This window comes from Dasypus novemcinctus, chromosome 7, assembly GCF_030445035.2.
Source record: "Dasypus novemcinctus isolate mDasNov1 chromosome 7, mDasNov1.1.hap2, whole genome shotgun sequence".
Classification (NCBI taxonomy): domain Eukaryota; kingdom Metazoa; phylum Chordata; class Mammalia; order Cingulata; family Dasypodidae; genus Dasypus; species Dasypus novemcinctus.
The window spans coordinates 69,115,422-69,572,968 of record NC_080679.1 but is presented as its reverse complement, the minus strand read 5'-3'; the positions used below and the strand labels follow the sequence as shown (position 1 = coordinate 69,572,968).

Here is a 457,547-nt window from a genome sequence, read left to right as displayed (position 1 = left end):
TGTGAACGGTTTCTGATCCTCTTTTCCAGTGGATGGAAAGCACAAAATTGTCAGATATATACCTGAAGCCATGTTTTCTGCTCTAGCGAAGACACCCATATTGGACACTGAAGCTGCATTTGGTACCACTACCTGGTGGAGTTTGTGGTAGTCAATTGTCTGATTTTGTAGGGATTAGACTGTGCATTAAGTGGAGTTATGATGTGAACCATCATCTTGAATCCTTTGAGTCCTTTAGGTCTTCAAGATGGCATTAATTTCTGCCATTCCCAGGGATGTACTATTTTTTTTTTTTTTTTTGGTCAGTGGTATGTGATTTTATTTTTTAGATGAAATAGACTTAATTATGTTTTTTAAAAGATACAAAGATGACACAAAATGTCACATTAAAAAATATGAGGTTCCCATATACCCCACTTCCCCCACCCCCCACTCCTCCCACGTCGACTTCTTTCATTAGTGTGATAACATTCATTCCATTTAATGAGTACATTTTGGAGCATGTGCTGAGAATGCATTTTTGATCTTGTATTATGCCATTCATCACCTTCCTATCCATTATCTTTTCATGTATGTTCAAATTTCTTCAGTATGTTCTCCAAGTGCTTTTTTTTCTTTTTTGAAAATTTTTTATTTAATTGCCTTTTTTAAAAAGATAGAGATGTGATATGGGGGCATTTTGGGGACTTGGTATTATTGTTTTTGATTTACTGTCTTGCTATAGGGAAGGAAGCAGTTTCAAAAGCTTCTTCCTGGCCATTACAGCTATGATTACTTTTACTGCACAGCCAAGAAATCCATGTGGGGGTTGTGCCACTTAGAAAGTACATTTAGTCTAATACACTTGAAGACCTGGTGGGTCTGTGGACCCATTTGTGAACCAGACTTGGACCAGGACTCCCATTTATTACCTGGCCCCCATAACCTTCACTCTAGCAGAGAGCAGATAGTGACATTTCAGGTTTGTGGGTGTTGAGTACTTTCCTTTCACCACTGCATAATTACCTGACTAATGACTGTAGGTCCCACTGGAAAAGGGCTAGGGGAATCATTGTGCATTGTGCACTTGCAGGACACTTCTTTGGGCAATGGGTCTGGTCATCATTTATCTTTGATTTATTTGATTGTATGACTGAGTTGTTGCTGACTGATGATCTATTTTGTCATGTTTCTGGCCATCTCCATAGCTTTCTGTGGATTAGGACTCCTGGCTGCCACTCTGCACTTGCCACTCATTACAGTTGCTTCCACCTGGCTTGAATAGCTAAGCCCTGCTGTGTATCCTCTATTGTTTTGGTGTCACATCATCTCCACTGTCATCGGTGAGCCCAGCTGAATAAGGACATCTACTTTCAACTGACCTGCAAAGGAGAAGCACCACTGAATTTCTTAGCGATTCCTGGGCCCTCTCTCACAGCACATTACTTATTGTTTTGGTAAAGGAGTATCTACACAGCCACCATTTGGTAGAATATTCACTCTAGGATGCCCACTTCTGCCATGACAATTCTGGATTTTCTGAAAAAAGCAGTGTAGGTTGCTTTTTCCATGCTTTAAGGAGCCATCCTAACTGCATGCTTGTACCATGCCCCCTGACCCTTGCCAGGAAGTTAAGCCCAATATCCCAAGAGAGTGCTCCCAATTTGACAAACACCCACTTAATGAACTTTTATTTCTCTCACGCCCACCCACAAAATATCATTAATATCCAGTCACCTTGCATACTCTTCCAGCCCTTGCTGTTATGTGCTGGCTAGCTTACAGCTCTTTTGGGGTATACTCCTTTTTCTTTCCTTAACAGGTCTAACATGTCTGTGACTCCGTTATGACTTAACCATTTATTATTGGCTTAGCTGCCAAGAGAGATGGGGTAGATCCTGAGGGGTGCATATATTATCCTGGGCCTCTTCACTGTCTTCAAACAAAGGAGGTGGCACTTCAGGAAAGAGTGGGGCACTTGTGCAGGTTCAGGACATCTGAGGATTCAAGAGTTTCAGGTGCATCAACTCAGATGCTCCCATCACATGTCAGGACGGTTACATTCTTTCCTGACCAGGGCCCTGACCTCAGCATTGCACACCTACCTAAATTGAGTTTTAACTTCTTTGGAGTTCTACTATTCTCAGGATTAAGTCCTGGGGCTCCACCCTCAGCCTTCTCTGTTACTGGCTTCACAAGATGACTCTGTACAAAATGGAAGAGGCCTTCTGGCTTTCACAGCTTGGCTTGTAATTTCCAATTACTCTCATTCTTTCATTATCTTTTCCCAAGGTGTCAATGAAGCTTAGCACTAGTCAGTCAATTCCACTGTCCTTAGTTACTATTTCCTCCCATGTCTTAAATACCTGATACATGATGCCCACTAGTGCAATCCCTTTCACTGGCATGCCATCCCAGTTCTGTAAAAGTTTTAACAACTGCATTGTCACTTTGGGCTAGGGGTTGTCTGTACTTTGCCTATCGCCAGTGAGGGCTTCTTGTCCTACAGCCAGGTGGCAGGATATCCAGCTCCAAAATTCCATCTTCAGTATTTGCTTTCTTGCACCACTTCTAGTACCAAGTGTCACAGGTTGGGTTCCCTGGGAAGCAGACTCTGAGATGGAGATTAATGGGAGTGCTCGTGGGATCACCACCTGTGGAAGGAAAGGAAGCTTGATTGGGGAGAAGAAAACGGGCTATGATGCAATCTCAAAGAAGGCCTCTGCTGACCCTCTGGGAACTCTGAAGCTGGTATGCCTTTACAGAGTGTCCCAATTTGTGACAAGGGAACTAGTCTTTGAACGCCCTGGGAAAGGTCTGTGATCTTAGGTGAGGTGACCTTCTTCAGTGAAAGCAATTCTGAAGGGATTTGATAGTTGAGGACTATCTACAGACAGCTCCCCCACCCCACCCCAGAAGCAAGGGGAATTGGAATCTGAGTGGTTTGTCCCAGCACTCCCTGAGAACATGGAAGTGGGTCTTCATTACATACCATCTTGTGGCTCACCATTGTATCCCCAGAGCCTCTTATACTACCTGGCACATTAATGCTCAACAATTTATCAAATTCATATCATCATATTAGGCAACTGCTGTCTCCATCTTCTATAATTCATGTACTCACCACTTAGTTATGCCTATCACATATTAGGAACTGATGCCATAAGCATGAGGAAGGCATAGATGCATGTTCCGCCTAGTCTGGAAGCTAACCTATCATGGTTAACAGGTATGATCAATTAAATTGGTTAAGAACCTTAACAGAGGGATGAGCAAAATGCTGTGAAGAACACCTGCTAGTTCAAACTCCCTAGAGAATCAGGACAGTCTGACAGAGGTGATATTTGAACAGTACTTTTAAGAATTCAAGTTTTCTTCAGAGCCAGAGCAGGGAAAGCATAGGCAGCAGGAAAAGAGCATGGCTTCCAAGCTCCTTATACTCACATCTCATCCTATTATCAATGCATTTGAACTGTTTTACAACCAAATCATATTTTCCTTCTCCACACTTGGACCTCAACCTCTACTTCCATTATCTTATGAAATCTTCCCCAAATTTATCTTCAAAATTGGCATTTTACTATGCAGGAGAGTCAAATGCATCTCTAGAATGAGTTCATGATGCTCTTCCTATATTCCAGAGGATTCATAAAACTCTAAGATAGGTCCAACCTTAATGATCCCAATGCTTCTGATTATGCCTAAACTTTGTTTCCAGTCTTTAAGACCATTCCTTAAGGTCAGCAAAGAAGTACCTAAAATTCCATTATTTAATTGACACCTACAATTTATAATGTGCAACTATGGGTTAAACGCTCTTTAGAACTTTAAATTAGTTACATGCACTGGTTGTTTATTATGTAATTTTATTACTCTCAAAGGGTTCCAATCAGGTATGATTTTTTTTCCAGATAGAAAAATACCTGTTATGTATGTTCCTTCTGGATTAATACTTGAGATTATCAATATCTACCATTATTATTCATAGCTCTCTTCTTCTATAAGGTTTCCCTAAGCTCTGGACACTGGGCTGAGAGACATCCATCTAATCTACAAGGTCCCTCCAATAAATGAGCTGGTGATGATAAATAGAAAACTTAAGGTATTACAGATAATAGATATATGGAAACATAAAAGGTAAAATTAAAATTACTTATAAGTCATAGTTACTAAACTTTTTTTTTTAGGAGGTACTGGGGATTGATCCCAGGACCTTATACCTTGCACATGTGAAGCAGGTACTGAACCACTGAGCCACACCCACTCTGCTATTTCCGAACCTTTTAATCACTTATTGCTTTGTTTAGAACATTCTTAAAACTGAATTGGGTGAACTGGAAAGGTTTTGTATTTTTTGTTTTTCGGGTATTTTTTTTTTTTTTTTGTAATTCTACTACTGTTCTATGAAATTGTCTAAAATGGTTATTTTAAAGAAAAATAAAACATGTATAACCTTAGAGAAAATGAGGAAGTGATTCATCATCCATGTATTTGTAAAATTTTGCTTGGGCCATAGGGTTTTTTGTTTTGTTTTTTTATTCTTGCCTTTCAAAGGTAAACTAGAGATATATAAATAACAGAATATCTACATTATAATGTTAGTCACAAGAATAGCTAACCACAGTGGAGCCACAATGGAGTACGGAGCTCTTTAATAAAATACCCAGAACCCCAAGATAACAGCTCTTTATTACATAGATTCAAATACACAGCAGACCAATCATCATCCCTGTTTGTGCTGTCTCTCAACACTAATTCTAAAGGGTTTCCTCTGAATTCCCTTTATAAAGCCTTATCCAAAGAAGAGTTTAAGCGCCAGTAAGAAAGACTGTTGCCAGGAGTTTTATTTCATCATTGTCATCATCATCATAAACAAGAAACATGCAGTTCCCTCCTCTTATGTGTGCATGGCATTGTAAAATGGGTGCTACACTCTGCCTTGTGGTACAAAGTTTATAAATACAATATACCAATACAAAGATGAAGCCATTAAAAAGAGCTTAATAACAACTGCTATGAGATAATTAAATCTGGAGTTTTGATGGATTCCATGAAGAGATTTGGAAACACACAAACTCAAACATTATAGTAAATATCTTACTTGGGAAGGGGAGAAAGAGGGACTTTCTATGTAGCTATCAAAGGATTTTCTAAGTTGCTCCAAGCTTACTTTCTTTCTGCTATTATCTTTAAATATTGCAAAGCATTGTGAGCTGCATCGCTTTGCGCATTGCCACAGGAGATTCCACAGCCATGACAGACTGTGATGGGACTGGTTGACAGTTCAGCGAGACATTGATACTGTCCATTGGCACTCAGTTCTTCTGTAATGACATATGCAAACATGACAGTTAATGCCAGGTATGTACAGTTTTTCTTACTGTCCTTCTCTATAAGCATTCATGACATACTACTCCACTTGCTCATCAGCTTTGTCATGCTTGTACAAACACAATACAATTGCTCATTAACAGTATCTCTCCAACAAAGCTGTGCTTCATTAATCACCTGAGGGAACTTTAACAAAATACAGATGCCCAGGCCTCACTCCAGTGTATGCAATCAGAAACTCAGGGTTGGAAGTCAGAAGTAGTAAGAATCTTACACTTAAAAAATATTCCTGAAAGCAATTCTAATGTGGATAGTTGGATAGAGTTTTGCAATTTTCTGAACCATAGCTACTGTCATTTGCTAGAGGGCTGGAGAAACTGTATTTTCCACTATGAAGTGTAGAGGTTTTTTCAGTAGGCATTTGAACCAAGAAATACCTGGTTCAGGGCAAGACCTCCCTTGTTCACTATGTTGTCAGGTTATAAGTCTGTGCAGTATCCAGTTCCATGTTGTAAATGTGTTAGGAATCTTTTTAAAAAGTAGCATGTGAACCTATGAACTAAGTGTTTTTCTGATCAACTAAGTCACTGTTACTAAAGATGGTTGAAATGTGGCAACACGAAGACATAGAGGCGGGGGGGGGGTATAATTTAAAGAGGTCATGATTAAATGTTAATATTTCAGCTAGAGTCCATTTAGTTGAAACATCCAAATACAAAAGGATAATTTTAATGAGTAAAGAGGCTTTCTAGTTCTAGTAACTAGGTTCTTTTGACGGTAACTGCATAGAAGCTAGCCTCTTAACCAAATTAACAGACTATAGGTTTTAGACTGCTGTTCTATATTTACAAGAATTATTTAGTTCTTAATTGGTAAGAAATGTTTGAAATGCAGTGTTAATTCATAATCTAAAGAAATTATCTCATTTTCCTTCTTTAACCATGAACAACTCAGGATTCAGTATCTTCCACAGTCCTATTCATGATTTATGGTTTATCTTGGTATTCTAAACACCCAAAAAAGTGTAAACACAGTAAATATTTACAGAATGAATAGTTTGCCATTAGTCACTTTTTCTGACCATCTATCTGCATTAAATTCCCAGGTTCTGCATCATTCTTGGTATGTTAGGACAGTGCACTTGACCCACATTCAATCCCACTGTAGCAGAGAAAATCAAAAGTTCTTTCAATCCCTAAACATCTTACTATCTCATTGCTAGTAGTGCTGATAGGCTGGGTTTCTACATCTCACTGGAGTTGGAATAATGGATATCAATTTCTTCACATATATGAATGTCAAATCAAGACACCAAAAAAAAAAAAAAGTCATTAAAAAAAGAAAAAAATTAATGAGTTCTATAAACAAAATTATATATAGAAAATGGTAGCTGGGATGGGGTAAAGAAATTGTCAAGTCTACATTTTTATTCTCCCAGAACTGGTGGCACAGTAACAAAGTAGAGAAAAGAGGTTTGGCCTCCACAAACTTGATATTTGTTCTAGAAATGTGGGTGCTTTCTTGTCAAGTTTAGTTTGACTGTGTTATCTACTAGGACTCTTCCCCTAATCTGGCTCTAACATCGACTAGCTATGTGATGATCTTGGGCAAGTTTCTCTCAACCATTCTTTAATTTACTTTCTTTATAAATAAGGAAATAGAACCTACTTCATAGGATTGGTATGGGGATTCTGTAAGTTAATATATGTAATGTTCTTAGAATAGTGCCTGGCACATAAACTCTACAAATCTTAGCTATTGTTTTTCACTATTTTAAAACTATATAGATGTTAATTATTATTATTATCCATAAGAACAGGACTTCTCAATTATACATATTACTGATCTGGCAATTTATATACTTAGAATCCCTGATCAATGAAATAAATTAGAATAGAAATTTTGCTTCTCAAACATATTTTAGAAAGAAACATTTTTTGGCAAAAGACAAGAGAAAAAATCATACCTATGTCCAAATATGTTATATTAAACCCTTGTTCCTTGGCAATTTCACTAAGTAGCTGGATGTAATCCGTATTTGGAATACTGAGGAGGCTTCTTTTCAGTAAATTAATCTTTTCACCAGGAGAATTCCTCAGGGAATGCCAAGTACATCCTAAAGAATGTCCTACTACATTTGTCTGAAAAATACAGGTGAAGAATTAGACTTAGATAAAAAACTTATTAATAACATTCACTTATAATACTTTATAAAGCATGTTTAAATGGATACCATTTAACTTTGCAATTTCCAGTTAACTTTCCAATTTAAACTAGATGACATTAGCAAGGCCACACAGTTAATAAATACAGTACTTTTTAAAAAATGAAGCACTTAAAATAATATACTGTAAGTATTTAAAAATACTTTTGATAGTACAAAGGTCTCTAAGTTGAATTTTCTGATTGGTCACATTAAGAGGTTTAAGATTTATGAGCACTGAATGATTCACTAAGACTGAATGATGGGCCAAGTGTATTGTCTTAACATACCAAGAATGATGATGTAATTTGGGATTAAGTACAGACAGATGGTCAGGAAAAGTGACTAATGGGAGACTATTCATTCAATAATCAGCAAATTTAACTACATCTGCCTAATGGAGCAATTCACAAATTAAATTATAAAACAAGTCTGATATCTTTATGGGTTCTTATATTAAATGATAATTTCTATTATTGATGATTATAAAACAGAAAACAAACTGTAGAAAAGCTGTAAGGTGCAAGTTGGGTTTGAGGAGAAAAAATAAGTATCATCATTTAAATGAATGGCAGGATGTCAATAAATTCTTATCAGGCTTATATCCCAAAACCCAACTGAGCTTATTTTTTTCCTTTTCTTTCTCTTTTTTCTCTTTTCTTTATTCTCCCTATACTCTTTCTTTTTCATTTCTATCCTTAGAATGTCCTATATTTTCATGTTAGTTTATGGTTCTCAAATTGCTTTTGTATATTGTCATTCAAAAACATAACTCTTCTATGAGGTAAGTAGGGCAACTATCCTTAGTCCTATTTCGTTAATGAGCAAGAAAGAGTTAAAGGGATTTTCAAAATATCATAGAGATGACCAAGATATAGAATTGAGTAAGAGTTACATTTGTTAACTTTTCTAAATAAAGTATTCCATTCCTTGATTGGCTGTTTTAAAAAACTTAAAAGAAAATTATAACTCATTCACAGAGTAAAAAATATAAGCAATAAGAACAAATACAGGGAAGCAGATTTGGCTCACTGGATAGAGCGTCCACCTACCACATGGGAGGTCCAGGGTTCAAACTCAGGGCCTCCTGACCCATGTGGTGAGCTGGCCCATGCGCAGTGCTGATGTGCGCAAGGAGTGCCATGCCACACAGGGGTGTCCCCTGTGTAGGGTAGCCCCACGCACAAGGAGTGCACCCTGTATGGAGAGCTGCCCAGCATGAAAAAAGTGCAGCCTGCCTAGGAGTGTCTCCACACACATGGAGAACTGATACAGCAAGATGATGTAACAAAAAAAGAAACACAGATTCCCAGTGCCACTGACAAGAATATAAGCAGACTTAGAAGAACACACACCGAATGGACACAGATAACAGACAACTGGTGGGGGGAGGGAGAGTGGGGAAGAGGAGAGAAATAAATTTAAAAAATAAATCTTTACAAATAAAAAAAAGAATACATACTGAATAGTAAAGTCTGTTTTCCTTACCACCCCTTCCCTGTAACATTTCTGTTCCATTCCTCGAGAGGCAATTGCTGTTAAGCATTTTTTCAGTATCCTTCCATAAATGTTCTACACATATTCCAATACACACACACACAAACCTTAATTTTAAACAAAAATCTTGTTCATTTTACTGATATCAGAGCACATATATGCACTATATTCATCTTACCAGTACCCAACTACAGCTTTTAGGTTGTTTTCAGTTTTGTGAGTTTACTAACAATGCTGTAAAAAACCCTCATTTGCATTTGGATGAGTTCCTTTGTAGAATAATTTCTAGAAGTGAAACTGCTTAGTCGAAAAGCAAGTATGTTTTTAATTTTGGCAGATAATTTAAAACTGATTTCTGAACCAATTTGTACCCTTAACAAATGTCTTTTGGGGTATACTTTTTTCTCATACCCTTACCAACACCAGGTATTATCAACTTTGTAGTCTTTGCCAGTAGCTATAATAAAAGGGGAAAAATAGTATCTTGTTTAATCTCCATGATTAAACATATTTTTATTTTTATTTTTTTAAAACCATTTTTATTTCTTCTACTGGATTGTCTTCTCATTGATTTGTATAACATTTCCCCCCCGTTCTTCCCCTTTATTAGAGAAGTTGTAAGTTTATAGAACAATTACGCACAAAATACATGATTGCCATATATCACCCCACCACCAACACTTTGCATTGGTGTAGAACATCTGTTACAACTGATAGCACATTTTTATAATTGTATCATTAATTAAAGGCCAAAGTTTAACTTAGGATTTACTGTTTAGTATAGTTCCATGGAATTAAAAAAAATTTTTATTCTGTTTCCATGTACACAATCCAATTTGACGATTGGCTTTTCCATTTCTGCAAAGAAGGTTGTTGGTATTTTGATTGGGGTTGCTATGATCTGTAAATTGCTTTGGGTACCACTGACATTTTAATGATTTAGTCTTCTAATACATGAACACAGAATATCCTTCCATTTATTTAGGTCTTCTTTTATTTGTTGTAGCAATATTTTGTAGTTTACTGTAAGTCCTTTACACCCTTGGTTAGATTAATTCCTAGATATTTGATTTTTTTTAGTTGCTACTGTAAATGGAATTTATTTCTTGACTTCTTCCAATTGTTCATTGCTTATGTACAGAAACACTACTGATTTTTGAGTATTGATCTTGTATTCTGCCACTCTGCTGAATTCATTTATTAGGTCTAGGGGCTTTGTTGTAAATTTTTCAGGATTTTCTATACATAGGATCATATCACCTGCAAATAGGGAAAGTTTTACTTTTTCCTTTCCAATTTGGATGCTTTTATTTCTTTTTCTCGTCTAACTGCTATAGCAAGAACTTCCAGTACAAGGCTGAATAACAATGTTGACAGTGGGCATCATAATCTTGTTCCTGATCTAGAGGGAAAGCTTTCAGTCTTTCACCATTAAGTAGGATGTTAGCTGTGGGCTTTTCATACATGTTCTTTACTGAGGAAGTCTCCTATTCCTAGTGTTCTAAGTTTTTATCAAGAAAGGTTGCTGGACTTTGTCAAATGCATTTTCGGTGTCAACAGAGGTGATTATGTGGTTTTTTTTTCTGTTAATGTGGTATATTACATTAATTGATTTTCTTATGTTGAACCAATCTTGCATACCAGGGATAAATCCCACTTGTTCATGGTCTAGAATTGATTTAATATGCTGTTGGATTTGTAGTACCAGTATTTTGTTGAGTATTTGTGCATCTATATTCATAAGAGATAGCAGTCTGTAGTTTTCTTTCCTTGTGGTATCTTTATCCAGCTTTGGAAGGAGGGTGATGTTGGCCTTGTAAAATGAGTTAGGGCGAGTTCCCTTCTCTTCAATTTTTTGGAAGAGTTTGAGGAGAACTGGAGTTAAGTCTTCTTAGAACGTTTGGTAGAATACCCCTGTGAAACCATCTGGTCTTGGGCTTTTCTTTGTTGGGAGGTTTTTGATAATTGATTCAATCTCTTTATCAGTAATTGGTTTGTTGAGATCTTCTATTTCTTCTTGAGTCAATGTAGTAAGTAATTTGTGTGTTTCTAAGAATTTGTCCATTTCATATTAGGTTGTAAAATTTACTGGCATACAATTGTTCATAGTGTCTACTTATAGTCCTTTTTATTTCAGCAGGGTCAGTAGTAGCATATCCCTTTGCATTTCTGATTTTCGTTACCTGCATTCTCTCTTTTTCTTGTCAGTCTAGTTAAAGGTTTGTTAATTTTGTTGATCTTTTCAAAGAACCAACAGTTCATTTTGATTCTATATATTTTTTGTTTTCTATGTCATTTATGTCGACTCTGATTTGTTATTTCCTTCCTTTTGCTTGCTTTGGGTTTATAGTTTGTTCTTCTTTTCTTAGTTCTTCCAGTTTGAGGTTAGGTCTCTGATTTCAAGTCTTTCTTCTTAGTTAATGTAAACATCCAAAGCTACAATTTTCCCTCTCAGCACTGTCTGTGTTCCATCCCATAAGTTTTGACATGTTGAATGTTCACTTTCATTTACCACAAGATATTTCCCAATTTCACCTCTGATATCTTTTATTTTTTTTAAGATTTATTTTATTTCTGACCCCTTCTCCATATTGTCTGCTCTCTGTGTCCATTTGCTATGTGTTCTTCTGTGTCCGCTTGCATTATCCAGCAGCACTGGGAAATTGCATCTCTTTCTGTTGTTGCATCATCTTGCTACATCAGCTCTCTGTGTGTGTGGTGCCACTCCTGGGTGGGCTGAGCTTTTTTCACGCGGGGCAGCTCTCCTTACGGGGTGCGCTCCTTGCGCATGGGACACCCTTACTCAGAGGCGCCCCTGTGTGGCACAGCACTCCTTGTACACGGCAGCACTGTGTGTGAGTCAGCTTACCACACAGGTCAGGAGGTTCTGGGGATTGAACCGTGGACCTTCCATATGGAAGATGGACGTTCTATCAGTTGAGCCACGTCCACTTCCCTCTGATAGTCTCTTTAAGTCATTGGTTGTTTAAGAGTGTGTTGTTTTAATTTCCACATATTTGTGAATTTTTCCTTTCTCTTTATTGTTATCTTGCTTCATTTCATTGTGGTCAGAGAATATACATCCTATAATTTCTATATTTTTGAATTTATTGAGGCTTGTTTTGTGACCCAACATATAGTCTATCCTGGAGAATGACCATGTGCATGCAAGAAGAATGTGTATTGTTTTCATTGGGTGCAGTGTTCTATATATGTCTGTTAGGTCTAGTTGGTTCACGTCCTATACTTCCTTATTGATCTCCTGACACCATTATTGAGAGTGGTGTGTTAAAGTCTCCTACTATTAATATAGAATTGTCAGTTTCTCCCTTCAAATCTGTTAGTATTTGCTTCATAGATTTAGGGGCTCTGCCATTAGGTGAATATATATTTATAATTATTATAGCCTCCTGTTGAATTATCCTCTTTATCAGTATGTAATGATCACGTTCATCCCTCACACCTGTTTTTGACTTAAAATCTATTTTAGCTGGTATTAATATAGCCACCCCAGCTCCCTTTTGATTACTACTTGCATGGTATGTATTTTTTCCATCCTTTTATCATCAGTCTACTGGCATCCTGGACTTTAAGGTGAGTCTCTTGCAGATAGCATATAGCTGGGTCATGCTTTTTTAATCCATTCTGCCAACTCCTGCCTTTTGACTGGAGTTTAATCCATTTACACTTAAAGTCACTACTGGTAACACAGGCCTAATGCCATTCTGCTATTTAGCCTTTTTAAGTTTTATACCTTTTTACTTTCTCACTTCCACTTCCACTAAAGCCTACTTTCATATTTCTTTGCTTTCTTGTGCTGAGAGCCTTCTCACTTCTGTTCTGGCTATATATATTTTTGGAAAACTGGGAATTGAACACAGGACCTTGTACATGGGAAGCAGGTGCTCAACCACTGAGCTACACCCACTCCTGTTTGAAAAATATATCTATATCTATATCTATATTTAAATTTGTTTGCTTGTTTTTTGTTTTTAGGAGGCACTGGGGACTGAACCCAGGACCTCCCATGTGGGAAGCTGACGCTTAACTGCTTGAGCCACGTCCGCTCCCTTGAATATATTTTTAATATAGTTTTTTTGTGGCTACCATAGGGTTAAAGTCCAACATCAAATATATAATAACGATATTTAGTTTGATACCAACTTAACTTCAATAGCATGCACATATACTTTTCCTGTACCTCTCTGTACCTCCACCATTTTTTTGTACTTGTTCCCACTTATATCTTTGTACATTGTATGTCCCAAAACCTAGATTTATCACTACTTTTATGCATTTACATTTAAGCACCTGTAGGAAAAAGCGGAGTTACATACCAAACAATACAATCATATTGACATTTTAATTACCCAAAGGTAAGCTTTACCGCATGTCTTTATTTTTTTATGCTGCTGTGAACCATGTTTAATATCCTTTTGTCCCAGAGCTGCATGTTCATGTCCCTTGCTAAGTCTGGGAAGTTCATTGTCATCATTTCTTTGACTATTCCTTTTGCACCTTTCTCTCTTCTCCTCCTCAGACTCCCATAATGCATATATTGGTGTGCTTGATGGTGCCCTATAGTTCTCTCAGTCTATTCTTGCTTTTAATTTCTTTTTTCTTTCTGTTCCTCAGCCTGACTACTTCAAGCATCTTGTCTTCAGGGTCAAAGATTCTTTCCTCTGTCAGGTCCATTCTGCTTTTGAAACACTCCTAGGCATTTTTCATCTCAGTTATTGAGATCTTCAACTCCAGTAGTTTTCTTTGGTTCCTTTTTAAAATTTCTATCTCTTTACTTACTAATACTCTTATATTGTTCATCCACTGTTTTCCTGATACCCTGTAGTTATTTCTCTTATGTTCCTTCATGTCCTCAAGCATTTAAAGTTCTTTTTTTTAAGGAGGTACCAGGGACTGAATCCAGGACCTTGTACATGTAAGTAGGTGCTCAAACCACCGAGCTATGCTCTTGAAGATCATTTTTTAAACAAGCTTTGTTCAGTATGTTCATATTCTCATTTTCTTTGTTCGTGTTTTCTGTATTTTTATCCTCTTCCTTTGGATCATTCTAATTCTTTTTATTTTACTCTTCTGTTGCATATTGTACATTTTAATATTTTAAAATGTTAACTCTGGGATTTACTCCCTGGGATGTCTGTTTCCCAGTTTTGGAACCAGCTCATGATAAAACAGATTTTCTTGAGCTTCAGCCCTCCTATCAAGAAGGTCTGCTCAAGACAAATGCAGTGTGCAGGGTTTTCTGTCTTACTGGGCCTCTGTCTTGTCCTGGGCTTTTGCTTGTTGGTTGTTTTAGAGTTTTCCTGTTTACAGGAGTCTGATTGTCCCCTCTCTTTCCCAGGCGACAAACCTCACTTTCCTTGTACCTGAAGTCAGCAAGCCTTTGTCCAAGACTCTCCATCTCTATGGTTTTTTACACTCCTTTGTCTCACGGCTTTTAATTGGAGGGCAAATTCTGGGAGCACTTTCCCTGGCCACAACTGGGCCAGGGACCCACAAAGGAGGTACAGACCAGCTGCAAAGTGCGCTGTTGAAGGGGCCAGGGAGCACATCAAAAACTTCTCCTATGACTCCCCAAGGGTGAGTTTTCTTGGCCTGCTCAGCAAATGTAGCCCTTCAGCTAACCCCTTCCCCCAGCCTTGAGGAAGCCCTGCATCTTTAAATCTTCCCGACCTCCACCTATCTGGAGAGGATTTAAACAATGGCTGCTGCCACCTTTGTCCAGGATGGGGCTGAAACAATGGCTGTCCTGCTTTTGTCCGGACATACAGCAGCAGCCCTAAGGGGTTGTGATCCAAATTCACTAACCAAAAGCTGTCATCAGTGATTGGCCATGCACAGCCCTGTTCTTAGGGAAGAGGGTTTTTAATGTCCCTTTCTGCCAAGAGCAGCTGGCCATGGACTGGATCCATGCCAGCCTGTCGTAAGAGTGGGGATGGGCACCATTAGCTGCCATGCAGAGAGAACAATTTATAGTTCTTTACAGTAATTTATCAGCTTTTCCCTCCCGTTCTCCCCTGAATGCTGTAGAATGTTCTTCTGGCCTCTGGAGTTTCAAACTAGTTTGTTTCAGACAGTTCCTGCCTGTTTAATAGTTGTTTTTTGTGGAAGGACTGAGTCCTCGAGCTCTCTTATAATAGCTTTTTTTTTTTTTAAAAGGAGGTACCAGAGATTGAACCCAGGACCTTGTGCATGGGAAGCAGGTGCTAAACGGCCGAGCTAAACCTGCTCCCCAATGTAAAAGATTTCTACCCTCTTTGTTTTTATTCTCCTCTGCAGATCTTATGTAATCAAATTTAAGAATCTTTTACTTTAAAGTTTCTAGGCTTTAAGGTATGCTTAAAGAGGCTTTTCCCACTCTAAGATATTTAAAAAGAATGTACTTCCAAGTTTTCTAATATTTATATAGTTTCATTTCTTATTTTCAAATATTTCTTCCATCTGAAATTTATTTTGGTGTTAGGAATTAGGTAGCAACCAAAATCTCCTTCTCTCTCTCTCTCACACACACACACCTTTATTCACCCTCTTCCCGTCCTTAAATGGTTATGTTATACCTACATCATTTACCGAATAACCCATCCTCTTCCCCATTGATCTGAAATCTCACTGTTGTTATATACTATATTCCCATATTGATTAGCATCCACCTCTGGAATCTCTATTCTACTCGGACTATTCCTCTACTGGTACCTGCTTTAACTACAATAGTTTTACAGTATGTTTTATTTTCTGGTAGGATAGCATTCCTCTTTGCCAGCTCTTCTTTTTCAGTTTTCTTGACTATTCTTTTTTTTTTTTTTTTTAAACAACTTTTATTAGAGAAGTTGTGAGTTTACAGAAAAATTATGCATTAAATATAGGGTTCCCATATACCATTTGTATTAGTCAGGGCTCTCCTGGGAAACAGAACTGACAGGAGATACCTGAAATGTTATGAGATTTTATAAAATTGTCTCATGTGACTATGGGAATGCACAAGTCCAAATTCCACAGGGCAGGCTGCAAACCAAGGGCTCCGATGAAGGTTCTTGATGAGTTCCCAGGAGACGCTGACTGTCTAAAATAGAGATGGGAATTCTCCTCTTGACTATTCTTGAAGGTTTATTTTTCCATAGAAACTTAGTAAAACTGTATCAAGGTCCAAAATAAGATCTCAAGGATTTTCAGAGATCACATTTTGTATAGTTACAATATTGGCTTCCTGTTTAAAACAAAGATACATCTTTACATGTATTCATTTTGTTATATATCACCCAAGAGAATTTTAAAGTTTTCCTCACATGGTCTTGAGTATTTCTTAAGATTTATTTTATTTATTTCTCTGTGTTCCCTCATTGTTTGTGCTCAGTTTGCTCTGTGACTGTTCACTGTGTGCTGTGTCTGCTCGTCTTCTTTTTTTAGGAGGCATCAGGAACCAAACCCAGGACCTCCCATGTGGGTCCAATCGCTTGAGCCACCTCTGCTCCCTGCTTGTTGTGTCTCTCATTGTGTTTCCTCATTTTGTCTCATCATTGCATCATCTTGTCGCATCAGTTTGCTGCGCCAGCCCTATGTGTCAGCTTACTGTCTTGCTCATTTTCTTTAGGAGGCACCGGGAACCAAACCCAGGACCTCCCATGTGATAGATAAGTCACCCATCTGCTTGAATCACATTTGCTTCCCCTGAGTATTTCTTTTTAAGTTTATTCTCAGATATATTATGCCCTTTTCTACTACTAAAAATGGCATTTTTATATTCTATTTCTTACTATTTGTAAACAGAAAAACTACTAATTTTTTTCTAGTATACTGTTTCAGGATGGATTTTGTTTTGCTGTAGAATGACCATGTAAATTTTATTAGTCAAACTAGTACACACACACAGCAAAAAGTCGAATAGTACAAAGTATAAACGTAACAAATCCTAGCCTCATTCTCTCCCTATCTTCAGTCCCCTTCCCAGTACCAGCAACTTTTAATTATTTCTATTTTAAATTATTCTAGAGGTTCTCTTTATAATGCTAAATTATGTAAGGCTATTCATTTTGTATATTAACTTAGTGACCAGTTACGTTAATGAATTCACTTATCTTTATTTTTAAGGTCATAAAATTTTATTAAAGCAAAAATAATGAAAAACTTAAACACATTTCACAAAATCAAGGACTGATTTTATATCTCCATATCAAAACATCAAATAATTTGATGATGATTTCATTTGCCCATGTAAAGGATGGTACAAGACTATCTCCCTGGAGGCTTGTGAAGAGGACCAAGGTAAGAAAAATACTAGTTTAACAGAACTTGTCTCTTGTAAAAGTGACCTAGGGGACAGGGGATATGAGGAAGCAGTATTTCCTGTTTACAGCAAGATTCAATTAACACCTGGCTAATTAATTGTAAATAAGGTGGTAATCTGATCACATAACCTACCAAATCCAAGTAAAATATCAGACACATCTAAAGATTAAAAAAAAAAAGTGCAACCACTCAAAAAAATGTTTTTTGTTTTTTTGCATTTTTTTTCAGAGGGTGGAGTAGATAGTTCATAAAGAGATGAAAATGGTATGAGAGTAAGGAAGAACTATATGGAAACAACATTATAAAAAAGTAACAGACTACCTCTGGAATCAGCATACTTTAAGTGATATGTTTCACTGATTTTTTGAACTTTTCTTTTTTCTTTCAAATTCTTCATTATAAACCATTTATACCTCTGTCTTTGCCTGAGACACATGGAGCAGGTATTCAAAAATTTTTGGTAAAGTATATAAACTATAATTTTCCAAAAAAAAAAAAACATGAATGCAGGCTAAAGTCTACTAAAGATCTTTTGAAAATGCCTTTTGGTGTTATATATTCACATGACTTAATTTTAGAAGAAACTTCAAGAGCAAGGATTGTTCATATAAGTGATTTTTTTCAATAACACATGGTAAACAAACATGGCTTCCCCATCCTCACATTCTTGATTTGCAGTTCCAAATATTCATGGTTTGTGATAACCCAAACTCTCTCCCCACTCATAACGATGATGGGACTTTTTACATTTAGTAGATTGAAGAGCAGGATATGATTTAGTATTACTCTTACAGTGCTTTAACTTCAATGTGTTCTTCCATTTCTTTCATTTTTATTATAGCATAGCCTTTCCAAGCTTTTTCTTTGAGTTGTAGTTGACTTGGTAAGCTGCTTGGATTAATATGTCTGCACCACTGTCAAACTGATGTGGAATGACTTTCTCAAAGTCTTGTAACATCCCTTCCATGTCAAGTTGCATTAGTTCTGCCCAATTCATCCTAAGAAGTGCTAATCCTATTTGAAACACTATTTCTAAACCCTCAGCCATAAAGATATCAAATATCCTTGTGGCAACTGGTAGTGGAAAAGTTATAAGAAAGATAGTCAGAAATTAGGATGATGTATACATTGAGGTATGAAAATTCTGAGTATGAAAGTGCACAAAAAGCTCTGGAAGATGCTCCTGTACCATGCATTCAAACTGGTACAAACAAAAGCCCAATTCTGCCATACTTAGTTTAGAAAGTTCATGGGGTCCATAATCTTGCATTAACTTAACAAATACACAAAAAGCTGCTTCTACTGGCATCTGTATAAGCAAGAATCAAACTCTAATATAAAAGCACTTCCTGAACCCCACAGGGGTGTGGGACCCCACACATGCGCTTCACCCTGTAGCACGCTTGCACCCACATCTTGAGTATGTACTCTTCCTTTTTTCATTTCTTAAAAAAATTTGTTACTGGCCTTATTAAAAAAAAAATAGCACTTCCCTGACAACGAACTTGACAGCAACCAACCCCATGATATACTAAAGAACATGCCTTCATTACACTATAAAACTTCCTGTCCAAGGCTATCTTTTTTCTTTAAAAAATTATGTTCAGGGTATGTTCTAGCAATGTCCCTTTGGATCAATGTTTCACAAGGTGAGGTCTGAATACTGAATACTGATCCTTAACTGGCATTACTTTGTGCAATGCATAAAAGTTACGAAACTATTGCTTTGAAATGGTGGGGTATCCCTTTACAAACAAGTTCCTTAACTTGCTTTTCCTACTTTTTCCATACATCTTCACATTCATTAACAATTCTTCCCCAAAGAATCCAAGAATCTTCTTCAAGGTGGCTGAGGTTGCTAGAGGCTGATAGACTTGATATAAGAGAGGAGTCACTGTTTCTTCTTTTTTTAAAAAGATTTATTTATTTATTTATTTCTCTCCTCCTCCTCACCCCCTCCACCCCGGTTGGTCATCCGCTCTTTGCGTCTACCCGCTGCACTCTCCCTGTCCGCCCCTGCTGCCATCAGCGGCACGGGAATCTGTGCCTCCCTCTGTTGCTCATCCTGCTGTGCCAGCTCCCCGCATATGCGGCGCCATTCCTGGGCAGGCCGCACCCTCCTTCGCGCTGGGCGGCTCTCCTTACGGGGCGTGCTCCTTGCGCGTGGGGCTCCCCCACACGGGGGACACCCCTGCATGGAACGGCACTCCCTGCGCATGGGCCAGCTGCACACAGGTCAAGGAGACCTGGGGTTGGAACCACGGGCCTCCCATGTGGTAGACGGATGCCCTAACCACTGGGCCAACTCCGCCACCCCATTGTTTCTTCTTGATCCATTTACAGATCTGAAAAACTTACTATTCATCTCTAACAATCTATTTTGTTCCACCAGTTTAGCCAGGAGTTCTGTCAACTGGACTCAAGTGTGATGGGGAAGACAGTGGTACTGATAGTGTAGTAGATGAGCACGTAGTGTGTAATGAAGCAGATGGACTTGCCACCTGACTGGCCATCCAACTGACTGTATATGATACTGTGTTCTTTATCCATGAGAGAGTAGAACTCAAATTTTCTGCAACCTTGTCTGTCATCACCTGTTTCTCATTAGTGTTTCCAAAGACAGCAGTCATTTTGGTGGTATCCACGATAAGCACGGCAGCTCTTCCTACTGTTTCTAATAGTTTTTCTCTAGGGTTTTCCCTAGGGTCTTACAGGGATCATTTTTATCTCCTCTTTTTTTAATTTCTAAACTTTTATTGTTTCTTCTTGTCAAATTACATCAACTGTTATTTCTAGAACCACGTTAAATAAAAGTGGTGTTAATAGGCATTTTGTCTTATTTCCCATATTAATTGGAATGGGTGTTAAGTATAAACATATAACCATGATATTTATTTCTATTTTGAATCAAAATAAAGAAATTTGAAAAGTTTTTTTTTTTAATCAGTAATGATTGCTGCTGGAACCTATCAAAATACCTTTTTGGCAATCATTGAGAGGATTATGTTTTTTTCTTCTCTGACTTAGTAATATGTTTGAGTAGCAGATTTACTAACCTTGATTTATCCTTGAATTTCTGAATAAATCTTATATATTTTTCTTTTAATGATATGTTGAATATTTTTTATTAAGGTGTTTAACACTAAAAACCATGAGGGAGATTGATCCATAATTTTTTTTTTCTGTTGGGATTTTTTACTGTTAGGTTTTAGGGTTAGTGTTACATTGGCTTTGAAATTGAATTTAGAAGCTTCCCTTATGTTATATATATTGCCTTGGAGAGTTTAATGCATTGAAAATGATCTCTTTCTTGAACTGATAGAATTCACCTGTAGATCCATCTATACTTTGTGATTTTCATGTCATCTCTGATCCAAATTTTTGAAGAAGTGACAGAGGTGTTTTATATTTTTCTATAAAAAACAGTAAACTAAAATCACGACTTACTTATTTGGGTATAGTCCTGGATTTATCCTACAGAATAAGCCCTAATTCTATCATAAGATCAGTGAGGATCCTGTCCTATCTTCTCATTTTCTACATGATATACTACTCTCAGATAATGTACCACAAAACATACCCATCTACAAATACCAGATTCTCAAATTATTTATCATGTATATTCCAGTCTCTTAAGTGCTTCATTTGTACGGCCAGTGCCTACTCAATACTTCCACTTGAAAGTCCATAAAGACTTCAAACTCAGTATATCCTATACTATCTGCCCCTCTTAAATCCTACAATTGCTTATGTTTCCCACATTAGTGGATGGTACCACCATCAACTAGGCTGCCAAGCTAAAAATCATTTTCCACCTTTCCCTTACTTCTCACATCCAATCTTTTACCATGGCCCCTCTCTTCGGTTTTCTAAATAATTTTTAAATCTACCCATTCCTTTTCATTTCTACTGCCACTCCCTTAATTTAGGCCACCATCATTTCTTTCTTTCTTTTTTTTTTTTTTTAAAGATTTATTTATTTATTTAATTTCCCCCCCTCCCCGGTTGTCTGTTCTTGGTGTCTATTTGCTGCGTCTTGTTTCTTTGTCCGCTTCTGTTGTCATCAGCGGCACGGGAAGTGTGGGCGGCGCCATTCCTGGGCAGGCTGCACTTTCTTTCACGCTGGGCGGCTTTTCCTCACGGGCGCACTCCTTGTGCGTGGGGCTCCCCCACGCGGGGGACACCCTTGCGTGGCAGGGCACTCCTTGTGCGCATCAGCACTGCGCATGGCCAGCTCCACAGGGGTCAAGGAGGCCCGGGGTTTGAACCGCGGACCTCCCATATGGTAGACGGACGCCCTAACCACTGGGCCAAAGTCCGTTTCCCATCATTTCTTATCTGCTTCCTCTAACAGGATTCTAACAGTCTCTGACTCTAGGATTCATTCACTCACCAAATTTCAGCCAAGTAATTTTCCTTCTAACATACAAATTAGATCCTGCTCTTGGATTCAAGTCCTACCTTCAGGATAAAGTTCAGTTTTCTTAACATAAGTCCGGTCAGGATTTAATCCTTCTTTACGTCTCTGGTCTCATTGTTTGAGGCTCCCTCCCTCCAGTTCTTGCTCTAGCCATATCAAATTACTTAGGGTTTCTAGAATACCTATCTTCTCTCCTGGCTCTTTGCACAGGCTCTTTCTTACCTCTGGAATTCCCCCTCATCCTATAGGTCTCAGCTTAGATACTACCTCCTCCAAGAAGCCTTCCTGGAAAGCCCCAGACTTGGCTGGATGCCTGATCCTACGTTCCCCTAGGTCTCTCTGTAAGGATCAGTCTGTAAAGCTCTTTCCTTTTTTGATAGGCTATAACTTCCTTAGGGCCAGAGACTATCTTAGTTGCTATATCCCTAGTGCCTGGCACAAAGCTTGGCACAAAGCATGAGCTAAAAGTGTGTTTGCTGAATGGATTAAATGAATGAAAGAAAAAAGGGAGAACTTTTCTGGGAATGTGCTGTCACTATGAAGACAAAAATGGCATGGATGATCTATCAGCTTTAAAACCCATGTTGTTACTCTGAATTTGACTGTCTCTCCCCAGCCTTCTTACCTGGTCACCCCTGTGACCCTGGCTCATATTTAGGAAGCAACAAAAACTGGGGCAGTGTATATCCAAACAATGAAGAGATCTTTGCAAAGTGCAACTCCAAAGGATCTTTACAACAAGAAATCAAGGAGTTTCCTACAACAAGAGAAGCTTAATCACATTAACATCATACTTGTCTGATAATTACTCACCAAAGAAATGTGGTTCTCTGGAGAAATATTGCTGAATTTTGCAAGAAATTTCTCAGCAGCATTTCTCTTGGCTTGTTTTTTTGACGCTCCCTTTCCTAAATAACGAAAAAGAAATGGTAGAAGTTAGAAAAGAAATGTAGTGCCCACTGAGGATGATTCAGTGTATAAGGTATTAAATGTCAGAGAAAAACCTCATGGTTTTTACATATTAGAGTCTATTCCTTTATTGACCTGCTATCTTTGCTTGTTGTACTTCATATAACTATTAATCCTTACATTTTGTATAGTATTTCTTTTCTTTAGCAGGTTTCCTTTTATAGATTCTGTTTTTCTTTAAGTTATATTTCGTTATGGCTAGCTTTAACAAAACCATATGTGGTTTAATTCTGGCCAAATATTCAAATTTATCAAGACACATTTAAATTGTAGCCCCTAGCATTTAATGTTTATTTCTTGCTTACTATCTTCTATAAACTGACAACTATGTAGAGTTTCTTTCCTCACCATGAATAAGGAGGACTTAGGAAATGCTAGGTTTGAAAGACAGCATAAATACCATCTACTGCAATGCTTTTGTTTATAGACTGAAAAACTGAAACCCAGGGAGAGTCAATAGCACGCCTAACCTTACAAACTTTGCATTAACGATGAAAGCAGATTCCTGCTTTTGGCCCAACGTTTTCTGCACTGACCCACACTATCCCCCATGGACAACACTGCTTATTACTTGAAACTAATACTGAATTGTATAGGAAAGAATTTGGCCTTTCCCAAAGAGGTATGGCCTTTGCTCTTAGCTTCAGGGAGGTAATCTCTAAATGTCTTTGTTTGCCTGGGGAGTCTTGGGTCATACTGGTAGTCTAACAATATGGTTTAGGGCAGGCACTGGCCACAATCACATAATCTTAGAGTAGAGGCTGACCTTGCTAGAAAGACCAAGGTAGGGTGGGGGCTTAAGGTTATGGGTATCAGTTGACCTGGAGACTAAGATCACCAGGTAGGCAATAATCAATCAGTCATGCCTACATGTGGAAGCCCCAATAAAAATTACAGATATCAAAGTTCAGGTGAGTGTCCCTGCTTGGCAATACTCTCTACTGTCACAAATAAATGCTGGGAGAGTAACATATTCTAACTCCACAAGGTGAGGACAACAGAAACTGAATGTTTAGTATATCTTCTGGACTTGGCCCTATGTGATTCTTCCCTTGGCTGATTTTAATCTATATTCTATCTCTGTAATACATGTTACCATAAGTATAATAGCTTTCAGTGAATTCTGTGGGTCTTTCCAATGATTTATCAAACCTGAGGATGCTTTTGGGAACTCCTTGAACTTGCAGTTGGTTTTAGAAGGTAGGGTGGTCTGGGGTACTATGCCTTCTCACTTTGTAGTTGGCCTAAACTCTTCATACTAGCCAATGGTAAAATTCCATTCCTAGGCCACTTTAAAAATGATAAAGACAAACAAATAAACAAACAAACAAAAAAACATGGTTAAAGTTAAAATAGGAAATCCACTAATATTTACTCAGTGACTATTCTTTCTCATAGTTCATGGCCTTCACAACACATATGTTGCTATAATTCAATGGGATGATTCCTCTTTTATTTTCATCTATTTTTGCCATCTAGTTTTTTATTAATCGTCTCACTTTCAAATGTAGTTTTCCTCTAGTCCTCCTATCTTCCAGAATAGCTGCTGAAACTCAAAGATTTACTATTACCTTTTCCTCCAAAGTGAATATTTTTAAGTCATTAATACATCAGTGAAGATTAGAGTATTAGATGAAGTACAGTCAATTATTTTTTTGACTTTCCATTAACAACCTATAGTTTTTAAATATCAAATTAAGAAAATAAAAGTATACTTAAGCCAAGTATCTATACTTAAAATTAACCTCAGAAAGTTAGAGACAGAACAGGAATATATAGGATAATTCCCCTACAAAATGATAATGAATGAAAAAATATTACAAGAGAAATTTCTATGGTCATTCATCACTGGAAATTACTTCAAATGTCTTTAATTGTATTAGAGTGAAAAGAAATCATTACCAGTTTCCATAAATGACTCCAGCCTACAAATTGTAGTATATTCTCTCTTATGAGCAGGTCCTCCCTCCTGGGAAAGGGTATATTCAGGAAGTCTCCAGCCATGATGAATAGCCAATTCCTATAAAATTGAGATCAGGCTTTAACAGTAATTTTAATTATGCAATGATTTTGATCCCATTTCTATTATATGTTTAAAAAGAATGATATTCTGCAATAGTAAAATGAGGGATGATCATATATATACCATAGATGGTCCAATATTTTATATCTTATAAACCCACAATTCCAAATACCAAAACTGAAGCAGTATTATGCTATTAATATCATTCTTCCATGAAGCCACATTAGGCTGAGATCAGAGAGTTTAAATAGAAAGACTATCTACTATCATCCTCTTTGGGAACACCTGAGAGGACATCTAAAGGTTTCACTGCCATTACTTCCCATGGTCTCTTCCATCCTAGCTGTAGACTTGCACACCCACAGTGGGCTAACTACTGCATCTAATCAAGAGCAGATGAGGAGCCAAGAGAAAAACAAACAAGCTTGGATGAAGTTGAGGAAAGATGGTGAAAGAAAACCATAGAAAAACTTGTACAGCAGGAAAAAGAGACCAAAGGACTGGTTGGGTCATAAGGAGGGCAGTTGTTCAACAAAGCACATGGAAAATCTGCAAGAAGGATATTCTGCATGCAGAAATTCAGAGCTGAGTATCCTTTTCTTGGTAGAAGAGCAAATAGGCAGACCAATTCCCTTTTCCTGAGTTAGGGTACCTGATTCGGGCTCTTTATAAAGTCTTCCATTACAACAGAAGTAGAAAGACACAAGAGTGGCAAGAAATATTCTTAAGCATAAAACACTCTAACCCATGTGCACTGAGGTCCTCAAATGAGAATCCCACAAACCAAAGGCAGATACAGTCTATGGAAGTTAGCTCTATCTAATGAGGATAACTTGGGAAAGAAAATACTTCACCACATTATCTTTAAAATATTAATTTCTCATCTTAGCCACTATGATGTCAGTACATTATATCTTTAATGAGTAGGAAAAATGTTCTGTGTGGAGGAACTGTACGTCTTACCTGTAACGAGCCAATAGGGTTAAGCTGGTTCTTTGGTTGCTTGGAAGGGTCAGGCATTAAGGGGTCAGGAACTGCAAAGCTAAACATTTTTAAAAGTGTTATAAAACAAAATAATTTTCCCTAAATTACTAAATAAATGAATAAATTTTTTAAAAATTTAACCCTCTACGCCTTTACTCTTGCAGTTCCTTCTCCTTGGAAGGCCCTTCTCACCAACGTCTTCTGTGGGAATCTCATCTACCCATCATCCAAGGCATATCTCAAATGCTACTTCTTCCAACAAGCCTATTCTTTTGCACCTTTGGAACATAATCTCTCCTCCTCTGAATCGCTGTAAAATTTACTTTGACCTTTTAAGGAATTTATTTTACCAAACATTATATGCTCTTACAAACATATGGTATTTGTCCACTCCTTACCACCTTTTCCTCTGTTCAGACTATAAACTCCTTGAGAGTAGGGCCTATATATGACTGACTTTCATGAGCCTTGTAGTATTTTGTGCATAATCGGTGCTCAATAAAAATGTATTTAAATTGTGTTACAACTACACAAAAAGGGAAGACCCAGCAAATATCCTGGCAAATAGATAATACAGATCATAAATGATATTTTTGTATCCAGATTACTATGATGAACTCATCTGCTCAATCGTGGGATAATCCTCTTAAATTTAAATGTTCTGCTTTCAGCAATATGGGGATTCTGATTAGGGGAAAAAAGAGAACAATTTCTTCTAAGTAGTTTGAAATTATTATAGTTACTTGATAGTTCCATGCCTAACACTGAACAAGCTTGCACTGCAAGGTTACTAATACCTAAGGCTACTGGAGAACCATTTCTTCCATGACAAATGAGGTTTAGTTATTGTCACTTCCTCAATTGCCAGAATTCTAAGCTTTACAAAGGCCAATGAGATACAAGTATTCACTTACAATGCTGCATGCCAATGCTACCCAAATTATTGTGATGGTGAAGTAAGAAAGTCTCTGTATTAAATCAGTCACTCTAGGCCTGATTACCACTTAGTAATTCCCAGCTTATCTGTCAAGAAGCACAAATATATAAAGTTTGTTAGCCTTTTTTGCTGACAAAATGAAGTGCTCATGTACAGAAAGAACACTATGCTCATTTCTCCAAATGTATTCAAAACATTGTTTTCTTGACCTTTGGGCTATACAGAAATAGCAGCTATACCAGCAGGGGTAAAACCCAGTATCTCCCATGCCATTTGGCATATCTTGAAAACTAGCATAAATCAGTCATGATGAATACTCTAGAGAATCAGCATTATCTTTCTGAAATCCAAGGCTAGTCTTCGGCAAGTGATTATCTAGAGGGTTGCCAAGGCACTGGAGGGTTAGAATGACTTAGAAAATGCATGAGAACTTAAATATACCCCTAAACCAAAAGTCTTGTTATGGCTGGGGACCAAAAAAAAAAAAATTCTAAGTTCCCATGGGTCTCTGCTGTCAGCTATGACCAGGTTATACCAGACAGTACTGCAAGAATATATAAGCACATGTAAAAGACGAATGTGAAGGCATGCCATGCTCCAGAGGGTGCCCAATGGAAACCAAAGGATACCACTGTATGATACATGAGATGCTTCACAACCAACACTACTTACAAAATCACCTAAAGTGGTAAAAAAAAAAAAATTTTAATCTTAGGGGAGCAGGTATAGGCCAGTGGTTGAGCACCTGCTTCCCATGTAAAAGGTCCTGTGTTCAATCTTCGGTACCTCCTAAAAAAAAATTTAATCTGGAAAGATGTGTCAGGAATTAGCATCCTATACCTTCTACATGAAAGATATACACTCCATAATGAAATATCTTTGCCACCTGCTTCCAAGTCAGAATTCCTGAAAATACTTTTAGCTGACCTTTTTCCATCCCACACCTTGTTTTCCTCAATGTAAAAATAGTCATAATACAGTAAAATATTTGCCAGAAAAACTCTGGTTTTCTACTTTTGCACCCCATCTGAAAAAAAAAAAAAGTAAAGCCTAGTTCATCAGAGTTTTTTATTTAATAGTTATTTGCTTGATTTGCTTTCTAAAGGATAAAGTTGTCTTTAAATGTACGACAGATTTTTACAATGAAATAGAAGATTTGAACTAAGATACTAGAAACTGTTCATTATGTTGCTTTGTGAGCATTTTCATACTTTCAGTCTTACCTCAGTCATGATATTTTTGAGCTGCAGAATACAAAGAAATTTAGCTCACCAAATACTTGCATTGGCTTTCAAAATATTTATGGCAGCTTCTGCAGCTCTATGTTTCGCCAGCTTCTTACTTGTACCTTCACCTGAAATAAGATTTTTTAAAAAAGTCTTTATATTTTGTGAAAATGTGAGGAATGCAACTTAGTACTTTACTCTTCCCTTATTCCTGGAAATGGAGAAAATTTTTCTGCAGCAAGAATTTGAGTTCTGGAATGGCAATTAATAGTTGCCTTTAAAGGAGCCACTTACAGCAGAATTGTTTGCCAGCAAAAGGTACATAATTTTATTCTTGCTCAAACCTCTCTGCTAAACTATGCACTCATGACTGCTTGTTGGATATAGTGGAGAAAGGTTTATATACACAGAAGGTGACAGCTTATGTTACGTGTTTTCCATACAATTTGTATCCTCTACATGGGTAAAGAAAGGTGGGGGAGAATAAGACTGACTAATCATTAAGACTGATATCTAAATTTCAGTATGCGATCACACTCAGAGATTGGTAAATTTAATTCTTTACCTTCTGAGTTTAAACTAGGTGTTGAGAATCTTGTGTGAAGTGGTACCAGAACACTGTTGTCCATTCCTCTGATGTAGAAGAAAACAGGGACAAGGAAGAGGTTTTGAGTATGACTCTCACGTGTCAGGGCATATAGACTATATTCATTCATGGTCTGATAGAGCATTAGGGAGACAGCAGAGAACAAAACAGAGTCCCTGCACTCACAGAGCATAGAGCCTAGTGAGGGCTTTCATCTGTGAATAAGGATCTGAAACAAGGCATGGTGTTAGGACAGACCCAAGTGCAGGGTGTAGCTGAGCACACAGGAGGGGCAGCTCCCCTACTTTAGGGAAGGATTCAGAAAAGTTTCACAAAGGAAGACATAGCCAAATAGAGACCTTAAAGGTCAATAAAAGTTAGTAAGATGAAGGAAGCTGGGGGGTTGGGAAGAGCATTCTAGGCAGAGAAGAGAGCACTCAAAGGCAACACAAAGCATGGTGTTCTCAAGAGCCCTACCTAGTGGGCTAAAACATAACAGCTCAGGATTTTGAGACAAAAGGCTAGAGTTGGGGAAAAGCGGAAGAGGTTTAAGAAGAGTCTAATAAATTTGTCCTTCTCAAACTTTCATATGCATAGGAATGGACTAGGAATTTGTTAAGGCACATACTCTGATCCAGTAGATCTGGGAAGGGGCCTGGTATTCCGCATTTCCATCAAGTTCCCAGGTGATTTCAATGCTGCTATTACCATACTCTGAGAAGCAAGTTTGTAAGTCATGTTAAGAAATTTATCAAAGGAGGATGGGGAAACGAATGGAGAGATTTTAAGTCGAACTACATGAGCAGAACTGAATGCTAGAAAGAACGCTCTGATTCTAGCATGGAGAATGAATTGGACAACACAAGACTATAAACTGAAAGAGCACTTATGATATTATAGTTACAACCTAGGCGAAAAATAATAGAAGCCTGGACAATAGCAATGGGAAGAGAAGAAAAGAGACCTGAGAGACCTAAGAGGTATTTAGGAGGTAGGATTTGGTGACAGACTGGTTAAGAGGGAGAGGGAGGAGGAGGAAGTGTCAAGAAGAAATCCAAATTTCAACTGTGAGCAACAGGTTGATGGTGGTACCTTTACTAAAATGGATAATGCAGGAAGAACATGTTTGAGGGAGAAGAGTTCAGTTTCAGACAATCAAAGTTTGAAGTACCTTCGGGTTATCCAAGCAAAGATGCCCAGTGTATCAGCACAGGCTGGTATACCATTCTGTAACTGGACCTGGTCTGAAGATAAGAGATTTCAGAATTACCAGTATTTAGAAAGTATTGAAGCTATGGAGGCAGATAAGCTTATACAAAAAGTACAGTGTGAGAAGAAGGTCTAGGTAGAATGTTTCCCATAGGTTGTCAATTCCTGATCTAAAACACAATGAGAGAGATAAAGGCTACTTTCTCTTTGAATTTTCACTTAACATTTAAAAACAGACCATGAGAGAGAGTAATGCTATGTAATGCAAGGTTCACATGTGGACTCTTCCAGTTAGCATCCATAACCCACCTGCCTCACATAGACAAAAAGCTTCAAATATTATGAGTGGCTTCAATTAAAATAGTGGATTCCAGATTTCGCATGGCACAAACGATGCTTTCAGATTACCAGAAGTTCAGCCTTCTTACTTAATTTTTTCTCGGCACTTTCCCAAATTACATTTAGTATTCAATGCTTTTTTGTTTTGTAATTAAATATATACATGATTTTTTTTTAAAAGTCCTCATTTACAGATGGACAATTTCAGTTATCATTTGCTTCAATTTCCAGACCATAATAAAATGTGAGTATGAACTCTGTAACTTCAATGCTATGTGATCTTGGAAACATTATGTAAGCTCTCTCAATTTATTTCATGTATAAAAAGAGTATAATCATATCTTACATAAACTACCTGTACAGTTTCAGGAATTAAAAGTTTACTACATAATACAGGGTATGTGAAGTCTTTCGTTTTGCTGGGATACAGAATCAAGTGTGGTACAATGGGCCCAGAGTGCCAAAAAAGACCATAGAGAATGGGAGGAGAAGCTCAGAAAATTCTGGAGTCATGCCTTCCAGCATCTGCTATAATCTGTGAAACTCATTACATCTGTGACAGCACCTGCTGATCCAGCTATGAGTGCTTCAAGGTAGTTTTCTGCTACTTCCTAATTCCAAGAACTTTAGGAGAATCTTAGGATATGAGAGGAAACTTGCAGAGTGCTTGGATAACTGTTTTTTTAGTTTGGAAGCATCTCCTGATATCCAAGGAAGAGGAAATTAAGGAGAGAAATGAGATGAAGTTAATATGTCCCAATGATCTGGGATGAGAATTCTCAGTTTGAAAAGTGCATGTGTCAATAGCAGTTTCCAGTGAAAAAGGAAATCTTTCCGAATTGAAAAGCAATACCAAGTCTTACCCACCAACCTGCATGGTCATTGGGCTTAATTATATATACACACCTGTACAGGTTATGTCACCGACGGTTACTCTGAAGGTGAAAGTGGGTACGTGTATTTGCACATCAGATCTTTCACATTCATAAACCGGGATGTTTTTGGTCTTCATGCCATATTCATGTAACACCTGGATCGGTGTTTTCCCTGGCTTAGCTGTGATCATCTTCCCTAAACTGCAAAAACCAGAAAAAGGCGTGCTTTGAATGCCAATGCGGGGAGGGAAGCAGAAGCATACGAGGGACAGTTTTGACAACGAGGACTCGTGAGACGCAGCAGCTGCTGCGGGTAACCGGCGTGGGTAACTGGCAGGAGCCGGCGCCGTGAGGAAGCGCTTTAGGGAGATAACTTGAATGGGGGGGGGGGGGGGGGGCGATAAGAGGAGTTCTCAGGGGATAGAGCTGATGCCCGCGCTGCACGCGCACAGGACAAGCCCACAAACCCTTTCCAAGAGCCCGGAATTTCTGGGAGTCGGAGGCCGCGAGCCACCTCGGTCCAACCCGGGCGCCCCACGAGGCCGCGGGAGAGGCGGGGCCGGGCCGCAGACCCCGTCCGGGCCCCGGCGGAGAGGGCGGGGCCGAGCGCCCGCCCGACAGCCCGCCGGCAGCCGCCGAGGCGGGAGCGCCGGGGAAGGGCTTTACCCACAATGCTGCTGGAGAGCCAACTCCCGCGCCCCCGCCTCTCTTCCCCACCTTCGCGTCCAGCCCCGCTCGGCCCCGCCGCCCGCGCGCTGACCTGAAGGTCCCGCTGTCCTCGCGCTCCAGCGGCGGGGCCGCGGGGTGATGTCTGCTCTGGGACATGGCGAGAAGAGACGGCCCCGCGGCAGGAGGAAGAGCCTTGCAGCGCGACGTCCGCGCTCCGCGGGTCGGCTGGTCCCCGAGAGGAGGGCTCGAGCGCCACCGCCGCGGCCGCCTCCCCTCCTCCGACTCGCCCCCCCGCTTGCGTCCCTGTAGCGGTGGGGCGGGCGGGGCGACGGAGGCGGAGCCAAGGCGCAGCAGCCCGGCTCCCGGCCACGCCCCCGGCTCCCGGCCACGCCCCCGCCCCCGGCCCTGCTGCTCCGCCTGTCGGCCTGGCTGGCGGCTTCTCCCAGCGGGGCTGCGCCCCTCCCGCCAAGGCCGCCTCTTCTCCGATCCCCGGCCTTTTCTCGGATGCTGCCTTTGCTCTTCTCCGCTCCTTAGCTCAGGTTGTGGGTCCTGGGCTCCGCAGGCCTTGGCTTAGCCCGCCCGCAGTAACTCAGTCGTGAGGCCGCAGTTCTTTGTCTTTAAAAGGAGGCCGTTTCCTGTCCGCTGGGAAGGCCTGTCAGGGGCGGCCCCTGGTCGGTGAGGCCTGAAGCACATAGTTATCTTTTCTTAATTGCGCGATTGGGGGCTGGGCACGTTAAGAAAAATGTTCAAAATTCCGAATAAAAAACTGCTAGTGCACCTCCCTCCGACGCGGCCGGATGCTTAAGACTACAGCCTCCCGGTAAATGCGCCCCAGAGGGCCGCGGCGGACGCTCCCGCGGGGAGCCGGGCTGTTGGCGGCCCGGGGAGTCCGAGGCCCCGCCCTCCCGCGGGCGGACTCGGCGGTCTGGGCTGTCGCTGCGACGCCGGGGGAAGGCTGGGCGGGCGGACCCCGCGAGCCACGTTCGGGTGTAACCGAAGGCTTTTCTGCGAACCAGATTCCAACTGAACGCGGTTTCTGCAGACCCGAGTTATTGGTCCTAAAGGTGTTTTCTTCGGTTGCACCCCCTTGAGTGAGGTTTAGACGACGACCTTTGACGTGTCGCTTCTCTCCGCGTTTGCAGAAGAAATGACGCCCAGTGCCTACTCCATGTTCTGGACGGTGCTTCGCACGATGCTCTTCTCACGAAAGGGCATTATTAAAATCAGTTGATATTTTTGGATGCTGTGAACCCTGGATACTTGAAAGCACATGAAAAAGAGATGTCCAGAATCAAACCAAATTTATTTCCACTATTTCAGGCTTAGTTAAGCCTATTCTCTCTCTTCTCCCCTTTATGTATGTATATCAATTACTATCCACCAAAGTCATGGTTTAATGAATATCTCACTATAATCACAGCATAGCCACTATTTCAAAAGATAGTAACGTCCACATGACAACCTATGGCAATACAGTATTTCAACACTCAGGTTTATTGTTTCTAAAATTTATTTTTAGCGACAAAATTCCTGAAGAACAAACCCAATCCTTATGTAGCTCTCTTTAAGGTTGAGTAACTGGGATAATGATGAAATAAAAAGAAAATAAATGCAGCAGTACCCCATTTCAATGAGATGTAGTCTATGTGCCTATCTTCAGAGTAAAAACCGTAAGTAATGTGGTTTATATAGTTAGTTATATGTAACATGGCTTTAAGTTAGTATTTTAAAAATGATTCACATGCAATTGTTCCCCTATTTTCTATGAATTTTTAATATTAAATACAAAACATATAAGAAGGAAAATGAATGAAATGCTGACACAATACATGGTATACTGTAAGAATTAAAGCAGCACTTTTCTGTTGCCAAAATTGGCATGGTAGACTTGTGAAGGAATTCCCTTTGGACTAGGTCCGCTACTAGATAGTATCCGAGGCTAACGTTAGTCACCTATGCCTTGTTCCCCTTAAGGCTTTATGTTTCCCTCAAAACAGAACCATTGCTACTGGCAAGCCATGCTTTTATCATGACCCCGATCAAAGACTTTGGTAATGTTTTAAAATGATTAGTTTTTTGTGTATATTTTAGTGCATTAGACTGGCATTACAAATTAGACTTGCTTTTACCATCTCATTTTACCCTGTTCATTTATAATTCATTACCTGAGCACACCAGGGACAGCAGTGTTGTGAATCGTACACTGGTAAACAACTTGGCGGAAACCATGTGTTGCATTTCTAAAGTATATTTAAAACCAAGCAAGATTGATTTTCTTTGAAAATATGGATTTGTTATCTGGTGGTTACAGTCGATGACGTTTTGATATCATATTAATATGTTTGCTGCTGCTACCAAGAGCTTTGTCAAGCAAGTTGGAGATGGAGGGAGATTAGTTCCTGTTCCAAGCCTCAGTGAAGCTGACAAGTACCAGCCGCTAAGTCTGGTGGTAAAGAAGAAGCGATGCTTTCTGTTTCCTAGATACAAATTTACCTCAACGCCATTTACACTGAAAGATATTCTCCTAGGAGACAGAGAAATTTCTGCTGGTGAGTTGAAATGTCTGTTTGGTAGTAACTACTCAGCTGTATCACTGGTAACCTAAACATAGGTCATGTATACTACTTCCATTGGTAATACTAACACCCATTTTCAATGATAAAGCAACTTTTATTTTATTATAATAGTATTATTAAGATTAACAGTGCCTGAAATTTATATAGTATTAAATCTTTTTTATTGAATAGCTCTCAAAACTATCAATTACTTTGTAAGTTGTAACCAAATCACTAGAATATGACATAATATATTCTTCATCTGTAACAATGTATTATCTGGTCTGCCTACCTCACATGGTCAGATGAGATACTGGAGATGAAAGTAACTTGTATTTACTTTTTACAATTTATTATAACTGGTAAATAGAAAAATATTTTATAGTTTAGATCAGAAAATAGCTGGAAGTTGACATTTTGACATATTATTTCTTATAAACACGTGTGTGTTTTTCAGCCTCTCAGTGGCTCTTGATGCTTAACAAGTTCTGTTGGCTGAAAAGAGAATTCAGATTCATTGCGAGGATTCTGGCTATTTCTTTTTGTCAAATTAATGGAATTGCTATTTTTAATCTTGGTTTGAAATCTTGCCTTGCTCATGTTGGGGTAGGAGTCTTGAATTGTAAATTAACTTGTTCCTATTAATAACCTACATGAAATGAATTCAAGACATTAATATACTAATTTCCTTTTCTTCAAGGTATTTCTTCTTACCAATTATTGAATTACGAGGATGAATCAGATGTTTCACTTTATGGAAGACGAGGCAACCATATTGTGAATGATGTTGGGATTAATGTTACTGGATCAGATTCAATTGCAGTAAAAGCTTCATTTGGTATAGTAACCAAACATGAAGTGGAAGTATCAACATTACTCAAGGAAATTACTACACGGTCTGTATAATAATCCTGAATATACTTGAATGTTTTCATTAAATATTTTAACTATATAAATTCATTATAAAGAATTATAAAGTATATGAAATAAACACATATTTTACTAGTGCAGTTTATTTGAAACACTATAAATTAATGGTATATCCAAACTTTGAATAAGGGTTGTTATCCAAATAAGTTGACTTACAGAATTTTTAACTGTTGCACGAACACTTCAGCTCTGTTCACATTAGATAAATTATTGGATTGAAAGGAAAAAAAAGAAAGAAAGATATAGGAATCTGCCTGCAACAAATATACTAAAAGGTTCATCTCTAGCAGACTCCTATAATAAACACATTTTAAGAAAATAGAAAGGAAAGGCAGATTAAATTTCTTTTGGGCATGCTTTCTGATTTGGTTTAAGCCTGCCTTGCTGTACTTTTGGTATCGGTGGACCATGAATGAATAACACATGGTAGCAAAAAAATGTATTTCATTCTATATAATTAATTATATGTCACAGATTCTTGTGAGTGTCTCTCTTCTTTATTTTAGAAAAATTAATTTTGACCACAGCTTAATACGTCAGTCAAGGAGCTGCAGAAAGGCAGTATTGTGTGTGGTCATGGAAAGCATTCGAACCACAAGGCAGTGTTCTCTCTCTGTGCATGCTGGAATTCGTGGGGAAGCAATGCGGGTAAACCATACTCTTTAGACCTCACTTACTAACTAAAAAGTTAGAGTGGGGATTCTAAAAAAGTACCCAATTTCTAATGGCTCTTGTACTGTATGTATTTTGTCAAATGCTGCAATTGTATGGGATTTTGCATAGCAATGGTTTGGTCAGAATATGGAAAAAAAATCTAAGAAAACTTGAATTCTAAACATGTGTAATATAATGCAACCTAAACACTGATCTTTGTGAACTAATGTGCATACTGGAGGCCCTCCTTTTACTTTTAAATGGTATTTTGTTTTGTTTTGTTTTGTTTTTAGGAGATAACTGGGGATTGAACCCAGGACCTCATACACGGGAAATAGATGTTCAACCACTTGAGCTACATCTGCTCCCTTTAAATGGTGTTTTAAAAATAAAAATCGAGTTCTTAAGTTGAATTTCTTTGATTTTAATTTTAAGTGATGGAGTTTATACTTTGAAATTTTAAAAGTTGAATTTATGGTTTCTTATTGAAATAATTTTTGTCAAATAATGTTGTCTTCCAAACATCTTTCATTCAATGTTAAAATCTTTTTTAAAATGTTAAAAAAGCATTCGTGTTTAAGTTTCAGCCCAATTATGATATTGTTTGTCCATGTCATTTGGTGACACCCAATAATTACTTAATTGGTTTTATTAAAAATAACAATTAGAAAAATAGGGTTCGTTGACAATTTTTTCAAATCTTTGCAAATAAAAGTTCTATTTAGGAGCTGCATTCAGCTGCCCAACAGATTAATTAAAATTGGATCATTTCTTGGGCACAAACTGAAACATTTACTTGAAAATAATTTGGCTATTGCTTTGGAAAGATGCTAAAAGCTCTAGGGCTTTGAAACAGGAGGCAGAGTAGGCCGAAAAACTTTCCCTGTAGCACTTAAATGCTGTTGGTTTCCAAGATTTTCAATTTTTTTCTAAAAAAAGGGCTTCTTCTCCAGAGGGATTACTATTACTAGTGTGGTAATGCTAATACCATTTGCTCCAAAACCAAAATACAATAAATGAGAAGGTACTGAGGTATTTCTCATATATAGATCATGAGTCCCAACTGGGCTACTTTGGATCTTTGCTATAAACCATTTAATTCAAGTACGATAATTTTTATTTTTTAATTTTTTTAGCTTTTATAAAGCATATTTATTTGGGGTAGATGCTTACAGTCACAAGGCCATAAGGCATAAGTTATTTGCCTCACCAAAGTCTGTTGCTGTATGACAGAGCAAGATGGCTGCCATTCTCTGTGAGGGTTCAGGCTTCCTCTTCCTCCTAAGGCTCCATGTTCCCAGCTCCTTCCATTCTCAGCTGTAGGCTAGCATAAGGCTTGTCTCTCTCCCTGGGGCTTGTTTCTTTCCAGGCTTTCTCATCTGTTCAGGGCTCTGGTCTCTTCAGCTGCAAACTATCACAAGAATGGCTTGGCTCTGTCCCCAGGGCTCCAGCATCAAAACTCAAACTCTGCTGTGTCCTTTTCTCTGTGAGTCCCTGCCCACCAAGGTGGTGGAGACTCAATGCCCTACAGATGTGGCTTAGGGTAATTCTTTACTTGGAGACTTTTTTCTTCTTTTGATATAATTGTAGGAGATGTTTTCTCTAAAGAAAATCCTTGTATGTTATGCTCCTTAATAATTTTAATTAATTTATTTTAGTTTCATTTTATGGATGAACAGAATCCCAAAGGAAGGGACAAAGCTATTGTTTTTCCAGCACACACGACCATAGCTTTCAGTGTTTTTGAACTCTTCATTTACCTGGATGGTGCCTTTGGTGAGTGAACAATTTACATGAAACATCAAAATGATTATATTTTTAAGAATTTAATTGGATGCATTCTCCCTTTCTTTCTCTTTCTGAATGACTAATAATTGTAGAAGAGTGATGTTCTCAGTACCCTAAACCTTATGCATGGGTGAAGTCACTGGGAAAGATCTTCACTTACTTATTTTCCCTGTATCTCTAAGATTCTGCCTCATGGTGAAAGCTGTAGGCTCCCTGCCACCCCAATCCCAACTATAGATAAGAGCTAAAGTGAAAGCTACTGACAAGGGATTTGTTGATTTACAAGGGACATAATAAATGACCTTCTAATAGGTAGTTTATTTTCCCCTCTATTGGAGAATTTGTGGGTTTACAGAACAGTCATGCATAAAATATAGGATTCCCACACATCACACCACCACCAACACCTTGCATTGGTGTGGAACATTTGTTACAATTGATAACAAACTGATCTTGTATCCCACCCCTATGTTGAATCCATTTTTTAAGTCCATGATTTAACTCAGAGTTTACTGTTTGTATAATATAGTTTCATAGTTTTTTTCCTCTTAATTCTTTTACCATATATACAGTCTAACTGTTCTCCTTATAATCATATTCAGATATATCTTTCAGTGCTGTTAATTGCATTTTCAATGTTGTGTTACCATCACCACCATTGATTACCAAAACATTTCCATTTATAATAGCAAAATATCTTTTTTGCCATTACTGCAAAAATATTACAATATTACTGTTAAATATTGTTCATAAGTTACATTAATTGTAAGTTTCCCATGTATCACCATAGTCTTAACACTGTGTAAAAGAACATTCCTCTATACTGATAACTGCAATCTTCATCCACCACCAAAATCACTATATTATACATTACCTACATTATTCTCTAGTTCCCTTTTTTTTTTAATTATTATTTAGGTGAACTGGTTTATATATATATATATATATATATAATTTCTCTCCCCTTCCCCCGGCCCCAGCTGTCTGTTCTCTGTGTCCATTTGCTGCATGTTCTTCTTTTGTCCACTTCGTTGTTGTCAGTGGCACGGGAATCCGTGTTTCTTTTTGTTGCGTCATCGTGCTGTGTCAGCTCTCTGTGTGTGCGGCACCATTCCTGGGCAGGCTGCACTTTCTTTTGCGCTGGGCAGCTCTCCTTAAGGGGCGCACTCCTTACACGTGGGGCTCCCCTACGCAGGGGTCACCCCTGCGTGGCATGGCACTCCTTGTGCGCATCAGCACCGCGCATGGGCCAGCTCCACATGGGTCAAGGAGGCCCGGGGTTTGAACTGCGGACCTCCCATGTGGTAGACAGGTGCCCTATCCATTGGGCCAAGTCCGCTTTCCTCTAGTTCCCTTTCAATTGACATTTATGTTCACAGACTACTCCTTTGAGCCACAATCACATTTATAATCAGCAGTGTTAGTTATATTCACTGTAATGTGTTACTCTAAACTGTATTCCTTTCTCCACTTTTACAATAACCTTATTAAAAATTCTATATACATTAAACATCAGTTCCCTTTCTCACACATTCTATCTCCTAGTAACCTATACTCTAGAGTTTACCTCCATGAGTTTACTCAACGTTTGTAGTTCATATTAGTGAGACCATGTAATATTCATTCTTCTATGTCTGACTTATTTCTCTCAACAAAATATTCCTCAAGTTTCATTCATGTTGTCATATGCATCCCAATTTCATTTCTTCTTACAGCTGAATAGTATTCCATTATGTGTATATACCACATTTTCTTTTCTATTCATTTGTTGCTGAACACTTGGGCTGGTTTCATATTTTAGCAATTGTCAATAATGCTGCTGTTAACATCATTGTGCAAATGCCAGTTTGGTCCTTACTTTCAGTTCTTCTTTAAATATGGGATTGCTGGATTATATGCAGTTCTATATTCAGCTTCTTGAGTTAAGTGCCATGCAATTTTGATTACTGTGACTTTGTAATAAGTTTTAAATTCAGGAAGTGTGTGTCCTCCAACTTCATTCTTCTTTTTCAAGATAGCTTCAGCTGTTTGAGGCTCCTTACCCTTTCATATAAATTTAATGTTTGACTTTTCCATTTCTGCAAATGTTACTATAATTTTTATTGGGTTCGAGCTTTGAATCTGTATATTGTTATGGGTAGAATCGACATCTTAACAATATTTAGTCCTCTAATCCATGAATACAGAATGTGCTTCCATTTGTTTAAGCCTTTGATTTCTTTCATTAATGTTTTGTAGTTTTCTGTGTACAAGTCCTTTATATCCTTGGTTAGATTTATTCCTAGATATTTGATTCACTCAGTTGCTATTATAAATGGAATTTATTTCTTGATTTCTTCTAAAGATTGTTCATTACTAGTGTATAGAATCACTACTGATTTTTGTGTGTCAATCTTGTATCCTACGCCTTTGCTGAATGTGTTTACTAGCTCTAGTAGGTTTGTCATGGATCTTTCAGGATTTTCTCTATATGGGTTTATGTCATCTACAAATAGTGAAAGTTTTACTTCTTCCTTTCCAATTTGGATGCCTTTTTCTTGCCTAATTGGTCTGGCTAGAACTTCCAGTACAGTGTTGAATAACTGATAATAGTTGGCATTCTTGATTTGTTCCTGATCTTAGAAGGAAAGCATTCAGTCTTTTACCGTTGAGTATGTTTGTGGTGGATTTTTCATATATACTCTTTATCATATTGAGAAAGTTTCCATCTATTCCTAGTATTCTAAGAGTTTTTTTTTAATCTAGAAGGGGTGACGGATTTTGTCAAATGCCTTTTCTGTCAATTGAGATGATCATGTAGTTCTTCCCCCTTTATTCTGTTAAAGTTGTGTATTACACTAATTGATTTTCTTATGTTGAACCACCCTTGCATACTTGGAATAAATCCCACTTGATCATCATATGTAATTCTTTTAATGTGCCATTAGATTCAGGTTGCTAGTAGTTCATTGAGGAGTTTTGCATCTATATTTATAAGGGATATTGTTCTATACTTTTATTTTATTTTTTTTTCTTTTTTTTTTTTAATTTTTTTAATTTTTTATTTTTTATTGACTTTGTAATAATATTACATTAAAAATATATATGTGAGGTCCCATTCAACCCCATCCCCCCACCCCCCCTCTCCCCCCCCCAACAACACTCGTTCCCATCATCATGACACATCCATTGGATTTGGTAAGTACATCTTTGGGCACCTCTGCACCTCATATACATTGGTTCACATCATAGCCCATACTCTCCTCCATTCCATCCAGTGGGCCCTGTGAGGATTTACAATGTCCGGTGATTGCCTCTGAAGTACCATCCAGGGCAGCTCCATGTCCCAAAGACGCCTCCACCTCTCATCTCTTCCTGTCTTTCCCCATACCCTTCGTCCACTATGTCCACTTTTCCCATTCCAATGCCACCTCTTCTATGTGGACATTAGATTGGTTGTGTCCATTGCACCTCTATGTCAAGAGGAGGGTCAGATTCCACCTGGATGCTGGATGCAATCCTCCCATTTTCAGTTGTAATCACTCTAGGCTCCATGGTGTGGTGGTTGTCCTTCTTCAACTCCATCTTAGCTGAGTGTGGTAAGTCCAATAAATCAGATTGTAGGTGCTGGAGTCTGTTGAGGCTCAGGACCTTGCTATCACATTGTCAGTCCAGAGATTCAAATCCCCTAAATATATCTTAAACCCCAACATTAACTGCACCTCCAGCACATTGGCATGAAAGTCTTATGGAGGGAGATCCCATCTGAGTCCAGATTCATCACACATAAACACCATTTCCAAAGAGGGGCCATCTGCCCTGGTAGTTAACCCCATCGGCCATGACCATAACTCCCATGGGTCTCTTTAGCCCTCAAAGGAACCAATATCTGGGGGTTGTATCTGCTTTATCTGTCTCTCTGACTCTGCTCAGTTGTGCATGAGGGCAAACCTTCTGCCAGCCTCCAGACTCTTTTTTAGAAACTCGTAGCCATATAAACTCATTTCTCCTTTCCATTTCCCCCTTACTTTGGGTCAAACAGCATTTTAAAGTCATGGTATTTTATGTAGACATGGATATTCTGCTGATCCGCATTGAACCTTCCGTATAAGGTCATTTTCCAGTTGCCTCATCAGTTGGTAGTTGATAGTGGTCCCTCGTTGCCAGGGAGGCTCATCCCCGGGTGTCATGTCCCACGCTGGGGGGATATACTTTTATTTTTTGTGATATTTTTATCTGGCTTCGGTGTTGAAGTGCTTTTGGCCTCATAGAATGAGTTAGGAAGTGTTCCTCTTCAATTTTTTGGAAGACTTTGAGCAGGATTGGTGTTAATTCTTCTTGGGATGTTTGGTAAAATTAACCTGTGAGGCCATCTCGTGCTGGGCTTTTCTTTTTTGGATGTTTTTAATAACTGATTCAATTTCTTTACTGATTACTGGTCTGTTGAGATCTTCTATTTCTTTTTTGAGTCAGTGTAGGTAGTTTGTTTCTAGGAATCTGGCAATTGTGCATAATGATGCTGTGAACATCTGTTTGCAAATATCTGTTTGAGCCCCTGCTTTCAGTTTTTTGGGGTATATACCTAGTAGTGTGATTGTCAAGTCATATGATTGTTCTATACTTAGCTTTCTGAGGAACCATCAAACTGTTTTCCATAGCAGCTGAACCATTTTACATTGCTACAAGCAATGAATGAGCAATCTGTCCATTTCATCTAGACTCTGGTTTATTGGCATACAGTTGTTCACAGTATACTCTTATAAGCCTTTTTATACTTACGGACTTGGTAGTAATTCAGTAGTAATGTGGTGTGAATTTAGTTATCTGTATCTTCTTTTTCTGTTTTGTCAGACTAGTTAAAGGTTTATTTTATTGACCATATAAAAATCAATTCTTAGTTTTGTTGATTCTTCTATTGCTTTTAAATTCTCTATTTCATTTATCTCTGCTCTAATCTTTATTTCCTTCATTCTGCTTGCTTTGGGTTTAATTTTCTTTTCTTTTTTTAAAAAATATTTATATTAAAATTTTTTCCTCCCCTCCCCCTCCCCCATCCCCACCCCTATTCCCACCCCATTATTTTTGTTATCTCTATCCATTTGCCGTGTAGCCTTCTGTATCATTTCTCTTTTTGTCTTTCTCCTCTAGGATTTCTTGGGGTTTGATCCTGGGGACCTCTGATGTGGAGAGAGATTCCCTGTCAATTGTGCCTCCTCAGTTCCTTTTCTCTTCTGTGCTTCACCTTGACTCTCCCCTTCGTCTCTCACTTGTTGCATCATCATCTTGCTGCATGACTCACTTGCGTGGGCACTCAGCTCACCATGTGTGTACTTGGCTTGCTATGTGGCCACTGGCTCGCCGCACAGGCATGCTTTCTCTTTTCTTTTTTCACCAGGGATTGAACCTTCATCCCCCCATGTGGTAGGTAGAGGCCTTATCACTTGAGCCACATCTACTTCCCTTTTCTTTTTCTAGGTCCTCCAGTATTGAAATTATGATTTGAGATTCTTCTTTTTTAATGTAAGCTGTTAGAGCTGTAAGTTACTCTCATGGCATTGTCTTTGTTGCATCCCATAAGTTCTGGTATGCTGTGCTTTCATTTACCTCATGGTATCTCCTAATTTCCTTTGTGCTTTCTTCTTTGATCCACTGATTGCTTAAGATTTGTGATTAATTTCTACATATTAGTGAATTTTCCAGTTCTCCCTGTTGTTTGTATCTAGCTTCATTCCACAGTGATTGGAGAAGATACATTGTATGATTTCAGTATTTTTTAAAGATTTATTGAGACTTGTTTTGTGACCTAATATATGGCCTATCCTGGAGAATGATCCATGTGCCCTAGAAAAGATGCATATTTTGCTGCTGTTGGGTGCAGTATTCTATATATGTCTGTTAGGTCTAGTTGGTTTGTAGTATCATTCACGTCTTGTATTTCCTTATTGATCTTCTGCAATGTTCTACCCATTTTTGAAAATGGTGTATTGAAGTCTCCTATTTTTAATGTTGAGCCATTTATTTCTCCCTTCAAGTCTGTGAATATTTGCTCTATACGTTTTGGGACTCTGCTGTTATGTGCCTATATATTTATAATTGTTATGTTTTCTTATTGAATTGCCTCCTCTATCAGTGTATGGTGACCTCCTTTGTCCCTTTTGACTGAAAGTCTTATTTATCTGATATTAGTATAGCTACCCCAGCACTTTTTTTTTTTTAAGATTTATTTTATTTATTTCTCTCCCCTTCGCCTCTGTTATCTGTTCTCTTGTGTCCATTCGCTGTGTGTTCTTCTGTGTCCACTTGCATTTTTGGTGGCACCAAGAATCTGTCTCTTTTTTGATGTGTCATCTTGCTGTGTCAGCTTTCTGTGTGTGCAGCGCCACTCCTGGGTGGGCTGCGCGTTTCATGTGGGGCAGCTCTGTTGCGGGGCGCACTCCTTGCGTGTGGGGCTCCCGTACATGGGGGACACCCCCGCGTGGCATGGCACTCCTTGCGCGTGGCAGCACTGCACATAGGCCAGATCACCACACGGGCCAGGAGGCCCTGGGTTTGAACCCTGGACCTCCTATATGGTAGGTGGATGCTCTATCAGTTGAGCCACATCTACCCACCCCCCCAGCACTGTTATGGTTATACTTTGTGTGGTATATTTTCCCCATCTTTTCATTTTCAACCTACTTTTTTCTTTGAATTTAAGATGAGTCTGTTGTAAAGAGCATATAGTTGGGTCATGCTTTTATCCACCTGCCAGTCACTGCCTTTTGACCGGAGAGTTAAGTCAATTTACATTAAAAGTAACTATGGATAATACAGGACTGACTTCTGACATTTTGCTATTTTGACCCTTAATTCTTGCATTAATGCCTATTTTCGTATTTATTTGTTTTATACCACTTTGAGTTCCTTCTCATTTGTTTCTGAATATATTTTTCATGTATTTTCTTTGTGGTTACCATGGGGTTAAAATTTAACATCCTAATCTGGTTTGATTTGATAGCAACCTAACTTCAATAGTATACACATACACTATTTCTATCCCTCCATCCTCTCACCTTTTTTGTAGTTTTTACAAATTCTATCTTTATACATTTGTAGGCCCAAAACCTTAGATTTGCATTAAAACCTGAAAGACATAAAATGTGTGATTTCATACCAAGGAATACAGTACAATAGTGCTGGCATTTATAATTACCCATATCACTACTTTTACTTAAGGTCTTTAATTTTCTTTATGCTGCTTCAGTCAACTGTCTAATGTCCTTTCCTTTCAGTCTAAAGAACTACCTTTAGCATTGCTTATAGGGTAGGTCTAGTGACAATGAACTCCTTTAGCTTTTCTGTGTCTGGAAATGTCTTAATCTCTCCCTTGTTTTTTAAATATATGTATTTTATTAGAGAAGATGTGAGCTTATAAAAGTCATGCATAATGTGTTGAATTCCCATACATCATTCCCTCACCAACACCCTGCATTGTTGTGAAACATTTTATTACAGATTATGAAAGGACACCATCAGACTATTACCACTAACTATGACCCATAGCATACACTTTATATACTTTTTCCATATACCCCTTATTATTAACACTATGTATTAGGAGTGTACATTTGTTAAAGTTGAGAGAACACTCTCATATTTTTACTGTTAACCACAGTCTGTCTTCCACCACGTGGTTCATGTGTTACAGTCCCTTGCCTTATACAATTGACCCAAAGTGTACACTCAGTGGCTCTCACTTTTATCACAGAGTTGTGCAGTCATTGCCTCAGTAAATTTTTGAATGTTTTCCTTAGTCCAAAAGAAAAAATCCCATACCCCATCATTGTCCCTTAGCATTGATATAGTACCTTCTTTGACATTGATGCAAGAATATTACAATATTGCTGTTAACTATAGTTTATAAGTTACATTAATTGTATTTTCTCCATACATCACTATACTTGTACACTGTGTAATAGTGATGTACATTTGTTCTAGCTTATAGAAGTACATTCTTGTATTTGTATTATTAACCACTATGTTATTCAGTCTCTAGGTTTCTTTTAATTGACATTTATGTCTCTAAAGTACCCCTTTAAGCTGCAATCCTATTTATAAACCAGCTGTGTTAGTTATACACACTATAATGTATTACAGTCAACTCTATCCATTTCCACACTTTTTAAAATTAAGAATTTTTCATACATTAAGCATCAATACTTTTCTTAGTCCTCAGCCTATCTCCTAGTGATCTATACTATAGGTTTTAATTCCGTGTGTTTATTCGTTGTATTTAGTTCATTTTAGTGAGACTGTATAATATTTGTCCTTTTGTGCCTGGCTTATTTCATTAAGCATATGTCCTCAAGGTTCATCCATTTTATCATGGGTTCCAATTTAATGTCTTCTTACAGCAGCATGGTATTCCATTGTATGTATATACCACATTTTCTTTATCCATTCATCAGCCAATGGCCACTTGGGTTGTTTCCATCTTTTGGCTATTGTGACTAATGCTGCTGTGAACATGGGTGTGCAAATGTCTGTTCACGTCACTCTTTTCAGTTCTTCTTGATATGTTCCTAGTAGAGGGATGGCTGGATCATACGGCAGTTCTATATTTAGCTCCCTGAGGAACCACCAAACTGTCTTTCACAGAGTCTGCACCATTCTACATTCCCACCAACAGTGAAGGAGTGTTTCTCTTTCTCCACATCCTCTGTAGCACTTGTTGTTTTCCACTTTTTAAAATAATGGTCATTCTGTGAGGTGTGAGATGGTATCTCATTGTAGGTTTTTTGTTTTTTGTTTTTGAAGTACTGAGGTTGGAGGTTGAATCCCAGATCTCACATGTGGGAAGCCAGCACTCAACCACTTGTAGTTTTGATTTGCATTTCCCTCATAGCTAATGATATTGAACATTTTTTCATGTGCTTTTTCACCATTTGTATTTCCTCTTTGGAGAAATGTTTATTTAGGTCTTTGCCAATTTTTAAATTGGATTCTTGCCCTTTTATTGTTGAATTGTATCATCTCTCTATATAGCATGGAAATCAAACCCTTCTTGGATATGTGGTTTCCAAATATTTTTTTCTATTGAGTAGCCTGCCTTTTCACCTTCTTGACAAAGTCATTAGAGGTACTACAGTGTTTAAGTTTGAGGAGGTCCCGTATCTAATTTTTGTTTTGTTGCTTCTATTTTTAGAATAAGGCCCAAGAAACCATCACCTACCACCAGATCTTGAAGATGTTTCCCTAAATTTTCTTCTAGGAGTTTTACAATTTTAGAATTTATATTTAGGTCTATGATCCATTTTGAGTTAATTTTTGTATAAGGTGTGAGATAGGGGTCCTCCTCCTTTTTTTTTTTTTTGGCTATGGCTATCCAGTTCTTCTAGCATCATTTGTTGAATAGACTGTCCTGCCCCAGCTGTGTGGGCTTGACAGCCTTGTCAAAGATCACTTGACAAAGATGTGAGGTTTATTTCTGAGCCATCAATTCAGTTTAATTAGTATATATGTCTATATGCCAGTACCATGATCTTTTTACCACTGTAGCTACGTAGTATTATTTAAAGTCTGGAAGTGAGAGTCCTCCAACTTAGTTCTTCCTTTTAAAGATGTTTCTAACTATTTTGAGCCCCTTAACTGTCCATAGAAATTTGATAATTGGACTTTCCATTTCTTTAAAAAGGCTGTTGGAATTTTTATCAGGATTGCCTTGAATCTATATATCAATTTGGATTGAATTGACATCTTAATTTTTATTCTTCTAATCCATGAACATGGAAGGTTTTTCCATTTATTTAGGTCTTCACTGATTTCTTTAGCAGTGCATTGTTGTTTTCTGAATATAAGTAGCTTACAATGTTGGTTAACTTTATTCCTAAATATTTGATTCTTTCTGTCACTACTGTAAATGGAAATTTTTCCTGACCTCCTCCTCAGATTATTCATTAATAGTGTATAGAAACATTACCTTTTTTGCATACTAATCTTGTATCCTGTCACTCTGCTGAACTAGTTTTTTAGCTGTAGTAACTTTGTTGTAGATTTTTTAGTATTTTCTAAGTAAAGGATGATATCATCTGTGAATAGTGAAACTTATACTTCTTCCTTTACAATTTGGACACCACTTATTCTTTTTCTTGTCTGATTGCTCTAGCTAGAACCTCTAACACTATATTGAACAACAGTGGTGATAGTGGGCAACCTTGTCTTGTTCCCAATTTTAATAGGGAAGCATTTACTCTTTCACCAGAGTACAATGTTAGCTGTGAGTTTTTCATATATGCCCTTTATCATGTTGGGAAAGCATCCTTCAATTCCTGTCTTTCAGAGTATTTTTGTCTAGAAAGGATGCTGTATTTTGTCAAATGCATTTTCTGCATCAATCGAAATGATTATGTGATTTTTCTTCTTTGATTTATTAATACGCTGTATTATGCTGATCCATTTTCTTATGTTGAACCACACTTGTATGCCTGGCATAAAATACAGTTGATCAAGATGAATACTTCTTTTAATGTGCTGTTGGATTTGATTAATGAATAGTTTATGAGGATTTTTGCATATATTCATTAGGGGAATGGGTTTGTAATTTTCTTTTTTTGTAATATCTTTATATGGCTTTGGTATTAGGGTGATATTGGAGAATGAATTTGGTAGCATTCCTTCCTGTTCAATTTTTTGGAATTATTTGAGTAAGATTGGTATTAATTCTTCTTTGAATGCATGGTAGAATTCACCCATGAAACCATCTGATCCAGGGCTTTTCATAGGGTTTGTTTGATGACTGTTTCAATCTCTTTACTTGTGAATTTATTTTTGAGGTCTTCTATTTCTTCTGAGTCAGAGTAATTGTTTTGTATGTTTCTAGGTATTTGTCCATTTCATCTACATTGTCTAGTTTTTTCACATGTACTTGTCCATGGTATACTCTTATTTTTTTTTTTTAGATTTTTATTTTTATTTATTTCTCTCCCCTCATCCCCATCCCAGTTGTCTGTTCTATGTGTCCATTTCCTGCATGTTCTTCTGTGTCCGATTCTATTCTTTTCAGCGGCACCAGGAATCTGTGTCTCTTTTTGTTGCGTCATCTTGCTGTATCAGCTCTCCATGTGTGTGGTGCCACTCCTGGGCAGGTTGCACTTTTTTCATGCTGGGCGACTGTCCTTATGGGGTGCACTCCTTGTGCACAGGGCTCCCCTATGCGGGGGCACCTCTGTGTGGCACGGCACTCCTTGCATGCATCAGCACTGTGCATGGTCCAGCTCCACACGGGTCAAGGAGGCCCAGGGTTTGAACCGCAGACCTCCAATGTGGTAGACGGACGCCCTAACCACTGGGCCAAGTCTGCTTCCCCCTGTGTCTTCTTAATATCCTTAATCTCTTTAGCCATCATTTTGAGTTTGTTAGGGAGATTTCTTTGAACATCTTGATCAGTTGTTTCAACTCCTTTATGTCATTTAGAGGCATAGTTTGTTCCCTTTGACTGGGCCATATCTTCCTGTTTCTTGGTATGGATTGTAATTTTTTGTTGGTGTCTCAGCATCTGACTTACTAGATGTATTTATTCTAGGCTCAGTTTCTTTAGTCTAGGGCTTTCTATTTGATTGGCTTTGTGCTATAGCCCCTCTTTGATACTTGGTTCAACTTAATTTGGAACTTTAAAGTGGTAATCTGAAAATTTTCAGCTCTTTTATCTATTTCTTGCCTTTTCTTCCTTGCTACTTGTGGAATAGGAGCCAAGCATATGGTTGTTACTGTAAGCCATGGAGGCTGAAGCTTCCTTTGTTGCCCCAGGAACTGATGAAGCTTCTCCCACCTTTTTCCCTTAGCAGAGGTAGGGTAAAAGCTGTAGTTGTATGCAGTAATCCAAACCAAGCAGTCAAGACCATCTGTAGATGCCCAGAGAGACTGATGAAGCTCTATGTTCCTTCCTCCCCTGCCAGGGGCAGGGGTGGAGGCACAGATGTGCACAACAGTCCTGTCCACGTAGGCCAAAAGCAACTGAAGTTGCCTGGAGAGGATGAGAAAGCACTGTTCCTCCTCCTGCTCTGTCAGGGGCAGGGATAGAACCACAGAGTCTCCAACAGTCTAATCCATGCAGCCTGAAAGTGGCTGCAGTTGCCCGGAGAGACTGAAGGAACACTGTCCTTCTTTCCCTGTTAGGGGTGGGGATGGAGTCACAGGAGTACCCAACAATCGAGTCTGTGCAGGCATAAAGTACCTGCAGTTGCCAAAAGAGGCTAGGGAAACCCTGACCCCCCCCCCCCCCACCTGTCTTATCCAGGGTGAGAATGGAGACACAGGGTCCAGCAATCTAGTCCATGCAGGCAAAAGTGCCTGCAGTTGCCCACAGAAGGTAAGGAAGCATCACCTCCCTCCTGTATTATTGGGGACAGGGATGTAGCCACATCAGCTCCCAAAAATCTAGTCCATGTGGGTCACAATTAATTACAGTTGCCCAGTGAGGCTGACGGCAGGTCCCCTCAGCTTTCTCCCTGCTGGAGGCAGAGCTGGAGCCCAGATTAGGGCAACAAACTGACCTGGATGGAAAGAAACCAGTCCCTACTGTCACCGTGATTTTCAGTTAGTCCTGCTTCCTCTCATGCTAGGGGTGGATTGAAATGGAGGCTACCAGGCTCTTTCTGAGTTGGGCAGATTCAAACTTGAGCTGTCCTTAGGACTGGACTTTAGTCAGTTGAATTTACTAATCAGTAGCTGAAGTCAGTGCCCAGCTCGCTCTTTATCCCATTTTTGAGAAATGAGCCTTCCCACTCCAGCTGGGGAATAGTTCCCAAGGCATCTTGTGCCACCAGTGGGGGATAGGCATTGGCCGCTGTGGCCTGGAGTGCTCCACTCATGAATCTTCACTGTAGATGGCAGTCTTTCCTTCTGTTCCTCCAAGAATGTTGCAGGATGTTCTTCATCTCCTGGGCCCCACAAACAGATGGTTTAGATAGCTCTGGCTGATTACTAACTGTACTTTAGGACAAGCTGATTCTTGGAGCACCTACTCTGCCACCATCTTGCCTCTCTGATTCCAAGTATGTTTTTTTAGGGAGGATTTGGCTTTTCCTAGCACCCAGCTGGGGTTTCACCCAAGAACCTGGATCAGACAGTAGCTCTTTGGAGCCAGGATGAGTTGAGCTCAGTGTCTCTATCCATAGCAGGTGGGGCCAGGGCAGGAGCAGGATTCCAGAAGGCCCCTCCTCTGGGGCTTTCTCCATCATTTTTGAAAGAAAGTGTCAACAGATACAAAATTCTTGTTGGGCAGTGTTTTCTTTCAGCACTTTACATATTTTACCCCACTGCCTTCTTGCCTCTATGGTTTCTGAGGAGAAATTTGCACTAAGTCTTATTGGGATTCCCTTGTATATAACCCATTGCTTTTCTCTTGCAGCCTTCAGAACTCTCTCATTGTCCTTGTCATTGGACATTTTGATTAGTATATGTCTGTACATGATTTTCTTTGAGTTTATCCAGTTTGGTGTTCATTGGGCTTCTTGAATGTGCACAATCATGTCTTTCTGTCAATTTGGGAAGTTTTCTACCACTGTTTCTTTGAACATCCCATCTGCCCCTTTCTCTTCCTTCTCCTTGTGGGACTCTCATAATGTCTATATCTGTATGGTTCATGGTGCCACACAGGTCTCTTAAGTTCTGTTTGCTTTTTAAAATTCTTTTTTCTTTCTGCTACCCAACTTGCATCATTTTAATTGTCTTGTCCTTGAGATCACTGAATCTTTCTTCTGCCAGATCTAATCTGCTTTTGAAACCCATTAGGGAATTTTTTATTTCATTTATTGTGTCTGTAACTCCTGTATTTCTGTTTGATTCCTTTTTAAAAATTTTTTGAGATTCTCTGTGTTTTCCTTGATCTCCTTGAGCATATACAGGGTTGTTTTTTTTTTTTAAAGTCTTTGTCCATTGTGTCTAAAGTCTGGTCCAGTTTGTTAATGGTCTCTGGATTTTTATCTTATTCCTTTGGATGGGTCATAATTTCCCACTTCTTCACTTAAGTATTTTATTGTCCAATGTACATTTCAATATTTTCAAGTATTAACTGTGGGATTTAGTCCCTAAGGAGTCTTTTTCTTAAATTTGTATCTGTGTAGCGATATGACAGAGATTGCCTTGAGTGCCAGGAGCCAACAAAAACAAACAATCCAAAGCAAAAAAGCACATTTCAGAGTCTTGCAAATTGGCTCTGTTTGGCTAGTGTTCTCCTTCAGAGTTTAGCCATCCTATCCAGAAGATCAGCCTGAGATGAATGTGAAATGCTGTGTGTGGGTCCTCTCTGTCTTATCTGAGCCTGCATGGAGCCTTGGAGCCTGCTTCTTTTCCTGGGCCTCTGCTTGCTCCTGGACTTAGGATTTAACCCATTTCATAATATCCCTTGTACTTCCCTTAAAATAGACTCTCACTCCCCCTTTTGAATCACTTAATGCAGGTAGTCCTTTTCCCCAGGCACTTGGACTTGTTTCTTACACTGATTTAGCTGTTTGCAAACTGCTTCTCTGCTTTCAGGATAAATTTTGGGTGGGCCACCTGGGACGGGTTTCCTGGCTCCATCTTTAGGCTTCCAATGTATAGATTGGCACTAACATACAGGTACTCTAGTATGCACATAGGGGTTACCCTCATCCCTCTGGAACAGGGCCAGGGACCCTCTGGGGAAAGGTGTGGGAGGGTAAGTAAAGGCACCATGAGCTTTTTCTACAGTTTTTCACGGTTGCTTTTTCTTGAGTTGGTAGTTGCTCAGTTACTGTGACTCTTTAACTGTTTTCTGGAATTCTGAGGAAGATGGCTTTGCCAATGTTAGCTAGTTGTTCAAGGATTCTGTGAGGGGACAGCACCCTGGAGTGTCTTAGGTCACCATCTTGATTGACTGGAGCAGCAGATAACCCTGAAAGAATCTATCCAATTAAACATTTATTGACTAATTGCTATAAGGATTAGTGTAGAGCCTTATAAATACTACTACTACTTGGATTTTACCACCACAACAGTGGCTTTCTCCCTTAGGTATTAAATTCCTTGATAATACTTCCTTATGCAGACCTCATATATGAAAATGGAAGAAGCAATTGTGCACATTTTCCAATGCTTAGGGTACTCAGTGATTCCAAAGTTCCCGGGGTTCTTGAGGAATAATAGCTATGGCAGACAGGGGAGAAGGAAACACTCTACTACCATCTGGATTCAAGGAAACATTAATCTTAGTCTTGGCATTTAAATCAACAAAAATATCTCCATAGCCCTTTCTTAATAGGGGATTGAGAAGGAGAAGAAAATAAATTTTGGACTCCTCAGTTTACTCTGCCTCTGAAAATGTGTCTTGGAAGAATACAGAAGAAAATTTTAACAGTGGTTGTATCTGTGGTAAAAGACTATGGATGGAGGCAGGGGTGGGAAAGAGACTTGTCACTATAATCCTATTTGTACTTTTAAGTTTTGTACTGTGTGAATGTTACTTTTTACTTTTAAAAAAGATTGGTAAATTTTAACTTTAAAAATGCAATGAATGGCATATACCAGAATTCATTACCCAACACTAACCCCCCCCCCATAAAGTTCAAGTTATAATATCTTCTAAATTTTTTTTTATAGACCTTTGTGTCACTTCAGTGTCAAAAGGAGGATTTGAAAGGGAAGAAACAGCAACCTTTGCACTGCTCTACAGATTGAGAAATATACTATTTGAAAGAAGTATGTCAGTTAAAGATTATTTTGAATGTATTTTTCCTTCTTGGATTAACACATGAGGTTCTCTGTTCAGTAACCCTGTCTCTTAAGGAAGAATTTAAATTTAAAAGCCAAGTCATTTCATCACGGAAAGGTTTAGATACACAAACCTATACACACACACACACACATGCACAGACACATAAATATAAATGCAGTCTGGGCTATATATATTATTTATTGTGACTTCTAACACATTGCTCTGTTTTTGTCCTTTCAGATAGAAGAGTGATGGATGCCATTTCTCGTTCTCAGCTTTACTTGGATGATCTTTTTTCTAACTACTATGACAAACCTCTCAGTATGACTGATATTTCACTCAAAGAAGGCACTCACATCAGAGTTAACTTACTTAATCACAACATTCCCAAAGGGCCTTGCATACTCTGTGGAATGGGAAACTATAAGAGAGAGACAGTTTATGGGTGTTTTCAGTGTTCTGTCGATGGACAGAAGTATGTGAGACTTCATGCAGTTCCTTGCTTTGATGTTTGGCACAAGAGAATGAAATAAAGTGCAAATAAATACTCTGGTGGTATTTTAGATGCATTTGTGCCACAGATCTTTCCGAAAGGATCTAGGTTTGCTCTGCTGATGTGTAACAAATTGAATAAATATGTAATATATTGTTTATATCAAAAAAGGTTTAAATATAAATTTCAGAAAATAGATGTTGCTTCACAAAATTTGCCCCTAAGAAACATTTTTGGGATTTAGTCTATAATTTTAGAAAACTTTTTACCTAATTAAGAGATTTTTCTGAATATCAATCAGGCTTTAATTCAAAACTTTAGGATGACTTAAATGTACAAATAGTTTTTATTATGCTCTAATTATTGCCCTATGGCCTGGTAAAATGAGAAAAATGTGTAAATAATTTAATGTAATCCTAAATGTTTAATTGCAGTATCAAATTAAAAGCACACTAAACTCAGCATGGGGTTATATATACATACTTAGTAGGATGGTCGATAGTAATGGGTTGCCTTTCTGTGATGTATATATGCTTGCTAGCTTTGTCTTCATAAAACTAACTACTGTCATTTAAAAATTAAGGCAGATAAGGCACTTTCTTTTCTTCTTTGAAAATCTTTGAAACTCGTTAACATATGTAGTTCTGAAAAATTATTTGTATCTATTCACTAGGACATCTAACAAACAGTTTAAATTATTTAATCTAATATACATCCTTTTAAGAGTAATTGCAAAAATTATTAAGATGTTAATATTCTAAAACCCAAAGTGTATAGTTACAGCGTACTGTTAGGTACATGCTTATGAAGGCATAAAGCAATCATGTAAATGCATAATATATGTGCTCAAACACTGTACAGTGTATAGAATGATTTAAATTTTTTACTTATTTAAGGGTGAATGCAGTTTTAGAGTAATATTTTTTAAATATAAGCTTAAGAACACTTGGTATGAAAGACAATGGAACAGAAAGGTTAGCATTATAAACATATATCATGTTATAGGACCATTTCTATATATTTATTCTTTCATTGTATTTTTGTTTTGTCTTGGTCAGAGTATATTACTCAAATACAAATATAGTTTTACTGATCAAAATAGCTCTAGTGATTTTTTTATTCATTGTTAGAGAAGTGGTCTTATAGGATAATCTTGCATAAAATGCAGGCTTTCCATACACCATTCTACAACCAATACTTACAATGGGATGAAAGGCTTGTTATAATGGATAAATCATTTTTATAATTGCACTATTAAGTACATCATTTAACTTAGGGTTCAGTTTGTCTAGTATAGTTCCATAGTTTTTTAAAAAAATTCTGTTTCCATATGTATAATCTAACATTTACCCTTATAAACATATTCATATATATCTTTATATGCTGTTAATTGCATTCACAATCTTCTGCTACCATCACCACCATCCATTACGAAAACATTTCCATCATTCTAAACAGGAACCCTGTACATTTTAAACCTTAGCTTCCCATTCCCTATTCCCACCCCATCCTCTGGAAACCTATGTTCTATAGGTTGCATGTATCAGGACTCGTTCTTTTACGGGAGAACAATATTCCATTGTATGTATAGACCACATTTTGTTTATCCATTTACTGCTTGATGGACACTTGGGTTGCTTCCTTCTTTTGGCAGTTGTGAATAATGCTGCTATGAACATCAGTGTGCAAATATCTGTTAGAGCCTCTGCTGCTTTCAGTTCTTTTGGGTATATACCTAGCAGTGGGGTTGCCAGGTTATATGGTAGTTCTATACTTAGCTTTCTGAGGAATTGCTAAACTGTCTTTCACAGAAGCTGAACTATTGTGCATTGCCATCAGCAATGAATGAGTGTTCTATTTGTCCACATCCTCTCCAACACTTGATTTTCCCTTTTTCAAAAATAGCCATTCTATGGGGTGAGAAATGTTATCTCATTTTGGTTTTGATATGCATTTCTCTGATGGCTAATGATGTGTATCTCTTCACATACTTTCTGGCCATTTGTATATCTTCTTTGGAGAGATGTCTGTTCAAGTCTTTTCCCCATTTTCAAATTGGATTTCTCTTTTTGTTGTTAAGTTGAATGAATTCTTTTTATATACTGGATATTAAATCTTTATCAGATATATACTTTCAAAATATTTTCTGCCATTGTGTAGGTTGTCTTTTTAATTTCATGATAATGTTCTTTGAGACTTTGAAGTTTTTATTTTGATGTGGTCCTATTAATCTATTTTTTCTTTTTTTCACTTGTGCTTTGGATATAAAGTCTAAGAAAGCATTGCCTAACGCATGATCTTGAAGATGCTTCCCTACATTTTTCATCTAGGAGTCTGATAGTTCTAGTTCTTATATTTGGGACTTTTGGTTCATATAGAGCTGGTTTTTGTAGATGGTGTGAGGTAGGCGTCATCCTTCTTTTATTTGCCAATGGTGAACTAGTTTTCCCTGCACCATTTGTTGAAGAGACTGTTCTTTCCAAATTGAGTATCTATGCCACCCTGTCAAAAATCTTTTTTCTTTTCACCATTTTATTTTTAAAGAAACATAGATTACACAAACTGTTACATTAAAATATAAAAGAGGCTCCCATATACCCCACTCTCCCCACCCCTCCACTCATCCCACATCAACAAGTTCTTTCATTAGTGTGGTATGTCAAAAATCATTTAGACATATGTAATGAGGATTGATTTCTGAGCTCTCAGTTTTATTCCATTGGTCTTTATGTCTATCCTTGTGCCAGTACCATGTTGTTTTCATTACTGAGGCTCTGTAATATGTTTTTAAAAAAATAAATTAATTTTATTGATCTGCATTAATAAAGCATACAATGCATCCAAAGTGTACAATGGTATTTGGTATAATCACATAGATGTGTATTCATCACTGCAATCATTATTAGAGCATTTTCATTATTTCAATAATAATAAACAAGAAAATTCATCATCTCTCTGTTTCTGCTGCTGTACATAGCAGTTATTTCTGACTATTTTTGCACATTTATTTATTAAGCAGTTTTATTGAGATATATTCACATACTATATGATCTATCTAAAATGTATGCTCAATGGCTTTTAATATAATCATGATAAGTGCATTCATCACCACAAAAAGTTTCAGAATTATTTCATTACTCCAAAACAAAACAAAACAAAACAAAACCCTCCACACCCCTTAGCATGCCTTTCCTGGCCCTACATAACTCCAAATCAGATTTCATCCTTATAAATTGATTTATATTTACACTTTATATAAATGGAATCATACAATATGTTACACAAAATATTTAGTTCATAGTAATGCAATCATACAGTATTTGTCCTTTTGTGTTTGCCTTGCTTCTCTCAACATAATGTCCTCCAGGTTCATCCATGTTGTCATATGCTTTACTACTTCATTTCTTCTTACAGCTGATATTGATATTCTATCATGTGAATAGACCACATTTATTTATCCATTAATTGGTTGATGGACACCTGGGTTGTTTCCAACTTTTGGCAATCGTGAATAATGCCACTATGAACATCAGTGTGCAGATGCCTGTTCGTGTCACTGCTCTCAGTTTTTCTGGATATATACCCAGTAGTGGTATTGCAGGGCCATGTGGCAACTCTACAGTCAACTTCTTTAGGAACTGCCAGACAGTCCTCCCAGGGGCTGTACCTTTCTTCATCCCCATCAGCAGTAAGTTCCTATCTCTCCACATCCTCTCCAACACTTGTAGTTCTCTCTTTTTAATAGTGGCCATTCCAATAAGTGTGAAATATTTCATTGTAATTTTGATTTGCATTTCCCTAATCATGAGAGATGTCGAGCATTTCTTCATGGTTTTTTTTTTTTTTTTGCCATTTGTATTTCTTCTTTGGACAAATGTCTATTCAAATCTTTTGCCAATTTTTTAAATGCCCCCTCCCCCCCCGAGGCTTTTTGCTTGCTGTCTGCTTTCTGTGTCCATTCACTGTCTGTTCTTTTGTGTCTGTATTTTATTTTTATTTATTTATCCCTGCCCCTCCCGCCCCCCTGGTGTCTTGCTTGCTGTCTGCTCTCTGTGTCCATTCACTGCACATTCTTCTGTGTTTTTTGGGTTTTTTTTTGCTGGTCTCTTTTTTTTTGTTGCGTCACCTTGCGAGTTGGTTCTCTGCAGCACCTGGGCCATCAGCTCTCCACAGCCTGTGGGCGAGTCTGCCTTCACAAGGAAGCCCTGGGACACAAACCCAGGGCCTCCCAAATGGTAGACGGAGCCCAACCAATTGAGCCACAGCTGCCTCCCTTCCCCATTTTTAAATTGGATTATTTGTCTTTTTATTGTTGAGTTGTAACATCTTTTTATGTATCCTGGATAGTAAACCCTTATCAGTTATGTGATTTCCAAATATTCTCTCCCATTGAGTTGACTGCATTTTCACCCTTTTGACAAAGTCCTGTTCAGGTGCAAAAGTGTTTAATTTTGAGGAGGTTCCATTTATCTATTTTTTCTTTTGTTGCACATGCTTTGGATGTAAAGTCCAAGAAACCACAACCTACTATAAGGTCTTGAAGATGTTTCCCTCCATTTCCTTCTAGTCGTTTTATGGTCCTAGCTTTTATATTTAGGTCTTTGATCCATTTTGAGTTGATTCTTGTATAGAGAGTGAGATAGGGGTCCTCTTTCATGTCTTTGGGTATAGATAGCCAGTTCTCACAGCACCATTTGTTGAAGAGACTATTCTTTCCCATTTGAGTAATATTTGCCACCTTGTCAAAAATCAGTTGGTCATACATATGAGGATTGCTTTCTGAGCTCTCAATTCTATTCCTTTGGTTTACATGTCTGCTCTTGTGCCAGTACCATGCTGTTTTGATTACTGTGGCTTTGTAATAAGTTAAGATTGGGTAGTGTGAGTTCTGCAACTTCATTCTTCTTTTTCAAGATGGCTTTAGCTATTTTGGACAACTTACCCTTCCATATAAATTTGATTGGCTTTTCCATTTCTGCAAAAGAAAGTTGTTGGAATTTTAGCTGGGATTACATTGACTCTAAATTGCTCTGGGTAGTGGTGTTTTTTTTTTTTTTTCCTATTTATTGAAGTATATCACTCATACCTAAACATACATAAACAATAAGTGTATAGTAATAGTTGTGGACTTATAATAAAACAAACATACATAACATCATACAGGGCTCTTATACCTCACTCTACTACCAATAACTTGCATTGTTGTGAAACATTTTAAAGTAACGATTGAAGAGCATCCTCAAAATATTACTACTAACCAAAATATTTTCCCCCAACCCACCCTATTATTATTTTTTAAGATTTATTTATTTATTTTCCCCCCCTTGCCTCCCCTGTTGCCTGCTCTTTGTCCATTTGCTGTGTGTTCTTCTGTGTCTGCTTGTATTCTCATTAGGTGGCTCCAGCAACTGATCCTGGGAACTTCTGGTGTGGGAAAGAGGCAATCATTCTCTTGTGCTACCTCAGCTCCCTCTACCCTATTATTATTATTTTTTGTATCATTTATATATAAACAATAAGTGTATAGTAAAAGTTGTGAACTTACAAAGCAAACGTGCATAACATCATACATACATAATACCATACATCAACCCACCACTAACACCTTACATGTTGTGAGATATTTGTTACAAATTATGGAAGAATATTGTCAAAATCTTACAACTACAGTTCTGATCTCACATTTGGTGTATTTTCTCCTGACCTACCTTATTATTTTTTTCAAAATATATTTTTATGACAGAGTTGTAAACTTACAAAATAATCGTGCACATGTGCAGAATTTTTAAACAACACCCTTCCATCAACACACCACACCATGATGGAATATTTGTTACAGATTATGAGGTAATATCATCAGATTATTATCAGGTCCATAGTGTACATTTGGCATACTTTTTCCATACTCCCCCATTATCAACACAATACATCTTTGGCATAGATGCATGAATATTACAGTATTACTGTTAACCACAGTCGGTAGGTCTCTCCAGTTGTATTTTTCCCATGCTTTTCCACATTCCCACCACCCTGAAATAGTGATGTACATTTGCTCTAGCTCACCAAGGACACTCTTGCAAAAAACCATCAACCACAATTCTCATCCACCTCTGGGATTACTGTGCTATTCAGTCCCTAGATTACTCTCTTTCTTTCTGTTAATTTGCATTTACATCCCTAGAATACCATTTTCAGCCACATTCCCATTTATAAACCAGCTGTTACTTACTATAATGTGTTACCACAACTCTGTACATTTCCACAGTTTGCAGTAAAGCAAATTGAATCTTCTACATACATTAAGCTTTAGTAGTCCATCTCAGTCCTCCTCTTATCTCCTTTAAGAATTCGCCACCTACCACCAGGTCTTGAAGATATTTTCCTATATTTTCTTCTAGAAGCTTTATGGCTCTTGCTTTTATATTAAGGTTTTTGATTCATTTTGAGTTGATTTTCATGTAAGGTGTGAAACAGGGGTCCTTTTTCCTTCTTTTAGCTATGGATTTCCAATTCTCTCAGGATGATTTGTTGAGAGGACTGTTCTATCCAAGCTGGGTGGGTTTGACAGACTACTGTAAAATTACTTGACCATGGATGTGAGGGTTTCTGAACCATCAATTCAGTTCTGTTGGTCTATGTGTCTGTCTTTATGCCATTACCATGCTGTTTTTACCACTGTAGCTAGATAATATGATTTAAAGTTTGGAAAAGAGAGTCATCAAACCTTACTTTCGTTTTTAAGATGTTTCTGACTGTTCAGGACCCCTTACCCTTCCAAATAAATTTGAAAATTGTATTTTCCATTTATTTTTTAAAATGCTAGTGGAATTTTTATTGGGATTGCATTGGATCTACACATCAATTTTAGTAGAACTGACATCTTAATGATATTTAGTCTTCAAATCTGTGAACATGGAATGTTCTTTCAATTATTTAGGTATTTCTTGATTTCTTTTAACAATGAGTTGTAGTTTTCTGAATACAGGTGCTTTACATTGTTCGTTAAGTTTATCACTGAATATTTGGGTTTTATCTGTCATATTTTATTTTCACCAATCTTTTAACACTTTGTTACTTTTATTGATATAATCTTCATTTCCAGGCTCTCTTCCAGGCCTCTCTCTCCTGTCTTTTTTTTTTTCCAGACTGTAGCATACCCTTTAGTATTTCCTGCAAAGCTGATTTCTTGATTACAAATTCAGTTTCTGTTTATCTGTGAAAATTCTAAACTCACCCTCATTTTTAATAGACAGTCTTGCCAGATATAAGATTCTTGGCTGGAAGTTCTTCTCTTGGCAGTATTTTAAATATATCATACCACTGTCTTCTCGCCTTCATGGTTTCAGCACTTAATCTTATTGCATATCCCTTATATGTTATGCATTGCTTTTGTCTTGCTGCTCTCAGAATTCTCTTTGTCTTTGACCTTTGACATTCTGATTAGTATGTGTTTCAGAGATGGTCTATTTGGATTTTTTTCCTAACCCTCTCCCCCACTGTTTTTGCTGTCTGTGTCCATTTGCTGTGTGATCTTCTGTGTCTATTTCTTTTTTGTTGTCTCTTTTCACTTTTCTTCTCTAGACTTCACTGGGATTCGAACCTGGGGACCTCCGATTTGGAAGAGAGGTAGCTGTCACTTGTGCCACCTCAGTTCCTGGTTTCTGTCATGTGTTGCCTTGACTCTCCCCTGCATCTCTCTTTTGTTGTGTCATTATCTTGCTGCATCACTCACCATGTTGGCCTGGCTTGCCACACAGGCTCGCCTTTACCAGGAGGCCCTGAGGATCAAACCTGGGTCCTCCCATATGGGAGATGGAAGCCCAATTGCTTGAGCCATATCCGCTTCCCCTATTGGGATTTATTCAAATGGAAGTATGTTGTCCTTCTTGGACATGGATATCGATGTCTTTCAATAGGGTTGGGTAATATTCTACCATTTTTTCAAATATTCCTTCTGCTCCTGTTCCCTTCTCTTCTCCTTCTGGGACACCCATGATATGTATTTGCATGTCTCTTGCTGTCATTTAGTTCCCTGAGACCTTGTTCATTTTTTCCCATTCTTTTCTTCATCTGTTCTTTTGTATGTTCACTTTCAGAGGCCATTTCTTCAAGCTTACCAAACCTTTCTTCTGCCTCCTCAAATCTACTATTACATGATTCCAGTGTATTTTTTAAATATTTTATTTTTATTTTTTCTTCCCCTCCCCTCCTCTTCCCCTGCCCTGCTGTTTTTGCTGTGTCCATTTGCTGTGTGATCTTCTGTTTTGTCTTCTCCTCTCCTTTTTCTCCTCTAGGATTCACCAGGATTCAATCCTGGGGACTTCTGATATGGAGAGAGGTTCTGTCAATTGTGCCACCTCAGTTCCTGGTCTTTGCTGCACGTCAACTTGACTCTCTCCTTTGTCTCTTGTTTGTTGTGTCATCATCTTACTGTGTGACACATTTATGTGGGTACTGGCTCACTGCATGGGCACTGGCTCAATGCGTGAGCACTTGACTTCCTGTGCAGGCACTCAGTTCACCACACAGGCACTGGCTTGCTCTGCGGGCACTGGCTCACTGCGCAGGCATTTGGCTTGCCATGTGGGCACTCACGTGGGAACTCGTCTCGCTGCACAGGTACTCGGCTCACTATGCAGGCACTGGCTTGCCATGCAGGCATGCTCTCTCTTCTTCTTTTTCACCAGGAGGCCCCAGGGATTGAACCCAGGTCCTCCCATATGGTAGGCAGAGGCCCTATCACTTGGGCTACATCCACTTCCCACAGTATATTTTTAATTTCATTTATTGCACCTTTCATTCTCATAAGATCTGCTATTTTTCTATGTATGCTTTGAAATTCTTCTTTGTGCTCATCCAATGTCTTCTTAATACCCTTTATCTCTTTAGCCATCTCATTGAATTGATTAAGGAGATTTGTTTGAACATCTATGATTAGTTGTCTCAACTCCTTTGTTTCATCTGGAGGCTTACCTTGTTCCTTTAACTGGGCTATATCTTCCTCTTTCTTGGTATGGATTGTAATTTTTCATTGGTGTCTTGGCATCTAGCTTACTAGAATATTTATTCTGGGTGCAGTTTCTCTCTTTAGTTAAGGATTTCTTACCATTTTTTCCTTGCCGGTTGTGTAGTAGGAGCCAAGGATGTAGTTGGTGCTGTAAGCTGTGGTGTTCAAGCTGCCCTCATTCCCCTGGGGACAAATGAAGCATCTTACAACTTTCTTCTTTGCCAGGGATAGGCACAGAGCCACAGCCATGTGTAATAACCCAAGTCATGCAGGCCTAGACTGTAGTTGCCCAGAGAGACTGATGAAGCTTCATGTCCCTTTTTACCCTGCCTGGGATGGGGATGCCATGTGGGTCCAAAATGACCACAGTTGCCCTGGTAGACTTCTGACTATTCTGTCTGTGCCAGCCAAATGTACCTGCTGTTACCCAGAGAGGCTGGTGCTGGGTCTGCCAGCTTCCTCCCTGCTAGAGGTGGGGTTGAAGCCTAGGCTAGGGCTGCAGGCCAATCTGGGTAAAAGAAACTGGTCTCTACCATCACTGTGATTTTCAGTCAGCCCAGCTTCCTTCATGCTCGGGGCGGAGTCAAAATGGTGGCTACCAGCCTCTTACAACTTGGACAGGTTCAAACTTTAGCTGATCTTAGGGTTATACTGTAGCAAGCCAAATGTACTAATCAGTAGCTGAAATCGTGGCCAACTGTCTCTTCCTCCTATTTTTGGGAAATGGAGCTCCCAATTCCAGCCACAGAATAGCTCCTCAGAGCCCTCTGGAGAGGCTGGCACAGGTGCCCCATTTTCTTCCCTGCTGGCTTATGCTAGAGCTGCAATCTCATCTGGATGGAATGAAGCCAGTCCCTGCCAGCACTGTGATTTTCAGTCTGCCCCACTCCCCCTTATGCCAGGAGTGGAATTAAAATGGAGGCTACAGGCCTCTTTCTGACTTGAACTAGTTCAAACTGTAGCTTTCTTTATTGTACTTTCACTAGCCTAGTTGTCTAATCAGTAGCTGAAGTTGGTGCCCAACCCTCTTTCTCCCCCATTTTTGGGAAGTAAAGTTTCCAATTCCATTTTTTTTAATTAAAAAAAAATTTATTGAAATATATCACTCATACATAAACATACATAAACAATAAGTTAGGGAGTATTTTTCTCCTCTTGAATTTTTTGGAAGAGTTTGAGCAGAATTGGAGTTAAGTCTTGGAATGTTTGGTCGAACATTCCTGTGATACCAACTGGCCCTGGGCTTTTCTTTATTGGGAGTTTTTTTTTTATTGTTTTTTAAATTTATTGAAATATATCACTCATACATAAACATACATAATCAATAAATGTATAATAGTTGTGAACTTACAAAACATATATAACATCAAACAAACATATATAGCTCACCCTACCACGAATAACTTGCATTGTTTTTAAACCTTTTTAACTAATAATTAAAGAGCATTGTCAAAATATTACTACTAAACATAGTATTTTTCCCCTAACCAATCTGATTATTTATATCTTTATATTACTTATATATGAACATACATAAACAATTAAGTATATAGTAAAAGTTGTGAACTTACAGAGCAAACATGCATAACATCATACAGGGTCCCATACATCAACCCTCCACCAACACCTTTCAATATCATGAGACATTTTTTACAAACTATGAAAGAACACTGTCAAAATCGTACTACTAATCTTAGTTCTTTTCTTACGTTTGGTGTTTTCCCCCCAACCCACCCTATTATTATTTTTTAAATATATATATTTTATGACAAAAGTTGTAAACTTATAAAACAATCATGCACATGTGCAGAATTCCCAAACAACACCCCTCCATCAACACACCACAATGTGGTGTGTCATTTGCTACAGATAAAATAATATCATCTGATTAATGCCATGTCCATAGTATACATTTGGCTCACATTTTCCATACTGCCTCAGTATCAACATAGTACATCTTTCACGTAGTTGCAAGAATATTCTATTATTACTACTAACCACAGTCCATAGGTCACTCCAGCTGTATTTTTCCCATGCTTCTCCACATTCCCAACACCCTGCAGTAGTGACATTTGTTCTATCTAAAAAAGGACACTCTTGATCTGTACCATCAACCACAATTCTCACCCACCTCTTGGTTTACTGTGCTATCCAGTTCCTAAATTATTCTCACGCATTCTGTCAATTGGCATTTACATAACTAGACTACCATTTTCAGTCACATTCCCATTTATAAACTAGCTGTTACTCACTCAATACATTTCCACAATTTTACGGTAAAGCTAATTAAAACTTCTACATACATTAAACATCAGTAGTCCACTCAGTCCTTCTCTTATCTACTTTAAGAATCCACCACCTACCACCAGGTCTTGAAGATATTTTCCTACAATTTCTTCTAGAAGTTTTATGGTTCTTGCTTTTATTTTTAGTTTTTTGATCCATTTTGAGTTAGTTTTTGGATAAGGTATGAAATAGGGGTCCTCTTTCCTTCTTTCAGCTAAGGATGTCCAATTCTTTCAGCACCTTTTGTTGAATGGATTGTTCTGCCTGAGCTGTGTGAGTTTGACAGGCTAAAAAAAAAATAATCACTTGACCATATCTGTGAGGGTCTGTTTCTGAACCATAAATTTGGTTCCATTGGTCTATTGTGTCTGTTCTTAGGCCAGTACCATGTTGTTTTTACCACTATAGGAAGGTATTACAATTTAAAGACTGGAGATGAGGGTTCACTTTTCCTTTTTATGATGTTTCTCACTATTCAGGACTCCTTATCCTTCCAAATAAATTTAATGATCTTGTTTTCAATTTTTTCTTTAATGCTGGTAGAATTTTTATCAGTATTGCATTAAATCTGTATATCAATTTGAGTAGAATTGACATCTTGATGATATTTAGTCTTCCAGTCCATTAGCATGAAGTGTTCTTCCAGTTATTTAGGGCTTTTTTTATTTGTTTTAACACTGAGTTGCAGTATTCTGAATACAGCTGCTTTACATCATTGGTTAAGTTTATTCCTGACTCTTTGAGTTTTATCTGTCATATTTTATTTTCACCACTCTTGACATTTTTAGTTATTTTTATTGATATAATCTTCATTTCTAGACTCTCTTCTAGGCCCCTCTCTCCTGTCTTTTCTTTTCAGACTCCAGCACACCCTTTAGTATTTCCTGAAAATCTGGTCTCTTGCTTAGAAATTCTCTCTGTTTCTGTTTATCTGTGAATATTCTAATTTTGCCCTCATTTTTGAAAGACAGTCTTGCTGGATATAAGTGTCTTGGCTGGAAGCTTTTCTCTTGTAGTATTTTAAATATATCAGACCACTGTCTTCTTACCTCCAAGGTTCTGGTGAGAAATCAGCACTTCATCTTATTGGATATCCCTTATATGTTATGCATTGCTTTTGTCTTGCTGCTCTCAGAATTCTCTCTTTGTCTTTGGCCTTTGACATTCTGATGAGTATGTGTCTTGGAGTTGGTCTCTTTGGATTTTTTCTGAGGGGAGTACATTGTGCTTCTTGGACAGGGATATCTATGTCCTTCAATAGGGTTGGGAAATTTTCTACCATTATTTCTTTAAGTATTCCTTCTGCCCCTTTTCCCTTCTCTTCTCCTTCTGGGACACCCATGACATATTTTTGCATGCCTTTTGCTCTCATTTAGTTCCCTGAGACCTTGTTCAATTTTTTCCATTCTTTTCTTCATCTTTCTTTGTATGTTCACTTTCAGAGGCCATTTCTTCAAGTTCACCAAACCTTTCTTCTGCTTCCTCAAATCTGCTATTATATGATTCCAATGTTATTTTAATTTCATTTATTGCACCTTTCATTCCCATAAGATCTGCTATTTTCCTATGTATGCTTTGAAATTCTTCTTTGTGCTCATCCAATGTCTTCTTAATACCCTTAATCTCTTTAGACATCTCATTGAATTTATTAAGTAGATTTGTTTGAACATCTATAATTAGTTGTCTCACCTCCTTCACCTCCTTTATGTCATCTGGAGGCTTTTCTTGTTCCTTTAACTGTGCCATACCTCCCTGTTTCTTGGTGTGGATTGTAATTTTTTGTTGGTGTCTTCGCATCTGGCTTACTAGAGTATTTTTTCTGGGTGCAGTTTTTCTCTCTAGTTTAGGGCTTCCTATCATTTCTCCTTGCTGGTTATGCAGTAGAAGCCAAGCATGTAGTTGGTGCTGTAAGCTGTGGAGGCTCAAGCTGCCCTCGTTGCACCACAGACCAATGAAGCTTCTTCCAAATTTCTCCTTTGCCAGAGGTAGGGACAGAGTCACAGCTATGTGGAATAATCCATGTGCAGGCCTAGACTGTAGTTGCCCAGAGAGACTGATGAAGCTTCCCATCCCTTTCTCCCCTGCCTGGGGCAGGGATGGAGTTGCAGGTGTGAGCAGCAATCTATGCAGTGCAGGTCTTAAGATGACCACAGTTGCCTTGGTTGACTTGTGATTTTCAGTCTATTCCAGCCAAAGTTTCCTGCAGTTACCTGTATAGGCTGGTGCAGGGCTCCTCAGCCTCCTCCCTCCCAGAGGTGGGGTTGAAGCCTAAGAGGGCTGCTGGCTGATCTGTGTGAAAGAAACTGTCTGCCCAGCTTCCCCTCAGGTGGGGGGTGAAGTCAGAATGGCAGCTATTGGCCTCTTTCTGACTTGGACTGGTTCTCACCCCAGCTCTTCCCAGGGTTATATCTTAGCCAGCCAAGTCTACCAATCAGTAGCTGAAATCTGTAGCCAACCGTCTCCTCTTCCCCTGTTTCTGGGAAATGGAGCTTCCAATTCCCTTCACAGAGCAGGTCCTGGGGCAGCTTGTGCCGCCATAGTAGGACAATCACTGGCCTCCGTGGCTTGGCCAGTAATTTCCTGGAGTGGCTGGTGCAGGTCCCCGCAGCTTCCTCCCTGCTGGAGGTGGCACTGGGGCCTAGGATAGTTATCTCTTTCCTTCTGCTTGCTTTGGGGTTAGTTTGTTTTTTTCTAGTACTTTTAGTTATGAAGTTAGGGTTCTGATTTGAAGCCTTTTTTTAATGTAAGCATTTACAGCTATAAATTTCCCTCGCAGCACTGCCTTCACTGTATCCTATATGTTTTGGTATAGGCTGTATGTTCATTTTCATTCACCTCAAGATATTTCCTAATATTGCTTTTGATTTCCTCTTTAACCTATCTTGTTTAAGATTATGTTGTTTAATGTCCACATACTTGTGAATTTTCTCTTTTTCTTTCTGTTACTGATTTCTAGCTTCATTCCTTTGTGGTTGGAGAATATAAATTGTAATTTTTCAGTATTTTTTAATTTATTGAAAATTGTTTTGTAACCAAACATATAATCTGTCCTGGAAAATGATCCATGTGCTCCCCAAACGAATGTGTATCTGTTTCCATTGGTTGCAATGTTCTATATATGTTTGTTAGGTCTAATTGGATTATTAGATCATTTAAATCCTGTACTTCTTATTGATCTCCTAAGTATATATTTTATCCATTATGGAGAGTTGTGTGTTACAGTCTCATACTATTAATGTAGAGCCATCAATTTCTCTCTTCTAAATTATCAGATTTGCTTTATTTATTTTGGGTCTCTGCTGTTAGAATTCTATTGAATTTCCCCCTTTACAGTACATAATGACCATCTTCATCCCTCATACCTATTTTTTACTTATAGTCTATTTTAGATGTTATTAGCTACCCCAGCTCTATTTTGGTTAGTTACTTGCATGGTACATTTTTTCCATCCTTTTACCAGCAGCCTACTTGTATCTTTAAGTTGAGCCTCCTGCAGATAACATACAGTTGGGTCATGCTTTTTCATCCATTCTGCCAATCTCTGCCTTTTGACTGGAGAGTTTAAACCATTTACTGTTTAAGTCAATAGTGATAGTACAGGAATTTCTTTCTGCCATTTTGCTATTTATCCTTTGTAAGCCTTATACCTTTTTTGTCCTTCACTTCTGTTAAAGTCTACTTTTATATTTATTTGCTTTCTTATGTTGTACCAATGGAGTGCCTTCTCATTTTTATCTGGATATATTTTTCATCAGCTTTGATCCATTTTGAGTTGATTCTTATATAGGGAGTGAGATATGTGTCCTCTTTCATTCTTTTAGTTATGAATATCCAGTTCTCCCAACACTACCATTTGTTGAGGAGACTGTTTTGTCCCAGAAAAGTGGACTTGGTAGGCTTATCAAAAATCAGTTGGCCATAGAGATGAAGGTCTGTTTCCGAACTCTCAATTTGATTTCATTGATCAATGTGTCTCCCTTTATTCCAATATCATGCTGTTTGGACCACTGCAGCTTTGTAATACACTTCAAGATCAGGAAGCCTGGGTCCTCTGACTTTGTTCTTGTCTTTTAGGATTTTTTTTTGCTATTTGGGACCACTTTCCCTTCCAAATACATTTGGTAATTGACTTTTCAATTTCTGTAACGTAGCCTGTTGGGATTTTTATTGGTGTTGTATTGAAACTATAAGTCAGTTTGGGTAGAATTGACATTTTCACAATGTTAGTCTTCCAATCCATGAACTCAGAACGTCCTTCAATTTTTTGTTTAAGTCTTCTCTGATTTCTTTAGCAGTGTTTTTTTTTGTTTGTTTGTTTTTTGTTTGTTAAGAGGTAACATGGAATGAACCCGAAATCACATACATGCAAAGCAGGCACTCAACCACTGAGCTACACCTGCTTCCCCTTAGCAGTGTTTTGTAGTTTTCTGAATATGTATCTTTTACATTCCTGGTTAAAATTAATTCCTAGATATTTGAGTCTTGTTGTTGCTATTGTGAGTGCAATTCTTTACTTGATTTCCTCTTCGCCTTGCTCATTATTAGTGTATAGAAACACTACTGATATTTGCATGTTGATCTTGTATCCTGCCACTGTGCTGAATTCATTTATTAGCTCTAATAGCTTTGTTGTAGATATTTCAGAATTTTCTAAATATAGGATCATGCCATCTGTGAATAGAGAGTTTTACTTCCTCTTTTCCAATTTGAATGCCTTTTATTTCTTTTTCTTGCTCTAGCTAGAACTTCTAACACAATGTTGAATAACAATGGTGACAGTGGGCATTCTTGTCTTGTTGCTGATCTTAGAGAGAATGCTTTCCACATTTCCCCATTGAGTATGATGTTGGCTGTGGGATTTTCATATATATTCTTTACTATGTTGATGAACTTTCTTTCCATACCTATCTTTTGAAGTGATTTTATCAAGAAAGGATGCTGGATTTTCTCAAATGCATTTTTTAAAAAATCAATTGTATTGATATATATTAATAAAGCATACAAATCAATAGTATTTGGTATAATCATAAAGTTGTGAATTCATTATTTCAATCATTATTAAAGTACTTTCATTATTTCAATAATAATAAACAAAAAAAACAGACAAACAAACAAGAAAATTCCTCACCTCTCAATCTTTCTATTTTCCCTGCTGTACATAGTTGCTATTTCTGGTGATTCTGGCACAATTGTTTGTTTATTAAGAAGTTTTATTGAGATATTTTCACATACCATATGATCTATCTGAAGTGTATAGTCAATGGCTTTTAGTATAATCACAATGTTGTACATTCATCATCTAAAAAAATTTAAAACAATTTCATTACTCCAAAAAGAAAGACTCTATACCCCTAGGATGCCTTTTATGGATAAATCGAGAAACTCAATGTGATTTTTTCCCCTCAATTTGTTAATGAGGTATATTATGTTAATTTTCTTATGTTGAACAATTCTTGCATACCAGGAATAAAACACACATGATTGTGCTCTGTAATTCTTTATTATGCTATTGGATTCAATTTATAAATATTTTATTGAGAATTTTTGCATCTATGTTCATTAGATCAGTCTGTAATTTTCTTTTCTATTAATATCTTTATTTGACTTTAGTATTAGGGCAATGATGGCTTCATAAAATGTGTTGAGTCAGAACAAATATGAGAATGTTCTGTCTCGAACAATAATAAGTATATATTACTAATATAGGGTGTTAATAACTAGGTGGGTTGGGAGAAAAATAGACCAAATGTAAAATATTGGTTATAGTTAGGAGTAATTTCTTGACGGTTCTCTTTCAAAATTTGTAACAATTGTTTTGCAATGATGCAGAGTGTTGGTGGTGGGGGAATGATGTATTGGAGCCCTGTGTGATGATGTGACTGTTTGTTCTGTAGTTTTCAACTTTTGCTACATGCTTACTGTTTGTGTATGTTCATGTATGAAGATAAAGTTCAATAGAAAAAGTTAAAAAATGCTAAAAAAATGTGTTGGATAATTTTCACTCCTTTTCAAGGTTTTAGAAGAGTTTAAACAGGATTGTATTAATTCTTCTTGAAATGTTTGGTAGAATTCAGTTGTGAAGCCATCTGGTCCTGGATCTTGCTTTGTTGGGAGATTTTTGATGACTGATTCAATCTCTTTATTTCTGATTGGTTTGTTAAGTTCCTGTATTTCTTATAGGTTGTTGTGTATTTCTAGGAATTTGTCCATTTCATCTAGTTTGTCTAATTTGTTGGCATACAGTTTCTCATAGTATCTGTCCTCTTCTGATCCTTTTTACTTCTGTGTGGTCAGTCACAACATCCTTTCCCTCGTTCCTCATTTTCTTTATTTGTATCTTCTCTTTTTTCTTTGTTAGTGTAGCTAAGGATTTGTCAATTTTGTTGATCTTCTGAAATATCCAGCTTTGGTTTTGTTGATTTTCTTTTTGGTGGTGGTGTTCTTAATTTCATTTATTTCTGCTCTACTTTTTGTTATTTATTTCTTTTTGCTTTGGGATTGGTTTGCTGTTCTTTTTCTAGTTTCTCCAGGTGTTCAGTTAGTCTTTGATTTTAGCTCTTCTTTTTTAGGAGGCATTTGGGCCTATAAATACCCAGAAGAACTGAGAGCAGTGACAGAAACAGACATCTGTATACCTAAGTTCACAGTGGCATTATTCATGATTGCCAAAAGCTAGAAACAACCCAGGTGACCATAAACCGATGAATGGATAAACAAACTGTGGTGTATTCACATGATGAAATACTATGTAGCTAGTGAAGAAGAAATAAAGTCGTGTAGCATATGACAACATGGATGAACCTGGAGGACATTATGTTGAGTGAAGCAAGCCAGACACAAAAGGACGAATACTGTATGATTACATTACTATGAAATAAATATACTATGTAACATATTGTATAATTCCATTTATATAAAATGTAAATATAAATCAATTTATAAAGAAGAAATTTGAAAAAATTCAAGGTTATTACTATAAACGCATTACTTCAAACATTTTATCATTTGGCTTTCATAATATGTCATATCTTATTTTTATCTATCTTTTTACCCTTTTGGCTACCCTTTTTGATGGTCTTCACTTCTATGGTCTCCTCCAAGCCTCTCTCTTTTTTTTTTTCTGACTGCAGAACTCCCTTTAGTGTTTCCAGCAGAGCTGGATTCTTGATTACAAACTGTTGGTCTGTGAATATTTTAAATTCACTGTCATACTTGAAGGACACTTTTGTTGGATAAAGAATTGTTAGCTGGCAATTTTTCTCTTTCAGTACCTTAATTATATCATACCATTGCCTTCTTGCCTTCATGGTTTCTAAAGAAAAATTTGTACTGTCTTACTGTATGTTCCTTGTAAGTGACGTTTTGCTTCTCCCTTGCTGCTCTCTGATTTTTTTCTTTATCTTTAATATTTGGCATTCTGAATATTGTGTCTTTTATTGTATTTTTAAGCTCACCTATAATCTCTTTCATTCCTCTAAGATATGTTATTTTTCTATCTAAGATTTCAAATTTTTCTTTGTGTTCACCCAGTGTCTTCTTAATGTTATTTCTTTAGCCATGTTGTCCTTCAACTCCATGATTTGATTTAGGAGATTTGTATGAACCTCACTGATTATTTGTTTCAAATCCTGTGTCTCATCTTGAGCTTTGATTTCCTTTGTTGAGTCATATCTTCCTTTTTCTTAGTAGGGCTTGCAATTTTTTGCTGATGTCTAGGCATCTGATTCTGATGCTGAGTTTATTCTGATGCCAAGTTTACTGTTACCAAGTTAACAGGGATTTACTGTTAAGTAGCTGATGTACTACCACTCTTCTTTGACTCTTGGTTCAGTGCTTTCTAGTAGTACCCCTATATAACTGCTAAAACCAGGGCTAAGGATTCAGTAATGGGGTGCAGGCCAGTTTCCAAGGGCCTTGGAGAGGGGGTCAGTAAGCCCGCCGATTGCCTCTTATTTCCTCTTTTCCTTCTTTGTATGTTCTTTCCTGGTCTGCCAGCAAGTGGCGATCTTTGGAGACCGCTCAGCTCAGGCCCCGGATGCTAGGGTCTGGAATGTTTTCACTGTAACCCTGCCTGTGTGCACAGCGCAGAAGCAACGTCCTCTGGGTGGGCCAAGCCTGCCACACAAACTTTCTCAGAAGCTGCTTTCCTCCCTTGGAGGCCCTCATTCTCCCTCCCTCTGAGTCTTCAGCAATCAGCCAGGGCAGTAGGGAGGGTGTTTGAGAAGGCAAATTATATCTTTAGCTCCCTGCCCACTCTCAGGGCAAATAGTGTTGCCGCCCCACCACGCCTGTAAGTGTGGGATGCTTCCAATATGGTAGACCAAGTTCTCTGGCCAAAATTTGTTGTACGCTGTGTCCCTCTCTTTCCCCTTTCTTGGGGAAAAGGACCCCTGCAACCCTCTCAGTCCATTGTCCCCTGAAATCTGTGGCAGGGGTGAGCGCCAGCAGCTGCTGTTGCAGCATTACTCACAGGACTTTTCCTGCCTGCTGAGATTCCTTTCCTTCATTGTCCCTCTCTCTTCTGGGTGTTGTCTAGCCTTTCCTCAGTGCCCTAAGCCTTACAACAGTTTTCTAGTTTCTGCCTGTTCTTTATTTCTCTGGAAGAGAAGTGAGTCCTCTGCCTCGCTAATCCTCCATCTTCCCAGTTCTGTTTCATTCCTTTCTAAAATTTCTCTTTACTAAGGCTCTCAAATTATTCATTGTTTTCCTGAGAGCCTGCAGTTCTTTTCTGTACTCTCTATCATCTTCCTGAGCATCTTAAACATATTTTAATGGCTTTGTTTGATGTCCACATTCTCATCTTATTTGTTGGTGTTTCTGTATTTTTATCCTCTCTTTGGATGGGCTGCTATTTTGTGTTTCTTTGTTGGTCTTGTATTCTTTAAAAACTTTTTAAAAAAATGTTTCATCTTGTATTCTTTTTGCACATTGTACATTTTAATATTTTAACATATTCACTCTTAGATTATTCCTTGAGATGTCTGTTTCCTGGTTTTGTAACCAACAGATCCTAAGACAGATTTTCCTGAGCATCAGCCCCCCATCAGGAAGGCCTGCTGAAGGCAAATGCAGTGCACACAGTTTTCCTTGTCTTTCTGGGTCTCTGTCTTTTTCTGGGCTTTTGTTTGTAGTTGTTTTAAGTTTCTTTGTTTACAGGAGTTTGGTTGTCTCCTGTTACCCAGGGGAAAAAACCTCCTGGTATTTGAAGCCAGCAGCTTCGTCCCAGACTGTCTGTCTCATGTTTTTTTATACTCTCTTGGTTGTCTCACCTGGGGGCAAATTCTGGGAGGAGGGTCACACTGGGAGCACTTTCCCAAGTTGGTCTTTCCCAGAGACCCACAAAGGGAGCTCAGACTGGCTTCAATGTGCCTCGTGGAGGGTGTCAGGAAGGGTGCCAAAACATCTCCAATGGCTCCCCAAAGCTGAGTTTTCCTGGCCCGCCCAGCAAATGCATCCCTTCAGCAAAGTGTCCCCTGCAGCGCCGAGGAGGCACTGTGTCTTTAAATCCCCACCGCTCTGCCCCTATCTTGAGAGGGTTGAAACCATGGCTCCTGCCACCTCTATCTCAGGTAGGTTGAAAAAATACCTGTCATCAAAGCTGGGACCCAGCAATCTGAATTCACTAAGGAAAAGCTCTGTTCATTGATTGGCTATACCAACCCCTGGTCCTGGGGAAGAGGATTTATATGTCTCTTTCTGTCACCAGTAGCTAGACACAGACTGGTTCCTGCAGCAACTTGTCATTAGAGTGGGGGATGGGCACCCATAGCGACCACGCAGAAGAGCGCGATTTACAGTTCTTGACCATTATTTATCAGCCTCTTGCTCTTCCCTGGATGCTGTACAGTGATTTTTTGGCCTCCGGGATTTCAAAATAGTTGTTTCAGACTATTTCTGCCTGTTTGTTGCTTTGGTGGAAGGACTGAATCCTGAAGCTCCCTACTCTGCATCTTCCCTGGACATTCTGTTCTAGTGATGTTCTTATATATGGCTATAGACAATTGCGACAGTCCCAAACCTAAATATAATAATACTTAGTTATCAACTTTATTTACTTTAACTGAACACATTTTTCTGAGGGAAGTAAGAAATGAAAGGGGGGATGACCATGAAAGTGAGGTGTTATAAAACTGGAGTATAGAAATGAAGAAAGACTGGGAAGTGTATTCGTCAGCTAAAGGGGTGCTGATGCAAAATACCAGAAATTGGTCGGTTTTTATAAAGGGTATTTATTTGGGACAGGAGCTTACAGATATCAGGCCATAAAGCATAAGTTACTTCCCTCACCAAAGTCTATTTGGAACAAATGGTTGCTGATGTCTGTGAGGGTTAGGGCTTCCTAGATTCCTACATTCCTGGGCTTGCTTTTCTCTGGGTTCAAGGTTCCTTTCTTCCTCGGGCTGGCTTCTCTTTCCTCTGTGTGCTGACTTCCTGGGGCTCCAGCTTAAGACTTCAGCATCACACTCCAACATCAAAACTCCGGTATTAAGAACCTTCGGGAAGCGGACTTGGCCCAGTGGTTAGGGCGTCCGTCTACCAATGGGAGGTCTGTGGTTCAAACCCTGGGCCTCCTTGACCCATGTGGAGCTGATGCGCAGTGCTGATGCACAGTGCTGATGTGCACAAAGATTGCTGTGCCACACAGGAGTGTCCCCTGCATAGGGGAGTCCCATGCGCAAGGAGTGCACCCCATAAGGAGAGCCGCCCAGCGTGAAAGAAAGTTCAGCCTGCCCAGGAATGGCACCACACACACAGAGAGCTGACACAAGATGACGCAACAAAAAGAGACACAGATTCCCATGCCACTGACAACAACAGAAGCAGACAAACAAGAACATGCAGCAAATGGACAGAGAGAACAGACAACTGAGGGAAGGGGAGAGAAATAAATTAATCTTTTTAAAAAAAAAAGAACCTTCAACTCTGTCCTTTGCCATGCCTTATATCTGTGAGTCCCCTCCCACCAAGGAGTGGGGACTCAACACCCTAATGATGTGGCCCAATCAAAGCCCTAATCATAACTCAAATCATGCCCAGATACAGACCAGATTACAAACATAATCCAGTATCTATTTTTGGAATTTATAACCATACTAAACTGCTACAGGAAGATAGTAATAAAAGTAAGTTTTTGTTTTTGAAGTGTCAAATTCTGTCATATGTGGTATCCACTATTCTGATGGTTTTTGTGTTACCCCTAAACTTCTGAATGACAAAATTTCTGCCAGTACACCTAAACAGATTGAAAGTTGAATAATGGTTTAGAAAGAGCAAGTTTCAGAAAACAGACAAAACTCTACTTGTTTTGCATTTAGTTGTCTTGAATAGCGCTGTCACATGACCATACTCTCCTACATATTCAGTAGGACAAATTTTTTCATATTCCAATAAAAATGTGCCTTTTCTTTGGCACCAACATGATGTTCCACAGCATCTTTTATTCTGAAAATTGAATAAAGCATGTCACGATTTGACCAATGCACAATGCCATGGCACTGTATTTCACTGTATTTTACACATTTATTAAAATTTGACAGCCTATATATCTGTAATAATCACCCATCATAATGACATGAATGATGTAAAGTAGAAGTCACAGGAAGGATATAGCTAAAGAAAGGTAACTGGCAAGTGAAAAATTCCATGGCATCAAATATAAAGCTTTCAAAACAAAAAGGAGTGGTACATCTCTTATAAAAGTTTAGGAGAAAGAAGAAGAGTAGTATATTTATAATGCTGTGTGAAGGGCCTTTGTTCCCATTAAATTCAATTTAAGGGGCCTTTGATTCAATTACTTGATAAGATCACTTTAGGGCTTTTGATTAGATTACATCAGCCAGGCGTGAGCCAGCTTGGGCCTCACCCTCTTGCTGGATCTGATAAAAACTGATACACAGAAAGAAAGGAAGCTGCCATGTTTAACCCTGCGCTTCAATGTGAGAGAGGATTCAAGGATCTCTAGCAGCCAGAGCTTAAGCATGAAGCCCCCAAAGGCTGGGCTCACAGATCAGCGCGAGGTTGAGGAGGAAGCCGTGCCATATCCCTGATCACCATATGGTAGGACACCAGGATCAACAGTAACTGACTTTGGTGAGAAAGCATCTCTGATGGTGCCTTGATTTGTACTTTTCATGGACTTGGAACTGTTAGCTTTTACCCCAAATAAAATTCCCCATTATAAAAGTCAAACCATTTCTGGTACTTTACATCACAATCCTTTGGAAAAACTAAGACAAGTCCTATGACTTTTAAACTGTATTATTTGTAATTTATGGAATATGTGAACAAAGGAAATATTAGCTCCTGGGTCCTTAAAGAATATTTTAAAAATATGGGTCATTTTGACATTTAAAATATTGAAATTGTACATTTACGTATTTACACATGCTGCTGAGATTACAGTTGTGAGATTTTGACATAAATGTCTCCTATATCCTGATGGAGAAAATTGCCCAGCGGGACACACAGGTCTATGGTTATTTCAAGGAGCTAGAATTTGTGTTGACAGAATAAAGTGACAGGAAACACAATCATCACCCATTTCCTGAAATTGCAAAACAGTTTCACATTTATTATGCCAAAATTACATGTACTGAGGGGACCAAAATAGCTTTCTTATGGGGGAAAAATAGAAAACACACTTTTGAGAAAAGTGACTTTGTTTTATATACAAAGTACAATAAGTAGCTAAGAAAATGTAGAAATAAAAATATGCTATAGTTCATCATGTTGATATACATTGTATTCCTTGGGAGAAATGAAGCCATCACCATCATGGTCATTCTTCTTAAAAATATCTTCTAAAACTGCATTCTGATATGATGTGTCATGTGGCTTCTCATCTTTTTCAAATTCTCTTTTCAAATAATGATTTATCTATAAACAAACAGACCAAAATAGGCCCAAATAACACTTCTTTAATAAAAAGGTATTACAATACATTTTCAGCAATTTTGACAAGTGAAACTCACATCCAAGACTACTTACAGTAACTGACAAAATTTCTAAAGCTGGTTCAGGTTTTTTTGTTTTGTTTTGTTTTTAGTTTTAACTAGCATGGGCTCTGCACACTTTGCTTTTATAGCCCTAGTTATTAAAAAACCTAAGCTCTGAAAAGAAAATGTCTTTTTCCAATAGAAGTGGGCTACCCTTTTCTATCAACCACTTTCCCTGCTAGCTTCTGCATCTCTGGTTCTTCATGGGAAAGCTCTTAGTAATAGCTTGGAGGCAGAAGTAGAATCAGGGTAGAAAAAGGCTTGAGAAGGGAGAGTAAAAAGAAACAAGGGGCTCACTTTTATCACTTGAAATCAATGACCCTGTTTCCTTTTACTATTTACTTATTATTTACTATTTACTATTTAAACATTTTAAACTGCCTCCAAACAAGTTAAGAATAGAGGAGAGGCAACTGGGTTACTAATTTTAAGAAAGAAGAGTATAGTTAGTGAGACAAAGTAAGACATGAGGGTTCTTCTATAAAACAAGTTTTAACCCTGAAACACTAATGACAAATATTCCCTGAAAGAGGCAGTATAGGTCTATGGTTAAGAGCACAGTAATGGAGCCAGACAGCGAGGGGTTGCAGTCTGGTTTTGCCACTTATAGCTTGTGAGCTTAGGTTAGTTTGTGTATCATTTTCCCTATCTGTAAAATGGAGATAATGATAGTAGTGTCTACTTCAGAGTAGTATGAAGATTAAATGAGTTCACCCACTAATGTGCTTATAGTACCTGGTACTGAGAAAGTGTGAGAAAAATATTATTGTCATTATCCCAAGATCCTTATTAATCTCGGAATTCATATATAACATTAACAGATGCAAAAGCTAGGTAGATGACTCGTTTATCAATTTTCTAGTCCACCCAATTCAAATTCTTGCTAGTGCTTTTCATAGTCTCATATAATCCTCACAATAATCCTATGAGGTGTTAATTATCAGCCTTCTGCAAATTCCTACAGTGTTGCTTGAGAAGTGACCTGTTTCTATAATCTAAATGCCAGAAGAGTCTTGTGGAGACAAGTAGTTCAGGATTCTAATGGCCCTTTCTGAAGGAGAAAGGTGACTGAACAGGATGACAAACTTATACTTTTTTTTTTATTGGAAAAGCATATTTTCTTCTCAGAACTTAGATATTTTAGTAACTGGCTCTAAAAACGCAAAGTGATCATAGCTCATGCTAGCTAGAACTAGAAAACAGTAGTTATAACACATGCATTTAGATTGTGATGAAAAACTGAGGTTGTATGCAATGAATCTGTTTGAATTACCTCCATTTTTGAGAGTTGCTTGTCATTGTCTGTGTCGATCTGTTTAAATGTTTCAACACTTCGTGGTCCTTTGGTCACAGCATAAAGTTCAATCTCAAAAATCAATGTCGCATCAGGTGGAATCTTGCCTTCTGCTAAAGGCATAAATTTTAACAGCTTAACTTACATAAATATCCACATATTTATTTACAAAGTCATAATAGTATTATGATTTATTACTTTGTAGTTACAAGAATGACTTTCCAACTATTTTTAGGAATATTGTTTTTAAGTCAGTTCAACGGGCCAAGGTGCTACTATTTCCTGATTAAATTAAAATAAATAGAAATCCTGTAATTTTTATTAATACACCCCTATCATTTTACAGGTAGGAAGTTAATTGAGTGTAGGTGTGGAGGAGAAATGGACAGGAAACAGCAGTCTCTCTTTTTTTAATTATTTTTTTTTTAGTAAACTCAGACAATGATTTGGTGTAGTTATTTGGAAGCATAAATAAAATATGCATTGTAATACATTTGTCGTTATATATGTACTATATAGATGTCAATAAATAAGTGCATAATAGAAAAATCCAGTAATAATTTTATGAAGAAATTTCTAGTCATGAAAATTTTTAAGTATTAATGTTAATGCTTTTCTTTCATAAAGCTAATGTATTAGCTGATGTCACAGATGATTTCAGTAAGCCATGGGTTATTTCAGGTGATTATTTCATAAAAACGACTTGTTGAAATAACTATTGAGAGAGAGTGTAGGTTTGTGTCACCAGTATATCCTCAGAGTCTTGCACAGTACCTGGCCCGGTATAGGTAATCAAATATTTGTTGAATGAATGACCCATGCTGTTTTTTTATCTAAAAAGAAATGGATTCTATTTTAAAATAGAAATTGAAAGGAAGAACAATTTCTTTAACACAAAAGTAGAAAATTCTTGCTAAAATATTTATATAACCCAAAGAGAAAAGAGCTTGAAAGTTATGGCCAAAAGGAGAAGTGGATCAGTAATCTCCAAAGCCAGGACATAGAAAAATCTACCCATGCTTCATGCAACTGATGTGAAAGTCCTGACCTAATGTACTATAGATTACCTAACCTTACAGAGAAAAGCTAGAGGTTGATTCAATGGTCATTTTTACAGTCTATTCCTATTCTGTCCAGTTATGATATCACTATGACAGAAAAATAACATCTTCTTAACAATGATTAAAGGAAAATCCAAAACATAAATTCAAATTTCTTAAAAAAATGTTATAGGTATGCATGAAGCTTCTGAACAATTCTCTTGTAAACATGTACAATACTGCCAATTTGCTTCACTTTTCCCTTGTAAGAATATTAAAAAAGAAAGAGAAAATGTGCACTTGCCATAAAATTACCTGTATTTAGAGAAGCAGATCAAAGAAGTAAGAGTTAATGTAAAGAATCTATACATACCACATGAATTGTTAATTAAAGCACTAAAAAGTCACATGCATTTTAAGGACATGCAGGGGTGTTCTGTGACATGAGGGAAGGATGTCGCGCAGAAGAAAGACTTCTTCAAATACGTCCTAAAATAAAGTTATAGCTGATGTTAAGTCTTAATAACAATTTACTTAAAACAGCTTATTTAAACAAGTTGTTAAACAGTTACTTACTGCCAATATTGCAATTTTTAAAATCATCTAATCCAAGCTATTGTAATACAGGTACAAAATTCCAACGAACAACTTTGGGCCACAGTTTCCTTAGTGGAAAATGAAGGTATTGATGTAGATGAGCTTAAAGGGCCCTTCTGGGATTCAAATTCAATTGATTCACTGAAAATTTATGTGTGAGCATTCCCAAAATACATCCTACATTTTGGAATGATAGAATTTATGTGTAGAGGCTTCAACAATAATGCGACTTCATTTACTACTATGTATATAATGTACCTTTCCTTCCACCTTTACAAGGTACTTTGGACTAACTTGGTCAAGAACCCAACATTTAGTGGACCGTAAAAGAGTAACATTTGATTTTTATTGTAGTAGAAATGAGTGACAGCCTTTACAGTTCACAGTATTTCATGGCTAGGTAAATGGATGCCCACTCTTGTCAGTGTCTTTCTAACTAACACACTACATACAAGTTTACGTGATATCTGGAGAGGAGGTTGTGCCTGTGAAAGGAGACAATATCTAAGATGATGAGGAAAGCCTTGTTCCCTTTGGGAATTTCTTTCTCTGATCTTCCTTTATTTGTATTTGTATTTTCTCCTCACCTTTTCTCAAGTTGCATCTTTAAAATGCAAAACGAAACAAAGCCAAAATCCCCAATGCATAATTCTTCTGTTTCTGCAAGTAATATATGCTACCGGTAGAAAATACAGAAAGTCGCAAAAAAGGCAATAAAAATTACCCACAATTCCACCACCCAGGGTTAACCACTATTTCCTTCATGCCCCTTTCTAAGGTATTTATAATATATACATACATAACATACAGTCAATTCTGCTATAACGACTGTTTTGAAAACACAAATTCGTTCCAACAAAAGCGAAACATCAGTGAACAATCTGAGCCATAACATGAATTTTGTGTTTGCTTATGCATGATTTCCTCTGCAAGAAACACTAGGTGAATGGAGAAAACTGAACCCAGCTGAAGTGAGCTGCACGGGAGTACACAAAACATATATACATGCATGTGTACCCCCCCACACTCAAAGAATCTACCTCATACCTCAGTTGCCTACCTGTTATGAGCCACACTGATCTGTATCTAGTTAATAACTTTCTCTCTCTTCAGATACCTCACTACCACCCCACAATAACTAACAAGCCGCAAAACTTCTGAAGCTGTCTACTTCCACAAGCAAACCTCAGGTCTTTTTCATTATTTATGTATTTCTTAACCACTTAAAATGTGTAAACAATATGTGGTAGTTTGAGACTGTATGTACCTCAGAAAATCATGTTCTTAAAGCTGGCTCATTCCTGTGGGTGTGAACCAATTGTGACTAGGTTACTTCAGTTGGGGGATGACTCCAAATGGACTTAATCATCTTACTGGAGTCTGTTATAAATCGGATGAATACAGAGAGAGGAAGAGATAAGGCCAGGAGAACAAGAAGCTGAAAGCAATGGAACCCAGAAGAGATAGGAGACCAGCAGATACTGCCATATGCCTTGCCATATGACAGAGGAGTCCAGGATCTCTGGCAGCTGGAGAGAAAACATCACCTAATGATACCTTGATGAGGACAGGTTTTTCCTAAAGGATGCACATTCTCGGTTTATTTAATATTCCCATTAAGTACTGTTAATTATTTACAAATTTTTCAGTTATAAATAATGGTCCAGTAACATTCTTATACACAATTATTATCTACAATCTCAGACTATTCTCTCGGGTTAGTTTCCCAGAAGTAAAAGCACTGGGTCAAAAAATATTAACTCTTCTTTAGGGTCTTGATACATTCTACCAAACTACTATCAAAAAGTTGAACTAATTTATACCCATACCAAGCAATATAAAAGCATATGTATCTCACTATACTCTCGAGTATTGACAATTACATTTTAAAGGTTAATAGGAAAACAAAAGGTATCTAACTTGTCATTTTGCTTGTTACAATTTCTGTTGTTTTGAAGTTTATCATTTTTATAATTATGGAAGACACACCGTTTTAGTTTGCTAAATATCAGAAATGGGTTGGCTTTTTATAATGGGAATTTATTAGGGTAAAATCTTCAGAGTTCTGAGGCTGTGAAAATATCCAAATCAAGCATCATCAGAGATGCTCTCTCACCAAAGGTCAGCTGCTGGTCATCCTGGACTCCTGCCATATGGCAAGACAATATGGTAGTCTGTCTTTGCCTTCTCCTCCAGATGCACTTCCTTCCGAGCTCAGCTGCAGTAGATCAGGCATATGGCTTGTCTTTTCCCGGGCCTTGTCTCTTCAGCTTTGGGCTGCTCCAGTAAATTCAGCCTCTGGCCTCTCTCTCAGCCTCTTGGGGTTTCTCTGTCTTTCTGCAGCTATAGGTGATTCTGCGGTCCTTTCTCACATGGCAGGGTAAAAACGGCAGCTCTCTTTCTCTAGGTCTCTGCATGTTTCTCCCATTTATAATAGGACTCCAGCCAAGAGGGCCGATACCCACCTCACTGAAATACTCCAATCAAAGGGCCCCAACCAAATTCAATCCAATTAAAGGGTCCCAACATACCCACAGGAATGGCTTAACTCCAAGAACATGATCTTTCCTGGGATTCACAATGAGCTCTAAATTGTCACACACCTCAAATTAAGTATGAATTAACATCTTCAATTCAACCTTCTTCAGCTCTGCAGGAAGGGTCAGACTTATTCATACCACAGGCAGCCTGGATTATCACTCATATCTAAGCATCAATTAGGCAATAAAAAGCATAAACTAAGTAGTCATTTGGTTTAGGGCAATGGAGTCCAGGATGGGCACCTTTTGACTGAGGAGATGAGGGATGAGGATGAATAACAGACTCCAGAGACTCTGGGCAGACAGGAGGAGTGCTGTGGTGGTGTACAAAATATGGAGGTGTCTGAGATAAAGGGAATAAAGAAGAAAGGGAAATTCTGAAAAAATGAGATAAAAGGGCCTGAAAGGCAAACCTATATTTTCCTTAGAATTGGTCTCAATAGCAGGTAACATTTAAATACAAGTATTGAATACAACGTATTGTGTTTAACTTAATTTATCTTTAATATTCTCTCTCTCACCCAGGTCCATTCACAACTGAAAATAGAATGTAAAAGAGCTGTTTTTTTTTTTTTTAAAGATTTATTTGTTCCCCCTCCCCCTCCTCCCCCCGGTTATCTGCTTTCTCTGTCCATTTGCTGTGTGTTCTTCTGTGTCTGCTTGTATTCTTGTCAGTGGCACCGGGAATCTGCATCTCTGTTTGTTGCATCATCTTGCTGCGTCAGCTCTCCGTGTGTGTGTGTGGCTCCACTCCTGGGCAGGCTGCACTTTTTTTTGCGTGGGGCGGCTCTCCTTACAGGGTGCACTCCTTGCACTTGCATGTGGGGCTCCCCTACGTGGGTGACACCCTTGTATGGCACAGCACTCCTTGTGTGCATCAGCACTGTACGTGGGCCAGCTTCACCACACAGGTCAGGAGGCCCTGGGTTTGAACCTTGGACCTCCCATGTGGTAGGCAGATACTCTATCCATTGAGCCAAATCCACTTTTCTGTGGGAGCTGTTTTGATGGGACCAAATGGTTGGCAAAAAGCAATGACAATGAAGCTTAGTTATTTGGAACTGTTTCTTTAGTTTAGTTAGCCTGACTGGGTTTTACTTGCAGCACTAACCTCCCTCCAATCCAACTTGTGGTAGTGATGCCCTACTTTTGCTGTAAAGAATAGGGGATTTAATCACCAGTCTTAATGGGTAAATCAAAAGCCTCAAAAAGGGCATGCCATTTCCATGAAATATTTGGGAGTAAAGCCAATATCTCACTGAAGAAAAAGAATATTATATACCAATTATCTCAAATATTAATATGTAGAATTAGCAGAGGCTTGAAATAGAGTGGGAGGTAAAAATTCTTTAGATATCACACAGAAAAGGGAGTAAAGACCTAATTGAAGATACAAAATGGAATCTGCCCCTCTATTCGACTGCCCATATCTTTTTTTCCCCCCCTTTCTATTCTATGATTTTAGTTTTAGTGATTTAAAAAAAATGGTTTTGGAAATGTTAATACATGTACACGGTAAAAATTCAAACAGTACAAAGTATTATAGCGTGAGAAGAAATTTCCTTCTTATCTTTGGCCCTCAGGCCTCCTTCCCAGGAATGCGTACTGTTGTCACATGAGTGTGTATACTTCCAGATGTAGTCTCTCTGTGTGTGTGGGGGGGTGTGTACATGAGAAATTCTACCTCTTGAAAGGAAGTTCATGGGGGGTAGAGAAGCTATTCAATCACGAGTGCTACCACTATGTGGGGGAAAGAACTATGGCCAGGGATCTAGATGCCATCAATGTCTTATTTTCTTTACATGTAAAATAAAAGGTGGGGACTGGGGAAGATACAGCTAAAGTTCATTGGTGGAAAAAATTTAAAAAATAAAAATAATAAAGTTCATCGGGGTCTATAGTTCTGTAACTATTTCCTCTATGATTTATTTTTAAATATAACTCAAAAAAGAAATAAATATTGAAATACCTTACCATAGCCTTCCTTTCCATATGCAAATGAAGGAGGTATAATCACTTTTCGCTTTTCTCCAGGGCACATATCCAACATAGCAATGTCTAGTCCTTTTATTACTTGTCCAACACCAAGAACAAACCACTTTGGGTGGCCTTCATTTTGTGTCCGGCTATAATGGAAAGCAATATCTTGGTAAGCTGATTTCAAGAAAAATAAAATCGAACTTTAAAATACAGGTGGTGGGAAGAGGATTTGGCCCAACAGATAGGGCCACATGGAGGTCCAGGGTTCAAACCCTGGGCCTCCTGACCCGTGTGGAGCTGGCCTACGCACAGTGCTGATGCGCACAAGGAGTGCCCTGCCACGCAGGGGTGTCCCCTGTGTAGGGGCGCCCCAAGCACAAGGAGTGCGCCCCGTAAGGAGAGCCGCCCTGTGCGATAAAAGTGCAGCCTGCCCAGGAGTGGCACCGCACACAAGGAGAGCTGATGCAGCAAGATGATGCCAACAAAAAGAGACATGGATTCTGGGTGCTGCTGGCAAGAATACAGGTGGACACAGAATAATGCACAGTGAATGGACACAGAGAGCAGACAACAGGGGCGGGAGGAGAGAAATAAAATAAATAAAATAAAATACAGGTGGGTATTTAGTTATAATTTAAAATTGGAGTTCTTTCAAACCATCTCTTTCCACTTATTAAAATTTATTCTGAACACCCTGGTGGGGTGTCTGGCTCAAACTTCTCATAATAGCTAGAAAGAGGTATGATTTGTCCAAAGCTAGTCATTTGGAGTCATCTCATTTTTTTATTGTCATCTTCACACAAATTATTCAACAGTAAATTTTTTAATAGGTCTCTGGCTCCTACTAGCTGCAGGGCTTATACATATATCATTTAATCTCTCTGGGTTTGTTCTAAAAAATGGTACAGGTTTAGCTTAAAATGATTTCTAAAGTACTTTTAGCAGTAATTTAAACTTTTATCTTTTTTTAATTAAATTTCTCAGTTTTCTTCAAAATGGAAGAAGTAACTTTCTTCAATCCTGTATTTATAAGCTATAGCATAAAGGAAGAGAAAACATTCTCCCTCCGTATAAAAAACCATCCATTTAGTCAGACTAGGCAGTGGTGGGGAGAAAGGGGCGAGAGGGAGGACACAGGGCCCAGCAGAAGTCACCAGGAAAAGACACCGTTGTCGTGGTTTTTTGGTAGTGATAAAGTGAACCCTGACCTGCACGATTTGTAGCTTCTGAAGGTCAGAGTAAAATCTAAATATACTTTCTGAAACATCCCTACACAATACTCTGTAAGGACAAACTAACCCTCAGCAAAAAAGTGTGATCACTGTTAGATAGTACTTTGATTTAATTTTATAGGTGCCAAGGGTAGTGGTGATAATGGCGGTGGTGATGCGTGGATGTGTTTATAATTCTTGGGCCAACATTTTCAGTAACTTTAAAATATTTTTTAAAAAAGTAATACTCAGTTAATTAAATTACTGCATCTAATCTGACTTTTTTTTTTTTTGCTTAGGAACAAGAGGCTTAACTCTTACTGTTAAAATAAAACAAAAACAACTATCAGGCTTCTGTCTGGTGGATGGGGGTTAGATTTCGTGGGCGCGGGGACAGTTCTCAGCATTTCCTACCTGCAGTAGAATTTCGAGCCGTCTTTAGCCAAGTAGCCATCGTAATGGGCATTTAGCAGGTCTCCCTTCTTGCTTGTCTTGGAGCAGTTTTCTGGTCGATGCAAAACTTCTATTTTAACTTCCGCTGTACCCTCCTCTTTCTTTTGTCCTTGAGCAGTAAAAAAGCCCCCAACGTAAAAGAAAACAAAGAATCTGAATAAGAAACGCATGGTTCCTGGAGTTGGCCACGAGATGACGGGAGCGCTCCCTCAAGCCTGTCACTTGCGCAGGGAGACCATCCCAGCGGCCGACTTCCGACGCGTGGCAGGCATTGTTGTACGTCACGAAATGCGGGGGGGCGGGACTGCGCGCGTGTGGCCCCGCCCCCGCGTCGGCCCCGCCCCCGCGCCGGCTCCGCCTGCGGCCACGCGCCGCTGAGAAATCCTGCCTCTGCTCCAGTGGGCGCGGGGCAGCGCGGGTGGTTCCTAAAGAAGCCGTCCTCAAGGGCCCCCGCGGTGGGCCTGACTCTTCAGTCGCTAAGGCAGCACTGCGCCTCTGCGCCCTTCTCGCGAAGTCCGCATCCTTTACAGCCAGTTTCCTCTGAGTTGCATCGTAACGCTTGGGTTTCCTAAGATGAAACTGGCAAGAGACGTGTGGGATGTCGTAGGGTCAGAGAATGTGGCGGTAATTTCTGGGCCCAAAAAGCTTCTATAGCCCCTAAGGAATTACTGGGTGCTGGAAGAAGTTATTCTGAAAGAAGAGGGTAAGACATTTGCTTGCGGTGGCTTTGTTGGAGCTGCTGGGGTGTTCTTGAAGCGCCTTCTCAGGATGGGAGGCATGCACTAAGGGGTTCCAGGCTGAAGCGCACCTAACTTGAGGGTCACCAGGATGCGATTAAACACTGAGTAGTGCCACTGCTCCCCGCCTCGTTAAAGGTGTTTTCCCTGAGCAAAGTCGGGTGATTCAGGACCTGCTGGTTTGCATTTTTTTCCCTACCAGCTGTGGACTGCCCTTGGTTTGAGGGCCTACTAAATGCCGGCAAAGCTTTTGATGTTGCAGCTTTTCTCACCTACCACACGAGGTAGTCATGTTACACATAGAGGAAACGATGTAACTCGAAGATTGCAATTTAGTCCACTATCGCAGCTAATATGCACCAAGGATTTGGCCAAGTCTTTGACCTACAGCACTCCCTCTCCCAACATTTTGTTACGAAAAAAATTCAAACATGCAGAAAAGTTGAAAGAATTTTGCAGTGAACACCTGTATACCCACCTTCAGAATTTACCAACATTTAACTACATTCGATTTATCACATACTCATCTATTCATCTCTATCCACCCAACCTGTTTTATTTCCATGTGAATACCTAAAGACTTTTTTTTTAAGGTACTGGGGGCACAGATTGAACCCAGGATCTCATATGTGGGAAACCAAGCTCAACTACTGAGCCACATGTCTCTCCTGAGCTGGTCCCCTTTGTTTGGCTTGTTTTTCTGAAAGTCACGGGAAGGAACCTAACCAGGACCTCCCATGTGGGAGGTGGGCGCGCAACCACGTGAGTCACATCCACTCCTCTACCCGAAGACTTCCCTAAACCAGTCTTCAGCGAAGGTCTGGGTTAGATTTTGAGAAGAGCGGTGCAGTTCTACTTCAGTGATATCAGTGCTACAGCACTGGGTCTACTTGAGCTGTTTTGCTTAAAACTTACAAACTTCCATAAATGTGAAAATTATTGTCAATTATGGAAGATGACTATCGCATCTAAGCAGGATTTTTTAAAAATCACAAAAACTAGGGGGAATACCACATTTTAAGGATGAAACAAATTTTAGTTTCTGGTTTTACAGTCCAAATGAAACTAAGATTATACTAAGATGAACTGTAGGGGTAATTAAAATTCCTTGGGGCCCCTTCCCATTCTTTGAGGACTCATCTGCTCTCTACTTTTCAAGGAGATAATTTCTTGGTCGCCAAAATGTGACTGCAATACGGGGGAAACATAAATAGGAAGTCTTTTATTTAAGAAAAAACAATTACCAAAAGACATGAGGCTCAGCTCTACGAAAACGCGAGAGGCCTAAGCGACTGCCGGCAGGACGAGTGCGCGGAGAGTGCATCCTCGTGTCCGTCCCGGGGACGGCGCGTCGTGGGGCGCGAGTCCCCGGGTCCTGGGCCCGGAGGCCTAGGCCCTGGGGGTGGGAGGCTGGGAGGCCCGGGCCGCCGGCGGCTGGCGGGAGGCTGGAAGAGGAGACGGAGGGCTGCACGCCAAGGAGGTCGAGCCCGGTTGGCGCAGCCTGCAGGCCTGCGGAGAGGCCTCAGGCCCCGCGCCGTGCGCCAGCCCCGCCGCCGGGGAGGGGTTTCACCGGACGAGCCGGCCCCTTTCATCCAGGAAGTGAAAGCGACGTCGGGGTCAATGAAAACAAACGGGGAGCCCGGGGGAAGGAAGGCCGGCCAGGAGGAGGGAAGGCTGGGGTGCGCGAGGCAGAACCCGGGCTGCGGACGCGCGAGAGGGAGGCCGGCTTCGGCCGCGCTGTAGTCACCGCCGCTACCGCTGCGACTCGTGCGGAGATGCCGGAGCTCGCACGTCGCAGACCCCGAGCTCCGCGCGGCGCGCGCCGTCTGGGCCTCTAAGCGCCGCCACTTGGCGGCGGCGCGCGCGGGCTGCGGGCGGCCGGGTGCAGGCCTGGGGCGCCCGGGGCGGGGCCCGGGCGGGCCTGGAAGGGCTGGCCTAGGCTCTGCGCCTTCCCTATCACCGCGGCGGGAGCCGGGTCAGGAGGATGCGCGGCGCCGGGCTCTGAAGCATGGAGGGGGTTCTGTACAAGTGGACCAACTATCTCACAGGTATAAGTAAGGGCTCGGGGAGCGGGGGGCGGGACGGGGAGGTGAAGGAGCTGCGGAGAACGCGAGTCAGAGGTTCCCCATGCCTCCGCTTGCGCTGCGGTGACCCTTATAACGAATCCGGTCCGCTCTGTGTTAGGGTGTAATCCTTCTCTTTGACCCTTGTAGAGACCATCCGGCCTCCGCAGGAACGAGCTTGGGACTGTGTACATAACCGAGGGTGGGACGTGCCCTGACCACTTCTTTGCGGTGTAACGATACTTCTTTATGTCTCCTGTAGCTTCCGAAACAACTGCCAGTCACCCTAATGTGTTTAGATCATCGTCTTTATTCACACAGTATTGAGCATTTTGTTATCTGAGTTGTAGGGGTATTGGACTGGAATGGACCTTTTAAGATCAATGTTTACTTTTAAGAAATCTTTTCTATTTTTATTAGCCACACAGTGTTTATTTAAAAACGTTTTCTCATTGTCACAGTTTAACAATCATGATTTCGGAAGCTGTCTCCAGATAAAATTCTTAGCTTTTGGTTGTCAGTGAGGGAACACTAAGTACTGGATTCAGGTAAGCGCGTGAGAATAGTGGAAGAAAGTGCAATATACCTAAGAGGAGCAGACAAGTCATTTTCACCCATGGAAGTGGGTACGAAGGAAGAATTACCTGTTTCTGGAGAAGAGTGAAATCAGCAGGTACAGAGAGGGCCTAATTCCATGATACCTACAGCCTGTTTATTACAAGGACCTTTGATCTGAGTTGTCTCAACTCTGCCATCAATCCAGAGTAAGGGCTGTTATTCACTCAGGATCTCTGTCTGCCTTCCGACTCCAGAATTTGATGATACCAGATTAGAGGCAGGAGAATAGGTTTTAAATAAATTTAAATAGGAGACTTTTAGGTCCAGCTGATGCTTTATTAGGCAATTCTTGACTTGCTTCCCTCTTATTTACTCTGTGCCAACCCCTTAATACTTTGTAGGGTACACTTAAATTTTGTTCACCTGATCTGCCTGACCTTGTGCAAAGTCTGCACAGGTGCTTCTCTTTAAGCCCAAGGTGCTGAACTACAGTTGCTCCTGGTTTTTTGATTAATTGCAACGCTAAAGCCAGATTTATAGCAGCAATGTTTTAACATTTATTAGACATAGGTGTTTTATTTTGTTTGTACCAAAACAAGTTGTTTCTATAAATTATGTTTTAACAGGAAACAATTTTTTTAATAAGGCTAATTTTTAAAGTATAAAATACAAGCATTTTCATTTGGACAGTTGTGAGAACTGTTTAGTTGAGGTATTGTATTAACTATAAGAGGTAGTTTCCATGCTTTGACTTGCAAATAATCATCTCCTTGCAAAAGTTTTTAAGCCCACTATCCCTAGAGATAATGCTGGAAACACCACTTTTGCATAGCCCAGAGCAAAATAACTGAGATGGTGGCAGTTTTCCTCAGCTCCTGTGGCACCGAGTACCAGCTGCTTGAGCTTTTAACCACATGTGCTTTAGGTTTCAGTCCTTGCAGAGCATTTAATTGCTAGTTTGCTACGTAAGAAGCATGCCGAAATGAAACCTTTTGTTTGGAAAAATTCCATTTTAAAAATTTAAAATTGGCTCTATGGCATGCTGATTACTTCAGTTCCTCTTAAATCAGAATGATGAGCAGCTGTTCATACTAAATGAGCTTTAAGAAACCTTTTAATTTAATGACAGTGTTATCTGAAAGTCCTTAGGAGAGAATAGGATTTTGGTAACATTTGGTAGTTTGAGATAAAAAGAATGTGTTTTTAAAAAATGAACTTTAGAAAGGGAATATCTATTGAATTTATCCCCTAATGCACTTCTAGTACCTGGCATGGAGAAAGTGTGAACAAAATGTTGTTGTAATTATCCTGAGATCTCTGTTAATCTCTGAATTCATATAAAAGATGAACGCACTGCAGAAGCTACCCTATAAATGTGTGAATCAATTAGAGTTGTTTTGTTAAATATTTCTTTAAAAGTGTAGAGATAATTAATAGGCTTGATCAGATTAATATATTCAACTATGACCACCTTTCAGGTTGTTACAAATTCTGAATGAGTCATTTTGCTCAGTTTTTGTTTTTAAAAAGATACTGAGTCAAGGGAAGCAGATATAGAGATATAGCTCAAGCGACTGACTGAGTGTATACTTCCCACATGGGAGGTCCCTGGTTTGTTCCACGAGCCTCCAAAAAAAAAAAAAAACAACCAATGAAACAAACAACAAGCAAAACAAACGAAAGAACCATTCAGGGAGGCCTATGTGGCTCATTGGTTGAGCACAGGCTTCCCACTTACGAGGGTCTAGATTCAATCCCCGGCTCCTGGTATCTCAAAAAAGAAAAGATATTGAGTCACAATAAAACAGTCTTGTGAAGTCACAGTTTGTCCTTTAGGTACAAGGACCTGGGGTGCAGGAGTGTGTTTTCACCACACCTTGCTTATAATTTGTTTACAAAGGTGTATTGGTGATTGGAAAGATAATATTTTCATCATTTCTATGCTTGCTTAATACAATATAGTCTCATGGATATGCTATATATATGTATTCTCATGGATAACATGCAATATCTGACTTTTCTGTCATTCATTCATTTATTTGTTCAATCACTCAAGAAATCCTTTCTTTTAGAATCATACTAGGGTTGGGAATGCAGTGATGAACAAGATAAAGTCCATGTCCTAAAAGAATTTACCTTCTAATTTACTAGGTAGATTAGGGAACAGTGTTTTATAAAAATGAATTTTCAGGCACCTGAAACTTGTGTTTCTTTTAATTATTTTTTTTTTTAAGATTTATTTTATTTATTTCTCTCCCCTTCCCCCTCCCCCAGTTGTCTGTTTTCTGTGTCCATTTGCTGTGTGTTCTTTGTCCGCATCTGTTGTTGTCAGTGGCACGGGAATCTGTGTTTCTTTTTGTTGAATCATCTTGTGTCGGCTCTCTGTGTGTGCAGCGCCATTCCTGGGCAGGCTACACTTTCTTTCTCGTGCTCAGCGGCTCTCCTTACAGGGCTACTCCTTACGCGTGGGGCTCCCCTACACGGGGGACACCCCTGCGTCGCAGGGCACTCCTTGCGTGAATCAGCGTTGCACATGGGCCAGCTCCACATGGGTCAAGGAGGCCCAGGGTTTGAACCGCGGACCTCCCATGTGGTAGACAGATGCCCTATCCATTGGGCGAAGTCCGCTTCCCTTAATTATTTTGGATATCCATCTTTCTGACCTGTGCTGTAACATTCCCTGCTTTCTTAAATAGGGTAGTGTTTAAATGGAATTTAACCTTTCTATGGTGATTCAGGATTGTCATTTCAGAAGTGTTACAGGTAAAGTCTTTTGGGGAGGTAAGCTGGGGTCTGTGTCAGGGTGTAAGTAAGATTTACCTAGATGCCACTGTTCTAGGTACTGTCGGCCCTGGAAACAATGAATTGACTAATCATACAACAGGCTATGGTTAAAGTGACCAGGATTTTGAACACCCATGATTTTAAAAGTGGCACAGTTTAGCCCTTAACACTTGTGCTCAGTTGTGATTTAATGGTCACAGAAAGAACAAGGACAGTAGCACTGCTTCTAGCGTGGTCACTGTGTTATTAGTCAGTGAACTGTTACAGATTAGCAGCATGCTTGATAAGATTCTAGTGAACACTGAGTTTGACTTGCAGGAGAAGTGGGAGTTAGTGCTGAGGGAAGTCATTAGGTTTGTCTTGGAGCCAAGTCTGGGGTAGTTTTGTGTGTGCTAGTTTCTGAATAAATATTTAATTAAATGAATGCTTTCAGTTCCTAGCAGCTTCTGTCCTAGCTCTGTAACAGCAGAGCAGGGAAGGGGGAAGAATCCATGCTCTCCCCATTGGGTATTTGTTTTCTATGAAAGGGACTGGAATTCATTTGAACTCACTTTGTGCAAGGGACTTTACTTAGGCAATGCATTTTATAAAGGAAGGGAAAGCCACATGGAACTAGAGGGCTGGGGAGCACCTGAGACGTCATCTGGCTCAACTTACTCATTTTGGAGACTGGAAGTTCTAGAGATTTATTGAAATGAAAAGATTTGCCCCAGTTTGTTCAGCTAAACAATGTTAGTGGAGCTGGGACTACAATCCATGTCTTCTGTACTTTTTCCATTGCGTTGTATCCCCAAGTCTATTCTCTTTAGGAAAAGAGCAGAGTTATGTTGTATCCTGTGTAGGGTTATTATTAAGGATGGGTCAATTAATGAGAAGGTTATGAACCATAATAAAGGTATTACTCTCCATACTTCCGAGCTAGAGATTTCTCCATAAATCTCTTCCAACAAAGTGGAGATTGATTAAAGAACGTTTGGGGATAAGACTTGCACATGAAAATTTTGTCAGAACGTTTTAGAGCCAAGAAATAATGTGGATGGCAAGTTTTGAACTTATAGTTTTCTATGTGGTAAAAGTGATTTCTTTTTTTATTTTTTATTTATTTCTCTTCCTTCCCCCCCCCCCCCAACTCCGGTTGTCTCTTCTCTGTGTCTATTTGCTGCGTCTTCTTTGTCTGCTTCTGTTGTTGTCAGCAGCACGGGAATCTGAGTTTCTTTTTGTTGTGTCATCTTGTGTCAGCTCTCCGTGTGTGCGGCACCATTCCTGGGCAGGCTGCACTTTCTTTCGCGCTGTGCGGCTCTCCTTACAGGGCGCACTCCTTGCGCGTGGGGCTCCCCTACACGGGGGACAACCCTGCGTGGCACGGCACTCCTTGCATGCATCAGCAGTGCACATGGGCCAGCTGCACACGAGTCAAGGAGGCCCGGGGTTTGAACCGCAGACCTCCCATGTGGTAGATGGAGGCCCTAACCACTGGGCCAAGTCCGCTGCCTATTTCTTTTTAACCCTTGTTATTTATGATCTTTGTAGGTTGGCAGCCTCGTTGGTTTGTTTTAGATAATGGAATCCTGTCCTACTATGATTCACAGGATGATGTTTGTAAAGGAAGCAAAGGAAGTATAAAGATGGCAGTTTGTGAAATTAAAGGTAAGTGAATATATAAGTTCATAAGAATTTGAAGTTATGTACTAAAGAGTTCTACAAACTTCAAACGAGGAAGAAAACATTTCTCGCCAATTTTAGGGATGTTCTAAATCTTTATATCCTTAGCGACCAGGAACGACATTTAGCGTTTTCTTTATTTCACACAATTATTTCTCTCTATAAATGTGCCTTGAATTGAAATTCATAATACTTGTGCTATCTTCTAGTTTGAATGTGAAAAGTTCAAAGCCTATGGTGGGTGCTTGTATACATGCTGAGTCTACAAGTGTTCTCTTGTTGTGGAAAGAAGTTGTAAAGATTAGACGTTGAGTGACGGAGATAATAGGATCAGTCCTGTAGGCTTTTTTCTTTTTTTCTTTTTTCTTTTTACTTTTAATCAATTTTATTGAAACATGTTCAGAAACCATAAAATCATCTAAAGTGTACAATCAGACATTTGCTATAATCGCAGAGTTGTGCATTTATCACTGCAATCAATATTAGAGCATTTTCTTTACTCCAAGAAGAAAAACGCTTTATCCCTAATAGTCACCTCTCAATCTCTTTATCCTTCCCCTGCCATACATAACTGCTACTCCTTTTCCATCTTTACAAAAATTTATTTGTATTTGTTTTGTATAGATGGAGACAAGCAATATGTATTACACTTTGTGTTTAGATTCTTTCACTTAGCATACTTCCCTTTTTTACTTACTATTGATATAAGAATATTAATATAATACTATACCCTTTGGTCCGTAGTTTGCTTTGGTTGTATTTTTACCCAAAGAGCATCCTATTATTTACATTTTGTACCATTAACATACATTTGTTCAGGTTCAGAGGAAAACATTCTTATAAATGTGCTATTAACCATACTTATTTTCTACAAGTGGGTTCACTATGCTATACAATCCCACATTTCCTTTTTTTAGCTTTCCTTTTAGTAATATTTGACCTTAGACTTTCCTTTTCAACCACTATCTTACCCATATATTAGCACTGCTGATTATATAGGGTTTTTAAAAAAAATTTATTGAAATATATCACTCATATATAATCATACATAAAAAGTGTATAATAGTTGTGGACTTACAAAACAAACATATATAGCATCGAACAAACATATATAACATCTCACCCTACCACCAATAACTTAAAGTGTTTTTAAACCTTTTTAAATAATAATTAAAGAACATTGTCAAAATATTACTACTAAACAAGTATTTTTTCCCTAACCAATCCTATTATTATCTTTATATCATTTATATATAAACATACATAAACAATTAAGTGTATAGCAAAAGTTGTGAACTTACAAAGCAAACATGCATAACATCATACAGGGGTCCCATACATCAACCCTCCATCAACACCTTGCATTGTCATGAGATGTTTGTTATAAACTATGAAAGAACACTGTCAAAATTGTACTACTAATCATAGTCCTTATCTTATGTTTGGTGTGCTTTTTTTCCCCAACCCACCCTATTTTTATTTTTAAATATGTATTTTTTTATGACAGAAGCTATAAACTTATAAAACAATCATGCACATGTGCAGAATTCCCAAACAACACCCCTCCATCAACATACCACAATGTGGTGTGTCATTTGCTACAGATAAAATCATATCATCTGATTAATGACGTGTCCATAGTGTACATTTGGCTCACATTTTCCATACTGCCTCAGTAACAACACAGTACATCTTTTGTGCAGATGCAAGAATATTCTATTATTACTACTAACCACAGTCCATAAGTCACTCCAGCTGTATTTTTCCCATGCTTCTCCACATTCCCAACACCCTGCATAATGATACACATTTGTTCTATCTAGCAAAGGACACTCTTGCATCTATACCATCAGCCACAATTCTCACCCACCTCTTGGTTTACTGTGCTATCCACTTCCTAGATTATTCTCCAGCATTCTGCCAGTTGGCATTTACATAACTAGACTACCATTTTCAGTCATATCCCCATTTATAAACTAGCTGTTACTCACTGTGTGTTACCATCTACTCTATACATTTCCATACCTTTACAGTAAAGCTAATTAAAACTTCTACATACATTAAACATCAGTAGTCCACTCAGTCCTTCTCTTATCTTCTTTAAGAATCCACCACCTACCACCAGGTCTTGAAGATATTTTCCTATAATTTCTTCTAGAAGTTTTATGGTTCTTGCTTTTATTTTTAGTATTTTGAGCCATTTTGAGTTAATTTTTGGATAAAGTGTGAGATAGGGTTCCTTTTTCCTTCTTTCAGCTATGGCTGTCCAATTGTTTCAGCACCTTTTGTTGAATGGATTGTTCTGCCCAAACCATGTGACTTTGACAGGCTAGTCAAAAATCACTTGACCATGCCTTTGAGGGTCTGTTTCTGAACCATAAATTTGGTTCCATTGGTCTATTGTATCTGTCTTTAGGCTAGTATCATGCTGTTTTTACCACTATAGGTAGGTATATTATGATTTAATGACTGGAGATGAGGGTTCACTTTTCCTTTTTATGATGTTTCTGGCTATTCAGGACTCCTTACCCTTCCAAATAAATTTAATGATTGTGTTTTCAATTTTTTCTTTAATGCTGGTGGAATTTTTATCGGGACTGCATTAAATCTGCATATCAATTTGAGTAGAATTGACATCTTAATGATATTTAGTCTTCCAATCCATGAAATGTTCTTCCAGTTATTTAGGGCTTTTTTGATTTGTTTTAACATTGAGTTGCAGTTTTCTGAATACAACTGCTTTACATCATTGGTTAAGTTTATTCCTGACTACTTGAGTTTTAGCTGTTGTATTTAATTTCACCACTCTTTTGACACTTTTAGTTACTTTTATTGATATAATTTTCATTTCTAGACTCTCTTCCAGGCCCCTCTCTCCTGTCTTTTCAGGCTCTAGCACACCCTTTAGTATTTCCTGAAAATCTGGTCTCTTGCTTAGAAATTCTCTCAGTTTCTGTTTATCCGTGAATATTCTAATTTTGCCTTCATTTTTGAAAGACAGTCTTGCTGGATATAAGATTCTTGGCTGGAAGTTTTTCTCTTGTAGTATCTTAAATATATTTGTCTTCTTGCCTCCATGGTTTCTGGTGAGAAATCAGCACTTAATCTTATTGAATATCCCTTTATGTTATGCATTGCTTTTCTCTCGTTGCTCTCAGGATTCTCTCTTTGTCTTTGGCCTTTGACATTCTGATGAGTATGTGTCTTGGTGTTGGTCTATTTGGATTTTTTCGGATGGGATTACGTTGTGCTTCTTGGACAGGGATATCTATGTCCTTCAGTAGGTTTGGGAAATTTTCTACCATTATTTCTTCAAATATTCCTTCTGCCCCTTTTCTCTTCTTCTGGGACACCCATGACATATATGTTTGCATGCCTTTTGCTGTCATTTAGTTCCCTGAGACCTTGTTCAATTTTTTCCATTTTTTTCTTCATCTTTCTTTGTATGTTCACTTTCAGAGGCTATTTTCTTCAAGCTCACCAATCCTTTCTTCAGCCTCCTCAAATCTGCTATTATACGATTTCAATGTTTTTTAAATTTCATTTATTGAGCCTTTCATTCCCATAAGATCTATTTTTCTGTGTATGTTTTCAAATTCTTCTTTGTGCTTATCCAGTGTCCTCTTAATATCCTTAATCTTTTTAGGCATCTCATTGAATTTATTAAGGAGATTTGTTTGAACATCTATAATTAGTTGTCTCACCTCCTTTATGTCATCTGGAGGCTTATCTTGTTCCTTTAACTGGGCCATAGCTTCCTGTTTCTTGGTGTGGATTGTAATTTTTTGTTGATGTCTTCACATCTGGCTTACTAGAGTATTTATTCTGGGTGCAGTTTTTCTCTTTAGTTTAGGGTTTCCTAGCCTTTCTCTCTTGCTGGTTGTACAGTAGGAGCCAAGCAGGTAGTTGGTGCTGTAAGCTGTGGAGGCTCAAGATGCCCTCATTGTGCCAGGGACCAATGAAGCGTCTTCCATCTTTCTCCTTTGCCAGGGGTAGGGAGAGAGTCACAGCTTTGTGGAATAATCCAAGTGCAGGCCTCGAATGCAGTTGTCCAGAGAGACTGATGAAGCTTCACATCCCTTTCTCCCCTGCCTGGGGCGGGGATGGAGCTGCAGGTGTGGGCAGCAGTCTATGCAGTGCAGGTCCAAGATGACCGCAGTTGCCCTGGTAGCCTTCTGATTTTCAGTCTATGCCAGCCAAAGTTCCTTGCAATTACCTGTATAGGTTGGTACAGGGTTCCTCAGCCTCCTCCCTGCCAGAGGCGGGGCTGAAGCCTAGGCAGGCTGCAGGCTGATCTGCGTGAAAGAAACTGGTTCCTGCTAACACTGAGAGTTTCAATCAGCCCGGCTTACCCTCAGGCTGGGGTCGGAGTCAGAATGGCAGCTACTGGCCTCTTTCTGACTTGGGCTGGTTCACTCCCCAGCTGTTACCAGGGTTATATCTTAGCCAGCTGAGTCTACCCTTCAGTAGCTAAAATCGGCAGCCAGCTGTCTCCTCCTCCCCTGTTTACGGGAAATGGAGCTTCCCATTCCAGCCACAGAACAGCTCCTGGGGCGGCTAGTGCCACCAGAGTAGGATAATCACTGGCCTCCGCGGCTTGGCTGGTAATTTCCCGAAGAGGCTGGTGCAGGTCCCTGTAGCTTCTTCCCTGCCGGCGGTGGCACTGGGGCCTAGGCTAGAGCTGCAGTCTGACCTGGATGGAAAGAAACCAATCCCCACCAACACTGGGAATTTCAGTCTGCCCTGCTTCCCCTTGTACCAGGCATGGAGTTAAGATGGTGGCTTCCGGCCTCTTTCTGACTTGGACAGGCTCAGACTTCAGCTGGGCTAAAGATTATACTGTAACTCGTTGAATTTACTCATCAGTAGCTGAAATGGATGCCCAACTGTCTCTTCCTCCCCTGTTTTGGGGAAGTCTTTCAATTCCAGCCACGGAACAGCTCCCCCAGGCGGCTTGTGGCTCCAGTGGAGGATGGGCACCTGTCTCCAGGGCGTGGAGTGCTCTACTTATGAGTCTTCTCTACAGATGGGCTGTCTTCTCTTACTCCTTCAGGGACAGTGCAGGATGCTCTTCTGGTTTCCTGGAGCCCCCAAACAGATGCTTCAGCTAGCACAGAGAGCTCTGGGGGTTTGCTAACTGCCCTGTAGCAGGAGTTGACTCTTGGACCTCCTTACTCTGCCACCATCTTGCTGGTTCTCCTATATAGGATTTTTGTTTTTTTAAGTAACTTGACCCCCATATTGGCGGTCATTCTATTTATTTATTTATTTTTTAAAGTTTTATTTTTATTTCTTCCCCCCACATCCCCCGTTCCTCCCCCCCCCCCCCCCAGTTGTCAGCTCTCTGAGTCCATTTGCTGTGTGTTCTTCTGTGACCACTTCTATCCTTACCAGTGGCACCGGGAACCTGTGTTTCTTTTTGTTGTGTCATCCTGTTATGTCATCTCTCTGTGTGTGCAGCGCCATTCCTGGGCAGGCTGCACTTTCTTTCTCGCTGGTTGGCTCTCCTTACGGGGTGCACTCCTTGCGCGTGGGACTCCCCTACACGGGGACATGGCGCTCCTTGCGTGCATTAGCGCTGCGCATGGGACAGCTCCACACGGGTCAAGAAGGCCTGGGGTTTGAACTGCAGACCTCCCATGTGGTAGGCGGACGCCCTATCAATTGGACCAAGTCCTCTTCCCCATCCTATATAGGATTTTGATAAAATATGATGTCAGAGTCATAAACTGGTTCTTTTCTGAATCACAGATAAGCTCTTTTGGGTTATAGAAATGTTTTCTTTTTTTCAAACAAGGAATGAATAATTCAATAGATTTGCTGTAATTTTTATGAAGAAGGCTTTTATGGATCATTAATTCATTTCTAGTGTGTGGTTGGGTTGTGTGGGAAAGAGGTAGGATGAGAGCAAGTAAAACAATAATGAAAAGGCTTTAATTCTCCTTCAAAGAGAATTAAAGGAAAAACTAGAGCACCAGAGTAGTGAATATTAAACTCTATAAAACTTCCTCATTTGTCTTTGGTAGCTTGAATGTTTGCCTTTCACGAAAACTGCTTCCTCTGATATGGTGAGCTCTTGCTTGTAGCTACCGGTACTGCAGACTGATCTTATAACTCTATGCAGTTTTTAAAAATTTAGATTAAACCGAAGCGTCAGCTAAGGCGTTATGCTGCATTTTCCAGAATTGAATTGCTATTTTGTGTCATTTTTTAGAAGTTCTTAGTAAGAGGTAGCCATGAAGACAAGAGAGCATCCTGTCTTGGATGCATATTCTTTAACTATGTACTTGGTCCTTACCTTCCTCTCAGATTTGCTAACTCTAGGGCTCTTTCTATAGCACGGATTCGTCAAAACGCACATACTTGCTGTGTGATTTTGACATGCCCTCTTTACTTGAGAATTACAACTTTTCTAATGGGAGGTGGTTGTGGCTATAAGAATTTTATTAAAGAACAATATACTTACAGAAAAGTGCAAAAATCATAAAAGTTCAGTTTGATGAATTTTTATGAAGTGAACATACATGCTTAACTACCACAAAGATCAAGAATTAGGATATTATCATCATTCCCAGAAGCCTCCCCTCTCCTGTCTCCTCAGCCATTAATCTCCCCAAAGGTAACCTTTAGTCTGACTTCAGTCCCCTTTGTTAAGTTTTTCTGTTTTGAGCACTGTATCAATGTAACGATTCAATATTTTCTTTTGTGTCTGATTTCTTTCATTTGACATTATGTTTGTGAAACTCATCCATGTTCTATATATCATTAGTTTAGTTATTCTTGTTGTGTGGCAATCCATTGTGTGACTGTCCCACAATTTAGCTAACCATTCTATTATTGATGGATATTCAGATTGTTTCCATTGTGGAGCTATTATGAGTAAACTTGTGAATATTCTTATGCATGATTTTAATTGAACATATTTAAACATTTCTGTTGGGTATGTATCTAGGAGTATAGTAGAATTGCTGAGGCATCGAGTATATATATATATTCAGCTTTAATGCCAAAGTTTTTCAAAGTAGTTGTTCCAATTTATTCTTCAATCAGCAGAGTATTGTGGGTTCCAGTTCTGCAACCTTGTCAAAACTTACCAGTTTTTTACATTTTTAAAATTTCTAGTGTGTGTAGTGGTATCTCATTGTGATTTTGCATTTGCATTGTAATCACTTGTATTTTTCAATAAATGACGTTGAGAATATATATAATTATAACTATATTTATAATATATATAATTAGCCATTTGAATATCCTCTCTTTTGAAGTTCCTTTTCAAGTCTTTTGTCCATTTTCTAAATTGTGCTACTTTTTTCACATTGATTGTAGATATTCTTTATATATTCTGGATGAATTCTTTGGATATACGTATTGTAACTATGTACTCTTTAGTTTGCTTTTTAATTTTGTTAATGATATCTTTTGATGAGCACAAGTTCTTCAGTGACATCTAATTTGTCACTTTTTTTGAAGATTAGAAATTACTGTGTCTTTCTTAAGAAATCCTGTATGTTGCCTTCTTAAAGATTTGTTTTACTTTTTACATTTGGGTTTATATTTGGTCTGCTATCCCATTTTTTTCCCATATGGATATTCAGTTGACTGAGCATGATTTATTGAAAAGAGCAATCTTTTTTTCCCACCTGTGCTGTTGGGATATCTTTGTCACAAAGCAAGAAACCATATATGTGTGTCTTTTTCTGAACTCTGTATATTCTTTCATTGGCTTGGTTTTCTATCCTTATGCTAATATCATACTGTCTTAATTTACTTCAGCTTTATACTGCTTAATATCTGATAGTTTGCTTTCTAACTTTGTTCTTTTTCAGGATTAACCTGGCTATTAGTGGCCCTTTGCATTTCCTTATACATTTTAGAATCAGCTTGTAAATATTCACAAATATCTTTGGGAATTTTGATTGGAATTATATTGACTCTATAGCTCAAAGGCAAAAGTTGTGTTCTTTACAATATTGAATCTTCTGATCCATGAACATGATATAATCATAAATTTATAATCTGATTTTCAGGTGATTGTGATATGACCCATTAGTTGAGAATCACTCTTCTAATGGAAGGTGACCATAGGTATCATTTTTTGTGCTGGTTCTATGTAAGACATCTATGTAAGACATGCTTGGGGATACCAAAACATAAACTCTGCTTTCAAAGAAATCAGTGAGTATAGAGTGATAAATGTGACAATGCACATGCATTTAAGGTGGCACAGGTGGCCCCAACAGAGAGATTTCTTGGTTCTCTCAGTAGTTAATTCATCACTGTTTTCTCATTCATAATCCACTGTCAGCCTGAGGATGTGTGAGAATGGTAATTTGGAGGATGCCACTAACCCTTATAGGAGTGGCACTGCCTGCATCTCAAATCCTATTTTGTTGTTTTTAGTGTCTGAACTCTCTGAGACTCTTAGAGTGATGATTTGATTCTATCCAAATTACTTTGGTTTAAGACTGTATTTTCCCTTTGTTTATTATCACAGTTCATTCAGCAGACAACACAAGAATGGAATTAATCATTCCAGGAGAGCAGCATTTCTACATGAAAGCGGTGAATGCGGCTGAAAGACAGAGGTGGCTGGTTGCTCTGGGGAGCTCCAAAGCCTGTTTGACTGATACTAGGACTAAGAAAGAAAAAGGTAATTATAAAATTTTCCCTTGTGATGAAAATATTTTCCTAAACATAAATATAAATGTCTTGTCCACATTTAGTAATCTTTCACAAGGAAATAGAAATATAGACGATTGGCACATATAGATGATCATAGTAAAAAATTTGTCAACAATGCAAAGGTTTATATTTAGGGAAATGGTTCAGTAAACTATATATTGCTTCCATAGGCTGATATCTTATGAGTAACTACCCAAGAAAATGTTTACAAGGAATTTTAATGATGTGAGAAAATACTCCCAATGTTGAATGTTAATTGAAAGACACAGGTTTCAAAGTTACATATGTGTTTTGACTGGCTCTGGGAAGATTCTATAAGAAGTGGTTGAGTTGTTACCTCTAGAAAGTAAATGTGTGGGAAAGAGACCTACTTTTCCTTGTATATCCTTTGGTACCTTTTGACTTTACCATGAGCATATATTGCCAATTCAAAAAGGTTAAATAAAAATTCAAAAGCAAAGCAAATGATTTTATGGTGTGAGTTCAACTATATGCAGATATAATGTAAAAATAGTAACACATCTGGGTAGTGAGATGATAGCTGTTTGATTTTCTTTTCTAAATTTTTTCTATTTTCCAAATTTTTTTGTTGAGCATATTTTACTTTTATAATTAAAAAAGCAATAGCAGTTTTGTAAATTAGTGAAAGCAATGAAATTATGGGCTTTGTAAAATGAAAGCTGAGGATTGAGTTTCTAACAGTTTTCAAATATATGAAAGAACATTATGGATAGAATATGGTGCAGGACAGGATAAGAGTAAATGGTTTTAGGTTGGGGTAGAAATTGAATTAGGTTAGATGAAACAGGCCAGTAGAGCTGCTTTGGTCCACTCTGGCTAGCAGTGCCACAAAGCAGTGCAACTGGCCTAGCTCAGTGATTATGGAGAAGCACCAGAATCTCCTGTGTGTGCTTTTTCCTTTCACTGTTGCTAAAACTTCTAGTTTAGAAAGAATTGTCCGATAAATAGCTGAAATTATGGCTGCGGTTTAGTGTGCCTAGAGATATGAAAGAGAACAAAGCAAACTCTTAGTAAAAAATTTCTGGAAGTAGTGCAGTGAGAAAATGAAACCATGAAAGGGGAAAAATAAATGAATATTTATAGACTATAGTTTTAACTACACAAAAATTAAAACATACAATAAACAAAACTGCGGCATTCTCCCATTAAGGAGGTTGATTGAGATCCTTCAAGACTCTGTCCCCCTATAGAAACTTTGAACAACCAATTAAAACTGGTAGAAACATCTTTCTAAAAGCTCCAATAAACTAAGGACTGCAGTAACAAAGTGTAGAATCAAGAAAAAGCCACTTAAGAGCAGTAGGAGCTCATGACACCTTGGTCTGGCCCCTTCTTAATCCCGTTGCTAGCTTGGCAAAGAACTGGCATCGCACCTAGTGCGGATCCCTGGTCCAGGTTCCAGAGGGAGCAGAGTAATCAACCATCATGACTAGAAAAATGGGTAAAGGACAAGAAAAGCCAATTCACAAAAGAAGAAATACAAGCACTTTGCAAATGAAAGACAATGAGTAATGGAATGGATCAGTAATGGAATGGAAATATCCTGCATTAAACATGCAGTGGTCTTTTGCTCTCCATGTCTATGGAAATTAACCTACCTAAAGTTCATGGCAAACATAGGACTGTTATTTTTATTTCTGATTATTTAAAGAGAAGCTGATTTTTCTCAGGGCTCTTGTATGTAATTTACAAGGTCTCACATCTCTTAATCCATAGGTATTTGTCTTTATTGTCTTTTCTTTATGATCCCATTTTGTTTTATTACTCAAAGAATAGGGAGAAAGTTTAATTGAACATATATATATGTTGCTTTCAGAAATAAGTGAAACCAGTGAATCTCTGAAAACCAAAATGTCTGAACTCCGCCTCTACTGTGACCTCCTAATGCAGCAAGTTCATACAATCCAAGAGTTTGTTCACCATGATGAGAGTCATTCATCTTCCAGTGTGGAGGTAGAGCAAAAATGATCCCTTCAAGTCTGCTTATGCTTTGTAGTACACTACCGGATGAGATTCTTCCCATTAGATGACAGAGGAGCATTTTTAAAATGAGGTTTTTTTTTTAAGATTTTTAAAAAAATTTATCCCTACCCCATGCAGCTTGCTTGATGTCTGCTCTGTGTCCGTTTGCTGTGTGTTCTTCTATGTCTGCTTGTCTCCCTTTGTTGCATCATCTTGCTGTACCAGCTCTCTGCAGGCATGGGCTGTCAGAACCTAGGAGGCCCTGGGTTCACAGAATCTATATGGTAGACAGGAGCCCAGTTGGTTGAGCCACATTGGCTTTGCTCAAATGAGTTTTTTAGCTATTCTGAGCTCTCTCTACTGCAGACTTTCTGGAAATCTAAGGTATCCTCTGGGTTTTATTAGTACAACCAGGGTAAAGCAAGAAGTAGCACATTTCTCCAGGAAATCCAGGCCTCTCTTTACAGCCAGTCTTGTAAATTGGGGATTGGAATTGGCAAGAAACATTCCCAGTTCTGTTCTCCAGGCCGACTGCCTGAATTCATTGAATAATTGCAATTTCCTTTCATTTGACAATAAGGTTCCAGTTTCAGTTCCTGAGAGTTGATTACTTAGCTTTATGAAATAACTTTTAAAAAATTCTTCTCAGATCAACATTCAAAAGTAGGGCCAGGGTAAGAAGTAGGTTCACTTTCTGGTAAAATAGTCCCCCTGCTTTCTGGTGAAAGGCCAGCATGGTTCCTTAACCCCTTTTTCTTAACTTTGGAGAAATGGGAGAAGAAATTTTCCTGTCTGTCCTGTGACCTTTGCTTTTGAGTAGGAATTTTGTGTGAGGTAGGCTGCATTTGCCTGTAGGTAACAGAAAACCAGACTTAATAGCCACTGAATCCTGAGGATACTCATGGTTTTACAAGTTCTCTATAGGTAGAGGCTCTCACTTTTGCTTCAGCAGCTCAGTGACAGCATGAGGTAGCTAAGCTTTTTTCATCCTTCCACTCTGCCATGCTTGGTGATTGGCTTCAAGGTGACTGCCAAGGTCATACAGAGGCAGAAGGCAAAGGGTGGCAAGGGTGGAAAGAAACCTTCTCAATTTAAAGCAGGGAACAAAAATCCCCATCAACTCTCTAGCAGATTTTCCTGGTTTTGGCTGGAACCTAGGAAAAATGAGTCTTTGGCACAAGGGCAAGGAATAGTTTATGCCAGTCTGTATTCATCCTCCAGGGTCAGGACATTTCTGTTCTAAACAAAATGGGAATTTTTATTCTGCCAAAGAATAAGTGGGAGAATGAATTGTGCCACTATGTTCTCAGGGTTTTCCACTGCCTGTGACCACCTTTGGAACTCTGATTATATTATACTATGTGTTGGTGGTTAGAAAATTACCTATAGATTATGGTTATCTAAGGTAGATGCATTTTTGTTCAGTTTTTCAGTATGTTATTTGGTTTAAACGCAAGTCTTGTATTTTTCTTGGAACCCATACATTGTTGACCAAAGAGACTGACATTTCTTACTATTATGTGTCTTTAATTTTCCAAAGTAGTGTATTTTAAATAAACTTGAACATAGTGATATGTCCAATGGAAATAACGTTTCATTACTTGCCTATAAAGTTGTATATGATGTCACCAAATTGATTTGTCTATTCAATTGTGTGTGTGTATGCATAATTTTTCAGAACATGAATGAAGCCTCCTCTTTGCTTAGTGCCACCTGTAATACATTCATCACAACACTTGAGGACTGTGTGAAGATAGCAAATGCCAAGTTTAAACCTGAGATGTTTCAACTGCCCCATCCGGATCCCTTAGTTTCTCCTGTATCACCTTCCCCTGTTCAAATGGTAGGAACTTCTTATTTTCTTCCAGTGAGATTATATGTGGGTTTGTTTTGTTTTTGTTTTTAAGGGTGGTAACAGGCAGTAGGCAAATAGCCAACAGGTTAAATTTTTCTCATGCACTCAAGTTTTGCATTGGCGCTTCTCTCCTGGCGAGCTCAGCATTTATGTATCATAGTCCTGATCCACTCCCCCTCGGAGGGGCTGTATAGGCCTGCCTGTTAGCTGCTTCACTCATTGACCCCTGTGTGCCAGAAAAATACTGTAATTGTCTTTGTGTGCTGTGACACACATAAGATTGGGGAGCGCTATTCTACTTCGTAAAACATAACAACAATCAGCATCTGGATTTGAACCCTACCTACCATGTGTATCCAAGTAGGCAAGTTACTTAATCTCTCTGGATGTCAGTTTCTTCATCTGTAAAATGAAGGGGTTGAGTGTCTACATCAGAGGTTCATTGCAAAGGGTCTGATATGCTGTCGGTGTAGGTGCTTAATGTTAGGTTCTTACCTCCTGATTACCATGGAACAACAAGTACTCTTTTTGCTGGGGTTGGTGGATTATTTGTTCTTTCCAAGCTAATAAACTTACCTTAGCATGCTGTGGGAAACTTGGGGTGAAATAAGGTTTGATGAGACCTTAAATGTTTTTATCTCATGCCCTCCACAACAAGTTGAGCTGTATGAGATTTAGTAAAGATTATTACCTAAATTAATTTGGATCATTGTTTTCTAAGCAGTGTATGATGAGCTATTAGTGTTATTCAAGACAGGTATACTATAAAGAAAAGAGTCTTAGGGTCAGATTATTTGGGATGCACTAGGTTAACTTAAGTGAATTGGCTTCTTTGTCTTAGGACTCTCAGAGCATCTTTTATGCTAATATGTATTGTGAGTCTCTGAAAGAGAGAGGTAATGTGTTCAAGTTTTTTTTTTTAAGACTTATTTTATTTATTTATCTCCCCCCGCCCCAGTTGTCTGTTCTCTGTGTCCATTTGCTGGGTGTTCTTTTTGTCTGCTTCTGTTGTTATCAGCGGCACAGGAATCTATGTTTCTTTTTGTTGTTGTTGTTGCATCATCTTGCTGTGTCAACTCTCCGTGTGTGTTGCGCCATTCCTGGGCAGGCTGCACTTTCTTTCACGCTGGGCAGCTCTCCTTACGGGGCGCACTCCTTGTGTGTGTGGCTCTCTTATGCAGGGGGGCACCCCTGCGTGGCATGGCACTCCTTGCGCGCATCAGCACTGCGCATGGGCCAGCTCCACACGGGTCAAGGAGGCCCGGGGTTTGAACCGCGGACCTCCCATGTGGTAGACGGACGCCCTATCCTCTGGGCCAAGTCCGCTTCCCTGTGTTGAAGTTTATTTGACAGTTGAACCCTTTTTGTTTTTGAACATCGCACAGGCCTGTGGGGTTCAGTAGAACATAGGTTGACAATATTGTTTTTGGTACAATTATAGATATTCTGAGAACTGTTAAAGTAAGGTACAAAGTTGAACCAAAAAGGTGGTCTTTTGAGGTGTACACATAGTCCTGTTTTCATGGGGTTGATATAAAAGTGGTTTGTTGTTTTTCTGGGTTTTAGTTTAAAGGTTTACTTTGGAAAGTCAAGAACAATAAAAACACTTCAAAGCTGCCTCATTTTGTCACTGAACTTGTTGTCAAAAGAAGGTGTAATGGTCTCTTTTAAACCTAAACCTTTTATCAATAGAAACATTACAGGAAATCCAGTAAGTCAGTTTAGGAAATACTAAGTTAGAGGCAGTTTATTTTTCCTACCTCTGCCGTTTTACCCTTAGATATATTTTTATGTAGTTTGTCTCATTGCATCCACCTTAGAATAAATTTGCATTCAACTTTATTTCAACTCCTCATGGAAGTTCAGACAGTTGTCATTTTGACCTGCATGTTGAGTGATTATGTAGTCGGGGTGTCTTTGGGTGAGTAATCCTAAGGGGAGTGACTTTTCTTAGGTTAATGTTTACTTGCATGGTCATAGCAATCATATTAGATACTTCTGGACTATAGATTCGGTGGGTCATTTCTGTTATTTCAACTGGGATTTCTCAGAGCAACGGTGTCTTACGTTAAAAATATAGAAGGTATTTAATAAACATAAGTGTTAGACCCGGATGTGTAAGGCTTTTGGACCCATGTATATCAAAGCGACTATCCTTAGCCTTTATTATAAACTTTGCTTTTTTGTTACTTTGTTAAGCTTTGAAATAATCTGTTTTACTTTTACTTTATTCTTACAGTAGAGCAGTTGGATCTTATAAATTATGTTTGGTATTTGTCATTTATTAATGTTCTGCTTAATCAGATATTTCTTTATTTTTGTACATAGGTTTTAGAGACCTATTTGTGGCTTAGAGTTATTCTTTTGAGTTAAAGACCTGAATTATTAATGCCCTTCCTCCGTGAAAATCACACTTTATAATGTGTGTATATCAGCTGCCTGAATAATGAATAGTAAAGAGAAGCTTTGCTGTTAGACTCTACTCTTGCCCTTTGAGAGAGAGAGATTTATTAAAATCTTACTGGGTTGTTAGCTATTCCTTTCTATCACAAATAGTATGACATTTGGACTAGTTATATATACTGCTTTTTATATTTTACATTTATACACACCTATAGTGGAATTTTTTGATACATATTTATGTGTACATGTAAATAAATATAAACTTTGGTATTTAGTATTGAGAAAAGAATTGAGTATGTATTTGGTATTGAGAAAGATTCCAATTAATTGTTATTAAAGAGAAAGCTTGACATTATGTTAATCATGGTACCTGAGTCCATTAAAATAATGTTTTTGCCAGTCATCTTTTTCTGCAAATAAATTTACATGAATTATGACAGCAATAATATATTAGAGCAGCGTTATCCTACTTGACATATGAGTTATCTAATTTTCTGTTTAAATTTCTAGATGAAGCGTTCTGTCAGCCACCCTGGTTCTTGCAGTTCAGAGAGGTAAAATAACCTTTTCTTTTTTTGACCAAGTTCTCTCAAAATTATACTATAGAGGAAATTTTGAGAGCCTTTAATGCAGATGCAGATGTGATGCAGAATGTGAGCTTTGTATGGGCAAGGTGTGATTCTGGTTTGCTCAGCAGCATCTGGGTGTTTAGCGTAGGGCCTGGCCACGGTAGGTGTCAGTAAAGAATGAGTGAATAAATTAGCTGTCAAGATAAGTACCTTGCCGCTATTGTACCTTTTTTTGGATGTTTGAAATTATGTCAAATATTGGTTAGTAGAAATACATTTTTGATGTACCAGGGCTCCAAAGCTGAGGCTTATTTTACTAAAGCTTTTTTAATATCATCATATATTCATGCTCAACTATTGCTTTATCAAGAGAGAAAGATCTTATTCAAAAACAGAAGAAAGAACCAATTAATATTTTAAAGTATAAGTTGATATCAACCTTAAAAATTTTTTTCCCCTTTTATATAGATCTTGCCAAGTTCCCAGGTTCTTAAACAGTTCTTTGTTTTGGTAGGTAACATTCTTTTAAGTTGCTTTGGTTTCCTTTTTTGATTCTTTGGAAAATGATGAAATTATAGACACTGTCGTTTTTCTTGACATTAAGAATGTCAGGTGCTAACTAAGTCCTTATTGTTTTGCCATGTTTTGATTTTTTTTTTCTCTGATCGTCTGATCTTTGAACCATCTTATATTGAGAGGGTTCAGTGATACATGTGTCAAACCCCATCAAGAAATGAAGACTTCTACCAGTTGGATTTTCTAGAAAAAAATGGGAGCTTAATCCTTTTGGCAAACTTTTATTTTTATGAATTGTATGTTATCCTTTCTGATATATACTGATCACAGTGTTGTTTTTTCTTAATGAATCAAGGTTATTTTAAGAACAATAATGTTGGTGTACCATATAGTGTTAGCTGAGTTGCAGTTGAGGAGTGATGGTTATTTGCTTCTATGTCTAGTTTGTCCTAGACTTGAAAAAAAATGTTGTTCTAACCTTCTTTTTACCATCTATGTCTTCTCTTGTTGCTATCAGTGAGTCTACTTCTAACATGCTCCCCAGCCTACTTGCCCATCCCCTTCACTCTGCTGCTTTTGATCACTTCAGGATTGACACTGGATGGCTGCACTTGTGAAATCCGTAACTCTTATTTTTCAAACATCTGTAAACCATTGCTTTCTGATTGTGTTTACTGTACAGCATCCCTACAGAAGAAGTCACTTCAGCTTTATAGTACCCGCTCTCCCCCAACCATTTAGTTTGATTCAGAGGCCACCTTCTCCAAGTTACCAACTGTATTCTAGATGGCTTGACTTGCTTGCGATTTGACCACTGGATTAAGTAGAATGCTGCTAAAAATAGTTCCATTTTCATTTAAAGAGAAGTCTTTTAAGACTCAAGTTAAGTTGAGGGGATTTTCATTTGTTTAATGCCTTACAATATAATGCTTTTTCTTTGATTTGCAGGAGTATCCACTCAATGAAAGAACCAGGATCTACACAACACCGATTAGCCCAACGACGCCGAAGAACCTACTCAGATACAGATTCTTGTAACGATATTCCCCTTGAAGACCCAGATAGTAAGTTAGATGGGCTCTGCCTCTTTCTTTGGTCTATTTAGCAAAATTTTTGTTGGGTGCTATAATTGCGGAAAATGAAAGGATTCTGACAGTAAACACTGTACTTTACCCTTGGATTAATTCCTTAATTCAGAGCTAAAGAAACAGCACATAATTCTCAGAAGCTCATATATCCTCTTACAAACAGCTTTGTTATTAACTGAGGAGAGCTAAGCATCTCTTTGTAAAACAGAATATCATAATCCTTTACTCCTATTACATTTTAGCCATCTTTAGTATTTTTTTACTCCTGCTACATTTATATTTATAGAACATTCTAGAAGAAGGAACGAATTGTGGGAAGGACTCTGGGGGGAAATAATGGCGAATTCTAGGTTCAAAGAAAAAAATAATTAACATTGCTACCATATGTAAATAACTTGAAATGGCTAAGGAAAATAATTTTGCCTGGTGGTGGTGGTGAATTATAGTAGTATTCATTCCTATACCTTTTTCTCTCTTATTTAAAGAAGTGATATACTTTGAATGGGAAAGTTTTTGTGATTTATGTTAACATTTTTTCTTTTCTCTTCAGAGAAAAAGCTTTGAAAGTGTATCAGAATATCTAGTTAGACAGTAGTAACCATGATTTCCAGGGAACACAAATATGGCCTTTTTTTTTTTTTTACATTGCTGTTGAGACTTGCTTTTCAGAATTTTACTGTTGCTTATGAAGGATGTGGGATAGAAATTACATAAAGTTTCCAATTAAGGAACAGGTTGTGTTCCAAGAATTCATTTGTAAGTCATCTGTTTGGAACACAAATGTTATTTCCCTTATGGAAATGACATGATAAATTATGGTTAGATTTTTTGTACAGCCTAGATAAGCCCAGCTAATTCATAATGTGGCTCAAATGGGACAAAACAATAGTGTATATATTTCTAGTATTTGAATATGTTGAAACATTGAAAAAGAGTGTTTTATTGAACTGGAAGGTTAAATGGGTTTAAATAGAGGAGAATGGCATGTTTTTTAAAATGTCCATATTATTAAATTATATATTATAGAGCACTACTCTATGCTTATTAGCATTTTGAATGTAAATCAGAACAATAGATAGAGAAGTAAAGGCAGGAAAAGGGGTGGGGTAGGCAAGAGAAGGAGGAACAAAGCTTTCGTAGACCATTTAACAAGACTTGGAAGAGAAGAAGAAAAAAGAAAGAGTTAAAGAGGTTATGTGAGAAAATTACTACCTGAGGCAGAATTAACTAAGATGTGTACAGTGAAAGAGGGGCAAAAGTGGGGTGCATATACAAATACAGATATTAGATGAGCTCAATTCTTACCTAATAATAATTTTTTAAAAAACAACCTATTCCCTCTATTATAATCCTTCCTGTACAGGAATTCCTCATCTCGGTATTTTTCTGGTGCCTTAGTCCTAACTTGTTCCAAATGGACCTCAATACCTTTCCCCAAAAGAGTTCTTCCCCCCATACCTCCCAGTTGGTAAATGGTACTATCACTGACAACTGTCCCAAGCCAGAAACCTAGGTGTAGATCAAGGCTTTTCAAACTTTTAACGGGGATACAGATGACCTGAAGATTCATAAAATCTTGATTCTGATTTAGTAGATTTGGTGTGGGTCTTGAGATTTTTTGCATTTCTAACAAGCTCCCAGGTAATGCCAACACTTTGAGTATCAAGGGTGTAGACTTTGTTTCTTTAACATCTTTTGAGCTGTGTGCATCCAACTTTTTTTAGAAGTGACGTTTACTATTTGGATATTTTTATCTTTTATTTCCAATTTCATAAAGACACCAAGGCACAGAGACATTAAGTTTTTTGTCCAAGATCCCATTACTAAATTGTGGCAAAGCAGTGACTTAGAACCCTGGTCTGTTGATTCCTAGCCCTTTTCTTTGCTTTTTCCGGTTCTGTTACTCATGTTGTCATTTCTAACTGGGAGTCTTTATATATTCTGTCAATTCCCTGAATATCCTGCATGTGGTTAAAAGGGGAAATGTGAGGTTGTATGTACGATACTAGGATTAAAAAAAAAATCTATAGAACTATACAACACAAATTTAACAACAAGTTAAATCATGGGCTATAGATAATATTACAATGATAAAAATATGCTTTCATTAGTTGTAATGTATCACACCGATGCAAGATATTAATAGGGTGGTATATGGGAATCTGGAATTTTATGCATGATTGTTGAATAAACCTACAACTTCTCTGAGAAAAAGAGCCTGCACTCCATAGCATGGCCTAAATCAGTATGAAATATGATGTGACTTTGGGCCATTGTATCTGAGGTTTTTAGTCTTTGTAGTCCTCTATGTTATTTTGTTGAGGCCAAGTATTTTCTGTGTTTTGTCTGCTGAAATTTGATCATGGCATACAGGGTGGTTTAGATTGATTGGAAAATGCATATTAAAATATTGCAGTGCTTGGTTGTGTTGGAAATCTTCTGTTTGCTCCTCCAGATCTACTTTCTACTCTCTGCTTCTCCTCACCCTGCTCTCTGCCCTGAATATCAATGTGCTCTCTGGTTTTCTGGCTTCCAGTTGGGTTTGGCCATTGGCCGGAGTTAGAAGGAGGAAGGCAAATGAGATTGGCATTTATTTCTCCAGCTTCCTCCCTCCCTGTGGGGTCCTGGGTTGGCATCTTCCCTTGCCTGAAGGCCATGGGTCCTATAAGGAAGCTCGATTTGAGGAACTACTCCCTCCCTTCCCTTGTTCATTCATGCCTAGGGATGATAATTATTCCCATCTTGGGGCTTTACTGCAATATCTCTTGATCTAGCCCCATACCTTGCCCCATACCTTTACAATTAGGTGTTTATTAAACCCATCTCAAATTACTGAGTTTGGCTGTGCCTTCTGTTTTCTACCAGGTCCCTGACTGACACAGGTGCTCTACTGTTTTTCACTGATTAATTGATGGCATCTTCAGTTTCATTAAGTAGGAATCTATTTTGCAAAGTCACCAGCCTCTCCTTAACATTCGTTTTCAGTTATCTTATTCTCAGGAATCAGGTCTCAGGAGTTCTACAAAGTTAATCTAATTTTTCTTCCATATCACAGTTGATCAGATCCCTCATGCTCACCTATCTTTTTAGGGCCGAATACCTATATCTTCTCTGTGATCTCTAATGATGTGGCTTTTGGACTTTTACCCTGCAGTTTGTCTTTGATTCTCTGCAATTGTTATGGCTAGAACTAAGTCTGATTATATCTTTTAATCAAACTTCAGTCAATGTAGCCTGAAGTTGTTTTTGTATTTTAAAGCAGTGAGACCACAGATGGCGTTAAAATACAGGCTCAGAGATGACTTTTTCATTCTATTATTTAAAACGCTGGGAAGCAGATGTGGCTCAAGCGGTTGAGTTCCCGCTTACCACATGGGAGGTCTCGTGTTCAGTTCCCAGTGCCTCCTGAAGAAGGCAAGCAAGACAGCGAGCTGATGCGATGGGCAAGTGCGGCAAGCTCACACAACAAGCTAATGCAACAAGATAATGCAACAAGAGACACAAGAAGGAAAGCCTAATGAGACATGCAAAAAAGCAGGGAGGAGAGGTGGTTCAAGCATTTAGGCACTTCCCTCCTACATGGGGAGGTACCAGTTTCTGTTTCCATAGCTCCTAAAAAAAAATAAGGAGTTGGAGCACACAATGAACAGACACAATTACAAACAGCAAGGGGGTGGGGAGAAATAAACAAATAAAATAAATCTTTAAAAACAACAACAACAAAAACCCCCACTGTGCTGCTTTCCTGTACTGGGTAGTTTAGTTTTTGAACCAAAAATAAGGACTTATCCTTGCTCGTTATCATCTTATTAACTTTATGGCATAGTTCCAGCCTGTCAAAATGTTTCCAGTCCTGTAAATCAAATGAGCATACCTTGTCTGTCTTTAGTGCAAACCTCTGAAAGAAAGGGTGATAGGATAGGGTGCAGTGTAGACTAGTTCATGGAGCTGTTAGACCTCCTTGGGGACCTTATGTCATTAAACTATTTAAGCATCAATTTTCCTTATCTGGTCCACATTTTCCCCTCTGTCCCAAAGTACTTTCAGAGTGTCTAAAGTAACTGTCTGATAGTGTGTTCACACAGAGATCCAGGACTCATGTGACCCCTCCCACCACCTAACCCTCAATCTTCTAAGGCTGCCAAACAGGAAATGAGGCTAGCACAACTTGTTCTTTGAGTCTAGGTTGCTGTGTAGGAGTGACTTTTTTCTGTGTCCTTATACTCCAATTGTTTAGTAAGACTTAATTTTGATCAAAATTAATGTCAGTATTACTATTCTCTAGTTTCTGGGATCTATCTGTGTTTTTTAAAAAAGTTTTGGTAACTTCTCATTCTATTTAATTTTAAAAAGATACTGAGGGTCCTAACAAGCAAATACTTTCCCTACCTTGGGATGTAATTTAGCTGACTGGAGATCAGAACCCTGAACGGTCCAACAAGGATTGTTCTTTTGCTGTCTCCTTATCTGTCTTGGACTTCAGTCTCTCTCCACTCTCTTGAGTCTATCTTTATTTAAAGGCCATTCTCTGTGATGAAGAAGGTAGAAGTCTTGGGGGAACCTGAGTCATTTAGCCTTTTTTCCCTTGCACATAGTGACCCAAGGCAGAGGGACTGTTCCATCATTTTCACAATTGCCCTTTATTTTTTTTCCTTCCCTGTTGCTTTCTTGATAGACTCTGCTTGGCTGTGTGTTCTTTCAGCTTTTTTACACATGACTCAATCTAGAGATCATGGAAGAATTCTGTACACCATCTCATGTTCTTTGAGGGGTTCATTTATGATTGTTGAAGTAATTTTTTTTTTTAATAAAGCCAGCCATTTTTTTTAAGCTTGCTTAAAAAAACCCTAGTCTGAGTTTTTGAAAACTATTTTCATGATATCTTAAGTGTACATGCTTTAATACATTTAGCATTCTTCAATTTACTCTTAATGACTGCAACAGAACTACTCATACATACACACATATATATGCATAGACACATATGTGTATATATATATATATATATATACCAACATGTACAGCCCAGTTTTCTAGAACTTCTTTAACTTGCTAAGTGTGGAGGCTAGGTCAGAAGTTTTATCTTAGAGTTCCTTCTGTTTATGGTTAGTTGACAAGGCAAAGACTAAATTAGTGCTCTTCTTTACTAAGTATGTGCTTCGCAATTGGCATCTTAGTTGAAAGTCTTTATCCTGAAATATTATTCTCCTTGCGACAGGTAACTACTTTTATTTCTATTAACTAGATTAAAATAAAAATTAATAAATGGACATGGTAAAATCAAACAATATGTGTATATAAAAGTGCAACTACCTTGAAACAGGAATATGCTATATGTTCGCTCTGTTCATTAGGAGCTGCTGTGTTCTATGATTTGCATTCTAAATGGAAGTATAGGAACTTTCTGTTTCAAATACCTTGTCAGCTTTGCTCAGAACATCTTGTAAAAAAAAGTAAGCTAGAGTTGAATTAGTCCTGGTTCTTTTGCCATTTTTGTGGTCTTGGGCAAGGCATGTAACATTTTTTGGGTAGCTCTTTCTTTGCCTAGAAAACAAGGAAGATCCTAACAGCATTTTAAGTCCACCAGGCTGAAAAAGCAGTAGTTATTTGAGAAAGATTAAATTCAATTCAGCACATTTATTGACTGCCCACAATGTGCCAGTCATGGTTCTGTCAGTGAATAAAACAAAAATCTCTACTTTAGGTAGTTTCATAATTTATCTCCTGAACTCTGAAGTTTCTCTTTATGACTGACAATATTAGAAAAGTTAGATTTTTCTGTATTAAGCAACAAAAGCAAGAAGATAAAGGAATTTCGTGTACCTGAATAAAACATATAAACTGTTCTTTTGCAGAGGACTGGATTGTTCTTGGTAGGATGTTTAACTTATTAATCAATTTCCTAATAGGACTTGTTCACTGTTCAAGAAATACACTTAATGGAGATTTGGCATCTGTAACCATTCCTGAAGAAAGCAGATTTATGGCCAAAAAAAAATCTGATTCAGAAGATCTTCTTCCATCCTTCTCTTCCTGAGAAACCTGAAGTGTCCAACTTCCTCCAAGTATTGCTATGCAAAAGCTGCTGTAATTAAACTATTGTTATAGGGAATAGTTTTTTCCATTACTTAGGATTTCTCTGCACTTTATAGACTATTGTAAAAACAAAAACAAAACAACGAAACCACCCATATACCTTTGAAGTGTATTTTAACTTTATATAGTTTATTTGCAAGAGTATTTTCTTAATAACTTCACAGTGTGAGTGTGCATCTTTCTTTCACTTCTTTTTTTTTTTTAAACAAATGATGGTGTAACATTTTGACTCTGTAAGGACAAATGTAGATATTTTTCTAAAAAGCTGTGAGGGACTGACAGCCTAGTCAGTGTATATTGTAGCTTACAAAAGTGAAATCTTATAGACATAAGGTTTCGGTTTGGCAGAAGTATGATATATATATATATATAACTTGTGCCATGGACCAAATAAATGGTCACTTTACCCCACCTAAAAATGAGTTATGAAAGCAGCTTGATGGTGATTGTATTGTATTCCTTTAAGCAAAAAGGACATACTTAATATTCTAAATATTTTTAACCCAAATACCATGACATATTGAGGATTTTTTAAAAAACCAGACGATGTTGTCCTTCATATATGAAGCTGACACTACTGATTTGTCAATACCAAATGTTGGGTTAAAATATTTAATTTTTATTTATTTTCCTGTTATATTGAAAAATGATGGCATTCTAACTTTTATTACCTACCAAATTTAAGATGTGTATACATTATTTACATTGTTATAGAAAAGAGTTTAATGTTGTAGTGACCTTATTCACTTGTACCAGATAAATAAATGACTTTCAATGGAAGAGGATTTTAGTGCTTTTTTCCCCTAAAATAGACATTAAGCTGATGTTGTAAGGTATTTCAGCTCTTTAGACTATCCAGAGACATTTTTTATTTATGAATATTTATAAAAATAGAAATTTTGTTAAAATGATTGCTCTTCATTGCTGTAGAAAATGGCATAATTTAATGAAAGAACAAATATATTTTTTGGTAGTGCCTGTCCATGTCTGTTGTCAGTGTTTGCCTTGTAAATTGATTTTTGAATTCTCTTTGGAATGATGTCCAAATTCTTGGATGAGGAGCACTTTAAAACAAACTGGTTTGCTGTTTTAAAGTTAATTAGATGACTAATAAATATGTGATTTCTGCATTTAGCTCATCATATAACACATTGTATTTTTTACATTTGTTTATATTCTACCTATTCTTTACCAATGGTAGTATTCTGTATTGCATTGGTTTTGCTTGTATATCTGGGTCTCATGGTAAATACACAAATGAGGCATACTTTTTCATTGCTTAACCTAAGCATGGTATGACCTGTTGCACTTTAAATTTTTCTTGTAAGTTTATGTGAGATTCTTTTTTAGAGCTACTATTTGCTGTTTCCTTTTAAAAAATATATCTGTTTTTATAGGCTTTCTTCCTTAAGTCTAAAGTAGGCATAAAATAGAAGCAATTTATATATGTTAATATGCCTTTAGATAAGCTGTATGCTACTTAAAATGCTTGTGATTTTAAATAGCACACAGGTCATTAGTCTATATTAAGTGGAATCTTTTTCTGATTATACGTGTACTTTGTCTAATTTTTTAAAACGTTTGATAATGTAGGTTTTCATATTGAGTTGATAATCAGGCTTTTTATTTTTTCTTCTTTTTTTTTTTTTGTAAGAACTTGCACAGTGATAAGATCATAAAGTCAAGGTGCTACTGATAAGGCACTTTTCTGGTAGTTAGTTTTTTTTAAGTGATAAGTTTATAATGAAAACACAATAACAAGCTTTTGAACTCACAAAAATCCGTTTTCTGTTGCTTTGTCCAAATATATAAGTTCATGTACAATTTTCTGTAAATATTTTTTTTTAAATGCAGCCATTTCTGGTTCGTATCATTTTTTCCCCCTTGAAACGGGTGTTTTGAAGGGTTTACTCTATTCTTAAGTATGACTTTTATTGTAACTTGGAGCTACTTTTTTCCCCCTTGTGAACCAAACACATTTGTGAAGTTATTTTTTAATGGAAAATAAATGTGTCTTGAATTACGTCTAGGTTTTGATCCGTAAATTGGCAACATGAAACAACCTATAAAACTTAAAGGGAACCTTGCATTTTGAGGATCCCTATACATTTCAAGTGGGCCTGACTTTTCTGAATTCTAAAAAAATGAACCAAATAAAAAAATTCTGTAAGAATTTTACCTACACCAAAGTCTTGCTCTGAAGTTGTCAGGTTTTTCTTTAATGTATAACTAATTGTTCCTTTTTTGCTTTGTCTAGGCAGTGGGTTAGAGATAAATTTGGAAACTCTCCTGGCATATTAATGATCTTAAAAGCAAAACCACTTCTCACTTTTCAATTCAAATGCCTGGTCCCTGGTGTATGGCAATCCCAGGCCACTGTGCAGAACGGGACCTTGATAAGAATTCTTTTGTAAATGGACTAAATTTGAATTTGTTACAATGTGTTATGTATTGATTATCTTGAATTAGGACAAGTCCAGAAATGGATGCTATTTTTTTAATCTTAAATTCCTAGGCAGGAGATAAAGTATCTTCTTTTCCACAGATACCATGGAACCTTTGACCTGAATTATATTTTTTCACTATGCACAATCCCATTTTGTGTTTAAAAATTGTTACAAGGTCTCAGGAAATGTATGTTAATATGTTTTAATCCTTTTAACATGTTAATATTACACTGTTTTTTTCTATTTCCTTATATATTATAATATCATTAATTTCAACTCTTTCAAGTTGTTACTTGCTGGGTCTGTTCTTTGGTTTTTTTCTTTTTTAGGAGTTACCAGGGATTGAACGCGGGGCCTCATACATGACAAGCAGGTTCTCAACCACTGAGCTACATCCCCTTCTCTGTCCTTGGAATTTTGCTATTACCACTTGGTGCAGAGGGAGAGTCCTGGTCTGAAAAAAAGCCTGATTAGGCTACAGAGGCTCCTAGGAGGAGGTCTCTCTTCCAATAGTCCTGGTGGGTAAGGAAATTGTAGCTGGTAGATAGGGCTTCCTCCTTGTGTCTTTCCAATTCCCCAATTCTCCTATCTTTGAATTTGTAAGCTTAAATTATCTTCTTAGTTTAAATTTAGCTTACTTTTTATTAGTTATCCATGTACATAATTAAAAATCAAATAGAACTCAAAGACTTATAATGAAAAAAATGAAAGAGCAGGTCTTCCTGTCACATCCCCCCTTCTGCCCTTTAGTTCCCCAGAGTCAAGTACTTTTAATTCATAATGGTTTTAGTATTTACTTTCCTATTTTAAAATGTTGTATTTTTTCTTGACCCATCAATTTCAGAAATGATCTCTTGATATTCCTTTTATGGAGGGAGGATTTATTTGTTGTATGATTCCATCTCCCTCATTTTTCTTCCCCTACCCCGCCCAGTTGAGGTTTAGCACAACATTTTGTTGTCAGTAGATATGAATACAAATATTCACTGAAGAACCACATGGTGGACTATCATTTCATTTCTATGAGAACCTTATTTTTCTTAGTTAATAATCATCTAATTTTAACATTTGCTTGTTTTTTGGTACTGATCCCTGTTTTTATCCAAAGGCTTAAATGCTCAAAAACATCAGATAATCTTATCAATTTAATGTTTTTTGTTTGTTGAAGGACATCTCTTCCATAATCTTTCCATCTTCTGCCATCTGTACTATTGCTCTCCAGGTCTGTTCCATAGCTAGTGATTAACCGTGGCCCCTTTTTGTTGGAGCTCCTGTTTTTTGGGTCCTGTGTACTTCTTTTTCCTAATTTACTGCCTTTTATTTTTTTTCCCCAAAGCTTATCTACCAATAATTTCCTGAGAAAGGGTACTTACTCTTAACTAATTGTTAGTTTGAACTGTGTTGAATGTAATCTTCCCTTTGGATTTTAAAGGCATAGCTGTATTGTCTTGTAGCATTCAGTATTACTGTGAGAATTCTAATACTGTTTCTTTATATGGGATTTGTTCTTGGTTTTTAAAATTTTTTAAATTATCTTTTAAGATACATAAATCATACAAAATATTACATTAAAAAATATAAGAGGTTCCCATATACCCCATTCCCTACACCCCCCAGTCCTCTCACATTGGCAACTTCTTTCATTAATGTGGTACATGTATTGCATTTGATGAGTACATTTTAGAGCACTGCTACACAGCATGGATATAGTTTACATTGTAGTTTACACTCTCTACCAGTCCATTCAGTGGGTTACAGCAGGATATATAATGTTCTGCATCTGTCCCTGTAATATTGAGGACAACTCCAAGTCTAATTTAATTTTTTTTTAATCTTTTTTTTTTTTTTAGAGCTACATAAATCACACAAAATGTTACATATGTGGGATTTGTTTTTACACTCAGAAGCTTTTAGGAGCTTCTTTTTACCCCTGACATTCCTTGATGATATATGGGTCTTCATGCATTTTGATGGATACTTGACTTGGTGCAGACTTTTAATTTGTCTCCTTGTTTACTGTGGTTCTAGGAAATTTTTTGTATGTTATCTTTTTGACAATTTTCTTCTCTCCATTTCTCTGTTCCATCTTTCTAGAATTCTTTTTGTTTAGAATGTTGGGCCTCTTGGATTGATCTTCTAATTTTAAAAATCTTTTCTCTCCTGTTGCTCTTTTAGTTGTGTTTTTGTTCTATTTGCTATCTTCCAGCTCTCCTGTTCAATTTTTTTTAAGCTATTACATTTTAATTTCTAAGAGGTCTCTTCTTTGTTTTCCATAATACTTTGCTCTTATTCTATAGATTCAGTGTCTCCTCATACCTCTGAGGAAAGTATGATGGCTTTTATCTAACTCCCCTCTTTAGCCTCCCTCTGCCCTTGTCCTGGTGGATGGGAGTTTGGAGGTGGATGGGTTGTTAGGCTATGGAGGGTGGTATGGAGGACCTTTGGTTGAACTGCTCTTTATACAGACTCCCAGCCTTAACTTCAGCCCTATATCTTACTCCCAACATCTGCAATACCTGTGCTTCCTAGTCCTGAACTTGTTAAGGGTTTGGTAGGGTGAGTGGATTTGTTGCCTTCTCCTTTTAGGTACTCAAAACTTTAACTTCCTCTGCTGTGGTAGACTAATTATCACACCTCTTCTGCTTTTTATTTGTTAAAATAAATGGTTGTGGAGTCTTTCTCCCTTTATAATCCTTTAGTGTCATTTTAGTAGGGTTTTGGAGATAGAGAAAATAAATGTATTTGGTCAGTTCTCCATGTTTAACTAAAAGTCTGGATTTAAATTCTACTTGTGTGTAGAAAACACAATATCTTTAGCATTCTATAATTCAGTCTTTCCACTCCTTAATGATTTCAAATTAATACAGCTTTACTTTTTAGTTGTTATGAGGATGAGAAGAATAAATATGTAAATAGTACTTATGTTGCTTGGCACATAGCATGTGTTCAATAAGTGCTATTATTAATATTGTTACCATTATTACTACTGTCACTCTTAATTTGGCATCCCATTTACACTTTTTTTAAAAAAAGATTTATTTATTTATTTAATTCCCCCGCCCCCCGCCCCCCCGCGGTTGTCTGTTCTCTGTGTCTATTTGCTGCGTCTTGTTTCTTTGTCCGCTTCTGTTGTCGTCAGCGGCACGGAAGTGTGGGTGGCGCCATTCCTGGGCAGGCTACACTTTTCTTTTACGCTGGGCAGCTCTCCTTACGGGTGCACTCCTTGCGCGTGGGGCTCCCTTACGCGGGGGACACCCCTGAGTGGTGCGGCACTCCTTGCGCACATCAGCACTGCGCATGGGCCAGCTCCACACGGGTCAAGGAGGCCTGGGGTTTGAACCGCGGACCTCGCATGTGGTAGATGGATGCCCTAACCACTGGGCCAAGTCCGTTTCCCCCATTTACACTTGAATGAAGATGTTTTCACAGAGGAAGGATTATTAACATATGGGAAAAATCTGGTGTTTGATAATATTGACTAAACAGCAAATGAAATATTTAGATGTTAAATATTATCTTTGTAAGAAACAATAAAACCTTAAAAAAATCCAATCATTATTTAAAAAGTCTTAAAGACTGTAGCAACCCTTTTGACTTGTGTCTAAGCTTTATCAGTGTTGTGTTTTGTGTTTATCACCTAAAATATGAAGCATAGAGAATAATATTGTGGAGATGATAGTCATTATGCCTTATCTACAGCTGGTTAATGTAATATTCTTTGAATATTCTAACCTTGTGAATGGTTGTACACCTTTCAGAAAATGTTTTGGCCTTGTAAAAGGGAGAAGAGCTGCATTTATTAAATAGGTAAAATTTCAATTTAGCGATTTTATAATCAAAATGTTTTGGGAAAGTTTCTTTAAATACTATAGTCAATTTAAAAAACTATGCCACAGATAGCTCTTATTTATATTTTAATGTATAAAAACAAATTTTACTATAGTAGAGGCTATTCTTGAGCTTAGTTTCTAAAAATCTTTTTCTTTTAGATGTTTAAATATCTTCTTTGTGTTTGGATTATGTGGAAAAACACTGGATTCTAATTCAGTAGGAAATAGTATGGGAAATTTCTATACTATGTTCTTTTCTTGTGGTATTTGTAACTGCAAAAGGTTGTGAGGTTATCCAAGTGTATCAGCAAGCCTTCAGCTTACCCAGAAGATTGTCCACACAGTGCCTTGCCATGAAGTTCCATCTTGGGTGAGGCCTTAGAATGTAAGTCATACATACAACCCCCCCTTAACTTTATTCTTTTCTGCTTGTTTTGTAATAGTTTGCTAAAAACACCTGTAGTTTAGCATCATGGGCATAAGTGCAAATGGTTTTGTTTTGCTTTGTTTTCCTTCTGTGCTGACTGTGAGCACTTAGTGTGGCTTCTAGGGATTCTGGGTTTGAGGCAAGGGTCGGCAGAGAGTGACCTACCTATTTGATTAGTGTTATCTGCCATGGGCTTGTTGGGAGGGTGTTGGGAATGGTGGCAAGGAAATTCTGACATCCAGAATATAGGGCAGTGATTTATGGTCTGATTTTGCATAACTTTGCTAGATTATATATCCTTTTAACTGTTCACAATAAACAAGGCCAAATAATTCATACTTGATTTCCTGTTTTCAGTTTCTACTATCCCAGTAGTGTGGGGTTAACCATGTTTTAAAAAAGCTGGAAACAAAAATAGCCCAACATCTCTTTTATTCAGGCTCGTGTTTATGTATGTTTAAGTAATGCATATCATTCACTTACTGTGTCTTTGTAAATTAAAAAATCTCCAACCTGGGCATGGTGCTTAGGGGGAAAAAAATGCCAATGCACTTTTTTTTTTTTCATTAAAAAAAATTTATTAAAGTATTTCACATAAACATACATAAACAATAAGTGTATAGTAATTGTGAACTTACAAAACAAACATACATAGCATCATACAGGACTCTCATAACTCACCCTACCACCAATAACCTTACATTGTTGTTAAACATTTTAATCTAATAATTAAAGAGCCTTGTCAAAATATTACTACTAACCAAAGTATTTTCCCCCAACCTACCTGTTATTAGTCAGCTAAAGAGTGCTGATGCAAAATACCAGAAATTGTTGGTTTTTATAAAGGGTATTTATTTGGGGTAGAGCTTACAGATAGCAGGCCATAAAGCATAAGTTACTTCCCTCACCAAAGTCTATTTGGAGCAAGATGGCTGCCGACATCTTCGAGGGTTCAGGCTTCCTGGGTTCCTACGTTCCTGGGGCTTGCTTTTCTCTGGGTTCAAGGTTCCTTTCTTCCCAGGGCTTGCTTCTCTTTCCTCTGCCTGCTGACCTCCTGGGGCTCCAGCTTAAGTCTTCAGCGTCAAACTCCAACATCAGAAACCCTCCACTCTGTTCTTTGCCATGCCTTTTATCTGTGAGTCCCCACCCCCAGGTACGATCAGATTACAAGCATAATCCAATATTTCTTTTTGGAATTCATCAATAATATCAAACTGCTACACCACCCTATTATTATCTTTATATCTTTTATATATGAACAATCATAATAAGTGTATAGTAAAAGTTGTGGACTTACAAAGCAAACATGCATAACATTATACAGGGGTCCCATACATCAACCTCAATACACTTTTTAAAAAATATGAGTTTAGAAAGTGAAATTCGTTAGCATATCAGTACTTTATGTTACTCAACTTTTGTGTTTATATCAACTTTACTCATCACTTGAGAGAAGAGTTTTTAGTTAATTTGGGGTTTTGCTTAAGTAGCAAACCTCCTTAGAAAGACAAGTTGATCATCTTTCTCCTTGCTATATTTTATTAATATAAGCCATGACTTTTGGGGAGAAAATACACAGATTGCAACTTTCCTTCCTGGCTTTTCTGAATCAGGGCAGGTTGGTCACAAGATATCCTTGAATGGGGTTGAGTCATGAAGCCTGGCAAATGTACAGAATATCTATTCTTTTATGACTTCAGGGCAGTCTCTTTCTTGGGGCATGGTAGCTTCCTCTACTATATAATGTTTGCATCTATCACTTTCAGATTAAGACTTCTGAAGTTTTTCTTTCTTTTGGAGAAATATAAAGGGGAATGGATATAGTCTAAGATGATTCAAATCCATTAGTCAGCTCTAGAGAAAATAAAAGACTCAACTATGTGAGTTTTTTGCCTTCTGGTTTTCAAAATTCTATGTGTTATCTTGACCTTTCCTTTCTTCAAGTGCTGCTAAAGAGCCTTTGTGGAAATCAAGGTTGAATATAAAAAGTAAATTCCTAAGAGCTTTCCAATATTACCAAGCATATGAACTGTTTGGACTTATTTTTCCTCATTCTTTCTGCTTTTTCTTTTTATTCATTTTATCTTTTCTTCCTTTTTTGATGGATTATTATAAAGTCCCTTCATTATCTCTAATATTTGGCTGGCTATTTTGAGAAAGATAAGACTCAACTGGGAAGATGGCAAGCTCAAGGGGGCTGCTGACCTCTTAAATTAGGACAACTTATACATTTAGTCACCTGTTTTAAAATTTGTTCAATCATTATTCATTAACTGTTTACTGTGTGCTATGTTGCCTAGTAGTCATCTTTGCTTTTTATTCTTAAGTGCATTTAAAACTCACAGCTTCATTATTTAATAGCTGAGATAAATTGGCTGTATTAACTCTAATCAACTTTCCTAAATTTTCAGTTTTTTTCAGTGAACTCATTGAATATTATTATTTACAATTGCATACCAGTGACTATTTTAACATCAACATAAATAAGCATTAGAAAATATTGCTGTAAAATAGCTTTTTCTCTATGTATATCAATATTGACGATGTAAGCAACATGAATTACTTTCGCCTTTTAAATATTTTTATTTTTGGTTAGTTGTAATTAAAACATATAATAATTCTTGTAACAAGTTTTTGGATATTTAAATGATTTGAAACTATAGAAGTTAAAGGGAAATATGGGAATTGATAGAAGAGCTAGTCTCTAAATAAACTTAGTAACCTAAGCAATATAGATTGATGTAACTAAGCACTTTTACTTTTGAAACATCTTCAAAATAGGACTTTTATTTCCAGGGAAAAATAAACTTCATTAAAAAATATGTGTATACTTATTTTGTGAATATTCTTTTTTTCTTTTCCAAATGCCAAAGTTGTATTCTCTAATGTTTTTGTTATGAAAATTCTGCCTGTTTAAAATATTGTAGTGATTTTATAAATTCAATAAAACCGAGCCATGTGAAGAGTGGGGGGGGAAATGTTCAGTAAATTTGCCATGTCATTAAAAAATTATGTACAAGATATTCTGTAAGTTTAAGATAGGGTTAACCTTTAACTTTAAGCAAAATAATACACAGGTTTGCTGCATACTTATGTGGAAAAGCTGGTTGGCTAGATTAAAGTTAGTGCTGCGATGTAAGAAAAGAGATTAGCACTAGGAGTGAAGTTAACCTTTAAATTAAAACATAAAGGGATCTCCTTATTTGCTTAGACCAGGGATTCTCTACCTTGGTTGCACATTAGACATCCCCAGGGAGCATTTAAAAATCCTGATGCCTAAGGTGACCCAGACCAATTAGAGCAGAATCTCTAAGGGTGGGATTCAGTCAGTATTTTAAAAGATCCCCAGTAAATCTAAGGTGAGAACCACTAATCTAGACAGAAATTCCCACTCCTGCTGTTATAAATAAGAGATATATAGCATTAAGGTATGGGGTCACCATCTAATAGCTTCAAAGACCAAACATGTTTCCGGTCCTTCCTGGCATGTTCCAAGGATCAACACTGACTTTACTGGGAGCTTGTTAGAAATGCAGCATCTCAGGCCCCACTTCAGACCTGCTGAAGCAGACTCTGCATTTTAACATGATTCTATGCACTTTAAAGTTTGAGAAGCACAATTGTAGGCGGTATTAGGATAAGTAGAGCATTGTGCACCCTGTCTTTTGCTTCTTTATTTTTCTGTCTTAAGTCCCAACATTTTCATACAGAGTTGGAAAATGAAGATAATGTATGCTCATGCCAGTTAATAAAGTTAATAGGTAGAGATGATTTTGTGATATTGAGCATGTTTGAAGGAAACTATCATCATTACACTATCACCACCAAACTCTGCTCTACCTAAAGAGGGGATAGAGAGGAGAGTTTTATTTTTTATTTTTAAGGAAGCTTATTACATAAATGTTACATGAAAAATATAGGAGATTCCCCCCCACCTCCCCTCCACCACATTTTCCCACATTAACAACATCTTTCATTAGGGTGATACATTTGTTACTTTTGATAAATACATATTGAAGCACTGCTACTAATTGTGGACTGTATTTTACATTATAGTTTATACTCTGCCCTGCACAATTTTATAGGTTATGATAAAATGTGTAATGGCCTGCATCTGTCACTGCAACGTCATTTAGGATGGTTCCAGTGTCCTGAAAATGCCCCCATGTTACACCTATTCTTCCTTCTCCCTCCCCTCAGAACCTCTAGTGGCCACTACCTTTAAATCAAAGTTCTTCCATTGCTAGAATAATAATGTCTATAAGTCCATTCCCCAATCTTGAGGATATTAGGATGATGATGCCCACTCTGTTTCTCATTGAGAGGGGGCTTTGATCCCATGGGGCAGATAGATGGGATTGCCTTGCTTGCAATTGCAGACAAGAAGGGAGCTTTTTAAAAGGCTGCACTACTTGAGTCTCTTCTTACAACTTGCCTTGATTAATAAGGAAAAGTGAAGAGTGCTGTCTTTGCAAGAGGCTACCTTCACTTTGAGAATTCTCTGAAAGAGAAAGAAATTTCCCTTTAAGTAAGAAACTTTCTCTCCTAGCCTCAAACTATATGACTAAAACTGAATCCTCCAAGTTCTTCCATGGAATGGTGTCTACCAAGCTCCCAGCTCTCAGAAGCCTCCTTTATGGTGGATACAGTGTCATCATTAAACATTCCAGGAATGCTCGGCTTGCTTCGTTCTGTCTTGGCAGCCCATCAAGAATTGGGCAGATGATTTTGTCAGGAGACTTCCTTTCCTCAGGATGGAAAGGTTCTTTTCTGTTGTTTGTTTAGGTCTCATTACATAGGTCTCCAGAAGCTCTCTATCACATGCCATGCTGGGTATGGCCAGCACCCCATCTCCTGACTATATTGCAGGTTCCCAGTAAAGGGAACCAGTACTTCTGGCCTTATCTTTCTTCAAAGAAAAGGAGGTGACCTACACTAGGAATTGAGGGGTCATTTTATGAAGTATGACCTGAAGAGCTTTTGCCATTGCTCTAGCCCTGGAACGAAATTATCCTCAAAGTGGCGCATCTCTTTTGCCTAAACTAGGCACTCTGTCTCACCTGCTCATCTTTTAGCAGGTTTGGTGTTTGGAGTTGACGTGGCAAGACCACACTGGAAAGTGGAGACTTGGGTTCTAGTTCTAGCTCTTTGGGCCCATTGTTTAAAGACCCAGTGTCTCCATGTTCTTCATTTTGTTTTCCTTGTTTTCCTGGATATCTCCATTAGACACCTCATCTTTTTCCCCATAGTGGCCTCTCCTCTTATTAGGACACAGTATCTCAGCTTCACATTGGTCTTAACTGAAGAGCTTGTGGGTGTCCCTTCTCTCCCACTTCTCTGAGTTGTTCTAGGCAGGGAAGAGGCAGTGGAGAAGGGACATTGAGCCTCCCATATGGATGTGTGCCCAGGTTTTGAGCAGGCTGGGAATGAGTAAGTACCTGTGCCTTTTACCTGAGTAAAATCTCTTCACAGATTTCAGTCCTTTCAGACGTTAACTGGTAGTGGTCAACAGAAAGCTGATCTCTCGTGCTGCAAATGGTAGGGAAGAATTCTGTCCCTGTGGAGTCAGGTAGGATTCCTTCAACACCAGTGAAGACTTCTCTATAACTTAGGGAATTTATAGCTATTTCTTCCCTAGTAAGTACTTTATCCGAAACTCTGCCAGTTCAGAAGTGTCTAGTTTGGGAGGGGCCTTTAGATAAGTACACACCAACACAAGACTGCGGCCCCCATTCTAACTGTAGCAGGAAAGGACTCCCAAGCCCACAGCCCTTGTAGGGGATTTTGAAATTGGGACCCATCACTGGCTCTCAGTGGAAAAATTTTGCTAACAGATGGTGGTAGCACAACATGAGAAAATAACACCACTGAATTATGTATTTGAATGCAGTTAAAAGGGGGAAATTTTAGGTTGTATATGTTACTACAAAAAAATAAAAAACATAGAACTGTATAATACAGTTAACCCGAATGTAAACTATGGACTATAGTTAATAATTGTAATTGTATTTCATCATTTGTAACAAAGGTGCCACACTAGTGCAATGCGTTAATAGAGAAAACCGTGTGTGTAAGGTGTGTGTAGGTGGGGACTCTGAATGTTCGGCATGATTTTTCTGTAAACCTATAACTTCTCTTAAAAACAATAAAACAAAACAAAGATCCCAGATTAAGATGAATTTCAGATTTAGAATCCTGACTTTTAGACCATGCTATCTCTCTCTCGGAATTCACTATAGATTAAAAAGTGGCATAGCAGTCCACTCCTCTTTCCCTGCTTCCTACTTTTTCTAAAAATGGAGAAAGAACAAATGGGAGGGAAGTGGACTTGGCCCAATGGATAAGGCGTCTGCCTACCACATGGGAGGTCCGCAGTTCAAACCCCGGGCCTCCTTGACCTGTGTGGAGCTGGCCCATGCGCAGTGCTGATGTGCGCAAGGAGTGCCGTGCCACGCAGGGGTGTCCCCAAGTAGGGGAGCCCCATGCACAGGGAGTGCGCCCTGTAAGGAGAGCTGCCCAGGTCGAAAGAAAGTGCAGCCTGCCCAGGAATGGCGCCGCATACATGAAGAGCTGACGCAGCAAGATGACACAACAAAAAGAAACACAGATTCCCAGTGCCGCTGATAAGGATAGAAGCAGTCACAGAAGAACACACAGCGAATGGACACAGAGAGCAGACAACTGGGGGGGAGGGGGGGGGGTGGGCAGGGAAGGGGAGAGAAATAAAATAAAGTAAATCTTAAAAAAAAAAGAACAATTGGGAGTCATCCCCCTTGAGCCATCTTCCTGACATCTCGTCCTCAAGAAAATTTAGCTTGCTGGGCTGGACTCTTCTACCTCTTCTCTGCCAGTTAGTTCCACAGCAGTGGTCATTGTCACTGAGAAGGCTACGGACATTAAAGTTTCCTGCCTCAGCACATCCAGGCACACACCCTTTCCAGTGCTGGCAGCCTTACCAGACTGGCTTCATTGTATGCATCCCGAGGTCCCTAGACAATCAAAAGACCTTTCCATGAATGGTTACAATTCCCTCCTCCCTGCTCCCCTCCCCCCCTCCCAGCTATAGTTATAGGGACACTATGTATTGGGAATATTATGGTAAAGGTCCCAAGCTGAGCTTCCTGGGAGTGGTGTGCCCAAGGAAGAAATAAACTCTTTGATGTGGAATGGTGATTAAATGGTATAATTTTATTTGAATAGCTAAAGACTTTCTAAAACTTTTGATCAAGTCACTAGTTTGCTTACATCTCTTTAATGGTTCCTCTTACCTCTTAGGAAAAAACCCCATCATCTAGTACATGGGCTTTTTGCACTGTTGCCCTGCTTCTCACCCCCAGTCCTGCAAAGGCTCTTGTATCAACTTCACTGAACTGGTTTCTACTTTTTGTTCTGCCTTTCCTCCAGACCTTTGCAGGTGCTAGTCTCTTCCTAGAAAGCCAGCCCCCACCCCCACCCCATCTCATCAGGCACCCAGGTCCCTTTTACGTATAATTTCCTCTAAGCCCCCTTTCTCTAACTGGTGATCAGTTGCCCCAGCAGTTTGTGTTTCCACCTAATGCAGCTTGTCTCAACCTGTAATTATGTGCAGCATAAATGAAAAATACGTTCCATCAAATAAGTTTGGGGAACACTTTATGCCTCTTGGGCAATCACACAGCATGTTAGCTTATCAAAGGCTCTAAGAAGTCCTGTGTAAAGAAAAACAAATAAACAAGTTCTTTTTTTTTTTTTTTAACGTTCTGGAGAACAAAGTAGGAAACACTGACCCAGAGATACTCAAAGTCATAAAGCCAACCCTCCACTTTTTATCACCTCAGAATAAAAATCTATGAGTCCATTTATTTTTCAAAAGTCCTGTTTGTCTAGCAGACAATATTTTCTCTTATTACAAAGGAACCAGAGCTTCTCTGCCTGCATTTCTCAAAATTCCATTTGGAACAAAGTAAACGAAATTACAAATTACATTCTCTTCCTGGAGTGCAATCATGAGACTTTATTCTTAAACTAATCAACATAGAGACTCTCAATATAACCTGGCATTTTACTGACTGTTTCTGTTTACCTATCTCCCTACCTCTGTAGCTAGGTTTTCTCTCGGTTCTTGGCTAAACTACACGAAATGAATTTTGGGAGCAAGCCGGGTTGGTTAGGCCAGTAATTTATTAAGGAATGGTGAGAAGAGAAATGGGAGAAAATAACAGACCATGGGTCCCAGGTAGAGAGGGAAGGGCTGAAGAGAGATAAAGAGGGCTGATTCACAGACTACAGTCTCCCATTATAGATTATAAATCCCCAGGTTTACTTGTGTATTGATCCAGGGAGGGGGGCAAAGAAGTCCAGAATAGGGGTCAAAAGGCAAGAGGGAGAAAAAGGTGAGAGCAGAAACAGGGCAGGAACAGGCATAGGGACAGGGTGGATTCGCTTTCCTCTTTGTCTTTTAATCCATTAATTATTCTGCCCCTTTGCTAATTAATGGCAGGGGAGGAATTCCAGCTGTTTGCTGTTTTGCTTGATTACCCCACCCATCAATCTCCCTGGGAGGTCCCAATGATAAGGTCCCTGGAGAACGTCCAGGGCTTCTCCTGGCTTCAGAGGAAATCTTGTTCTGAATGGGAGTTCTTGTGAGCGTCTTCCGGCAGCGATCTTGGGGGTATTGATGTTCATGTGGGCTTCTTGCCAGGTTCCAGACCCATCTATTGATTTCCTATTTTACTAGCCTGCTTCTCCCCTACCTGGTTCATCTATGTAATCAGTTACTAGTGTTACCAGATTTTATCTAGATTCTTGGCTATGCTGCAGAAATGAATTTCAAGAGCATGCCAGGTGAGTTAGGTAATTTATTCAAGTAGGGAGGGAAGAGAAATGGGAGAAAATAACAGAAAATAACAGCAGGGGTCCCAGGTAGTGAGGAAGGGGATGAAAGGGATGAAGAGGGCTGATTTACAAGCTACAATTCCCCATTATAGATTATAAGTACCCAGGGTTACTTGCGTGGCCACGTGGCAGAGGAAAAATGGCAACAGCTGAATACAGAGGGCAGGACAGGTCCGCAGGCAAGAGTAAGGCGAGAGAGAGCACGCAAGCCTTGGGGTTTGCTTTTAAATTGCTAATTATTCCGCCCCTTTTCTAACGGAAGGGGAGGGGGTTTCAGCTGTTTGCTGTTTGGATTCATTATCCCACCCATCAATTCCTTAGTGAAGACCGAATGATAAAGTGTCTAGGGAACATCCGGGACTTTTCCTTGTTCCCAGGAAGAAGTCTTTGTTCTAGGTAGCAGAATCCCGGGAATGGGGGCCCTCCAGCAGCCATCTTGGGGGTTCCAGATGTCCACATGGACTCTGCCAGTTTCCAGATCCGTTTATTCTCTATCTTCCTAGCCTGTTTCACTAGTGAATAGAGATAATATATCCATCTTTTGGAAAATTCCATCAAAAGATTTTCTATAAGATGTGTTGTCCCATGCCCGTCATATCTTGTGATGGGGCAAGACCTATGGTATATCCCCTTCAAAATACTGGATCTCTTTCTGGTCCGTAACTGCCACTTGAGCATCTCTGAACGGGGGTCCCTTGCATAACAGTATAGCTGGTATTTATTGAGTGTTGTGCCAGGCACGGCTCTGAAAGTTTTATATGTAGTTGATGTAGGCTATCAGTGGGGGGGCTGTTCATATATTCGTAGATAATCTGAGCGGTCTGTTTTCTGTGCAATGCGTTTGGGACAGTGAGAACTGTAACCCTGACCTTGGTAACTATGCCAACAACTCCAGTCCTGGAGAAACAATTTAGCAATACAAACTCTATAAAAATGCAGACCAAATGTGCTAAAAGCTTATCTAGAATGTATGAAGTCCATGCTAAAAGCTTACCTAGGATGTGGAAGATATATGCTAATTCAAGCCTATTGAGAACTGAAACAGAAGGACCATTTGGCCCTTCCTCTCTGTATAAAAGGAACTCAAAAATCTTGTTTGAGGCTCGGGTTTAAAACAGAAAGCTCCCGAGTCTGGCCAGCCGTCAATAAATCATTTTTTTCCTTCTCAAAATCATTCCTGAGTCCTGGCCTTTCTATATGCAAATAATTGAACCTCTCTTGTCTTCTACAACATAGTAACTTGTTTAATCCTCACTACAACCCTGTGAGGTGGTGGTGGAGTTATTCCAACACCAAGGAATAGAAAGGCTAAATAACCTGCCCCAGGTCACACAAGGTAGTAAATAGCAGGTCCTATATTTGAACTCAGCAGTCTGGGTTTTGAGTGCATATGCTAAATTTCTACATTGCACTGCTTCTCATTCTAGTCAAGGTATGGGGCTTATAAAGTAGAAAAGGATTCAGCGAAAAGGACACAGGTACTGCTGGTGATAGTGAAGATGGCTCAGATTTTGTGGATTGGATAGAGGAGTTGGAACCAGGGAGTAGGTGCCAGCTGGACACCCTCTGCTTTCCCAGTTGACATGGGAGGAGATGTCTATCTTGGAAATGACAGAGGACACACTCCTGAGGTGCTTGTAGGAAGGTATGAAACAGGGATACCTTCCCCTCCCACCTCCCCGGGGGAAGCACTTACTCTTAGAGGGGCTAGAAGGAGGGCGTGCTGGCTGGTAAACCGCGAGGGGGTTCTGGCAGTTCTGACTGACTTCCTGCCGCCTTCCCCTGCAGTCCCGCACGTGCGCCCGCGGGGCTGCGCCCTGCCGCGGCCGGCTGCGGTGAGCTTCTGCGAGGGCATAAGAGGAATTTGAGCCTTCCTTCACTGTTGATCTTCCCAGGAAAGTGTTTTCTCTCTTCCGTCCAAAGCCCAAAGTGATCTCAGGACCTGGGAAATATAGCTCTCAAGTGCAAAAAGCTGTCTTGCCATTGAGAATTCTCACCAAACATATGGACAGTATCTTCAGCCACAGTTTGGACATCCTAGAATATTAGCATGTGAGGCTGGGAATCCTCCTCAGGAATCATCCAATAAATCCTGCCTCTCATTTTAAGGTAAGAATAGGCATTTAGATTGTAAGATGGTGTAGAAGAGGTGGTCTCCTGTCCAGGTCCTCCAGGCCATGTGCATCTCTTCCCCCAGTTTCTTGTGTTTTCACTGTTCAGATCCCTCCTCCTCACTGGGGTTATTCTCACGCCTTCCTTACCTGGAGATTACTCCCTCCCCCAGATTCCACAGTTTCAGCCTCTCGGGCAGGGTTCTTAACCTTTTTTATTCCATGGAGGCCTTTGCCAGTCAGATGAAAACCATGAACCCCTTAATAAATCCACACGACAATGTGTATTATTTAATAACCATATCACACCCACACCAACATGTCCCCACAAGAATACTTTTTTTCGAATTTCAATTCAAGCTCATGAGCCCTTGTTAAGAACCCCTGCTCTAGGGATTGACTGGATGGTAAGGAAACACAAAAGGTCAGCCCCCTTGTGCCAAACTGGTACAATTTATGGGGTGCTGTTGAGTTTTAATTTTCTGGAGCTCCCTGTGGGATTAGTAACAAGCTCCAGTGGAGACCACATTCTTGCTTGGCTTTCTTCCTGCTCTCCTCACTCCCATTTTCCTGAGAGCAATCCCTCAAAATAATTTACTTATGCAAGAATCCCTGACTCAGGTTCTGCTTTTAGGGAACCTGACTTAAGTCATATGGGAACTTGAGGCCCAGGGATGCTAAGTGGCATCATAAAGGCTTGTGAAAATCTGTACCTAAAAAAGGAAACTTGACTGGCAATAGCTAGAGGGTCTTCTAACTCACTTCCCAGGATCTTCCTTGTCTGTCTGCTGAGCTGAACCATCTATTTCCTTTGGAATAGACCTGCCATATTCTTTATTTGCTTAGGTTCCCTCTTTCTAGTAAATGGAGGGTATTTAAAGTTGTAAATTAGCTGGCAGAATTTCATAAACAGATGATAACATATGGGTATAATTTTTGATGGGAATGTTTTCTTTCTTTATAAATGACCTGAAGTTCTGTTTGTCTAGTAACATGAGAAAATCTCTGGTCTTGGTCCTTATTCTATCCTCATCTCCCCCAAAGCTTGTTCAGAGATGGGAATGGTTGACTTATTTGCATTTTATACGTGTTCCCTTCTTTAGTTAATGCAGAGGTTAAAAACAAAACAACAAAAAAGCTTGTTCCTCACATCCGACCCCTCTCCTTTTCCATTCCCACTTTCCATATCTCCAGTTTGGAAACTTTTTACCTCTTGACTGCATTATTTCAATATATCCTAATTTGGCTCCAGACTGTTCTATTATCCCAAAAGCCTCACTGTGATGTTGTGACCTTCTTGCTAAAACAAAACAAAAAAACCTTCAAGGCCAGCTGAAAAAATTCCATACTGCTTATTAGAGTGTTTAAGGTTTGCCTCGATTGAATTGGTCCTGATTTTCCTTTCCAGCTTTATCTCCTGCTTCTCCCCTTCTTAAAGTTCACCTCTGAGCATGACTCACTTGCCTATCTCAGAATGTGTATTTTCCAGCATGTCTTTGAAATGCCTTCCCAACACTTCCAGACATCAAAATTGTTCTAATCCTTTGAGGCTCCTCAAATTGCTTTACCCTAGTTAGGCTTTAGCACCCTGATTGGAAGAGGTCTTTTCTTTTGTCTTCTTTATTTTAGTATGTTCCTTCTGGCAAACGAGATGATAGTACGCTAGTGGCATTGTATACTGATTGTAAATCTTTTACAATGCAGTGAGCTGTGTGAGGTCATTATGTCATCTGCATCTTTGCACTCTCTCTCACGACCAGTATTCAGTCTTTAAATACTTGCTGAATAAAATTACAAAGACCAAGATTTTCCTCTAGGGGAGTGAATGTAGCTCCGTAATTGAGCACCTGTTTCCCAAGTATTAGGTCCTAGGTTCAATCCCTGGTATCTCTTTAAAAAAAAGACCAAAAAACTCCTCTAGAGAATGAAAATCGGCTTAGGGCACTTGTGCTTACATTTAGGTGGTCAGTTTAGGCAAATGATAGACTTATAATTACAATGAGCTAATTGAAGTGGGTGGAGATTTTTGACAATATTACATATTTTGTCAAGTATAAATGAGTTCTTTTAAAAAGAACGTTAGAACTATACTGCTTAAAACAAGTACTTTAATTCTGAGGACCTCTATGTGCCATCTCAAACTGGAGCTGAAATAATCAGTGTGGTCTCAGTTGTATAACTGATTATTTTTTCTGAAGTTGTCATACTATCTTCACTATATTCCCTGAGGGATAGGGACTATATCATCTTACTCATCTTTGTGTTGTTTCCTGTGGTGTCTAGCATAAATACTGTAAATCGCAGATGTTTATTATCTTTGATGAATTGAGTTGAATCAGTTCCTATCAAGATATTTTTCTTGATAACTTCAGAAAAACTTTTGGGGATAAATTATTGATGAGAACCATAATTAGGCTTTTTAAAAAATTAATCATTGAATGCAATTGAACACAATTTAAATATTTGCCTAAAGGAATTTAACATGGGCTATTTTGAACTTGAGTTGCTTTATCTTATCTATGACAATTTCTGTGATATGTGAGAGTGCACACGTGCCACCACCCTCCTCCAGGATTTCACAGAAAACAATCAAGCACATTTTGAGGTGCAGATAGCTTGCTTTATTTTGTTGTTACTATCTCAAGGAGGTCCAATAATTACAACTAACAATTGAATTTATTCCTGCATGAAAAGAACTACATCAAATTGACAGTTTTGGGCAGTATATTATAGTAATATGTTGTTGTTTTTAATTTAACGACAGCTTTATTTGTTGTTCTTATTTATTTTTGGCTGTGGCTTGTTGCTTAGTTGCCCTGGTTTTTCAGGTGTAATTTAAATTTAGAACTACCACACGAAGGCATTGGCTGCACCCGGGACCTCCAAGAGTTGGCACTGCTCTGGCATAGGAATACTTGAATAGCTTGGTTATACTAGGGGATGGCCAGGAGATGTTACTTTTCCAAGCTGTCCAGGCACTCTCAATGTCAGAAACAGTGTGAAAATAGGCGAACAAAGTGCTGGCCGTTGCACTTTGCTCTGGTAATATTTAAGTCATGATTATTTTGAGTGTGACATCATCAGAGACAATGTAAGACATTAAAGTTTTGCTTACAGGAGGGTAAATGCAAACATCACCAATGCCTTACATTTCTGATTCAATAGGTATTGGTGCACATATCAGGTGATGTGCACAGTATCATCTTTTAGGTGGACAGGACATCTTCAATGGGGAATTTCTCTACCCACTGAGGCATACTTAGACATCAACGTTATGTTGAGGCACAAAGATTGATTAAGTGTTGAGCAGGGTATTCGTTCCATAAGAAACTTTCTCCTACCAACAGTTAGTTTCAAAAGTTACAGTGTAAAATGTCATAAAATGGTACAAAACTTTATAACCGTTACTCCGGCTATATACAGTATGTACATGTCACTAGAAAATGTATAATATTCTTGGGTCAACAATTATGAAAAGATTGAAATGCACGTTTTTGAACTTTGGCTCTTTTAGGTTGATAAAAAACTACTTTTTTTCTATTTACAGATCAGAAAGATTAGTCCATGTGAATCATTTGTAAAAAGTTGAGAATGAGTGTAAGAGAGCATAGGCCCTCTTAAATGGTTCGAATATTTATATTCACAGTAGCAGAGTCAGATCCAAATTCATTCCCTAAGCTCAGGGTATAAATTCCACCATCTTGTTTCTGTACATCCATGATGGTCAGAGTTGTCAGGTCATCTGTGTTTTCAATATGGAATCTTCCTTGTTGTTCTTGATTTTGAATTTTTCTTCCACCACAGGACCATGTTATTTCAGGAGTAGGCTCACCCGTAAAAGCACACGCTACTGTTAAAACTTTGCCTTCATCAATGCTGATATCGGAGGGAAGAGCTTCAATTTTAGGTGGAATTCCTTTATGAAGCAACAACAAAAAATGTTTTAGAAGCACTGAAAAAATAATGATTTTATTTTAATTCAAGTGTATGGACTAAAGCATACACCATGCTACTAGGCTTGTCTACCTCTACCAGTAATTTTATTGCTCACCTCTTATGCCTGCTTTAAGCATTTTACTAGTTGAGCTTTCCAGTTGTGTCATACTGGATTTTCCCATAAAACTGCTGGAACTCATTTCTACAAAGGACTCTTGCATGGAAGACATGCTTTGGGCAGACATGCTTGCAAATTTCATTTCAGTCATGCTGCTAGCACTGCTGCTGCTGAAACTGCTGAAGGAGGCCTCCTGCTTAGAGGCAGACATTTGGACTGACTGAGACGAGAAGCTTCCTTGCAAGCTCATGTCACCACTTGTCCTCAATACTACCTCTCTGGAAGGTTCTTCAACTAGAGCTGTGGAGCATAGCAGATACACAGTAAACATCAATGACATCTGGTTAATTGGTGACAGGTGACATTGACTTTCAGAAATGGAAACTTAAACACACACACAAAGCATACCCCAGACAACTTGCTGTTGAGGCATAAGCAAATACGTATATACATACATTTGTCAAGAGCTAGCTCAGTGTCTCCAAGAAATGAATCCTTATATTTCTATTATTTCATTACATTACATGCAGGTGCTAGGAATCACCAGGAGAAAAATGGTTAATCATATAGAAAACAATTTATATATCGTGCATTCTGAAAATATATGTAACAGAACAGTTGGTAGCATTTTTTGAAATTTAACCTATGCAAAGCTCTGCTTAGCTGTAAAGAAACTGACCAGAAGGATGAATTCACACAGGATGCCTGTGCCTTTTGTACGTTTACTTTAAACAAATTTGGTAGTTTTCTGTGCTCTGAAGACAAAGGTAAAAAAACATAAAAAAGCCTGAGGGAAATGGCAAATATATACTTACGAAGGACAGTTAAGGAAGCTGTAGCTGAACACTGGCCACGGAAATTTTTGGCCTTAATTGTGTACTTTCCACTGTCGTTTATGGATGCATTTCGGATTTCAAGAGAATATATCTTTCTGGAGCGACTTACACTAATATTTGAAGAAACAGAAATCTAAAAAGAAGGAAAAAAAATTGTTTCTTTAAAGTCTTCAGGACATGGCATTTTATATATTCTTCAATAATATATTCATAATTATACTTACTGGCAGGTTGTTTTTAAACCATTCGATTTCAGGGGCTGGCTCACCACTAATTTCACAAGAAAAGAGAACATTCTGTCCTTCGTTAACATTTTGAGATCTCGGCTGTGAGACAAAGGCTGGAGCATCTGAGAGTTCTTCACTCAGAGTCAAATCAAATTGACACTTGACAATGCCTTGACTAGTTTTGCCTATGCAGGTCAGGATTCCCTCATCTTTGTGACTAGCCTCCCTGATGGTTAGGGTCTGATCGCTGCCCGAGACACCATATCTGTACTCTTCCGAGTTAGTAAGCTCTCTTCCATTCAGTATCCATTTTACATCAGCAGCACCAGCAATGTTGGCTTTTAGAGTCACTTTTTGACCATCAGTTATGCTCATTTGAGTAGAAAATGCTTTAATTTCCGCTTGTGTTTTGATTTCTTCTGATGCCTGTGATGTTTTAGTGATTTCCTCATGGACGATGGATTTTTCCACGGCAGTTGCTTCTGATTTCTTGACTTGTTCGGAAACCAGAATCTTTGAAGCATCCTCCTTGAGGGCTAACTTTTCTTGAGATTTCACTTCAGACGTCTTGCTTTCTTCAGAAATTAGGGCTTTTTGGGACATTTCCTCTTGGACAACGGATTTCTTCTGAGATATCATTTCAGAAGTCTTTTGTGTAGATACTTTCTGTGCCTCAGAGTCTTTTATGGCTAAAAAAGAAACCTCTGTCAGGTAAACTTAATTAAAAAGAGGTCCACCATTACTCTGCATGTGAATAATTTATAGAGTAACCCCTAATTCTTGTCTCAGTCCCAATCTTGGAAAATTGTCATGCATGACTTTAGAGATCATAGCAATGATTTTTTTTTATTCACTAAGTTTATGGCATACCCACTGGGTATTAAGCACTATTTTAGGCAACTCTGCAATGATTCTTAAACTAAATAAAGTTCAGGTTCAGTGTTTGCAGATGATTCTTATGACTTAAGATAAAAAACATGTCTTGAAAAGAACCGTCAAAGGATTTAGGAGATGTGTGCATTTAGAGTTTGATTAACAAAAAGATTATGTTTTAGAAGATTAAGATGAAAGCAAACTAGTTTTAATTGGGAAAACTAAGATAGCACTTTCAGTAACTTTGTACTGCTTTGGAAAATTAGAAAGAATAAAATTTAGGGAAGTGGTATCAATTTGTATATGTATCTGACTGGGGGACCAGGGGCTGACTTTGTGGGATCTTACATAACACTACATAAATAGGCACTTAATAAGTGCTTTTTAAGCTAATGGAAAAGATGCTAGCTTCAAATATGTGTGTGCCTACATTTGTGTACAAATAATATTTTGAAATTAGGAAAACAGTTTTATTTTTATATTTGTGTATATGTATGTGTGTGTACCAGGGGAAGTGTTTAAAAATGTTTCCTTAATATGGTTTTCTGAAAAATGTTGGTAAGAAAAAGGTTGGTAAGAACCTACCTTTTATTGTTAATTTGCAGCTAGAGGACACAGATCCTTCTGAATTTGTTACTGTACAGGTATAAAGCCCACTGTCGGAAGAATCAGTCTTACGTATTTCTAAGAGGAATCCTCCTTTGTCTTCAGAGAGTTTATATTTACCTCCTTGTGTAATGGCCTGCAGAATGGAAGTGATTTCATTTTTTTGAAAATCATTTCTTTCTTTGGGAGACAGGGATGAGGGAAGGGATAAGTTTCTTAGAAGATAAAATTAAGGGACATTTAAGAATTGTTTACCTTTCCATCCTTTGTCCAGATGACAGTTGGCCAGGGTTCTCCTGTAGCTTTAACTACAAATTTAGCAGTGCTGTCTGAAGAAACAGTTGTATCCTGCAGTCCAGTAACAATGATTGGTTTTGAGGAAATTGGTTCAGGAGCTTTTAGTTCAGTTTTCTGAGCCGATTTCTTGGTTTCTGTTGACTCAGCAGTTTTCTGAGCCAATTTCCTAGTTTCTGATATGCTTGACACCTGCTCATGGATACTCTTAAAGGCCTGGCCTATAAATTGGAAGTTAGTTTTGGAAGTTCCACCTTCACCAGAAATCTCACAAACATATTCTCCACTGTCGGATTCAGTGAGGTTGTGGATTTTGAGCTCATAGGTACCATCTGCCGAATAATGAAACTGGAAATGCCCATTCTCTTTCAGCTTCTTGCCATCTTTATACCAGCTGACCTCTTTTGCACATAATACACTGCTTTCGACTGCACAGGTTAGCTTTGCAATATCTTTAGAAGCTTGTGCTGTCAGGAACTGAGTTATCTTTGGTGGGGCAGAGACTGGTAGCTGCTGAACTTTCTCTGTTGGTGTGGGTTTTGTCTCTGTGGGTGAAATGGCTTTTATGTGAGGAGCCACTGGTTCTGGGGATTTCACTCGTTTTGGAGACTTAACTGCTTCTGGGGATTTCACCCGGGGCTCTGGGGATTTGACTCTTGGTGGTGAAGTAACAGCCTTTTCAGTAACCCTGGCCTTTTGAATAGTCAAAGAGAACTGTGCTTCTTGTTTCCCTTCACTATTTTCCACCGTCACACTGTAGTTGCCCTCATCAGAAGCCTGGACTGAAGAAATCTCAAAGGTTGATTTGTACTTCATGGTGGTCACTTGGTGGCGGGCAGAAGCACTTATCACTTGTCCTCCACGTAGCCAGGTAACGGTAGGTACTGGCTCACCATCTGTATCACAAGAAAATCTTGCAGACTCGCCTTCATAAACGGTTATGGACCGTGGCTTTGTTAGAATTCTTGCTGCCAAAGTCGTCTTAATCTTTCTGCGTGTGGATTTTTCTTCCAGTGACTTTTCTTCTAAAGCAGCACTCTTCATTTCTGCAGATACATGGTGTTCATATGATGAGAGACTTTCCCTTGTCTCTGTCATCTGTGATTTCACTTCTCTGACTGAAGAAGAAGCTTCCATCTCAGATGTTTTCTTAAATGATGAAACTGCATATGCCTCTGTTCTTGTCAGCTCAGGGAAAACAGATCTGGGGATGTCTTCATCTCTGCGCTGGGAAGCATAGGTGGTATAATCTCCTCCTGTTACGTCCAAGGTTGCATAGTCGGAAGCTTCTCCCTTGTAATTGGTGCACACAGCACGGTATGTTCCACTGTCATCAATATGACAGTCCGCAATTTCCAGGGTCAGGACCCCACTTGTGTTGGTGTAATGAATTTTACCACTTTCTTGGAGTTCCACACCGTTATGGTACCATTTCACTTCGGCAGTTGGCTTAGACTGAACGTTTAAGATAAAACGTGTATTTTGGCCACATGGTACCCTGTGAGAGCGCATTCTCAATGTGATTCGAGGGGCATGGTCCAGTGTAAAAGGCTGCTGACTCAAAACTTCATACTTCCTCTCTGATGTCTTCTGAGTCTTTAAAGCAGCTTTCATGGACTCATATCTGGAAAAGATATCAAATCTTGCAGACCTCTCAAATCTTGAGAGCGATCTCTCACTAGACACGGGACTAGGGGAACGTGGGCGAGTCCTCTCTGGAGTGGGGGACCTTCTTTCTGTGTCATCTTCATATTCCTCAGCAGGTTGTGGACGTGTCCGGATCAATTCAGACACTGGCCTCATTAACTCAATATAAGTTGGAGACAGAGACCGCCTTCGTCTCAGTAGTCGAGACACGGATGAAGATGATTCTCTGTGAGCATGTTTTGAGATTTCATATTCTTCCTCAATTTCTGTTATTTCTGTCACTTTTCTCTGCCGACTTGATTTCTTTCTAGACTTTTCTTCTTTTGACATATGGTCAAGCTCACTTTTGTATTCTGAGAGGCGCTGAGTGGTAGTAACTGGACGAAGCAATTCTTCATCCTCTCTCTCGGCCATGATTCTTTGCCGTTGTTTTGGTTGTCTATATGAGGCCCGGGCTTGCCGTTCCCGCAGTTCTGCATAACTTGTACTCATTTCAACCTTACTTGGGATGTGATAGCTCGAATATCTGAAATCTTTTCTTGCTTCCTCCACTTTAACATGAGCTTGTGGTGAAGAATAGCGTAGACTAGAAAGCTCAAAACGTGGAGGGCTTCGGCTTGGGGGCGAAGCTGAAAAACCTAATTCAAGCTCTTCTTCAAGTCGCAGCCTCTCTTCCTCTGTTCTTTTCATTGCTAAGTAGTCATCAATGGGAAGGAGTAATTCTTCATCTGAGATGTCACCAAAAGAACGTCTTCTAGGTCTATAATAAAAGTCATAATCAGGAGAAGGTGTGCGCCGGCGGGCTGGTCTCACTATTTCAAGATCATCTTGGGACAGTTTGGGAATACGCCATCTAGGTCTATATTGATCTGTAATGCGTGGAAGAGGCATCACGTAGAACTGTTCCCATCTTGAAAGGCGGATGCGTTTGGGTCTCTTCTGAACAACTCTATCAATTTTCCCAGGCATTTCAAATTGATCACGTATCCTTTTATACCATTTCATGTCAGACATAGGCACAAACTGCTTAATGCGTTGGTCTTCTTCTATGGTGGTCTGTTTGTACTTGCGTGGCTCTGGTACTTCATAAGGCATACGGAGTTTTCGCTCCTCCTTCTTTTCTTCTGTCTGAAGTCGAAATTCCCCTTTCACAGTCTTGGTGCTAACAGCTGGTTTGTAAAGGATGGCAGCTTCCCTTAGAGCCTCTTGGGCTACCTGTGTCAGTGGCACAGTTTCAGTTCCAGAAAGAATTTCAGCCATTCTTAGTGTCTTGTCAATTTGTTTTTGTACATGTCGTTCACGCTCCTCTTTACTCTTGAATTCTTGCTTGACATACCTCAAGCGTTCCACTTGTAGGTAAGCCTGGCAGCTGGTGGATCCAGCTGTGTTTGTGGCTGTGACTCTATAATAACCCGTGTCTTCAGGCAGAGTATCCCTGATGTGCAAAGCATAATAATCCAAGCCTTCGTGGATAATTTCAACATTTGGCCCCAGGGACAGTGGCTGACCATCTTTCTCCCATTTTAATGTTGGTGGGGGTATGCCAGACACTCTAATCTCAAAGCAGACGCTTTGGCCTTCTTGGCATTCTGCGTTTGCCAGTAGCCGTTTGAACATGGGCCTTAAGGTTGTATCTGTTGGGGGTGGATGTGGGGTTACAGTCAGCTTTGCTTTACAGCTGTCTTCACCATATTTGTTCCTTGCCACAACACTGTATTCGGCAGTATCATCTGTAGTTACACTGTTGATTGTTAATTGATAAAGACCCTTGTCAGACTCAAATGTGTACTTCCTGTCATCATCACCTGGTTTGATTTTCTGACCCGATTTATACCATGTTATGCGAGGCTCTGGATGGACAGTTATGGTTACACCGAACCGGACATTTTCACCCACATAAGCTGTCTTGTTATAGAGAGGCAGGGTAAATTCTGGTGGCCTTTCCAGGAGTCTCATTGTATCTGTTCTGCGCTTAATTTTCTTCACGGTTCTACGGCAGTAATAGTCATAAACTTCTCTCACACCTTTAACAAAGAGCTCTGCATAAGAACTGGCTTCACCATAGTCATTAACTACCTTGCATCTGTAGGTACCATCATCGAATTTGGTAATATCTTTGACATACATGGTGGCCAGTCCATCTTCATAGGTGATTTCATATTTCTCACTGTTCTCCAGCTGTCTGACACCAAAGTACCATGATACTTGGGTAGACTGATCATAATTTTCAATTTTGCATACATATTTGACATATCCCCCTTCTTCTCCAACTGCATGCATTATCTGCCCAGAAATTGGGCCAATTTCAATGGATGCAACTTTAACTTTAGCAACACTCACTCCCCTCTGAGATCGAATTGCTCCACCGTAGGAGATCCGGGCTGCTGACACAACCATGTTCAGATCTTTCTTGATCAGAGTGTGATAGTAACGTCGGTGCTTTAATGTTCCGATAACTTTTGTACTGACTCTTTCTGTCTTCTGCCTCAGCCATGGATGATGGAGTGCTTGAGATGCTGTCATGCGCGATTTTCTCTCTTTTACTAACAGTCGGTCCACAAAATCCATGGCTTCAATGCTAATCTCTTTGAATGCTTCTTCATCAAAAACATATTCAGCATTCATGATATTCTCAATTATCTGTTGATTAGTTTCAGCCAGGAATGGGTTGATACCACTCAACAGCACATACACCAATGTTCCAAGTGACCACATGTCTGTAGCTGTGCTGACAACATCATGTTGGTGGACTTCAGGTGCACAGTATTCAGGGGCAGTGAACAGAAGCCTAAAATTGTCACCTGGCTTCAGTTGACGGGCTTGACCAAATTCTATGATTTTAATGGTGGAGCTTCTTCTTGTTTGGTAAATGATATTATCTGGTCTAATGTCAAAGTGTCCAATATTATGACTGTGTAAGAAGTCAAGTGCTTCACAGACCTGGCGAATGTAACTTACAATTTCTCTTTCATTAAGTTCAAAGGCACTTGTGTTAATGCGTTCAAATATGTCAAGTCCTGATATGAACTCAAAGATCATAACTAATTCTTCCATGCTTTCAAATGACTCATGGAGATATAAGATGTTTCTGTGTCTAGCAATGTTTAGAATGGAAATTTCCTTCTTTACCAAAACCTGATCAGTCCCTTTGACTTTAACAAATTTGGCCATGTATGTCTTCTTTGAGGATGTTTCAACACAACGGTGGACAATTCCAAACTGCCCACGCCCGAGATCCTCTGCAATCATATATTTCTCATAGAGTTCCTTGGTTGAAGAGTGAGATGCTTTAGTCATAGAAACTTCCCTGGTTTCATCTACCTCTTCATCGTAGTTCATGGCCCTGGTCTTATCTTCTTTGGTTACGGTAGGTTCTGAAGGCTCGGAAGGCTTGCTCAGGCCAAATTTATTTTCAGCGATCACACGGAACTGGTAACTTGTTTTTCCAAATAAATTGATCACAGTATAACGTGTTTCTCGGGCCTGTCCTACACGGATCCATCTCTCTGCAGTAGTTGCACATTTTTCAACAATGTAGTTGGTGATTTTGCTGCCACCGTCAGATGCTGGCTCAATCCACGTTAAGTTGACAGAATCTCTTGAGACATCACTTACTTTGACACCTCTGGGTGGGTCAGGAACATCAGCCACATCCAGTTCCACTGTCTTCTGATCAATTCCAAATCTGTTTTTAGCACAGACCACATAGAAACCAGCATCTTTTCTCTCCACTCCATTGGGGAAAACAAGTGATGTGAAGGATCTTGTGACGATAACTTGATAATGGCCATTATTGTCAATGAGATCTTGTCCTTTCTGCCAGGTGATCACAGGATCTGGTTTGCCACTGAAAGGGATCTTGATGCTGATCACCTCACCTCGGAGAGCGTGAACTGCTCCCATGCCTTCCAGAGTTTTAGGCAAGTGTATCTTAGCTGGAACTGTATTGGAATAAAAGAAGAAAAAATACAGTTTAGCAACACCAAAAAGGTCTATTTAAGTGCATCCCCTTCTTCCCGCCCCCAATTAGTAATATGTATTCCAGTACCAAACTCATGTTTACTGATTAGTTTTTACCTTCCACTTCTAAGGATGCAGTGCCAGACACAGATCCCCCTTGGTTGGTAGCTCTGACTTGGTAAACTGTGGCATCATCATCTGTGACACTTGCAATGATGAGTTGGTGGTAGCCGCCCTTAAATTCTTGAATCCTGTACTTTAATCCATCTGCAATGATTTCTTTGCCTTGTCTGAACCATTTCACAACAGGTTTCGGGTGACCAGTCACTTTGCAGACCAAAGTCGCGTTGCTCTGGTACCTGACATTTAGATTTCTCAGTTCCTCTTTAAAGTGTGGTGCCTGAATTGGAACATCAGATTTAGGAGTGACAGGTTCTGATATTTCACTCCATTCACTTTCCCCACCTAGGTTTTCACATTTCACACGGAACTCATATTCAAGACCTTCAATAAGGTTTTGTACTGAAAAGACGGTTTCTCGAATTTCTTCTGTTGTCACAGCAATCCATTTATTCTGCTTCTTCTCACGCTTCTCAAGGTAGTAATTCCTAATCTTTGCACCTCCATCACTGGGAGGTGGCTTCCAAGCCACAACACAAGAATCCTTTGTAAGAGCAGTAATAGTTGGTTTTCCAGGAGCACTTGGCTTTTCTATTAAAGAAAAAAAAAAAGATTTGAGTAATGAGGTGAAACAGACAACTTTATATAAAGTTTTATTAAAAAAAAAATTATGACCCTAAAATTATATTAAAAATATCTATTCCAGAAAAATGAAATTGGTTATTTTATGCTAAGAAACATAGCAAAAAAAGTTTTTTTTCTTTTTTAAAGAAAGGCGATAGGGAATATATTTCATCCCTCTTCAATAAGCAAAAATTCAATTAAAGTGAGAGATAAGGTACTTTAACTTTACCTGAGTCTTTGCTATTTCCTTTCTAAAATTTATTTCTGTTAAAGAGTTTCATATAAAGACAGGATTTTGGCAATTGAATATATAGAAATTGGGTTGCACTCACCAAATGGACTCTTAATGATTACAACTGATGAGATTTCTAGAGGGTCGCTGATGCCGAAGGTATTCTGAGCTGAAACCCGAAAATAGTACCCAGCATTTTCTATGAGGTTCACAATTCTACAAGTTGTCACTGAGATGGCTGAAGAGACCAGCTGCCATTCAGCCCCTTCCTTGGCCTCACATTTCTCTACCACATAATTTGTGATCCAGGAGCCGCCATCATCTTCAGGTGGTTTCCAGCTAATCACCACAGAGTTCTTCAATAGAGCTTCAATCACAATTGATCCTGAAGGTTTGTCTGGTTTATCTGTTGGGGGTGGGTGGATGGTGGAAATAACATTGTAATTGTTTCCATAGTGTGCTGCCTGAGTTTTTTTTTTTTTTTTAATATAAAGCACCAAAAATGAAAAAAGCACATACCTTGTATTTCCACATTAAGGATGGTGTCAACTGTTCCAAAAATATTGCTGAGCTGAACTTTGTATTTCCCAGCATGGGTTTTACGTTGGACATTCTTCATGACAAGATGTGTATAGTGCTCAGTGTTTTCTATGGTAATGTTTTCTGAGTTTTGCAAAAGTTTCTGGCCATGGAACCAAGTGATGGTGGGTACCGGACGACCGATATACATAACATGAAGTCGAAGTGTTGAACCTACAGCACCATAATATTTCTCTTTCAATGGGTAACCAGGATGAAACTGTGGTGTTGCTTGCAGGAGAAGCTTACTGCTGGTTTCTACTTCTCCAACCTCATTGGTAGCTGTGCAGGTATAGACACCTTCATCTTCTTGTTCCTCTGTCATTACTGTCAGAGTATGCGTGCGTCCATCTGATGACATTTTGTATTTCCGGCTTTGTATGAGCTCCTTACCAAATCGGTACCATTTAATGTCAGGAAGAGGTCTTCCAACAATCTGGCATGAGAGTTGAGCAGCTTCACCCAATTTGGTGGTAACATCCTTCATTTCTTTGCGTACTCCTGGTGCCTCTCCAGCTGAAAGATATACAGATAATATTAAATGCGTATTTGTTACTACTGAATATATAATCCTCTTTTCTTACATATAGGAATGGATTTATCCTATTGATTAACAGTTTTTTAAAGATACATGATAAACATATGAATCTAATTCTTAAAAACCTTTTACTGTGATTTTCCCAGGGTCTCATAGAAAATGGGGATTCCTGGTGCACATCCTTATGTAGAGTGATTTTTTCTTTATGATTGGTAGGGTATTAATAATATATAGGATTTGGGTAAATTGTGAGTTCTCACTGTAAATTTGTAGTATACTGATTGCCCTTACTTAGTTAGGCTCAGTGAAATAGGGTTCATTTGTTGACTCAGCAGCTCTTGTTAGGAGGTAAACAAAAGCCATTTTAGAGGGTAAAATTGCTCCAGGAATGTTCTCCAGTTATTGCACCTAACCTCTCCTGCTAAGGTTATGTGCTTGGAATGGCTTCCCATAGAACTTATCAACTATTCCTGGTGTGTGCATATGCCAAAGTAAGTGATTTCTTTTCTTTCCAAACACTCTCTAGCAAAACTGCTGGAAATGGTCTTAGTGTAGAGGAAGAATTAGCATCGGTATGTTATAAATAATCGGCAGAGAACTAATGGTGACTTACTTGTTAGCTTTGTCTTTATGGACATGGCAGTTCTTCGAGGTCTACTAAGCCCAGTTTCATTCTCAGCAAAAACCCTGAATTCGTATTCAGTAGCTTCCAGCAGCCCCCCTATTGTGAATTGCTTGTCCTTAATACGGTCCTTATTGCTCTTCTTCCAGGTACTATCTCCAGACTGTCTGTATTCAACCCAGTATCCAAGGATTTCTTTGCCACCATCACATTCAGGTTTCTCCCACTGTAAAGTAACACTGTCTTTGGATATTGAAAGAATCTCAAGTTCTCCAGGTTGGCTTGGTTTATCTGAAATATTGTAAAACATTTGAAAAGGGAATCAGCTTTACTGCTGAAATAAAAAGATCAAAGATAGCTTGCCTCTTTGATTTTAACCCCTTCAGAAACTCTTTTCTTACCAAATGGATCTTTGCAAACAACTGGTTCTGAAGCAGGGCTGGTCTCACTTAGGCCCACATCATTCTGTGCAATGATGCGGAATTGATATTCAGCATCAGGAACAAGCCCGGTGACAGTGTACATTGTGGTGGTAATCTGAGTCTTGTTGTGTCTGACCCACTTGTCAGTTGATGTCTCCTTGCGTTCAATGTAGTAGCCCGTGACACGAGAACCACCATCATCTTTGGGACGGGACCAAGACAAGCTAACAGAACTTTTGGTCACATCGAGCACTTCTGGAGGGTTGCTTGGAGGCTCTGGAGGATCTGTGAATATCAAATGGAAAACATACAAGTGTTGGAGGACAGTTCCAAATCTTAGAAATTGTTGCCTTTCATTTAAAACTAAAAGAATAATGGAAAGAATCTGAGTTTTTTTGGTTGAATGAGCACTTACTCAGTGGTGTTTTTGGTATGACTGGTTCCTCAGATTTTAAGGGTTTGCTGGTGCCAAACTGGTTTTCAGCTGAAACACGGAAATGATACTCCACATTTTCCTTGAGACCTTTAACCACCAGAGATGTACCTCGGACTCTGGAGTCAATGGTATACCAGGCGGCTTTAGGCACTTCTCGTCTCTCAAGAATGTAGCCTATGATGTCAGCACCACCATCATCAGAAGGTGGTCTCCAGCTGACCCTTACAGAGCGAGCCTGTATGTCGTCATATTCAAGTGGCCCTTCTGGAGTGTTGGGACTTCCAATCACTTTTACTTTGATGTAAACAGTCTTCTTGCCACATTTGTTTTCCAGAACCAGGTCGTAAGTGCCAGAATCATCCCTATCTGCTTCTTTGATCACAAGCTCAGTGTGTGTTTCAGAAGTTGCAATCATGGCACGCTTACTAATATCTTGGCCTTCCTTGGTCCATTTACATATTGGGAATGGTTTTCCTTTGATTGGGATGGTAAGTCTGATGACTCCACCTTGTCTTACAAAGATACCTTCCTGGTATCTTTCATCAAGTTCATAATCAGGATATTCTGGGGAAAAATGTAGGAGGACATTTAGAATTGGGTTTTTTTGGGGGGTGGGGATTAGGGGTAGGAAATAAATCTTAAGGCAGTTACAGAAGAAAGCAAATAATCATCTGTCTTACCAAGCATTTCAGTGACTTTCACTGTTCCTGGTACCTCAGCGGGCTCCCCAGGTCCACCAGCATTACAAGCTAGCACGCGGAATCTATATTCAGCACCCTGAGGTAGGTGTGTTAGCGTATATTCCCGAATCTTGGTAGGGGTGGTGTTACATTTGGTCCATTCGTGTTGATCTACTTTTTGCATTTCAATCAAGTAGCCTGTGACTTTAGATCCTCCTTCATCTTCTGGGACACTCCAAGCCAGGGAGACTGATGTTCTTGTTGTATCAGTGACTCTTGGGTTTTGTGGTTTTCCTGGTGGAGCTGGGAATAAGAATAAGACCATATACTTGTTGAAATTCCTGCAAAGTTGGTAATGAATTATGTCACCTCACAAATCCAGTGAATTGTTGAAATGTGGAATGGTAGCATGAAAATATTTATTTTGTGAAAATTTCTTTCGTTTTATCAGTTAAAAATATTGAAAGCACTTTTTTATCTGCCTTAAATGTGCTTTATTTGTGACCACTACTACTATCTTATATTTATCAGCAATTTAAAAATGCTTTCAGAAACATTAACATCTTTTAAAAATTTAACCACGATGTAGGGCATATAGCATTATTCCCATATTAAAGAATAGGAAATTGACTCAAGGGAAGTATACAAAAACTTACTGGGGGAAGCGGATTTGGCTAAATGGATAGAGCATCCGCCTACCACATGGGAGTTCCAAAGTTCAAACACAGGGCCTCTTGACCTGTGTGGTGAGCTGACCCACACACTGTGCTGATGTGTACAAGGAGTGCTGTGCCATGCAGGGATGTTCCCCGTGTAGGGGAGCCCCATGCGCACGGAGTGCGCCCTGCAAGGAGAGCTGCCCCACGTGAAGGAAGTGCAGCCTGCCCAGGAGTGGTGCCGAACACATGCAGTGCTGATGCATGCAAGGAGTGCCCTGCCATACATGGGTGTCCCCTGCACAGGGGAGCCCCATGCACAAGGAATCCGCCCCGTAAGGAGAGCCGCCCTATGTGATATAAGTGCAGGCTGCCCAGGAGTGGGGCCGCACACATGGAGAGCTGACGCAGCAAGATGACACAACAAAAAGAGACACAGATTCCTGGTGCCACTGACAAGAATATAAGTGGACACAGAAGAACACATAGTTTGGACACAGAGAGCAGACAACTGGGGTAGGGGAAGAGGATAGAAAGAAATAAATGTATGTTAGAAAAAAACTTATTGGGGAGCAGATGTAGCTCAAGTGGTTGAGTGCCTGCTTCCCTTGTATGAGGTCCCAGGTTTGATCCCTGGTTCCTCTGAAAAACAAACAAAAAAGCCAACTCTCACTGGGGAGTAGCTCAGTGGTTGAGTGCCTGCTTCCCATGTATGAGGTCCTGGGTTCAATCCCCAATACCTCCTAAAAACAAAACAAAACAACAACAAAAAAGTTATTTACCACTGGTTGCTAGGAGCTGGGGTGGAGGAAGGGTCATGACTACATATGAATGCAAAGGAGCTTTTTGGGGTCATGGAAATATTCTACAAATTGAATATTGTGGTGGTTACACAACAGTAAATATTTTTCAAAATTATATGTATATTATACTTGAACCTGACTTAAACAAAACTTATTTACCAATTGGATCCATGGCCACAGTGGGTTTGGAAGGACGACTTGGTTTACCAGTCCCTCTGGCATTAATGGCTGTTACGCGGTGTTCATATTCTAAGCCTTCAATAAGGCCAGTGGAGCGGTACCGTGTCATTGTCACTGGTACTTTATTTACACGGACCCATCGATCTGCTCTCACTTCTTTGCGCTCCACAATGTATCCAGTCACTTGGGAGCCACCATCATCTTCTGGTGGATACCAAGTAAGTGTCATGCCATCACGGGAGACATCAAATATCTGTAATGTTTCAGGAGGTCCAGGAATACCTGCAGCAAGACAAAGGTAAACACAATACAGAATAAGAATAAATTAAAATAAAGACTCCTGCATTTGTGTATAAGTGTGTCTTAACCTTCGAGTTGGTATTTCAAGACACTTGTGACTTGTATTTCTAGTGTTTTCACTTTTGCACTTTTCTTGCCATTTTTCATTTTCTTCTAATTCTATAACACCTATTAAGCATGCATCCTTTTTCCCCTTTCTTCTTCCCTTCTCTCTCCTCTCCCTTCTCCCCTTCTTTCATAAAAGTGATGACATATACACACACACACATTTCTTAGAAGCCTTAGAAAGACCCTGGATTAATTTTGTGACCAGTTTTTATTTATGTTAGGCATATTACAAACAAATGCCAAATTTTTTTCTATTTATTTTTTAGTTAGGCCAACAGTTCATTGAAAAAATGGGAGAAGAGAACAGATATCAGGAGAAAATAACGATTACACATCTGCAGGTGTAGGCGAGGTCGCTCCAGGCAGAGAGAGATTTGGCTTCTGTGGTTATTTTTTAAGCTATTAATTATTCCTCCCCTTGCTAATGTTTTGGGGAAGGGCCCCAGCTATTTGCTTTTCTGATTGATTACCCCACACATCAGTTCCCCAGGGGGCCCAACGGTAAGGCCCTTGACCATGAATGAGATCTCATTCCAAATGGGGTTCTCATGCAAATTCCTAATTTTTGTTGACATGGAATCAGAGATCGGGAGAGTAGTGGAAGAGTCCAAGGACTTACTGATGCTGCTGCGACATTCTATGACCTCAGACTGCAAGTAAGAGCCAATCCCGAAGCGGTTTGTTGCAGCCACACGGAACACATACTCGTTTCCTTCAGTGAGTCTGGTAAACTTAAATGTTGGTCTAGTCACTGATTCAGAAACTGGCAGCCATCCTGGACGATGAGCATCACGTTGTTCTACCACATAACCACTCAGTGGAGCACCACCATCCAGCTCAGGTGGTTCCCAGGAAATGGTAACTGAAGTAGCATCAATTTCGTCAATCTTGATAGGCCCAGTTGGGGGACCAGGCTTGTCTATGAAAGAAAAAGAAATTCAGGAAATAAATTTTCACTTCAAATCAAAATTGGGTGGCTGAACATCATCAATGACTTGGGTGCATCTTTGTCACACATCCTTACCTAGAATGATAACTTTAATGGTCTCTGAAGTAGTTCCAGTTACATTCTTCAATTCAAGTGTATATTCTCCAGTATCTCTTATAGTGGTTTCACGGATGGTTAATTTAGCTACTTTAGTATGAGTTTCAACTGTGACACGCTCTGATTCTCTCAGTTTAGAACCAGCAAAGAACCAGGAAGCAGCAGGAGGTGGACGGCCAGCAATTGGTATCACCAGCTCTACTGGTCTGCCAGCTGGGACATGGATGGTCTTTTGAGGCATTGTAGAAAGATCAATTGTTGGCAACACTGTGAAAAAGAAATTAGGCATTTATTCTTGAGCATTATTTATAATGATTAAGTGTTGTGAATGCTGAATGTTCTCTATTTGAATTTATTTTTATTATTTTTTGGTTCTTTGATAACGTACCTCTTAAGTCTTGTACAGTCACAGCTGTGACAATCTCTCTTGGTTCTGACACACCTTTCTCATTTTGTGCCCTTACTCTAAAAGAGTACTGTTCGCCTTCATTTAATGAAATAACAGTGTGTTCCAGGACTGTGGGTTTTAAGGTGACAACCTTCATCCATCTCTCTGTGCCAGCTTTGCAGGCCTCGAGAACATACCCAGTGAGTCGGCTTCCACCATCGTAGAGTGGTTTTTCCCAGGCAAGGGAAACAGTCGATTTGGTAACATCGACCACTTCCAGCTTTGTAGGCACCAAAGGCACTTCTGAGACCAAAACTGCATCAGAGGTTTCACAGGGCTCTCCAATGCCATAAATATTTTCTGGTAACACTCTGAAATAATACATGGTTCCTTCTACAAGTCCGGAAATTCGGTAGAGTGTCTTGCTACATTTGGTTGTTACTGTTTTAAATGCTCTCATGGCAGCTTCACGTTTCTCAATAATGTAATTGCTGACTGGAGCCCCACCATCAATTGTGGGGATTTCCCAAGTAATGGTCACAGAATCTCTTGATACCTCCTTGACTTTCACTGAAGGACAGGGGCCAGGAGTATCTAAACAAAATACAAATTTAAAAATCCATATTTTCTATTTGTCTGATGGTTATACTTTGCTGCACAAAAATTATCAAACAGTCCTTCTCTAGAGCTTTACCTTCAGGGCGGTTATCAGCTATAGGTCACCATATTTTTAGAGAGTCTACTCATGACATAGTTTTAAGAAAAATGCTTACCATATACTTTAACAAGGACTGTTGCTGACTTCTTGCCAGATTGATTTTCAGCTTCAATTGTATATTTTCCAGCATCGTATCGATTAACTTTGTCCACGATAAGTAAAGTGTAGCTCTCTGTGGTGTCAATAATTGCCCGGTTTGCAAGGTCAATACCCTTCTTGCTCCATGTGATGACAGGAGGTGGTCTCCCAGATACAGACACCATTAGGCGCAACGAGGCTCCAGCCCTGATGGTCACAGTCTTCTTTAGATCATCTGCAAGCTCGAGGTCTGGTATTTCTGGAAAGTAAATGTCAAAACTTGATCAATTCATGAACAGCTGTGATGAGAAAATAATATACTTGAAAGTTATGTTATAAATACCTAGTCTTTCCACGGGCTCAATTTCAGCAGTTGATTCGCTGTATTCGCTCATACCCTTCACGTTCACAGCAGCAACTCTGAAGGAGTATTTCTGGCCCATTTTGAGGTCTGGCACAGTGAATTCAGTATTTCTTATTGTGGCATTGGTATGCACTCGGTACCACTGATCAGTGTCCTTTTCTTGCATTTCAAGAACATACCCTATGATGTCTGTACCACCATCATATGCAGGCTTGGTCCATGCCAAACTAATGCTGCGCTTGGTGGTATCCACAACTCTTGGAGCAGAAGGTGGTCCAGGGGTGTCTGTGGAATTTAAAAAGGGGGATGCAGATTATTACACAAAGGAGGAATCTTTGAGATTTGTATTTCTGGTTTCCAAGACTCACAAAGACATTATTGCTTTTGCCCACATTTACTAATGTAAGATAGCATTTGTAACTGGGCTCTTCTGATATTAAAGAACAGCACCGTTATCTGTATTATCACTATTATTATTATTATAAGAATTAAACTGCTTTAGAAAGGTAGATGTTTCTTTCCCACTACTTTTGGCTAGCTACTCTGTGTTTCTTCCCCTTCTAGCTAAGCTTATTGCTAAAAACACCCATTCTCAGGGACTTTTCTTTAGTTATCTTTCAACATCATTTATGGCTTCTACATTTCTAATGTGTACAGAAATCAGTTTTCTCAACTTCCCCTATTCAGGCCCAATCATTCATTCCCTTTTAGTTCTTGGGCTCAAACTCTGTTAAAGGATTTGTCACTTATTTTTGAAGTTCTTGTGATAATTATTTTTTTGTTAGTTATTTATTAAAATAACTAGAAACTTTATGGTCCTGCCTTTTTGATTTTCAGTAGTAGTTATAAGTACAATGCATTCTTTTCCATTCTTAGAAAGATACATAAAGTATTCCCCTTCATATAGGTAATACATTTTTTCAAAGATTATAGAATACAACAATTTTCAGCAGTGCTCAATGCTAACTTATCAACAGAAGTTGTAATTGAAATGTTCTCAGAATTAAACTGTATTTAAGATCACTGAAACAAGCATACACTTTTCTAGACCACTGATAACTTCCACAAGTTCTTGGCATGTTGGCAAACTATTTGTAGTACAGGTTTGATGGGAACTCCATTTATGTATGATTATGTATGATTCTGGGAACTCACATGATGGTTCTCTGCATGAGATGAAGTTGGAAGCTTCACTGGGTTCACTGTTACCAGCAGCATTCACTGCAGTCACTCGGAACTGGTAATCACACCCTTCCATGAGGCTGGTCACCTTCAGCCTGGTATCATATACTACATAGTCTTTGTTGACACGGGTCCAGCGCAGGCTCTTTTTCTCACGTTTGTCTACTAGGTAGTTGCTGATCTCATTGCCACCATCGGATTCAGGTTTTGTCCACTGAATGATGATATGCTCTTTGCCAGCACTTACTTCTTCAGGTATGCCAGGTTGTGATGGAATAGCTGTTTATATTTTTATAAAAATGAGGATGATTAGAATTGCACAAATTCACTATTGACATGGCCACCCTTCTCCTCCCTCTCTCTGATCCCATCACATTTCAACTACCAAATAATTTAAAAGTGTTAATACTTACTGAATGAGTTTCTGGCAACAATTGGCTCTGATTCAACAGGCACACCTGGGCCATATTTGTTTACTGCCCTCACTCGGAATATATATTCATTTTTCTTGATGAGTCTGGTAACCACATAGGATAGGGTTGGGCATTCGCCTTCAACAATCACCCAGTTGAGCCTGCTAGTTTCGCGTCTTTCCACAATGTAGTGACTTATTTCTGCTCCTCCATCTTCCTGAGGAAGGCTCCATGCTAATGTACACTTTTCCTCTGTTACTCTGCTGACAGTGAGCTTTCCACATGGGCCAGGGGAATCTGAAACAGGTGTAATGGCAAGCAGTGATGATCATCTCCCTTCCCCCCACAACATGTATGTGCTATAAGATGAAAGAACATTTGACACTCTTACCAAGTACTTTGACCATGACAGACACAGCCTTGGTCCCACTGGCATTCTTCACTGTTAAGGTGTATTTTCCACTGTCACTTCTGTCACAGAACTTGATCACAGCAATTGCTCGTTTGCCAGTATACTGCAAAGAGACTTTTTCACAGAGATCTAGTTCCTTGTCTCCTTTGGTCCAGATAATTTTGGGTTCAGGTTTCCCACCAACTGCTGCATCAAGAACAAGGTCAGAGCCTGCTCTGATGGTAACCAGATCACCTTGTAATCTGGCATCCAGTTCGGCTTTGGGTGGAGCTGTTAATAGGCAAAACAGATGTGAATGAATATCCCTCCATTCATTTTCACATTTTCACATAAATTGTGATCATTTAGAAGGAGAACCCTGACTCTTCTTACCGTATTCATCTCGGCAAGTGACAGGGCCTGTGGATTCTGACCCTTTGCTAATTACACCTGCTGCATTCTTGGCCAGCACACGGAATTCATAAGTGTCTCCTTCACTGAGAGCAGTCACGGTGAAGAAATTGTCAGACACGATGGTATAGTTGCACTTCAACCAGCGACCATCTCCTACTTCACTGACTGGCTTCCTTTCTATGATATAGCCCACCACCTTGCTGCCTCCATCATATACTGGGGCAGACCAAATCAGTGACACTGTTGATCTTGTGACATCTGTCACCTCTGGTCGTCCTGGTGCATCTGGAAAGAATGCAAAAAATAAGGTTTAAGAAACAGAACTCTGAATAATTCTCAAACCCCAAAATAACAATAGCAAACAAGCATTGCCTTAAGTTCTGATACTTACCAACTGGGTTTTGAGCCATTATAGGTCTTGAAGCTTCACTGGCTTTGCTAACACCTGCAGCGTTGAGCGCGTAAGTTCTGAACTGGTATTCCAGGCCTTCTACCAAGCCAGTCACTTTGTAGTTGCACTCTAAGCATGGCACTTTGTTTTCTTTCACCCAAAGAATGGTGTTTCGTTCTTTCTTCTCAACCCAGTAGCCAATGATTTTACTACCGCCATCATGGTAGGGTTCTTCCCAACGAATAGACATGGCACTGGCTGACACATAGTAGACTTCAGGTCTGGTAGGAGCACTTGGTGGGACTAAATATAAACAAAGATATAACATATTAACACGGTTTTGTGTAATTCAGGGGAAATGTTTAATAACAGACTTCCAATATGATTTTTCTCTTACCAAAGGAATGCTCGGCAACTATTGGTGCTGATTCTAGAGGCTTGCTGACACCAAATCTGTTCTCTGAACTGACACGGAAAGAATATTCCATGTATTTTGTGAGATGAGTGACTTTAATCTGGGTGCGCTTGACACTGGAATTGACAAGCTGCCAAGCTGTTTTGCCTGACTCACGCTTTTCAACTATGTAATTAGTAATTTCAGTGCCTCCATCATCTTCAGGCTCAGCCCATGACAGGACACATGATTCAGCTGAGACAGATGAAATCTCAATGGGGCCAGTTACGGGACCTGGTCTTCCGATGACCACAACTGTGATGGTGAATGTTTTGACGCCAGCTGTATTTTCAAGGGTTAAGAAATATCTGCCAGAGTCACCTCTCATGCTGTCCTTTATAGTCAGGGTGGTTCTGTCTTTCGTTGTTGTGATACTCACTCGATCAGTCTCCTTGAGCCTCATTTCTTCCAATTTCCATGTTACTTTGGGAGCAGGACGCCCACTGATTGGCACATCAATGGTAAAAGTGCTTCCTGCTTTGCAAGTTATGAGCTGATTAGTAATTCCAGTGAGATCAGCAGTGGGCTCTATCTGAGGCTCCTTGATGATGACAGAAGAGAAGGCTTCCCTGGGCTCACTGTAGCCAGCATCATTCTTGGCCTTCACACGGAATTCATATTCAGTGTTCTCAACAAGGCGCTCCACTGTGAAAGTCAGCTGTTTGGTGTGACCAGCTTCAACCCAAAAGTCAGATCCCTTTTGTCTCATTTCGAGCAGATAGCCCGTGATCCGACTGCCTCCATCGTGGTCAGGTTTAAGCCAAGCTAACACGGCAGACGATTTGCTTGTATCAACAATATCTAGTCTTTTAGGTGGAGCAGGTTGTTCTGTGGCTACAATTGGTTCTGGCATTTCATAGGGCTCACCAACACCATACTCATTTACTGCAGAAACACGGAAATAATATGGAACGCCTTCTGCCAGGTCACCGACCTTGAAGATCTGACGAGTGCATTTTTCATTGACAACCTGCCAGCTACGTCGGCTTGCTTCTCTCTTCTCTACCACATAGTGATGGATTCGGGCACCACCATCAAGGAGAGGGGCATCCCACATCAGTGTAACAGATCCTCTGGTCACATCCTTGAAGGTAATGGGACCAGGTGGGCCTGGAGAGTCTAGTACTTTTACAGTGAATGTGATTGATTTACTACCACTGTTATTTTCCACAGTAAGGGTGTATTTCCCTGCATCATTTCTGTTGCAGTTTTCCACCGTGAGAGTGCTAAAGGAATCAGTTGTATGGATGTCAGCGCGAATGCTGAGGTTAGAGTCTGGTTTGCTCCACACAGCTGTAGGAGCAGGTCTACCCAGGTAGGCAATGAAGAGGCGAATACTGGCCCCAGCTCTGACAATGTGAGTCTGCTTGAAGTTTGCATCGATATCTAACTCAGGAGCTGTTAATCGGTCAACTGCTTTAATTGTACCAGTGACTTCACAGCTGTCACCTTTTCCAGCACCATTGATAGCACTGACCCGGAATTTGTATTCTTCACCTGCTTGTAAATCAGTAACGGTGTATCTTGTTTTCACACATGCCTCTGCATTCACCTTGCGCCAGTCTCCTAAGTCAGCTTTGCACATTTCAATAATATACCCAATTATTTCCATGCCACCATCAAAAACTGGCTTGGACCACTCTAAGCTCACAGTTGTCTTTGATGTGTCTATCACTTTGACCACAGTGGGAGCACTAGGTGGGCTGACTGGCTCTCTACACTTAATTAGTCTTGAAATACCACTGGCAGGTCCTACTCCTGCAGCATTTTCAGCCATGACGTGGAATTCATATTCATTGCCTTCTGTCAGACCAGTGACTTTGAATCTTGTCTCAGCGATTGGTCTTTTGCTGATCACTTTTACCCACCGCGTACTTTTCTTCTCTCTCCTTTCAAGGATATAATGTTGAATTTCATTGCCACCATCTGATTCTGGCCTTGCCCATGTGAGGGTGATGCTATTGCCTGTTACATTGCTTGGTTCTGGAGTTCCAGGGGCATCAGGAACAGCTATAAGATGGGGAAAAAAAAAAGTAAATTGAACACTTGTGCTTGGAAAGTTAATCTTATGATATGGTACCACTTTAGTAAAAATGGAAACTTACTGTATTGTATTTGAGCAACCACTGGGTCAGAATCAAGTGGCCTACCAACACCAAACTTGTTAACTGCAGAAACACGGAACTGGTATTCATTGCCATTTATTAGTTTAGTGGCGTTGTAACTGTGGGCTTCACAATTATCCTCAATTAATGCCCAAGCAAGTCTGCTGGTTTCCCGTTTTTCAATAATGTAGTGAGTCACAGGAGCACATCCATCATTTAGTGGAGCATCCCACCACAGAGTCATCTTCTCACCAGTAATATTGGTGAATCTTATTGGTCCAACTACTTTCCCGGGTGTGTCTGTAAGAAAAAGGTCCCGGAGTGCATTTCATTTTTATTGTCCATTAAAATAAAATTAGGCATTTCTCTAATCTACATCCCATAAATTATAAGGTTAAGAAGATATTTTAAAAGTACCTTGTACTTTCACTGTAATTTCTGCTTTTGTGGTGCCTGACACATTTTTTGCTTCTACTGTATATATACCACGGTGGTCTCGAGTAGCATCTCTAACAAAGAGGCTGGTGGATCCAAGGACATCAGTTATTTCCATATTCATCCTCTTTTCAATTTCCACTCCATCTTTGAACCAAGTTATTCGAGGTACTGGTCGTCCTTGTACCAAAGCTTTAAGTCTGAGGCTTTCTCCAGACTTAATAATGACACCATCAAAATATTCAGGACCAAACTCTACTATTGGTGAAACTATAAAAGAAATGGAAATACTGTGTAATAGTTTGGTTTAATAAAGACATATATAAGCATGCTTTCAGTTAGAGCCATATTGTAATCACAAATCCTGGAAGGTAATGACTTATACTGTTTTACCAAAGGCTATTTTAAAAGTAGGACTGACAATTGAGAATTTGGTTTGCATATTAGGCTATTCCCTTTGTTATATATCTGTCATGTTATTAATCTTGCATGGCCATTTATAACAAGAGAAATGAAACATTTGTGAATCATCTACTTCCTACTACTGTTGCATATTCAAACAAGGTCCTCTAAGAGGCCATCTCCTGGACCCAAGAAAGGTGATGATTATGCTGCTGGATGTGTGTTATATTTCAATAACTTCAGTAAATATGGACTATTATTCTTGAGAGCTTTTTCTTTATTATTAAAAATCTTTGAAATTACAAAGCTGAAAACTCATCCCCACCTGCATGCTATTTATATTGGAGTGGCGTGAAATAATAGAAATGCTAAAAATAATTGATGCTACTTAAGTTTTCTCCTCTCTTGATCCAAAAGGAGGATAAGACCTAACATACCCATGCAGCAAGTGTGTGTAATCTATATGAAATGGAAGTTTCTATTTCCATTTTAAAAGTATTTTTTAAAAACGTGAATGCCCTTAGTCACACTGCAAAATCAGCTCCCAAATGCTTACCATTTTCATCTCTTGTCATAATAATGCCAGAAGACTGTGAGGGAGGGCTTATTGTCCCAACAGCATTTCTTGCAATTATTCTGAACTCATATCGATCCCCAGGACTAAGTCCTGTAACTGTGTACTGACATTCACTGACATCAGTAAAGTTGCATCTCGTCCAGTGATCACTCCCTTGCCGTTTCTCAATGCTGTAGGCCACAATCTTACTGCCTCCGTCACGCAGTGGTGGGTTCCATTTAAGTGTGATGGTTTCCCGGGTGACATCAATGTAGTCAGGAGTACCAGGTGGGTCTAAAAAGATTATGTAGAAGTTAAATGCATCATTATTTCGTTAATGAACACTTTATCATCAGTGGCAGAAAAATAAAATGAATAAATCCTTTAAACCCATTTTAGCCATTAATTTCAACTTCTCATTTCATTAAATCTTTAAAAAGAACTTTAAATTACTTTATGAATTAACTTAAAATCACCCCCTTTACTTGGCCAGCTCTCTAGTGAAAAGATACATGGAAGGAAAGCAATCTTTCTATTTTACTAATACATTCAATTGCTTAATTAAATATCTTTGAATAATAATCACTTACCGACTGGGGACACAGCTAAAGTAAATTTGCTTGGGTCACTAGGTGAACTTAGGCCAGCAGAATTTTCAGCATACACACGGAACTGGTAATCCAGGCCTTCTATTAGCCCAGTAACTCTGTATTCTCTTCCAGATATAGATGATGTGTTAACTCTTTGCCAGAGGATGCTATTTCTTTCTTTCTTTTCAACATGGAATCCTGTAACTTCTGAACCACCGTCATAAACTGGAGCATCCCAAGTTAGTGACATGCCATCAGAAGTCACATTATATGTAACGGGCTTTCCTGGGGGGCCAGGAATCCTGAACTGGTGTTTTGCCACAATAATATTTGAGACAAGTGGTTCACTGACTCCATATCTGTTTTCTGCCCTAACTCTAAACTGGTATTCAGCATCTTTTACTAGATTAGGAACTTTGAAAGTCGTCCTGGCAACACTGGAACACACCATCTTCCAATTAGTTTGTGAAGCTTCACGCTTTTCAATGCTGTAACAAGTAATTTCTCCTCCTCCATCATCATCAGGTACATCCCATGACATGATAACACTGTCAGCCTTGACTTCATCAAATTGAATGGGCCCTTTGGGCTTTGATGGTGGGCCAAGTGTGATGACTGTAATGGGAAATGAGCTTCTACAAACTGCATTATCAAGAATAATGGTATATTTCCCTCCATGCTCCTTCTTGGCATTCTTGATACCCAAAGTTATTTTGTTTTCAGTCTTACTGAAACGGACATGTTCCGTTTCTTTCAATGGCAAACTATCTTTTAGCCAACTGATAGATGGTTTAGGTTTTCCTTTATAAGGTAATTCAAGATGCACATTATGTCCAATTCTCACAGTGACTTGTGCCCCAGGGATTTCTGACAAGTCGACCTCAGGTGTAATGACAAGTTCTTTCACTGTAACTGGCCCAATGGTGACAGCATCACTCAGTCCTTTCTCATTTTTGGCAGACACTCTGAATTCCAGGATGGACTGTTCCTTAAGTTGGCCAACTTCAATTTCACATGTCTTACTTATGCCAGCATGTGACCATGTTTGTTCACCTTTACCTTTCCTTTCCACAATGTATTCTGTGATGATGCTACCACCATCAAAGTCAGGTTTGGTCCAGCTCAGGGTAACAGATGTCTTTGTTGAATCTTTCACTGAAAGATCTCGAATAGGAGCTGGTACTTCAGCAGCCTTCACTGGCTGTGTGGTTTCACAGGGTTCCCCAATTCCAATTTCATTTTCTGCAAGAACTCTGAAGAAGAATGGAATTTTCTCTGACAAATCTGTTATCTTAAAGGACATACTGGAACATTTGTGTGACACGGAAGACCATGTTCTCTTGGTAGCATCTCTCTTTTCAATGACATAATTAATTACGGGAGACCCTCCATCAATGAGAGGAGGGTCCCAGAGCAGAGTGACTGTGCCTCGAGAAACATGTTTAACCTGTAGTTTCTGGCAGGCTGCTGGTGTATCAAGCACTTTAACACTCACAGTTGAAGACTTTGGTTGACCAACTCCATTTTCTATTGTTAGAATGTATTTTCCAGTGTCATTGCGAGTAACTTGAGGAATGATGAGTAATGACGATGAATCGGTGTTTTGAATGTTGTATCTGGCATCACTGCTAAGATTTTTCTCATCTTTTCTCCATGTAACAGTAGGTGGAGGCCTGCCTTTAAAGGGAATCAACATTTGCACATCTTCACCGGCTTTAGCTATAATAGAGGTTCTGAGAGCCACATCTAGGTCAATCTCTGGTTCCTCTGTAGACAGAAAATGGACATGTACATGAATTTTAATGTTTTCCTAGAGATGCCCTAATAAAAAAATAAAAATTATCCCAGTAGGTACATACCAAGTATATCTTTAGCTTGGACAGGTTCAGTCATTTCTATAGGTTCTCCTTGCCCAGCACAGTTTACAGCAGATACCCTGAAGTAGTAATTGACTCCAGGTTTCAGATTAGATACCACATATTCTGTAGTTCTGACCTCTCCTTTGGTAGAGACAACAGTCCATTCCTCTTCCTCTCCTTGTCTCATTTCAACAACATATCCAGTCACAGCACTGCCTCCATCATAGACAGGCTTACTCCAGCCAAGAGTGATAGATGATTTAGTTGAATCTGCAATTCTTATCTTAGCTGGTGGACCTGGAGGATCTGGAATGGCCATTCACAATATAACAGTTACACAGTCACAAACAGTTTGGTCATACAAAAGAAGACATGTGGAGATGCTGCACTCAAGAGCACTTACCAATAGGATCAGCAGCTTTGTAGAAGTCAGATGGTTCAGAAAATGGACCCTGTCCAGCAGCATTTATAGCACAAACTCGGTATTGATAGTCACTGTTTTCCATGAGTCCTGTCACTTTCTGTCTGGTGTCGCGGATAGTTTCCTTGAGTACTTTAAACCATCCTAGACTCTTCTTGTCTCGTTTTTCAAGGAAATAGCCCTTTATTTCATTACCACCATCTACAGTTGGCCTGCTCCAGACAACAGTCATTGAATTCTTGGTAATCTTTGTCACTTCCGGTACACTTGGTGGCCCAGGTGTAACTATTTAGAAAGGAAAAGGAAAATGAGTTCAAAGAACCAACATTACTGATAAATTCTACCTCTCAGTCTTCAAATCCTATTTATCCAAGAATATTAGTATCATTTATTATGCTTTCCACCTTGTAAAATGGGTGGTAATGAGAGAAGATGTGAAACAAAAAATCTTTCTCAGAAAATATATTCATGGGCTAGAGGACTAGTTCATACTTATTTTTTAAAAATTTCATGTGTTTAAGTTTTCTAATGAAAACATGTCTCACCAAATGCATTCTTTGCTACAACAGGATCAGATTCCAGGGGATCACCAACTCCATATTTGTTCACGGCTCGAACCCGGAAAATGTATTCATTTCCTTTGATAATTTTGGTCGTTGTAATGATGCATTCTTCCAAATTTTCAGACACCATAGACCATACTACTCGGCTTGTCTCACGCTTTTCCACAATGTAGTGAGTGATTTTTGCACCACCATCATCTGTTGGAGGCTGCCAAAGAAGGGTTATCTTTTCAGCGGTGACTGTCTTAAATTCAATTGGTCCTCCTGGAGGTCCTGGTTTGTCTGTGAATGAGACAAGGAAACAGTTTTTTAGCACTTTTAAAAGGCAACTAACTTAGAACTACTAAACTTAAGCTATAGGCAAGCAAAATATGATGTTGGCCTGCATTCAGTACCTACCAAGGATTTGCACTCTGATGGTAGCTGAGGCTGAGCCCATGGCATTTCTTAGTTTTAATTCGTAGTTTCCACTATTAAGGCGATTAGCATCTTTGATGAGTATAGATGCAAGGTCAGTTGTATTTTCAACACACACAAGTGCATTGGTTTGTAACTCTTTATCATCTTTATACCACTCAATTGTAGGCTCAGGTTTGCCAGAAATGCCAGCTCTGAGTTTCACAGATGTGCCTGCTCTGTATTTGACAACTTCTGTATATTCTAGAGGCAAATCAATTACAGGTCCACCTGCAAGGGAAAAAGATGAGAAATATTTAAAGGATCATAAAAATGAAGGAAAAAAAAAACAATTTCAAAAGCATGTAAGTCATTGGTTCTTATTCAACAATATATACAACACATAGTTCTAATCCTAGTAATACTTTTTATTTTAAAAACTTGAATTAAAAAAAAAACACCTTAAATTTTACAAAAGCCACTCTTCTATCCCAGATGTGGATGGAAGATTGTGAGCAAGATCTTATCCCAGTGACACTGCACTAATTGCATATGGACTTAAGAGCCTTATAAATGTATTTTTAAGCCTATTAGGTGTTTTATTTCAGTGGTGAAATGAGATAAGTATTGAGGACATCAATGAAGAAGCTACATTATCAAATCCTTTCTCTCTAGGTTCTCATTCCTCTTCCTCTAACTACTTTATATTCTTTTTATATTTTTCCTTCCATTTCACTGATATCCAAGTTTGGGCCCTTGAAGTCTGAATTTTCTATATATGGAGCTATACATTCACTTGACAGGTTTTCTGTTAGGCTGCTTAGAACTTTTGAGAAACAGAACTAAATTTGACTTGCTTCACAGTCTCACAAATATTGATTCAGTGTCCACAAAGCCTGATTCATAAAGGGGCAGCCCTGGGATTATTAGCATGAGCATTGGAGTGGGATACTTTGGCCCAGACACTAAAGTGGTCCAATGCAGGATCCCTTAGAAAATGTCTCACAGGATAACTAACTCATGAAATTATAAATTTGAAACTATTCTTAAGTTGAATGTCCTGGTTATTTCCCTGAATGGTGAAATATGCACATTTTGGACTGACAGCAGGGTTTTGGAGTCTGTCTGCTGAGGGTTGAATCCCCTCACTATCACTAATATACTGCTGGACTAAAAAAAACAACAAACAAAAAACAACTCAGTTCCTCTTCAGTAAATTGGGACCTATCATAATTCTGTTAGAACTAAGGAAGAGAATCCATGAAAAGTACCCTGTCAGGGTTACCAGCTGGTAATACTAAGATCAGCAAAGTCTCTCTTTAGTGTTTCACTGATTTAAGAGGAGTTATTCTTTAGGGAATGACATGGTTTTAATGATTGATTCTGATCATTTAAAATGGAAGAGTGAAAGCACTATCTCATACAAAGAATCACAAAAGGTTAAAGTTAGAAAGCCCTTAGATATCCTGTAGTCCAAATGTCTCATTTTACAATTCAGTCAAGAGGCCTGGAGAGGTTAATGAATTTTTTGAAGACTCCTAACTAGTCCATAATTTCTTCCAAAAGTCTAACCAAGGTACATAGTAAAAATTATCCTATAGATTAGAACTGGAAAAAAGGAAAAATGTGTCAAATTACTCTCGGGAGTCAAAATGCTGAAAATGCTTACCATAAGAATCAATGCATGTAATGGGACCTGCCACATCGGATGGATTGCTGATGGAACCCACAGCATTCCTAGCAAAGACACGGAATTCATACTGGGAATTCTGAGTCAAGCCAGAGACAGTGAATTGAGTCTCGATAACATTGGTGAAGCTGGCCTTGGTCCATCTGCCATCTGGAAGGTCCCGTCTCTCAACAATGTACCCTGTAATCTTGCTTCCTCCATCAAAAGCTGGTTGTTGCCATACAAGGTGGACAGAGTTCTTTGAAATATCAGTGATACGAACATTTCTCGGGGGTTCTATGGTAGTAAGAGAAAGCAGATTAGTGGCAGTTATGTCTATACTATTTTGCTTTGAAGAAATAAGATTTGCATTTTTAGGTAGTTAGAACTCTCCTCATGACAAATACATACCACAGGCATCAATGGCCAGGACTGGTTCAGAAGGATGGCTGGGTTTTCCAACACCAGCAGCATTTTCTGCATATACCCTGAATTCATAAATGAGTCCAGCACTGATTGTAGTGACTTTGAAGTGAGTTGTGCGGATGACCAATTTATTGACTTTTTGCCATAAAATACTGTTTCTGTCCTTCATTTCCAGGTGATAGCCTATGACTGCACTGCCTCCATTGGATACTGGTTCATTCCAGCCAACAGTGATGCTTTCTTGAGTAACATGAGTGACCCATGGTGTAGATGGGGGTCCAGGTGTTGCTACAAAGAAAAAGACACCCCACAGGTTAGCACATACATTTAAAACATTGATGTTAATTGCAGAGTTGGAATTTTTGAAGAGTTTTGACCACTTACTGTATGGTAGTTTGACAACCACACAAGCCGAGTCTATATGATCACTGATGCCAAAGCGGTTTTCTGCCTTGATACGGAATTGGTATTCTTCCCCTGTGGTCAATTTCATGACTTTAATTATGCTTCTTGCAACTGTTGCAGACACTTCAGTCCATACTGCGGTACTTGTTTCTCTCTTGAGTACAATATAATTGGTAACTTGACTTCCACCGTCATACTTAGGTGGCTCCCATTTGAGAGTCACACTTTCCTCAGTTATATCACTAATAACAACAGGGCCAGTTGGAGGACCAGGTCTGTCCAGCACGACGATGTTGATGAAAGCTTTGGTTGTTCCACTGGAGTTGGCAGCAGTGATCTCATACTTCCCGGCATCAGCAGCTACACTTTCTTTGAGATTAATGGTGAGGTTCTCAGCAGTAATTTCAGTGTTAAATCTCATGGTTGCTTTCAGTGGGATACCATCTCTTGATAAGGTCACTTTGGGCAGAGGTTTTCCAGAAATTGGAATGTCAACTTTAAGGTTTGAACCAGCTCTGACATATACAGTGTGACTTGGGAAATTCTTCATATCAATTTCTGGTGGTTCTGAAAGATAAAGTATGACAAAGAAGGTGAAAGTGAGTTTCTAAAAATTAGCTTCTCATAGTGAGATTGAGAGGTGAGGAATTTTCTTGTTTTTTTGTTTATTATTATTAATATTGAAATAATGAAAATGCTCTAATTATTATTGAAGTGATGAATGCACAACTTTGTGGTTAGAGCAAATATCACTGATTGTATAACTTGGAGGAACTGTATGCTTTATTAATATATATCAATAAAACTGATTTTAAAAAATCAGCCTCTATCAATGCAAATAATTTCAAATTTTCTTCAATGTAACAATTGACATACCCAGTTGCTCCTTAATAAGAACAGGAAGCAGAAGCTCTCTTGGGTCACTCAGACCAGCTTGATTTTCAGCAAATACCCGGAAGAAGTATTCAGAATTCTCCCTCAGACCAGAAACAATGTGATGAGTTGACTTGACAACTGCACACTTAACCCAGTGTTTCTGTCCTTTTTCTAGTGCTTCAACGACGTAATGTACAACTCTGCTACCACCATCGTGTTCTGGTTTCAACCAGGTCAGGGAAACACTATCTTTGGATACACTTGTTACTCCAAGTTTTTCAGGTGGGCTTGGTTTTTCTAAAAATAAAGTATCAAAAGAAAGGGAAGATGATTACAATTTTTTCCATGTGCTTTCTTCATGCACTGTCAAAAAATTTAAATATAGGAAATACAATCAATTTTAGTCTTTCTTATTTTGTATGTGACAAATTTGGTTTCTGAGTCAACCAAAGCCCCCCACCTCCAAGCCAGGCTAAGTGTCATTACATGTCAAAGCATACAAATTCAAATTAAATATCAAATGACATTAAATGAAATAATTTACTCCAAATCCATCATGGGTATGAAAAGGAAGAACAATTTGAACACTCCTGTAAGAGACTTCTTCATACAGTTTCTGCACATTGATACACGGTCAAATTCAATTATACTTAAATTCAATATATATTATCCAATTCTAGCTATGCAAATTTCTATGTTATTTATTTTTAGCAGTGAAAAACTTTGAGATTTCATTTTGTGCTAGAGTATGAATATTTTTGGTTGTGAACCATGCATTTAAAATTAAATATAAAATTACTAATTAGAGTGATTCACATTGCTTTATCAAAGTTAATATTGATATGTGGATTTTCTTCATTCTTAAAACATACCTGTAATTTTCACTCCTTCCTTTGTTTCAGCTGGGACCCCAACACCAAATTCATTTTCTCCGGAGACTCTGAAGTAGTAAATAGCTCCTTCTTGTAAGTTGGTAACTTTGTAGGAGAGGCGATTACAATTGTTGGTCACAGAGACCCAGGCTTTCTTACTGGCCTCACGTTTTTCTATGTGGTAATTCTTCACTGGTGCTCCACCATCGTTTTCAGGAACATCCCAGGATAACATTGCAGAGTCTTTGGTTACATCTTGTACAGTAATATTGGCCGGAGGACCAGGGGAATCTAAAACTTTGACAACTAAAGTCAGTGAAGTGGCACTCAAAATATTCTGAATTGTTAATGTGTATTTTCCAGAATCATTTCTGTTGGCATTTTCAATAGTAAGTGATGTACGAGAGTCTGTGGAATCAATATAAGCTCTAGTGCGGAGGTCAGTGTCTGGCTTACTCCACAAAACACTGGGTACTGGTCTTCCTCGGAAGGGCACAGTCATGGTGAATGAGGCTCCGGCCTTGACAGTCAAAGTCTTCCTCATGTCACTGTCAAGATCAAATACAGGTTCTTCTTCTCTTTCCTTTGCTATTTGGGGATCAGAGTTATCACTGGGATCACTAGCACCAACCTTATTGACAGATTTCACTCTGAAAACATATTCAGCTCCTGTTGTGAGTCCACTTACTGTATATTCTGTGCCTCTTAAGCTCTGAATAGCAGTTGTCCAGTCAGTTTCATCAGATTTTTTGTATTCTACAGAGTATCCAGTTATTGGAGCCCCACCATCAAATAAGGGCTTAACCCAGCTGACAGTTATATTTGTCTTGCCCGAGTCCACAATTTTGGGTTTGGATGGAGGCGATGGTAAGAATACTGGATCTTCTGCCCGAATCAAGGGAGAGGTTTCACTTGGAAGGCTTAGGCCAGCAGCATTTTCTGCATAAACCCGATATTCATATTCACATCCTTCCCGAAGTCCTGTTGATTTCACTCTCAGATCATAAACTGGTTTTTTGTTTACACGCACCCATCGTAGACTGTTTTTCTCTCGCCTTTCAATTATGTATCCAGAGATATCACTGCCTCCGTCACTCTCAGGTCTTGACCAGCACAGTGTCATGAACTCTTTGGTCACAGATGTTATTTCTAAAGATGTGGGTGGAGTTGGAACTGTAAATGGATCTAGTGCCTTTATAGCCACACTCTCCAGGGACTCACCAACACCATATTTATTAACACCAGTTACTCTAAATATGTATTCATTGCCTTTGAGTAACTTGGTTACTTTACAGAAAGTTGTCCTTAACTCTCCTTCACATATTGTCCATGCAAGATGGCTTGTTTCACGTTTTTCTACAATGTAATAGTCGATATCTGCACCACCATCTTCTTGGGGACGTCCCCAGGAAAGAGAGCATTTCTCAGAAGTGAGGCCACTTATTTCAAGTGGTCCAGCTGGTGGGCCAGGCTTATCAAGGACCTTGCAATTAACTGCCACAGACCGTGTCCCTGCAACATTCTTCACTGTTAGTACATACTGTCCAGTGTCTCGTCTTATACAGTCTTTAACTGTTAACAAAGTATTAGAGTCCGTTGAGACAATTTCTGTTCTTGCTCTTTCTTCAATTTCTATACCATCCTTGGCCCAGGAAATTATTGGCAGAGGTCGCCCTGCAAAGTCTGCATTTATCTTAAGGACTTCTCCAGCTTTGACGACAATGACATCTCGGAACTTGACATCCATCATAATTCTTGGAGCCTCAATATCATCTTTAACTGTAATAGGTCCAGTGGATTCAGATGGTTCACTAACTGAGTCAGCAGCATTCCTTGCAAAAACTCGGAATTCATAACGCTGGTCTTCAGTAAGTTCAGTTACTTCAAAGTATGTCTCTGGTACGTTAGTAAAATTGCATTTCAGCCATCGGCCATCTGGTAGTTCTCTACGTTCAATAATGTAGCCTGTGATTTTAGCTCCTCCATCATAATGTGGTTTCGACCATTTGAGTGACACTGATTTTCTTGTGATATTTGTGACTTCAGGTTGTCCAGGAGGATCACAGGGATCTCTTGCAGGGACTGGCTCACAAGATTTACTGCATTTACCAATTCCAGCAATATTCTCAGCATATACACGATACTCATACATCAGTCCTTCATCAAGGCCAGTGACTTTCATTTGAGTGTCGGCAATGAGGATTTTATTTGCTTTTGACCAAAGAATGCTGCTTCTTTCTTTATACTCAAGATGATAGCCAATTACCTGACTTCCTCCATCATTAACTGGTACTTGCCAGCTTACAATCATGGTAGATTTTGTGGCATGCACAACTTTAGGAGTACCAGGAGGACCTGGGGGACTGAATGGATACTCTGCAACCACAGCTGAAGATTCAATGTAGGAGCTCTTTCCATAACGGTTTTCTGCACAGACACGGAACTGATATTCACTTCCTGTTATAAGACGAACTATTTTAATGGATGTTCTTGCAACTGCCTGTGAAACTACTTGCCATGTTGTAGAAGTGGTTTCTCTCTTCTCAACGATGTAATTGCTAATTTGGCAGCCACCATCATATTCTGGAGGATTCCAAGAAATGGTTACATTGTCGCAACTAACTTCATCAATATGTATAGGACCTGGAGGTCCTGGTTTATCAAGGACAATTACGGTAATAGATGCTGTTGTAGATCCAGCACTGTTTGAAACACATAATTCATAATTTCCAACATCTTCCCTTGAAGCATCCTTAATAGACAGTGATGTTACAGTCTTTGAAGAAGAAACATTGACTCTGGTTGTCTCTTTAAGAGTCTGACCATCCTTTTTCCAGTTTACAGTAGCTTGAGGTCTTCCTTTAAAAGGAACATCAATCTTAAGTTGGTCTCCAGCCTTTACATTGAAAGTATTGAAAGGAAGCTCAACTGAAGGCTTTATTTCAATATCTCTCGCAATTACTGGCACTCCAAGTTGTCTTGGATCACTTTTTCCTTTTTCATTAACTGCAGCTACCCTGAAGATATACTCTTCTCCTGCAGTTAGGCCAGATATAGTTGCTTCTAGAGTCTTAACTTGTGTGCAAGTGCTCCATTTTTCACTCCCTTTAGTCTGCATTTCAACTACATAACCAGTAATTTTGCTGCCGCCATCACTTTCTGGTTTCTCCCACTTAATTGTAGCAGTATTACGGGTCACATCAACAAGAGTTACTCTCCCAGGTGGGAGGGGTGGTTCAGATACTTTAACAGGTTCACTTGTTTCAGCTGGCAAACCAATCCCATATTCATTGCAAGCCAAGACTCGGAAGTAGTAAGAACATCCTTCTTGTAGATTTTCAATTTTAAAAGTATTCTTAGTGCAATTGTTTGTAACAGTAGCATATGCTTTTCTTGTAGTTTCTCGTTTTTCAACAATATAGTTTGTAATCTTAGCTCCGCCATCAATAAGTGGTGGTTCCCAAGACAATGTCACTGAATCTTTCTTCACTTCTCTTACAGTCAAATTCAGAGGGGCACTTGGTGAGTCAAGAACTCTGACATTAACAAAGGCTGTTTTGGAGCCACTGTTATTTTCTAATGTCAGATTATACCGACCACTGTCAAATCTGGTAACATTATCAATCACCAACATTGTATATGAGCTAGTCACCTCAATCTGGGCCCTCTCAGTGAGAATACCTTCAGCCTTTTCCCATTTAACTTCAGGTTCTGGTCTACCTTTGATGGTGACAAATAAGCGTAAAGTAGCACTTGCACGCAGAATGACCACCTTTCTGAGATCAGCATCAAGTTCTATTTCTGGTGGCTCTACCCTTTCCTGAGCTATGACTGAACCAGGTATAGTTGCAGGCTCACCTACACCTTCTGAATTGATGGCACAAATACGGAAGTTATATTCAGTATTTTCTTTAAGCTTAGTCACTGTGAACTGCTTTCCTTGTAACCCTGTTGGGGGAGTGCAAGTTGTCCAGTCATCAGCAGTGGCTTCTTTAACTTCAACAATATAGCCTTTTACAGGTGCACCACCATCATAAACTGGCTTATTCCATGCCAGGGATACAGAAGATCTGGAAGTGTCTGTCACTTTTGGATTGCTTGGTGGACCTGGTGGATACAAGGCATCACATGCTCGATAGAAAACAGATGGTTCACTAGGTTCACCCACACCAGCTGCATTCTCAGCAGCAACTCTGAATTCATAGGAATGGCCTTCAGTAAGGCCAGTTACCCTGAATCGAAGATCTGTTAGTGTTTTCTTGTTGCACTTTGTCCATCTAATGCCTTCTTTATCTCGTTTTTCAAGAATATAGCCTTCAATTTCAGCACCTCCATCATCCACTGGACGTGCCCATGTTACTACCATAGAATCTTTGGTGATTGCGGAGACTTCAGGTGTTGAAGGAGGACCTGGTAGCTTATAAGGATTACATGCTATAACAGGCTCAGATTCTAGGGCCTCTCCAGTTCCATATTTATTCACAGCCATGACACGGAAAATGTACTCATTACCAGGGAGAAGTTTAGTGACTTTGTAGTTAAGGGCCTGTACCTCAGTTGAAACCTGGGTCCAGGAGAGTCTGCTTGTCTCTCTCTTTTCAAGGATGTAATGTGAAATATTAGCACCACCATCTTGTAAAGGTGGGTTCCATGCCAGGTAACATTTTTCAGCAGTAACCCCTGAAACTTTCAGAGGTCCTTCAGGAGGCCCTGGCCTGTCAAGTACCTTTACAGTGATTGGTATAGACTTTGTGCCACCAACATTGCTGAGTTTCAGTATATACTGTCCCCCATCAGTCCGTATACAGTCTTTGACAGTAACAGTTGTTTTCTGAATAGTAGATTTAATTTCCATCCTAGCAGCTGTTTCTTCAAGCTCTTTTCCATCTTTTGACCAAACAATATCAGGTATAGGTTTGCCACGGATATCAGCTTCAAGAACAAAAGTCTCTCCTGCATGAACAATGATGACATCTTTATATTTTGGATCCAGGGAGGCATTTGGTGCATCAATTTCATCTCTGGCAGTAATAGCACCAGTACTTTCTGATGGTTCACTGAAGTTGTCAGCTGCATTTCTTGCAATTACTCTAAATTCATATCTTTGGTCTTCTACAAGTCCACTCACTGTGAATTCAGTTTCAAATACATTGGTAAAGCTGGCTTTCATCCAACGACCATCAGGTAGATCTTTCTTTTCTACAATATAACCTGTTATTTTGCTTCCACCATCATAGGCAGGTTTTTTCCATTTCAGTGTGACATTGTGTCTTGTAATAACAATGGCTTCTGGGCGACCAGGTGGGTCACATGGATCACGAGCAACAAAGCATTCAGATACTTTGCTAGGTTTGCCAATACCAACAATATTTTCAGCAGAAACTTTGAACTCATACTCAAGGCCTTCATCAAGTCCAGTTGTTTTGAACTTGGTGTCTTGAATGGGGGTCTTATTTAACTTGACCCATAAAATGCTGTTCTTTTCTTTCTGCTCAAGATGGTACCCAATGACTTTGCTACCTCCATCATTTACTGGCTCATGCCATTGTACAAGCATTTGATCTTTTGAGATTGATGTTACAAATGGAGTTCCAGGTGGCCCAGGTTCTTTAAATGGATATTGTACAATAATTGGTTTAGAATCCAGGGAGGTACTTTTTCCATATCTGTTTTCAGCAAAAATTCTAAATTGGTATTCAGAGCCTGTTTTGAGCTTGGTTATTTTAATTGTTGTTCTTGCAACAGTAGCTGATACCATATGCCAAGTGGTGGTGGTTGTATCTCGCTTCTCTACAATGTAGTTGCTTACTTGACAGCCACCAGTATAAGCTGGTGGTTCCCAAGATATGATGACAAAGTCTGCACTAACTTCATCAAACCGAACTGGTCCAATAGGAGGTCCAGGCTTTTCCAGAATTATAATGCTGAGATTTTCTGTTGCTGTGCCTGCACTATTTGTTGCTGTTATGGCATATTTTCCAAAGTCGTCTTTGTTACTTTCTTTAATGTGCAGAATAGTTGAGGTAGCTGTTTCTTCAACATTTACTCTTGTTGTCTGTTTAAGAGGCTCACCATCTTTGACCCAAGAAATTTTAGGCCTTGGTCGGCCTATGACTGGAATTTCAATTTTAAGGTCTTCTCCAGCTTGGACACTATATGTATTAAATGGTAACTTAAAACTAGGCTGTATAGTCAGGTCCTTGGCTATGACAGGAACACCAAGCACTCTTGGATCGCTTTTCCCTTTCTCATTGTAAGCCTTTACACGGAACTGATATTCTTGACCAGAACTCAAACCAGTAACAACCGCATTACAGACTTTGGATTCGGCCACAACACTCCATTTTTCAGTTCCTTTGGGCTGCATTTCAACAACATACCCTAGAATTCTGCTACCACCATCATGTTCAGGTTTCTCCCACATAAGCGAGGCACTGGTTTGGGACACATCAGTGAGAGTAACCTTCCCAGGTGGGGAAGGAGGTTCTGCAGCTTTCACAGCATCAACAGTTTCCACTGGAACACCAACTCCAAATTCATTCTCAGCCATAACTCTAAAGTAATAAATGGCTCCTTCTGTAAGATTCTCAACTTTAAGACTTGTTTTGCTGCATTTGCTGCTCACATTAGCATATGCTTTTCTGGTTGATTCACGTTTGTCAATAACATAGTTTTTAACCTTTGCACCCCCATCAATGAGGGGTGGTTCCCATACTAGAAGAACAGAATCTTTTTTCACTTCTTTGACTGTCAAATTCTGTGGTGGTCCTGGAGTATCAAGAACTTTCACAGTTACAAAAGCAGACTTAGATCCACTACTGTTTTCTAGTTTGAGAATGTATTTTCCAGCATCATTCCTGTCACAGTTTTCTATTGATAGTTGGGTATAGTTTGATCCCTTTTCAATTTGGACTTTATCTGTGAATTCACCTTCCTCTCGAGACCATATGATCTCAGGTATTGGACGACCTTTAAATGGAATGTGAATTCTGGCAGACCCACCAGCTCTTACAATGATTCCTTTCCTTAATTCAGAATCAAGGTCAAGTTCAGGTGCTTCAAGTTTATCTTCTGGTTTCACAGTACCAGGAACTGATGCAGCTTCACCTAAACCAACTTTGTTGAGGGCACAGACTCGTATTTTATACTCTTGGTGTTCAATGAGTTTTGAAATTTCAAATCGAGTGACTCTCAGGCCAGTCTGTGGAGTAACTATTTGCCATTCTTCTTCATCAGCTTTACAGAGTTCTACTATGTATCCCAGGATCTCACTGCCGCCATCATAGATGGGTTTACCCCAAGCAAGTGTAATTGAATTTTTTGTGGTATCTACAATGTGTGCATTGGTAGGTGGGCCAGGTTTAAATATAGGATCACAAGCCTTATAGTACACTGTAGCTGGACTTGGTTCTCCAACTCCTGCAGCATTTTCTGCAGAGACTCTGAATTCATATTCATGATCTTCTGTTAATCCCATGACTCTCAGCCGCAAATCTGTAATGCGATGTTTATTGCACTTTATCCACCTAATGCCACTTCTATCTCTTTTCTCTACAATGTAACCAGTAATTTCACTTCCACCATCACTATCTGGACGGTTCCAGCAGATGGTCATGGAATCCTTGGCAATGTTTGTGACTTCCAAACTTTTTGGTGGTCCAGGAAGCACAAACGGATTTTTCATAAGTACTGGTGCAGATTCCAAAGGTTCTCCAACACCGTATTTGTTGACAGCCATTATACGGAAAACATATTCATTCCCTTCTAAGAGTTTGGTAATTTTCAGAGAATTGGTCACAACTTCTGAAGCAACAACGGTCCAGGCAAGTCGGCTGGTTTCTCTCTTTTCAACAACATAGTGAGAAATGTCACTGCCACCATCTTGAAGTGGTGGAGACCAAGTTAAAGTGCATTTCTCAGAAGTGACTCCAGTAACCTGGACTGGCCCTTCTGGAGGTCCTGGTCTATCTAATACTTTTACATTTACTGGGAATGACTTAGACCCTGCAACATTGGAAGCTCTTAAGATATACTGCCCACCATCAATTCTAATGGCATCCTTTATAATAAGTAAAGCCTTGAAATCTGTGTTTTTTATTTCACATCTAGCAGATTCTTCAACTTCCTTTTCTCCTCTCAACCACTCAATGGTAGGTAGGGGCTTTCCATGGACATCAGCCTCAAGCCTGAATGTTTCTCCAGCATTTACCACAATAGTGTCTCTGAATTTTGGATCCATTGAAATTCTTGGGAGTTCAACTTCATCCTTGGCAGTTATTGGTCCAGTACTGTCAGAGGGTTTACTTATTGTACCAGCTGCATTCTTTGCAATGACTCTGAATTCATATCTTTGATCTTCGGTAAGACCTGATACAGTAAATTGAGTTTCAATGACATTTGTGAAGCTGGCTTTCATCCACCGACCGTCAGGCAAATCACGTTTCTCTACAATGTAGCCTGTAATCATACTTCCACCATCATATGCAGGCTTGGTCCACTGCAAAGTAATCTCATTTCTTTTAACCATTATTGCTTCTGGGGTTCCTGGTGGGTCACAGGGATCTCTGGCTACATAGCATTCAGAATTCTTGCTTGCTTTGCCTACACCAACAATATTTTCTGCATAAACTCTGAATTCATATTCAATACCTTCTTCAAGATTAAGTGCTTTAAACTGGGTGTCATGAATAATAGTTTTGTTGACTTTTGTCCACAAAATACTATTTCTTTCCTTTCTCTCAAGGTGGTAACCTATGACTGGGCTTCCACCATTATTGATTGGTTCATGCCACTGTAGGACCATGGAGTCTTTGGAAATGGCAGTGACAAATGGTGTGCCTGGAGGGCCTGGTTCTTTGTAGGGATATTGAGCTACAATTGGATCAGACTCCAAGGCAAAGCTCTGTCCATATCTGTTTTCAGCAAATATTCTGAATTGATATTCTGTACCAGTTTTCAGTTTGGTCACTTTCAGAGTAGTTCTAGCAACAGTAGCAGAAACAACATCCCATACCGTGGTGGTTGTATCTCTTTTTTGGACAATGTAGTTGGTGATTTGGCAGCCCCCTGTGTATAATGGTGGGTTCCAAGATATTGTAATACTTTCAGCACTGACTTCATCAAATTTGACAGGTCCTTTTGGAGGATCAGGTTTATCTAGAGTTATAATTTCAATGGATGCTGTTTTCTGGCCAACGACATTGGCAACTGTGATTCCATATTGTCCATCATCATCCTTGTGAATTTCTTTAATACTGAGCACGGTGAGGTCTGGTGAATCGGTCACATTGATTCTTGTGGTTTGCTTCAGTGGAAGACCATCTTTAGTCCAGGTAATGGTTGGCTTAGGACGTCCAGAAATAGGCACTTCTATTTTTAAATCTTGGCCAACCTGTATACTGTAACTGTTGAATGCAGGTCTTACATCTGGCTCAATGACCAGATCCTTGGCAACTATTGGAACTGCAAGGGACCTAGGATCACTTCTCCCTTTTTCATTCACAGCAACAACTCTAAAAAGATATTCTTCTCCCTGAGTTAGGTTGGTAATGACTGCTTCAAGGGACTTTACTCGAGCACATTCTGACCATTTATCACTGTGTTTAGCTTGCATCTCCACAATATACTGAATGATTTTACTTCCACCATCATGTTCAGGCTTTGTCCATCTCAGGGAGACACTGTTTCTGGTGACATCATCCACAATTATTTTTCCTGGAGGTTGTGGTACTTCAGCAACCTTAATTGGATCAGCAGTATGTGCAGGAAGGCCAATCCCATACTCATTCTCAGCTGTGACTCTAAAGTAATAACTGCAACCTTCTTGGAGTTGATCTATTTTCCAAGAACTCTTATGGCAGTTTGTAACAACAGCAGCATAAGATTTTCTTGTGGCTTCACGTTTCTCAACAATGTAATTTTTAATTTTGGATCCTCCATCCAACAAAGGAGGTTCCCATGTAATTGATACTGAGTCTTTGGTGATTTCTGTGACTTTCAAGTTAACAGGTGGACTTGGTGTGTCCAGGACTCTCACAGTAACAAAGGCAGACTTTGTTCCACTGCTGTTTTCTAATGTGAGAGTATATTTTCCACTATCATATCGGTTGACATTGTCAAGAACAAGAGAGGTGAAACTACTAGTGACATCAATTATAGCAGCATCTCGGATTTCACCATCCATTTTCCCCCATTTAACTTCTGGTGTAGGACGACCTTTAATCGGAACAAATAACCTTAAGGAGCCACCTGCCCTTATATTTATAATTTTCCTTAGTTCTAGATCAAGATCAATGTCTGGTGCTTCTAATTTCTCTTCAACTATAACAGGTCCAGGGACATCAGCATGTTCTCCAACGCCAGCTTTATTCACAGCACAGATACGGAAGTTGTACTCATGTTTTTCCAACAACTTCTCTACTTCAATATTTGTTTTATTAATTCCAGTTGGTGGCGTGCACATTGTCCATTCACCAACACTCACGTCACACTTCTCAACAATATATCCTTGGATTTCACAGCCACCATCATATATTGGTTTGCTCCAAGAAAGGAAAACTGAAGATCTGGTAATATCAATAACTTTGGGGTTGTTTGGTGGTCCTGGCTTGTAAATAGGATCACAAGCCTTTTGGTAAGCAGAAGGTGGGCTTGGTTCACTAAGTCCAGCAGCATTCTCAGCTGAGACTCTGAATTCATAATTGTGATTTTCTATGAGTCCAGTTACTCTCAAGCGCAACTCTCCAACCAGATGCTTATGGCATCTTGTCCATCTAATGCCATCTTTATCCCGCTTTTCAAGAACATATCCAAGAATTTCACTGCCCCCATCAGAGGCTGGCCTTTCCCATACAACAATCATCGATTCCTTGGCAACTGCTGTGATTTCTGGAGCCTTTGGTGCATCTGGCACTACAAATGGGTTCTTGGCAATTACTGGCTCAGATTCAAGAGGTTCACCAACACCGTATTTATTTACAGCCATTATACGGAAAATATATTCATTGCCTTCAAGGAGTTTTGTAATCTTGCAGCTAAGAGTTTGCACATTGGCATCAACCACAGTCCAAACTAAACGGCTGGTTTCTCTCCTTTCTACAATATAATTTATGATATCACTGCCGCCATCCTGTAGTGGGGGTTTCCAAGCAATCATGCATTTTTCTGCCGTAACTCCTGATACAACAACAGGTCCTTCAGGTGGCCCTGGTCTATCAAGAACTTTGACATTCACAGTAACTGATCTCTCTCCTGCAACATTTTTGGCCTTCAGTATGTAATTTCCACTATCGATGCGTATTGCATCCTTTACACTGAGACTGGTGGCAAAATCAGTACTCTTTATTTCTAATCGAGCTGTGTTTGAAAGCTCATGATCACCTTTTATCCACTGAATGGTTGGTATTGGTTTGCCATAAATATCTGCATCAACCTTGAAGGACTCACCAGCGTGAACTACAATTGTGTCTTTGTATTTTGGATCCATACTTATTCGTGGTGGATCTACCTCATCTCTTGCTGTTATTGCTCCTGTGCTTTCTGATGGCTCACTAAAAACTCCTGCAGCATTTCGAGCTATTACCCGGAACTCATATCTGTGATCTTCAACTAGGCCAGTTACTTCAAATTGAGTGTCAATGATATTTGTAAAACTGGCTTTCATCCAGCGGCCATCAGGTAATTCTTTCTTCTCTACAATATAACCGGTGATCTTGCTTCCACCATCATAGGTGGGTTTCTTCCATTGAAGAGTCACAGAATTCCTTGTGACAATGATTGCTTCTGGCCGCCCTGGTGGATCACATGGGTCACGAGCTACATAGCATTCTGACACTTTACTTGGCTTGCCTATGCCCACAATGTTCTCTGCAGAGACTCTAAATTCATATTCAATGCCTTCTTCAAGGCCAGTTGCCTTAAACTTGGTTTGAGGAATAGGTGTTTTGTTCAACTTAACCCAGAGGATGCTATTTCTTTCCTTGCGTTCAAGATGATAGCCAATGACTTTGCTGCCACCATCATTGACTGGCTCATTCCACTGTACTTCCATGCTGTCTTTGGAGGCAAGTGTTAAGAATGGTGTACCAGGAGGACCAGGAACTTTGAATGGATACTGGGCTATAATAGGCTCTGATGTGAGATAGGTACTCTTTCCATATCTGTTTTCAGCTGCAATTCTAAACTGATACTCACAGCCAGTCTTTAATCTGCAAGCCTTTATTGTTGTCCTTGCAACAGTAGCTGACACAATGTGCCAGGTGGTTGTGGAAGTGTCCCGTTTCTCTACAATGTAATTATTGATAGAACTTCCACCATCATACTTGGGTGGATTCCAGGAAAGAGTAATACTATCAGCTGTCACCTCATCCATTTTAACTGGTCCAGTTGGAGGCCCTGGTTTGTCCAGAACAATAACATTTAGGGTTTCAGTAGCTTCACCAGCTGAGTTGGTCAGTTTAACTATATAATGTCCAACATCTTCCCGGCAGGCTTCCTTTATTGTCAATAGTGAATTATTTTCTGTGCTCTCTGCATTTACTCTAGTTGTCTGCTTCAGTGGCACGTTATCTTTATGCCAGGTTACAGTTGGGGTAGGGCGTCCAATGAATGGAACATCAACTTTTAGGTCTTCACCTGCCAGAACAGTGAAAGTGTTAAACAGGAGTTTGAAGGCTGGTGGAATGAGAAGATCTTTGGCAATCACTGGCACACTCAGTTGTCTAGGATCACTGATGCCCTTTTCATTCTGAGCTGAAACACGGAAAGAGTATTCTTCTCCCTGAATTAATCCAGTTATAGTGGCTTCTGTGACTTTGACTGTGGCACATGTGGCCCATTTGTCACTGCCTTTGCTCTGCATCTCTACAATGTAGCCTAGAATTCGGCTGCCTCCATCATGCTCTGGTTTCTCCCAAGAGAGTGACACACTGTTTCTTGTGACATCCACCAAAGTTATTTTTCCTGGAGGAAGAGGTCGTTCAGATGCTTTAACAGATTCTGCGGTTTCAGCAGGCAGGCCGATGCCATATTCGTTTTCAGCGAGAACTCTGAAATAATAACTACTGCCTTCTTGAAGCTGGTCTACCTTCCAGGAGGTCTTGTGACAATTGGTTACAACAGTTGAATAAGCTTTTCTTGTTGATTCCCGCTTTTCAACAATGTAATTCTTTATTTTTGAACCTCCATCAATGAGCGGAGGCTCCCATGTCAGTGTGACAGATGTCTTAGTGATCTCCTTTACCTTCAGGTCCTGTGGAGGACCTGGTGTATCTAGTACTCTAACATTGACAAATGCAGACTTGCTGCCTGAGCTGTTTTCTACAGTTAGTATGTATTTGCCACTGTCAAATCTGTTTACATTTCCAACAATAAGCAGGGTGTAAGAGCTTGTGGACTCAATGCTAGCTTTATCTAAAGATTCCCCATGTTCCCGTGTCCACTTCACCTCAGGAGCAGGTCTTCCTTTGATTGGAACAAATAGTCTCAGGGTACAACAGGCTCTTATTGTAACAACTTTGCGCAGGTCAGCGTCCAGTTCAATTTCTGGAGGAAGCATCCTGTCCTCAGCCTTTGGAGTTCCAGGAACAAGTGCAGGTTCCCCAATTCCTTCAGAATTCATGGCATAGATGCGGATTTTATATTCCTGATTCTCTATGAGGTTGGTGATGGTATAAGAAGTTGCTTTGAGCCCAGCTGGTGGAGTAACAATTTGCCATTCATCTTCCTCTGGCAGAGCAATCTCAACCATATATCCAGTGATTTCTGAACCACCATCGTAGATGGGTTTATTCCAAGCAATTGAAATGGATGATCTGCTTGTATCCAGAACGCGTGGATTACCTGGTGGGCCAGGCTTAAACACAGTGTCACAAGCTTTATAAAATGGACTGGTGGAACTTGGTACACTAATTCCAGCAGCATTTTCAGCCATAATCCTGAACTCATATTCATGTCCTTCTGTCAGTCCAGAAACTTTATACCTTAGGTCAGTAAGTGTTCTTTTGTTGCATTTCACCCAGCGTTGCCCTGCCTTATCACGCCGTTCCACAATATAATTGATGATTTCACTTCCGCCATCAGAGTCAGGATGACCCCAGCAGACAACCATTGAATCTTTAGTAATAGTTGTAACTTCAGGGTTTTTGGGTGGATCTGGGCGTCCATAAGGATCTACTGCAAGCACAGGCTCTGATTCCAGTGGCTCTCCAACTCCATATTTATTGACAGCCATGACACGGAATATGTATTCATTGCCTTTCAAAAGTTTAGTGACCTTTAGTTTTGTTACTTGGACTTCGGAGGCAACGTTTGTCCATGCCAACCTGCTGGTTTCACGTTTTTGTACCACATAATGCTCAATTTTGGCACCTCCATCATCTAGTGGAGGTAACCATGACAACACACACTTTTCTGAAGTCACTTCAGACACAGCTAAAGGTCCTTCAGGAGGACCTGGTTTATCAAGAACTCTGACATTGAAAATGTGCTTGGCAAAACCACCAGGATTGGTTGCTGTAAGAATAAAAGCACCACCATCCCTTCTTGATGAATCCTTGTTTATCAGATAAGTAGAGAAATCTGCAATTTTTATTTCTAATTTTCCTGTCCCTTCAAGCTCCTTTCCATCTTTGGTCCATTCCATTGTGGGAGGTGGACGACCTGAAACATCAGCTTCCAACTTGAATGCTTCACCTGCTTTTAATATAACTGTCTCCTTATATTTCACATCCACCATTATCCTTGGTGCTTCAATGTCATCCCTGCATGTAATGGCATCTGATGGCTCAGATGGTGGACTAATAGCACCAGCAGCATTTTTGGCAATCACACGGAATTCATATGCAGCATCTTCTGTTAGGCCACTGACTGTAAATTCATTTTCCAAAATGTTGCTGAAGTTGGCCTTCAGCCACCGTCCATTAGGAAGGTCTCTCTTTTCAACTATGTAACTAGTAATTTTAAAGCCTCCAGTATATTCAGGCTTAGCCCATTTAAGTGTTACTGTGTGTCTAGTAATATTGAGAGGAACCGGTTTCCCAGGTGGATCAATGGGATCCAAAGCCAACATAGGTTCAGATGGTTTGCTTGGCTTGCTCTTGCCTGCCATGTTTTCTGCAATCACTCGGAATTCATAAGCAATACCATCTGTAAGCCCACTTGATTTGAAAATATTGCCTGGCACTAATGCTTTGCTCACAGTCTGCCAGAGAATACCATTTCGTTCTTTTCTTTCAATGTGATATCCTAAAATGGGGCTTCCCCCATCAGAAAGAGGCTCGTGCCAGCTAATTGTCATAGAATCCTTGGTAACTGCAGTTACCTGAGGGGTACCAGGAGGCCCAGGAACTTTAAATGGATAGTTTGCAACTACAGATGCTGATGTGATGCCAGGTCCAACTCCATATCTATTTTGAGCTTTTACACGGAATTGATACTCCACTCCAGTAGTAAGGCGAGTGGCTTTATAGGTAGTGCGTATAACAGTGGTTGCTAATTCGACCCATGTAGTACTGTCAGTCTGTCGCATTTCCACTACATAGTTACTTATTGGTACGCCTCCATCATTCTCAGGTGGGTCCCAGGAGAAGGTTACGAAATCAGATGAAACTTCATCAAATTTGATTGGTCCAGTAGGCGGCCCTGGGATATCATGGACTTGAATGGTAATGACATCACCTACCTCTCCTACAATGTTCCTTGCTGTTAATGGATAGGGCCCACTATCACTTCTTATACACTCATTGATATTTAAAATGGTTGAAGTTGCAGTATTTTCAAAATTAACTCTCTGAGTCTGTTTAAGAATTTGGTCTCCCTTTTTCCATGTAACTGTAGGCTTTGGTCGACCAAGCACTGGAATCTCAACTTTGATGTTGTCACCAGCTCTGGCAATGACCAATTTCTGATAAATGCCACGGAGATCCAATTCTGGAAGCATTGTCTGCTCCTTGACAATGACAGGTCTACTTTCTCTAGGTGCACTTCTTCCAGCACTGTTCACTGCCATCACTTGGAAGGTGTATTCCTCCCCTTCAGTTAGATTCCTAACAACACATTCTAACCCCTTCACAGTTGTGATATGGGTCCACTGGTCAGAGCCTTTTCTTTGGGCTTCAATCACATAGCCAGTGATCTTACTGCCACCATCATGCTTTGGTTTAGGCCATGCTAGGCTGACTGTGCTCTTAGTTATGTCCATAATATTAAGACTCTCTGGTGGTGATGGTGCTTCAGAAGCTCTGACAGGTTCTTTTGTTTCTGTTGGTTCGCCAATTCCATATTCATTTTCTGCCATCACTCTGAAGAAGTACTCACATCCTTCAGTCAAGCCAGTAACTTTATATGTGCATTTATGGCATTTAGTAGTGGCTGTGGAATAAGATTTTCGTGTTGCTTCACGTTTCTCCACAATATAGTTTGTTATACGTGAGCCCCCATCTATCAGAGGGAGGTCCCAGTGCAGGGTGACACTGTCCTTTGTGATGTCAGTAGGCCTCAGGTTAAGAACAGGTCCTGGTGTATCCAAGACTCTGACATTAACAAAGCCACTTTTCTTGCCTGCAGGGTTTTCAATGGTCATCACAAATTTACCAGTGTCGTATCTGTTACACTCTGGGATGATCAGAAGAGTAAATGATTCCGTATTTTCGATGTTGGCTCGGTTTTTAAGGTTGATACCATCTTTGGTCCATGTTACTTCAGGAGCAGGACGACCTTTAATTGGCACGAATATTCTGATACTGAGCCCTGCTCTAACAACAAGTGTTCTTCGAAGCTCAGCATCTAGTTCGAAATCAGGAGCCATTTCCCGTTCTACAATTTCGATATTTGGTATCATTGCTGGCTCCCCAACACCTGCATCATTGATGGCACTGATTCTAAAGTTGTATTTTTCTTTAGTCTGAAGATCAGGGACAACAAACTCAGTGATCCTGAGGGCAGTCCCTGTTGTATCTTTTATCCAGGTCTCTTCTCCTACTTTTTGGTGTTCTACGATGTAGCCAGTAATTTCAAGTCCACCATCATAATGAGGCTTGCCCCATGCCAAAGAAGCAGACTTCTTGGTAGTATCAGTGACACGTGCATTTGAAGGTGGTCCTGGAGGATCTGAAACAGAAATAAAGACACGAAAGAGTATATTAAAAGTTTGACTTTTTGATAATTTACAAATTTGCCCTCCTAAATGAACTGTGTTGAAAAGGAAAAAGAAAAATACTAACATGCCACATCTTTCATTAGAACAGAATTTGAGGCATCACTAGGTGGACCAATTCCTGCTTTATTTTCTGCACTGACGCGGAATTCATATGTGTTTCCTTCTTGCAGTCCTGTTACTTTGCATCTGAGATCGGAAACTGGCATCTTTGTTGCTCTCACCCATCGCAAGCTTTTCTTTTCTCTCCTTTCTACATGATATCCTGTAATCTCACTGCCACCATCATCAATTGGCCTTTTCCAACTGACAGTGGCAGTGTTCTTAGTGACATTTGATACTTCTGGTTTTCCAGGAGGGCCAGGAGGACCTGAAAAGGAAGCAAATATATGAGAAACCCATGATTTCCTAAACTGTACTCTAAATATTTACATATCAAATCCTTTACATGCTTTACATACCAAATCTGTCTACCATTTTGACAGGTTCAGACTGTACAGGTTCTCCCTTGCCATACTGGTTTACAGCTGAGACCCGGAAGAGGTACTCATTTCCTTCGATAAGTTTTGTAGCCACGTGCCTGCAAGACTGAATATCTTCAGAAACTACTGTCCACAAAAGTCGGCTGGTTTCCCTCTTTTCAAGAACATAGGACTTAATTGGTGAGCCACCATCTTCCAGTGGGGGAGTCCATGTAAGTGTTGCTTTTTCAGCAGAAACATTACTGATTTCAATGGGACCTGGCGGACCAGGAACATCGAGAACTGTTACCTTTACATGTTCCTCCTTTGTGCCAAAAGGATTGGTGGCAGTGATGGTGTATTCACCAGCATCTTTTCTAGTGGCATACTTGATGCCAAGCATGGAAGATGTTGGGGTTGAAGTTATCTGAATGATATCTGATGGTCTAATGTCTTTTCCTGCCCTGGACCAACTTGATTTTGGAAGTGGTTTGCCAAGAATGCTAATGGCATTCAGCACAATGGTATCCCCTGCTTTAACTGTTAAGCCATCTTTTATTGTGGGATCAAGAACAATGGTTGGTGCCTCTGCAAAGGGAAAAAAAACACACATTTAATCAGAAAAGGAAAAGCAAGGAGGCCTGATTTGCTCTTTTTGTATGTGTGTAAAAATAAAATAGACCTACCATATTCATCCTTGCAAATAATGGTTCCTGTACTTTCTGATGGAGCACTGATAGCACCTGCTGTATTCTTTGCTCTAATTCTGAATTCATATTTTCCACCCTCAATAAGGTCAGTTACAGTAAAGGCACAGTCTGGGACATTCACATGGTTGGCTTTCATCCACGACTTAGAGGGTAGATCCCGCTTCTCCACTATATATCCAGTCAGCTTATGACCACCATCATATTTGGGTTCAGTCCAGATGAGAGTCACTGAATTCCTTGTTACATTAATAACCTCAGGTTTGCCAGGAGGATCTAAAACATGAAAACAAAACCAGTTAAACAAATACCTGTGCTGTTAGGTATTTCTGCATTTCAAGCAGAAAATGCACTTGATTTTTTTTCACATAATGACTTACCAATTGGATCAAGTGCCACAACTGGCTCTGATGGCAAGCTTGGCTTGCCCACTCCTGCTAAATTGATTGCCATAACTCTGAATTCATATTCAAGACCTTCAGTTAATCCTGTCACTTTGAAGTCTTTCATCCTAATAGGTGTCTTGTTAGCTCTTTTCCACAAAAGGCTGTTCCTTTCCTTGAACTCGATGTGATAGCCTACAAAAGACCCAATGATGTATCAAATTCTGATAGTATGAATGTAGTCTGATTTTTGAGTCTATAAATATTTTTATGTAAATAATTATTATATGTATATATGAAACAGATCATTGTTTTTGGTAGTATCTGTATTTTTACAGGTGTAGTGCTGGGTTTTCTCTTGGAATATGCATATTTATTGTACCTTCAGTTGGAAATCTTAACTTACAGAAATAGATATATCACTAAGAAAGCTTTTCTTTAATTATTACTTTAATTATTACTAATTATTATTACTAATAATTACTTTAATTACTAAAATCACTAAAATTAAACAGCCATTTGTATTGAAAGGATTATTGCTGTTGCAGATAGTAACAAATAAGGAGCACACATTCCACACATTCTATTTGTTTTTAGGGAGAGAGATTTGAAAGAAATGTTCATGTACAGCTGTATGATAAGGCCAAACAAAATACCTGTAATTGGAGAGCCACCAGTTTTTTTGGGGTCAGTCCAAGTTAGAGATACGGAATCATGTCTGACATCCACAATATTGGGAGGTGGGGGAGCATCTGGCACATCTAGGAAAAATTAGATAATGCAAGATTTAAATAAGGGAGTTCCTCAAAACCCAATCTTGCTCTGCTTTCTGACTTGGAGGTACTTACCAAATGGATGTTTGGCAACAATTGGCTCTGATTTCAGACCTTCTCCTATACCATATTTGTTCTCAGCACTGACCCTGAAGGTATATTCCACACCCTCGTGAAGTCTAGTTACTCTAAAGGTGGTTTTCTGGACCGCTGAAGCACATGTAACCCATTTGTTGTTTACAGAATCTCTCTTTTCTAAGATATAGTTGGTGATTTCAGAACCTCCATCATCCTTTGGAGGACCCCACTTCAAGGTCATTGCCTCGGCTGTAACTTCATCAAACTTAATTGGCCCAGTGGGGATTCCAGGTTTGCCAACAACTTTTATAGAGAGAGTTCCTTCCTTGGTGCCAGCAACATTCTTGAGTGTGATTGTGTATTTTCCAGCATCAGATTTTTGGCAGTCATATACCACAAGAGTTGTGTTAACTGCTGATGATTCCACACTGACTCTTGTGTCAGTTGCTAGAGGATCTTCACCTTTCTTCCAGGATACTGATGGAGCTGGCTTGCCTTTTATGGGGATCTTAAGACGGAAGTTGCTATTTTCTTTAGCCAAGTAGCACAAGTCGGGTATATCCTTTAAGTCAAGATCTGGGGCCACTGTAAAACAGCAGGGATAAATTATTGTTCTTTTTTTTAAGACTAGGCAATTGACTTTTTCAGACCATTATGATTTTTAAAGGACTTTTATATAAGCCAGTGAATAGGACTCAAAGAATGCACTTCTGATAAAAATAAAGGGAAATTGAAACTAGCAGGTAAAGTCTTACCAACATCATCCTTTGCCACAAAAGTGATTTCACTTGGAGTTCCTTCTCCATTTTCATTCTCAGCACTCACTCTGAAGGTATACTCTTTCCCTTCAGTCAAATCTTTTGTGGAATAGTGTAAGTTCAATGATTTCATAACTCGTTGCCACTTATTTTCTTCAGTTAGGAAATCCACTACATATCCAGTAATTCGACTTCCACCATCGCTGTGGGGCTTTTTCCAGCCTATGCTACAGGATGATTTAGTTACAGCTGTCACTTTCAGGTCTACAACGGGTCCAGGAGTTTCTAAAGCATAGGAGAAATGAGAAGTTTGAGCCCAAGATAACTAAGGTAAGGGAGAATTCAAAATGAAGGGGTAGAGGGAAGCGGACTTGGCCCAATGGATAGGGCGTCCGCCTATCACATGGGAGGTCTGCGGTTCAAACCCCGGGCCTCCCTGACCCACGTGGAGCTGGCCCATGTGCAGCACTGATGCGCGCAAGGAGGGCTGTGCCATGCAGGGGTGTCCCCTGCGTAGGGGAGCGCCATGTGCAAGGAGTGTGCCCCATAGGGAGAACTGCCCAGTGTGAAAGAAAGTGCAGCCTGCCCAGGAGTGGCACTGCACACACGGAGGGCTGACACAGCAAGATGATGCAACAAAAAGAAACACAGATTCCCGGTGCCGCTGATAAAGATAGAAGTGGTCACAGAAGAACATACAGTGAATAGACACAGAGAGAAGACAACAGGGGGACTGAGGGGGGAGGGGAGAGAAATAAATTTAAAAAAATTAAAAATGAAGGGGTAGTAGCTCATGTCCTTACGAGAAGCTTTGACGGCATTTCGTGTTTCACCAGGGTCACCAATGCCATACTCATTTTCAGCAAACACCCTGAAGAAGTAGGATTTTCCCTCCTCCAAGTTTGATACTCTGAAGCTTGTTTTTGGGCACTCAGTTGTGACTGTAGACCAGGATTTCCTCTCGGCATCACGTTTTTCTACCACATAGTTTATGATGGGGCTTCCGCCATCAATAGTTGGAGGATCCCAGGTAATATATGCAGAATCTTTGGATATCTCCTTTACAGTCACATTAAGGGGTGGCCCAGGAGTATCTGGATAAATCATATGTACATAAGAAATAAATGTGTAAGAAACACATAGACTACACTTTAAAAAATGTGTAAGGCTTTTATGAATTAGACTTACCAAGCACTTTCACAACAATAGTATATTCCTTTTTACCACAGCTGTTCTCCAGGGTCAAGATATATTTTCCTGCATCATATTTGTTCACATTTTCACAGCGCAAGAAAGTGTCAAAGTCAGTTGACTTTATGTCCAGTCCAATCCTTTCTCTTAGATTGACATTTGGTTTAGACCAAGTTATCTTTGGAGGTGGACGTCCTTTTACTGGCACATACAGTCTCATAGTTACTCCAGCACGTAATATGAGTGTTTTCCTCAAATCAGCGTCAAGTTCTCCTTCTGGTGGAACTGTTTCATTTCGGGGTGAAGAGAATTAAAGCAATTAAAATATAATGGTTAAATTTAGTTCCAAGGACCGGCCTTATCATTCTTAAGATGTTTTCCTTTCTATACCTTATTTCTTATTCTTTAAAAAATATTGCCCTCAAAAGTTTTCTCATTAACTATTTTCATACTCTGTACCAATTATTTATCTTTTTTATTTTCTAGCATCCTTTAAGCTCAATCAAGTTTCCCCTGGAGGTTCTGTATGTCTCTTATCATGAACCTTACATACTCTCAAACTCTATGTACATTAAAGCAAGGTCTGTGATTGGTTTGTTCTTGGCTCTATTCCACTTTTGTCTTTCTTTTCCATATTCAGTCAAGGTACTTTACCAGATACTGTGGCACTCTTATTTCATTGTAGGAAGAAAATGACAAGTAATTCAACATATAGGGAATAATGGTTATGGAAAACAAGAAAATATAAGACATGGGAAATTAAGATGGAAAGCCTACCAATTGCATACATATCGAGGGTGTGGATTGAAAGAGAAATAAAACCATAAGAATGATAAATAGCTCACTTCTTAAAAAGTTTCTTTATTCTCAGAGTAAAATTCCTATATTCCATATTTTTTCAAGGTCATGAAATTCTCCTGTATGTATGAAAAGCTTTTCATACTGATAAATCACCTTGCATTCCAATTGGCTTTTTAAACAGTGACGTGAAGTATCAACGCAGCTTTCCCAAAACGTTCTCCTGGAGTTAACCACCTTAAAGCTTGTACATAAGTCTACACAAGCAAGTTCTCTTCTCCCTCCTACAGTATGATTGATGAAAGAGCCCTATATCTCTCTCCTGGTGATACTTACTTAAGATGTCCTTGGGGCAGTGTTTGTCTGGCACATCACTGGGGTCACTGTACCCAATCTTATTAACAGCATACACTCGGAACTGATATTCTGTGTTTTCCATCAGGCCAGTAACCTCAAAGCGAGTTTTTTGTAGATTCTGTGGTAAATTGCATCTCACCCAATGATCAGAGTCAGCTCGTTTTGCTTCAACAAGGTAACCGATGATAGGGCTACCACCATCATAGGCTGGCTTGCCCCACGATAAACTCACGGAGCTACGTGTTGTATCATATACTTTAGGGAATGCTGGTGGGCCAGGAGGATCTGAGGATAAATAGTAATAGGAAATTTTCATTTAAACTTCATTCTTGGTTGTTCCATACTGATTATATACATGATATGGAACTCTTTGCTGGAAACTTACACTGAGGATCCTGAGCATAAACAGCTTTAGATGCATCACTGGGTTTGCCTGGTCCAGCTTTATTTATAGCTGTAACTCGGAACTCATATTCGGTACCTTCTTGGAGACCTGTTGCTTTTATTGTCCTTTCTATTACAGGTTTTCTGTTGACCTTAGTCCAGTTAACTGCCTGCGTTTCCCGCTTTTCAAGCAAATAGCCCGTGATGGGTGAGCCACCATCATCTGCTGGTGGTTTCCAGCTTACTGTCATGTGATCTTTGGTTATGTTGCTAATAACAGGAGGATCACAGCGTCCAGGTGGGTCTGCAGAGATTGGTTGAAAAGTTAATTTCCCATTCTGAAAGATAACATTTAAAGAGTAAAATAAAAACCACAGGAAAACATTCTTACCGTAGGGGTTTTTAGCAATGGCTGGTTCAGTTAAGATCGGATCGCCCACTCCATATTTATTTTCAGCACAGATACGGAACTGATACTCATGGCCTTCTATAAGTTTCTCCACACTGCAGCTGGTGATGGGCACAGTGGCAGAGACTTGTGCCCAATTGGGCCTACTGGTTTCACGTTTGTCAATGATGTAATTAGTGATTTCTGAGCCTCCATCTTCAAGAGGAGGTTCCCAGGAAAGCATTGCACGATCTGAATACATTTTGTTGATTTTAACAGATGCTGGAGGACCTGGTTTATCTGAAGGAATAAGAAAGGATGATGAAGTCTTTTACAAACACAGGGGAATGAGCTTATGATAGAGGTCTGGAGACCCAGGTTACCATCTTAATATTGTCATTAACTTCTTGCATGCTCTTAGAAGTCACTCAATTTTTCAGAATCTTAGCTTCCTCATATGTAAAATTAAATAATGGTCTCTAATACTTTTTCTGTCTCTAAAACACTATTGTTCTGTGATGAGAATAATTGTGTGATTAGCAAGGATAATTAACTATGTATCTTTCTTCACATATACTCTTGTAAATTCTATTTACATAACATTAACCAGAGTAAAATATTGGTTTTTAATTAGGTGCCTTAGTTACCTAACACTTTCAGCTTTATGGTGGCTGATTTGGAACCACTTGAATTTTCAGCTGTAATGGTATAGTCTCCGGAGTCTTTTCGGTTCACACTGAATAGCTCCAGGGTACACAGGTTCCGTTTCATGGCCATCTTTATGCCTTCTGCTGGTTTTAGCAGGGTGCCATCTTTCTTCCAAGAAACTGTTGGTGTTGGTTTACCAAAAACAGTAGCATCCAGGCAAACATTAGTTCCAGCTTTCACAGTAAGTAAAGATTTCATAGCCACACTTAGGTCTATCCTGGGAGGAACTGGAAAGAAATAAGATAAAAGGACTTAAAATATATATTAATATACACAAAGCTATATTATATAGTATAATTCTTATGAACAATGAGAAATTCATATGCTCTACCTCTTTCAAGGACAGGATTTTTAAGTTATTATAAAAGAAATACAGGTTTGATGAGGACTTTTTACAATGCTAAAAGTATAAAGAAAAAAGCAAAGGCGACCCAGAATACCAACATCCCTAAATTTCCTTTATTATCATTTTGGTGCATTTCTTTATAGTCTGGATCTCACAGTTTTGTATCCTGTTTTTTACATTTAACATATTACTAGGATTCCCCATAATCATAATTTTTAGTGCCTGTATAAAAATACCTATCATTTTATTGGTCTTTTTCTTTCCATAAAGGTAGATTTCTTTTATTATGAGAAATAAACATTATGAGTGCCATACATCTTTGCCTTTAATACTCAGAAGACTCTTACCATTTTCTGCAAGGACGGTCACTGGATCAGAAGGTTCAGAAGGCTGGCTAATGTTTACTGCGGTCTTGGCAATTGCTCTAAATTGATACTGAGCATTCTCTTCTAAGCCAGTGACTGTGTACTCTTCTTGGGGAATCTGGTGAGGTGTACTATTGCACCGTACCCACTTATCGCCAGGAAGTTTGCAAGCTTCTATGAAATAGCCAATAATTTTGCTGCCTCCATCATGTTTTGGACGGGCCCAGATGAGGGACACAGTACTTTTGGAAACATCAATAACTTCAGGTTTCCCGGGAGGATCTAAAACCAATAGACACAGTCTCAGCATTTATCTTAGAAGCAGAAGTTTTAAACTACCACATTTCACATTATTGTCCCTGCTGCTAAGCAGCTAGCTTCAACAGGATGACAATTATGCTATTTTAATAATCACCCAACAATTTGCATTTTTGAGTGCTTACAAGAGAAGTACATTTTCATGGAAAGAGATAGAGAAGAAGTAATCTCTGGAGACCCCAAGATTTAAATGTACTAAATTAAATTAATTTAATTTAGAATACTAAATTAAATACTAAATTAAAAAATTATTTACCAATTGGCATTCTTGCTGTTACATATTCTGTTGGTTTGCTGGGTGGGCTGGATCCAGCTTTGTTTAGGGCATAGATTCTAAATGAATACTCGAGACCCTCTACAAGGCCAGCACAAGGATATTCAGTTGACCGGACAAGATTATCATTAGCCTTCACCCAGAGCAAACTGTTTCTTTCTTTGCGTTCAATCAGGTAACCAGTAATGGGGCTCCCGCCATCACTGTCTGGTCTGTCCCATGCCACAAATATGCAGTCTTTGTTGACTTTGGTGACTCTTGCATTCTTTGGTTCGCTAGGAACACCTAGAGACGAAGAGACATGGAATTGTCATTTTGTGCCTTAAGTAACAGACTAGAAAGAAAATTTAATTTTTCCTCCCTAAAAGAAACATACCAAATGGGAACTTAGCAAGCATCTTAGGAGATGTGAGAGGCTCTGAAATGCCAAATCGATTTTCTGCACGGACCCGGAAAACATACTCTTGGCCAGGGATCAACCTTCCAACTCTGCAGGAAGTTTTTGTGACTGAAGCTAGAGCAATGACCCAGTCACCTCGGCTAACGTCACATTTCTCCACTATGTAATTGGTGATGTTACTGCCCCCATCCTCCAGAGGGATGTGCCATGACAGAGAGCAAGCATCAGCGTCTATATCAGTAATGTCGAATGGGGGCTGAGGAGGCCCAGGGGCATCTGCATGAACCAAGAGGAAAGTAATAAGAGAACAGTGGTTGGATAAGAAAAGTGTTTCTGATCTTTATTTTTGATGGCCATTTGTCTAATGCTTAACTTACCCATGACTATAACTTTGATTTTCTGAGTATCTGTCCCAGAACTGTTCTCTGCAGTGAGGTTATAGTAACCACTGTCTTTCCTCATAACATCTTTTATGATCAGAATTGAAGAATTATCTGCTTTATGCACTGCCAGGTGGCTGGATGTAATGACTTCGTCATCTCCTTTTTTCCATTTGCAGACTGGATGAGGCTTTCCATATACATGGGCTTCAATTCGGAGTTTCTTCCCAGCTTTAATAGTAACTTGCTCTGGCATAAGGATCTTTGGTGGCACTAAAAGTAAAATGAAAGATATTAATTTGAGGAGGGCTAATTTTCCCCATGTGGTAGGGGGAAGGGTGAATTATACTAGTGCTTTTCAAATTGTGGGTTGCAATCCATTTCTGTATTGAAATTAACTTTTGCTTTATAGCTAATGCTTTTTCTTAAACACAAAAGGATAGAATAGAAAATATCACGGTACAACACATATAAGTTTCTAGAGACTTTGCTTTTGGTCCTAGATATGTATGTGTGTACTGTCATGACTTAAACTTTATTTACTGTGTGTTGTCCAAAAGTTTGAAACCACTAATCTCTACTGTTTTTCAAGAAATTCTGAAACTTCTAGTTACCTCAGGGAGAAATGTCTATATATCAAAAGAAAATTCTAATAAACTTTTATCACATGATAAAAAGGAAACAATGGCTACTTACATAGCTGTTCTTTGGCTTCATATACTCCTTCAGCTTCTCTTGGCAAACTGATTCCAACAGCATTTCTGGCTGCTACTCTAAATTTATATTTCTTTCCTTCCTTTAGGCCAGTGACAACAAGGTTGAGATCTTTTACCACTGAATACTCTGTCCAGCGATCTGCAGGCTGTTCTTCTTCTCTGTAGCTAATAATATAGCCATCAATTTTAGCACCTCCATCACGCAGAGGAGGTAACCAGGCTAATGCGGCGCTATTCTTTGTCATTTCAGTAACTTCTAGTTTCCTTGGAGGATCTGGCTCACCTAGAAGAAAAAAGCAGCTTAGAATATTTTCATGGTAACCTAACCAAATCCTTTTGCTAATGTACATAAGTGTTTTAGTGTGTAAAAGTATATATGATCTGTAATTCAATGTGTTGAATATAAAAAATACAAGATGAGGTAGATCAAAAAAAACCAAAAAAACTTTAATGAATGAGTTCAGTTATTTTATTGTACTTTTCAGTTTCTACAAATGAAATCTCATTCATTGATAGATTAAAATGTTTTAGGTATCTTGACCTTACTAAGATAGGGGAATTGAGTTAAAAGACAGAAGAAAGGACATTACTTACTTAGTGGATCTGATGCAAGCACTGGTTTTGGGATGTCTGTTGGAACACCAGGGCCATACTCATTCACAGCAGTTACTCTGAAGAAATACTCGTTCCCAGGGACAAGGTTGGTTACTTGGAAGCTGGTTTTCTTAACTTCAGGGGTAACAGTTGACCATGTCTTTCTCTCCGCCTCTCGTTTCTCTACAATATAATGTGTTACTTGACTCCCACCATCATTTTCAGGAGGGGCCCAGGAAACATGGCATGATGTTTTAGTGACATCTGAAACTTTTAAATCAGCCACAGGTCCAGGCGTATCTGTAAAAAAAAAACCCACAAAATCAGATACACATATATCCTCAGTATTCTTATTAACCAACATGTTTGTGAAGGGGAGGACAGAGCTTTTTAATTAACTCACCTAATACTCTGACATTCACAAACACAGCCTTTTCTCCTGCTGGGTTCACAAGTGTCAAGGAATATTTTCCTGAGTCATCACGGGTAGAATTGGGGATAACAAGGAAGGCCATAGTGTCGACCAGATCAACCTGTCCTTTTCTGACCACATTATCAATACCAACTTTTCGCCAGGTGACTTTAGGGGCTGGTCGTCCTCTCACTATGGCAAATAGTCGAATAGGGCATCCTGCTCTCACTGTGACCAGTTTTCTCATGCTGGCATCCAAATCAATCTCTGGAGGTTCTGGAAATGACATGAAATCCATTAGCTCTGACTTTTCAGGATATGGGGAAACTATGTCAGAACTGATGTATGAATGAGTCTAGTGCTAATGTAGGGTCTTACCCAGGATTTCTTTAGGTTTAATGGCATCCTTTAGTTCAGCAGGGCGCCCAATGCCAACTTGGTTTTGGGCACAAACCCTGAACTCATATTCCTGGTTTTCATCTAAGCTGGTAACAGTAAATTCCATGCGAACAAGTTGTGCTGCAGCATTGCACCTTTTCCAGCCTTCATCAGGAGATGCATCTGCAATTTTTGGTCTCATTTCCACAACATATCCAATTATTGGTGCGCCACCATCATAAACTGGTTTTCCCCATCCAAGAGTTATGGAACTTTTGGTTGTATCAACCACTTTCAGATTGGTTGGTGGACCCGGTGGTTCTGAAAATAAATCATATAAGAATAAATTTACACATAATTAACTAAGACTAGTGAGGCTTTAATGTATACTTTTATTTAGTCAATTCTCAATTATTCGAGGATAGGTCATTCAGTTTCTTAATTACCAAGTCGTCTTTATTTTGCATGTCATAAAATTTGAATCTATCATTGTTTGCAAGTTTTAGGTGATCTGTTAGAAGATCTATTTGAAGAAAATATTGGCTAAAATAAAGTTTTGATATTATGAATTTAACTTATTTAATACTTCTGTCCTTGAGATTAAGAGTTTGTGTAATATCAGAATAAACAAAGACAGCATACCTATTGGGTCTTTTGCCACCACTGGTCTTGATGGCAAGCTTGGTTCTCCAATTCCAATTTCATTTGCTGCCTTGACACGAAACTGATATTCATGCCCTGGGAGGAGATTCTGTACTTTCATACGTCTCTCAGGGATTGCACTCTTGTTAACAGGTACCCATCGAGTTGCATGTTTTTCCTTCTTCTCCAAAAAGTATCCTGTGATGGACTTTCCACCATCATATTCTGGTGGATTCCAAACCACAGTCATCTCTTCTTTGCTTACTCTAGTGACTTCTGGGGGATCAGGGCGACCAGGTCTATCAAATTTGGTTTTTGCAATGACTGGTTTACTTTCTGTTGGAGGCCCGGTGCCTATTTTATTTTCTGCACGGACTCTGAAAATATACTCATTTCCTTCTATGAGACGTGTTACTGTAGCACCGGGTGTTAAGACAGTAGCAGAATAGGTGGACCAAACCATTCTCTTGCTCTCACATTTTTCTAGAATATAATTTTGGATTTCACAACCACCATCATCCTCAGGTGGGTCCCAGTGAATAGTACACCTATCACTGGACACATCTGCAATCTTCAGATTTCTTACAGGGCCAGGCTTATCTAAAACATTGACAGTTGCATAGGCCACAAAACTGCCAGCTGTGTTAGTTGCAGTAATTACATATTTACCACCATCACTTCGCTTTGCTTTAGTGAGAGAAAATTTAGATGAATCAGCACTGGTATCAATCTTGACTCTTGGTGATCTTGTTAAGTCTGTAGCATCTTTGTCCTTGGTCCAGGAAACTTCTGGAAATGGTTTGCCTCTAACCCCTGCCTCAAGTCTAATGGTGTCTCCTGCTTTGACAGTTAGCACCCCACTTAATTTCAGATCAAGTACTGGTTTCTGTAAGTCTTCCTTCACAACAACTTCCTCTGTCTTTACCCAGTCACTTTCACCACCTTCATTCTTTGTTTGTACTCTGAATTCATAAATCTGGTTTTCAACACATTTGTCAACCATGTAGTGGGTTTCTTTAATGCTTCCTTTATGTACTCTTTCCCAGTCAGCAGAGCCCTTCAGCCTCCTCTCAACATGATATGATAGGTTTGGGCTGCCGCCATCATAATCAGGCCGCCGCCACTTTAGGTAGACAAACGTCTTTCCTTTATCGGCAATATGAAGATTTTCAGGTTCACCTGGTCTATCAATAGGGTTAATGGCCAGAATTGGAGTTTTTGTTTCAATGGTTGGCCCAACGCCCACTTTATTCTCTGCACAAACTCGGAAATAGTATTCATTGTTAGCTAAAAGGTTGGCCTTGATTAATCGCTTGGTGACATCTGAAGCAACAATTGACCAGCCTTTCTGGTTTGGTTTGCGATATTCTACTATAAAATTAGTTATTTCTGAGCCACCATTATCTAGTGGGTTTTCCCAAGAAATTGTACAGTTTTCTTTGGTTACATTGCTAATCTTCAAATTCTGGCAAGGCCCAGGTCTGTCAAGGACATTAACAATAGCTGAACCTTGAGCATGTCCACTGCTGTTCTTAGCTGAAATTATATACTTGCCATGATCAGTTCTAACAGCTTCTTTAATTTGTAACTCAACACGAGGTAGATCCTGAATTAGGTCAACCCGCTTTTCTCGGACCAATACTTTGCCTTCCTTAGACCAAGTTATGTCTGGTTCAGGTCTGCCTTTGACTCGAGCAAGAATGCGGATAGTTTGACCAACTCTAACAGTAATTACATCACGACAAGTAACGTCAAGTTCTACTTCTGGAGGATGAAGGACATCTTTTGCAATCACAGATTCTGCTAGTTCTCTTGGTTCTCCCTCTCCCACAATATTAGCTGCCTTTATACGGAATCTGTATTCATTTCCTTCAATTAGTCCAGGTACTCTAAAAGCACACTGTCTAATGAGTTCATCTTTATTAATCCTGTCCCATTGTGCCATGCCAGGTTTCTGACATTCCACTACGTATCCTAGAATGGGGCTACCACCATCACTGAGAGGCTTCGTCCACACCAAGTCAGCTGTTTCTCTGCTCTTGTCCTTCAGTTTAGGATTAATAGGTGGTCCAGGTGGTTTGATGGGCCGGCAAGCTTTAATTGGGTCAGAACTTGGCGATGGATTACTTAATCCTGCAAGATTTTCAGCAAAAACTCTAAACTCATATGTGTTTCCCTCATAGAGTCCAGTCACTCTAAACTTCAGATCACGTATAGGCGTTTTGTTAACCCTCACCCATTTGCCAGTTATTTCTCGACGTTCCACATAGTAACCAGTGATTGGACTGCCGCCATCAGATTTTGGCAGCGTCCAAGACACTGTTGCTGCATTTTCAGTGATGTCAGTAACCACTGGTTTACCGGGAGGGGATGGAGGATTAAATTTGTGTTTAGCAACAGTTGGTATGGAGTCAAGGGGAGGACCAACACCTATCTTATTCTCTGCTCTAACTCGGAAAACATATTCATAGCCCTTTTGCAGATGTGGGATTTTCAATTTAGTCTTACTGCTTCCTGAAGAGACAACACCCCATGTGTCTTTCCGTGTATCTCGTTTCTCAACAATATAGTTTATCACAGGGCTGCCTCCATCATCCTTAGGTGGCTGCCATGAGATAACCATATGTTCAGGTGTAACATCCAGAATATTAATAGGACCCATTGGTGGACCAGGAACATCAAGGACAGTGAGATGTGCAGCCACTGTTTTGCTGCCAGCTGCATTGGAAACAGTGATTTGATATTCGCCAGTGTCTTTTCTTAAGCAGTTCTTAATGGTAAGTACTGATGAGAAGTTGTCAGTTTCAACTGTGTAGTGTTCATCTGTTTTAATTTCACTCCCGTCAGTTGTCCACTTTGCTGTAGGAATGGGTACACCTCTAATAATGGCAGGGAATCTGACTGCAGTTCCAGCTTTTACCACAAGGCCTTCAATTAATTTCACATCCAGCTCCACAGATGGAGGCACTGGGAAGTAAACATGAAGAAATTAGAATGTGATTTTTCACAATGGGAATAATTTTAGAAAGAAATAAAAAAAATATGCCAATCTAAAATTTACCTAGTTTTTCTTGACATTCTATTGGGATAGTTGTGTCAGGGAGACCAAGACCCACAATGTTTTCAGCTTTTACACGGAATCTATAGGTCTTTCCTTGTTGTAGTCCAGTAACAACACACTCTAAATTTGGCACAGTCTTGAACTTAATCCAGTCTTCTGTGCCGTCTTCTTGATATTCCACCAAATACCCGGTGATTGGAGAACCACCATCACGATCTGGCTTATTCCAAACAAGGGAGACTTCAGTCTTGTCAACATCTATATGGTGTAGGTCCTTGGGTGGCCCTGGGGGATCTTATCAAAAGAAGAAATGATGATAAATGAGAATTTTTCTCATAGATAGTCAAACAATACTTTTGTATCCATAGAAAGCTACTTACAGAGCGGATCCAGAGCCTTGATGGGTTTAGGTGTTTCAACAAAAGGACCACGTCCGTACTGGTTCTCAGCAGCTACTCGGAAGAGATACTGATTGCCTTCGTTAAGATGTTTAGCCAAGTGACTCTTTTTCTTTGATGTAGCTGACAGAGGTGACCACTGGGCACTGGCAACATCTCTCCTCTCAACCACATAATTTGTTATAACAGAACCACCATCATCCAGTGGTTCCTTCCAAGTAAGGTAACAAGAGTCCTTCCTAATTTCACTGACTTCCAGATCTCTAGGTGGCCCAGGTTTATCTGAAAAGTGTCAAATAAAAGTTATATTCATGATTAATCCAGAACAGATTAAAATAACAAAATTTATTTTTAATGACATAGGTATTAAAATTCTTACCTAATACAAGTACTTTTACTGAGACAGTTTTTGAGCCAGCTGGATTCTCCACTGTTAAGGAGTAAATTCCACCATCTTCATGGGCGGCATTACGAATTTCAAGCTTGCTACCAACTGGAGTAACGTCAATTCTTGCTTTTGTTGGAGCCTCTCTGTCTTCTTTTTTCCAAGTTACTTTTGGGAATGGCACTCCTTTGATGATGGCACTAAGTCTTAGAGTATCACCAACCTTTATGTGTTGTTCTCTTGCCATATTGGCATCAAGAATCAACTCAGGAGGTTCTAGGATAAAGAGAATGAAATAGTACTTTCAGATTTGAGGCATTAATGCTTTTTATAATTGAGCATATACAATTAGACACCTATCTAATTACAAATGGATGTAAGAACATTTTACTCACCAAGTCTGTCTTTTACTAGCACTGGCTCAGGAACATGAGCTGGATCTGATTCACCAGCCTCATTAACTGCTCTTACTCTGAACTTATAGCTTTGACCATCCCGAAGGCCTGTGACTTTATATTTAGTTTCAGGACATGAATCAGGAGTGTGATTGGCTCTTTTCCACTCTTCATCTCCAACTTTCTGGTACTCAACAATATAACCCAGAATCTTGCTCCCACCATCATGACGTGGTGGCTGCCAAGTTAGATCAACTGAATTGCATGTTGTATCAATTGCTTCAGGATTAATGGGTGGACTTGGTTTAACTATTTAATAAAAGTAAAAACAAAAAGGAGTTAGAATAGAGATGAAAATAAGGTGGGATAGTATGAAAACTGAATGAATGTGTCAATACTATACCAATTGGATCTTTAGCAAAGACTGGTTTGGATGGTGGACTTGGATCTCCAATACCAATTTCATTTTCTGCAGAAACCCGAAATTCATACTGACACCCTTCTAGAAGATCAGGAACCCTAAATTTAGTGTATGGATGTATAGGCTCTTTTGTAACTCTAGCCCATCGTTTAGACATAGTTTCCCTCTTTTCTAGGATGTAATTTGTGATGGGCTTTCCTCCATCATGTGGTTTGTTCCAGGTTACTAATGCAGAGTCTTTGGTAACTTCTGTAACAATGGGCTGCTCTGGTGCATCCGGAACCCCTATAACAAAAGTTAGCAAAATGTGTTAGAAATTTAATTCTTCTTATGAACAATATTAATACATTGAATCACTAAAAAGAAATGTAATGCATACTGAAACGATCTTTGGCTTTCATTGAATCAGACACCAGAGGGTCACTTATGCCATACAGATTTTCAGCATGTATTCGGAAAATATAATCCTTTCCTTCAAGCAGTTTAGAAACTTTGCATGTTGTTTTAGCACTTGCAGAGGTCACAGGCATCCAAACATCTTTGCCCAATTCTTTCTTCTCAATAATATAATTGGTAATTGCACTGCCCCCATCATCTAAAGGTGGCTTCCAAGAGATAATCATGTGTTCTTTTGTCACCTCGTCAAATATAACTGGCCCTACTGGTGGTCCAGGACGGTCTGCCGGGAGGAAAAAACACAGCACAAAATGTTATTCCCACTTCTACTTTTGAAAAAAACAGAATGTCTATTCTTGCTAAATAATACTAACCAACAACTGCAACTTGACAGAAGCCTTTCCTTGAGCCTGTACTGTTCTCCACCATCACACAGTATTTGCCAGAATCTGAGCGTTTGGCCTTGATCTTCTCCAAAGCAAGTGTTGTTGGAGTGGTTTTTATATGTGTTCGATCATCTTCTAGCACATCTGCTTCATCTTTAAACCAAGTAACTTTAGGTTTTGGTTTGCCTGAGTAACGACCAGTGAGGGCAAAAGATTCACCAACTCGAATCGTGAGCTTATCTCTGAAGTCGAGGTCAAGCGTTGGGGGAGCTAAAATTTATTATTATAAAGGCAAGTCAGTTTTACTATTGTTTTATTATGAATCTACAAATGCAGAAGTTTTTAAAGTATAAACTGTATTAGCCACATACCCAGCTCATCCTTGCAAGTGATTGGTTTAGTGCAAAATGATGGTTTGCCCTGTCCAACAATATTGACAGCACTGACACGGTACTCATAGGTATCACCTTCTTTTAATCCTTTAACAGTATATTTTCTGCTAAGCAAGTTGTCATTTGTAACTTTGTGGAACTTCTCAGTTCCAATGAGCCGGCTTTCTAGGACATAGTTAATAATTTCTGATCCCCCATCATACTTAGGAGGATTCCAAGTCAGAGAAACAGTGTTTTTGGTAACTTCTTTGACTTCTAGGTCTTCAGGTCGTTCTGGTACAGCTGCAAATATAAGTATGGAATTACTGTGAAAAAAGTGTCATTAAGAGTGGAATAAATACTCTCTTTTGAGGGGTTGTATTTGAACATTAACTTATCTGCTTCAATAAATAGCAAAGTGATCTGATCGTAGAACAACAGAATGAAAAAGTACCTAATACAATCAACCTAATGCCCTCACTTGACAGATTAGGAAATAGAGGTTCACTGAAGCTAAATAATTTACAGAAGTTCTCCAGAGTTGGTAGTTTTGGAGTCAGGAAAAGAATTGTTTCTAGTCATGCCATTAAGTGGGACATTTTAAAAAAATCAGTGTAGTATACATGGAAGGAATTTAGGGAGTCATATATATTCCCATAATCTCTTTCACAGTCACTATTCAAACATTACCAATATCAGATACTGAGTAACTGACTAATAAACGCTTATCAAATAAATGAAATATATGGCATTTATAAACATTTTATGGCAATATTATCTTATTAAATGGCTGAAAAACTGCTTTAGCATGACATAGTTTTAAATTGTACTTACTTATTGGATCTCTGATGACAAGTTCATCTGTTGTCTCAACAAATGGGCCCATGCCTATACTATTTTCAGCTGCAATTCGGAAAAAGTAAGCTTTTCCTTGAATGAGACCCTGGACAGTAGCATTTTGTCTGGTGACTGTGTATGTCACTGGGGTCCATGCTCTGCGGTCAGCTTCTCGCTTTTGAATGACATAGTTGGTGATTGGAGAACCTCCATCATCTTCTGGAGTAAACCATGTCAGTTTGCAGGAGTCAGTGGTCAGGTTGTGAGCTAGGAATGGGATTCCAACAGGACCTGGCACATCTAGCCAGAAAAGGAAAATGATTTTTAGCTATTTGTCTTTAATGAAACACAATGCTCACTATAATACCCTCTGTTTATAAACGGGACAAAAATATGATGATGAAAAGTGAGATTTGTGTCTGTTGAATTTATTTTTACCCCTGCGATCTATATTCAACCATATTTTTTTAATGAAGCAGGTTTGAAATAGTTCTGATTGCCACTGTTTTAGTACAAACTGAAGGGATAGATAGAACTTTTTAATTTAGTAATCCACAAGGCAGCCCGAATTCCACAGCTGGGAGGAGGAGCACATACGGGGAGACAGGAGAGTCATGAGAAGCGGCAGGGTCACTTTTTTGTCTTTAGTATTCTTTCAAGAGGGAAAATGTGGGAGAGATGGTCTTTTCTGGGTGACCAGTGAATCAAGTTGCAGAGCAGGAGGCCTTAAGTCTCAGAATGGCTTTTTCTTTTTTTCCAGAATGACTTTGGAGGGTGTTGGAAATTTAACCTGGAAGTTCACCAGTTCTCAAATTAAAGTAACAGCTAGACAAAAGAATGTCTAAGGAGAGTGAAAATAATTTAAAAGCATGTAGGATTAGTGATCAATTCAGTTTTTCCCTTATGCCATTTTTATGTTAATTATGTTCAACAGAGAAGTGGTTATTTGCATGCAAAAATGGTGGCTGTTCAGATTATTGCTGTACCCAGAATATTAGTAACCTATGCTTAGAGTGAGCATCTGAGTGGAAGGCTTCCAGCAAGAGGCGTGAAAATGCCTGTAAGAGAAATTCAGCTCTTTTCAGTGACTAGAAATGTTATTCTGATAACCAAATGTGATGTTTCCCTCCAATTAGAATATTGAAATCCTTCAAAAGGGATTTTCTCTTAGGATAATTAACAAATAGGGATAATTGCTGTGATGTGAAAATGATCAGAACTGGCAAATTGTTAAACATTCATATAAATCTGCAGGAAAGTCACTTTTATTAAAACTATCTGACAGCATAGTAAATGCTCATGACAGCATGTTGTATACAAAAGTAGCATACAAAACTGTATGTACAGCTAGTGTATAACCATATAAAATATGCTTAGGTTAAAAGAGCAAGGAGGAAATTTAAAAAAAGAAGCTAATAATGGCCAATAGTATTGTGGGTAGTTTTTCTTATTTTCCAAATTTTTTGTAATGTAGTTTATAACATAGTTTTATTATAGGTGTAATGAAAAGGCTCTTTGTAAAATTGCATGGACAAATTGAATGCATTTACCTAATACATCGACAATAATTCTCTTCTTTCTTTCTCCACCTGCATTTTTGGCAAGAAGAGAATAGATGCCTTGATGGCTCCTCTGGCAGTTCTTGATGACCATGGATGAGCTAATGGCTGTGGTCTCAATGGTGGCTTCTTGGGGTAATGCTCTTTCATTCATGTTCCAGGTGATGTCTGGCGGAGGCTTTCCAGACACATAGGCAATGATCCTGATCACTCCTCCGGCATGGACCACAATTCTGTCTTTGACACTGGCATCTAGGTAAAGGTCAGGTGCAACTGGAAAACAATTGGAAATTACAAATGTGTTTTTCATTTTCAATCAGAAACATAAATATTGATAAAACAATAGGAGTATTATTAATTACCAATTCTGTCCTTCATTTCAATGATATCTGTGGCTTCTCCAGGTTCTCCAATGCCAGCATTGTTGACTGCTCTTACTCTAAATTTGTAGAATGCTCCTTCTTTCAATCCTGTCACAACAAGTTTTGTTCCTCTTACTTCTTTATCTTTGCCCTGGGGAAAAGTCATAAATATTTTATAATTATTAGAATAGTTCTATGGATCTTGTTGGTTTAACAACTTTCTAAAGTATAGTCAGTATCACGTGTAACTCCTCTCTCGGCAAAATTGTTGCTGTTTTTAGGGATTAGTTATTACAGGTAAACACTGTATGCAATAGCTTGCTGGGGATTACGTTTTAAAAAATGATTGTCAAATGAACTGTGTTGTTCCTTTATTCCAACTTCCAGGGTTTAAAACTAAAAGATAAGTTAACTCTAACATGACTTAACTTTTGATTAGATTTTTGACAGAGATATTTGAATTATCAGTTAGAATTATTTTATTTTTCTGGTTCCTTAATCCAAGAAGTTAATGGGATTGAGAATAACCATTGAATTTTTAGTTTATTCATAATACATTTCCATAATGCCAAATTTTAACTACCTTTTCCCATTCTTCTTTTCCTTCTTCTTTATATTCAACAATATATCCAGTTATTTTGGATCCTCCATCTTTTAGTGGGGGAGACCACTCCAGATCCACAGATGACTTGGTCCAATCTGTGACTTTGGGAAATGGAGGGCCAGGAGGAGCTGGAAAGGATAAGTACATTAGTATACTTGACTTTTCCATGGCATTTTTTCTTGAAAATAAAAAAAAAGGAATGATTTCAGGTCTTACCAATTGGATCTCTTGCTCTCACTGGGTCTGATGGCAGACTTGCAGGGCCCACACCGGCAGCATTAATTGCATATACACGGAACTGATAATCAGATCCTTCAATAAGACCACTCACTTTATAAGAAACACCCAAGGTCATGGCTTTGATAGGATCTCGGTTAACTCTCTTCCATCTCTTTGAAGTGGTGTCTTTCATCTCTAGCCAGTATCCTGTCACAGGAGAGCCTCCATCGTATTCTGGCTCCTCCCAGTTGACAGTCATGGAATTACGAGTCACACTACTAACTGTTGGCTTATCTGGCGCTCCAGGGACAGCTATGGAAAGATCACAGTGGGTTATATGAAATTATGAAAAACATAGATAAGAAGTTTTTATATATGAAAATATTGTCCTACTTACAGAAGAGATTTCTTGCTGTTTCTGGTTCACTGTCAAGAGGTTCCCCAATGCCATATTTATTCTGGGCCATGATTCGGAATACATACTCATGGCCTTCAAGCAATTTGGGAATCGTATACATGCATTCTTTAGGTTCACTGGAGACATGCACCCATGTCTTCCTGTTAGCTTCTCTTTTCTCAATTACATAGTTTGTAATCTTAGACCCACCATCATCTTTAGGTGGAAGCCAAGATAATGTCATTTGATCTGCTGAAATAGAGTCAAACTTAATGGGCCCCACTGGAGGGCCAGGTCGACCTAAAATGGTTTTAAAAAAGAACATTTTATTAGTCAAATGAATTTAAAGTCAAATGTTACTTATGGATAGAAAAATGTGTAGTTCTAGCTAAACCATGCAATACTTACCAAGGACATTCAGTCTCATCTCCTTTGAAGCTGTTCCCAGATTATTTACAGCTGTGATGGTATATAAGCCAGTGTCACTCCTACGAGACTGTGGAATAACTAAGGTGCAAGTGTCATCTACCACAAGTTTGTTGACATGGGCATCATAGAGAACAGGTTCTTTGTTATCAGGCTTCTTTGGAGGAGCTTTAAACCAGGTGAGTGTAGGGAATGGCACACCTTTAATTTTGGCCACAATATTAACATCAGTTCCTTCTTCAACCTCCATGAATTCTTTTAGATCAATAGATGGTGGGCCTAGATTATTAATAAAAAGTTGTCATTAGAAAAATAGCATTAAAGGACAGAAAGTAGAAATTACAGTGACTATAAAGCTCTTTGGACCTCCTATAGGCAGGCTTTGTAGCCCTGCCAAATATATAGAATGGGTCTGTCTTCAACACTATTACATCGGTTTGGGGAACAGGTATGTGTGGGTGTAGTCATTCTCCTTTATTGGATCTACATGTGGCTGTGTAACCACTATTGCATCTCTCTTATCCGGTATCATTATGCATGTGTGTGTTCTACCTAAAGGGCAGAGAGAGGTGAAGATTAAAGTAGTTTAGGCATGGAACCTCTGTTGTGATATTCCAGGGATCCATGATATTCAGTCTGAAGCAAATTCTCCTTTTTAGGAATGTTCACTGCTAAAAGAGGCAAAGCAATTTTCCATTTTACACAAAGGGAGTAGTGACCAAAGCCTACTTAAACTAAGAAGAGAGAATTGGGGAAGAATTATTACATCATTGTATGCTTATTTTACCTGTTAAGATGGGTATATATTTTTCTCAAATTGAGAAGAAGAAACTTGATTGTGAAGATAAATGGGTCTCAGCAGTTGCTGAGCAAATGACTGGTTACTTTCTGCCCCATTTGAGGAGCATGCAGAACAACTGCTTTAACTTCTAATAAATAAAGCAGCCTACCATAGTAAGGAATTTAATTTCTTTCTTATAATAAGGAAATTCAGACATCATCTCCCTTGAATAGGGAACAAGTAATGTGTAAGAAAAACTGCAATTCTATGGAAGCTGGAGGAATGAGTACTTGATTAACATGCTCATGTCCATGCTTAAATCCATAGTAGCTTCCCAGTGTACAGATCTAGTTCTCTTTATTTTGGACTACTGTTAAAAATCTAGGAAGGCACTCATAAATAGGACATTCTCTGTCAGTACACTGGTACGCACATGTCTGGTCTTTGACAGTCACAGGGCCAACAGTGGCTGAAGGTTTGCTGACTCCTGCGGCATTGACAGCTTTAACTCTGAATTCATATTCCCCACCCTCTATGAGGTCTTCAACTGTAAACTGTAGATCTTCCACATCACGTTTATTGCACTGTTTCCATGCTTCTTTCTTTGTCCCGGTAGGGTCCCATGCAAGACACTCAACAATATAGTGGGTGACAGGGGAGCCCCCATCATTCTTTGGAGGTTTCCAAGACAGGTGAACTGTGTCCTTTGTTATGAGGCCAATCTTGAGTTTAATAGGGGGATCAGGAGGATCTTTAAAAATAATTAAAGGAAGTATTAGGCAATGTTTAAAACAATATATCTCTTTTCATTTATTTATTTTTTAGTATACTAAACTTTATTTTTACAGAGGTTTTAGGTTATGGAAAAGCTATTTTGAAAGTATAGGGAACTCCCATATGCCCCATTTCCTTCCCTCCGTGCACTTCATTTTTGAGAATATAGTCTGCATTTAGATTTTTAAAACTTACAAATTGGATCTCTGGCAGTGGTCCTCTGAATGGTCTCCACAGGTGGCCCAATACCAAAACGGTTTTCTGCACGCACACGGAAAAAATATTGCTGTTCGGAAATGAGATCTGGTACAACAAATGTGGTGCTTCCACAGTTTGGATTGACTTTAGTCCAGGCTTTCCCATCAATAGTCTTCTTCTCAATCACATAGCCTTTGATCCTGTCTCCTCCATCATCATCTGGCATCTTCCATGAAAGTCTACAACTACCCCTTGTGATGTCACTAACTTTCAGATCTTTGGGTGGTCCTGGTACATCTGTTGGATGCAAATCACAATATAAACAATGTTCGTTAAGATGTTTAAAAAAGAGTTTGTTCTTATTCCATAGTAATTTTTCAAGTCTTTCTTACCCATGACTTTAACTCTACAATTTGCAGTCTTCTGCCCTGCTTTATTCTTGGCTGTAATGCTGTATTTGCCTGAATGAGATCGTTTGCACTCGGGAATAATAATTACTGATGAGTTTTCAGCAGTCTCGAGCTGTGCAAATAGAATAGTAAGCATACATTGAGTGAAATAATAGTGGTATTGAAGTCAATAATATTCTGAATTATTTCAAATCTTTTTTACCTGTGCATCTTCAGGTATATCATGAACTCCATCCTAAGAGAAAAGAAGATAACCAATTGAGTGTAAATACCCCTTATAATGATTCAATGGAGATGTTGAAAAATGTAATTTACTTTTTTTAACTTTTTTCTTTTAGTTAGAGAAATTGTTGGCTTACAGAACAACCATGCATTAAGTAAAGGATTCCCATATTCCACCCTATTTTTAATACCCTGAATTGGTATTCATTACAACTAATGAAAGCACATTTTTATAATTGCATTATTAACTATAGTCTATAGTTTAACTTAAGGTTCATTGTTTGTGTTGTACAGTTCCATAGATTTAAATTTTTTTTATTCTAGTACAATATATACAACTTAATATGTCTCTTTGTAACCACATGCAGATGTATATTTCAGTGCTGTTAATTATATTCACAATGTTGTGAAAAATGTAATTTTCTTACCTTCATTGCCTTCTTTGCCTTTCCATCAAATTCCCAAGATGATTTTGGTGTGGGGCGTCCCTTGATGACAGCAGGAATCCTAATCTGTGAGCCAGCTTGGCAAATCAGATAGTCCTGTGCTCCGATGTCAATGAAAACTTCTGGTGCCTCTGCAATACCATGAATAATATAACAGCGTTTAGCTCACCTTTTTCAAAAAAGTAATAGGCACACCTTCAGTAAAATAATCAATTTCATAATAAGGTCAAAAGATGAATACATAAACTGAATGAGCACAAGTACCTTGAATATCAGTGGCAGGGATCTCTCCAGTTGTATCACTTGGTTCAGATTCACCTGCTTCATTGACAGCTTTCACTCTGAATCTGTACTTCCTGAGTTCTTTCAAATTAGGCACTACACATTCACAGGTAGTTAGAAGTTTGTCTGGTTCATTTACTCTTTTCCAGTCAGTACTACCTTCTTCTTGCATTTCTACAATATATCCTTTGATTGGACTGCCGCCATCTTTGGCTGGAGGTTTCCATCCAAGTGAGATGGTTGACTTTGTTTTATCTTTGACCTCTGGACAGGAAGGTGGTCCAGGTGGGTCTAATAATAATAATAATAATAAAAAAATACATATCAAATTTTGAGGCTGATAGAATGCTAGACTTATGTACCATAAGAATATTTTGTTATGTACGATCATATTTTATTTTGTTAAAATGTTAAGATTCCTTTGATGAGATTCAATAGTACGAATATTCATAACAAGTTACAATTAAATGAAAACAAAAGATTTCATCATTAGCTGATAAACCTTTGAACACAAACTAATGTTAATGCTCTTTAGGGCAGGGACAGTCTTCAATAATCACACAACAATCCCTTCTATTTCTGAGAGTGCTTTACAATTGCAGACACTATTTTACTCCATTTATCTTGCGAATCATAGCTCTCTCCCTTCCAGTGCCTACTACAATTCCTTACACATAGCACCATATTAGTTTGCTGAATGAATAGTGACTGTCTCATTATGTTTATACTCTATATAGAACTTAGAATATTTTACATCTTTTTAACAAATGGTTGACTTTTTTCTTCAGAGAATCTAATCATATATGTTATGTAGCATACAGAATTAGGCATTAAGGCCATGCCATTTTAATCTGTTCATAGATCTTTTAGAAGAATTTTCTTCTTTCATTTGAACTCATAGACTGTGCCTGAGAATTTTATAATGGCTCAATAAATATTACTGAAAAGTTAACAACATTTTGGTTTGTTGTTGTTGTTGTGGAACTCCTACTGGAAGATCTGTTTAGTGGGGGAGATAATATTCACAGTATCTCATAAGAGACTTATTTAAGGTATGGAATCATAGAGGAGTTTATAGTCTTTAATATTGTATTAAATATTAAATTAATTTAATTCTTCATAAAATACTAGATTTAATCTAGAGCTTAAAAACTGAGTATCCTTATATATATATATACATATGTACATATATAAACTTGTTTCTGATAGTCTATATGAATATGAACTGTTTTATTTTAATTAATAAAATAATTTGGTAGAGAAAACTGAGGAAATTTAAAAGCAAGATCATCCAATCAGCAATTTTGTCCCTTAGAAATGAGCCCCACTTCTCTCTAAGCTGTACTCAGGATATAAATGCATTCTCTTCCCCTCATTGTGGGACATGACTCCCAGGGATGAACTTCCCTGGCACTGAGGTATTATTAGCAATGCAACTGGAAAAAGACATTGACCAAAAGGGGAAAAGGGGAAAGACAAATGAGTTTATAAGCTAAGAGTCTTCAAAGTGAGTTGGAAGGTCATTCCAGAGGTTAAGCTTATGCATGTCTTAGCAGGATCTCATTGACTGCCAAAGTAAATATTGCCTTAAATAGTGGAGACATCCAGACACTACAGGTGGGGCAGACAGCTCAGGAGTTTGGTGCCCTGCCAGTGGGCCCTACTTGGGAACTTTTTTTTTTATGCTCCCTAGTGTGACAGAGTTGGACTCAGTTGTGGTTTCCCTACACAAGGCTCTTCACCTCTTCTATTTGAACCTATAAGTTAGTGCTACAGTTGATAGGTTTATGTCCAAGAGACTTAAATCTTTGGGCTGTTGATGTGCCAGCTGGACTCTGAATCTCAACAGAGTTGCAACACCTACTCTCCAACTCATTGGACACACCCGGGACAACAAGGACTGATGATGGACAATGACCATCCCAAGGAACAGAGAGAGTCTACAACTGCAAGCAAGATAGTCCCATCCATCTCTCCCATGCGATCTAAGTCCCCTCTCACTTAGAGATGGAGTGGGCATCACCATCCCAGAATCCTCAGGATTGAAGAATGAATGATCTACTAGAGTCAGCTTACTGTTATTCTACTATAGACTTATTGTGATTCTAGCAATGGAAGAACTTTTATCATTGACGTGGAGGCAGTGGCCACTGGAGGTTCTGAGGGGAAGGAGAGGGAAAAACAGGTATAATATGGGAACATTTTTGGGACTTGGGAATTGTCCTGAATGACACTGCAATGACAGATACAAGCCATTATTATCTTGTTATAATTTACAAAATTGTGCAGAAAAGAGCGCAAACTACAATGTAAACTATAATCTATGCTTAGTGGCAATGCACCAAAATGTGGGAGGGGTTGGGAGTGGGGCATATGGGAATCCCCTATATTTTTAATGTAACATTTATATGTAATCTAAGTGCCTTTAAAAAAAATAAAAAAGTATATTGGAAAAAAAAAAAGAAAGAAATGAGTCCCAGAAATGGAATGATACTTACTTATTGGATCACCTGCAAGAGCTGGATCTGATGGTTCACTGGGTGGGCCAATTCCTGCAGCATTTATTGCCATGGCTCTGAACTGGTATTTAACACCTTCAATCAAACGAGGAACATTAAATTCCACAGTTTTCAGGCCTGCTTTGGTAATTGGTGCTCGACTAACACGTGACCAGTAGGCACCTCCCTCCTCTCTCTTCTCTAGCCAGTAGCCAGTAATTGGAGAGCCACCATTGTCCAAGGGAGGAGTCCAGCTCACTAACATGGATCCTTTGGTGCGCTCCAAAACTTTTGGTTTTCCCGGAGGTCCAGGAAGGCGGTAAGGATCTTGAATGACCACTTTATCTGATTTGCACTCATCACTGGTGCCGTATTTATTCACTGCTCTAACTCGGAACTCATATTGACCGTTGGGAATAAGTTTCCAGATCTAGAAATCAGATGAAAGGTACTTTCTTAAAAGAATATACTTAGATTGATTTTCACTCATTTTCTTCATATATGAAGAAATAAATATATATACTCAAAACATGGAGAAGATTGAGGAAAAGGAAAAAAGAAATTTGGGAATTTGTTGTACCTACTAAGGGCTCTCTCAAGTAAAAGAGTATCTGTATATCAAACAGTATTTACTAAGTGGTCTTACATGCATGGTCCCAAGAACTAAAATAACAAAGTAACAGCTTTTTGTGTGTGGTTTTGAGTTTAATCATTATATTGCAAGATTATGTTAGAATGGTGTTAAATCAGAGTCCTTTCCTCTTAACATGTATAATAAAATATTAAGAAGAGTTTACCCCATATTTTCTCTCTACAGCAGTGTTGGTGACTTCTTCCCATTCACTTTTCTTCCTACTTGCATCACGTTTATCAATGACATAATGGGTGATTTCACTGCCACCATTATCTAGAGGGGCATCCCATGTCAAGTAGCAAGATTCAGCTTTAATGTCAGTAACAGCAAGGTTTCTTGGTGGAGATGGGCGGTCTGAAAAGGACCAACAAAGGAGACTGAGGACTCAATTCTTAAACAGATACTAGATTTCTCTTTGATGTAAGAAAATGAGTCACTTACCATATACTTCAACATGAACATTCCGGAACACTGAACCAAGGCGATTGGAAGCAGTAACTGTGTAAGTGCCTTTGTCCTCCCGGACTGCTTTGGGAATGCTAAGCTGAGTCTTTGCTTCGCTTCGGGATACTTCTTCCTTGGTTATCTTCAGTGCATCAGTGGGCTTTTCAATCACAGTTTCATTCTTGGACCACTCAATTTTAGGCATTGGAAGTCCAGTTACATCTGCAGGGATGTCAACAGGCTCTCCTGCCTTAACTTTGATAGTGTCTCCTCGAACAGCCAGGCGCAACTTAATAGTTGGAGGCACTGCAAAGAGAGAAGAAAGAGAGAAAAAGAGGAAGGTCATAAGGATAATTGGCCAACCTATGTGATAAAGGCAGTACTGTAAAGTGCATTAAAATTATTATATTTGAAGTCCACACCTTCATCATCTTGTATGACCACATTAAGAGGCAAGGATGGTTCACTTTCACCCATTGCATTGACCGCTTTGACACGGAACTCATACATTTGGTGTTCATCCAGATTTTCAACCAGAAAAGATGTGGCTGGACAGAGTCGCTTGTTAACTCTTTCAAAGTCAGGTTTGTCGTGACGCCGTTTTTCAATGATATATCCTTGGATGGGACTGCCACCATCACTGCGGGGCTCTTTCCAGTCCAGGGTGATAGTGGACTTTGTTCTCTCTGTATATGTGAGCCTCTCGGGAGATGTTGGGGGACCTTTAACCAGAGGGAAGTTAAAATGACAAGCACATGGTAAATATTCATACATGAAATAATATTTCCCTTCAAATTAATTATGTGAAAAAGACTTTTCTTTAACATAAAACTTCACATCCATCTTTAAAATTTTCCCCCAAACATGTCAGTTATGAGAATTATTGGCATTCATATACACAGAATTTTTCTTAGATAAACTTTACTGTTGAGGCTGTTGATTAAAAATAATCTGAGGGGTTCATATGTTCTTTTTTTTAATGTTTACCATTTTAGTTTGTTTACCTCTGCCACTGGGAAAGCTCCTGTTCCTAATGAATTAAGTTCTAATCCTAATGTACTAGCTTCTAATCCAAATTCACTTCTAATCCTAGTGAACTGAAGGTTTTCTTTGTATGACTAGCTGAAAACAAAGCATTTCTTCTTTTATTAACAGAAAGTTGGTATGTCTACTTGTATACATTTTGAGTCATGTTGCCTTTAGGGTGGGTTTGAAATGTACTGATCTAATGCAAGGTTAATAATAATAGTGTGATGTTTGGGAACTCTGTACTTTATGCATGGTTTTTCTATGAAATTATAACTTTTATAGAAAGTAAAAGAAAAAAGGGTGGAAAAACATGATTGAACGAGAATTTATGTAATGCTATTTGAGTTTTGTGTTCTGAAAGACAGAACTAAAAGAGTAAGCTTTGAATGGTGAAGTTAGATCCAAACCATGTTTGATGACTTTCATTGCAACCAGAAGGAGAGCTTTGCAATGAAAGCCCAGCTCTGTTGTGATGCCTGTGGTGCAACTTGATGTATATTGCTAAGCTCCAGTAGACTCAAGATTTTCAGTATACAAAACCATCAACAATTACTAAGAGCCAAAAATTACACTGAAATTAGAGCAAATATGATATCCTTAAAGTTACTACTAATTATTTGATCTACTTCTCATATTACTTCCAAGTTACAGATTTTGAGACTATTGGAAGTTTGAAGCCATAAAGCTCAGCAAATAAATGGCATAACTAGAAGCAAAACAATGTTTATTTTATAAACACAATGAAAAACTTCTCTTTTACCTAGTGGATCGACTGCAAGAATTGGTCCTATTTCAACAGGAGGACCACAGCCAAACTTGTTCTTGGCAATAACTCGGAACTTATACTCTTGTCCTTCAAGGAGACCTGTGATGTCACATTTAGATCTCTCCGTCTCTATTGGCTGTCTCCAAGTATGCATCTTGGCATCTTTTCTTTCAATAATAAAGCCTGTGATATCACTTCCTCCATCATCTGCTGGATCAGACCAGTTAAGCAAACACATTTTTCTGTTTGTTACAACAGGTTTTAAGTCAAGAACTGGACCAGGGACATCTGAAAAATAAAACATCAAAGAAAAAAAATTGATGTGATAAGGTAGTATCACTTGGAGAAATCCTATACAAATTTGTGCAATATTCCTTACCAAAGACTTCTACCCTGACTGCTGCAAATTTGGAACCACAGTTGTTAGTAGCTGTAATCACATATCTGCCATGATCTTTTCTCAATGCATCCTTGATAATTAGTTCAGATTTTGTTCCAACGTTCTCTATGACAACACGGTCTTTATCCAGCTCTCCTTCTTCTATGGTCCATACTTTTGTAGGTATAGGGCGACCAGTGACCACTGCTGGAATTCTAAGAGTCTTCCCAGCCATTATTTGTATTCCACCCTTAACAGAAACATCCAGTTCTACATTTGGAGGCTCTGTTGAAAGAGAACAATCATACATTAGCCCAAAAAAGATGAAAAAAATAGACCAATACTGGAAAAATACCCATAATTTTATTCAGATACTTTTAAATTACCTTGTGGTTCAGCCACAGTAATAGGTTGTGTTTCTCCAGGTGGTCCTTCACCTGCGGCATTGACAGCACTCACTCGGAGTTTATAATCAGCACCTTCTCGAATTTCTTTGACAGTGTATTGACGGACCTTGATCATCTTCTCTGTGCAGCGTGACCATTCATGTGTGCCAACCAGTTGCTTATCAACAAAGTAGCCAGCAATTTCTGCACCACCATTGAAAGCCGGAGGTTCCCATTCTAGTTCAATTGTTGTAGAGCTTGTGTCAGCAACTCTTGGGACAGGAGGCCCAGGTGGAGCTAGAATGAATGCAGATACACAAATGAAAACTCAATGGTTTAAAAATGTACAGTAGTTTACTCCCTCCCACTCTTTTCTTAAGGAATTACTTACAGATTGGATCACGTGCTACTTGGGGATCCGAAGGTGGACTGAACTTTCCAGGTCCAGCTGCATTTTCGGCACATACTCTGAAGACATATGTGAGTCCTTCTAATAGGCCTTCTACCTTGGTGTTCAAAGAATTCAGAAGGCTTCTGTTGACACGAGTCCAGTGTGTACTATTAACCTCACGTTTTTCGAGCCAGTAACCCAAGATGGGGCTTCCATTATCTTTTGGTTCATTCCATTTCACTAGCATACTGTTGCTGGTAACATCTTCCACAATGGGCTTATCAGGTGCATCAGGTGGTTCTGGTAAAAAATAAAACAAAACAACACAATATATTTGAATTAATTCCTTTAACATAAAGATTCAATTTTACAAACTCTAATAATGTATATGCCAAAGCATATGGTAAAACGGCCAAGGTTAAGATGCTAAAGGAACCTTACCAAATGGATCCTTAGCTAAAAGTGGCTTTGAAACACATGGTGGTCCAGGCCCAAACCTATTTTCAGCCCTTACACGGAAGAGGTACTCTTTTCCTTCAATCAACTTTGTCACTGAATATTTGCAATGTCTCAGTGTTGAAGTGACAACCATCCATTCTGAGTCAGGTTTTGTCTTATCTTTCTTTTCCAAAGTGTAGTTTATAATTTCACTGCCACCATCATCAAGTGGTGGTTCCCATTTACAGACGACGGAGTTCTTTCTGATATCTTCAAATACAAAGTTGATGGGTGGTCCTGGTATATCTAATATTTCAAAAGAGAGCAATGGTTAAAAATCTATGTGGAAATGGTTGCTATGGGAAAAATGTAAATTGTTAGTATGCGCCTTAGTATGATATTACTTTTATATTTTTTCTATATCTGTCTATCTTTATATCAGATTAGCTAGTGAATTTTGGATGCTCAGGGGAATAATAAGGTCAGCTAATTTCTTTAACATGGTCAGGAGATAAAACACAACTGAGAAAAACTTGTTGAAGTTATTTATTTTCCAACTCTTTTAATTCGCCCCGAAACTCTTTGTTTTTGCTTTATGCAAGGTACCTGATTTTAACTAAACTCTTATAATTACACTTTTTGGGGAGAAAGTATTTATATATGTACTTACCTAAAACACTGACAGTACAAGGCGCTTTTGCGATACCATGGTCATTTTCAACTTTGATCATATACAAGCCATGGTCAGGTCGGAGGGAATCTCGGACACGTAGCTGAGATTCTCCTTGTTTACTATTGTCGATACTCAAACGCTCTGTCAGAGACAGGACAAATGGTTCTTCTTCTTGAACTTCACCTCTCTTCCTTCTGATTACTGGCGCTGGTCGCTTCTTAATTTCTTCTGGTGTAATAACATTCTCATCTTTTAGCCATGTTATAGTTGGGTAAGGTGACCCAGAAACAGTTGCATCAAGTGATATTTCATCACCTCGTTTTACTTCTAGGCTTGTTCTCAGAATGACTTTTGGAGCATCTGTCATGATTAAAAATAATATTGTTTTTAATTATGATTAAAATATCTAACAAAACATTATTTTCATTTGTTTTACAATGGGAAAATGGAAATCCCATTAAACAAAACTTACCTATAGGATCTACAGCTTTGGTTGGAGGAGTGGCCCGAGAAGGTTCACTAATACCAGCAGCATTTTCTGCACGCACACGGAATTGGTACTCCTTTCCCTCTTCAAGTCCTTTTGCTGTATAGGTCAGGACTGGTACCAGGTGTTCATTGCATCTCTTCCATTTGTCTTCACCCTTAGCAATCTTTTCTATGATGTAACCCATTATCTTGCTCCCTCCATCATACAATGGTGGCTTCCATGTAATAGTCATTGCCTTAGCTGTAGGATTATGAACCTCAACATCTATAGGTGGATCAGGGGGTTCTGAAGAACAAGGAAAAACTGTTAATACAGGGAAGCCCACCTTCTTAGCATAAGAAAATTGCCTATTAATTCCTAACCATACTCCATTCATGGCAAAACTTACGTTTTGGATCTTGAGCAATGACTGGATTTTTCAGTTCAATATATTCGCCTCCACCAATCTTGTTGACTGCCTTTACACGGAAGAAGTATTCACCATTTGGTATAAGATCCTTTACAGTCCAAGACAGTTTGTTCTCACCAGACATGACTGGTATATACGTCCTCCTCCCAGCTTCTCTGCGTTCCAGGACATAATGAAGAATTGGGCTTCCACCATCAAATTCTGGAGGTTCCCACGTTAACTTACAAGAACTCTTGGTCACGTCACTTGCCTTTATATCTTTGCATGGTCCAGGCAGGCCTATTACAAATAAAATTGACACTAATTATTGTAATCCTGAAAAGTCAGCATATTAGTAGTTCAATTTTTCTCAAAGTTGGGCTATTTGCATTTTGGGTGCTATAATCTTTGATGTGCTGGAGGGTCCCTCACATTGCAGAACATTTAGCATCGTTGGCCCCAAACTCCTAAATGTCAGTTGCATCCTCACCAGTGTTAATGTCAAGCAAAAATGCCTCCACACATTTTCAAATCCGTTGGGGGTGGTTGTGCAGAAAATGTTAATAGCTCTAGATGAGAACACTATGTGAAAAAAATGTGAATTTCTACAATTAAGAAATGAACATTGGTCATTTAAACATTCTTTGTGTATATCTCTTATTTAAATTAGTACTTCACATGCAAATAATTGAAACTGAAGTGCATTAATCGGACTTGAACACTTTCATCTCTTTAGAATTGCTTTACTTCTCATATAGAAAGAAATAAGCCAAAAGGACATCACAACGCCATTTCTGCTAACACTGCAAAATGAACTAATTTTCCCAACATGTGAAGATGTCTATTGTTCTATCACAGTATGCTTACCTATGACTTTGACATTGATTGAGGCCGTTGCTGATCCGAGCTTATTCTCCAGTGTAATGGTATAAACTCCAGCATCTGCATGGACACTCTTGGGTACTTCAAGGTGTGCAGAGATGTGATCACTCTTCATTGTTAATCTATCACTTGCTTTAACTTCTTTGCCATCTTTATGCCAACTAGCGGTTGGCACTGGGACAGCTCTGAAGGGAACAGGAATACTTAACTTTTCACCTTCAATAACAACAATGTCATGAGTCTCCAGATCAATCGTTGGCTTGCCTGTAAGACAATTCAAAAGAGAACAAAAAAGTATGTCAAAATGCAAGGCATCAGTAAAGCCTATTTTATTAATTATATGGGGAATTGTGTTCTTACAGTCTGGATCTTTGGCAACCACATTTTCGGAGATTTCTGATGGCTCACTAACACCAACAGCATTGACAGCTCTCACTCTCAGAACATACTCCTTGTCAGGAACAACACCTTCTTCAACCTTGAATTTCAAGTCTTTCACTGGGCGGGAATTAACTCGCATCCATTTCTCAGTGCCAACCGGGCACATTTCAACATTGTATCCTATAATAGGACTTCCACCATTTTTCTCAGGAGGTTTCCAAGCAATGGCAATGTGCTTTCTTCCAGCATCAGTCACATGTAGGTCAAGGGGAGGTGAAGGAGGACCTAAGAAGACAGTGAAACATTCACATCCACAGTCTCATTCTCAAGCCAGACAATATCTTTTGTATAATCAGTATTACTTACCTGTTGGGTCTTCAATTGACAGGATTTCTGTCGGTTCACTGGGGTGACCAACTCCAGCTTCGTTTTCTGCCCGAACCTGAAACTGGACCTCTGTTCCTTCAATGACATCAGTTACTCTGAATTTACAGTCAGGTCCTGATGTCTTTCCAGCTTTCACCCATCGGGTACCTAACTTTTCTTTCTTTTCAATGACATATCTATTTAAATAACAAATTATTTCATTAGTATGAATGAAACAAAGGAAAGAATTTGCAACTGAGTGTAATTGTAAATGATTCTTTATGAATTAATGCAAATTCTACCTCTGTATTGGTCTTCCACCATCATTTTTAGGTGGCTCCCACTTTAGGTCAACATGTCGTTTGGTGACATCAACGACTGTCAGTGCATAGGGTGGTCCAGGGGTGGCTGAAAGAAAAATATTCAATGATTATAAAAACCAGAAGGAAAAGTGATAATCTACAAATGATGTTACAAAGGTTATGTTAGCGAGCATACTAAAGGTGTCTTTGGCCAGGACAGAGTCCTCAACTTCACAGTAATCACTTTGTCCTATGGCATTTTCTGCAGCAACTCGGAACACATATAAAGAGCCCTCTGTCAATGGAGTTACTGTGCATTTGGTATCCTTGACAGTTGTGTCTACTGTTTGCCAGCCTTTTCGTCTCACGTCTCGCTTTTCCACAATGTAGTTAGTGATAGGAGAACCTCCATCTTTCTCAGGAACTGTCCATTTTAAGTCTGCTGTATTTTTTGTGATATTAATAACTTCAAGCCAGCGAGGTGGTGATGGAGGATCTGAAAGAAAGAAAACCAAATTCAGTTTTTGTTTCCCCAATATTCAGTCTCTACTAAATGCTCAGGTAGTAATTAGGAAAAAATAAAACAAGGAGGAAATAATACAGTACTGAGTTTTTGGGTTTTCCCCTATTGTAGTTCTCAGATATACTTTCGAATAATTCATATACCCAAAACATCGAGAGCAACTTACATAGCTTCTCCCGGCAAAGCACAGGGTCGCTAGGTTCACTGGGCTCACTTTCCCCAGCCTTGTTCACGGCTCTAACTCGGAATGAGTATTCTTGCCCTTCCATGAGCCCTGGGAGCAAGTGCTGTGTGGTGGGAACTCCTTCAGCCACTCGGACCCAGTCTTCTGTTCCAGTCTTCAGCATTTCAATGACATAAGACTCAATCTTTGCCCCGCCATCATGTTCTGGCTTGGTCCAATTCAATATTAATGATGTTTTGCCTATATCTTTTACAGTTGGCTTGCCCGGGGGCCATGGTGGATCTGCAAGCAAATTAAATCATTATTTAGGTTTGTGAAAAAGGAGTTAACGTAAGTTTCAAAATAACAACAGAAAATTATATTAATAATAATACCTATGGGGTCCTTTATTAAGATCGGTTCAGTCGATCTACTTGGTTTTCCAGGTCCAGCAAGATTTTCGGCCAACACACGGAACCTGTATTTTTTCTTATTGGTAAGACCTTTTACTCTAAGTTACAGGGAGAAAAATGCATATTTAATACCAGGATAAGAAAAGCAGAAACCTATGTTTATTTTACATACGTGAGGCTAGTAATTTTAAGTTTTGGAAAACTGATTTAGAAATTTAACTGAAAACATTTCAATATATATTTAAAATTGCTTTTTATCTGTCACACACCTTGGGTTTGGCCAAAGGTACCAATTTAATATTAATATCTATAATGATGATTATTATAATATACTGGAGGACCAAACACTTTGAAACATCCATAAAGTTAATATTTTATAGTAAATTAAAGAAATGTGTCCCTAAAAGGAATTTTTATCCCTTTTGAAATTATATGGTAATTGAAAATATACGTAAAATTTTTTAAAAATTTCATAATATATAACATGTAATCAAAGGGAATTCTAAAGAATGAAAAATTGAATACAGTGCTGTTTTAGCATCTTGATGGAAATTTTGGGCATACCTGTATGTTGTATCCTTTATTGGCATTTTATTGCATCTAACCCATTTATCAGTATCAGGGTCTAATCTTTCCACCCAATATCCAGTAATTGGACTGCCACCATCATCATCTGGCTCACACCATGTGAGAGTCACTGCATCTTTAGTTATATCAGAAGGCTCTAGGCGAGTTGGGGGCCCAGGTGGATCTGTAGACAGGATAATGACATAATGTATTATATGTTAGATATGTACAGAATGCCTAAAATTCAGGTGAGTTGACACAAACATCCAATGGTTTTCAGTTTTGGTTATTTCTGTTTTTTTTTTGAGGAGGGGGTTATTTTTTTGTTGTTCAAATGATAGATGTGAAACTTACCAAATTGATATTTGGCTGTTATTGGACTGGCCTGAACTGGCTCTCCAACACCGTACATATTTTCTGCAGCAACTCTGAAGAGATATTCTTTATTGGGTGTTAATTTGGTTGCTTTGAAGTTAGTGTCCTTGACAGTCGAAGAGAGCTTGTGCCACACGTCACTGTCAGTTGCTTTTCTCTCCACCACATAGTTTGTGATCTTAGATCCACCATCATCTCGTGGTGGGTTCCATGTTAGAAGACATGACTCATTGGTCACTTCTGTGATGTCAAAAGCAGCTGGTGGCCCAGGTTTATCTGTGGATGACATTGCATAGACAGAAAAAAAGTTGTTGTTGTTTTTACCATGTTTTATTTTTAAAAAGCAGCTGAAATGAGTACATTCACTTTTAAAATGAGAGCCTCCCTTACCTAAAACGTTCACTTCCACCACAGCAGTGGCCCGGCCACAGACATTCACAGCCTCAATGATGTATGTGCCAGTGTCGCTTCTTTTACTGTCGACAATAGTCACCGTGGATTTTTTAGGAACATTTTCAATGGTGATTCTTTTGTCCTGTTTCAGAAGCTTATCAGCCTTTGTCCAAGTTATTTTAGGTTCAGGCTTTCCAGTTACAGTGGCAGGAAGTTCAATCTTAGTTCCAGCTTTTACAGTGAGACCAGCAAGGAGTTTCACATCAAGGAAAATTTCTGGAGCCTCTGAATTAGAAAAGATTATTTTATGGTATTAGCAAGCTTAAGTAGAATTCAGGGCAGAGACCTGGCAGATAAAACAAGAACCCAAAATAAATACCCTGTGAATCCACAGCTTGGATTTCATCTGTGGGTTTGCTCGGTTTGCTAGCACCTTGCCTGTTCAGGGCCTTCACGCGGTAGGAATACCATTTGCCTTCTTCAAGACCTGTCACTTCCATTCTGTCAGGAAACAAAATAGAATATTTTACTCTCATGTGTATAATCTGTTCCATTTGGTAATACTCAAAATCTTTCCCAATCCTTACTCCTGCAACAATACTATTCTTTAAGTTAATTCCAGATTGCTTCAATACTGTTAACTAATGAAAACCTCAAGAAGGAGGTAAGTTCAGCAGCACTTGTTTAAATCAGACAGGGATCTCATTCAAATAAAATAACTTTTAAATTTTCCAAAAAAAAGTCCATTTTAGTGAGTGGGAATTACATTTACTTGTGTGTTACATATATTAAAAACCTACTTTGTTTCTGCAACTGGTTCTCCGCAGGCAACCCATTTATCAGAACCACGTGGACATTTTTCAACTATATATCCTTTGATGCGTGAACCACCATCATATTTAGGTGGATCCCAAGTTAGGAAGATGCTCTTGGCTGATCGATCTCTCCATTTAACATTCTCTGGGGGGTCAGGTACCGCTGTAACATTTTAAAGAATCAGTGTATGCTCTTGGACTTTAAACTAATACATAGGTATTACAGATAATACCTATGGAATTATCTCCAGATTGCAGACCCCTGGCTTTTACCCACAACTTCATCACCAAGGTTAAAAGCAAAAAAAACGTGTAACATGAGTGTAGGTGAGAAATCATCAAGAATGTACTCACTTGCAGGAGCTGACATATTTACAGGCTCATCAACATATGCAGGTTCTCCAGGACCACACTTGTTACGAGCACAGACTTTAAATAAATATTCTTTTCCTTGAACAAGATCAGGAACTGTGAATTCTAGGTCAGGCACAGAGTCCATAACCTGGAACAAAGAAATAGTTAATTAGTTATTTTCCCGCCCCCATGGAAAAAACCTTTCCCCAAATCAAAGGACTTATACCATGAGAATTGTTTCAAACATTAAGGATTATTATGTTAATTTCACAGTAGAGAAAATTTGCAAAGTAAGAGATATAATATTTGACCCTCAGTATAAAATACTATTTCATAGTTTGTACACATTAAAAAGATAGCCGATGGGAGCAGATGTGGCTCAAGCGGTTGATTGCCTGCTTCCCACACAGGAAGTCCTGGTCTCTGGCCCTGGTGCCTCCTGAAAAAAAACCAAAACAAAACCCAGAAAGAAAACAACAAGCAAACAAATGAAAAAAGAACTCAGGGGAGCTGAAGTGGCTCAGTTGTTGAGCACTGGCATCTCACATATGAGGTCCCAGGTTCATTTCCTGGTCCTGGTACCATTAAAAAAAAAAGGCAAAAAAGATGTCCATTCTGCTAGCTGGGTTGCTAAAAATGTGATTTTTAAATCAGGGTAAAGAATAGCAACCAGTATAATCTGAGGAGAAAACAAAAGGCAGAGTAGCACCATTAACATACTCTAGTAGAGTGGGAAGAACCACGATCATGAGGGAATTAAATACTCTCCTTAGAATGTTTGTAGTATAATGGTGGCATCCTGGGTACTTATCAGGTACCAAGAGAGCCAGTAGGTTTATTTTGCTTTTTAACAAACCTAGTGGAAAATTTGGTTAGGCTCACAAAACAAGGCAATTATAGCAGATCTTGGTTGAACTACCTCAAGAAGACTTAGCCTCAACATATTAAAAAAAAAAAGTGTTGGTACCTCTTCAGTGAGATAAAGGTAAAATATGTGGCACTTATAAACTTTGCATGGCATCCCACCATTCTAGGATTTTCCCTACTCTCTTTTCTGGAGTTGATACATTGCTGCTCAAAACTCACTTTAGTCCAAGTTTTCCGGCTGACTTCTCGCTTTTCAACAACATATCCGGTTAGTGGACTTCCTCCATCATCATCTGGTGGTTCCCATGTCAAATGTACTGAGTCCCTGGTTATATCATCACATTTCAGTTCTTTGGGTGCACTTGGACGAGCTGAAAAAAAATGCAATCAGAAGTTAATATTATTAATAGTGTAACAAATATTTATTAATAATATCCAGCCACCTTAGAAAATAAAATTTTAGCTCCTTACCAATTACATTGACATTAATTTCACCAGAAATTGCTGCCACAGGATTTTCTAATTTCAGTGTATAAATGCCCTTGTCTGGACGTTCACTTGGAGTAATAACAAGTTCGGCATAGGCTGTTAAGGTCTTCATTTTCACACGGTCCCCTGCTTCTAGTACCGTTTCTCCGAAAGACCAGGTTGCCTTTGGCCTTGGATAGCCTGTACTTGGAACCAGGATCTTGATAGGATTTGGGACAATAACTTCCAGACCATCTTTAAATTCACTTAAATCCATTGTTGGTTCAACTACCAAGAAAAAAAATTAATGAGTTTCCAGTTCTGTATTTAAGTTCTTGGTACCCCAAAATAACTATATGCTGTCCATAAATCTAAAGATTAAATATCCATTTACCAAATGCATCATCAGCAGTTAGAGGACCAAGAATTTCAGATGGATCTGAAACGCCAGCTTCATTTTCTGCAGATACTCTATATAAATATTTGTTTCCTTTTTGTAATCCAGTAACCTAAAATTATAAATATTTGTGAAAAAACATGTGAGTTTAAAGTCCAAGAGCATACACTGAATATTTTCTTTTAGATGCAAATGCCCTACCTTGTAAGTCAGCTCAGGGACAAGTTTCTTATTGCAACGAATCCAATCATCTTTTCCTTCTTCACATTTCTCAATTATATAGCCCAATATTGGGCTCCCGCCATCTTTCAAAGGAGGTTCCCAAGTGAGCTGAACTGATGACTGAGTCTGGTTAGAGGAACTAAGGTTGATGGGAGGACTTGGTCTCTCTGGAATAAAAAAAAAAAAAAAGAATTGGAGCATGTCTTTCAATTTAATGACAATTGTCTAAAACTATGCTGCAACCAACCCTATCATTCTCATTAAAATAATAGGCTTACTGAATTTCATGAATAAAAGTGGTCATGGCAGGAGTTTTTACAATCTGTATCAAATTTCCTGATAGTCTAACTTTCTATTAAATTTATTTAACTTGATTTATTTTACTTGATAAGTCTAATTTCTAGATTTCATGCAATGATTATTTCATTTTTTCAGTGGGCTTACCAATGGGATTTGCGACTTTAACGAAGGGTGTGGCTGCACTTGGTTTACCAACTCCAATTCGATTTTGGGCTCTGACCCGGAAACTATACTCTTGACCTTCCACCACATCAGTGACAGTTGCAGACAGGTCTTCAGCTCTTACTGTCATTGCGGTGTCCCACCTGATAGAAGTCTTGTCCCTTAATTCAATGATGTAGTTTGTGATCTCAGCACCTCCATCATATTCTGGTGGTTCCCAGGTCAGTGAGACACCAAATCTATTTATATCAGTGATGGCTACATTCAAAGGAGGGCCTGGAACATCTGGATTTCATCACAGAGGAAGAAAATATGGGATTTGGGTTATATTGAGCTTAAAAGCAAAGAAAAGCTAATTTGAAGTCTACTTTAAAAGTTCTTACCATATTTACTCCTTGCTTCTACAGGATTATTGGTTTCTACTGGTTCACCAGTGCCAACTCTGTTTCTTGCACTTACACGGAAGAGGTACTCAACTCCTCCTTTTTGTAATCCAGTGACAGTAAACTCACAACTGTCTGCACGGTCAGTGGCCAGAACCCAGGTCTTTCTCTTGATGTCACGTCTTTCAACAACGTAACCTATGATTTTGCTTCCACCATCAGTTAAGGGCTCTTCCCAAGCTAGGCTTACTTCACCATCAAATGTTTCTGTTACTTCTAAGTTACGTACTGGCCCAGGAACATCTGAAATTCACATGTTAAAGAATTTTTAGTGTCTTATCACACTTTCCACTGTGCTTTTTCAGTCAAGTCCGAGTGACTCAAAGGCTTACCAATGACTCGTAAATTGATGAATGCTTCTGCTTTTCCATGTTTGTTCTGAAGCACAATTTTATACCTTCCTTTGTCTCCTTTCTTGGCTTCTAAAATTCTGAAAGACGTTTGTTCAGCTGTAGTATCAACAGTTTTTGAAGGTAAAGCTTCATTTTCTTTAAACCACTCAGCTTCTGCTTTGGGGTATGCATCATATGGCACCACCATTGTAAGAGGCTGGCCAACATCAACCACAAGGTCTTGATCAGCAGTCTTGATTTTAGGTGCAGCTAGTGTGAAAAATACCATGGGAATGCTTTTGAGTTATTTGTTGTAGTCAGGTTATATCATAGGTTCTTTTCTATACATTTATTAGCAAATATTGGCTACATAAACTTGAAAGTATGTCAATAAATTTACAGCAGTCAGCATAACAATCAGATTTCTTACAGCTTATTTTGTAAATTATTAAAATCTGGAGGATAGAAGATTGAAGATGACATAAAATCATAAAAACGCCATTCTTTGACAAAAATAGAGATGATTCAATATAGTGCAAAACATTTATTTGGGATCAAACACCATATACTTAGTGCAAGATAAACTAGGTAACCTTTTTCTTAAGTAAAAGAGGTACACTTGTGGCTATGTCTTAATGACAACCCATTATCTGTCTTGGAGCTTGGGTCAGGACCAGAACTGGCCCAAGAGGCCCCAAAAGGGTTTGGAAAGTGGAAGAGAATGGGGCTGTGGGTCTGGAGAATAGCTTAATTTTAGGAATCAATAGAACTTTGAGATGACAAATTCTAGAAATGTATGAATGAACAGCTATCATGCCAGAAACAGGTCCAAGGTTCTGGCTTGCAAAACTGAATGCTGTCGATTTCCTCTTACTTAGGATGCTTACTTTGTAGTGAGAGAAATTAGAATAGTTGATATATATGTAGGACTTAAAACAATAAAAGACTTTCACAAACATTAATCTTATGAACTGTGAAACCTGAAATTTGCATAGGATCTGTGATATAGTGAGGATACTTTAAAATAAAAGGAGACCTACCTGCCAGTTCAAGCTTAGCTCTAGCTTCTTTATCTTTGGCAATAAATCTATATTCACCCTGGTCACGGGGCTTAATGTCACAAATCTGTAGCCTGTGTATCTTTCCTTCACTCATCATCTGGTGTTTGTCACCCTGGACAACAAGCATGTTATTTCTAAGCCACTGGACTTCCACCTTATCTTTGTTGAGCTCAGCAAAAAAGACAACATCAGCACCAGGGGCTTCAAGGATATCTTGTGGAGGCCTGATGATCTCGACAGGGATTTCTGAAAAGAAAGTGTGAGGTAAATACAATTATGCTTGCATTCTAATTAATGATTCATTGAATTGGTAACTGATTATAAAATTGTCCTTTCACTTAATACGTACCTTCCACAAAAAGTCTAGCTCGAGACCTTCTGTCTTCTACTCCGCAAGCATATTCACACTCATCATCTAGCCTGCAATCCTTTATAATGAGTCTATGTGTACTTCCATCTTTTTCAAATTTGTACCTGAAAAAAGTGATTGACTTATCAGTTAGCTTGCATAATGACCGGGTAATTGTCAAAAATATATATATATAGCTGTTGAAATAGAGAACAAGAAACATTTGTTTACTTTTTGCCTTCTTTGATTTCTCTCCCACTTCTATACCATTTCACATTTGCTTTCTCTCTAGAGAGCTGGCAGGAGAAGACAGCATCATCAAACTCAGTGACTGTCTGGTCTTCCAAGTGTTCCACAAATTCTGTAGGTGCTTCTATGATAAGAAGCTCAGCAACAGATTTATCATTTCCAGCAATGACAGTGTATTCTCCTTCATCTGGGAAGCCACAATCTTTAATTATTAGAGAGTGCTTATACTTATCAATTCTGTATAGAACCCGGTTGTCAAAAGGCACTTCTTCTCCATTTTTGGTCCACTTCAGTGTTACATTGAGGCGATTCACCTTGCACCAGAATGTGACAGATTTCTTTTCCATTGTTTCAATATCCTTAAGAGGTTCAACAATTCTAAGGTCCTCTTCTGTTTTAAAGGAGAAGAATAATGTTGATTTTAATGGTTTTCCTAATAGAAATGGATTTTTTAACAATCTCCAGTACCCTACAAATTATTTACCTTCCACTATTAGATTGGCTGCGCTCTTCACATTTTCACCTCTATGGTTGGTCAGGGACACATTATAGTTGGCTTGGTCATCCAACCGTGAATCTCTAATTCTTAGGGAGTAGACGAGGTCTTTTTGGAGAATAATGTATTTTGAACTATCAAATATGGCTTCTTCATTTCGGAACCATTTTGCTTTGGCACCCTCAGTATTGACTTCACAGTTGAAGGTAGCTTCTTGTTGTTCCTTCACACGTGTGTCCTTAAGAGGAACTATAATCCTGAGTTTTTCTGGAAGAAAAAAGAAGACTTTATAGTATGAAGAAGGACCAAAGTAGTAGGTAAAAACATAGGTAATCACTAAAAGCAAGAAAAAACTTACCAATTACTGTTAAGTGAGCTGCTGCTCTGGCAGCTCCAACCATGACTACATAAGTGCCCATATCTTGTAATGTGGCATCTTTAACAATTAAGATCCTCTTTTTGCCATCAGCAATGACGTCGTATTTGTCTCCAGATTCAAGTGTCTTATCATCCCTCTTCCACTGGACTTCAAAGCTTTCCTTTGATATAGTGCAAACAAATTCAGCCTTTTCTCCTTCCAGTATTTCAAGGTTTTGAGGCTTTGAGATGAATTCAGCAGCAAGTTCTGGAAAGAAAAAGTTGGAAGATATTTAATACATATATTTGTTCCATAAATCCCATAAATATTAATTCTAAAAAATAAAATATTATTCCTTACCATGTACTTTGACTTTGCCATCAGTTCGAGAACTTGGAAGGCGGCAGTTATAGTTGCCAGCATCCTCAAGGTGAGCATTCTGAATGACCAGGATTCTCTTTCGTCCATCAGTAAGTATTTCATATCTTCCTGTTTCAATGATCTCTTCATCGCCTTTGTACCAAGTCACTTCTGCCCCAGGCTTGGAGACTTCACATACCAGTTTTATGGTATCTGCTTCATTAACATCAACATTGGCAAGATTTTTTGTAAAGACAGCTTCTTCTTCTGCAAGGAGAATTGAAAAAACATTGTGTTAATTGGTAATTAGAATTTTTCCAATGGATATCTTCTGCAAAAAAAGAGTGTTCATTCTTACCTAGTACTGTCAGCATGCCAGAAGTTCTTGCTGTCTTTACTTCACAGGAATATTCTGCTTCATCATCCAGTAGACATTTGTTGATGACAAGAATACGCACTGCTCCCTTAGAGATTATGTCATACTTTTTGCCCTTTTTAATTTCAACACCATCTTTAAACCACTGAACCTATATTTAAGATAAATTGATAAAGCATACTATTATCAGTTATTAAAAATAATGGAATCATATAAGTTTATACCCAAGGAGGGCCTTAGATACTTAACAGACCAACATCTTTGTTTTCCAAATGTTTAAACTGAGACTCAAATTTGAAGAGACTTGCCAATGGTAGTTACGGCAAAGGTAAGTAATTAATTGAGGCATCTGAAATTGCTGCTATTTGACGGTTTTGACCTAAGAAAACAGCAATTTCATATGGGTCAATGTAATATCTAAGTCTCCTGATGGAATTCAATGTTTTTCAAGTAAGAGTAAATGAACAGTACTGAAAATAAAATAATTAAAATGAGTATCTCTTTCATATTAAGATAATCTTCAAATGAAAAGTCAGGATCAGAGAGAGGTTTGATTTCTTTCCCCCGTTTTGTCTAGACCAAAAATACACCAAAAGTTTTTGACAATACAAGATAAGAGGAATATAATCACAAACCTTAGCCTTTTCTCGAGAAATTTCACACTCAAACCGAGCCATTTCTTTTTCTTTAACTTGGAGATCAGTGAGTGGTCTTATGAATTCCACGTGAGGAGCTGTAAGAGAAGGCCATCAATTCAAAATGAGGTTTCTGAAAGTTTTCTCTGACATTACTGTGGTACATAGTAAGAAAAAGAGAGGCTTTTGCAGGGTTTTTCCATTGTAACAAGCTGCGACTGAAATTATTTGGAGCTGCCATTCAGGTACATATATCCCTACAGGTTACATAAAATGATGTGGTATATTAAATGTCCCACTAGTACATTGACAGCCCAGTTCTTCTGGATGATAGCTGGAAGAAATTCTTCATTGGAACTGCTCCAGATTTGAAAGTTGGTCTTGTCAAAGGAAGCACAAGAAGCAAAGAAACATCTTATTTAAGGTAGCTAGCATAATCTTTGAGAAATTATCAGAATTCAGTGATAATGCAGCTTGAAGCTCTATGACCAACCTTGTCTATGGCTAAAGGCATGAGTCATTAATTGAAATAACATACATTCAAACTTAAAAAAAAATCTGTTTCAAAGATGTCACAATTGCATCAGGCATAAAATCTATGCAACAAAGCAATGTGTCTTGTATGGGAGGGCAATTTGTTTTTTTTTTTTTTACATCTGTTGTTTAATTTATCTTCAGAATTAATTCAGCTGATTAATTCAGCAGCACTGGGATGCTGCCCTCTGGCCCTTCCTTCTTTCAGGGCTCTTTGTGAGTGCCTCCCAAGACGACTTTTCTTTTATCTATAAGATTCTGGGACAATTGCTAGATAATAGGCTTGAAGATATGCTCATTGCAGCTAAAGCTTCTTGGAGTGGAGGGAGATGATAAGGGGAAGAAGGAGACCCAAGAAGCCACTCTGTCATAGGCTAAAGCAGAGCAACCACGAAGTGAAAAGAATAAAACAGTACAAGACGCATGCAGGCATAATCAAAGCCACTATGTTCTGTTGACAGATGGGAAGCAACTGAACCAAAGAAGCATTGCACAGAAATACACAATGAAAGAATGTCACCACTGGACAAATGAATGAATGAAAAATGAGCTAGCATGCAGCAATTTGAAAAATGATATTTTTCATCAGAGGAAGAAATAATGCTAGACACCAATTAAACTTTCTCCAGGGGATTAAAAAAATCCATACTCCATCTTCTTATCCATTCTTATTTTCAGGGATAGAATTATGTGAATGGGCTTTTTCATATTACAGTGGACCTCTGACATGCTGGTTTTCAAACTGAAATTTCAAGCTCATTTTTTAGTTGTTCCCCATGCTGGAGAACTCATTTTCCTTCTTTCCTTTTCATTCCTTCCTTCCTCCCTCCCTTCTCTCCTTTTTTCCTTGCCTTCTCTCTCTCTTTGCTTACATCATAGCTCCCTACCTGTTGCCTTTTTGTTGTTGCTCAGTTTATTCTCATCGATACCAGAATATTCCTACAATAGGCTTAATCTATATAGAAAAAGTGTGCATTTGTTCACTACTCAGTGCACAAAAAGAAGCAAAGCAAAGTGAATGAGCTGTCAATTATCAGGCCAAGATGTAGCATAAGGCTTTTTTTCTTTTTTTTTAAAATACACAAAAGATCAGTTTATGTCAGTAATGCTATCCTAAGCTGCTAAGAAATAGTTAGGCCAAGAAGGGCATGCAAAAAGTTTTTGTTTGTTTGTTTTGTTATCGAAGAGTTGAAAATGAAAAGTCCTGTGTAAGAATACTTACGCACGACATTCAGGTTACAGGAAGTCTTAAAATCCTTAGCATCACAAGTATATGTTTTAATATCCTCTGGGGTACAGCCATGTATAATAAGTTTTCTGACCCTGCCATCAGCAACAATTTCATACTTCTTGCTTTTGAGGATTTCTGTCCCATTTTTGAACCATTTCACCTTAGCATTTTCTCTGGATACTTCACACTCCAGTACTGCAGTGGCTTCCTCTTCGACCGTCTGGTCCTCAAGAGGCTTAGTGAATTCAACTGGGGGTTCTGAAAGAATCATACCAATTAGCCAAGATATTTCTCCTTTCCTTCTCCCAGAGTTTTCAGCACCTCCTCAGCTTTTCTGTGGCATCTCCAGGGCTTTTTCATTTTAAGATTCATTAGCAAGTTTTGATCTACTTGGACTTTTTCCTCTAATAATGATTTTTTATCATTATTTGTACAAACAGAGGAAAATAATCCTTTAAAATATGAAGGAGCAAGGAAATAATAGCCAACTCTCAGCTAATAAAGTTATGGATATCTAGTTTGATATGAATTCTCTCTTGAGCCGTTTATTAAACTTCTACTAGCATGTACAATAAAAACAAAAGGGACAGAAAGAGGAAATAAATCTATGCTCATCATTTTTGCCATTTAAAAAAAACAAAAACAAAAACAAAATACAATTTGTGATGTATTTTGTTAGGTCAAAAAAGTAAAATCAGCCTTCTGGATATATGGTGGATTTTAACTAACTATGGTATTTGTCATATAAATATACTTGAAAGTTGGCATTATTTATGACCTTCTGTACCATACATATATTTAAAAATGCCTTACAATTACCTTTCACAAAGAGGTTGGCTTGAGTTTTGAAACCTTTGGCTGTTAGTTGAACTTCCCCAGCATCTTCTAGCTTTACATCTCTCAGGGTAAGTGTATGAACTCTTCCTTCTGAACGCGGGACCACCTAGGTTTTGTGTTTTTTTTTTAAAAAAAGAACCATTTTAGAATACATGAAGACGCAATCCAATATAGAGATGCATTCAGTTTATTTAGGTAAATAGTTTTAATAATGCTCCCAAGTAGTTTTACAATAATTTATATACCAAATATGTTTCTGAAAATGATTGTAACCAATAGTTTGGGATCCTTCAAGGAAATTTTAGGTTTCCATAGTCATTCTTACACAATTAGTAGATAGCCTTTCATATTGAACTGCCCAGGCCAATTTCTGTTTTATATTTGGGATCTTTGTCTAAATATATGTTTACCTCCATTCTGCAACTGGGTTTACATACATAAAGCAAGAACTTAGAAAAGCTAAATCATGAAAGGAAGGAGAAAGTGATTAGGATAGAGTAAGCTGAAAGTAAAACTTGTCATCCAAATGCAAAGTGTTTGCTATACAACAAGCTAGAATTCTTCCAATTTTTTATCTTGTTTTCCATATATTTTAGCAACTGAAATTATTTTGTAAACCAATTGTAGCAGTTTGATATAACTGATGAATTCCAAAAAGAGATATTGGATTATGCTTGTAATCTTATCTATACCTGGGCATGATTGAGTTATGAGTAGGGCATTTAGTCCCCACCTCTCAGTAGGTGAGGACTCACAGATAAAAGGCATGGTGAAGAACAGAGTTGAGGGCTTTTAATGTTTGAATTTTGATGTTGGAGTTTGATGCTGAAGACTTAAGCTGGAGCCCCAGGAAGTTAGCACGCAGAGGAAAGAGAAGCCAGCCCCAGGAAGAAAGGAACCTTGAACCCAGAGAAAAGCAAGCCCCAGGAACGTAGGAACCTAGGAAGCCTGAACCCTCACAATCGTCAGCAACTATCTTGCTCCAAATAGGCTTTGGTGAGGGAAGTAACTTATGCTTTATGGCCTGGTAACTGTAAGCTCCTACCCCAAATAAATACCCTTTATAAAAACCAACCAATTTCTGGTATTTTGCATCAGCACCCCTTTGGCTGACTAATACAGAATTTGGTACTGAGGAATGGGGAAGTGCTTTTGCAATTACCAAAATGCTGGAATGGTGTTATAAAGGGTAAGGGGTATTTTTTGGAGGAATTGTGAGATGCTTAGAAGAAAAGACCTACGTGCTTTGAAGAGACTGTTGAGAGCAACATGGATGCTAAAGAGACTTCATGATGCCTTAGAAGTAAATGATCAACCTATTATTGGAAACTGGAGGAAAGGCAATCCGTGTTTTAACGTAGCAGAGAATTTAGCAAGATTAACTCCTGGTGTTGTACGAAAGGCAAAATTTGAAAATGGCGAGCCTGGGCATTTAGCTGAAGAACTTTCCAAAGTAAACTTGGAGAATGCAGCTTGGCTTCTGCTTGCGGCTTATAGCAAAATGCTAGACGAGTGAGAAGCTGAGAACTGAATTGTTGGGCACAAAGAAAACAGAAACTGATTCTGAAAATTCCAAGCCTCTGGAAATCAGGCTCCCAGATGAAAGTGCCCCATTGGAGGACTTAACTAAACTTGGAACTGGTAAATCAAGATCAAAGATGCAGTTATCTAGAAAGACTTGTGGAAAGTCTTACTGTCTGATGGCTTGGACCCCTGCTTCTTTCATGCTAACCCAACAGACTTTTTGAGAGCTGTATGAACAAAATCAGTGTCAGCCTGGAATAAAGACATGGAAAAGAGAGACTGAAGGAGAAGCAGCTTTAAGAAGAAAACCATGAGAGGTGGGGCATGATGGCATCTGAGTAAGTACACCATCATCACCTCTCTTACAAAAGACCGGCTGTGTGGTGAAGGAGTCCTGCCTGAGCAGGATGTTTTAGGAACCTGCAGGGCGGGAGGTGTCTGGACATTGATCTGGCAAGACTGCAGCAGACTTGGTGTTTGCTCAAGGTAGAACTGCGGGTTTCTAACACTGAACTCGAAGCTGTGGGAAGGTAAATCCCTCCCCCCCCAAGGGCTAAGAGCTGCGGCGTTCACTGAGAACTGTCTGTCGTGGGGCAGAGTTTCCAAGCCCTGTGTTCCCCAAATGCATGAACCCCAAGCCTGTGTCCCCTGAACCCCTGCGGCCCACATTTCCCAGACCTACATACCCCAAGTTTACATTCTCCCGGGCCTCTTTCCAGAGCCCAGCACTCCTGGAAATCCTGCATTGCCCTGCCCCTCCAGTCACGGACTAACTCCAGGAGTGGGAGAGTTTAGGTGGGAGGTACAGAGGGGCCAAGGAGGCAGGTTCAATTTTCTGCCGCCCCCCCCCCCCACACACACTTTTATTGAGTTTGGAGGAGGTATCAGCTGACTTGGGAGAGCCTAGGAAGAGAGAAGAGGCGAATCTGGTAAGAGAGCTCAATTTACCTAAACACCCTGGGATAGGAAACTTGGTCTGGGAGAAGGTGGAGTCAGAAAATTAACTAGCCTCCTTGTAGCACACCTAAGGGAGAGGGACAGTAGGACGTGCTTTACAGGCTTCCAATAGCATATTTAGGGTTCCACAAGGGGTGGGTGCTCTCTCAAGAAACTAAGAGACATTTTTTTCTCAGGTGAGTTGGTTCACCAGGGACCCATTTGAATTTCCTACAGGAGCCCTCACGCAGCCTTCCTGCTGCCTTGGGAGAGAAGGAATTGAGGAAGGGAAAAAGAATGAAGGTCAGACTCGTAAGCAGTTTATTCAATTGCAAAGAGGATTCTTTACCTGAGGCCTTGTCTGGTCTTTTTTGTTGGTTTGTTTTTTTGTTTTTTTCTTCCTCTTTATCCCCCATACTGCCCCCCCCCTTTTTTTCTTTTTCTTCTTTCTCCCTTCTCTTTTTCTTGCTCTGCTTTTTTCTCTCTCTTTCTCTTTCCTTTTTTTTTCCTTTTTTCTTTTTTTGTATTAGTGCTGCAGGCAATATTTCTTATTTGCTGTGCTTCCTCATCCTCAATTTTCTTTTTTCTGTGTGTACTGATTTTGGCTACCAATACTATCCCCTTTCCTTTACATCATTCTCTCCTCCATCATTTACTGTTTCTCTTACATTCCACCTCTCTCTGTTTAACCCCCAATATTTCTGACTATTTATCTCTAATACCTCTAATCTGTTTTCTATCATTTATTCACTCTTTATATTATTGTCCTCTCTTTTCTTTTTCCCTCTCTCCTGACCACACTGAACTTTTAATTCATAGTATATTCCTCCCCATATTCAGTTTAATATCTCATTATGGGTACTCCACTTTTTTACGGTTATAACTATACATAACTTACATGAATTCTATATCCATTCTCTGAGACCTTATATGGTTCTTCTGCTAACATTCACTATCAATACTACCATTATATTTTTCTTTTCTTACCCCTTTTACTTTCTCTGGACCTAATATTTTCCTTCAAGGGAACTTAGCCAACAACAAGGAAATAGAATAAGAAGAAAAAAGTAATAAAGAGAAGACTTAACATGCATGCAAAAACAACAACTAATTAAATCCGAAGACTAGATGAAGAAGATAATCAGCAGAATAAACCCAACAAGATAAAATGATGACCAGACAGCAGCAAAAAACTATAGAACATACCAATAATCAGGAACACATGGCCTAATCCAATGAACAAACTAAAAACCAGGAAGAGAAGTGGAACATTGAACAAGTAATTAAAGCTCTCAAAACATTTATCATGGACCAATTCAATGAAGTGAAGGAAGAGATTAAGCATATTAAAAAAACACTTGGAGAGCATATAGAAGAAATTGTGATCATGCACAAAAAGATCACGGAGATGATGGGGATCAATAGCATAATCCAAGAAATCAAAAATACACTCTCAGCAAATAACAGCAGATTTGAAGAGGCAGAACAAGGAATTAGTGATATGGAAGACATTATATCTGAAATCAAACAGATAGTAGAATTAATCAATAAAAAGATAGAAAAAATCCAGCAGGGACTTAGGGACTTGAATGACAATGCAAAATGCACAAACATATGCATTATAGACATCCCAGAAGGAGAAGAGAATGGAAAGAGGACAGAAGGGGTGTTGGAGGAAATAATGGCTGAAAACATCCCAAACCTATTGAGAGAGATGCATGTTCATGTCCAGGAAGCACAACGCACCCCAAACAGTATAAATCCCAACAGGCCTACCTCAAGACATATACTTGCCAAATTATCCAATGTACAAGACAAAGAGAAAATACTAAAAGTAGCAAGAGAAAAGAGAACCATCAAATACAAGGAAGGCTCCATAAGATTAAGTGCTGATCTCTCATCTGAAACCATGGAGGCAAGAATGGCAGTGGTATGACATAGTCAAGGTACTAAAAGAAAAGAATTTCCAACCAAGAATACTCTATCCAGCAAAGCTAGCATTCAAAAATGGAGAGTTCAAAATATTCACTAAGAGAGTATGCCACAAGAAACCTGCCCTTCAAGAAATTCTAAAAGGAGTTCTGCATGAGGAAAGAAAAAAAAGAAGAGACAGAGTTGGAGAAGAGTGTAAGAACAACTAAAACTATAAAAAGAGAAAAAAAAATCAAACAACATAAGACAAACACAACTCCAAAGAAAATATGGCTATTATAAGTAATTCCTTGAAAGTAATAACACTAAATGTCAATGGATTAAACTCACCTGTGAAGAGACACAGATTGGAAGAGTGGATAAGGAAATATGACCCATCTATATGTTGTCTACAGGAAACTCATCTTAGACCGAGGGATTCAAGGAGATTGAAAGTGAAAGGCAAGAAAACAATCTTACGGCAAACAATAACCAAAAAAGGGCAGGTGTAGCTATATTAATATCAGACAAAATAGACTTTAAATGCAAACCTGTTGTGAGAGACAAAGACAGACACTACATATTGGTGAAAGGGATAATCTTTCAAGAAAAAAGAACAATCATAAACATTTATACCCCTAACAATGGCGCCTCCAAATATGTGAGACAAATACTGGAGAAACTAAGTGAAGGAACAGATGCCTCTACAATTATAGTGGGTGACTTTAACACACCACTATCACCATTGGACAGAACATCTCAAAAGAGAATCAATAAAGAAACAAAGATATTGAACAATAGATTAGAGGATCTGGACCTAATAGACATATACAGAACATTACACCCAAATACAATAGGATATACATTTTTCTCAAGTGCACATGGATCATTCTCCGAGACAGACCACATGCTAGGCCACAATGAAAGTCTCAATGAATTCAGAAAGCTTGAAATCACACAAAATAATTTCTTTGACCACAATGGAGTGAAGCTGAAAATCTGCAAGGGCAAGAGGCACAGATTTGGCACCAGGATATGGAAGTTAAACAACACACTCTTAGAAAAACAGTGGATCAAGGAGGAAATCTCAACAGAAATCAGTAACTATCTTGAAACTAATGAAAATGATAGCACAACATAGCAAAACTTAGGGGATGCAGCAAAAGCTGTACTGAGATGTAAATTCACAGCCACAAATTCATACATCAAAAAAGAAGAAAGAGCTGAATTGAAGAATTAACTGAGCAATTGGAGGAATTAGTAAAAAAAACAACAAACTAACACCAAAGAAAGAAGAAAGAAAGATATAAGAAAGATCAGAGCAGAACTAAATGAAATAGAAAATAAGAAAGCACTCAAAACAAAACAAAAAAAAGAGCTGGTTCTTTGAGAAGATCAATAAAATTGACAAACCCTTAGCTAGACTAACAAAGAAAAAAAGATAGAAAATGCAAATACACAAAATAAGAAATGAGAAGGGTGATATTAACACTGACCCCACTGAAATAAAGACTATCATAAGAGGATACTTTGAAAAACTGTATTCCAACAAGAAAGACAATTTAGAGGAAATGGACAAATTCCTAGAAACACATAAGCAGCCTACATTGACAAAAGAAGAAATCAATGATCTCAACGAACCAATCACAAGTAAAGAGATAGAATCAGTCATTAAAAATCTCCCAACTAAGAAGAGCCCTGGGCCAGATGGCTTCACAGGTGAATTCTACCAAACATTCCTGAAAGAAATAACACCAATTTTGCTTAAACTCTTCCAAAAAATTGAAATAGAAGGAATATTGCCTAACTCATTTTATGATGCCAACATTACCTTAATACCAAAGCCAAACAAAGACACCACAAGAAAGGAAAATTACAGACCAATCTCTCTAATGAACCTAGATGAGAAAATTCTCAGCAAAATACTTGCTAATCATATTCAACAACACTTTAAATAAATTATACACCACAACCAAGTGGGCTTCATTCCTGGTTTGCAAGGATGGTTCAGCATAAGAAAATCAATTAATGTAATACTCCACATAAACAGATTGAAGGAAAAAAATCACATGATCATTATCTATCTATAGATGCAGAAAAAGCATTTGACAAAATACAGCACCCTTTCTTGATAAAAACACCGCAAAAGATAGGAATAGAAGGAAACTTTCTGAACATGATAAAAGGTATGTATGAAAAAGCCACAGCTAACATCATTTACAATGGTGAAATCCTAAAATCTTTCCTTCTAAGATCAGGAACAAGACAAGAATGCCCACTATCACCCCTTCTATTTAACATTGTGTTAGAAGTACTTGTTCAAGCACTGAGGCAAGACCCAGATATAAAAGGCATCCAAATAGGAAAGGAAGAAGTCAAAATTTCACTATTTGCAGATGACATGATCCTATACATAGAAAGCCCTGAGAAGTCTACAACAAACTTCTAGAACTTATAAATGACTTCAGTAAAGTTGCAGGGTATAATATCAATATACGAAAATAATAGCATTTCTGTACACCAATGATGAGCAATCTGAGGAGGAAATCAAGAAACAAATACCATTTACAATAGTAAATTTAAAAAATCAAATACCTAGGAATAAATTTAACTAAAGATGTAAAAGACTTATACACAGAAAACTACACAAAACTGTTCAAGGAAATCAAAGAAGACCTAAACAAATGGAAGAATATTCCCTGTTCATGGATAGGAAGACTAAATATTATTAAGATGTCTATCCTACAAAAACTGATCTACAGATTCAATACAATCCCAATAAAAATCAACACAGCATTTTTAAATGAACTAGAAAAACTAACTATGAAATTTATTTGGAAAGGAAAAAGGCCCTGAATAGCCAAAGACATATTGAAAAAGAAAAATGAAACTGGAGCAATCACACTACTAGACTTCAAAACATACTACAAAGCTACAGTAGTGAAAACAGCATGGTATTGGCACAAGGATAGATACACTGAACAATGGAACCAAATTGAGAGTACTGATATACAACCTCATATATTCAGTCATCTGATATTCAACCTCATATATTCAGTCACCAAGCCCACTCAACTGGGAGAGAATGGCCTCTTCAACAAATGGTGTCTAGAGAATTGGATATCCATATGCAAAAGAAAGAAAAAGGAGTACCATCTCACACCTTATACAAAAATCAAGATGGATCAAAGACCTAACTGTAAGAGCCAAGACCATAAAGACCTTGGAAAACAATGTAGGGAAGCATCTACAGGACCTTGTAATAGGAAATGGCTTCATGAATTTCACACCCAAAGCACGAGTAGCAAAAGAACAAATAGAAAAATGGGACTTCCTAAAAATTAAAGCCTTTGCACCTCAAAGGACTCTGTCATGTAAGTGAAAAGAGAGCCTACACAATGGGAGAAAATATTTGGTAACCATATATCTGATAGGAGACTTATATCCTGCATATAAAGAACTCCTATATCTTGAAAATAAAAAGACAAACAACCCATTTAAAAAATGGGAAAAAGATTTGAACAGATGCTTCTCCAAAGAAGAAATACAAATGGCTAAAAAGCACATGAAAAAATGATCAAAATCACTAGCTATTTCCCATAACACTGGCAGCTATCAAAAAAACAGAAGACTACAAGTGCTGGAGAGGATGTGAAGGAATGGGAACAGTCATCTACTGCTGGTGGTAATGCAGAAGGATCCAGCCATTCTGGTGGACAGTTTGGCGGTTTCTCAAAAAAACTAGCTCTAGATTTGCCATATGACCCAGCAATTCCACTGCTGGGTATATACCCAGAAGATCTGAAAATAAGGACACAAATCGATATATGAACACTAATGTTCATAGCAGCATTATTCACTATTGCCAAAAGTTGGAATCAACCCAAAGGCCCATCAATGGATGAATGGAGAAATAAAATGTGGTATATACATACAATGGAATACTACTCAGCTATAAGAAGGAATACAGTACAAACACATGTGATAACATGGATGAATCTTGAGGACCTTATATTGAGTGAAGTAAGCCAGGCATTGAAGGACAAATACTTCATGACTTCTTTGATATGAAACAAGCAAACCGAGCTTGCTCAGAGAGCTGAAGACTGGAAGATAGGCTTAAAGGAATCTGGGGAGGAGAGGAAGGTTGCGAGCTGACGCCCTCATGGGTGAAGTCTATGATAAGCTGGAGGTAAGTATTTATACAGGAAAGGGCTAAGATGGGGGCATAGGGATATCTTTGGGTGGGGCTTTGTGGGCTTGAGGGGGGCTAGTGTTGGGAGGATGGGTCAGATGACCCAAGGAATTGGAGGGAAGGCTGGGGAGAACTGTTGAATATGGGAGAATGCCAGATATATGGTTGAAACTATACTGTTGAGAAAACTCTTTAGAAAATATAATAAGGAAGGATCACATGTTTAAGGTGCTTAAGGGGGGGCATCTGGTACAGAGGCAAGCTTTTAGGGAGTATGCAAGTGCTCATTTTGTCATAGTGTGTTATGTCATGGGGTGGAGACCCATACAATGAGTGTGAAGGTGTACCCACATCCTTGGAAGACCTGATGTTCCCAAAGAGAGGAATTGTGTCTCTCAAGAGGATCGCTGGCTCCCAATTAGTTAGGGCTGTCTAGTATGTCAAGCCCTCAGCATTGTTGCAGTATCTGTAAATCTGGTTCCTCAAGTAGTGAAGACTGAGTGTCACAGTGTGCCCTGAGGGGATGGGGAGAGAGGCATAGCATGGATGGAAGCAGGGCAACTGGGGGGCAATGGAAGTGCTCCACAAGATCATGCAATGATGGACATGTCAACTTACATCTAAAGTGTATAAAAGTCTATAAACTAAAATGTAAACTATAATGTAAAACATAAGGAAACTAAAAATTTAGAAATCTGTACAGTCTAAAATATAAACAATAATGTAAGCCAAAATGGAACCATGTTTGATAGCTTTGTTTCAAAATTTGTATATCACCTGCAGCAAATATAACATGAACATGTAAAGAGATCATTGCTGGAGAAAGGGTAAGAGGGTTTGATATTGAATATCTGGGAGTCCCTTATATTGTGTATGTGAATTACTGTGATCTAAAACTTTTTTGAAGACAAAATTAAAAATTAGAAAAAAAAATGATGTAGACACTGATGAAGAAATGAAAGTGCCTTGCAACTGTACATACAGGGCAACACCTATTACAGTGATGAAAGGCAAAACATTAGAAAAAAAGCTTTGTAATATTTTTCATTTTATTAATACACCAATTTATTTTTACTTTATTTTAGTATTTCTAAATTACTATGTATTTTATTTCTAAACTTTAAACACATCACTGTATTTCAATTTCCTATTAATTCAATTTGGCAATATATTAGGATTCATTGTTGAAGAAGTTTTGGACCACAGAGAGGTTCAATTATGGCAGGGGAGGAACTCTGGTGTGGGGTGTTATTGGTGGGGAGGAGTTCTCCATGGCATGTATATAGGGAACATAAATATGTTAGGATATATGTTGGGTATTTTTATAGTAGTTACAGTTACAAATGTGAACTGAGGGAGTGCTGAGTTCCCACCCAGGGGAGCTCTTTCACATTGCCCAATGGAACAACAATAATCCCCCAAGTGCAATGGCAAAGATCAACAAGAAAGGATGGTCCAATAATGAGCCCTTGATAATGATGACTATGCTTAGGAGCCTGTGTACCTGAAATATGAATGAGGTCTAGAGCTGTAGGGTTTCTAAGAGTTACCCCCCGAGAGCCTTCATGTTGCTCAAATGTGGCCACTCTCTAAGCAAACTCAGTATGTAAATGCATTACCATCCCCCCGACATGGGACATGACTCCTGGGGATGAGCCTCCCTGGCACCAAGGGATTACTACCAATCACTAACTGGAGAAGCAACTAGAAAGAGACCTTGAATAAAAGGGTCAAGTCAGACCAGCAGAATATCTCAGCCTACATGTTGGATCAAGTGTTAAAAACTGCTTTTTGACCTTGAATAAAAGGGGGAAATGGCAAAGAGAAATGAGTTGATATGGCTAAGAGTCTTCCAAAAAGAGTTGGGAGGTCATCAGAGGCATTGTGCTTATGCACACCTCAGCAGAAGCCCAGAAAAAGCCAAAGTAGATACAACCCTAGGTACTGGTTTTCCTGAAGGCTATGGAGATCGACAGGCTATACAGTCATGGCACAGAGCTCCAAATCCACCTGCCATATCAGAGGGTCTTTACTTTGGAATTTGTGCTCCTGAGCATGATGGAGCTGGACTCGGATGTGACTTTTCTACACATGCCTCTTCTCTCACTTGTACTGAACCTGTGGTTGGCACTAGGGCTGGTCCACTCTCAGGAGACTTGAATCTCTGGACTTCCATGTGCCAGCTGAGCCTTGAACCTTGGCAGAGTGGCTACTCCTACTCTCTGGTTCATTGGTCTTACCCAGGTTAGCTAACAGGGAGGTGAAGATGGTCAACCACCACACCAGGGAATCAAGAGTGACTATAACTGTAAGCAGAGGAATTGCATCCATCATCCATGTGGAATCTAAGCCCCCTCTAGATCTAGAGGTGGAGAGGACATCATTATCCCAGGGTCCACAGAATGGAGGAATAAAATATGGACTAGAGTGGACTTACTGATATTCTACTACAAAACTATTGTGACAAGTAATAGAAGAAATTTTAGTATCGAGGTCGAGAAAGTGTTCACAGTAGTTGCTGAGGGCAGGGAGAAGGTCGAAGAGATGTGATGTGGGGGCATTTTTGGGATTTGGAGTTATCCTTAATGATATTGCAGAGTCAGATGCTGGACTTTATATATCCTGCCATAACCCACTGAATGTACTGGGGGAGAGTATGAACTACAGGGTAAACTATTATCTGTGTAGTGCAGCAGTGTCCCAAAATGTGTTCACTGAGTGCGAAGAGTGTGCCACAATGATGAGGGAGATTGTTGGTATGGGAGGAGTGGGGTAGGGGGTGGGGGGTATACAGGAACCTCTTATATTTTTTAGTATAACTTTTTTTTTGTGATATATATATCTTCAAAAAAATACAATTTGCAAAAATGATGTGGTGGGGGTGGGGAGTGGGATATATGGAACCTGTTATGTTTTTTGTTTTTTTATGTTTTTTAATGTAACATTCCTTGTGATCTATTAACTTTAATAAATAAATAAATAAATTTAAAAAAATAATGGCTATTATAAAAAAAAAAGAAGAAAACCATGGAAGTGGAGATCTGGAATTAAGACTTTACCTTCGGCCAAGAGAGGAACCCCACCTCTATGTATGGAGTGGGTGAGTTTGCCCCAGCAGTTGAAGAGGGTGAATGTTCCCACCCGATGTTCTGGGAGAGTTTTGCCACCCTAGGGTACAGAGAGGGTGGAGCACATTCCCCAAGGATTAGGGTGGTTAAGGTCAGCACCCCACAGGTTTGAGTGGGGTGGACCTGTTCCCCAAAGGTTAGGGAAGGCCAGGTGGTCAACCTGTTGCTCTGAGAGGGTTGAGGCTGTATGCCAAAGGTTAGGGGGAATGTTGTCTTCACATCACTGTACTAAGGGGGTTAAGACTCTAACCCAAAGATTGGGTAAGGTGTGGCAATCACCCCAATACTCTTGGAGGGAGAGGTCTGGAGCTTGGTCGACACCCAAATGCTTGATGAGGGTGGAACCAAGAAAATGGCTGTTGGGCAAGATTGTGGAAAGGGTGGGTCCCCATGTGGCCCCAAGGGGAAGAAACCATCATCTTAAGAATAACTCTCAGACTGAAACTGAATGGAGGATGCCCTGCAGGTTTACTGAACTGTAGAGGACCTGTGACTCATGTTTCCCTCCCAATTTCTCCTTATTGTAATGAAAATGTTTATCCATGTCTGTCCATTTGTGTACTGGAAACAGATAAATTGTTTTGTAAGTTACAGAGGTCTATAGCAGACAGGGCATTGTGCCAAGACAAACTGTATTTCTTTAAATTGATTATGATATAATTTAGTAATTGCATTGTAACCGGTTTAAGACTTCTTTGAATATTGCAATAACTTTTTGGAATTCAGAGGGTGGAGTGTAGCAGTTTGATACAATTTTAATGTTGGAGTTTTGATGTTGGAGTTTGATGCTGAAGACTTAAACTGGAGCCCCAGGAAGTCAGCATGCAGAGGAAAGAGAAGCCAGCCCCAGTAAGAAAGGAACCTTGAACCCAGAGAAAATCAAGCCCCAGTAACGTAGGAACCCAGGAAGCCCGAGCCCTCACAGACATCAGCAACCAAATAGACTTGGGTGAAGGAAGTAATTTATGATTACTGGTATCTGTAAGCTCCTACCCCAAATAAATACCCTTTATGAAAACCAACCAATTTCTGGTATTTTGCATCAGAAACCCTTTGACTGACTAATACATCAATTAAACCTGCGATAAAAATAATAATTTGATGATTCTTAATTTTGTTAAAAAATGCAAACAAAAATGTTGACTTGTCTTCCCTTTTTATGTGTGTGAGCCTCAGGACTGGGAAAGCCAGGTATCAATGGTGCCATGGACAGGATCATCCTCATAGTAAAGCTAAGAGAATTGGAAGTTCTTCTAATTCTATGATCTACAATTCCATAAGAAGCTGTGCCCTATCATCAAGATTGACTTTTGAACTGCTTAAGAATTACGTAAAAAGTTTTTGTTAGAGGAATTATTGATTTATATTGGTGTAAAGGAAAGATTCAGGAATAAAATTTCATTTAAAGGTGTTCCCTTTAATTAATAACTGGACATAATTAATGATATAACTACTTTAATAATACTGAGGAAGGTAAAAAATGTGATAGGGCAAAATAAACACATAGGAGTTTCTAACCCACTTGTTGTTTATCATTAACATTCCTCTGAAGCTATTCTAGAATACTCTATTACCAAGTACATTGCTCAGAACAGTTATTCTCAATAAGTAGCTTGTATACAAGCACCTTGACTACATTAAAAAAAAATAAAAAGGAAAACCAACAGCTTTCTTATTTTAAAAAACTCAATAAGACAAGTGCTTCAGATTTTGTGGGGGATTATTTAATTAGAGATAATATTAGAGATTATTCTTTAAAGTATTGTTAATGGAAACATATTGTTAAAAAATAGTAGGCATTGTAACTATAATTAAACTATTAAAATTTCAATATAAAATTACTAAATGCATTTAGGACATAGCAGTCCTTTCTTGGACTGAGGTTAGAGAAAAAATAATCAACTTATTTAAAAAACTTTCTTCTCCCATCTTATTTGTTCAATAACCTGCTTTGTTTGTTTGTTTAATTGCTATAGTTTTGGAGGCTAAAAAATTTGCAAAAAGTGAAGACTAAAGACCTGAATTAAATTGATAATAGCAAGTTTGTTCTGATAGACTTAAACAAAATCTGTAAAATGTAAAAAAAAAAAAAAAAGACTTTATTCTCAGTTTATATTTAAGTTCTTTTTGCGAAGAGGCATTTCAGTAATATGAGAACAAGCTTATAAAAGGTTGAAATATTTTGGGTGGCTGGAGTAGAGGATTAAAATTCCTATGCCAAGCCAGAAACCCTATAGAATCCTTTCTAACTACAGGAAAAAGTTTAAACACAATAAGAGATTTTTTTCCAGCAAAATAAATGTGAACAAGGCTTTAGGGGTCTACCTTTTATATCAAAATGGCACAATTTTTATTTGCGAATTCATGAAACTGACTTTTTTACAAAGAGCTCTTAATTTGACAAAAAAAAGATATTTAGTAGCAGTAAAAGCAATCTTATTTGTCCTGAGCAGGGTTCCTATATATACACCATGAATTTACAGATCTAGAAAGGGTGTTGAAAAATCAACCAATTCTTTGACTTTAGACATGAAAGCAATTAAACCACATCTAAAAGGAAGAATGTGTAGTTTAAAACTGCAAGCTTGAAGGTGGAGATTCCCCCATCACTCAACTCAATATTTAGAAACCCCCATTGCAAGGAAAGTTTCCTGATAATATAACTTAACTCTCATGCTGCAATTTGAACCTACTGCTTCTTTCTCTATTCACAGTAAAAAAGACCAAATGGTCATCAGTACCCCAGTAACAGGCAAATCTTATATGCCAGATGACTGTTGTTGAATTCCCCTTTGATTGCTTTAGTAGAATAGCCCTAGTTTTTTTGGGGGGGAGGGGCAGGTGATTTGTGGTGCATTGCCTTCTAATTCTTCTGTCACCTTCATGGCTCTTTATTAAACTGAATTCCTTTTAAATCATGTTCCTTTAAGTCTTCATAGTTTGATTTGTATTAAAACTTTCATTCCACAATAGATACTTCTGAAATACTTAAAAAAAAAAAGCATGCCATTGAACAATGTACTGCTCAGTGCTTTATTTCTAATCTATGCTGAACTTCTCTAATACATTTTATTTCAAGAATTCAAAACCAAATTATCAAGATAGTTTAAACACATTTTTAGGGGAACAAAATACAATTTAAGGCTTTTTTTGCCTATCTTAATAAACACCTCTTTTTTATTTATGAGTCAAGTCTTAAACTTAGAGAATGTTAGTCAGAGCCCATAGTGGGAGCTGGTATTTACTGAAACTTCTTAAAGTATATTGGTACATACATGTGCATAACCACAGAACCCTTTTTTCTTGTCAGAACCTTTGGTTGCACTTTAAATAGCTCACTTGCATTCCAGAATTTGCAGGGCTCAAAGTACTTGAGGGTTAAAAATAGCTTTGGAGAAATGCTTGAAAAGCAAATCCACCCAGAAGTTATCTCAACTACTTGATCAACTGCCTGAAATGGAATTTCAATCCTGTCCTCTTATACAGAGAACACTACATAGCACGGAGAGAATTCCTCATAAAACTTAATGTACTTTTCCAGTTAATCAAACAACTATCATCGATTGCTAAAGAGTTATTTGCCTTTTGTACAAAAACTAAAGCCTAATTATATTTTAAATTTAAATTTCTGTTTCAATCAATATATCACCAACAGAAGCCTGTGCAATCTACTTAATTTTTTTCTTTCTTTCTTTTTTTGGTTTTGAAGTACTGGGGCCAGGAATTTAACCTGAGACTTCATATGTGGGAAGCTGGCACTCAACCATGAGCCACATCAGCTCCCTTGAGCTGGTTTTTTCATTTGTTTTGCTTGTTGCTTGTTTTTGTTTTTAGGAGGCACAGGACTGAACCTGGGACCTCCCATGTGGGAAGCAGGTGCTCAACTGCTTGAGCCACACATCCGCTCCACATCTGCTTACAATTTCAGTAGAAATAGACTAGACACAGAAGAGAAAGGGAAGGGTAGAGGAGGGGACATCAGAAAGAACAAAGAATAGGGAAAGGATAACTGAAGGTGGAGGAACCCTAGAGAAAAGGAGGGGTAAGACAAGACAACCATACATCTTCTTTTTACCTTATCACTAGGCTCTAGTTTCTTCCCTTTGAGATACCACTCCACTGGGATATCCTCATAAGAGAGCTCGCAGTCGAAGCTGGCTGTTTCCCCTGCAGTCACTGTGACATCCTTTAGAGGCTTCAGAAGGCCAATTACTCGTGCTTTGCGAGAGGAAGGAAACATCTTTGGATTACTCATTTTGTAATTCCACAAGAATGAATAAGGCTTAATGATTAATCTCCATGGTTGCTTTCCTCAAGAAGGAAGGAGGCGCAGAACTGGCCACTATTCCCATGTGAATATGACCTCGTGGTGCCAAGAAGAGGGAGAGCTGGTGGCTGGAGAGTGGGTATTTGTAGGAGCCCTTTCGTACTGATGTACAAGGTCAGTGAGAAATCTCTGCTGCATCTGTCTCCCTGCCAGGCATCAAGTTCCTCTTGCTACATAAGGTATGTGACTTCTAAAATAACTAAGACTCTGATTGGGAGAGGACAAGGGCCTCTCAATCACAGAGCCTGTCCATGTCCATCAAACATTTTGCACCTTCTAAAAATGTTAGCCTAATGTTCCCCACCTCCCTTCTTGAGTCTGAAGTGCCCACACAGCAAAGTTTTTCTTTATAGTGCTACAGCCACTTGAGTGATGTGGTCTTTAAGAGTTCTGAGGTGGATTTTTATTCTATGTATATCTACTTTGTATAAAAGGATTACAGAGTAGGAAAATCTGACTTGCTCAGTTTTTTTTTATTCAAATGGCAAGACGAAATGACAAAGAAGTAAATACAAGACAGCTAGTCTTTGTACTTTAATAATTTCCTCAAATTAAATAATTCCAATTAATTTCATAGACATTCATTTTTCTGTAGAAGTTCATTATTTCATTTTCAGCAGAAATCCAAAATACTTACGTTTAACTCGGAGGTGGGCACTAGATTTAACATTAGCAGCTTGGAAATCCACCCCACCTGCCTGGTCCAGGCGGCAGTTGTGCAAAACAAGGAAGTGTGTTTTACCCTCTTCCTTAAGCTCACAATCCTGTACCAAAGAAGAGAAGAAATTTCATAGGAAATGATTTTTGGGAGGAATTTTCTTAAGGTTATAATTTCTAAATTTAAGGAACTTTTTTGTGAGAAAGTTCACAAATACTATCATGAAAGCGCTGTATAATTCTGAATCATCTAGCAGCATCACAAAATATCCCCCTAACCTTATACCAACTACAATGGATGAAAAATAATGCAAGTGTGCCTGTCCAAGCCCATTTGTAGACCCTGCTATCTCCCTTTGGCTTAGAGTCTACAAGAGATTCTGACACCATGTTTTAAATGCCCTGCAAGCCCTCTGACTTTTTGCCCGTCCTTCCCTATTTCACACAGCTGCTCTAGGTGCTGACAAGTTCAGAAATATCTTTACCGGTGTTTGGAGCAGTGCCTCTCCCTTCAATTTCCAGGTAGCATGGATATCTTCTTCAGAGATTTCGGTTTCAAAGCGGGCAGTCTCCGTCTCCATCACCTCCACACTGTGCAGGGGTCGCACGAGTTTAATTTCCCGATCTAGAAAAGTGAAGGGTCAGCATACACCATTAGCTCCTGGCAGAAATAACCCCAACAACTTCAAGTGTGACACTCATGGAAATTTCCTTACCTTCAATGTCAAGCTTTCCTGAGGTCTTATCTGTCCCACAGTCACAGGTGTACTGCCCAATATCTGATTTCAAGGCTTTCTTTAGGATTAACATGCGCTTCTTGCCATCTGCCTTAATGACAACATTTTTAGATGGCTTTATTTCCTCCCCATCCTTAAACCATTTCACTGGTGCATCCGCTTTGCTAATTTCACACTGTAGAATCACTTCATCTTTTTCCACACCAGTGTAATCTTGAAGCTTTCCTGTAAAATATGGATCTCCCTCTGCAAGTAAAGTATAAGTGAAAAATTTATTTAACCACTTAGGGAAATATTCTCTTGGACAGTTTAAGAGGCAGCTCACAGAGTTCTGAGTATTTTTAAAATTATAACAAAGCGTTCACTCGTGTTTACATTCATGAAGGAGTTCTCTAAACATTAGAAAGAGAATCTGGGATTTATCAAGATCAAATCTATCTATATAAAAATTGATGTATTTTATTAACACTATTTAAGGATACCATGAAATTTTGCTCAAGTTTAACTGAGTTCCTTCAATATTCAGCTAAGTTTCTAATTTCTTAGCAACTCCCTTACATCTAATTTACCTTTACATGTTCACATCATTAGTTTTTTAAACTAGTTAATAGTTTGCCTATAATAGTGTCTATATATGTTAGACTTTATATGTAATCTGCTTTCATTGCTGATATTAAGGGGACAAGAAAAACAATGAGGTTTATTAATTTAAGTTCTACATTGTCCTTTCTTATTAGAAACTTGAAAAACACTTATCTGAAATAATTTGATAAGTAAGGTGAAAGGAGGTCAAATATGTTCTTTTTAAAAATATGGCAGAGCACAGTAGTTAAGAGTTTAAACTCTGATTTTCACTGGCCACTTTGTGGGCCTGAGCTAGAATCTTCATACTCTAAAGTCCTCATATTTTTAGGTAGAACATGTTTTAGAAATAAGCTTGAAAACATATCCAGTAGATTCTTAAGGATGGGATATTTTTGCCTTTATGCTTTTGATTTTGAAATAATTTCAAACTTAATGGGACAGTTGCAAAAATAATGCAAAACCCATACAAACAACTCTAACATACTCCTACCCCTTTATCCCCCAAAACCCAGATCCACCAATTAACATTTTGCCACCTTTGAACAGGGCCTGTTTTCATGCTTTACAGCACTTAGAAGACTATTTCATGTAATACCTACTCCACAAATTTCTGTTAAATTTAATGCAATAAAATTAAGCCTAAAAAAGCACATACCAAGTACAGTGAGTTTAGCTTCTGAGCTTATCCCCATAGCTTCTACTTTAATTTGGGAGGTATCATCAATAGAGAGGTCTTGGAATGTGATTGAATGGGTTTTCCCTTCATCATGCATTGAGACTCGCTTGCTGGTATGTAGGCGCTGGTCATTCTTGAACCATCTAACTCGGATGTTATCGTGAGACAGCTCCACAGTAAACACGGCACTCTCCCTCTCTTTGGCTGTTACATCCTTGAGAGGGGTGAGGAATTTAAGTCGGATTCCTTTTAAGGAAAAACCAAAACTAATTAATTCCAGCACTCTAAGGAAGAAATGTAAAAATTAAAGCTAAGATAAATACATAATTTTAAGAGTGGCCTATCCAATAAAACTTTTTACCTTCAATGATCAGTTTGCCACTTGTGTGCTTATCTTCGGCTTCAAATATGTACTTTGCCTCATCTTCAAAAGCAGCTGATTTGATCACCATTGAATGCTTAGTGCCATCCTTTATAAGCTCAATTTTGTCATCACCTGTGATTTCCTGGGTACCTTTTAGCCAACGGAATGTTTTGGGCTCCCTGGACACTTCACACTCAAACTTAGCCTCATCTTTCTCAAAGACTTTAACATCACTGAGAGGTGTGATGAAGATAAGTGGTAATTCTGAAAAAAGAATACAGTGTGAGTGAAATCAGAAATATGCTTCCATTCATGACCCCTGATCAATTCAGGGTTTGGAAAGGAAGTCTTGGAAAGAAAATGGAAAGGATGACTGACAGGTTGTGCATACCTTTCACTTTCAGGTTGGCTGCAGATTTAGCATTGGCAGCTTGGAAGGAAACTTCTCCTGTCATATCTAGTTGACAGTTATAAAGGACCAGTATGTGCTTCTTCCCATCTTCAATTATTTCACAGTCCTATTTGGAGTAAGGATTAGAAAGAAAGAGAAAGAACATAATTTCATTTATTGCATTCCTACAAATTACTGAGAGATTTCATACCAGAAATGGATCTTTTTTCACTCTCAGCAACCAAGCAAACCCCTCCTGTGTAACTGGATAATCTTGACTCACGGGGGAAGCCGTTAAAGGTTCTCCTTTTAACTTCCACTGGCCATGAACATCTGGTTCAGAAAGTTCAATTTCAAAGCGGGCTGTTTCACCAACAAACAATTCTACTCCATACAGAGGTTTTTCCACTTTTATTAAGCGAGCTGAAATTATACAAAACGTTATTAGTGAGACTGAACAAATAAACTGCAGGTTCAGAGAGAGCAAATTTTAGATTTTTGAGCAACTCACCCTCAACATTAACATTCGCTTTTGTCTTGTCTGTGCCGCAGTCACAAGTATATTCGCCTTTGTCTTTAAGCTCTGCCTTTTTGATCTTTAAGATGCGCCGCAGACCATCTGTCTTGATAGAATATTTGGGGGAGGGTACAATCTCCTCACCATCTTTGAACCATTTCACTGGTACATCTTTACTCAGTTCACACTTCAGAATAATTTCATCCTTCTCAACTCCAGTTTTATCATGTAATTTCACAGTGAAGTAAGGATCAGCCTCTGTAAAAGACATTCAAGAGATAATCAGAATGTAAAACCTAAAGTTTATTAAAGAATAAAATATGCAAATACTATGAAAAAAGGTTCTCTAGTAATAGGTGGCCACATTTACCTATGACCTTTAGCTGTGCTGTGGAACTGAGGTCCTTGACTTGAGCTTTTATCTGAGATATATCATCCAGTGTTACATTTCTCATTTCCAATTTGTGAGTCTTGCCCTCAGAAGAGAAGAGCACTGTCCTGCTTGTGTGGAGTTTAGTATCATTTTTGAACCAGACTACATGCATTTTCTCATGAGAAAGTTCACAAACAAAAGTTGCTGTTTCACCTTCTTTCACTGTTTGATCTTCAAGAGGTGATATGAATTTCAATCTTATACCTGCAATGGATGCACAGATAATATGCTCAGAAATATAATTCACCTTCATAAACATTCCACACTAATCAGCTTAGGTAAAAAGGATTATTTCACATGGAATGTATTCATTCATTTTTTCAAACAGGGATGGTTTGGTAACAATGTAAAAGTACACAGATGGCGGACTTGGCCCAGTGGTTAGGGCGTCCGTCTACTACATGGGAGGTCTGCGGTTCAAACCCCGGGGCCTCCTTGACCCGTGTGGAGCTGGCCCATGTGCAGTGCTGATGCGCGCAAGGAGTGCCGCGACATGCAGGGGTGTTCCCCGCGTAGGGGAGCCCCAGACACAAGGAGTGTGCCCCGTAAGGAGAGCCGCCCAGAGCAAAAGAAATTGCAGCCTGCCCAGGAATGGTGCCGCACACACGGAGAGCTGACACAACAAGATGACGCAACAAAAGGAAACACAGATTCCCGTGCCGCTGACAACAACAGAAGTGGACAAAGAAGACGCAGCAAATAGACACAGAGAACAGACAACCGGGGTGGGCGGGAAGGGGAGAGAGATAAATAAATAAAATAAAATAAAATAAAATAAAAGTACACTGATGGTGTTGATGGTCTCGTAAAGCTTTTACAATTTGGTGTCCTATCTTGAAAGTCATGTATTTATGTGCCTATATATAGGATGTTACAGTCAGATCTCGCCAGCTCTTACCTGTAACAAATAACCGTGCTGAGGTCTTCTTTCCCTCCACCTCTGCAGTATAGACCCCTTCATCATCAAAATGAGAATTATTGATAACAAGAATGTGTTTCTTTCCATCGCTAATGATATCAAATTTGTCAGATGCCTTAATTATATCAGGTCCTTTAGACCATATAACATTTGCCTCTCGGGTGAGGACACATTCAAATCGAGCCTGTCGTCGTTCTGGAACAGTGACATCCTTCAGAGGCACAGCAAAGTCAAGTTCAATTTCTGAAAATGAAACACAAGGAATTAGGTTTTCAGAATGCTGAGGGACATGAAATGAACTTTAGTTCAATTCACAAGTCCTAAAAGCACAGTACCTTTCACTGTCAGAATGGCAGTTGTAACTGCATTAAGTGCCTGGTAAAGTACTTCACCAGCTTGGTCCAGTTTGACTTTGTGCAAAGTTAAGAAGCGTTTTCCATCTTCTGCTCTGATTTCACAAGTCTGAAAAACAAGTTTAGTGAGCATTTGGATGAGATGAATTCCTGAGAGGAGAAATATTTCAGATGGAGAGTTCTATAGATTTTCAAAAATTACTACCAATAAAAGCAAGCAGAACATCTCTTGCCATAAAATTGTAAAAGTTGTCGAAGCTGTCCACAAATAGTGCATCAATTTTCTTCCTTATTTTGAGACTTTAGAAGCCCAGAGTAACCCCATTATTACTGAACCAAAATGAATGTCAGGCTGAATATAATAAGCATGTTTTTCATATGGTTAACAACTTAAAATAAGAAGTTACTCACAGGCGAGGGCCTTAGAAGTTCTCCCTTCAGTTTCCATTGTCCCGGAATGTCTGCCTCTGAGATTTCAGCATCAAAGCTTGCACTTTCTTTCTCATAAATGGTAACATCCTCTATTGGTTTAAGAAGTTCAACGTCGCGCTCTGCATTGGTCAGGGATGAAATAACAGTGCTTTAAAAAAAACCCAACAATGCTTTGCTTTCATTTTTTGATTTGTTATTTTGCTTTATGCCTACCCTGAAATTATCTTTCAGAATATCTTAATGATAAGATATTTAGACAATCTTAAAAATAAGGTTGCTATACCTCCAATTGTCAGCTTTGCAGGGTATCTTTTCCCTTCGATTTCCACTGCATATTCATCAATATCTTCTGGCGTAGCATTCTTAACTTTGAGAAATAGATGTTTTCCATCCTTCACTATTTCAGTCTTATCATTTGGTTCCAAGGGGATTTCATCATATCCTTTGAACCACTTAATGTTAGGAGTATCCTTGGCTAAATCACAGGTGAAAACAGCTGTCCCTTTGGGTTTCACGTGTTGATCTCGTATTGGTTTCACCAGCCAATCTCTAATGACTTCTGTATGAAAATGAAGCCAGAAAAATGGTTATCTCCTGAGCAAGTAAAATAAATAACTTCCTTAGTAAATTTTGGAATTAGAAAAAAATTTTCAAAAGTGGTCATAATGAATCTGCTATGATATATTGATATTTCCTCTCTTAGGTAAGGTATAAACTGATGATATGCTAATACTGGGAAACAAAGTTCTAGTTTTCATTTTGTTAGCATGATAATAAGCAGAACAAAATTTACCAGAAAAGTACTAACCTACTACTTTTACGCAAGATGAACATTCCAGGTTGTTGGCGTTTTCCACAAAAACCGTGTAGGTTCCGGCATCGGTGTCATCTGCATCATTTATGGTCAGTGCACGCATTAATCCAATGATACCTGGTACAATTTTGCCAGGTTTCTCCACCACAATCTTCCCGTCCTTCCTCCAGACCACATCACGCTCTTTGTTTAACTCACAGCTCAGGTACAAAGGCTGTCCTTTGACCACTGTGACTTCCTCTTCCAGCGTTTTTACAAAACGCACTGGGAGTTCTGTAGAGAATTTCAGTATTAAAAAAAACCACAAAGATTTTTCAATAGGTAAAGACCAAGGACATAAAGTTTGGAAATAAGGGAGTTTGGTCTAAAACTACAATAAAAGTAGCTACCGAGGTTTTTGATGTTAGTTAATAAGACCAGTTCCTAAGACTGAAAATTACCTTCTACAACAAGTTTAGCCGTGGAGGTCTTTTCTTTATTTCCCAAACGTAAAACACAGGTGTACTCGCCAGCATCAGAAAGTTGAACATCAATGATATGTAGCTTTCTGTCTTTACCATCAGCGATGAACCTGTGTTTTGGACTCTCACGGATATTGCTTCCATCTTTCATCCAGCTTGTAATTGCAGTGGAGGGAGAGACCAAACACTCAAAGATTGCAGAAGAGCCAACTGACTCGGCTTCGGTCAGGACGATATCTTTGATTTCTGTCACAAACTTCAGTGGCACTGCCTTTAGCTGGTATGTGAAAGGGGCTTCATCGGGAGGTTTCTCCCCACCACTTGCCGGTCTTAATTTCTTCCTTTCAGCTTCTATTGGTGAAGGAGTCTTTTTGCCTACACCTAGTTCAAAGTAAAATGAAAAGTTGATTTGACGTTTCCACAGGGTTTAGGAGATGCATACTCAGCTGCTTCTGGATAAAACCAGTCATAGAAGACAGGGTAGAAGACAGTGTTAGATAGAAGACCAGTGTTAAAAGACAACAGAAAAATTAAAGAAGAGGCAACTGAGAGGTCAATTGAATTTATGCTGATTTCTTTCAGAGAGAAAGAATGAGATGGCATAAGGAATCCATGAATAACAAATACTGTTCATTTGCTTGAGTTTTAATCCCAAGTATAAAGTATCCAGAGTAGTGTCTAATTATTTTATCTGCCATACTTCGATATCATGTAAATGAAAAATGTAGCTAAGAACTTATAGGGTTCATTAAGCTAAAATATAGTTGGACATATATATAATGCTCACTTGAATAATATTAGAGTTATAGTCCTTGAAATATCAGAAAGCTTACTAGCTTTAGCAAAATTAATTAGAAACAGTAAAGATGGTTATCAATTTTGAATTATTTTTCCTTGAGTGTAAAATTGGGGAATTCACAGAGTTAAAGTTTACAGTACAGGTACAAGGGAAAAGACTCTCACCTTTGATGGGTTTGGGCTTGGCAGCCTCCTCTTTAGGAGGGGCTTTCGCTTCTGAAATAAAGAAAATTCAGCATTTAAGCAGTTGCGTTTTTTAGACATTTCACACTCAACAGTAGGGTGAGTCATGCTCTTTACTATAAATATTAACACATAAAAAGAAAAGAAGTTGCTTTTATTTATATGACTTCTATGAGATTATTTTGATATTTCCCGGAAGGAGTATCTTGAGGTCTATGGAACCTACATATTTAGAATTAAAAAACATTCTTTCAGCAAATACCTTTATTTTCTTCCCATTTCTGGAAGGTTTACTCTTGCCTTGTGATGAAGAGTTTTACTCTTGCCTAGTTATGCAAAGTATTTTATATGTTTATGTAAGTGGATAGATGAACCATGGAAATAAGATATTGTCAATAAGGAATCTGTACGAGAATGGGAAAATGGCATAGAAGCTACCAAAAGCATTTCTTTTTGTGTTTAAGTTGAGCAGACAAATAAATTCAGGGAAGACTTAAGAAAGGGTTTATGTACTACACATATTTTGGTTGCAGTGGAAAATATTCCTTAAATAGACAGTGAACTAAGGTAGAAGCAAGAGTTCTTACATTTAGAGTTTAATTCAATTATTAATGCTGAGTAGTATAAACTATAGAACCTCTTCTGAAGCTTTGGCCCCCAGAGATAGGTGAGAATAACTTTATTTTTACACATACTTATTTAGTCCAATGGCTGTCCATCAATTTTGTCTGAACAAGAAAGGTATCACATCGAAGTTGTAAAAGTTTCAAAGTAAGAATAATGTCCAAATCATAAATATCAGCGATAAAATACGTTATCATTAACATTAAAATTAGCCAATATTCAAAAGAACATAGTATATCTTGTCATGGCATTATGTACCAGGCACTGTGTCAAGTGTTTTGCATATATTTAATCCTCACAATAACCCTATGAGGTAGATACAAATATTATTCTGATTTTACAGACCAGGAAATTAAAATTTAGAGAGTTTAAGAAACTTTTCCAAGGTCAAATAGCTAGGAGATGCATTTATCAATGATCAATACACATCAAATCAGTTTTGGTTTTGAAATGATCACCTAAGTGATGAAACCACTGAATGGCTGATGTACAGCTAATAAGTGTTTTAGGTTTGAGATATCCATACTACTAGATTAGCATATTTAAGAAAACTGTTAATGATTGAAAACCTTATATAGGTTTAAAGGTTGAGCTATGAAGTCTTTATTGAAAGTGAGAAATTATTCCTATAGGGTTCAAGGCAAATTTGAAGCTCCATGGAATCCTATACGTAAATCCTCAGGGAGTGTCTGTCTCCCTAATGCTTGTCAGCCCTGAGCACATTCATTACTTAAACATAAAAGTATGTAAAAGAAATGGTACATCACAGAAATGTTTATTCCAGTGAAAATGCAACATGCATCAAATGGGGGAGAGACTAGGTAGGTAAAAGCTGTCAGAAGAAGAAAACTTAATCAAGAACAAATAAATCCCCACAACTGAAATGATGCTTCAACATAGAGAGGTTGAATTTTAATCAAGTATAAATACTTTTATCAAGCTACCAAAACAAATAAACAAAAAGAAATCTACAAAATACCTGCTTTCTTTCCAACCACTGGAACTGTCACTGGGGCAGCGATAGGAGTTGGCGTGGGTTCCACAGGAGGTGGTTTGATTGTTTTCACTTCTGTAGGAAGATGTCCATTTCATTAATATATCCATTTGTCATTTCCTAAAACCTAACTTGGTGAAACCATTTGCCATTTCTGATGTAACTTTAAAATCTTCAAATAACTAGTTTTTCAGAGAATAATATAGCAAGCATATTAGAGCAAATCATTTGATGTTTACTGATGTTTGCTTAGTTTTTCTTATTAAATATAAATTATTTCTGTGAAGGAATGTGTCCCTAGCATTGAAGATGAGCTTGCTTACCTGGTTCAGGCTTTGGTTTTGGTTCAGGTCCAGGGAGAGGTATTGCTGGCTTTATTTCAGGCACTAAAATAATTCAGAGTAATACACAAGTTAACACAATATTTTGAAAATTTTCTAAAGTCAAAACCAAAATTAAGATGTAAAATATATTGGAAGACATTAGAAAACGTACACATACTGTCATCAAATCAAGTATTCGACCTAAGTTTATTTTACATTTTAAACAAAATATTTGGAGAATATAGTGAAGCAATTTCATTGGTTCTAATGTTATTATTCATCTCATTGTCCATAATTATAATTTCTCACTAGTGTTTAAAATGTAGTAATTTATTTAATACATACATAATTATTACCCAATTGCACATTAGAGTAAAATCATAAGGAGAATTAAACCATATTTGAAAACCAGATTAAGTTATGTTCAAATCTTAACGCCAGTGTAATAACATTTCATATGTTGCATATTTGCATCTTTTAGAGACAATTAAGAAACTGTCAGTAGATTTCTACCTTTTACTGGTTCGGGAATTTTCCTTTCCCTTTTGGTCTCAGTGGCTGGAGGTGCCTCAACTTCTTCAGCAGCTTTTGGAGGTGGTTCTGGCACTTTAGGATATAAGTTTATTTTGCGGTGTTAAATATTGAATATTTAGAAGTAAACTGATCTGAAATATCAGATCAAACAATTTACTTTTCAAAAGCTCTATTGGCAGATTTTTGAGGAAACCTTATAGCCTCTTAATTAACTTCTATTTTCTCTTCTTGACTCTGTCCTAATTTATTTTTCTTTTATTCCATCTACTTGTGCCACTTCCCCTCTTCCCAATTAGTTCTCCCTGTTGAAACTACTTCTACAATAGATCCCAATAATCACACCCTTGGAAACAGGTTAATGAAAAAAGTCAACCCACTTTTTAATAGCCCCAGATTTTACTGACACCCACCCATGAGGTAATTCTGCAGCCAACTTGATTATTTCCACTGGTGAAGAACTTAGGTGGCAAAGTCACAATGAAGTACAAGGAAATGTATGAATGGATTTGGGGATTATTATAAAAATATTTAAACAGAAAGCAGACAATGGAAAATACTGACTATACCACATATGAAATATGAACCTATGATTATATTTAATCCATTCATATTTATTCATATTTACAAGATAAACCTTTTGTTTTTTAAGATAAACCTTTTAAGTGTTCACTTAATTAAAAGATAATTTCACAAATTGTCACTGAGATTCCTACCTGCAGGTTTTTTAATTTTTTCTACTTTTTTAGGTTCTACTTTAGGTTCTTCTTCTTCTGGTCTCTTTCTTAGAACTTAAAAGACAAAAAGGTTTATATGTGAACAAGACAAACTATGAAGATGTTGAAAAAGCTTGACAAATACTAATAACGCACCAAGCAAGAAAAACGAAAAGCATGCAACCTAATGGACTGGTAATAGCGTTTATACTAAAAATGCTTTTATTTTCTTAAATCAAAGGTTGCTATATTAATTAGAATAGCATTCGGGGCATTTTAAATCTACTGAGGCAGAGAGTCTATTCAGAGATAAGTCTGTACATAAATGGTCCAAACACAAAATGAAAAATTTGAATAGCAACAAATTCTCATAATAATTCAATGTTATAATTTAGTAAGAAGAGAAATATTTAATTAGAATTATAAAGTTTACTTGAGTATAGATATTTAAAGAAATGTAGGTTTAGAAATCAGTAATTTTATGTAAAGACAATGTTAAGATCTTGATTCTGTTTTCCAATATCTTTCCTCTAATTCTTTAATATTTTATTACTAGGAAATAAATGTTCAACCTTCAAATAATGTTATTTGTTTTGGTGATCCTGTGCCACACTTTAAAACTGAATACTGACTTTAGGCCTATATAGTTTGCTATAATATAAAGTATTTAATAAGTTTAGAGTTTCACTATATGATTTGATTAGGAAAATTTTAGTTATGGTCACTGTTATTAGTTTAGAAATTATCAATTTAGTTAATTCTGTTAACATTGTGAATTTCAAAATATTGTGAATGCTCACAAAATTTCTGCCTCCTTTTGAAAAATAGTAGGAAATGATAGCTTTTAAAATTTTCAATGCAACTACCAATTAATTTTGATAGAGAACCCAATTCAAAGAAAACCAAGGGACAGAAACATTTTGTAGGCTTTCAAGTCTATATTTTATATATTTAAAGTTGATACAATGGTTAAAAAATACTATACCACTTTTCAGAACAACTTCTTCCTTTGGTTGAGGTTTTGCTTCAGGAAGTAATTTGCGAACTTTCTTTTCACCTCCAAGCACTTAAAAGAATATGATTTCAGAATGTGAAGTGAATTCATATAAAAACTAAATTTCAACAAGAAAAATGTCTCTCCAAAAATTAGTTAACTATAGTGCATCAAGTAACTATTTTTGTTCATGTAAGTTTCACAGGGTTAAAAAGCACATAATACACTTCAGGTTATTTCCTCTGCAAACATGTACATAACTTCTGATGAAATTCAAATACATCAACTGCACACAAATCTATTCATCTTAAATGAGTGTAGATATTGTTCTACACTGACTTTGACTTTTTTTTTTTAATCAAATTAGAAAGTTCCTGACGGCCTCTTTGTCCTATTCTACAATTTTAGATCTCCCAAATCTACAACAGTATTTCTCCAATTATTAATTATATTAAAACTATATTGGCATGTGTTAGTGTCATCATACAGTCTTCTCCACTGACAGAAGAAGAAAGCCAAAGGATCCAGTTAATTGCCTTGAAGGCCATACTGTACTTTCCTAACAAAAGAGGATAACCCTTTCTTAAGGTTTCCTTTTTGAAATACCACTAATATTTATTCATTTGTATGAAATCTGAATTTCTTAGCTATTTCTACAAAATTCCTCTTTACGCAGGACACAATTCATTAAATAGTTTTACATGATAAAGATAACCTTGCTTAACACTTCAAAAACCTAAACTTAAAAAAGACAGATACGTAAAGCTCCATTTTAAATAAAGATTTTTTTCCAATATCAAGTAGTTGAAGTAAAAATGTCATAAACATTGCAATTTTTATCCATGATTTTGGCCTTTAAAACTATTTAGAATTACTGATATTCTTAATGTAAAATCATTTTCATTGATCCAATTTGGAGAGAACCAACACTAAGCATTTAATTAATAAGAGTTGAGAAGGCATAATATACATTTCCTTTATTCATACAATGGACATAATGAAAAGATATCTGTGAATTTGTTTTTTTATGTTAATATCTTATTTTGAAAGTCTTATTGGCTTTTGAGACTCACGTGCAAAGACCCGATTGCAGTTGTTATTATTATTAAAGCCATTACCTGTCATTATATGTCATTTTAGTATTTGTATCTTTGTAATAATGCTTTACTAGCTAATTTCCATGGCAACATTATTCTGTAATCTCAATTTTATAAATTAGGAGATGCATATTCAGAAGGGTGATTTTTCCCCCAAACCCCAGAGTGAATCAGCAGCAGACTCAATTTCTAAGTCTGGACATGTTGATTATTTTAACAGAACACTGCTACTGACTGTACTTATACAAATTAACAATTTCATTTTTGACAGAGGTTTTACAGGCTTTTGTGACATATTTATTTTTCCTTAGGGTCAACTTTCCTATAGGAAAATACTGTTTAAAGAAAAATAATCTTGTAAAAGAACCAGCAGTGAAAATGGAATGTTCCTAAAACATGAAATCTGTATACCTAAGAGACATTATTGGAGTCAATGAGAAGAACCTGAGAGGAAAGTCAAGGAAATCCCTTGATACTTACAGAACATTTTAATATTATAGAAGAAGGATATGACTTATTTTTAGTGCTTATAACACTAGCTAAAATGCTGATATCTAGGTGAAATGTTAAAGCTTTCTACTAGCAGCTCTTAGCATTTTCACCTAAAATGTCTCTTGATATCAGCTTTCAGCTAACCAGTAAATTCTGATTTTTAAGTTTAGGGAAATTCAAGAAGACATACGAGGACAGAACAAAGATAAACAATATCACTTCATATAATGTATGAAACTGATGGGACACAAAGGAAGCAACACTCATGAGCCAGAAGCATAAAAAAACAAGAAATGAATGAGACTATTATGATCATTTTGGGGGATGGGGGGAGCTTTCTATGGAGGCAGGAAGAGCAAGGAGTCAGAAGAAGGATTCTGCACATGGATGCATTTTCCAGACTGAGAAATACCTTTTGGAGGGGTAAGCTCCACTTTTTCTGGAACCTCAGGCTTTTCAGGAACTTTTCTCTTCGAAACAGCTTTAAAGAATATGATCTTAGTTTTATTATTTGTATATTTAAACTAATCTGAAGCAAATGGTTAACTTTCTACTCCAAGACTCAAAATCAAGCTTAGCTAATAATCAGAAAGCACTAATAACAACCAAGAACAGCCACCAAGGAACATGGAAGAAGCATTCAAGCCATGAAAACAGACTGCAGTTTTTTTGAGCTATAAATGAAAGATTGGCTGAGAAAGAAGATATTTTTCATTTTTCACAAGAGGAAGAAATTTTCCTTTGAATATACATTTCACATTAAAGGAAATGGATTTAAGGGTGTCTTCATGGCTTTTCAAACAACACGTGGGTGGCCTTTTAAGAGGTGCCCACCTTTTCAGAGTAAATAGGCCTAAAATGTCGGAAGGTCCCTCTCCCAAGCAAGAGGGTTGTAGAGGGGTAGGAGTCACTAGAAGCAGTGTCTCATTCTGGATGATTCTGTAGCTATGTAGGTAAGTATGGAAAAAGTGTTCATTTAAGTTTAAATCTAGATTATTTTTAGAATGGAAAATCCCATAACATGGCAAATAAGACAGCTTTTTAATTAAAATAAAAGAACAATATCCTTCTATTAAGTTAACTTTAGCTTTTCAAAGATGATGGGTATTTTTAAAACTAATATTGCATCAATTCAAATTTAAATTACAAAAAGAATGAAGGGAAGTTTAATGATAGGAAAAGATGCTAGACATCAAATATATTCATATCCACTTGTTCCAGCTACTCTGAGAACCACCACAGAACTTGATTAGGGTTTTTTTAAGTCGCAAAAGAAAAAAAAAAGTGAGGAGCAGTAGCAGGTCTTCCATAAGCGTTCCTTTTATGGATAGCATATGTGCACAAGTACGTATCAGTTATTGGACACCATTAGGTATATATTTAAAAGCACAAGAAATTATGTAAGAACAAAGTTTTGGCTTTTATATAAATTTGTTACTGCAATATTAAACACACTTTGCAAAGATTCCTTACACATTCACATGCATAAGACCACAAACATATGTGTAGCAAACAGATGGAAAAATCAGACAACCTTTCTTCCAACTTCATGTAAGAAAGTTAGTCAGCTGCTTGCACCAGATATCATAACCTGAAGCTAAAAATGCACTCTCTAACATCTGGGGCAGCAGGCATGGCTTGTCAAGGCAGCCCAGGGCCTCTGGAGCGCAGAGAAACACAGGCCTCTATGCAATTCCCACAGCATGATAATGTCTAAAAGCACACACTTCCAAAAGTAAGATGGTTCTTCCAAGCACCATTTCAAATGATTGTGTAGTAGTTTGAAACAGATTATTAAGTCTTTGGAAGTGGTCTTTTGTACCTTTAAGTTGGAATATTTTGTCCTTCACATCTTCCTTGGGCGGAGCAGGAGGAGGGGCTGGGGGCTTTGGTTTGAATTTCGGTTTCTCAGGAACCTTCTTTTCAGGTTCAGGTTCTTGAAACAGTATTTCAGAAGTGTTAGTAGATATTTTAAATTAGAAATTTAAATTTATATATGCCTATATATGCATTTGTATATATAAAATAAAAAGTTTAGATATGGAAGATGTCCAACATAAAACAAATATGAACATTGGTACACAGAAAATGAGAAATAAAACAAAGACACCAATAAACAGCAGCAAAGGAACATCCAGATGAGCCACATTTGACACAAGATAAATAGCACAGATTACATGGAAACATAAGAATGAAAACAAAGAATATCTTAAGTACAGATGCAAAGAGACTTACTATACAGCTAGAACAACATAAAACACATACATTTCAGGATGAAGAATGCTCTACATGATAGTGAAAATTTAAGTCCAATTAGCTGAATACCTTTTACTACTATTTCTTCTGGCTTTGGTTCAGGTTCAGGTTCTACTGGCTCAATATACTTTTCAATTTCACGTTCTTGAAAAAATGTTGACAAAGTATATGAGATTATAAAGTTCGTCATGAAGAGTCAAAGAAGTTTCACACAGATGCAAAGATTCACAGTCACACAACTTATACAATTCACTTGAACAGAAAAAGATAAGATTTCCATTTTCTTTTACTTGAACTTTCTATTAAAAACTAGTTTTTTTGGTGGCTGTTGATGACGATTGAGGTGACTTTTATAATTTGACATTGGGTGATCATTTGAGGATACAGTGAATTATTCCATTTTTGCCTCAGTTAACTGTTCCTTTTAAAATTTATAATTATCATAAAAATAATCAAATTAAAGATTCAAATTTAATAGAATTATAATTATTTAAAAATAAAGTACTCAAACATAATGCTGGAATGCTTTTGTATATAATTTCAAGAAGATATATGATCCTATCAGTACTAAAAACAGTTTTCAAAAAATTAAAAAATTTTATATTTGAAAATATACCTTCAACAGGGGGTGACTCTTTTCTACCAATGGTTATAGATGCTTTTTCTTCATATATTATTTCCTCAGGAGACTCTTCAACTTAAAAAACATAGTATTTTATTTTAGCCTGCATTCAGAATAAAATACTGCAACTGCTAAGTTGCATCATATTAACTTAGTTACACTTTATAATATGCTCTTCAGATGACCCCCAAATATCAATAATTTCAAAACATAAAACAGAAAATAGATAAATACATTTGACCCATCTACAGCCAAATAAGATGATGAAGACATTTGTCATTTTCCAAGATTTATAGAGCAGCTGTGTACCTTGGACAGGGAGAACTTCTGGCTCTTCATGGATTGGAACAGACTCTTTCTTTTCTGGGACGATTTCCTTGGGAACTTCAGGCACTTTAAAGATATTGATTTTGTTTAATATTAAGAGTTTAGAAGATGTGCAAGATTATTCAAAGAGCAGGCAAAGAATATAGGTGAAAGAGCTTCATCTTATATAACTTCATGGGGATAATGGCTTCCGAGGCATGGCACCCTTTTGGTCCAATTTTATACATGAATCTTCCCAGACTTCTTCATTTGCTTCTCTTCCTCTGTTATCCCTTAATGTAGGTGTGTTCTTCCACTGATCTAACATTGATACTCTTTTCTATTTGCTTTTTAAGCTCTGATAATTCACTCTTGCACCCTCAACTCTTATTTCCATGTGGATGACTTCTTATCTGTATCTTCAGCCCTGATCTCTTTCCTAACCTCCAGATGCACATTTCCAACTTCCATAATTGAGAAGTAAAAAATACATTCATTATATCAGTTTAGAAATCCAATGCACCATTCTCTTGACCATTTAGCATCAGTCCTCACAATTATCTTTTGTGCTTGTATTTCCCCAACTGCTTTGATAATAGGCACCAAGTACTGGCAATTCAATCTCCAGCTCTCTCAAATTCAGTCCTTTTTGTCATTTCTATCACCACCGACCTAGTCCAACTTTTAATGGTCTTAAATAATTACAATAGCTCTTTGCTATTATTACTGTTTTCCAATAGCATTGAGCTTGCTTCTAGTTATCTTTCTAAAACCCAATTCATATCAATTTGTATACCTGCTTCAAAACCTTTGAGACTTCTTATTGCCTAAAGAATAAAGTACAAACCTCAAATTAACAGTCAAAGAACTCTAGACTATGACCTCAATATTTACCATACATACTCAAAGTATGTAAGATTATTTGACAATTCTGGAAGATACCAGACTCTTCTAAACTCTGTGTCTTTGCCTAGGATACCATGTCCTCAATTTCTATGAGTAAAAATATATCAAAACTCAAAATTCTACATCTTCCACAGAGCTTTCCCTGATGCCTCTGCCTGAATTTTAGCTTTACTTGATCAGTGTTTCTGTAGCCCTCTGTAGGTATAAATATCTCCTGCCTGTTTTAGAGTTGTGTGGTACTTGTCATTTTCTCTTTTCACCAGTTTTTAAGTTCCTTGAAAATTGGATCATGTTTTTTGTTTTCTGTTTAATCTTTTCTAACACAGTGTCTCATAGTAAACATTCAACAAAGTATGCTGAATTGAGCTGCTTTAAACATGGAATGAGAGAAGTTCCTCTTCTACCACATGTAACAATGTAATAAATCATGGCAGAACTGAATCTCATTCATTGTTTTCTTCTGCTTATCTGTCTCATTTTCTCTTCCTCCTCATTATTTTCCCCTTTTTTTCTTTCTGTGGAATGTGGTTTTGTATAATCTCTCTCTCTCTCTCTCTCTCTCTCTATATATATATATATATATATTTGGTCTAAGAACAATTAAAATGCTCAGGTAATGGTAAGAGAATTTTTTCCTTCATAGTTTCATAGTAGGTACCTTTTTTGGGCAGGACTTCTGGTTCTTTGGAAACAGGCACAGGTTCTTTCTTTACTGGTACAAGTTTCTTGGGCATCTCTGGCACTTTGAAGATATTAGTTTTATTTTTAAAAGGTAACTTAAAAACATTTAAAAATATTAATAATAAAAAGATATCTATAATTAATGGGACAGCCTCAGAAGTAATCGAAACAAAATAAGGACATTTTTGTCCCTAATTATGCAACAACAATGAGGATAATTTATTGGATTCCACTTTGAAATTTCAGGGTAAACTTTTAAAAATTATGTCAAAGATGGCATGAATACCTTCAGCTGCTGGTGCTTCTGGCTTCTTAACAGTCGGGACCTTCTTCACTGGGACAACTTTCTTTGCCATCTCAGGTACTTTAAAGATATTAGTAGCATTTAAAAATATAAAATCACAAGATGTAATACATACAGATTAATTTTAAAAGTCTGTTCAACACCAAAACATATAGATAACAGGTAACAAACACATAATGCAGCACAGCACATAGTAAGAAGAGTGTAAAATTTTAGACAGCACACATAAATGAAGCAGATATCCATTTATTTCACTAAAAGTACCTTTAGGAGGTGGAGCTTCTGGTTTTTTGACAACAGGAACTTTCTTTTCTGGGACAATCTTCTTGGGTTCTTCCGGCACTTGAAAGATAGGAATTTCTTTTAGAGTCAGATGATTACGGCGGAAAATTTAATGCTAATGAATGAATCAAACAGATCACATGTATTTCTTTGATATGTACATTGCAAAATTCTGGAGGACCAAAATTTTATGTGTTCAAGTAACTTGTTCTTGCCAATGAAATCAAATTTCAAGCAAGGAACTTGAAGACTGACATTTTACCTTAAAGAAGATATGCACTAGCCATACAACTCAAATGATTGTGTTTCCCCTTCAGTGGCTCCTGCCTTGTACCTGCTGGTGGGGGCGCTTCTGGTTCCTCCTCCTCTGCAACAGGAACTGGCTCTTTCTCTTCGGGAGCAATTTCCTCAGGTTCTTCATATACTTTAAAGATATTAGTTAATTTTATTTCAGTGTTTGGAACAATATTCTAAAATGCACAAACTCAGAACACATAAAAAAGTTATCTCGATTTTTTTCCTCCTTTCAACTAATTTCTTCTTGTCTTTATTTTTAAGATGCAATTTATCTTATCTGTACTGACTTCTGTTTCTATCAATTTGAATGCTTGGTCAGCCTTTTGGTGTTTAATGTCATTTATACTCATCAGTTCTCCTGTCTTACTTTCTATGCACTTTTGAGAAGCTGAGTTAATAGAGCTTACCATGCCCTAAGTAGGTATCTCTGATTGATAACCCAAAAGAGATTTGGGATCAGAGCTAATTAAGAATGATGAAGAAAGACAAATAAATAAAGGGTAGAAAAGGACCAAGAGTTTATGAATTAGAAAGGAAGAGGAACAAAGCTTAAATTAAAAATGGAAGCAGGCATGGCTCAACTGATAGAGCGTCTACCATACGGAGGGCCCAGGGTTCAATCCCTAGGGCCTCCCGACCTGTGTGGTGAGCTAGCCCATGCACAGTGCTGCTACACGCAAGGAGACGCAGGGGCGCCCCTGCATAGGGGTGCCCCAAGTGCAACTTGTGTGCCCCGCAAGGAGAACTGCCCCATGTGAAAAAAGCACAGCCCACCTAGGAGTGGTGTTGCACACACGGAGAGCTGACACAGCAAGATGATTCAAAGAAAAAGAGACACAGTTTCCCAGTGCCGCTGGATAATGCAAGCGGACACAGAAGAACATGTAGTGAATGGACAGAGGAAGCAGACAACAGGGGGGAAGGGGAGAAAAATAAATAAAATAAATCTTAAAAAATAAATAAAATAAAAATAGAAACTCATTAAGGTCTTATGTATACCTTCTGGAGGAGGAGACTCCACTTTTTTGGGAACAGGAATGGCTGGCTTCTCTTCTAAGACAGGTTTCTTTGGTACCTCTGGTACTTTAAAGATATTAGTTAGTTTTTCTTTTGGGTAGTTGGTATATATATAAACTTTATATCACATTTAGTTCACATTTTATTCAATAACTTAGGGAAAAGATGCAAGAACAAAATTCACGATAAAATCAGTGATCTGTTCTTTGATTAATACAGTGAGGAGGAAAATGTGGTCTATTAAGAACAACAAAACTGTGTTAGTAGACTTTCCAAGGCCCATAATCAGTGTATCCATTTTAAAAAGAAGATATTGCTTAAAGCATTTAAACCCTAAAAATCCAGAGTGGTAGTTTTGTAGTTGTGAAAATAAGAAGAATGACAAAAGAGGAAAAAAAAAGGGCAGGGGGTTATTTCCTGTAATAGATGAATTTGAATGACTTTTTGCAGAATTTCGTTAGGGATGTGTACCTTTAGCTGGTGGGACTTCAGGCTTTTTGGGAACAGCTACTTTCTTTTCTGGAACAACTTCTTTTGGAACTTCAGGCACTTTAAAGATATTAATATTTTAACATTATGAAGCTCATTAGTCAACATTCATCACATTTACACAGAACAAATACTTTTTAAGACTTGGAGACTGTTTCTGACTCCATCAAAAGGTGGACAGAGACATGTACCTTTAGCTGGTGGGACTTCTGCTTTTTTGGGAACCACAGGAGGCACTTTCTTTTCGGGAACAACTTTCTTAGGCACCTCGGGAACTTTAAAAGATATTAATTTTTCAGCTAATAGTTTTAACAATAATATGGAAATCATGAAGTAGAGTAGCAGAACATAACATTTCCAAGATCAACATTTTTCTGCAGGAACTTAGTAGCAGTGAAAAATACCTTTTGCTGGTGGTGGCTCAGGTGTTTTGGGAATGACAGCAGGTGGTTTCTTTTCTGGGACAGGTTTTGGAGGTGGCTCGATCACTAAAGATATTAGAATTGATGTTTTAGAAGCAGTGAAGATGAGTGAGAAACATTAAGAAAGCTCATGTTGTCCAGAATATTCAGGGCAAAATTGAATGGCTAAGGAATCCTAGCACACTGGCCAAGTACCTTTTGGAGGAACAGCAGGCTCGGGTTCTTCTACAACTTCAACTGGAGGCTCTTCCGGGGCAATTTCCTCAGGCTCTTCATATGCTTTAAAGACATGAGCTCATTTTAATGCTAGAATTAACGCTTTCATATGAAATATTTTGCAAAATAATTTTTTAAGACTAAGAAGATAATTCTTCTTTTTAAAAAGTATTCATTTGGATAGTTTCATTATTACCTGCCGGGGGAGGGCTTTCCGGTTTGGGAGGAAGAGCTTCAGGCACCTTCTTTTCTGGGACAGCTGGCTTTGGTACCTCAGGTACTTTAAAGATATTAGTGTTTCCGTGATTAGACTTGGTAAAGACAAACAGGCAGGGTCAAACACAGCGAGGTGGGGTGAGTACCTTTGGCTGGTGGGACCTCAGGCTTTTTGGGAGGCGACACGGGCACTTTCTTTTCAGGCACGACTTTAGGAACCTCAGGCACTTTAAAGATATTAGTAAAATAGCATTTAGGAGTAATGAAAACCACTAGAACAATATATTTTCAAGAGCAGAAGAGCTGTGTCTTCTTAAGTATAAGATCAGTGACAAATACCTTTAACAGGTGGGGCTTCTGGCTTTTTAGGAGGTGCCACTGGTACTTTCTTTTCAGGCACGACTTCTTTAGGAACCTCAGGCACTTTAAAGATATTAGTAAAATAACACTTAGGAGTTATGAAAACCACTAGAACAAAATATTTTCAAGAGCTGAAGAACTGTATCTTCTTAAGCTTAAGGTCAGTGACTAATACCTTTAACAGGAGGGGCTTCTGGCTTTTTAGCAGGTACTTTCTTTTCAGGGATAATCTCTTTGGGAGCCTCGGGCACTTTAAAGATATTAGTAAAATTACATTTAGAAATTATAAAAGCAAATAGAACAAAATCTTTTCAAGAGTAGAAGAACTATATCTTAAGTGTTAGGTTAGTGACAAATACCTTTAACAGGTGGGGCTTCTGGCTTTTTAGGAGGCACCACAGACACTTTCTTTTCAGGAACAACTTCTTTGGGAGCCTCAGGCACTTTAAAGATTTTAGTAAAATTATATTTAGGAGTTATGAAATCCACTAGAACAAAATTTTTCAAGAGCAGAAGAACTGTGTCTTCTTAAGCTTTAGGTCGTCGACAAATACCTTTAACAGGTGGGGCTTCTGGCTTTTTAGGAGGTGCCACTGGTGCCTTCTTTTCAGGGATAATTTCCTGAGGAACTTCAGGCACTTAAAAGATATTAGTAGTTTTACATTTAGGTTAATGAGATCAATGGACCAAAAACGTTTTTAAGAGCAGAATGGATATTTCTTCCACAGAATAATGATGGGGGTGACAAGTACCTGCAATTGGTGGGACTTCTGGTTTTTTGGGTGGTGCTTTGGGAGCTCTCTTTTCTGGGACAATTTCTTGAGGAACTTCAGGAACTTGAAAGATATTAGTAATTTTATACTTAGGTTAATGAAGAGCAGTAGACTAAAATTGTTTTCAAGCATTAAAGAGACATTTCTTCTGCAGAATAAGGTTGGACTGACATGTACCTATTACTGGGGGACTCTGGTGTTTTGGGCAGTACCTTGGGAATTTTTATTTCTGGGACAACTTCTTGAGAAGCTTCAGGTACTTGAAAGATATTAGTATTTTTACTAATGAAGGCATATTGCAATGATTGCTAAGAGTACAAGACAATATTTTTTTCTTCTCATCAGAGCAATGGGAATATATACCTTGAACAGGTGGGGCTTCTGGTATTCTGGGCACAGCCACAGACACTTTCTTTTCAGGTACAACTTCTTTGTGAGCTTCAGGAACTTTGAAGATATTAGTATCTTTTAGTTAGAAACTATAAAGGGGGCATACCAATGACACTTTTGTCCAAGCAAATACAATTTGCAAAACTGGCAGATGTTTCTATACACTATCCCCCTAGCCCCCTGAAACAGGTGACCAACAACATGTAAGAATAAATACCTTTAGCAGGTGGGGCTTCTGGCATTTTTGGAAGAGCCACTGGTACTTTCTTTTCAGGGATGGCTTCCTTCCGTGGCACTTCAGGGGCTTCAAAGATAATATTTTGTGTTTAGAAAAGGTGAAAACAAATGATGACAATACCAAATAATCACAAACCAATATATTTAGAATAGCTACAGACATTTTTTCCCTTTAAAATTAGGTCACTTTCTCTAATAGGACTTATATATATATAATTTCCTATTTAAAAAATAGCAATTATTTTTCTCCCTAGTTTGTACAGCTTTGACATTACCTTCAGGTGGTGGACTTTCTGGTTTGGGAGGAAGAGCTTCAGGCACCTTCTTTTCTGGAACAGCTGCCTTTGGCACCTCAGGAACTTTAAAGATATTAGTATTTTCATGATTAGACTTGGTAAAGATAAACAGACAGTATCAAACACAACAATATGGGGGAGACTACCTTTGGCTGGTAGGACTTCAGGCTTTTTAGGAGGTGCCACTGGTACTTTCTTTTCAGGGACAACTTCTTTGGGAACCTCAGGCACTTTAAAGATATTAGTAAAAGAACATTTAGGAGTAATGAAAACCACTAGAACAAAATATTTTCAAGAGCAGAAGAGCTGTGTCTTCTTAAGCATAAGGTAGGTGACAAATACCTCTAACAGGTGGGGCTTCTGGCTTTTTAGGAGGTGCCACTGCTACTTTCTTTTCAGGGACAACTTCTTTGGGAGCCTCGGGCACTTTAAAGATATTAGAATTACATTTAATAGTAAGAAGACCATTAGAAGAAAATATTTTCAAGAGAAGAGCTGGTCTTCTTAAGCCTGAGATCAGTGACAAATACCTTTAACAGGTGGGGCTTCTGGCTTTTTAGGAGGTTCCACTGGTACTTTCTTTTCAGGGACAACTTCTTTGGGAGCCTCTGGCACTTTAAAGATATTAGTAAAATTACATTTAGGAGTAATGAAGACAATTAGAACAAACATTTTCAGAAAAAGAAGAGTTGTTCTTAAGCCTAAGGTCAGTGACAAATACCTCTAACAGGTGGGGCTTCTGGCTTTTTAGCAGGTGCCACTGGTACTTTCTTTTCAGGGACAACTTCTTTGGGCGCCTCGGGCACTTTAAAGATATTAGTAGAATTACATTTAGGAGTAAGTAGACCATTAGAACAAAACATTTTCAAGAGAAGAAGAGCTGTGTCTTCTTTAGCCTAAGGTTTGTGACAAATACCTTTAACAGGTGGGGCTTCTGGCTTTTTAGCAGGTGCCACTGGTACTTCCTTTTCAGGGACAACTTCTTTGGGAACCTCAGGCACTTTAAAGATATTAATAGAATTACATTTAGGAGTAATGAAGTCTATTAACAAAGCCTTTTCAAGAGAAGAGTTATATCTTCTTAAGCCTAAGGTCAGTGACAAATACCTTTAACAGGTGGGGCTTCTGGCTTTTTAGCAGGTGCCACTGGTACTTTCTTTTCAGGGACAACTTCTTTGGGAGCCTCGGGCACTTTAAAGATATTAGTAGAATTACATTTAGGAGTAAGTAGACCATTAGAACAAAACATTTTCAAGAGAAGAAAGCTGTGTCTTCTTAAGCCTAAGGTCAGTGACAAATACCTCTAACAGGTGGGGCTTCTGGCTTTTTGGGAGGTGCCAATGGTACTTTCTTTTCAGGGACAACTTCTTTGGGTGCCTCGGGCACTTTAAAGATATTAGTAGAATTACATTTAGGAGTAAGTAGACCATTAGAACAAAACATTTTCAAGAGAAGAAAGCTGTGTCTTCTTAAGCCTAAGGTTAGTGAAAAATACCTTTAACAGGTGGGGCTTCTGGCTTTTTAGCAGGTGCCACTGGTACTTTCTTTTCAGGGACAACTTCTTTGGGTGCCTCGGGCACTTTAAAGATATTAGTAGAATTACATTTAGGAGTAAGTAGACCATTAGAACAAAACATTTTCAAGAGAAGAAAGCTGTGTCTTCTTAAGCCTAAGGTCAGTGACAAATACCTCTAACAGGTGGGGCTTCTGGCTTTTTGGGAGGTGCCACTGGTACTTTCTTTTCAGGGACAACTTCTTTGGGAGCCTCGGGCACTTTAAAGATATTAGTAGAATTACATTTAGGAGTAAGTAGACCATTAGAACAAAACATTTTCAAGAGAAGAAGAGCTGTGTCTTCTTAAGCCTAAGGTTAGTGACAAATACCTTTAACAGGTGGGGCTTCTGGCTTTTTAGGAGGTGCCACTGGTACTTTCTTTTCAGGGACAACTTCTTTGGGTGCCTCGGGCACTTTAAAGATATTAGTAGAATTATATTTAGGAGTAAGTAGACCATTAGAACAAAACATTTTCAAGAGAAGAAGCTGTGTCTTCTTAAGCCTAAGGTCAGTGACAAATACCTTTAACAGGTGGGGCTTCTGGCTTTTTAGCAGGTGCCACTGGTACATTCTTTTCAGGGACAACTTCTTTGGGAGCCTCGGGCACTTTAAAGATATTAGTAGAATTACATTTAGGAGTAAGTAGACCATTAGTTCAAAACAATTTCAAGAGAAGAAGAGCTGTGCCTTCTTAAGCCTAAGGTTAGTGACAAATACCTCTAACAGGTGGGGCTTCTGGCTTTTTTGGAGGTGCCACTGGTACTTTCTTTTCAGGGACAACTTCTTTGGGAGCCTCGGGCACTTTAAAGATATTAGTAGAATTACATTTAGGAGTAAGTAGACCATTAGAACAAAACATTTTCAAGAGAAGAAGAGCTGTGTCTTCTTAAGCCTAAGGTTAGTGACAAATACCTTTAACAGGTAGGGCTTCTGGCTTTTTAGGAGGTGCCACTGGTACTTTCTTTTCAGGGACAACTTCTTTGGGTGCCTCGGGCACTTTAAAGATATTAGTAGAATTACATTTAGGAGTAAGTAGACCATTACAACAAAACATTTTCAAGAGAAGAAAGCTGTGTCTTCTTAAGCCTAAGGTCAGTGACAAATACCTTTAACAGGTGGGGCTTCTGGCTTTTCAGCAGGTGCCACTGGTACTTCCTTTACACGGACAACTTCTTTGGGAACCTCGGGCACTTTAAAGATATTAATAGAATTACATTTAGGAGTAATGAAGTCTATTAGAACAAAGCCTTTTCAAGAGAAGAGTTATATCTTCTTAAGCCTAAGGTTAGTGACAAATACCTCTAACAGGTGGGGCTTCTGGCTTTTTGGGAGGTGCCACTGGTACTTTCTTTTCAGGGACAACTTCTTTGGGAGCCTCGGGCACTTTAAAGATATTAGTAGAATTACATTTAGGAGTAAGTAGACCATTAAACAAAACATTTTCAAGAGAAGAAGAGCTGTGTCTTCTTAAGCCTAAGGTTTGTGACAAATACCTTTAACAGGTGGGGCTTCTGGCTTTTTAGGAGGTGCCACTGGTACTTTCTTTTCAGGGACAACTTCTTTGGGTGCCTCGGGCACTTTAAAGATATTAGTAGAATTACATTTAGGAGTAAGTAGACCATTACAACAAAACATTTTCAAGAGAAGAAAGCTGTGTCTTCTTAAGCCTAAGGTCAGTGACAAATACCTTTAACAGGTGGGGCTTCTGGCTTTTCAGCAGGTGCCACTGGTACTTCCTTTTCAGGGACAACTTCTTTGGGAACCTCAGGCACTTTAAAGATATTAATAGAATTACATTTAGGAGTAATGAAGTCTATTAGAACAAAGCCTTTTCAAGAGAAGAGTTATATCTTCTTAAGCCTAAGGTTAGTGACAAATACCTCTAACAGGTGGGGCTTCTGGCTTTTTAGGAGGTGCCACTGGTACTTTCTTTTCAGGGACAACTTCTTTGGGAGCCTCGGGCACTTTAAAGATATTAGTAGAATTACATTTAGGAGTAAGTAGACCATTAGAACAAAACATTTTCAAGAGAAGAAGAGCTGTGTCTTCTTAAGCCTAAGGTTAGTGACAAATACCTTTAACAGGTGGGGCTTCTGGCTTTTTAGGAGGTGCCACTGGTACTTTCTTTTCAGGGACAACTTCTTTGGGAACCTCAGGCACTTTAAAGATAATAATAGAATTACATTTAGGAGTAATGAAGTCTATTAGAACCAAACATTTTCAAGGGAAGAGTTTTATCTTCTTAAGCCTAAGGTTAGTGACAAATACCTTTAACAGGTGGGCCTTCTGGCTTTTTAGGAGGTGCCACTGGTACTTTCTTTTCAGGGACAACTTCTTTGCGAGCCTCAGGCACTAAAGATATTAGTAAAATTACATTTAGGAGTAATGAAGACTGTTAGAACAAATATTTTCAAGAGAAGTGGAGTTGTGTTTCTTAAGCATAAGGTCAGTGACAAATACCTTTAACAGGTGGGGTTTCTGGCTTTTTAGGAGGTACCACAGGCACTTTCTTTTCAGGAATAACTTCTTTGGGAGCCGCAGGCACTAAAGATATTAGTATTTTTACACTTACAAATTATGAAGACCTTTAGAGACAGTTGAACATTTTCAAGAAGAAAAAAGCTATATATTTTTCCCTGAGGCTCAGATCAGTGGTAACAAATACCTGTAACAGGTGGAGTGTCTGGCTTTGGGGGAGGAGCTCCTGGTACTTTCTTTTTGGTGACTACTTCAGGCACTTTGAAGATATTAGTAAATTTACATTTGAGTCACAAGGGTCAATAGAGACATGACACACATTTCCACATCAAAAGACTTCAAGGCTAGAAAGGTGGTTCTTTCTATTTCCCTACCTCCTTATCCCACCATGAAGGGACAGGTAAATACGTGCATTTGACAGGTACAACTTCAGACTTTTGGGGAGGATGAGCTTTCTTTTCAGGGACAATTTCTTTGGGAACTTTGAAGATATTAACATATTTTTACATTTAGGAGTTAGAAGAATCAGTATGGACAAGAAACATATTTATACAGGAGGAGATATTTTCCCAGCTCTCTAAGCTTCCAGCGACTTATACCTTCATCAGATGGGATGACTTCAGGCTTTGTGTGAGGGACCGTGGGCATTGTCTTTTCAGGAACGATTTCTTGGGGAGCTTCGGGCACTTTAAAAAATTATTTTTACATTTAATGCTATGAAGATCACTAGAAAGGGCAAAATATTTTCAAGAACACAAGTTATTTCTTCTTGAGCCAGAGGGAATAGCAACTTGTACCTTTAACTGATGGAGGTTCTCCTTTTTTGGAAGGAACCCTCTTTGCAGGAACAACTTCTTGAAGAGCTTCAGGAACTTTAAAGATATTAGTATTTCACAGTTAAGATTTAAAATGATTAATGAAAACAGTAACAACAAAAAGTTAGCAAATGCCATTTCCTAGAAGCCTTTTTTTGTTCCATCTGTTCTCCTCTTAGACCACGAATCGATAAGTCTAAAGCAGTCAGCAGGATCCTTGAAAAGTGTCACCCTTCTCGACACTTTACAGAGTTCCCATGACATTGTAGACACTTATTATTATTTGTTGAATGAATACTCTTAGTAGGAGGGGTTTTTGTTTTGGCAGAAGCAGCCACAGACGTTTTCTTTTTAGAAGGAGCTCCTTGTGAAGCTTCAGATATTTAAAAGATATTAGCATGCTTACATTTAGGAGTTACATATGAAGAACATTAGAAAAACAGTTTTAAGAGTAGAAGACAGATAATTCTTCTTCAGCATTTGTTCAGAAGTGACATGTACCTTTCACAGGTGGAGGTCCTGGCTTTTTAGGAACATCCGCAGATACTTTCATTTCAGGAGCAACTTCTTTCATAGCTTCTGGTGCTTTGAAGATATTAGTATTTTACTTAGAAGTTAAAAAGGATCACTAGAAACTTTAATCACATCAACTGAACCAAAGTGATTTTTATGGCTACAAAGGTGCTTCTTTCAAGAATTTGATGAAGTACAAGGTTTTGAGGAAAGGAACCAAATCTTACTCATTTTTACTACTACCCAGCTCTACAGTACCTTGCACATACTAAGTACTTATTAAATATTATTAAAAGAATGAAGTAATGATAGAATGAATGATACCTTTAGTAGGCAGTGTTTCAGTTTTTGGGAGAACAGCGATAGTATAATTCCTTTGTAAGGACAACTTCTTGAGGTGATTCAGGTACTTTAAAGATATTAATGCATTGTACTTTGGGGTTATGAAGAGCATAACTCCACACACAGAAATGCTGCAGACTGGGAGACTTCTTTACCTCAAGAATATGATGTTTTGGTAACCATATGAATACTTGATTATCAGGGACTATTTTCTTAGTCATTGGGCACTATCAATATTAGTAATTTTATTTCTTGGAATGGTAGATGTATAGAAAATTAGGTCACAGAAAGTTAGCTTTAAGTGAAAAAAATTGATCCTTTATAATTAATACTGTACATTTAGATATTAGTTTGAAGAGAACAAAAGAGGTTCTTTGTTGGCTTCTTTTTTTGCACTGTCACCTTAGGCACTTTAAAAAGGCAAATGTTTTCCAATTATGAGAGAACGACTAAAGGATTCTGATTGAGAAAACAATGTCAAAGTGCTTGGGTATTCTTTAAACTACATAATTTCTTTGGTATTGTGAAGAAATTTTATTCTGGATGTCTTAAAACTTCTATCTTTTAATTTATTTAAAATATTCAAAAGTGAAAATGTATGACTCTGAAAATAGAGACTGACTATAAGAAGAGCAAAGAATTATTCAGGTTAGAGTTCCATCTTTAACTGGAATTAGTTTTGCCTTGATTTTAGATAGCTCTCAGGTGGGCTAACGTGATAGGATTTTACAGGTAGAGTAGTGCTGCACTGACTTAAATCTCTCATTTTCTTTAGATCATGGCTTTCTAATACTTTTTAAAAAAAAATGATATTCAAGCCATATAAAATATCAGTTATTTCAAATTCATATGCTTGTTTTTAGGAGTAAGTTTATTTTAATAGAAAAGTATGGATCTTCAATGCCATGGAGAGTTGAATTATTGATTTGTAGTCTATGGCCAAGCACTTACGCCATTTGGTGGCACTGATCCTGCTTTGAGGGTGTTTGTTGAGCCAGTTCAATTTAGTTTCAGCAACATAAATGTTACAAATGTTTTCATGTAAATTTTTTTCTAGCTAGTCTTATTTTTATTATTATTTTTTAAGGATACAGTAATAGCTATTTCTTACTGAGAAGTCTTTCTGGGTCATGTCTGTATATTGTGTGTGTGTGTGTGTGTATGTATATACGTATAAAGATAAACTTTATAGCCCAAATATAATGTGTATAAGTTAAATATTTTTCCTCCTTTTCTCTTAAATGACTAATGGTGACATGTACCTGCTAGAGCTTATGCTTTGGGGCATCTATTTCTCTGAAATGACTTTCTTGGTAGCCTTTGGGGCTTTAAAGATAGTAGCATTTTTACATGTATTAAACACAACTACAAAACAAGTTACACAAGATAAGAAAGTTGACTTTCTTCTGACTTGCACCTTTTGGTGGTGGTATTTCTCTTCTTTTAACAACAGGAGCTTTTTCCTCTGGAATTACTTCCACGGAGACTTCAAATTCTTTAAAGATATTAGTATTTTTTTTAATAGAGAAGAGTCAAAGACATGAAAATATGACGCACTAAGAAAGCTAGGTATATAACAGATATTACTTTAAATTAAAAATGTTATTTTTGTTCTAATAGTTTATTTTTGTGCATTGTATGAGTGGGACTCTACTTTTTTGGGGGCAAGCTGTAGATAGCTCCTTGTCTTGGGTATGTCCAGTGCTTTAAAGATATTAGTATTTTAGCATTAGAAGTTGTGAGGATGTACATAAAACAGTAAATACATTTTGCAGATTAAAGAAGAAATATTTTTCATCTTTAGATTTTTGTAACTAGAGCATTATACCTTTTGTTGGAGGATGCTCTGGAATTTCAGGGATAGTCTCAGGTAACTCCACCTCTGGAAAAACTTCTTTGGCTGTACGAGGCTCTTTAAAGATATTAGTATGTTTACACTTAGAAGTTGTAAAAACAGTACATTATATAACTTGTGTTTTTTGAGTCTTGAAGCAAAAGATATAATCTGAATTTGATGTAGTTGAAATGTACCTTTAATTGCTGGTGTTTCTCTCTTTTTAGGAATAGTCATATATATTTTCTCCTCTGGAACAACTTTCTTGGGTGGCTCAGGCACTTAAAAGATATGAGTATAGTAATATTTATGAATAGTGAAGGAAAATACAGAGATTTTAAAAATGAGCTAAAGAGAAAGTTTCTTCAGACCAGGTCACTGGTATTATATACCTTTTTCTAGTCTGGTTTTCACCTTTTTGGGATAAGTCAGAAGTACTTTTTCTTCTGGGGCTGGTTCTTCAGATGCTTCATATACTTTAAAGATATTAGTATTTATGCAGTTAGGGAACTTTCAAGAAGGATGCTGAACAGTATTTATAATATTATAATACATATAATAAACATTCATCATCAAAATTAACAGTAGCACATAGACAGAAATTAGTGACAAGAACACACTATGAATAAGTCTCATTTATTTTTATGATATAGGACTCTCAGCAATTTTATTTTATGATCATGGTGATACAATTGAGGAATCCAATGATTACATAATTCCTCCATTTTTTCCCACAAAATTTATTGCTAAAACAGTTCTATTACTATTATTTCTTCAGGTTTTGTGCAAAAAAGATAGGGATGATGCTGAGTTGCACATTGAGAATTCTCCTCCTCTTTTTGACCTACTGGAAATTCAAGTAAGTTCTTTCCTTTTTAAGGAACCTAGCTACCTCATATTTTCAAACCACATTTGGTTTAAAGCTTCATAGTTTAATATGAATGTGTAAAATACTTAGTGATTGGAAGCAAAAATGAAAAACAAGCATGCTTAAATATTTGGAAAATTAGGCAAATGAAGAAAATTAAGCTTTCCTACATTTAGAGAGGAAGGATGATCAATAATAATAATCAGACTCTAGGAGGTATTTAAAAAAGGGAGTAATCATTTACTTTTACCCCAACCTAGTATAAAAGGGTGACAAAAGAAATTGAGCTTAAAGAGGTCAGGAGGGTTGTTTTTTTTAAGAAGAATATCTTGACTACTAGAGTTTTTATTTAATCATAATTTTATATAAAAGCAAAAAAAACAAAAACAAAAGAGACTTCATGATTCCTTCGAGATTCTAATGGCTGTGTAAGTCTATGATAATTTATTTGAGTAGCATTGCCAAAATACTTTCAATGATTTTCAATGATTTTCGTGAAGAGTAAAAAAATGATAATGGTGAATCTTTTTTGATTCTATGAAATCTAATTGAAATATTATTATGGAGTTAAAGTAACTTATTCCATGTTCTGAAGAAATAAAATGCTTCAAAGCAGAAATTTTTGGCATTTAGACATTTACAAGGTATTAGTATACTTATTCTTACAAACTGTGAAGATAAACACAGTGAACTAACTACACAAAGGAAACCAAAGGGAGCCAGCAGTTTTTCTACACTCACTGTATATCTCTGTGTCTTCAGAAAGAACTATAGGTGACTTTTCTTCTTGAATATTTTTCTTAGGCACCTCAGGAACTTTAAAGATATTAGTAAATTAATTGTTAAAATAACAAATAAAAATATTGAGACTAAAAAGGATTTAACATCACACACATTCACTTTAAACCATGAATAACTAAACAAAGTTATGTCATGTTGTGATTAGTATCAATGTATACCTTTAGCTGGTGGAACTTCAGGCTTTTTAGGAACAGTTTCACGAGCTTTTTCTTCTGTGACAAGTTTCTTGGGTACTTCAGGCACTTTAAAGATATTTGTTTGTCTTATTTTTAAGATGTCATAATTGGGTATAAAAAACCAAGAAAGAAAAGGGGCATCTAACAAGGAGAATACCCAAAATTCCAAAATTTAGAAGCCAACTAAACCCATAGTTTACTCATTGCTCTAGGTTATCTAGTTGATCAATCATTGATTTGTTTACATTAGAAACACTTTGTTCTTTGGATACAGCATCATTTATTATAATCATTTTGAAAGTGTTTGTTTCCCAATAACCAAAACTACATGACAATTACTTCCATAATGAATTATAACTGAAGGTGAAGATGAGGGGCTAATATTGTTAAACTAATTATTGTATAAGGATCAGCACAAACAATAACAACTTTTAGGTGTATGCTGCTATTCCTAGAGGGACACCACAAAAGAGTATTACGTTATAGAACATAAAGTGAAATTTATGTCATTTACAGCCATACTGTGGCACTGAGGGGAGAATGAGTTCTTTCTCTTCTCCATATTAGTGAAGAAAATGGATTTTGTATTACTGGTAAAATAGCAAAGACAAATACCTTTAGCTGGTGGAGCTTTGCGTTCTTCAGGAACATGTGGTTTTTCTTCCACAACAATTTTCTTGGGCATCTCAGGTACTTTAAAGATAGTAATGATTATTTATTTTACTTTTAAACATTCATAAAGATTTTTTAACAAGCAGAGCACGAGAAATATAAATATATAAGAGAACATAGCCACCATATAAAATAAAAACAATAGCTCATGAAGTATACTATGGTATTTAAAATCAGTTGAATTTTTATAACAAATGTAACAATGAAAATCCAAGGGAATTTTCCACATTACAGTGGTAAAAAAGTTGACAAGAAAAACAATAATACACTTCCAAGACATTATTATTTCTTCTTGTTTTGTTGGAATAATTGGTACTTTCTCTTCATTGATAACCTGCTTATATTCTTCAAGGGACTTTAAATATGTTTTTATTTATTAAATAAAGATTGTTTTTATTGTGAGATTCAAGAGGTATACAAAAATAAAGCAAGGGCATTAAACCATTCACTAAGTATATTTACTATGTTAATAAAATTAATGATAAATAGGAAAGCATGGGTTTACTAATAAGCATGTTAGTGAATATATAATTAAATAGTACCAGAGAAGGAAAACTGGGTCCACTATTTGGTTAATGGGAGTATTTGCTTTAGGTGTTTTAGGTATAACAACTATGAGTTTCTTTTTTGATAAAACTTCCCTTTAGACTTGTTAAAGATATTAGTCTATTACAGTAAAGTATAATGTATAGTTTTATTTTAGACTATAGCAAAGTATAGTCACTTTAAAGATATTAGTTTGTTTTAGAAATTCTAAACACACAAAACACAGAAGAAGAACATCAAGGCAAATGCAAACTTGTAAAGCAGACAAAGTGTGACCATACATATATAGTTAGGTAAGTGATTTTTCACCAATAAAATACCTTTAGCTGGTGGCTCTTTTTGAGGAACAACTTTAGTAGGTGGCTTTTTTGGAGGGATGATTTTTTCAGATATCTCAGGCCCTTCAAAGATATTAGTGTTTTTGTTTAAAATGAACTTTTGAAGTATCATGGAGTGCTATTACTAAAGTTAGTACAGTAGGGGCTCACAAAAGGCTTTATCTATTATTTATGTTTTTTGAATTTATACCATCCCTACTTCCAAAAAGTATTTGATTTGGCTAAATTTCATTTCTAATGTGGATTTTCTACATAGACGCAGTACACACACATATTATACATATTATTAATTTGTACAAGATCTGGAATGATGTTGCAGAGAATTTATTTGTACTATGGTTTATCCTCAGAATATATAGCATGTTGGTGTCATTATCAACATTTCATTTATTTCTAATTAAAAATATAAAATGGCAAAAGCTTTTGATAAACTCCACAAATCAGTTTGTGCATGACTGAAATGTTACTAAGGTACTAGTTGTTTTGCCTGAACATGTAAATTCCTCAGTGAACTGAGGAGTTTTGTTTTTTTTTCCTTCACTCAACAGATGACACTGGTCAGTTATTTTGGTTCCTGTAAAAAGCATTTAATATTCTTAGTTGGATTTAAAGAAGAATTCAAAACTTCATACAGTGATTCCCTTGTATAAGTAAGTTAGGTATCAAATATCCCTTTTTTGTCTGTTAAAAGTATACTTATCTTTAAAGATTCAAAATCTCCTTTCCCTCTATTTCAGGGATTCATTGTGGTTAATTTTTACTCTATGTCATGATTAAAGAATTTCATGATTTTGTTGAGTAAAATAAGTGGGTTTCTAATGTTCCAAAGTGAACATGAAATGTACATTTAAAAGAAGGTTAGTTGGAGCAAGATAGAACAATTTGAAATATCAGCAGAATTTCCTATACCTTTAGGTGGCACTTTGGGTTTCTCATATACTTCCACTTCTTCAGCTTCTAAGACTTCTATTACCCTATGAACTTCTTCAGCTTTGTATACTTCTTCAACTTTATGTTCTTCTACTTTGATAAATTCTTCTACTTCATGGAACTCTTCTTCTTCAAAATATTCTTCAACTTCATGGAACTCTTCTTCTTCAAGAACTTCTTCTACTTTGGCTTCTACTACTTCTACTTCTAATCTTTCTTTTACTACTTCTTTGTGGAATGCAACTGATATTTTTTCTTCATGGACAGTTCTCTCTGAAAGAGCATCCATGTTAAGAGATTTATTTTTAAAAACCCAGAAAAAATAAATGAAGATGTAACTTCAAAATATAAAATGAAAAACTGAAAAAAGTCACATGCAACAATACATGAAAATCAAAGCTGTTTCTAAAAATACCTTTAGCTTGGGGAACAGCTTCTTTTTTAGGCACAAGAACTTTCTTTTCTGGGACTTTCTTTTCTGGGACTTTCTTTTCTGGAATTTTCTTTGGTACTACAGGCACTTTAAAGATATGGTTTTATTATTTAGGATTGTCAAGAGTAGGCTTTCATAGACAAAAGATAACAGCAGTCAAGACACAGAGACATAAAACATAAATGGCTTAATGAACAAAGATAAAAAGGAAGTTCAGGTTTAAAGAGAAGATGTACCTTTAGCTGGGGGTGCTTCCTTTTTCTGAACAGGAACAGGTGCTTTTTCCTCAGGAACTTTCTTTGGCACTTTAAAGATATTAGATGTTTTAGTTATCTGACAATGCTCAATAATAAACAAGGAACAAAAATATCAGAAAGAACATCAATGTAACTTTCAACAGAGAATTACAATAATCAAAGTGTCTAAGAGGTCACTGTGTACTATTGGACACCAATTTTACAGGCACAAAGATATTTTCCCAAATCACTCATTTGTACTAACCATTCCCTTTGAAGAAGATTATGTCTGTAGAGAACCTGGGCTGCTCTAATTTTTTAAACAGAAGTGAATACCAATATTGGGCCAACTACTATTTTTAATATGATGAAGTCTTTCCTGAAGTGATTACCATCATAGTGTACTTTAGTCCCGATGTAGGCCTCATATCCTTCTGGGCATCATTATATCTTGCTAAGGAGGTCTACAAAGTCTATCCATCATAGGGTCAACATAATCTGATCACTTTAGAGCACTATCTGAAGCATTAACCTAATTAGGAAGTAATTAGAACTAGACATTTTGTAATAGCATTGAATGCTTAGGCCAAATATTTCAAGAGGGACATGATTCTTTTTAAAGTAGTTATTATCAAAGAATTAGAACAGATTTTCCCTATAAAATAATAAATGCAGCCGGAGTTATGATTAAAATACTTCCATGAGAAAACTCTACTTTTATAATGGAATAAAATCTAGGAATGGAATGTGGGGAAGAGGAACCCATTGTCAGATATTTATAAGTATAGAAAAACGTACAATTAGATTATTCAGGTATTTAAAAGAAGAAACTAAGAAATTTCAATTTACACATACACAAACATGCACAATTGTCTATTAATATTTAAAAAAAGGATAAAGAAATGGAATCAATGATACTATGACTGGTCCTTAATCAGTTTCATAAGTTTGCTATTTAAATGACTAAGAAAGCAGAGAAGAAGACAGATTTGTTTTTCAAAAAGAAAATGGGAATTTAAAGATATTAATCAGGATTTGCTGTACCTTTAGCTGGTGGTGCCTCTACTTTTTTAGGAACAGGAGGAGGTGCTTCTGGTACCACTTTCTTAACCACTTCAGGCACTTAAAAGATATTTTATGGACATTTTGAAAAATGACATGGAATGAATAAAACACCACTTTCCATATGCCAAAAATATAAACCACCCAAAACACTGATTTACTTAAAAGATATTAGTGATCTCAGTGGTGATTTTACATACAAATAGTGACTCTAAAGGTGAGAAGGATACTATTTAGAAATCTTATAAGCAAACATAATATTAGTTAAGCAAAGATTGCCATGGACTTCAGGATTAATGGCTTAAGAAGGATTCTAAAAAGTGAACATGTTCACCACAGAAATACATTTTTCTCACCTTAATAAAAAAATAAGGTTTGAAAACTATGAGAAAGTATTACAGTAGGGCCACACCAGAAAAAAATTACGGTCAATAACATAAAAGTAATTTATTCTTAATTGCACTGCAGTTGCGGTAAAAAACGGAAAAACAAAAACAAGACTCATAGTTTCAGGTGCCAGGTAACGTAATTATCAGGTTTCAGATAATGACAAATCTTCAATTTGTCATTAATATGATGTAAAAGCAAGGTGAACTGGTGAATATTAAAATTAGACAAATTCTGCGAAAGAGTTGGAACACAATCTATTTTTAAATGTCCAACTTATAAAAGGGGCTGTACCTCTAGGTGGCGCCACTTCCTCAACCTCCTCTATCCTAGGCGGTTCTTCTGGGATCTCTTCCTCTTCAATAGGCTCTTCCGGCTCCTCATACACTTTAAAAAGATTAATATTTTGTAAATTATTTTTTAAATTCTTTTGACTAAAACGACTGAAAATGTATGGTTGACAGATCAGTGCTGGTAACTCATAGCTCAGCTTTCCAAATGTTTGTGAAAAGTCACCAGTCCTTAAAAAAAAAACTACTGGGTCTTCAAAATATGTTAGGGCCGTTCCAGAATTTTAGAACTGGAAAAAACCTCTGAGAGAATGTAATTGTTTTAAAATTATTATTATTATTTTTAATGCAGATGGACATACTTGAAGTCAAAAGGCCAATTGGGAGAAGTCAGATTTTCTGTACCAGTTACGCAGACCTAAGCAAAATTTCCCTTTAATAAGCTTCTTCCTCAATTGCTGTCATTTGATTAAAAATTTCCCGTGGCAGATACACAGTTTCCCTTCAAAGAATCTCATCAAAACAAACAACAAACAAACAAATAGGCTAAACATGTAAGAAAGGAAATTCAATTGGTTTTAGTTTGCCTGACCAGTTTCTGTTAGGTAAATAGTAACTTCTTTTAGAGTTTGAACATGTTTATTTTCTAGAGTGAAATGCATGTTAACATCAAGAATTAGATAATGATACGAAGACAATGATGACTTTGAAAAGGCTATTTTTTTAGAAAGTCATCTACCTTCAACTTGTGGAACTTCCTCTTCTTTTGGCAGAACAATTCTTTCTTCTACTTTCTTAGGTACCTCAGGAACTTAAAAGATATGGATTGTTTTAAGCAATATGCAAGAACCAAAGAAGAGTGCATAAACATCAAGTTTCCGTTTTTCCAAGGAAAGAGAATATCGGAATGCACATGCCCAAGATGAGACAATGACATTTCAAAGAATTAGTGAGACAAGAATAAAGAGGTTTGTTCAAGATTAAGAGTCCATTAAAGAGATAGTCTACCTTTTATTGCTGGAGCTTCTGGTTTTTTAGGAGGAGCAATGGGTACTTCAGGGACTGGTTTCTTAGTTACTTCTGGCTCTTTAAAGATATATGTTTTAGTATTTTTATGGCTTAGAAACAACATACATATAAGATCAACATAAAATATACTAACACAAAGTAGAAAAATGAACAACACAATGGATGCAACAGAGTCACAGATGACAGATGTCATTTGACAGACCACACAGTGTAAACACTCATGTTGAACATCTGTTTGGACAGTATCACAGTTCAACATCTTTACCGCAAATACATCCCTACCATGGGATGATGTACCTTTGGCAGGAGGAGCCACTGCTTTCTTAACACCAGGGGGAGGCACCTTCTTTTCTGGTTCAGGTTTCTTAGGTACCACAGGCACTTTAAAGACATTTTATTTAATGATTTCAGTTTTACAAATACAAGGACAGTAGACATAACAATAAGATGTTACGTTATAACAAATATTGAAATGGGACATTTCACTTTTACAGGTGAAGGAAAAATTGGTATGGCAGTGTCCAACTTGCTTGGGAATAGCAGTACCTGTGACAGGAGGAGCCTCCTCTTTCTTGGGAGGGATCACTTTCTTCTCTGGCACTTTCTTCTTGACCTCAGGCACTTTAAAGACATCATTTCATGATAAGAATTTATTTGAGGGACAAAATAGAAGAGAACAAGAAGTCCACACACACAAAGACCAACATGCAAGAGACATTAGGAAGGACCTAATGCAAATTGGGAGCCCAAGTAATAGGAGGTAATTAGTTTTTTTGCAAGTGAGGGATCAGCAACTTATTTGAATATCAGACTACATATACTATAATTTCATTTAATTTAAATTTAACTAGCATGTTATTAAATCATTATAAAGTATTTCTGAATCCCTGAAATCCAAGGTAGGATCAGCTTTACCATTGTACTTGATTATATGAATATTTTTTATTTAGCTTGGTGGAGGAGTTAAGCTTATTTTAGGTAGCAATGCTATGACTGTTTTCAGAAAATGTTATTGAGCTCTAGTATGCAAATACATTCATTATGTTCTCTACTCTGAGCTGACTATGTTGAATCTGGATACTATTCAGTCAATGATAGAGAATTTTTACCTACTTTATTTTATCCTCACAATAACATCTGAATTTTTTCAACTGATATTAATATCCCCATACACAGGAGAGGAACTTGAGGCTCAGATTGGTTAAAGGAATTACTCAAAGTAACATATCAAAGTGGATATCAAAGCAACACAAAAGGAAAACTAAAACCAAAATCTGCTGGGCTACCATTTGTATGTATTAGAAGACGTAAATTACTGTCTATTGTCTTGATAAATATATTCATCTTTTTTCATTTCAGTCCAGTGTTATAAAGGCATTTTTATGTAATGGTTAAAGGTTTAAATTTAGGAAGATATATTCATTATATTTTTCAGCTAAATTTTTAATCTGTAGATAATTTTGCTTTGCATAATATCTGTTCAAAAATTATGATGTTTAACGAACATCGAACTTGTATGGCAGTTTTGGCACAACACTCTCTTTCATCTTTGCTCATGAAGACAGCTTTGCATCCAATGAAAAAAATGGATGTCATTGTTTATGAACATATTTAGAAATAAAGATGTGCTTGTCCATTTTATAAATATAATTTTACCTAAGACCCACTTCTACCCTAATTTTTCTGGTGAAGCTATTAGTAAAGAATGTCTATTCACTTTGGGAGGTGTACCTTTGGCTGGTGGAGGTTCCACTTTTTTAGGAACGGGAACAGGGATTTTCTTCTCTGGCACAGGTTTCTCTGGCACTTTGGGCACTTAAAAACATTTCATTTTAAGACATTAAAAACCACATGTTCAGCACAGCATTTATAACAAAAAGACACATGAGAACAAGACAGCAAATAACACTAAATAACATTTCATATTATGAAATTTGAAAACACAGAATTTTCAATAGACAGACACAGTAATAAGAGCACAAACATCTGGAATGTTTTCTAAGACTTAGATGGTAGACAATATGCAGAGTAAAAGCATTATAGATAAAACTGGGATGTCCAACAAAAAGATCGAAAGCCAGAATTTAACAAAAAAAGAGACTTTGATCACTCTAGGAAGAGCTGCTATACCTGGTGCAGGTACAGGCACCTTGGGTTTAATTTCTGGAAGAACTTCCTCTTCTTCAGGTACAACTTCTTCCTCCTCAGGCACAAATTCCTCTTCCTCCAGTGGAACTTCCTCTTCCTCAAGTGGAACTTCCTCTTCCTCAGGTGGAACTTCTTCTTCCTCAGGTGGAACTTCTTCTTCCTCAAGTAGAACTTCCTCTTCCTCAGGTGGAACTTCCTCTTCCTCAGGTGGAACTTCTTCAGGAGCAATTTCTTCTACAAATGGAACTTCCTCTTCCTGAGGTAGAGCTACAGGAACTGGAACTGGCTCACGTTTCTTTGGCACTTTAAAGATATTTTATTCAATCATACAAACATTGCTTATATCAGCAATATACAGAACAATAAGACAACATGAAAATAAAATATTCTATGATCTTAAAGCATCAAGTATCAATTATCATCAAAGAAAATGTCATTAAGAATTAACTGTAAATAGTGAGGTTGTATAATATAATACCAGATAGCTTTCTTTTTTGCCCTAGTTCTGTTAGACCTTGATGTACCTTTTACTGGTGGAGCTTCCACTTTTTTGGGAACAGGTATTGGTTTCTTTTCTTCTGGGATGAGCTTCTTGGGCACCTCTGGCACTTTAAAGACATTTATCTTTAAGAATAGGTTCTTAGAGCAATAGATATAAGAAAGACGCACATAATATCTGACATTTATTTCTAACAAGACAGTTTTAAAAAAATATAATATTATCAGGGGATTTGTATATGAACATATATAAATGTGAGGTCTTCCCCCCATGCATGTTAAGTGATGAAATAATGTACCTTTGGCAGGTGGAGCTTCTACTTTCTTAGGAGCAGGAACTGGCACCTTCTTCTCGGGTACAGGCTTCTTGGGGACCTCTGGCACTTTAAAGAAATTATTTAGAGAAAATGTTTTCTACAACATAAAAATATTGGGTCAAAACATAGTCTCAAAATGATTAAAATAAGGTAATAAAAGTATTCCAAAAAGCTTTTTATTTTTAAAATAAAATTATTTGTTTCCAAAAAGAAATGATATTAAAGAGTTGCCTTTCTAAAGACACAAAATCAATTAATTTTTATTAATAGGCAAATTAGAAATAAAAACATTCTTGCGTAATTGCAGGCTCATGTACCTTTGGCAGGTGGAGCTTCCACCTTTTTGGGAACAGGTACTGGCACTTTCTCTTCTGGTACAGGTTTCTTGGGTACTTCAGGAACTTTAAAGACAGATTAGGTTATGTCACATTTTTCATCCCTAGGTAAAGCTCCAGTAATTTACGGACTTAAATGAAGCATTACATTCTAACAAGTTTATGACTGAAAACAATAGCAACAAAAACCAAAACAAAGAAATCCACAAAATTAAAAAAACTAACACGAAAAGATATATACAGGTGATAAAGACAACACATGATGTCTGGTAAATGATTTTGTCTATTTTTGATATGCCAATAAGAATATATTTTACAGTAAGAACTTTCCATTAAAGAGGAAGAGTTGAACATTTCATAAGCATTCTTTGATGGCAAAATTCAGAGATGAATTTATGGTAAAATGTTCATGTGACCAGTTCGGGTGGTTCTCTTCTGCACATAAATGTCATTAATATTCACATGGGGAAGGCTGCTATTGCTCACCAAGTAATAACTATATGGGCAAATTATTACATGATTCCCCTGATGGATTATAAAGAGAGTACCTTTGGCTGGTGGAACTTTCTCTTTTTTAGGAATGGGCACAGGAACTTTCTCTTCTGGCTTCTTCGGAATCTCTGGCACTTTAAAGATATTGTTTATTGTTAAATTTTAACCACTGGTAAGAACACATCCACATAAAGCACAGTAAGAATACATCCACATAAAGTACAAAAAAGGTTTTGTACTCAAAAGATAGTTACCTATTTATATGCAGATTAACTCTTTAATCCACCCATCATATGAATGGTGGGGAAATCAATGTACCTTTTGCAGGTGGGGCTTCCTTCTTTTTAGGAACAGGAACAGGTTTCTTTTCTGGAACAGGTTTCTTGGGCTCTTCAGGCACTTTAAAGATATTAAGAATTTTGAAAATATAGCACCATAAATATAAAACATGAAAAAGTACCTGCAGAAATCATAATTCAGCATCTAAAAATGTCTGCTTCTAAAATAAGCCAAATTGGTGATTGGTACTAATAAATCCTACAATCTGACCAAGAGAGACACCCAAACTCCAAGATGCTGCAGGAGTCACGAGCTACCTTTGACTGGTATCACTGGGACCACTTCTTCCTCAGTTATGTGTTCCTCCTCTTCATGAAAGTACTCTTCTTCTTCAAGAACATATTCCTCTACTTCCGTTACAACTTCCTCTTCAAAGGTGACCTCTTCTATTTCTTGTCTCTTGGGCACCTCTGGCACTTTAAAGATATCTTTAGTTGGACATTTTCCAATTACTCAATGAAACTAAGAAACTAAGGCCCAATTGTAACTGAAGAAAGAATAGGTTTACCCTTCCCACAAAAGAACCTCACATATAGAACTGAACAAGAATTTAACACCAAAGAACATAAACAACAAATTGAAACGAGTGGTGGTAGGTACCTCTAACAGGTGCTGCTACTTCCTTTTTAGGGACAGGTACTTTTTCTTCTGGGACCACCCTCTTGGGCTTCATGGGCACTTGAAACATTAAGTGTAAGGAAATTATTTTTGTCAGAACAGGTCCCATAGGCAATGTTTGTTTTGTCATACTTATTAAGCAGATTGACTAACTTTGCAACTGTCTCTAATCTGGTAGCTGTGCAATTGTTTCTCTATAAAACTTTATATTTTCTATGAAAATAATTCTGAGCCTTATAGGCATAAAAACATTTAGAAATACTCTAAGTCAGTCTGAGACAGCAGAGCACAGATGTGAAATGATGCTTAGTGTACAGGTAACTCTGAAAAGCATTGTTAACTGACAAGTTAACTTTATTTTTATAGACTTCCAAAAAATTCCAAGGAAGTTACTTCACACTTGGTATAAAGCAGGAAAAAAAAAAAGACCAGTGAGTCAGGTTTTTTTAAAATATTCAAAATGACTTTTGGAATAAACAAACAAACTGTGGTAGATACTGACAAATCATTAAATCAATTAGGGTAAATCAGGAATATGCCAAATGGTCACTAATTTTTGACCTGAATATTCTATTTTATATGTGTTGTAGCCATGTGATTGACACAGCCAAAGGCTGTGGGTAAATTTTGAAACAGCTTTTCTTTTAAGGGTAACATTAATAGATATTTTATTACAGACTTTTACATCCAACATTCTCCTAACAATTAATTAAAAAGACACAAACAACAACATAAGCAAAACATAGCTACATTAATTTAATTTACATTTAAGAATATAATGGTTTACAAGGTTACATTATAAAGGACCACACTCTATGCAGGAAATAATTATACCTTTAGCAGCTGGTTCAGTCACCTGCTCTTTTTCGCGTTTGGTAATTGAAATATGTACTTTTTCCTCAATAACTTTCTTTGATTCTTCAGTCACTTGAAAGATATTAATAATTAAAGAACATTAAAACTAACCACATAAATACAATGTAATAAAAATACATGAAAACTGTGAAATGGAAGAATCAGGACCAGAACAATCCATTCAGTAAAAACGAAGAACATCAGACAGAGTAGTAAGACACGTTTACAGAACACAACTAACAAAGATTTTTTCTGTAGTTATTACTCTGTAATGTACCTTTGGGTGGTGGAGGTTTGACTTTCTTAGGAATGGGCACTGGTACTTTTTCTTCAGGGACAGCTTTCTTCAGCACTTGAAAATATCAATATTAAGAGATATGAAAAGCTGAACCAGACTTCTCAAGAGTTGTAAGGACAAAAAGTTAAGAAATATGATATGTAACACAATATCCCTAAACACATACAATTTGTACAATGCTACTTCAACGTGTATTTATAGTAAGACTGACATGTAGGAAACACAGGTTATCTCACAAGCGACAATGTTTTCTCACTCTACCTTTAGCTGGTGGGGCCTTTGGTTTTATGGGAACTGGTTCTTCTTGGACAGGCTTTACTGGGACAGGCTTCTCAGGTTCTTTAAAAGTACATACAAGGAATTTAATGTTAGAATTATGAACATAAATGCTATTTCTTAAGCAAAATAGAAGAATTCAAATATTTCTTTTATCTAAGTATAACTATGGATTCTAGAGGTGTGTGAGAATCAGAGGTTCAAGTAGAAGAAAGCATTAAAAACCTGAACAAACTACTCTCGCTCTTTCTACTTTGCAATTTACCTCAATTAGATAGCTGGAATTCTCTGACAAAATTGTGATGAAAAACTCCTCTATGTACAATATGGGTCTTTAATGCTATCTGTAAAACTGCATGGAATATTTTAAATGTTAGGGTATGAACCTTCAGAAATTGAGTGAAATAACATTGATTGATTTAAAAATTCCAATAAGAACCTTGAATAAAATAAATAATTGGGGATGCAAACTCTATACCTACAAATTTGACCTTTATTAAATAAAACACAACAGCTTGTCTAAGCCTCCTTGTGTGCCCTTAGTTTTGAAGCAGCCTTTGTTGAGTTTTGATGATAGGGCCTCTGAGTATAGTGTACCCTCTCAATAGTTTATCATGCTCAATCATACCGAGCATCAGAAGAGAGGCTCAGAAAGTTTTGATCATGTGATCAAATGCCTAATCTTTTTAAGAAAGAAATGTAGGGACATTTGCTATTTTGCATATGAAAGAAAATGAAGGGGGGAAACAGATTATTCCCAGAACCAAAGTCTAACAACAACCAAAAGATTTACAGAATTTTTCTTCTAGAAGACCTCCAAGGGAAAAAAAAAAAATCAGAGTCTGCCAAATGAAGCAAAGATTTTTAGAAATTTCTTTGGGCATCAGAATTTTTGCCCCTTTCTAATGGCCTCTGTACACATTTAATGTAGTTTCAGGTTTGCAATTTTACTCATACCTGTGATGTATTCTTCATGCTCTTTATATTCTTCATAATGCTCAAACTCACGCTCCTCGTATTCTTCATATTGGTCATATTCTTCTGTTGGTTCATACTCTTCATATTCTTTATAATCATATTCTTCATAGTCTTCATAGTCCTCTTCCCGTTGTACTGAAACAGTTTCTTCTTCTCGGGTGTAGGACCATTCTTTCTCTTCTGTTATAGTTACTTCTTCTGGAATAATATTGACAACAGGCAGCATTTTACTTGAAGCCCATTTAGGGAGGAAAGGGACAATGTGCTTTGATTTCATTCTTTGTGATGGTCTCATGCACTGGTTATGGGAAACCCTGCCTGTCCTTTGCTGGTCTAATTGGGATTTCAAATGTTAGAGTCCTTGCCTTTAGTCAACAATAAGCCGATAAAGTATAGGAGTAATAATGGGAACTAGCAGACACGAGCCATACAGTTTCATGCTCCGTTTTATTTTTTGATCTAGGCACAGGTATACCTTTAGTGGGTGGAAGTTCTCTTTTAGGAATTTCAATGGACACTTTTTCTTCTTTAATAGCTCTTTTTCTGATTTCAGTCACTTTAAAAGAGCAATTATTAAAAGTGAATTGAAAGATTCTGAAAAAACATGTGTTAGAAAAATTTTGCTCAAATAATCCAAGGGTGAAGACAACTATAACAGTGCCATTTAAACCTTTCACTTACATGAAAGGCAAATCATAGACTTGGAAATAGACATGTCTAATATACATGTGAATACTCTTTTTCTAAGCTGTTTAATGCTTCAAAGACATTGAATAACTTTAGAAGATCAAGAAATATTTACAAAGGAGTTAAAAGAGACAACCAGACAGCATGAACATTGGCTATCAAACTAAATAAAAACAGCTGGAAATTTGTGTTACATAAACAGTTTCTTCACCTTCATTCCAAGGTATTTTTCACAAGCTCTCCTGGCACAATGTAGAAAGCTCAAGATTTAAAGAATTTCATCAAAGACTGCCACATAAGACAAGTGTTTAGGTAAATAAGTTTAGGACACAGACAACAATGTATTAGAAGACATACTTTTTAAGGCCAACTGACTACAAACGTTTGGGGGGAGTTCACATATTTTAGGACAAAATAGGAAGAGAGTACTTTCTGGTATCAGTAATGTTTAATTTTGAAGAGCTAAGAAATGACATGCATAAATTACTTTATACTACATTATTTTCTCTAGTGATTTTCATTCCACTAGTTAGTTTCAATCCCTAAATGCTTATTTTGATTTTGTAAATAGTTGGTATACCTTTAGCTGGTGGCTCCTCCTCTTTTTTAGGTTTGAGTTTTGGGACTTTTTCTTCTGGGACAGCTCTCTTAGGTTCTGCCAGCACTTTAAAGATAGATTTCACTTTAAAGAATTGTTTCTCCCTCTTTCGAACCACAGAAAGATGGTCATTCAATAGCAACCCACACATAAAAGACTTGACACTTGCATTATTTTAAACATGAAACACCCACCATGGCAACACCAATGCAAACCCAAACCTGTAACCAGTATATTTGGTAAAAAGAATAGGGCAAGAACAATATTCTGTGCATTGAAAGGGCTCGTGTACCTCTTGCTCTTGGAGGCTCCTCTTTTTTAGTGATGGCAACATGAACTTTTTCTTCCTGGGTAATTTGCATGTGCCTCTCAGTCACTTAAAAGATAATTTCAGGATTAGGGAGTTTCAGTATTTAAAGTGGAATTTTAAAAGTGTATTAGCCTAGAAAGTACTCTAATTTAAGAATGTACGATTTACAAGGTATACACAGTAAACATCACAACGAATAAGTAGTACTCCATCCAAGACAAAGCAATAGTACACCACTGTCACCAACATACAACAATAAGCTACATCTAAAGGTGGACAAAGCAATATTACACCACTGTCACCAACATACAACATCTACATCTAAAGGTGTGACCCAAAGGACAGCAGCAAGACAAGGAAAGACAAGACATATGCTTTTAGTTTTTGTGGCAGGGCATTTCATTTACCTTTGGGTGGAGGAGGTTCCTCTACCTTAACCACTTTTGGAGGAGCCTTTTTTTCTGGAACTGGCTTCTTTGGCTCTTCTGGCACTTAAAATATATCAGGTAACACCGTCAAACATACAATATGAAAACAACTAAACAAAGACACACTCATATTCTTGTTAATGCTACAAAAACTCGAAAAATTTACTACTTTAAGATAAAAAAAAGACAGGTTTTATTCAAGAACAAAGTAAACTGCAATATACCTTTAGCTGGTGGCACCTTTTCCTTTTTAGGAACTGTGGCAGGAATTTTCTTTTCTGGCACAATTTTCTTAGGTGCTTCAGGAACTTTAGAAAGATTAGGTTTAAGAATATTAGTTTGTGTTTCATAAGAAATGATGAAGTTTTGGGACTTAGAACTCACTTTTTAAAAAGATCAACAATAAACAAACATTGATGACAATATTCAGCAGAAAAAAGTTCACACGCATGTGATTACAAAAACGTAAGACAGTTATGGAAGCTAAAGGCAGTGCTGTATCTATTAAGACAAATGGTATTGCATACTTTTAAAGAGAATTGTACCTTTAGCTGGGGGAGGCTCTTCTATTTTAGCAGGAACTTTCGGTTTTGGTACAATTTTCTGAGGCTTCTCAGGCACTTGAAAAGATTATAAAATATACTTGTAGAAATGTCCAGATTTATTTTTTAATAAAATGGAAGGAATCTTTTTATTTAGACATGATATTTAGCAACATATGCAATACAGACAATAAGTTACCTTTAAGAGAACATAAAGAACAGTATAAACCAAATACACAAAGGGCTAAAATTAATTTAAGAGTTGATATACCTTCAGCTGGTTCAACTTCCACTTTCTTAGAAATAAAGTGCAGCTTTTCTTCTACAACATATTCCTCAGGCTCTTCCATCACTTTAAAAACACCAATATTAAAGAAGATAAATTGTAGGTGTTTTTATTGTTTAATTCTAGCTGTAACTTATCACCTTGAAGAGTAATTAAAATAGCAAATTTTAACACTTGCCAAATCCCTGATTGTTCCCAAAGTCTGGAAAATATTTTCCATTATTTTAATTTTTGAGTGTATCATAAAGAGAATGTTTATATTCACAGGAAGAGCATGATAAGTACAAGACTAAAAGCAGTACTAGGGGTTAAATTTACAACACAATTCAGAAAAAAGTTTTAAAAATAACAACATTAGATTTGATTGCTGAGGGGCAGAAACATATACTTGAGGGAATCATAAAAGATTTCTAAGAAAGAAGAGACCTGTGTTTAGTATGAAAAACCTACTGAGAACTGGGAAACCAGCACTTTTTTTTCCAGTGAAGGCAAGTGAAGAAGAAGAGGCAAGTCTCCACATGAGTTTTGAGCCTGTGTGTATAAAGTTAACTACAGAATAGAAAGATCTAGTAAAAAAAACATCTGCTTGGGGAGCGGATGTAGCTCAAGTGGTTGGGCACCTGCTTCCCATATACAAGGTCCTGGATTCAAGTCCTGGTACCTCCTAAAGACAAAACAAATGAAAAACCAGCTCTCATTGGGAAGTGCCTGCTTCCCATGAAAGAGGTCCTGGATTCAATCCTGTTATCTCCGAAGATCAAAACCAAAAAAACCCTACATCTGCTCTTTACTCTGAAAATAAAATTAGCTGGCTACCCATCTTTTCTACAATTTCTTTTGTGCTTAATGAAAATATAAGAATAATACAGAATGTTTCCTCTTTTAAGTATTGAAGGAAATTGATAATATATACTCTCAAAAGCTGGAGTAAGATCTATGTGAAGAAAGGTTTGCTTGTGCACGTGTTATGTTAGGTTTTCCAAACATTTCTAGAAGGGATGGGGCATTCTCCAAATCCATCAGCTTTCTGACTTATGCCTACATCCTACACCATGGCCTCTCTCAGGAAGCACAATGGAGCTGGTGGGTTTCCTCTCAGGAGTCATGACCTAGCTTGTTCTATTCCAAGCCATTTCATCAAGACTTTGCATCTTGGGCTTTTTCATGGATTATTTTTCCAAGTGAAGAAAGGTGAGAAAACCACCTTTTATTTGATAAAGGTGCTGTACTTAGTCCAGGCCTACCTTAAGACTTTCTTAGCAAAGCTATTTTGTATGTACAGCTTAGCCAAAATGCCGAATCAGCAGCAAATCTGGTGATGTCCTACGTCATTAAAAAGGTATTCCAGCACTGAAATAAAGTTTGTTGTTCACTCCTTAAGAAATTACGAGAACTAGCACTATAGGTATGGGAACATCTGAATAACAAGCTATTCTGACCACTGATATTATGTAATTGTTTTCTTCTTACAGGAAACATAGAAAAGTCATATGTGTTTAGTGCTTCAGACTTGCAAACTTGGCCTTGATTCTGTAATGTCATAAGGCGATAAAATTTCTAGCTCATTTTACAGAGTTTAGATCAGTGTTTTTCAAAATGTGAATTTGCAATCAATTTAATGGGTTGTGACTTGCATTTTTAAAATGAACTAGAATAGAATAGAAAACAAAAGTGTATCATATATTGTAAGGATAAGTATTCTTTCATAAAACTTTTATTTCAGGTATATGTGTATGCATTAAACATGCACAGGATTATAATATAAAATATATTTCTGAATGTGGATTGTGGTAAAATTAAAATGTTTTAAAAACATTATTTTATGCTTCTCATGATTGGTACAGGCTGCTATAGTGAAGTTTAATGCCTGTCCACCATGCTACAGCCACATTCTGTCCAATAAAATGATGGAGATCATTCATTCATTCATTCATGAATAGTTAGTTATCTAACCAGTTGTCTTTTCTATGACAATTAAGAGGGTATGGATAAGAAATGCATTGATACGTTTATTTCTAAGTAACACCCCTAAAACTTCTGTTTTGATCAAAAGACACATCTACTGAGGTCCATAGATGCTCAGTGAATTTGTATCACATTTCATTAATCTGATAAACAATCCATCAAAGGAAATGTCTCATCAAAAGTCCAGATCACCTCTGACTTGTTTTATTTACCTTCGTATTCTGTAATCTCCACTTCCCCCTCCTCCTCCTCCTCTCTTTCCTCTTCTCTATAAACTGAAATAGATGCTCTTTCTTCTTCTGAATAACTCCACTCTTCCTCTGCTGATACTTTAAAAGATAAGATTTAATTAAAATTTAGCCTCTTCACATACTGATGATAGCCATGTATTCACTACAAACGTGTAACGGTTCATCTATCTCAGTAAGGCAAGTCTTCACAGCACTTCTCACTACAAGGAGGAGAGAGCAGACTGAAGATGCTGGGAAGGCATGGCCCCACACTGAGAAGGTATTCAAATTATGTCCAACTGTGGCCATTATCCAAATGATCACCTTTCAGTACCCTGTGCCACTTTCTTAGAAAGCTTCATGACCAAGGTAGACACAAAAGACCCAGTACAACAAGATTACAACAGGTAGACACATTCTAATACCAACATAAGAGGGAAGCAACTAGTAAGAACAACTTCTAAGATAATCACATCTGGAAAGATGAAAAGATTTCAAGGAAACACACACAAACGATTTCTCCCTTCATTTCCAATTAAGTACCTTCGTGTCGCATAACTTCTACTCTTTGAGGAACTGCAAATGATAGTTTCTCTTCAGCAACAAATCGTTTTTCTTCCACGACAGTTTTCTTAGAAACTTCGGCTTTAAGAAAGCATTAAAGTGGAGGTTTAAAAACCAAGAATTTTCACAGTTCTCTCTCCCTAGGGTTTGGGGAAGGTTTGCACAAGAGCCACTTTACTAGTAAAAGGGGAAAACAAATTACATAACATTTCATGAGTATATACATACAAAAGTTCTATCAGACGTAAGACAATGGGTCAGTAGAGAGAAGGCCAGATAGAAAAAGCAAGAATTCAGAGGCCTGAGACAAATCCTACCTCGGGGAGGAGGGGCTTTCTTAACGGCAGGAACTGGCACAGGAACTTTCTCCTCTGGAACAGGTTTCTTGGGCAGAGCTGGCACTTTAGAAACATTATGCATTTTTAGAAACTTATTTTTATCTCACTGAAGCCCAATCCGAAACACAGATAGACACCCACGATGCACCCATATCACGAAACTAATAAACGTCATCGTTTGCCTTAATATGTAATACTATCAAGATGGTTCTTGGAAAGATGGAGAAACAATACCTTTTGGTGGTGGAGCTTCTTTCTCTTCCCGAAGAACAGGTCTCTTTTCTTCAGGAACTTTCTTTTCTGGTATTTCTGGCACTTAAATGATAGTATTTGATTTTTAAATTCTCAAAAAGGCAACATAAGTGAGCAACAATCGGTAAGCCCATTAAAGAAGACGTGCAATTAAAGAAGCTTGAAGGAAGGACAAGATTATTTCATAGAGATGGGATTTAAGTACCTGCTGGTGGTGGAGATTCCTCTCTTTGAGTAACAATGGTTATTTTTTCTTCTGTGACAACCTTCTTCCGTACTTCAGGAACTTGAAAAGACATTAATTTTTACAATGGACTTTATACTTTCCAATTAGATTATATACAGTTTTTTTTTGGTAAGAAAGTAGACAGGTGGACCAACACATCTACTGAATTCTCACTCACACCAGAAAACATTCATTTTGAATTAAACCAACTCAGTTAACGGATAATTAGAGACAAAATATGTTTTGCACTCAAGACATAAGAAAAAGGACTTCTTTAATAAGAAAGTCACTGTACCTTTAGCTGGTGGGGCTTCCTTTTTCTTTGCAACAGGAACAGGAATCTTTTCTTCAGGGACAGCTTTCTTTGGCACCTCTGGGACTTTTTAAAACAATGTTAGTTTCAGCATATGTCACTTTTATGAATGGACATAAGCACAACATAAATATTTGCATAGTTTGCTAACGTTACTAGAGATTTTCTGTGCACTGGCAAAATAATGCAGAAAATTTAAAATAGAACTCACAAATAATGTTATAAAGGTATTTAGAAAATTAAAATGGGAGCATGTGTGCAGAATTCATCCTTTTTTAATAGACTGGTATGCTTTGGGTAGCAAATTAGTCAGTGATCACACAAACAATATACTGCATGGATATAGTATACAGAAAAATCTCTTCTATGCTTTGTATTCAGAAATGCAGTCCATAAGGACAATGGGCTTAATTTTTATCTATTCTAAAGTCTTCTTAGCCTTTAGACTAGTTGTATCTAGAATAAATAAATAGAGCTTACTATTTTTTCCATTTTTCTTTGTTTTTTTTTCATGTGCCTGTAATATATTCATAACTCAGAAAACACTATTATTCTAGAGTAGGACTTGATTTGTTATCTATTTCAACAGCTTTCGGGAATTGTGTATGCAAAATATTGTGTATATGTGTATATGTGCTTTTTTTTCTAAGCTGCTGCATGGTTTCAACAGTGTCTGTGACTCAAAAAAATTTACAATGGGTTTAGTTTATATATTCTAAATGTTGATGATGAATTTTTAAGTGGAAGATGAATTTTGATGGCATGCATTATTGGCAATAGCTGTCCCCATTTTAAATAAGACATGGGCAGCTTTCGTGAATCCCTACACCTCTATGTGTTTATGCATAGTACACATTTATGTATGCATATGTCATATATATGCACATGTGTATATACATTAGTACAGGTATTTTATGCTCATTGCTTATAGATAAATGAGAGATGCCTCTGTGTCTGCTTCAGGAGTGATCATGTGGCTTTGGCATTAGTACTGATTTTAGTTCATATGACCTTTGTATTTTAATGATTAGATAATCAAAAAGGTTTTTATTTCATTTGACAACAAAGAAAAAAAGGTCTGGAATTCTAAAAGAGCCAGGTGTTTGAGAAGCACATTTGATTGAGGAAGAAAATAGAAATATTGGGAAGCCAGGCATAAGGGAACACTATTTAAATTGTATGATTTCAGTAAGACTGATTTCTCTCAAATTGGATGCTGCTGCATTCTGCCTGAATCTCCCTAAAACTGACTGATGTGTGTAATTTGTAGTTTCATTGCAATAAACTAATGTCTTTTAGCTCCCAGAAGATTAGGGCTTAAGAACCTCTTATAATTATGATGATTTTGATACTAAGAAGTTTCTTGCTACACCAGATAAGTGGTGGGAAAGGGTTGTATTTCTAAGTGAATAATCATAACAAGGCCGTTTTCCACCATTCCCCACAAAAGCAAGGGATTAGCAATATATTACAGCAGCATGTTTGAATCCAAACACACTTCATTTGCAAGGTACCCTGATTAGCTAATCAGATAACTGTACCATTTATGGCTGATACAGATACTCAACTAATGTCTCAAGAAACATGGTAAGTTTAAGGGTCAAAAATCTACATTTTTCAGCCTTTCAAGGCTCACCATTATTGACTTTTAGGAAGGGTGGAAGTTATTAGCAGCACTGTGTATATCTTTATCTAGTAAACGTTCAGTGCTGCCAAACACTCTCTAGTTGTTATTGCCTCACAGATGGAAACGTGTCTGTAGCAGACAAGTGTTTCACAAATATTTCTTCTTTTTCTAAGAAAGGGAAGATATTAAAAATAAGATAGCAGTCTGACATAGTTATTTCTTTTAATAACACTTTTTGGTGGGGCCTTAGGGATGCTAAAGATCATAAACAATGTGTGTTAAGAGTATGTTCCTGAGCCAGCAAAGATGATTAAAAAGAACACGTAAAAGAGACCGAAGAGAAGACAGCACAATACGTGTGAAGACTGTCGAAAGCAAAAGCTGGCACTGTGGCTCTGAAGTACCTTTGGGAGGAGCAGCAGCTTCCTTCCTGGGTACAGGAACCGGCTTTTTCTCCTCAGGCACGGGTTTCTTGGGAACCTCAGGCACTTTAAAGATACCATTGTTAAAACAAGGTTGAGAATTCTAGTCTCCTGAGACATTTAATATTACATAAAAGCATAAATCTTCAGCAAGAGTGTAAGAATTAGTACATAGGTATTTGGTCATTTAATACGCTCTGCTTTTGAAAGGACTGTATACTAAACATATCAATATCATACAGACATTATGTAAATTACATGAAACAGACAAAGATCCAATTAGCCTGATCTGGAGTTTAAAAATGTTACTGATGCTTGTATAACACTTTACCATAAATTAAAAACATCAGCAGACACAGAAGTAAATGTATTACGAAAGATTTACAGATGATGTTTCATTAGTTCACAGGACTCAGAGAAAAAGACCCAAGAAGAAAGACATTCAGATAATTTTTTTTCTTCAAAAATATTATTTACCTTTGGCTGCTGGGGGCTCCACCTTTTTAGGAATGGGAACAGGGACTGCTTCTTCTGTGATTTGTTTCTTAGGTGGCTCAGGGACTTAAAAAAAAAGTGCCATTTTTGAGAAACTGTGTATTGACAACAAGGCTTGTTGTTGCAAGATTTAGAATTAAAGAACATACATTCCCCTTTTATACCAGTTAATGCAAGAAAATTAAGTTTTAGGAACAGGGATAAGGGGAGATGGACCAAAGGTTAATTGGAAAATGCTGTGATTGTTATTTACATTTAACTGCAGGAGCTGCTAATTTCTAAGGAATAGGAATCAGTGTCTATTTGTAGGGGTTTGAGATTATTTTATGAATCCCAAAAAGAGAAAATGGTTTATAAACTAATCTATTCTTCTAGGTGTGACATCTTTTTGATTATATTGGATTCAGTTGAGGTTCCCTTGATTAAACTATGTTTTAAGATTAGGGCTTTGATTCAGCCACATTGGTAAGGTGTGACTCAGGTTGAATCCTTGCCCTCTTGATGGACCTATCTACATGGACACTCAATCCAGAAGACACTCAGAGAAGAGAATTTTGACATTAAATCCTGCCATGTGACAGAAAGGAGAAGGCTCAATCAGCTAAAGCCCTGGGGAGAGACGGACCATTTGCCTGACAGCTTACAGCTGACCTTGGGAAGAGAGCCCAGAAAGAAACGAGCCCTATGCCAGGAGAGAAAGGAAACCCTGGGAGACCAGCCCTCTGCCAGCTTACACTTGAGAGAGAGGAAGCCGAGAAGGGAAGGCTGAACCCTAGCAGAAATCAGCGACCATCTTGCTTCAACATGTGGCAACTGACTTTGGTGAGAAAGCAACCTTGAGGTGGACTCTTGAGGGCCTTGTAACTATAAGCTTTAACCCCGAGTAAATACCGTTTATAAAAGCCAACAGATTTCAGGTACTTTGCATTGGCACGCTTTTGATTGATTAATACACTGCTCCTCAGAGCCCAGCTTTTTCTGAGCATCACTAACTTTGAAGATAATTTTTAGATGACATCAGAACTGCATCAGAGTTTTATAAATATTTTTGTGCCTTAAATGTCTGAAATATGGTGGGTGGGTGGGTGGTTGGGGGATGAGCATGGCAGCGGTATCCTGATTTGTTTGCTGATTTCCATGGTAGTGAAATGCTCCCACCCTGGCTACCAGTGTGATGACACTGTCCTGCAGCTGGGAAGTTGCACAGTATACCACACCATCATACAGTGTTTTTATCATACAGACACAATGGACACAAAAAAACCTCAGACGCATCATTGTAAACTGCAGTGAGAGAGGAAGTAATGAGTTTTGAGTATTTACTGCTATTGTTTTAAATGTAATTTATCTAATGGTAAGCTTATATAATTGAATTTTTAATAATGGCTATACTAAACCTCTAGCTGATAAAATTCTTAAAGATTTAACAATTGGCTCTGGTGAGCTAGTAGAGCTGGCTCTTGCACATTTCATTGCCAAATAGCTGGTCACTGGATTGTAAACTCCCTGAGGCAGGGAATAGCATGAGAGTTAGTTTTCATTCATCTCTCTTGTGCCTTCATCATGGTCTTTCCATCTCCACCCCCCAAAGTCATTTGCATATAGTGCCTAGAGATTCATTGACTGTGTGACTAAATCTATTATTTAATAGTAATATATTTATATGTATTCATTCATATACCAACATTTGAAAGATTTTAAACTTGGAATGAATCACTAATACCTTTGGGTGGAGGCTCAATCTTTTTGGAAACAGCGACATGGACTTTTTCTTCAATAACAGTTTTCTTTTGTACCTCAGGGACTTTAAAAAAATGTACATTTTAATTACTGATGTACCATTTTATGGGTGGTAATTTAATTTGTAAAGATAATGAAATAAAAATTAAAACAGACAAATGAGAAATGAAAAGATAGAATTACAAGGGGACAAAAATGCTCATATAATTACAAATTAGATAAGAAGAATAGGTATAAAAATTGATGTAAAGCCCTTCTATTTGAGGACTCAAATTCAAATTTGCCTTATACCTGTAACTGATACCTCCTCCTCTGTGTGAGAAGCAAAGAACATCTTTTCTTCTGAAATGACCATCTTCTTAGTATGCACAGCTGGTACTTTAAAGAGAGTATGCCACATTAGTATTTATTTTTCTAGGACAAGACATAAGATCAAATGCATGAATGGTACATGATATTTAGGTCTTTAGACACAGTGAGTAGGTTAATATGATAGCTTAAGAACAACTTCAGTATTGATAAGAAAATAAATCATGATTTGGTCTGTAGGAGTAAACAACCCATGCGACTTTTATCAAACATTATTAAATGGGAATCAAATAGACACAACTTCTTCACACACAATGGTGGTGCTCTTCCAGATCTGTTAGGGTTTACTTGTATAAATGAGAGGATGGGGGATATTATATGCAGTGGAATGAACATTGCATAGTAAAGTTAGAAGATCACTCATTAAAATCTTCCTTAAATAGGAAAAAATTCCATAATTTTTAAGAAAAAATAGAAACAAAGATATTATTAAGTTATGCATAAAATACATAACATTATGTAATAGACATAAAATGTATATTACATAAAAATATCTTTTTTCCCCCAGAGGCTTCAGATATGTGAATTGTAATATCTGTACACATATCCATACACATAAATAAAAATGTTTGAAACTTGCAGCTGAAAGACAAAGATGTGTACCTTTCACTTCAATAACTTCTTCCTGTACCGGAGTCCGGGAAGGTTTTTGTGGAACAATCTTCTTGGAAACTTCGGGTACTTAAAAAATATGTACAAACATATTTGTATTGTGAAGAATATTGTTTTGCAAAAAAAATTTTTAAATCTTAATTTCCATGATTATATAAAGAGCTAAGGTGTTAGTTCAGTATAGATCAGTAAAGAGATTATTGTGTACATGGCAGGAGAAATGTCTTAAAGGATACCTTTGGTGACTTGAACTTTTTCTTCCTCCATTCTTCGAGAAGTCTTTTCAATTTTTTCAACTACTGGCTTCTTAACAACTGCAAGCATTTTAAAGAAATTGCAGTATTTTTAGCATTTCGATTCAAATATTACTATTTATATATGTGCGTATATATATATATATATATATATATGTATGTATTTTTTTTGAGAGAGAGAGAAAGACAAGTTTGGTGCTCTGAACTTTAAGCACAAATTTCTGTGCTTAAAGTATTTTGGTTCTATTTTATTTTAAATTTCCCATCATGCTCTTTTTTATCATTCTTTTTTATTTTTGTATTAAATGAATTAGATAGAAATTCTTAAGAAAAAATCATTGATGCAATAAAGCTTGGAGAAGAAGTTGTGCCTATTGGATTGAGCTGGTGATTTATACATCTCCGCCAAACAAGCCATGATAATCATATTGATGTTGTGATCTACTTAAATAATTTCAGTTATTACATACCTTTAGGAGGCGGTGCTTCTTTCTTTTCAGGCACTTTTGCTGGAATTTTTTTCTCATGTGATTCTTTAATAAAAACAGAAATAAGAAGGCATGTTTAAATTGGTTGTTTTGACAGTCTGTATTAATTGCAAACGAGATAAGAACAATACATAATTATGTAAGGTACTAGATTTGGGATCAGTACTGCTAACATGATTCTTAGCACTGGGTCTGGAATCAGGACCAAGCAGAGATACAATGAGGCAGTGAAGGTAAACTTCTGCATTACAAAATAGCACTTGGAATTTTGGATTAGGTGATTCAATTTATCATATTAAAGCATGAAAACCATTCTGAAGAAAAGTGACTGCTTCGAAGATTAAGTTTTTGAAGATTTCTAACCTTATAAAAATCTGGAATGATAATTTCATTTCTTTTGTATACATTCCAAATAAGATTAATAGTACAGGAAATATAATGAACTGACCAGAAATGAGGAAAAGAGAAAAAAGTTACCAATTTACATATACCTTCATAAACCTCCTTTTGAACCTGAATTACTTCTCTTTCTTGGTAAGTCTCCTCCCACTCCTCCTCTCCTTCATCATAACCTTCTTCCCTTTCATAGTATTCTTGTCCTTCTTCGAAATCTTCTTCCCATTCTTCATGAACTTCCTTTTTAGCTTCTACCCTGGTTTCTTCGTATTCTTCTTCTGGCTCTTCATAATAAGGTTCTTCAAATGGCTCTGTGTATGGTTCCACTTCCAGTTCATCATAAGGTTCGTCCATAGATTCTATGTAAACTTTCTTCTCCTCATAGACTGCTTGCTTTCTCTCATACACAGCTTCTTTTTCTTTTTGAACCTCTTTCTTTCTGGTTATGGTTGTTATTTTTACTTCTTCTGCCTTGGAGGATACATCAATGATTTCAGGAACTTAAAAAAAAAAATAACATGAATTACACCCATACAATTATTTCATTAAACAAAAGTCTGCATAGTCAAACAATATCAGTATCTCAGATCTCAGTATTATATTGATAATTTGCTAGTTTCTCTGGGTATTGGTTCTATTTAAAATTTGCTGACTGTGGGACAAAAAAAAGAATATCCAGGTGCATTTTATTTTTGATTTGAGAATTTTTCCAGTTTAAACAAAATGGCATTCAGTAAATATTTTCAAATGAACACATCTTCCATTGTTCTAAGGGAGCTCTAGTTTTTAGAAACCCTATTTTCTTCACATGGAGTATTATTTGATAATTTTATGGAATTTATGCTTAATACTTCTGTAATTAATTTAAGTTCTGAATATTCCTTCAAACACATTTCTAATTATAAATGTACATTTTAGAATGTTGAATATAATTTTCTAGTCAATTTAATAAAATATTTAAAATATAATCAAATCATAATTTATACGACAAATTAAAATTTTTAAAAATCTCTTTAAAGCTACCATTATTTATGTTATTCTTAAAATTTGTGTTGACTATAGTAAGAAAATAAGGATGGCCCCATCCTTTCCAGCCCTCATTCCTTGCATCTATTGCACTGGGACAGCAAACACATCTGCCTGGGTTTCCTTTCCTGGAATAGGAGAAAGTGTGATATAATTTCCAATGCTGATTTTAATATAGCAGAAGTGGCTCTATAACCTTATAATAAGCCAGAAGCCTAATATCTAAAAAAATAATAAATTGCAGAAATGCAAATGTCAGAAATAAATGGAATAAACATTTAATAATTTCTTCTCAATTACCTTTTGCTGGAATTAAGGGAGTAGGAGGTGGAGGCTTCTTGGCAACCTCTGGGAATTTAAAAACATAAAATGCATGTTTAATTTTAGATATTTAAGATTATGCATTGTTTAATGTTTACTAATCCTGTGTATCATCATTAGTCATGCATGATCTATGACAACTATCCATATACCATCCCTTCTGAAGATTATAAAATGCTTTTATATTTCCCAAATTTAGCTCATTAGAAATGTTACACAAAATCATATTAATCATAATGCAAATATCTTGAAGTTTGAGTCTAGTTTAGGTTGATTTAAAATGATTTAAATTAACATGAAACATGAAGAGAATATTCAATGTATCTAATGCTAAAAAATGCATGTTCAAGTTTTTTCAGTTATTAATTATGAACTTCATGAAATATCTGTGCTTTTACCCCTTTCTCTTATTCCATAATGTTTCACAAATGACCACTCAGAAAAAAGTCTGAGTGAATGGTGCCTTGTGCTCTGGTAGTCTCCTTCTTTTAGGAGGTTGTTGTACTCTGTTCTTAGTCAAATGGGTAAAACTATTTGTTTACATTTAGTTACTCCATCTTCTTCCTAAAAGCATTCCAGATGAATCAGGAAGGATCCTGAGAGGTGTATTAACAGCCTTGGAATTAACATTAATCCTTAACCTTCCACTGGTATGGCGCAATCAGACCAGGAATTGGACTAAGGGCAGTGCCTTCTTTAAATCACATGCAGCGATAACTAGAACTCAGATGTTACCATTGGGTGCCACATGCAGACTTAAGAACAGAAGGACAGGAAAGATAAAAGGGAGATAAAAAAAAAGAAAGAGAGTTGAGAACAGTGAGGATTGCATCAAAGAGGATTAGAGTGAGTGAAGGGAGAGGAAGCATTTTGTGACTTCAGACTCTTACCTACTGTCCACTCCTTAGGATGTTTAAATGTTTAGCCAAGTAAAAAGCATTAAATCTGACTTTTGAATAGCAATATTACCTTCAGGTGGTGGTACCTCTTCTTTAGGCTTCACAACTTTCTTGGTGTCTTTCTTCACAGCCTTTTTGGACACTAAAAAAGTAGATATCAGATGTAAGAAACTAAAACGTTTTAAAGAATCTAGGAGGTTTATTGAAATATTTTACTTTTCATATGTTAATGGTAAGATGAGACTGCACATTCTGGCAAGATAGCTATTTCAGAAAGTCTTTGAAGTAGAATGCAAAAAATTTTTTTTGGTGGGAGATAGAACATGTACTGTGATCTTACATCTTCACTGACTTTATGGACTCTTAGAGTTAAAATCTTCAAAACCTAGAGAGTGACTCTAAGTGATAGCAAAAATAGGAAAGGTACACTTTTCATCTTTGTTTCATTTAGGTACCAACATTGTAAAGGCGCTAGGAGGGAGAGTAACGAGTGAAATTAGTAAAGGCCTTTCTATGGTATGTTGTGGACGTTCCTTTTGTTATTGCTGTTGTTAAAGAATGGTCCTATCTGGATGACGGCCCTTAGTACTCATGAATGCACAACACTGTGTCTTTTACTTTTTAAAATGAGTTAATTTCTCAAGTTTCACAGTGGTTACTCAAACCTAGTCATGTTGACACCAGCACTCAAAGAATTTAAGATAAATCATTACTGCTGACGACAGAAATGGAAATGGAAATCTAATTTCTGATTTTGGATGCTTGTTCCTCCCTGCTATCAGAAGTAGATGGGATATATTTAACTATGCTCATGTAAATAAATTATAAAAATGGAAATGAGCTTAAGCTTTTGCCAACAATTGTAGTGGATATTAGAGGAAAAATTACATCAGTAATAATGGTGTGGCTATGGAAAAATATGACTTTGATGTGCAGAAGTTTTTACTGACTATGCTGGGAAAATTCTGATAGACTTCTGCACTCCCCAGAACTCTAGTAAGTCCCTGACAGTCTGCTGACTGATTTAGTTGAACAGTTTTGGGGCTCAAACGGTTCAATTTATATATAGAAAAATGAAGAGGGACAATTTCTATTATCCCTGGCACACTTAAGAACTCTTTGTTGGTAAGTTTATTTCTTAGCTACCAAAAGAATTTCAGAGATCAAGGTATTCTAAACCATATTTTCTTGTAATAAGATTGTAAATTTTAGTGAAGAGTTAACATAGTAATTGGGAAACTGTACAAACTATAAACTTATCTGGCTAATCTCCATGGCTGTACTGGAAATTGGCTTAAATGATTCCATTAAAATAAAATATTTTAATATTAAGCATATTGTTTGATTTGTCCGATGGTTTTCAGAGTTTTAAGAACACGTCTTACAAATTTCATACAGGATATTTCCATTTTGAAAAGCAATTCAACTCCTAGACCACTGGAGGGCCAACGTGTTGCTTTAAACATTTCTAGGTCTGCAGTGGTTACATTCTGTATTATAAAGACATTTTGGTAGATAACGTGTCATACCTTCAATACGTTTTGCTGGTGGTTTCTTTTCTTCAGGTGCTGGTAATAAAAGAGGGATAAGAGGAACAGCCGTAGGAGGGATTTCTGAAGAAAATAAATGCCATTATCAGTAACAGGTTTTAGTTTCCAATTTGTGTGAAGTATAACGAAAAGCCTCATGCATTTCTTTCGGTACTTCAGAGACTTATAGTGCTGATTCATTAATCGAAACAAATAAAAGTAGCTATGTTAATGAATGCAGCTACTCTTTTGCTTAGCTTTTTAATTTACGAAGTGAAGAATACAACCTGGAAGGGTTTGCTCGGATTCTGCTGCTGCAGCTACAAACCCGTGTCCCGGCTCTGGGACTTACCTTCTGGTGGTACTGCTCTGATAGGCATGGTTGGGATTGGAACTCTGGAGTCAGGAATATCTGGAAAGGGACATGTGATGATAAGCACAGAGGCACTGAAGACACAGATTGCTTATTAAACAATTAAGTGGTCCCATTTAGTGGGATCCTAGATATCACCTGAAAGACATCTCATTACCTCTAATATTCAAACTCACAAAGCCTAACCTTTTTATGTTATTAAAAGTAATTTTACTGAATATTATTTTTGTTGAAGAGAGAAATAACATTTTTGTAAACTTTAGCTTGGCTTTCTGTCATTTACAAAATCACAGGGAATGTATTGTAAGCATGGATTGAATTTTTTTAAAAAAGAAAACTTACCAGGAGGCTTCAGCTCAAGTTTGATTTCTGCACAAGGGAAAAAAAAAAGGGTATTTTTGTATTGAAAACATTCTGGGTAGCCTATTTTGTTTCAAAGATTGCAATGTGGTTCCATTTGGGGTTTTCTGACCTTTAGTTGTTAAGTAGAGCTCTGCTGTGCTTCTGGCTTCACCTCTTGGTTCTAGCCTAGCGATTACTGAATAGACACCTATGGAAAAGAGTCATAGAACATTTACTTTCTGATATGCTTGAAAATAACATTTTTTAAATTTAAATACATACATGTATTCATTTATACTTCTCTTTTCTGAAAAAGTAGTCTATTTAGAATTACCTAGTATAAGCACTGAAAATAACAGAAATATATAAAACAGATGAGGGTATGAGGGTTAAATTATATATTCACTGGGAGACTGTCAGTTAAATTACCTTCATCGTCTGGGGTCACATTGTGGATGGTCATATAATGGCAGCGACCATCATTCCTAAAGTTATATTTCTGGCTCTCGGTCAGTTCTGTTGGTCCTTTGTACCACGTTACAATGGCGTCATCAAAGGACACTTCACACTCGAATGTGGCAGATTGATGCTCACTCACTACAATGTTCTGTATTCGCTTTGTAAACTGAATTGGTTCAGCTGTTTAAATACAAAGAATTCAAAGTTAGAATGTGTAGACAGGAATTTCTTTTCCTGTGTTTTCTCCTCAGATATTTAAAGTCTGTCTTTTATCCACTTGGAAAACAACAGAACAAGGACGAAATGCAAAACAAGAAAAAATATTCTCTTTTGCATTAGTAACAAAAAATTATCCTAATATTTAAGTGTATTCCTGAAGGATCGGTGCAGGAAAGTGTATAGAGAGTTCTTAAGATACTTAGATGAAGGCAGTTTTAAAGGGTTCTTATAACCCAAAGGTCAGATTAAATTTAAAAAAATGTTAATGAAATGGGGGCTGTAATAAAAGAAGCATAAAATTAATTTTTCTCATCAATTTATTGCCCAAATTATTATTTTTTTGCCCCAGTAAAATAATTTTTTTGCTATTCAGGCTATAGAATTGTTTATTATCCAATAAGTAATAACTGTCCCTATGAAATACTTTCAAGCTCGAAAGGAAATCTGCGTTTCAAAATCTCAAAAGATTCATTTTAAGAGTTCTGAAACCTGCTTTCTAAGTACATGTGAGCACTCATGAGGAGTCAGCCCACTGTGGATGGCAGAAATGTTTCCTGGGAGAATGGGCTGGAGTGGAGTGTCCTTCTTTAAATGTTATTGGAAATCTGGAATTTAACATTTAACAGTATCATGACCACCCCAGAAATCAAACATACTCTGGTGAGCTTTTTTTTTGACAGATCATATTAAAATCATGCAGATTTTAAAAGTGATTGGTGCTTTTAACTGGACCCTTTAATTTGAAAACCTTAAAAAATTTTTTGAACTTTTAAAAATATAACCACATTTTAATATTAATTGTAAAGTATATCTAAGAATCAAATGCATACATTAAAAAAAAAAAGTCATATAGTTGCGTTTCAACAGCCAAAAATGGGCACCAACAACTAGAAGCAGATGCTATCTTACAGCTAATTTTGCTCAGTATACCCAAAGGGTGTCTTCAGAAAATGTATACAATCAATTAGGAAATGAATATTTTTATCCCTAAATCCTAAGATTCCACTTTATTTTACAGATTCAAAAGGTTGAAATGTGATCCTAATATCAATATTTTTTAAAGTAGCTTCTAATCACCCATCTTATATATAAATATAATGTTAGCTTATATAAAATTTCTGAAAGATAAAAGTCAAATTCATTCCTATAAGCAAAATATCAACTCCTAGCCAAGGTCTTCTAGATTTACATCCACACGAGCTGGTCCTTTCTGAGATTTCTTTCTAGGAATCAAATCACAGACGTGAGAGTTATGGAAATTAGGTTTTAAACAGATATAATATTAGAAAGATACGTCTTAATCCAGATTGAAATCTGCCTCTGGTAAAAAGAACTATGCAAGAGGATGGACAATGATTTGAACATTTTCCTTTTTGATTTTGTGTGAATTTTGAGTCCTGAGTGAACGTTATGAATACCTGTGCTGGGAAATGAGAGCACATGAGCTTTTGGGGGATGTGTTCAATGACAGGGTTGCAGAGGTCCCGCACATTTGCAGTTGTCCTGTGCTGCAAACAATAACAACTCCATCCAATCTTTCACCCACCTTCAATTCTCAGCTCTGCTGACGTTTCAAGGTCTTCATATTTGCAGCTGTACTGACCCTGGTCATCTGCTCGAACATCTGCAATGGTCAATTTGTGGACTTTGTGCTCCACTTCTGTTTTATGTCTTCCATGGGGTTTAAGGATTCTGCCATTTCTGAACCATTCAGATTTTACATTTGGCACAGAAAACTGGCATGTCATGGTACAAGTCTGCCCTTCTTTTAAAGTAACATCCTGAAGATGCCGTTCCCAAGCAGGCTCTGTTCATATGATAAAATACACATTTTGATCAATAGTCCATTCAGATGCGCTCAGCAGTAAATTATTCTCAAGTTTTTAAAATAAACTTTATGTTTTTTTTAACTTACCAATTACAGTTAGTTTAGCACTGGCAATGTGTGGACCACAAACCAATCTATAATTGCCCTGATCTTTAAGTTGACAGTTTTTGACTCTGAGTGTATGGCGGTCACCATCGATGCGTATTTCAAATTTATCACTGGGTTCTAGTTTCTCAGTCCCTTTGTACCATGAAAGCTTGATTTCTGGATAATTAATTTTAATGTCAATTTCAAAGACAGCATCATCATCTTTCAAAACTGTCTGGTTTTCAATATCCTTGATGAGAGTGACAGGCTAGGAGAATACAGAATGGAAACCAGTCAGCCACTTCACCTCTTAAAATTCCCAGTAATTTGTTCACTTTATCAGCATAATTCATCTCACCTCTGTCTGTGTTAGCCTTTGCTGAATAAATGAGACAAGCTCCTCAAATTCCTTTTCTTCCTTTTCTGATTTCTCTATTTCCTCAATTTCCTAAGGTAAAAAAAGGATAAGTATTACATATAGGAAAAAAATTGAATTAGAAGGTGCACGATTAAATTCAACTTCCATTCCTGATGCTGTTTAGGTAATACAAAATGACCTAGTACAACTGTGGCAGTCTGGTCATTCAAAGGGCACATATTAGATGTTTCAAATGTGAACTTTTTGATGGTGATGCTATATACAAAAGATGATACCATTCTATGTGTTTCTTCTTCCTGACTTTGCTTTAGCAGTTCAAATGCTTGTAGAAGCCCTCGGAAGTCGGTGATTCCATACATGCGGGCATATTTTTCATACTCTTTAGGATCGACATTTTTGAGGAGTTCCATGATATCAATTTCCTCTTCTTCCCCAGATCCTTTCTTTAAGACTGGAGTCCTAAATAAGAAAGGAAATAAACATAAATCATCTGTCTTTTTATTTTTAATTGTCTATCATCATTAAAAATCTCATCAAGTTTTAAAATTTTCCTAAAATAATTAGTTGAGTAAAATTTACTCTACTAGATTAACTATGGAAGAATAAAAAAAGTGGATTTGGAAATGGAGTGGATTAAGATTGGACAAGTGTTACAAAGTACAGAAATTTGATCATAGGGTTTATAAAAGGATGATAGAAGAATTTCTGAAAACTTTTCAGCCAAGACCTAATGAAAAACAATAATGTAAGGAAAAATAATAACAATAATGGGAAACATTAATAAGGGATAAATAGCACGCCATAAGAAAGATGAATGGAGATTAAAAATTAAGTCAATAATTAATTCAATAATTATATTGAGCCATAAATTATATTGAAATTATTGGTAATTATGGAAAATGTTTCAAACAGTTGATCATGGCATCAAAAAGCATAGCTGGAAACAAAAATTTCATACTGAGACACATATACATATATAAAAATACTCAGACTTCCTTGCAGGCCACTTCCTTTTGTTTAAAATTTTAACAAAAATTCACCTCATTCTTAAAAATTTCTCATGATTATTCAGAAGTTGATCCTAATGATCCATTAACTTCCAACCATGTGGTACATTTGCTTATCTTTGTTAAAAAAATATCAATCTTGGTAGGGATGGTGCATGCCTATTGAGAGACCCCTTTTGTTACAGGAAAATTGCGTTACATGAATGGCTATTTTACCAGGACAACGTATATTTAAATGCTTTTTTAGTAAACTTACTTTTTCAGCATTGCTCTAAGATCTCCTTCAATTTTTTCTTGTTTCTTCCTTTCATCTACTTGTAGGTTAACGTTACTTTCAATTTCACCATGTTTGTTAAAGGCAACACATCTGTATAAGCCAGAATCTGTTTTTGAGGTGTCTCTAATTTCCAGCTTTGCTTCATCGCCTTTCTGGTGGATAAAAATGCGACCTCCTTGGTTCAGTTGTCTCCATTTCCCTTTTGTCCATTTAACATTTGGGATGGGATCACCACCAACTTTTGCAATGAATGTTGCAGTGGTTTCTAAGAAGTAATGAAAACAAATAAATAAAAATTTTAATTTCCAAAAGCAGTTCTTCTAAAACGAAACAATAGTAAAAGGTTCAAGAAAGGAAAACACATATTTTTCATAAAGAACTTACTTTCGACAACTCTGATACTCTGAGGTTCCGATACGAAGAAAAGTTTTCCATCTACTGCTACTTTCTTCGCTGCTGGGACTGGAGCTGGTTTGTCTGAAAAATGTGTTTACATGTTACATTATTACAGTTACCTTAAAATTGTAATATACATTTCCCCTATATAAAATAAGAGGAGCTTAAAATAAGGAAGCTACAAACTGCAAATGAGCAATAATTGATATTTCTAACAATCCACTCGTAATTAAATTTTAAGAAAATAAATGTAAGCAGTTGTTGGTTTAATCTGAAAAGTATTTTTTTAGGTGTCTGTACCTTTAATGGTCACTTTAGATTTGGAAGTATCGCTGCCAGCCACATTTGAAGCTTTACACACATAATCTCCTGAATCTGCTTTAGCCACATTCTTGAGCTCCAGCACAGCTGTTCCATTAGCAAAACTGAAGCTGCAATTGTCTGATGGCTTTATTTCCCTGCCAGCCTTCAGCCACTGGATCCTAATTGGCTCAGATCCCCAAACATGGCAGGTGAGCTGCACAAATTCTCCCTCACTGGCTGTTACAGGAGTAAGATGCTGATCGAACACTGGTGGCTGCTTAGGTTCTGGAATGTAAAAGGTATTTTAATCAGAATAGAAGTGCAAAAAAAGAAAAAAAGTATTTAATTCCAAAAAAAGAAACAAACTAAGAGCAGCCAGTTTTGCCTCTAACAGGTAACACTGGTTGCTGGCCTAGACCAGAAATGTATGTTGGGCTATTCTTCTCTGGATGTGATAGTTACATTTGTTGGATTTTTAAAAATATATAAAGGTCTAAAAACAAGCAAAAAACAGATTCCATTCTGTCCACAAATCAGCCAAGCATTTGTTTCCTGATTAAGTACTGTAAATACTGTACTGGCAGTAACTATAAACTTCTGTGCCATCTAGCACACTATTGATTCTCTCAAACCTGCGTACAGCTGTATTTTTACTGAACCCTAAAAACCAGGGGCTTATTGGGGAATTTTGCTCATCTAGAGTGTCAATCATTGCTACCCTCTGGGAAAGAAGCTAGCACGTGAGTAATCCATTAACCCACATGTTAATATGTGAATTTCTGAAGTTCATCTTTAGCTATTAAATGTAGCTACAGTTGTTTTTAAAATTCAAATTTAGCATAAAAAAGGATTATAAGTTGAAGCTCAGTGTTCAAATGAAAACCAATGAAGAAGATAAGATGAACATGACAGGAAATCTATGTGGAACTCTGTATTATATAATAATTTTATCCAATCGTTATTAGATCTACATATATAAGAAGAAGAAGGTCAATATTTGTGATTACAAAGACAAAAACTTCTGATGTCATTTTTGTGGGGGAGGATTTGATAGACAAGTAGTCTCAAAATTCAATAGAAAACATTTATGGACTCAAAGGCAAAACCATCAAGAATGTAAATAATGAGGTAAACCATTGCTAAGCACATATTTTTCATTTTACTAAACATGTTTCAAAAATAAACTCATAAATTCTAGTAAATAAGTAATGAAAGTTTGAATTTTAAATTCGAACAACTTGATATTAATTTATTTGTAGTATCTGTGTAGTCTGAGCTGACAATCTAGATCTTCAGAGCTGGTAATTGATTCCAAGCTGCTCAGAGTTTGGTTTATAAAGTGATTTTGATGACTCTATAGCAAAATTATCTGGATGAAGCCATAATAATCAGAGACTCAGACAGGGAAGATCTCCTTAAACAACAGAGTCTTTTTTTTTTTTGCCTCAAGCTATCACTGTGTACATTTTACATAATGGCATGCAGTGATGTCTTTCCACATGTCTTTTTTTTCCTTTTTGAGCAAATTTTACCTTTCTTTCTGGGATTAACATTCATTCACAGGCCAAAAGCTTTGGAATTATATGTTTAACCATTCTTCTTTAGAAATTTACTTAGAAAACAGAATGTTTTTTATTGTAATACAACTCTTAATAAGAAAAGCTAGTGCAATATTCAATGACTAGTAATTTAAAAAATTTTCAAAACAAATGTGCTTCAAAAAATATGTCATGTATGCATGCATTTCACAATAGATTTACATGTTTTACTACCTAATGAGAGTTTTGGGATATGACTTAGAAGCTAAGACTTCCATCCATTTATAAATGACATCTGCTTTGCTTAGCCACATAATTAAATTTCAAATTATAATATATATTAGTATATTCAATTATAATATATATTCCCATATATAACATATGGGAAGTAATTGTAAGCCAATTAAATAATGTATATTTATATCTGTTGTATCTGTACATTGGTCAAAATGTAAGAATAAATGCACATGGCTATCTAGGAGGCAGTGAAGAGAAATGCAACAGACCAGTGACTGTAAAGTTAACTAACCTTTGATAACAATTGACGATGTACATAGAGAAGATCCTGCATCATTTGAAATTTTGCATGTGTACAAACCAGCATCAGCCATGCCCGCTTTCTTTACTTGCAGTAGTAGTATGTTGTTCTTAAATGTTATCTCACAGTTTGCAGTTGGATGTATCTCCATGTTATTTTTGTACCAAGCAACAGTTATAGGCTGGGAACCAGCAACACGCCCCTCAAGCCGGAAAGAATTCCCTTCTGTTTCTTCTACCGTCTCTGAGAGTTTTTTAGTGAAGCTTGGTGGGATTAGCCGCTCTGTAAGCAATTACAAGGATACATGAAGTGGAATCATGTAGGAGCAGGTTTTAAACACTAGATTTTTAAAAAGGTAATCTTTTTTGTTAAAAGTCAGTGCTGCCAACTAAACAGCATATCAGTGTATGCTGTTTATACATACACTGAGGCTTCTATTAAACTGTTCTCTGACTTCTGGGGATGAGTGATAAGATTAGTTAATGGCATTTACAGATTGAGATTTGTAAAAAGACAATGGTTTTAGGGTTATGTAGGATATATAAAGTTTTAGAAAAATGCGGATTAGAAAAAGAGATGGCTTTTTCTTTAAAGGAACTTATTTTATCTTAAACAGCTTTATGTCATTTGTTAAAAGTTGTTGTCCTAACTTTTCATTTGTTAAAAACTTCACCCTTAGGATATAATATAAAGTGATTACACTCTGTTATACTACACACAAAATAAACGTTACCTTTTATATTAAGCTGGGCTGTGCAGGAGTCCTTTCCTACTTCATTTGTAGCATAGCAGGTATATTGTCCAGAGTCCCCTTTGTCAACCTTTAGGATTGTTAGGTGGGCACTGTTTTCCAGATAACTAATCTGGTAGTTTCCGCCACTTCGTATCTCTCTGTTATCTTTGGCCCAGCTGACCTTTATCGGTTGTGTTCCAGTGATGTGGCACTCAAAGTCAGCACTTTCTCCCACCACAGCCTCCACAGGGGCAACGGGGATGTCGAAAAAGGGGGGGTTCTTCCCCTCTAAGAAAAGATCAGAAAGACAAATTTTCAGGCTCCAAACATGGGACCGCTCACTTTGTAGAACTAGTGATGTTTTCTCCCTTATTCATTCTGTATTTGACAATACAAGTTTTAATTACAGAAATAGGAAGAAGTGTAAGAATTTACCAACCTGTAAGAATGAGTCTGGCACTAGAAGAAGCAGAGCCTATAGGATTTGTAGCTGTGCAAGAATACTGCCCTGCAAGGCTCCGATCCGTTTTAAAAATATTGAGAGTGGCTACATTATCTAAAACTGACGTTTGCACATTTGGGCCATCTTTCAAGGGCTTGCCGTCTTTAAACCAAGATACCATGATAGGCTCTGATCCCGTTATGGCACATTCAAAAACAACTGGCAAACCAACTGTTTCTTGAACATCTCTCAGTTGTCGAGAAAATGATGGTGGAAGTTTTTTCTCTGTAGAAACAGGGTTAAAGTAATAAATGCTCTAGATAGTTAAAATTTACTGTATATTCTCAGAATACCAGTACACCTTTGGAGCACAAAAGTTTTACCCTGAACCACTCTAATTGGAGCAGGTGCAAAGACCAGTAAGCAACAGAAACATTGATTGGCTTAAGGTATGTCTCCAGGCATGCAACAGTCTCCTACTTTTCAAGACTGGCTTGAAAGTTAGCTTTAGAAGACACTCAGGGAGTGATTTTAAAACACAAGATCACTTATTTCTCTAAATTAATTAAAGAGACAAATAACTATAAGACCCTTCCAAATGAAGATTTTGTTTCCCTTCTGCTCTCTGTAAAGGCTATAGGAAACTACAAGAAGCTAACTGTAGGTGGCATTACCAAAGCAGAAAATTTAGCATTTGGGAAGATTTTCCAAGAAAGAAGGCTCTCACCAGATTATTTAAATCTAGTACAAAAGAAACACTGATTCATTTGCTTTAAAAATATTTCAATCACCTTGAACAGTAAGGAAAGTTGATGAGGAAACTTCTCCCACACTGTTTTCAGCTCTGCAGATGTATTCTCCACTGTCCTTACTCTCAACCTGGTTGAACACCAGTGTAGCAACATTGTTCCTAAAGTGCATTTTGTAGGCAGCTGTGGGTCTCAATTTTGTATCTCCTTTATACCAGGACACTGCAATTTCAGGGGTTCCAGCAAGCTGGCATTGTAAAGAGGCAGAATCTCCGACCATCACCTTAGCAGGCTCCAATTGCTTGACAAAGTACGGAGGTTCTGTAGTCAAGAGAGATAATCAGTAATGAAAGAGGCCAGAATGATTGCTTGTATGAAAAGATAGGACTGTGCAATCATGACAAACCTAGTATCAGTATTTGTGCTGAACAGGAATCTTTTCCAGAAGCATTTTCAATGTAGCAGTTATATTGTCCTGCATCCTCTACTGTGCTACTGGGAATTTCCAGGATTGCAGACTTTTCTGTTGTGGTGATCGTACATCTCTGAGAAGGAGTTATATTTAAGCCATTTTTCTTCCATGTAGCTGATATGGGTGGAGTTCCAGTGTATGTGCCCTCTAAGATGAGGGGTTTTCCTTTCTCTATGCTATAATCATTGAGCCTCTTCACAAATCTGGCTGGGGCTATAGATAACACATTGAAAGTATGAATGCAAACACAAATACACACAGCTATAGACAAATCCAATTCTGTATGCATGACTATTGTAAAAACTTGGAGCAGCAGTCAAACAAACCTTTCACATAGAGATGTGTTGTACAGGAAACCTTGCCCGCATCATTGCTAACTATGCAAGTATATTCTCCACTTTGCGATGTATCTACATCAAACAGCTCCAGCTCAGCAACTGAATCCTCCAAAGACACATTACATCTGTCTCCTGGTACTAGTTCACTGCTGCCCTTGAACCAGCTGACACTGAAAGGAGGTGTTCCTTTCACAATGCTTGTGAAAGTTACATTTGTTCCAGTTAAAACATCCATGGGATCTGGTTTCTGAACAAAAGATGGTGGTTCTAAACACAAAAGCACATATCAGAAAAAGTTAAATATTTATGAAATGTGGCAATAAAAATGCATTAAAAACTATGAAATGTAATTCTATTTTATCTATATTTTTAACCCACCTCTCACGGTCAAAGATGCGCTGCATTCATCAGAGCCAGCCACGTTAGTAGCTACACATGTGTAGTTGCCAGCATCTGAATCTTCCAGCATGTTCACAGTTAAAGCACAAGCGTTATCTGTCAAGGTAGTCTGGTATTTCCTTCCACTGCTGATCTCATTTCCTTCATAGAACCAGGAGACAGAGATGGGAGGTGATCCATAGACTTTGCACTCCATTACAACAGAGGACCCGGATAGACCATTCGTCTCTTTCAATTTTCTTGTGAATGAAGGAGGAACAATTCGGTCTGAATGTGATGAAAAGCAAACAAACAAGGGACAAGAGTTATAAAACGATATGAAAGAGATTATTGTCTTTTTCTGATGAAATATCCCTAGATTCATTTGGCTCTTTTGTGAGAGTATCAAAGAATTCCTTAGAGGTACACATAATCGAAAGCCTGAGAATTAATGAACAAGATGTGCTAGTAGACTGGTTAGGGATTTTGGTCTCTCTTTGCTGTGAATCACATATAGTGACTTATTCCAGCAAAAATGATAGAAGAAGATCATTATAACCCTCTTCAGAGCTTTAGTTTTACTCCTACCATGATGAATTGTGGAAACTTTTCCAAAAAAAGAGAGGGGTGATAGAACCCTGAACCTTGGTTTCTTTTACTTCCACAAGTACGTTATATCTGATCTGGCTAATTCAGAGGGTGCCACTCCCATATATGTAAAGGAGGAACTACATTATTATAATGATGAAACAAAAGCCCAACTAACCCACCTGAAACTTGAACCGAGGCTGTGCAGCTGTCTTTGCCAACCGGGTTTTGCACCTCAAAATTGTAAAGCCCACTGTCACTGGGTGCCACGTTGATAATCTTAAGGCTAGATACTTTGTTGAAGAAGCTGATTTTGTATTTGCTGTCACTTGTCAGCTCTTTTCCATCCTTAAACCACTTAGTACTGAGTTCTGGGGTGCCAGCTACTGCACACTCCAAGGTACAGGTATCCCCTGAGGTGACTTTCATGGATTCTGGCTTCTCCACAATTGCTGCAGGCTCTGAAATGAGATGGGAATTACAGCTGAATTTTAAAGTTAAATTGAAAAATTAAAGAAAACACAGATACTGGTGAGTGTGAGACTCTTTTCATGATACCACTGACTTTGTACTAACCGAGAACGGAAAGAGTAGCAAAGCACTCTTGCATTCCAGCATCGTTTTTGATCTGACAGGTGTATTTCCCAGCACTGGCTGGTTCCACTCGTGAAAACTGAAGAGTTGCAATGTTTTCTGAATAAGAAATCCATATGTTTTCACTTTCCCTGACGATTTCCCCCTTATCTTTGAACCACGCCACTGAAATTGGCTCAGCGCCTTCAATGGTAGTCTGTAGCTGAACTTCTTCACCGACAAGGATAGAGATGTCGCTAAGCTTCTTCACGAATCTTGGTGGAGCTGTTAGAAAAAGGGAAAACAAGGCTTTAAAAGTGTGGAACTAACAGTATTTCTCTCAAAGCATGAATGCTAGGAATCAAACAAGTGATAATGTATTATTTCCATTTCTTAAAAAAGCAGCACTGGAGATAGATGGCAGCAGGGATACATTAACGTTTGTGTTAAGTAGAAAGAGTAGGATACCTTGTTCTGTGCTAACCTCAGAACCAATCAAACCTCTAAATCCAATCAAAACTTATTGGCAAAATGCTCTTAAAGGCTATTTGGTAGGATTTGATTTGAAATGGAGAGCACACTAAAGATAAAAGGGGTTGGAAGAAGTATAAAGAAAAGGTGGAAGAGAGTGCCAGGATGAGGGACTGGACCATAGCAAAGGGGGGGGGGGGGGAGAGGGGCGCAGACTATTAAAATGTGAAGGAAAATGATGAGCAGAAGAGAATGAGGTCAATCTAACCTTTCAGAGATATAGAACCAACACAAGTGTCACTCCCCACGTCGTTCGTGGCTTTACACTGATATTCCCCAACGTCTGCAACATCAACATTCAGGATGTGAATGCTCGTAAGGAAGTTCTCAGACATTATCTTGTACTTCTTGCCACTTCGGATTTCTCTCTTGTCTTTGTGCCAAGAAACTTGAAATGGAGGAGTTCCCTGAAGCTCACATTCAAGGTGAACATCAGCTCCTTTCAGTGTCTCAATGGGATGAGGCTTTTTGCGGAAAATGGGCGGTTCTAAAATTGGAAGGTAATTGAATTAGAAACAAGGAAAATGAAAATGTATTCTTTAAATACATAGCTACAAGCAAGAATCAGTTTTCCATTCCATCAAAGACAGAAAAAACATCACATTCAATTTTTTACTGTATCCTTTAACAGTTTTAAGACATCGACAGCAAGACAGCCAGGAAGTTGTGGGGACAACTAGAGAGGAGGCTAATGTTAAAAAACACAAACGGAGAATAAACTCTGACCTTTAACTTTTAGGGAAGTGCTGCTACTTGCACTGCCTGCTGCATTGCGGGCCTCACACGTGTAGTCTCCACTGTCTTCAACACTGAGGTTGTACATTTCCAACACTGCCACTGAGTCAACGAATGACATTCTGAATTTACTACTCTCTTGAATTTCAGTCTCATCTTTGTACCATAAAACTTTGATTTCTGGAGACCCGCCTATTTTGCATTCATATCTTGTATATTCATCCTGTTTCACGATCCTTGAAGGCTCTAGCTTCTTAATGAACCTGGGTGGTTCTGTAGAACCAGGAGGGAAAACACAGGTTGAGGGAAGGAAAAGGCATGTATAAGTCAAAACAAAGTGAAAAAGGGCATTTATGTCAAACAGATCTGGAAAACAAATTCATCTGATGCAGTTCAAGGAAGAAAACATCAAAACCAAATAGTAAATCCCTCAATTGAATACATTTACTTTTGTTAAGCATCTACATCAAGTACTGTTGCAAAAGGGAGGAGGAAGAGGCATTAATCCCTATTGTGCAGTTATCTTCCCAGCAAAAGGATCACTTCTCTAGTACTAAAAGCAGAGGGAGGAGAGTGCATCTGTCAGTGGAAGCCCTCTGAAGGATTACAGGGAATGAAAGAGTGATTATTTTTCTATGTTCTATGGAGAACATCTACTTCCTATAACTGCAAAAAAATAGTTATGTGCTATGAAGAGGTGGAATAGCAACATGGATTGGGTCAGATTATCTTACTCTGATTTGTGCCACTTTGTCTTACAGCCCTGAAACAGATACTTCACCAACCTTCTTACTTTCCCTTTGATGTGAGTGAGAACAATGCTTTCTTCATTAACTGAGGCAAAAATCTAGACTTAGGAGGATAAAAATGAATACCTATATGACATAGAGCAAATCTAATTCTATTTTAATTTCAAGGTATTTATAAACCACCACCACACACACAAAAATACTTAAAAATGCTCTAATGGGTTAGACTAGCAGTCCATTGAGTCAAGTATATAATTTCTGACAAGAGGTACCGTGACCATTCTGTAGAGAGACATGGTTATCTTCTCTAATGTTAGCTTCAAAAGGAGTATTGATGTGTTCCCTAGAACACTGGTTTCCAATGTTATTTAAGTAGGGCTAGTGGGGAAAAGGAAGTGGTCCTCAACATTAATCTGGATTCTTCTGGCGAGGCTTGATAGTTTGGGGTTCTGCTATCCCTTAGAGGGACAAAATCCTTTCAGTTACTAACTACCGTAGAAAAAAAATCATTTGAGGTTACTTCCTTTTGTTTTTCCCAAAATAACGTCTTTCAGACTGGGGTTATCTTGCAATTCTGTGAAACATTTATTTTCACTCTTTCCCTAGTCTCTATGGGGTCTTTGAAAATATTCCTTCTAGTCCATGTCTTCCCAGTTTAAAACTTTTTAACATTTTTTTTTTTAACTTGATCATGTTTGGAAGACCCTCAGTCCTTTTGTTCATTTCTAACCATTAGACCATGGTCCCTCCTTTAAACATATCTTTCTGGCACACCCTCTCCTATATTTTAAGATATTGAAAAGGTAAAAGGGAGACCTTGGTAGTTCACTCTAACAAGTACCTTGTACACCCAGATAAGCAGAACAAGAGTCTTTCCCAGCAACATTGCTTGCATAGCAGGTGTACTGCCCAGCATCGCCTTTGGCTACTTTGAGAACTGTCAGAGTGGCGGTATTTTCAACCAAAGTCATTTTGTAGTTGCCTCCAGGGCGAATCTCCCGGTTGTCTTTGGCCCATGTGATTTTGATTGGTGCAGTGCCAGTTACATGGCATTTGAAAGAACCACTTTCTCCAAGAGCAAGATCTACTGATACAGGCTTTAGATCAAAGAAAGGAGGCACTTCATGCTCTGAAAAGAAGGAAGACCAACAAGGTGACTTCAGTTTCCATGCTCCCAGACAGAAACTAAATGATACTGGTCCTTTGGTGGCCTGAGCAGTGAAGCTGCTTTATCACGAAGAGGGAAATGTGATGAATTACTCACCTGAGAGAATGAGCTTGGCACTGGATGATGCAGTCCCAAGAGGATTAGAAACTGAACAGTTGTACTGACCAACATGGCTCTGGTCAGTTTGCAAAATCTGAAGAGTTGCTACATTATGAATAAAAGATGTTTGCAAATTAGAATCATCTTTCAAAAGTACTCCATCTTTGTACCAAGACACTTGAAGAGGTTCTGAGCCATTGATGCGACATTCAAATGCAACTGGGAAGCCAAGGGTCTCTTGGACGTCCTTCAGTTTTCTTGCAAAGGAAGGTGGAAGCTTGCGCTCTGTAAATAAGTTAAAGATAACCCTTATTTACAAGCGCAAAATCATCCTCCACATATTTCAATCTATTACAATTTTGATGTTTATAAGAAAATGGATCTGTCAACATGCAGCAAGACTTGTTAAAAACCTTCATCACCTTTGATAACAAGCACAGCTGAAGAAGCGACTGCCCCCACACTGTTCTCTGCCTTGCATGTATACTCGCCGACGTCACTGTGATCCACTTTGTTGATTACTAAGGAGGCAATGTTATTTTTGAACTGCATTTTATATGCTGGAGCTGACCGTAGCTTTGTGTGCTCTTTATACCAAGAAATTCTAATTTCTGGGGTTCCATCCACTTTACACTGTAAAGTTGTAGGTTCTCCAATGGCTGCTTCCACATGTTCCAGGGGTTCAGTAAAATAAGGCGGTTCTAAGATACAGAGGATGGTAATCAATCATCATGCTAACCTCAAGAGGATGTTTTAAAAGAAAGAGAGTAATAAAAAGAGGTAACTGTCAACACACCTAAGACAGACACCAATGCGTCACAAATATCTTGACCAGCCTCATTTTCTATCAAGCAACTATATTGCGCATAATCCTCTATGGTGCTGTCAAGAATCTCCAGTATCGTTGATTTTTCTGTCATGGTAATACTGCAGTTCTGAGACTGTGAAAGAGGGAATTCATTCTTCATCCAGCTCACAGAGATTGGAGGTGTGCCAGTATATGTAGCTTCGAGAACTATGGGGCTTCCTGACTCAACACTGAAATCAGCCAATCTTTTCACAAAGGCGGCTGGTTCTATAAGGAGAAAACGTGAGGGTAAAATTCACATCTTCAATGAAGACTTAGAAATATAAAAAAATACATGAATTGGAGAAAAGAACCAACCTTTCACAAAAAGGTGAGTGGTACAGGAAGCACTACCAGCATCATTAGTAACAAGGCAGGAATAGTCTCCACTCTGCAACGGCTCCACCTCAAACAACTCCAGTTCTGTGACGAAGTCCTTCAGAGAGATGGAGCACGACTCCCCTGACACTAGTTCTCTGCTCCCTTTAAACCATTTGACTTTAAAAGGTGGAGTGCCTCTAATGACACCAGTGAAACTGAGGCTTGTTCCAGGTAAAACTTCCATAGACTCAGGGGTTTGTTCAAAAGATGGTGGTTCTAGATAACCCGGGGTAGGGGTTGGGGAGGAAGAGAAAGAAAGGAATCCAAGTCAGGGGCATTTTTGCTTCTAAAGAAATGTGAAGAGTAAAAAGACAAAATAAAGGAATTCCCCAAAAGACAGGAATTAAGTCAGGGAAAGAGATGTTAGAAGGGTAGCAGCCCGGTCCTCGCACACTGACCTTGGACCGTCAGAACTGCTGAGCATTCGTCAGAACCAGCTATGTTGGCAGCCACACACGTGTATGTCCCTGTGTCAGAGGGCTCCAATAAGCTCAGATTCAACGTACAGACATTTTCCAAAAAGCTGGACTGACATTTGGGCCCACTAACGATCTCATTGCCATCCTGAAACCAGCCAACTGAAATTGGAGCAGAGCCAGAGACTCGGCACTCCAGAACAACGGAGGCTCCCAGGACGGTTTTGACGTCTTTCAACTTGCGGATGAAGGAAGGAGGCACGACTCGATCTATGTGAAGAAGGTAGTTATCCGTTTAAAGTGAGGTTTTCCTTTTTCCTTTCTGGAAAAATCATAAACATAAAAACTTCATACTACTCACCCGAAACATGGACAGAAACGGTGCAGTTACTTTTACCAACACTGTTTTTCACTTCAAAGCTATATAACCCCTTGTCACTCATTTCTGCACAAGGGATTTTAAGTGAAGCCACTTTCTTGACGAATGTAATGTGATGCTTGCTATCTGCAGATAATTCTCTTCCATCTTTGAACCACTTGGCTGAAAGTTCTGGTGTTCCAGTCACTACACATTCTAATGCAAACGGATTTCCAGTAGTGACAGTCATGGGTTCTGGCTTTTCTATGATTCTGGCTGGTTCTAAAAGAAGAAGTATATTGCCACTGAAAACCAAGTCACATTCCATATTAAGAGTGTAATCAATATATTATTGGGTAAGTGTACTATGTGTAGAAATGATCATGGCTTGATCAACTTTAATTTTTTTTCAGGCTGCACTTTGCTACTAACCTAGTACAGTCAAGACTGCTGAACATTCTCTCATTCCAGCATCATTTTTAATTTGACACACATATTTTCCAGAATCAGATGCTTCTGGGCTCTCAAGTTGGAGGGTTGCAATGTTCTCAACAAATGAAATCCTTGTTTTTTCGCTCTCTCTGATGATGTCACCTTTGTCTTTCAGCCAAACAACAGAAATTGGCTGGAAGCCTTCTACCACAGCCCGCAACTCAACAGCATCCCCAAGAAGAGTTGAAGTGTCACTTAGCTTTTTCACGAATCGTGGAGGTTCTAATGAAAGAAATTAGTGGTGACAGAGGAAAACAAATGAATCTCAGTCACATAAATGATTAGTCAAGCAAGAAAAGATGAAGAGATGAAAGGAAGAGGCATTTTTTTCGTGCATTTGCCCATGTATACAAACCTTTGAATTTGACAGCGCAGACACATGTGTCACTTCCCACCTCATTAGTAGCTTTGCAGTGATATTCCCCTACATCGGAGGCTTCAAGATTAAGGATATGAAGACTAGTATCAAAATTTTTCGATGTGATTTTAAATTTCTTGCTGCTTCGAACCTGTTTTCGATCTTTAAACCACACCACCTCAAATGGAGGAGTTCCCGAAATTTCACATTGGAGGACAACATCAGAACCTTTAAGGGCTCCTACTGGAGAAGGTTTCTGGGTGAAAATAGGAGGTGCTACCAGAAGAAAAAAAATGACAATGAGACCATTTGCTTACTAAAAAGGATAAAGTATTTTAGCATGTAAAATCGTTAAGAGCGACTGGTCTGACCACAAGACAATATGCTGACAGAAATGACAACTGACAAATAACAATTTATAAAAACTACTTTTAGAATCCCAAGCAAGGAACTTTGACTATCCTTTTATATTTTGGAGCTCAGAACATTGCTTAGCTGGAATCCAAATCAGAGACGAATGAAGAAAGAGCTTTCTTTCTAACCTTTAACTGTCAGGGCTGTGCTGCAGCTTGCATCACCAACGCCATTGTGAGCTTCACAGATGTAGTCCCCACTGTCCTCAGAGCCGGCTTCATTGATGGTAAGCAATGCCATGGAATTAATGAATGACATGTTGTATTTCCAACTTTCATGAAGTTCACTGTCATTTCGGAACCACATAACTTTGATTTCTGGGGAACCAGATATTTTACATTCCAATTGAATGGCTTCTCCCTGCTTTGCAACTTTTGAGGCTTCCAATTTCTTAACAAACTTTGGAGGTTCTAGTCAACCAAAAGAAAAAGTCATATTAAAATGGCCTATGTTTGTAGCTGAATATTCCCTAGGTTCATATTTAAACAGGCTTATTATGAAGAAATCTATCTTCTGAGAAATTTGTGGTAAAATAAGTTATTTTTTCTATTAAATAGGCTTTTTATGCTTTTAATAGAGGATTTAGTTGATCAGTTTACTTTTGTAGCTAAAAATAAATATAAAAAATCTAAAAACCTAAAAGTTAATGTTTTAATAGATGTATTTGATCAAAACTTACTAATGATAAATCAGAAGATCATAAAACAGAAAAAGAATGAAAAAGGAGAATGGGTAGTTCAAACATTTAACATTTTCCAACTACATAAAACTCTTTAACATGATTACACTTAGTGAAAAATAACTTAAAGAGCAATAAAAAGAGAAAGCAGACCTTTGATTAATGTTGTCTACAATACTAAGGGCCAATTTCTACCATGATCCAGTTGGCTTATCCCAAACATTTCAAAGCTAAGGAAACTTTTAGAAGACACCTACACAAATATGGTAAAGAACAAATGTTGGGAAATGTCATGTAACAATACCTTTCACACTGAGTTGTGCTGAGCACATGTCTTTACCAACATCATTGGTTGCTTGGCAAGTATACTGGCCAGAGTCTCCTTTGCCTACTTTAAGAATCCTCAAATGGGGAGTGTTTCCCACACATGTGATTGTATAGTTTCCTCCAGGACGGATCTCCTTGTTATCTTTTGACCAAGTGATTCTCATTGGTTGGGCACCAGTAACATGACACTCAAAATCAGCACTTTCTCCAGCAATAACATCTATAGATACAGGTTTGATGTCAAAGAAGGGAGATTTCTTGGGTTCTGGAAGATGAGAGGAAGAGGCAATCTGTATTTGTTTTTCACCGGCCTTTTCTACTTTACATGAAAGTAAAAGTCATGATTTGCCAAGAGGAAGATTAACATGGAAACAAACCTCTTGCTGTTAGTCTGGCACTAGAAGATGCTGTTCCAAGTGGATTGGAAGCTGAACAAGAGTACTGGCCAGAGTGACTCAGATCCGTTTGCAAAATTTTTAAAGTTGCCACATTATCTACAAATGATGTCTGCAGATTTTCATCATCTCTTAAAAGTACCCCATCTCTATACCAGCACACTTGAATGGGTGCTGAACCATGTAATCGACAAGTGAGTGTAACTGGTAACCCAACAGTTTGTTCAATGTCCTTTAATTGTCTTGCAAAGGAAGGCGGGAGCTGGCGCTCTGTAGGAAAATAAGTAACACTTGAGGCATTAGTAGATGAAATGAAACTTCCCCTTAAAGATAAAAGAATATTCTTTAAGATAAGGAAAATGTTTTTCCCTAATATCTAAAATGTTATCACCTTGAATTCTGAAGACAGTCTTAGAAGAAGCAGTTCCTATAATATTTTCTGCTTTACATGTATACTCTCCACTGTCATTGATATTCACTTTATTAAAAACAAGTGTGGCTACATTGTTTGTAAAGTAGGTCCTGTATTCAGGAGTTGGCCGTAACTTAGTGTCTCCTTTATACCAAGACACTGTAATTTCTGGTGTTCCAGCAACTTGGCATTGTAAAGAAACTGAGTCTCCAACTGCTGCTTCCAGAGGTTCCAATTCCATAACAAAATAAGGTGGTTCTAAAGAATAAAGGCTCACAATCAGAACTGAAATTAAAGAAAACCAAATTCATGTTTCACATCAGAAGAATGCAAATCATTGATTAGAGAAAGGAGATAACACACCTAATGTAGATACCAGAGCTTCACAAACATCCTTTCCTGCTTCGTTTTCAATCTCACAGGAATACTGTCCCGCATCTCCTTTTGTGCTATTGAGAATTTCTAGGATGCAGGTTTTCTCTGTTGTGACTATACTGCATTTTTCCGATGGAGTTATATTAAAACCATTCTTTTTCCAGGTGACTGTTATTGGAAGTGTTCCAGTGTAGGTGCTCTCCAGAATTATGGATTTCCCTGGTTCTACAGAGTGATCGCTTAATCTCTTCACAAATGAAGCTGGTTCTGGTGAGTGACCAAGACAGTGGTTAAACACATGTAAACACACAAACAAAGATGTCAGTATACAGAAAATAGGAAGAGTGAATGCACTTGAACAAACCTTTTACAAAGAGACGAGTAGTGCAGGATGTTTGGCCAGCATTGTTGGAAACCACACAGGTATATTCCCCACTCTGAGGTATGTCAACATTAAATAATTCCAGTTCTGCCACAGTGTCTTCAAAGTAGATGTTACACCTGTCTCCTTTAACTAGTTCCCTGGCATCTCTGAACCAGCCAACCTTGAATGGAGGCGTTCCTCTGATAACACTTGTGAAGGTTACATTTTTACCTGGTAGTACTTCCAAAGGTTCCGGTTCCTTCACAAAAGAGGGTGGTTCTAGATAGACATGGAGGACATTTAAAAGAACCCATAAACTTCAAGTTTAGTTACAATTTTTAATTTAAAAAAAAGAGCACTTTTGAATGTGTATCAACTTGAATGTGAACCCAAAAAAGAATTTGCAAGAAAGGGTTGACTGTCTAACACTGACCTTGTACAGTCAACACTGCACGACATTCGTCAGACCCGGCGACATTAGCAGCCACACAGGTGTAATTGCCCATATCTGATGAGTCCAGGGAATTCAGCTGCAATGTGCAGACATTATCTGAAAATGTGGTTTGGTACTTTGCTCCACTGACAATCTTAGTTTTCTCATGAAACCAGGCAACAGACATAGGTGATGAACCAGCTACTTTGCACTCCAAGATGCAAGAGGTACCCAGCACCCCACCAGTATCTTTCAGTCTTCGTGTGAAAGAAGGAGGAACGATTTGATCTGTGTGAGGAAAGGCAAGAGACTCATCGTGATTTGAGAGACTAGAAGAGATCTGAAAGGAGGCAACTTGTTAAAGGAATTTGCATTAGCCACTAGCAGAAAATATCTGAACTAACCTGAAACATCAACTGTAGCTGTGCAGCTGCTTTTTCCAACATTATTTTGAACCTGGAAAGTGTATGTTCCTGCATCCTGTTTTTCAACAGAGAGAATCTTTAAAGAAGAGACTTTGTTGTAGAAGCTAAATTTGTGCTTTTGACTGCTGGTCAGTAACTTTCCATCCTTGTACCATTCAACAGAGAGTTCAGGAGTGCCGGCCACTTTACACTCCAGAGTGCAAGTTTCTCCGACAGTTACTGTCATTGATCCTGCCTTCTCGACAATGACTGCGGGCTCTGAAATAAACGTGACATCCATCTGTCAAAGTCTGTAACCTTCACTATGCCTCTGCTATCAAACTAAGATTGCTTCTTCCAGAGACAGGGTTCTGTTAGGGCTCTCTCTCTAGGTTTTAAGATGTGATACCATAATTACATGCTGTCATTAAATTATTAGGAAATATATATTGTGCAGTAGTCCACTTCCAAAACAATTTAGACAATATACATTCAACAATGTATACTGATTTGCACCTGATTTTTGAACAAAGGCTGCATGTTATTATGAATTACTTGATATCTTTGCTCTACTTTAAGGTGTCAAAGACTGTTTTTTTTTTTTTTGAAAGTCCTTACCCAAACAATTCCTAAATTTAATATGACCCAAAGATGAAAGCTTAAGCCTTTCCTCTCAAACTTTGAACTTTGTAGCTCTTGTCAGCTTTAACGACTAGTACTTTGGAGCAAATTTCCTTGCAGTATATGCATATTATTTCATGCCCAACCAAAAGAAAATCACAATTATATCTTCTAATCCATTATAAAAAATAGTAGGTAAACAATTAACAAATGGCTAATTTTTGTTAGAATCACAGAAACAGAGACAAGAAGTTGAAAGACAAATTAGGTCCTTCCCCTTCAACCTTCCAAGTAGGTGAGGATCAGTATAATTCTAGAAGAAATTCAGATAAAAGTCTTCTTCCAGCAATTTGGTGTAACTATTCCCAGTGTTTGGCACCGCTTTCTATCAGGGGACTAATATACCAACCTAAAACAGTCAGTGTGGCCATGTTCTCCCTCATTCCACCATCATTCTTGACTTGGCAGATGTACTTTCCAGCATTAGCTGGTTCTGCTTTTGCAAACTGCAGAGTTGCAATATTTTCCATAAATGTAATTCTGATGTTTTCACTTTCTCTAATCACTTCTTCCTTCTCTTTAAGCCACTGAACAGAAATAGGCTGGGCACCTTCTATGGTTGCTTGTAACTCAGCAGGCTCACCAGCTACAACAGTGAGGCTGTTCAGTTTGGAGACAAATCTTGGTGGTTCTGAACAGGGAAAGATGGATGAAGATTGTTGAAAAGATTATCCAGATAATGAAGAGAAAAAAAAAATGTGTACATTCCCAACACTTCTGCCACGTGCTGTAAATATGCTTACCTTTTAATTTTACAGTACAAATGCAAGTATCACTTCCCACTTCATTCTGTGCTTTGCAGTGATATTCACCAATGTCTGAAGTTTCAACATTTAGAATGTGAATACTTGCATGGAAGTGTTTGGATGCGATCTTGTATTTCTTGCTACTTCGGAGCTGCCTCTTGTCTTTATACCACACCACCTCAAATGGTGGTGTTCCCGAAAGTTCACATTCAAGACTAACTTCAGTGTTTTTAAGGGTTTCTACTACAGGAGGGATGCTGCTAAAGACAGGTGGTTCTGTGAAAAAAGAATTGGGCTATTTAATGCCGTGGAGTGAGAGGTTTTGTTTATTTCTTTGTTTTAAAATGGAAGAAAAAACCAAGATACTCTAATGGCCAGGTAGTGTCCAACGCTACCAGTAAGAGAGGCAGGTAACCTTGCTCAACTAGATAGTTAGAGAACCCAGTCTGGACTCTTGGGGTCCTGACTGAGCAGTTCAGCTTTCTGCCTGCTCGACCTTATATGCTTCTCTCAGACTATAAAGATACAAAATTTTAAAGAAAACAAGTATATTAATTAATATGATTTCCATGAAGTATGGAATCTTGACTTTGGGGATGAATGTTTTTGTATATTCCTTACAGCTGAGTCACTTGGAAGGCATCAAACACATCTGGGATCTAAGCCTTCCATTTCCACAAATGAGAATTGCAATAATCACCTCTCGACATAACAAACATGGACTTTGTGACCAAAAAAAAAAATATATATATATATATGTATATATATAAAAAAGAAATGGCAGCAGAAAATATGGGTACTACTTATACCAAAGTATAGTGATATAATTTTCAAAAGATAGGAATGGAGTCTTGAGAGAGAAGAAAAGAATATAACTGTTCAGTTTTATTTATCAGGCTAGAACCTATATTGCTTTCATCTTGCATAATTATAGTGAGGTAGATGATGTCTTTGGAAAATAATTGAAGGCAAAAAATAATTTAAAAATGCCTACTTTACTGTTTTGGGCATTTTTGAAACATCAAATTTGAACTGCTGGGGAACAGATATAGATCAAGCAGTTGGGTACCTGCTGCCACATATGAGGTCCTGGGTTTGATCTCCACTATACCCCTAAACAACAACAACAAACAAACCAAAAAACCAACTTGGGCAGCCAATATAGCTCAGTGGTTAAGCACCGGCTTCCCACATACGAGGTCCTGGGTTCAATCCCTGGCCCCAGTACCCCCCCCACACACACACACACAAATTGAACTGCTCAGCCAATGTGTTGAGGTGATCAGAATTAAGGCTTTGGAATAACCAAAAAATATCCCAGAATGATTAGCTACATGTAAGGACAGCTGAAGAGGAAACAATATCTAAAAAGGGAAATAGTAGTAGCTTGGGAAAATATTTTATGACCTCAAATGGAAACGAAAATGACAGTAAAAGAATAAAGGGCTATGGTACCCAGGGGAGAAGAAGGTGGGCCTTAGGTAAAAAGGAACATAAGAAATAGATTTCTACCTTTTACTATAACCTTGGTACTGCAACTTGTACTGCCAGCAGGATTCTGAGCCTCACAAATGAAATCCCCACTGTCCTCAGTACCGAGATTGTTCATCTGTATGACTGCCACCGAGTCAATGAAAGTCATTCTGTATTTCTCACTGGCTGGAAGTTCGTGTTCATTTCTGTACCACACAACTCTGATTTCTGGGGATCCAGTTATCTTGCATTCAAGTCGTGCTGAGTCACCTGCTTTCACTATTTTGGATGCTTCTAATTTCTTAACAAACTTTGGTGGTTCTAGAGAGTCAAGGAAAGAGATTATGAGGGAACAGAAGTGAACAGCAAAAGTTAAATTAGGTAGCACGGAATGAAGAGATAAACACGGATACTGTCTGGCCAATAGTCTACTTTGTTAAAATTAAGGGTACTTTCTTGATTGACGAGATGTATCATAACAGATTACAGAAAGGCCCAGAACCACAGTGAGACAAAAACATAAAACAGTCAAACTTGCACACCTGTCACAAGCAACACTGTAGTACAAGAGTCGCTACCAACATCATTGGTAACTTGGCAAGTATATTGTCCAGCCTTGGAAACATCCACTGAGTAGAGATTTAAGAAGCTAGTTGACCCTTCCAAGCCAATAAAACACTTAGGTCCAGAGGCAAGTTCCATATCGTCCTTAAACCACTTTATTTTAAATGGCGGTGTTCCTTTTAGTACTGCTTTAAATTCCACTGTAGAATCAGGTATGGCTTGTTGTCGTTCAGGTTTCACTAGGAAGCTTGGTGGTTCTATCGATTTTAAGAGAAATATATTCAATTACATTCCTCATAGTTGAATCGTTTTGATAGTTTTATGGGCACATAAGCACTACTGAAAATAGGTAATAACAGAATATTTCTTGAACTCAAAGAATAAGTACACAAAGAAATGGAATTATTGAGCTTTTTTAGTTCTAAAGAGCACAAAGGTAAAAGGGATCAAATTGTAAAGCATTCACAAAGAAGAATCAGGAAGAGGCAAAGAGATCCTAACCTTTCACAGTTAAGATGCCACTGCATGCATCATCCCCTGCTACGTTTGACACCTTGCATGTATAATTTGCAGTATCTTCTAATTCCAGATTATTCACTTCCAGTGACACGGTGTTCTCATGACACACAAGTCTATACTTTGCACTTGTAGATATTTCTTTTCCATCTTTAAACCACTGAGCACTAATAGGAAGTGAGCCAGAAACTTTACACTCCATGTGAACAGAAGAACCCAGAACTTTGTCCATTTTGGTTAATTTTTTGATGAATGATGGAGGAATATTTTGATCTGTCCAGTGAAAACAGCAAAACACACTTATTAATATGTTGCCATTTGTTTACAAAGGACATTTTGTAAATAAGAGAAGGTGCCTGGTGGGGTTTGGGGCGGGGGGAAGGGATACAAACCTAGCACTCTCAGGTAGGCATCGCAGCTACTGCTTCCAAAGTCGTTTTCCACCTTGAAAGTATACTGACCACTGTCTTGCTGCATTACTGACTGAATCCTAAAACTGGCCACATTATTTTCAAAACTCATTGAAAAGTATCTACTGGGCACAATTTGCTTCCCATCTTTAAGCCATTTAACTCTGAGTTCTGGTGTTCCAGCCACAACACATTCCAAGGTCACTGGGTCTTTCTCGGTAACATCAACTGATTTAGCTTTCTCTATGATTTGAGCAGGTTCTGCAGTAAGAATTAAAAAGTGGATGTATTACGTTGCTGATTCCAATAAAAAAAAAGGTGTGCTTATGAAATTTCTCCATAGACTACCATTGAAAGACAAGAGCTTACAAACCTTGTACTAAAAGGAAAGCATAACATCTCTCAACTCCCGACTCATTCTTGGCCTGACAGGTATACCTTCCACTGTGCCCATTATCCACAGTTCTGATTTGAAGTGTAGCCACATGGTTCACAAATGAAATATGGACATTATCATCTTCATCAAGAATCTGATCATCTTTTAGCCAGGTTATAGAAATGGGTGGAGAGCCTGCCACAGTACTCTGAAAGGTGGCAGAACTTTTCAGAACAGCAGTGATGTTTTCGATCTTCTTAGTGAATGATGGTGGTTCTGAGATTAAACAAGACGGTATGGAAAGAAGAGGGGCCTTTTAAGTTATTCACAATCAAATAATTAGAGAGCATTTCAGAATTTTTATGTGGTAGCCAGCTTCTTGTGTATACAACTGACCTTTCAGGGAGACTCTAGTACTGCAGGAACAGCTGCCGCCTTCGTTGGCTATAATGCACTGGTATTCACCAGTGTCTGCAGGGTCACACCTGCTTATGTGGAGGTTAAACACTGACACTCTGTCAGTTAGTGTGTATTTTTTGCTGCTTCGAATTTCCCTGTTATTCTTCAGCCAGGTGACTTCAAATGGAGAAGTCCCTGTAACTTCACACTCCAGCTCCACATCACTATCTTTGACTACTTCCACAGGCTTCAGCTCCCTGATAAAGGTGGGTGGTTCTAAAGATTCAGAAGGAAGACAGAGACCAGCTTAATCAAGGGGAGATCTGAGGCCTAACAGGGAGCACAGCCAAAATGGTAAGCAGACTCCAAAAACACACCTTTCACTTTTAGTTCAATGCTGCAGCTTGCTGTGCCTGCATCATTTCGAGCTTCACAGACATAAGTCCCACTATTTTCTACCCTGGCACCAGAAATTTGGAAAGAGGCTAAGCCGTCAATGAAGGATATGCCATGTTTCTTAATGGCTGTTATTTCATTCCCATCCAGATACCAAGAAACTCTGATTTCAGGAGTGCCTGTTATTTGGCATTCAAATGTTGTCGATTGTCCATTCCTCAACACTAGTACTGGACTGGGCTTCTTAATGAATTGGGGAGGTTCTGAAGATGAAAAAAAAGTGTGATGTTCAACATACTTATTAAAAACAACAACCAATGAGCAAAATTTCTTTCTTAAGTCCCCCTTCTGCCAACCCCAAGAAAATCTAGACTAGGAAGAAAGTGGGGAGCTATAGAGACCAGACCTTTTACAAAGAGAGTGGCTTTACTGGTCGCTGTGCCAACATCATTGCTCAGTTGGCAGATGTAGGTCCCAGAATCAGCAGCTTTAGCTGAGAAGAGCTCTAGGACAGTGGAGGTGTCATCCTTCCACACCGAGCGAGCTGCTCCGGAGTGTAACTCTTTGTTATCTTTAAACCACTTTATTGTCACGGGTGCAGTGCCACCCACAAGAGCCTTTAATTGTACCCTCGTGGTAGGATTAACATCTTGTGACTGTGGCTTTTCCACAAAGTAAGGAGGTTCTGGGAGTAAAAGAAGCAGAAGGGGAGAGGGAGATTCATTTTAGAACTGAGCAATTAAGTTAAGAATGAAGAAATGAAAAAGCAATAAGTCCTTTATAGGTGGAAATAAAAGTTGCCAACCTTTGACTGTCAGATAGCCACTGCACTGGTTGTGTCCTGCCTTATTGGTGGCAGAACAAGTGTATGTCCCACTGTCTGTACCTTCCAGCTGACTAATTTCTAAGAAGGCAGTATTGTCATGAAAAGAGAATTTGTATTTTTCACTAGCTGATATTTCTTGGTCATCTTTGAACCATTGGATGCTTATGGGATGTGATCCAGCCACTATACATTCTAAGTCAATAAAAGACCCTTTAATGCTGTCCATTTTCTTCAGCTTTTTGGTGAATGAGGGAGGAATGATAAGATCTATCCAACAAAGAAGAAAAAAAAAAGTTAGGTCAATCTATTGAATCTCTTAAATTGTAAGCAGCAAAGAAGCAAAGACATGGCCAATTCCTTTTCATACAGGAAAAACAAACCAACCTAATACATTAATGCTAGCCTTGCAGCTGCTTCTCCCAACATCATTTTGGACCTCAAAAGTGTATTCTCCACTGTCTTTCTTTTCTGTAGAAATAATCTTCAGTATGGAGACTGTGTCAGTGACACTGATTTTATATTTTGGGCCCAGGCTCAGTTCTTGGCCATCTTTAAACCATTTGGCTGTAATCTCCTTAGTCCCTGAAAATTTAACCTGCAAAGTGGCTGGGTCTCCTTGAGTGACATCTATAGATACAGCCTCATCGGTGATTGTTGCAGGTTCTATAGAAAACAAAGGAATAGATGTAGGTTTATGAATTGCTCTATTGATAGCTCATATCTCCATTTCTTCCTCAAATCCAAGGAAAACTTTCAGAACCAACCTTTTACTGAGAGTAATGCAGAGCATCTTTGTATTCCTGCATCATTTTTGGCCTGACAGAAATATTTCCCATCGTGCTTTACTTCAATGCCACTGAGGTACAGACTGGCCACGTTGTTCTCAAAGGTCATTCTTATATTATTATCTTCTGTGATTTCATCATTGTCTTTTAACCAAGTGACAGTGATTGGCAAGGAGCCTTTCAGTGTGGCCTGGAAGGCAGCAGTGCCTCCTCGAAGGGAGCTGGTACTCTCAATCTTCTTTACAAAGGATGGGGGTTCTAATAGAAGAATAAATCCTCGGTCATTACCAGCTCTAGAGCAAAATCGGCATTTTTCTTTTTTTAAGGTTTGACTCTCCAGAAGGGCCAGCCCATAATTTGAACTGACACTAACCTCTTAAGGTCACCTTTGCACTGCATGTACTACTGCCCACCTCATTGGTCACCCGACACTGGTATTCTCCAGCATCTGTAGCCACAAACTTGAGGATCTGCAGGCTAACCAGCTGATCCTGAATGAAGGTTTTATGCTTTTTGCCACTTCTCAGCGTCTTGTTATCTTTGAACCAAGTGATCTCAAAGGGAGGGGTGCCTGCCACCTCAGCCAGCAACATGACGTCGTACTCCTTCAACACTTCGATTGGCTTAAATTCTTTTGTAAAGTAAGGTGGTTCTATAGCAAGAAAAGAATTGTTTTGAGTTAATGAGGAAGTGGTCTGTGCTGTGGGCCACCACTTTGGTCAGACAAGAAGCAAAGGGAACACAAACCTTTCACTATTACAATGCCACTGCAATGGTCACTGCCGGCCTCATTTTGAGCCTCACACATATATTCACCACTGTCTTCAATGGCAACATCTGTGAGTCTTAAAACTGCAGTGGACTCCACAAAAGACATTTTGTGTTTGCTGCTCTCCTTAATTTCTCTATCATTGGCAAACCATGTTATTTTAATTGGAGGGGTACCAGTTACTTTGCAAGTTAATTGGGTGGCGTCTCCCTTCTTTAACAGCTGTGATGGCTCTAACTTTTCAACAAAGGTGGCAGGTTCTGTGGAAAGAAGGGAGTTAATAAGAAATGTGAGAAAGAGGAAAGAACTTTTAACAGTGGTAGTACAAAGATGTCAAGAAACCAAGGCGAACCTTTTACAAACAAGTTTGCACTGCACTCCACGCCTCCCGCGATATTGCTGACTTTACAGGTATATGTGCCTGAATCGGAGGTTTTCACTGCATACAGTTCCAGGGAACTCTCTAAAGCGTCTTTGGTGATATAGCAGCTTCCACCAGAAACCAGCTCTTTGTCACCCTTAAACCATCTGACTGTGAGAGGGGCAGACCCCTGGAAAGTGCTCTTCAGGCAGACTGCCGAGCCGGGCAGAACATCCTTAGATGCAGGTTTAGTTACAAAACTGGGTGGTTCTGAAGAAGGGATATAAAAAAGAATTTCAAAGACTCAATGGGTGCACTCTAAGGGAAGAAGCCTTCATTTTAACACAACCGTAAGAATGGAATTCAAAGTCTCCAGCCAACCTTGCACGATCAGGGCTCCACTGCTCTCTTTGCTTCCAACGGAATTTGTGGCTCGACAAGTGAACTTCCCTGCATCATTCATGTCTACTCTGCTTATCTCCAAAGAGGCTGTGCCTTCCACAAATGCTATTCTGTATCTGTCAGAAGAAGCTATTTCTTTGCCATCCTTAAACCAGGACACCCTCATTGGGAGGGAGCCAGCAATTTTGCAGTCCAGCCTACAGGAACGGCTAACAATGCTATCCACGTTGCGTAAGGGTTTGGTAAAAAACGGAGCAATGTCTCGATCTGTTTGTGGCACAAGAAGGGGGGAGGGAAGAGATCAATATGGGAATATGCTTAGTGACTTATTTTTGGTTGTTCATTGGGTTTCAAAGGAATATGCGGCATTGTTTTCTAAAAATACTAACCTAACACAGTAAAAGTTGTCTCACAGGAGCTGCTGCCAACCTCATTGGAAACCTCAAACGTGTACTGACCACTATCGTGAAGTTCAGCCGAATAAAATTTGAGTTGGGCAACATTGTTTTTAAAACTTATTCTGTACTTTTTACTGGCAACCAATGGTCTTCCGTCTTTGTACCATTTGACCTTGAGCTCTGGGGTGCCTGTGACCGTGTACTCCAGTGTGGCGGGGTCTCCTGCTGTCACCTGGATCAGTTCTGCTCGCTCAATGATTTTGGCAGGTTCTACAAGGGCATTAAATAGTTAGGATTCCTCAGTGTGCATTAGGGTTTCACTTTAAACGGAAATATCGTTTCAAAGTTAAAACATTCCTACACAAACCTTTTACTATTAATTCCCCAACAGACGTTTGGCTTCCTGCTTCATTTTCAGCCAGGCATGTGTATTTTCCACCAAAACTAATCTGGACATCAGGGATTATCAAAACTGCAACACCATTGGAAAAGCTCATTTTGATTTTCTCATCTTCTTTGATGACCTCTTGTCCTTTCATCCAGGTGACAGAAATGGGTTCTGACCCTCTAACAGCAGCTTGTAAGGTCACAGTTTGTCCTGCTAGTGCAGTAAAATCATCTACTTTCTTTACAAAGGTTGGTGGTTCTAGTTAAAGAAAGACAGCATGAAAAATTTATCAATTACCAACACTTTGAGCACCATAAAGTTTTAAGAATTTTATCTATATTACACAAAGTCACTATCCCTTAGTGATGGTTAATTAGAAGAAGAAACAAATGTTTAAAAAAGACTTATAATTCCATCTAAGAGACAGACACATAGAAGATAGGTGATTATCAGCTGATAAATGGTTTAAGTAAATCCCTTTTGTTATTAGGGAGTAAATATATATCCTGGAGTCAGGATAAAGACTGGATGAAGGTCACTGGCTTTGTTCTCAAGGTCCCAGTTCAAACCAAGACACAAGATATTTTCAGAAGGTAGCAGTGGAAGAGAGCCAGTTTTCCTTCCATGATTTAAGAAATTGATTTTGGCAATGTATCAAAGAGATGGCAGTTTTCCAAGCACTAACCTTTTAATAAATGTGTTGCACTGCAGCCACACTTCCCAACTTCATTAGCAACAACACATTCGTATTCACCAACATCTGCGCTATTGAAAGAAAAGATCTCCAGAGACACAAGAGACTTCTGAGAAAACAATCTGTATTTTTTACTACTTCGAATTTGCTTCTTGTCTTTGAACCAGCTAATTTCAAACGGTCCAGTGCCTGAGATTTCACACTGAAGGAGGGCATTTGTTCCTCTCACTATGTCTGCAGGCTCAAGAGTTTTGATGAAAGAAGGAGGTTCTACAAAATCATGAAAGCATTGTATCAATAATGTGTCACAAGCAATTAAAGATAAAATATTTTCTCAGAAAAATAATGGACGATAACTGAAAAAACAAACCTTTGATAACTATTTCAGTACTGCAGCTGTCACTGCCGACATCATTTACTGCTTCACATGAGTAATTTCCACTGTCTTCAACTTTTACATCTGTAATATCGAGCACAGCCTCCGAATTGACAAAAGACATTCGGACTGTGTTACTTTCGTTAAGTTCTTTGTTATTTTTAAACCAAGTAACCTGGATCACAGGGGAGCCTTTCAGCTTACAGTGGAGGCGTGCTGATTCCCCTGGGAGCATTAAATAAGAAGGATCCACCTTCTTCACAAAGGATGGTGGCTCTACATGAAGTTGACAAAAAAGAAAAAGGAAAAGACACTTGAAGCACCCACAAAAAACAACAACAAACCAAAACTCCACAAAAGAAAATTAGAAGACGTATGCAACAGGAAGACACAAGACATGTAAAGTATCGTCATGAAATATCTGAAAAAGCGGTGATGTACTTAAGAGCTTTCCATGATTCTAAAACACTTTCCCAGTCTCTTGATTCAAGACAAAAACAAAAACTATACTTATGCCAAGAGCAGTTTTATGAAAGAAGATATTAAAGGATTGCCTAGACACTTGACATTCATAGAAGAAATTTTAAGCAAGCTTTGTTAATGGCAGGCATGGTTTTGAAATAACAAAAGTAAGTGAATTCTGAAGAGGGTTGAAACAAATAAAATAAAGTAAGGATCTCCCCAAACCAAAACGCTTACTTGAATGAAATTATTTTAATAACAAAATGCTCTGGCCACATTGTTTGTCAATAAGGTTTTCTACTGAGGCTTCCTTTCAGAGAAGGAAGTGAAAAATAGAGTCACACATTTCTTACCTCTGACAGTTACTGTGGCTGAAGAGGAGCTGCTTCCAGCCTCATTTGAAGCCGTGCAGACATAAGTTCCTGAATCTTTAAGTTTGGCCAGAGGAATCTCAAGTGATGCTATTTTATCTTCAAAATAGATCTTATAATCTTTTCCAGGGGGCAGTTTTTGACCATCTTTATTCCAGGTAACTGTGACTTTTCTGTCTTCATCCACTTGGCATTCAAGGTGTATCTTCTTATTGATAGCTGATTGCACAGGCTCCAATTCTTTGATAAAATGTGGTTTGTCTATTATAATCAACTCAGCTTGGCAGATGTCAGCTCCAAACTTATTAGAAGCTTTACAAGAGTAAACTCCTCTATCTTGAGTTGTAAGGTTTGAGAGTTCTAAAATATGTTTGTTTTCTACATCAGAAATCTTGCGGTTAGGTGAGGGTGACAGTGCGGTACCATCTTTCTGCCAAATGGTTTCAATCACGGGGGTCCCTGTCACTGTGCAGAGGAACTTGGCTGCCTTACCCACAAAAGTTGTAATTGACTTAGGTCTGGAGTAGAAGGTTGGTGGATATGCCTCTGCAAGAGAAATTGTTGCAGCGTTACATTGGGTCGCCACCAAAGCTCTTGTAATTATATCTTCCAAGATGGAGAAGAGATGAGTTATGCCTTAGATAGATATGACACATTATTTAAAATAGGGTAATGCATTAATAAGACCAAAAGGTTTGTCAAAAGAAAGGGGTGAGAGTATTCTTGGAAGAGAAAATAGGTATCACATTATATGTCTCTATCACAAGAAAGGGCCAATGTTCCTTTTTGAGCCACACTGACGTACTATTGCTAAAGATGTGTCCAGTGTAGTGACTGTTTGAATTATTTGATAAGTAATTCAGCTGATACCTAATTCTGTGACTTAGAAGACTGTGTCAGGAAGATAAAGAAAATATACTTGACTGTTCTAAAGAGTAGGGATATTAAGTAAGAAGAAGATTGAATTAGTTTTATAGTCTCTCTAAACCTCAGGTCAAGCACCAGCAAATCCTTAACTGGCTTAACTTTAGACACATCCCCTAGGCTGATTCAAACTTGTAAAAACATATCATGGCAGTAATTTCCCCCATTTCCATTTGCATTTTGAAGCAAGCCTTTAGGAACTTCTTTCAAATTTTAAAAAACAAACAAACATCCTCTATGTCCTTTCCTACTATTATTTGAAACTCAGTTTCATTTTGGAATTGGCCTGATTTGGGTTAAAAAATTGCATACATTTTATTAAGAAGAATGCCACACACTTGATTGTATGGACCCTCTTTCACCACAAAGTGAAAATCACTGGTCACCATGGCTTGGGGTTCTGAGAAACCCATCAGATTTTCTGATATATAGAAGAATCATAGAGAAGAGTAAGCTACAGGGACCTCTGACTTTTTCAAGTCAAAGAGCTGGACTGAGTTGCCCTTCCCTTCGATTCTCTCTGAACCCAAGAGAGAGTCTCTCCCTGCTCACATTCAGTGCATGGTTTCTCTCAAAAACATGGATCACTGCTCCTCCGGACCCGAGACCACACTATATATTCACACTTTCCCTTGGGAAGGAGAAAGGATGAAAGAACAAGAGAAGAAAGAAGGAGAGAACGAAACATAAGTTTGCTAATGAGGAAATTTAAGCATTTGATGAGTGTTAACTATTCCAAAGTCAGCCTGTGTGTCAGTGGGGAAACTGGAAATAGGACAGTGGTGTAGTTGCTCTCATTTTAAAATTAGGAATAAAGTCTAGGGTAAGAGCCCTGTTTTACAGTCCTATACTAGCTGCCTACCTCACATTAGGGTTTGTTTAATTTTAAGTTTATGCTCTTTTTTTTAGTTTGTAATTCTCTTCTTAATCAATTAACAGGTTCCAAATTATTAAACAAATTGGGATGTCGCTTATTTTTGAGTAGTGTCACATTGTCTTGAATGTTTTATATCATAGGGCAAGATAACTTTTAGTAGTTATCTCAGACATTTCACTAAGCTAGTTATAAAAAAAAAAAGGAGAGAGAAAGAAAACAAAGTGAAACAAAACAAAATAAACTTTTAGGAGCCTTTGCTCATCAGATTCCTTAAAAGTGTTCTGTTCTCAAAATATTAAAGCCTTTTTATTTTTTTCTTTTTCAGCTGCTGTTAGAATCATGACTGGAAACAATGATTTCTCATCCCATAGGCGCTGCAGAACCTAGCAGTCAGGTTACCGTTTTGGTTACTGATTTCTCCAGTTGATGGGACAAGCGCTGCACCTGTACGAAAAGCAAAAATATTATGAAATGGGGGTAATGATGTTGGTGTCAGTGTACAGCATTTACCTGTCACTGTTAGGGTGGCTGTACAGCTGACACTGCCATACTCGTTGGAAGCTTTGCAGGTATACTCGCCACAGTCTACGACCTGGGTTCTCAGGATTTCCAGGCTGGAGACATAATTTGAAGATCGAATAGAACACTTGTCACTCTCATAAATTTCTCGGCCTGCTTTAAACCACTGGAACCGGACACCGGGGGCACTCTGGATCTCACAGGTGAATTTGGCCAGGTGGCCCAGGGCTACTTCCAGGGGCTCGAGCCTTCTCTTGATCACCGGGGCAGCTGGAAAGGGAAGGACAGGCCATTAGCATGCCTCTCTCAGGTATATCACTACTTCATTTTTCTTAAATTTTTGCTGCTGTTAATGAAGTAAAACTACTGAAATTGGTGAGACAGACTGCAGCAGTTTAAGACAAGAAACTGGAAGATGAAAAAGACTATTGAAGACAAAAGAAGACAATACTTAGCAGTGCATTGTGAAAGAAATTATTTCAGTGTTACCCTATTATTGGCTTACATGCATAACAATGTGATATATTCTTTAAATAGACCATGCTGACTAGGAACACTGAAAAAATGTGGAAAAACACATGATATACCATCAAAAGTGATGAAGTGAAAAAAGAAATAGAAACAAGAAACACAAAGGCACAACTAATCATGGTTATTTTGAATTTAGGGAAGAGGCTGGTGATTTAGGGATGGCTTTTTATTACATATTATTAACATTTTAATATAGAATAATATTTAATATAGAAATAAACTTAGCAAATTTCTTTGTATTGTGAAATCCATGAAAATATGTTTTATTTTAAAAATAAGCATAGCATTAGGTATAGTAACAAATTACCCAAGGCCATAAGGGAAAAAAAAAATGAGGGACTTCAATAACCATGATTTCGTCTGTGATTTCATACTTATTCTAAATAATTTACATTCTTGCAGTGGCAGATAAGTGAAAATTCAGTGGTGAAACCTAAATCATTACAACCCAGTGAATGTTAAAGTTTGATCCATTTAATCCTTAAACTCCAACCTCTTTTTACTACAGTGAGTTTTGCCGAAGTCACTGCTTTTCCGTTGTCATTCAAGGCCTCACAGGCATACTCTCCTTGATGTTCTTCTGTGTCTACTTTTTCAATTACTAGCGTATAAGTATTTTGATCTTGTAAACACTTGAACTTTTCATCTGAAGGCACCAGTTTACTCTCAAAATACCAGATCACCTCTTTGGCGTTTGTTATGGATGCTGTGAGGTACACAGCATCTCCTTCCTTAGCAACAGTGTCCATCAAGGGTGTATGTATAACTGGACTATGCTCTGTGATGAAGCTACCCTCAGCTTCCTGTATCTTTTCTATAACAACCTCCTCAGTGCCACTTTCAGAGGCCTTCTCTTTCTCCTCTGATAGTTTTAGAATCTCATCCTGTTTTTCACCAGAGGTAGCCGATGAAGCAACTCCATCACTAGCAGTTGTGGTATCTGAAACTTTGACCTGACTTTGCACATTACAATGGCTGATCTCTTCCCTTGAGACGAGATATTTAGATTCAACTTCTGGTTCACTGCTTACTTCAGCTTTCTGTGAAAATGAATCCTTGTCTCCCTGCAAATCTATTTTGGCTCTTTCCTGAATTCTGGGATCCTCAGCAGCTAAGATGTTTATTTCCTCACATATAATAGAGTACAGTGCATCTTTCAGTTCAGTTTTCAAATTTGCCAATTGAGGATCAATGCCTTCAATAGCAATGGTCAGTTCTTCTATTACAGACTTTGCTGAGGTAATAAGGTAGGTGCACATGATGCGCTTGGGCTCTTGGGTGAAGTTTACGGTCTTGACCTCCACCTTTTCAATGCCTCTTAACCACTCAGAGAAAAGACTTGGTTGGTCACTGGCCACTGCTGCTTGCAGAGCCCTGCGGATCTGGGTTTTCAAGTTTAGTTGTTGCTCTTCTGGGATATCAGAAAGCAAACTTTCCTTAGAAAGAATGTCCCTTCCCTGTACTTCCTGCACTCCTTTGATTACTAGGGGCTCTTTTTTATACTCAGTATTTTGGTTCGGGGACACTGCCAAGTGATCGGAATGTTCTTCCTTGAGCAGTACCTGCTTTTCTTCCAGTGCTAGTGGAAACCTTAAAGACTTGCCTTCCTCAATCCTGGCAGCAAAGTCTTGTCCTGCACTTTCCAGTTGATCCACACTTTCCATCAACACCCTACCATCTTCTGTGCATGTGTGTTCTGAAGGGACCTGGGCTTCATAGTTTGCCTCGGAGATCAGGAAGTCAGGACCCTCGAAGCTTTCCACACATCCCTCAGTTAAGCCCTGACTCAGGATGAGAGCACTTTGCGCCTCTTGCTTTTGAAGAGGCACTCTTTGCTCTCTGTCCACTGCAGATACTGTCTTTTCTTTTGGTAAAAGTACTTCCCCAGTCACAGTGCTTGGACATGCATATACTGCAGGTTCTGTTGAAGACTGTGGATAACTCCCTTCAGGTTCAGCTAACAAAGTTTTCAGAGTCTCGGTTGAGACTAATTTCTCAGAACTGATTTCTTCCATGAACATGGCGCTTGGCAAGATTTTTTCAGGATCTGATAGAACCCCTTGTGTTGCAGGCTCCTGAAGCATTAGCATCTCTTCTTTGGGGAGGATTTCCTGGGACTGGACAGTCTGTAGCTGTAAATTGGGAGGTGGTTCCTCGACGGGCTGAAGGCAAATTGTGCCATTGAGGGAAAGAAGTTCCCTGGTGCTTTCGGGAATGAGTATATCCTGCTCCAACGTGGCTATGGATTGCAGTTGCTGGGTTGCTACAGTAACCTGCTTGCTCAGTTCATTGGTGTTAACAAGACTTTCAGAAGAAAGCTGTTGCTTTTCTTCCACACTTAAAGCAGCTTGCAAAATGGTATCCTTTACAAAAGCTGCAATTTCCTGTTCTGAGTCAAATGCCTCAACTGCAGAGTCCTTTAAGGACATCTCTGGAAAACCTCTTTGAGAAATGTCCTCTCCTTTAGGAGCCTTGGGCATGGACTTCACTTTGCAGGGAGAATCAGTCATGTCTGTGTCTTCCAGAAGCACCAGCAGCTCTGCAGCACAGGTGGACTCACCCCACACATTCTCTGCTTTGCAGACATAGAGACCACTATCTCCCCTCTGAGGGTCATTGACAATGAAGGTTCCGGAACCATCAGGATTATGAATGAGAGTGTAATAAACATTGGTACAAAGCTGCTTATTTTCTTTGAACCACGAAACGGTGGGTGCAGGTTCTCCAAATACCTTGTACTCAAAGATGGCAGGCAGCCCTTGAGCACAGTGAATTGGTTTTAACTCCTTAAGGAAGAAAGGAGGACAAGGGCCTTCAAGCTTTTGCAGAGATTTCTCTAGGGGTGATTCGGTTTCTGTTTCTTTGTGTCCCTCTCCTGTGGGTTTTATTTTTAGAGAGGCACTACACACTGTCTTTCCATATTCATTACTGGCAATACATGTATACTCTCCCTCATCCTCAAATTTGGTGAATAGGATGATCAGGCTATGGTCGTTACCATCGAAAACAAACTTGTAGTCAGATGAAGGGGTTAGCATTACTTCATTAAAGAACCACTGAATTTTAGGCTTGGGAATGCCAACAGCCGTAACTGACAGTTTAGTTACGTCCCCTATCCTTGTTTCAGCATTCGACACTTCTCTGATAAAAACTGGGATACTCCCTTCCATTTTGGAATCAACTTTAGGTGAATAAACTGGAGGTTCAGACAAAAGTTCAAGTGTTTCATTTCTACTAAACAACTGAAGGTCAGAGCTATAGATTTGGAGTCTTTCTTCCTCAGCAGACAGAAGAGAACTAGAAAATTCTGTATGGGGAAAAAATGATTATTATTTTACTGTAAAATTTTATCTAACAACATAAGAAAATAGAAGTCAAAGAATTATGTACCAATTGATGTCCTTCTTAAAGTTGTTAGGTTGTTCTGAGTTTATTACCAGAAAGCATGTTTGTAAATTTTTAACCTTAGTTTAGTATAAAAAAAGCATATGATTATATATACCATACAAATTTTTGATCTACTTCATTTGGGTTAGAGTTTATAAATTTTAAATATTTGTTTATGCATTTTCCTTTGTGATATAACCCCAGCTCTAACATTTGAAAAATTACTGGCCAAATAGTTATAATAAAAGAATTCATGATTATTTAAATCACTTTCTAAAAAGATCCAATTATTTAGATTTAGGATTTCCTTGAGTTTAAGAATGATCTTCATTGTCAAATTAAAGACTGATTATTTAAAATATACATGTATGTTCTAGTTAACACCTCTAAGCTGAAGCCATTATTAAAAATAAGAGGCTACAGGAAATGTTTAATTTGGATTTGTAAGAGCACCGCTATTTTCAGTTACTAGAAATACAGGCCTTTGTTTGCCAGTGTAAATTGCAATATTTCAGCAAAGCTTTTATAATAAGGCTTATGTTAAATCAAGTTAGGCTGGAAAATGGAAGAATCAGAAATAAGAGAAAACGACTCCAGTATTAAAAGTTGACTATTTTATTGCATAAGAAAAACTTGTATAGCATGATTGAACAGAAAAACAAAGCAGAAAATAACCTGTTAACTCTTTAAACAGTACCACGGATGAAAGGATGAAATAGCTATGTAATTTGCTAATAAGGAATTAGGTTTTTCATAAATCTGTTAGCTATGTGGAACATCTCTGTTAATAGTAGTTTTATTATTTTACCAAAATGTCATTTCATTCTTTCATAGGTTCATTTCACTGGTATCACAGGAAACAGTCTTATACCTTATTCCTTTCTGTTCTATAGCATACGTGTTAGAAGGCAGTACTTTATAAACACATTGGTAAAACTTATCTAGGGCATGTAAAATATATTCTTACTTATTATTTCACCTAAAATGAATGATAAATTTCACATACTAAGGATGGCCACTTAACATTACATATGATCTATAATATATTACTCATATCAGCTTTGTTTTCACTTGAATTCCCAAAATATCTGTGAAGGGAATCAATGTAAATACAGTTTAAATACACCATACTCACTACTACATTGAAATATTTTCGACTGTTTTTCCCTTACTTTTAAACAAGGTATATTAACCATAAAAATGATAATATGAAATTCAAATGTGCTAAAAAAGGAAAGGTATAGTTTAAATACGTGTAGTAGTAACAGATAATAATGCCTAATCTTTTCTACATGAATTATGATGAATTCTTTAATTGGCAAAAGAGAAGTTAATATTTCAGGCTTTTAAGTTAAATATACCATTGAGTCAGGAAATTTTAAAAATCCATTTAATTATCTACAATTAATAAGTAAGCCAAGTGTGGGCAAAGCTAATTTTTATTTATTCAGTTATTATTATTCTTCATATGCTAAAGTTCAATGCAACTGAGACTAACAGAATTCTAATGAGCAAAAGCAAATAAAGTTCTTCTCGTTATATGAAAAAAAAAGGTATTCCCCAGCCCTTTCTGCAAAGGGCAATAAAACTTTTTCTTTCTTTTTAAGAAACAGTTTTTGAACTGTTGCTCTGTATGCTGTATAATGTCTGGGTAAAATATGCTTGTCATGTTTGTCATGACCTGAATTTCTAATTTATTTAAACATTCATTATGTGAAAGAGTAGAATAAATCCGTAAATCCCTAGCCTATAAAATTAGTTTTATTTCAGGTATTTATGATGTGATATTATATCTATAATTATTATTACAGATATTGCCTACCTACACAACTCATTAGTTGAAACAAAAATGATTGCCCCACTGCAGTGTATCTGTCGTGATGAGTTACGTGATTCAAAACAAATGAAACAAATGTTTTTTGCTTTTTTATCTTTTTTGGAGGGAAGCCTGACTGCACATTCTCCCAATTGCTTCTTTAATTTGGAAGACTGTTAGGAAATACTCATTGTTGAATATAAATTTGATAGATGGCACCAACATAGCATAATTGGATACAGGAATTCTTTTGCTTGGAAATTAAAATTGACATGGTTAATATGATTACAGTACTTAAATGCTGCTCCATGCAGGTGACAAATATAACCATTTTAATGGTAATTTAAGAGTTTATTGTTGAAGGTAGGTAAGTTTCATAACTTTGATTACTACATCCTATTATTTCTTTCATTGTCTTTTGAAAAAGTAAAATTTATTCTCAGTTATATTTTTTAAAAGTACCATTAGAATGGCATAAAATCATAGCGATGGTTACTTTTGAGGTCTTTTGTTCCAACCCCCTCATTTTCAAGTAAGAAAACTGAATTTCTATTTATTTTATTACATCATTTATAAGTAGATTTAGGTCTGCATTGATAATGATAGTTGAAAGTTAAAGATTTTGTGAATTTATAATTTTAATTTTGAAAAATGGTCATTTTATATATTTGTATACACATACACACATCTTAATGAAATAGACTATACTCAGTTTGTTAATTTTTAGTTTAAAAATGGAATTCAATGAAAATGGCAAGAAATCTTATTAGTCTTTATTTGTAAATAATCTGAAAAACTACCATATTGTCTTAGTTCTAAAAAATGCCCACCCTGCTTTTTCTAATTTTAAAGACCGTAAAATTGGAATGCAGTTTAAAATTCATCTGTTAATGTAATATGGCCATTTCTCCCATCCCCCAACAAGCTGATATTAAATTAGTGCTGCGTTTTACAATTGATGCCATCTCAAAAATTGAGAAAATGAAGTATTTCCAAAAGTGAACCCTATTCTAGGTGAACCCTATCTGCAAAGAGCACCATTGGTCCCTTCAAAACTAGTAAGAGTTGAAATACTTAAGGAGAAGGATATTAATAATGAAAATATTTTTAAAGAGCATAAAATAACATATTAAGATTGAATTGTAAAACAGGTTCTAGAGTTACCTGTTGGGTTGCATTGGGTTTTTTGGGTTGTGGTTGTTCTCTCTGTTTTGTCAATTTCAAGTTCGAGTAAATAAGCATGTAAAAGGGTTAACATGCAAAGATGAGTTATAACTGGAGAAGAGAGGAAAGTTCCCTTTATCAATTTCTCTGTGTGGTCATCTGGTGGGGTCCTCAATTTTCCATTCTACTTTTGCAAATATAGTTTATCCTCTAAAAGAGAGTGCATTTTGCTGAAATCACTTTGAGAAGGAGGAATGAGAGTAAAGTAGAAGAAACACTTAGGTAGCCAAGTAGAGATTTAATCATTCTTGATGATTCACAGCATAATTGACACAAGTGAAGATTCCATGTTAACAGAATATTTACATGTATTACAAAGATGAGATTTCCACCCAGTGAAATTACTTCCCCAGGGGTCTTCAATGTAATTCATTTAAAGAGAGTAGAAGTACTTAGAACTGTTATAGATCCATTTCTTTTTGGAAAAGTTGAAAGCACTCAAGTCAATTCTAATAATTATTGGGGCACTAAAATATTGCACAAGAAATTTTAGGTTAAAGTGAGTGTGGCACAGGTCTCAGCCATTCCTGATTTGTTTGTAGCCACACACCGATACTCACCTTCATCACTTTTTACCAAACTTGTTATAAATAGGTTGTGAAACCCTATGCCCCTTTCTTCAGAACTGAACCTCATCCCTTGAACCAATTTCCCATCTTTGTACCAGTAAACGGTGGGTCTAGGAGAGCCTCGAACTAAACACTGGAAATAAGCTGCAGTGCCTGGTGGTGCAAAACAGTCAGAGAGACCTTTGATAAACCTGGGAGGTCCTTCTACCACCTGAAATTCAAAAAAGCTGTCTGAATATTTGCTTTTTAAGACTAATTCTTCCTTCAAACTACTTAAAGTCACCTTACTTTTCTTTGTTATCACAGCAAAGAGGTCTGAATCTCCCATGGTGAGGAATCCCCGACAAATAGCCTCTCCTACACTGTTTACAGCTCTGCACCTGTAGGTTGCACAATCTGAAAGACCGATGTTTCGAATTTTAAGGGTGTGTCTTCCCTTCTCCTCACTAATCACATATTTAACATTATCTGGCTCGATACACATATATTCTTTATACCATTTGACTTCTGGGGTAGGGATGCCTATAACTGAACATTGGAATACGGCATCTGAATTTTCTGGAATTTTAAAATCACAAATAGGCATTATAAACCGAGGAGGCATTTCAAATACTTCTAAATCAATTTTTAAATCTCTGTCTTCTTCCCTCCTTGCAGCCATGTCTGGATCTACTACATTTGATGGAAGAACATCTAGACTCACAATCATGCTTTTATGATCAGGAGTAAATTCAGGAACTGTGACTATTTTCACTTGCTTCTCAAATTCTTTAACATCTTTTTCACTTAGTTCAACTTCCAGGACAATTTCTTGAGGAGATGGTGTTCTTGATGATGTGGTGTTTTCCAGATCAAACTCCATCACATGCTGATGTGTTACCGGAGGTGGTAATGCCACTGCTCCTCCTTCTTGAGGTATTATGTCTACGTTTGCAAAGCTCTTCGCCTCCCCTATGATGTTCACAGCATGGCACATGTACTCTCCTCCTTCTCCTTTTTGAATGTTAGAAATTTCCAAAGAACACACATTACCTACCCTTTCTATTTTGATTCTTTCATCCTGCTCTAGCAAAGATTTATTTCGATACCATTTCACACCAGGAACTGGAAGGCCCTCAACTTCCACAATGAAGCCTAACGTTGTATTTTCAAAGAGCTTCCTTTTGGTCAGAGGTTCAATGAAAGATGGAGGCATCTCATTGTCTTTTGGCTCAATGGCTTCGTTGGGTGTACCAAATGAATCAGAATGCCACATTTCATAAGCTGAATTTCTCTCCTCTGTAGGTGTATGGAAAAGTTCACGTGGCATACTGTCCTCTCTTTCTATTTTTGATGGGGACATTTTAAAATTTCCAGTGGGTTTTGGTCCTCCAGTAGGGTTTGCATATCTTTCAGCTGTTTCTCCTCCTGAAGGGGTAGAATATCTCTCCAGTGCCTCCCCTGGGGGTGTAGAGTATCTGTCTAGTGCCTCTCCAGGGGGGGTGGAATATCTCTCCAGAGACTCTCCTGGGGGTGTGGAATATCGCTCTAGTGCCTCCCCTGGGGGTGTGGAATATCTCTCTAGGGTGTCCCCTGGGGGTGTGGAATATCTTTCTGCTACCTCTCCTTCAGAAGGTGTTGAGTATCTTTCTGCTGCGTTCTCTGAAGGTGTGCGATCTCTCTCCAAAGTCTCACCTCCTGAACTTGCTGAGAATTGTTTAGTAGTATCTGAAGGAGTAAAATATGAATCAGGTGACTTTGGAGATTCAAAATGTTCTACTGATGATGGTGGAGTGTAAAACTGATCTAACTCAGAGATTTCTTCACTGCTTGTACTTGCCACATCAACTGAAATATCAGATTCAGGAGAAAGTGGACGACCTAGTGATTCCTGCTGTTGGTTGTAATATTCATACACTGTGTTGAAAGTTACTTCTTCAACCTCCACTGCAGTGATTGAGTCACTCTGGATGAATTTTGCCTTGTGCTTGGTGTCTTTAGTTTCAGGAACCTCATGCTTCCCAGCAGTAAGTAAATATTGTGTTAGGGAGGTCTCAGATTCTATTACCTCGGTGGCATATGCATCATCGAATTTAGAAAGATTTTCAGAAAAACAAGTTTCTATTTTTTCTCCTTCAGAAACAGAGAAAGAGGTTGCATTTTGAACTTGAATTTCTTCAACACTTTTTTCTTTTCTAGAGTCAGAAAGTGTTTCATTTCTTTGTTCCTTTGGGTTCTGCTGTTCTTCAGTCATCAGGAATGGAAAGCACTGACTCAGGGAGAGCTTTCTGTGGGTTATGTCTGCTTCCTGAGGATCACCTTCCTGTTCTGCCAAAGTTATATTTACATATCCTTGCCTCTCATCATCCTGCCCTTTAAATGACCCTGACTCTAATTCCAAAGGGCATTCTTCCTTCATTTCACAAACCTCTGAAAGCTTTTTCTCACTTGCTGCCTTTTTCAAATGTGAAATGAAACTTCTGTCTCCATTTGCTGGAGAACCGTTTGTCTCAGAAGCAGTTTCTTCTACATCTGCAGATAAAGGTTGAAGGAGTGCACATGATTCACTGTGAATTTCTTCAGAAAAGGATTTGAGAGAAAGATCAATTTCTAAAATGTCTGACTTTTGTTCCTGTATATGATGGACTTCTTTTTCCAAAGAAAGGGTATTTTCATCAGAACTACTTTTCTCCATCATGCTTCTATATGGAAGCTCCTGACTGAAAGAAATTTCTTGATTGCTAAAAAAGCTATTTTGCCCATTCCTAGAGGTATTCTGTATATCAGATTGCAATGTTTCAAGGTTAGGAATTTCTTTTTTATAATGCATTTCCTCCTGTTGTCTACTTTCTTGTCCTTGGTACCCCTGAGTTGGATCTCCTATATGAGAATACATTTGTTTTAGAACAAATACAATGTTGTCAGAATCGGTTGTTTCAGAGGCAGGATGTTGAAGTTTAAAATAAGTTTCTTCTGGTTGACCACTATCTAATTCTTGGAATTTTACGTCGGCATTTTCTGTTAGAGTCTGAGACTGCTTTAAGTCAAATGCTATGGGACCTTCAGGTCCAGCCCTTTCAGAAACTGCAGATTGATCTAGCAGACCTATTTCTTTCTGTTGTTCCCTTTCTTGTCCTTCAAATTCCTTATGGGTATGAGAGGAATATCGTTTTAAATTCATTCCAATGTTACATGAATCTGGTTCGACGTTTGGAGACATTTTCTCTGCCTGATGTATATTTACGTTTAGGTCACAGGAAGTTTCACTCAATCTGGATTCTCTTTGCTTTAATGGAAAATCTCTCTCATTAAATTTCCTTTGAGGAATAATAGCGAATGATTTCTTGGTATGTCTTTTTTCTAGAACTCCTTTTTCTACATGTTGTAACTTTTCAAATGCAGCAATTCTACGCTTCACCTTTTTTCCTGGGTAGTGTCTCTCTTCACCAAGTTCTTCATCTCCAATGACAGATGAGTCTTTTGTCAGGTAACTATCAGCAGTTCTCTCAAAGTGGATATTTGGTAAATAGTCACTTTGGGTACATTCTTGAACATTTTCCTCTTCTGGTCCACCAAATTTTCCAAAATCATTTCCTATCTCTTTAACTTCACTGAAGTTATCTACAAATGTACCCTCTGCTCCATGCAGATTTTTTTGTTCACTTACATGCCCCTCTTTCCCTTCATCCTGGCGTTTTATGAGTTCGGCCCTGAGAGGCTTGTTAATTTTTATGGCTCTTGAAGTGCCATGCATAAATGTGGGTAGTTTTTCTCTAGATGATGTGCAATGCACCTCATTTTTCTGGTCTATCTGCTCAATTATCTCAAGGCTTTGAAAACATTCCCTTACAAAATGTTCTTTTATATTAGATTGGGGAGTAAGAGGAGTGGCTGGATAATCATAAAAATGTGCTTTTACAGATTCTCCCTGAACTTGTACTTGTTGACCTTTGGAATATTTTGAGTAAATTCCACCAATGTTTTCTAAATGGCCATATTTCCTGTGAGTGACAGGTTCCACTGTTAGATATGAAACACTCTCAGCTATTCCTGAATTGTTTTCAGCAACACATATATATTTTCCAGAATCTTGAGTATTAAGGTCATTAATATATAGTCTGTGGCTGCAATTAACTTCTTCAAACTGAAACTTCTGGCTCTGCTGTAAAACTGTCCCATTCTTAAACCACGTTACAAGGGGCTGAGGCTCACCTGCTATTAAACATTCAAATATTACAGAATCCCCTTCTCTACACCTGGAATGCTTTGGCATTTCTTGTAACAGTTTTGGAGGCTCATTAGTAATATCAGATGAAAATACAAATTTGTGTTTTGGTGACTGAGTAGCCTGATCTCGAGGTGTTGCTTCGGGTTCCAACTCCACACATGTACGTGATTCTCTTGCCTCTTTATCTTGTTCTGGGGTAGGAGTAGCTGCTGTTATCTGAATTTCCACAGGAAAGGAAAGCAATTCTGTGTCTGCAGAGGGAGGAACTGTAGGGTTAGGTTTGAAAATAGGGAGATTTGTTTGACCCTCCTGTCTCAAAGATGGACCAATGCCTTTTGCTTGGTCAAACAGCAATGCCAGCTCCTCTTCCTCATCAGCGTAGTCATGGAACATTGGTCCAACATCATATCTTTGTTTTGCTTTCACTTTAAGTGTGCCAGTTGTTTTTACTGTTCCATATTGATTAAACAGCACACAAGTGATAGAACCTTCATTTTGAGACAGAACAGAGGAAAAAGTTAGTGTTGAGTAGTTTTCCAAGGTATGAGTGATAAAGCCCCGATTATGTGGGATTGGTATATCATTATTATACCACATTACTATGGGTTGAGGATACCCTTGGAAATGACACACAAATTTACAACTATCACCTTCATAAACTTCTTGAGATTCAATTTCTTGGAGAAATGAAGGTGGGCAACGTTGTGGATGATTTTGGAAAAGGTTTTCAAAAAATTTTGTGTGTTTTTCCTCCTGGTCAGTTTGGAATTCATCAACATTTGTGGAAACAGAATGTTGTACTTCTCTCAAATCCTCCATTGTTATTCTTTCACTATCTATTTCTTCATTTTCTTTAATGTTTACAAATGAACCTAAAGATTCCCTGGTGTGTGCTATAATAACTTCAGATACCTTTTCAGGGGTTTTGCATATTTCTTCATTCTTATGTACATTAGTGACAGATTCATATGACTCTCCAGTTATAGTTTTAGTCACTGTTTCTTCAATTTGTCCTCTTGTTTGGGTATTTTCATTTTCTAATGTCCTGTCATATAACCAGTCTTTTGGTAGACTTTCTTTTAGAAATGCCTCTTGGCTCATTCTTATTTTGGTCTGAAGCATTTCTTCATCAACAGTAGTTTGAATGACTGTAGGAGATTTTCTGTAGTCTACATTTTGATCCACTTCATTTGGAAAAGCTGGTGGATTTTGGATAATGTCTTCAGTTGAATTATCTCTCCTATTTTCAGCTAGTTCAGACTTCGACCTGCTTTCCATTTCCTCTCTAGAGAACAGAATCTCTGTATGACTAGCTTCACTTCTCAGAGGTCTTGAGTTTATTTCAGATGGCACATCTAAAAGAGATAATTTCTTTTTCTCCACTAAAATTTTTCTAGCCTCCCTTAAACGTTGCAACTTCATTTTGGTCTCCTCATCCAGGAAACTTTCACCTATATTAACCCACCTGCTTATGTCAGATTTACTTTCTAAGTATTCTCCATCATATATAAAATCTGTTTTCTTGCCAGGACTTGTGTTAAAACGTATAGTTCGCATCATTCCCCTTTGTTGCACATCTTGTTTTTTGTTAAAGGGCGAGCCAGTAAACCTTAAGTCAACCTTTATCCTGTCTTCCCTCCTTTCAACTAAAGCCTCCAGGTTTTCCTGTGTCTGTTCTGCTCTTTTCAGAAATTCTAAATATTTCTCATCTTGCCCTTTTTGAATAACAAGCAATGATGCAGTTGATTCAGCTGATCCTTCACTATTAACTGCTAATAGTCTATAGCTTCCAGAATCTCTGTCTTGGACCCTTTTAACCTCTAAGCTAGAACAGTGATGATGTAAATCACTCTCAGTATTTATGATTCGACGGAGACCTGTGGGGATAGGCCTACTGTTATGAAACCAGGTCATCTCTGGAGTTGGACAGGCAATTAATCTGCATGTGAAAACAACTGGTTCACCCTCTAAAACATATTTAAAAGTAAGTTTCTGGGTAAAAGAGGGCTTGAAATATTCAGGCCAGGAACTTGTAGACAATATTCTGCTTGCATATCTTTTAGCGGCCATGGAGCTGTGGTCTATGTCTTCTGAATCTGAAAAGGCATCGCGTGTATCCCTTTCTGAATGTTCAGATTCCCCCTCAGAGAATAATTCTGAAAAAAAAAATTATAAAGTATTTTACTATTTTCCATAGTATCTGAAAAAGTTGAAAGTAAATGAAATTGCAAAATAGGAAATGAAATAAAGTGCATGCTACAGATTCTCACAAATCCATAAAAAAATTCACTCACCATATTTGTTCGAATAAACGCAACACCATGCTCTGTTTAAAAGATTCTGACACGAAAATCGTTCGTTGTCTGGTCTTTTCTTCAAACTGCTGAAATTTCTTCTTGAACAAGCAAAAATGCATTTCAAAATAACATGTTCCTGTGCATATTTGTTTTGAGATCAGGAAAACTTTGTTCTTTTGATCCCTAAGAGGAAAATCTTACCTGACTTGCAGAGTGTGGAATAAACGCCCTTTCTGATCCTTTTGTTTGTAAATTATTATATTTTTGAGAATTAACTATTTAAAAGTATATACAAGAACTATAATCATAAATAATTAGCTAAAATAAAATGAGAAGGCGTTTATTCGAACTAATACAGCCATAAAGTCACAATGTTATGCAAAGAAAAGCAGGCAATAAGGATCACATAAGGCAGCTATCTGCAAGCCAGTGTAAGAGACATATCAATGTTAAAATGATACGTGTGCGTGAAGTGTAAACCAGAATGGGAATGTAACATTTTCACACATCCTAAGTAAAATAGCATTTCAATCATAATTCATTCATGACATTGCATTCTGAGAATGACAATTCGGTTATTGTCTATTGTTCACATCAATTCATCGTGGTTTTGAAAACAAACTTTTACTTCAAGACTTCATGCATTAAGATGATGTTTTCTAACACAATCTTCTGAAAATGGCTACAAATATGAAGTTGAAAATGGCTAATACATTTTAAATACAGAGTTTTGAATTACTGTAAAACCAATTATCATGAAATGCATGTAACTGTTGGCATACTAAACCAGGCATGCAACATATTAATATATACTCTAAGAGATATATTTGTACATCCATGTAATTTTTCTCAATAATACTAAGAGAAGGAAGACAGCTCAAGGATTCTATTAATCCTTTGCAATGTCTACATAAATCTCACATTCATTATAACAATACCTTTCATCTCCATCTCAATCTGTTGTTCTATCCTCTCATGCAAAATTGATTCAGGGGCTAAAATGGAAAAAAAAAACATTTAAAGAGATTTTAGTGATTAATTGCATCTATTTTCTGGATCAATTTGTGGTTTATAAGATTAAATTGTTTCCTCTTTATTATCTCTTTATTGTAATAATAGAAAACGGCACCCCCCAATGCACAAAAATACATGCCAAGCATATCACTGAGCTTATATGACAATGTTGCTAGAAAGATTTTAAAACATTTTTATTTTAAGTTCTCTATCAGATTTCTACTTTCAGTTTTGCAATTTCCCATGCTTTTACATGCATTCAGAAAAGCAACCCACAAAGTAAAGGAATATTCTTTTTTCAAAATGTCTTATTGAATGAACACTTGCTAAGAGGTGAAATCACATTCAGAAGGAACATGCATTTTCTAATTTGCCGATTTTAGTTGAGGGTTACCCTCAGTTTTTCCTGCAGAATTAAGCATTTCCTACTAGTAGATACTACTTTGATTTGAACCATTTTTCACAACTTTATACAACACCAAATCCAATTATACATTAAGGAGTGAAACGAAGAATCCTAAATTCAAAATTGCTTTTATTACATAAAAGGAACAGGCTCAGTCTTGAGACACAATCATCTGGGGCACCTTCCTGGGAAAGGCTGGTACCCTGATGCCATTTGTACTCTTCTTTCCAGGAACTTGTCAGTAGACTTGACTCCCTTGTTTTTCAGCTCCTTATGGCCTTTGGCATGACATTAATGACAAGCGATGTCATCGTTAATGACAGTCGTCGAATGACGATTCTCTTTTAACATCCCAGGTTGTTTTAATTTGTGGCTCTGAGTGTTTTAATATTTTTAGTATCTGACCCAGGGGTATTTTTTGTAACTGTCCTGGTTTGCGATTCTTTTGCTATGTAAGGATGAAGTTAGGAAAAGAAATAAATTAGCTTTGTTGGAAGAGTAAAGACACGCTGAATGTAGAGAAGTTGGAATGTCATTAGGATGAGAATAAAGGCAGCAAGTTAGTCCTAAAACTTATCTCTGATGCATTTATGCTTATTATACACACAAGGACTCTATTCAAACAGGCTGACAGGAGTTTTACATTGCTCCTTGATCTTGTGGAGTTACCAGGCCAAAATTTAAGAGGAACAAAGAAAGATTGACCTTAGGTTAAATAATTAGACAACTGTACCTGAACCTTCACTCCACAAAAACCTAAAACTGGCTTGTCTTTGAACCTTCTTAAGTACAAGTCAGTCAGTCTGGTCTGTCCAAGAAAAATAAAAGTAAAAAAAACTTATGTTCTGAGAACACTTAAAACATAATCAATTGGAATTGAGTGAACTGGAAATCCTGGGGCAAAAACAAAATAAAATAAAAATAAAAGGCCAGCTCAAATCCATCCTAGGAACATGATGTTCAAGTACTGTGTTACAGTGCCGGGTTCTTTAGGAAGCTAGTTAAAAGACCAACATTCCTCCCTCCTCCCAATTACACTGCTGTCACAGCTGTCACCTGTGATTTGTAGACACTACCTCTGGGAGAAATAGTCATTCTGTGTGATTATGGTTGCTGTGCTAGCCAGTATCTGCAGTAAAATTGAGGGTCAGTTCTTTAGGTGGTAGAATTTTCCATCTAATTTATGTAACTAGACCTCAGTGCTTGAGGTATTCCCTTTAGAGGCTATGGAAATTATAACCAAAAATAACTATAGAATGAAGTCTCACATTAAAAAGGACAAAAGCACCCCTGTGCTCAGTATGTACTGGAGATACAGTAAGTAAATTAATGAGCCTGATTCTCTCTACTGGGCAGGAAAGATCACTGTTGCAAAACCCAGTGCCAACACAGTTGTGTGCACAATAATGTACTTCCCTTGCTCATCTCTAACACTTCAAAAATAGGATGGCCAGGAAAAAAAGGGGGGCGGGGAGTGGGTGTAGCTCAGTGATTTGAGTGCCTGCTTCCCATGTACTAGGTCCTGGGTTCAATCCCTCCTAAAAAAGAAAAAGAAATAGGATGGCCAAGATCAGGGGGGAACTTGAGGCCACAGCTCTCCATAGACCCCTCCCTAGAAATGCCACCTCTTCCACACACTTCTTTTCAAGGAATTAGTGAGGTTTATTTGCCTGTGGACACACAACTTGGGCTTCCAGCACTAAAGAATAATTTTCTCATTTCATTAGTACCTAACTAATGGAATGGATAAAATGAAGAAGTTATCCCTTGCCCAGATAGCTTTATTCATGCCCTTCCAGACATTGTGGAGAATCAATCACAATAACAACAAAAATAATGATCTCGCCATGAGGTGGTTCTACAGATCCAAGAGGATCTGAGGCTACAAAGGCAGCGTCACTTTTTGAGAAATACCTGGAGATCACTAATTTTGATTTAGACAGAGCCCTCTCATTTTCAGGACCTATTTTTTATTTCCATGGCATCCTTGGAAATAGCTACAATTTCCAGATCTGAAAATAAAGGGTAGATGAAAATTGTTATGCTTCTTAATATTAAAACAATTAAATTTAAAATTAGCACAATATCAGGGACAATTTAAAAAACTCAATATATGTTGGTTGAACTACAACATTTTAACCTTCTTTGGTACATTTCCTTGGTTGAGCATTTGACAAGTAGAAAAAGCAGCACATGTGGAATAAACCTTAACTTACTGAATCTAGACTGGAAAATTAAACTTTCATATCCAGTTTATCCAATGACATGACTGACTTTCATAAGTCAGTTATGAATAGAGGGTTAATTTAGAGCTATTCTAATTAATGTATTCATTGATTCAACTTGTATGGCAGAAAAGCTGGTAAAGCGATGAGAATGAAATGAAGCAAATCATAGCTAAAAATCAAATAACCACCTTCTATGCTCAGCACTCCCGACGGCATCTTCTTTCCATGCTTATTGTGAACAATGCTGCTGTATAATCCTTGGTCTACCAGCTGAACATTACGTGTTAAGAAACTGAATATTGCCATCTTGTGATTGCTTCACTCTCAGATTCCTCTATCTTTACACCTTCATAAGTCCAGGTTACATTAGCAGAAGATTCATCTTGTAAAATACAAAGGAATTGAGCAGTGTTGCCACACCTTGCAGTGAGTCCTGAAGTTGTGGGAGAGTTTTCAGTGCCTCCATTGCTTCTTCAACACAGTCTCAGATAATTCAGTGCTTTCTGCAATTTGTGAAAGGGATGAGGTATGGTGCAACTCTGTATCTTGAACTGATGCAGTTGTATGGGTGGAACTTTGAGATACATTGTCAAAAACCTGCATTTCATATTTATATGATGATCCTTGAAATGACTTAATTTCCTTTTGGGATATTTTGGTCTCTTCCTTTGTGAAGAAGAAATCTGCCACTGCCTGGGACTTGGCGGACACTCTTATATGTTTCCCAGAACTTTTCCTATCTAGGCTTGCATTGTATAAGCAAGTTACAAGAAAAAGAAAAGAATAATAAGATCTAAGCTTTGTCACTTGGCTAGGTTAGTAACATAAAATGGCATGGAAGATGAAGATGAAAGACTCATTGTCACTAAGAAACGGCATGCCAATAGAGTATGCTTTAGGAAGTGAGGATCACATGAAAGAAAATTCATTCCCAGTGAAGAACGGATGATGAGGTCTCATGCAGATTCCATACAACAGCTGTTTCTTTCTTCTATTGTCATTGCAGTTATCCGGAGTGATGTAGTATCTTTTTTTTTTTCTTTGTGCTCCAACTATTTGGGATACCATTTTCCCTGCCTCCGCCATATATTTATAAACAATATACAGCAAACAGATCATTTAACAATGCAATGATGCTGTGTAGCTTAGAAAATTTTTTAAAATCAAGTGAAGTTGGAACCTAACAAAATAATTACTAGTTCTCTATGCCCAGAACACACATTTCAGTGAGAGTTAAAGTTTATAGGTAAACTTGTAGTTGAAGACTTGAGAGGGCTTGTTGGGTATTTTATTAGTAAATTATGGACTGACCAAAGTATGCCAAGAGACAAATAGCAGAGACTCTCATTAGTAACAGTGGGACTGAGAGATATGCAGCAAATCAAAGTCCTTGAAGAAAAATGGGCTTTACCTTTTGGTGTCACTGTGAGTGGAGCTGTACAAGTTGCTTCCCCAGCACTATTGGTTGCTTTGCAAGCGTACTGCCCAGCATGCTCTGAGTAAGCATCAACTATAAGCATTAAGGCCATGCCTGTGGACTCCTCAAAATGGAAAACTAGATTTTTTGTTGGTAGAATTGGCTGCTGGTTATGAAACCAATGGATTTCTGGTTTGGGAAAACCAGAAACCCTTGCATGAAATCTGACTGTCTCCCCGCTGTGCACCCTGAGGCTTGACAGAGGCTGGATGAAGATGGGCTTTTGGCCAAGGGAATCCTTCTTAAATGGAACTGATGAAGAGACATGCCATTGGGAGTTTGATGTAACTTCTTCAAATTTGCTAAATCCTGAAAAGAAGCATGCCAACTTTTAATATCTTAACCTGCATTGATACCAGAACTCGTTTGGAGTTTGCTACAGATCTGTCACAAATTTCAGTGGTGGACTAGAATCCAGTTCAATCCTAATGCCTTGTAATTGTATATCACCACTGATTTAAAGATGTTTACTTCCATTTTCCAGGTAAGTAAGCTGAGACATAAATAGGTTAAGAAATGACACCCATTTGTTTCTGAAAGCGATAGTGGACTCCATAATAAGGTTTAGGTATTCTTATTTTCAGGGTCCCCTTCCCCATCTTGAAACCAGCTTTTCTACTTTGTAAACCACTTTAAATTCATGATTACGAAAACATCTAGATTAAGTAGGTGTTTAAAACTAAAGAAAAAGGCAGAAGTTGTCCTTGGTCTTTATGTATCTGTGCACACTTACTCCTACCGAGGCTATAGTCACTCAGGAAAAATAGTCTGACCGCATGAAAATATTGTGATCCTCCTTTTGAATCAAAGTGCTCTCTACTATAGAAGAAATATTTCTGATTACAATTTAAGAGCCCCAAGTAAAACAAATGTGAAACAACCTTAAGACTGGGTCTCTCAACTCTCAAGAATTCTTTGAATGATGCTGAATACATGAAGCAGAAATCTGTACTTCTGAGAAATCTAATTGTGCTCACACAATGGGGTGATACACTATTAGAATTTTTTTTTAAGTTAAAAATTGATTTTTCATTTTAGCCAAATGAGAAAACCTATTTCTTTAGCACATTTCTCCCCATTCTGATACATGCTGATCAGGAAGCACAAGAGCTGCTGCTGATAGCAATATATTACAAACATTTATGGAGACAAAGCGGGGCAAAATAAAAATGGTTTGTGATTCATAACGAGAAAGGTAAATAAAAAGCGAGAACATTGCATATAACATGGAAATAATTAGTTGAATTAAAAGAAAATGGTAGGACCAACGATGATCTACATGAAATCCTTAGTGGTTGTTACTGTCATTGTGAGAGTAGCTCTGTATTTAAATGTGATTCTTAAAGCTATTTTACTCTACCTTCCAGTCTTAGGTTGGCTGTGCTTGACACTTGGCCTATAGCATTGCTAGCGACAAAAGTGTAAGTTCCTTCATCTTCTGGAAAAGCTTCAGCAATTTCCAGTTGGTACATGTCTTCAAATTGAGTCATTCTGAAGAACCGAGATGGCTTGATTTGCTTGTCTTTGCTGTACCAAGACACTTTTAGATCTGTATCACAAAAGAAAAGAAAAGATTTAAATCACAAGAATGAGTGGAATTTTAAAAATTTATCTGCAAATACAGTGTCAATTATACCGGTGACTACATTTCTTATTTCTCTTAAAAACAGTGTACTTTTCTTTTGGGTGTACCACATCTGCTGTTAAATGATTTCATTTTCAAGAAGTAAACACGATTCCAGAAAAATTCAGCTTGTTTCTATATGGTTGAACCGGTTCTAATGTTCGAACCTTTAGAATTTTAGTTGTATTCTTTTGAGGCATTTGCAGGACATATTCAGTGACCTTGAGAAAAAGGTCCTGAGAAACAGTCGTGAAGGGTGCGATTTGAGATTGTGGTCACCTACGGGAACAGTGAAGAGGAAACTCTCCACTTCTGGGATACAGAAAAGGAATCCAAAAGAGAATCAAGAAGATTAGCATTCCATGAAGTCTAAAACCCTTGAAGGTAAAGAGAAAACCTCTATGTCTTCATTGCCAATGAACAAGTGTCAAACGGCCTCTGTTCTGTGGTATATAGATGGCACGAATATTGCACAAAAAGTAATCTTTAAAATTTAAGGAAAGACTCATGGAAACTGAACATCTTAGATATATTTGGATATTTTTCAAAGTGCCAGTTATAATAAATTATAATAAAATATAAAAATAGAACTAGCTATTTTCATACAAGGATTTGAGCCATCTTAAAATAATAGATAATAAAACCTAAACTCAAAGATAAAATAGTAAACTATCATATTAGTATAGTTTAGGGTGACATGTACTTTAAAAAAAAGTGTGCTTCCAATAAAACAATATCCCTGTAAGTCAATAGTGGGTTTAAATTGAAGTAATTGGAGCACCATTGCTGTACCATTTCCTTATCTCAGTAGTCCTGTGGATCTTCTAATAGTCCAATCATCTAGCATTTATTTGCAGTTTAACTCCAATATTGGTCCAAAGTTTACCTTGCATCTCATGATAGTAGTTGTTTATAAATTGCAAGTTCTTCTTTAAAAAACTATTTTAAGTTCCTTAGGTAGCAAGGTAAGGTGGAAAGGGTCACCCTGACTCTACACTTTCCTAATTTGTGACCTTAGATATGTCATTTAATCTATCTGGACCAGTCTTATCATTTGTAGGATTGGATGTGTAGCTAATTCATGGGCTATTCATCACACAGCACTGCTGTGAGAATCAAATGACATAACACACCTGAAAAGGTTTTATAAACATTGGCACAGTCATTAAAGCAAGAAAGTCTAATACTGCAGAAGAGATCATCAGTGCCTTCAATAATATGCCAAAAGAGAGGTCCATGTGATATAAACCAGATATCACAATAGGTTCTACTATCACATAGAATTTAACAATCATCCTATGACTATTTAGGGTGTGTTTTAGAAAAAATCATCAATGAAAATGTAAGGATGAAGAGTATGGAATATTCTCCGTGGATTTCCCACTACCCCTACCGTGAGATTCTCTGCCATTCCTGCTGACAGCCACTTCTTTTGGTGAACTGAGTAAGGCACCAGGATAGGTAAGAATTGCCACTGGGCACAAATTGCCAACTAAAAAATGATTTAAAAGGCAAAAGTTCTCTCGGTGGTAGACATGGTGTTTCTGGGTGAGCTGCTGTTATCTGTGTTGGCCACTGGCATCCCATGGCTTCTGTGAGGTCACCTCATTCCCTCCACTCCTTACTCTCAATACTCTGCTGTATTTAGCCCCGTCTACTCCCTTCTTCCCTCTGTTGACTGCCCTAGTTGAGGGCCTCATCAATACCCTCCAAGCCTACTGGAACAATCACCCATCTGGTCCTTTGCCTTTAGTCTTGCCTCCCACATCTGCCTCTTCCTCCTTTCAGTGTCAGAGGAATGTCAGAGGAATGAAAGCAAACCTGATCATGTTACCCAAGGGCTCAAAAATCTTTCAGTGGCTCTTCAATGCAAACAAGATAAAATTCCAAATCTTAAGCAGAATGCCAAACATGTTAGTAGCTGGCCCTTGCTTTCTTTTCTAGCCTTCTCCATCACTCGTGATGTTATTCTCCAACCACATGTAATCACTTGCCGTTCCCACATATAAAGTGTCCTTTAAAGCCTTTAAGACTTTGCAAATGTTGTTCTCTCTGCTTGGGATGTTATTGTGCTCAATGATCTTACTTATTCTTCAATGCTCAGTTCATACACCTTTCTCCAATTGTTTCTCAGATGGAGAGCACTGGGTATGAGCACCTTGTATTCAGCTGTGCACATGCATCACCTGGACGTTGAGTTCCTTGAGCCAGAGCCAGATGTTTGCATCACAGCAACTAGCATAGTGTCCAGCACAAAGGAGAGGCTTAATAAATGTTGGTGGAATAAAAATTGAATAGGTGTTTAAATGACTGATGGACATGCATCATTGCTAGGCTAATTATTTGCCATTTCCTTAAGCCAGCTGTCACTGTGTAGGTCCCCAGATGATATGGACTCACTGTCTGTATAATAAATGCTTCAGCTTGTTTCCCTAGAAACAGGCATAGGTGTGCCCTAAACCACAAGCTGTTTCCCTGCCTCTGGTTGATAAGTGGCATTATTGGTTGTAAATTACAGTGTGTCTGTGTGAACTAAATCAAACAAGTGATTTACAAATACGTGAATACCCACATATATGCATTCAGATATGTACATAACCCTAGCCCTGACCAACTATAGTCCATTCTCTCAATCTCTTGGGCTCAAGCTGGAGGTTTAGATCTGTGTGTTCTCTTAATGAGATGCTAAAATGTTATGATCATAAATAGCTCTGGTACATATGAAACAAATTAGACAGCATATATTACCCATATAAATATGGACCTTTGTTCAATTTTCTTATTCTACTGATGATGAAGAAACATGTGGCTCTGAAGATCAATAGAAACAAATACGACAAAGCACTGCTCATGAAACAACTAGGGAGATTTGATGCATGTTCATTAGTTAAAATGATTTAAAAATAAAATAGTAATATAATTGTTCTACTTTATAGTATAACGAGTTAAAGTTTCATATTAATATACAATACAAAAAATTATAATAAATTTAAAGTAAATTGTAAATATAGATTCTACAGTGTCTATAAACATTGCTTAATGGAGGGAAATATTTATTAAATGAAAAATTTATTCAATAGCTTAACTAGAGAAAATGATAGGTTTAAAATGAAAGCAGAGTATTCTTACAGTTTAGAATATAACAATCATTTTAAAACAAATTGATTTTTAAAAAAACTTTATATTATATAAAGTATAATGAATAGTATAGTGAAACTGCAGGAACCTTTAACATGGCTTCAACAGCTATCACCTCGTGGTTACTCTTATTCCATGTATAGCTCCCCAGTCGCCCCACTTCCGGGATTATTTTGAAGCCAATCCCAGGCATCGTGTCATTCTATTTTTGTTAAACAAATTTTATTTTCTGATATCCCTTGAGGATTATGATATTCTTTGAAAGCTAAGGAAATTTTATTTTAAAAGAAAATTGCAAAGCTAGCTTTATTAGAAGTTTTAAGATTCTGTAGTATCCAAATTGCACTTTCACCAGTAGGTGGCACCAGAGACCTACAATAGATACTTGCAGGGCAATAAAATCACCGCCCTGGTCCAGGTCATGTTCCATGCTTCAGAAAGTATTGAGTCCCAAAATACTTGGGAATGGGGCTTTTGTAAACTTGTCACTTCCCCCCTCAATTTGTAAGAGATCATACATGAAATATTTCATATGAAAAATTTTTTCTGTAATGCAAGGTATAAATTATTTAGAGTAGTTTTACTAAATTTGATTTTTAAATGTATTTTTCTTATTGAGTTAGGATATTATCAAGGCAATCCTCATTTATTGATATTTAGTATTTCTTAAATACTACATTTTGAAGATATGCAGTCTATGGTATTTGCCTCTGTTGGTCACCCAATAACTAGACTTTCACATTTATATAACTCCTTTTAATGGCTATAACAAAAATGAATGTATTGAGCACCAATCAGTTACCAGCCATGGAGCTTAACATCTATTATATCTATTATATCCTTTAGTTGTGCTCATAAGATCAAACAAGCCTATTTGGTTGCTAGATCATCATCTCTTTATTAATCCCAGGGGAGGAAATCATTGAATCACAGGAGATCAATTGAAATACTAACTTGTTTAGGCAAATGGCTCTTGGCTATGTAGAGTCTGGGTTATAAATTAATGAGCTAAGTATATTAAACAGAACAATCAAACTTATAGGAGTGCTATAAGACACCTAAGCTTTGAGAATTTCCCTTTGGTGGAGGTATATAAAGGACAAGAAATTGAGGGAGTGATTTTCTTTTGGAATAAAGTTGATTTATCTTGTCTCTATCTGGAGTCAGTCACTGACTATCATTATTAGCTCAGACAGGTGCTAAATATTTAGTCTCATCAGTCCAAGGTGAGACTCCTAAGGGTGGGGAGAGCAGCTGGTGGTGTTTGGGAAGTATATCCCAATTAAAAATCGTAACAGCCATCTCTGAGTGATTATTATGTGGTGGGCACCATGCTATGTGCTGACTGAGTTTTCTAATAATCCTGATAATAGTCTTAAGTTATTGGTAGCAGTCATTTACTAATCATTCTATCTGTCTAATCAACAAGTCCTCATTGAGCATCTGTGATGAACCAAGTGGCAACCTAGGACAAGAATACACCTTTTCTCTCATGGAGCCAGCATGCTAAAAGCTACTGTTTCCAGGCATTGTTCTAGGTGCTAAATCAGAATTCCTGCCCTCATGCAATGAATATTCTAAGAGTGAATGTAATATTATTCTCATTTTTCTTTCATGAGGGAAAGAGAGTCAGAGATGTCATATATTTGCCTAAAGTCACACAGTTAGTGGAGTCATATTCAAGTCCAGGCTCTCTGACCACAAGGCACTACTTATAACCACTGCAGGATACTGCCCTCCAAGGGAATGTATACTTCTGAGCACAAGAATTGTCCACAGAATGAATAATGCTTTGCATATAAACAGACTATTCTTTTGTCATGGTATTTTCTTAATCAACAGATGAAGTGCAACTGTAATCATAAAGAAAATACTACCATTTTTGAAATTTAAAATGTTGAAAAACACTAGTATAATTCTTAATTTAATAATTCACTTAAATATTCTGCTAGATTCCCATAAGATTTCATATTATGCATGAAAGATGTTTGTGATGGAGGAAAAGATGAGCAATTTTTTCCCCTGTGCCATTCTTTGTAAATATAAGCAATGATATCTTTTCCTTGGACACCTACCAGTTCCAGAGACTCTGCATTGAAAACGGGCTGGCCGCCCCTCAGAAGTGACTGTGTCCTGAAGTGGCATGAGGATGGCAGGTGGATAAACTGGCATTTCCTGATCGGGAGACAGAACTTCTGGAACTAAAAGAACAGACCACAAGATTTGTCATGATGTAGTCACCCTACAGACCTCAGAGAACAGAGGATGCAGATATTTCTTAATTTATTTCATAGCAGAGTTCTTTCAGAGTTAGGCTGCAATCTAATTTTATGTGCTCCAAATTGAATTTTTCAGAGCACTGGGAGAGCTAAAAAGCTCTCTTTAGATTTTAAGCTGGGAAGTAGCAAGGCATCTCTACCTTCCACAAAAAGTGAAGCTGAGGTTGTGGCAACTCCATAGTCATTCTTGGCCTCACAGGTATAGACAGCTGCATCCTCTGGGAAGGCCTCAATTAGCAAAAGCGTGTACTCTTGCCCATCGTGAAGAAATTTGCACTTGAAGCCAGTGGAAAGCAATTGTTCTTCCTTGTACCAGGAAATTTTGGGCTGTGGTCTGCCAGATATCACTGCACAGAAGCGAGCGGGCTTGCCAGACTGCACAGTGATAGGCTGCAGCTCCTGCAGAACTTGGGGTGGTTCTGGAGCTGGATAAATGAAAAAGAGCCAGTGAAAGAGCGTCAAAGCAGAGAGAGCATGCAAAACTGTACATCAGTCTGCGGCTGAGTGGTTATGGGCCCTGAAATAAAACCTTGGCAGTGAGATCTTTATTTGCCTCAGAATATTGGAGCCATCTTTGTAGTAACAAGGAAGACAACCTTTGGAATTTTGTTTGCAAGTGTAGGGAATACTTTCAGAAAGATCCTTTTGATATCTTGATGGGGGTGGGGGTTTTGGCAGCGTTGAGTTTCTCAACACAAGACGGTTACCCTGGTTCCCTCTTGAGGTGGGGTCAGAGGCGTAGTGATGGATAGTGCTCTATAGAATTCCAGAATAGCTTCCAAATACTACCTATCTTTTTTAAAAAAGCCATTTGGGCAAATTACGTGGCTCATCCCATTCAGGTTTGTTTGTTTTTCAAGTATTTGCATATGTCAGTCATTTCATTGTACACAGGTGCCAGTGAAGTGTAATCAGCAAATATTGAATGAAGAAATGCATATTATTTTAAATCTAGTTATATGCAATTAGGTAGATTTTTAAAATTCAGCTTTCCTGTTAATGTTAATTAAAACTTATTCTTAATGTTTTGATGAGCGAGAGGATTGGGGTGGTTCATAGAACCCAGAAATGGGGAATAGAAGACTTCTATGGACTTCCATAGAAACCTTTACTTCTCTGTACTTCAGTTTCCCCACCAGTAATTCAGAGATGATAATAACTGAAAACCAAGACCATTTGGCCTTCCAGGGATAGGGCAATGTGGGCAATATGGTTTATATTTATGGATCTTGATATTCCCCCCAGTCTTCTTCCCCCCGCCCCAGTGTTCTTGATCTTCCTCGGGGGGACTTGCTGAGACTGATACGGCCCAAAATGAGGATAGGGGTGGGGGTGGGTGGAAATAAGTTCCATTTTCTCTATGCATCTAGGTTAGCCTCAGACAGAGGCCAGCCTCAAATTCAGTTTCTAATGAGGAAAGTGGTCAGTTTAATAGAACTTTCCAGAAGAGGTTATGAAGCTCCTGGGAAGTGCTTGGTAACATGTAATTCCCCTTTGAGAGTCAAAGCCCCTGGTCTTAGAGTCTGGGTCAGAGCAGACCTAGGTCCACATTGCTTGTGGCTTTCTAGGCCCTCCATGGTTTCAAAGAGGACCTTCGGATTCTCCCAGGTACTCCATTCTAGAGGCTGCAAATGCTCCTATTGCTTGGTGGTACCACCAGCAATCAAGCCCTGAGAGTTGATGCATTTGGGGAATATTATAATAGACAGAGAATGTGCAGTAGTATCAATAACTAAATGAGGATTTGGTGATTAGGTGCTTTCTGAACAACATTTCAACAGACTTTTTACGAGCTGTTTTCCACGTTATCATGTAAAAATAAATGCAGTTGCAACCATACGAACTCCACAGGTTTTTTTAAACAACTGCACAGGAACTACCAGAACTTCAGTGACTTAATGGGGAGGATTATTCCAGATAGACCCAAAAAATAACCGTTAAAATCTCTACATACCATTGACATAGAGAGTAACAGAACTCCTATTCCTTCCTGCCACAAAGGTGTATTCGCCAGCATCACTATGCCTGGTCTCAGAGATAAACATCCGGTGGATTCTTCTCTCCACCACATATTGGTGTCGCTCTTGAATTTGGAAATTGATCTCAATGCCATCTTTATACCAGTGGGCATCAACTTCATCTTCATTGACCTCAAACTCGACAACGGCACGCTGTTTCTCAATAACCTGTTACCGGAGGCACATAAACAGAAAAATTGAAGTCCTGGCTTCCTTTCCATCAACGTGTTTCTAAAAGTCTTCATTTGAAGAGCACGCAAAACCTAGATGTTATATTGTAGTTGGCTGATTATAGCACATCTAACTTCTCCTTCCTAGACTTGGATGAGTGGTACTCATACTTCTTTTATAGAGAGTCATGCTTACACATACACTGTGGAGGGAGGCTGCTTCAAAGAGACAATCATTTTGTCCACAAATATTTGTTTTCTTAATTAGTAAAAGATACAAGGGTACTTTACATCTGTGGGCTTTTTATTATTTAGAAGCCCTTTTAAGTTTTAATTTGATTTGATTTCATATGCTATGATCAATAACCTTGTGGGCTGAGTAGGAATTATTATCCTCATTTTAAAAATGAGGAAAATGAGGTTTGAATTGGGAAACAAAGTGCGTGAGACAAATCCGGGTTCTCTGAGCCCACATCCAGGGCTTTCTCCATATGTCACATGGCCTATGGTTCTCCTTGGATAAACAGTTGATACTCTCAACATGTCACCTCCATATAAAATTGGGGAGGACAAAAGAGACCCATGGGAATTATGGTCATGGCCGATGGGGTTAACTACCAGGTCAGATGGCCCCTTTTTGGAACTGGTGTTTATGTGTGATGAATCTGGACTCAGATGGGATCTTCCTTCATAAGACTTTCATGCTAATGTGCTGGAGGTGCAGTTAATGTTGGGGTTTAAGATATATTTAGGGGATTTGAATCTCTGGACTGACAATATGATAGCCAGGTCCTGAGCCTCAACAGACTCCAGCACCTACAATATGATGTATTGGACTTACCATACTCAGCTAAGATGGAGTTGAAGAAGGACAACCACCACACCATGGAGCCTAGAGTGATTACAACTAAAGTGGGAGGATTGCATCCAACATCCATGTGGAATCTGAGCCTCCTCTTGACATAGAGGTGCAATGGACACAACCAATCCGATGTCCACATAGAAGAGGTGGCATTGGATTGGGAAAAGTGGACATGGTGGCTGATGGGTATGGGGAAAGGCAGGAAGAGATGAGAGGTGGAGGCATCTTTGGGACATGGAGCTGCCCTGGATGGTGCTTCAGAGGCAATCACCGGATATTGTAAATCCTCACAGGGCCCACTGGATGGAATGGAGGAGAGTATGGGCCATGATGTGGACCATTGACTATGAGGTGCAGAGGTGCCCAAAGATGTACTTACCAAATCCAATGGATGTGTCATGATGATGGGAACGAGTGTTGCTGGGGGGGGGGGGGAGAGGTGGGGTGGGGGGGTAGGGTTGAATGGGACCTCACATATATATTTTTAATGTAATATTATTACAAAATTAATAAAAAAAAATAAAAAATAAAAAGAACGACTTTTTCAAAAAAAAAAAAAAAAATTGGGGAGGACAGGCACCCGTGAGAACAGGCTCAGCAAATGTAGTAGAGGGCCAAGATGTTGCTTAGCAACCTTGCTAGGAAACCAGCATGCTTCTACAGGGCTTCCTTTTAGACTTGGAGGCAGTTCCCAGCCACTGGGCCTCTCCATAGCAGACATCTTCTGAGAAAATGCTACCTTGCTCTAAATGCCCTTAATTCTAACTCATGTGCGCACCACATGTTAAATTTTAGTTCTTTCCTGGTTGGTCCTGTTTGGCAAGTAGCCATTTATTAGGCAGTGAATTTTGTACAGCTGCTTTAAAGTATTTAGACAACTGCTAAGGACACTCTTATTCCCTAAGCTTGTGGAAACTGTGACCAGATAGATGTCAGCATAAGTCTAAACCAGGAGGGATCAACTGATTTAATTCTTTAAAACACTGTGGTTAAAATGTTTAAAAATAAAAAGTTAGATTATAGAAATATGGGGGGTGGACTATTGAGGATTTCTTCAAAAAATTCAGTGAGCAGACAATACCTGAACCTCCTTTTTGATGCTTCGGATGCGAACATCTCTCCCCTCTACAAAGAGGTTGGCAGTAGACATGTTGCCTCCTGCCACCACTGTGTACTGCCCTGCGTCAGACATACGGGTGGATGGGATCAGAAGGCGGTGGACATATTTCTCCTTTTGTATCTTCAGTCTATGGGTAAAGTGGAAATTGAATTTTAATGGTGATGACTCATAGAAAACTGGGAATTAATGGAATGTAGCCAGATGAAACAGCTTACCTGTCTATGATCTGCAGTTCTTGGCCATCTTTCATCCACTGTACCGTGATGTCAGGTTCAGAAACTTCACATTCAAACATGGCTCGTTTCTTCTCAAGAACCTTAATGTCTTTAATGTGCTTCCTAAATTCTATATGACGAGCTGGAAAACAGCATGTACATGTGATTAACATTTTAACAGCTTTACTGAGAGACAATTCAGGGCACCATACAATTCATCCGCTTAAAGCACACAGTTCAGTGGCTTTCAGAATAGCGAAAATTGTGCAACCAGCACCACAATCAAGTTAAGACCATTCTCATGACCCCACAAAGTAACTCCATATCCCTTAGCCATCGTCTTCCCAGTTCCAGCCCCCATCTCTCCCCAGCTCTAGGCAAGGTCTAATCTACTTTCTGTCTTTATGGATTTGCCTGTCTTGGACACTTCATATGAATGTCCTTTGTGACTGGTTTATTTCACTTAGCAAAATGTTTTCAAGGTTCATCCATGTTGTGGCATGCATTTTTCATTTCTTTTTATTGGCAAATAATATTCTGTTTGTACAGGTATACAACATTTTATTTGTCTTCATTAGTTGTGACAGATTAACATGTTAACAGTGTTTAGGGCTTATTTTATGGATTTGACGTATGAAACCATACCTTCCACATAAAGAGTGGCTGTCGATGTAGCTTTTCCAGCCACAAAGGTATAGTCAGCAGCATCCCCAAAATGAACATTCCTGATGTTCAGTGAATGTGTGAGCTTTTTGGTTCTCATCTGGCACCTGTCAGTTGATTTGATTTCCACACCGTTCTTTAACCATTTGTAAGAGATGCCTTCATAGTTCACTGTCACCTCAAATGTAATGGTGTCTTTTTCTTCAGCATTGATGTCCTTCAGCATGGATGTAATCATGATTGCTGCAAATGAGGAAAAGAAAAAGACCCAAGAAGACTTTATAGAAAGGTGATGTGGGTTATAACAGGTGCAGTCTGAAAACTTGGAATGATTTTACTATGTCTTTTGAGATTTTAGTTCAGAGACTTGAATTATGATACCTCCCATGAAGCCCTGTACAGGGCTGTGCCAAGCAGGAGAGAAATAGGAAGAGCGATGGAGAGACATAAGAGCATCTTTCTAGGTAGCCTCAATGCTATTCTAATCTGGGCATTTTAGTCAGGTGGAGATGTCAATGCCTTACTCACTGTGAAAACACAATCAGTGTTTCAAGCAAGGATTTTTGAGCGGATTATATGGTAAGGAAGAAAACATGTAGGATATAAATAGCAACGAGTCAGCTGAATATTCTCTATAGTTTCTTTTTCTTTTTCTTGTATTTTTTACTTACGGGTCACTGTCAGGGTGGCACTGACTTGGTCATTGCCACAAACAAAGGTATATTCTGCTGAGTCCTCTGTGCTGGTGTTCATGATAAGCAGCTGGTGGAGCTTTCCCTGCACAACTATCTTGAACTTTTCACTCATCTCAATCTCCACACCATTCTTCAGCCACATAGATGGTACATTGAAGTGAGACACCTCACATTCAAAGGAGGCAGTTTTAGTCTCAGGTACTTTGATACTTTTCATGGTTTTAGTAATATGCAATGCTTGGGAAAATGAGAGAAAACGTCAGTTAATATACTTCACTTCTTAAAAATGAAGGAACAAAAAACCTCAAGCAAATGAATACACAGGGATTCTCAAGATAAATACCTTAGGGGCTGTCTAATACTTACTTTCCACAAACAGTTTGGCTTTGCACTCCAATTGCCCCACCACAGCTGTATACTCTCCAGCATCTGAGGGCGTAATATTCTGGAGCATCAACTTGTGAACCTTCCTTTCTGAGACCAGTCTGTGTTTGGCACTTGGCTTAATCTCCACATTCTTGTGGAACCATTTTACTGGAACTGTGTCATGAGAAACACTGACTTCAAAGGCAACGGTGGCATTTTCCAAGGCAGTCACATCCTTTGGCTTTTTTATGATCTTGACAGCTAACAAGGAAAGTTGAAGCAATTCAGTAATATGCTCAAATTATTGATAACCACGTGGCTACTTGTAAAGATTTTCTAAGTTGACTTACTCTCAACGTGCAGTCTGGCACTGGCCCCTAGCTTTCCAAGCTTGAAGCCATAAACGGACTCATCCACAATAGCACAGTTTTTAATTCTCAGAGAGTAAACTGCTCCTTTGACTGATATTTCATACTTGTCATTCGATTCCAGTACAACCCCATTTTTGATCCACTGGACACCTTTTACATCAGGGTGTGTGAGCTCGACAGTGAAAACAGCATCCTGCGTCTCTGTCACAGTGAGGTTCTTCAGAGTCTTCTTAATTTTGACAGCTGAAGACAAATTTATGATTGGTTTAGAAGATAAAAATGATAGCATCAAGTAAAAGATGTCTTGATGATCATTACCTGGTCATCTTGCAAAAGAATAGTTATAAAAATTTTTGCAGTTATGCCACAATTATGTTGCAAAAAACACCTAGAGATGATTCAGGGGAACTTGAAATCCACTTTGAAATGTACAAATGTGCACATGTATGATTGATTTTCTATACTTAAATGGCCATATACTAACAGCTTAATAGGCTGATTGGAGAAGGATGGAAAAGGAATGGAGAAAGAGTGTGGCTGATTTTCTGTTGTTCCACAGAGCTGAAGTCTAAGAATCAGCACACTTTTGATGAACAACTTTGCAGCATGTGGGACATGGTTCAGGAAAGTAAGTCTACGGAGTTTATAATGATTTTATGAAATGAAGACTGATGGAATTGAAAACAGATAAACCACTTGACTTTCAGAATGGTAGCTGTTAGGAATACTATATGATTTGGAAAAGATAAATAAGTTATATCACTGACCTTCAACTTTCAGTTTGGCAGATGTTTTGGAGGTGGCCACCTTGTAAGTATATTCTCCAATGTCATCTAATTTGGTGGCAGCAATGATCAGTCTCCTTTTGCGGCCATCAGATTCACTTCTGATGTTTTTACTCAGTGGTAGGTGTTTGCCATCCTTCAGCCATTCGCCTTCTGAATCTGGGTTGGCGACTTCACATTCAAACACAGCTTCCTGGGACTCAGCTACAGTCTGATCTGTGAGTGGCTTAGAGATGGCTCCACCTTTAGAACAAGAGAAGAACAAGTGTGAGTTCTCTAAAAATATTTATGTAATAAAGAAATCTTCACACAGTCGATATAAACAACAAATTTAGAAACACGATTTTCAGTATCATGAAATATCTAATAAAAATATCTTTACTTATATTGAAAAGGAAACACAGAATTCCCTTATTGTAGGTATGCATGACTGATAATCAGGAAAAACACTGGCCTGCGGTAAGCTTTGTGAAGGAAAAGCACCTGCCATGCTAATACAGAATTCTGAGCACTATAATGCATTGCATACCACATGGATGGCCACTGTCTCAATTCTTTCAAGAACATTCTACTTAGACTTCTAAGTAATATTCTCTGGGAATATGTCTCATATTTAATTGGAAAAAAATTTGATTAAAAAATGTCCAAGCCATAAATGTTATGTCCAAGCCATAATGTAAAATTAGGGATTCCTGAGTACGAAAAATCACTGTATTCATGAGTGTCATCTCTTCTATGAAGATTTCCCCATTGCCCTCTGGCCCATCATCTACTGGTAGCAATAACTCCTGCTTCATCAAGTTAGTTGCTTATGTATCTGCCCCTCCCTAAACTGTAAATAACTCAAGATTTTAAGTATCATGCCTTAATCAGTTTTGCACCCTGAGTTCCTTGAAGTACATGGCCTATGGTAGTTACTTTAAAACTGTTGGTGAAATCACATAGGGGCTGAGAGTGTTTTCTTGTTTTCATACATTAAGAACATGTCATTTATATTAAATGTATCCAGGTGCAGGATCCGAAAAATTGTTCTAGAAGGCTTTTCATGGTCAAAGTCTCTAAGGAAATATTATAATAAAGTATAAACTATGGAACTTTTATACTAAGAAGGGCATACCATTTCCATAAGACTTTCTTATATACCAAGAGTCATGGACATAACAAGAGGTTTAAGCTCAATGTGATATCCAGACTCCTCAATACTTAAATTGTCATGATCCAAAAATTAATGATGGTTTTTAGTTTTTTCTTGTCAATTGCTTTATACTTTTTTTTTTTTTTAGTACTGAGGCCAGGGATTGAACCTGGGACCTTGTATGTGGGAAGCTGGCACTCAATCACTGAGCCACATTGGCTCCCTTGAGTGGTTTTTCCATTTGCTTGCTTGTTTGTTTTGTTTTAGGAGGCACCAGGGACTGAACCCAGGACCTCCCATGTGGGAAGCAGGTGGTCAACAGCTTGAGCCACATCTGCTCCTGGTTTATACTTTTGATTCTTCATCTTAAAGTCAAGGATTTCTGTTGAATGAATGGTTACATTTCTACTTTATGTCATAATAAAGTGATACACAGATACATTGAAATATATTTTAAAATAATTGTTGGGTTCATAAGGAAGTATGAAGGGAATAAAAGAAATAAAGCTTAAAGAAACAAGAGTGATATAGAAATCTTTAGAGTAGGAAAGTTTAAGGAAGCTCATTTCAACAAACATTTATTAATCATCTGTCACGTGTAATAGATTGGAGTATACAAGAAGAGTAAGAAGCAGTTCCAGATTTCAGGAGCTCATACTCTGGTGCATGAAGAGGGACCAGGAAATAAGACAAGTATATGATAAGAGCTGTGAAAGAAGCATATATAAAGTGATCCTGAGGCTGGAGGAGGAAGAGATTCCATACAGATGGGGAGATTAAGGAAAGCTTCATGGAGAAATGGCATTTGAGGTAGGCCTGGAAGATCATTAGGAATTAGGTTGGTATGGACAGTGTTGAGGGTACTTTTGGCTTGGAAAAGAGCATAAGCAGAGACATGGGAGTGGGAAACTTATGGGAACTGGGGGGAATTGGGAAACAATGAAAAGTTTCTTAAAATAGAACAACTGTCTCACGTAAGAACTTAAATGATAAATGTACCAACCTGCCACAGTAAGTTTTCCAGATGTCATATTTTCTCCAGCATAGAATGTATAGTCTCCTTCATCATCTTTCATCATATTTATGACTGTCAACTTATATATTTTTCCATGAGCTTCAATTTTATATTTAGAGCTGGGTTTGATTTCCTTGTCCTTAAAATTCCACAAGACATCAATTCCTGAGTGGGACAGCTCAACCTCAAGGACCACATTTTGGGTTTCTGTACAGGTAAGGTCACGAAGACCTCTGATGATTTTAATTTCTGGGGGAAAATTAAAATAATCACATGGTTATTACACAGGGAAAGTAGAATAGTTAAAGAATGATTAGTTAGACGGAAGAATCCTTACTTTCTACAGAGAGATTACAGGTGGTTTCAACTCTGCCAACCATCAGCTTGTAAGGTCCTTCATCTGAAGCATGGGTTCGATTAATCACTAGTCGCTGTTTTGTGCCTTTGACAATGGCTTGTACACGATCATCAGTCTTGATTTGTTCATCATTTAAGTACCATTTAACAGAAGTCACATCAGGGACTGAGACCTTACATTCGAGCACAGCTTTGGTACCCTCAATCACATTAACATCTTTTAGAGGAGTCACCACATCAACACCTGAAAAACCACACACACACACACAAAAGAATTAGGAATGTGAATTTTGTTTAAAATGTCTGTTCATTAAAATTCCCTACTTAACCTGACAATGTCAACATAAAACACAGTTGTTAAACTCACTATAAACAGAGACACGCCCACTGGTTGAAATTCCAAGCGCTGGAATGGTGAAGGAGTAATTCCCAGCATCTTCCTTAGTCATGTCTTCAATGAGCAGCATGTGTGATTGTTTGTCTATCACAATGTGAACTCTGTCTCCAGACTGCACTTCCTGGCCATCTTTCATCCAGATGCCTTCCACATTTTCTAAGGAGACTTTAACTTCAAGCTGAACAATGTCACCTTCACAGACTTTTTGATCACTAAGTCCTTGTAGTATAGCAATGGGGCGAGCTGTGAAATAAGAGGAAGAAAAAAAATTACGATCATCTTTGATCCATAAACCACAATGATGTCCACTGCAGGCCAACAGGAATTGGAAGACTTACGTCTCATCTTTAATTTACAGCTTGTCTTTTTCCCATCAACGACAAGGATGTATTCTCCCTGATCCTCTTTGGTCACATCCTTGACTGTGAGGTTCTGACGTCCACGGCGAGATGTAATGGTGTACTTGCCGTTGGACTTAAGCTCCACACCATTATGATACCATTTGCCTTCTATATTTTCAGGGGATATAATACACTCTAATTCTCCTGAAAATGATTCTGGAACTTCTATGTCCTGAAGTTCTTTCACAAACTCAACAACTGCACCTGAGGTATGAGAAAAGAAATCAGTTTCTCTGGGTAGCTATGCATTTAGGTTTAGGATAGAAACAATAACAACCTGTATACCTCTTACCTCCCTGATACTTTCTGGAATATTTTCTCTCTCTTTTTTTTACTATTTAAGAAGTTGTGAGTTTATAAAGTCATGCATACCATACTGGATTTCCATTTATTGCCCCACCACTGATACCTTTTTGTGACACATTTGTTACAAGAGATGAAAGAACATCATCATAATATTAATGCTATCTACAGTCCATAGCTTATATTTGGTATATTTTTCCCACAAGCCATCTAATTATTAACACCATGTATTAGTATTATATATTTGTTACAGTCCATGAGAGAATGTTCTCATATTTGTACTGTTAACCATAGTCCATCATTCACCGTAGGGTTGACTGTATTATATGGTCCCCTGCCTTGGACAATTCATCCAAAGTGTACCCTCAGTGGTTCTCAGCTTCATCACAGAGTTGTGCTGCCATCAATTCAGTCCGTTTCAAAATATTTTCATTACTCCAAAAGGAAAAATCCCATACCCATTTGTGTCGAATATTTTTGATATTTACCTGCTGATGCATTGATACATTTTCAATAAAAGGAGCAATTTTAATTTTTAAACTGTGTTTTGAAAACAGAATTTATATTTCCATAAAGCATTTTAAAAGGGAGGCATCAAAATAACTTCATTTTTAAAAATTCCAAATGATCAACATTCTCGTTTTGCAATAAAATTCATGAGTTTTGCTATGAAGTTCATAGTCAATTTCTAAATATTTATATGGAAGGAAAATTATATAGCTAATTTTATTATATACTAAGAGTGACTTTAAAATGTAAGTAAACAATGAAAATATTTACTACCTTCAACAATAAGTTTAGCTGTTGTTTTTATATTTTCATCTTCCACGAGTACACAGCTATAGTCTTCAGCATCAGATGTATCAATTGTCAGTATAGAGAGGAAGTGGACTTTTCTGTCAGAGTGCATCCTGTATTTATCTCCTGAGTAAACCTCCACACCATCCTTATACCATTTCACTTTGACAAATGGCTCTGAAGTTTCACATTCAAAAGTTGCCATGGTGTCTTTTTCCTTGGCAGTAACATCTTGCAATTCCTGTGTGAAGGTGATCAATTGCCTGGCTACAAGGACAAAAGCACATTATATTAAATTAAATTTAAAATTTGAGTAATGGAAAAAGAAAGAAATACACTAATGGGTATTCATGGATAGAGACAGATCCATCAAATGAAAGAAATTCCAATTACCTTGGACAAGTAGGAATGCATGACTTGAGGTTTCCCCAGCTATATTGACAGCTTTCACCATGATACTGGCAGAGTCGTCGGCAGTCACATCCCTTATGACCAATTCACAAACATTATCTTCCGGCCAGTACCAGTAGATTCGGTCAGAGCGCTCGATTTTGACACCATTTTTATACCACTCACATTCAGGATCTGGTTTCCCTACAACTCTGACCCGGAAGTGTGCATCAGATCCCTGGCCTACTGTTTGGCTTTGAATTCTTTCAAAGATTTTGGGGGCCTCCATACTTGGACTTAGTTCAATTTTATCAGGCTTAAAAGTTGGAATAGTGATTTTGCCTTCTTCAAGGAGCGCTTTCTTCTCCTCCTCAGTTAACTCTTTGGTCCAGTGGAGAAGTTCATCTTTTGTCTTCTTTAGGAGTTCTTCATAGGATTCATCCTTCTTCCGAGACTTGAGCTCCACAGCAGTAATGGCTTCGTAGTAGCCCTCCTCTGTTCTGCGCTTGAATTTACTGCGCAGCTCTTCCGACTCTTCTGAGACTTTTTCATGGGTGATTCTTTCAGCCCTTTTCAACTTCACAACTTCTTTGGCTTCGGTGGTGTCAACAGGTCTATCTACTTTTTGTACTTCAAACTGAAGTTTTCCAGGTTCATGTATGTGAAATTCAGGCTTTGGTTCAGGGGCTCGCCTAAGCACAGACCTAAAATCTTCCCTCTGTTGGATCTCAAGTTTCACTCTGTGTTCTATCACACCTTCAGGATTTTCTGCAGTGACCTTGACTTCACCTGTATCATATGATTTGCAGTCAACGATGTCCAGATAATGAATGCCATCATAGCGAACTCTGAACCTTTTGCTTTTGCGGATGAGCTGTCCATTGAGGTACCAGTTGACTTTGGGCTGAGGGTAGCCTGTTACTCGGCAGCGGAATCTAGCAGTCTCTCCTTCAAGTACTCTTACTGGTTCTGGGAACAAGACAATGTCTGGTTTTTGCTTCTCTTTTTGATCTGTTGTTACTCCAGTAAGTGCACCTTCATGAGCCATTCTCTCTAATTCTTCAATTCTCTGTAAGCCTTTCCTCCCTTCAGGCAACTGAGATTCTTCCACAAGACTTTTCTCATCTTTAACAATAAGGGTAGCCGAAGTGTGATCTGTTCCATATTTGTTTGTGGCTCTGCAAGTAATGATACCACTGTCTCTAGAATATGCAACTCCATAATCAAGGCTGCAATAACCAAATTCATTGATCATACGGAGCCTGTTGGCTGCTTCAAGGGGTTTTCCATCATGGAGCCATTCCACCACCATGGTTGGGTCACCAATTGGTGTTAGCCTGCATTCAAAGTGAGCAGGCCCAAATCGCTTGAGTCTTAAGGAAGTGAGTTTTTTCTTGAAAAATGGTTTCTGTTGTTTCTCTTTGTCATAAAGGTCACCCTCTTCCCACTGCTCTTGACCATATCGCAAATGGAGGGGCTCTAGTTCTGGAGCTGCAATCTCCTTTGCTCTATATGTCCCTCGTGGGATGATTAATTTTCTCTCTGGTTCAGGCTCTGCAAACTCGACATCAACATTTACTTTGCATCTTGTAGTATCTCGGCCAGCCTTATTAATAGCAGTTGCAGTATACCAGGCAGAATCTTGGCTGACAGTGGAATCGATTTTTAGGGCTGCTGCTCCCTTGGTTCCCTCAATTCTATAAAAAGTGGGGAAAAAATCATACAAACGTAGTTATTGCTTCCATGGTTATTGGATTTGTCTAATAACCTTGGTTTTGTTATTTCTAAGCAAATTTACCTGATTTTTGGATATTTATGAGGTACAATGATGTCACTGTTTTTCAGCCACACGATGTCAGGGTTGGGGTTACCCGTAGCTCTGACTCTCATTTCCAGTCGGGAACCTTCCTTTACATTGACATTTTTCAGTTTTTCCACAAACACTGGTTTTATTTCATGTTCAACAGCTGAAAGAGAAATTGTTCAGAGTGAGTAAGCCTGGAGTACAGGTTTATAATGCTTGTGATAATGCAATTTATTTTGATTTTAAGAGCAAATACCTTCCACAGTTAAAGTCATTGAAATTGAAGATTTTCCTGCCCTGTTTTGGGCAACCACCGTCCATTCCCCAGAATCACTGGGTGTTGCAGGGACAATAATCAGTGACTGGGTACCATCTTCTTTAATGACTACTTTATGGGTATAGTCATTGACAATTTGCTGGCCTGTCAAAACATAAATAAAAAACCAAAATACATGCAAAAGTAGTCTTTTATTGTGGGACACACACAAAAGCGTATTTTTGTATTCAATAATCCATGAGCAAAAACTTATCATACTTACCATCATGAAACCAGAATGTCTCTGGCATAGGTCTACCCACAACCTTCAAGTCAAATCTGGCAGTCTGTCCTTCTAAACATTTGAAAGAAGTAGGTTTTAATACAAAGACTGGTTTATACAGTCTCTCAAGTTGTGATTCATCTGTTTCTTCAAGCCTACGTCCAGGGGACAGCCGTGCAGGGGACATCCGGGCAGGGGACAGCCGTGCAGGGGACATCCGTGCAGGGGACATGCGTATAGGAGACCTGCTCACTGAACGTGGAGAGACAGATCTGAAAAACAAAGACCAAATGGATTAGTTTTGTGAGGCATAAAGAAAACACAGCAAAATAAAGAAACCTCTTTTTGTCTTATTCATTAATTTCACTTTAGAATTTACTTCTGGATGTGCAGTAGAAGGCACCTTGAACTCACTGGAATCCAAAATGAAACTCATTATTGTTGCCCCAAAGCTATGATTTTCCTATATTCTCAATCACAGTCAACAGTCATTTAATACACCCAGGTATGCAGCCTCAAAACCTTGGAATATGATCCTTCATACTTTCCTTTCCTCCACCATCTGGTTTTTGTTAGTTATCAACTCTTTAAAATTCAACTACCAAACCATCTCAACAAATGTTGGTTTGCTAAATAAAACAAATAAATTTATGGAAAAAGAAAACATGCTTCTTTATCTTAGAGGGGAAAATATGGAAATTATATTTAGAAAACAAAATCTCTCTATACATTGCAGCCAGACTGGCTTGGATTATCAAGTGTTAGCATCACATAAGTTGTGATGGGCTGAGAAAACCAAGGTACTTTTCATAGAATCTTAGAGCCTCAGTTTCCCATCTCTAATATACCAATAATAATCGCTACACTGCAGGCTTGTTGTATAAATTAGGGATAAAGTGTGCAAAAACCAGGTGTTAAATGAATGACAGCTATCTTTGTACTAGTGATAGCACTAGGAAAATGACTAGTATGCTACACTAATGAAAATGATTTGCTCATTTTATATAGGGGCAAAAAATAAAATCTCCTGGCAATAATCTATATTGTCAATGGCAATATGTAGTGCTATTTCAGTCTGCAATTATTTTTCATACAATAGCAATTTGCTGCTGGGATATTTGGTATTTTAAAATAATTTAAATATTAAACAACCCAAATTATTATTAGCCTTACCTGATTCTGCTCACTGGCTCTGGTGTGGGTATGTAAGTTGGAGCTCCAAGTGGTGCAGCAGGCTCCACATACAACTTTCCTGAGCAAATTGCATTTCCTTTCATATTGCTGGCAAATGCAGTATAGATTCCTTCATCTTCTGGAAGAACAACAGGTATGCGCAGACTAGCTCTGCCATCTTGCAGAAAGTCCATTTGGTATCGTTCTCCATGTTTGATGCGTTTACCATCTTTGTACCATGCAATCTGCAAAGAAAAACCATACATGTGAATAAAATTTAGACAAAATCATTATATTGTTACATTTTGTATCTTCATAGTGGCATGGAGGTATAATAAATGTTCATGGTTTACCTTGGGTAAAGGATATCCAGACATCTTGCAATGAAAAGTGACACCCATCCCTTCAAGAATTCTGTAATTCTTGATTCTTAAATCAAATCCTGCTTCGATGGCTTCAGACTCAGAAATGTCAACTGCCATTTTTTCTTCTCCATCTTCTTCAAGAAGTTCTTCTAATGTAGTCTTTATTATTCTATATTCGATTTCTTTAATAAGCCTTTCTTCAAAGGAAGAAATATGGAATTCCTGAATAGTAAAAAGAAGACAGTTTGTTAAAAATATGTCATTTAGAGAAATAGTTTAAGGATAAGTATTAGTTTCAGAGCTAAGGATTGATTAGGAGTTTTTGACTGGGGAAAGAAATCTAGATAGTTTTGTTTTGAATCAGCATTACAGTCCCTTTGCCAATGAATGCTGCAGGAACTTGAGTAAAACAGTAATTTAAGAATATGGATTATGTTTGGGGAGTTCATCATACAGATGTAGGGCTATTGGCAGTAATGAACTTGGCTGTGCTAACAGTGGTCTTTTGCTGTATATTTGTAATCCCTATTTCTAAAGTCACATGCTTGCACATGTTCAACATGTCATAAGAAAGGAAACTTGTCAGGAGTGAACCTGGACCTAGCAATAGTCCTCATGCCTCAACTTGAAAATGAAAATATCAAACAACAAAAAAGAGACATTATGGGAGGAAAGCATAATTTATGAAATGGTTTATTTGGTCGTCACTGTTATTCTCACCTGGTCTTCCACGAAAGTTCTGACCAACACAGTATCTTTGGCCATTTTCTTTCGAATTAAGGCCTGTTCTTTTTCATACTCTTTTTCATAATCAGAGAATACAAATCCAGGTGCTACTTCTCCAACTTTGGGTTCTTGCACAAATGCAGTCATTTGTGTCTGGTAAAGCAATTCCTGTTGGGACTTCATCAGTGACTCATAATCAGCTAGGAATTAAGAACAAGTTAATTTTAAATGTCCATATTAAAAAAGTATTCATGCCACTGTCCATTCAGACTAGTTGATAACTTCTTAGAAAAGTTGATAACCGAAAACATATTTTCCAAATACCTACTATCAAATGCTCAATAGATATTTACTTGATTGTGTTTTCAAAACCAAGCTTACAGAACAAGTCAAACCAGGCACTACAGTTGTAAAAAGAATTTGCATAACCAGTCAGTCCCTTGGGATCTACTCCTGAGGTCTTTCTAATTTGTTGTGTGCCTTTTGGCAATTCATTTACCTTCCTGTGTCTTAGTGCTTCATATGCTAAATAGGGATAATATCCTAACTTCCCCTAAGGGATATTGTGAAAATCCACTGAGACAGAGCATGGGGTGGTCCAGTATAAATGTGAAAAGCTACGGAGATAATGAGGACTGACAGAGACCTTTCCTTTGGCCTGAATGTTACTGCATATATATTTTTACAAGTTGAACATCCTAATTTCCAGCTTCTCTTTAAAATATTGGAAGCTCTAGACACATTGAGCCTGACGTGTGTGCCTGGCAACCATTCATTGAAGGCAGGAGCTGCTGCTTCCTTGAGACAGGGCACAGGCGCTCTAGTTCGCCATTGTCTTCATGGTGCTCACTGAGGTTACCTGCCTGGATCTGGAAGGCAACTGGATTTAGAACCCCTGAATATTCAAAGGCATGATCTACCTAGAAACTAAGGCAACAAATAGAAACTACGGCTGGAATCTGAGAAGTTTAGCACCAGCATGGCCTTTTAGGCCATCAGGTCTAAACACTTCCTGTCCAAATGAGCCAAGAGAGGGGGATGATGGCGTCAGAACTGTCTCTGCTGCTGGCCTCTCCACAAGCACACAGCACTGCTGTTTCCCTGCATGTCAGTTCTTACCACGTCCAACGCAAATATTTGAGTTGCACTCACCTTCTTCAAGCAAGGAAGCAGATGCAGAAGTTTCCCCATGCTTATTACGGATAACAATAGTGTATTCACCAGCATCATCAGCAAAGGTCATAGAAATCACCAGTCTGCATTCACCAGTTTGTTTGTTGTAACTTACTTTGTATCTTTGCAGAAAGGAACAAACAAAAAATACAGTCAAAAATAAACTTTATGTGTGTAAAAGAATTTGTCTCATTTGTTAATGGACTGTGGCATAAAATTCAATGATCCCAGATACATGACAAAACTCCACCATAGAACAGAACCATAAGACTGCCTAAAATTGAGGAAAATGCATGGATGTGAGTAACAATGCCAGACACATCAGACACATGGAAATACATGGCTTCAGTGAGATCATTAAACAATAGGTATTTTCTTTTTGTTCATTCTTTCATTTGAAGATCAAATGAATAATCAAAACAATAAATTCCTTTTAAAATTTCAATATTAAGCCTCTGGTACATTTCTTATTACTAAGATGTGACAGTTACATTTTTGGATTACCAGTTTACCCCCTTTTTTTTTGGTCTTAAGTTGCAGGAAATTCAGACAAATTTTGTATTCAATTGCAGCAACTTTATCAGCATAGATTTTCATGTGTCGTTAGCTTTCTTTTTCATAGCATGACTCTTTTTCTTTTATCTTTTACTGACTTATTGTACCGTGTTTTATTGAAAATTGTCTCAAATCCTTTCTGGAAGAATTGTCTATATGTTTGTGTGTGTGTGTATGGAAAAGTCCATGATATTTTCTCTAATTCACTAGCACTATAAATGAATTAAATTAGAATATGTCTTCCATCTACTTTGGTCACATAGCATCATTTCTCAGTAAGACTTTGTACAAAAATGTGAAACCACCTCAAAACAAATGATTACCGCTTTACAATGAAAGAACCTACATTCCAGGGAGGGTGGAGTAAGAAATTCTACCTCTCTCTAGCTTCATATATATATATCACACAAATCAGAGAAAATTCTGTTATTCAACCATCAAAATACCTGTATCCAGTGGTTAGAGGAACACCAGATTTTTTCCAGTAGACATGGGGCTTTGGGTTGCCACCAACCTGGCATTCAAACACAATGCTCCCACCTTCCACCAGTTTCTGGACCACTGGTTTCGTAATAAAGAAAGGAGCGGCAGGTTCTCCAGGCCCTGCTTGTTCCTCTGTGATGCTGGTATCAGTCATTACCACATCTCTTGACTCAACAAAGCTGAAAAGAGAATTCCCTTCATATTAGCCTCTGGGTTGCATTTTGTCAATAATACATGGAATTGAAAATCAAAACTGAACTAGGACAGCAGCTAAGTAGCAAAAGAACATTTTACCGTTTCTCTTCTGTGGTAAATTTCTCAGTCACAGCTGTTTCCTTTTCAAACTCCTCTGACACTAGAAGACAAAAGTTTATCATTTAAGCCAGGCATTTAGTCTGTTTCATTTAGTGACCCTTGCTGAGCTTATGTTGACCCCAAACCCCCAATTCCAAAAGGGGACACCAATACGAGGTGTGCAGAAAACTTATTGTGGAAAGGAAAGTTGGATGAGAGTGATGACATGTGCAGAAGGATTGTGGGAATGTGGCTACTAACCCTGTACAGCTAAATAGCAGGATGTGCTGACGGTTCCAGCCTCATTCACAGCACTGCAAGTAAATCGTCCACTGTCTTCTGCAAAGGCTTCGCGAATCATAAGACGAGCAATTCCACTTTGGAAGGTTATTTGGAAATCAATGGAACTTTCAATTTGGTAGTCTTCTCTGTACCATGTCACTTTTGGGGATGGGTATCCAGAGATGTGGCACTCTAAAGTGACAGATTCACCTTCTATGACAGTCACATTTTTTAAGCCCTGAAGAGAGAAGAAAAGGAAATAATGACATATATGCATATTCATTTATCATCTCTATTCATTATAACAAATGTGGGGGTTTTGAAGTGGCATGTTTTAGTTGCCACAGTATGGCCTTATAAGATCAGGACTCCAGAAATATTAGTAAAGAGACTCCCTTGGAAATTGGAATATTGCCAATACTAAACAGATGTAAGGCATTTCCAAACTCCTAATGTGGAATTGTCTTAATATCATGTAAGGACCACTCCATACCCTCTGTTATTCTCACATGTTCAAACTCTAACAAAGTTGGAAGGCTTACTGGCAAATGTTACCTTTTGGACAAAAACTTCCATATTTTCCCCAATTGGAAGTAATTGTTCCCCTGAGTTTTCCCTCTGGTGAGGGACTTATGGCCTTCTATATTGTAATTTTGCTGGCTTACGTCCATTTTCTCTGGTAGCCGGGCAAAGCCGTCAAAGAGGGTTGGACTCCTCAATGTATCTCCATAGCTGGTGCGACAATGCCTTACCCCCACGAGAAGCTCCTTAAACAGCTCTTGAATAAACGAATGAGTGGTTGCCACACAGAAATGCCCCTTTCCTTCTCAAATACTATATAAGCTTAGCCAGTATTTATAAACTCACTATTGCCATTTTCCTGTAAGTTTGAGAAACTGTGCAAACACGTATGAATATTATTTAACCAACTAGGCACAAAGTCCAACACAATCAGCTTCTTCACTCACCGAGACTAAAGTTGGTGGAGTAACAGGGATTTCAACAGGCGCAGGTACTCTTGCTGTTTCTGTAACCTATAATTTTATAAAGTTATGAAAAGTTAGAAAATGCCCAAGAAATTACGGGACATATAAAAAACTTTTAGCACAAGCAAGTTTCTCTGACAGTAGAAAATAATTTGAGAAAAAGAGCTCTGACCAACACCAGGCTCAACAAAATTAAGCTTGAGCAGGGTATAGGAGAAAAGCAAAACTCCTGGTTGGCTACTTCTGCAGGACAAATGGGGCTTGTGCCTGGTCTTGCCCAATGGGTAGGGAACAAGAAACAGTGAAATCCAGTAACCAACCTTGGCTTCATGCCTGTGCTGTATTTCAAATCTCTCTTCACGTACTGTGCCCCCAGCAATGCTCACTCCTACTTCCTTTTTCACTTCAATACCAGCTTGACTCTTATAAGTATCTGGCATGTCGGTGAAGGGGAACTGTGGTGAGGGGGTGGGCTCTGCCCGTACTCTCGCCTCAGCAGGCTTCACAGTAGGTGCTTTCACAGATTTGGTGATCTTCTGAGCAGAAGATGTGGTTGACAACTCCTTTTGTAAAGTGGCAATAGCGCTACCGGCTATTGATGCCTAAAGGGAAAGGAAGTCAGACAATCAAGTTATTTAACTGCCATGTGTGTCCTCATTCAGAAGTCCTCTCCCTCTCATATTGCTGCAATGAGTCTGAGTCTATTTTCTATGTGGTCCATGGTTTAATGTTCTCATTATCACTTTTACAGTTAATGAAATGTCAGAGATTAGCCAGTTATTGTTATCATTCCTGCTAGTTTGTAATACATTATGTGTAAAAATATCCTTCTAAAGGAGTTGGAGTAAGAAAGTTCTGTTTTACAGCTCTTATCAAAAAAGGATCCAGAATCGTCTAAAGCTCAGTCATGAATTTTCACTGAAGCATCATGATGAATGCTGCATTTGCAAACACTACGGTGGAAAATTCAAAATCCAGAAATTATTAAAATACTGGGTAAATTCCTAAAACTACCTTTGAAATAGCACATTTAACTTTCAGCCACAAATCTGTATGGAAGATGAAATGGGGACCTTCAGAAAAATATTTTAAAGGATCCCTTACTGTTTTTATTCTCTTGTTGTCTATGGTTATTTGGTTTTGTTTTTTTTTTTAATTTCTCTCCCCTCCCGCCCCCAGTTGTCTGTTCTCTGTGTCTATTTGCTGCGTCTTCTTTGTCTGCTTCTCTTGTTGTCAGTGGCCCAGGAATCTGTGTTTCTTTTTTGTTGCGTCATCTTGTTGTTTCAGCTCTCTGTGTGGGCGGCATCATTCTTAGGCAGGCTGCACTTTCTTTCGCACTGGGCGGCTCTCCTTATGGGGTGCACTCCTTGTGCATGGGGCTCCCCTACACATGGGACACCCCTGCGTGGCACGGCACTCCTTGCGTGCATCGGCACTGCACATGGGCCAGCTCCACATGGATCAAGGAGGCCCGGGGTTTGAACCGCGGACCTCCCATGTGGTAGATGGACGCCCTAACCACTGGGCCAAGTCCGCTTCCCAGTTATTTGGTTTTGATAGCAATTTATGTGCTATACCAAATAAAGAAATTACACGAACCTTATACTTCCTTGAAGGCACAGTCTGGATTCTATGTCTTAGGCTGTATAATAAGAAAATAGTGACTACTATCAAAGGTCATTTTAGGCTGCTAACTAGCTTAGACTTTTACATGTCCTAACCTACCCTGATGGCAGATATTAAGGGTGAGAGGTAGGACACTCATCCAGGGCTGTTTTGTCTTCAGAATCCAACCCAACCACCATATAATACCATCTCTCCATTGTGTTACATTGAGCATATGACTATATGGTCTCTCAGTTTCTGTGCCTTTTTTATTTATTTTTATTTTTTTATTTTTAAAGATTTATTTATTTATTTATTTATTTCCCCTTCCCCTCCCCCAGGTTGTCTGCTCTCTGTGTCCATTTACTGTGTGTTCTTCTGTGACCGCTTCTATCCTTATCAGCAGCACCAGGAATCTGTGTTTCTTTTGGTTGCATCATCTTGTGTCAGCTCTCCGTGTGTGCGGCCCCATTCCTGGGCAGGCTGCACTTTCTTTTGCGTTGGGCGGCTCTCCTTACAGGGTGCACTCCTTGTGCGTGGGGCTCCCCTATGCAGAGGACACCCCTGCGTGGCACGGCACTCCTTGCGTGCTTCAGCACTGTGCATGGGCCAGCTCCACACGGGTCAAGGAGGCCCAGGGTTTGAACCGCGGACCTCCCATGTGGTAGGCAGATGCCCTATCCATTGGGCCAAGTCCGCTTCCCTCTGTGTCTTTTTTAAATTGAAGTTTGTGCACAGTATAGTTACTCCAAAATGTCTCACAGCATAAGGAAGGATAAACTGTATAATGCACAACCTTTTACAATGTCATTAGAATAGTAGTAATCAAATCAACTAAGTTGGAGCTATGCCTGAAATGTAAAACAGAGCCTTCTGGGCTTGTGTCTTCTCAGAGGATAAGCATCACTTGCTTATCCTGCTGGGCAAGTTTCAGTAACCGGACTTTAGGGGCTTCCGAGTCCATCATGAATGCAAGCAGACATCACCAAAAAGAGGCCCACATTCACCAATGCCAAAGAACACCATGGTATAGATACATATTTCCTTTGAGCTTGACATTTCTTGGTCCTGCTCTTTAATTCTTACCTCATATCCATGTTCTGTCTTAGGAACAGAAATTTTTGAAACAGTAAAGTGAGGGCTCGCTGTGCGGGGACGTTTATCCACATGGACTAATCTTTCAGTTGTTTGGTCTGTTGTTTTCTTGATCTGCATTGAAATGAAACTCAGTGATACCACTAGTCACCAGAGGACCTGAGCAGTTAAGATTATTTTCCCATACGGACAGTGAGAAATCTGTGGGTGCACACTCACCTGTGATACTACGTGCATTCCCATCTGATCAGTAGCTGTGATATGAGTCTCAGAAGGAGCTAGGATTACTCCGGGCTTGACTGCTTTAGGGACAACGTGGGGTTCTGAGGCTGGACGCTGGGGATGCTCAACTACCTTTGTGGTGGAAACATGCTCCTTGTATCCATACTCCAAAGTTTTCTGTTGAGCATACGATTCTTCGAGATGCTCAGGTTCTCTGGGCTCTCTGTAACGGGCCTGGTCTACTGCAGCAACTACTGTTGCTACAGCTTCAGCCTTTTTCCCAACGTCCACCTGGAGACATTATTTCCAGAATTAATATATAGTGATATCATTAAGAATAGACAAATGCCTAACGTGACAGACAGATGGTGCCCACGTTATATGGCAACATGTAGTAGCTGCAGAAATGTAATTTAAGAACTTATTATCTTATTGATTATTACATTTTATAGACATCTATTTAGATAATCCTATATACACCTGATTAATTATCCTAGACATTAAATCACATAGACACAACATAGGACAACACAACATTTAAATAAGAGAGCAAGGAGATTTTGAGTTTTTCTAGTTACATTCACTGTGGCAGTCAATTAACACTTAGGTATTTAGAACTTTGGGGCCATCTTCATTGATTATTTTTTATTATCTTCTCTGTCATTTAGTCTGGTGGTGTTGATGCAATGAGAGCAGTAATAAAACGTACTCAAATACTGTCATCTTCTCATCCAAAAAATCAGTTTCTATAGAGTTATTGGATGCATGCAAACCTGAGATAACGTGGAAGCTCAAGAACACACAATGAGCATGTTAATTTACTTATGATTCCCTAGGGATAAGGTTTTTAAATTTGTTAGGAAACATCTCTCTTAAACATACAAATGAAAATATTGTGATTAAAATGAAAGTGTACTCATGATTGGATTCAAGAGAACAACGTTTCACAATGAAGTTCAACTTATTTTCATTATTACTAGGTATTAAAGCAAAGACAGAAAAAGAAATGTTATTTTCTCCTTTCTATGAATCTGACATAAATGGGAAAATAGTTTGCAAGGCAGCTTTGTTTCTCTTTTTTAAAAAAGCAAACAGATTGATATGGTGTACATATTATATTCTGTGCAGTACTTGGAAAAGGCATTATCACTACAATCACATAACCGTATCTGTCCACTACACTTTAAAAATCATGCTGGAATATTTTATTAGTGTCCAATTTATTTTCCTGTTGCTGTGCATAGAATCTACATCAGGATATTTTTTCAAGTATGCTGTGTATCTTTTAAAATTAATCTCTGAACAATTTATAATATATGTGAGTTTTTTTTCAATAAAATTTGCACTTTAGTTTTCATGGGCTTCATCTAACCTTTCCTTCCAGGAAGCCACAGATTATCTCATTTGCCTTGAAGGACTGCAAATACCATCCTCACTTTAGACTGCATCTTAGAAAAAACTATAAATATACGTGAGGTATAGGTGAGTTAAGTTTGTTCATTAAAAAAAAAAGATACAGACTATTAGTTGTTTAACTTTGTAGTGTTTTAAAATTCAGCACATTTGCTGATAACACTAAAATATACAGATTACTTTGTCTGTAGAGTGATTTTATTTATATATATCACATTCTAACCTTTCAACAAGTTTACAAGGTAGTTAGGTTGAGTTTCAGTTTATTTAAGCAATGAATACCTTAGGCTCAAAGATATTATTTGCCTAAAAACCACACAGCTGAAATATGCTAATCTTGTTCTTCATTTAAAACTTATCATGTACAATTCTTATAGTAGACTATTTTAAAATTAGGGAGGCATCTTTTCTTGAATTAATGTGCATATAAAATCCATAAACCTATGCTTTTTGGTAGATAACTACAAATAAATACTCTATGCTGGTGACTGCTTTGGTTTCTTAGAGGACTCCAACATCCCTCATATATTTGGAACCTAGACAAGCAGGAATAAGAATTGATACCCCAATTCACACCAGGTAAGTGGTGAGAATTAATTTAGAAGATGCAAAGAGAAGTGTTATTTAATTGAGTTCTCTGCAACTAGAAATGCAGACTGTTCCACTAGAAGACCTGGACTGAACCTAATCATCTTGAATGTGTTGTGGTCAGTTAGCAAGTAAATGCAATACTAGGCCACAGCAACTCATGATGGATGGAAACTTATGAGAGCTTGTGAGGAAATGGGATGAAACCATGCTTTTCACCTCCACAGCATTAATTCTCATCTCCCATGGAAAAGGTGTATTTGTTCTTGCCTGGTAGCAAGTCTTTCTCTAATCCTTGGCAGTATGACTGGTTTTGTAGATTTTGCAGTGGTAACTACTACTTTAGGTACACACATTTTCTCAGCTTCCATCCTTAGCTAATTATTAGCAACAAAAATAACAGTCTAATTTATGTGTTTTGGAACAGAAACCAAGATTTTAAAGTAATCACCCATGAAGTATGTTATATGTTGAATTTCTGTCATCTATGAGACTTCTAAAAAACTAGAATGCCATTGAATATTATACCTGGGTTTGGGTTTAAAAGATTCTCAAGTCATGCCTTAGAAAAAAATAAATAAAAAAGGTAGAAATAGAAAATGACATTGAGGGAAATAAAAACAGGGCTCAGCCATGATACTAAATAAATTGAAAAATTTTAGTTGCTACTTGCCAAACACTATATTAGCAACAGAGAATAAAATTAGCTAAATAGCTCATTTGGGATAAATGACAGGGGAAGTAGGCTAATTCACTGAAATTTCATAGTTACAAATAGATGCAGTAACCTTTTCCTGGCTTATGTGCATTTGTTCTGGTTGGGTAATTCCTGCTCTAGATTTTAATATTGCACCTTGTTTAGCATTAGTGGGTACTGATACAGCAGGCATTATAATTTTATCATCTTATTTTCTCACCTGCAATTTCAATCAACTTCTGGAGGACTGACAGAAGTTAATAACAAAAAGGTGAAAATAGTGGGGAAGAGATAAATGGGGAAAGGAATCTGTAGTAATACTAAAAATATTAAATAATATTTTAATTTATCTAGTTGTTTGATTATCTAAAAATAAATTAGGCTAATAGTATCTCATATGTAAGAAGTTCTGAGATTTGGTATTAATGTATTAGAAAAGGGGATTTCACACTCGGAATAGTAATAGTCACCTTTCCATGAGTAACTTGGATTTGTTCTTGTCTAGTAGCCATTCCTTCTCTAGTTCTCAGTATTGTTTCTTGTTCCTGGGTTTTAGCAGTAACAACTGCTGTTGTAGACAAGGCAATTTTCTCAGCTTCCTTTCTCATCTGATTATTATAGTAAAATCAAGGTTTAAGTTCCACAGGTCTTCGGACAACAAGGTAAGACCCCCAAGTGGAGGGAGGGGAGTGCATGATGAGGTTATTCGGATTAAGTACTCTAGAGATGTTAACTCTCCCTTGGTAATCTTTCCAGATACCGATTATCACAAGTTTGAGAAATGTTAGCCATAAAGAAATCTCCAAATGATGCTCTACATTGCCTTTTAAAAATTAAGCTAAAAATTATAATCTTCATGCAAATAATATTGGTGACTAATATGAATTACAAATGGATAAAAATCAAAGATGCAGGGAGAATTAATGGTAATCAGTTACATATTCCCCACTTTGTTTTTAGTTTGGGATTTAAAAAGGAAAACACAGGTTAATAATTCATACCACATAGTAAGTTAATGGTTTACTAGAAATTAGGTTAAAGATGAACTTTCTACTTCTCAAATATCTGTATTCACCTTTTCATGAGTTATTTGGACTTGCTCTCTTTTGGTAGTGATGCCTTCTCCAGTTCTTGACACCAAATCTTGTTCTCTGGCTTTGGGTGTGGCAACTATGACTTTAGGTACCACTGTTTTCCTAGTTTCCTTCCTTATCTGATCATATGGTAAAAACAGAAAATGGGAAAATGGTCATTACATTTCACACAGTCTCTAATTAAAGAAATACAAGTCAAAACTAAGAAAGGAGGCAACATTCCTTCATATTCAAGGACATTTTAATTGTACTTAAATATACCACTTGAGTTGCTGCAATCATCTATACTATTTCACTAGCAAAAATATTAAAATAATAAATCTAGTATAAAAGAAAAGCAGTGTGATTAACAATAAGAGAGTCATAAATGCCATTTCTCTTTCTCACATTAGTTGTGTTATAATCTATCAGAAAATTCCCACACAACCATAAACAACACATATTTGCATTTTATCAATTGTCTTGCACACTGAAGTCAACTTCAACAGGAAGACAGTAAGTGAATTATAATAATGTATTAATAATCCAAAGACAGAAATTTAGGAATGAAAGGCAGCAGCAAAAATCAGATAGGTGGCAAAAGGGACAGGAGAGACTTTTAAGAAATTTCCTATGTGAGTTAGAAGAAAGGAAGAGGTGAAAAAGTGATGATTTAAACTCAGGATAAAGATCTAGGTAGTTCGCGAAGTGAAATGATTCAAGAGTGAACTTTACATAAGTGGAAACCATCACCTTCTCATGAGTTATGTGCATTTGATCTCGTTTCATGGCAATTTCTTCTTGAGTTCCCAGATCTGTTTCTACATTTGTGGGCTTTACAGTAGCAACTACCCCCATAGACACAGCAGTTGTCTCAGCTTCCTGTCTTATCTGAGTTTTTGGAGTAAAATAAAGATTTGAGTTTCAAAAGGCACAAAAGAAATGACAAAATACCCTTGCAACATTTGTGAGAATATAGAATGCATAGTGGGGAGAGAGAAAATGTCACATTCCCATTTTCAGAGGTCTACCCTTGTCTTAAAACACAAACTTTTGGTTTCCTGGGAAATGGACTTCTTTTCTGCCCATCTGTCCCTCAGCAAAATGTCCCTGAACTGAAACAATCTCACTTTTGAGACATCGCGACATGTTAAGGAACTCAGTGAGTGGCCACTGGAAAATGGCTGGAAAGTTACAGCAGGATACACTCGCCAGTAACAAGCACTGTGAGAACAAAAGGAATTTGTTGTGCCTTTGATTATACCAAGTAGGATTCTCTCACTCACTGTTGGGAAAGGGACACTCAGCCATCAGCCGCTGGCCTGGCTTTAAGTATATAGTGCTCTCACTTAGACACTTTTATAGAAGTAGATCTGGGATCAGCAAAGAGCTTAAGGTGCCCTCCTGGCCAAACAAGACCAAGAAAGAATAGAAACCTTTCTCTTGATACTATAAGGCTTAATTTCACATATGACAGAGAAGTAGATTTTGGTGACGTTGAGGTTGTTCTTAGATTGTTCTACAGCATCAGAGCAGCACATACTTCTTGGCTCAACCTTTTCAACCAGCAGTTGAGGACACTTTCTTGAATTAGAACTGGTCTACCCTGATGTCCAGCATTTGCTACTGAAATGGAGCATTAATGGCTGATGTGTATGTGTGTGTGTCTCTTATATATATGTAAAGTTTATGTATTACAGTCTAAGTGACTGAGGTTTAGGTTATGCATCTGGGTAACTGGCCTGGTGTGATATCTGTCTTCCACCTAAGAATACAAAGTTCATAGATTTGTCCTAAATTTTCTAACTGTAGAAATACAATCTTGCCAAAGCTGATCAACTGAATGGAAAATAGTGCAAGGAGAACAACATTTCCTTTCAGGAATGTCAATAGAAGACATTGAGAAACAAAGAAACTACACCACAAAGTCTCCTCAGTTTAGAGGTTTTTTGGTTATAAGGTACATACAATTGACTGGAATATGATATTTGCTGATGAACTATTAGGTATTTGCAAAATTGTACTTACTGCTTCTTGAGTTACTTGTTTTTGTTCTTGTTTTGTAGTAATTTCTCCAGTAATTCTGGTTTCTTGTTCTTTGGCTTTGGTTGTGGAAATTACTAGCTTTGGTACAAATGCTTTTTCAGTTTCTTTTCTCATCTGTAATCAAATGATGAAAACAAAATCCTGAAGTGTCTGATCTTTAATGGATGTGACATACTGTTTAATAAATAGAGCAAAATAGGAATTTGAAGGAAGTAAAATCCCTATGCAGAGCTGTTATTAAGGAAAATAAGTCATGTCATGTTCATTAACAGGACCATGGTCCTTCTCCACGTAAACCAAAACAGCTGGATTCAACAGTTTGCTCTGAATAGAATAGTTGTCTTCTTTAAAAAGCCTTAAAATGTATTTATAAACATGATATAGTATGACTATATCATGCCATGCTAACTGATTCATTTAAATGTAATCTTAGAGCATAGAATATTAGAATGGGATGCCTTAGAAGTAATTTTATCTGACCCTTTTATATTTATGTTAGAAATCAAGCACAGAAAATTTACAATCTGCATTTGTACAATATTTTCCCTTTGCAATTTCCCTAAATATTTGTGAAGGTTCTGGAATAGCAAGACTTTTCTAAAATTGAGATAAATATGGGAAGAAAATTCTTGTATATATCCTAGGCAAAATGCTTTGCAAATTCTTAATCCCTTGAAAGGTGATATAATTGGATATATGGCTTAAGGTATGTGTGTGCAGTGGGAAGGGAGCAGTTTTCCCCCTGCCTCTTTGTCATTCGCAGGTATCGTCACTGAAACACAGGATCTCAGGGTTGGAAGGAACTTGAAAATTCATTTTCTCAAAGCACCCAACTGACACTTGACCCACTGCCCAGCAGTCCTACCAACTGGCCTCCTCCAATCTGCCCCTAAATGTTCCCTGGTCATGGGGAACTTACCCCATCTCCCAGCCATGAAAGCCACATTGTCCATCCCACTTCAAACCCATATTCACACATCCTCCTAAGGAGCCAGGAAGGAGTCGCTAAGCTATTTTCAAGGCAAGGTGTGTGGAGTGATCTTTTCTATTCTTCCCTGCTCCTATCTCAGCATCTATTTCTCCCTCCTGGTCTTACCTCCCCCACCCTTTAATTAGTTCATAATCTCAAGGGCCATGCAGGCAAGTCCCCTGTCCTTCTTCCGGTGTGCGTTCACAGAGGTCCCTTTCATCCAACACAAGGGGAGCACTCAATGACTCTCATCAATTTGGGTATCCAGTACCCAGCAGTACACGGAAAAACAAAGGGGTTTTATTAATGTGATAACAACCATGCTACCCAAGAAACAACACCCTTCCTGGTAAAGATTATTATTTGTGTTGACACATGCAATAACTTTGATGAATTCCACATCAAAACCCATTTTCACCTGCTCATGGGTTATGTGCATCTGCTCTTGCTTTGTCATAATTACTTCTCTGGTTCTTGATTTTAATTCTTGTTCCTTGGCTTTATCGGCGGTCACTACTACCTTAGTTATAGCAGTCTTCCCCGCCTCTTTTCTTATCTGATTTCATAAAGGGAAAAAAGGAAATACCTTAATGCACCTTATATAAAAAGCTAAAATAATATATCAGGATAAAGACATAAATGCCACATAAGAGAGGAAAAGGAGAAAAGCTAGAGTGATTTTAAGCTATAACAGAAAAGCTATTCAAATATGAGGTGGGAAATTACCTTGGATTTATAACTCTTTTTTAGCCATGAATCAAGTTTCATATTTGTTTGGAGGTAAGTAAAAGCATAGGTCCTTTGAGGACGCTTAGAGAAATGTAATGTTTACCTTGAAATAATGGTTTCAATGCCTGCCTCTTGGAGGCTTTGGATTTGGCTGGTCTGAACTCCAGCACTGAACGCACACACATTTCTCTTATTTAGCTGTCTTTCCTGGTCACCTCTGCCTGCCTCACCTGGAGTACCTCGAACACTGCAGTTACCTCTTCCAGCCTGCTGGAGACCAGGTACTCTGGCCTGGTGGGACCTCATAGTATTTACCTTTGTATGTGCCTTTGGTACTTCGGACCATATTCAGCTCAGAAAGCTCTAAGAGTCTGGGCCATTTTGGGTTCAGTGTTGCCCTCAAAATCATTTCTGCATTGGTTGTCCTGGGATGCCTGCATGCTAAGCTCAGTCCCAACGGGGTTTCCTTAAACATGCACCAAAGGAAACGGCTATGCGGCTGTCTCCTGGGCAGCCTCACACTTACCTGCTCTTGAGCAGGTTGAATGTGCACAGCGGTCGTGGTTGCCCTCTGAGCAGTCTGCTCTACAGCACTGATAACTGGTTCTCTCACTCTGGCCATATCAACAGCAGCAACAACTGTCGCAACAGCTGCACTTTTGTCGGTTTCTTGTTTGACCTGGGTTGGAACAAAAAGTCCATTACCTTTTTTTATGAGATGCCTGGTAGAAAATATGAAAGCATAATGAACACTAGACTAACTAGAGTAACATGGGAATTAAACATTGCCAAAGAAATAGGCCATGCATCTTTAAAACCTGTATTTTAGGAAAATTTCACCAATTAGAGCCTTTGTTCCAATTAAAAATGCTTTTATGAAGCATGAGCCAAATTTATTCTTCCGTTTCTGCAAAATTCTTATGAGTATGTGCACCTCCCCTCCAACCTACACAGACTAAGTCTCATGCAGGGTTTCAGTAGGAGAAACCAGAATGAGGAAAACCAAAACAGTTCCGAAAGTACCTCCTTAGCACCGGTCGCCACAGCCTCGGCTGCGAAGGTAGCGCTGGCTGACACGCTGGCGGCAGCGCCCTCTGCCCCACTGATGGTCACTTGCTCGTGGACACCGTATCTGCCTTCCCACCTCTCCTCCGTCCTGATCTGCGTGGAGCTGGTCACCATGGCTTCTCTCATCTCAGCCTCAGATGAGGCCACGTAGCCCTCTTGCTTCCAAGGGGGAGGCACTTCAGGGCCTGTGGCCATAGTGGGTGTCTGAGCTTTACGCATGATTAACGGAGATTTAACAGATCTGATGGGGGAGCCGGAGATCCTCCCGGCCGGAGACACGGACCTGAAGAGCCAAAAGCACCAACGGCAGAGGAACTTGGGTAAGGGTCATTGGATGTGAATGATGGGAGGACAAATGCTTCAAGGCAGGGAGTGTTTACATTTGTGCCTCAATAACCTACTCAGAGGCTAAAGAAGAGATTTGGAAATAATTTGTCTTAAAGTATAGTAAACCTTATCCACTGTAGCCCCCCCAAGAGAATCAGACTTAATTCAAAGCTAAGAAATTTTACCTATAATTCATAACCTTCTATCATTTTGTGCCCTGTTCCCACCTTCTCACATTAAAAAATATCAAGACAGTAGAAAGTGCTTCCATAAAATATAGCTGAATAGAGGAGGACATGGTAAACACAGTAATCATTCTCTAAATTGCTCTGTACTCCTAATTCGCAGGGGAGCATAAGGTGCCAAATAGGTATTACATGAAAAAAGGTTGCTATAATCCAATGCTTGTGTGACTTTAGGCTAAACAAGCTAAGCCTTTCCCCCACAATGGACTTCCCACAGCCTTCCCCGTGCCAGTGTGCCAGGTGAATCTCTGGGTTTTCTTGCTATGCTTGGTGCAGAACTTTTTTGGTTCTAAGCGCTACAATGTACTTTGGAATAAGTGTTTGTCAATTGCTCTTTTAAATTTCCTATTTGTTTACTCATTTTATTGCACTCTAGACTTTATTTAAATATCCTTTGAGTTACTGTGGGAATTGGCTAATTTGTAATCTAAGGATTTGTTAAATTGATAAAGTAAACCTCTTCACAAAAAGCTTTTATTCTTGTTTGCTTTTTGTGTGTTTAAAATGAAAATAGCATCAATTGAATCTGGATGTGAAATTATGGCACTTATAGTCAAAAGAGATATTTTTTGATCCATAGAAATAATTCTGGGGTTTGGTCAAGTAATTTAAGATAAAATTTTTTGTCATTAATTCAATTCTTAATCAATAACGTTTATTGTATTTTCCCCTGTAGGTGGCAGTATTGCCTTATTGCATTTAACTAAGTCTGCATATAGGAATATGCCATTTACAAATATATTCCGGTACTTAGAATATTTATCTTATACTGATCATAAAGGAAACAATTATTCTAATTAAGACTCAAGATATAGTTGATGTTCGCTCTAAATTACAGAGTAAATTAATGGTACATAATAACATTAACCAGTTCATGCAGAAATGTTTATTTTCTTGAAGAAGTACTTTTTTGTGTGAAATCAATTTATACCTTATAAGTGAAGTTGTAATCAAACTAAAGGGACATGTAGAGGAACATGTCTTTATTTTGAAAATGACTGCCTTAGAAATATAACAAAGATTAGTTTAGGATAACATAGGGTCTACAACAATCGAAGAAAAGCAAAGTGCCATGCACTTCCAAGTTTCAACCTGTGCTTCGTTTTTCTTGCTGTACTTAGTAGAGTGGGTTTAATTCAAAAAGAGTTAAAGACATGATTAGCATGACATGAGTGATTAGCAGCAGGCGTCAGGTAAGTCCATGGCTGTGGAAAATCAATGTAATTTTGAGTGATTACAGGAAAGTGCTTATTTCTGTTCTTATAATAAAAAATAATCACCTGGTCACAGCCAGACACAGTGTGCCTTATTCAATGAAATGTATTTGCCTTACTCTGAAAAAAATCAAAATTAAACTAAGACATTTTAGGACCTGGTCTATTTAGATAACCATTCTTTTCTCCAAAAATTGGCATTTTTACTTAGGCTTTTTAAAGCAATTTTTTTTTGGGGGGATAACTAATTTGAATATTTACTAATGAACTCCAAGAACTGCTAAGATGATCAATTGCTCCATGGGATCAGGGAGGCTCTGTAATTCTCATTTACCCTCACACTCAGATTTTAAAAAATAATGAAGTTGTTAGCTCCCTCAGAAGTCTCTTTTGACCTGTGTTGAGATTTCATGGTGTGCAAATTTAGAGTTAGCCCGAGCATGAACCTTTGTTTTTCTTCGATGGCTAGTCATGTTTCTTAAATCCAAGCTTTCTGTTCAAGGCTTTATATTAGTGTTTGCTAATTTTTTAGATTTAGGTGGCCAAATAAAGAAAGGTTAGAGAATATTTAGCATTTCTTCCATATATTTATTGGTCATATACATTTTCTCTTCTGTGAGAATTTGCTCATACCTCTGTTCATTTAAAAAATTTGTGTTGTTTTTCCTTTAAATTATTGTAGAATATATTTTTTATACCCCTTTGGTGTATTAACTCATTGTCTGCCATAAGTGTTGCAGACGTTTCTCCCCAGATCTACTGTTTGCATTTTATTTCTGATGTCATTTCCAGCATAACATGCAGAGTTGTATACGTTAGACACTGCACAATCCAACTCACATTTTAACCATTTTATATTTATTATGATACTTTACTGGCAGATGCAATGAAGTAGCACTTAGAAGGGGCAAATTTAATATTTTTCACAAATGCACTGTTTGGTCTAGCTTACATCATACTTTGGCTACACAGAATTTTTCAATTTTTATGTAATTGAATCTTTAAATCTATCTTTACAAGTTCTTTCTCATAAATTTTCTTCTCAGATTTTTGGCTTTTATTTTTTGCTTTAGTTATTTAACCAAGCTGGGATTTATTTTATAAATGGTATGAAGTAGATGTTTACATTTGCTTTCTTCCAGATGGACAGCTAATTGGACCAATATTCTTTGAGTAAATATGCTTTTCTCTCACTAAATGGAAAGGTCATTTTATAAAAAATTGAATTTCCTATAGTCATGGATCTATTGCTGGACTTGCTGAGTAGCTCCCTGATGTATTTTTTCTATTCATTTACAAATACTATGCTGTTTGGATTATGGTAACTTTATAGTAACTTTGGACATTTTATAGGGCAACCATGTCAGTATTATTCTTCTTTTAAATTTTTCTTGGCAGGGAAATTTTTCTACATATTTTATTTTTACTTCATTTAAAGTTTATCAAGAAATATATCTTGTTTAGTGCAAGTTTTGCACATTTTCAGTCATCATATTAAAAATCTGAGGATGTTAACTTGAATCCCAGTTTCAAACCTGCTGTAGACACTTTACCCTTGATTAAATAATTTCTGAGCTTTGATGATTTGTACTCACCTCTAAAATACCTCCATGTTATATAAGAAGGGAAATTCTTTTTTAAAAGGACAAAAGGATAATGTAAGGTGTTTTGAAGTTGTTATTACCTGAGTATAAGAATATTTGTATAGTTTTTATTTATAAGGCATCTTCAACTAATTATCTCATGGAAACCTCACAATATCTCTTAAGATCATTTTTTATTGTGATCCACTTTAATTTACAGATGACCCTACTAAGACCCAGAGAATGTATGAGTCTTGCAGAGTAGCTTAACAATTAAAAACAGGATTACTGAGTCAGAGAAACCAAGGCTGGAACCCCTGATCTGACTCTTGCTGTGTGACTTTGAGCAAATTATTTACCCATCCAGTTATCCATCTATAAAACTGAGGATAATAATTCTATGGCTTGTGGTGACTATTTAATGTATGTAGTATGCCCGTGAAATGTCTGATATGGAAGAAGTATTCAATAAAACAGCAGCTATTGTTTTTATAATTATTGCCCTAAATCAAACTAAGTCAGTATTGAACTTACGGAACTTAGGGCTTCCAACCCCAAATTCTGTGCTCTTCTCATTTCACTGCTATTTTTTGGCCCCAAAGGCAGAAGGCAGATATTTCTTAAATGGTACAGAAACAAGAACTCAGAATGAGTGGACCTTATAAAGTTCATCAATTTATCAGTGGACAATGAGGAAGGATTTGTGAAAATACTATCCAGCAACTCTGAGTTACCTCTCACCTAGATTTTAATTGTGTTCTTTTATTTCTCTTCTTATTGGGTGAAGTCTAATTCAGAAATGCATAACCACCTGCTCTTTCTAAAGAGGCATTACCTGACTGGAGATGGGGTAGGTGCCCGCACATGTCTGACCGGGGATGGGGAGTGTCTTATCGGCGATGGGGACTGCTGTCGAGCCAGCTGTGCTTTGGCAGCAATGGACGGCGGTGTTGGTGACCGGGACTTTGGCTTAGGAGGTATCCTGGGAGGTGTTTTATGTGGCAGCTGCTGCCCAGTGGCACCATCTATGACCATCTCGACTGTTGCAATTGATCTGGCATCAAAGTGGGCTTCAAACTTCTGTATAAGATTAAAATAAAGTCAGAGTTGAAGACGGAATGGTGGGAGAACAACAATCTGAACAGCTTGAAAACCAACAGCATAGAAAAATACCTTTTCAATTCGGGTTTGTCTTGTTTCTGAAATCTGAGCAGTCGAAACAATTGTCTTTGTCTTTTTAGCGGGTACTACTTCTTCACCTGCAGGAAGGGAAAGATAAATATTTAGGACAGTGCATAATGACCTATTTTAAAAGAAATCACATTAATTCTGACTACAAAGTCAATAAGACTTTTTGGGTGTCCCAGTGGACAAAAACACAAATTTTGGGTTTTGTTTGAATATAAATTAGGTTTAAAAATAGTAAATGTTCATTATTACATGAGAAGTTACTTAATTAAAAAATAATCCCTTATTTGAAAATGTATATAGCTTAATTGAAATACCTTCCAGTTTATAATGGGGCTAATGACCACAGATTACTTCGTGAAGTTGAGCTCATACCTAGACTCTCAAGAGTTTTATTTTCATGGGTAAGCCAGCTTCTCCAGAGCCTCGCGGAGGAGGTAGGTGGATCCCTAATCCCACTCGTTCCACATCAGCCCCCTACCCTTTTTCTCCCTGCTTCTTCATCTCCAGCTCATACCTTGAACCAGCAACTCGGCAGTTGAAGTAGCTCTTCCAACGCTATTGGTGGCATTTACTGAATAGGTTCCGGAGTCTTCGGGGTATGCTTCCGCAATCAGTAAGCTGTAGAGGTCGCCTTCTTGTGAAATTTGGAAATCAAGGGAGCTCTGGATTTCGGCTCCGTCCCGGTAGAACTTCACCACAGGTGTAGGGATTCCAGTCACTTTCACTTGGAGTCGCACTTGGCTTCCTTGTCTCACGGTCATGCTCTGCAGTCGTTGAATGAAGTTGGGTGGTGCTGTCTCCGCTGCAGGGGGAGGAGAAGAAAATCAGGACCGCCTGCCAGGATGCTCCCAAGCCGGTATTTTTAAACAATCATAGCTCTGATTCCAACATCTTTGGCTGTCCTTGAACCCCGCTCACCTAGCATTTAACGGCAAAAATGGAGCCAAGAGGTCAGAGAAAGCTTTCCTGCCACCCTATTCTATTTTGCTTTGTTTATAGTACATTTTCCATTTCTGAATTTTCTGGATGTATGTTTAAGTTCATAAGTGATGTTACCTGATGTGCATTCTATTTAGGTCCATTGTAGCCTTATAATAGAATGTCAATGAAGGTATAGTTTATTGGATAAATATATATATATTTATATGTAACATTATGCATTGCATGCAGAGTATTGTTATGAAATGTTATGCAATGTGCAAATTAATACAATGTTTTATTTTTTTAATTGAAAAAGGAAAAAGGGTAAAGGAAAATGGCAGACACCACTAAGATTAGTGATCACTTTCCTGGGAAAACTGTGTCATGCATTTCAGTAAAAATCAAGTATCTACCTTTTCTGGGTATATTCATTATGTAATATTTTAAAAATGGAAAGTTGATAAAGAATTATTCAACCTCTTCAAGGCCTTATGGCTGAAAACAGTGTTTCTTAAATGGGTGGACGTCATCAGAATCACCCGGGCGCTTGCTAAGGTACAAAATCCTGGGCCCTGGCTCCAGACTATTGAACAAGAATCTCTGGGTGAGGATTTTGGCAATCAGGTAATACAACAAAGTTCGATAAGCACTAGCTGAATTCAAAGAGTTAAATTATCTGAAAATAACTTAGCCAAGATTAACTTGCCAGTATCTACCCATTAAATTTAGTTGTTTGGAGCTGCTCAATAAGAATACAATAAAACTAGTATATAAACTTATATTCAGCATTAAACATTGTCAACACACATATACGTGTGTGATCTGTGTATATACATACATAATTTATACATTCACAAATTCATAGGTGCACATTTGTATATGTATACAACTTATTTGTTACTAGACTTATGAACAAGACCCCAAGTCTTTCTACTTGCTCAGAAACATGATCTTTAAAAATTTCCATATTAACACTATAGTACTTAATATGTATATAGAAGAACTGATTATCAGACACTTTTGTGCTGTATTTGAAGGGAAAACTAAATTCTATAAGGTAACAACTTTGCTATAAATTCAGCTTCAAGTGGTCCCTTCTCTAAGCTCTATCTACTTGTGCTCAGTAGCTTTCTTGAGTTCCATGCCTGTGTGCTAGAGATGTCTTCCAGGGGCCTGAGGGCCTGCAGGCACCTGCCATCCTACCTGTCACGAGAAGCTCAGCAGTGCTAGTCGCTTGTCCAGATCCATTGGTGGCTCTTAGGGAGTATCGTCCACTGTTGGCTTTAGTCACGGCGGGGATCGTCAATTTAGCGCGGCCATCGCTAAAGGAGATCTGCACGCCGGGCAGAGTAGAAGTGGAGATTACCTGGCCATCCCTAAACCAGCTCACCTCAGGAACTGGGAAACCTGCAGAGCAAAGATAATTCATTTTGACTGTTGAGTAAGAAATGGCAAAGTCCTTCTGCCCCATCCCTTTATGTTCGCTACCTTGTCCTAATCCATAAAAAGTTGTCTGGAGTGTAATGCTATGGAATGATAGTCCAAATTTAATAGCCACATGATAAAAGTGTAAACTTACAAACCGTTAGGAAGGCTTGTGGGTTTGTGTAGAGGTCATGTCTTCATTTTAAAGAGAGGAAACTGAGTCCAAAAGAGGCAAATGATTTTCCCAAGGTCACTGAGCTAGCGATGGGGATAGAAAGGACTAGAATTTCCACCTCCTGCCTTCTGGCCCAGAGGTCTGATACAACTTAATAGACACCATGAAACTCATGAAGATTATTTATCAAAGTAGAAAGCCAAGGAAATTGTGAAATAAGAAGTGACCATGTCCTCCTCAGAAACAAGTTAAGAGCAAACACAGCAAAGAGGTCTAAAAGTTCTGCCTGATGACACAGGGGGACACACCCATCTCCCTCCTCTGCAGTTATGGAACACCATCCTCCTACACTCTCTCCTGCCCTTCAAATGTGGATCCTTTAGTAAAAAGGCCACAGTGGAGACAAAACCAACCCTAATCTCTCAGAACAATATCTGCAGTTGAAGTTGCAGATAGAAAAGCCAAATTGTCTTCACCTGCCATAAATTAAGGAGCTAAGAACTGCATATTCTTAGTTTGATGTTTTAGTTGATTAAAACTGTGCCTTCAGAAGGGATGAGGCAAGTTCAGAGCATGATTTCATCTGCTTTTGGCACAAAGGCCAATGATCTATCTCCTTAAGCTAGGGAGGCAAAGATAACCAAGAGAAAGTTTATTTTGTTGTCCTTACATTAACCAGTCTCTCACTGTGGCCAAGTGAATAGTTTTTTTGACTAGTTCTTGAGTATCAGATATTTTCAATGGTGTTTTCCTAAGAATTTATTAGCACATGGTGTGAAAGAACAAGGAGCTACGAAGAAACTAGTTTCCATTACTCCCCTAGCAGGCAAAATTCCAACTGAAGCCATACGTGTTCTGAAGTTACTAAGCTTTAAAAAGTAAAGAAGTTAATTATTTGGAAGTCATAAAGAGTTTATCATGCATGAGGAAAATTGGGTTGGTCTCTATGTGCATATACAATAGAAAATGAAGAATGATTATGCGGCATTTATACAATGTAAAATAAGGTGCTATCCAATTATGAAAAAATTGGTAAATAAAACAGAAAAAGAGAAAAGAATAAGGAAAAGGAAATCTTATTTTATATCTTTATTATAAGCTATACAATTAAAAAAATAAAATAAAGGAGGACAATGTGCCATAGAAGTATACTGAATTAAGGCTCAAACATGATTTTCAACTAACCCGTATAATCTGGATTCTGACAGCAATTTTAATCCAATGATAATGATTTTGCTTTGTGGAATTATAAATATGAATAAAACATTATCAAGCCATTATATTGTCAGATTTTTGTCAGTACTCTGTGAATGGTATACCCTTAAAATGACCCTTCTGCAGAGGTGAACCAATTTTCCAAAGTGAAAGTAGGGCTTAAACTTGGTGTCAAGTCTTCCAGCAAAGTTAACTTATTTGAGAGAAGGGGAAGGGAACAAATGAAAGCACCTGTGTGTATGTGAACTTACCACTAACGTGAGCCTCAAAGGTTGCGGTACTACCCTCCAGTACCACAACGCTTTGTAACGGCTGCGTAAACGTCGGTGCTTGTGTTGTCATCTTTTTAGGCACTCTGGAAAGGAAAAGAAAAGAAATTAGGATGTCACAGCTAAGAAACACTCTGGATCTATTATAAGACACATTTCTCCAAATAAATTGCTCTGTGGGCCTGGACTGATGGCCAGACTTTCTCCTTTGTGACTTGAATTGGACCAGATTGCCTTTGAATTGACTTGAAGTAACATAGTAGCAAGTCTAAGGGGAAATGGAAAAAAAAAAAAAAATTAGCCAAGGAGAGCAAAGAATGTGCCCTACTGGCTAAAGACAGAATTTTCCAGAGGAAAAAGGTAGAAAATCAGGTTAAGAACTGGAGAAAGAGCAGCTGGAGTAATGCAGGGGCAATGAAGAATAATAAGAGAAATGCATGACAGACATAACAACAAATCTCTATATCAGTTCAATGAAAGAATTTTTAAAAAATATTTCCTTTCTGCAATAGTTTTCCTTCATTGTATCTGTGTTTCTAAAGTTGACATCAATTCAAGCATTATATGATTACTTAAAATAGCCACCAAAACTAAAAACTTGAACTTTGCAACTGTTTTTCTTAGTTGAAATGTTTTTGCAAGCCTTATCAAATTTGCAATTTTTTTGTGTGTACAGCGTGTGTGTATAGTGTATATAGATGGTGTTTTTATTTCTTAAGATTTCTTCATGCTGCAAGTACTCAATAATTGTTGCTACTGCTGAAGTAAATTTCAGAAAAATCTAAATTTAAGTCAGTAGGCCAATAGTGGCTAAACTTCTTGAAAGGAACAATGTGCAAACTCTGACTAATAGAAGGCTGGTGTGAAATGTAGATGAAGTGAAAAGACCTATGTTTTCATAAAGTAAAATATTCAACAAAGAAATGAATATTAAATTTGCAGTTAAACCCTTTTGTTAAGTGCAAGTACTTTGTCTACCAGTTTCAGGTAGATTATGTGAAAAATTTTTTGATGCATCAATACCTAATTATTCAATGTGACTGTTCCACTGTTCTGAAATAAAAGGGCAGATTCTCAATTGTTCATTGCTTTGCTACTATTTTCATAAAATTCTCTGTTCACTAAAATTTTAAGTAGCAGTAATCTTCCCAGGGAGAATTCTGTACCTTATTTACCTAGTAACTTCTTCATCTAGTTAAAATGAAACCTATATTCTCTGAGACAATAAAATTTATATTTGGAAAATTCAGACAATATTCAAAAGTTTTTTTCATGGAACTTTTTGCCAAAACTTCTTATTGTAGCATATTATCTTTAGGATGGCCTTTTTTGCATCTAACTTTTCTAGTTTACATGTGTCTAGCTTGCAAGTTAGTACATCTTCTAAAAATAGCTGTATTTCTTTCATGCCATTCATGTATTATGTATCTATATATTCATAGGCATTTATAGTTAGTAATTTAATCCCAGGAACATGGGAAATTAAAGCATATTTAGAAATTAAGTATCTTTAAAACAGTATTTCTTATCCTTCTTTGCATAAACATTTATTTCATACCATATAATTGGATTGTGGTTGAATTATAATACATAATGAGATTCTGAGTATTTTAGAAAACAATTATGTTACATAGCTTTATTCCAACTTCCCAAATACATTGGAATTAACCAGTTTAAATTGATCTCTTATTCCTATTGTCTAGGTGAATTTTGTTTTTGTACTTGCTTTTCTGAGGACTTTGTCTAATTAGGGTTGAAGGTATGCATCTAAAATGTCACGTTCCCAAAATAAACTCTCCAGCATTGACTGACAGCAGGCAAGTGTTCTGTCACTGTCCTGCAACTAATACCGGAGCAGTTGATTCCCTTAAAAAGTCATCAGGGTTTAGCTGATACCGCACGCATTTTATCAGAGCTATTCTTAGCGTGTCTCACTTTATCACTGAGTAATATAACCTTGAACATTCTTAAAAGACAAAAAAGAACTTAGAAAAGCAGCAAACATTTCTACCACCATTTCAAACCTCAAATTCAACACTTTTAGAATATTAGGTTGCACTTCAACCATTAGAATCTTTGACTGCTGCTATACTATATTAAAGAATTAAACTTTTAAAAGAGAAATATCACACATTTTAAAAGACAGTAACAAGCAAGGTCAAATAATAGATTGGCACCAGCAATAAGTAGTTAGGCAGGCACACCTACACAGATATTTAGCTTACAAAGATAAACAGGAGCCAGAAATCAAGAAGCGATTCTACTTAAAACAAAAGTGCTGCTCACCTGATTTCTCAAGAGTGCCTAAAAAGGGTGGGACTAAGCCCAAGGTTGCTTCTGAAACGACGTCCTATCTGGAGTTGGTTTTTTTGACCATCTCCGACATGAATCGGTGAGCCTCTAAACCTAAAAACAAAACTACACAGTCAAGACTGTGTAGTTTTGCTTTTCTATGCAATCCCTACACCCGAGGCGAGGCTGGGAATGCACGACTGCTCAAGAGCCAGGGTCTGGCCCTGCCCTTATATTCCCTAGGTCTGCTGACAACCCGGCATCCTTAGGGCCCGGCCGTGGGTGATTGGTTGTCTTAGGAAAGCACAATGGGAGAGGGACCTATTTGGTAGTGTCAAATACCACCTGTTCTTTTGATTGACAGGGCTAAACTTAGTACCCCAAAGAGGCTTTACCAAGGAAATAGAATGGTCTTTAAAGAATAACTGTGTTGAGGCTTAGAGAAGATGCATTGCCAATTTTCAAATCTGAAAATGAGGCTCTGAAGAGAACATGTGATAATAGAGTACACTAGTGTGCAAACACAGAAAAAGCCCCAAACCTGCTGGATCTGCCTGAGTCAGGCAGGGCCCCTGTTCCCTTCCCCCACAAAACCAAACAAATGGACCTGTCAGTCACGGCAGCAGATGAGGGAGCTGATCTCACGCATAGGGCTTCATCTTTGAAGAATCAGTTGCCATGTGCTTTAGCACTGAAGAGCATTAATTTATTCTATTTACATTGTATACAATCCACTTGTACTTTGGGGAGAATTAAATCCTGTTAAAGAACAAAGTGTTAATACATTCTTGCAAGAAAGAATGTTAAAGGCAAAATTTGAACTTCTTGTTTTAGTCAATACAATACAATGATTTTAATCTTGTTAGGTTTCATTTTTGTCTGGCATTAATATTTACAAATATGCAATGCACTGCTCCTAAACAAGTACCCAAGTCTTATGTTTAAATTATCCATGGGCTCATTTTCTGGGCATATATACAATGCTGATCTACTAATGTCTGGAGTTCGCTGTTACTAAAGGGAAGTGGTTAGGAGATGATATAGTTGCTATTTTAGGACTAAATTTAATTTCAAGCACGAGATATCTCAAACACAAAAGAGTATACCAAAATATTTTTATAATGGTTCAGCTAAGAGATTTGTAAAACTTCACTTAGAGGGAAGATAACTGTTTTGTTGATAAGGGAGACTTTTCTTAATAAAATAGACTAAAAATTTAACATTTAAGTTAACTTTATTTATTTATAACTGTACCAAAAATGTTCTGTGTTGTGGAAAAACTTGGCCATCCTTGAGATTTTCAACTTGCCAAGCATTTCTTAACGTATCATTATTTACATGGTAATTAATTTATCAACATTGAACAGAGCTAAAATTTGCTGGGCAACTTGATGCAGTGCAGTCATATAGACAAGATGACAGCGTGTACTTACTGAAATATTTGTCTTCTTTATTTAAGATGTGATATCTGTATTGATGCCATCCTTCCCAACTCCTCTCCCAAGATTATCTGCCATAATCCTGTGTAAGTGCTTTATTCAGAAACAACTGGTTTCCTGTTCTATGCCTTGGAAATTATTCTCGATTAGATATTCATGTTACAGGCAACTGCCAGTTATAAGGCAAAGAAAGTCTAGAACTCTTACCTGATCTTTCTGTTTTGAGGTGTTCCCTAATAGGGTGAACACCAGTTTGAAAAGTGTTTGTATACTTGTGTGTGTGTACATGGTGTATGTATATGCTATGTGTGGGTGTGTATGGTGTGTGGCTGTGTGTATTTTTAGACTCATTTGATCTAATGTGAACCATCTTAATATTCGGTTTTGTTTGTTGGAAACTTTTTTATTCTTGTGGAACTAGACGCAACGCATGAATAGAATCTTGAAACTTGTATCAACTTGCCCCAAGGCACTTCAGGGAGCTCAAGAGGCAAGATGACAGGGAAACGGACTTTGGCCCAGTGGTTAGGGCGTCCGTCTACCACATGGGAGGTCCGCGGTTCAAACCCCGGGCCTCCTTGACCCGTGTGGAGCTGGCCATGCGCAGTGCTGATACGCGCAAGGAGTGCTGTGCCACACAGGGGTGTCCCCCGTGAGGGCCCTATGCGCAAGGAGTGTGCCCCATAAGGAGAGCCGCCCAGTGCGAAGGAGGGAGCAGCCTGCCCAGGAATGGCGCCGCCCACACTTCCCGTGCCGCTGATGACAACAGAAGCGGACAGAGAAACAAGACGCAGCAAAAAGACACAGAAAACAGACAACCGGGGGAGGGGAGGGGAATTAAATAAATAAAAATAAATCTTTAAAAAAAAAAAAAAGGGAGGGGAGGGGAATTAAATAAATAAAAATAAATCTTTAAAAAAAAAAAGAGCCAAGATGACAGACCATACTCTGTAAACATAAGGTTGAGAGTCAGTCCTCCAAAGCTACTTGTCTATTCACTATTCTTGGACTTTTCTAGATCTTGCAGTATTTTCAAGAATGTACGATCCTTGCTTTTTGGCATTAGCATCCTTATGTAATGGCAGGCACCAGTAAATATACATAAAATATAGTACTCTGGAAAGGGGACTTGTTAATGAAATAGTGAGCAGGAATGAGCATTACATGCCACCAGGGCAAGCCTTAGCTTTAATTTTAAATATGCCATAGATGGAATATAGTAAGTTAGCTCAGTGGAACCAAATACTGCTCAGGTTTGGAGTTTGCCGATGTAGGAAGATCTCAATTTACCACCATTACAGTAGGGAGGAGTCCTGCAGATAATCCAAAACAGCTGGTAACTAAAAAATAACGCCGAGTTAGTTTAGGAATGCATTATGAGATTCTCTTTTAGTGTATTAGAGTCAATGTAATTCAATATCTTTTAAGCATATACTAAGTGCTGAAAACTGTAAGCTTATTATGATTCTGAATTCTATCACTTATTGACTCAACAAATGTCCACTGCACTGGGGCTTTGTGCTGGGCATTATTATATGATGACTAGATGGGGTGACCAAGGGAAGACAGTCATGTTTGTTGAAATCTTGGACATCACAGTCTACATAAACTTCTAATAATTCTCATTAATCTGTGATTGAGACTAAGGCTGTGATATGTATAAAACTCAGACATTAAACTGCATCCGCACAGATACTTTGCATTACACAAGACCATGTACCAAGGGGAAGGATTTCTAAGGGATATTTGAGAAACGAGAGCTGTTTTTAAGGCTAATCTAAGAGTCCTTTCTGAGAGAAGAGAATAAAAATAATGTCTGATAATTCATTAAGTGATTTTTGGTGTACCTACTGTGTGTAAAGGAAGTTCAGACACTGGGATTATAGCGTGGTACACAACAGACAAAAATCTCTGCCCTCCAGGAGTTTGCATTTTAGTAAGTGCAATGATATTCATAATATAATATCTATAAAGTCCCATCCCCCATAAAATGTTTCAAAGTTGAAATATAGACTCATCACTGACCTATTTTTACACAGGAAGTAGAAAAGCCATTTCAGGAAGTGCACAGGGAAGAATGTGCTGATCCAAGTGTTATAATTTCCCTGCTGCTAAAACAAATACCATACAATGGGTTGGCTTAACTACTGGAATTTATTGGTCTATGGTTTCAGAGGCTAGAAGATTTGCTTCCTCCCGAGGTTTGTTACTTTTAGCTGGTCTGCAGTCATCAGGTTTCCTTGGCTTTTCTGTCACATGGCAATGCACATAATGGTGTCCTCTCCTTTCTCTTCCTGGTTCTGCTGATTTCCAGCTTCTGGCTGATCCTGTGGCTTCCTCTTCTGTGTCCAATTTCTTTTGCTTTTAAGTGCTTCATCTATGCTGGATTAAGGCCCACCCTCACTCAGTTTGGACAATCCTAACTAATGATATCTTCAATGGTCCTATTTACAAATGGGTTCATGGCCACAGGATCAGTGATTGGGACCTGAACATGCCTTTTGTGGGAGACATGAGTCAATCCCCAATACCAAGCAACCTGTTAAACTTCTGTGTCCCTTGGATTGTAAAGGCAGGCAAAATTACACAGCAGACATGAGAAGCAAGAAAATGCTCCTTAAAATTCATGAGATGTCTTCTGTTTATCCCATTTTTACTACCTCTATTTATGATTGCTTTAGTAGTTAAGGGCAAATTAATTGATTCCACAATTTCTTATAGGTATATTATTAGTCACACATTTAATGCCACATTTAACACAAAAATATTATTTTAGAAATGTGTGGTGCTTTTTCCAAAATAAGAAAGATAAAAAAGTTAAAGCCCTGAGAATTTCTGTGGCCCACACTCCAGAGGCACATGGAATTTTTCTTTCATAAAGCAAAAAAGGCTTTCATTTGGGGTCTTAGAATCCCAATTTGGGGAGCACAGATTCAAGTAGCAACCCATATTGGGCTAAAGGAATTTTCTTCCTACCTTACATGGACTCAGGCAACTCACTTGGATCTGAGTTGTAGATTCTTATTTTGTAAAGCAGGGATTATAAGAAACACTTCTAAGAGTTATTGGAAAGATTAAATGACTAAAAGAACATGACAGTGCTTGGATACTGAGACTCTAATGCAGGGTGGGCATTTAGTTTGTCTGCTGCTGCCAGGCATGCCCCAAAGAAAATCACTTCTGTGCTTAGTAATATTAATTTTTTAAAAAAGATTTATTTATTTTTCTCTCCCCTCCCCTCCCCCCGGTTGTCTGTTCTCTGTGTCTATTTGCTGTGTATTCTTCTTTGTCTGCTTCTGTTGTTGTCAGAGGCATTTGTTACGTTATCTTGTTGTGTCAGCTCTCCGCGTGTGCAGCGCCATTCCTGGGCAGGCTGCACTTTCTTCCACGCTGGGCGGCTCTCCTTACGGGGCGCACTCCTTGCGCGTGGGGCTCCCCTACGCGGGGGACACCCCTGCGTGGCAGGGCACTCCTTGCGCACATCAGCACTACGCATGGGCCAGCTCCACACCAGTCAAGGAGGCCCGGGGTTTGAACCGCGGACCTCCCATGTGGTAGACGGACGCCCTAACCACTGGGCCAAGTCCGCCTCCCAATAATATTAATTTGATCAATTAACTGACTGCCTGGCTAAATATCCAGGACAGTGTTTCCTAAGAAATCTTTGAGAAGCCTGAAAGCAGAGAAATACATGTCCCATCCTTCTCTGAAGGGCTCAGTGAGGCCTCAGAAGGTGACATGACGTTTATATGTGGAATTAAAGCTAAAACCAAGAAATACTGGGATCTTTAAGAATAAATAAGTTGGGTTTCTGGAAGCTTGGTACAGATGCTCATAGGTGGTGATGTTGCTGTCAGATAATAAACATTAAGCCTGTTGAGGGGCAGCAACAGGCTCATTTTATCCAATAGCTACTGCAAGCCCAGCACCTAGCAGTTAAGGGCTCTTTAGGATTTGAAAAAAAATGTGTTTTTTGGAGCAGGAAAAAAAATTTTGCTCCAAAATACAAAAAGAAAATTGCCAAAAATGAAAATAGTAGATATTTATCAAACACCATCAAAAGAAGACATCATGTCAAGTAGTCATGATATCTTGTCAACTAGTCACATATCACATTAAATATTTGGAATATTTAATATAAGACCAAAGGCCCTTTGGTCTTAAGTGATGGTTTGTGTTCACATGGAATTCTAAAGATTTTCTGTCTGTCAAAAGGAGTTAGGCCTTGTTTTCACCTCTTGTGTTTTACTCTGTTTCAAACTCTGGTCAACTTCCTTCCCTCCCCTATATTTTCTCACCTCATTATAGACGTAGAATCCTTTTGAGCAAGGCTTTACTGTGGAAACTGAGATGAGGTATTAGATATTCTATGGTTTCCCCTTGAAGCAGTTAGGTATTGTTTATAAATTCCAAAAATAGATATCGTATTACATTTGTAAACTGGTCTGTTCCTCTGGGCATATTATATTGTATTGCATTCAGAGGTTTTACTTTTACTTGATTAAATAATGATTATGGCTTTGATTGGGCCATGTCAGTAGGACATTGAGTCCTGTCCCTTGGGCAGGTACTTTCAGAGAAAACTATACAGCAGAGAGAGCGTTAGTTGGAGATTTGATATTGGAGTTCCGGGAAGTAAACACACAGAGTAGCAAATACGTGAGGAAGGAGAGAAGGCTCCGTTAGACACGGCAGAGGCCCTGGGAGGAGAGATAAGCCCTTAGCCTGATAGTCTACAGCTGGCCCTGTGGAGTGAGCAGAGCAGCTGAGCCCGGAGAGAAGTGAGCCCAGGAGAGAGATGGGACTTGTCCCAGTCTAAGCTGATATTTAGTCACACCCCTCACCCACTACCCACCCGCTCCATTCTGTTCTGTGCCCCTGAGAGGCTGACTCACAGAGGCTCCATCAACCAGTCTCCCCTGCTTTTTGGCTTCTGATAAGCTAAGCCAATGGGAATGCTGGCAGGAGAGCATTTGGGGATATAGTGCCTCTGCTCCCTTCCTGTCACAGTTTGACCATAGGTTTCCTCTGTCTGTAGCTATGCTCTTGTCAGGTCCTCTATTTGGGATGTAGTAACTGTTCCTTTCCCCAGTGATTATACTCTTGGGACCTTTATTCTGTTATTATCCCCAGGGTTCTTCACCATCTCTTGTTAGTTTTCATTGACCCTACTCACACCTTTTTAAAAATCCTTTCAATGAAGTCTCTCTCTCTCTCTCTCTCTCTCTCTCTCTCTCTCTCTCCCCCTCCTCCCTCCCTTCTGAGATTAAACTGAGTCAAGAATTTACCTACACTGCTAGGTAATTGTTTCAATCCCTAATAGTCTTCTTTACCTCTCTTCCCTACAAGTATGTTCCATACACCACAAACTATAGGAGATACAGAATATGTAAGATCTTCACTTAGAAATTAGTTGGAGAGACAAGTGAACTCTATAACAATGCTAAGAGAGACAATCCACGGTAAGAGTCAAAATGATTGCTAGAGACCCAAAGTCCTCAGGAATTCAGAGATGGAGGAGAGCAGTATGCATGGAGAGGATAAGTTGAGTTGGGTGTTCCCATCTCAGTCCACAAAATAATTGGAGCATGTCAGCAAAAGCACACAAAATCATATAAAAGAGAAATGGAAATAAAGAATAAGTCTCAAATGAAAATAAAGTAGAAAAATAAAATTTTGTCAAAGAACAACATCTTGTCATAAATCAAGAATGTGGTGCTGCATTTGTTGTAATTGATCTTCAGGTTTGATGATGAGCTTCCTGGAAGTTAAGGGAAAAAGAGAGGCATAATTCTCAATAGTAAATTCCCTGGGGAAGTGAAAATTTTTTAACACTGAATTTAAAAAAAAATTATCGTATACAGCTTCATAGAGAGGACTAAAATGATGCCTTTTAAATGTCCCCATAGCTGATATACAGACCTAATATCTATACTGATATTTTTGGTAGAAGTTTTTAACAAACATCAAGGGCATAACACTAAAAGGCAGTTCACTGACTGCAACTGAGTAAGGTGCTAAAAATTATAGTCCAAGTTAAAACAATTTAGGTATGGAAGTAGGACTCCAGCCTGATCGAAGGATAAATTTTATAATATCGAAAAGATCATTGATAAGTATCACCTCTCTGAGATCTGCCTTTGATAGGAACTGAAATTGAAAGTTAAGATTGTAGTCTGGCTAGGGTCTGGAATCCTCATGTTTTATGTAGTTGATTGAAATGGGTGTGATGGTTAATCTCATGCGTCATCTTGGCCAGGTAATGGTGCCTGGTTGTTTGGTGAAGCAAGCACTCGTCTAATTGTTACTGGGAGGATATTTCGTGGACTTAAATCATCAGTAAGTTGACTGCATCTATGGCTGGTTATATCTGCAATCAACTGAGGAGATCACCTTTGGCAATGAGACAGCTCATCCAATTGGTTGAAGGCCTTAAAAGGAGTGATGATTTTGGCCAGCCAGCTTCTCCGGGTGAACTCATTGAAAACCTTCACCAGAGTTCCCAGCTTGCTGCCTGCCCTATGGAATTTGGACTCATGCAGACCCACAGTTGTGTGAGACAATTTTATAAAATTTTATAATATTTACAGATATCTCCTACTGGTTCTGTTTCCCTAAAGAGAAGTTTAATACATAGGATTAACATTGTCTTTAAGAGCTTTTAATAAAGTTCACATTCCTTGTCATAATGTAAAAGCTTCCACAGTTCCTCACTGGCATTAATGACAATAATCACTACTTTACAAAGTAATTTATATTTTCGAGAGTAAACCCACTTCTAGTTTTATAATTAAGTCCTTGAATTGTAAAACTGAACTAGAAAGGTCCTTAGAGACACTGAGTACATCTGTCCTTTCCGAATGTGTAGAAGAGGCAGGCGAACGCCCTGGCATGGTCAGCAAGAGGTGGAACTATGTCCCTCTGAGTGTTAGAACCTGCTGCTACATGAGAAGGCTGAAGGTGCTGACTGTACATTGTCTTTTATGAGTTCATGCCACCAAGACTTTGAAGATGAAACCATGCGTGTATATTAGATCCAGCCTAGCCAAGGTGTCTACTTCATAACTCTGTTGCTAAGACTTTTACTTGGAGACTGTGTGATAATACTTGTCAGCGGTATGAATAATAATTACCACTAGAAAAAGAAGTTTAGGGGACTTATCAGTTTAAGCATCTATTCTTCAGGGCTCCTAGGGCCAGAGGAGTACACTGATCAATACAATAAATCCAGTCGGGTGCAAATTGTTTACATAGTAGATCCTTGAGGTTCAGAGATTTAACATATATGGGTTTGGCACTTTGTGAGTGACACTGATGCAGTTAATTTGGGGGTGAATGTAAATCAAGTCTGTGTACCAGAGTTAGTCACCTAATAAGTGAACTTGTAGCAAATCAAAGACTTTGATGTATGGCTTTCATTCTTTACTTGTGCCACATAGTTACATTAAATGATGGAAAACATTTGGAGCATGATGTATCAATACAATACACTGTTAGGCAGCTCTAATATAAATAAGGTGAGAATAATAGCGAAGGGGAATTTGATTTGCCAGAAATTACTCCTTACTACAAAACGACAGGAATCATGTGGGCACGGGAGTCCCATCTACCAGCCATATGGGATTGAAGTCCCCTCTCAATTGAGAGGTGGAGTGGGCATTGCCACCCCAGGATCCTCAGGATGGAGGAATAAAATAAGGACTAGAGTGGAGCTACTGGCATTCTACTATAGAATTATTGTGACATTAGCAATGGAAGAAATTATATCCTTGATGTGGAGACAGTAGTCACGGGAGTTGCTGAAGGCAGAGAGGGAAAAGGAGGTGTGACATGGGGCATTTTCAGGACTTGGAGTTGTCCTGAATGATATTGCAGGAACAAATGCAGGACATTATCTATCTTGTCATAACCCACTGAATGGACTGGGAGAGAGTGTAAACTACAATGTAAACTATAATTCGTGCTGTGTAGCAGTGCTCCAAATGTATTCATCAAATGCAATGAATGTACCACACTGATGAAAGAAGTTGTTGATGTGGGAAAGTGGAGGGTGGGGGTGGGGAGGAGTGGGGCATATGGGAACCTCCTATATTTTTTAATGTAACATTTTGTGTGATCTATGTATCTTTTAAAAATAAATAAAAAGTACATTTTAAAAAATACAGCAATCAAACCAGATGGTATTGGCACAGCAATATAAAAACAAGTTAGAAGAATAGAATAGGAAGTCCAGAAATAAATCTAAGCACACCTGAGGAATTAATATGTGATGGTTGAGTTCATTATGGTGCTGGCATAATTAGAAATCCAAATCTCCATTTGGAAGAAACACCTCACACCATGTAAAATAAATTCCAGATGGATTAAATTAACTAAAAGTAAAAAACATAATAAAATGTTATAACAATATATAGAAGAATATTTTCGGAACCTCATAGATAGGAGATGCTATCTTAAGCAGTACTGGGAATTCAGATGATTGAATAATTCATCAAATATTTTGGATGGCACAATTCACTCATCAAATTCAAAAGACTGAGGGAAATATCTGCAGTACAGTAAAGGGCTCAATGCCTCAAAACATAAAGGCACAAGTATGAAGGTGCTTATTTTAGCATTGCTTGTAGTAGAAAAAATTTGGAAACAACCTATACGTCAATCTTCAGGAATGGTTGAATGATTTATGGTTTAACCACACAATGAATATTACTCAGCAATTAAAGATAATGAGTAAGATCCATATATTGCCCCAGACTGAAGGTGAAAAAGCAAGTTGCAGAATGATTGCAATGCATATTGTGCTTGATCACAGCCATCTGTTTATATCAGTCATAGTTCTTATTTGCTTGTTGTTTGTTTGTTTTGCTGTTTTCTTGATCATTGTCTGAATGATCCTACTGGGCTGTAAATTCCAGAAGAAAGCAACCAAATATATTTAGTTCACCTTAAATTCCCAACTCCTGATACAGTGTTGTACTAATTCACTGAATGAAAATTCATACTCTACCTGTAGAAGGATACATAAAAACTGCTAAGAGTGATTACTTTTAGATAGTTGGACCTATGTCTCAGGGCTAGGTTGGAACACTTTAAATTTCCACTTTATATCTCTCTGAAGTATTTCAGTTTTTTTACCATAAGCATGTATTGCTGTTATGGAAAAAAAAAACCAGGCATATAAAGTATCCATAATCAGTTGTGAAATAAGAAATAAAACTTATACAACCTGGTCAGTGAAAAGCAAAATAAATAACAACCAAAAAATTTCTCCTTGAAAGACACCCTCTGTTCCCCTGGCAACTGCTAATTCTAGGAATGAATGTGACCAAAATCTGACGAGGTCTAAAAAGAGGGAATTATAGACATACAAGAGAAAGATGACTGACTGGAAGGAGACCTAGTATACTCAGGTGTTAGGTATGTTGTCTGGCTTCAATAAGCATATTTTGCTTTTCTAGAGGGTGAAAAACATTAAAAAACAAACAAACAAACAAAAAACAAGACAAAACCCAATAACGAACATCACCAACATAAATAGACAGTTGGGCGAGAAATGAACTTTCTGGAAAAATCTTCCTTTGCTATTGGTGTTGTATCTGCCACCTCTGAATTTGACTTTATCTTACCTTTATTCCTTTGTAAACAAACTTTCTTCATCTTCAGAACACTTCTGCCACCTGGTTGCCTTGCACCGGATGGAAACTGCTGTAGTGTCCATTTGACCAGGTGCTGTTTTTTCCTACCTTCTCATTACACCTCCAGAGGTTTACATTTTGACTCATGGGCAAAATCTACTCTTCCTTTGAGATTTTTGTTGACTACCACTTTTCTGCCCTCCTTCTCCAGTCTCTTCAACAGTCACTGCAGATGTCAGTATCAGAACTCCTACTTGTAAGCCTTGTGGTCACACCAAGGGACTCTGACATCCACGTGTTACTACAGGGGAGAAAAAGGATTAACAGCCTAGTTCTAAGTCAAATCGATGGCGGCTCAAATCCCACAGGTGCCAATTATTGTTGGAATGACTTGGATCAATAATTAAAGCTTTATTTCTTCTCTGTCAAACAGGAATACACACTTCACAGTGAGCATTTCCCTTTCTGTTTTGTTTTTTTAATTAGCTAGATTTTACAGTTTTAATTTTATGAATCGTTTTGATACATTTATAATTATATTTATTATATTATAATTATCATAATAGTTAACCAGTTTTTTTTCCCATTGCACAGGGCCTAGATTATAGTTAAATGCTAAATGTGGAAGCTGTTGCTAGGGCTATTCGACACCTAAGCCACACAGTTCCTGTCCTCCGAATCTCTAGTGACATTCGTTTCTTCTTTCCCACTCCAGTGCTTTACACTCCTGGCTATACTTTGGATTTTGTCCTCTCCAGGTCTTTTCTCTGAGGAGTTCCTTCTCTTCTAATATCAACAGAGAAATTGGAGTTATACTCCTATCGCCACCATTATGATGTGTAAAACCTAAACATTTATTCTGTAACCATACATACATTTTTCTGTTTTTTTTCACTGTCAGGGAAAGATGGGTCCCTACCCCTCTAAGACTAGACCAATATTCTGGATTCTTCTCTTCTTGTCTCTGCCTATACTTTCACTATTCCATATTATATGCTTCACCTCTTCTTTCTAGAAGCTTCTGTTCATATCTGCTAAATATATCTAGTATTGCTTTTCTTAAAAGCCAATAAATAATAAAAGATACAAACTTTCCCTGGCTTTGCGCTACCCTCAGGGGAATTAATATTCAACTGAATTTTTCCAATTTCTTCCTTATTTCCAAGACCAACAGGAATTTTTTAACTTTTCAGCAATATTTTTAGTGATCACTTGTTATTCATTCTTAGTATTTCTGTGGAAAGTCACAATGGGTATGTTTAAAATGATGCATGATTTCATTGTGCATATTAACATGTGATGTATTAAGAAACTCCAACTAAATTCAGTAGAAGAAATACTATTTCTGTTGTGTAATTGAAGTCAGTGAACTCATAGCACAGACCTTGAATCATTTCTCTATTCCACTGATTGTGTCTTAATCCTTTAAAAAAATGTTATCTCCGTGCACAACACTGAGATTTTTATCCATCCCATCACTTTCACCACATCACCTACTAACTTTTGTGTTCCCTCCTTCCAGGAGCTCTCTCCAAACTTGATTTCCAAGGCACCCGTGTCCCTCAGTACTACTCTATGTTTCTGACTCATTCATGAGCAATTCTACCTCCTACTTGTTGTAAAAGTTGGTCTTTCACAGGCTCTGCTTCTTCTTCTTCTGTGCTTCCCTTTGGTTAGCTCACCTCTACTCAAGGCTTCAACCATAGCCTAAAGACTTCAAAAATGATTAAATCTGGCCCTCTCATCTCTCATGAGCTCCAGATTCCCATTTCCTCGTCTACTAGATATCCCCAAACAAATCTCAAACTCAAAAACATCCAGAATGGACTCTTTGTAAATATGTTCTTCCTCTTAATTTTTCCATCTGAATTGATAATCTCACAATCTATTTGAGCTCTGGGATTTGCTCCTAATTCTTCCCTTTCCCTCATTATCTCCTTCTGTGATGTCAATAAATTCTTTTGAGTCTATAGCTAAGTATATCCTGAATCTTTGCAACCCTGTCCATTCCCACTGTCATCCTCTGGTTCTTATTCCTCACCTATGGCCTAGGATTAGGTTCTTAACTGTTTTTACCCAAGTCCAAACTAAAACCACCCACCCAATCCAAAAGGTACTCCACAATACAAATTTTACATCATTTCCCTGATTTAAATCTTTAGCAGCTCTTGGGAATCCCTGCATCATTTGAGATATTGACTGAATCAATAATCTTCCATTGCTGCTTTCTGACCCCCCTATTTTGACTTTTTTGAGTCCATTGCCATGTATAGCTCTGTGTTGAATAATGATTGACACATAGTAAGTGCTCAAGAAAATATCCCTTAAAAAATTGAACGGATTTGTAATTGAGGACAATTTGAGTCATTGGTGACTGACTTTCCTTGAAGCCCTGATGTTTCTTTTAAGGAAATGAGAGGCTGGAGAGGACAGGCCTTCCTAGCTCCTTGTTCCAATATCCGGGTATCTTGTCTGGGTCCTCACTTGGGATCAAAGTGTTAAATGTTAACTCTTGTCTCCCATTTAAATAGCTGAAATACTAACAGTAAAGTTTCATGTTTAGCAAGTTCTTTTCATCTTAGTGAAAATGAAGAAACCCTTATCACCTTTACAGGACCTCTACCATCCACCCCAGCTGACTGAGTACAAATGGGAACGTGGATGCTTGTGGAAAACCCAGAAGAGAAATATGATATTTTGACCCTTCAGAGACTACGTTCATTAGAAATTAGTAGAGTAACACATGAAAGACTCATGTAAGTTTAAAAAAGTCTTTAAGCTTTGAAAAACCAAAAAGCAGACCCTGACTTCTAGAAGCTGGCCTGGTCCTCACAGTCCTGAACATAAACAAGTCATAGAACATCAACATCACACAAGGCCACTCTGTGCCCATGATGGATCAAAAACAAACAACAGAAATAAAAAACAAAAAAACAAGAACACTCTGTAATCAGGTCTGAACACAAAAGATGGACAATGGTCAAGTTGCAGAGTGAGCAAACCTTCCTCTAGTTCTTGGCTAATATGAAAGACTGCTGCTTTTTACCAGTGTACAGGTTTAACCTCTATTCACTCCTCCCACCCTATAGATAAGATATATTAAGATACCCGTTCATAGAACTATCCCTGTATACAATCCTCAGGAAAACCTGCTTCCTTAAGATTTTCCCCAAATCACCTAACACAAACCCAAACCCTTTAATAAGTCATTTCCTTTTTTTGTGGGGGATTTCTACTTTATTTTTATTTTTAAAGAAGCTTTAGTTTACATAAATGTTATGTAAAAAACTTAGGGAAGTGGCTGTAGCTCCATCAGTTGGGCTCCTGTCTACCATGTGGGAGGTCCTGGGTTCACGTCCAGGGCCTCCTTGTTTAGGCAGGCTCGCCCACATGTCGTGGAGCGCTGCCCAGCCGGCAAGTGCTGCAGAGAGCTGAGTCAGCAAGGTGATGCAACAAAAAAAGGGACAAGCAAAAACACAGAAGAACGTACAGCAAATGGACACAGAGAGCAGATCGCAAGCAAGCCGCAAGGGGGCAGGGGAAATAAAATATATAAATACAGACACAGAAGAACGCACGGCGAATGAACACAGAGAGCAGACAGCAGGCAAAAAGCCACAAGGCGGTGGGGGGCGGGGAGGATTAAAAAAAAAACAAACTTAGGGGATTCTCAAATGCCTCACTCCCTCCACTCCCTCATTCCCCCTTAGCTGTCCCTTGGTCCCTATGATATGTGGTCTCCCTTGCTGCAACATACAACAAACCCAACTTGTTCAACTATGATTATGTTCCAGGTGGTCTCAGGCTGAAGGATATTGACAGGGCATATATGTGCAGAGACAGCTCTGTGTGTGCGTGTGCATGTGTGTACAGCATAGCAAAAGCCTGAAAACATAAATATAAAAATGTTAATAATATTTACCTTTGGATGGTGGAGTATGGGTTAATTTAATATTCTTCTTTTTGCTTACCTATATACCTAAAGATGTATTGCTACATGTAACAAGAGAAATAATTTATTTACAAAAAGGGAAACGAACATGTATGCAATTTTTGATTCTTTGGGGAAAATGTTTTCAACATATTTGCAAAAAAGATGGAACATTTATAGTCAGCAATTTTAACTGTCCAAATGTAATTAGATAAATCCCCATTATTTAAATAATAGTCCAACTCACAATGAACAGTTTTAGAAAGGAATGACTGAATTTTGCCAATTTCACTCTAGATACTCTGTGAAGAAAATATAAGAAATAGGAATGATGGCTCACAATAATTGGTATCCTTTAATTCAACTTGTTCTTTGATAATTCCTTCCCCTGCGATGCCCTTTTGAAAGGCTGCTTTAAGCTGAATAATTCATTAAATGTTCAACATCTTTATTTTGCAGGTAGTATCTGAGTAAATAAATATACACAAATTTATGTTGTATCTCAGGTTTTTCTTGAACATTGTCCCATATAGAAGGCTCCAGATCTAATTCAATGTTTCTCTTCTCAGCTATTCTGTATTCACTAATTAAAAGTCAGTGACCCATTAAAGAATTGAAATAGTAGCCAAATAAGAGTTGGGAAATGTGGAGAAAATTCCATCCTAATTTTTTTTAATCCTTGTGAAATTCCTGTTTTTATCATCTTGAAATTACCCTCTGAGACCTTTCATTAAGTGTGTTTTTAGGCATATAAAAGACTAAAGCTTTTTACTGGGTAAGAATAATACTTATATAATACTTGTATGTGGTTCCAAATTAATAAAGGCAACAATTTAGCATAATAGTTCATCGTACATTGAGAAATAGTGTGGATTCAACTCTCTTTGCAGGTAGACTGGGTACGAGGTTGTGGGTAGGAGTCACCCTTCTTTTAGGATAGCCTGAGAAAGGACTTGGGCTTAACCCAAGAATATCCAGAACTAAGGGATCTTTAAGTATGGCCCATCCCTTAATCTGGCCAAAGATGGACTCTGTTCTGACTCTCCCCAGTGCCGTCTCTGAATATGATCTATGCCTTTAGAAATCTCTTCACCTGTGGAAGGAGTTTGTATGATACTCAAGAAGACAGATCTGAAATCATGCTGCTACCATGATGTACTGCTGGAAGAGGCAAGGGAGAGATGACTGGAGGGTGTTTGGTGTGTGGTATGTGCTTCTTCTCTAGGCTAAAGCAGGGAAAAGCCCAAACCAGAGGCATGGTACAGCTGACAAGTATGAGACTGGGAATTGTTAGCTCTGGAATCTATCCTGGCTCTGCCTCTGTTCAGTTGTGTGACAACCACTCTGTCTATAGCTGGCACTTAGGGGCAAGGGTGATTGTAGGGAGGCTGTCACAATAGGTCAGAGCATGATGGTGTCAATGGAGATGAAAAGAGAGGACAATTTTGAAAGATGTTTAAGAGCTAGGAATTAGAGCACTTGGGGTGAGGAAAAAAGGATGTAAAGATGACTACAAGGTTTCTGGCTTAAGCAAATGTGGGAATGATAATGTCATTTATTGAGCTAGAGGAAGAAGTAGGCTTGGGGAAATATGATTTCTGATTGGCAAAACTGAGGTAATCATGGAGAATTTAAACGGAGTTGCACCAGAGTAGATGACAGAAACTGGAGCTTGCGATAGAAATGTGGACTGGAGATAAACACCTTGAGGCTCTTGGTGCATTTGGTTGGTATCTGAAACCTTGGGAGTTAATGATCTCTTACTCAGAAGAGAAGGGGGACCTGGAAAAGAAGAGAACTAGAATGGGAACCCAAGGAAGTTCAATGAGTAAAAGACTGAGGAAGAGGAATAATAGGAAATCCAGGTAAGAATCATAGCTTGAAAATCAGAGGAAATGAATAGTTCAAGAATGAGGGAGAAGTTAATGGCACCAAATGCTGCTGGAATGTGTCTTTTGGCTTCAGTGTCATTGCTGACATTTGGGGGATCAGTTTCCATGAAATGGTGGGTATTGGACGTACATGAATCTCTTTCAAGAAATTTCTTTTGTGAAGAGGAGGACAAATCTAGAATGGTAACTGGAGGATTCTTCAGGCCCAAAATTGAAACATCCATCATTTCCTCCTAGAGAAGAATGAAAAGTCAATATTTACATCTACAGTGAGTGGATTTGGATTTGCTGCAGTGAAGCAGACTAGATAGGGAATAGATGGATCTGGAACCTCGCAAGAAGTCCATGTGTCATTCAGTACCCCCGCCCCCCCCCCCCGGATGGCTGCTGGAAGACCCTCAAGAGATGCTGCAATTCAGAATGAGTTTTCCTTAGGAAGCCAGGAGAAGCCCCGGATATTCCCCAAGGACTTTATCACTGGGCCCTCCCGGGGGATTGGGGAGCAGTATTCAATCAAAAGAGCAAACAGCTGGGACTCCTTCCGTGCCATTAGCAAAGAGGTGGAATAATTAATGGGTTAAAAAGCAAGCCTGAAGATTTCTTGTTCTCTCTTTCCTTCACCATGTCCAGGTGCCTGTCACAGTACCGGTCCGTGTGCCTGTTGCTGCCATCTGCACCCTGCTCTGCCGTTTTTCCCTGCCATGATGGCCACGCAAGTAAAACCTGGGCATTTATAATCTATTATGGGAAATTGTAGCCTGTAAATCAGCCTGCTTTATGACTTCTCAGCTGGTTCCTCTCTACTTGGGACCCATGATCCGTTATTTTCTTCCATTTTTTTCCCTCCCTCCCTTAATAAATTACTGGCCTAACTAACCCGATGTGTTCTTGAAATTCATTTCTGCAACATAGTCAAGAACCTAGGCGAAATCCAGTTACAGAGGTAGTGGCAATCTTTGAAAGGGTCAGGAGTAACACTGAGGCAGCCCCCAGAACTTTAAAATAAGAGAAATGGTGTTGCTTTTTTTTTTTTTTTTTGAGGAATTCATGTCTTTTTTTTTTTTTTAAGATTTATTTATTTATTTCTCTCCCCTCCCCCCGCCACCCCGGTTGTCTGTTTTCTGTGCCTATTTGCTGCGTCTTCTTTGTCCGCTTCTGCTGTTGTCAGCAGCATGGGAATCTGTGTCTCTTTTTGTTGCATCATCTTGTTGTGTCAGCTCTCCATGTGTGTGGCGCCATTCCTGGGCAGGCCGCACTTTCTTTTGCGCTGGATGGCTCTCCTTACGGGATGCACTCCTTGCACGTGGGGCTCCCCTACACGGGGGATACCCCTGTGTGGCACGGCACTTCTTGCGAGCATCAGCACTGCTCATGGGCCAGCTCCACACGGGTCAAGGAGGCCCGGGGTTTGAACCGCAGACCTCCCATGTGGTAGACGGACGCCCTAACCACTGGGCCAAGTCCACCGCCCTGGTGTTGCTTTCTGAACATTACATTGCTTCTAGCTTGAAAGATAGATTTGCAAAGTTGCCTAAATGAGACAGAATGGTGTTCTGGCTAGAGTAGAACACAAGAAAAAGAAGTTCTACTAAGTTATGAGCATGTTGGTCATAAATGAGGTACAGAAGAAGTTGTTACCAAGGAATTGTTGATAGGCCATCCCAGCCTGAGGACATTGAATTCAAATTTAGCCCTCTGACTCCACCTCTCTGAGCAACCTTCCAAATGGTAATTTAGCTTCCCTTGTAGCTTGCTGTAAAACAATATTCACACTTTACGCAATGATTAGTTTCAGCAACATATCATCTGTCATGCTAATGAATGCTGATAAATATAGTTTTACTGGCATGTTTTGTTTATCTTTGGTTTGCATACACTTTTCCTAGATTTTAAATGTAAGGAATTTGGATGTACTTTAATGTTTGCCTAAATTTAAGTAATAGAATATTAAAAATAATATAAACAAAGTTTATATTATATGATAACTTTTAAAAATTTAAAGTGTGTTTGTTAAAGTTTTGAGAAACACTTTAGTGTTAATATAGCCTGTGCATAAATTCAAACTTATTTTATATCCATATATGCCTAGAATGCCAATTGAGAAGTATAAACTCTATAGGCTTTGGATTTTCAGAGAGGATGCAAAGCCAAATGTGTCAAACTTACCTGGAATGTGGGGGATATATGTTAACTCAAGCCTACCTGGAATGTGGGGGATATGTCTTAAATCAAGTTTACCTGGAGGAAATAACCTACCTAATACTCAGATAAAACACCTGAAGAAACTAACAAAAGGTCCTTTTGCATAGAAGCACCACTCTTATTTCCTCTGCATAAAAGGAACCCAAAGATTCTATTCGGGGCTCGGTTTTTGTCAGAACAAGAGTCCTCCGAGCCCTGCCGGTGGAAATAAATCAACTTCCTTCTCAGAATTCTCGCATCCTGGCCTTCGAAACTGTGTACACCCGACTGCCACTACAGTGTCACAACTGAAAATGCTGATACTTAAAACTTACTCAATTTTCTGCCTACAAACCATAATTTGATTAGATTTCACTTTTTTAATCACTTTCAAAAATTAGTGGTTTTCTTTTCAGAACCATTTTAAATCAGAATTAATAAGTATTTTGGGATAATTAGTGTGATGCCATGGTGAGGAAAGAATGAGGGAAAAACCCCATCAACTTGGAATGCGGCTGCTGGCTGGTTGCCCAGGCTCACTCCCTCTTTAAATGAGTGGTTTTCATAGACTAGCCTCCTAGAATGAAATTAAAATCTGAGCCAGAAATCAGAAACGAGAACATTGGGTTACTCATGAACATTGTATTTACAGATTAGAAATTCCTAATAAAATTATAATTCAGATGTTTTGGTGTGATAGCTCTAAAAGTGAAAAGTAAGTATAAAATATTCACATGGGCTTTTGGTAGCTCCACATTTGAAGCTTTATGCTTAGAAAATTTAGTTTCCTCCATGGAAGACTTTTAGTCCCTGGCCTTAGAACTTTTCAGGAAAAAACTGTTGTTCATGTTTAGCTTCTGTCTGAAATGCACCACAGGTTTCTTTCTCGATAGGAAAGGTGCATATGAGCATTCACTTCATTTATATACTGTACATCTCCAGGTACCACCTGGAAACCATCTTTGGCCCAAGTAATAAGTAGTCTAACTTTCTGGTTACCACACAGTATAGGATCAAACTTCCCCTTCCTGGAAGGTTTAACACTTTCTAAGAATGCTAGAATTTTACCATGTACTAAAAAGAAAAGAATGTTTTAAATGGCTGATCAAAGCCACACAAAGGTATTATTTTAAATGTGTTCATTTTCAGAAATATTTATAAATAATGCTGATTTTCTACCATCCCCTCTATCCAGCAAATGCAAATGAAGTTCCCAGACTACAAAAACATAAACAAAGGCAAAATAGAAACACATCTATAAAGGTAGTTTTATCTCAAGGCTTCCGATGTTCTTGTTAACTTCTTCTTTCCTCATATATAGGGTAGAAAGAGATCAGACAGGAGGAGGAACATGTTCTTCACCTCCCAAATCCCCAGGCTCGAATGGGGAGCTCTTGGAGAGTTTCTCAGAGTGAAAAGCTCCATTCTTGGAGACTGTAGACATAGACTGAAGAAAAATTAGTATCTACTGCAAATATATCTCAGGGTTTCTTTACCAAAAAAAAACCCCACAAATCCTCCATGCCTTTTTTTCCCCTGTCAAATTCCAGGTAAATGTCGACTCCAATTTGGTGAATTTTGTGGGCTTTCATTTGATATGATTGAACATAATCATTTTCATTATAGTGTGGGTTAATATACCAGGAAATTTAGCTCTTATAACAAATTTATTCAGTTGAAATTGTTTAGTAATCCGCCCAGTACAATAATATTTGATTTTAAAAACTGCTAAAGAAAAAGGTTAAATAATGTAGAGACAGTAAAAGTTCTTTGTGAAGGTCATATTAGTTGTTGGGTTTTATTTTCTAAATTTTGCTGAATAAAATGGCAGGGTTTTACCAAGCCAATGCCATTTTGAGGACAGTGTTCTCAACCAGGGATTATCTTCCAGCAGAGGATATTTGGCAATATCTGGAGACATTTTTGGTTGTCAAAAATGAGGGGGATGGGTAACTGAGGTGTAGCTCAGTGGTTGAGCTCCTGTGCGGGATCCTAGGTTCAACCCCTGGTACCTTCCCAAAACCAAACCAAACCAAAACAAAACAAAAAAAACCTGAGGGGAGGAGTGCTAATGGTATCTAGTGGGAAGAATCCAGGGATGCTGCTAAGCATCCTATAATGGAAAAGCTCCTCCCTCTTTCCTCCCCAACAAAGAATTATCTGCTCTAAAATGTCAACAGTGCCAAAATTGAGAAACCCTGCCTTAGAGGAATACATTGTGAGAACAAAATTTTCCCAACTTCATATAACTTTAGCAAATATATATTAATAGATACCCAATGGTGTGCTCTCCTAAAAACCCAAGTGTGTTAGTTAGGCTTATGTGTCAACTCAGCCAGATAATTGTGCCCAATTGTTTGGTCAAGAAAGCACTGGGCTAATTGTAATATAAGAAAATTTTATGGACTTTAATTATCAGTGGGTTGCTTTTACATGTACAATCAACCAAGGAGATTGTCATCAGCAATGAGTGATTTCTTATCCAATCATTTGAAGGCCTTAAAAGGGAAATGATTTCAGCATTTAGAGAGAGAATTTCCAACTCCACTTCAGATAGCCAGTGTCTCCTGGGAACTCATCAAGGATCTTCATAAGAGCTCCTGGTTTGCAGCCTGCCCTGCAGAATTTGGACTTGTGCATCCCAATAGTTGCATGAAAGAATTTTATAAAATCTCATACTATTTACAGATATCCCCTATCAGCTCTGTTTCCCTAGAGAACTCTGACTAATACAATTTGGTATTAGGAGTGGCTCTTGGGAAACAGAATCTTAAAAATGGGATTTCTGAAGTGGTTCTTGGAGTTTTGCAATTGGTTCTCTTCTGTAATTGGACTCAAGGGCACTAATGACTCCCTTTCCAATAATCAAGAGGCCACTGATGGTGTAAGGTGGCAATGGAGGTACGCAAAATATCATTACTGGATTAGACTATTTCCATGCATGTAAGAGGCAAGGATCTGGGTGAGAGTGTTTTCAATGCCTTAACAGAGTTTTGTGGAGTCAAAAATTACAATGATGTTGGTTGGTTCTTCCTAAAAACTCTGGATAGAGTTACAAAAGGAACGGATAGCTGAAGACTTCAAATTTACAACTTAAACACTGCATGAATGATGTGAAAGTTTCTGTGTGTGCCTTGAAAGAAAATCTTGTTTAATACAGTCACAGACTTGAGGGGTCTGCAAACCAGGCTCAGAGTCTCATTGTACGGATAGCAGAGTTAAAATGGCAACTAAAATTTTAAACTTGCAGGGTGTCTGCTGTTAAATTGAGGGCATTGATTGGAAAGGAGTGGAAACCTGGGGATTAGGATGGAGATATATGGATTGATGATGACATCAGTGGGGACAATGAAACCCTAAATTCTGCCAAGACTTTGGCAATATACCTGTGATGGTCTGCCATATGGAGATCACACAGTGTCCAGCTTGTATCATCCAGCCTTCAGGCTGCCACAGGGAGTCTGGACCTCCTCCCTGTCCTTAGGCAGGTACCAGCCTAACTCCAGCCTGCCCTGAGGAGTCTGCCTTCTAACCCCTACCTGAAGAGATTAATCCTGTCTCACCAGATGTAAAAGCAAAGGAATGTCCTACGATGAGAAGCTTGCAAGACATTTCTAATCCTTCTCCTTACTCACCCCAACCCTTCTTACTCTTTCAGACCTATTACTAGACTAAAATCACAAGTCCCCAAAGGCAAAGTACAAAGTGTGACCCATGAGGAAGTATACTATATTCTAAAAGAACTGCATGAGTTTTCCAATATATATAGACATAATTCAGAAGAAATGTGTAGGAATGGATACTAAGGGTATGGAATAATTGTAGAAGGAATATAAAGTTGGATCAGGCTGAATTTACTGATATGGCCCACTAAGCAGAGATTCTGGCTTCAGTGCTGTACTTGAGGGGTTAAAAAGAGCTCTAACAGTTATTTAGGTGGCTGGCTGAAACATGGACCAAAAGATGGCCTAGAATGTCTGAATGTCTCAACGTCCTACTGATGTGGTCCAATCAAAAGTCCTAATAATAATTTAATCGTGGCCAGTTACAGACCAGTTTACAAACATAATCCAATATCTATTTTTGGAATTCATAACAAATATCAACTATCCACACCAAGTATAAGCAGTTAAACACCAAAGACAAAGTGGGCATGGCTACCACAATGAAAGGCAGACTCAAAGGAGCAATCAAAAGAGCCTGAGTCACATAGAGCTATGAGATTGGCTAATAGATCATTGGGTGCCTAGAAGTGAAATAGATGACAGTCTTCTAGATTCCTACTTGATCTGTATGAGTAGAAGAATTCCAGATCAAGTGAATGAAATCCTAACTTGAATTACAGACAAAGAGAATCACAGCTCTTTAACCAATTCCCAGACTAGAGACAGTTTACAGACCCAGAACCCTTTGAATGAGGGGAAGGCCAGGTCCCCTAGGGAAAGGATCCTGTTACACTCCTAAAAATTGATACTGTTAATCTTCTTCTCAGCTTCCTCCAAAGAGACGTATAGCCTTTTACCAGGGTAACTGTTCATTGGGAAAAAGGAAATGATCAGACATTTCAGGGATTATTAGACACTGCCTTAGAAATGGCATTAATTCCAAGAGACCTAAAATGTCACTGTGGTCCACAAGTCAGAGAAGGGACTTGTGGAGGTCAGGTGATCGATGGAATTTTAGCTCAGGCCCATCTCATAGTGGACCCAGTAGGTCCCTGGGCACATTTGGTGGTTATTTCCCCAGTTCCAGAATGCATTATTACAATAGACATACTCAGTAACTGGCAGAATCCAACATTGGATCCCTGACTTGTGGAGTGAGGGCGATTAGATAGGAAAGGCCAAATGGAAGCCACTGGACTGCCCCTACCTAGCAAAATATTACATCAAAAGCAATACTGGATTCCTGGAGGGATTGCAGAGATCAGTGCTATCACCAAGGATTTTAAGGATGAAGGGATAGTGATTCCCACCATATTCCCACCCATTCAACTCTCCTATTTGGCCTTTGCAGAAAACAGATGGATCTTGGAGGATGATAGTAGATTATCATAAACTTAATCAGATGGTGACTCTAATTGCAGCTGCTGTCCCAGATGTGGTATCATTGCTTGAGCAAATCAACACATCGCTTGGTACTTGGTATGCAACTATTGATCTGGCAAATACTTTTTTCTCAATTGCCATTAATAAGGACCACCAGAAACAGTTTCTTTCAGCTGGCAAGGCCAGCAATATACCTTCACTGTCCTGCCTCAGGGATATATCAAGTCTCCAGTCCTATGTCATAGTATTGGCTACAGGGAACTTGATCACCTCTCCCTCCCACAGGACATCACGCTGGTCTATTGTATTGATGATATCATGTTGATTGGATCTAGTGAGCAAGAAGTAACAATGACTCTAGACTTTTTTGTAAGGCATTTGTGTGAGAGAGAATGGGAGATACATCCAACAAAAATACCTCAGTGAAATTTCTAGGTGTCCAGTTGTATGGGGCATGTTGAGATATCCCTTCTGAAGCGAAGGAATAAGCTATGGCATCTGGCCCCTCCCATGACCAAAAAAGAGACACAGTGCTTAGTTGGTGTATTAGTCAGCCTAAGGAGTGCTGATGCAAAATACCAGAAATCTGTTGACTTTTAGAAGGGTATTTTTTTGGGGTAGAAGCTTACAGTTACCAGGCCATAAAACCTAAGTTACTTCCCTAGCCAAGGTCTATTGCCATGTGTTAGAGGAAGATGGCTGCCTAAATCTGTGAGGGTTCCTCTCTTCCCAGCACTCATTTCTCTCTGGGCTCAGTTGCTCTGCTCTCTCCACCAGGCCAGCTGTAGACTGTTAGGCAAATGGCTCATCTCTCTTCCTGGGGCCTCTGTCATGTCTAATGGAGCCATCTCTCCTTCCTCATCTATTTGCTTCTCTGTGTGATTACTTCCAGGCTCCAGGATCAAAACTCCAACCTCCCTTCTCTGCAGTGCATTTTTTCTGTGGGTGTGGGGACTCAACATCCTATTGAAGTGGCTCAATCAAAGCCTTAATTGTTATTTAATCAAGTAAAAGTGAATCCTTTGAATCCAATCTAATATCTTCAGAGGGACAGACCAGTTCACAAACATAATCCAATATCTATTTTAGGAATTCATTAAAAAAAAGCAAACGGCTACAGTTAGTCTCTTAGTATTTTGGAGAGAACACATTCCTCATTTGAATGTGCTACATCACCCATTTACTGAATAATCAGAAAAGCTGCTAGTTTCTAGTGGGGACTAGAGCAAGAAGAGGCTCTGTGACAGGTTCAACCTGCTGTGCAAGCTGCACTGCCCCTTGGGCCATATAATCCAGCAGATCCAATGGTGCTGGAAGTGTCAGTGGCAAATAGATATGCCATCTGGAGCCTTTGATAGGAGAATCACAACGCAAACCTTTAGGATTTTGGAGCAAAGCCCTGCTATCCTCTGCAGATAACTACTCTCCTTTTGAAAAACAGCTTTTAGCCTGCTACTAGGTTTCAGTAAAGACTGAATGCTTAACCATGGGCCACCAAGTTACCATGAGACCTGAGTTGCCTATCATGAGTGGGGCATTGTCTGACTTACCAAATCATAAAGTCGGGCATGCATAGCCACACTCCATCATAAAGTGTAAGTGGTATATATGAAATAGGGCTCAAGAGGGTCCTGAAAGCACAAGTAAGTTGCATGAGGAAGTGGCCCAAAGGTCCATGGTCACCACTACTGCTACATTAACTTCTTCACAGCTATGGCCTCTTGGGGAGTTCCTTACAATCAGTTAGCCAAGGAAGAGAAAACTCGGGCCTGGTTTACAGATGGTTCTGCACTATATGTAGATTCCACCCAAAAGTGGACAGCTGTAGCCCTGCAGCCCCTCTCTGGGATATCCCTGAAGAACAGTGGCGAGGGCAAATCCTCCCAGTGGGCAGATCTTTGCGCAGTGTGCCTGGTTGTTCATTTTGCTTGGAAGAAGAAAATGGCTGGCGGGGAATTTGTATACTGATTTATGGGCTGTTGCCAATTGTTTGGCTAGATGGTCAGGGACTTGGAAGGAATGTGATTGGAAAATTGGTGACAAAGAGGTCTGGGGAAGAGGTAGGTGGATAGACCTTTCTGAGTGGGCAAAAAACGAAATCATTTGTGTTCCACATGAATGCTAACCAGAGGGTGATTTCAGCCAAGGAAGATTTTATTTTAATAAAGTGGATAAGGTGACCCGCTCTGTGGCTAGTGCTCAGCCTCTTTCCCAAGCCTCTCCTGTCATTGCCCAATGGGTTCATGAACAAAGTGGAGATGGTGGTAGGGATAGAGGTTATGCATGGACACAGCAACATGGACTTCCCCTCACCATTTTGCAGCAACAGAGACCCACACTCAGCTCCCAATATAGCACCATTCCCAAGGTGATCAGTCCACTATCTTGTGGTTGATTGCATTGGACCACTTCCATCATGGAAGAGGTAGTGATTTTTTCTAACTGGAATAGACACATCCTCTGGATATGAGTTTGCCTTCCCTGCACACAATGCTTCTTTCCAAAACTACCATTTGTGGACTTACTGAATGTCTTATCCACCACCATGGCATTCCACACAGCACTGTTTCTGATCAAGGAAACCACTTTACAGCAAATGATGTGCAGGAATGGGCACATGCTCATGGAATTCACTGGTCTTACCATGTCCCCCATTGTCCTGAAGCAAATGGACTGGTAGAATGGTGAATGGCCTTTAGAAGACTCAATTAAGGTGCCAAATAGGTGGCAATATCTTGCAGGGCTGGAGCAATGTTCTCCAGGAAGCTGTGTATGCTCTAAATCAGCATCCACTCTATGGTGTTGTTTCTTCCATAGCAAGGATCCATGTGTCCAGGAATCAAGGGGTGGAAATAAGAGTAGCACCATTATTACCCCTAGTGATTGATTAGGAGAATTTTTGCTTCCTGTCCCAGCTACCTTAAACTGTGATGGTCTACAGGTTTTAGTTCCAAAATGAGGAACGCTACCACCAGGGAACACAACAACAATTCCCTTGAACTGGAAGTTAAGACTGCCACATGGCCACTTTGGGTTCCTTGTGCATTTGAATCAATAGGCAAAGAAGGGCATTACTGTACTGTCTGGGGTGATTGATCCTGACTATCAAGGGGACATAGGACTGTACCTACACAATGGAGGTAAAGAAGAGTTTGCCAGAAATACAGGTGATCCCCTAGGGTGTCTCTTAGTACTAACATGCCCTTTGATTAAAGTCAATGGAAAATTGTAACAACCTAATCCAAGCAGGACTAACAATGGCCCAGAATCTTCAGGAATGAAAGCTTGCGTCACCCCACCAGGCAAAGAACCACGGCCAGCTGACGTTCTTGCTGAGGGTAAAGGAAACATGGAATGAGTAGTGGAAGAAGGTAGTGATAATTACAAACTTAAACCATATGACCAGTTACAGAAATGAGAACTATAATGGTCATGAATATTTCTTCCTTGTTTTGTTATGCGATGATAGTACATGTGCATATAACGAATATCTGTTTTCTTCCCTATCTTTTCCCCTGAGCATATGACATAAATTGTATTAGATTCATGCCATAATATTAAAGGATGTCAAGTTTAAGAATGAATATAACCCAAGGACTTGCACCCTATTCTGGAAGGAAATAGTCTGTTTCTTGTTGTATACAGGACAATTGAATATTGTTAGCTGGTGGGGTGTGTGTGTGTGTGTGTATATATATATATATAAAATGTCTGTTGTTGTTTTTATTTAGAGACTAAGAATGGTTTAAGGTGATATGAATGGCTGCCAAGTTGACAAGGGGTGGACTGTGATGGTTAGGTTAATGTGTCAACTTGGCCAGGTAACTGTGCCCAGTTGTTTGATCAAGCAAGCACTGGGCTAGTTGTAATACAAGGAAATTTCATGGGCTTTAATTATCCATGGGTTGCTTGCGTAGATGGCAGATTACATCTACAATATACCGAGGAGATAGCCGTCAGCACTGAGTGACTTCTTATCCAATCAGTTGAAGGCCTTAAAAGGGAAATGATTTCAGCATTTAGAGAGAAATTTCCAGCTCTACTTGAGATGGCCAATGTCTCCTGGGAACTTATCAAGGACCTTAATCCGAGCCCAGATTTGCAGCCTGCCCTGTGGAATTTGTACTTGTGCATCCCCAGTTACGTGAGAGAATTTTATAAAATCTCATACTATTTACAGATATCTCTTGTTGATTGTGTTTCCCTAGAGAGCCCTGACTAATACACTGAGCAAAATACAAGTTTCCGTGTAGAACAATTTCTGGTTGACATACCTTTAGATTGAATATTTGTAATAAAGCATTCTGTTACATTAAAGGATATAATATTTATTGCATATATTGATTAAGCATCATTCACAAGGTAAAGCATACCAGTGACACTTCCTTCTGCTTATATGATATATAACTGGATGCTAAATCATTATTTACTGACATGTATGTTCTATAACAGGGCAGCTGACTGGAAAGAAGTAGTTACTTCTGTTTGAAACTATAGCTGCTGCTTTGCCCCCTGCCTCACTTTGAAAATCAGTGGTTCTGAAAGGTCAAGAATCCAGTTTTAATCTTTTTATCTGGCTCTGATTTGTGTAACTCTGCTCCTGCTTCTCCTTTTTCTTGGTTTGGCCACACTGGTAGGGCATGGATATGTGTGTGTGTCTGGGGTGGGGAGAAAGGGAAGGGGGTGTGGTCACTCAGATACGGCTCAGATATTTCACTTCCAGGGTTGCCTTCACAGTGGAAACCAGAATTTACAATTTCACAAAATCATATTTTTCATTTTGAAAAATAACTTTATTTCAAACAAAAAAAAAACCACACTCACAAAAAAAAACTGTCAAAATGCAGCTCAACAAGTTATGGAAGCATTACTCTTAAAAAGTTCTGTCCAGGTAAATTTTTTTTTTGGTCCACTTCAGTTGTTGTCAGCGGCATGGGAATCTGTGTCTCTTTTTGTTGCATCATCTTGCTGCATCAGCTCTCCAAGTGTGCGGTGCCATTCTTGGGCAGGCTGCACTTTCTTTCGCACTGGGCGACTCTCCTTATGGGGCACACTTCTTGCGCGTGGGGCTCCCCTACGCGGCAGGGCACTCTTTGCGCGCATCAGCACTGCACATGGGCCAGCTCATATGAACCGTGGACCTCCCATGCGGTAGGCGGACGCCCTATCCACTGGGCCAAGTCCACTTCCCTGTCCAGGTAATTTTATCTCATCTAATTTGAACTCCTAATTCAATTGTTCCTCTATTGTTCAGAAAGATACACAGATGAACATAGATTAGTTAAATGGCATAATCAAGGTACTTTATTAATGAAAAAAATGAAGAGGAAAAAATGCTTAATTACTTTCATATCTCAAAAAACCAAACCCCATTTTAAAACTTTTAGTATTAACAGTTACCAACTTTACTTTTGCTACAAAAACATTACAAAGTTGTTGTTAACTATAGTCTATAAATTATGTTGGTTATATTTCCTCCCATGTATTACCACATTCTTAACACCTTGTAGTAGAAGAATATTCCTGTATTTACCATAATCCTCATCTACTGTCAAAATCACTGTTGCACATTCCCTATATTTTTCTCCAGCTGTCCTCCACCTCACATTAATCTCCCCAGACTACTTGTTTCATATATCAACACTGTTACATTCATTATAATTTGTTATTATCAATTCTGTCCATTATCGCATATTCACTTTTGACCTCATTAAACATTCTACAGACATCTAGCATTGTTTCCCCCTTCTCATCCCACATTGCATCTCCCACCAATCTACACTTCATAGTCCAACTCTATAGGTCTACTCCTTGTATTTAGTTCGTATCACTGAGACCCTACACTATTTGTCTTTTTGGGTCTGCTTTATTTTACTCAACATAATATCCTCAAGGTTCTTCCATGTTATCATATACTTCCCCAGTTGATTTCTTCTTACAGCTGAATATGTCATATTCATCACATGAATGTAACACATCTTGTTTTTCCATTCATGATTAATAGACACTTAGGTTGTTTCTGTCTATGTGAATGCTGCTATGAACATTGATGTGCAAATATCTGTTGTGTCCTTGCTTTCAGTTCTTCTGAATATATTTGTTGTAGTGGGATTGCCAGATCATATGGCAGTTTTATATTTACTTTCTTAAGGAACTGCCAAATCATATTCCGTAGAAGCTGTACCATTTTTACACTCCCTCTAACAGTGAAGAAGCATTCCTATTTCTCCACATCCTATCCAGAACTTGTAGTTTTCTGGGTTTTTTTTCTTTTAATAATGGCCATTCTGTTTGGTGTGAGATGATATCTCAGTGTAGTTTTGATCTGCATTTCCTTAATAGCTAGTGATGCTGAATATCTTTTCCAGCGTCTTTCGTCAATTTCCATCTCCACTTTTGAAAATTGTCTATTCATTTCTTCTGCCCATATTTTAATTGGGTTGCTTATCTTTTGTTGTTAAGTTGTAGAGTGTGGGCTATGATGTGGACCATTGACCATAAGCTGCAGCGGTGCTCAGCGATGTATTCACCAAATGCAATGAATGTCTCATGATGATGGAGGAGATTGTTGTTATGGGGGGAGGAGTGGGGTGAGGGGGGTGGGGGGTATATGGGGACCTCATATTTTTTTAATGTAATATTAAAAAAATAAAGACAAAAAAAGGTTGTATGATCTTTTTACATAATGTGGAGATCAATTACTTACTGGTTTCCAAACTTTTCCCATTGAGCTGGCTGTCTTTTCACCTTCTTAACAAAATTGTTTGAAATACAGAAGTGTTTAATTTTGAGGCAGTCCTATTTATCTATATGTTGGGCACTTTAAAATTTATCTAGGCTTGTATTAGTCAGCCAAAGGGGTTGCTGGTACAAAATACCAGAAGTTGGTTTTTACAAAGGGTATTTATTTGGGGTAGGAGCTTACAGATACCAGGCCACAAAGCATAAGTTACTTCTCTCACCAAAGTCTATTTTCACATGTTGGAGCAAGATGGCTGCTGACATCTGTTTAGGTTCAGGTTTCCTGGGTTCTTCCCTTCCAGGGTCTTGCTTCTCTTTAGGTTCAGGGTTCCTCTCTTCCTGGGCTTTGCTTCTCTTTCCTCTCTATGCTTACTTCCTGGGGCTCCAGCTTAAGGCTTCAGCATCAAACTCAAACATCAAAACCGCAACATCAAAAACACTTAACTCTGTCCTTTGCCATGCCTTTTATCTATTTGGTCCTAATGATATGGTCTAATCAAAGCCCTAATCATAACTTAATCATGCCCAGGTACAGACCAGATTACAAACATAATCCAATATCTATTTTTGGAATTCATAACCATATAAAACTGCTACAAGGCTTAAGTTCAGTTTAGAAGGAAATTATGAACTGCATTTTATTAATAATTATTGTAGATACAGTAGGGAGATATCATTTGAAAAAAGTGACTTAAATGCAGCTGTTTCTCTCTGAGCATGAGAACTAAAGTAGATCAAAGTGAAATCAAAGAGTATTTTAAAAACAAAAACATTAATATTAATATACATGAGCCACTCAGAAGAAAGCATTAGAAAAATGTGAAAGCTTATTTCATAAGGAATCAAAATAGAAAAATAATTTGACTTCATTTTAATAAAATAAAGACTGAGATTTTTTAAGTGCTTGAAACCAGTACTGAGTTTTTCTTTAAGGCTGGTATTGGAGGCGGAGATGTTGATAGCAGTTTGGAGTAAGAGTATCTTATGAGATTGCATTTCTAGGGAGTCTGTCAAGACACCACACCCTAAACATGTTGAAATGACTTTTGATGTTTTATTATGCCACTATGCATTTTTATGATTACTCATCCAATACAAAGAGAATGTTCAATTAGGGTTGTACTTTCCTAGAGAATGACAAGTTCTGTGCCAATAAACTTGGTATTTTGCAACATAGGGATAATTTTTCTTCAACTACTATGTGCTATATTCTCAGTTATTTCACCATTCAACTGATTTGTAGGCTGCCAACAGCATTTCTGGGTCAAAAGGACTTTGAAGCTGGAACTTTTGGGGATAGAACAAGAGTCTCACTGTGAGTAGGTATAGTAGTTCTTCAGGTGACTCTTTTTGGTGTCCTATAGTTATATGTTTCTTTTCTTCTCTGTTGAATGATGTGAACATTTTTAAGACTGCCAAGGAGTGTACTACTCCTAGCAAAGAAAGTACACATCTGCCTCCTGATTCCCAGGAAATTTTACTTAAAGGACTTTTAGAGATGGTTTTAATGTATGCCATCATTCACAGACGAGGAACATGAGGGTTATCTAAATCCTCAAAGTTCTTCGAAGTCTCTTGCTCTTAAATACACTAAAATGTTATAAGGTGTAATACAGCATAGCCCATATCTTATTTCTATGTGAATATATATATGGATATAAGATTGAAAACAGACTTAAATGCATATGTTTAATAAAATCAGGGTTCCACTATTTATTGAACAGTACATAAGGATTTCAATTAACTTGTAAAAAGTTACATGATAGCTTTACCCTTTTTATCTATTTAAAAACTCCTCAAAAAGTGTGTTTGCCTGCTTAAAAAAGTTTCAGATGCCTCTAGATTCCTCAAAGTAACATCAACAGGTAGCCAAGTTTTTAAATTTATCTATTTATTTATTTTAAAGAAACTTTAGTTTACATAAATAGCACATAAAAAATACAGGGGATTCATTAGTGTGGTATATTTGTTACAATTAAATAACACATATTGAAATAGTGTCACTAACCATGGGTTATAATTTACATGATAGTTTATACTCTGTCCTGCATAATTGTGTAAGTTATGACAAAATATATAATGGCCTGTATCTGCCATTGCAAAATCATGCAGGACAATTCCAATGTCAGAAAATGCCCACATATTACACCTATTTTTCCCTCTCCCTCCAGTGGCCACTGCCTCCACATTAAGGATAAAAGTTCTTCCAATGCTAGAATAACAAGTCTACAGTAGAGTAATACTAAGTCTACTTTAGTCCATTGTTCATTCTTCAGTCTTGAGGATTTGGAGATGGTGATGCCCACTCTGCCTCTTGAGAGGGGCCTTAGATTCCATGGGGCAGAGGCACATATTCCCCACCCTCAAGGCAAACAGCCTCATTAAAACCTCCACTCACTGTAACCAATTGAGCGTTCCCCAGAAGGAAGAGGGGTCTGGCAAAGGGTGGAGAGTGGTCTCTTTATGGTGAATTTGGCCAGCTGAGCTCCCTTTGAATATTGGAGGGGGCCGCAACCGGCACTGAGGCAGCAGCAGGGAGAGGGGTGGGGGTATCCCGAAAACAGGCAGGCTGAATTTTATCTCATTGACTTCCTCTCCAAATGACATTTCTAGACTAGACATGTAAATTCCTATCGTTTGTTTAGAAAGTAAAGCTATAGCTACAGTATATTTTGGATAATGTATATAGTCGTTATTATATTATTTAAATATTAATGAGAAACTTTAATTTTAAATATTTGAGTCATTATTAAAATAGCCAAATAAACTTTGTACTGTATATGGAGTAAAAAATATACCTTAATGATAATAGCACAAACAACAAAGTTTCTCTGGTATTCACTATTTCCAGAAATGGCTGCAGAAGTTAATAATCTAAAAATTAGATTAGTTACTTTCATTGCAAAATGTTTACATTAACACACCATAACTCAAGTTTTTCAGTCATCTAAAATAGTAAACTCTGGGAACTAATTTTGCTCAACTTTCCAAAGGCCATTAATGCACTGACTTACTGGCTATTTATGCTTGTTGATGGGGCATGTAACTCTGGATATAATTGAGCAGTTTCCAATTCCTGCCCTCTCACCCAGCATAGGTATTGTAATGCAGAGAATACTGTTCTTGTTTTGAATAAATCTTTGGCATATTCTCAAGCAGAAAAGCACCATAGCCATTATAATCCATCTGACCTCCTATGGCCCTAGGAGGCTTAGTTAGGCAACACTGTGGATTTGGAATATGGAGCTTGTCATTCTTCTGGTAAATACTTTTTAGATTTCTTGGTGTAAGCCTGAACACCCCACAAAATATGGGCTGTCTAAGCCTGAATTCATTTTTGGAACAGGGCTGTATAGATTCCAGAGGGGTCCGTACCTCTCTAACTTCTTTTACTGTCTCTACTACAGAATCTGTCCATCTATCTCAATGTTTTTATGGTGACTAATTTTGAGTTCTTCAATTTTGAATCTTACAAATTTGAAGTATGGAGGGCTATCACCAAATACGACAAGGATTTGATTACTGCGTATGCGGCTTGAGTTCTTGAATACCATGGTAGTCTCTAAAAAGTGACCTGAGAACCTTGCTGAATTGTAGATTCCGATTCAATAGGTCTGGGGTAGAATCTGAGATTCTGCATTTCTAATGAGGTAAAGCTGATATAGAGGTCCTCTGTAGAAAGGCTCTAAAAGATACACCAGATAAAATCAAGCAATTGACTTATAACAACTGCTAGTCTTTATTCTTCATGTGTAGTTCTACAGTGTTGAGAAAAAGGCTGTCATCCTACCCTGTACCATCTCTTCATTTAAAGAAACTCAGGTATAAAAGGCACAGGCTACCAAGCCAAGTCATACAAGTGGAGCTGGACACACAAATAGGCTGAATCTTAGAGGTTTAAATGACAGTTTTTATATCCTTAACTGGAAGAAGCTACCTTGAAGCATGCTGTGGGTGAGCCCTGGCAGATGGTCATATGGAGATAGCTGAGGGTGTCTAGGATGATTTTCCACAACAATTCTTGGTTAGATTTTCAGAGGATACCCATTATGGCTACAAAATCCAATGAGATGTGCTCCTACATGAGTTTGTAGATATAAATGAGTGTGTATGCATATGTATGTATATATGTGCATTTCCTGCAAAACAGGACAGAGAAAGAGAATGAAACAACTTTAACACACAGTCATAATTGGGTTTGCATTCCCTCTTGTGCAACATAACGGCTCCTATTCTCCATCCCATTTGCCATTTCTTCAAATCATTGTGCTATTGTTTGCCACCTTTATCATCCTGCTTATTTACTGTCTGAGATAATAGTTCCCCTTCGTCTCTGGTGCTGGATTCCATTTCAGTGAATTTTACCAGCACAGTTCCATGAACCTAAAAAATGTTCGCTACCACCATGGTTAAATTGCCTATGCAGTGTAGTCAGGCCAGCATCCAGTGAACATTTCTTCTAAAAATGTTCCCAT

At 38.1% G+C, this 457,547-nt stretch overlaps 6 protein-coding genes, 1 long non-coding RNA gene and 1 pseudogene across 13 annotated transcripts; 3 read left to right on the top strand and 5 right to left on the bottom strand.

Annotated features, from left to right (window-relative positions):
• Nucleotides 1-2,522: 2,522 nt before the first annotated feature.
• PRKRA (protein activator of interferon induced protein kinase EIF2AK2) lies at nt 2,523-31,827 on the bottom strand. Of its 3 annotated transcripts, XM_058300576.2 has the most exons (10): nt 31,640-31,827; nt 30,911-31,080; nt 29,628-29,700; nt 28,436-28,503; nt 27,917-27,998; nt 25,687-25,765; nt 24,603-24,720; nt 22,545-22,639; nt 7,277-7,451; nt 4,650-5,303 (listed from the first exon to the last, which is right to left on the bottom strand). In XM_058300576.2, exons 1-10 carry the CDS (start codon nt 31,702-31,704, stop codon nt 5,146-5,148), a joined length of 1,083 nt encoding a protein of 360 aa, XP_058156559.1. In that variant the 5' UTR covers nt 31,705-31,827; the 3' UTR covers nt 4,650-5,145. The 3 variants fall into 3 exon arrangements, with proteins under 3 accessions (XP_058156562.1, XP_058156559.1, XP_058156561.1); XM_058300579.2 differs by lacking the exons at nt 29,628-29,700; nt 30,911-31,080; nt 31,640-31,827 and adding an exon at nt 2,523-2,633 and having other exon boundaries at nt 5,150-5,303; nt 28,436-28,713; XM_058300578.2 differs by lacking the exons at nt 28,436-28,503; nt 29,628-29,700.
• Nucleotides 17,969-18,710, bottom strand: LOC139439310 (ecotropic viral integration site 5 protein homolog pseudogene; annotated as a pseudogene).
• Nucleotides 31,828-31,952: 125 nt separating the features above from the next.
• Nucleotides 31,953-56,498, top strand: PJVK (pejvakin). The gene is made up of 6 exons (XM_004476855.5): nt 31,953-34,097; nt 34,804-34,999; nt 35,540-35,681; nt 37,346-37,463; nt 53,052-53,150; nt 53,407-56,498. The coding sequence occupies exons 1-6, from the start codon at nt 33,887-33,889 to the stop codon at nt 53,697-53,699; spliced, it is 1,059 nt and encodes a 352-aa protein (XP_004476912.2). The 5' UTR covers nt 31,953-33,886; the 3' UTR covers nt 53,700-56,498.
• Nucleotides 56,499-77,492: 20,994 nt separating this feature from the next.
• On the bottom strand, nt 77,493-87,356 carry FKBP7 (FKBP prolyl isomerase 7). Of its 2 annotated transcripts, none has more exons than XM_004476858.5 (4): nt 87,024-87,356; nt 85,393-85,544; nt 79,221-79,351; nt 77,493-77,828 (listed from the first exon to the last, which is right to left on the bottom strand). In XM_004476858.5, the coding sequence occupies exons 1-4, from the start codon at nt 87,230-87,232 to the stop codon at nt 77,667-77,669; spliced, it is 654 nt and encodes a 217-aa protein (XP_004476915.1). In that variant the 5' UTR covers nt 87,233-87,356; the 3' UTR covers nt 77,493-77,666. The 2 variants fall into 2 exon arrangements, with proteins under 2 accessions (XP_004476915.1, XP_004476914.1); XM_004476857.5 differs by having other exon boundaries at nt 79,221-79,354; nt 87,024-87,355.
• A 128-nt stretch (nt 87,357-87,484) lies between these two features.
• PLEKHA3 (pleckstrin homology domain containing A3) lies at nt 87,485-171,422 on the top strand. 3 transcript variants are annotated; one of them, XR_009186540.2, is made up of 9 exons: nt 89,658-89,847; nt 94,735-94,851; nt 103,361-103,516; nt 105,386-105,522; nt 107,210-107,374; nt 110,300-110,343; nt 111,823-111,938; nt 169,980-170,117; nt 171,261-171,422. XR_009186540.2 is itself a non-coding variant. In XM_058300575.2 (8 exons), exons 2-8 carry the CDS (start codon nt 94,830-94,832, stop codon nt 117,997-117,999), a joined length of 768 nt encoding a protein of 255 aa, XP_058156558.1. In that variant the 5' UTR covers nt 87,485-87,765; nt 94,735-94,829; the 3' UTR covers nt 118,000-127,596. The 3 variants fall into 3 exon arrangements, 2 of the variants coding, with proteins under 2 accessions (XP_058156558.1, XP_058156556.1); XM_058300575.2 differs by lacking the exons at nt 89,658-89,847; nt 169,980-170,117; nt 171,261-171,422 and adding exons at nt 87,485-87,765; nt 117,872-127,596; XM_058300573.2 differs by lacking the exons at nt 169,980-170,117; nt 171,261-171,422 and adding an exon at nt 117,872-127,596.
• Nucleotides 138,346-422,413, bottom strand: TTN (titin). Of its 2 annotated transcripts, XM_058300570.1 has the most exons (323): nt 422,200-422,413; nt 419,896-419,999; nt 418,033-418,236; nt 416,423-416,710; nt 415,891-415,976; nt 415,553-415,797; nt 411,304-411,631; nt 410,807-410,959; nt 409,970-410,107; nt 408,564-408,695; nt 407,289-407,426; nt 406,538-406,675; nt 405,933-406,070; nt 402,762-403,055; nt 402,534-402,656; nt 400,163-400,444; nt 399,825-399,890; nt 398,836-399,094; nt 398,575-398,635; nt 398,244-398,459; nt 397,222-397,364; nt 396,064-396,269; nt 395,332-395,565; nt 394,979-395,223; nt 393,806-394,077; nt 393,523-393,687; nt 393,261-393,429; nt 391,466-393,159; nt 391,058-391,339; nt 389,909-390,175; nt 389,541-389,813; nt 389,154-389,417; nt 388,805-389,065; nt 386,649-386,909; nt 385,861-386,124; nt 385,511-385,771; nt 385,121-385,381; nt 384,432-384,692; nt 383,787-383,928; nt 383,533-383,698; nt 381,356-381,587; nt 379,542-379,826; nt 379,198-379,323; nt 373,721-373,909; nt 368,174-368,230; nt 354,229-357,042; nt 353,196-353,474; nt 350,867-351,430; nt 350,046-350,327; nt 349,667-349,945; nt 348,961-349,239; nt 348,585-348,863; nt 348,175-348,462; nt 347,785-348,063; nt 347,411-347,692; nt 347,037-347,315; nt 346,643-346,921; nt 346,263-346,541; nt 345,858-346,145; nt 345,459-345,737; nt 345,034-345,315; nt 344,654-344,932; nt 344,255-344,533; nt 343,864-344,142; nt 343,457-343,744; nt 342,934-343,212; nt 342,431-342,712; nt 340,916-341,194; nt 340,522-340,803; nt 339,492-339,770; nt 339,088-339,375; nt 338,655-338,933; nt 338,279-338,557; nt 337,895-338,173; nt 337,486-337,773; nt 337,086-337,373; nt 336,231-336,512; nt 335,686-335,964; nt 335,271-335,552; nt 334,842-335,120; nt 334,463-334,750; nt 334,002-334,280; nt 333,633-333,911; nt 333,259-333,537; nt 332,834-333,121; nt 332,411-332,698; nt 330,812-331,093; nt 330,294-330,572; nt 329,558-329,839; nt 329,164-329,442; nt 328,394-328,681; nt 328,004-328,282; nt 327,612-327,890; nt 327,248-327,526; nt 326,454-326,741; nt 326,015-326,302; nt 325,273-325,563; nt 323,203-323,490; nt 322,891-322,983; nt 322,486-322,771; nt 321,498-321,681; nt 321,202-321,291; nt 320,844-321,111; nt 320,475-320,735; nt 318,680-318,889; nt 318,381-318,458; nt 318,251-318,277; nt 317,888-317,947; nt 317,536-317,619; nt 316,077-316,148; nt 315,087-315,134; nt 313,856-314,260; nt 313,347-313,409; nt 312,859-312,936; nt 312,614-312,691; nt 311,933-312,019; nt 311,625-311,705; nt 309,884-309,967; nt 309,389-309,472; nt 307,340-307,423; nt 307,024-307,104; nt 306,801-306,881; nt 306,546-306,629; nt 306,208-306,309; nt 305,647-305,763; nt 303,455-303,535; nt 303,187-303,261; nt 302,866-302,949; nt 302,621-302,704; nt 302,196-302,279; nt 301,886-301,969; nt 301,094-301,174; nt 300,598-300,816; nt 299,626-299,703; nt 299,344-299,418; nt 299,046-299,138; nt 298,194-298,271; nt 297,851-298,021; nt 297,573-297,653; nt 297,311-297,388; nt 296,745-296,828; nt 296,410-296,493; nt 296,137-296,220; nt 295,595-295,915; nt 295,196-295,279; nt 294,011-294,085; nt 293,762-293,845; nt 293,444-293,521; nt 293,175-293,246; nt 292,440-292,532; nt 291,741-291,818; nt 290,697-290,765; nt 290,443-290,547; nt 290,007-290,300; nt 289,080-289,160; nt 288,157-288,234; nt 287,524-287,607; nt 278,139-278,222; nt 277,844-277,930; nt 276,823-276,906; nt 276,639-276,713; nt 276,443-276,526; nt 276,250-276,330; nt 276,084-276,167; nt 275,867-275,950; nt 275,654-275,737; nt 275,441-275,524; nt 275,232-275,309; nt 274,743-274,826; nt 273,781-273,870; nt 273,429-273,506; nt 273,147-273,224; nt 272,838-272,921; nt 271,277-271,360; nt 270,962-271,042; nt 270,415-270,489; nt 269,912-270,025; nt 268,502-268,570; nt 266,492-266,572; nt 265,507-265,581; nt 264,773-264,865; nt 264,260-264,322; nt 263,922-264,011; nt 262,301-262,351; nt 261,317-261,718; nt 260,871-261,149; nt 260,346-260,621; nt 260,042-260,181; nt 259,613-259,739; nt 259,257-259,520; nt 258,296-258,562; nt 257,920-258,183; nt 257,692-257,831; nt 257,409-257,535; nt 257,015-257,281; nt 256,633-256,899; nt 255,372-255,638; nt 255,141-255,280; nt 254,636-254,762; nt 253,747-253,889; nt 237,960-238,083; nt 237,132-237,398; nt 235,376-235,473; nt 234,723-234,891; nt 234,365-234,631; nt 234,005-234,271; nt 233,635-233,913; nt 233,133-233,541; nt 232,902-233,026; nt 232,532-232,798; nt 231,492-231,761; nt 231,100-231,402; nt 230,699-231,001; nt 230,234-230,421; nt 230,030-230,144; nt 229,639-229,923; nt 229,387-229,538; nt 228,301-228,448; nt 227,932-228,109; nt 227,511-227,632; nt 227,129-227,416; nt 226,718-227,014; nt 226,361-226,547; nt 225,779-225,894; nt 225,387-225,686; nt 224,894-225,193; nt 224,698-224,803; nt 224,396-224,592; nt 224,009-224,314; nt 223,634-223,912; nt 222,767-223,066; nt 222,361-222,663; nt 221,886-222,248; nt 221,219-221,521; nt 220,778-221,077; nt 220,387-220,683; nt 220,001-220,285; nt 219,616-219,909; nt 218,249-218,548; nt 217,824-218,132; nt 217,546-217,736; nt 216,749-217,178; nt 214,233-214,541; nt 213,951-214,099; nt 213,503-213,535; nt 213,283-213,412; nt 212,888-213,187; nt 212,352-212,669; nt 211,120-211,416; nt 210,712-211,011; nt 210,312-210,626; nt 210,075-210,223; nt 209,492-209,642; nt 209,121-209,402; nt 207,568-207,870; nt 206,734-207,036; nt 206,351-206,632; nt 205,960-206,259; nt 205,563-205,865; nt 205,160-205,468; nt 204,759-205,040; nt 204,362-204,661; nt 203,982-204,275; nt 200,921-203,887; nt 200,279-200,599; nt 199,892-200,176; nt 199,489-199,788; nt 198,875-199,177; nt 198,176-198,451; nt 197,775-198,074; nt 197,381-197,683; nt 196,789-197,088; nt 196,035-196,322; nt 195,391-195,687; nt 195,001-195,303; nt 194,595-194,900; nt 193,458-193,745; nt 193,073-193,363; nt 192,267-192,554; nt 191,509-192,096; nt 191,317-191,421; nt 190,658-190,855; nt 190,257-190,553; nt 189,571-190,158; nt 189,177-189,479; nt 171,958-189,063; nt 171,086-171,382; nt 170,189-170,776; nt 169,790-170,092; nt 169,379-169,675; nt 167,713-168,000; nt 167,296-167,595; nt 166,733-167,035; nt 166,330-166,635; nt 164,471-166,237; nt 163,881-164,174; nt 162,905-163,192; nt 162,488-162,787; nt 160,326-162,392; nt 159,929-160,231; nt 159,517-159,822; nt 159,124-159,414; nt 158,733-159,029; nt 158,293-158,598; nt 157,117-157,422; nt 156,751-157,032; nt 155,978-156,571; nt 155,569-155,856; nt 155,164-155,463; nt 154,116-154,418; nt 152,498-152,800; nt 151,797-152,381; nt 151,361-151,666; nt 150,951-151,250; nt 149,740-150,315; nt 149,321-149,626; nt 148,362-148,955; nt 142,599-148,225; nt 142,323-142,479; nt 140,862-141,553; nt 140,617-140,770; nt 139,799-140,101; nt 138,346-139,663 (listed from the first exon to the last, which is right to left on the bottom strand). In XM_058300570.1, the coding sequence occupies exons 2-323, from the start codon at nt 419,984-419,986 to the stop codon at nt 139,365-139,367; spliced, it is 103,956 nt and encodes a 34,651-aa protein (XP_058156553.1). In that variant the 5' UTR covers nt 419,987-419,999; nt 422,200-422,413; the 3' UTR covers nt 138,346-139,364. The 2 variants fall into 2 exon arrangements, with proteins under 2 accessions (XP_058156553.1, XP_058156554.1); XM_058300571.1 differs by lacking the exon at nt 354,229-357,042.
• Nucleotides 281,557-293,514, top strand: LOC131279182 (uncharacterized). The gene is made up of 3 exons (XR_009186541.1): nt 281,557-281,774; nt 286,475-286,555; nt 293,235-293,514. It is a non-coding gene; the product is annotated as an uncharacterized lncRNA (long non-coding RNA).
• LOC131279181 (muscle M-line assembly protein unc-89-like) lies at nt 360,381-367,440 on the bottom strand. Its single transcript, XM_058300572.1, has 2 exons — nt 367,233-367,440; nt 360,381-367,094 (listed from the first exon to the last, which is right to left on the bottom strand). Exon 2 carries the CDS (start codon nt 367,006-367,008, stop codon nt 360,652-360,654), a length of 6,357 nt encoding a protein of 2,118 aa, XP_058156555.1. The 5' UTR covers nt 367,009-367,094; nt 367,233-367,440; the 3' UTR covers nt 360,381-360,651.
• Nucleotides 422,414-457,547: the final 35,134 nt, after the last annotated feature.

Bases quoted from the DNA above. Each gene is read 5' to 3' on its own strand.
- PRKRA (XM_058300576.2), bottom strand. From the start codon at position 31,704: ATGTCCCAGAGCAGACATCACCCCGCGGCCCCGCCGCTGGAGCGCGAG. The intron at 27,999-28,435 runs GTAAAGAATTAA...ATCTTATTTCAG, and splicing joins ACCTAGTTTAAACTCAGAAG to GTGAAGGTACAAGTAAGAAG. The intron at 22,640-24,602 runs GTAATGATTTCT...TTCGTTATTTAG, and splicing joins GGAGTCATTTATGGAAACTG to GAAAGGGAGCGTCAAAAAAA.
- PJVK (XM_004476855.5), top strand. From the start codon at position 33,887: ATGTTTGCTGCTGCTACCAAGAGCTTTGTCAAGCAAGTTGGAGATGGA. The intron at 34,098-34,803 runs GTGAGTTGAAAT...CTTTTCTTCAAG, and splicing joins AGACAGAGAAATTTCTGCTG to GTATTTCTTCTTACCAATTA. The intron at 35,682-37,345 runs GTAAACCATACT...AATTTATTTTAG, and splicing joins TTCGTGGGGAAGCAATGCGG to TTTCATTTTATGGATGAACA.
- FKBP7 (XM_004476857.5), bottom strand. From the start codon at position 87,232: ATGCGTTTCTTATTCAGATTCTTTGTTTTCTTTTACGTTGGGGGCTTT. The intron at 79,355-85,392 runs GTAAGGTATTTC...TTATGCCTTTAG, and splicing joins ATATGGAAAGGAAGGCTATG to CAGAAGGCAAGATTCCACCT. The intron at 77,829-79,220 runs GTAATTCAAACA...GTTTGTTTATAG, and splicing joins AGCAACTCTCAAAAATGGAG to ATAAATCATTATTTGAAAAG.
- PLEKHA3 (XM_058300573.2), top strand. From the start codon at position 89,808: ATGGAGGGGGTTCTGTACAAGTGGACCAACTATCTCACAG. The intron at 105,523-107,209 runs GTAGAGCAAAAA...ATAATTTTTCAG, and splicing joins ATTCATCTTCCAGTGTGGAG to AACATGAATGAAGCCTCCTC. The intron at 107,375-110,299 runs GTAGGAACTTCT...TTAAATTTCTAG, and splicing joins CACCTTCCCCTGTTCAAATG to ATGAAGCGTTCTGTCAGCCA.
- LOC131279181 (XM_058300572.1), bottom strand. From the start codon at position 367,008: ATGGCCGCTAAAAGATATGCAAGCAGAATATTGTCTACAAGTTCCTGG.
- TTN (XM_058300570.1), bottom strand. From the start codon at position 419,986: ATGACAACACAAGCACCGACGTTTACGCAGCCGTTACAAAGCGTTGTG. The intron at 398,636-398,835 runs GTTAGTAGCCAC...TTTGTCTTCTAG, and splicing joins CTGCTATTTAGCTGTACAGG to TGTCAGAGGAGTTTGAAAAG. The intron at 233,027-233,132 runs GTAAACAAATGT...CACTTTTTTCAG, and splicing joins GAAATCAAAGAAGGCAAAAA to GTACAAATTTGAAAAAGATG.